We start from the raw sequence: 576,716 nt of genomic DNA on the forward strand, positions 1-576,716 counted from the left end.
GCTAATAGGAGGCATATGGGGCTGATAGGAGGCATATGGGGGCTGATAGGAGGCATATGGGGGCTAATAGGAGGCATATGGGGGCTAATAGGAGGCATATGGGGGCTAATAGGAGGCATATGGGGGCTAATAGGAGGCATATGGGGGCTAATTGGAGGCATATGGGGGCTAATTGGAGGCATATCGGGGCTAATTGGAGGCATATGGGGGCATATGGGGGCTAATAGGAGGCATATGGGGGCTAATAGGAGGCATATGGGGGCTAATAGGAGGCATATAGGGGCTAATAGGAGGCATATGGGGGCTAATAGGAGGCATATGGGGGCTAATAGGAGGCATATGGGGGCTAATTGGGGGCATATGGGGGCTAATTGGAGGCATATGGGGGCTAATTGGAGGCATATGGGGGCTAATTGGAGGCATATGGGGGCTAATTGGAGGCATATGGGGGCATATGGGGCTAATAGGAGGCATATGGGGGCTAATAGGAGGCATATGGGGGCTAATAGGAGGCATATGGGGGCTAATAGGAGGCATATAGGGGCTAATAGGAGGCATATGGGGGCTAATAGGAGGCATATGGGGGCTAATAGGAGGCATATGGGGGCTAATAGGAGGCATATGGGGGCTAATTGGAGGCATATGGGGGCTAATTGGAGGCATATGGGGGCTAATTGGAGGCATATGGGGGCTAATAAGAGGCATAATGGGGCTAATAAGAGGCATAATGGGGGCTAATGAGGCATAAGGGCTGATATGGGGGCTAATGAGGCATAAGGGCTGATATGGGGGCTAATGAGGCATAAGGGCTGATATGGGAGCTAATGAGGCATAAGGGCTGATATGGGGGCTGATATGAGAGGCATAATGAGGGCTAATGAGAGGCATAATGTGTCATCCACAGATGCCCCCATAACAGTGTGTCTTCCACAGATCCACCATAACAGTGTGCCTGTGCACTGACGAGAGACAGAAAGAAGGGGAAAGAATACGTGGATGCAAGCAGAGGACGGCACAGCAGACGACTGAGTAGCTTCTTTTGTAAGTAAATTGCTTTATTATAACTGTATCCCTGCATATCGCAATTCACTCGTATTTTGTAATCTTATTGATATATACTTATTTTGTTTGTGCCCCCCCATTTTTGACTGTGGTATCTTTGTGCCCCCCCTATATATTGTTCCTAGAGTCGCCACTGCTTGCATTGTAAGTCAGGACGGATCCGTTTGGCTCCGCACGGCCAGGCTGACACCAAAACGACTTTTTCCTTCATGTCTGTGGATTCTCCAAAAATCAAGGAAGACCCACGGAAGGAAAAACGGACACGGATCACAGAACTAAGGAACCCGTTTTTGTGGACCGCAAAAAAAAAGCGGTCGTGTGCATGAGGCCTCAGTAATATTATATTACAGCACAGTTTTTTTTTTTTTTTTGCATATTGCATGCCTGGCAGAACAACTTCTATATGTAGATCGAGTCTTGCAAAATATTCACACACAATACGAATAGTATCGATATTGATACACATTTTTATTTTTCAGAATACAAACAACACAGTTTATCTGGTAAGAGTAGATATTACTGATTGGTGCACTAAGTATTGTTGTAACATCACAGCACTATTTCTGTAGCATGTATGTATGGACATATGCAGAGAACTATCTCTCACATGCACATTGCACATCCATTTTAATGACACTGAATATATACCACACACTATATACCATACACCCACACAGACACAATATATATAGATTATATTTTATGTCCATGAGCTTTCTTTGTCTGACCGCAAGTATTTGCTGGTTCATTTAGCGTTATCCAGGGTGCACCACAGGGAGGCGAACCATCAGTACACCCCATATCGTACCGGCACTTTACTAGACAGGTACATCTCTGCTTAGCTGCCAAATATCTGATTGCTTAGACCCCACACACATGCAGACGCAATACAATTTGTTTTTATAACGGTAACATTAAATCTAAAATGTGATATACTCCGAGCACTCACATACGGGCATATGGAACGAATATCATTAGCATGGATAAAACATTTAATAAACATCAGCATACAATACATTATAAGCAGAGGCAAAAAATTGTATAAAATAAATAAAATTAATTAAAAAAAATAAAACTCAGATAATGAAACTCTGGTTAAGGGGGCTTGGTTGGAACTATACTCTATATAGAGTGCTTGTGCTTGAAAGCCTAGAGAACAAGGGTTGCACAGCCAGCGTCTGGAGGACTACTGGGCCACACTCCCCCGAAAGGTACTGGAGTTGCCACAGCCTGGAGGCTGCTGTATTAATGTTGGCTGAGGAAAGCCGCATATAATGTCCATGTGTGAACTGAGCACTATGAGTGAGGTAGGGACGTATTCTGTTTAGGTAGCACCTAGACGGGCAGGAGTTTATTTGTGTTTTAGTTGTTGGTGGTGCGGGAACCTCACCCCGCCCAGTGATGTATAACTGGACAAGTGATGTATAACTGTGTCAAAATAAATGCACCGTTTGGACATGAAAATCTATTGTCTGGTGAGATATCTGTGAGTGTGACCCCCTGAAAATAGATGATCCCTTACAATTGGTGGAGGATGCGGCAAATTGTCCATGACAGAAGGGCAACAGTCAGTTGATAGAGGCAACGACGAGACAGCAGGTAGAGGCCTGTTTGTTTGTTTGTTGGAGCAGGTGCTGCTCGTGCTATTGTGGATTATTTTTGCTGTGGTGCAGAGATTTAAAGGGCCAGAAGCCCAGAGAAGAGACTGAAAAATAAATAAAAAAAAGAGGTCTGTGCAGACCCACCTGCAGAAGACTATTGAATAGGTGATTGTGAGGTCAGAAGATCTGATACAGAAAGAGCCTGCAAGTTGGTGATTGGGGGAATCCCGCTGTGGGTCACTTTAGATTCCCGCCAATGCGTGTCCCAAGCCTGAAGTACTGGGCTTTCTAAAGAGGGGGCCAGAGACAGATTCCACCGTGTCTCTGACCTTTATCACGGACTATGGCCCTGTGCAATGGGAGCTCTTAAAATGTGAGACCCTGGAAAAAGAGTTTGTGCTTGGCAAAGACTTTCCGTTCTTCTGGCAGCTATGGACCGGAAAAAAGGCTTTGAGTTCCAGAGGAAAAGATGTGTGCCGTTGCCAAGGGCAACCGTCGGGAAGAAAAGGAGGTGGAGAGCGGTGCGGCTCTCAGGAGATCCTATGTTTCCTGCACATGTGCACAAAGTCTTAAAGGGTGCGGATGGAGTGACTGTCCGGAAAAAGGCTGGAGTCAAGGCCAAGGCGTTTCCCGTGGCAACTACTGTATTAAGGAGAAGGGTGATGACCGTGCTGGAGACATTCCTGGACTCCCCTCATCTCCCGTGAGCGCCGAATCCGTGACGACAATCGGTAAGATCGTTCCGATTATTCCGTGTGTAACAGACCCAGGGACATTGAGCCGGCGGCAGTTCCTACACGCTGGACAGGTGGCTGATATGTCACTGAGGTGAGAAACTGTCTCAAAAGTGTGTGACCATATGGAAAATGCAGTGTCTGAACAGGCGGGTAAGCCTGTTGTGCTTGCTCCCTCGCAGGAGTCTGCAGGGGAGAATGTTCTTGTGTTGCCCAAAATGCCTGGGATCAAGGCTAGATATGGGATGGCGAAAGTTAGAGATCCTATGCTAGCCCGGGTAAGAGGTAGCACGATATGGAAACCTGAGATTGATAAAGCAATAAATATGCTGGACAGACATGCGGTTAGTGAGAACTGTCAGTTAAGTCTAACTGAGCGTGAGGCTATAGAGATGGCTGGGACTGATGGACTTGCTGCCGTAAATATGCCTGTACATGAGAGAATGGTGTTCTGTGATTTGTGGGGAGGTGAAAACACTTCTGCGCTCCCTCACATAACTCCTGCCGAACTGGTATCTAGCCCTTTAAATGAAGTGACCATTAGAAACAGTGGAGCTGATAAGATGCAAAGTGATGGTACCATGTTTGCCAAAATGCATATTGGAAATGTGATGTCATGTGAAATACTGTATGTGATAATAATGACATGCCTTTTCCTTTGCAGGCTGTGATTGGGGAAGAAGCTCACCTTGTTGGTAAACATGTGTCTGATGTAAAAGTGTTGATAATTGTTGAAGGAACACCCCTAGAAGACCCCATTGTAGACAATGTGGTGGGGCTAAAGTATGTACCAGAAGTGGGTATGCAGTCTCCACGGGGTTCTATGGTTACTGAGGAAATGTCCAATGTGGGGATTAGCTCATGTGCGCCCCTAGAGGTCAGCGTTAATAATGATGACACAAGTAACATAGGCGATGTATGTGCTGTGACCATTAGCAACTCTGAGAGGGAAACGACCAGGTCAAAGTATTGCGAAATTCAGGAGGTCACTAGTAGCGACTAGAGTTGAGCGGACACCTGGATGTTCGGGTTCGGCCGAACTTGAAAAAAAAGTTTGGGTTCGGGACCCGAACTTGACCCTGAACCCGAACCCCATTGAAGTCAATGGGGACCCCGAACTTTTGGGCACTAAAAAGGCTCTAAAATAGTCCTGGAAAGGGCTAGAGGGCTGCAAAAGGCATCAAAATGTGCTTAAGAGCATGGCAACTGTCCTATGTGGATAGGGAAATGACTTAAAATAACATAAAATACAGAAATATTAAAAGTAACAATCTTAATCTAGGAGTAGGAGGTTGAGGAGGCGGTGGATGGGTGGATGTGGCGGTGTAGGTTGACATGGCGGTGTAGGTGGAAGAGGAGGCGAAGGAGGAATAGGTAGCCAACACTGATTTGTGTTATTTTGTATTTTAAAATTGGGGTATCCCCCAAAATATTGGGACATATAACAAAATAAAGCAAAGAATAAGGGCACTTGAGTACAAGAATGGATGGTTGAGGCTGGTATAAATGTCTATTCTGCACAAGGTACGGACAAGTCCTGTGGGATCCATGCCTGGTTCATTTTAATAAACGTAAGCTGTGGCCTGTGATAACGCTCTCTGCCGTGCTAAACACATGTTCACACTATACACTGGCTGCAGGGCAGGTCAGCACCTCCAAGGCTGACAAAGCTTTTCCACATTTTGGCCATGCTAACCCTGCCTTCTCAGGTGCTGGTGGTGCCCCAGCTGCGTTGGCGACCTCATCCTCCTCCTCTGCCTTTGCCTTGTGCTTCCACTGTGCCCCCGCTGTCAGGTGGGAATGCTATCATCAGCGTGCGCTTGTAGTCACGCTTCTTCCGATCAGTAACAGATGTTTTCACTAAATTTAGTTCCCTGTCAGCAATGCAGAGCAGGGGTTCATTCACGGCAAAAGGGGGTTCTTGTCACCCAGCAATACAACAGAGGATTTTGAGAGATTTAGGCCCCTGTCACCCAGGCACAGCAGGGATTTGTATATGCCAAAAATGGTAAAATGGTAAAATGTTTTTTAAATTTAGGGCACTAAAATTGGCACTTTTTTAAATTAAAATGGCTCTAAAATATTCCTTGAAAAGGCTAGAGGGATGTAAAAGGCAGTAAAATGTGCTTAAGAGCATGGCAACTGCTCTGCAAACAAATGTGGATAGGGAAATAACTTAAAATGAAATAAAATAACTATAAAATTACAAATTATTAACCTGCAACTCAGAGAAGGAGGTGGATATGGAGTCGAAGGTTGAGGAGGCGGTGAATGTGGTGTTGTAGGTGGAGGCAGCAATGGAGGAGGAGGAGGTATACCTACCTATTTTTTATTGGGTAAGTAGCCCCCAAAATATTGGGACAAATAAAAAAAAAATAAAACAAAGAATCATTGCACTTGACTTGAGTACAGGAATGTATGTTTGATGGTGGCATAAATGTCTATTCTGCACAAGGTACAGACAAGTTGTGTGGTATCCAAGCCTGGTTCATTTTAATGAACGTGAGCTTGTCCACGTTGGCTGTGGACAGGCGGCTGCGTCTGTCTGTAATGACGCCTCCTGCCATGCTAAATACACATTCAGAGAGTACACTGGCTGCAGGGCAGGCCAGCACCTCCAAGGCATACAGGGCAAGCTCTGGCCATGTGGACAATTTGGAGACCCAGAAGTTGAATGGGGCAGAACCATCAGTCAGTACCTGTAGGCGTGTGCACAGGTACTGTTCCACCATGTTGTTCAAATTCTGCCTCCTGCTAACAAACTCGATATCAGCAGTTAGGGCCGGTTGTTGCGGCGAGGTGACAAAGCTTTTCCACATGTCAGCCATGCTAACCCTGCCTTCTGAGGTGCTGGCGCTGACACAGCTGCATTGGTGACCTACTTGCCCACCGTTGTCAGTCGGGGATGCTCTCAGGAGCGCATCTACCAGCGTGCGCCTGTAGTTGCGCACCTTCCGATCACGCTCCAGTGAGGGAATTAAGGACGGCACATTGTCTTTGTAACGGGGATCCAGCAGGGTGGCCACCCAGTAGTCAGCACACGTTAAAATGTGGGCAACTCTGCAGTCGTTGCGCAGGCACTGCAGCATGTAGTCGCTCATGTGCCACTGGCCATGTTGGTGGAGTACTCGAAACAGGGCACACAGCTATCGCATGGAGGCCCAGTCATTGGTGGTGAAGTGGTGCTGTTCCGCAGTGCGACTCACCCGTGCGTGCTGCAGCTGAAACTCCACTACGGCCTGCTGGCCTGCACTTTATGCAGCAGCTCTGACATGTCGGGGTAGTTGTGAATGAATTTCTGCAACACCAAATTCAGCACATGCGCCAGACAAGGGATGTGCATCAAACCGACGAGTTCCAGAGCTGCAACGAGATTTCGCCCATTATCGCACACCACCAGGCCGGGCTTGAGGCCCACTGGCACCAATCACTCGTCTGTTGTTCTATACCCCGCCACAACTCCTGCGTGGTGTGGGGCCTGTTCCCCAAGCACATCAGTTTCAGAATGGCCTGCTGAATTTTACCCCTGGCTGTGCTGATGTTGGTGGTGAAGGTCTGTCGCTGACCGGATGAGGAGGTGGTAGAAGAGGAGGAAGCCGAGTAGGAAGAGGGGGCAACAGGAGGCAAAGAATGATTGCCCTGCGATCCTTGGCGGTGGAAGGATGTGCGCCAAACAGCTCTCCACCTGGGGCCCAGCTGACACTACATTTACCCAGTGTGCAGATAGGGAGATATTGCGTCCCTGGCCGTGCTTACTGGTCCACTTATCTGTGGTTAGGTGGACCTTGCCACAGATGGTGTTGCGCAGTACACACTTGCTTTTATCCGATACTTGGTTGTGTAGGGAGGGCACGGCTCTCCTGGAGAAGTAGTGGCGGCTGGGAACGACGTACTGTGGGACAGCAAGCGACATGAGCTGTTTGAAGCTGTCCGTCTCCACAAGCCTGAATGACAGCATTTCAAAGGCCAGCAGTTTAGAAATGTTGGCAATCAGGGCCAGGGATCAAGGGTGGCTAGGTGGGAATTTACGCTTTCTCTCAAAGGTTTTTGAGATGGAGAGCTGAACGCTTCCGTGTGACATGGTGGAAACGGAGGTGGTGTTGTTGGTGGCACACCCTCTGTTTGGTGGGCGGCAGGTGCCAATGTTCCTCCAGAGGCGGAGGAAGAGGCCGAGGCGGCAGCAGCAGAAGCAGGAGGGGCCTGAGCCCTTTCTTGGTTTTGAAGATGCTTACTCCACTGCAGCCCGTGTCCCGCATTTAGATGCCAGGTCATGCAGGTTGTGCTAAGGTTCAGAACGTTAATGCCTCGCTTCAGGCTCTGATGGCACAACGTGCAAACCACTCGGGTCTTGTCGTCAGCACATTGTGTGAAGAAGTGCCAATGCCAGGGAACTCCTTGAAGCTGCCTTTGGTGTGCTTGGTCCCTGTTGAAGGTGGCCAGTAGCAGGTGAACTGTTTTGGCAACGGCTGCTCTGCTTTTGCACCCTGCTCCCGCTTTTGATACACTGTTGGCTCGGTCTAACCACTGACTCTTCCTCTGAACTCTGAAAGTCAGTGGCATGACCTTTATTCCATGTGGGGTCTAGGACCTCATTGTCCCCTGCATCATCTTCCACCCAGTCTCCTCCCTGACCTCCTTATCGGTCTGCACACTACAGAAAGACGCAGCAGTTGGCACCTGTGTTTCATCATCAGAGACGTGCTGAGGTGGTATTCCCATGTCCTTATCAGGAAACATAAGTGGTTGTGCGTCATTGCATTCTATATCTTCCACCCCTGGGGAAGGGCTAGGTGGATGCCCTTGAGAAACCCTGCCAGCAGAGTCTTCAAACAGCATAAGAGACTGCTGCATGACTTGAGGCTCAGACAGGTTCCCCGATATGCACAGGGGTGATGTGACAGACTGATGGGCATGGGTTTCAGGCGCCACCTGTGCGCTTTCTGCAGAAGACTGGGTGGGAGACAGGGGCGTAGCTAAAAGCTCATGGGCCCTGGTGCAAGAGTTCAGCTTGGGCCCCCGTCTTTCAGTGCTTGTTGGCAAGGGGCAGGGGAACACATAGCCTTCCTGCTGCCTGAGGCAAACATTGAAAGGGTACCCCCTTATGCCATATTCTTAACCTAACCCCTTCCCTCCAGCCAGAGATGTAAATTGACCAGTATGCACTTTCTATAATGCCAGTGTCTTATGTGGCACAAGGGTCTTTGGGCCCCCTCAGGCTACTGCTACCTCTGCACCCCCTATAGCTACGCCCCTGGTGGGAGACAATGTGAATGTGTTGGATCCACTGTCGGCCACCCAATTGACTAGCGCCTGTACTTGCTCAGGCCTTACCATCCTTAGAACGGCATTAAGCCCGACCAAATATCGCTTTAGATTCTGGCGGCTACTGGAACCTGAGGTAGTAGGTTCAGTAGGACGTGTAGCTGTGGCAGAACGGCCATGTCCTCTCCCTGCACCAGAGGCTCCACCAACACCACCACCACGACCATGACCGCATCCCTTATTAGTATTAGATGTTTGCTTCATAGTTAGTGTTCACAAAGCAAAGTAAAAAGTGGTTAAGTCTGTTAAAAATAATTAACCGCCAATATAAAAACTGATGTAGGGTATTGCACTCAATTTTATTTTTATTTTTAAACTATATAACAGCTGTATTTTTGGCCTAAATGTGACAGTCACCTATGCAAGTGTAATCCCAGATGTGCAGTATATCAGAGGGATTTTTCACCACAGTATCCTAAAAGCCTTATTTGTGGCCTAAATGTGACAGTCACCTATGCACGTGTAATGACAGATGTGTAGTATATGAAAAAAAGTATATATTTTTTTTAACAACAGTAACCTAATAGCTGTATTTGTGGCCTAAATGTGACAGTCACTTATGCATGTGTAATCCTAGACGTGCAGTATATTAGAGGTTTTTTTACCCCAGTAAACAATAAGCCGTATTTATGGCCTAAATGTGACAGTCACTTATGCTTGTCTAATTCCAGACGTGCAGTATATTAGAGGGTTTTTTCACCCTAACCAAAAAGCTGTATTTCTGTCCTAAATGTGACAGTCACTTGTGCATGTGTAATCCCAGATGTGCAGTATATCAGAGGCTTTTTTCACCCCAGTATGCCAAAGCCGTATTTATGGCCTAAATGTGACAGTCACTTATGCACGTGTAATCCCAGATGTGCAGTATATTAGAGGGTTTTTTCACCCTAACCAAAAAGCTGTATTTCTGTCCTAAATGTGACAGTCACTTATGCTTGTCTAATCCCAGATGTGCATTATATCAGAGGCTTTTTTCACCCCAGTATGCCAAAGCTGTATTTCTGGACTTTCAGATAGCCTGTGCTGGTGCACTATCGTTGCATAAAATGGCTGCCGATCATGTATTGATATTGACTACCTGAAGAAAAAAAAGTTTGTTTTCAGCAGTAGTTGGCTCAAAAAAATGGTGCACTGCACCCACAAAACACTTTTTCTGTAGATCACTGAGTGCAAAAAACAGTTCTTGATAATATTTCTCCCTGATTTCTCCCTCACAGCAGCTGCAGCCTCTCCCTACACTAATCCGAGCAGAGTGACGGGCGGCGCTATGTGACTCCAGCTTAAATAGAGGCCTTGTCACATGCTGCAGTTGGCCAATCACAGCCATGCCAATAGTAGGCATGGCTGTGATGGCCTTTTGGGGCAAGTAGTATGACGATTGTTGAATGGCTGCTGTGCAGCCTTTCAAAAAGCGTCATAAAAATCGCCGAACACCGAACCCGAACTTTTACGTAAATGTTCGGCTCCGGGTGCTGAAAACCCTAAAGTTCGGTACGAACCCAAACTTTACAGTTGGGGTTCGCTCAACTCTAGTAGCAACCAGATGAGTTATACCTGACATGATGAGAGCTGAGTGGGCAGACAGCATCCTAGTGTCTGAGACATATACCCAGGCAGGGGTAGATGACCTGACAGTCAGTACAGCTACAAACTTGAAGATGCTTTCCCTCGCTTCGCACAGTCCCTAGATACACTAGATAAGGGACTAGCGGTTCTCTCAGAACAACTGCAGAAAGCTCCAGAGGAGTCACAGGAAGAGACTCAGAAAGAGATGAATGAACTGAAGGATCTAGAGTCACAAAAAGAAGCGACAATTCTCCAACTTCAAGAGGAACTTGCAGCTTCTAAGCGATCCAGATGTCATGCAGAGCAGGAAAGGGATGAGCTGGCTGATGAGGTCTTAAACAGTGCCTCAGAATAATCTGCTCTCTTGGAGGAGAAAAGACATTTGGAAGCCAGGATGGCTCAACTTGATTAAGAGTTGTGTGATCGGATGGTCGACCTGGACCACCAGAGACAAACTGTGTCTAGATTGGAGAAGAAACAGAAGTTTGACCAGCTCCTGGTTGAAGAGAGGTGCATATCGGCTCGATATGCGAGGAACATGACCGAGCAGAGGCTGATGCTCGGGAGAAGGAGACCAGGGCCCTTTCCTTGGCTAGAGCCCTTGAAGAAGCGGTTGAGGAGCGAGATAAATTTGAGAGGTTGAACAGGCAACTCAGAGCAGAGATGGAAAATCTCATGAGCTTAAAAGATAACGTCGGGATGAACGTCTATGAGTTGGATAAACCTAAATGTGCTCTCAAGCAGCAGGTGGAAGGTGAGAAACCTGAAGAGGAGAGTCGTCTGAAAGATGTCAATAAGTCTAAATCAGAGCCTGTTAAGAATGGGACTGGAGATGATGGCGCTGTGGTGCCGGCCGAGGCAGAGAAGAAGATGGAAGATGTATCTGCTGAACCAGTTGATGGGGATGATGTGGATGCAAAAGACAAGAGACTCATGTCAGTGTGTGGCCAGGACCTGGTCATGAAAGACATTTCCTCTGCTGTCAATGCCCTCCAGAAAGCCAGCAGTCTGCTGGGGAAGAAATACAGGAAGACGGATGACCAGTATGAGGGTCCTGTCTACTATGATAGACTGGCTCTCCTGAATACTGCCCGAAGGGAGAGCAATATCCTGGGTGAGCCTATGGAGAAAATGCCAGAAGACAACGAGTATAGTGAAGACCCTGGTGTCCCCAGTACCTCCAACCTTGATGAGAAAGAGTAGGAGGAGGGGTTCAGATTGGAAGTATATGATGCCGTGTCTGAGAAGGATGAGAAAGCAAACAAAGTGAAGGAAGACTCCAAAGGAGACTCAAAGGCTGAAGAAGCTAAGGCCAATAAGTTGGAGTGGGAGAAATACTCAGATGTTCCAAAGACCAAGGACAAGGCTGAAGAGGGGTCTGCCGAAGTGGAGAGAGCCACTGAAGAAGTAGAAGACTCTGAAACTGGAGCCAAACCTGAGGTTTGGAGTGTGGCAAAATGGTGTGGTAGTGTGCGATAATGGACAAAATCTCGTAGCAGCTCTGGGACTAGCCGGTTTGAAGCACATCCCTTGCCTGGCGCATGTGCTGAATTTGGTGGTGTAGAGATTCCTTAAAAATTACCCCGATATGTCAGAGCTGCTGCATAAAGTGTGGGCCGTCTGTGTGCGCTTTCAGCGTTCTCACACTGCTGCTGCTCGCCTGTCAGCGCTGCAGTGTAACTTCGACCTTCCCGCTCACTGCCTCATATACAACGTGCCCACAAGGTGGAACTCCACCTTGCACATGCTGGCCAGACTATGCGAGCAGCAGCAGGTGATTGTGGAGTTTCAGCTGCAGCATGCACAGGTGAGTCGCCTCCGTGCGAGACCTGTGTTCCTTGTTGCGCTGTTTCGAGTACTCCACCAACATGGCCAGTACCGATAACACCATTCTCAGTGTTACTATCCCACTTCTATGCCTCCTTGAAAAAAAGGCTGCTGGCAAGGATGTAAGAGGATGTGGCACAGGAGGAGGAAGAGGAGGAGGAGGAAGAGGGATCATTTCGTAGGGTTTCCAGCCAGTCATTCACTTTTTATTTGTACATATATTTATTTTATGTAATTTCACTACTTTGTCAGTTACATTTTATGGTGAAATTCACCAATTTTTGGGTGTAATATACCCCTCCTCTATCTAGTTGACAGCTTAATAAATTTCAATAATTTTTACTTTTACATTTTCGGGTGACAATAAACATTTTTTTTTCTGTCATAGACCCCTGCTCTACTAAGTAGACAGGTTAATACATTTCTGCAATTTTTCTGTTACATTCTTGGGTTGAAATTTTACTATTTTTAGACGTGAATAAACCCCTGCTCTGCATAGGTGACAGGGAATAAAATTTCAGACATTCTTCTTTAATTGATGCCAGCCACCTCCTTTCTTTGAATGCTTAAACTTTAACAAGTTGTCCCACATTTGCGCTTTACTAATTTGCCCCACATTTGCGCTCCAATGATTTGTCCCATATTTCCGCTTTACTAATTTGGACAACATTTGCGCTTCAATAACTTTTCCCACATTTGCTCTTCTGTAATTTGTGCCACATTTGCGCCTCAATAACCTTTCCTATATTTCCGCTCGATCCCAATTATTTTTTTTTCCATTAATTTATCTCCCTTAAATGTGGTCTCTCTTTCTCATGCTCCCTCTCCGGCGTGGAACCCTGATTCGCCGATAACCGTGATCAACATGGTAGGCAGAGAAAAGAACATTGAAAGTTGATAGAGAAGATATCCAAATGGATGGTGGATGTCACTGGAGCAACTCTACATAGGTGACAGGAACATAAATAAAAATAAAAAAAATTGTCAATTACATTGTCAGGTGACATTTTTCTAATTTTGCCGGATAGAAACCCCTGCTCTGCATAGTTGACAGGGAATACAATTTCATATATTATTCAGTAATTAATGCGCGCCACATCCTTTCATTCAATGCTTAAACTTTAAAAAGTTGTCCCACTTTTACGCTTTAATAATTTGTCCCATAATTCCGCTCTATAATTTTTAATTTGAAAAAATTAATCCTCCCTTGGATGTGGTCTCTCTTTCTCACGCTCCCTCTCCGGCGTGGAACCCTGATTCCCCGCCACCCATGATCACTATGACAGGCGCATAAAATAACATCAAAAGTTGATAGAGCAGATATCAAATTGGATCGTAAACATCACAGGGACGTGCGACCGGGTGGGGCAGTAAGTGTGCACACGCCTACACAAACTGACTGACAGGGGTCAGCCCCTGCAACTTCTGGGTCTCCAAATTGGGCACATGGCCTGAGCTTGCCTGCCCTACAGCCAGTGTATTGTCTGAATGTGTGTTTAGCACGACTGGAGGGGGTAATCACAGGTTATATTTCCCAATGTTTTGGGGTGTACCCTAATAAAAAATAATATAAATACATTTAAAACCAAAAAGCAGTGTAGGCTACCTCCTCCTCCTCCACCGCCGCTTCCACCTACACAGCCACATCCACCGCCTCCTCAACCTCCAACTCCATATGGACCTAGATCAAGATTATTATTTTTTATTTTTACGTATTTTATGTTATTTAAAGTCATTTCCCTATCCACATTTGTTCGCAGAGCACTTGCCATGCTCTAAATCACATTTTTATGCAATTTTCAGCCCTCTAGCCTTTCCCATGACATTTTTACAGCCATATTAGTGCTCAAAAGTTAAGGTCCCTATTGTCTTCAATGGCGTTCGGGTTCCAGGTCAAATTCTGGTCCTGAACTCAAACTTTTTTGTGAAGTTCGGCCGAACCAGTCGAACCCGACCATCCAGGTGTCCGCTCAACTCTACTCAGTAGTCTTTACAGTTGAACACTGGCACAACACAGCTGCTGACTACCTAATTGTCCAATAATGTTACAGTGGACAATAGGTACACAGTTTTACACAGTCTGCTGTTTTGTGTAGGTATACAATTGGTTCAACTGATGGTAATAATTTATTTACCCGATTTCTCAAACAATTACGAGCGGTTATACCTTGAGGGATTGTGTTTGTTATAACACCCCGAAGGTATCATTACCTCCTGAGCAACCGTAGGTATTAATTTGGATTTGACACTTTTTGACGCATTGAGTTTTCCTTCCCTATTAGTTTTAACTAAGATATTTAATAAAGATTAGTTGTCTTAGCTTTCAACGTTCCTTTTGGCAGTAAATGGCAATTTCTTTTGCAGTGATGTATATTAATAAATAACCTTGATAAAGTTAAAATTTCATTGTTTCTTCATTTAAAAAGTTAAATGAAATATAATTATTTTTACCAAGTGTAATTCAAATGTTGAAAATGTTAAGAAACCTTAGGACAGCAACAGCCAATCATATATACAAGTTTGTCTATTCTCACTTGCCTTTTGGGATTTTGAGCTGATTGAGTCATGCACATAGAACAGCCTTTTGGGCTTTCACCTTTGCATAGCGTTTGACCCCCAACATGACATGTCCTGCAGAAAGATGATTAAATTATGTTAACTCATCAGACATTATTAGCTATATATACAGTGAAATGCTTAAGGGTGTATCAGTATTAATTAAAATTTCTTAAATGATATGCAGTTTTGTAGTAAGACAAGTTTAACTGCTGGATGCAGATACTGAATGAGGAAAAGTACAACTTTCATCCAAGTTTGGCATTTAAACATGTTGCTTGTTTAATGTCTGTTATCGGAAAGCTTGAGGGTTCTTTGGTCATGATCACAAGGGGTTCCCTAGAAAGAAAGTCAAGATCAGATCATAAGAAGGGTCAAATAAATAATGTCAATCAGACAAAAAAGGCAAAATTGTGGCCAAGTCATAGAGTGGGTAGGGTGGTAACAGCATGAGAAGTCCAAAGAATGGCTCAATGAAGTGTTGAGGTGGCAGCAGCATGAGGAGACCACAGAGTGGCAAGTGACATAGTGGTGAGGTGGCAGCAGCATAAGGAGACATAAGGAGACAACTGAACGGCCCAGTGACATATTGGTGAGGTGGCAGCAGCATGAGGAGACCACAGAGTGGTAAAGTGACAGCTGTATGAGGAGATCACAGAGTGGCCCAGTGACATAGTGGTGAGGTGGCAGCAGCATAAGGAGACTACAGAGTGTCCCATTGACAGAGTGGGGGGGGGGGCAAGGTGGGGGGCAATATCAGTAGCTGAAGATGGTGGGTGGCAGTAGGAGCACCTGGCAGCAGGTGTAGCATCAGGCAAATGACAGAATCATAATAATAGCTGAAGAAACAGGTAGCAAGAAGAAACAGGTCTCTTTTGATAAAGTTTAGATGTGGCACCATGGATGATCTAATCTGATGCATCAGGCACTGGTTTTTAAAAATCAAGGCTGATCTATGCATTTTGGGTGGAAGGCGAGTTGTACTTGGGGTAATTATGGCCCCCGCTGCACTAAACACCAGCTCTGATACCACACTGCTGGCCTGGCAGGAAAGCTTATTCAAGGCAAACTGGGCCAGTTGCAGCCACAAATTGAATTTGGCTGCCCAGTAGTCCAGGGAATCTTCGATGTGGGGTGGCAGGGTGCACTCCAAGTATGCCACAACCTGCTGGTTCAGGTTCTACTTTATATCTAGCTGCTAATGCTGGTGAGTAGTTTCTTCAATAGGCGGGTGAAAAAAAATGCTCATCTGCGACTCTAGACTTAAAGTCAGCCTACACCTGGAAGAGGAGACTGCCGGCATTGCTTCTTTTCCGGGTGTAGGCTGACGTAATCGGCGCAGGTGCACTCAGGAAGGAGCGGGCAAGCGAGCGTCCTTCTCTCAGAGTGCCTGCGCCAAATGGGATTTATTGGGCAGAGAGAGCCAGCGGGATGAGAAGAGCGCTCGTGGCCCTGTCTATTAAGTGGAGGAGGGGGCGTGTTTATAGTCCGAGGATGCGGCGGCTACCAGCAAGTAACCGCCCAACTTGCTGGTAGTGAAGTAATTAGCATATTATAATTACAGCACAGAGAGAGGTAAGCACAGAGAGAGGTAAGAGTGATATATATGGACTCAACTTACATTAGCAAATAGCTAATGTCCGATACTGGAAATTGCTAAATGGGGGGTGACAGAAGCCCTTTAAGTTGCTTCTGATGGAGCTGGTACTGCTCCTGCCCCCCCCCCCAACCCCCCAGCAGCCATGGCAGTAGAACATGAGCGCAGAGGGCCCCTCCCCGATCAAACCTGCGTGAGGATGGTTGATGGCGGACATAGGCAGTGGCCAACTGATTACATAGGATGTCTCGATAGTAGTTCAGTTTGTCCGCCCTCTGAGCGGGTGTGAAAAAGGATGCCATTTTTGACTGCTAGAGAGGGTCTAACATGGAGAGCCAGTAGTCCTCCCTCTGCCGAAAGGTAACAATTCGCCTGTCACTACGCAAGCAACTAAGCATGCATAGGGACATTTGTGCAGGTGACTCAGAGGGACTCCCTGCCTCCATCTCCACTGCATACTGCCACAGTGTGTCTGAGTCATCTGCCTCATCCTACTCATCACCCTATAGCTCCTCCAGCTGCTCCTGCTCATCCTCTCCTGTCACCTATGTTGAAAAACCAATTATTTCTCTATGCATTGCTTGTGCTCGAATGTCCCCCTCCTCCTCATCCTCATCCTCTTGGTTCAGCTGCCACAGGGCTCATGTGGCCTTGAGATGTAGCCACCACATCTACTGTCCCCTGGCCAGCCAGATTTAGCAGGATCTGTTCCAGGACATGGATCAGTGGAATGATGTTCATCCCGTAGTCCTGGCGACTGACAAATAGGGTGGCCTCCTCTAAGGGCCCAAGCAAACAGCAGGTGTTGCGCATGAGCTGCCACTGGCTAACATTGAAGTTACACAGGGGAGTACCTCTGTCCGCTTGGCTCATCAAGAAATCGTTTATGGCCTTTCTCTGTTCATAAAATCGGTCTAACATATGGAGGGTAGAATTCCAATGGGTGGAAACGTTGCATATCAGCCTATGTGGGGGGACGCCATTCTGCTGATGCAGCTCAAGGAGGGTGTGCTTTGTGGTGTACGAGTGGCTGAAGTGCATACAAAGTTTCCTGGCCATGTTCAGGATGTCTTGCAGATGGAGTGAAGACTTCAGGAACTGCTTTACAACCAGATTGAACACATGCGCCATGCAGGGAGCATGGCTCAGCCCTGCGTGATGCAGTGCCGACACCATGTTCTTCCCTATATCGGTCAACATGGTTCAGAATTTGAGTTGTCAAGGGTCAAGGAGAAAGTCAGGATTTTTTTTTTTTTCATCTTTTTATTGATTTCAAAAGGTATGAATACTTTTAAAAGCACATAAACATTTTAAATGTATGTAAACATTTTGAACATACGGCATACAAAGAGGGATAAATGGCATATCCAATAAGCGCACCAGCATAGAGACAAATCAACATTGTCAGGAAATCTTGAGGGTACATCATATTGAACCTCCCACGTCTGCAAATATATAACACATTAAGGTTCAAAAGTATAACTTATGATACCAGTGTGGTCATAATAGTAATGTTGTACACAGAAACTTAGATAAGACTAAAAATAGCATGAAGAAAATCTGGTTGCGTCAGAGGAATCCAAGTTTTAATGTCATCAACCTATGCCATAAGATATAGCAATGCCGTGTGGCAGGGGAGGGGGAAAACAGAGACATACAATTTAAGACAAGGGAATAAGAACAGAAGGGAAGAAGGGGAAAGGGTAGAGGGTAGAAGGTGGATATTGTAGTCTGGTCTATGCAGGATCCTGCTTCGAAATGTACTATATATGGATACCCAGTAGTCCAGGGGATCTTCTATGTGGGGTGGCAGGGTGCACTCCAAGTATGCCACAACCTGCTGGTTCAGGTTCTACTTTATATCTAGCTGCTGATGCTGGTGAGTAGTTTCTTCAATAGGCGGGTGAAAAAATCTCATCTGCGACTCTAGACTACACATATGGTGGTCTACACATATGGTGAATTAGTACCAGAAAGTACTAATTTTAGGGCAGGACCACCATATGTGTAGGTATGGCATCTCCAACAATGTTCAGAAACTGAACCATACATCTTACTTAATCTGACTGGGGTAAGATACCATCTTACTATTACTTTGTATGTGTTTTCTTGTATAGTTATACATCTAGAGGTATTTAGGATTTGATTTCTTGATGAGGACGCGGAGCAATTCCTTCCCTGTGTGACGCTGTTCACCCAGGCAAACTAGGTGCAGAACAGAGTGACACCATCGTACCCTGCACATGTAGCATGCTGGAGGAGCACTGTGAATTGTCCCTGCAGTGGAGGCTGAGAATATGGTGGAGGATGAGGAGGCAGAGGTGGAAATTGTCGCAGGACTAACAGTGTGAGAAAGTGGAGGCGGAAGCGGCGGCGTCTGGCCAAGTTGCTGGTGTGGCTAGGCAGGAACCATATTTACCCAGTGGGCCATAAAGGACATGTAATGTCCCTGACTGTAGTTATAGCTCAACACATCGGCGCTGCTGTGCACTTTGGCAGACAACGACAGGCTCAAGGACTGGCCCACCTTCTGTTCTACATATATGTGCAGGGCTGGTATTGCCTTTTTGGCAAATAAATGACGGCTTGGGACTTTCCACCTCTGCTGAGCACAAGCCATCGTTTCTCTGAAAGGTGCAGAGTCCACCACTTGGAAAGGGAAGGACTGCAGTACCAGCAACTTGGCCAGGAGCACATTCAGCTTCTGCACCATAGGATGACCACACGCATATTGCTGTCTCTTGTAAATTAATTTACAATTGAAAAACAAACTGAAATCTTTTAGGTAGATGGAAGTAAAAATAAAATAATATGGTTGCATAAGTGTGCACAACCTTAAACTAATATTTTGTTGAAGCACATTTTGATTTTATTATAGCACTAAGTATTTTTGGGTATGAGTCTATCAGCATGGCACATTTTGACTTGGCAAGATTTGCCCACTCTTCTATGCAAAAACACTTCAATTCTGTCAGATTGCGAGGGCACCTCCTGTCCACAGCCCTCTTCAGATCAACCCATAGATTTTCAATCGGCTTCAGGTCTGGGATCTGGCTGGGCCATTCCAAAACTTTAAACTTCTTCTGGTGAAGTAATTCCTTTGTTGATTTGGATGTATGCTTTGGGTCGTTGTCATGCTGAAAGATGAAGTTCCTCTTCATGTTCATCTTTCTAGCAGAAGCCTGACGGTTTTGTGACAATATTGACTGGTATTTGGAACTGTTTATAATTCCCTTTAGCTTAACTAAGGCTCCAGTTCCAACTGAAGATAAACAGTCCCAAAGCATGATGCTGCCACCAACATGCTTCACTGTGGGTATGGTGTTCTTTTGGTGATGTGCAGTGTTGTTTTTGCGCCAAACATATCTTTTGGAATTATGGCCAAAAAGTTCAACCTTGTTTTCATCAGACCATAACACCTTTTCCCACATGCTTTTGGGAGACTTCAGATGTGTTTTTGCAAAATGTAGCCTGGCTTGAATGTTTTTCTTCATAAGAAAAGGCTTTTGTCTTGCCACTCTACCCCATAGCCCAGACATATCAAGAATATGGGAGATTGTTGTCACATGTACCACACAGCCAGTACTTGCCAGATATTCCTGCAGCTCCTGTAATGTTGCTGTAGGCCTCTTGGTAGCCTTCCAGACCAGTTTTCTTCTCGTCTTTTCATAAATTTTGGAGGGACATCCAGTTCTTGGTAATGTCACTGTAGTGCCATATTTTCTCCACTTGATGATGACTGTCTTCACTGTGTTCCATGGTATATCTAATGCCTTGAAAATTATTTAGTACCCTTCTCTTGACTGATACCTTTTTAACAATGAGATCCCTCTGATGCTTTGGAAGCTCTCTGTGGACCATGGCTTTCAGGAAATACCAACTAAAGCAGCTGAACTTTATTGGCGTTAATCAGAGGGACTTTAAATGATAACAGGTGTATGCTGACTCCTATTTAACATGATTTTGAATGTGATTGCTTAATTCTGAACACATCTACATCCCCAGTTATAAGAGGGTATGCCCACTTATGCAACCACATTAATATAATTTTTTGTTTGTTTTCTTCTTTCCACCTAAAAAGATTTCAGTTTGTTTTTCAATTGAGTAGTAGTTTATAGGTCACATTAAAGGTGGAAAAGTTCTGGAATGATTTATCTTTTTTTTGTTATAAACAATTTTTATTGTTTTAAAATATCCATACAAACTTAAATGTAAACATACCATATCTTGAAAAGAGGCAGATTACATATATAATAGCAGTAGATTAAGTGAAAAGTAGTTATTTTGTAATCACTTTGCACAGATATTATATTCAACAGATCAAAGATCCAGAAAGTCAAACTCAGGAACACAGGGGTATAAGTCATTAATATATTGCATTACTTAAATTAGCTATGAGAGCAATTTCTCTTCTGAGAAAACTGAAAAATAAAGTGTGAGAGATATGGACATTAAGACTCTCTTTAAGTAATGGTTCAGAAAGAACGCTACCATTTTCATCCAGTAAATCGGTTATTAGCATGGAAGAAGATCTGATACCAGAGGGACAAGAGTCTCTCAGTTCTCTTGGAGCGAGGGAGATTATGTCACTGACTTGAAGGAGAGGTGAAGGTATGGTCAAGGCACAGTGGCTGGAGGAGAACCACTTCCACACCTTTTATAGTGATGCGTATTATGGGATTTAGGATAGAAGAGATGGCGGGGAGTGGCCTGTCCGCCAGCAAAATGGCCCTGAAAGTAGAGGAGAGGAATGTATTTTCCAGTAAAAGCCAATGTTTGTGATAGGAGGGTCTGAGCGAATCAATTACTCTACTTAAATGTATAACCTTCATATATAATTTAGGGTCAGGGAGACCTATTCCACCAAGGTGTCTGGGTTTAGTTAAGGTTGAGAAGGATAATCTGGTCTTTTTCCTCTGCCAAATGAACTGACAAATGCAAGAATTCAAAGACCTAAAGAAAGACCTTGGTATAGAAATTGGGAGAACCTGCAGGAGGTAGGTGAGTCTCGAGATCACCAAGAACATCATCAAATTCTTTCTACCAAACCAGGACAAGTAAGGATAATCCAGAGAGTCCAACTGAGCAACAATGGCTGCCAGGAGGGGGTATAGTTAAGGTGAAATAAGTCTGGCAGATGGAAGGTTAATTTGATGCCCAATTAAGTTAGGTGTTGGGAGGTCCAATTGAATAGGGAATTTAGTTGGAGAGCTGAAGTATGAGTGGAGGAGAGGCCAGTATGTAGGATTTGGGACTTTTGTGGGTTTACTTTAAAGTTAGAGAGGGAGCCAAATCTTTTTAAGAAGGAAGTTATTAAGGGCATAGACCTAGTAGGATTTGTAGTGAGGATTAAGAGATCGTCGGCAAAAGCAGCCAGTTTGAATTCTTGTGATCCTATCTTCAATCCAATCATGCCCTCTTCTTGTCTCAAGGCTTGAAATAGGGTTCCCATCACTAGAACAAAAATGAGGGGGGAGAGGGGGCATCCCTGGCGCGTTCCATTTTTGATGGAAAAATGAGCTGAGATGAGGTTGTTAACTAAAACAGAAGTAGAAGAGTTTGTATACATTGCAAACACAGCATGAACATAGGGAGTAGGAAGGTGGAATTTATACAAGGTGTGTTCAATAAAGGACCAATCTATTTGATCAAATGCTTTTTCGGCATCTGTGCCGAGTAATACCTAAGGTAATTTCTTATACAAGGTGTAAAAGAGGGCATCGAGGACTTTAGTAGTATTTATCTTTTCTTTTGCAACCTTTTTACAAATCCCACCTGGTCAGGGTGGATTAGGTTAGGAAGGAAGGATTGAAGGAGTTTTAAGTCTATGTTTAGTAAGGAAACAGGACGATAGTTTGCGCAAGATGTGGGGTCTTTGCCTTCTTTTGGAAATTATTGTGATTAATGCATTGGTCATATCAGATGATAAAGGTTGGTTATGTAGAGCAAGATTACAAATGGAAAGCAAATGAGGGAGCAGGAAATTTTGGAAAGTGGTATAATAAACAGTTGGGAAGCCGTCTGGGCTGGGGCATTTTCATTTTGGGGTATTCTTAAGGGCATTAGTAAGTTCTGTAATTTAAAATGGTTTTGCTAATGCGTCACGTTGGGTGGGAGAAAAAGTTGGCAGATTTAATTTGTCTAAGGCTGCTTTCACACTAGCGTTCGGCTGTCCGCTCGTGAGCTCCGTTTGAAGGGGCTCACGAGCGGACACGAACGCCTCCGTCCAGCCCTGATGCAGTCTGAATGGAGCGGATCCGCTCAGACTGCATCAGTCTGGCGGCGTTCAGCCTCCGCTCCGCTCGCCTCCGCACGGACAGGCGGACAGCTGAACGCTGCTTGCAGCGTTCGGGTGTCCGCCTGGCCGTGCGGAGGCGTGCGGATCCATCCAGACTTACAATGTAAGTCAATGGGGACGGATCCGTTTGAAGATGCCACAATATGGCTCAATCTTCAAGCGGATCCGTCCCCCATTGACTTTACATTGAAAGTCTGGACGGATCCGTCCGAGGCTATTTTCACACTTAGCTTTTTTTTGCCATTTTAATGCAGACGGATCCGTTCTGAACGGAGCCTCCGTCTGCATTAATATGATCGGATCCGTTCAGAACGGATCCGATCGAACGCTAGTGTGAAAGTAGCCTAAGAAAGCATTAATAGATGAGTCTCTATTTGGAGTGTCTTGCTTTCCACTAGAATGTGGTAGATTATACAGAGCTTCATAGAAGTTTCTAAACTGCTCGGCGATGGCCTCTCAGGAGAAGAGTTGGAATCCTTGAGGGGATTTAATGGAAGTTAAATGCCTTGCTAGTTTTCTACACCTGGTGCGTTGCATCATGAATTTTGAGGCTTTATTGCCATGAGCGAAGAATGTTGGGAGGATAAATAATATTTGGCTGCTTTTATATTTAGGAGGTTTTTGAGCTCTGTCCTAAGAGCGGTAAGATCTGATAGGTAGTGGGCTACAAAGGATTTCTTATGGAGTGATTCTAAATTGTGAATCTGGTCTAGGAGAGAGGAGAGGTGTTTGTCTGCTTGTTTCTTTAAAAAGGAGCATTTGCTGATAAAGTGACCCCTAATAAACACTTTGTGAGCATCCCATAAGACTTGGGGGGAATGTATTAGGTTTATTGTTAATGTAAAAGTATTAATCTAAAAGGGATGATAAATATTTCCTGTGGCCTTTATTGCTCAGTATGGATTCATTTAGTCTTCAAATAGGAGTCCTACCTTGTTCAGATGGTGAACGTAAGGAGCAGAAGACAGGGGAGTGGTCCTAAATGGTGATACTTACGATCCTCACATCTGCATCTTACCACTGTCTACCTCATTATTGCTACCTATGGTTGTACCACCATTAACAGTACTGGTGTCACGACTAAAACTATCAAAGGACTCAGCCGCTACAAGCACCCTAAGCACCCTTAACATCAAGGGCACCTCAACCACCATCTTGGCTGATGCTTCCTATCACAGAGCATGCCCCGGAGGATTTCGTGCTGTCCAACTCAACACTGTGCTGCCAGCCCAGGGAGGCTATCTGCTAACCGTGAGTAAACTGATAAACTGTGTGTTATACCATTTGACCCCTCATCAGTCCACCGTGAACCTCCCGTGTTCCCCCTGCGACTGGCTGGCTGCAGGGACATCTTTCCTAAACCCCACACTCACTCCCCTAGAGGCTGCACCATCCACCCCACAATGATACCAATTTGGATATTTAGAAAAATAAAGTTCTGGATATTTACCGTGTTTATAGTGGGTTTCCTGGAGGAAGATTATAGAACATTTTTCTTTCCATAGTAGAGAAAATATTTGAGAACTTTTAGATAGGGATCTAAGTCCCGTTACATTATAAGATGCTAATTTGAGATCTGTCATGGTAAATAAAAGGAAAAAAAGTTGTGATGGGATTAGACCATAATTATAAGAGGGTGGATGTTTAATAGAATTGTGGAGTTTCCTGGCAGCCCCCAGGAGAGTAAACATTACAACAGTAATGAAGCATATAGCAACATTATTAACACTGTGAAGCTTGAAGGCTTCTTTAGAGGGGGGAAGATGGGGTTGACCCAAGGTAAAGGTCTTGCTGTTTTTGGACCAAAGAAGGTGGGAAGAGTAGACTTCAGGAGGGGGGGGGGGGGCAGGGGGGAAAAGGGGGGGTGGGAAGTGGGATGAGGGCATGTAATGAACATCCCCATAAAAGGAATGGGGGAGAGAGGAAGGTTAAGGAGAAATATAATGAAATAATGAGGAAGGTGAATGGTGAGACATTAGTATCACTTTTACAATCCTAGTTGTAAGAATGAGGTAGTATTAAAAGGTGGACCTGGTTATCTTCCTGGGGGTCAGGTTGCCGCTGCGGTGCTTTGTGCAGTGTCTCTTCGGCGTAGATGATTTCTCCCAGGGGGTCATCTTTGGAAGGTCTGGTAGAAAGGTGATTTCAGACACCACATCCCAGTTTGCAATGTCCAATGGAGAAATGTCCATGGTAGAAAATGCTTCTTGTAGATCAAAATATGAGGCAATCTTAATCTGTCTTCCAGAGTATTTTAAGGATATGCTAAAAGGAAAGGTCCATCTGTAGGGGATCTGCTTGTTGCGAAGAAGGTCTGTTAGGGGTTTAAGGATTCTCCTCTTTTTCTGAATAATAGGAGAAAGGTCCTGGTATATTGAGATAGAGGATTCGTCATAGGTGATGTTGTTTGACGCTCTGGCAGCATTGAGGATTTTCTTCTTTATCCATGTAAGTCAGAAATCATGTTGAATTTCGTGTCTGGACCGAAAGATCCTGTTTGAGAGGAGACATGGCCTCTGCCAGGGCTTGTTTTATGAATCGCCTGGATACAGGTAAGGTACGAGAGCTTTCTGACTCACCCCTGCCGCTGTCTCCCTCGGACAAGCCTCCTTCTGCATCTGCAAGAGGCACCATCTTGGTTTCTCTAGTCGCAGACACTGCCGCTTGTTTCTTTAGGAATTTTGACATTTCCACACTCGGATTGATTCCCTTTGGTATTGTAGCATGATCAGTTAGTTATTGTCCTCCAATCTTCACCATTTTGAAGTCTGTTAGCTTGGGTGAGCGGGTCCGTAAGCAAGAGAATAAGCGGAACTCAACAAAGCATGTCTTCACAGCTCAGCCGCTGGCTGAAAGGATCTATCTTCGTATCATTTTTTTTTACAGCACAGAAAGCTGACATTTTAACAGGGGTGTGTAGACATTTTTATATCCAGTGTCTGTATACTTCCTTTTAATACACCAAATAAATGGGTGTAGTACAATGTAACCTCATTCCCAGATTTCTTTGCTCCATGTCCTAACACATGCAGCAGCCATTTTAGGGAAAAAATGGATTCATTGCCATGAAGCTCAAGTTAATTTGGCTTTGGTGCAATTAGAATTTTTCCTGAAATTTGGATCGAAATCCACTTCATCAACTTTGATTCACTGATCTCCAATTATTATGAATGCCAAGTAAGCCAAATACCCAAACAGCAAAAAAGTATACAAATTAATAAGTGGGGAAAGGCTGCAAGTAATGTAGTGTCACACTAGGTAAATGTGGGCACTACACAAGGGTCAATTGGGCTACGTTGTCCTCCTACTCCTAAGGGACAGTGGCAGTGTATTTCTCAGTCTATTTTTAATGCATTTTAATGTGTATTTATGTGTGTTCTGCCCTGTTAGCTGTGCAGCAGGCCTATTCGGGTGCAGTTATTCATCCTAGACACTAGAGGGAGATAGGGAGCCCCTAGTATATATATTCAGGCCCAGACAGGGAGGTTAGTCTGTAGTCAGGAGTCTGTGGAGACGTGAGAGGGCACCAGCCAGAGACAAGCTGAGGGCCTCCTCCTGACATGCAGCTAGACAGCACAGGCTTCTAGTTGCCTCCAGGAGGCTAGTGAAGGATCCTAGCCTGCCTGCAGTCCCTGAGCCAGAGTTAGCTCGGAAGATTCACCCCAAGAGAACAGTTTGCCTCCTGGGAGAAACCTGCAGTTCACACAAGCCAAGCAGAGCTAGTGTTCCAGCTAGTCAAGTAAGCTAAAGGGCAGAAGGATTATTAATTTAAAGCAAGGATATATACCTGAGGAAGATTGTTACCAAGGATAAAAGCCAGCATTAGGGCATCCGGGCCTTGGGATAAGACCAGACAGGAGTTCTAAGAAACAGTGTACAGTATTTCTAAGGAGAAGGTACAACCTGATCTGCGTGTGTGGTTATTACCCTCTGAGTATCTTGCAAGGAACAGTATACCTGCCATTGATGTAAGAACCTGCTTATGAAGTGAACCTGCTATATGGAACTGTATTGACAACCAACTGTACAAAGTTGAACTGTTACTAGTAAAGGAAAATTTGGTTCACTACAACCTGTGTTCCTCACTTATTACTGCTAGAAATCGGTGTGCCACCGTTACAGGCACTGGCGTCACAAAATTTAAAGGGACCTTGCCCTAGGCACATTAAACATCTGCAACATCCAGGGCACCTCACCCAACATCAGGCCTGGTTCCTACATAAAGAGAGTGCCAGCCTCTCCATCACTGCTCTACACCTGCCCAGGGTCCCCCTATAAACTGTGAGTAACCCAGAGCAACCCTCGTATGCCTATTAACCGTGACCTCACATCGCAATACCCTGCAGGTGGGCGTACTGCAATAATATGAAATATATAAGAAGTATTTATTGAGTTACCAAAGGTATAAATCACACTGATATGACACAATATAAAATGGTAGCCTAGCTAAAAGTATAGGAGGTGGGCAAATTATTAATAGATATTAAAGGGGTTGTCTCGCTCCAGCAAATCACATTTATCATGTAGACAAAGTTAATACAAGACACTTACTAATGTATTGTGATTGTCCATATTGCTTCCTTTGCTGGCTGCATTCACTTTTCCATCACATTATGTACTGACCACCCTGCAATCCAGCACTAGCACTAGTGTCCTGGATCGCTGGAGCGCACAAGGGCAGGTGCCTATTCTTAATAGCTCTCAGACTCCTGGGCATGCCGAGGACCAACTCTATTCACTTTTACAGAAGAATTCAAATTTAGTGCGTCCATCAATAAATCAATGGAATTAAGCCCATAAATGACATACAGAATTACTCTCCATGGAAAGTATCACGTCAACGTTTTTATTGAACTAAGTAATACAGGGTTAGATAGGTCACAATAACACCTGTACAAGCATCATACATGCTGTACAGAAAATTATACTCTTTGCAAAAAGTCTCATGCATATTTCATGCATGTGACCTCTGCAACATGTTTTAGCTCAACAACAGAGCCTTTCTCGAGCTTGAGAAAGGCTCTGTTGAGCTAAAATGTTGTTGTTACCACATGGGTGAATAAGGACTTCCTTTTTCTTCTCAAGAGTGCTACCTTTTTTCATATATATATATATATATATATATATATATATATATACACAGTACAGACCAAAAGTTTGGACACACCTTCTCATTCAAAGAGTTTTCTTTATTTTCCTGACTATGAAAATTGTAGATTCACACTGAAGGCATCAAAACAATGAATTAAAACATGTGGAATTATATACATAACAAAAAAGTGTGAAACAACTGAAAATATGTCATATTCTAGGTTCTTCAAAGTAGCCACCTTTTTGCTTTGATTACTGCTTTGCACACTCTTGGCATTCTCTTGATGAGCTTCAAGAGGTAGTCACCTAAAATGGTCTTCCAACAGTCTTGAAGGAGTTCCCAGAGATGCTTAGCACTTGTTGGCCCCTTTGCCTTCACTCTGCGGTCCAGCTCACTCCAAACCATCTTGATTGGGTTCAGGTCCGGTGACTGTGGAGGCCAGGTCATCTGGCGCAGCACCCCATCACTCTCCTTCATGGTCAAATAGCCCTTACACAGCCTGGAGGTGTGTTTGGGGTCATTGTCCTGTTGAAAAATAAATGATGGTCTAAGTAAATGCAAACCGGATGGAATAACATGCCGCTGCAAGATGCTGTGGTAGCCATTCTGGTTCAGTATGCCTTCAATTTTGAATAAATCCCCAACAGTGTCACAAGCAAAGCACCCCCACACCATCACACCTCCTCCTTCATGCTTCACGGTGGCAACCAGGCATGTAGAGTCCCTCCGTTCACCTTTTCTGCGTCGCACAAAGACACGGTGGTTGGAACCAAAGATCTCAAATTTGGACTCATCAGACCAAAGCACAGATTTCCACTGGTCTAATGTCCATTCCTTGTGTTCTTTAGCCCAAACAAGTCTCTTCTGCTTGTTGCCTGTCCTTAGCAATGGTTTCTTACCAGATATTCTACCATGAAGGCCTGATTCACACAGTCTCCTCTTAACAGTTGTTTTAGAGATGTCTCTGCTGCTAGAACTCTGTGTGGCATTGACCTGGTCTCTAATCTGAGCTGCTGTTAACCTGCGATTTCTGAGGCTGGTGACTCGGATGAACTTATCCTCCACAGCAGAGGTGACTCTTGGTCTTCCTTTCCTGGGGCGGTCCGCATGTGAGCCAGTTTCTTTGTAGCGATTGGTGGTTTTTGTGACTGCACTTGGGGACACTTTCAAAGTTTTCCCAATTTTTCGGACTGACTGACCTTCATTTTTTAAAGTAATGATGGCCACTCATTTTTCTTTACTTAGCTGCTTTTTTCTTGCCATAATACAAATTCTAACAGTCTATTCAGTAGGACTATCAGCTGTGTATCCACCTGACTTCTCCACAACGCAACTGATGGTCCCAACCCCATTTATAAGGCAAGAAATCCCACTTATTAAACCTGACAGGGAACACCTGTGAAGTGAAAACCATTTCAGGTGACTACCTCTTGAAGCTCATCAAGAGAATGCCAAGAGTGTGCAAAGCAGTAATCAAAGCAAAAGGTGGCTACTTTGAAGAACCTAGAATATCACATATTTTCAGTTCTTTCACACTTTTTTGTTATGTATACAATTCCACATGGCATATAATTCGCACAGGTATATTTCACCAATTTCATTTAATGTTTGTGTGTGTTGTTAAAAGATATCAACAGTATCCACTATATCAATGCCATCTACAGTACCTGGCCCCTTTAACAACGACTTCTCCATCTCGTTAACAGTGATTTCCACAATAACCCGCCCCCTTAACAGTCACCTCTACAGAGCTTTGTTTTTTTTAAATGTGACCTCCAAAACACCCCGCCGCCTTAACAGTGATCTCTACACCACCCCTTAACACTGACCTCCATAGCAGAGCATCCCCTTAACTATGAACTCAACAGCAGCCTGCCCCTAGGGTCGCAAGAGGTCCAGTTTTAGGCCGAAAATTCTGACTTTCAGAGTCCCTCTCCCCCGTACAGTGCAGGGCCTGGATGGACACAGGGATATCCTTTTGAACAGCTCATTCTCAGACAGCAGCACTGTGCTGTCTGAGCGTGAGCTACAGGGAGAAAGTCACCCTCCCTCCTACCCCTGCAGCTTACAGAAGTTTAATTTGACCTTCATTTTTTCAATCTCCATCACCTGCGGAGTGAGAGAGGGCATGGTCTAGTGGGACCCGGGGGCTTGGTTTAAGTCCGTATTTTGAGGGTGGCCTGAATGGCCACCCTACCTGCCCCCTGAACTGTGACCTCCACAGCACTCCGCTCCCTTAACAGTGTCATCCACATCACCCTGTTCCTTTAACTCCTTATAGACTTAGGGCGTACTGGTACATCCTATTTCCCGAATTCTTAAGGACTCAGGGCGTCCTAAGTTCAAATTGCGATTGCGGCGCCCCGGGAGTTAATCCAAACAGGATGCCGGCTGAAACCAAAAATCATATGCACCCTAAACTAGTACCAACAAAACTGCCACACTATCCCATAGTTTCTAAAATGGGGTCACTTTTTTGGAGTTTCTACTCTAGGGGTGCATCAGGGGGGCTTCAAATGGGAAATGGTATAAAAAAAAACAGTCCAGTAAAATCTGCCTTCCAAAAACCGTATGGCATTCTTTTCCTTCTGCGCCCTGCCGTGTGCCCGTACAGCAGTTTACGACCACATATGGGGTGTTTCTGTAAACTACAGAATCAGGGCCATAAATAGTGAGTTTTGTTTGGCTGTTAACCCTTGCTTTGCAACTGGAAAAAAATATTAAAATGGAAAATCTGCCAAAAAAGTGAAATTTTGAAATTGTATCTCTATTTTCCATTAAATCTTGTGCAACACCTAAAGGGTTAACACAATTTGTAAAATCAGTTTTGAATACCTTGAGGGGTGTAGTTTCTTAGATGGGGTCACTTTCATGGAGTTTCTACTCTAGGGATGCATCAGGAGGGCTTCATATGGGACATGGTGTCATAACACCAGTCCAGCAAAATCTGGCTTCCAAAAACCATATGGTGCACCTTTCCCTCTACGCCCTACTGTGTGCCTGTACAGTAGTTTACGGCCACATATGGGGTGTTTCTGTAAACAGCAGAGACTGGGCAATAAAGATACAGTCTTGTTTGGCTGTTAACCCTTGCTTTGTTAGTGTAAAAAATGGGTTAAAATGGAAAATTAGGCAGAAAAATGAAATTCTCAAATTTCATCCCCATGTGCCAATAACTCTTGCGCAACACCTAAAGGGTTAACAAAGTTTGTAAAATCTGTTTTGAATACCTTGAGGGGTGTAGTTTATAGAATTGGGTCATTTTTGGGCGGTTTCTATTATGTAAGCATTGCAAAGTGACTTCAGACCTGTAGTGGTCCATAAAAATTGGGTTTTTGCAAATTTCTGAAAAATTTAAAGATTTGCTTCTAAACTTCTAAGCCTTGTAACAGCCCCAAAATATAAAATATCATTCCCAAAATAATTCGAACATGAAGAAGACATATGGGGAATGTAAAGTCATCACAATTTTTGGGGGTATTACTATGTATTACAGAAGTAGAGAAACTGAAACTTTGAAATGTGCTAATTTTTCCAAATTTTTGGTAAATTAGGTATTTTTTTATGCAAAAAAAATATTTTTTTTTAACTTCATTTTACCAGTGTCATGAAGTACAATATGTGACGAAAAAAACAATCTCAGAATGGCCTGGATAAGTCAAAGTGTTTTAAAGTTATGAGCACTTAAAGTGACACTGGTCAGATTTGCAAAAAATGGCCAAGTCCTTAAGGTGAAATAGAACTGAATGAACTGAACATAGAATGGCCAAGTCCTTAAGGGGTTAAAGCTGACCTATAGCAGTGAAGAAAAGGCTTGGGTTGTTATGGAAACCTGGTGTAAAACTGTGTGTATGTGGAGACTAAGGGCTTGCGAGCTTCTATTGGCTGATAAGCATCATGTGACCAGGCTTATATTGGCTAATGCATTTTTTGGGGAATATCTTAGGAACACCAGTCTAATATATTGTCACAATGCTTGTGGAATACTGTTGGAATCCAATGGCAGGGCCAAGGCCTAAACACAGGAGGCACTAATGTCTTGAACAGGAGGTAGCAGGAATACAGATGAAGGTAGGGATCCAGACGAGAGGCAGGTGTCCAGGAGTAGCAGGGCAAACCCCAAGGAGAAGGAACAGAGAGCAAGTTCCAAGCGAGAGGACTGCACAAGCAGGAACTAAAACACAATACTCAAGCAATGAGTAACAAGCTTTAGAGGTTTATATATGAAACAGGAAGTAAGATGGCACCCAGCTGAGACACAATCCTCCATCTTAACTGAGGGAAAACTTAAGGGCAAGACATTCTGAACTAAACAGGATAAATCTTCATAGATCGTGGGAGCCGAACAGCTACTGGACTAATTATCCCGATAATCTTATAAGGTCCAATAAACTTCTGTCCTAGTTTTGGTGTAGGAACCCTACGTTTAACATTTCTAGTGGAAAGCCATACTTTATCCCCTATTTTAAAGATTGGTGCTGGTCTGCAAAATGTATCTTTATGTTCATGTAATTTTCTTGAGCCCTCTCTAATGTTACTTTTAGTAGCTCTAAATTTTGCTGTAATGCAGAGATCCTTGCCGTGACTGCTGGAATAGGTGAAAAAGCAGGGAATTTGGGAAGAATATTTGGATGATACCCCAACCAAATTTGTAAAGAAAGGAGTTTTCTTGGTGGAGGAATTTTGGGAGTTATTGTAAGAGAACTCAGCCACTGGAAGCAGATTGACCCAATTATCTTGTAAATGACAGATATAGCATTGAAGATACTGTTCCAGAGTCTGATTTGTGCTTTCAGTTTGTCCATTTGATTGTGGGTGAAAGGCGGTTGATAGATTAATATCAATCTCAAGTGCTGTGCAAAAACTATGCCAAAATTTTGATGTAAACTGCACCCCACGATCCGAGATAACTTCATCAGGAACTCCATGAAAACACATCCTGAATTACAAGGTCAGCTGTACCTTTGGCAGAAGGTAAGCTGGTACATGTCAATTACTACCAGAATTGTATTTTTTCCCTTAGAGATAGGTAGATCTACGATAAAGTCCATGGAAATAGAACCTCAGGGACCAGAGGGGACCTACAAAGGCTGTAACAAACCCATGGGTAAAGAACGTGGAGTCTTGCATCTAGCACAAATGTCACATGACATGACATATTTCCTTACATCCTGTTGATAATTTGGCCACCAAAAGAAACAGGATAAAAATTCTTATGGCTTCTGCACTCTTAGAATCATGAACTAACTTTAGAATTTTCAGTCTTATTGTTTCGGGTATATACAGCTGCTACCCATGGGTCTACACCTTGTTCTTAAGTATTAAATGCACATCATCAGTTGGTCAAGACAGCAAGGAGTCTGTGTCATAGGCCTTTTTTTTATCTCTTCAAGCTTCCTTGAGGTTCCTTGAAGATGATGTCTCTATTCCTTAAAAGCTGCAATGATAGCTAACAGTTCTTTATTCCCCACATCATAATTCTTCTCAGCAGGGGATAAACGTTGTTATAATAATTTCAAGTTGTTCCGTCTCTTGATCCAGTGGCCCTGAGCTCAGTGGAGATCCATGTACGGTCTCCATTACCATGGGTGAGGGTTTTTTCTGAAATTTAACCCCATGCCTTTGAGCAAAAGAGAGGTCCATGAAATTGCCACTAGCCCGGAGTCCACCATATCAGATGTGGATATCCACTGAGAATTAATCAAAAACTTAATGGGAAGGAAGCAATGGGAGTCTTTATTCTTTTTCTGAGGGGCCACCCAGGGGCATAGCTAAAGGCCCATGGGCCCTGGTGCAAGAGTTCATCTTGGGCCCCCCTACCCTCAATACCCCTTCCTAACACCACCAGATCACTGTGCTCCTATGCCCGCCCACCCAACGGCCGAGATAAAATCTCACCAATATATTTTTTATTATAACTATTTATTTTTATGTATATGCAGCTGTGTGAGGGCTCATTTTTTGCGGGCGACCTGTACTCTTCATTGATACCATTTGGGGGTGTGTATGACTTTCTGATCACTTTTTGTTCCATTTTTTGGTGGGAAGTGAAGAGACCAAAAATCTCAGAATCAGCCATTTTAACTGTTTTCTTCCATCTTGCCATTAATATGGGATAAACATTTTTTATATTTAAATAGTTACAGGTGTTTTCGCATGTGGCAAAACCCTTAATGTTAATTTTTATATTTGTTTATGTATTTTTATTTTAAATTTTAGGAAAGGGAGTGAATTAAATTTTTATATATTTATCTTTTTTTTACTCTAAAAGTAAATGTAATATATTATAGTTCTGCATATAGCTCTGCTGCATGCACATTTCCCACACACAGCTTTGGTCTTACACATTACACATATAACTCTGCTGCATGCACATTCACACACAGCTGTGCTGTAACATTACATATACAGCCCTGTTGTACACATTACATATACAGCTCTGCTGCATGCACATTTCCCACACTCAGCACTGTTGTACACATTACACATACTGTATTTTTTGCCCCATAAGACACACTTTTCCCCCCCCAAAAATGCCCCTATGTCTTATGGGGCGAATGCTGCCATTTTACATCGCAGTCTGCGATGCTGCAGCATCAGACTGCGATGTATCAGCTGGAGGGGGGAGGGAGGAGGGGCCGGTCTCGTGCAAATGTGGCGGGGCCGGTGCGGTCACTGTACTCCAGCCCTGCCGCTCACTCACTTCCTTAATGCCTAAACCTTTTATAATAATAGCTTTAATTGAAGTTCCGATCCCCAGCCCCATCTGTACTACTTACTAAATATCCTGTAGCAGGCAGAGCAGGGCGGGCGGCCGGCTGTAACTCACTGATGTCACGTGTCTGCTCCGCCTACTTCATTCATAAAGTAGGCGGCGCGAACAAGGCCGAGATTGCCCCTGACTTCTCTACTCCATCAGAGAAAAGCGGCTGAACATAAAGGTACTCTAAATGTGGCTTTTATGGTGTATTGATTACACTGTATTCCCATGCACCCTTTCCACCACTAAAAAGGTATATAGTTCAATCTCCTTTTTGTCATCCTCCTCCTCCTCCATCATATCAACATGCTTATTAGGCTGCCCTCACTCCTAATGTTTTAGAGGGTCAGCAGCGGGCCCTCATCCATAATGTCTTTTGAGGGTCACCAGCAGGCCCTCAACCATAATGTTTTAGAGGGTCAGCTCAGCAGCAGAACCTCACCCCTAAATTTTTAGATGGTCAGCTCGGCAGCAGGCCCTCGCCCCAAAATGTTTTAGATGGTCAGCTCAGCAGCAGACCCTCGCCCACATTTTTTAGATGGTCAGCTATGCAGCAGACCCTCGCCCCAAATTATTTTTTAGATGGTCAAAGCTCGGCAGCAGGCCCTCGCCAATAATGTTTTAGATGGTCAGTTCGGCAGCAGGCCCTCACCCCTAATGTTTTAGATGGTCAGCTTAGTGGCAGACCCTCGCCCCTAATGTTTTAGATGGACAGATCAGCAGCAGGCCCTCGCCCCCTAATGTTTTAAAAGGTCACCAGCAGGCCATCTATCATATTTTTTCAATGGTGTGTATGATGCCCTCCTTTATGTGTAATAAAGGGTGTATTGCAGTGTTGGTTCCGTGTAATTTTTGGCAGCCCTTTCCATTAGTGCATGGGCTTTTTGAGTGTAGGAGTCCCACTACCTGAACAATTGTACCACAATGTGAATGAGACCCTCCTTTATGTGATATACAGGTTGTATTAGAGTGCCTCCTCCTTGTAATTTTTTGCAGCACTTGCACTTTTTGTATACAAGTAAATTATACAGGAAAAAATGTTTTTTTAACAAATTTTCCTCCAAAAATTGATTTTATCTTTGGTTTGGTGCGCATTATTGTACTACTCAGACAACATCGTTCCCAGCAGCGACCTGGGAGTCCAAGATGCATCCGGGCATCCTCCCCATGCTGTTCCCGAACCATTTCAGCAGTGTTACCATCAATTTCTGACCTTTTTTCTGTGAACCAGACACCCTCCCCTTTTCAGAGCAGGGGGTGCCTGGTTTCGTGCCCGGGTTCTCCCATTGACTTCCATTGTGCTCGGGTGCTCGGTAGAGTACCCGAGCATCCCAAAGTGTTCTACTCGATCACCCAAGCACTTTGGTGCTTGACCAACATTACTGACATACATAAAGCTTAGTGTATATGTGTATGTCACAAAATTTGGCACACAGGTACATCAAGTGTCCGGCAAGATTTTAGACAGGACCTCAGCTCTCTAGCACATACCGTTCCTGAGATATTTCCCCAAAAATGCAAATATGGCCTACATTAGGCTACTTTCACACGAGAGTTAATATTTTCCGGTATTGAGATCCGTCATAGGGTCTCAATACCGGAAAAAAAGCCTACCTTTTTCCCCCATTCATTGTCAATTGGGACAAAACGTAACTGAACAGAACGGAATGCTCCAAAATGCATTCCATTCCATTCTCATACCAGAGAGAAAACCCCAGCATTTTCGTAAAAGTTTGGGTTCGAGTTCGGTGTTCGTTGATTAAATGGCGCTTTTTGAAAGGCTGCAGGGCAGCCAATCAACAAGCGTTTAACTAGTATGCCCTTAGAAGCCATCACACCCATGCCTACTAATGGCATGGCTGTAATTGGCCAAGTACAGCATGTGACCCAGCCTCTATTCAAGCTGGAGTCACGTATCGCCGAATGTCACTCTGCTCTTACTAGTTGTAGGGATAGGATGCTGCTGCTGTGAGGCAGAGATTAGGAAAGACTCTGATATCTGCACTTGGTGTGAAGTCAGCGATCTACAGCATTTTTTGTTTTGGGGGTGCAATGCAACATTTTTGAACCCTGCCCTGAGCCAGTGAGACTGAAAAAAAAGTTTTAATCCGTCTGTTAGTGCAGCACAGCATATGTGCCAGGGACAATCATTTAATCCTATTCTTGCAGTTCAGTGGCTGACATATAGCCATTTTTAAAGTTCACCTGCACTGCATATGTGCCAGGGGAAGTGAAAATTATACCGTCCTGTGAGTTCAGGGACCCAGGGGGTGACATATGCCCATTTTTTAATGTAAAATACCACTGTGCTATATTTCTGAGAGTGAAATATAATCAGTTAAATCCATGTGTTCCATTGTGCGGTGACATATTTAAATTTTTTGTTGTAAAGTACCTCTGAGGCCTGCACTGCATACAGTATTTGACAGGCAGGCACATAAATTCAGCAAATCCATCTGTTCCATTGTAGGGGTGACATATGCACCATTTTTTATATAACAAAAAACCTTGTGCTTCATTTGTGAGAGTGAAATATAATCATAGTTAAATCCAGTTTCATTTAGGGTTAAAAAAACTTTTTGGGGCAATAAAGTACCTTTTTGCCCTGTGCTACATTTCTGGTAGTTAAAGAAATACAGTTAAATCCATATGTTTCATTATGTGCGATATTTTTTTTATTTTTTTTTGGCAATAAAGTATCTTTCCTGCCTGCACTGCATAACAGACTGGGCAATAAGTTTTAAAAATTTGTCTGTTCCATTGTTGGGTGACATTAACCCATTTTGGCCATCAAAAAAAACCTGCTCTGCATTGTTCACAAGGAACTTAATTTAGTAAAAACGTCTGATACTTCGGTGGGTAACGGCAAAACATGAGAGAGCGTCAAAAAAGGGACGTGGCCCTGGTCGTGGTGATGCTGGTGTTGTTGGAGCTCCTGTTGCAGGGAGAGGACATGGTCGATCTGTGCCAGCTACACGCACAAGTAAAACACATTCCTCAGGTGCGAGTAGGCGACAGAACCTTCAGCATTATTTGGTAGGGTCGAATGCGTCTCTACGAATGATGAGGTCAGAACAAGTACAGGCGATAGTAGATTGGGTGGCTGACAGTGCCTCCAGTTCCTTCACAATGTGTCCCACCCAGTTTCCTGCTGAAAGATCAGAGTTGGCACCTGCAGCCCATGGCCATCGGTCTTTCACCTCACCCCCTTGAAAATCAGCCAAGCAGTCTGAGCACCAAGTCATGCAGCAGTCTCTTCTGCTTTTTGATTACTCTGTTAGCAGGGTTTCCCAGGGTCATTCACCTATCCCTGCCCCAGAAGTGAAAGAGATTGAGTGCCCAACCACTTATCTTTCAAGATGAGTACATGGGAGGACCATCGCAGCCCGTCTCGGATGATAACGAAAACACAGGTGCCAACTGCTATGGCTTTCTGCAGTGTGCAGCCGACAAGGAGGGCAGGGGTGAAGACTGGGTGGAAGATGATGTGGAGGATAATGAGGTCCTCCACATCATCTTTATTTTTTATTTTTTTGGTGGGCGCAATGCAACATGTAAAATAAATATAAATAATGTAATACTTAATCCATCTGTTAGTTCGGTGGGCGGCAAAACAATTTTTTTGTGAAGTACACCTGCACCTGCATATGTGCCAAGGACAATAATATAGTTAATCCATCTGAGTTCAGGGGTTGACATATTTGCATATTTGGCTGTGATATACCGCTGCTCTACATAGCAGACTGGGAAATAAATTTCACTAATTTGTCTGTTACATTGCTGGGTGACATTCACCAATTTTTGGCTGTGATATACCCCTGCTATACCTAGCGGACAGGGAAATAAATTTCACAAATGCGTCTGTTACATTGTTGGGTGACAAATTTTCATCTTTTGTTTGTGTAATCTCTTTTTATTATTGGGAAATTGCACATATTGATCATAAACGGAGGTGTACAACAAAGCGTATAATAACAGTGTCAGTTTATCAATACCGTATAACACCAAAACAGCACAAACCAATATATTGTATAAATCTGAATGTATCCAGTCTCACATAATGTCAATACAGTTCTACTATGTTGACTAAAATCTTTTGTCATTACTGGGGTAATTACCCTACTTCACAGGCTGAAGGAGAACTGTGTACTCTCAGAGCAGACCAAGTCATATAACAATAATGGATAGGGAAAGGAAAGGTGTGAACACAGATTAATGAGGAATATGATAAGTATAAGCAAATCTGACTACTATCTAGAAAGGCGAGATAGAGATTACCTACAAACGTTAAGCACGATGGTGAGGCATTCGTATCACCTGTCAGAGTGGGCAAGGCGGCCAAACTTGTCAGAGTTCACTAATCAATGAACCTACAGCAAATGTTGTAACTACAACTCTCACCAACCGAACATAGACCAAGGAAGCGTCTACCAATTTAGGTGGTGAGGCTACCATATTACAAATGAATATGCTTCTCTTTAATATGGTTCAGCCATGGACTCCAGATTTTAAGAAAAGACTCTCTATTTTTATTTTCCCATCCCGCCAATTCTACCATGCGACATAGATTATGCATTTTGTCATACCACATTACGATGGTTGGAGGATCTGTGTTTTGCCATTTCAAGGGTATGAGGAGTTTGGCTGCAGTAATCATATGAGTGGTTAGGTTAGTTTTTCTTGGTCTGAAATCTCCCTCAGGCTTCCAAAGGAGAACTAAAGGGGCAGATAATTTTAATTTGGTGAAGCAAATTTTGTTGATGGTGTCCTCTACATCCCTCCAAAAGTAATGTAGTGCTGGGCACGACTACCATATGTGTGAGATAGAACCAGTGCTTATATTGCAGTGCAAAACATTGATCTGTGGGCAACAGACAAATCTTATGCAGGAATTTCGGCGTTTGGCACCACCTGGAAAGAATCTTATAAGAGTTCTCCTGGACTCTCCCGCATCTGGAGAAGCCATGAGAGTGAATTTTCATATTTTGTGCTAGAAAGTTCATTTGCGGCCTACGCTGCATTTTTGACAGTCCAATAAAACCATTAAATACTGATGTTACATTGTTGGTTGAAGAAATAACACTTTTTGTGCTAGATAGTACATTTGCAGCCTGCGCTGCATTTCTGGCAGTCAAATAAACCCAGTAAATACTGCTGTTACCCTGCTGTTTGACAAATTCTATTATTTTTTACAGTAAAGTATTTGTATTAAATTCAACTGTCACACTTTTGTGTGACCTCAAGAAATTTGTTCTCTTTATGACACCGGCACAGCCTTACTCTCAGTGAACTTAATTGTTGACTATTGGCGGTTACATTGTCGCCTGACATAAATCATCTGTTAGTTTAGTGGGTGGTTTTGCCATGAATAAACCCCTGCTCTGCGTAGGTGAAAGGGACCTAATTTTCTAAAAATCATCTGTTACATTCTTGGGTGACATTTTACCATTTTTGCCGCATACAAACCCCTGCTCTGCATAGGTGACAGGGACCTAATTTTTGTAAAATTGTCTGTTCCATTGGTGGGTGACATGAACACAGTTTTGGAGTGAATAAAATAAGCCTTTGCTCTGCATAGGTGATATGGACCTAAATTTCTAAACAATCGTCTGTTACATTCTTGGGTGACATTTTACCATTTTTTCCATATACAAACCCCTGCTCTGCATAGGCGTCAGGGACCTAATTTTAGTAAAATTGTCTGTTCCATTAGTGGGTGACATGAAACCAGTTTAGCCGTGAATAAACCCCTGCTCTGTATAGGTGAAAGGGACCTAATTTTCTAAAAATCGTCTGTTACAGTCTTGGGTGACATTTTACCATTTTTGTCGTATACAAACCCCTGCTCTGTATAGGTGACAGGGACCTAAATTTTTAAAATTCATATGTTACATTAACCCTTTTTTGCCGGTGAAAAGCTGCTGCTGATGGCATTCCCACCTGACAGCGGGGGCTCAGTGGAAGCACAAGGCGAAGGCTGAGGAGGATGAAGAGGTCGCCAACGCAGCTGGGGCACCGCCAGCACCTGAGAAGGGTTAGCATTGCCGAAATGTGGAAAAGTTTTGTCAGCATGCCACAACAACCAGCACCACCAGCTGATATGGAACGTCTTAGCAGGAGGCAGCATTTGAGCAACATGATGGAGCAGTATTTATGCACACGCCTACATGTACTTACTGATGGGTCTGCTCCCTTCAACTACTGGGTCTCCAAATTGGGCACATGGCCTCAGCTTGTCCTTTACACCTTGGAGGTACTGGCCTTCCCTGCAGCCAGTGTATTGTCTGAATGTTTGTTTAGCATGACAGGAGGGGGTTATCACAGACAAGCACAGCCGCCTGTCCACAGCCAATTTGGACAAGCTCACGTTCATTAAAATGAACCAGGCATGGATCCCACAGGACTTGTCCATACCTTGTGCAGAATAAACATGAATGCCTGCCTTACCCAGCCATTGTTGTACTCCAGAACACTTTCTCTTTGTTTTATTTTGTTATATTTCCCAATATTTTGGGGTCTACCCAAATTTAAACAAAAAAGAAAAAAAAATGAAATAAAAAAAAAAATGAAAAAACTGTGTTGGCTACCTCCTCCTCTTCCACCTACACCGCCACATTCACTGCCTCCTTAACCTCCTACTCCAAGATCAAGATTATTATTTTTTATTTTTATTTATTTTATGTTATTTTAAGTAATTTTCCTATCCACATTTGTTTGCAGAGCACTTGCCATGTTCTTAGCCACATTTTGCAGCCCTCTATCCAATACTTTTTTAGAGCCATTTTAGTGCTCCAAAGTTTGGGTCCCCATTGACTTCAATGGGGTTCGGGTCCGGGGACAAGTTCGGGTCCCGAACGCAAACTTTTTTGCGGAGTTCGGCCAAACCTGTCGAACCCGAACTTCTAGGTGTCCGCTCAACTCTATATGTGCGATTTCACACTAGAGGTAACTGGGAACTGCTGGTTGTGTGTTGGACTTTATGCACCTATCATAAATTGTCCATACGGCATTGGTAGATTAGCGTTAGGGCCCATGTCACATTGAGATACCTTGATTGGGTACGCAGGCTCCGGTATGTTCTTGATATAAAAATATATTTGTGAAAGTCTCATTTTAATATCAGTGTGAGGGTTTAGACTAATATTGTTAATTGCATCTACTATTGTAGTGTACCATTTTCAGTGATTTTCAGTTTCTTATAAGCCCCACACCCGCACATTTTTCTTACATGTGGTCCGTTGCGGGCATCCTTCATTGTATGCATTATTTGCATTGCATTGCATTGTATGCATTATTTGCTGGGGATTGCTGTTGGCAATGGACCACATGTGCAGGATTTGCCCCCAGGATTTGCCCCCAGGTTTTGAGCTTTTTCTGCTTTTAAGATCTGTGTAGGATGTTTTTGTGGTAAATGTGGTCCGCTGCCAGCATCCTCCATTGTATGCATTATTGCTGGGCAACGGAGCACATGGTCAGGATTTGCACCCTCTGGTAAATATGTGCTACAGTATTAGGGGTTCTGAGCATCTTTTGCCTTTTAACCACTTTATTCTGAGATTTAGTTCATATTCCAACTGCCATACTTCACACGGTCACATGTCCCTTATCAGCCAATAGAAGCTTGCAAGCCCTTAGTCTCCACATACACACAGTTTTACACCGGGTTTCCATAACAACCCAGCCATTTTTATTCAGCTTTAAAGGGGGATGGTGCTGTAAATGACACTGGGAGCAGAGTGCTGTGGAGGTCACAGTTAATGGGGAAGGTAGGGTGGCCATTCAGACCACCCTCAAAAGACGGACTTAAAAACCCAGCCTCTGTTCCTGCTAAGGTTAGGCCATGCCCCCCATTTCACAGCCGACAGAAATTGAAAAAATAAGGGTAAAAATCAACTTCTGTCAGCTGCAGGGGTAGGAGGGAGGTTGAATTTCTCCGTGCAGCTCATGCTCAGACAGTACAGTGCTGCTGTCTGAGAGTGAGCTGTTCAAAAGGACATCCCTGTGTCCATCCAGGCCCTCTGCCGGACAGAGGACAGGGAGTCTGAAAGCCAGACTGTCTGCCCTAAACCAGACCTCTGGCTACCCTAAGGTCAGGTTGCTGTGGAGGTCACAGTTAAGGGGTTGGTCCACTATGGAGATCAGTGTTAAGGGGCAGATTGATGTAGAGGCCACTGTTAAAGGGGTGGGGTGTTGTAGAAATCACTGTTAAGGAGATGGGGTACTGTGGAAGTCACTAATAAAAGGTCATCAGCTGTGGAGGTCACTGTTAAGGGGGTGAGATGCTGTGGAGGTCACTGTTAAAGGGCTGGGTGCTGTAAAGGTCATTGTTAAAGGGCGGGATGTTGTAGAAGTCACATTTTAAGGGAACCAAGCTCTGTGAAGATCACTGTTAAGGGGGCGGTTTATTGTGTAAATCACTGTGTAGATCTCTGTTAAGGGGGAAGGGAATGGTGGAGGTAACAGTTAAGGGAGCGGTCCGCTATGGAGGTCAGTGTTAAGGGGCGGGGTGCTGTAGAGATCATTGCATAAGGGCAGGGTGTTGTAGAAGTCACATTTTAAGGGAACTAAGCTCTGGGGAGGTCACTGTTAAGGGGGCGGTTTATTGTGTAAATCACTGTCAACAAGAAGGGGTACTGTGGAGGTTACTAATAAAGGGGTGGCCGCTGTGGAGGTCACTGTTAAATGGGAGGGTACTATAAATGTTACTGTTAAGGGGGCAGGCCGCTGTGAAGGTAGCTGTTAGGGGAGGGGGGACTGTGGAGGTCACTGTTAAGGCAGCAGGGTACTGTGAGGTCCCTGTTAAGGGCGCGGGCTACAGTGAAGGTCACTCTTAAGGGAGTGGGGTACTGTGGCAGTCACTGTTGAAGGGGCAGTCACTGAGAAGGTCTCTGTTAAGGGGACTGGGAATGGTTGAGGTCAGTTAAGGAGACTGTAACCTATGGTGTCATGACAGGCAGGCGGCAGGCTTCCATCCCCCTGCGCTGCCGGCGGTCCCCGTTCTCACGGCAGCCCGGACGCTCGCTGCGTCGAGCTGCGCTTCCCAGCTCCCGACGTCTCTGTCGTCATGGTGACGGGGGACGCGGTACGTCCGGTCGCACTCCTCCTGCAGTAGTGGTCGGCGTTCCCTGTCACCATAGGAACCATGTGGGGCTGAGCGCCGAGCTAGGCACTTGGCGCTCGGCTACTGTCAGGGAGAAGGGGTCATGTGACGCTGGCCATGTCACATGATCCCTTTCATCCACTATTTAAACAGGCAACCTGCTGGCTACAGGTTGCCTGTGATTTCGTCTCTTGGGCTGTGTGTATAATATATTATCATCTTACTTGACCTCTGGTATTTGACCTTGATTGTTTCCTGACCTCCCTTCTGCCTGCTCCCTTGTTACTGACGCTATCTCTCGGATTTGACCTCGACTCGTTCGGATTTGTCTCCTGCCTCCTCCCTTGTATTGACGTGACCTCCTAGACCGACCTCGGCTAGTTGACCAGCCATTGCCTCTCCCATTACTAGGTACCTTTGTCTTGTCCTATTCCCTGTTTGCCCATTTGCCTACGTCTCGTATACCATTCTCTGCCTTGCTGTTCCTCTCTGTCTCTATCCTCTCTACTTGCATTTACGTAGGGCAGGGACTGTTGCGCCCCATCACCTAGGGCGGGTGGTGCAAGTAGTCAGGGACAGGGTTGAGGGTGGCAGTCAAGGGGATGCACTTCCTCTATACCTTCCTTCCCGTGACATATGGTCAGTGTTAAGGGGAAGGTACTGTAGAGGTCACTGTTAAGGGGGAGGGCCCCTGTGGAGGTCACTGTCAAGGGGGGTGGGGTGCTGTGGAAACCACTGTTAAAGGGCCAAGCTGCTGTAAATGTCAAAGTTAAGGGGGTAGGCTGCTGTGAAGGTCCCATTTTAAGGAGACGGGGCACTGTGGGGGGTCAGTGTTAATGGGTGGGGGGCTGTGGAGGTCACTGTTAAGGGGGTGGGTACTGTAGCTGTCACTGTTATAGTGGATACTGTTGATATATTTTAGCAACACACACAAACATTAAATGAAATAGATTAAATATACCCGAGCGAAGCCGGGTCCTTCTGCTAGTATATGTATATAAATGGAATTTTCAAACAAGATCATTTGACTTGGACTATATCAGATTTTGGCTGAAAAGATTCACTTGGAAATGAGTCTTCTGGGTGATCACATTGCCATGTATACAAACTCCCTGAATAGCAGTAAAGAAACAAATTAAATCTGGCCGTGAAAGAAAAGTTGGAAATACTTATAAAAATGCAGGCCTTGGACCTGAGGGAGCATAATCTACTGCAATATTAATCACAGGGGTAACACTAGACAGATGGATACATGATCAAAAGCTGTATGCATTGTATTTGCTGAATTTCATCATTAGAGCATATTACACTTATAAATATCAACTAGGTCATTACTCTGGCTCTGGGCTGCGGCAGTGCAAATTACAACGTATAAAGAGTACAGGGTGATTGTCAGTACAAACTTGATTATTTAGAGATCATTTATTTTGAGGTTTATTAAAAATGAATAAAACAGTTTTCTAGAGCTAATAAAAGTCATCCATTTAGATAATATGACTGCAATGATGGATTGGGGCACCGTCACACTGGCACAACTGGCATTTAACTTTGTGAAGTGGGGGAATCTATCTATGACAATGGCTGCCAATGTAATTGCTCTTTTTAAAACCGCTGTCATTTTTCAGACCTTTCAGCAAATGTAAGATAAAAAAAAATAAAAAATTGATAAATGTATTTTTAGTAAAGATTACATGATGGAATGTTGGATTATGTTTATATTATTGAATGCAATGTGTATAATAAATACTATTTCACTTTTATAAATTGAATTTAACATTTTTGAAAAGATCAGGGGTGGTGAGTATACTTATCTGATCCCTGCTGCTGGGTTCCGGCTCCATCACTCCTTAATGACCACATGACCATTGACCACCACAGCCAAAGAGTGGCAGCAATGATGATGTGTCATCCACGTGTCACGTGACCTATAGAAATGACACAAGAGTTACAGTTCACCCCTGCGGCCAGTCATTGGTTGCTAAAATCGCACAATCTGCCTCAAACAGGAAGTTGAAGCGGGGAGACATGGGACCAGCAGTGCCTAAGGGTGAGCAATGGAATTCCTTATCAGGGTCAGGTAAGCATGCTCACTAGTGATTAGCAAGCATGTTTTGCCGAATACTCAAATCTCCTCCCCGCACGTTTCGCGGATGCTAAGCCAATAAATGTGCAGGTAAGTACTGCCATCACTTTAATGCCAGTAGCCATGTTGGCTGCTAGCCTTACAGTGATTGGCTAGCCTGAACGCGTCATCGGGTGCTATATAGCACCTGATGACGTGGGTTCGGCTCATTGCGAGTCAGGGAGAGCTGCGCTTAGGAAGAAACAGATAGTGTAGGGAGTTTGTGATCGTATTTTATACAAGTGAATAACGTTTCAAAGACCCAAAAGTCCTTTTAAGGACTATTGTGTGTGGTTGGCAAATATTTATTTTAGCAAAGTAGTACTCAAATATATTTTTTACATACTTTGCAAAATAGCGATTCTTTTTCTATAGAGGGTGTCTGCAGTGATTTGTGACATCTGTGCAATACCTTCTGTGTGTCAGGGGCAGAGATAGGAAGAATAATAGTGAAAACAATACTTTTTTTCCCCATAATCTATCCACATTTTTGCTGTAAACTGTGTCACCCGTGAGCTGTCAGATCTGCGCTGCAATACCTTGTGTGGTTGTCAGGGCCAGATATAGGGAAAACATTTGAATACAGAAAACACTATTTTCTCCCCCATAATCTATCCACATTTTTGCCGTCAACGGTGCAATCAGTGATCTGCGCTTCAATACATTTTGTGGTTACCAGGGCCAGACATAGTGAAAAATATCAATATAAATATAAACTACATCAGAAAACAGCGTCTGTACCGCAGATTCCAATCATCTGGGCCTGAAATAGTGTCCATATTCTGTGTGTTTCTGTGACATATACTGTCCTGCATCCGAAAACTGGGTCTTTAAAGTTGACCTTTCACTAAAATTAAAACATCTAAACTAACTATATAGACATGGAGAGCGGCGCCCAGGGATCTCCCTGCACTTACTGTTATACCTGGGCGCCGCTCCGTTCTCCCGGTATAGCCTCTGGTATCTTCATAGTTAGGCTCCACCCAGGGGAACCTGCCGGCGTCTCATTCTCCCATGCTGTAGTGCTGGCCAATCGCAGCGCTCAGCCCATAGCCTTAGAGGCTTTTTTTTCTCTCAGGTTATGATCTGAGCGCTGCGATTGGCCAGCACTACAGCATGGGAGAATGAGACGCCGGCAGGTTCCCCTGGGTGGAGCCTAACTATGAAGATACCGGAGGCTATACCGGGAGAACGGAGCGCCGCCCAGGTATAACAGTAAGTGCAGGGAGATCCCTGGGCGCCGCTCTACATGTCTCTATAGTTAGTTTAGATGTTTTATTCTAGTGAAAGGTCCTCTTTAAAGCAAAATCCTAATATCTGGGTCTAATCTAGTGTCCATAGTCTATGTGTTTCTGTAACATATACGTTCCTGCATCAGAAAACAGTGTCTTTAGAGCAAAATCCTAATATCTGGGCCTAATCTAGTGTCCATATTCTGTATTTTTCTGTGATATATATACTGTCCTGCATCAGAAAACAGTGTATTTAGAGCAAAATCCTAATATATGGGCCTAATATAGTGTCCATATTATGTGTGTTTCTGCCACTGTGCTCTTACGCAGTTAAATCTATACAGTTTAATACATATGATATTCTATATTTGGTTATATGGAGCATATAACCAAATATAGAATATCATATGTATTAAACTGTATAGATTTAACTGCGTAGGAGCACAACAAATGGGAGCCACCTAGTGGCCGTTTTTGGTAATGCATTTGTTTTTCTGTTCATGATATATGTCAATCATTTGATTGATCCACCCCTTCTTCTGTGTACACATGTATTCTCATGTAAGCTTACAAAAGCATCATCTTTTGACCGCACAATACCAGAATCCCTCTGTTCTGCTGTACTCTGTTATCTGGCTTACAGAATAAAGCAACTTACACAGATAAACTTGGTGTTGGTGAGTTCAAGCTATCTGATAAGGATTGTCCGCAGTGATTATATATCTGCTTATACAGACCAGGCATAGAGGTCTCACTAGGGATAAATCGCTATTACAACAATCGGAGTCAGAATAGTCAAAAGGTGCATAGAATTCCTACAGCCTGCTGTGTATATGTGTGTGCCTAATCTACAATCAAGCTCAGCACCATCCGCCATCTTGTGAAAGCACATGGTCGGACAAGCTTACTGCACTTCAAGTGAATGTTCAAAACAGTTTCTCTACCTTGCGCTGTGTTACCTCACCTGTCTAAGCTGCTGTTTGTTTTCTTAAAGAGACAGTACCATTTTTCGTTGTTCGTCTTCTTAAATAGACAGTACAATTTTTCCCAAAACCGTAAAAAATGTCTAGACAAGGCTCTGAACCAACACATATACATCATGTCTCTGAACCTGCACACATACAGGGAGCAGATTCTGCAGATATTACCGAACAGAGTGTAAGACCCAAATGTACAATAAAACCAACACAAAAACTCAGAAAACTATCAAGCTATTAGAGATGAGTTCTCCAGTAATCTGTCAGTCTTTTGGGACAGAACCTCACACTGCATGTCAATTTTGTCACACACTAATGAGCAACCAGCTGAAATAAGAGACTCTATAAATCACCTATTTCCTGTGTATGTACACTACCAGCAGCTGTCTGCAAAATATTCAGCCTTCTTGCAGGACTCTAATATAGAGGATTCTTCAGCAGAACTGGCCAGGACTGATGCACTGAACTAACAAAGGGATCTCACAGTGCAAAATGCTAAGCTTAAGGCAGAACTCTGCATTACTCAACTGCAGAAGATCAGATCTCACAGATCCACCACAACCAAGCGCACTGAACTTTCTTCCAGATCCTCTCGTTCTAGAAGATCAACATTAAGCAACAAGTTAATATAGGCCTGCACTGATGCTAAATCAAAAAAGGCACAAAGCTCCTTTACCAGAATGCAAGAAGAGATGGAAGCTCAAATGGCAGCTCATCAAGCCAAGATGGAAGCTCAAAGCAAGGCTCTCCAAGCAGAGGCAGATTCACAAATAAAGATTCTGCAAATGGAAGGGGGGAAAGCAGCTTCCCTAGCAAGGCTGAAAGTCCTTGAACAAGCAATGGGACAAAGTACTAATTCAGACTGCCTTATCCCAGCAGAACTGGAAGATCCAGATGAACGCACCAGTGAATACGTTCTAAAGCATAACATCTGCAAAGATACAGAGTCATCTCCTGTACCTCCTATTAACAAAACTGTTCTGACTCCCAATGCAGAGACCTCTCAGCTCTATATGTCTGAGCCTCTTCAAGTCTACAACGCAAGTACATCTATGCAGCAAACCGGATCAACTCATGTCAACAACAAGGTGACTTCCAGTGATAAGCCGCAGCTCAAACCAAATCCAGCACAAGCCTCAGAGACTACACCACAGTTAAACGCTCATGCAACATCATTTTACCCTGGTAAACCTCACTCTACATCAACTGAGAACTTTCACACCCAAGGGGTTCCACAATTTACTTTCACACGAAGGAGTAAGAGACCAGACATGAATGACTTTGCCAGATACATGGTACTCCATGAGCTTATTAACACCAGCCTCTCAAGGTTTGACGACTGTCCAGAGAGCTGCAGAGTCTGGAGATCAACCTTCAAGGCTACTCTTGCCGTTCTCAACCTTACTGCTAAGGAAGATCTTGATATGCTCATAAAGTGTCTGGGACCAGAATCTGCAGGTTGTGTTAAAAGACTCAGAACAGTACATGTTGACCACCCAAATGCAGGTCTTGTTGCTGCATGGGCAAGACTTGATCAAACCTATGGTAGCTCTGAAGCCATAGAAAGTGCTCTATTCAAAAGACTACAAAACTTCCCAAAAATCGGGAACAAAGACTATCGCAAGCTCCAAGATCTAAGTGAACTCCTCATGGAGCTAGAGTTGGCAAAGACTGATCCATGTCTACCTGGACAAAGCTTCCTGGACACCGCTCATGGTGTCAACCCAGTGTTGTCTAAACTGCCTTATGGCCTACAAGAGAAATGGGCACAACAGGGCTCAAGATACAAAAGAGACTATAATGTATCCTTTCCTCCATTCTCATACTTCTGCAGGTTCATTAGTGATCAAGCTTGGATGAGAAAATACCCCAGCTTCAGCTTCAGTGAACCCAACCTGCCTGCTTCATCCTCACCATGATCAAGGTATGATAACAGAGCAGCTAAACGTAGATACTTAAATAGAGCTATATCTGTTAAAAGAACAGACATCTCACCCTCCACAACCTCACCTACTGATCAGGGCATTGTGGATGACAGATAAAGACCCTAATCATCAGTGTCCTATTCACAAGAAGCCTCACCCTCTTAAGAAATGTTGTGGGCTTAGGGCAAAGACTTTACAAGAGTGTAGGGAGATTCTCAGGAAACTTAGCATATGCTAAAAGTGCTGTGCTTCTTATAGCCATTTTGCTAAAGACTGTAAAGTTGTCATCAAGTGCACGGAATGTGGTAGAGACAGACATGTTACAGTCATGCATCCTACGCCACTTCCAGACAACCCACAACAGCTTCCTACCTCCACTCTTGTCTCAAATCATGGCAGGGAGCAACAAGGTCATGCTGCAACCAAAGATAATGTCTCATCTTCGTGTACAGAAGTCTGTGGAGAAGGCAAGGACCACAAATGCTGTGCCAAGATATGTCTAGTCAAGATATACCCAAGGGATCATCCTAAGAAAGCTGTTAGGATGTATGCCATAATAGATGTACAGAACAACAGATCCCTGGTTAAGCCTAAATTCTTTGAGATCTTCGGCATAGAGGGTCACGCAACACCATATACTCTCAGAACCTGTTCTGGTCGTGTAGAGACCTTCGTCAGAAGTGTTGATGGATTCATGGTCTCTCATATCAACGAGGGAGAGGGCATACCCCTACCAACGTTTGTCAAATGCGACCAGATACCAGACAAAAGGGAAGAGATTCGCACTCCAGAAGCTGCATATCACCATCCTTATTTAAGGCACCTTAAGGCGCCCTTGCCCCTAATGTTTTAGAGGGTCAGCTCAGCAGCAGGCCCTCGCCCATAATGTTTTAGAGGGTAGGCTCAGCAGCAGGCCCTCGCCCATAATGTTTTAAAGAGTCAGCTCAGCAGCAGGCCCTCGCCCCTAATGTTTTAGAGGGTCAGCTCAGCAGCAGGCTCGCATCTAAAATCTTTTACTTGGTCAGCTCACCTGCATGCTCGCAACTCAATGTGAAAGAGGCTCTCCTTTATGTGATATACAGATTGTATCAAAGTGCCTCTTCATTGTAATGTTTGGCAGCACTTGCACGTTATATACAAGTAAATATACAGGAAAGAATGTTTTCAATAAATTTTTCCTATAAAATCGACTTTAGTTTTGTGCGTAAAACCTTTATTAGATTGTGGGCCTGGTGATCAGTTTAAGGCCTTTTAAGCTGCATCAGCAGCAGCATGGTGATAAATATAAGTGGCAAAGTGACATGGTGTGGAAATGGCAGCATGAGGAGGCCACATAGTGGAACAATGACTGAGTCTGGATAAAAGACTGAGGCCACAGATTGATTCCATCTGCATCTTTCTAAGCAATCTGAGGAGCTGTATCACCATCACCTGCAGATTAATGCAGACCAGGGCTGTAGCTATAGGGGAAGCAGGGGAAGCTGCAGCTTTGGGGCCCTGACCCAGAAGTGGCCCATCCTGTAGGAGGAGGATTAAAGGATTTGGTCAGGGCCCCCTCAACAGTATAACACAATGAAATTAAATACAGTGACAGTATAGAAAGTGTATAAAACTAAAGGAAAAACTGCCGGCTCTGGTCTGAGAGAGCGATCTTTACTAGCCACAGGAATGGGGGCGGCATGAAAGGAAGGGGTCGCTAAAAAATTACTGTGGGATGCAACCCCATTCAAAAATTTGCTGTGGGACCCAGTCAATTCTAGCTATGCCACTGATGCAGCCCACAACAGCAAGTTGAGTTTATCGATTCCAAAACCTTAATTAAATTGTGGGCCTGGTGATCAGTTTAAGGCCTTTTAAGCAGCATCAGCAGCAGCATGGTGATAAAAATGAGTGGCAAGGTGACATGGTGTGGAAATGGCAGCATGAGGAGGCCACATAGTGGCACAATGACTGAGTCTGGATAAAAGACTGAGGCCACAGATTGCTTAGATGCAGATGGAATCAGTTAGTGAAGCTGTATCATCATTACCTGCAGATTAATGCAGCCATCAAATTCAAGATGGCTTTGTCGGTTCCACGTCAGCTCACCTGAAGGTCCGCACCTAAAATCTTTTACAGGGTCAGCTCACATGCAGGCCCGCAACTCATGCTGCCTTGCTTTGAAGTAGTAGTCGTAGCCATTTACATAGTAACATAGTACATAAGGCCGAAAAAAGACATTTTGTCCATCCAGTTTGGCCTGTTATCCTGCAAGTTGATTCAGAGGAAGGCAAAAAAAAAAAAAACTTTGAAGTAGAAGCCAATTTTCCCCACTGTAGGGGAATAAAAAATTCCTTCCCAACTCCAATCAGGCAATCAGAATAACTCCCTGGATCAACAACCCCTCTCTAGTTGCTATAGCCTGTAATATTATGACGCTCCAGAAATACATCCAAGCCCCTCTTGAATTCCTTTATTGTACTCACCATCACCACCTCCTCAGGCAGAGAGTTTCATAGTCTCACTGTTCTTACCGTAAAGAATCCTCTTCTATGTTTGTGTACAAACCTTCTTTCCTCCAGACGTAGAGGATGTCCCCTCGTCACAGTCACTGTCCTGGGGATAAATAGATGATGGGATAGATCTCTGTACTGACCCCTGATATATTTATACATATTAATTAGATCTCCCCTCAGTCGTCTTTTTTCTAAAGTGAATAACCCTAATTTTGATAATCTTTCAGGATACTGTAGTTGCCCCATTCCAGTTATTACTTTAGTTGCCCTCCTCTGGACCCTCTCCAGCTGTTTATCAAGCTTACTCTTCGAAATCGAACTATGATTCCCTGTTATCGGTGATCACCATGGTAGGCGCATAAAAGAACATCAAAAGTTTATAGGGAAGATATCCAAATGGATTGTGGACGTCACAGGGATGTGCGATCAGACAGAAGTTATCTAGAGTCAACAAAGCGGCAGCAGGGCCTCTACTGTATAACGTTTCCTCATCCAAAATACTGCAATGACATTCCCTGTAATTTTGTATTGCTCATTCCAATAACAGGGCATTTAAAGAGTTCTGTGATGTTATTTACCGTCACTAATTGCCGCACGCCTCTTGCCTTCCTTCGATTTTTCAGCTTTAATAACTTGACCCACCCTCTCCACCCAATCAGATTTCAGCCATTGACCTCCCTTGGATTTGGTATCCCTTTCTCAAGCTCCCTATCCAGCATCAAACCCTGATTCCCCATTACCTGTGATCACTATGGAAGGCGCAGAAAAGAACATTGAAAGTTGATAGGGCAGACATCCAAATGGATTTTCGCCGTCACGGGGACGTGCAACCGTCCAGAGGTTATTTAGAGTCACCAATGCGGCAGCAGGCCCTCGCCCCTAACGTCTTAGATGGTCAGATCAGCTGCTCCAAATGTTTTTGAGGGTCACCAGGAGGCCATCAATCATAATTTTTCAAGGGTGTGTATGATGCTCTCCTTTATGTGTAACAAAGGGTGTTTTGGAGTGCCGGTTCCTTGTAATTTTTGGCAGCCCTTTCAATTAGTGCATAGGCTTTATGAGTGTAGGAGTCCCACTACATGAACAATTGTACCAAAATGTGAATGAAACCCTCCTTTATGTGATATACAGACTATTTTGGAGTGCCTCTTGCTTGTAATTTTATTGTAGCACTTGCACTTCTTATACAATTGAATATACAGGAAAGAAGGTTTCCTAACAATTTTTCCTGTAAAATTTATTTTTGGGGGGAATTTTGTGCATATTTTTGTCAGTCTGTAAAAGTGGCTTACAACTCAGACAACATGGTCCCCAGCAGCGACCTGGGAGTCCAAGATGAATCCAGATATCGTCCCCATGGTGTTCCCGATCCATTTTGGTGCTGTTTCTGTCAATTTCTGACCTTTTCCAATGGACCAGGCACCCTCCCCTCTTCAGAGCAGGGGTTGCATGGTTGTCTTCCATTGAATTCCATTATACTCAGGTGCTTGGCCGAGCACACGAATATAGCAATGTGTTTGGCCCGAACACCCAAATACTTTGGTGCTCGATTATCGTTAGTGCTCGCCACCAGGAGTCTGGCCACTCAGAAGGGTAGCCATAAAAAACCATACCAAGAGTGAACAACATAGAAACATAAAAACATAGAATGTGTCGGCCGATAAGAACCATTTGGCTCATCTAGTCTGCCCAATATACTCAATACTATGAATAGCCCCTGGCCCTATCTTATATGAAGGATGGCCTTATGCCTATCCCATGCATGCTTAAACTCCTTCACTGTATTTGAAGCTACCACTTCTGCAGGAAGGCTATTCCATGCATCCACTACTCTCTCAGTAAAGTAATACTTCCTGATACTACTTTTAAACCTTTTTGCCCCTCTAATTTAATACTATGTTCTCTTGTAGCAGATTTTCTTATTTTAAATATTCTCTCCTCTTTTACCTTGTTGATTCCCTTTATGTATTTAAAAGTTTCTATCATATCCCCTCTGTCTCGTCTTTCTTCCAAGCTATGCATATTAAGGTCCTTTAATCTTTCCTGGTAAGTTTTATGCTGCAATCCGTGTATTAGTTTAGTAGCTCTTCTCTGAACTCTCTACAAAGTATCAATATCCTTCTGAAGATATGTGCACAATACTCCAAATGAGGTCTCACTAGTGCTCTGTAGAGTGGCATGAGCACCTCCCTCTTTCTACTGGTAATGCCTCTCCCTATACACCCAAGCATTCTGCTAGCATTTCCTGCTGCTCTATGACATTGTCTACCTACCTTTAAGTCTTCTGAAATAATGACCCCTAAATCCCTTTCCTCACTTACTGAGGTTAGGACTGTATCACTGATTTTATATTCTGCTCTTGGGTTTTTACACCCCAGGTGCATTATCTTGCACTTATCAACATTAAATTTTAGTTGCCAGATTGTTTACCATTCCTCTAGTTTTCCTAAATCCTTTTCCATTTGGTGTATCCCTCCAGGAACATCAACCCTGTTACAAATCTTTGTGTCATCAGCAAAAAGACACACCTTACCATCGAGGCCTTCTGCAATTTCGCTGATAAAGATATTAAACAATATGGGTCCCAGAACAGATCCCTGAGGTACCCCACTGGTAACAAGACCATAGTCTGAATATACTCCATTGACTACAACCCTCTGTTTTCTGTACCTCAGTCGCTGCCTAATCCATTCAACAATATGGGAGTCCAAGCACAAAGACTGCAATTTATTGATAAGCCTTCTATGTGGGACAGTATCAAAAGTATTACTAAAGTCTAGATTAGCGATGTCTACTGCACCTCTGCCATCTATCTTTTTAGTCACCCAATCCAAAAAATGAATAAGATTAGTTTGACATGATCTCCCTGAAGTAAACCCATGCTGTTTTTCATGTTTCAATCCATGAGATTTTAGATGTTCCACAATCCTCTCACTAAGTATGGTTTCCATTAATTTCCCCACTATTAATGTCAGACTTACTAGCCTATAGTTGCCCGATTCCTCCCTACTACCTTTCTTGTGAAAGGCCACAACACTTGCTAATTTCCAATCTTCTAGGATGACTCCTGTTACCAGTGATTGGTTAAATAAATCTGTTAATGGTTTTGCTAGTTCACCGCTAAGCTCTTTAAATAGCTTTGGGTGTATCACATCAGGCCCCTGTGACTTATTTGTATTAATTTTAGACAGCTGACTAAGAACCTCTTCCTCTGTAAAGACACATGCATCAAAAGATTCATTAGTATTCCTTCCTAACTGAGGTCATTTTCCTTGATTTTCCTTTGTAAAAACTGAACATAAGTATTCATTGAGGCAGTCAGCTAGTTCTTTATCGTCTTCCATATACCTTCCTTCTTTTGTTTTAAATTTGGTAATTCCTTGTTTTAGTTTCTTTTTTCATTTATGTATCTGAAGAATGTCTTATCACCTTTTTTCACTGACTGAGCTAATTTCTCTTCTGCCTGTTCTTTAGAAGCTCTTATAACTTGCTTGGCCTCTCTCTGCCTAATCTTATATGCACTTAAATTTGCCTGTCATCCTAATTGTTATTTAATTTTTAATGATTTTGGCCACTTCTGCTGAGTACCACATTGGTCTATTCCTTTTTTTGCTTTTATTGACAAGCCTAATGCAATTATCTGTGGCCTTCAATAGTGTCACTTTTAAGTAGTCCATTTCTCCTGGACGCCATTGAAACTGTTCCAATCTGATAGGGACTCATATACTACTAATCAAATTTTTGAAAATTCGGTTATTCTAAAATCTAAAACTTTTTTTGTGTGTGGTGTGACTCCCAGTCACTGTACTTATAGTAAACCACACTGACTGGTGATCACTAGATCCCAAGCTTTCCCCTACAGTAATATCAGATACCAAATTCCCATTTGTGAATACTAAATCTAAAATGGAATCCTTCCGGGTTGGCTCCTCAACTACTTGCTGTAGAGATAATCCCAGTAGGGAGTATAGAATATCTGTACTTCTGGCAGAACTAGCTATTTTGGTTTTCCAGTTCACATCAGGAAGATTAAAGTCTCCCATAATGATAACTTCCCCTTTTAATGTCATTTTAGCTATTATCTCGAATAGCAGATCATCTAATTCTTTGGCTTGGCTAGGTGGTCTATATATCACACCTACACAAGTTACTTATGATTATCAAGCTGCAATGTAACCCAAACTGATTCAAAATTGGTCTCGCTAACTTGTATTAAATTAGATTTTATGCTATATTTCACATACAGCGCCACCCCTCCCCTTCCTTGCCTTCTCTGTCTTTCCTATATAGAGAGAACCCTGGTATTGTTATATCCCAGTTATTACTCCCATTGAACCATATCTCAGTAACAGCCACTAAATCTATATTCTCAGATGCCATTATGGACTCAAGTTCATCGATCTTATTCCCTAAACCAGTGATAGGCAAACTGCGGCTCTCCAGCTGTTGCAGAACTACAACTCCCAGCATGCAAAGACTGCCTACAGCTTTCAGCCTACAGCAGGGCATGGTGGGAGTGGTAGTTTTGCAACAGCTTGAGAGCCACAGTTTGCCTATCACTGCCCTAAACTGTGAGCATTTATAGACAAGACTCTGAGCATTTCATTTCTTAACCTATGTGCTACTGGCATCTTCTGGCATTGTTCCGGGTGGCAGTCGGACTGCTGTATTATCACTCTTTTGCCCCCCTTTCCTAGTTTAAATGTTCCTTAGCCAATACTTTGAACTGTTCACTGAGGACATTTGTTCCCTTGAGAGAAAGATGCAAACCATCTTTCTTGTACAGTTATTTTCCATTCCAAAGAGAACTAACATGAGACACAAAGCCAAACCCTTTGTTTAGACACCATTCACCAAGCCATACATTGAATTCCTTAATGCGCATCTTCCTGTCATGCTGAAGGTTATGCACAGGCAAAACTGCAGAGAATAAAACAGTCGATGCAACCTCCCATATATCATTACCAAGAGTTTGAAAAGCTTCCTTCATATTTGAATCCTCATTGCAAGCCAGATCATTTGTCCCAAAATGGACAATAACATCCACCTCCACAACCCTTTAAGATTGTTACTGCACAATTTGTTTCTAGGTCCCCAATAACTGACTTACTTCTGGCCGGTATCTCTCTCTGATCACAATGAAATACCCCTGCCACCAGAAGGAGAGACAAAGATCCAACAAACACTATGGGGGAGATTTATCATAATCCTTTGTGCTTGAAAAGTGGTGTTAAAAAGTTGCAAACTACGTAAGTGTTTGCAACTTTTTAACTGAGACTTTTTAAAAGATTGTACTATCTCAGATCTCATGCTGGAAGGAGCATGGTTAGTCACCTGGACAAATTTATCTTAATTTACGCAATATGTCTGATGTAAGTGAAACCAGATATCTACGGCAGCTCTGAACTGTGTTTGATTTCTGTTTAGGTGCATGGACTGCAGGAGGATGCACCTAAAAGGCACTTTTACATGGACCGACCATCGGCCCAATTACCATGTATGAACAGGAAACACTTATTCCTATAACTACTCCATGTAAAGGTGCCAGCAGTCACCCAATGAATGAACATTAAGTGATCATATCTTTTGCCTAGCACCAACAAGTATTGCTTCTGGACAGCACAGTGTCCAGCATAAACAGGGATTTATTTACCAGGAATAATTATTCTTTATGGGGACAATCTACCTCTGTAGTGATCACTAGTCCTCATACAGAGGAGATGATTGCTACAAGTAAATGTAACTCTCATCTCCTCTGATCAGGATCAGGTAATTATCTGGAATAAACTGTTCCTAATAAATGCCTGTAATATTGGTCCATGTAAAAGAGACCTTTACAGAGAAACAACATAAAAAGTAGGTGTCCTAGTGGTTTTTGTTTTGTTTATTGTTTTGTGAATCATTCAAGTATTTTCCCAAAATGACATGTTAAGAAAACTGGCAAGTGGTCTTAAAACTTTCTTTCTATCTCTATTTTTGTGTGCCTCCATGAATACATTGACAATCAAAGATTTAATACACTGCACATCTGCTCTTGTTTCAGATAAAAGTCCCACCATTCCCTGCTTTAAATGACATCTATAAACCCTGCACCAACTGGACATAATATAAGGTTTTTGGAAATTGCTTTAAAAATAAAGTTAATACATAAACTTGTGCAGTACACAAATAAGGATATATCATGCTGGCTTTACTCCAGATATATCCCAGCTCTATCAGGAGACTGTTATTAAGTTTAGCCTTGTAGTTTCTATAAAAAATGTTGATCAATAAAATAGTTCTCCTTTCCTTTGGTTCTGCAGGAGTCTTGGGGATATATATCTTATTATTTAGTTCACAGTAACCACACAAATCACATATACTGCAAAAAACTAAAATATTACAATGAATCTCTAAAATATTAATTTGCAAAGAGGAGTAATATGCTGCAACAAGATTATAGCATTACTTCTCTTTTCTTAATGAACTAATTGGTAGTATTCTCATGCTACTATCTACAAAATATATATTGTGTTAACTGTGTCTACCATGCACTAGCTCATTGACAAATTGCAGCCTAGTGTATATACTACAGAGAAAGGACCATCCATTGTAGCTTGAAAGCGATTTCATGGTCAAGTAACTATCATAGAAGAGCTATCATTATTAATTTTAAGCATGCAATACACACATTCTCTCTAATGATAGTTTGATGATTATTTGTATTGGTATAATAAATCACCAACATAAAGCAATATTAAGTTTTCCTTTCCACTGGGGATTGTGTCATTGGCAAGCGCTTTGTAACTAATACATGAATGCTATTTGATGCAAATCATAAAGAGTAACCGTCCAAAGCAATCCACTTCTAATTCAACTACCTAAGAGTATTTTCTTTCAAATGTCGTTTTGTTATATACAAACATTTAAACTATAATCCAGAAATACGATTTGCATCTTTTTTCACTGAAGCAATTAGTTAAGCTCTATTAACAATGTTGATGTCTTCAACCTGATCAACTACATGATAGATAATTGGTCCTGATGTTTATTCTGATTGATGTTAGAGGTCAGGTTGGAATTATATTCCAGAAATTTGGCAACTGCTTTATAGGAGTTAGTTTTTGCACTTCTTTGTTGCAATATTTTTAAGATATTAGGTCTGAATAAATGCACTTACAGTATGGCCTCTTTCACACGGGCGAGATTTCCGCGCAGGTGCAATGCGTGAGGTGAACGCATTGCACCCGCACTGAATCCGGACCTATTCACTCCAATGGGGCTGTGCACATGAGCGGTGATTTTAACGCATCACTTGTGCGTTCCGTGAAAATCGCTCTACTTTGTGCGTTTTTCAGGCAACGCAGGCCCCATAGAAGTGAATAGGGCTGCGGGAAATCGCAAGCATCCGCAAGAAAGTGCGGATGTGGTGCGATTTTCACACACGGTTGCTAGGAGACGATCGGGATGGGGACCCGATCCTTATTATTTTCCCTTATAACATGGTTATAAGGGGAAATAATAGCATTCTTAATACAGAATGCATAGTAAAATAGCGCTGGAGGGGTTAAAAAAAATAAAAAATAATTTAACTCACCTTAATCCACTTGTTTGAGCAGCCCGGCTTCTCTTCTGTCTTCATGTTTGCTGTGCAGTAGGAAAGAGACCTGTGGTGACGTCACTGCGCTCATCACATGGTCCGTCACACGATCCGTCACCATGGTGATGGTTAATGTGATGGACCGTGTGATCAGCGCAGTGATGTCATCAAAGGTCCTTTACCCAGGTACTGAAAGAAGACAGAAGAGAAGCTGGGCTGCACGAACAAGTGGATTCATGTGAGTTAAATTATATATATATATTTTTTTAAGCATTTTCCCGCGATGGACCCGCATCTTATCCGGCCCAAAACCATTATGCCCGTGTGAAAGAGGCCTATGTCTTTTTTTAACTTACATATTTTTTAAAATTTATTAATGGTCATTTTGTCTTCAGAAAAAAAGAAAGAAAAAAGAAGACAATATTACAGTCATCCTTAATATAATTACCCTGGATTAAAACACACACACACAAAAACTTTTAAAAAAAAGCTAATTTAAGGCTACTTTCATACTCGCGTTTGGTGCGGATCCGTCTTGTATCTGCACAGATGGATCCGCACCAATAATGCAAACGCTTATATCTGTTAATATCGGATCCGTTTGCATTATTCATTAAAAAAAGTCAAAACGGATCCGTCTTTACTTACATTGAAAGTCGATGGGGGACGGATCAGTTTTTAATTGCACCATAATGTGTCAGTAAAAAACTGATTCATCCTCATTGACTTACATTGTAAGTCAGGACGGCTCTGTTTGGCTCAGCATCGTCAGACGGTCACCAAAACGCTGCAAGCTGCATTTTAGTGACCGTCTAAAAAACACAACAGAGACCAAACGCAGCCAAATTGATGCCTTCTGAATGAATCCTTTTCCGATCAGAATGCATTGGGGCTGAACTGATCAGTTTTGGGCCGCTTGTGAGAGCCCTGAAACTGATCTCACAAGCGGACCCAGAAATGCCAGTGTGAAAGTAGCCTAAGGCTAAATCTGTCCTTGACTTCACTCTGTAAAAAGTGTTCACTAACTCTGTGTAGGTGGAGAATATAAGACAGAACTACTTTCCCTCCGAGTCCAGGAAAATTTGTATAGCTTTTTACTTTAAAATAATAAATCAAATCAGAGTCAACAACAGATAACTCCAAGCTCAGCATTTCTCCCTCTATCATATGATGCTTTCAAAGAGCAGAATATAAGAAACATGGAAAAGCTCCTTGAAGTCCAAGGGAGGACTGACCAGCCACAGTACCAATGGACTTAAGCATTCTTACAATAATGATCCCCAAAAGTCCAGTTAAAATATTATAGGCTGATTTACAAAGGGTTGTCCACTTATTAGATTGGTGGGGGATGACTCCCAGCACCCCCACTGATTACATTTTTAAAGAGATCGCAGCGCTAGTACGAGTGCTGCCTTCTCTTCATTGTTTACCTGCTCGCCTTCACAACTGCAGCAGTGAGCAGGTGTAATTACAACTGTTCTGTCCCTGTTACCTGCTTACCACTGCAGCTGAGACAACAAGCAGGTAAAAAATGAAGAGAAGGTAGCGCTCAACTAATTAGCAGGGGTGATGGCAGTCAGACCCCGCCAATATAATTTTGATGACCTATCCTGAGCATAGGTCATCAATGTAAAAAACAAACTGTACACCCCATAGATGGCTATGAATTCCCATGCAATTTTTCTAATTATTTGTTTCCTAAATGCAAAATAAAGCTACTTTCCAATATTTCTCCATTAAAATTGTTTGCTGCTGTAGAGTCTATGTAACTCCTTTACATAGCTGAATATCCTTCTGCTTAGGTCCTAGCTTAATAAACCTGTGTATGCTCTCTCTGCTCTCCTTATCCTTTTTTTCAGTGATAATGATAACAGAAAAGAGAGGATGAGGTTATACATGGCAGTTAAGTGGGGGAGAGGGATTAAAGCATTCAAGGTGTCAGAGAGGACAAAACACACAAGCTGAATAGAGTTTCAGAGTATTTATAGGGAGCAGAACACAACAAGCATTGTGCAGGCAGGGAGAGGGTATCTCTCAATCTGTGCATGAGTGTACCAAGAGAGAAGAACAACAAGGGTACATTCAGCAGGGGAGAGTAGTTGTCAAATTTCAAGTGTGAGAGTAGTGTCTATTTCTTATCATTAATTTCTGTCAACACAAGAGGGCACCCTTTATGGATTGTATAAAGTGAAATTTGTCCAGAAATTAAACTGTGTGCTGACACATTAGAGCTAGTTAAGGCAGTAGGATCTTGATATCACACATTTCACATCCAACATGTATAACAGAGAGGGACAAGCCCACATGATAAAAGTCTGAAATTAAGGACAGGTTGCAGACTGCATAGCAAGGGTTCTGAAAATGAATGAATAAATAAAGATTGCAGCCTGAACCTCAGGGAATTTTTTTGTAGTCGATGTAACCACTAGTAATGATCGAGAATGCTCGGCCGAACACCTGTTCGGCTCGAGCATCTTGATGCTTGGCACATGGCGGTACTCGGCCGAGTACCGCATGTGCTTGAGCTCCTTGCTCGAGTCTCTTTAGCCCTCACTGTAATGCTAGTAGCCATGTACGCTACTGGCATTACAGTGATTTGCTGGCCACAACAAGTCATCGGGTGCTATATAGCACCTCATGACGCTTGTTTGGCTCGTTTGTAGTCAGGGAGAGCTGAGCATAGGAAGGGACAGAGAGTGTAATTGAATATTTTTTTGGGACCAAAACATTTCAGAGACCCAAAAGTCCTTGTAAGGACTATTGTGTGTGACAGCAGCAATATATGTTTGTAGCGCATCCTGCGCTAAATACCGTGTAATAGGCTGCGCCACATCTCCTGTTTAAAGTGTGCGCATCCTTAAAATATCAGTGATATCCAGTGTACCTTTTTCCATAGACGTGTCCGCTGCGGACAGTAAAATTATCTGCGCCACATCTCACGTTTAAAGTGTGTGCATTGCTAAAATATCAGAGACATCCAGTGCACTTTTTCCGTAGACGGTGTCCGCTTCTGACAGTTAAATTATCCGCGCCACATCTTATGTTTAAAGTGTGAGCATCCCTAAAATATCAGTGACATCCAATGTACCTTTTTGCGCATACACTTCCAAATCCTACGCTACTGTATGTGTGACATACTTTCAAGCATATATCACATTTGAATTGAAGAAGGCGAGCAGGAAGGAACGGGGAAGTAGCCGTGATGCTGATGGTTCACGCAGAGGCTGTGGCTCTGGGCGCGGAGAAACTGTGCCTGCTGCCAGAGCACAAGAAAAACAATCAGCCATGATACCTAGCTTCATGTCCCAGTTTGCAGGGCGGCGCAAGACACCACTCTTGAAGTCAGACCAGTGCGACCAGGTGGTGGGTTGGATTGCAGCAGATAATACTTCCAGTCAGTTAAGCACCACTCTTTCACTAAGTCCAGTTTCAGTAGCAAGGAGTCTGGTCAACACAATCCTCACCCTGATCCTCCTTCCTCCCACCATGTACAGGCTGGCCAAACAAGTGATCCCACACTCGGATATTCCGAGGACCTCTTTTCATCACCATTACTTGATTTGGCCCTCTCGCCAAGCACGTTTGAAGAGGGATATGAAATCTTGTGCCCTGATTCCCAACCTCTTGAGCATCCACAGTCACAAGAAGATGAGGGTGAGAAGATTACGGTGAGGAACGGCAATTAGTGTTTAATAATGTGGATGATAATGAGACACAGTTGTCAACGAGTCAACCGCAATTACTGTCTCAAGAGGTTAATGAAGAGGATGAGAAACAGTTGTCAATCACTGAGGTTGTGGTTAGGTCAACAAATCAGGAAGATGATCAGAGTGAGGAAGTGGAAGAGGAGGTGGTGGATGATGGGGTCACTGACCCAACCTGGGAAGGTGGAAAGCCAAGCGAGGACAGCAGTACAGAGGGGGAGGGATTTGCAGCACCGCAACAGGCTGGAAGAGGCAGTGGGGTGGCAAAAGGGAGAAGGCTGGCCACACCAAACAGGCCCACAACTGTGCCATGGAGCACCACCTTGATGAAATCTCCCTTACCAAGGGGTTGATGTTCCGCAGTATGGCGCTTTTTTGAGAAAAGTGCAGACGACAAAAGAATAGTAGTTTGCAACCTGTGCCATATGAAAATGAGCCAGGGCGTGAACACTAGCAACCTCACCACCACCAGCATGATCCGCTACATGGCATCCAAGCACCGTAAAAAGAGGGATGAACGCCTAGGTCCACAACCTGTGTCTGCACAAATACCCAGACACCCACCCACAGGCCATAGCACTAAATGTGCAGCTTTCCAAATTACTAGCCCTGGAAATGTTGCCATTTAGACTTGTGGACACTGAAGCTTTCCGCAGTCTGATGCGGTGGCCGTCCCACATTACGCAGTTCCTCGGTTGCCACTATTTTTTAAGGTGTGCCGTGCCCGCCTGTCACGGCCTATGTTATTTTGACCATGACGCGGTTGCCGTGCAGACTGGTTGCCGGTGGCAATGTGTAGTTTTTGGTTTGCACGTGCACTTCCCCTTTAAGGTAAATCTTCCTGCGGCTTGGTGAGCGTGGGGTTAATTTCCTGAGTAGGTGTGGATCAGGGTGTGGTCTCTTGGTGCTATTTAGCCTAGGCTTGCAGCATAGAGGTTAGTTCTGCTCTAGCCTTGCTGTGGGCTGGAAGCTATGCTCCATTCTTGGGCAATTCCATCTGCCTAGTCATTGAGGGCCACCTTGTTAGATATCAAGGTCTTTTAGCAAGGTCATCCCGGTGTTTCCTTCCCTTCCTATTCCTATTTGTCTGGAGTGGGTTATGTTCAGGGTGTTTGTATGTCTAGTTTGGTGTTACATATCTGGTGGTGTTTGCTGTCCAGCATGTTTGCTAGACATTCCCCTGCCTTTTGTTGTATCCTCTGGAAGGGGGTGTCTGGTTCCCCGGAGGGGAGACCATTTGTCCGTACGCAGCTATGTGTGTCCTGTATACCTGTGTGGTTGTTGTATGTGCTGTGTCCTTAATGTGTGTGTACTTCTGAACTTGTTTATGGGTTCCAGTCGGTGTGCCTGTGGCAGGTAAGTGTGTTGTATTCGTTGCTTACCTGCCAATTCCATATGATGTATAAGGTCTCCTTTCTTTGGAGCTTGGCCGGTGAAGACTCCTGTTTGTCCGTGTTTCGGAGGAACAGGTTGTCTTTACCCTGCTCCTAGTCCAGGGATTTCTTAAGGGTTAGTAGGGCCCCAAGGTTACGGAGTATGAGCCCTCCTGCCATCTGGGTTGGCTCATACAGTTAGAAGTCAGGGTCAGAATTAAGGACGCTGTAGGAGGTGACCTGCTCCTTTATTCCTCCTCCTGGCCTTGTTGCTTCCCAGTTGCCTCCCCATTGTACGGTGGAGAGTTTCCTTTACTCTCCACTGTGATACCGCCTTACACCAACATGTGTCCCGTAACATCACACGTGCCCTAACTAACGCAGTTACTGGGAAGGTCCACTTAACCACGGACACATCACATAGACAAGTGCATTCGGCCAGGAATGCTACATTTCCCTGACGGCACACAGGGAGAATGTTGTGGAGGCCAGGAGCGAGTAACGCCAAGGATTGCGGGCCCTAATTCCATAAGGGTTTCCGCCATCATCTACGTTAGTGGCTCTAACCCCCAATTTTTCCTCCTCCGCCTCCTCCTCCAATTCCACCTCAGAATTATCCTCTTGCAGCACCAGTCAGCCATGAGTCGGTAGCTGGAAGCAGTGTAGCACTGCAGTGGGGAAGCGTCAACAGGCCATACTTAAACTGATCTGCTTAGGTGACAAACAGCACACCGCCGCAGAGATGTGGCAGGGGATAAGGGTCCAGACTGAGCTGTGGCTCTGGCCACTCAACCTACAACAGGCATGGTTGTGTCTGATAATGGCTGTAAAATCTGTGTGCACATTTACGCAAGTCATTGACAGCTTCAGCCAGTTTTAGTATTGGGCAGCTGATATAATTAGCGTCCATCCATCAGGATTTACCACAGGTATTCATTCTGTGGGATATTCCTAAATCCTGACCCGCAAGTGGGCCCTGAGGGCTGGAGTTGGGTAACCCTGTTTTAGAGGGTCAGCTCACCAGCAGGCCCTCACCTACAACCTTTTAGAGGGTCAGCTCACCAGCAGGTCTGCACCTAAAATATTTTACAGGTTCAGCCTACCAGCAGGCTCGAACCTAAAATCTTTTACAGGTCAGCTCACCATCAGGCCCGCACCTCAAAGCTTTTACAGGGTCAGCTCACTTGAAGACCCTCACATATAATGTTTTAGAGGGTCAGCTTTCCTGCAGACCCTCACTTACAACCTTTTAGAGGGTCAGCTCATCAGCAGGCCCGCACCTAAAATCTTTTACAGGGTCATCTCACCAGCAAGCCCGCACCTAAAATCGTTTACAGGGTCAGCTCACCAGAAGGCCCTCGCATATAATTTTTTACAGGGTCAGCTCACCAGCAGGCCCTCACCTAATTATACCTAATATGTAATTTGCGCGCATGCTGCCTTGCTTAAATGTGGTAGCCATAGCTGTTTCTCAGGCTCCCTCTTCAGTATCGAAAACCGATTCCCTGTCACCCCTAGTCACCATGGTTTGCGCTGACAATAACATCGAATATTGATAGGCCAGACATCAGAATGGATCGTTGCGATCACAGGGACGGCCCTAGTCCTATAGTCACCAAAGCGGCAGCAGGCCCTTACCCATAATGTTTTAAAATGGTCAGATCAGCAGGCCCTTGCTCCAAATGTTTTTGAGGTTCACCAGGATGCCATCAATCATAATTTTTCAAGGCTGTGTATGCTGCCCTCCTTTATATGTAACAAAGGGTGTATTGTAGTGCCGTTTCCTTGTAATTTTTGGCAGCCCTTTCACTTAGTGCATAGGCTTTATAAGTGTAGGAGTCCCACTACATGAACAATTGTACCACAATGTGAATGAGGCCCTCATTTATGTGATATACAGATTGCATCGGAGTGCCTCTTCCTTGTAATTTTTGGCAGCACTTTATATACAAGTAAATATACAGGAAAGAATGTTTCTAACAATTTTTCCTCTAAGATTGATTTTATCTTCGGTGTTGTGCGTAAAAGTGGCGTACTACTCAGACAACATCTTTCCCAGCAGCGACCTGGAAGTTTGAGATGCATCTATACATCCTCCTCATGCTGTTCCCAAACCATTTTGGTGGTGTTTCCATCAATTTCTGACCTTTGCCTATGAACCAGGCACCCTACCCTCTTCAGAGCAGGGGTGCCTCATTTAATGCTCAGGTTATCCCATTGACTCTACAGAGCACCCGAGCACTATGGTGCTCGATCAACACTAGTAACCACTAATATACAGAAAAATATATTTTCTTCATGTCAAAGGTTTCCATAGCCTTGACTTTTTACAGTAGGCTCTTATCTGCAACTCGATGTATAAAAGCGTCAAGTTACATTGCGATCTGCCAGTGGCCCATGCCGTCACAGATCGCTGTGACCACACTGTCATTAGACAGCTTTGGTAACAGGGAGGTGTGCCATGACCTGCAGGAGCAGTCAGGCAGTAATACACTAGCACTCTGCTACAAGCGTGTACTACATTGAAGAAGCTGAAAGCCGACAGGAAGGGCTTTTTCTTATGTAAGAATGCCATCTGCTGGCTTAAAAATGAAATGTCAGCCTGCAGGCTGGAAATTAACCTCTTCCTGTCTTGACTGTGGCAGAAAGGGGTTAATTCACTTAAAAAAACATATAAATAAATAAATACATACTAAATATTCATAAATCAGTGATTTCCTTCATTGCAGGGGATGATTCTTCCTGGTTATTAGGTTATTACCACGTCCTGCCAGTTACAGGTGCCATTCGATAACCAGAATTTTTTTTCCCTTACTAGTGGGAAAAGCGCTTATTGGTTAACACATTAATAACCAGGCATGAATAGACTTTTTGTGATTTAGCGCAAGTGGTGGTTCAAGCGGTTGTAACTTTTTTATGTGTTGGGGCTACCAAAATAATTTTTGCAACAATTTTTTGCTTGACACATTTTTTTGTTTTATTTGGAGGAATTTGTACAAAATATTTTTAAAAAGTATATATTTTTTTCAAACTATAGCTCCATATTCTTTAAATAGGCATCAAAATAAATTATTATAATTAGCTCCCTATTTTGTGTTGGTCGTTTTGTTATATAATATGTATAGTTTCATGTGGATGGGGAGATAATGGTGACGGTTTTGGATGGTGTGGGTGTTTTTTCTTTTATGTTTTTTTTACTGAATTTTTAATATATTTCTGCTACAAGAAATATCTCACAAGAGGTCATGTTGTTATTATTATTATTATTATTATTCTTTTTTTTCTATTTGTATTTTATAAAACAAATTATTGTATTATATATTTTTTATAAATGGTTTATTATTTATTATTTACATATAATTTTGACACATAATATGTTCCCCAAGAGTTCATAAAAAGTCTATTAAGGGACTCTAATATTTTGCACTTTTTATATATTTTTATCTTCTTTGTATTTTACTATTTTTTTATTGTTTTTAATTTTTTATTTTCTATTATAATTTGTTGTATTTTATTTGCCACACAATGTGTTCCCCAGGGAATCATAAAACTAATGTTAGGGGACAGTGAACACTCCTTATTTTGCAATTTTTCCTTTTATTTTTCTATTTTCTTTGTATTTATTTATTTTTTAATAATTTTCTTTTTTTTATTTGACACATCAAATTTTTTATTTTTTATTTTATTTGTGTTGTATTATTTATGTTTGTTTTATTTATTTATTTTATATTTTTTTAACTTATTTTTTATTTATATTTTTTCCACATAATTTGTCCCTTAGAGGTCACTGAAAGACCTTTGGTGACACAGCCTTTTTTTTTTTTTTTTTACTATTTCCACTGTAACTGGGGCATCTAAAGGAGCCCTAGTTACAGGGGAATCCAGCCTGCTGTGGGTGCATTGTACACCCTGCAGCTCTGCACTCTGCCCTCAAGCTGGGTCCACCGCTCACCTATCTGAGGGGAAGGCAGAAGCACTGATACACTGACCCATCCTGCTACTGTGCAGGAAAATGAGCTGTAATGCTCCATCGTGCAGCCCTGTGGGCAGAAACACAGCTGATCGCATGATCAGCTGTGTTTCTGTCCAGGAGGGCTGGGCAGCAAACCTTTGCTCTGGGGTTGTCACATGCGGCCCGCGGGTTGTGCACCCCTGGTCTTAGGTGCCCAGAGAAAAATAATATCAAATGCATGTAGGCTGGCTTAGAAAGTAATTAGTTATTTGCAGTTAGATGGACACATTGCTACAACTGAAAAACTGGCCTGTTAAGAAAGGGGGATAAACACTCCAGTAACAAAGTGGTTAAATAATGTTTGTATACACACAGAGAACATTATACACTTATTCCACAGTATTTAGTACAATAAGCCTTCATTTATGTCTATTATGATTGTTGGCATCTAACACTAAATTACACTTTGCATATATGGCTGGTATGTGTTTAGAGAATAACCATTTTAGAAATTCCATAGGGCACAGTTTATGAGGAACTAAGCACTGCAACATAATACTAGGAATATTTTTGATTGATTTAACACAATTATTGTTGCTTTCTGTTCCAATTTTTAGACATTATATTTGTAAGTAACCCAGGAGTTTCCCATTTTGTCAATAATTGTGGAGCTAAAGTTTATTGAAGTAATGCAAAACCTCTTATTGCCCTACTTGATGTAAAGACTTCTGACTCGATGGTACAAATGTGAGCATTTAAGTTTGCAAAATGGATACAAAACATTATCTCTTATTTAAGCATTCTAGATTTTAATAGCTACTCAGAGATTCACAGGACACATTGGAACTGTACTGGACTTCCACAATCTGAGAATGATTTTCAAGCCATTAAGCTTCAAGATCAATTATTTAGTTATTATATACATTACTATAAATGAGTGTTAATAAATAAAAGGAATTGATTCAATAGCTGAAACATAAAATACAAATAAAACCCAAATTTAATTGAGTTACAATAATTTCCAGCAAGGATCTGAAAACATAGATTGGCCAAAGGTCATATTTAAGAACTATATTTTTTTCTACCTTAAGATATCTTTACCATTAATCCCCATTTCTAAGACTGGACAACTGGTTAGTTTGGTCTTTAAAGGGGCTTTCTATTTTTTTTAATATTGCTGACCTAGCCTCAGGATAGGTCATAAACACCAGATCAGCCGGGGAGGCTGTAGTTACACTTGCGTGCTGTGTTCTAGTCAAACAGCTTGCTGTGGGGGCATTGTACACCCTGCAGCTCTGCACTTCTCTGCCCCCAAGTCGAATCCACCCGGCATAGCGCAACGCTCAACTATCTGAGGAGAAGGCAGAAGTGCTGATACTGTCACAGCACAGTGTGGTAAATACACTCCACGCTGAACACAGAAGGGAGGGGAAAAAGTATTAGGCCTGGAACCTAGGGAAAGGGAAATGGTCACACCTAGTGAGTCCCTACGCCTTGCCCTGACTGCTATCAGTATTAACAGACCTTGATGGTAGGAATGTTTATACGCAGGAACCTAAGCCCAATGTAACCCTAACGGCCCTGCAGATAGTGTCAGGACACGGATAGCCTATTCCTTCCCAGATGAAGGAATATGAGACCCGCTCAGGACTAATATCAGTAGGTAGGGAAAAACAACAAGCAACAAAGAAGAATAACAACTTCCAGAAGTATGCGAGCAGGAACTCAGAGAGAACCAACACCAGGACTTCCACAAACAAGGACATATCAACCGCATAGCATGATGGGTGAGGCCAGACTAAATAGAGGAGAAGGAAGGACCACTTAAGCTACACCTGAGACAAGAGATGTGGTCATCACCAGCAACAACACACAAAGATGAAACTAAAGAGACTTCCAATCACGTGCAGCCAGTCTCCTCAATCTTCTAGTCCCTGTCACAAGTGGAACCATGACAGATACAGTACACTGCTATTGCTGTGACAGGGCAACAAACCTTGGCTAGGATAGTTCATCAATATCAGATCAGCTGGGGAGTCTGTAATTACACTTGCGCGCTGTGTTCTAGTCAAACAGCTGATTGGCAGGGGTGCCAGCAGTGTCCGGTCCCCCCCCCCCCCCCCCCCCGATATAAAATTTGATGACCTATGCTTAGGATAGGTCATCAATATTACAAAAGTGTACAACCCTTTTAAATGGCATATACAAGGGGATGCTGAGAAGTTCCTGGCTTTGCCCCCTTCCAGTTGGAATTGAAAACTGAATTTAGTACTATATGAAATATTGATATCTTGTTATGTAACTGTGCAAATATCAGATGTTTACGATTGTTATAACTATTTTAAATTTCAGGTAGAACCTGAGATAGCAGAGGCACAAGGAGGTTTCACGTCTCTGAAGTTACGGGTCATCATGAAGTTTTTGTTTCTCCAAGGAAAGGACATTCAGGGAATGTCCTTGCAGACTTTCCCTGGAGAAACAAAATCTCCATGACGGCCCGTAACTCCACAGACGTGAAACTTCCTTGTGCCTCTGACATCTATTCCTATTAGTGATGAACAAACACCAAAGTATTCGGGCCGAACACATTGCTATATTTGGTGCTCGGCCAAGCACCTGAGTATAATAAAAGTCAATGGGAGACAATCAGGCACCCCCTGAGGAGAGAGGAGGAGAGAGGTCCCATAACAGAGATTCAGGCTTCATGTCAGCAGAGAATCAGTCTTCATGTCATAGCAGAGAATCATGCTTCGCATCACCCACCACTGTAACAGTCCATTGTCAGATATTTAGGCCCTGGCACCCAGGCAGAGGAGAGAGGTCCCATAACAGAGATTCAGTCTTCATGTCAGCAGAGAATCAGTCTTCATGTCATAGCAGAGAATCATGCTTTACGTCACCCACCACTGTAACAGTCCATTGTCAGATATTTAGGCCCAGGCACCCAGGCAGAGGAGAGAGGTCCAATAACAGAGAATCTGGCTTCATGTCAGCAGAGAATCAGTCTTTATGTCATAGCAGAGAATCAGGCTTCACGTCACCCAACACTGGAACAGGCCACTGTCAGATATTTTAAGGCCCCGGCACCCAGACAGAGGAGAGGTTCATTCAACTTTGGGTTGCCCCGCAATATAATGGTAAAATGAAAAAAAAAATAGGATTGAATGAGGAAGTGCCCTGGAGTACAATAATATATGGTTAAGGGGAGGTAGTTAATGTCTAATCTGCACAAGGGATGGACAGGTCCTGTGGGATCCATGCCTGGTTCATTTTTATGAACGTCAGCTTGTCCACATTGGCTGTAGACAGGCGGCTGCGTTTGTCTGTAATGACGCCCACTGCCATGCTGAATATACGTTCAGACAAAACGCTGGCCGCCGGGCAGGCCAGCACCTCCAAGGCATAAAAGGCTAGCTCTGGCCACGTGGGCAATTTAGAGACCCAGAAGTTGAATGGGGCCGAACCATCAGTCAGTACGTGGAGGGGTGTGCACACCTACTGTTCCACCATGTTAGTGAAATGTTGCCTCCTGCTAACACGTTCCGTATCAGGTGGTGGTGCAGTTAGCTGTGGCGTGTTGACAAAACTTTTCCACATCTCTGCCATGCTAACCCTGCCCTCAGAGGAGCTGGCCGTGACACAGCTGCGTTGGCGACCTCTTGCTCCTCCTCTGCCTTCTGGCGGCGGAAGGACGTGCGACAAACAGCTCTCCGCCTGGGGCCCAGCCGCCACTACATTTACCCAGTGTGCAGGTAGGGAGATATAGCGTCCCTGGCCGTGCTTACTGGTCCACGTATCTGTGGTTAGGTGGACCTTGCCACAGATGGTGTTGCGCAGTGCACACTTGATTTTATCGGATACTTGGTTGTGCAGGGAAGGCACGGCTCTCTTGGAGAAGTAGTGCCGGCTGGGAACAACATACTGTGGGACAGCAAGCGACATGAGCTGTTTGAAGCTGTCTGTGTCCACCAGCCTGTGCCATCAGAGCCTGCTTCGCTTCAGGCTCTGATGGCACAGCGTGCAAACCACTCGGGTCTTGTCGTCAGCACATTGTTTGAAGAAGTGCCATGCCAGGGAACTCCTTGAAGCTGCCTTTGGGGTGCTCGGTCCCAGATGGCGGCGGTCAGTAGCAGGCGGAGTCTCTTGGCGGCGGGTGTTCTGCTTTTGCCCACTGCTCCCTCTTTTGCTACGCTGTTGGCTCGGTCTCACCACTGCCTCTTCCTCCGAACTGTGAAAGTCAGTGGCATGACCTTCATTCCATGTGGGGTCTAGGACCTCATCGTCCCCTGCATTGTCTTCCACCCAGTCTTGATCCCTGACCTCCTGTTCAGTCTGCACACTGCAGAAAGACGCAGCAGTTGGCACCTGTGTTTCATCATCATCAGAGACATGCTGAGGTGGTATTCCCATGTCCTCATCATCAGGAAACATAAGTGGTTGTGCGTCAGTGCATTCTATGTCTTCCACCGCTGGGGAAGGGCTAGGTGGATGCCCTTGGGAAACCCTGCCAGCGGAGTCTTCAAACAGCATAAAAGACTGCTGCATAACTTGAGGCTCAGACAGTTTCCCTGGTATGCATGGGGGTGATGTGACAGACTGATGGGCTTGGTTTTCAGGCGCCATCTGTGCGCTTTCTGCAGAAGACTGGGTGGGAGATAATGTGAACGTGCTGGATCCACTGTCGGCCACCCAATTGACTAATGCCTGTACCTGCTCAGGCCTTATCATCCTTAGAACGGCATTGGGCCCCACCAAATATCGCTGTAAATTATGGCGGCTACTAGGACCTGAGGTAGTTGGTACACTAGGACGTGTGGCTGTGGCAGAATGGCCACGTCCTCTCCCAGCACCAGAGGGTCCACTAACACCACCACGACCATGTCCGCGTCCGCGTCCCTTACTAGATGTTTTCCTCATTGTTACCGTTCACCACAATAAGAAAAATATTATTTGGCCCAATTTATTGAATTCAAATTCAGGCCTTTTTTTTTACAGACACCTAACACTATCTGGCTATCTATTTAGGTACCGTATTACACTAATAAAGGCACAGCAGTAACGACAGATTTCGCTGAATATAAATTTGAGGCCTATTATTTAGGCGCTGGGTGACAGGTATACGTATACAGACAAAATTAGACTTGGAATTGCACAGTAGCGTGTGTGTGAAGTTATTGAGAATGACCCTATCAGCACCTTGAATCTAATATACCCTTTTAGGGATAGATTTAAAGTAGGCCTGATACAGCAGAAACCACTAATTTAGAGAATTGCTAAATTGGGAATTGTATTTCAACCCAGAACAAAAACTGTGCTTTGACGGACCCAAAATAACTTGACCAGCCTCAGCAATAACCACAGATTTCGCTGAATATAAATTTGAGGCCTATTATTTAGGCGCTGGGTGACAGGTATACGTTTACAGACAGAATTAGACTTGGAATTGCACAGTAGCGTGTGTGTGAAGTTATTGAGAATGACCCTATCAGCACCTTGAATCTAATATACCCTTTTATTGAATAGATTTAAAGTAGCCCTGATACAGCAGAAACCACTAATTTAGGAAATTGCTAAGTTGGGAATTGTATTTCAACCCTGAACAAAAATATATCCTTTGCCAGACAGTATTACAATTGGCTGGCCACAGCTGAAACACCAGGGTACTGCTATTTTGGCAATTGTATTTCACCCCTCAATAAAATAGCAAGCACGGCCAAGTCCCTGATGTAGGATATAGCCAAAAAATAAACACACTATTGATGGTTAAATGCACTTGGTGACAGCTTGCCCCTGATGTAGGATTTAGCCAAAAAATAACCACACTATTGATGGTTAAATGCACTTGGTGACAGCTTGCCCCTGATGTAGGATATAGCCAAAAAATAACCACACTATTGATGGTTAAATGCACTTGGTGACAGCTTGCCCCTGATGTAGGATATAGCCAAAAAATAACCACACTATTGATGGTGAAATGCACTTGGTGACAGCTTGCCCCTGATGTAGGATATAGCCCAAAAAAAACACACTATTGATGGTTAAATGTACTTGGTGGCAGCTTTTGCTGGCGCACCACAAGACACAAAATGGCCGCCGATCACCCCAGAAAAAAGTGACTGAAAAACGCTCTGGGCAGCCTAAAAACAGTGAGAAATTGAATAGCAGCAGTTTAATGATCCACAGCTGTAGATCGATCACTGACTCAAGTGTTTTAGAGGAGTTAATCACTGCCTAATCTCGCCCTAACAGTCGCAGCTGCAACCTCTCCCTACACTGTTCAGAGCAGATTGACGTGCAGCGCTACGTGACTCCAGCTTAAATATAGGCTGGATCACATGCTGCACTGGCCAATCACAGCCATGCCAATAGTAGGCATGGCTGTGATGGCCTCTTGGGGCAAGTAGTATGACGCTTGTTGGTTGGCTGCTTTGCAGCCTTTCAAAAAGCACCAAGAAAGCGACGAACACCGAACCCGAACTTTTACGAAAATGTACGGGTTCGGGTCCGTGTCACGGACACCCCAAAATTCGGTACAAACCCAAACTATACAGTTCGGGTTCGCTCATCCCTAATTGGGAACACCATGGGGACGATGTCTGGATGCATCTTGGACTCCCAGGTCAGTGGACAAGCAGATACGCTTATCTGTTATAATCCCACCAGCAGCACTAAATACACACTCAGACAAAACGCTGGCGGCAGAGCAGGCCAGCACCTCCAAGGCGTAGAGCTTAAGTTTGTGCCAAGTGTCCAGCTTGGACACCTAGTAGTTGTAAGGCACTGAGGAATAATTTGGGGCGCTGACACGGTCTGCTATGTATTACTTCACCATCTTCCAAAACTTTTCCCTGCTTGTACCACGAGGCCACGCTTCAGCGTAAGGGTGCTGGCAGGGTGTCATGAAAGTGTTCCATGCCTTGGAGAGTATTGCCCTGCCTTTGTTGGAACTGCTGTGTGTTTCCCTTGTCTCCCTTCCTCGGTTGCCTAAGGAAGTACTGACTCTGCCATTGTCAGATAGAAAATTTTGGAGCAATTTTCCAACAAGGATCTTCTGGTATTGCACTATTTTGCTCGTCCTCTCCACCAGAGGAATGAGAGATGAGAAGTTCTCTTTGTAGCGGAGGTCGAGAAGGGTGAACACCCAGTAATCTGTGTTATCTAAAATGCGTATAATGTGAGGGTCACTGGAAAGGCAGCCTAACATGTCAGCCATGTGTGCCAGAGTGCCAACAGGCAAAACATCAATGTCGACATCAGGATGACTCTATCTCCTCATCCTCCTCATCTTCTGCCCATAAACTTGGAATTAAAGTTCCATGGGTACTTCCCTCTGTAGCAGAGACAACTGTCTCCAGCTCCTCCTCCTCCGACTCCTCTTCATGGTCCAATTCGGGCCGAGAAGACAAACTGAGGGTGGGCTGGCTATCACACTGTATAATGTGCTCCCCCATTTCCTTGTCTGCCACATTCAGAGCGTCGTCCTTAATTGCGAGCAACGATCGTTTGAGTAGACACAGCAGTGGGATGGTTACGCTGATAATGGCGTTATCGTCACTTGCCATTTGTGTGGCTTCAGCAAAGTTTTTTAAAACCTCACAGAGGTCTGACATCAACCACTCCTCGCTTGTGAATAGTGGCTGTTGACTCGAAAGGCGACGACCATGTTGCAGCTGGTATCCCACAACTGCCCTCTGCTGCTCACAAAGACTGGCCAACATGTGGAACATAGAGTTCCATCACGTGCTCACATCGCACAACAGTCGGTGAGCTGGAAGCCGCAAGCGCTGTTGCAGCATTAAAGGACCGGCTGAAGCTGTGGATGACTTGAGGAAATGGGCACACACGTGGCGCGCCTTCACTAGTAGATCTGGCAAATTAGGTTAGCTTTTGATAAACCGCTGAACCACAAAGTTTAAGACGTGAGCTAGGCATGGGATGTGAGTCAGTTGCCAAGCTCCAAAGCAGCCACCAAGTTACGGCCATTGTCAGACACAACCATGCCTGGTTGTAGGTTGAGTGGCGAGAGCCACGGCTCGGTTTGGTCCCTTATACCCTGCCACAGCTCTGCGGCGGTGTGCTGTTTGTCCCCTAAACAAATCAACTTCAGCACAGCCTGTTGATGCTTACCCACAGCAGTGCTACACTGCTTCCAGCTAGCGACTGATGGCTGACTGCTGCTGGAGGTGGAAGTGGAGGAGTAGGCGGCGGAGGAGAAGAAGTGGGGGTTGGAGCTAGTAATATAGCTGATGTTGTAGACCCTGATAGACGTATGGCCCGCAATCCTGGGCGTGGGTAGCACCTGTGCCCTCCCAGGGTATGACTCACTCCCGGCCTCCAAAACATTGACCCAGTGTGCGGTCAGGGAAATGTAGCATCCCTGGCTACCAGCACTTGTCCATGTATCCATGGTTAAGTGGACCTTCCCAGTAACTGCGTTGGTTAGGTCACAGGTCATGTTTTTGGACACATGCTGGTGTAAAGTGGGCGGGCACTGCACACCATGCAAAATAGTGGCGGCTGGGGACTGTGCACTGAGGGACGGCAGCCAACTTCAGGCTGCTGAAGGCCTCAGTGTCCACAAGCCTATATGGCAACATTTCAAGGGCCAGTAATTTCTAAAGCTGCACATTTAGTGCTATGGCCTGTGGGTGGGTAGATATTTGCGCTTGCATTCAAATGACATTTGTTATGGATATTTGGACGCTGCGCTGGGACAGAGAAGCAGATGTTGTTGCTGATGGTTCATGCGAAGGTCCAGGGCCAGGATGGCCCTCGCCCTGCACCTTCGACAGGGGATTGGCCAGCAGTGCGTAACACAGGGGAAGAGGAGGCAGTGGTGTGACCCGCTGACCCAGATTGTGGACCAAGGCGTTTAGCCCACTTATTATGGTGCTCGGGTGCCATGTGGCGAATCATGGTGCTTGTGGTGATGTTGCTAGTGTTAACGCCCCGGCTCATTTTGGTACGGCACAAGTTGCAAACTACCAGTATTTTGTCGTCTGCACTTTCCTCACAAAAGCGCCATACTGCGGAACACCTACCCCTTGGCAAGGTAGATTTATGCATGGGGGTGCTTGGTGTAACGGTTGCGGGCCTGTTTGGTGTGGGCCAACTTCTCCCTTTTGCAACCCTACTGCCTCTTCAAGCTTGTTGTGGTACTGCTGTCCTTGCTCAGCTTTTTACCTTCCCATGTTAGATCAGTGACCTCACCGTCAACCACCTTCTCTTCCACTTCCTTACTCTGCTCATCCTCCTGACTTGACCTAACCACAACCTTCGTTCTCATCATCATACACATCGTGAACGAATGATTGCCGTTCATCACCGTAATCTTCTTGAGACTGTGAAGGCTCAAAAGGTTGGGAATCAGGGCACAATATCTCAGGTCCCTCTTCAAGCGTGCTGGGCGCGAGGGCCAAATCTAAAAGTGGCGCTTAATAGAGCTCCTCAGAATATCCGAATGTGAGATCAATCATTTGGAATGCCTCTCCATGGTGGGAGGAAGGATGATCAGAGAGAGGATTCGGTTGTCCAGACTCTTGGCAACAGAGACTGGACTTGGTGGAAGAGAGGGTGGTGTTTAACCGACTGGAAGTATTATCTTCAGCAATTCAAACGAGCCACTGTTCGCACTGGTGCGACTTGGACAGTGTTGTCCTGCGCCACCCAGCTAAGTTGGACATGAAGCTGGGTACGGTGGATGTTTTTTTTTTTTTCTGGTGCGCTGGCAGCAGGCACAGCTTCATTGCGCCCAGGGCCACGGCCTCTGCATGCACCATCAGCATCAAGCCCACTTCCCCGTACAAATGTGTGCTTCTGTGACATATACTGTCCTGCATCCAAAACTGTTTCTTTAGGGCAAATTCCAAAAATCTGGGCCTAAACTAGTATCCATATTTTGTGTGTTTCTTTGACATATACTGTCCTGCATTCAAAAACTGAGTTTGTTTTGCAAATTCCAAAAATCTGGGCCTAATATAGTGTCCATATTCTGTGTGTTTATGTGACATATACTGTCCTGCATTCAAAAACTGTTTCTTTACAGGGAGTGCAGAATTATTAGGCAAATGAGTATTTTGACCACATCATCCTCTTTATGCATGTTGTCTTACTCCAAGCTGTATAGGCTCGAAAGCCTACTACCAATTACGCATATTAGGTGATGTGCATCTCTGTAATGAGAAGGGGTGTGGTCTAATGACATCAACACCCTATATCAGGTGTGCATAATTATTAGGCAACTTCCTTTCCTTTTGTAAAATGGGTCAAAAGAAGGACTTGACAGGCTCAGAAAAGTCAAAAATAGTGAGATATCTTGCAGAGGGATGCAGCACTCTTAAAATTGCAAAGCTTCTGAAGCGTGATCATCGAACAATCAAGCGTTTCATTCAAAATAGTCAACAGGGTCGCAAGAAGCGTTTGGAAAAACCAAGGCGCAAAATAACTGCCCATGAACTGAACAAAGTCAAGCGTGCAGCTGCCAAGATGCCACTTGCCACCAGTTTGGCCATATTTCAGAGCTGCAACATCACTGGAGTGCCCAAAAGCACAAGGTGTGCAATACTCAGAGACATGGCCAAGGTAAGAAAGGCTGAAAGACGACCACCACTGAACAAGACACACAAGCTGAAACGTCAAGACTGGGCCAAGAAATATCTCAAGACTGATTTTTCTAAGGTTTTATGGACTGATAAAATGAGAGTGAGTCTTGATGGGCCAGATGGATGGGCCCGTGGCTGGATTGGTAAAAGGCAGAGAGCTCCAGTCCGACTCAGACGCCAGCAAGGTGGAGGTGGAGTACTGGTTTGGGCTGGTATCATCAAAGATTAGCTTGTGGGGCCTTTTCGGGTTGAGGATGGAGTCAAGCTCAACTCCCAGTCCTACTGCCAGTTTCTGGAAGACACCTTCTTCAAGCAGTGTTACAGGAATAAGTCTGCATCCTTCAAGAAAAACATGATTTTCATGCAGGACAATGCTCCATCACACGCGTCCAAGTACTCCACAGCGTGGCTGGCAAGAAAGGGTATAAAAGAAGGAAATCTAATGACATGGCCTCCTTGTTCACCTGATCTGAACCCCATTGAGAACCTGTGGTCCATCATCAAATGTGAGATTTACAAGGAGGGAAAACAGTACACCTCTCTGAACAGTGTCTGGGAGGCTGTGGTTGCTGCTGCACGCAATGTTGATAGTGAACAGATCAAAACACTGACAGAATCCATGGATGGCAGGCTTTTGAGTGTCCTTGCAAAGAAAGGTGGCTATATTGGTCACTGATTTGTTTTTGTTTTGTTTTTGAATGTCAGAAATGTATATTTGTGAATGTTGAGATGTTATATTGGTTTCACTGGTAAAAATAAATAATTGAAATGGGTATATATTTGTTTTTTGTTAAGTTGCCTAATAATTATGCACAGTAATAGTCACCTGCACACACAGATATCCCCCTAAAATAGCTAAAACTAAAAACAAACTAAAAGCTACTTCCAAAAATATTCAGCTTTGATATTAATGAGTTTTTTGGGTTCATTGAGAACATGGTGGTTGTTCAATAATAAAATTAATCCTCAAAAATACAACTTGCCTAATAATTCTGCACTCCCTGTAGTGCAAATTCCAAAAATCTGGGCCCAATCTAGTGTTGTCACGGGTGAAGTTGCAGATAGCTGGAACTTATAAATAAATGACTGACTGGCTTGATCCCAAACTAAGGAGCATATAGGTGAACCCTTTAAAACCCTAAGATCTCTCCCTGACTGCTATGCACATGCAAGGGTCTTAATGGTAGACGATTGCATGCCCACGTACCTAAGACTGTGTGACACCTGAAAACCCTATAATGGTGAGGGACTTATTGCTTTTAGTGTCATGGTCTTACCTTCTTGCTGCTCTCCTTCGTTTGACATGTGCTGGCGGCCATCTTGGTTTCTGGGTTTCTTGTAGCCTTCCACCCTGCGGCTCCTCCTTCCCACTGGGAGGAACTGGATGCCTAGCTCATATATATAGGAGGTCTGTGGCTTCAGTTCCTTGGTTGGTCCTCCTGTGTTCACATGCTTCTAAGACTGCTGCTGCTTCTGGTTCCTGATCCTGGCTTCGTCTGACTACCCTGCTGGTTCCTGATCCAGGCTTCGTCTGACTACCCTGCTGGTTCCTGATCCAGGCTTCGTCTGACTACCCTTCTGGTTCCTGACCTCTGGCTTCGCAAGACCCTGCTTCGGTTTAGCCATCCGTTTGGACTTTTGCCTTACAGCTTGATTTTCAATAAAGCCTTCTTATTTCCACTTATCTCTTGTTGTACGTCTGGTTCATGGTTCCATGACATTAGGACCAAGCCATGAATTCTGACGGTACAGGGCCATCCTCGCTACCTACGCTGGTTGCCAGACTTGATCAGCAGGATCACCTGTTGGGTCGGTTCGCTGTGGCGTTGCAAACCCTGCTTGAACGCACGGCTCATTTAGCTTCCGTTGCCGATGGGTCGGTTGTCGCTCCTGGGCCCGCTCCTACTGCCGCTCCGGTTGTTGCGCCAGAGTCTACCCCGACACCTGTTGCTGCGCCTGCGGTGTTTCGGGGTATGACCAGTTCTGCCCCCCTTCCACAGCGCTTTGGGGGAGAGCCAACTCAGTGCCGAGGTTTCCTTAACCAGGTGGGCATTTATTTCGAGTTGCTGCCACATGCCTTTCCTACTGAGAGATCAAAGGTGGGCTTCTTGATCTCGCTGCTCTCGGACAAGGCCTTGGCCTGGGCCAGCCCTTTATGGGAGAACAACAATCCGGTGGTTGCCGAGTTTTCCGGTTTTGTTGCTTCTCTTCGGAAGGTATTCGATGTGCCGGCTCGTGCTGCCTCTGCTGCGAAGCTCCTTATGTCCATCAGACAGGGTTCACGATCCGTAGCTGAATACGGCATTGAGTTTCGTACCCTGGCAGCAGAGGTGGGCTGGAATAATGAGGCTCTGGTCGCTGCTTTCTCTCATGGTCTCTCAGATGCCTTGAAGGATGAGGTTGCAGCTAAGGACCTACCAGTGGAGCTCGAGTCTCTTATTTCTTTCCTGATTTTGATTGACACCAGACTCAGGGAGAGACCTTCCTTTAAGGAGAGCCTGCGGAGGTCTCCTAACAGATTGGCGCCTACGTTTGCTGTCCCACCCGTGCCTCCCTCTCCTCCCACGCCTCCTGGGGATGACTTGTCTGGGGGTGAACCCATGCAGCTGGGGTTTGCTCGCCTGTCCGAGGGGGAGAGGGTACTCCGGAGACGCGAGGGCCGATGCTTGTACTGTGGTCTCGCTGGGCATTTTCGGTTGGCATGCCCGAACCGTCCGGGAAACGCTCGCACCTGAGATCCTGTCGGGGGCAGATCTTGGGTGGAGTCTCCTCGTCCCCGGTTTCCCGTGTTGACAAACCACTGATTACTGTTGTCCTCTCCTGGGTCGGGGGCTCGGTGACGACCCAGGCGTTGGTGGACTCTGGTGCTGGTGGTTTGTTCATTGATAGTGTGTCCGCTGCCGCCAATTCCATTCCTCTGCAGCCTCGAGGTTCCCCACTGGCTCTTGAGGCGATAGACGGCAGACCCCTTCTGCCGCCACACGTGACTCATGAGACCCTTCCAGTGGGGATGGCCATTGGTGCCGTTCACAGAGAGTCGGTCTGTCTCCAGGTTATTTCGTCTCCACACTACTCGTTGGTCTTGGGGTACCCCTGGCTCCAGAAGCATAATCCGACTTTCGATTGGAGATCGGCCGAGATCCTCTCGTGGTCAACGCAGTGTGGGGCTAGTTGCATCCATGGGTCTGTCAAGTTGCTGTGTACTTCCTCGGACTCTCTGTTGCCTCCTGAATACGAGGAGTACCGGGATGTATTCGATAAGGTGCGTGCGGTTGCCCTACCTCCGCACCGCCCATACGATTGTGCCATAGAGTTACAATCTGGTGCCGTTCCTCCTCGTGGCAAAGTCTATCCACTGTCGGTAGCGGAGAATGAGGCCATGGAGGAGTACGTGAGGGAGGCGCTTTCACGCGGACACATTCGCAAATCCTCGTCCCCGGCAGGGGCTGGATTTTTCTTCGTGAAAAAGAAGGGCGGTGAGTTGAGGCCTTGCATCGATTACAGGGGTCTCAATCGCATCACGATCAAGAACGCTTACCCGATACCCTTGATTTCCGAGCTGTTCGATCGCCTCAAAGGGGCCACGGTCTTTACCAAACTCGACCTGAGGGCGGCATATAACCTGGTAAGGATCAAGGCGGGCGATGAGTGGAAGACCGCGTTTAACACCAGGACCGGTCATTATGAATCCTTGGTTATGCCCTTTGGGTTATGCAATGCGCCCGCAGTCTTCCAGGAATTCATCAACGATGTTTTCCGTGACCTGTTGCAGCAGTGTGTGGTGGTCTATTTGGATGACATCTTGGTATATTCGGAATCCATGGAGGCCCACATTCTGGATGTCAGACGAGTGTTGCAACGGTTACGAGAGAACAAGCTGTTCGGTAAGCTTGAGAAATGCGAATTTCACCGATCCCAGGTAACCTTCTTAGGTTACATCATTTCCGCTGAGGGGTTCTCCATGGATCCTGAGAAGGTTTCGGCTGTCTTACAGTGGCCCCAGCCCAGTGGTCTTCGTGCCCTGCAGCGCTTGTTGGGCTTCGCCAATTATTATCGGAAGTTCATCAGGGACTTTTCCAGGCTAGCCAAGCCTCTCACGGATCTGACCAGGAAGGGCAGTAATCCCCAGGTCTGGCCGCTCGAGGCCATCCGAGCTTTTGAGGCTCTAAAGTCTGCCTTTGTGTCGGCTCCGATTCTGTCGCATCCCAACCCTGGGTTGCCTTTTGTCCTCGAGGTGGACGCGTCTGAGACGGGAGTAGGCGCCCTCCTGTCTCAGCGTAGAACACCAGAGGGTCCTCTGCTTCCTTGTGGGTTTTACTCCCGGAAACTGTCTTCCGCGGAGAGCAACTATCAGATTGGTGACAGGGAGTTATTGGCCATCGTGCAGGCCCTTAAAGAATGGAGGCACTTGCTCGAGGGCTCGGTGGTTCCGGTTCTCATCCTGACGGACCACAAGAATCTGACCTACCTCTCTGAGGCCAAGAGATTGACACCACGTCAGGCCAGATGGGCTCTGTTCTTGTCACCTTTTAATTACGTGGTCTCCTACCTACCTGGTTCCAAGAACATCAGAGCGGATGCCTTATCACGGCAGTACTCCGAGCTGTCCGGGGAGGAGTCGATTCCGACTTCGGTCATACCTCCGAATCAGATCCTGGCCGCCATTCGCACCAGCCTGACCTCTCCCCTGGGTGAACAGATTTTGGCGGCTCAATCTGGTGCTCCCTCTGGGAGACCCAACGGCAGATGTTTTGTGCCTGAGGAGTTGCGCACTCGGTTGTTGCGAACCTACCATAACTCTAAGGCCGCGGGGCATCCTGGAAAGAATCAGCTGTCCTGGGCTGTTTCACGTCTGTTCTGGTGGCCTTCTCTACGTTCCGACATCGCCGCATATGTAGCGGCATGCTCCGTTTGTGCCCAGAGTAAGTCCCCTCGGCACCGTCCGTTGGGCCTTTTGCAACCCATAGCCACCGGGGAGCGTCCATGGTCACACCTGGGGATGGATTTCATTGTGGACCTCCCTGCATCCCGAGGCCATACGGTCATTCTCATGATTGTGGATCGGTTTTCCAAGATGTGCCACTGTGTTCCTCTCAAGAAGTTACCCTCTGCACAAGAGTTGGCCACGATTTTTGCCAGGGAGGTCTTCTGGTTGCACGGTTTGCCCAAGGAGATTGTGTCGGATCGGGGGAGTCAGTTTGTGTCCAGGTTCTGGCGCTCCTTTTGCTCCCAGTTGGGGATTCATCTCTCTTTCTCCTCGGCCTACCACCCTCAGTCCAATGGGGCCGCAGAACGATCCAATCAGGCCTTGGAGCAATTCTTTCGTTGCTATGTCTCCGATCACCAAGACAATTGGGTTGACCTCCTGCCTTGGGCTGAGTTTGCCAGGAACACGGCGGTGAACTCTTCCTCTGGGACGTCTCCCTTCATGGCCAATTATGGGTTCCAACCTGCCGTGTTACCGGAGGTATTCTCTCCCCAGGATATTCCGGCTGTGGAGGATCACCTTTCCGTCCTACGTGCTTCTTGGGTACAGATCCAGAGGTCCCTTGAGGTCTCTGCGCAGCGCCAGAGACTCCAGGCTGATCGCAGACGAGTGCCCGCTCCTTCCTACCAGGTCGGAGACCGCGTATGGTTGTCCACCCGCAACCTCAACCTTCGAGTGCCCACTCCCAAGCTGGCGCCTCGCTTTGTTGGTCCCTTCCGAGTGCTTCGCAGGGTAAACCCGGTAGCCTATGCCCTTGCGCTTCCTCCTGGCATGCGGATCTCCAACGTGTTTCATGTCTCCCTGTTGAAGCCACTGGTGTGTAATCGTTTCACTTCCTCGGTTCCTCGGCCTCGTCCGGTCCAAGTGGGCAATCGTGAGGAGTATGAGGTGAGCAATATCCTGGACTCACGCCTGGTCCGCGGTCGGGTGCAGTTTTTGGTCCATTGGCGTGGTTATGGTCCAGAGGAGCATTCCTGGGTTCCCTCCGCAGATGTCCATGCTCCTGCCTTGCTCCGAGCCTTCCACGCACGCTTCCCTCAGAAACCGTTCTTTACTCCGCGGAGGAGGGGCCCTTGAGGGGGAGGTACTGTCATGGTCTTACCTTCTTGCTGCTCTCCTTCGTTTGACATTTGCTGGCGGCCATCTTGGTTTCTGGGTTTCTTGTAGCCTTCCACCCTGCGGCTCCTCCTTCCCACTGGGAGGAGCTGGATGCCTAGCTCATATATATAGGAGGTCTGTGGCTTCAGTTCCTTGCTTGGTCCTCCTGTGTTCACATGCTTCTAAGACTGCTGCTGCTTCTGGTTCCTGATCCTGGCTTCGTCTGACTACCCTGCTGGTTCCTGATCCAGGCTTCGTCTGACTACCCTGCTGGTTCCTGATCCAGGCTTCGTCTGACTACCCTTCTGGTTCCTGACCTCTGGCTTCGCAAGACCCTGCTTCGGTTTAGCCATCCGTTTGGACTTTTGCCTTACAGCTTGATTTTCAATAAAGCCTTCTTATTTCCACTTATCTCTTGTTGTACGTCTGGTTCATGGTTCCATGACATTTAGTAAAAGATCCTGAAAGAGGGCTAGGCCCCTTGGTGAACAGAATGATACATATAGTTCACTCTCTGACTTTAAAGTAAATCACGCCAAATCCAAACTCTTAAACATCTCCCTACCAGTATCTAAAGTAACCGCCTTAAGCGCTCATCTCCCATTCCATTGGACTAGGGGGCCAATTAAATATCTGGGGATCCAAATCCCCAAAGACACCAACGACCTATACTTGCACAATTACACCCCACTTTTAAAAGAGATACAAAGTTTGCTTCAAACTTATAGTCTCCCCTATCTCTCCTGGATGGGACAGAAAAACATTTTAAAAGCCTATGTAATGCCCAATATCTTATACATTATGCAATTAGTCCCAATATGGCTCCCTAAATCCTTTCTCTCGAGTGTACGGGAAATGTTCTCTAGATAACTATGGAATGGGAATTCTCACGGAATTCTGGTGAGATGTAGGGAGCAAGGGGGCCTGGGATTACCTGACGTCTCTAGTTATTATAGAGCGATACAACTCAATAGATGGCTGGAATTAGTGGACCCTAAAAGACAACAAGACGTACCTAGACTTAGAGGACTTGGAGAGGTCTGGAGATAAATGTGCAAAACCTGGCACCTATCCCATCTCCCCTGATGCCGGTAAGCCTTATTCCGGATCTCCTAAATAGAGCCAACCGGGATAAACCGCAGTTATGGTCCTACCTGGCATCAACTAGACTTAGGCCTCTTTCACACTTGCGTTGTCCGGATCCGGCGTGTACTCCACTTGCCGGAATTACACGCCGGATCCGGAAAAACGCAAGTGTACTGAAAGCATTTGAAGACGGATCCATCTTCAAAATGCTTTCAGTGTTACTATGGCACCCAGGACGCTATTAAAGTCCTGGTTGCCATAGTAGTAGTGGGGAGCGGGGGAGCAGCATACTTACCATCCGTGCGGCTCCCGGGGCGCTCCAGAATGACGTCAGAGCGCCCCATGCGCATGGATGACGTGTCCATGCGATCACGTGATCCATGCGCTTGGGGCGCCCTGACGTCACTCTGGAGCGCCCCGGGAGCCGCACGGATGGTAAGTATGCTGCTCCCCGCTCCCCGCTGCACTTTACCATGGCTGCCAGGACTTTAGCGTCCCGGCAGCCATGGTAACCATTGAGAAAAAGCTAAACGTCGCATCCGGCAATGCGCCGAAACGACGTTTAGCTTAAGGCCGGATCCGGATCAATGCCTTTCAATGGGCATTCATTCCGGATCCGGCCTTGCGGCAAGTGTTCCGGATTTTTGGCCGGAGCAAAAAGCGCAGCATGCTGCGCTATTTGCTGCGGCCAAAAAACGTTCCGTTCCGGAACGGAAGACATCCTGATGCATCCTGAAGGACGGACTGTCCATTCAGAATGCATTAGGAAAATCCTGATCAGTATTCTTCCGGCATAGAGCCCCGACGACGGAACTCTATGCCGGAAGACTATAAAGCAGATGTGAAAGAGCCCTTAGTGAGGTCACACCTGATGTGGAGCCCGCCATCCTTAGAACACTCCCGCGTACGATTGTTGACTCGCCTGGGTTTTTTCTCATGAAATCCCATATCAGAGCTGTGTGCGAAGAATTAAAAGAGCAGTACTCCCTCCAAAGGTCCCTGACTGACTTTGAGAAATTAGTTTACTCACCACTCCCTGTTTCAAGGAAAGTAGCAACGCTCTATCTATTGGTGGGAGGCTTGGGTGAACCACAGAAACCCCTATATCTTAGGGAGTGGAAAAAAGAATTGAACAAAGTTCTAAATGATGCAGAGGTCAAAAAGGTGCTAGCAAACTCACATGGATTCTCTACCTGTACTCGTCTACAGGAGAACCACTTCAAAATACTAACAAGATGGTACAGAACCCCTGACTTTCTCTTCAAGAGAGGTTTGTCTTCCGCAAGAGAGTGCTGGAGGTGTGGAGAGGGAATAGGTTCTTTGTCACATATTTGGTGGGACTGCCCCTGGATTAGGGCCTATTGGAGATAAGTGGAAGCGTTAATCCAGAAATTTACAACCCCGGATTTCAAGCTTAATCTAGAGATGGTGGTCCTGGCCCTTCCCACACCTGATTATGCCCCATCAAAATGGAATCTAGTATTGCACCTTCTGGCAGCAGCCAAAATGGTAATTCCCCTACATTGGCTAGACACAAATCCTCCTTCCACACCAGAATGGAAAGCTAAGGTCAACCAAATTTGTCGATTTGAAGAGATGCCTGGATGGATAAACAGGACTCATGATAAGTTCCTGAAGTTGTGGAGTCCTTGGAGATCTCTGGCGGAGGTGACCCCTGGTTGACAGTTACACTAACAATTGGGAAAAAGCATCTTTTGTCGATGTACCCCCTCTCCCCTTTTTTTCCATCCCTACTCCACCATGACCTTTTATTCTCTTTGTTCTTTTTCTTACTCATACTTTCTTTCTTGCCTCTTATTTTTGTTTCCCTCCATGAGCTCAACACAGATTCCTAGGGGAGAAAGCCAGATCCACTCAATCTAGCTCTCACATATTACCTCCCTTCTTAAAGGGAAATGATCAATAATAGCAATAACAATAATCCATGTCTGTTTAAGATTAGATCATTACGCCTATCACTGTGTGACAATGGATGGAAATTCTTCATGGCTATTTCTGTACATGTCATGTTACTTGGTCTTTCTTATTGAAAATTGAAAAATAAAGAATTCATTAAAAAAAAACACACCAAAAACACACCTTTTAGTTAAAAATATAATTTTCCTCCTCAAAAACCTAGGTGCATCTTATGGGCCGGTGCGTCTTATATGGTGAAAAATACAGTAGTTTATATTTATATTCTTCACTATGTCTGGGCCTGAAAACGACACAATGTATTGAAGCGCAGATCACACAATTCACGGATTGCACCTTGACAGCAAAAATGTGGATAGATTATGGGAGAAAAATAGTTTTCTGTATTATAATTTTTTTCCCTATATCTAGACCTGACAACCACACAATGTATTAAAGCCCAGATCACACAATTCACGGATTGCACTGTTGAAAGCAAAAATGTGGATAGATTATGGGGAAAAAAAATTGTGTTTTCTGTATTATATTTTTTTCCCTATATCTAGGCCTCACAATGTATTGAAGCGCAGATGACACAATTCACGGATTGCACGGTTGACAACAAAAATGTGGATAGATTATGGGGAAAAAAATTGTGTTTTCGGTATTATAATTTTTTCCTTATATCTGGGCCTGACAACCACAAAATGTATGGAAGCACAGATCACACAATTCACGGATAACACCGTTGACAGCAAAAATCTGGATTATGGGAGAAAAAATTGTTGCACAGATGTCACAAGTCACTGCGGACACCTTCTATATAGTAAAATAATCGGTATTTTGAAAAGTATAAAAAAAAATATATTTGAGTACAACTTTGAAGAATTAAATTGCTGCCAACACACACAATAGTCCTTAAAATGACTTTTGGGTCTTTGAAACGTTTTAAAATTAAATAAATTGTGATCACAAACTCCCTACACTATTTGTCCCTTCCTAAGCGCAGCTCTCCCTGACTCGAAATGAGCCGAACCCGCGTCATCGGGTGCTGTATAGCACTCGATAATGCGTTCCTACCAGCCAATCACTGTAATGCCAGCAGCCAACTTGGCTACTGGCATTACAGTAATGGCAGTACTTACCTGCACGTTTATTGGCTACTTAGCAGCTGCGAAACATGCGGGAAGGAGACTCAAGCCTGGCGCTCGAGCACATGTGGTACTCGGTCGAGTACCACCATGTGCCGAGCATAGCGAAGCTTGAGCCGAACACGTATTCGGCCAAGCATGCTCACTTATCACTAATTCTTATGGCTCTATGATGTGCCATTCCTTTATTGTTTCTACCAGAAGTTATGAATGAATTGCTATTAGCCTTAAGTCAGGGTACAGAGAGGAGGTAACCAGTTGGTTGTGTGTACCTGCACATGCTGAAAATGGCAGGACTGATTGGGTAGAGTTAGTCTGTGCAGGTACACCCCCCAACTGTTTACCTCCCCTCTGTACCCTTACTGAAGGCTAATAGCAATTCATTCATAACTTCTAGCAGGAATAATAAAGGAATGGCACATCATAGAGCCACAAGAATAGAGGCTCCAGAATTGTTATTACATGGAGAATACATAAAGCTATTAAAACAGGCATGTCAGGAGATAGAGACATGATTCTAAAAAGGGCCAGGGAGTGTCCTGCTATATTATATAATGGGAGCAAACGGTCTTTCTTCCCAGATTTATCTAAGGAGATCCAAGAAAAGAGACACAATTTTATGGCAGTTAAAAAATGTTTACAGGGAAAGAATATTAAGTACTCGTTTTTGTATCCAGATAATTTTTAATGGCGCAACTCATTTTTTTGATACTCCTGCCCTTTTCACTGACTGGCTTGACCAGAACAATATTTAATCAGGCATTTCTTTTTGTTTTGTTTATTTTTCTTTCTTTTTTTCTGTCTCATGGTGGTGGCAGGAATGGTGAAGAGGGGGAGGGGTGGTCTTGGTGGAAAGACCTGTTGCTGGATAGCTACGGATCAATGGAAAGGTTAGGGGGGGTGAATGGGGTCTATGTGCTGGGTGGGTTGTGATGTGTCTCTTGGGATGAGGAGGGAGGCAGGGGTTCTTTTTTTGGGATTCTGTTAGCTGAATTAATGTCTGTAAGAATTCTAACCTGGAATGTACGGGGACTTGGTGATAAATTGAAAACACAGTCTGTTTTTTATTTAGTTCAGCGACATTTATGAACTGTTGTCTGTCTATTAGAGACTCACTTTACTGAAGAGGCTGTCTCACGGTTCGGTAGAGGATGGGTTTTGCATACATTTCATTCTACGTTTTCTAGTTACTCCAGAGGAATTACGGTTCTTATTCATAAAAGGATCGATTTTGTCTGCGAGGCATCCATTATTGATAAGCAGGGGAGATTTGTTTTTTTGTATGAGAAACTCTTTGGAAGGCTTTGCATTTTGGCCTTTATTTACATTCCTCCCCCTTTTTTAAATGTAATCACTTATTGACCTTTATGGAGGACTTCAATTGTGTTATGAATCACAAGATTGATAGGATCTCCATGGGAAGGTTTACTCATACTTCTGCATCTATTCAGGGGTCCCCCTTGTCACGATTCTGTCAGGAATCAGGCTTTGTGGATGCCTGGGAGTTTATAGGAGAGGAGAGAAGAGCCTACTCCTGTGTAAGTAAATCTGGGAATTGCATATCCAGGATTGATTTGGCTTTAATAAATAAAAAATATTTGAATCATATAAAGCAGATGAGATATGAAGCCAGGTTATTCTCAGATCATGTACCGTTATCCCTTGAGCTTTGTATTGGTTATGATAGGGAAAGGGCAATATCTCCCTTTCGATTAAATCCTTATTGGCTGTCTGTGTTGGATAATCATGATTTGATCAAACAGGATATTGCTTATTTCTGGGCTGCTAATTATAATTCAGTAAAGATCCAATGGGTGTGGGATGCATTTAAGGTTCATTTATGAGGGAGGTATTTGTTAGTAATATTTCTAATTTAAGAAGAGGGTATGGAATGAAAGAGAGGGCTTTAAAAGAAGTTGCAACACGTTCGGAAAATCAGTTTTCTAGGAATAAAACAGAAGGGAATAGAAGGGCTAAGCAGAATGCAAGTCAGGCTTATTCTGATTTTTATAATAATTGCTTTAGAAGAATGGGGAAAAATAAATAATCAAATTTTAAGATTAGTATTAGAGATGAGCACATTTTTCAAAAATTCGATTCGGCCGGTTCTCAGAATTTTTTAAAAAACATTTGGTTCAATCCGAATTTATTTGCATTGAATCACGCAAAAAAAAAGGCTATATCCTGGCTGCAGAGAGCCTTTATGGGGTTGTAGAACACTGTGCCTTGCAGTAACACACATTAGGGGTCTGCTGTCGTAGTGAAATAATACTGTGAGTCAGTATGACATGCAAATGACAGGCGTCGCTCTTAGAATCACTGCACACTTCACTTATTTGGGCAGTTACAGCTAAAACGGACAAAATAACACACTTTTACACCGCCGACAGCTAATTCCACGTAGATGTCTACAGAACCTGTTCTATTAAACACTTATACAAGTAAAGCCTCCCGACAGAGTGGAGAGGGTGTCAGCAGTATGTTTGTGTTGACGTCACTGATTATTTTGCCCTTCATCTGATCTGTCAGAACAATAACCCACAAAAAACGGATCCTGTCTGATCCGCCTTTACTCGGTCAGCATTTGGTCAGTAATCCATCAGCATTGCTAATGCAAAATAAAAACAAAGGAGTGGATCCAAAACATAGATGATATGTGAATGGAATATTTACATGTCTCCTGTGTCTTGTACCCACTCCTGCTTTTGGCTACCAAATCACAAGCCAATTCGTATGGGACCATACAGGCCTTACAGCTGCTACACAAACAGGATCCGTTGTGTGTCTCATTTTTCCTTCCTTCTGACAGATCAGAAGAAGCATAAAATAAATGATAATGTCAGCCAGGCAGAAAGGCAAAACAGTGGCCAAGTCATGAAGTAGGGAGGGTGGGAACAGCATGAGGAGACCACAAAGTGGCCCAATGACAGAGACGGGGGGGGGGGCGGCAGCATCAGGAGGAGGCAACAGAGTGGCACAATGACAGTGTGGAGGTGGCAGCAGCATCAGGAAGCCACAGAGAGGCACAATGTCAAAGTGTGGAGGTGGCAGAAGCATTAGGAGGAGGCCACAGGGTGGCACAATGACAGAATGTGGAGGTGGTGGCAGCATCAGGAGACCAGAGAGTGGCAAGGTGACATAGTGTGGAGGTGGCAGCAGCATCAGGAGGTCACAGAGTGGCAAGGTGACATAGTGCTAAGGTGGCAGCAACATCAGGAGACCATAGAGAGACCTGGTAACAAAGTGGGGAGGAGTGGGAGTACCAATACCAGCTGAAGATGGTGGGTGAAAGAAGGAGCACTTGGTATCAGATGTGTGGCATCAGGCGGGTGGCAGCATCAGAATAATAGCTGAGGCAGGAAGCCAGAAGAAACCGGTCTCTTTTGTCTAAGTGTTGGTGTGGCACCATGGATGATCTAGTCTAAAGCATCAGGCATTGGTGGGTGAAAATCCTGGCTGATCAACGCCTGATTCATCTTGACAAAGGTCAGTCTCTCTACATTTTGGGTAGATAGGCCAGTACTTCTTGGGGTTACTATGGCGTCCTCCAAACTAAACACCCACTCTGATACCACACTACTGGCCAGGCAGGACAGCTTTTCTGGGGCATACTCTGCCAGTTGCGGCCACAAATCCAGTTTGTCTGCCCAGTAGTCCAGCGGATCTTCAATGTGGGGTGGCAGAATGCTGTCCAAGTATGCCACCACCTGCTAGTTCAGGTCCTGCTCTAGGTCTAGCTGCTGCTGTTGCGTAGTTTCTTCACTAGGCAGGTGAAGAAGGCTGCTCATCAGCTAATCTAGACTCAATTTGCTCCTACCCCCCTCCACCCTGCCACAGCAGCCATGGCAGAGGAACGTGAGTGCAAAGGGCCTCCCCCCCCGGACAGAGCTGCGAGAGGATGGATGATGGAGCAGATAAACAGTGGCCAACTGACTACATAGGATGTCTCTATAGTAGTTTAGTTTGTTCTCCCTCTCAGCGGGTGTAAAAAAGGCCCCCATTTTGAACTGATAGTGAAGGTCCAACAAGGTGGAGAACCAGAAGTTATCCCTCTGCAGAATGGTGACAATTCGGCTATCACTACGCAAACAAGTGAGCATGCTTCGGGCCATTTGGGCAAGTGACTTGGAGGGACTCCCTGCCTCACACTCTACTGCATACTGCCACAGTGTGTCTGGGTCCTCTGTCTCGTCTTCCTCATCGCCCTGTAGCTCCTCTGCCGGCTGCTGCTCCTCCTCTCCTGTCACTTGTCTAGAAAAACCACCTATTTTGCTATACATTGCTTGTGCTCCAATGTCCACCTCCTCCAGTTCAGCCCCCACAGGGCTCATGTGGCCGTGAGATCTAGGTGCCATGTCTCCAGTCCCCTGACCAGCCAAATTTATCAGCATCTGTTCCAAGACATGAAGCAGTGGAATGACATTATTCATCCCGTAGTCCTGGCGAATGACAATTAACATGGCCTTCTCAAAGGGCCTGGACAAACGACAGGTGTCACGTGTGAGCTGCCACTGCCTGACATCGAAGCAACACAGGGGAGTACTCCTGTCCGCTTAAATCATTAAGAAATAGTTTATGGCCTTTCTCTGTTCGTATAGTCGGTCCAACATATGGAGGATGGAATTCCAACGGGTAGAAACATAGCATATCATCCTATGTTGGGGATGCCGTTCTGCCTCTGCAGCTTAAGTTTCCTGGCCATTTTTAGGATGTCTTGCAGATGGGTGGAAGACTTCAGGAACTGCTTGACAACTAGATTTAACATGTGTGCCATGCAGGGCGCATGGCTCCGCCTTTCTTGACGCAGCACCGACACCATGTTCTTCCATGTTGTCGGTCACCATGGTTCCAATTTTCAGTTGTCGTAGAGAAAGCCCGGATTTAATTTCTTGATGAAGGACACTGAGCAGTTACTCCCCTGTGTGACCCAGGCAAATGAGGTGCAGAACAGTGTTACACCGCTGTGCCCTGCACATGTGGTATGCTGGAGGGACACTGCAAATTGTCCCTGCAGTGGAGGCTGAGGATACGGTGGATGATGACCAGGCAGAGGTGGAGATTGTCGCAGGACCAACGGAGTGACAACGTGGAGGCAGTAGCGGCATTACCTGACCAAGTTGCTGGTGTGTCTGTGCAGGAACCCCATTCATACAGTAGGCTGCAAAGGACATGTTTTGTCCCTGACCATAGTCAAAGCTCCACACGTCGGTGCTGCCGTGCACTTTGGCAGACACCGACAAGCTCAAGGACTGGCCCACCTTCTGTTCTACATGTGTGTGCTGGTATGGTACTGCCTTTTTGACAAAGAAATGATGGCTTGGGACTCTCCACCTCGGCTTGGCTCAAGCCATCAGTTCTCTGAAAGGTGCAGAGTCCACCACTTGGAAAGGGATGGACTGCAGCACCAGCAACTTGGACAGGAGCACATTCAGCTTCCGTGCCTTTGGATGAGTTCACGCATACTGTTGTCTCCTGGCAATCGCTTTCATCATCAATTGCTGACGGAATAACTGACGAGGAAAAGGAGAGCGAGGAGCAGTGGCATCAGGACCAGCAGATGATGGGAAGGACAGCTCCCTTCAGCTGAGGTGGTGGACCATTGACATTGGAGCCATGGTTTATCCCAGGCCACTTTATGGTGACACTGCATATGTTGACGCAGGGCCGCGGTGCCAACATTGACACCCTGGCCACGCTTTACCTTCTGCCCACAGATTCTACATTTGGCCATGTTCACCTCCTCCGGCGGCTTAACACAAAACTGCCACACCGCCGAGTAGGTGATTTTACCCCCAACACTTTGCACTGACTGACTGCTACCGCCACTTCCTCCTGACTGCTCGTAACACTAGCTGCCACGCTACTCTCCTCATCATTATTTGCCAGTCTAGTGGAGAAACCGGCGAATATCTATTCCACATCTTGGTTTTCCAGTAGCTGCCTTCTAGTACCAATGTAGTAGAGTTAACACTTATGCTTTCTGAGATTTTTGAGTGCTTGATGTGTTATCTAAACTAAGCAATTAACTTAAATTGCTTTTTAATGACTTTTGTTTCAAGATAACACGATGATTTAAGAAATTTGAGTTAAGAGTTTGAGTGCTAACCCTTGTAGCTCGTCCTCACTGTATAGTGGAGCTGAGCCCACAGCATACAATACTTTTCTGGCTGAGGGAACAGAAAAGGACAGAGGCAGGTTGAGGACAGGTGAGGGCATAGGGCCTGCTCCTGGGCCATGCCAACTAAGGGTTGTGTGTGACGAACCCACTGATGTCACTTGTGACAAAGTTGAAGATCGAGTCAACCATTCAAGAACCCCTGGGTTGCTGGTCAAGACACTACCGCTAGCTGACACTGGGAACTCAGGCCTCCCGAACTGACCCCTGCTTCTATTGACCCTTACTCTGCTGCGACCGTTGCCTGCTCCAAAAACATTTAGGCCTCTGCCACTCTCCTGTGTGGGGCCCAGGACTTCTCTGTCTGTCTGTTAGATCAAATAAATAAATAAAAAGGAAATTAAAACACCCCAAAAAAGTCTGTGAATATTCTCACTTCACCAAATAACGGCTAATAAGCAATTGTTTTTCCCCACTAATACACGACAAAAAAGGGCTTTAGAACATATAACTGCACTGCTGAAAGGCAAATAGGCCTTTATATTTTTCCACTGATACACGCCACTGAAGGCTTTAGAACATCTAACTGTACCGCTGAACGGCAAATATATTTTACTTTTGCCACTAATACATGGAAAAAGGGCTTTAGAACATATAACTTCACCGCTGAACATAGAAACATAGACATAGAATGTGTCGGCAGATAAGAACCAATTGGCCCATCTAGTCTGCCCAATATACTAAATACTATGAATAGCCCTTGGCCCTATCTTATATGAAGGATGGCCTTATGCCTATCCCATGCATGCTTAAACTCCTTCACTGTATTTGCAGCTACCACTTCTGCAGGAAGGCTATTCCATGCATCCACTACTCTCTCAGTAAAGTAATACTTCCTGATATTACTTTTAAATGTTTGCCCCTCTAATTTAAAATGATGTCCTCTTGTAGCAGTTTTTCTTCTTTTAAATATTCTCTCCCTGTTGATTCCCTTTATGTATTTAAAGGTTTCTATCATATCCCCTCTGTCTCGTCTTTCTGAGAACGGCAAATATATTTTTATTTTGCCACTAATACACAGCAAAAAACTGCACCGCTGAAAGGCAAATATATTTTTCTTTTGACACTAATGCACGACAAAAAGGGAAGTAATTTTCACACTTTACCACACAACGGCTAATAAGCCCTTTTTTCCCACTAATACAAACCAAAAAATGCTTTAGAACATATAACTGCACAGCACATTTATAGATCATCAGCATGTGATCGGCAGGGGTCCGACACCCGGGACCCCTGTCATCAGCTGTTTGAGAAAGCAGCGGCACTGGCAGTAGTGCTGTGGCCTTCATCGCTGTTTACCGCAGGCCCAGTGATGTCATGATTAGTATCAATGGCCTGGGCGGGGCTAAGCTCCATTCAAATGAACAGAGCTTAGCCCAGCCCAGGCCATTGATACTAGTCGTGACGTCACTAGGCTTGTGGTAAACATCGAGAAGGCCGCTGCACTACTGCCAGCGCCGCTGCCTTCTCAAACAGCTGATCAGCAGAGGTCGTCGGACCCCCGCCGATCAGATGCTGATGATCTAACCAGAGGATAAAACTTCAGAACCTCTTTAAACTTGGTCAACAATGAGAAAATATATGAAAATATTGTGTATAGGGAAATAAATATTGGGGAAAAATGGAGTAAGGTTTGATCACGTTGAAAGTTTTAGGGAAATGGTTCCTGTTTTTAGAGCTTTACATTTCCCCTGCCTGTATCCCCCCACATCCCCCTTCCTTCCGTTTTGTTACGGAGGGAATAGAGAAGTATCACAAAGGGAGGGAAAAGAAGAGGGAAGTGGGGAGGATATTAGATAAGGGTTAAAAAAAAAAAGTTGGTTACTGATTAACAGAATTCACTTATAAAGACGCATGGAGGATAATACATACAATTGTATTTTGGATGTCACTTTGTATCTTAGCCATTTAAAGGGGTTGTCCATGGGTTTTATATTGATGACCTATACTCAAGACGGGACAACGATGTCAGATCGGTGGGGATCCGACTCCCGGCGCTCCCTTTGATCTGCTGTTTGAAGAGCTGCTTACCTCTTCATTACACTGCCTGTCATCTTGGAAGCGAGTGTAATTACAAGTACTCCCTCTATTCACTTGCAGTATTCACCACTACAAGGGAAATGGCGCACAGTGTAATGAAGAGAAGGCGTAGCTTGAATGGAGAGGGAGGTGGGGCGTTGGGTGTTAGACCCCAGCTGGTCTGATATTGATAACCTACTCTAATATACTGCCTACACAACCACTTTAAGATATACAGTAATACAAACAGCAACATAACAGTTTCCTGTAGCAGCTAGGAGGAAATGTATAGTACTGCTATACAATATACCATATCTGCTGCAAATAGTGGAGTTAAAAAGCAGAAAGACCTCAGATTGTTCTTTCAAACAAAAAGGAATGATGTTCTGCTCTTAAGTGGACCCCTACCCTTCATGTCTGGGCTCTATATCATTTTTTAGTATAATTCTTTTTTTTTTTTGTTAAAGAGGTTGTCCCACGGTAAATGTTCGGCACTTTTCAGACCAGCTCCTGGATCTGAATACATTTGTAATTGGATGTAGTTAAGGGTGTGGTACGGTCACTGAGTTGTTCAATGAAATGTATCTGCATAGCGCCAAACAAAAACAAAAAAACAGGCATGCCAGGAGTGGTGCAGGGTCCTCTTTAAGTATCCCAGCTCATGGGGGGTATGTATCAAAACTGGCATTTCTTATGCTAATCTTGATAACAAAGTTAGAGATGAGCGAATCGAAGTTGACTACGTAAAATTCGTTCTGAATTTCAGGAAAAATCTGATTCATTGAGTCAAATTTCCTCATGCTGCGTGGTAACAAATCATATTTTTCCTAAAATGGCTGCTGCACATATTAGACAGAGGAAGTAAGAAGCCTGGGAACGAGAGAGCACCCACAATGCCATGCAGACAGCAAATCAGCAGATAGCCAGCCCTTGTGATGTCACAGCCCTATGAAAAGTCTCATTCTGCCCTGTCTCCACCATTTTCCAGTGAACTTAGTGCAGGGATATGTTATATGGACTAGGGACAGTATTTAGGAAAAACTTTATTCACAAAAAATTACTATTGAGCGGTTCAGGGACAGATTATTCATAGAAGAAAACCACAGAAATAAGATAATAATTCACTTAGTAAAGCAGATGCAAGCACTATATATGGACAAAGTCCTCACTCTGATATGATAATATCTGAGACACTTAGTCAATATATTTTGATCAAAACACATCTAAGCCCGCCTACCAAACGCCAAGGTGGTCTCAGGTCAGGCGGGTCCTACGCTAAACCTACCTAAGCTGTTGGGCTTCTATGTTCAGGAGCGCAGACGTCACACATATGGTGTGCTGCTCCTAGTCACCTCCATGTGCATCAAGCAACCAATGGGAGGAGGAGCAAGCACACCCATATGTACCACCTAATCAAGGCGCTCTATTGGATATGAAGGGCAAAAGTGCAGAGGAATGCTACTCCCAAGATAAAATAGGTGTGCATTCACACTTGAAAGTGCCACTCCCTCAAGCAAATACTACATAGACAAAAAAAATCCACAGAAAAAACTAAGATAACAACATCCTGCACGATATGATATACAAATGTGCGGATGTCCCTGGCCATATTATTGAAGAAAACCACAGAAATAAGATAATAATGCACTTAGTAAAGTAGATGCAAGCACTATATATGGACAAAGTCCTCACTCTGATATGATAACATCTGAGACACTTAGTCAATATATTTTAATCAAAACACATTTAAGCCCGCTTACTGAACGCCAAGGTGGTCTCAGTTCAGGCAGGTCCTACGCTAAACTTACTTTGTCCATATATAGTGCTTGCATCTACTTTACTAAGTGCATTATTTTCTTATTTCTGTGGTTTTCTTCAATAATATGGCCAGGGACATCCGCACATTTGTATATCATATTGTGCAAGATGTTTTTATCTTAGTTTTTTCTGTGGACAGATTATTCATAGTGTAAAGATATTATAGGGAGGCATTATCCATACTATAGGGAAGAGAGCAGGGACAATTAAACTGTGTAAAGCCTGGTTAATAGGGGCTATTCTATTACACTTTGCTGCTCTAATTGAGGTTACAAAGTGCTCTAATACTACATATTTTAGACTGTTTGCATTCTTTAATACATCAATAATTACAGTACTCCTTGATTCTGTTGGGGTGATCCTACAGAATTTGGGGGTCCAAATTCTTTTATATATCATTTAATCCGTTAATCCTTGATTGTCTAATTGGGGAGAAATTGCAGCTTGGTACTACAGATTTTAGGGTTTTCGCTTTCTTTAATATATAATTTAATCCGTTAATCCTTGATTCTCTAATTGGGATTAAATTGCGGCCTGATACTACAGATTTTAGGTCTTTGTGTTCTTTAATATATAATTAATTTTGTTAATCCTTGATTCTCTAATTAGGATTAAATTGCGGCTTAATAGTATAGATTTTAGGGCACTTTTTTTTATACATAAGTATATCAGTTAATCCCTAATTGTGGAATTGGTGTGAAATTGCGGCCTGATACTACAAGTTTTGGGGGTTGTTTCATTTTGCTGTTGCCACCTTCTCAATAATGTAACTGGGCCACTGTGTTGACTTGTCATGAGGTTGCCACCCTCTTCGCTCTATGACGGGGACGCTATTATCCCTGTTTGGCCTTGTTGACGTCACTATTTATTTTACCCTTCTTCCGATCTGTCAGAAGAACGGAAAAATTAGAAACACAACAGATCATGTCTTTGCAGCATCTGTAAGGCCTGTATCACACGGTCCACATCTTAAATCAAGATATGCTCACAATTTGGAAGCCACACACAGGAGTGGGTGCAAAACATAGAAGACATGCAAACTTTCTAATCACATGTCATCTCTGTTTTGGATCCACTACTGTATATTTTGGCCTTGGCTAATCTGATAAATTACTGACCAAATGCTGACCATGTGAAGGTGGATGCTCAAAAGACAGGATCTGTTTTGTGGGGGGTTGTTCTTATGATGGATTAGAAGAAGGGCAAAATAAACAGTGACATCAACTCAAAATTACTGCTGACGCCCTCTCCACTCTGTCATGGGTGCACTACTTGTTTCAGCGTGTAACAGAACAGGTTCAGGGAAAGCTGCGCTTCAGAAGGGACAGAGAGTGTAGGGCGTTTGATCACAATCAATTCAGTAGAAAAACTTTTCACAGACTCATAAAAATTATTTCCCATCATTTTTAATAATTTTTATATAGAGGGTGTCTGCAGTGACTAAAGACATATGTCCAATACCTTCTGTGTGTCAGGGCCAGAGATTGGAGAAATATAACTGAAAATGAATATATTTTTTCCATCATTTTCAATAATTTTTATATAGTGGGTGTCTGCAGTGACTAGAAACATCTGTCCGATACCTTCTGGGTGTCAGGGTCAATACATTCTGTGTGTCAGGGCCAGAGATTGGAGAAATATAACTGAAAATTTATATATTTTTTCCATCATTTTCAATACTTTTTATATAAAGGTTGTCTGCAGTGACTAGAGGCATCTGTATTATACCTTCTGTGTGTCAGGGCCAAAGATTGGAGAAATATAACTGAAATATATTTTCCTTTTAAAATACTTTTACATACTTTTTCCTTATACTGTGCTTGCTGTGAACTGTGACATCCGTGCCACATCTTGTGTGTCAAGCATGCATGTAACATTTAATATGTGCAAGGTGAGCAGTAAGGGACAGGGAAGTGGCCGTGATGCTGATGGTTTACGCAAAGGCCATGGCCCTGGACGTGGAGAAACTGTGCCTGCTGCCAGAGCACAAGAAAAACAATCATCCACGATACCTAGCTTCATGTCCCAGTTTGCATCGCAGGACAAAACTCTTGAAGTCAGACCAGTGCGACCAGGTGGTCGGTTGGATTGCAGCAGATAATGCTTCCAGTCGATTAAGAACCAAACTGTCTTCCACCAAGTCCAATCCCAGTAGCCAAGAGTCTGATCAACAGAATCCTCTCCCTGATCCTCCTTCCTCCCACCATGGAGAGAGTCTGGCCAAACAAGTGATCCCACACACGGAAATTACGAGGATCTCTTTTCATTGCCATTACTTGATTTGGCCCTCTCGCCAAGCACACTTGAAGAGGGACATGAGATCTTATGCCCTGATTCCCAACCTCTTGAGCATCCACAGTCACAAGAACATGATGGTGGGGAATGGCTATTAGTGTTTAATGAGGTGGATGATCATGAGACCCACTTGCCAATGGGTCAACCGCAATTACGTTCTCAAGAGGTTGATGAAGAGGATGAGACACAGTTGACAATCACTGAGGTTGTAGTTAGGTCAACAAATCAAGAGGATGATCAGAGTGAGGAAGTGGAAGAGGAGATGGTGGATGATGAGGTCACTGATCCAACCTGGGAAGGTGGAAAGCTGTGCCAGGAGGCAGTACCGAGGGGCAAAAGAATAGTAGTTTGAAACCTGTGCCATATGAAAATGAGCCAGGGCGTGAACACTAGCAACTTCACCACCACCAGCATGATCACATGGCATCTATGCACCGTAATAAGTTGGACGAACGCCTGGGTCCACGATCTGTGTTTGTGAGTCTGCCTTCTCTTCCCCTATGGTACGTGCTTGCCAATCGCCTGTCGAAGGCGCAGGAAAGGATGCCTCCTGCCCTGAACATAGACTTTTGCAAGCACCATTAGCGACCACATCCACTTCCCTGTCCAAACGCAGCAGCCAAATGTCATTACCCCAGGCATTTGAACGCAAGCGCAAATACCCAGCCACCCACCCACAGGCCATAGCACTAAATGCGCACCTTTCAAAGTTACTGGCCCTGAAAATATTGCCTTTTAGGCTTGTGGACACTGAGGCCTTCCGCAGCCTGATGTTGGCGGCCGTCCCGCGGTACTCTGTACCCGGCCCCCACTATTTTTCAATGTGTGCCCTGCCCGCCTTACACCAACATGTGTCCCGACACGTCTCTCGTGCCCTGACTAATGCAGTTACTGGGAAGGTCCAGTTAACCACGGACACATGGACAAGTGCATTTAGTCAGGGACGCTACATTTCCCTGACGGCACACTGGGTGAACATTGTAGAGGCCGGGAGCGATTCGTACCTTGGGATGGCCCAGGTGCTACCGACGCCGAGGATTGCAGGCTCTAATTTCATCAGGATTTCCAACAGCACCTACGTTAGTGGTTCCAACCCCCACTTATCCTCTTCCGCCTCCTCCTTCACTTCCACCTCTGAATTATCTGCGTGCAGCACCAGTCAGTCATCAGAGTGTAGCAGTGTAGCACTGCAGTGGGGAAGCGTCAACAGGCCGTGCTGAAGCTGATATGCTTAAGGGAAAAACAGCACACCGCTGCAGAGCTGTTGCAGGGGATAAGAGATCAGACTGAGCTGTGGCTCTTGCCATTCAACCTATAACCAGGCATGGTTGTGTGTAATAATGGCCGTAACTTAGTGGTGGCTTTTGAGCTCGCCTAGCCCACGTAGTAAATTTAGTGGTTTCTTAAAACCTACCCTAATTTGCCTGAGCTACCGGTAAAGGTGCGTGCACAGGTGTGTGCACATTTCTGCAAGTCATCAACAGCTTCAGCTGGTCTGTCAACGCTGCAGCAGCACTTCAACTTGCCAGGTCACTGGCTGTTGTGTGACGTGAGCACGCGCTGAAACTCCACGTTCCCCATGTTGGCCAGGCTTTGCGAGCAGCAGAGGGCAGTAGTGGAATACCAGCTGCAACATGGTTGTTGCCTTTCCAGTCAGTCTCCACTAATCAGAAGCAAGGAGTGGGCATGAATGTTTGAACGAATGTTTGAATGTTTGACCTCTGTGATGTTTTAAGAAACATTGAGAAATCAACATAGATGGTAAGCGGCGATAACGCTATTATCAGCGTAACCATCCCACTTCTGTGTCTACTCAAACGCTCGCTGCTCACAATGAAGGACAATGCTTTGCATGTGGAAGAGGTGGAAATGGGGGAAGACATGGTCATAGCCAGACCCCCCTCAGTTCGTCTTCTCAGCGCAAATTGGACCATAAGGAGGAGGAGGAGGAGCAGGAGAAGGTTGCCTCCGCTTTAGAGGTTAGTAACCATGGAAGTTTAATTTCATCTGTTCAGCATGGGTGGTCAGACGAGGAGGAAGAGGATGAGGAGATTGAGAGTGATCTTCCTGATGACGATAGTGAAGTCTTGCCTGTTGGTACTCTGGCACACATGGCTAACTTCATGTTAGGCTGCCTTTCCCGCGACCCACGCGTTATACACATTTTAGACAACACGGATTACTGGGTGTTCAACCTTCTCGACCTTCGCTACAAAGAGAAATTTTCATCTCTCATTCCTCCAAATGGATTGTTGCCGTCATGGGGATGTGCGATCGCCTAAAATTTATCTAGAGTCAACAACGCGGCAGCAGGCCCTCACCTACAAGTCCAGTCTCAGTAGCAACAATCCTCACCATGATGGCGAGATGGGTGAAGGTTGTGAAGGCCGGGAGCAAATTGGCTGTTGGCACCAGACTTGCCATCCAATAGATCCTTGTTAACAGGAAGTGTACTCATTCCAATAACAGGGCCGCTTAGGAGTGCTGTATTGTTATTTATTGTCACTACCTCCACGAGTCGGGAGTGGGTAATTGCCACGCCCCTGCTGCCTTTCTTGCATGCTTGTGAGTTAATAACTTGACTCACCCTCTCTGGGTGGTTCACAATTAGGAAAAAAATGGGCAAGGCAACAACAGCCAATCAGATTTCAGCCATTGACCTGCCTTGGATGTGGTATTCCTTTCTCAAGCTCCCTCTCCGGCATCGAACCCTTAATCCCTGTTACCCGTGATAAACATAGTAGGCGCAGAAAAGAACATCGAAAGTTGATAGGGCAAACATCCAAATGGATTGTCTCCGTCACTGGGACGTGCAGTAGCCCAGAGGTTATCTAGAGTCACCAATGAGGCAGAGTCACCAAACCTAAGGTTTTAGATGGTCAGATCAGCAGGCCCTTGCTCCAAATGTTTTTGAGAGTCACCAGCAGGCCATCAATCATACATTTTTATGGGTGTGAATGAGGCCCTCCATTATGTGATATACAGGTTGTATCGAAGTACCTCTTCCTTGTAATTTTTTTGCAGAACTTGCACTTTATATACAAGTAAATATTCAGGAAAGAATGTTTTCTATCAATTTTTCTTCTAAAATCGATTACAGTGGCGTACTGTTCGGACAACATAGTTCCCAGCAATGACCAGCAAGTCCAAGATGCATCCATACATCCTCCCCATGCTGTTACAGAACCATATCGATGGTGTTACCAACAATTTCTGACATTTTCTTATGAACCAGGCACCTTCCCCTCTTCAGAGCAGGGTGTACATGGTTTAATGCTCGGGTACTCCCATTGACTTCCATTATACTTGGGTGCTCAGTAGAGCACCCGAGCATCCCGATGTGTTCGGCCAGAGCACCCGAGCACTTTGGTGCTCAATCATCACTAAAGTTCAGGGAAAGATCATTAGAAGTGTAGGGAAAGGATAGGAAAGAATTATTCAACCCTATAAAGTTACAGCCTGGGCAATAGGAGCAATTCTATTACACATTGCTTCACTGACTGGGGATCCAAATTGCCATTCTACTGCTGCTTTTAGGTTTGCATTGGGGTGCAAGTGCTGTGTGATGCAGCCATCAACAGGGTGTATTACTAGGAAATATTTGTATGTCTTATTAGCCGTTGTTCGGTGCAGTTATAGGTTATAAAGCATTTTTTGGGGTGTATTAGCCTTAAAAGAAGGCTGATTAGCCGTTCAGTGGAGGAGTTATATGTTTTAAAACCTTTTTTCTGGTGTATTAGTGGGAAAAAAAGGGCTTTTTTGCTGTTGCGCGGTGAAGTGAGAAAATTACAGCCTTTTTTGTGGAGTATTAGTGGAAAAAATATATTAGCTGTTCAGCTGTGTAGTTATATGTTCTAAAGCCTTTTTTGGGGTGTATTATTGGTAAAAAAAGGCTTATTTGCCGTTCAGCGGTACAGTTATATATTCTAAAGCCAACAACGGGAAGAACATGGTGTCGGCATGACGCACATGTTCAATCTGGTTGTCAAGCGGTTCCTGATGTCTTCCCCCCATCTGCAAGACATCCTAAAAATTGCCAGAAAACTTTGCATGCACTTCAATCACTTGTACACCGCAAAGCAGGAGCAGCCGGAGGAGCAAGAGGGAGAACAGGAAGATGAGACAGATAACTTAGGCCCAGTCATTGGTTGTGTAGTGGTGCTGTTCCGCAGAGCGGCTCACCCGTGCGTGCTGCACCTGAAACGCCACTATCGCCTGCTGCTGCTCACGCAGTCTGGAAAGCATGTGCAAGGTGGAGTTCCACTTTATGGGCACGTCGCATATGAGGCGTGAGCGTGAAGGCCGAAGTTACGCTGCAGCGTTGACAGGCGAGCAGCAGCAGGGTGCTCACCTATATAAATGGGCGTATTTTTTAAATAACAGAATATGACAGCAGTATCTAATGCTTGTATTTCACACTGACAGATGCAGCAAGTGCTGTAAAATTGCCTAAAAAGGGTCTTTTTTAAAACCCAGAAAATGATTGCTGTATTTCAAGCTTAAATTTCACACTGACAAATGCTGCATAGCTCCCAGATAGAGTGTATTGCCAAAAATTGGCGCTTTTTTAAACCCAGAAATTGATTGCAGTATTTCAAGCTTGTATTTAACAATGACAAATGCAGCAAACGCCACAATTAGAATTTTGACCAAATTGGGTGATTTTTTTTAATAACAGAATATGACAGCAGTATCTAACGCTTGTATTTCACGCTGACAGATGCAGCAAGGGCTGTAAAATTTAGTATTTTGCCCCAAAAGACTCATTTTTTTAAACCCAGAAAATGATTGCAGTATTTTAAGCTTACATTTCACACTGACAAATTCTGCATAGGCCCCAGATTGAGGGTATTGCAAAAAAGGGGTGCTTTTTTAAACCCAGAAAATTATTGCAGTCTTTCAAGTATGCAGTGATTCTAACAGTGATTGCTGTCATCTACATGTTATACTGACTCACAGTACTATTTCACTAACACAGCAGACTCCCTATGAGTAGTGTTGATCACGAATATATTCGAATTTCAAATTTTTATCGCAAATATAGGTACTTCGAAAATTTGCGAATATTTCGAATATCGTAAATATTATATTATTTTTTTTTTTATCAGTACACATGATCCCTCCCTGCTTCTAGCTTGTGGGCCAATGAGAAGGCTGAAGTATATTTGACTTTAGGAGTAGTGTTGTTTGGCAAATTTTTTATTGCAAATTTTTCAACTTAACAACTATTAGACAAAGAAGATTATAGCACTATATTAGCTAAATTGCTCTATATTAGATTTTTGGGGGGAATATTCGCTATATTGCTATAACTTTGTTTTTTCAAATATTCGTAATATTCTAAAACAAGAATATATAGCAATATAGCAAATATAAAAAAAAAGAATATAGAGCAATTTAGCTAATATAGTGCTATAATCTTCTTTGTCTGATAGTTGTAATTTTTTTCCAATCTAAACTTCAGATGAGAAAAAAATTACAACTATTAGACAAAGAAGATTATAGCACTATATTAGCAAAATTGCTCTATATATTTGTTTTTTTTTTTCGAATATTCTAAAAAACAAATTTATAGCAATATAGTGAATATTTGAAAAAAAAACACACAAAAATAGAGCAATTTAGCTAATATAGTGCTATAATCTTCTTTGTCTAATAGTTGTAAGTTGAAAAATTTGCAATAAAAAATTCGTATTACAAAAATTTGCATTACGAAAATTTGCATATTACACAATCATTACCTTGCCAATTTTTTTTAGTAAAAAAAATCATAGAATATAATGAATATTCGAATTTGCGAATATTATACGAATATTCTACAAAATATTCACAAAATTTTGCAAATTCGAATATGACACCTGCCACTCATCACTACCTATGAGTGTTACTGCAAGGCACAGTGTTCTACTGATTAGTGATTTGCCACAAATAAATTAGTATGGAATCAAATCCTTTCGGTAAATTTGGCAAACCTGCCAAATCAAATTTTTAAGAAATTCGCTCATCTCTAATTGACAGTTAGGAATTTTATTCCTTTGTTAGGTCCACATTGTTAAGCAGGGACATTTTCAAGGAGACATGCTTATTATTTCCTTGTTGAATAAGTCTCTTTTTGCATCACATAAAATAACCTCATCACAAATGTTTTTGCTTTTGATCTGTGTAAGGACACAGAGCGTTATTGCTATCATAATTACTATGCTTTAAGGTAGACTTTTTACAGACTATTTTATCTCACTTCATTCACTAGTTTATTATCTGTCAAGCAGGCTGAAGGAAAGTTCAAGCCCCAACGAATCATTATTCTTTCTGCTTTTCTTTGAAAATGCTTTTTAAAAGATAATGTTATATGGTCTAAATGTAATGATATGATATTTCTTTGAATTGTGATTATTCTGTCTGTGTTTCACTTGATTTTCCGTAGGGGTGAGTGTTCAGCAGAAAGTGAACAAATGTCAATATGGCACTTTGTGAAAAGTATCTGATTTTATTCCTTCCTTTTACTCTTCGTTTGTAGGTTGTCTGAAATAGATTTTTTTTAGCTATCATTTCAACTGAACAAGAAAACTGATTTACTATACTATTGTATGTGTTAAAATGCATCTTAATTCATCGTCTATTGTAGATATAGTTTTATTAGATTCAGTCACTTGGTAGGTCTTTTTCAGAAAAGTCCATCATGGTGCACTATTCAGTGAAAAAAGAAAAACTAACAAAGTGTACTGACCGGCGTCACGCAAAGGGAGGGAAAAGGGAAGGCCCTGCCCAAGGGAGAGGGAAAGGTGGTGACCCCTGACTCACCTTGCGGCTGGCACCTGACGTCCCTAGACGGGTTCCTCACCCGTACGCCGATCACGTGCCTAAACCCTGGCTTTCCCTAAGATGAGCCCTAGGTAGTGAACGGGGCGGTGGGATCACTCACTAGTCCGCACCACTGACACTAAAAGGAAAACACCAAGGAGAGGACAGACAAACATATAATCCCAGGTGGGCGACAACAGCAGACCACAAAGGCCCAACAGGGATCCGGAGGGTAACGTTCTGGAACAACAACCAGGGAACGCAGCTACACAGCTACAGTGGGTCAGTATAGAAGTCCAGGCAGGAAGCTCTATATCTGGCAACCAGGGAAGTGGGAGAGGGGAATATAAGGAGGTTGGGAGTGCTGGACAAGGAACAGCTGAGGAGAAGGAGTTACAGATCCCTGAGTGAGCCAAAAAGGGTTGCAAAGCAAACCCAGAAAGCTACCATAAAGAAACAGCCCTATCTTACTACATAGAGCGCGCAGCCAACCACTGCAACTTCCTGACTCCAGGTATAACAGAGTCAGGCATGGTAATTGACACCCTCGTGACAGTACCCCCCTCTCTACGAGGGGCCTCCAGACACTCAGGACCAGGTCTCTCAGGATGAGAGGCATGAAAAGCCCGAACTAGCCTGTTGGCATTTACTTCAGACGCAGGAACCCACATTCTTTCCTCGGGATCGTAACCTCTCCAATGCACCAGATATTGAAGAGAGCGGCGGACCCGACAAGAATTAACAATTTTGGATATCTGAAACACTAGATTACCATCCACAACAACAGGAGGGGGTGGCAGCGGTGACGGTTCTAGAGGTGGAACATATTTCTTGAGTAACGACTTATGAAAGACGTTATGGATTTTAAAAGTGTGAGGTAGCTCCAGGCGAAAAGCCACGGGGTTAATGACGGCTACAATTTTGTAAGGGCCAATGAACCTAGGACCCAGTTTCCAAGAGGGAACCTTTAATTTAATATTCCTAGTAGACAACCACACATAGTCATTCACTCCTAGGTCCAGACCTGGCGAGCGTCTCTTATCAGCCATGCATTTGTATTTACCTCACATATTTCTCAAGTTAGCTTGCACCTTCTGCCATACCGATGAAAGACCTGACAAAAACCGTTCCTCCTTGGGAACCCCAGAAGACCCCCCCTCTTTGAAAGTAAGGAATTTGGGATGAAAACCATATGCACCAAGAAAGGGTGACTTGCCAGTGGATTCCTGACGACGATTATTTATGGCAAACTCAGCTAACGGTAAATATGATGACCCCAACTCTTGGTTTTCAGACACAAAACATCTTAGATATGTCTCAAGTAGAGTTGAGCGAACACCTGGATGTTCGGGTTCGAGAAGTTCGGCCGAACTTCCCGGAAATGTTCGGGTTCGGGATCTGAACCCGATCCGAACTTCGTCCCGAACCAGAACCCCATTGAAGTCAATGGGGACCCAAACTTTTCGGCACTAAAAAGGCTGTAAAACAGCCCAGGAAAGGGCTAGAGGGCTGCAAAAGGCAGCAACATGTAGGTAAATCCCCTGCAAACAAATGTGGATAGGGAAATGAATTAAAATAAAAATTAAATAAATAAAAATTAACCAAAATCAATTAGAGAGAGGTCCCATAGCAGAGAATCTGGCTTCCCGTCACCCACCACTGGAACAGTCCATTCTCAGATATTTAGGCCCCGGAACCCAGGCAGAGGAGAGAGGTCCCGTAACAGAGAATCTGGCTTCATGTCAGCAGAGAATTAGTCTGCATGTCATAGCAGAGAATGAGGCTTCACGTCAGCCACCACTGCAACAGTCCATTGGCATATATTTAGGCCCAGCACACAGGCAAAGGAGAGAGGTCCCGTAACAGACAATCTGGCTTCATGTCAGCAGAGAATCAGTCTTCATGTCATAGCAGAGAATCAGGCTTCACGTCAGCCACCACTGCAACAGTCCATTGGCATATATTTAGGCCCAGCACCCAGGCAGAGGAGAGAGGACGTAACAGACAATCTGGCTTCATGTCAGCAGAGAATTAGTCTGCATGTCATAGCAGAGAATGAGGCTTCACGTCAGCCACCACTGCAACAGTCCATTGGCATATATTTAGGATCAGCACACAGGCAGAGGAGAGAGGTCCCGTAACAGACAATCTGGCTTCATGTCAGCAGAGAATTAGTCTGCATGTCATAGCAGAGAATGAGGCTTCACGTCAGCCACCACTGCAACAGTCCATTGGCATATATTTAGGCCCAGTACACAGGCAGAGGAGAGAGGTCCCGTAACAGACAATCTGGCTTCATGTCAGCAGAGAATTAGTCTGCATGTCATAGCAGAGAATGAGGCTTCACGTCAGCCACCACTGCAACAGTCCATTGGCATATATTTAGGCCCAGCACACAGGCAGAGGAGAGAGGTCCCGTAACAGACAATCTGGCTTCATGTCAGCAGAGAATTAGTCTGCATGTCATAGCAGAGAATGAGGCTTCACGTCAGCCACCACTGCAACAGTCCATTGGCATATATTTAGGCCCAGCACACAGGCAGAGGAGAGAGGTCCCGTAACAGACAATCTGGCTTCATGTCAGCAGAGAATTAGTCTGCATGTCATAGCAGAGAATGAGGCTTCACGTCAGCCACCACTGCAACAGTCCATTGGCATATATTTAGGCCCAGCACACAGGCAGAGGAGAGAGGTCCCGTAACAGACAATCTGGCTTCATGTCAGCAGAGACTCAGTCTGCATGTCATAGCAGAGAATCAGGCTTCACGTCACCCACCACTGCAACAGTCCATTGTCATTAATTTAGGCCCAGCACCCAGGCAGAGGAGAGAGGTCCCGTAACAGACAATCTGGCTTCATGTCAGCAGAGAATCAGTCTGCATGTCATAGCAGAGAATCAGGCTTCACGTCACCCAACATTGGAACAGTCCATTGGCATATATTTAGGCCCCGGCACCCAGACAGAGGAGAGGTTCATTCATCGTTGGGTAGCCTCGCAATATAATGGTAAAATGAAAATAAAAATAGGATTGAATGAGGAAGTGCCCTAGAATCCAATAATATATGGTTAAGGGGAGGTAATTAATGTCTAATCTGGACAAGGGACGGACAGATCCTGTGGGATCCATGCCTGGTTCATTTTTATGAACGTCAGCTTGTCCACATTGGCTGTAGACAGGCGGCTGCGTTTGTCTGTAATGACGCCCCCTGCCGTGCTGAATACACGTTCAGACAAAACGCTGGCCGCCGGGCAGGCCAGCACCTCCAAGGCATAAAAGGCTAGCTCTGGCCACGTGGACAATTTAGAGACCCAGAAGTTGAATGGGGCCGAACCATCAGTCAGTACGTGGAGGGGTGTGCACATGTACTGTTCCACCATGTTAGTGAAATGTTGCCTCCTGCTAACACGTTGCGTATCAGGTGGTGGTGCAGTTAGCTGTGGCGTGTTGACAAAAGTTTTCCACATCTCTGCCATGCTAACCCTGCCCTCAAAGGAGCTGGCATTGACACAGCTGCCTTGGCGACCTCTTGCTCCTCCTCTGCCTTGGCCTTGGGCTTCCACTTGTTCCCCTGTGACATTTGGGAATGCTCTCAGTAGCGCGTCTACCAACGTGCGCTTGTACTCGCGCATCTTCCTATCACGCTCCAGTGCAGGAAGTAAGGTGGGCACATTGTCTTTGTAGCGTGGATCCAGCAGGGTGGCAACCCAGTAGTCCGCACAGGTTAAAATGTGGGCAACTCTGCTGTCGTTGCGCAGGCACTGCAGCATGTAGTCGCTCATGTGTGCCAGGCTGCCCAGGGGTAAGGACAAGCTGTCCTCTGTGGGAGGCGTATCGTCATCGTCCTGCCTTTCCCCCCAGCCACGCACCAGTGATGGACCCGAGCTGCGTTGGGTGCCACCCCGCTGTGACCATGCTTCATCCTCATCCTCCTCCACCTCCTCCTCATCCTCGTCCTCCTCGTCCTCCAGTAGTGGGCCCTGTCTGGCCACATTTGTACCTGGCCTCTGCTGTTGCCAAAAACCTCCCTCTGAGTCACTTCGAAGAGACTGGCCTGAAAGTGCTAAAAATGACCCCTCTTCCTCCTCCTCCTCCTCCTCCTGGGCCACCTCCTCTTGCATCATCGCCCTAAGTGTTTTCTCAAGGAGACATAGAAGTGGTATTGTAACGCTGATAACGGCGTCATCGCCACTGGCCATGTTGGTGGAGTACTCGAAACAGCGCAACAGGGCACACAGGTCTCGCATGGAGGCCCAGTCATTGGTGGTGAAGTGGTGCTGTTCTGTAGTGCGACTGACCCGTGCGTGCTGCAGCTGAAACTCCACTATGGCCTGCTGCTGCTCGCACAGTCTGTCCAGCATGTGCAAGGTGGAGTTCCACCTGGTGGGCACGTCGCATATGAGGCGGTGAGCGGGAAGGCCGAAGTTACGCTGTAGCGCAGACAGGCGAGCAGCAGCAGGATGTGAACGGCTGCCTATGTGCACCTTGAATATTATATACCCTTTTAGGGATAGATTTCAAATAGCTCTGATATAGCAGAAACCACTAAATTATGAAATTGCTAAATTGGGAATTGTATTTCTTTTTTTTGTTTTTGTTTTTAAGGAAATTTTTATTTTCATGTTCAGAAAATATACAATGTAAGCAATACACTGGTGAAGGTGCATGAATACATACATATTATACACATCATAACAATAACGGTATAACAGTCGGTATCAGACATATAGCCACTGGGTAAGGCTTTAGAAGTAAGAATAAACATTGATTATTCAGTAGATACAAGTACTTGAACACAGCCAATAGGACTAGAAATAGAGTGACACAGCAAGGTTTATAACCTTTATTAAACTCATGGTTTCTCGAAAATGGGGAGAAGAAAAGTCGCGCAAGCCCATGTGGGGAGCTAACTACTGTCAGGGTTTTCCTAGAGTAAGTCCCCTAAGATTCTGAATAGGGGGTATAATTTTACTGGGTATAAAACAATAGATAGAATTACAACTCAAATCTTAAAACTCAGTTTTCAAGTCTCAGTCCAAAATGTCACACCTGGTAGGTTCTAACTCATGTCGCCGTGTAGGCATAACTAGGGCAGAGGAAAGGCAAGATGACCTCACTGGGCCAGCTAGGGTTTATGTCTTGATGAATCTATACTTTGACCAAGGGGCCCATCTTTTGATAAATGACAGATGATTTCGGGCTTCCCATGATGCCATTTCTTCAAAACGATATAATTGGTCGACTTTTAGTCTCCACTGTTCTATCGTAGGTACAATAGATTGTAACCAGTATTTGGGAATCAGTAGGCGTGCCGCCATTATTAGTTGTTTAAAGAGAGGGGAAGGAGAGGGAACGGTGTCCCCACTATAGTAAGAAAGTAGAGCTCCATAAGGGGATGGGCTAATTGCCGTAGAGCAGATGAAATTAGATAACTGGAAGACCTCGGACCACCATTTTTTTATAGGGGGACAGAGCCACCAGATATGGAGAAATGAGCCTTCTTCCTCTTGGCATCGCCAACACAATTTTGAGGAAGATGAGGAGTAGCGAGCGGATTTGATCGGAGTGATATACCACTGAGACAGAATTTTGTACCCGTTCTCCTGGATCCGTGTGCACCTGGAAGACTTATGGGGCGTCTCTAAAAGAGCAGGTAGGTATGAAAACGGGATATCAACCCCTGTATCTTTTTCCCACTGTCTGATAAAAGAAGGTTTACTGATCAGGGGTGGAGTTTTAAGTTTGGTATATATTTGTGAAATAAGCTTTCTAGGGGGTTGAGGAGTAGAAATTAAGGCCTCATACCATGTTAATGGGCGTAGTAGTTCACCATTTGTATTATTCTTTTGGATAAAAGTTTTTATAAGGTAAGCGAGGGTGAAGTCACATGTACTTGGGTTTAGCAAGGATTTCAGGGCTTCTATCGATGGTGGCAGACCTTGAGAGTCAAGGAGACCGGCAATCTGAATTTTGGATAATCTAGATAGGTTGGAGGTGTTATGGCGTAATCCAGTGGAAGATGAACCTAGTAAATCGCTCACTGCAACAAGGGGAGATGGGAAAGGGATTGAGGAGTGAGAGCGGTTCAGCCATTTCCAGGCTTCCAATGTAGCTTTTATTATTGGGAAGTTATGTAGGTTGATGTTGGGCGGGGTACTGTAACCTAGGCACAATGCTCTAGCTGGCATTCCTAAAATGCATTGTTCCAGCGCTACCCACGATTTATTTTTTGAATCTCTGAGCCAATCTGTGATTCTGGAGAGCAAGACAGCCTTACCATATAGTTCTGGGTCTGGGAGACCTATGCCACCCACATGGCGGGATTTGGACAAGAAGGAGTAAGAGAGTCTGGCTTTTTTCCCATTCCATAGGAACGAGAGAATTGTATTTCAACCCAGAACAAAAAATGTGCTTTGACGGACACTAAATAACTTGCCCAGCAACAACAGTACAGCGGTAACGACAGATTTAGCGGGATATAAATTTGAGGCCTACTATTTAGGCGCTGGGTGACCGGTATGGATTTAGTGACAGAATTAGACTGGGATATGCACAGTAGCGTGTGTGTGTGAAGTTATTCTGAATGACCCTATGTGCACCTTAAATATTATATACCCTTTTAGGGATAGATTTCAAATAGCTCTGATATAGCAGAAACCACTAAATTATGAAATTGCTAAATTGGGAATTGTATTTCAACCCAGAACAAAAAATGTGCTTTGACGGACACTAAATAACTTTCCCAGCCACAACAGGACAGAGGTAACGAGAGATTTAGCGGGATATAAATTTGAGGCCTAGTATTTAGGCGCTGGGTGACCGGTATGGATTTAGTGACAGAATTAGACTGGGATATGCACAGTAGCGTGTGTGTGTGAAGTTATTCTGAATGACCCTATGTGCACCTTGAATATTATATACCCTTTTAGGGATAGATTTCAAATAGCTCTGATATAGCAGAAACCACTAAATCTTTAAAATTGCTAAATTGGGAATTGTATTTCAACCCAGAACAAAAAATGTGCTTTGACGGACACTAAATAACTTTCCCAGCCACAACAGGACAGCGGTAACGAGAGATTTAGCGGGATATAAATTTGAGGCCTAGTATTTAGGCGCTGGGTGACAGGTATGGGTTTAGTGACAGAATTAGACTTGGAAATGCACAGTAGCGGGTGTGTGAAGTTATTCTGAATGACCCTATGTGCACCTTCAATATGATCTACCCTTTTAGGGATAGATTTCAAATAGCTCTGATACAGCAGAAACCACTAAATTTTTAAATTGCTAAATTGGGAATTGTATTTCAACCCAGAACAAAAAATGTGCTTTGACGGACACTAAATAACTTGCCCAGCAACAACAGTACAGCGGTAACGACAGATTTAGCGGGATATAAATTTGAGGCCTACTATTTAGGCGCTGGGTGACCGGTATGGATTTAGTGACAGAATTAGACTGGGATATGCACAGTAGCGTGTGTGTGTGAAGTTATTCTGAATGACCCTATGTGCACCTTGAATATTATATACCCTTTTAGGGATAGATTTCAAATAGCTCTGATATAGCAGAAACCACTAAATTATGAAATTGCTAAATTGGGAATTGTATTTCAACCCAGAACAAAAAATGTGCTTTGACGGACACTAAATAACTTTCCCAGCCACAACAGGACAGCGGTAACGAGAGATTTAGCGGGATATAAATTTGAGGCCTAGTATTTAGGCGCTGGGTGACCGGTATGGATTTAGTGACAGAATTAGACTGGGATATGCACAGTAGCGTGTGTGTGTGAAGTTATTCTGAATGACCCTATGTGCACCTTGAATATTATATACCCTTTTAGGGATAGATTTCAAATAGCTCTGATATAGCAGAAACCACTAAATCTTTAAAATTGCTAAATTGGGAATTGTATTTCAACCCACAACAAAAAATGTGCTTTGACGGACACTAAATAACTTTCCCAGCCACAACAGGACAGCGGTAACGAGAGATTTAGCGGGATATAAATTTGAGGCCTAGTATTTAGGCGCTGGGTGACAGGTATGGGTTTAGTGACAGAATTAGACTTGGAAATGCACAGTAGCGGGTGTGTGAAGTTATTCTGAATGACCCTATGTGCACCTTCAATATGATCTACCCTTTTAGGGATAGATTTCAAATAGCTCTGATATAGCAGAAACCACTAAATTATGAAATTGCTAAATTGGGAATTGTATTTCAACCCAGAACAAAAAATGTGCTTTGACGGACACTAAATAACTTGCCCAGCAACAACAGTACAGCGGTAACGACAGATTTAGCGGGATATAAATTTGAGGCCTACTATTTAGGCGCTGGGTGACCGGTATGGATTTAGTGACAGAATTAGACTGGGATATGCACAGTAGCGTGTGTGTGTGAAGTTATTCTGAATGACCCTATGTGCACCTTGAATATTATATACCCTTTTAGGGATAGATTTCAAATAGCTCTGATATAGCAGAAACCACTAAATTATGAAATTGCTAAATTGGGAATTGTATTTCAACCCAGAACAAAAAATGTGCTTTGACGGACACTAAATAACTTTCCCAGCCACAACAGGACAGCGGTAACGAGAGATTTAGCGGGATATAAATTTGAGGCCTAGTATTTAGGCGCTGGGTGACAGGTATGGGTTTAGTGACAGAATTAGACTTGGAAATGCACAGTAGCGGGTGTGTGAAGTTATTCTGAATGACCCTATGTGCACCTTCAATATGATCTACCCTTTTAGGGATAGATTTCAAATAGCTCTGATACAGCAGAAACCACTAAATTTTTAAATTGCTAAATTGGGAATTGTATTTCAACCCAGAACAAAAAATGTGCTTTGACGGACACTAAATAACTTTCCCAGCCACAACAGGACAGCGGTAACGAGAGATTTAGCGGGATATAAATTTGAGGCCTAGTATTTAGGCGCTGGGTGACCGGTATGGATTTAGTGACAGAATTAGACTGAAATATGCACAGTAGCTTGTGTGTGTGAAGTTATTCTGAATGACCCTATGTGCACCTTGAATATTATATACCCTTTTAGGGATAGATTTCAAATAGCTCTGATATAGCAGAAACCACTAAATCTTTAAAATTGCTAAATTGGGAATTGTATTTCAACCCAGAACAAAAAATGTGCTTTGACGGACACTAAATAACTTTCCCAGCCACAACAGGACAGCGGTAACGAGAGATTTAGCGGGATATAAATTTGAGGCCTAGTATTTAGGCGCTGGGTGACAGGTATGGGTTTAGTGACAGAATTAGACTTGGAAATGCACAGTAGCAGTGTGTGAAGTTATTCTGAATGACCCTATGTGCACCTTCAATATGATCTACCCTTTTAGGGATAGATTTCAAATAGCTCTGATACAGCAGAAACCACTAAATTTTTAAATTGCTAAATTGGGGATTGTATTTCAACCCAGAACAAAAAATGTGCTTTGACGGACACTAAATAACTTTCCCAGCCACAACAGGACAGCGGTAACGAGAGATTTAGCGGGATATAAATTTGAGGCCTAGTATTTAGGCGCTGGGTGACCGGTATGGATTTAGTGACAGAATTAGACTGGGATATGCACAGTAGCTTGTGTGTGTGAAGTTATTCTGAATGACCCTATGTGCACCTTCAATATGATCTACCCTTTTAGGGATAGATTTCAAATAGCTCTGATACAGCAGAAACCACTAAATTTTTAAATTGCTAAATTGGGAATTGTATTTCAACCCAGAACAAAAAATGTGCTTTGACGGACACTAAATAACTTTCCCAGCCACAACAGGACAGCGGTAACGAGAGATTTAGCGGGATATAAATTTGAGGCCTAGTATTTAGGCGCTGGGTGACAGGTATGGGTTTAGTGACAGAATTAGACTTGGAAATGCACAGTAGCGGGTGTGTGAAGTTATTCTGAATGACCCTATGTGCACCTTCAATATGATCTACCCTTTTAGGGATAGATTTCAAATAGCTCTGATACAGCAGAAATCACTAAATTTTTAAATTGCTAAATTGGGGATTGTATTTCAACCCAGAACAAAAAATGTGCTTTGACGGACACTAAATAACTTTCCCAGCCACAACAGGACAGCGGTAACGAGAGATTTAGCGGGATATAAATTTGAGGCCTAGTATTTAGGCGCTGGGTGACCGGTATGGATTTAGTGACAGAATTAGACTGGGATATGGCCAAAAAATAACCACACTATTGCTGGTTAAATGCACTTGGTGACGGGCGCAGCTTGCCCCTGATGTAGTATATGGCCAAAAAATGAACAGACTATTGCTGGTTAAATGCACTTGGTGTCACAGCTTGACCAACCACACTACTGAGGGTTAAATGCACTTGGTGACGGGCGCAGCTTGCCCCTGATGTAGTATATGGCCAAAAAATGAACAGACTTTTGCTGGTTAAATGCACTTGGTGTCACAGCTTGACCAACCACACTACTGAGGGTTAAATGCACTTGGTGACGGGCGCAGCTTGCCCCTGATGTAGTATATGGCCAAAAAATGAACAGACTATTGCTGGTTAAATGCACTTGGTGTGATAGCTTGACCAACCACACTACTGAGGGTTAAATGCACTTGGTGACGGGCGCAGCTTGCCCCTGATGTAGTATATGGCCAAAAAATGAACAGACTATTGCTGGTTAAATGCACTTGGTGTGATAGCTTGACCAACCACACTACTGAGGGTTAAATGCACTTGGTGACGGGCGCAGCTTGCCCCTGATGTAGTATATGGCCAAAAAATGAACAGACTATTGCTGGTTAAATGCACTTGGTGTGACAGCTTCACCCTGATGTAGGCTTTAGCCAAAAAACAACCACACCATTGAGGGTTAAATGCACTTGGTCGCAGCTTGTGCTGGCGCACCACAAGACACAAAATGGCCGCCGATCACCCCAGAAAAATGTGACTGACAAACGGTCTGGGCAGCCTAAAAACAGTGAGCAATTGAGGATCAGCAGCTCAATGATCCACAGCTGCAGATCGAGCAGTTAATCAAGTCCTTTGGAGGAGTTAATCTGCCTAATCTCGCCCTACTGTCGCAGCCGCAACCTCTCCCTACGCTAATCAGAGCAGAGTGACGGGCGGCGCTATGTGACTCCAGCTTAAATAGAGGCTGGGTCACATGGTGCTCTGGCCAATCACAGCCATGCCAATAGTAGGCATGGCTGTGATGGCCTCTTGGGGCAAGTAGTATGACGCTTGTTGATTGGCTGCTTTGCAGCCTTTCAAAAAGCGCCAAGAAAGCGTCACAAAAGCGCCAAGAAAGCGACGAACCCCGAACCCGGACTTTTACGAAAATGTCCGGGTTCGGGTCCGTGTCACGGACACCCCAAAATTCGGTACGAACCCGAACTATACAGTTCGAGTTCGCTCATCCCTAGTCTCAAGGTTTTGGTTGGTATGCTCAGTCTGTCCATTCGACTGAGGATGGAAAGCTGAGGAAAATGGCAAGTGTACCCCCAAACGGGAACAGAAAGCTTTCCAAAATTTTGAAATAAACTGGGTTCCCCGATCCGAAACAACATCGGAAGGGACCCCGTGAAGCTTCACGATTTCACTGATGAATACCTGAGCAAGAGTCTTAGCATTAGGTAGTGCGGGTAACGCAATGAAGTGTACCATTTTGCTAAACCTGTCCACTACTACCAAAATAACTGGTTTTACCTGCAGACAAAGGTAAGTCAGTGATAAAATCCATTGACAGATGTGTCCATGGCCTATTGGGAATGACAAGTGGTAATAAAGACCCTGCAGGACGTGTATGAGAGACTTTCGTGCGCGCACAAGTAGAACAAGAAGACACAAAATCCATTACATCCTGACGGAACCTTGGCCACCAAAAACGACGAGACAATAGCTCCAAGGTTGCTTTACTACCCGGGTGACCAGCAAGTGCTGAATTATGATGTTCCTTTAATAATTCGAAACGCAGGTTCAACGGTACAAACAATTTCTCTGAGGGGCAAGAAACTGGGGCGTCCCCCTGGGCCTCTAACACCTTCTCCTCCAGAGCAGAGTGTACCGCAGAGACAACCACTCCTCTTTGTAGAATGGGTACCGGATCACTCACATTACCCCCTCCAGGGAAACAACGAGATAATGCATCAGCCTTGGTATTTTTTGCCCCAGGACCATAGGTAATAACAAAGTTAAACCTGGTAAAAAATAGCGACCACCTAGCTTGTCTAGGGGTGAGACGCTTAGCTGATTCGAGGTACAGGATGTTTTTGTGGTCCGTAATCACAGTGACAGGGTGGATTGCCCCCTCTAAAAAGTGATGCCATTCTTCAAACGCTAGTTTAATAGCTAATAGTTCCCTATTGCCAATATCATAGTTCTTTTCTGCTGCAGATAGTTTTTTAGAAAAGAAAGCACAAGGACGCCATTTGCCAGGAGACGGACCCTGAGACAGCACAGCCCCCACTCCCACCTCTGACGCATCAACTTCAACAATAAAAGGCTGGGAGACATCAGGTTGGACTAGTACAGGTGCCGAGGCAAACCTCTCTTTTAGAGAGGAAAAAGCAATTTTAGCGGCGTCAGACCATTTAGAAATATCAGTCCCCTTCCTAGTCATGTCAGTAAGGGGTTTTACAATAACTGAATAATTTTTAATGAATTTCCTATAGAAATTTGCGAAGCCCAAGACCCGTTGCAGTGCTTTGAGGTTCTCAGGAAGATCCCAATCAAAAATTGCCTGGACCTTCCTAGGATCCATACGGAAACCTGAAGCAGATAATAAATAACCTAGGAATTGTATCTCCTGAACGGCGAAGACACACTTTTCAATTTTAGCATATAATTTATTCGTCCGTAGGACCTGCAGTACTTGTCTGACATGCACCTCATGTGTTTTCAGATCAGACGAATAAATTAAAATATCATCTAGGTATATTACCACAAACCTCCCGATAAGATGACTAAAAATGTCATTAACGAAATGTTGGAAGACAGCAGGAGCATTGGTCAGACCAAAAGGCATGACTAGATTTTCATAATGCCCCTCAGGGGTGTTAAAAGCTGTCTTCCACTCATCCCCTCCTTGATACGAATCAGATTGTAGGCCCCCCTAAGATCAAGTTTGGAGAACCACCTAGCACCCGCAATCCGATTAAACAGGTCAGGAATGAGAGGAAGAGGGTATGGGTCTCGGATGGTTATCCGGTTTAATTCGCGAAAATCTAGGCAAGGACGCAGGCCCCCTGCAGCCACGGAGGGTCTGATGTGTCCCTTAGCCAAGTTCTCGGAGATATAATCTTTCATGGCTTGTCTCTCCGGACCCGAAAGATTATATAACCTGGTCTTGGGTAATTTTGCGCCGGGAATAAGGTTAACCGGGCAATCATAAGGACGGTGAGGTGGTAACTTCTGACAACCCTTTTCAGAAAAAACCTCCTCAAAGTCCGAAACAAATGTAGGTAGGGTAGCTATGGAGGAGACTAAGCAATTGCTATTTAAGCAATTTTCTCTGCAATGCTCACTCCACTCCAATATCTCCCTGGCCTGCCAATCCACCACTGGATTGTGCACTACCAACCAGGGAAGGCCCAGCACCACCGGAGTGGGAAGCCCCTCCAGAACATAACATGAAAGCATCTCGTTATGGTGGTACCCTACCCGAAGGTGTATGTGGGTGAGGTTTCTGTGAGACAGAGGAGCAGAATCAATAGCGAAAATGGGAATAGGTCTCTGTAGCGTACAGAGAGACAAACCCATAGTGTGGGCAAAATGGGCATCTATCAAATTTACTCCTGCTCCGCTGTCTAGAAAAAAAGAAATAGTCTCCCTCTTAGCGCCAAAAACAACAACCGCTGGCAACACAAATTGCGATGTTCGTATGGAGGAAACATATACCCCCCGGCTGACATCCTCCACACAGCCTGGGGTTAGTAGTTTTCCGACGGTCTTTTGTTTTTGAGGAAAGCAGGACAGACATTAATGAAATGACCCCTCTCCCCACAGAAAAAACAAACCCCACGCCTACGGCGAACCTCCGGAGGATGGACCTGACGAGTAGTTTCTCCTAGCTGCATAGGCTCGTCTAAGTCCGTACAGACTAACTGCTGCTTGGGAGGGGTTACCAATTGCTCCGGGTCTTTCAATCTGTCTCTAAGACGTCTATCTATTCGGATAGAAAGGGACATAACCGCATCAAGGGAAAAGGGGGTCTCATAGCGCAAACTCATCCTTAACCCTTTCTTATAACTGTCATGGAACCATGAACCAGACGTACAACAAGAGATAAGTGGAAATAAGAAGGCTTTATTGAAAATCAAGCTGTAAGGCAAAAGTCCAAACGGAGGGCTAAACCGAAGCAGGGTCTTGCGAAGACAGAGGTCAGGAACCAGAAGGGTAGTCAGACGAAGCCTGGATCAGGAGCCAGCAGGGTAGTCAGACGAAGCCTGGATCAGGAACCAGCAGGGTAGTCAGACGAAGCCAGGATCAGGAACCAGAAGCAGCAGCAGTCTTAGAAGCATGTGAACACAGGAGGACCAAGCAAGGAACTGAAGCCACAGACCTCCTATATATATGAGCTAGGCATCCAGCTCCTCCCAGTGGGAAGGAGAAGCCGCAGGGTGGGAGGCTACAAGAAACCCAGAAACCAAGATGGCCGCCAGCACATGTCAAACGAAGGAGAACAGCAAGAAGGTAAGACCATGACAATAACCCAGAGGAGAACTGACTCCTGAGAGTCGGGTCGTTCCACTGGGTATCCGTAGCCCACCTACGGAACTTAGAGCAATACTCCTCTACTGGCTGCTCTCCCTGTAGGAGTCTCCGTAATTTTGATTCAGCCAGTGCGACTCGGTCAGGGTCGTCATATATGAGACCCAAGGCCCCAAAAAATTCATCCACTGACCGGAGAGCCTGGGAATCAGTGGGTAAAGAGAACGCCCAGGATTGTGGGTCCCCCTGCAGCAGGGAAATAAAAAACCCCACCCGCTGTTCTTCATTACCAGAGGAAGCAGCTTAAATTATAATTTACAGGCCTCACGGAATGTCACAAACTTGTCCCTTCCCCCAGAAAATCTGTCAGGGAGAGCAACCTTGGGTTCCGCAACAACCTGGTTACCTGTAGCAACCGCTGGGCTTGCGGTCAGTTGTAATTGCTGCTGTTGCTGGAGGACCGACGCCTTCAATCCTGCCACCTCCAAAGACAGGCCATGAAATTGCTTTGACAAAGCAGCAATTTGATCCATACTGGATTCTAAGAAGGTACATTTTTTTTTTTTTTTTTACCTACACAAAATAAGGGCCAGATATAATGTAATGACCGGCGTCATGCAAAGGGAGGGAAAAGGGAAGGCCCTGCCCAAGGGAGAGGGAAAGGTGGTGACCCCTGACTCACCTGGCGGCTGGCACCTGACTGCCCTGACATCCCTAGACGCAGGGCCGTCTTTAATATTGATTGGACCCTGGGCATAAATTTACTTGGGCCCCCTGGATCCCCCCTTCCCACACCCTAGCAGGCAATCACGCCCTCCACCACAACACACACACAAAAAATCCACACATCTGGTAGAGTCCAGTGAATGACTGTAAATACTTCCAGTTCTGAAGACTCCAGCGGCTCAGGATCAGTGTTCTGGGCAGCTGGGCTCAGGCTGGAAGTGGGCACCGCTTTGCAGGAAGGAGACCGGGGCTCGGCTCACCCTAGTGTTACAGTGCACCCCAGCACCCCACAGTATGCAGTATAGCACCCTATAGTATACAGCACCCCACAGTATACAGTATAGCACCCTATAGTATACAGCACCCCACAGTATACAGTATAGCACCCTATAGTATACAGCACCACACAGTATGCAGTTTAGCACCCCACACTATACAGTACCGCACAGTATATAGTAGAGCAGTATAGCAGCCCACAGTATACAGCACCTCACAGTATACAACACCTCACAGTATACAACACCTCACTGTATACAGCACCCCAAACTATACACAATACAGCCCCCCACACTATACAGTACAGCAGTATAGCACTTCACACTATACCGCACCCACAGTATACAGTATACAGACCCCCACAGTATACAGTACAGCAGTATAGCCCCCCACACTATACAGCCCCCCCCCCCACTATACAGCCCCGCCCCCCACTATACAGGCCCCGCACGCTATACAGCCCCCCCCCACACTATACAGGCCCCCCACACTATACAGGCCCCCCCACACACTATACAGGCCCCCCCCACACAGTATACAGCCCCACACAATATACAGCCCCACACAAGATACAGCCCTCACAGTATACAGGCCCCCACAGTATACAGGCCCCCACACAATATACAGCACCCCACTATACAGTAGTTTAAGGTATATTAACATAACAGCCCCTGTCACCTTTTTCTGATGTAACCTTCACACAAAAAAGCTCCACAGTTAACTTCTGCAACACTCCACAGGACCTGTGATGACCTCATAGCCATGTGACCAGTAATTGCTAGGTTGCTGGTCACATGGTGATGATGTCATTAAGGTCCTAGATCAAAACTTTAACACAGTACGATCATGATGCCTGGACTCAGTGCCAGCTTGACACCCGGGGCAGTAGCTAGCAGGGCTTAAGAGGCAGCTGTCTTGGGCCCCCCAGGAGCAACTGGGCCCTGGGCAGCTGCCCCTTTTGCCCCTTGGTAAAGACGGCCCTGCCTAGACGGGTTCCTCACCTGTACGCCGATCACGTGTCTTAACCCTGGCTTTCCCTAAGATGAGCCCTAGGTAGTGAACTGGGCGGTGGGATCACTAGTCCGCACCACTGACACTAAAAGGAAAACACCAAGGAGAGGACAGACAATACAGACAAACATATAATCCCAGGTGGGCGACAACAGCAGACCACAAAGGCCCAACAGGGATCCGGAGGGTAACGTTCTGGAACAACAACCAGGGAACGCAGCAACACTGCTCCAGTGGGTCAGTATAGAAGTCCAGGCAGGAAGCTCTATATCTGGCAACCAGAGAAGTGGGAGAGGGGAATATAAGGAGGTTGGGAGTGCTGGACAAGGAACAGCTGAGGAAAAGGAGCTACGGATCCCTGAGTGAGCCAAAAAGGGTTGCAAAGCAAACCCAGAAAGCTACCATAAAGAAACAGCCCTATCTTACTACATAGAGCGCGCAGCCAACCACTGCGACTTCCTGACCCCGGGTATAACAGAGTCAGGCGTGGTTCTTGACACCCTCGTGACACAAAGCTATAATAAATCAGTTGGAGAAAATAATGGATCCTAAGGCCCAATTCACATGACCATATTTTTGGTCCACATTCAATCAACATTTTGTGTGGATCACACACGGACCCATTCATTTCTATTGTTCCGGCAAAAAAAAGACAGCACGCCATATACTATCTGTATGTTCGTTCTGCAGAAACCAGAAAAAAAAGATAGCACTTGTCCTATTCTTGTCCATTTTGCAGACAAGAATAAGCATGGTTACAATGGGCCCTCAAAAAGAATGGATGCAGACCGCATAATACAGATGGTCATGTGAATAACGCATAATACCTTTGCCCATAAATTAACTCATAATAACCCTTATTTATGAATTCTTCTGTTCTGGCTTTTGTGACAGAACAAAATTACACCTTTTGCAATGCTACGTCAATTATTTTTTTCTCATTTTTCTTTTTTTTTAATTATTATTTAAAATTAGAGTGGATATTAATTTTGTAGGTCTTATAACGGGACAAAATGAAAAAATTGTTCCTAATTTTTTTAATGCTATGCTATAATGTAAATAATGTGTAAGGTATGATGTTAAAATAGCAGCAAAGCTTCCTCGCTACTACCCAAATACAAAGTAGCACTTCTTCATGAGTGCTGTGTTGAGGGATTTTCTGTGAGAAGGAATGGATTATTTATGTTTCCTCACACAGCACTGGATTGGGCTGTCAGTATGACAGAGGTTTTTTTACGATTTACATTAGTCCTTGGTGGTTGAATAATCCATCACTTATAAGATATCTTGAACTGTTGAATGTCTTATATTTAGCAAATACATGGTCACATACACACATATACCTATAGTGCTATGCACAGTGGCTCCTGAAGATCACAAGAATGCCATTGACTTAAAGAGAATGTGTCATAAAATAAAATAAATCCCTATTGTTTAAATCAGTTTGTTATGTTAATCATTTTAAAATAATTTTAATAGTGTTATTTTTAGCATATCATGTCACTAATTGTATTTAACCTCTTAAGGACACAGGGCATACAGGTACGCCTTGTGTATTTCCGATCACCGCCTTGTTGCGGGCGGTGATCGGGGCAGAGTGCCTGCTGAAATCATTCAGCAGGCACTCTGCGACAATGCCGAGGGGGGTCCTGTGACCCCCCTGTATTGGCGATCGCAGCAAACCACAGGTCAATTCAGACCTGCGGTTTGCTGTGTTTCTGGGTCATTCGGGTCTCCAATGACCCGATAACCCGGAATAGGATGGTGATCGGTGGTGTGATAATACCCTAGACCCCCCCAGGGGTGCTGCAGCTTGCCCCCCTGCCCACCCCTCGACACATTTTTTGGGGCGCAAGCGCATTTTTTTGTGTGTGTGTGCACGCTGACTGTGGCCGTCACTCTTAGCGTCCGGCCACTGTTAGCGCATTGCCCACCCCACCGCTGATCAGCTTCGGACCACTGATCAGCGAGTTTGAATCATTTCCATTAATTTTTTCAAATTTTTGGGGCTTTCATCTTTTTTTATTTAGTTTTATATATTTTTTCTGTTAGGTTTAGAGTGGGTTAGGATAGGATATAAGTGAACATGAACACCCAACCCCCAACCCACACGCACACACACACACTCCCTTATGACCCGCCAGATGTTCTCGGCCAAGGAGGCATACGCCCTGCTTGTCTCTGACTCAGAGAGTCTCAGTGAGGATGAGGATGACCCCACTTTCCTCTTGTCATCCGCGTCCTCCTCATCATTTAATGATGATGATCCCCCAAGGTGGCGGAGCCAGGGGACCCCCATGCCGGGGACCCTGTGGCCGACACTAGTATGAGCAGCCCTGGGGCTCATACTAGTTTTCCGGCCCACCAGATAACTCCTACCTAAAACAATCAACTAAAAACAAAAAAGAATCTGACTTTTAGACTATGGAGATGCTAAATGTATTATTTTTTTTGTTTAAAAAAGGATATTATAGTGTAAAACCTAAATACATTTTAAAAAGTAGACATATTAGGTATTGCCGTGTCTGTAAGAATCTGCTCTATAAAAATAATACATGAGCTAACCCCTTAAATGAACACAGTCAAAAAATAAAATAAAAATGGTGCCAAAACAGCTACTTTTTGCCAAATTTTCCATGTTAATCAATTTTTTCCATTAAAAAAGCAAGGGTTAACAGTCAAACAAAACTCTATATTTATTGCCCTGATTCTGTAGTTTACAGAAACACCCCATATGTGGTCGTAAAATGCTGTATGACCAAACAGCAGGGCGCACAAGGAAAGGAGCGCCATATCTTTTTTGGAAGGCAGATTTTGCTGCAATACTTTTTTGACACCATGTCCCATTTGAAGGCCCCCTGATGCACCCCTAGAGTAGAAACTCCATAAAAATGACCCCATCTAAGAAACTACACCCCTCAAGGTATTAAAAAATGATTTTACAAATTTGGTTAACCCTTTTGGTGTTCCACAAGAGTTATTGGCAAATTGAGGTGAAATTTCAGAATTTCTATTTTTTGTAACCTTGCCTCAAATTTGCCAAAAAATTGAAATTCTGAAATTTCATTTCCATTTGCCAATAACTCTTGTGGAACACCTAAACGGTTAACTAAGTTTTTAAAATCAGTTTTGAATACCTTGAAGGGTGTCATTTCCAAAATGGGGTAACTTTTTTGTAGTTTCTACTCTAGGGGTGCATCGGGGGGGAGGGGGGGGGCTTCAAATGGGACATGGTGTAAATAAATAAACCAGTCCAGCAAAATCTGCCTTCCAGAAACCATATGGTGTTCCTTTCCTTCTGCACCCTGCTGTGTGCCCGTACAGTAGTTTACAACCTCATATGGGGTGTTTCTATAAACTACAGAATCAGGGCAATAAATAGTGATTTTTGTTTGGCTGTTAACCCTTGATTTGTTACTGGAAAACATGTATTTAAATGGAAAATTTTGCAAAAATATCTCCATTTGCCAATAAATCTTGTGGAACACCTAAAGGGTTGACAAAGTTTGTAAAATCAGTTTTGAATAACTTGAGGGGTGTAGTTTCTAAAATGGGGTCCTTTTTGGGTGGTTTCTATTTTCTATTCTATTATGTAAGCCTCACAAAGTGACTTCAGACCTGAACTGGTCCATAAAAAGTGGGTTTTGGAAATTTTCTGAAAAATTTCAAGATTTGCTTCTAAACTTCTAAGCCTTGTAACATCCCCCCCAAAAAAATTGCATTCTCAAAATGATCTAAACATGAATTAGGCATATGGGGAATGTAAATTAATAACTAATTTTGGTGGTATTACTATGTATTATAGAAGTAGATAAATTGAAACTTGGAAATTTTCTAATTTTTCCATTTTTTTTTTATTTTGTATTCTTTTATAAATAAAAATGATTTTTTTTTTTTACTTTATTTTACCAGTGTCATGAAGTACAATATGTGACTAAAAAAACAACCTCAGAATGGCCTGGATAAGTAAAAGTGTTTTAAAGTTATTCACACATAAAGCAACACTGGTCAGATTTGCAAAAAATGGCCTGGTCTTTAAGGTGAAAATGAGCCCGATCCTTAAGGGGTTAAAAATAAATCCTAGTTTTCACACTGGTCATAAAGCCTAATAAGAGGTGCCACTTCCTGGTCTGTACACTTTTTAGGAGTCATCTCATTATCATTATAGACACACTCATTCTACATGGTCTTAACGAAATAACCGAGACCATTCTATAACAACTTCAACAGTACCAGTTCAACAAAGTGACAATCTTCCTTTCCTAATAATTTCCTCCAACAGTGTAAATCTATGAAAATCGGTTATCTACCATTACACTGTTCCCAGATACTGTCACTGCCAGTCCTGTGAGAAGGTCTGGCAGATGTTCTTCTCTACCTCTTGTATGATGTTCTTTGTTTTGGTTTCACTTTCTCATCTCCTTTCCTTCTGCCAGGTGCCACTTATTCAGACTAATCCTTTTCCTTTATATTGCCTCCCATACTGCCTCACTTTGCGTTTATATTACTTCCTGGATGAAGTGGTCATTGCTGGTGGCTGTGTTTGCTGTTTGTTCAGATAAGTCCTTTACTTTATTGTGTTTCCTTGCTGGCTTGATTCTAGGTGACCATGACTCCGTCCGTATTAAGTGCAGGGAGCCGGTGGTCTTGTCCACTCACTATTATAGGGTTTTCAGGTGTCACACAGACTTAGGTACGTGGGCATGCAATAGTCTAACACAGGCATGCTCAACCTGCGGCCCTCCAGCTGTTTTACAACTCCCAGCATGCCTGGACAGCTTACAGCTATCAGCCTACAGCAGGGCATTGTGGGAGTTGTAGTTTTACAACAGCTGGAGGGCCGCAGGTTGAGCATGCCTGGTCTAACATAAAGACCTTTGCATGGGCATAGCAGTCAGGGAGAGCTCTTAGGGTTTTATAGGGCTCACCTATATGCTCCTTAGTTTGGGATCAAGCCAGTCGCTCATTTATTTATAAGTTCCAGCTTTCTGCTAACACATCCGTGACACTCCCATAACAAATAATTCATTACAATGCTTTGACCCAAACCCAATGCCCTTCTCTAGCAACACCGCATAGGGTTTAACAACTAATACGCCTTCAAGCCAGCGATTGGTAGCAGCACCCCCATATTGTACACCCTAAGTGCTGCTAGTTTAGTGTACATGGTATACATACTTGTTCTATTTTTAACACATGGGCATCCAATAATGTAATTCTACTATTTTATCGGTGTGATTAACATACCCAAAATTATGCTTTCCATAACCCCCCCCCCCCCTACGTCTATATGGATTTTATTATTGTTTTCATTTTATCTTTTTTATTATTATTTTTTTACTCCTATTTGTCCTCAACTTTACGGCTATTTCTAAGCCTATGGTATGTATGCATATATTTATTTACTTGTTTATCTATATATTTTATGTACAAGTCTAAAACCTAGGCGTGTCTTTTTCCTTATTGGAGCGAGTGCCCGTTGTTGATAAAGCCAGGTGACTAGCCACAGGTTGAAAACTGACCAAAGTCTGAAAAAGTCTGTCCACTTCAGTACAGATAAAGGAAACATTAACTGTAATAAACTGTTGCACCAAACTTTAAAACTTTGGGACTAACATATTGATGACCTGTCATCAATCAACAGTTGGAAGGTGGCCACGATGTTCGGACCAGCACCACAGCCTTTTTATTGTAGACCAAGCAGGGTAACATACAGTGTATAGCAGCTGATCTTGATATTGATAGTCCTACTGAATAGACTGTTAGAATTTGTATTATGGCAAGAAAAAAGCAGCTAAGTAAAGAAAAACGAGTGGCCATCATTACTTTAAGAAATGAAGGTCAGTCAGTCCGAAAAAATTGGGAAAACTTTGAAAGTGTCCCCAAGTGCAGTCACAAAAACCATCAAGCGCTACGAAGAAACTGGCTCACATGCGGACCGCCCCAGGAAAGGAAGACCAAGAGTCACCTCTGCTGCGGAGGATAAGTTCATCCGAGTCACCAGCCTCAGAAATCACAGGTTAACAGCAGCTCATATTAGAGACCAGGTCAATGCCACACAGAGTTCTAGCAGCAGACACATTTCTAGAACAACTGTTAAGAGGAGACTGTGTGAAACAGGCCTTCATGGTAGAATATCTGCTAGGAAACCACTGCTAGGGACAGACAACAAGCAGAAGAGACTTGTTAACACAAGGAATGGACATTAGACCAGTGAAAATCTGTGATTTGGTCTGATGAGTCCAAATTTTATATCTTTGGTTCCAACGACTGTGTCTTTGTGCGACGCAGAAAAGGTGAACGGATGGACTCTACATGCCTGGTTCCCACCGTAAAGCATGGAGGAGGAGGTGTGATGGTGTGGGGGTGCTTTGCTGGTGACACTGTTGACCAGCATGGCTACCACAGCATATTGCAGCGGCATGCTATTCCATCCAGTTTGCGTTTAGTTGGACCATCATTTATTTTTCAACAGGACAATGACCCCAAACACACCTCCAGGCTGTGTAAGGGCTATTTGACCATGAAGGAGAGTGATGGGGTGCTGTGCCAGATGACCTGGCCTCCACAGTCACCGGACCTGAACCCAATCGAGCAGAGTGAAGACAAAAGGGCCAACAAGTGCTAAGCATCTCTGGGAACTCCTTCAAGACTGTTGGAAGACCATTTCAGGTGACTACTAGGGATGAGCGAACTCGAACTGTATAGTTCGGGTTCGTACCGAATTTTGGGGTGTCCGTGACACGGACCCGAACCCGGACATTTTCGTAAAAGTCCGGGTTCGGGTTCGGTGTTCGTCGCTTTCTTCGCGCTTTTGTGACGCTTTCTTGGCGCTTTTTGAAAGGCTGCAAAGCAGCCAATCAACAAGCGTCATACTACTTGCCCCAAGAGGCCATCACAGCCATGCCTACTATTGGCATGGCTGTGATTGGCCAGAGCACCATGTGACCCAGCCTCTATTTAAGCTGGAGTCACATAGCGCCGCCCGTCACTCTGCTCTGATTAGCGTAGGGAGAGGTTGCGGCTGCGACAGTAGGGCGAGATTAGGCAGATTAACTCCTCCAAAGGACTTGATTAACTGATCGATCTGCAGCTGTGGATCATTGAGCTGCTGATCCTCAATTGCTCACTGTTTTTAGGCTGCACAGACCGTTTGTCAGTCTCATTTTTCTGGGGTGATCGGCGGCCATTTTGTGTCTTGTGGTGCGCCAGCACAAGCTGCGACCAAGTGCATTTAACCCTCAATGGTGTGGTTGTTTTTTGGCTAAAGCCTACATCAGGGTGAAGCTGTCACACCAAGTGCATTTAACCAGCAATAGTCTGTTCATTTTTTGGCCATATACAAAATCAGGGGCAAGCTGCGCCTGTCACCAAGTGCATTTAACCCTCAATGGTGTGGTTGTTTTTTGGCTAAAGCCTACATCAGGGTGAAGCTGTCACACCAAGTGCATTTAACCAGCAATAGTCTGTTCATTTTTTGGCCATATACAAAATCAGGGGCAAGCTGCGCCTGTCACCAAGTGCATTTAACCCTCAATGGTGTGGTTGTTTTTTGGCTAAAGCCTACATCAGGGTGAAGCTGTCACACCAAGTGCATTTAACCAGCAATAGTCTGTTCATTTTTTGGCCATATACAAAATCAGGGGCAAGCTGCGCCTGTCACCAAGTGCATTTAACCCTCAATGGTGTGGTTGTTTTTTGGCTAAAGCCTACATCAGGGTGAAGCTGTCACACCAAGTGCATTTAACCAGCAATAGTCTGTTCATTTTTTGGCCATATCCCAGTCTAATTCTGTCACTAAATCCATACCGGTCACCCAGCGCCTAAATACTAGGCCTCAAATTTATATCCAGCTAAATCTGTCCCTAGTGCTGTAGCTGGGCGAGTTATTTAGTGTCCGTTCAAGCACATTTCTTGTTCTGGGTTGAAATACAATTCCCAATTTAGCAATTTCATAATTTAGTGGTTCCTGCTATATCAGAGCTATTTGAAATCTATCCCAAAAAGGGTATATAATATTGAAGGTGCACATTGGGTCATTCAGAATAACTTCACACACACCCGCTACTGTGTATTTCCAAGTCTAATTCTGTCACTAAACCCATACCTGTCACCCAGCGCCTAAATACTAGGCCTCAAATTTAAATCCCTCTAAATCTCTCGTTACCCACCGCTGTACTGTTGTTGCTGGGCAAGATATTTAGTGTCCGTCAAAGCACATTTTTTGTTCTGGGTTGAAGTACAATTCCCAATTTAGCAATTTCATAATTTAGTGGTTTCTGCTATATCAGAGCTATTTGAAATCTATCCCTAAAAGGGTATATAATATTGAAGGTGCACATAGGGTCATTCAGAATAACTTCACACACACGCTTCTGTGCATTTCCAAGTCTAATTCTGTCACTAAATCCATACCGGTGACCCAGCGCCTAAATACTAGGCCTCAAATTTAAATCCCTCTAAATCTCTCGTTACCCACCACTGTACTGTTGTTGCTGGGCAAGATATTTAGTGTCCGTCAAAGCACATTTTTTGTTCTGGGTTGAAGTACAATTCCCAATTTAGCAATTTCATAATTTAGTGGTTTCTGCTATATCAGAGCTATTTGAAATCTATCCCTAAAAGGGTATATAATATTGAAGGTGCACATAGGGTCATTCAGAATAACTTCACACACACGCTTCTGTGCATTTCCAAGTCTAATTCTGTCACTAAATCCATACCGGTGACCCAGCGCCTAAATACTAGGCCTCAAATTTAAATCCCTCTAAATCTCTCGTTACCCACCGCTGTACTGTTGTTGCTGGGCAAGATATTTAGTGTCCGTCAAAGCACATTTTTTGTTCTGGGTTGAAGTACAATTCCCAATTTAGCAATTTCATAATTTAGTGGTTTCTGCTATATCAGAGCTATTTGAAATCTATCCCTAAAAGGGTATATAATATTGAAGGTGCACATAGGGTCATTCAGAATAACTTCACACACACGCTTCTGTGCATTTCCAAGTCTAATTCTGTCACTAAATCCATACCGGTGACCCAGCGCCTAAATACTAGGCCTCAAATTTAAATCCCTCTAAATCTCTCGTTACCCACCGCTGTACTGTTGTTGCTGGGCAAGATATTTAGTGTCCGTCAAAGCACATTTTTTGTTCTGGGTTGAAGTACAATTCCCAATTTAGCAATTTCATAATTTAGTGGTTCCTGCTATATCAGAGCTATTTGAAATCTATCCCAAAAAGGGTATATAATATTGAAGGTGCACATTGGGTCATTCAGAATAACTTCACACACACCCGCTACTGTGTATTTCCAAGTCTAATTCTGTCACTAAACCCATACCTGTCACCCAGCGCCTAAATACTAGGCCTCAAATTTAAATCCCTCTAAATCTCTCGTTACCCACCGCTGTACTGTTGTTGCTGGGCAAGATATTTAGTGTCCGTCAAAGCACATTTTTTGTTCTGGGTTGAAGTACAATTCCCAATTTAGCAATTTCATAATTTAGTGGTTTCTGCTATATCAGAGCTATTTGAAATCTATCCCTAAAAGGGTATATAATATTGAAGGTGCACATAGGGTCATTCAGAATAACTTCACACACACGCTTCTGTGCATTTCCAAGTCTAATTCTGTCACTAAATCCATACCGGTGACCCAGCGCCTAAATACTAGGCCTCAAATTTAAATCCCTCTAAATCTCTCGTTACCCACCGCTGTACTGTTGTTGCTGGGCAAGATATTTAGTGTCCGTCAAAGCACATTTTTTGTTCTGGGTTGAAGTACAATTCCCAATTTAGCAATTTCATAATTTAGTGGTTTCTGCTATATCAGAGCTATTTGAAATCTATCCCTAAAAGGGTATATAATATTGAAGGTGCACATAGGGTCATTCAGAATAACTTCACACACACGCTTCTGTGCATTTCCAAGTCTAATTCTGTCACTAAATCCATACCGGTGACCCAGCGCCTAAATACTAGGCCTCAAATTTAAATCCCTCTAAATCTCTCGTTACCCACCACTGTACTGTTGTTGCTGGGCAAGATATTTAGTGTCCGTCAAAGCACATTTTTTGTTCTGGGTTGAAGTACAATTCCCAATTTAGCAATTTCATAATTTAGTGGTTCCTGCTATATCAGAGCTATTTGAAATCTATCCCAAAAAGGGTATATAATATTGAAGGTGCACATTGGGTCATTCAGAATAACTTCACACACACCCGCTACTGTGTATTTCCAAGTCTAATTCTGTCACTAAACCCATACCTGTCACCCAGCGCCTAAATACTAGGCCTCAAATTTAAATCCCTCTAAATCTCTCGTTACCCACCGCTGTACTGTTGTTGCTGGGCAAGATATTTAGTGTCCGTCAAAGCACATTTTTTGTTCTGGGTTGAAGTACAATTCCCAATTTAGCAATTTCATAATTTAGTGGTTTCTGCTATATCAGAGCTATTTGAAATCTATCCCTAAAAGGGTATATAATATTGAAGGTGCACATAGGGTCATTCAGAATAACTTCACACACACGCTTCTGTGCATTTCCAAGTCTAATTCTGTCACTAAATCCATACCGGTGACCCAGCGCCTAAATACTAGGCCTCAAATTTAAATCCCTCTAAATCTCTCGTTACCGCTGTACTGTTGTAGCTGGGAAAGTTATTTAGTGCCCGTCAAAGCACATTTTTTGTTCTGGGTTGAAGTACAATTCCCAATTTAGCAATTTCATAATTTAGTGGTTCCTGCTATATCAGAGCTATTTGAAATCTATCCCAAAAAGGGTATATAATATTCAAGGTGCACATTGGGTCATTCAGAATAACTTCACACACACGCTTCTGTGCATTTCCAAGTCTAATTCTGTCACTAAATCCATACCGGTCACCCAGCGCCTAAATACTAGGCCTCAAATTTATATCCCGCTGAATTTGAATACAATACATTGGGCCAAATAATATATTTGTTGTTGTGGTGAACCATAACAATGAGAAAAACATCTAGTAAGGGACGCGGACGTGGACATGGTCGTGGTGGTGTTAGTGGACCCTCTGGTGCTGGGAGAGGACGTGGCCGTTCTGCCACATCCACACGTCCTAGTGTACCAACTACCTCAGGTCCCAGTAGCCGCCAGAATTTACAGCGATATATGGTGGGGCCCAATGCCGTTCTAAGGATGGTAAGGCCTGAGCAGGTACAGGCATTAGTCAATTGGGTGGCCGACAGTGGATCCAGCACGTTCACATTATCTCCCACCCAGTCTTCTGCAGAAAGCGCACAGATGGCGCCTGAAAACCAACCCCATCAGTCTGTCACATCACCCCCATGCATACCAGGGAAACTGTCTCAGCCTCAAGTTATGCAGCAGTCTCTTATGCTGTTTGAAGACTCCGCTGGCAGGGTTTCCCAAGGGCATCCACCTAGCCCTTCCCCAGCGGTGAAAGACATAGAATGCACTGACGCACAACCACTTATGTTTCCTGATGATGAGGACATGGGAATACCACCTCAGCATGTCTCTGATGATGACGAAACACAGGTGCCAACTGCTGCGTCTTTCTGCAGTGTGCAGACTGAACAGGAGGTCAGGGATCAAGACTGGGTGGAAGACGATGCAGGGGACGATGAGGTCCTAGACCCCACATGGAATGAAGGTCGTGCCACTGACTGTCACAGTTCGGAGGAAGAGGCAGTGGTGAGACCGAGCCAACAGCGTAGCAAAAGAGGGAGCAGTGGGCAAAAGCAGAACACCCGCCGCCAAGAGACTCCGCCTGCTACTGACCGCCGCCATCTGGGACCGAGCACCCCAAAGGCAGCTTCAAGGAGTTCCCTGGCATGGCACTTCTTCAAACAATGTGCTGACGACAAGACCCGAGTGGTTTGCACGCTGTGCCATCAGAGCCTGAAGCGAGGCATTAACGTTCTGAACCTGAGCACAACCTGCATGACCAGGCACCTGCATGCAAAGCATGAACTGCAGTGGAGTAAACACCTTAAAACCAAGGAAGTCACTCAGGCTCCCCCTGCTACCTCTTCTGCTGCTGCCGCCTCGGCCTATTCTGCTGCTGCCGCCTCGGCCTCTTCCTCCGCCTCTGGAGGAACGTTGGCACCTGCCGCCCAGCAAACAGGGGATGTACCACCAACACCACCACCACCACCTCCGTCACCAAGCGTCTCAACCATGTCACACGCCAGCGTTCAGCTCTCCATCTCACAAACATTTGATAGAAAGCGTAAATTCCCACCTAGCCACCCTCGATCCCTGGCCCTGAATGCCAGCATTTCTAAACTACTGGCCTATGAAATGCTGTCATTTAGGCTGGTGGACACAGACAGCTTCAAACAGCTCATGTCGCTTGCTGTCCCACAGTATGTTGTTCCCAGCCGGCACTACTTCTCCAAGAGAGCCGTGCCTTCCCTGCACAACCAAGTATCCGATAAAATCAAGTGTGCACTGCGCAACGCCATCTGTAGCAAGGTCCACCTAACCACAGATACGTGGACCAGTAAGCACGGCCAGGGACGCTATATCTCCCTAACTGCACACTGGGTAAATGTAGTGGCAGCTGGGCCCCAGGCGGAGAGCTGTTTGGCGCACGTCCTGCCGCCGCCAAGGATCGCAGGGCAACATTCTTTGCCTCCTGTTGCCACCTCCTCCTTCTCGGCTTCCTCCTCCTCTTCTTCCACCTGCTCATCCAGTCAGCCACACACCTTCACCACCAACTTCAGCACAGCCCGGGGTAAACGTCAGCAGGCCATTCTGAAACTCATATGTTTGGGGGACAGGCCCCACACCGCACAGGAGTTGTGGCGGGGTATTGAACAACAGACCGACGAGTGGTTGCTGCCGGTGAGCCTCAAGCCCGGCCTGGTGGTGTGTGATAATGGGCGAAATCTCGTTGCAGCTCTGGGACTAGCCAATTTGACGCACATCCCTTGCTTGGCGCATGTGCTGAATTTGGTGGTGCAGAAGTTCATTCACAACTACCCCGACATGTCAGAGCTGCTGCATAAAGTGCGGGCCGTCTGTTCGCGCTTCCGGCGTTCACATCCTGCCGCTGCTCGCCTGTCTGCGCTACAGCGTAACTTCGGCCTTCCCGCTCACCGCCTCATATGCGACGTGCCCACCAGGTGGAACTCCACCTTGCACATGCTGGACAGACTGTGCGAGCAGCAGCAGGCCATAGTGGAGTTTCAGCTGCAGCACGCACGGGTCAGTCGCACTACAGAACAGCACCACTTCACCACCAATGACTGGGCCTCCATGCGAGACCTGTGTGCCCTGTTGCGCTGTTTCGAGTACTCCACCAACATGGCCAGTGGCGATGACACCGTTATCAGCGTTACAATACCACTTCTATGTCTCCTTGAGAAAACACTTAGGGCGATGATGGAACAGGAGGTGGCCCAGGAGGAGGAGGAGGAGGATGAGGAAGAGGGGTCATTTTTAGCACTTTCAGGCCAGTCTCTTCGAAGTGACTCAGAGGGAGGTTTTTTGCAACAGCAGAGGCCAGGTACAAATGTGGCCAGCCAGGGCCCACTACTGGAGGACGAGGAGGACGAGGATGAGGAGGAGGTGGAGGAGGATGAGGATGAAGCATGGTCACAGCGGGGTGGCACCCAACGCAGCTCGGGTCCATCACTGGTGCGTGGCTGGGGGGAAAGGCAGGACGATGACGATACGCCTCCCACAGAGGACAGCTTGTCCTTACCCCTGGGCAGCCTGGCACACATGAGCGACTACATGCTGCAGTGCCTGCGCAACGACAGCAGAGTTGCCCACATTTTAACCTGTGCGGACTACTGGGTTGCCACCCTGCTGGATCCACGCTACAAAGACAATGTGCCCACCTTACTTCCTGCACTGGAGCGTGATAGGAAGATGCGCGAGTACAAGCGCACGTTGGTAGACGCGCTACTGAGAGCATTCCCAAATGTCACAGGGGAACAAGTGGAAGCCCAAGGCCAAGGCAGAGGAGGAGCAAGAGGTCGCCAAGGCAGCTGTGTCACGGCCAGCTCCTCTGAGGGCAGGGTTAGCATGGCAGAGATGTGGAAAACTTTTGTCAACACGCCACAGCTAACTGCACCACCACCTGATACGCAACGTGTTAGCAGGAGGCAACATTTCACTAACATGGTGGAACAGTACGTGTGCACACCCCTCCACGTACTGACTGATGGTTCGGCCCCATTCAACTTCTGGGTCTCTAAATTGTCCACGTGGCCAGAGCTAGCCTTTTATGCCTTGGAGGTGCTGGCCTGCCCGGCAGCCAGCGTTTTGTCTGAACGTGTATTCAGCACGGCAGGGGGCGTCATTACAGACAAACGCAGCCGCCTGTCTACAGCCAATGTGGACAAGCTGACGTTCATAAAAATGAACCAGGCATGGATCCCACAGGACCTGTCCGTCCCTTGTCCAGATTAGACATTAACTACCTCCCCATAACCATATATTATTGGACTCCAGGGCACTTCCTCATTCAATCCTATTTTTATTTTCATTTTACCATTATATTGCGATGCTACCCAAAGTTGAATGAACCTCTCCTCTGCCTGTGTGCTAGGCCTAAATATATGCCAATGGACTGTTGCAGTGGTGGCTGACATGAAGCCTGATTCTCTGCTATGACATGCAGACTAATTCTCTGCTGACATGAAGCCAGATTGTCTGTTACGGGACCTCTCTCCTCTGCCTGGGTGCTGGGCCTAAATTTATGACAATGGACTGTTGCAGTGGTGGCTGACGTGAAGCCTGATTCTCTGCTATGACATGCAGACTGATTCTCTGCTGACATGAAGCCAGATCGTCTGTTACGGGACCTCTCTGCTCTGCCTGTGTGCTAGGCCTAAATATATGCCAATGGACTGTTGCAGTGGTGGGTGACGTGAAGCCTCATTCTCTGCTATGACATGCAGACTGATTCTCTGCTGACATGAAGCCAGATTGTCTGTTACGGGACCTCTCTGCTCTGCCTGTGTGCTAGGCCTAAATATATGCCAATGGACTGTTGCAGTGGTGGGTGACGTGAAGCCTCATTCTCTGCTATGACATGCAGACTGATTCTCTGCTGTCATGAAGCCAGATTGTCTGTTACGGGACCTCTCTGCTCTGCCTGTGTGCTAGGCCTAAATATATGCCAATGGACTGTTGCAGTGGTGGGTGACGTGAAGCCTCATTCTCTGCTATGACATGCAGACTGATTCTCTGCTGACATGAAGCCAGATTGTCTGTTACGGGACCTCTCTGCTCTGCCTGTGTGCTAGGCCTAAATATATGCCAATGGACTGTTGCAGTGGTGGGTGACGTGAAGCCTCATTCTCTGCTATGACATGCAGACTGATTCTCTGCTGTCATGAAGCCAGATTGTCTGTTACGGGACCTCTCTGCTCTGCCTGTGTGCTAGGCCTAAATATATGCCAATGGACTGTTGCAGTGGTGGGTGACGTGAAGCCTCATTCTCTGCTATGACATGCAGACTAATTCTCTGCTGACATGAAGACAGATTCTCTGTTACGGGACCTCTCTCCTCTGCCTGTGTGTGTGCTGGGCCTAAATATATGCCAATGGACTGTTGCAGTGGTGGCTGACGTGAAGCCTCATTCTCTGCTATGACATGCAGACTGATTCTCTGCTGACATGAAGCCAGATTCTCTGTTACGGGACCTCTCTCCTCTGCCTGTGTGTGTGCTGGGCCTAAATATATGCCAATGGACTGTTGCAGTGGTGGCTGACGTGAAGCCTCATTCTCTGCTATGACATGCAGACTGATTCTCTGCTGACATGAAGCCAGATTCTCTGTTACGGGACCTCTCTCCTCTGCCTGTGTGTGTGCTGGGCCTAAATATATGCCAATGGACTGTTGCAGTGGTGGCTGACGTGAAGCCTCATTCTCTGCTATGACATGCAGACTGATTCTCTGCTGACATGAAGCCAGATTCTCTGTTACGGGACCTCTCTCCTCTGCCTGTGTGTGTGCTGGGCCTAAATATATGCCAATGGACTGTTGCAGTGGTGGCTGACGTGAAGCCTCATTCTCTGCTATGACATGCAGACTAATTCTCTGCTGACATGAAGACAGATTCTCTGTTACGGGACCTCCCTCCTCTGCCTGGGTGCTGGGCCTAAATATATGCCAATGGACTGTTGCAGTGGTGGCTGACGTGAAGCCTCATTCTCTGCTATGACATGCAGACTGATTCTCTGCTGACATGAAGCCAGATTCTCTGTTACGGGACCTCTCTCCTCTGCCTGTGTGTGTGCTGGGCCTAAATATATGCCAATGGACTGTTGCAGTGGTGGCTGACGTGAAGCCTCATTCTCTGCTATGACATGCAGACTGATTCTCTGCTGACATGAAGCCAGATTCTCTGTTACGGGACCTCTCTCCTCTGCCTGTGTGTGTGCTGGGCCTAAATATATGCCAATGGACTGTTGCAGTGGTGGCTGACGTGAAGCCTCATTCTCTGCTATGACATGCAGACTAATTCTCTGCTGACATGAAGACAGATTCTCTGTTACGGGACCTCCCTCCTCTGCCTGGGTGCTGGGCCTAAATATATGCCAATGGACTGTTGCAGTGGTGGCTGACGTGAAGCCTCATTCTCTGCTATGACATGCAGACTGATTCTCTGCTGACATGAAGACAGATTCTCTGTTACGGGACCTCTCTCCTCTGCCTGTGTGCTAGGCCTAAATATATGCCAATGGACTGTTGCAGTGGTGGGTGACGTGAAGCCTCATTCTCTGCTATGACATGCAGACTGATTCTCTGCTGTCATGAAGCCAGATTGTCTGTTACGGGACCTCTCTGCTCTGCCTGTGTGCTAGGCCTAAATATATGCCAATGGACTGTTGCAGTGGTGGGTGACGTGAAGCCTCATTCTCTGCTATGACATGCAGACTAATTCTCTGCTGACATGAAGACAGATTCTCTGTTACGGGACCTCTCTCCTCTGCCTGTGTGTGTGCTGGGCCTAAATATATGCCAATGGACTGTTGCAGTGGTGGCTGACGTGAAGCCTCATTCTCTGCTATGACATGCAGACTGATTCTCTGCTGACATGAAGCCAGATTCTCTGTTACGGGACCTCTCTCCTCTGCCTGTGTGCTAGGCCTAAATATATGCCAATGGACTGTTGCAGTGGTGGCTGACGTGAAGCCTCATTCTCTGCTATGACATGCAGACTAATTCTCTGCTGACATGAAGACAGATTCTCTGTTACGGGACCTCTCTCCTCTGCCTGGGTGCCGGGGCCTAAATATCTGAGAATGGACTGTTCCAGTGGTGGGTGACGGGAAGCCAGATTCTCTGCTATGGAACCTCTCTCCAATTGATTTTGGTTAATTTTTATTTATTTAATTTTTATTTTAATTAATTTCCCTATCCACATTTGTTTGCAGGGGATTTACCTACATGTTGCTGCCTTTTGCAGCCCTCTAGCCCTTTCCTGGGCTGTTTTACAGCCGTTTTAGTGCCGAAAAGTTCGGGTCCCCATTGACTTCAATGGGGTTCGGGTTCGGGACGAAGTTCGGATCGGGTTCGGATCCCGAACCCGAACATTTCCGGGATGTTCGGCCGAACTTCTCGAACCCGAACATCCAGGTGTTCGCTCAACTCTAGTGACTACCTCTTGAAGCTCATCAAGAGAATGCCAAGAGTGTGCAAAGCAGTAATCAAAGCAAACGGTGGCTACTTTGAAGAACCTAGAATATGACATATTTTCAGTTGTTTCACACTTTTTTGTTATGTATATAATGCCACATGTGTTAATTCATAGTTTTGATGCCTTCAGTGTGAATCTACAATTTCCATAGTCATGAAAATAAAGAAAACTCTTTGAATGAGAAGGTGTGTCCAAACTTTTGGTCTGTACTGTATATCACAAAGAAATAATATAAATGGTAGTGATTTGCTAGCTAAAACATAATTCTCAGTGAAAAAAAAGGATTATGGGCGAGCATGGGACTGACAGGACTACACGGAATACAGAAGATGTGAAACAGAGTTCAACAATGCAGCGGACTCATCATATCAGCGAAGTTTGCTATTTTTTGTGCACAGTGGAGTGAGTATATTGTAAATAATAAAAAAAAAAGTGTTACAATACATTGCTGCAGGCATCAAACATTTATGCCCAATAATGGTTAAAAGAGTGCGTATTTCAACACTTGTGTAATATTATAGGAGTACTATGACCTATCATGTGTGGTAATATTTACAAGATCTTGACCTTTCTACTTGCAAATTTTATTCAAGGCTCAAAGACTGTTGGGTTTACTAGTAGAAAACTTAAATTATGTATGGACATTAGAGATTCAGACGAGTGTCAGGAATCAAAGTATAAGACATCAAAGACTTACAGTGAACCAGACCTGTATCAAGGTTTTCTGCTGAAATCAATAACTCTTATGCATTTATGCTGGGCCTTTGGTTTTGTTCAATGCACAGTATACACTCAAAAAGTCAGTTATGGACCAGACTGGTATATTCTACTACATAAAGATGTACTTGCATTATATAAATGAAAAATCTACATTGACTACATAACACTCCATGTAAGTAGTGCATTTGAAGTCAATAGTGAGTTCTGGATAGCAATTACGTAGTATACGTACACAATACAGTCGAATGAATCCTATAGCACTTAACCGAGGGGTTTCACATATTACACAGAAGCAGGCTTCCATATTGTACCATTAAAGTGATAAATACAGCTGAATGCCACTTACTACTTGAATGCCACTTACTACAGCTGAATGCCACTTACTACTTGACTTCTGGACACTGTGTTAATGTGTTAAGTATTGCTGGCAGCAGGACAAGTATTAGATAAGAATAGACACGGTATTAGGCTAGGTCTACACGACGAAAGTCGCGCGACAATTTTTATAATGGCAGTCTATGGTGTCGCACTGCAACATGCAACATACTGCGACGTGACAGTCGCAGAAAAATCCATCTTGAATGGATTTTCTGTGACTGTCGCGTCGCAGTCGCAGCATGTCGCATGTTGCAGTGCGACACCATAGGCTGCCATTATAAAAATTGTTGCGCAACATTAGTGCAACAAAATGTCGCGTGACAAATGTCGTCGTGTAGACCTAGCCTTAGGCTACTTTCACACTTGCGGCAGAGTGATCCGGCAAAACGTATGCCAACTGATGGCATTTGCAAGACTAATCAGGATCCTGATCCATCTTACAAATTCATTGAAATGCTGGATCCGTATTTCCGGTGTCATCCGGAAAAAAAAAATCAGTCATTTTTTTTCTTCACATTTTTTGCATGCGCAGACTGGAAGGACTGATCCGGCATTCTGGTATTTTGAATGCCGGATCCGGCACTAATACATTCCTATGGAAAAAGATGCCGGATCCGGCATTCAGACAAGTGTTCAGTTTTTTTGGCCAGAGATAAAACCGCAACATGCTGCGGTTTTATCTTTGTCCTGATCAGTCAAAAAGACTGAACTGAAGACATCCTGATGCATCCTGAACGCATGGGGATAAAACTGATCAGCTATTTTTCTATATAAAGCCTCTAAGACGGAACTCCATGCCGGAAAAGAAAAACGCTAGTGTGAAAGTACCCTTAGAGGCATGTGAAGATCAACCAGACATGGGGCTAAGCGCACAATAAACCAAGAAGAGAGCTTGATGGATCTTAGGCACATTATAAGGAGACAGCATAGCATGCACAGTATTGGGGGGCAATATAGTAGACAAATGATTGGGTGGCAACAGACACAATATTGGGGTATTGGTATTAAGGACAGAAGCAGGAAATGCAATGTTGATGGCAACAGCTGCAGGCTGTATGTTGTGGTTGGTTGGGACAGCAATAGACGAGATTGGAGGAAGCTGGTGCAATAGTGGCAGTAATAGTGGGCACAATATCGGGTGTAATGCCAAACGCTATATTGTTTTGGGGGTAACAACAGGTGCTGTATTGGGGTAGTGTAGATTCAGCATCAGAGGTAACAGAAGACATACACTACTAAACAGTGGCGCACACACAATCCACGGGGCCCCGGTGCGAAACTGATCCATGGGGCCCCCTTCCCGTCGACGCCCCCCCCCCAACCCGCTGCCGCACGTGTATGCATGTGTGTGTGTACACTACGTGCAGAATTATTAGGCAAATGAGTATTTTGACCACATCATCCTCTTTATGCATGTTGTCTTACTCCAAGCTGTATAGACTCGAAAGCCTACTACCAATTAAGCATATTAGGTGATGTGCATCTCTGTAATGAGAAGGGGTGTGGTCTAATGACATCAACACCCTATATCAGGTGTGCATAATTATTAGGCAACTTCCTTTCCTTTGGCAAAAAGGGTCAAAAGAAGGACTTGACAGGCTCAGAAAAGTCAAAAATAGTGAGATATCTTGCAGAGGGATGCAGCACTCTTAAAATTGCAAAGCTTCTGAAGCGTGAACATCGAACAATCAAGCGTTTCATTCAAAATAGTCAACAGGGTCGCAAGAAGCGTGTGGAAAAACCAAGGCGCAAAATAACTGCCCATGAACTGAGAAAAGTCAAGCGTGCAGCTGCCAAGATGCCACTTGCCACCAGTTTGGCCATATTTCAGAGCTGCAACATCACTGGAGTGCCCAAAAGCACAAGGTGTGCAATACTTAGAGACATGGCCAAGGTAAGAAAGGCTGAAAGACGACCACTACTGAACAAGACACACAAGCTGAAACGTCAAGACTGGGCCAAGAAATATCTCAAGACTGATTTTTCTAAGGTTTTATGGATTAATGAAATGAGAGTGAGTCTTGATGGGCCAGATGGCTGGATTGGTAAAGGGCAGAGAGCTCCAGTCTGACTCAGACGCCAGCAAGGTGGAGGTGGAGTACTGGTTTGGGCTGGTATCATCAAAGATGAGCTTGTGGGGCCTTTTTGGGTTGAGGATGGAGTCAAGCTGAACTCCCAGTCCTACTGCCAGTTTCTGAAAGACACCTTCTTCAAGCAGTGGTACAGGAAGAAGTCTGCAAGGTAAGAAAAACATGATTTTCATGCAGGACAATGCTCCATCACACGCGTCCAAGTACTCCACAACGTGGCTGGCAAGAAAGGGTATAAAAGAAGAAAATCTAATGACATGGCCTCCTTGTTCACCTGATCTGAACCCCATTGAGAACCTGTGGTCCATCATCAAATGTGAGATTTACAAGGAGGGAAAACAGTACACCTCTCTGAACAGTGTCTGGGAGGCTGTGGTTGCTGCTGCACGCAATGTTGATGGTGAACAGATCAAAACACTGACAGAATCCATGGATGGCAGGCTTTTGAGTGTCCTTGCAAAGAAAGGTGGCTATATTGGTCACTGATTTGTTTTTGTTTTGTTTTTGAATGTCAGAAATGTATATTTGTGAATGTTGAGATGTTATATTGGTTTCACTGGTAAAAATAAATAATTGAAATGGGTATATATTTGTTTTTTGTTAAGTTGCCTAATAATTATGTACAGTAATAGTCACCTGCACACACAGATATCCCCCTAAAATAGCTAAAACTAAAAACAAACAAAAAACTACTTCCAAAAATATTCAGCTTTGATATTAATGAGTTTTTTGGGTTCATTGAGAACATGGTTGTTGTTCAATAATAAAATTAATCCTCAAAAATACAACTTGCCTAATAATTCTGCACTCCCTGTATATATATATATATATATATATATATATATTATATACTGTATATTACTATATACAAGAGGATGATATTCGGGATAACCCACGGTATTCCCACGTAAAACCAGCTCTGCTACATTATGTAGCAGTGCTGGTTTTGTCATGCATTTCTTTTGCCTTCATATAGTAAAATACTTCATTGGCCTATCAATGGCTTTATAACTAACTCTGCTATATTTCTGTAGCCTACAACCTCTGACTGCCCAGTTGAAACTACTACACCCAACATGTTCTGGCAGTAATAGTAAATGGATATTGGTGCAATTCTGAGCTATTAGTCTATATAATAAATATGTAGGCTACATATGCATTATATAGACTAGTAGCTCAGAATTGCACCAATATCCATTTACTATTACTGCCAGAACATGTTGGGTGTAGTAGTTTCAGTCCAACTGAGCAGTCAGAGGTTGTAGGCTACAGAAATATAGCAGAGTTAGTTATAAAGCCATTAATAGGCCAATGAAGTATTTTACCATATGAAGGCAAAAGAAATGCATGACAAAACCAGCTCTGCTACATCCAAGCATATACTAGAGGCTCAATAGAAGTGCCTACACAAAAAGAGCTGCACCCCAACAGAAAAAAAAAACATTACTTCATAGCACAAGTCACCAGTCATAACTTTACATACATTGCCCAACTCTCAGCCCCCATCAGACCTCACTCACTCTGAAAGCCGGACCGGCTTCTTTGCGCAGCGCTCTCCCTCTCCCTCTCTTTTCCGGCGCCTTCTCCCTGTCCCTGCATCTCAACGTCATGTCCGGCATGCCGCACTGCCGGCCGGGGAGGAGACTCAGGGGCAGGAGCGTACTTAAAAATCACTGGGCCCCATAGCAGGAATCTAAATTGCACAAGTCACCAGTCATAACTTTACATACATTGCCCAACTCTCAGCCCCCATCAGACCTCACTCACTCTGAAAGCCGGACCGGCTTCTTTGCGCAGCGCTCTCCCTCTCCCTTTCTTTTCCGGCGCCTTCTCCCTGTCCCTGCATCTCAACGTCATGTCCGGCACGCCGCACTGCCGGCCGGGGAGGAGACTCAGGGGCAGGAGCGTACTTAAAAATCACTGGGCCCCATAGCAGGAATCTAAATTGGGCCCCCATTCCCCTTTAATAGCCCCTCCCTTTGTTCCATGAACTATTCTTACTGCTGCGTTTTATAATTTATGCCATCAGGGCCGGATTGGGATTACAAAACAGCCCTGGCACACAAAAGAGGTATAATAGATGCAGTGTGTACAGATGTATATTATATACAGCAGTGTACTGATATGTGAGGTACGAGGTATAATATATGCAGTGTGTACAGGTATATAGTATATTCCCTAGTGTTCTGATATGTGAGGTACAGGGTATAATATATGCAGTGTGTACAGGTATATAGTATATACAGCAGTGTACTGATATGTGAGGTACGAGGTATAATATATGCAGTGTGTACAGGTATATAGTATATTCCCTAGTGTTCTGATATGTGAGGTACAGGGTATAATATATGCAGTGTGTACAGGTATATAGTATATACAGCAGTGTACTGATATGTGAGGTACGGGGTATAATATATGCAGTGTATACAGTATATACAGTAGTGTAATATGTGAGGTATAATAGATGCAGTGTATACAGGTATATAGTAAATACAGCAGTGTATTGACACCTCGTACCTCACATATCAGTACACCGCTGTATATACTATATATCTGTACACACTGCATCTATTATACATCATACCTCACATATATAGTATATACAGCAGTGTACTGATATCTGTACACACAGCATCTATTATACCTCGTACCTCACATATCAGTACACTGCTGTATATACTATATATCTGTACACACTGCATCTATTATACCTCGTACCTCACATATATAGTATATACAGCAGTGTACTGATATCTGTACACACAGCATCTATTATACCTTGTACCTCACATATCAGTGCACTGCGGTATATACTATATATCTGTACATATTGCATGTATAATACTGTGTAATATATGCAGTGTGTGTGTGTATGTGTGTATATATATATATATATATATATATATATACACACACACAGAGCAGTGTATTGATGTGAGACATAGAAGGTATAATACTGTAGATGCAGTGTTTACAGATATATGTGGTCAGTTATACATTATGGTCACTGTGTGTGTGAGGTACATGAGGTAGTAGTGGTCACTGTAACTGTCTGAAGTATTATATATGAGTGAGCAATGCGTAAAAATAGGGCATGGAGGGGGGTAAATGATGAAAAGTGGAGGACCTCCTCTTACCACTCCAGTCCAGTCTGTATGAATTAATGCAGAGCTGATTGTGAACTTCTAATACTTGCTGTTAGGGGTTGAAGGACCTGGGATGATGTCATCACAGGTCCTGGCAGATATACCTTTGAAACCTAGGAACTACACCATTTTTGGTGCAGTTCCTTTGCTAGATTCTGCAGGACCTGTGATGTTCAATATGATGTCATCACAGGTCCTGGCAGTTGCACTGTTCTAACCTGGGAACTACACTTTACACTGTGAAGTTCCCTTACAGGACTTCTGATGACATCATCAAAGGTCCTTTAGCTTTAGAAAGATAAATAGGAGCAATTAGGGGGCGGGGCCTCTCCTCCACTTCGGCCCCGTCTGCCTATATGGTAGGTAGCCACTGCTCAGGGGGAGGAGACTCAAGGAAGGGTAGGGCTGGCAGCAAGGAAACTCAACACTGGGGGGCGGGCCCCAGGCCGGGCGCCCGGGTTATACAGGCACAGTACTACTGCAGGGCGGGTCCACAGGCGGCCGGGCCCCCTGGAGTGCCGGGCCCGGTCGCAAGTGCGACCCCTGCAACCCCTGTATGTACGCCAGTGCTACTAAACCAGCATTAAAATTTTGAGTTATTGGTTAAAGGTAAGTATGTGCTAACAAACAAGGAGTCAAAGATGTCCACCGGGTGAACTATACAAAGTTGAGGTCAGTAGTAGTAGTAATATTAGTCTGCGGCATATGGAGAAGATACAAAATGCAAATAATTAGAACTAGAAAACTTGTCAAACATTTTATTTGGATTATGATGGCAATATTTGGGCATTGCATGGCCGCATTATGTAGTAATCTTCATCTTATGTTTTTGGTGACTGTGAACAGATCCCATTAATATACAATATCAATTTGTAGTAGTCGAAAGGATCTGTAATTTCATTTATCATGATCTGTTTTGTTGATTAAAAAAAAAAAGTATATTACCTTGCTGAGACCCCCATTGTGCCGGCATACATACATAATTCCTCTGGGTAGCCATCTTATATGCTTCTGGCATATGTAAAAAACTGTGAACTCTCATCTTCCTGAAGCCTGGGTCGCCTATGATATAGATGGACACTTTTATTACCACTACTCTTTGAGACCAGCTATAAAAGGTCATAAAAGCTATACCAGGCCCAGCTCATCCTGTCCGGTAAGATAAGATCAGCTCGCTGTCAAGCCTGGCTGGAGCGTGACGTCATTAATTTCCAGGTCTGGTTTGAGGAGAGCTAATAGCCCTTAATTAGCTCTGGGCATAAAACCAGTCCACTTTCATATTTCATTTATGAATCAACTTATGCCCTTTCTGACACCAGATCCAGGCTCTACAGAGTATTGTGGTTAATTGGGTATCAAATATGACTAGAGGATGTGATTCTGTAGCTGACCTATGGGTGGTAGAAGAACTACAGGTCCCAGCATTACCGTGTGTGGTCTCATTCTGTAGGTAAATAAATAAGGATCGCAAATATGTATTCTGTATAAAAATATGCCGAGGTATCAAGGAGATACGGGCTTAAGTATAATCCTCATTGTAGGAACTGAACGTTGATGGGGTCATAAAACACTTGGGGGCCACTCCCTAGGCTTCACAGTCCCTCTGCTGCCATTGGCTGACAGGAGTAAGTCTCCTGCCCATGGGAGAGTTCATAAAAATCCATGCACAAGGACAGAGGAGAGAGACCCATGGAACATCACCAGACACTTAATTGGACATTGACGGCAGATCCCTGTATCAGAAGAACTTTGAGGGTCTCCCCTGATACATACTGAAAAGGGGTTTGCAAGGATTCAAAAAGGACATATGAACGACCATCTGAAACCCTCCAGAGAAACTAAGTATTCTTTCATCTTTTTCCCTTTCATTTGAACTGTCGTGATTATTTATATTGTTATTATTATTCTGTAGATTCGTAGTCATTTTCATTAGACTTGTATGCACTGCTTTTTACCTCTTATTAAAGATTATAAAATCTAAATAGCCAAGTCTTCCATATTCTAAGCTGCTGAACAACGTACCTTGCCTTTGAAGAGACGTTACCAGGTAGTTAGTTAAATTGCATTTAGGAATTGTAGCTGGGGGTGATTGACTGCGGTTGGTCAGTAAGTGATATCCGGTTCATCCACTGATCTGTGTGATAGTGAATGACCCGGATAGTCGGCTCGTGGACCGGGAACCCACGTGGTGGCAGTTACCGAAGTGTAGTGGGGGGTGTTAGCCGAATGGTAATACCCCGGTCACGTGAGGTCTCTGTGTGTGCGCAGACTCCGTCACAGACCACTACGTCACAGCTGTGGGATCCGGAGCGATCGGATCCATAGTTCGTGACACCCATCACTGAGTAGAACGGGAGTCCCGCCCCCTCCTACCTCCTCATTACATGACCACTGTGAGGATGAGCTTGAATAGAGCAATAGTCAAAGCATGAAGCTTGCTTCTCCATTCAATGTATATGGGGCTGACAGAAACATCTGAGTACAGTGCTTACCATTTACATCTGCTCTATGGACGTATAATGGCAGGGCATGAAACTGCAAGTGTCCACATGTCATTAGGCATGAAGGAATTCAGAGACATTTTCTATGAAAGACTCAAAGTGGTGAAAATTGAAAGGATACTTATCTTGATGTCACTTTTCTGCTTGTTGGCTAATATCTAATAAGTGTAGTGCTTAGTTCCCATTTGAGGGGTGTCAGGGACCTGGTAATGAATGGGTGTGAACATAATGTACGTACCACATAAAATAAACAACACACACAACCTTTGGACAGCTATGGCATGATTTATGGAAAAAAAGCATCCATATTTTTCTAATCATGTACAACTCCTTTAACCCGTTTGTCACATCCTCTGTACATGTACAGTGGAAGTCACAGTTTAAAATATGGCGCCACCCTGGGAACTGAGCGGCTAACATAGTTGGCCGGTGATTGCTGTGTTATGCAATAGATACTTGCCAGCATTGTTCATGATGGGAAATAACTCCAATTACAGACATTTAACCCTTCATATACTGCAGTAAATTGCAACCAAAGCATCTGAAGGGTCATTTATCAGGTGCGAGCTTCTCCATGTTAATGAAAGCCCCCCTTCCTGAGATGTAATCAAGGGAGCTGTTCAGTTGTTATGGCAGCCTAATATACTTCAAGCCCTGTTAAGCCATGGCAGTCTATAGTATAACCCAGGGAACAGCAAACCTACAGCACTCTAGCTGTGGTGAAACTATGACTCCCAGCATGCACTCTTGCTTAGCTGTTTTCAGAACTCCGATTGAAGTAAATGGAGCATGATAGGAGTTGTAGTTTCAGCACATCTAGAGTGCTGAATGTTGCTGACTCCCGGTATAAGCAATCAAATAATAGCATGTTCAAGTTCCTTGGGAGGGTTAAAAATAAAGTTTAGAAAAAATATAAGAAAAGATATAAAAAAAAGCAACAATAGAATAAACATTATTGGCTTGGCACATCCGAAAATAATGTGAGCACCATAACAGAAAAAGGTCAGAATTGCCAAATCACCATTTTTCCCCTTCCTAGAGTGGTATCAATAAAATTTTAAGCTCACCCTGCAAAAAAAAGCCCTCACACAGCCCAACAGAGAGAAAATATAACATGATATATATAGGTGTCAATAGTAGTGATGAGCGGGAGGTGCCATATTCGATTTTTTACGAAATTAGCAAATATTCGCTAGAATATTCGCCTATATTTGTCTAAATCGAATATTCGTCATTATTCTAGTTATTGCGATTAATATGCGATTTAAATAGTCGCGTATTGCGATTTTAACTTAAGGCAACTTTCCTATTGGTTTGATATCTAGAATTAGCGAAGATGACGAATATGATGAATGTATTCGTCATATTCCTCAAAACTAAGATAAAATATTCTCCATCTTCGTTTTAGCTCCATAATTCTTCAACTTCGCTAATTCTAGCAATCAAATAGGAACGTTGACTATAGAGACAGCTGTGTTTAATTCGCTATGCCATTATATTACTTTGCTTTTTTTTATAAATAGAATAATTATAATAGTTATCAAGTATTATAATTATTCTATTTATTTGAAAAAAAAAGTAATATAATCGCATAGCGAATTAAACTTGTCTGTCTCTAGTCAACTATCCTATTTGATTGCTAGAATTAACGAAGTTGACGAATATGGAGCTAAAACGAAGATGGAGAATATTTTGTTATCTTCGTTTTGAGGAATATGACAAATACAATCGTCATATTCGTCATCTTCGCTATTTCTACCAAGCCAACCATATTAAACCAGGTCTAAGTTGAAATCTCAATGCAATTACTTCAAGTTATATTAATCGCATTGCGATTTCAACTTAGCACTGCTATATTCCATATTTGTTAGCGTAGCTAATTCTAGCCTAGAATTAACAAAGTTTACGAATATGGAATATAGCAGTGCTAAGTTGAAATCACAATGCAATTAATATAACTTGAAGAAATCACATTGCGATTTCAACTTAGCACTGCTATATTCCATATTCGTAAACTTTGTTAACCACTTCAACCCCGCTAGCTGAAACCCCCTTAATGACCAGACCACTTTTTACACTTCTGTACTACACTACTTTCACCGTTTATCGCTCGGTCATGCAACTTACCACCCAAATGAATTTTACCTCCTTTTCTTCTCACTAATAGAGCTTTCATTTGGTGGTATTTCATTGCTGCTGACATTTTTACTTTTTTTGTTATTAATCAAAATGTAACGATTTTTTTGCCAAAAAATGACATTTTTCACTTTCAGTTGTAAAATTTAGCAAAAAAAACAACATCCATATATAATTTTTTCGCTAAATTTATTGTTCTACATGTCTTTGATAAAAAAAAAATGTTTGGGTAAAAAAAAAAATGGTTTGGGTAAAAGTTATAGCATTTACAAACTATGGTACAAAAATGTGAATTTCCGCTTTTTGAAGCAGCTCTGACTTTCTGAGCACCTGTCATGTTTCCTGAGGCTCTACAATGCCCATACAGTACAAACACCCCACAAATGACCCTATTTCGGAAAGTAGACACCGTAAGGTATTCACTGATGGGCATAGTGAGTTCATAGAACTTTTTATTTTTTGTCACAAGTTAGCGGAAAATTAAGAATTATTTTTTTTTTCTTACAAAGTCTCATATTCCACTAACTTGTGACAAAAAATAAAAACTTCCCTGAACTCACTATGCCCATCACAAAATACCTTGGGGTGTCTTCTTTCCAAAATGGGGTCACTTGTGGGGTAGTTATACTGCCCTGGCATTCTAGGGGCCCAGATGTGTGAGAAGAAGTTTGCAATCAAAATGTGTAAAAAATGACCGGTGAAATCCGAAAGGTGCTCTTTGGAATGTGTGCCCCTTTGCCCACCTAGGCTGCAAAAAAGTGTCACACATGTGGTATCGCCGTACTCAGGAGAAGTTGGGCAATGTGTTTTGGGGTGTCATTTTACATATACCCATGCTGGGTGAGAGAAATATCTTGGTCAAATGCCAACTTTGTATAAAAAAATTGGAAAAGTTGTCTTTTGCCGAGATATTTCTCTCACCCAGCATGGGTATATGTAAAATGACACCCCAAAACACATTCCCCAACTTCTCCTGAGTACGGCTGATACCAGATGTGTCACACTTTTTTGCAGCCAAGGTGGGCAAAGGGGCACATATTCCAAAGTGCACCTTACGGATTTCGCAGGCCATTTTTTACACATTTTGATTGCAAAGTACTTCTCACGCATTTGGGCCCCTAGAATGCCAGGGCAGTATAACTACGCCACAAGTGACCCCATTTTGGAAAGTAGACACCCCAAGGTATTCCGTGAGGGGCATGGCGAGTTCCTAGAATTTTTTATTTTTTTGTCACAAGTTAGCGGAAAATTATGATTTTTTTTTTTTTTTTTCTTACAAAGTCTCATATTCCACTAACTTGTGACAAAAAATAAAAACTTCCATGAACTCACTATGCCCATCACAAAAAACCTTGGGGTGTCTTCTTTCCAAAATGGGGTCACTTGTGGGGTAGTTATACTGCCCTGGCATTCTAGGGGCCCAGATGTGTGAGAAGAAGTTTGCAATCTAAGGCCTTATGCACACGACAGTTTTTTTTCACGGCCCGCAAAAACGGGGTCCGTGGGTCCGTGATCCGTGACCGTTTTTTCGTCCGTGGGTCTTCCTTGATTTTTGGAGGATCCACGGACATGAAAAAAAAGTCGTTTTGGTGTCCGCCTGGCCGTGCGGAGCCAAACGGATCCGTCCTGAATTACAATGCAAGTCAATGGGGACGGATCCGTTTGATGTTGACACAATATGGTGCCATTTCAAACGGATCCGTCCCCATTGACTTTCAATGTAAAGTCTGGAGTTCTTTTATACCATCGGATTGGAGTTTTCTCCAATCCGATGGTATATTTTAACTTGAAGCGTCCCCATCACCATGGGAACGCCTCTATGTTAGAATATACTGTCGGATATGAGCTACTTCGTGAACCTCAAATCCGACAGTATATTCTAACACAGAGGCGTTCCCATGGTGATGGGGACGCTTCAGGTTAGAATACACTACAAACTTTGTACAAGACTGCCCCCTGCTGCCTGGCAGCACCCGATCTCTTACTGGGGGATATGATAGCACAATTAACCCCTTTAAGTGCGGCACCTAAAGGGGTTAATTGTACTATCATATTCCCCTGTAAGAGATAAGGGCTGCCAGGCAGCAGGGGGCAGCCCCCCCCTCCCCAGGTTGAATATCGTTGGTGGCACAGTGTGCCCCCCCCTCCCTCCCTCTATTGTATTAAATCGTTGGTGGCACAGTGTGCCAACCACCATCGGCCCCCCTCCCTCCCTCTATTGTATTAAATCGTTGGTGGCACAGTGTGCCAACCACCATCGCCCCCTCCCTCCCTCTATAGCAGTAACATTGGTGGCAGTGCGCGGTCTCAACAGTAGAAGATTCATACTTACCTGCTTCTTGCTGCTGCGACGTCTGTGTCCGGCCGGGAGTTCCTCCTACTGGTAAGTGAAAGGTCTGTGCGGCGCATTGCTAAAGAACTGTCACTTACCAGTAGGAGGAGCTCCCGGCCGGACACAGACATCGCAGCAGCAAGAAGCAGGTAAGTATGAATCTTCTACTGTTGAGACCGCACACTGCCACCAATGTTACTGCTATAGAGGGGGGGGGGGCGATGGTGGTTGGCACACTGTGCCACCAACGATTTAATACAATAGAGGGAGGGAGGGGGGCCGATGGTGGTTGGCACACTGTGCCACCAACAATTTAATACAATAGAGGGAGGGAGAAGGGGCGATGGTGGGGGCACACTGTGCCACCAACGATATTCAAACTGGGGAGGGGGGGGGGGGTCTGCCCCCTGCTGCCTGGCAGCCCTGATCTCTTACAGGGGGATATGATGCCGCACCTGAAGGGGTTAATTGTGCTATCATATCCCCCTGTAAGAGATCGGGTGCTGCCAGGCAGCAGGGGGCAGTCTTGTACCAAGTTTGCTGTGTATTCTAACTAGAAGCGTCCCCATCACCATGGGAACGCTTCTGTGTTAGAATATACTGTCGGAAATGAGTTTTCACGGAGTGAAAACTTAGATCAGAAAAGGCTTTTATGCAGACGGATCTTCGGATCCGTCTGTATGAAAGCAACCTACGGCCACGGATCACGGACACGGATGCCAATCTTGTGTGCATCCGTGTTCTTTCACGGACCCATTGACTTGAATGGGTCCGTGAACCGTTGTCCGTCAAAAAAATAGGACAGGTCATATTTTTTTGACGGACAGGATACACGGATCACGGTGCATTTTCCGATTTTTCCACGGACCCATTGAAAGTCAATGGGTCCGCGAAAAAAAACGGAAAACGGCACAACGGCCACGGATGAACACAACGGTCGTGTGCATGAGGCCTAAATCTGTAAAAAATGACCGGTGAAATCCGAAAGGTGCTCTTTGGAATGTGTGCCCCTTTGCCCACCTAGGCTGCAAAAAAGTGTCACACATCTGGTATCGCCGTACTCAGGAGAAGTTGGGGAATGTGTTTTGGGGTGTCATTTTACATATACCCATGCTGGGTGAGAGAAATATCTTGGTCAAATGCCAACTTTGTATAAAAAAATGGGAAAAGTTGGCATTTGACCAAGATATTTCTCTCACCCAGCATGGGTATATGTAAAATGACACCCTAAAACACATTGCCCAACTTCTCCTGACTACGGCGATACCAGATGTGTGACACTTTTTTGCAGACTAGATGCGCAAAGCAGCCCAAATTCCTTTTAGGAGGGCATTTTTAGACATTTGGATCCCAGACTTCTTCTCACGCTTTAGGGCCCCTAAAAAGCCAGGGCAGTATAAATACCCCACATGTGACCCCACTTTGGAAATAAGACACCCCAAGGTATTCAATGAGGGGCATGGCGAGTTCATCGAATTTTTTTTTTTTGCATAAGTTAGCGGAAATTGATATTTTTTTTTTTTTTCTCACAAAGTCTCACTTTCCGCTAACTTGGGACAAAAATTTTAATCTTTCATGGACTCAATATGCCCCTCACGGAATACCTTGGGGTGTCTTCTTTCCGAAATGGGGTCACATGTGGGGTATTTATACTGCCCTGGCATTTTAGGGGCCCTAAAGCGTGAGAATAAGTCTGGAATATAAATGTCTAAAAAATGTTACGCATTTGGATTCTGTGAGGGGTATGGCGAGTTCATGTGAGATTTTTTTTTTTGACACAAGTTAGTGGAATATGAGACTTTGTAAGAAAAAAAAAAAGAAAAAAATATTTCCGCTAACTTGGGCCAAAAAAAATGTCTGAATGGAGCCTTACAGGGGGGTGATCAATGACAGGGGGGTGATCCATGACAGGGAGGTGATCACCCATATAGATTCCCTGATCACCCCCCTGTCATTGATCACCCCCCTGTCATTGATCACCCCCCTGTAAGGCTCCATTCAGACGTCCGTATGATTTTTACGGATCCACGGATACATGGATCGGATCCACAAAACACATACGGACGTCTGAATGGAGCCTTACAGGGGGGTGATCAATGACAGGGGGGTGATCAAGGACAGGGAAATGATCAGGAAGTCTATATGGGTGATCACCCCCTTGTCATTGATCACCCCCCTGTAAGGCTCCATTCAGACGTCCGTATGTGTTTTGTGGATCCGATCCATGTATCCGTGGATCCGTAAAATCATACGGACGTCTGAATTGAGCCTGACAGGGGGTGATCAATGACAGGGGGGTGATCAGGGAGTCTGTATGGGGTGATCAGGGGTGATCAGTGGTTCATAAAGGGTTAATAAGTGACAGGGGGGGTGTAGTGTAGTGGTGTTACTTTACTGAGCTACCTGTGTCCTCTGGTGGTCGATCCAAACAAAAGGGACACCAGAGGACCAGGTAGCGTCTAATATACCTGTTAGGGGTTAAAAAAATCACATCTCCAGCCTGCCAGCGAGCGATCGCCGCTGGCAGGCTGGAGATCCACTCGCTTACCTTCCTTTCCTGTGAGCGCGCGCGCCTGTGTGCGCGCGTTCACGGGAAATCTCGGCTCTCGCGGGAGGACGCGTATATGCGTCCACCCAGAAGAGCAGGGCCGCCGCCAGGACGCAATCCTGCGTACGGCGGTCCTGTAGCGGTTAATTCTAGCAAGCTGAGCCATTAGAAACCCAGCTCTAAGCTGAAATCGCAATGCAATTACTTCAAGTTATATTAATCGCATTGCGATTTCAACTTAATTCTCACATCGGACAGTACATTCTAGTATTGAGGTGTTCCCATGGTGATGGGGACGCTCCATGAGCATGGAAGACGGCAGAAGCGGCAACGGGCACTGACTGGAGCAGCCAGGAAGCCAGGAATCCTCTGAACAGGTTAGAACTACTTTTGGGAAGTGGGAAAGAAAAAAATATAACAATACAAAAAAAAAAAAAATATTCGGAATAACGAATTTATAGCGCTATATTTGAAATATTCGCTAATTAGCGAAGTGCAGATATTCGCTTAAAAAATTAGCTATTCCAATATTCGCGCTCAACATTAGTCAGGAGTATGGCAATGGAAAGGATTTTTTTTATTCTTTTAAAGCATTAAAATAACAAAAACCCTTGGAATAAAGTTAATATGTATTTTTACCATCCAGTAAACATAGTGGATACAAAATTTATAAAGCAATGGGTAGCAATTGCATTTTTTTTCAGCTTTCCAGTACATTGTATGAGATACTAAATAGTACCAAAACAAAGCCCTCCTATGACTATGTGAAAGGTACAAAAAAAAAAAAAAAAAAGCTATGGCTCTTGAAAGGTAGGGTGGAGAAGAAAAAAAAAAAATGAATTAGCTGTGCTCGTAAGGTAATAATATGAGAGAATGTTATAATTCTGTCACTTACAGTATGGACTTATTCCTTTGTATTGCTTTGTGTTGTTGTGTACACATTCTAATGTCCCTGTACAACAGATGTCAAGTTCTTTACCCCTGCAGCCCCTTGTCTCCTTTTTCTCGAGAGCTGTTCAGTCCAGACCTCAAACTCGAAGCTTTGATGGAAACCAGGGCAAAGAACGCTCCCTTATCCTTGGTGAGGTAAGTATTGCTTCCTGACCCTTGCAGTGCCTCCATAATCAGAGGGTTGGTGAACATTGACAGTCTGATTCTTTGTGATATGTGCTCTTTTAGTATGATTTAGTTCATGCAGATAGGTTACACGAAACTTGAGCTTATACGAAAAAAAAACTCTGCAAGCAGCTTTTCTCCTCAACAGCGGGCAGTATATCAAGGGAACATCTCTGCCATTGATCCCAGTGCTAGTAAAGTCAGCATAAGGCTGCCATAATAACTTTCCTGCTATGCATAGTTCCTCATACGTTATTTTCTATAGAAGCATGCAGAATAGTTAGAGAGAAAATTGTCTAAAACTACAATGAAAATGTACCAGCTTCACATATATACTCATTATTCTATGTAATAAATTATTTTGTTTCATGTGTGTTCATATTTGATATTATACTGTATATGCGCTATGAATTATAAACATGAAATTAAACTATGCTAAACGTGCTCTTAAAGGAACTTAGAGAACTGATACGGACTCGAGCTGTTTGACCTGCAAATTTTAATTGAAAAAAGCTACCAATATAATGTGCTTGATACAACACTCAGTTCACATATAGAAAATAAACAGATAAACATTTTTGGTATCACCAAGTCTGTAACAGCCAGATCTATTTCATTATTCCATTATATAACTTGCATAGTGAATGCAGTAAAACAATGTCAGTATAAGACCTCTTGCACACGGCCGTTGTGGGTCCGTTCCGTGCATTGGGTAATTTGCGGTCTCCAATGCACGGACAACGTCTGTGCGGCGGCCAGGATCGATCGATACCCATTCAACTTGAATGGGTCCGTGATCCATCCGCACTGCAAAAAAATAGAACAAGTTCATATATATCCCAAACCGGTATCAATAAAAACCACAGATTATGCTGCAAAAAAGACTAATCTGCATGAATAATGCAAACACGGGGGGCGGAGCCTGCACCGGACTGTGATGGCCACATAGTCAGGAGCTCTCCGTGCTAGATCCACTAAAGCACCAGCATACACAAGCTGACAGACGAAAGAACGGTCAAAATCGGGCACCCTAGAGCCGGGACACTTCTAGTGCCAGCAAGCAACTGAATAACAGCGGGGACATGGACAAATTCATTAAAAAAGCTGCAGCCACTCTGGTAGCTCGGGAGACCAAGATGGCGCCGAACCTGCCACATAAGGTGAGCAAGCGCACCGCTGACATCTCTCTCTGAAGGAGAGAGTGATGCAGAGGACTCTCACAGCTCTCACAGCAAAACGGCGCTTCCTATCACTCGCCGCTTCTTAAAACAGTCAGTCAATAAAGCCATGGAGCCGATCTTAAGTGGGCTCACGGCCCTCCGCCATGATATGCACCACATAGGCGACCGAGTAGTGACCTTAGAATCGCACCAAGCTGCAGTACTAGACCACCAAACAGCAACCGTATCCTTCCTGCAGAAATGCCACACTTACCTCAATGACCTCTATAACGCTTTGGAGGACCAAGAAAACAGAAGACGCAAGAATAACCTGCGATTCAGGGGATACCTGAAACAGTCACCGCGGCTGATATACCTGGGACTGTACTTGCAATATGCTGCTCCCTGCTGGGTCCAGATCACCAGGCTGACATCATCGAGCGTGCTCATAGAGCACTAAGACCTAAGCCTAGGTTCCTTAACTTCCAGGTCAAAACCATGAGAACCTGACATACGAGGAAGCCTGCATTACGATTTATCAAGACCTGGCCTCCTCAACACTAAAGAAACGCAGAACCTTGATGCCCCTCAGGGCAAACAAGATTCCATATAGATGGACTTTTCCTTTTGGAATATCGTTCTTCCATGCGGGACGTTGCCTCACCATAACCACATTTGCCGACTTAATCAGAGTCTACGACCACTTACAGATTCCTCCACTGGAAATTGTGAACTGGGAGCTGTACCAAGATCTAACAGAGCTGCCAGACGTGCCAAAGATTTCACCTTTTGAACTTCCACGCACCCCGAAGGCCCAGAAGTTCAAGCGGAGGAACAATCAGCTGATCCCGTAGAGACTGGCTCTAATATCGCAACCACTTATTTGAGCCATTCAGGTTTTCTGCTAGCCTTTATCCCCACCTTTCCCTCTGACTCACCTTCCTCCTAATTATTCTATCTCCCCCCCTCCAATACCAGTTATTTGCAACTGTTACTACACCTATTCTCATCCCATCCTTTCCCATACTATACCTAAATTATCCCCTACCCCCTTATAGTTTTATATTCGTCTGTCTTAAGGCCTCACCTCAGAGGCTACTATCTGGTGCCAAGAGGATCGCAACAGGGTTGATTAACCATTTCCCTCCTTGTGACCCTCACCTCTATCACGAGTATAACCCATTTTGATGGCTACTGTTATCCAAAAGTTTATAACCATGTTACATATTGTTTTGTTTATTCTTTCATTAAGGTACATGCCCCTTTCATTCTAATGATCCTGGAGGCACAGGGGGCCCCTCTGGAACCCATCTTACTCGCCTGGACTCTCCATACTATTCACAGCCAGGATGTGTTCTCCTGGAGATGGGTCATGCTTCAGCAAGGTAATCTCCACCACATCGAACACAATGGCTGATCTATCATTTGCGTCCTACAATGTTAGGGGCTTTAACTCTCCTTCTAAACGGAGCCAGGTCTTCACATTGTTACGCAAATCTGGAGCCAATGTCCTACTCCTCCAGGAGACGCACTTTAAATTCAATCACTACCGCAATCTCTCCTTTGCTTACTGCTCCCAGTGGTTTAATTGTGGAGGAGATTCATCTGCTTCTCGGGGGGTGAGTATTGGGTTTCAGAGGAAGGTCCCCTTTAAATACATATCCCATTTGCAGGACCCCAGTGGAAGATACTTATTGGTCAAGGGTCATATTGGCCCCCAAATGTACACAATCATCAACCTCTATGCCCCTAACAGTACACCTGGTTCTCCGGAGTCTTCCCTAATATTCCCTATTATCCAGAAGGTCTAATTGTCGTAGGAGGTGATCTAAATGCTACCTTAAATCCACAATTAGACTCCTCAACTCTAAAATCTGCCCTTACACTTAGAACCTTACGCTTCATAAGAGAGGGTTTTTGGAATCTGCACCTTATATACATATGGCGTACTTTAAACCCAAACACAGCTGACTACACCTTCTATTCCAACACTCATGGTACGTACCAACATTTGGACTACTTATTTGTATCTAAGGATCACCTCCAGCTCTGTCATGGACCTAAAATAGGGTCCATTCACCTATCTGACCAAGCCCCCATATCCCTCTCAATCTCTGCTCCTTTACCCAACCCGAGCAAATTTAAATGGCGTCTAAATGAATCCCTATTAGGTAACCAAAATATTAGAGATAAGATAGCTGAACTCCTCAAGGAATATTTTTCCCTAAATAAGGACCCAAAGATATCAGACCAATCCCTGTGGGATGCCCATAAACCTTATATTAGAAGACATTTCATAAGCCTGGGAGCATTTCTAAAGAAAGAAAGAATGAAATAAAAAACTTGATTCCCTATGCAAAAAAATACAATCCCTAGAATCCCTACATAAGCACTCCTTTTCGGACCCACAACTGCAAGAACGATCAAACTGTAGAGCTGAAATGAGATCCCTCCTACAGCACTCTACTGCTATATATTTCTTAAACTCACAACACAAATTCTTCACACATGGAGATAAGGCATCTAAGTTTATGATGCACAGAGTAAAAAATAGAAGATCAATGAACTATATTCACCAAATAGAATCCCCCCAAGGAACCCTCCTTTACTCCTCTAAAGCAATAGGTACCCAATTTCGCAAATTCTATGAAGCTCTATATAACTTGTCCCCTACACTTACTCCAGAGACCCAATCATCCCTTCTCTCTTCCTTCCTAGACTCACTTACGATACCAACCATCACCAAAAACCAGAAACAAAAACTTGCTTCTCCATTTACATTGGGAGAACTCACTGCTGCTTTAAAACAATCCCCCCGGGCAAAAGTCTAGGCCCAGATCGTCTCCCAGTTCTGTATTATAAAACCTATCAACAACACATACTCACTCATCTGCTCTCAGTTTGTAATTTAGCCCTACAGGGAAAACAGCTCTCCAGAGATATGACAATGGCCCACATAACCCTGCTCCCCAAAGAAGGGAAAGACCCTAAACATTGTGTCAATTATAGACCTATCTCCCTCCTCAACATAGACCTCAAACTACTAGCAAAGATGCTAGCCAATCGGCTTTCAACCCTTCTTCCCACGATGGTACACGGGGATCAGGTAGGCTTCGTCAGAGGCAGAAAAGGCAGAGACAATACATTCAGAGTACTAAATATAGTGCATTACTCTAATATCCGATCCAGACCTCTTCTTCTCTTGAGTACGGATGCGGAAAAAGCATTTTGATAGAATCAACTGGTCGTTTCTGCAACAAATTCTATATAGATTTAGCCTACCTGATCCCTTTGTACAAGCCTTTGTAATGTACGCTCAGGCCTCGGCCTCAGTCTTAATCAATGGCGACCTATCTGATTCCCTCTGCATTCAGAATGGTACCCGGCAGGGATGCCCCCTTTCTCCCCTGCTCTTTGTTCTAGCTCTGGAACCCATTCTTACCAAACTGAGAGCAGATCCAGAAATTCGAGGAGTGGCGCTGGGAGGTCTGGATCATAAGATAGCTGCTTTTGTGGACGATATTATGATCATGACTTCCAACCCAAAAAACTCACTTCCTGCGGTTCAAAAACACCTGGATAGCTATAGCTCCCTTTCCAACTTCAAAATCAATAAGCAAAAATCACTGGTGATTTGTATTGGGATTCCTCCATCAACACAGCAAAACTTAAAAAAGGACTCCCCATTTAACTGGTTTTCCCCCTTTTTAACCTACTTAGGGATTAAAATCAGCCCCGACACTTCGGAACTGTTTGCACTCAACTACGCCCCCTTGCTACAGTCTATTTCATCCAGTATAGATAAACTAGACATTACTACTATCTCCTTTACTCGGCCTCTGGTCCCAACAGAGCAGAAAGGCTCTGCTGGCTTGCACACAGCCTCCCCTTGCAGGGGATGCTCTGAGACTAACTTCTGCAGGCTCGTCCATGAGGGACAAAGGCCTGCTGCTTCCCCATACAGGGGCTACACTGAACTGTTCCTCACTAACTAAACTCCTCCCTCTATAGAGAGGGCTAGAATGGATAAGTTTCATTCCAGACAAACTAACTCTGCTATTGTTTCTGCCATCTGATGGTAGATCAGGTACATTACATATGAACATAACATTTGCAAGGAAATAGAGATACACACGGTGCAGGACATGGTAATAAATACATATTAAGGGTCAACCATAGGAGATAGTGGGGGTTCAAAAAGGTGGTAATTCCCCCTAGTGGGGCGTTAAAAGGTCATCTGTACCAAACCTCTCACACCGGGTCTATATGGATCTCACTTTGTGCACAGTATCACAGTTATGTTTTGCACCTTGCATTGTGCATTTTAGGCTTGTCTGCAGCTTCTCGACCATTGAAACTCATTGACTGCAGCTCGGACATACAGTTCTCTTGATGGGTCACTTTCATTGGCAATTTTTAGTTAGTGATGTAACAGAGGATAGACCATATTTACGTGCACATGGCAGTCCTATTCTGTAAGTTAACATGGTTTACTGAGATGTTATTCTAGAAACATAGAAACATAGAATGTGTCGGCAGATAAGAACCCATCTAGTTTGGCCCATCTAGTCTGCCCAATATACTGAATACTATGAATAGCCTCTGGCCCTATCTTTTATGAAGGATGGCCTTATGCCTATCCCATGCATGCTTAAACTCCTTCACTGTATTTGCAGCTACTACTTCTGCAGGAAGGCTATTCCATGCATCCACTACATTCTCAGTAAAGTAATACTTCCTGATATTACTTTTAAACTTTTGCCCCTCTAATTTAAAACTATGTCCTCTTGTAGCAGTTTTTCTTCTTTTAAATATTCTCTCCTGTATGAGCACCTCCCTCTTTCTACTGTTAATGCCTCTCCCTATACACCCAAGCATTTTGCTAGCATTTCCTTCTGCTCTATGACATTGTCTGCCTACTTTTAAGTCTTCTGAAATAATGACCACTAAATCCATTTCCTCAGATACTGTATCACTGATTTTATATTCTGCTCTTGGGTTTTTACTCCCCAGGTGCATTATCTTGCACTTATCAACATTACATTTCAGTTGCCAGATTTTTGACCATTCCTCTACTTTTCCTAAATCCTTTTCCATTTGGTGTATTCCTCCAGGAACATCAACCCTTTTAAAAATCTTTGTGTCATCAGCAAAAAGACACCCCTTACCATTGAGGCCTTCTGGAATTTCGCCGATAAAGATATTAAACAATATGGGTCCCAGAACAGATCCCTGAGGTACCTGTCATGGTCTTACCTTCTCACTGTTCTCCTTCGTTTGACATGTGCTGGCGGCCATCTTGGTTTCTGGGTTTCTTGTAGCCTCCCACCCTGCGGCTTCTCCTTCCCACTGGGAGGAGCTGGATGCCTAGCTCATATATATAGGAGGTCTGTGGCTTCAGTTCCTTGCTTGGTCCTCCTGTGTTCACATGCTTCTAAGACTGCTGCTGCTTCTGGTTCCTGATCCTGGCCTCGTCTGACTACCCCGTTGGTTCCTGATCCTGGCTTCGTCTGACTACCCCGTTGGTTCCTGATCCTGGCTTCGTCTGACTACCCTGCTGGTTCCTGATCCAGGCTTCGTCTGACTACCCTTCTGGTTCCTGACCTCTGTCTACGCAAGACCCTGCTTCGGTTTAGCCATCCGTTTGGACTTTTGCTTACGGCTTGCTTTTCAATAAAGCCTTCTTATTTTCCACTCATCTCTTGTTGTACGTCTGGTTCATGGTTCCATGACATTAGGACCAAGCCATGAATTCTGACGGTACAGGGCCATCCTCGCTACCTACGCTGGTTGCCAGACTTGATCAGCAGGATCACCTGTTGGGTCGGTTCGCTGTGGCGTTGCAAACCCTGCTTGAACGCACGGCTCATTTCGCTTCCGTTGCCGATGGGTCGGTTGTCGCTCCTGGGCCCGTTCCTACTGCCGCTCCGGTTGTTGCGCCAGAGTCTACCCCGACACCTGTTGCTGCGCCTGCGGTGTCTCGGGGTATGACCGGTTCTGCCCCCCTTCCACAGCGCTTTGGGGGAGAGCCAACTCAGTGCCGAGGTTTCCTTAACCAGGTGGGCATTTATTTCGAGTTGCTGCCACATGCCTTTCCTACTGAGAGATCAAAGGTGGGCTTCTTGATCTCGCTGCTCTCGGACAAGGCCTTGGCCTGGGCCAGCCCTTTATGGGAGAACAACAATCCGGTGGTTGCCGAGTTTTCCGGTTTTGTTGCTTCTCTTCGGAAGGTATTCGATGTGCCGGCTCGTGCTGCCTCTGCTGCGAAGCTCCTTATGTCCATCAGACAGGGTTCACGATCCGTAGCTGAATACGCCATTGAGTTTCATACCCTGGCAGCAGAGGTGGGCTGGAATAATGAGGCTCTGGTCGCTGCTTTCTCTCATGGTCTTTCGGATGCCTTGAAGGATGAGGTTGCAGCTAAGGACCTACCAGTGGAGCTCGAGTCTCTTATTTCTTTCCTGATTTTTATTGACACCAGACTCAGGGAGAGACCTTCCTTTAAGGAGAGCCTGCGGAGGTCTTCTAACAGATTGGCGCCTACGTTTGCTGTCCTACCCGTGCCTCCCTCTCCTCCCACGCCTCCTGGGGATGACTTGTCTGGGGGTGAACCCATGCAGCTGGGGTTTGCTCGCCTGTCCGAGGGGGAGAGGGTACTCCGGAGACGCGAGGGCCGATGCATGTACTGTGGTCTCGGTGGGCATTTTCGGTTGGCATGTCCGAACCGTCCGGGAAACGCTCGCACCTGAGATCCTGTCGGGGGCAGATCTTGGGTGGAGTCTCCTCGTCCCCTGTTTCCCGTGTTGACAAACCACTGATCACTGTTGTCCTCTCCTGGGTCGGGGGCTCGGTGACGACCCAGGCGTTGGTGGACTCTGGTGCTGGTGGTTTGTTCATTGATAGTGTGTTCGCTGCCGCCAATTCCATTCCTCTGCAGCCTCGAGGTTCCCCACTGGCTCTTGAGGCGATAGACGGCAGACCCCTTCTGCCGCCACACGTGACTCATGAGACCCTTCCAGTGGGGATAGCCATTGGTGCCGTTCACAGAGAGTCGGTCTGTTTCCAGGTGATTTCGTCTCCACACTACTCGGTGGTCTTGGGGTACCCCTGGCTCCAGAAGCATAATCCGACTTTCGATTGGAGATCGGCCGAGATCCTCTCGTGGTCACCGCAGTGTGGGGCTAGTTGCATCCATGGGCCTGTCAAGTTGCTGTGTACTTCCTCGGACTCTCTGTTGCCTCCTGAATACGAAGAGTACCGGGATGTATTCGATAAGGTGCGCGCGGTTGCCCTACCTCCGCACCGCCCATACGATTGTGCCATAGAGTTACAATCTGGTGCCGTTCCTCCTCGTGGCAAAGTCTATCCACTGTCGGTAGCGGAGAATGAGGCCATGGAGGAGTACGTGAGGGAGGCGCTTTCACGCGGACACATTCGCAAATCCTCGTCCCCGGCAGGGGCTGGATTTTTCTTCGTGAAAAAGAAGGGCGGTGAGTTGAGGCCTTGCATTGATTACAAGGGTCTCAATCGCATCACGATCAAGAACGCTTACCCGATACCCTTGATTTCCGAGCTGTTCGATCGCCTCAAAGGGGCCACGGTCTTTACCAAACTCGACCTGAGGGCGGCATATAACCTGGTAAGGATCAAGGCGGGCGATGAGTGGAAGACCGCGTTTAACACCAGGACCGGTCATTATGAATCCTTGGTTATGCCCTTTGGGTTGTGCAATGCGCCCGCAGTCTTCCAGGAATTCATCAACGATGTTTTCCGTGACCTGTTGCAGCAGTGTGTGGTGGTCTATTTGGATGACATCTTGGTATATTCTGAATCCATGGAGGCCCACATTATGGATGTCAGACGAGTGTTGCAACGGTTACGAGAGAACAGGCTGTTCGGTAAGCTTGAGAAATGCGAATTTCACCGATCCCAGGTAACCTTCTTAGGTTACATCATTTCCGCTGAGGGGTTCTCCATGGATCCTGAGAAGGTTTCGGCTGTCTTACAGTGGCCCCAGCCCAGTGGTCTCCGTGCCCTGCAGCGCTTTTTGGGCTTCGCCAATTATTATCGGAAGTTCATCAGGGACTTTTCTATGCTAGCCAAGCCGCTCACGGATCTGACCAGGAAGGGCAGTAATTTCCAGGTCTGGCCGCTCGAGGCCATCCGAGCGTTTGAGGCTCTAAAGTCCGCCTTTGTGTCGGCTCCGATTCTGTCGCATCCCAACCCTGGGTTGCCCTTTGTCCTCGAGGTGGACGCGTCTGAGACGGGAGTAGGCGCCCTCCTGTCTCAGCGTAGAACACCAGAGGGTCCTCTGCTTCCTTGTGGGTTTTACTCCCGGAAACTGTCTTCCGCGGAGTGCAACTATCAGATTGGTGACAGGGAGTTATTGGCCATCGTGCAGGCCCTTAAAGAATGGAGGCACTTGCTCGAGGGTTCGGTGGTTCCGGTTCTCATCCTGACGGACCACAAGAATCTGACCTACCTTTCTGAGGCCAAGAGATTGACACCACGTCAGGCCAGATGGGCTCTGTTCTTGTCACGTTTTAATTACGTGGTCTCCTACCTACCCGGTTCCAAGAACATCAGAGCGGATGCCTTATCACGGCAGTACTCCGAGCTGTCCGGGGAGGAGTCGATTCCGACTTCGGTCATACCTCCGAATCAGATCCTGGCCGCCATTCGCACCAGCCTGACCTCTCCCCTGGGTGAGCAGATTTTGGCGGCTCAATCTGGTGCTCCCTCTGGGAGACCCAACGGCAGGTGTTTTGTGCCTGAGGAGTTGCGCATTCGGTTGTTGCGAACCTACCATAACTCCAAGGCCGCGGGGCATCCTGGAAAGAATCAGCTGTCCTGGGCTGTTTCACGTCTGTTCTGGTGGCCTTCTCTACGTTCCGACATCGCCGCATATGTAGCGGCATGCTCCGTTTGTGCCCAGAGTAAGTCCCCTCGGCACCTTCCGTTGGGCCTTTTGCAACCCATAGCCACCGGGGAGCGCCCATGGTCACACCTGGGGATGGATTTCATTGTGGACCTCCCTGCATCCCGAGGCCATACGGTCATTCTCATGATTGTGGATCGGTTTTCCAAAATGTGCCACTGTGTTCCTCTCAAGAAGTTACCCTCTGCACAAGAGTTGGCCACGATTTTCGCCAGGGAGGTCTTCCGGTTGCACGGTTTGCCCAAGGAGATTGTGTCGGATCGGGGGAGTCAGTTTGTGTCCAGGTTCTGGCGCGCCTTTTGCTCCCAGTTGGGGATTCATCTCTCTTTCTCCTCGGCCTACCACCCTCAGTCCAATGGGGCCGCAGAACGATCCAATCAGGCCTTGGAGCAATTCCTTCGTTGCTATGTCTCCGATCACCAAGACAATTGGGTTGACCTCCTGCCTTGGGCTGAGTTTGCCAGGAACACGGCAGTGAACTCTTCCTCTGGGACGTCTCCCTTCATGGCCAATTATGGGTTCCAACCTGCCGTGTTACTGGAGGTATTCTCTCCCCAGGATATTCCGGCTGTGGAGGATCACCTTTCCGTCCTACGTGCTTCTTGGGTACAGATCCAGAGGTCCCTTGAGGTCTCTGCGCAGCGCCAGAGACTCCAGGCTGATCGCAGACGAGTGCCCGCTCCTTCCTACCAGGTCGGAGACCGTGTATGGTTGTCCACCCGCAACCTCAACCTTCGAGTGCCCACTCCCAAGCTGGCGCCTCGCTTTGTTGGTCCCTTCCGAGTGCTTCGCAGGGTAAACCCGGTAGCCTATGCCCTTGCGCTTCCTCCTGGCATGCGGATCTCCAACGTGTTTCATGTCTCCCTGTTGAAGCCATTGGTGTGTAATCGTTTCACTTCCTCGGTTCCTCGGCCCCGTCCGGTCCAAGTGGGCAATCGTGAGGAATATGAGGTGAGCAATATCCTGGACTCACGCCTGGTCCGCGGTCGGTTGCAGTTTTTGGTCCATTGGCGTGGTTATGGTTCCAGAGGAGCGTTCCTGGGTTCCCTCCGCAGATGTCCATGCTCCTGCTTTGCTCCGAGCCTTCCACGCACGCTTCCCTCAGAAACCGTTCCTTACTCCGCGGAGGAGGGGCCCTTGAGGGGGAGGTACTGTCATGGTCTTACTTTCTCACTGTTCTCCTTCGTTTGACATGTGCTGGCGGCCATCTTGGTTTCTGGGTTTCTTGTAGCCTCCCACCCTGCGGCTTCTCCTTCCCACTGGGAGGAGCTGGATGCCTAGCTCATATATATAGGAGGTCTGTGGCTTCAGTTCCTTGCTTGGTCCTCCTGTGTTCACATGCTTCTAAGACTGCTGCTGCTTCTGGTTCCTGATCCTGGCCTCGTCTGACTACCCCGTTGTTTCCTGATCCTGGCTTCGTCTGACTACCCCGTTGGTTCCTGATCCTGGCTTCGTCTGACTACCCTGCTGGTTCCTGATCCAGGCTTCGTCTGACTACCCTTCTGGTTCCTGACCTCTGTCTACGCAAGACCCTGCTTCGGTTTAGCCATCCGTTTGGACTTTTGCTTACGGCTTGCTTTTCAATAAAGCCTTCTTATTTTCCACTCATCTCTTGTTGTACGTCTGGTTCATGGTTCCATGACAGTACCCCACTGGTAACAAGACCATGGTCTGAATATACTCCATTGACTACAACCCTCTGTCTGTCCCTCAGACACTGCCTAATCCATTCAACAATATGGGAGTCCAAGCACAAAGACTGTGATTTATTGATAAGACTTCTATATGGGACAGTATCAAAAGCCTTACTAAAGTCTAGATAAGTGATGTCTACTGCACCGCCACCATCTATTATTTTAGTTACCCAATCAAAAAAAATCTATAAGATTAGTTTGACATGACCTCCCTGAAGTAAACCCATGTTGTTTTTGATCTTTCAATCCATGGGATTTTAGATGTTTCACAATCATCTCCTTAAGTAAGGTTTCCATAAATTTCCCCACTATTGATGTGAGGCTTACTGGCCTAGAGTTGCCCGATTCCTCCCTACTACCTTTCTTGTGAATGGGCACAACATTTGCTCATTTCCAATCTTCTGGGATGACTCCTGTTACCAGTGATTGGTTAAATAAATTTGTTAATGGTTTTCCTTGTACACCGTTAAGCTCTTTTAATAGCTGTGGGTGTATCCCATTAAGCCCCTGTGACTTTTTTGTATTATTTTTAGACAGACTTAGAACTCTTCCTCTGTAAAGACACATGCATCAAAAGATTAATTAGTCTTCCTTCCTAACTGAGGTCCTTTTCCTTCATTTTCATTTGTAAAAACTGAACAGAAATATTCATTGAGGCAGTCAGCTAGTTCTTTATCTTCTTCCATATGCCTTCCTTATTTTGTTTTTAATTTGGTAATTCCTTGTTTTAATTTCCTTTTTTCATTAATGTATCTGAAGAATGTCGTATCACCCTTTTTTACTGACTGAGCTAATTTCTCTTCTGCCTGTGCTTTAGAAGCTCATATAACTTGCTTGGCCTCTCTCTTCCTAATCTTATAAATTTCCCTGTCATCCTCATTTTTTTTTTTTTTTTTTTTATAATTACTAAATGGATGACGTCTATGGGGCGGATTCAGGCTCTCTCTCCTAGTCGGTCACATGTTAATCAGGGCGTGTGTAGGATAGTGATCCATTGTGATCACATGATTTTATTCTTGGTCAGGTGACCGTTGTCACCTGATCTGTGTCTGGCTGTCATCCAGGAGAAAATAATAATGGTATGTATGGTGCGTTCTTTATATGCTGACTCTGAGGGAGGTACTTATATCATGTGATAGATAGTAAGGGGGATATAGGGGATGGATCGTGATTTTTTAAAAGGTTTATGCATCCTTAATTCCGGTGTCACATGCATAGTGTTAAAAAAGGAGGGGGCAGCTTGGATACGGGGATCACATCGATGCAACATGTCATGACACACAAACGGTTGATAAATAAATAAATGAATAGTTAGAAATTGTGGTAAGTTAAAAGGTGTCTTTCTATGTATATATGTATCTACGTATCTAAAGATGCAGCCAGAGATACAGAGATACATCGGAGGCATCGTCCACCTGATGTAGATGTCTGGCCGCTGTCGCACCTACGGGACGTTTCTATTATTTTAAAGATTATGAGAATATCCTCTTTAGGTATGGTGTATATGCCTATATACTCATGTCTGTTTTTGTTTTATTTCTTTTTGTTATGTTCTGTTTTATTTTGTTTTTTTTTCATATTTTATTTATATTTTAGTACTCTTCTGGTTCTAGTGTTAATCTCAGGGGGAGGGGGATGAGGGAGGGAGAGGAAGGGGGGAGGGGAAAAAAAAAAGTTCTTATATAGGTCCTGTGTTCAATCTAACACACAATCAGCATCTCCGGTATCATAGGTTATAGTACGGTCTCACTCATCTCATTAAGTCTGTGAGGGGTCAGGGTATCCAATTGATAGATACAGTATACCTCTCTTCTCTGGAGGCTACTGAATCTATTATATGGATTGTCGTAATTTTTTGTGTATGTTTGTTTTTTTCTGGTGTGGTGGCACAATGCTGTGAAATGCTATGTTTTGGGCATAGTTTCTGTATATTGTGTCTGTGTTGATCTACAGTGTAACTCTTGTGTCATGCGGCCTACGTACTGGAGCCCGTATTCACACTCTATTGGATATACTACATAGCTGCTTTTGCAGTTAAGCTGCTTTTGCACGTATCCTTATCCCGCTAACTGTTGTCACGGCAAGGGACACAGACCAGGGCAGCAGACGCAGTTTTCTTCCCGTAAGCTGAACGGGTAATATCCAGCAATACAATTCGGAGGCGTTGTGACTAGAGTTGAGCGAACACCTGGATGTTCGGGTTCGAGAAGTTCGGCCGAACATCCCGGAAATGTTCGGGTTCGGGATCCGAACCCGATCCGAACTTCGTCCCGAACCCCATTGAAGTCAATGGGGACCCGAACTTTTCGGCACTAAAACGGCTGTAAAACAGCCCAGGAAAGGGCTAGAGGGCTGCAAAAGGCAGCAACATGTAGGTAAATCCCCTGCAAACAAATGTGGATAGGGAAATGAATTAAAATAAAAATTAAATAAATAAAAATTAACCAAAATCAATTGGAGAGAGGTTCCATAGCAGAGAATCTGGCTTCCCGTCACCCACCACTGGAACAGTCCATTCTCAGATATTTAGGCCCCGGCACCCAGGCAGAGGAGAGAGGTCCCGTAACAGACAATCTGGCTTCATGTCAGCAGAGAATCAGTCTTCATGTCATAGCAGAGAATCAGGCTTCACGTCAGCCACCACTGCAACAGTCCATTGTCATAAATTTAGGCCCAGCACCCAGACAGAGGAGAGAGGTCCCGTAACAGAGGATCTGGCTTCATGTCAGCAGAGAATCAGTCTGCATGTCATAGCAGAGAATCAGGCTTCACGTCAGCCACCACTGCAACAGTCCATTGGCATATATTTAGGCCTAGCACCCAGGCAGAGGAGAGAGGTCCCGTAACAGACAATCTGGCTTCATGTCAGCAGAGAATCAGTCTGCATGTCATAGCAGAGAATCAGGCTTCACGTCAGCCACCACTGCAACAATCCATTGGCATATATTTAGGCCTAGCACACAGGCAGAGGAGAGAGGTCCCGTAACAGACAATCTGGCTTCATGTCAGCAGAGAATTAGTCTGCATGTCATAGCAGAGAATGAGGCTTCACGTCAGCCACCACTGCAACAGTCCATTGGCATATATTTAGGCCTAGCACACAGGCAGAGCAGAGAGGTCCCGTAACAGACAATCTGGCTTCATGTCAGCAGAGAATCAGTCTGCATGTCATAGCAGAGAATGAGGCTTCACGTCACCCACCACTGCAACAGTCCATTGGCATATATTTAGGCCTAGCACACAGGCAGAGCAGAGAGGTCCCGTAACAGACAATCTGGCTTCATGTCAGCAGAGAATCAGTCTGCATGTCATAGCAGAGAATGAGGCTTCACGTCACCCACCACTGCAACAGTCCATTGGCATATATTTAGGCCTAGCACACAGGCAGAGCAGAGAGGTCCCGTAACAGACAATCTGGCTTCATGTCAGCAGAGAATCAGTCTGCATGTCATAGCAGAGAATGAGGCTTCACGTCACCCACCACTGCAACAGTCCATTTTCATAAATTTAGGCCCAGCACCCAGGCAGAGGAGAGAGGTCCCGTAACAGAGGATCTGGCTTCATGTCAGCAGAGAATCAGTCTGCATGTCATAGCAGAGAATCAGGCTTCACGTCAGCCACCACTGCAACAGTCCATTGTCATAAATTTAGGCCCAGCACCCAGGCAGAGGAGAGAGGTCCCGTAACAGACAATCTGGCTTCATGTCAGCAGAGAATTAGTCTGCATGTCATAGCAGAGAATGAGGCTTCACGTCAGCCACCACTGCAACAGTCCATTGGCATATATTTAGGCCTAGCACCCAGGCAGAGGAGAGAGGTCCCGTAACAGAGGATCTGGCTTCATGTCAGCAGAGAATCAGTCTGCATGTCATAGCAGAGAATCAGGCTTCACGTCAGCCACCACTGCAACAGTCCATTGTCATAAATTTAGGCCCAGCACCCAGGCAGAGGAGAGAGGTCCCGTAACAGACAATCTGGCTTCATGTCAGCAGAGAATTAGTCTGCATGTCATAGCAGAGAATGAGGCTTCACGTCAGCCACCACTGCAACAGTCCATTGGCATATATTTAGGCCTAGCACACAGGCAGAGGAGAGGTTCATTCAACTTTGGGTAGCCTCGCAATATAATGGTAAAATGAAAATAAAAATAGGATTGAATGAGGAAGTGCCCTGGAGTCCAATAATATATGGTTATGGGGAGGTAGTTAATGTCTAATCTGGACAAGGGACGGACAGGTCCTGTGGGATCCATGCCTGGTTCATTTTTATGAACGTCAGCTTGTCCACATTGGCTGTAGACAGGCGGCTGCGTTTGTCTGTAATGACGCCCCCTGCCGTGCTGAATACACGTTCAGACAAAACGCTGGCTGCCGGGCAGGCCAGCACCTCCAAGGCATAAAAGGCTAGCTCTGGCCACGTGGACAATTTAGAGACCCAGAAGTTGAATGGGGCCGAACCATCAGTCAGTACGTGGAGGGGTGTGCACACGTACTGTTCCACCATGTTAGTGAAATGTTGCCTCCTGCTAACACGTTGCGTATCAGGTGGTGGTGCAGTTAGCTGTGGCGTGTTGACAAAAGTTTTCCACATCTCTGCCATGCTAACCCTGCCCTCAGAGGAGCTGGCCGTGACACAGCTGCCTTGGCGACCTCTTGCTCCTCCTCTGCCTTGGCCTTGGGCTTCCACTTGTTCCCCTGTGACATTTGGGAATGCTCTCAGTAGCGCGTCTACCAACGTGCGCTTGTACTCGCGCATCTTCCTATCACGCTCCAGTGCAGGAAGTAAGGTGGGCACATTGTCTTTGTAGCGTGGATCCAGCAGGGTGGCAACCCAGTAGTCCGCACAGGTTAAAATGTGGGCAACTCTGCTGTCGTTGCGCAGGCACTGCAGCATGTAGTCGCTCATGTGTGCCAGGCTGCCCAGGGGTAAGGACAAGCTGTCCTCTGTGGGAGGCGTATCGTCATCGTCCTGCCTTTCCCCCCAGCCACGCACCAGTGATGGACCCGAGCTGCGTTGGGTGCCACCCCGCTGTGACCATGCTTCATCCTCATCCTCCTCCACCTCCTCCTCATCCTCGTCCTCCTCGTCCTCCAGTAGTGGGCCCTGGCTGGCCACATTTGTACCTGGCCTCTGCTGTTGCCAAAAACCTCCCTCTGAGTCACTTCGAAGAGACTGGCCTGAAAGTGCTAAAAATGACCCCTCTTCCTCCTCCTCCTCCTCCTCCTCCTGGGCCACCTCCTCTTCCATCATCGCCCTAAGTGTTTTCTCAAGGAGACATAGAAGTGGTATTGTAACGCTGATAACGGTGTCATCGCCACTGGCCATGTTGGTGGAGTACTCGAAACAGCGCAACAGGGCACACAGGTCTCGCATGGAGGCCCAGTCATTGGTGGTGAAGTGGTGCTGTTCTGTAGTGCGACTGACCCGTGCGTGCTGCAGCTGAAACTCCACTATGGCCTGCTGCTGCTCGCACAGTCTGTCCAGCATGTGCAAGGTGGAGTTCCACCTGGTGGGCACGTCGCATATGAGGCGGTGAGCGGGAAGGCCGAAGTTACGCTGTAGCGCAGACAGGCGAGCAGCAGCAGGATGTGAACGCCGGAAGCGCGAACAGACGGCCCGCACTTTATGCAGCAGCTCTGACATGTCGGGGTAGTTGTGAATGAACTTCTGCACCACCAAATTCAGCACATGCGCCAAGCAAGGGATGTGCGTCAAATTGGCTAGTCCCAGAGCTGCAACGAGATTTCGCCCATTATCACACACCACCAGGCCGGGCTTGAGGCTCACCGGCAGCAACCACTCGTCGGTCTGTTGTTCAATACCCCGCCACAACTCCTGTGCGGTGTGGGGCCTGTCCCCCAAACATATGAGTTTCAGAATGGCCTGCTGACGTTTACCCCGGGCTGTGCTGAAGTTGGTGGTGAAGGTGTGTGGCTGACTGGATGAGCAGGTGGAAGAAGAGGAGGAGGAAGCCGAGAAGGAGGAGGTGGCAACAGGAGGCAAAGAATGTTGCCCTGCGATCCTTGGCGGCGGAAGGACGTGCGCCAAACAGCTCTCCGCCTGGGGCCCAGCTGCCACTACATTTACCCAGTGTGCAGTTAGGGAGATATAGCGTCCCTGGCCGTGCTTACTGGTCCACGTATCTGTGGTTAGGTGGACCTTGCCACAGATGGCGTTGCGCAGTGCACACTTGATTTTATCGGATACTTGGTTGTGCAGGGAAGGCACGGCTCTCTTGGAGAAGTAGTGCCGGCTGGGAACAACATACTGTGGGACAGCAAGCGACATGAGCTGTTTGAAGCTGTCTGTGTCCACCAGCCTAAATGACAGCATTTCATAGGCCAGTAGTTTAGAAATGCTGGCATTCAGGGCCAGGGATCGAGGGTGGCTAGGTGGGAATTTACGCTTTCTATCAAATGTTTGTGAGATGGAGAGCTGAACGCTGGCGTGTGACATGGTTGAGACGCTTGGTGACGGAGGTGGTGGTGGTGGTGTTGGTGGTACATCCCCTGTTTGCTGGGCGGCAGGTGCCAACGTTCCTCCAGAGGCGGAGGAAGAGGCCGAGGCGGCAGCAGCAGAATAGGCCGAGGCGGCAGCAGCAGAAGAGGTAGCAGGGGGAGCCTGAGTGACTTCCTTGGTTTTAAGGTGTTTACTCCACTGCAGTTCATGCTTTGCATGCAGGTGCCTGGTCATGCAGGTTGTGCTCAGGTTCAGAACGTTAATGCCTCGCTTCAGGCTCTGATGGCACAGCGTGCAAACCACTCGGGTCTTGTCGTCAGCACATTGTTTGAAGAAGTGCCATGCCAGGGAACTCCTTGAAGCTGCCTTTGGGGTGCTCGGTCCCAGATGGCGGCGGTCAGTAGCAGGCGGAGTCTCTTGGCGGCGGGTGTTCTGCTTTTGCCCACTGCTCCCTCTTTTGCTACGCTGTTGGCTCGGTCTCACCACTGCCTCTTCCTCCGAACTGTGAAAGTCAGTGGCACGACCTTCATTCCATGTGGGGTCTAGGACCTCATCGTCCCCTGCATCGTCTTCCACCCAGTCTTGATCCCTGACCTCCTGTTCAGTCTGCACACTGCAGAAAGACGCAGCAGTTGGCACCTGTGTTTCGTCATCATCAGAGACATGCTGAGGTGGTATTCCCATGTCCTCATCATCAGGAAACATAAGTGGTTGTGCGTCAGTGCATTCTATGTCTTTCACCGCTGGGGAAGGGCTAGGTGGATGCCCTTGGGAAACCCTGCCAGCGGAGTCTTCAAACAGCATAAGAGACTGCTGCATAACTTGAGGCTGAGACAGTTTCCCTGGTATGCATGGGGGTGATGTGACAGACTGATGGGGTTGGTTTTCAGGCGCCATCTGTGCGCTTTCTGCAGAAGACTGGGTGGGAGATAATGTGAACGTGCTGGATCCACTGTCGGCCACCCAATTGACTAATGCCTGTACCTGCTCAGGCCTTACCATCCTTAGAACGGCATTGGGCCCCACCATATATCGCTGTAAATTCTGGCGGCTACTGGGACCTGAGGTAGTTGGTACACTAGGACGTGTGGATGTGGCAGAACGGCCACGTCCTCTCCCAGCACCAGAGGGTCCACTAACACCACCACGACCATGTCCACGTCCGCGTCCCTTACTAGATGTTTTTCTCATTGTTATGGTTCACCACAACAACAAATATATTATTTGGCCCAATGTATTGTATTCAAATTCAGCGGAATATAAATTTGAGGCCTAGTATTTAGGCGCTGGGTGACCGGTATGGATTTAGTGACAGAATTAGACTTGGAAATGCACAGAAGCGTGTGTGTGAAGTTATTCTGAATGACCCTATGTGCACCTTGAATATTATATACCCTTTTAGGGATAGATTTCAAATAGCTCTGATATAGCAGGAACCACTAAATTATGAAATTGCTAAATTGGGAATTGTACTTCAACCCAGAACAAAAAATGTGCTTTGACGGACACTAAATAACTTTCCCAGCTACAACAGGACAGCGGTAACGAGAGATTTAGCGGGATATAAATTTGAGGCCTAGTATTTAGGCGCTGGGTGACCGGTATGGATTTAGTGACAGAATTAGACTTGGAAATGCACAGAAGCGTGTGTGTGAAGTTATTCTGAATGACCCTATGTGCACCTTGAATATTATATACCCTTTTAGGGATAGATTTCAAATAGCTCTGATATAGCAGGAACCACTAAATTATGAAATTGCTAAATTGGGAATTGTACTTCAACCCAGAACAAAAAATGTGCTTTGACGGACACTAAATAACTTTCCCAGCTACAACAGGACAGCGGTAACGAGAGATTTAGCGGGATATAAATTTGAGGCCTAGTATTTAGGCGCTGGGTGACCGGTATGGATTTAGTGACAGAATTAGACTTGGAAATGCACAGAAGCGTGTGTGTGAAGTTATTCTGAATGACCCTATGTGCACCTTGAATATTATATACCCTTTTAGGGATAGATTTCAAATAGCTCTGATATAGCAGGAACCACTAAATTATGAAATTGCTAAATTGGGAATTGTACTTCAACCCAGAACAAAAAATGTGCTTTGACGGACACTAAATAACTTTCCCAGCTACAACAGGACAGCGGTAACGAGAGATTTAGCGGGATATAAATTTGAGGCCTAGTATTTAGGCGCTGGGTGACCGGTATGGATTTAGTGACAGAATTAGACTTGGAAATACACAGTAGCGGGTGTGTGTGAAGTTATTCTGAATGACCCTATGTGCACCTTGAATATTATATACCCTTTTAGGGATAGATTTCAAATAGCTCTGATATAGCAGGAACCACTAAATTATGAAATTGCTAAATTGGGAATTGTACTTCAACCCAGAACAAAAAATGTGCTTTGACGGACACTAAATAACTTTCCCAGCTACAACAGGACAGCGGTAACGAGAGATTTAGCGGGATATAAATTTGAGGCCTAGTATTTAGGCGCTGGGTGACCGGTATGGATTTAGTGACAGAATTAGACTGGGATATGGCCAAAAAATAACCACACTATTGCTGGTTAAATGCACTTGGTGACGGGCGCAGCTTGCCCCTGATGTAGTATATGGCCAAAAAATGAACAGACTATTGCTGGTTAAATGCACTTGGTGTCACAGCTTGACCAACCACACTACTGAGGGTTAAATGCACTTGGTGACGGGCGCAGCTTGCCCCTGATGTAGTATATGGCCAAAAAATGAACAGACTATTGCTGGTTAAATGCACTTGGTGTGACAGCTTCACCCTGATGTAGGCTTTAGCCAAAAAACAACCACACCATTGAGGGTTAAATGCACTTGGTGACAGGCGCAGCTTGCCCCTGATTTAGTATATGGCCAAAAAATGAACAGACTATTGCTGGTTAAATGCACTTGGTGTGACAGCTTCACCCTGATGTAGGCTTTAGCCAAAAAACAACCACACCATTGAGGGTTAAATGCACTTGGTCGCAGCTTGGATGCACTTGGTCGCAGCACCGCACAAGACACAAAATGGCCGCCGATCACCCCATAAAAAAGTGACTGACAAACGGTCTGGGCAGCCTAAAAACAGTGAGTGAGCATTTGAGTATCAGCAGCTCAATGATGCACAGCTGCAGATCGATCGATTAATCAAGTGAAGTCCTTTGGAGGAGTTAATCTGCCTAATCTCGCCCTACTGTCGCATCCGCAACCTCTCCCTACGCTAATCAGAGCAGAGTGACGGGCGGCGCTATGTGACTCCAGCTTAAATAGAGGCTGGGTCACATGGTGCTCTGGCCAATCACAGCCATGCCAATAGTAGGCATGGCTGTGACGGCCTCTTGGGGCAAGTAGTATGACGCTTGTTGATTGGCTGCTTTGCAGCCTTTCAAAAAGCGCCAAGAAAGCGTCACAAAAGCGCCAAGAAAGCGACGAACACCGAACCCGAACCCGGACTTTTACGAAAATGTCCGGGTTCGGGTCCGTGTCACGGACACCCCAAAATTCGGTACGAACCCGAACTATACAGTTCGAGTTCGCTCATCCCTAGTTGTGACCCATGACAACCCCATTCGGTAAGCATAATCAGTGTATTTTCTAACACTTATTACTGCAAGGTTCTACACACAAGGCGCTGCCTCCTCTCCTCTTTCTCTCTTTTATAATGATAACTTCCCCCTTCAATGTCATTTTAGCTATTTCCTCAACTAGTAGATCATCTAATCCTTTGACTTGGCCAGGTGGTCTATATATCACACCCACACAAGTTACCTTATGATTATCAAGCTACAACATAACCCAAACTGACTCTAAATTGGTCTAGCTAACTTGTATTAGATTTGATGTTATGCTATCTTTCACATACAGGGCCACCCCTCCCCCTTTCTTGCCTTCTCTGTCTTTGCTATATAAAGAAAACCCTGGTATTGTTATATCCCAGTCATTACTCTCATTGAATCATGTCTCAGTAACAGCCACTAAATCTATATTCTCAGATGCCATTATAGACTCATGTTCATTAATCTTATTCCCTAAACTGTAAGCATTTGTAGACAAGACTCTGAGCTTGTCATTTTTTAACCTATGTGCTACTTGGTTTAGACACCATTCACCAAGACATACACTGAATTCCTTAATGTACCTGTCATGCTGAAGGTTATGCACAGGCAAAACTGCAGAGAATGAAACAGTAAAGCAAGCTCCCGTATATCATTGCCAAGTGTGTGAAAAGCTTCCTTCACCTTTGAAACCTCATTTCAAGCCAGATCATTTGTCCCAAGATGGACAATAACATCCACCTCCCTTCCTTGATTTGCTTGCTGAACAATATTAATGATATGTTGTCTGTCCCTGCTAGCGGCAGCACCAGAGAGACATCTCACAAAACCATGTTCCTCAAACTTTACACCTCTTATGATAGAATCGCCCACCAACAGCTGCTTATTATCAGTCCTCACTTTATCCTTTTTGTCTTTTGCTGCAGTCTTGCATGCCTTAGGCATAGGAGATGATTGTTCCTCACCCACTGTGCGTTAGCCATCCTCCATGTTGCTCTTGCACTCTGAAAGTGCTGCAAATGAATTATGGAGAGCCACAGACTGTGGGACATGTCTTCTATCAACAACTCTAAGTCTAGCAGAACCTGCAGTAACCCATGTTCCATTACTAGGGAGCCTCTGTGACAGTAGCATTACAACATTCCCAGCCTTAGTTTGTTTAACAGTTAATTTGCAAATCTCAGATTTCAAAAATGTGATTTCCTGCAGCATTATGGAGAGCTGTCTACAGATCAGACAGCAACCAAACCTCCGAAGAGTTGAACATGAAATAAAAGCACAACAATTTCTGCACAGAACCAGGTATGCCATTTTAAAGAGGAAAAAGATTTTAAACAAACAAATCTTGCTATACTATATAAGATATAGACTATGTTGCTATATATACTCACACTCCCACAAAAGCTCCCCCAACAACAAATTGAACACCTTAATGGCCCTATGCTTATTTGCAATCAGACAATAGCAAAAACCTCCCTAACAAATTCCTTACCTGTTTTGAAGCAGAGTGTCTGAGTAGCCACCAAAAACACAGCTGAAGTTCTGCTACAGTGGAAAGCTCTAAGTTAGTCTCCTGAATATCTCTAGTGCACTTAGAAATGCTGCTCTTTGAGAATGATGCAAGCTATAATTAGGCAAGCTAATACTATGTTGCTATATATACACACACTCCCACAAAATCTCCTCCGCCAACAACAAATTTAACACCATAATGGCCCTATGCTCATTTGCAATCAGACAATAGCAAAAACCTTTCTAACAAATTTCTTACCTGTTTTGAAGCAGAGTGTCTGAGTAGCCACCAGAAACACAGCTGAAGTTCTGCTGTTTTGAAGCAGTGTCTGAGTCTCCACCAAAAACACAGCTGAAGTTCTGGAAAGCTCTAAGTTAGTCTCTTTTGTTCTGTCTTACAAAAATGTCACAAACTTATCTGTGGCAAAGGTGGCATCCTATGGCATGTTTAAATTTTCTGTTTTTGTATGATCCGTAGTCTATGGGGATTTAATGGCTGCCTGCTTGATTTTACTCATCCAAAAAAAGAGACAAATGATCCATGGCAGTTACCAAAAATCTTCACTGCAAGTTTAATTGAAAAGTGCTTATGTGCTGACAGACACAGGATACAAACACAGTTCAGCCTCTACCCATTTTGCATCTTTGATTATTTCTCTAGGCCCAAAGAAGACTGTATTTGTGTGCTGAAAGGGACTGCTCAACCTTTCACAGATAATGGTGCATCCTCAGGATAAGCCATCACTAGCTGATCACCGGTGGTGCGACATCCTGCAGTAGTTCTTGCACCATAGGTCTGTTCCAGAACTGTAGAGCTTTATCCACTGTGTAGTGGATTGATTTACTAACTGCAGCACTACTTCCATTCACTTCAGTGGCAGTAGCACTGCAGTGACCAGCTCCGTCTACTGCACAACAAACTGAGTTGTGTTGCTCAGGTGCCAACTTCCAACAATGGAGCTACTGCAGAAGAGCTGATCAGTGGGGGTACAGAGGGTCAGAAAGCCACAAATCAGATAGTGATTGACTATCTTCAAGATAGAGCATCACTTGCAAAAGGTTGTACAACCCCTTTAAATCCCACACCATGCCAAGTAGACATATCATGTGTCAAATACAAGCACGTTTGAAAGCAAAGCAATCAAAATGTATCAGTATAAACATAAAAAAAACCTGGGAGCTCCCTTTCCTGTAGTAACAGAATACAAATATTCCCACACATTTTTAAAATGGAGACAGATAGATTTTACTACAAAAAAACTGTGTGCACACAGTAGTCAGTTTGCATGGTCTAAACAATAATGAATGTCGGTTCAGATGCACATTTGTGACATCTCATTATAGCCTCTCATATAGTCTATCCATCATCCCAAATCCCCCCCCCCCCCCCCAATTTTTTTTTACATAATCACTATTAACACATCTAAAGTAAAAGGAATTGGCCATAAAGAAGTGACTGACTTGATATTACTCACCTGTTTTCAATAATTATAGTGCAAACACTTGGTGTTCACATATTGTTGGCCATAAGAGCAGGGGCAGACTGGGAACTTAAAGTGATCCTGTTTTGTAGTCGGGTCCAAATTGATGGAAGGCAGGGCCAGCAATATCATATTGTGGCACATTGTGCCACCCCAAGAGAGCCAAATACCACAGTCCATCACAAAATACTGCCAGCAGCACAAAATACATCCCCAGAAACATCCACTGGTCAGTCATAAGGAGGGCCCAAGCAGCCCCCTGGGCATCAGCCCACCTGGATATTTCCCTGTAAGGTCTATGGCCAATCCACCCCTGCATAAGAGTATGTCTAATGCTTGGAACTCCACTTTCTGATACCGCACTGCAAATTCCTTGCACAGAGATAAAACATAAGACTATTGCTTACCCCTAAGGGGATGTACACTATGTAGTTAGTGTGGTTCCTTAGGTCCCTCTAGTGGAAACATCAGGTAACAAAAGTCATATGGATCTGTAGATGTTTTGAGCTCTGTATCATAAAAATTAAGCTAGCAGACCTCTAAAGATATTGGGGCACATTTATTAAGACCAGTGTTTTAGACGCCGGTCTTAATAAAGCCCCATCACTGGGGGTGGAGCTGCCAGAGTTATGAAGAGGCGCAGGCCTCTCCATAACTTCGGCACATCCAGTGGCAGTTCTAAATGTAAGGCTTCATTCACATCACCGTTCAGCCTTTCTGTTTTCCTGCTCCGTTTAGGGAGGGAGAAGGCACATAACTGAGTCAAACTGAGCCCTTAGGACCCCATAAACCATAATGGGGTCCGTTATGTTTCCGCTCAGAAGATGATTTTGGAGAGGAGACAAAAGTTGTGCATGCAAGACTTTTGTCTCCGCTTCAAAATCATCTTCTGAGCTGAAACATAACGGACCCCATTATAGTCTATGGGGTCCTAAGGGCTCAGTTTGGCTCAGTTATGTGCCTTCTCCGTCCTTTCTGTTCTCCTGCTCCCAAACGGAGCAGGCGAATGGAAAAGCTGAATGGTAATGTGAACTCAGCCTTAGACAGCTTCCGAGCTGTCTTACATTTAGACCATTTTCTACACCTAAAATAGGCGTTGAAAAGGGTGAATGAGATGGGCTTGTTGGCAAGTCTTCTTTACCGCCTACACTGCCAATTTTAAGACTGGCGTGAGTGGGCACCTGCACTTGAAATACACCTAATTTAAACCTATTTCAGCTTAGTATATTGTATGTGAAGAACCAGCATACAATTTTTTATCCAAAAAATGCATTGTAAAAAGTTAACATATATTAAATATATTATACTTGATCTTGTTCTAGACTGGAATTTAAGAAGAATATTCAGCAATATAACTTTCTGTTGAGGAAATCAGCCAATCATTGCATGTACTTTTTTTTTTTTTTTTTTCTTTCCAGAACTGTGTTTTTACCTGGCATTTTGTAGCCAATGTCATATGCCTGTGGCATTTGAGTTGAAGGTTGAAAGTTGTATCTAATGACAATGGCCAAAGAAAGGCCAAGGACATTTTAAAATATTGTAACCTGAGTGCACGGTAACCACTAGTGTTGAGCAAGTATGCTCGGCCGAATACCAGTTCGGCTCGAGCATTGCTATGCTCGGCCGAGTACTGCATGTGCTCGAGCGCAATGCTTGAGTCTCCTTCCCGCACATTTTGCGGCTGCAAAGCAGGCAATTAACGTGCAGGTAAGTACTGCCCTCAATGTAATGCCAATAGCCATGTTGGGTACTGGCATTACAGTGATTGGCTGGCTGGAACGTGTCATCGGGTGCCATATAGCACCCGATGACTCGTGTTTGGCTAATTCGAAGTCAGGGAGAGCTGAGCATAGGAAGGGAAAGACAGTGTAGGTAATGTAATTAAATTATATTTCCGTACAAAAACGTTTCAGAGACCCAAAAGTCCTTGTAAGCACTATTGTGTGTGACAGCAGCAAGTATGTGAAACCTGCGCTAAATTGCTCAGTGTTAGGGAGAGCTGTGAATAGGAAGGGACAGACAGTGTAGGGAGTGTAATAGGAAGATTTTTATACAAAAAAAACTTTTCAGAGACCAAAAAGTCCTTTAAAGGACTATTGTGTGTGACAGCAGCAATATATATTTTTAGAGCATCCTGCACAAAATACCGTGTAATAGGCCGCTGCGGACAGTTAAATTATTTGCGCCACATCTCTTGTGTATAGTGTGCGCATCCCTAAAATATCAGTGACATCCAGTGCACTTTTTCCATAATGGTATCTGCTGCGGACAGATACATTTTCTGTGCCATATCTCCTGTTTAAAGTGTAAGCATCCCTAAAAAATATGTGTCCCAAAATCAAAATTCTTTTGATGTGCTCCTAACACCCCTCACCATGCATACATATGCCCCGAGTACCTGTGTTTCATGTCTGAGCTTTCCATCCCCCTGGAAGACATCACATTATCCTGGCAGATCTGTTTACTTTCTCCCCTTCTTGTTTTGTTGAATACATAACTTTATTGATACACAGCCTGGCTGCACAGCACAGAGATGAGTCACAGGCTGGACACGCCCCCCACCCTGCTCTGTCTGCAGCAGTCACACCCACTAACACTACCGTGTCCATCTTTCTGCACACAGACATGAATCTGCTTCTCACTCAGTGTCTAAATCACTGACCGTCCACAGGCTCTGCCCTCACCATCTCCAGAGCATAATAAACAGCTGGAATTGGCAAGAACATGCAAACACATCTGTATCTAATCCTAACATGTATGTGTGCCTGATACAGCCGGTTGTGTGCGATACTTCCAGCTGAAGTGTATATCTAATACCATCTTTAATGATCCTGCCTGCTGAGCTGTGTATCTAATTCCATTTTGCATGATACAGCCTGCTGAGCTGTGTATCTAATCCTATTTTGCATAAAATAGCCTGCTGAGCTGTGTATCTAAAACCTTATGCACACTACTGTATCCATTTTGCGGTCTGCGAGACGAAGATCCGCTAAATAAGGATACTGTCCGTGTGTGACCAGCATTTTTTTTTGCAGTCCCATTGATTTAAATGGATATTAGGTCTGCATTATGAGGACCAGAATAGGACATGTTTTTTTTTATTTTATTTTTTTGCAGGACTGACATACGGATGCAGAAAACACATGGACTTTATCAGTGTGCTTTCCACATCCATATATCAGTACAGCAAAATATAAGACATGCCCTATTCTGGTCCTCATTATGCAGATCTAAAACCCATAGAACTCAATGGTTCTGGAAAAAAATCCACATCTCACACAGGCAGTATCCCTATTTAGCAGATCTGCTACTTGGATAAAGCAGAACGGATACGGTCCTGTGCATGAGGCCTAATCCTATGTTTTTTGGTCCCAACGGCTGAAGGGTTTATAATGTGTGATACATGTGAGATAAGACCATAATTAGCCTGGGAAACATGGTCCGCGTATCGCCACATCTCCCAGGCCGACCGCACTCTTCTGACCGAACTGACAATATGACAGTAATGTATCTGGTCGGGGAGCCAAGGTTGGCCTGGAAATTGTGGCTGACACATGGACTGAGACATGGATTCCTGGGCCGATCACAGTAGTTTGCATGATCCCTATAACTCATACTGAGTCACCATAACAGTGTCATCCACAGTGCGCCCCATAACAGTTACATCCACAGTGGCCCATAACAGTTACATCCACAGTGTCCCCATAACAGTTACATCCACAGTGTCCTCATGACAGTCACATGTAGAGCACCCACATAACAGTGACATCCACCGATCCCCCATAACAGTGACATCCACAGTTCTTCCATAACCGTGACATCCACAGTGCCTCCATAACAGTGACCTCCACAGTGGCCCATAACAGTTACATCCACAGTGCACCCATAACAGTTACATCTACAGTGTCCCCATAACAGTGACATCTAGAGCACCCACATAACAGTGACATCCACAGATTCCGCCTAAACAGTGACATCCACAGTGCCTCATAACAGTGACCTCCACAGTGTCCCATTACAGTGACATCCGCAGTGCTTCTATAACCATGACATCCACAGTCCCCCCATAACTGTGACATCCACAGTGCTCCCGTAACAGTGACATCCACAGTGCCCCCATAACAGTGACATCCACAGTGCTTCCATAACCAAGACATCCACAGTGTTCCATAACAGTGACCTCCACAGTGGCCCATAACAGTGACATCCACAGTGCCCCCATAACAGTGACCTCCACAGTGGCCCATAACAGTGACATCCACAGTGATCCCATAACAGTGACCTCCACAGTTCCTCCATAACAGGGACATCCACAGTGCACCCATAACAATGATATCTAGAGTGCCCCCTATTGCCACCCACAAAAAAACCGTGAGGTAGAAGCCAATTTTCCTCACTTTAGAGGAATAAAAAATTCCTTCCCAACTCCAATCAGGCAATCAGAATAACTCCCTGGATCAATGACCCCTCTCTAGTAGCTATATCCTGTAATATTATTACACTCCAGAAATATATCCAGGCCCCTCTTGAATTACTTTATTGTACTCACCATCACCACCTCCTCAGGCAGAGAGTTCCATAGTCTCACTGCTCTTACCGTAAAGAATCCTCTTCTGTGTTTGTGTACACACCTTCTTTCCTCCAGACGCAGAGGATGTCCCCTCATCACAGTCACAGTCCTGGGAATGAATAGATGATGAGATAGATCTCTGTACTGTCCCCTGATATATTTATACATATTAATTAGATCTCCTCTCATTCGTCTTTTTTCTAAAGTGAATAACCCTCATTTTGATAATCTTTCAGGGTACTGTAGTTGCCCCATTCCAGTTATTACTTTAGTTGCCCTCCTCTGGACCCTCTCCAGCTCTGCTATGTCTGCCTTGTTCACTGGAGCCCAGAACTGTACACAGTACTCCATGTGTAGTCTGACTAATGATTGGTAAAGTGGTAGGACTATGTTCTCATCACGGACATCTATGCCCCTTTTGATGCAACCCATTATCTTATTGGCCTTGGCAGCAGCTGCCTGACACTGGTTTTTGCAGCTTAGTTTGCTGTTTATTAAAATTCCTATATCCTTTTCCATGTCAGTGTTACAGAGTGTTTTACCATTTAGTATGTACGGGTGACTTGCATTATTCCTTCCCATGTGCACAACTTTACATTTGTCAGTGTTAAACCTCATCTGCCACTTATCTGCCCAAGCCTCCAATCTATCCAGATCGCTCTGTAGCAGTATACTGTCCTATTTTTTTTCGTATTTATAAGACGCACTTTTTCCCCCCCAAAAGTGGGGGGAAAATGGCCATGCATCTTATAAAGCGAATACTTCGCTGGCCGCTATGCTGCACAGCGCGGCCAGCGAAGTATCAGTGTGAAGGGAGGAGGCAGGGACACTTATGGCGGGGCCCGATGCAGTGACTCTACTCTAATACACCGGGCCCCGCAACTGTTAAACATTCAATTTGATCTCTATATCTAATTGTAGACGCGCTGTACGGTACTGTCATGGAACCATGAACCAGACGTGCAACAGAGATAAGTGGAAATAAGAAGGCTTTATTGAAGCAAGCTGTAAGCAAAAGTCCAAACGGATGGCTAAACCGAAGCAGGGTCTTGCGTAGACAGAGGTCAGGAACCAGAAGGGTAGTCAGACGAAGCCTGGATCAGGAACCAGCAGGGTAGTCAGACGAAGCCAGGATCAGGAACCAGCAGGGTAGTCAGACGAAGCCAGGATCAGGAACCAACGGGGTAGTCAGACGAGGCCAGGATCAGGAACCAGAAGCAGCAGCAGTCTTAGAAGCATGTGAACACAGGAGGACCAAGCAAGGAACTGAAGCCACAGACCTCCTATATATGAGCTAGGCATCCAGCTCCTCCCAGTGGGAAGGAGAAGCCGCAGGGTGGGAGGCTACAAGAAACCCAGAAACCAAGATGGCCGCCAGCACATGTCAAACGAAGGAGAACAGTGAGAAGGTAAGACCATGACAGTGCCTCCCCCTCAAGGGCCCCTCCTCCGCGGAGTAAGGAACGGTTTCTGAGGGAAGCGTGCGTGGAAGGCTCGGAGCAAAGCAGGAGCATGGACATCTGCGGAGGGAACCCAGGAACGCTCCTCTGGACCATAACCACGCCAATGGACCAAAAACTGCAACCGACCGCGGACCAGGCGTGAGTCCAGGATATTGCTCACTTCATATTCCTCACGATTGCCCACTTGGACCGGACGAGGCCGAGGAACCGAGGAAGTGAAACGATTACACACCAATGGCTTCAACAGGGAGACATGAAACACGTTGGAGATCCGCATGCCAGGAGGAAGCGCAAGGGCATAGGCTACCGGGTTTACCCTGCGAAGCACTCGGAAGGGACCAACAAAGCGAGGCGCCAGCTTGGGAGTGGGCACTCGAAGGTTGAGGTTGCGGGTGGACAACCATACGCGGTCTCCGACCTGGTAGGAAGGAGCGGGCGCTCGTCTGCGATCAGCCTGGAGTTTCTGGCGCTGCGCAGAGACCTCAAGGGACCTCTGGATCTGTACCCAAGAAGCACGTAGGACGGAAAGGTGATCCTCCACAGCCGGAATATCCTGGGGAGAGAATACCTCCGGTAACACGGCAGGTTGGAACCCATAATTGGCCATGAAGGGAGACGTCCCAGAGGAAGAGTTCACTGCCGTGTTCCTGGCAAACTCAGCCCAAGGCAGGAGGTCAACCCAATTGTCTTGGTGATCGGAGACATAGCAACGAAGGAATTGCTCCAAGGCCTGATTGGATCGTTCTGCGGCCCCATTGGACTGAGGGTGGTAGGCCGAGGAGAAAGAGAGATGAATCCCCAACTGGGAGCAAAAGGCGCGCCAGAACCTGGACACAAACTGACTCCCCCGATCCGACACAATCTCCTTGGGCAAACCGTGCAACCGGAAGACCTCCCTGGCGAAAATCGTGGCCAACTCTTGTGCAGAGGGTAACTTCTTGAGAGGAACACAGTGGCACATTTTGGAAAACCGATCCACAATCATGAGAATGACCGTATGGCCTCGGGATGCAGGGAGGTCCACAATGAAATCCATCCCCAGGTATGACCATGGGCACTCCCCGGAGGCTATGGGTTGCAAAAGGCCCAACGGAAGGTGCCGAGGGGACTTACTCTGGGCACAAACGGAGCATGCCGCTACATATGCGGCAATGTCGGAACGTAGAGAAGGCCACCAGAACAGACGTGAGACAGCCCAGGACAGCTGATTCTTTCCAGGATGCCCCGCGGCCTTGGAGTTATGGTAGGTTCGCAACAACCGAGTGCGCAACTCCTCAGGCACAAAACACCTGCCGTTGGGTCTCCCAGAGGGAGCACCAGATTGAGCCGCCAAAATCTGCTCACCCAGGGGAGAGGTCAGGCTGGTGCGAATGGCGGCCAGGATCTGATTCGGAGGTATGACCGAAGTCGGAATCGACTCCTCCCCGGACAGCTCGGAGTACTGCCGTGATAAGGCATCCGCTCTGATGTTCTTGGAACCGGGTAGGTAGGAGACCACGTAATTAAAACGTGACAAGAACAGAGCCCATCTGGCCTGACGTGGTGTCAATCTCTTGGCCTCAGAAAGGTAGGTCAGATTATTGTGGTCCGTCAGGATGAGAACCGGAACCACCGAACCCTCGAGCAAGTGCCTCCATTCTTTAAGGGCCTGCACGATGGCCAATAACTCCCTGTCACCAATCTGATAGTTGCACTCCGCGGAAGACAGTTTCCGGGAGTAAAACCCACAGGGAAGCAGAGGACCCTCGGGTGTTCTACGCTGAGACAGGAGGGCGCCTACTCCCGTCTCAGACGCGTCCACCTCGAGGACAAAGGGCAACCCAGGGTTGGGATGCGACAGAATCGGAGCCGACACAAAGGCGGACTTTAGAGCCTCAAAAGCTCGGATGGCCTCGAGCGGCCAGACCTGGAAATTACTGCCCTTCCTGGTCAGATCCGTGAGCGGCTTGGCTAGCATAGAAAAGTCCCTGATGAACTTCTGATAATAATTGGCGAAGCCCAAAAAGCGCTGCAGGGCACGGAGACCACTGGGCTGGGGCCACTGTAAGACAGCCGAAACCTTCTCAGGATCCATGGAGAACCCCTCAGCGGAAATGATGTAACCTAAGAAGGTTACCTGGGATCGGTGAAACTCGCATTTCTCAAGCTTACCGAACAGCCTGTTCTCTCGTAACCGTTGCAACACTCGTCTGACATCCATAATGTGGGCCTCCATGGATTCAGAATATACCAAGATGTCATCCAAATAGACCACCACACACTGCTGCAACAGGTCACGGAAAACATCGTTGATGAATTCCTGGAAGACTGCGGGCGCATTGCACAACCCAAAGGGCATAACCAAGGATTCATAATGACCGGTCCTGGTGTTAAACACGGTCTTCCACTCATCGCCCGCCTTGATCCTTACCAGGTTATATGCCGCCCTCAGGTCGAGTTTGGTAAAGACCGTGGCCCCTTTGAGGCGATCGAACAGCTCGGAAATCAAGGGTATCGGGTAAGCGTTCTTGATCGTGATGCGATTGAGACCCCTGTAATCGATACAAGGCCTCAACTCACCGCCCTTCTTTTTCACAAAGAAAAATCCAGCCCCTGCCGGGGACGAGGATTTGCGAATGTGTCCGCGTGAAAGCGCCTCCCTCACGTACTCCTCCATGGCCTCATTCTCCGCTACCGACAGTGGGTAGACTTTGCCACGAGGAGGAACGGCACCAGATTGTAACTCTATGGCACAATCGTGTGGGCGGTGCGGAGGTAGGGCAACCGCGCGCACCTTATCGAATACATCCCGGTACTCTTCGTATTCAGGAGGCAACAGAGAGTCCGAGGAAGTACACAGCAACTTGACAGGCCCATGGATGCAACTAGCCCCACACTGCGGTGACCACGAGAGGATCTCGGCCGATCTCCAATCGAAAGTCGGATTATGCTTCTGGAGCCAGGGGTACCCCAAGACCACCGAGTAGTGTGGAGACGAAATCACCTGGAGACAGACCGACTCTCTGTGAACGGCACCAATGGCTATCCCCACTGGAAGGGTCTCATGAGTCACGTGTGGCAGCAGAAGGGGTCTGCCGTCTATCGCCTCAAGAGCCAGTGGGGAACCTCGAGGCTGCAGAGGAATGGAATTGGCGGCAGCGAACACACTATCAATGAACAAACCACCAGCACCAGAGTCCACCAACGCCTGGGTCGTCACCGAGCCCCCGACCCAGGAGAGGACAACAGTGATCAGTGGTTTGTCAACACGGGAAACCGGGGACGAGGAGACTCCACCCAAGATCTGCCCCCGACAGGATCTCAGGTGCGAGCGTTTCCCGGACGGTTCGGACATGCCAACCGAAAATGCCCACCGAGACCACAGTACATGCATCGGCCCTCGCGTCTCCGGAGTACCCTCTCCCCCTCGGACAGGCGAGCAAACCCCAGCTGCATGGGTTCACCCCCAGACAAGTCATCCCCAGGAGGCATGGGAGGAGAGGGAGGCACGGGTGGGACAGCAAACGTAGGCGCCAATCTGTTAGAAGGCCTCCGCAGGCTCTCCTTAAAGGAAGGTCTCTCCCTGAGTCTGGTGTCAATCAAAATCAGGAAAGAGATAAGAGACTCGAGCTCCACTGGTAGGTCCTTAGCTGCAACCTCATCCTTCAAGGCATCCGAGAGACCATGAGAGAAAGCAGCGACCAGAGCCTCATTATTCCAGCCCACCTCTGCTGCCAGGGTACGAAACTCAATGGCGTATTCAGCTACGGATCGTGAACCCTGTCTGATGGACATAAGGAGCTTCGCAGCAGAGGCAGCACGAGCCGGCACATCGAATACCTTCCGAAGAGAAGCAACAAAACCGGAAAACTCGGCAACCACCGGATTGTTGTTCTCCCATAAAGGGCTGGCCCAGGCCAAGGCCTTGTCCGAGAGCAGCGAGATCAAGAAGCCCACCTTTGATCTCTCAGTAGGAAAGGCATGTGGCAGCAACTCAAAATAAATGCCCACCTGGTTAAGGAAACCTCGGCACTGAGTTGTCTCTCCCCCAAAGCGCTGTGGAAGGGGGGCAGAACCGGTCATACCCCGAGACACTGCAGGCGCAGCAACAGGTGTCGGGGTAGACTCTGGCGCAACAACCGGAGCGGCAGTAGGAGCGGGCCCAGGAGCGACAACCGACCCATCGGCAACGGAAGCGAGATGAGCCGTGCGTTCAAGCAGGGTTTGCAACGCCACAGCGAACCGACCCAACAGGTGATCCTGCTGATCAAGTCTGGCAACCAGCGTAGGTAGCGAGGATGGCCCTGTACCGTCAAAATTCATGGCTTGGTCCTAATGTCATGGAACCATGAACCAGACGTGCAACAGAGATAAGTGGAAATAAGAAGGCTTTATTGAAGCAAGCTGTAAGCAAAAGTCCAAACGGATGGCTAAACCGAAGCAGGGTCTTGCGTAGACAGAGGTCAGGAACCAGAAGGGTAGTCAGACGAAGCCTGGATCAGGAACCAGCAGGGTAGTCAGACGAAGCCAGGATCAGGAACCAGCAGGGTAGTCAGACGAAGCCAGGATCAGGAACCAACGGGGTAGTCAGACGAGGCCAGGATCAGGAACCAGAAGCAGCAGCAGTCTTAGAAGCATGTGAACACAGGAGGACCAAGCAAGGAACTGAAGCCACAGACCTCCTATATATATGAGCTAGGCATCCAGCTCCTCCCAGTGGGAAGGAGAAGCCGCAGGGTGGGAGGCTACAAGAAACCCAGAAACCAAGATGGCCGCCAGCACATGTCAAACGAAGGAGAACAGTGAGAAGGTAAGACCATGACAGGTACTTACTGTAGTACTGGAGGTATAACATTAAGACGGCGCAGCGCCTGCCGCAGCTCCCGCCTCATGCGCCGCCTGCCCCAGCTCCCTCTGTCATGCAGCGCCTGCCCCAACTCACTCTGTCATGCGCCGCCTGCCTGTTCATTCATAAAGTGAGATAAGCAGGCAGGCGGCGCATGAGGAGGGAGCTGGGGCAGGCGGCGCATCACCGAGGGAGCTGGGGCAGGCGGCGCATGACCGAGGGAGCTGCGACAGGCGGCGCATGACCGAGGGAGATGCCGGTCTGCGCCGTCTTAATGTTATACTTCCGGTACTACAGTAAGTACCGTACAGCGTGTATACAATTAGATATAGAGATCAGATTGAATGTTTAACATTTGCGGGGCCCGGTGTATTAGAGTAGAGTCACTGCAATGGGCCCCACCATGAGTGTCCCCGCCTCCTCCCTCCACACTGGTCCATCTGATGGGGGATCTGTAGATGACACTTATGGGGATCTGCGGATGACATAAGTGTCATCCACAGAGCCCCATAAGTGTCATCCACAGATCCCCCATCAGTGTCATCCACAAAGCCCCCCTCAGTGTCATCCACAGAGCCCCCCTCAGTGTCATCCACAGAGCCCCCCTCAGTGTCATCCACAGAGCCCCCCTCAGTGTCATCCACAGAGCCCCCCTCAGTGTCATTCACAGAGCCCCATAAGTGTCATCCACAGATCCCCCTCAGTGTCATTCACAGATCCCCCATCAGTGTCATTCACAGATCCCCCCATCAGTGTCATCCACAGATCCCCCCATAACAGTGCATCATCCACAGATCCCCCCATAACAGTGCGTCATCCACAGACCACCATTAGTTCAAAACCTTCCAAAAGCACACCTTTTGGTTCAAAATATTTTTATCTTAATTTCCTCCTCAAAAACCTAGGTGCATCTTATCATCAGATGCGTCTTATAAAGCGAAAAATACGGTAATTACTTGACACTTTAGTGTCATCTGCGAAAATTGATATTTTACTATGCAAGCCTTCTACAAGATCATTAATAAATATATTGAAGAGAAAAGGGCCCAATACTGACCCCTGAGGTACTCCACTAGTGACAGTGACCCAATCTGAGTATGTACCGTTAATAACCACCCTCTGTTTTCTATCGTTGAGCCAGTTACTTACCCACTTACAGACGTTTTCTCCCAGTCCGAGCATTCTCATTTTATATACTAACATTTTATGTGGTACAGTGTCAAATGCTTTGGAGAAGTCCAGATACACAACATCCATTGATTCGCCGCTGTCAAGTCTAGAACTTACCTCCTCATAGAAACTGATTAAATTAGTTTGATATGACCGATCCCTCACGAAGCCATGCTGATATGGCGTTATTTGCTTATTTCCGTTAAGATGCTCTAACATAGCATCTCTCAGAAAACAGTTTACCCACAACAGATGTTAAACTTACCGACTTATAGTTTCCAGGCTCTTTTTTTGGACCCTTTTTGAATATTGCCACCACATTTGCCATGCGCCAATCCTGTGGGACATTCCCTGTCAGTATAGAATCTGCAAATATCAGAAATAAGGGTCTGGCTATGACATTACTTAATTCCCTTAGGATATGGGGGTGTATGCCATCCGGTCCTGGCAATTTGTCTATTTTAATCTTTTTAAGTCGCTGTTGTACTTCTTCCTGGGTCAGACAGGACACTTTTAATGGGGAATTTATTTCAACATTCAGCATTTCATCTGACAGTTTATTTTCCTCAGTGAATACATTGGAGAAAAAATATTTAACAGCTTTGCTTTCTCCTCGTCGCTCTCTGCGACTCCCCCCTCATTACTCTTTAAAGAGCCGACACCTTCAGATTTATACTTTTTAACATTTATATAATTGAAGAACATTTTAGGGTCAGTTTTACTCTCTTTGGCAATTAATCTCTCGGTCTCTAGTTTGGCCGCTTTTATTTGTTTTTTACATGTTCTATTTTTTCCTTATAGTTTTTCAGTGCTTCCGTGCTACCCTCCTGTTTTAGTGTTTTATATGCTTTCTTTTTGTCATTTATTGCTTTCTTTACAGTTCTGTTTATCCACATTGGTTTCTTTTTGTTCCTTAACCATTTATTCCTATACGGTATATACCTCTCACAAGATATCCCATTTTGTGGCTGTATTTTTATTTGTGAGGACTTTATCCTATTTAGTTAGGCCTATGGCTTCTCTTAGTTGGCTAAATTTAGCTTTTTTGAAGTTTGGTATTTTTGTTTCTCCCTGTAGAAACACTTTTGGATGATAATTGGAAGGTTATTACTTTATGGTCACTATTTCCCAGGTGTCCTCCAACCTGCATGTCTGTTGCTCTGGCAGGCATATTGGTTAATATTAAGTCCAGTATGGCCATCCCTCTAGTCGGGTCCGGAACCAGTTGGGAGAGGTAATTGTCTTTGGTTATTGCCAAGAACCTGTTTCCTTTATGAGATATACAAGTTTCAGTTTCCCAGTCTATATCTGGGTAGTTGAAATCCCCCATAATATCCACCTCATTATTATTTGCCGCCTTGTCTATCTCATTTAGTAGTACATTTTCTGTGGACTCTGGTATATTAGGTGGTTTATAGTAAACTCCTATTAGTCATTTATTATTGTTTTTAGCTCCATGTATCTCTACCCACAGTGACTCCATATGTTCATGTCCCTCACCTGTTCATGTCCGTCACAATCCTTTCTAAACAGACTGTAACCCTGTACATTAACTGCCCAGTCATAGCTATCATCCAGCCATGTCTCAGTTATTCCCACTATGTCATAGTCCTCCTCACACATCACTAATTCCAGTTCAACCGTTTTATTAGTCAGGCTTCTGGCATTAGTATACATACATTTGAGAGGTTTATGTATATTTTTTACCCTACACCTTTCCTTCTGAACTGTTCTAGTTCCTCCTTCCATTCTTCCCCCAGTCCCACTACCTTGCTCCCGGTCTCTATCTTCACTATCTTCCCCTCTTATAACATAATTACCCTCCCCCTCAGTCCCTAGTTTAAACACTCCTCCAACCTTCTAGCCATCTTCTTCCCCAACACAGCTGTCCCTTTACCCTACGATAGAGCCTGTAGCCGATAGAGAAGTCGACCCAGTTCTCCAGGAACCCAAACCCCTCCTTCCAACACCAGTTCTTGATAGTAGTGTGCTTGCATTGTTAGTGAGGCTGGCTGGAGCTTTCATTTGCAGGAGGCGGTGACGTCATTCATGACAATCAATCTCCTGCTCAAGAAAGGAAGTGAAGACAGGGAGAGGAGAAGACTGAGACTTACCAGAACACCAGAAAGCCCGACAGGAGCAGTCACGTGACAGAGTGGTGGATCTTGGAACAGGTTGCGCTGTAGAAGATAAGTACCAGACTAACATTCTTCCCTCCACAGGTTAGTATTATGCCCCAATTTTAGATTTTGCCCAGAGAACCCCTTTAAATTATCCGCGCCACATCTCCTTTTTAAAGTGTGAGGATCCCTAAAATATCAGTGACATCCAGTTTACTTTTTCCGCAGATGGTGTCCGCTGCAGACAGTTAAATTATCTGCGCCACATCTCCTGTTTAAAGTGTGCGCATCACTAAAATATCACTGACATCCAGTGCATTGTTTTCTGTAGACGGTGTCCACTTCTGACATTGACCTGACCAGTTCCACATCTGCTGTGTAACGTGTGCGCTTTCCGTATCCGGGCCGGTTGAGGTTTACCGTGTTGAGTCAAATTAAGCCGCAGGCTCCACTCCTGGTGGTGCCCTTCCGTCAGTTTAAGATTCAGCTTTGCAACCATACTCCCCCATGAAACCAAAAACTTTGGTTTCCTGGAAGCTGCTTGGTGGGTCATGGGAATTGCCTATCGGATCGTCTTCGAACCTCCGACTTTTGTTGTTGATTAATGAAAACATTCTTGACAAATGCTTTCACTGTGGCTCGTCTTGCGCCGGTCCACGAATTTTACCTCTAGCGGTGCAATACGGATGCCACCGGCCGTCCCTCTTAATCATGGCCCCAGTTTCGAAAGTCACCAAAATTTTTGGCTGAACTTGCACTTTATATACAAATAAATATACAGGAAAGAATGTTTACTAATAATTTTTCTTCTAAAATTGATTTAATCTTCGGTTTTGTGCGTATTTGTCACCGCCAGTTCTCTGAGAAGGTCTGACAGACGTCCTTCTCTACCTCTTGCATGATGTTCTTTGTTTTGGTTTCACTTTCTCATCTCATTTCCTTCTCCCAGGTTTCACCTATTTAGACTAATCCTCTTTCCTTTATGTTCCCTCCCATACTGCCTTACTTTGCGGTTTATACTACTTCCTGGATTGAAGTGTTCACTGCTGGAGGCTTCTGCTGCTGCTTGTTCAGATAAGTCCTTTCATGTATTGTGTTTCCTTGCTGGCTTGATTCTAGGTGACCCTGACTCCCTCCGGATGAAGTGCAGGGAGCCGGTGGTTGTGTCCCCTCACTAATATAGGGTTTTCAGGTGTCACACAGTCTTAGGTACATGGGCATACAATCGTCTACCATACAGACCCTTGTATGTGCTTAGCAGTCAGGGTGAGCTCTTAGGGTTTTATAGGGGTCACCTATATGCTCCTTAGTTTGGGATCAAGCCAGTTCGACGTTTATTCATAACTTCCAGCTATCTGCAACATCATCCGTGACAGTATTATTGTCAGTCTGTAAAAGTGGCATACTACTCAGACAACATCGCTCCTAGCAGCGACCTGGGAGTCCAGGATGCATCTAGACATTCTCCCCATGCTGTTCCCGAACCATTTTGGTGGTGCTTCAATCAATTTCTGACATTCCCATGAACCAGGCACCCTCCCCTCTTCAGAACAGGGGGTAAGTGGTTTAATGCTCAGGTTCTCCCATTGACTTCCATGATACTTGTGTGTTCTGCCCGAGCCCCGAACACCCAAGCACTACGGTGCTCGATCAACACTAGTAACCACTATATTTAAAAAAAAAAAAACTGCCAACTGTTTATTGAAAAATTTGTTGCACATGTTTCTTTGATTCTTGAGTATGACAGTCAGCCTACAGATTTCCCTGTGCTAAATATTTACTCACTTGTATGTACACACAAATGCCAAAGAAAATATAGCAATTACACTGAACTAGGATAAAATTAGTTCTCTGAGAAGTTAAATTTGTGACAGAAAAGAAAAGAGAAATCACTGGAGAGCATTTTATTATAATTTCGGAGTACCGTTCAGCCTCTCCGTTCTCCTGCCCCGTTTAGGAGGAGAAGAACGGAAAGGACGGATTCAGCACATAACTGAGCTGAACGGAGCCCATGGGCCCCATAGACTATAATGAGGTCCGTTAGGTTTCCGCTCAGAAGAAGATTTTTGAGCGGAGACAAAAGTTGTGCATGCAGGACTTTTGTCTCTGCTTCAAAAATCTTCTGAGCGGAAACCTAACGGACCCCATTACAGTCTATGGGGCCTGTGGACTCCGTTCGGCTCAGTTATGTGCTAAATCCGTACTTTTCGTTTTCCTGCTCTAAATTGGGCATGAGAACGGAATAGCTGAACGGTAATGTGAACGAAGCCTAAGTTGGATAAAGTCTGATTACTTTAATGTAGCAATAACAGCTATATTTCTGTACTTCTTACAACCAGTTTGTTCTGCTGTTATTTCCCTTTATGTTTTCAGATTAAACTATTTTTTTAGACACAAGTAAGCTGCTCTTTGAATGTTTAGCTTTGTTATTAAGTAAATTGCAGAAATAATCCCCAGAAAATGTTTTCTGTGAACCTGCTTTCAGAAGCTTTCTGTTTCTTTGGCTGCTTGTCGGTAGAAATCAACTGCTCTTTTTCTGAACTGTGAAGCTCCAAAATGTAAAGATGGTGGTTATAAAGGATAGAAAGGAGCAATTTTTTTTAAAAAAATTGGTTCGATCCAAATTTATTTGCGACAAATTGCGTTAAAAAACAGCTATTTCCTGGCTGCAGAGAGCTTTTATAGTGGTGTAGAACACTGTGCCTCGCAGTAACATGCACACCATGCTGTGGTAGTGAAATAATACTGTGAGTCACTATGGCAGATGACAGGTGTCGCTCTTAGAATCACTGCCCACTTCACTCTCTCTCGGGGCAAAAACTGAACAATTAACTCAAGTATGAACTCAGCCTTACAGGTCGATGTTAGCGCCAAAATGAAGCGCATTCCTTTTATGACATCTTCAGCTGATTCCACATAGATGTCTACAGAACATATTCTATGAAATGCTTATACAAGTAGAGCCCCCCGACAGAGTGGAGAGGGTCTCAGCAGTAAGTTTGTATTGACGTCACTCATTATTTTGCCCTTCCTCTGATCAGGCAGAATAACCCCCAAAAAACAGATCCTGTCTGTTGAGCATCTGCCTTCACTTGGTCAGTATTTGGTCAGTAATCCATCAGTATTACTAATGCCAAAAAAAAAGACTGGTGTGGATCCAAAACAGAGAGGACAGGTAAATGGAATATTTTCATGTCATGTGTTTTTTCTACCCACTCCTGCTTTTGGCTACCAAATCACAAGCCAATTCTGATGGGACCATACAGACCTTACAGCTGCTACACAGACAGGATCCGTTGTGCGTCTCATTTTTCCTTCTCAAGAAAAGAGTCTGGAGGTGGTTGCATCATCAAGAGGAGGCCACAGAGTGGCACAATGACGGAGTGTGAAGGTGGCGGCAGCATCATGAGGTCACAAAGTGGCACAATGACAGTGTGGAAGTGGCAGCAGCATCAGGAGGCCACAGAGTGGCAAGGTGACATAATGTGGAGGTGACAGCAGCATCAGGAGACCACAGAGTGGCCCGGTGACAGAGTAGGGAGGTGGCAGCAACATCAGGAGACCACAGAGTGGCTGTCACGAGGGTGTCAAGAGCCACGTCTGACTCCGTTATACCCGGGGTCAGGAAGTCGCAGCGGGTGGCTGCGCGCTCTATGTCTAAAGATCACGTTGTTTCTTAGTGATTGTTTTCTGTGTTTGCCTTGCAATCCTTTTTGTCTCACTCAGGGATCCGTAGCTTCTCCTCCTCAGCTGTTTCTTGTCTGCCACTCCCAACCTCCTTATATTCTCCTCTCACACTTCTCTAGAGGCCAGTTATAGAGCTTCCTGCCTGGACTTCTATACTGACCCACTGGAGCTGTGAATCCTGGTTGTTGTTCCAGAGTGCTACCCTCTGGATCCCTGTTGGGCTTTTTGTTGTCTCCTGTTGTCACCCACCTGGGATTATATGTTTAGTCTGTATTGTCTGTCCTCCCCTTGGTGTTTTCCTTTAGAGCTAGTGGTGCGGACTAGTGTTCCCACCGCCCTGTTCTATCTAGGGCTCATCTTAGGGAAAGCCAGGGTTTTAGGCACGTGATCGGCGTACGGGTGAGGAACCCGTCTAGGGACGTCAGGGCAGCCAGGTGCCAGCCGCAAGGTGAGTCAGGGGTCACCACCTTCCCTCTCACTTGGGCAGGGCCTTCCTCTTTCCCTCCCTCTGTGTCACGTATGTGATAGTCACGCCGATCGTGATAGTGGCATGGTGACATAGTGAGGAGGTGGCAGCAGCATCAGGAGACCACAGAGTGACCCAGTGACAGAGTGGGGAGGTGGGTTGCAATACAAGTACTAGCTGAAGATGGTGGGTGAAAGAACTTGGGAGCACTTTGCATCAGATGTATGGCATCAAGTATGTGGCAGCATCAGAATAGTAGCTGAGGCAAGTAGCCAGTAGAAACCGGTCTCTTTTATCAAAGTGTTGGTGTGGCACCATGGAGGATTTAGTGTGATGCATCAGGCATTGGTGGGTGGAAATCCTGGCTGATTCATACCTGCTTCATCTTGACAAAGGTCAGTCTCTCAGCATTTTGGGTGGACAGGCGAGTTTTCTTGAGGTAACCATGGTCCCCGCCACACTAAACACCTGCTCTGATGCCACACTACTGGGCATGCAGGACAGCTTTTCTAGGGCAAACTCTGCCAGTTGCGGCCACAAATCCAATTTGGCTTCCCAGTAGTCCAGCGTATATTCAATGTGGGGTGGCAGGATACTGTCCAAGTATGCCACCACCTGCTCGTTTAGATCCTGCTCCAGGTCTAGTTGCCGATGCTGGTGAGTAGTTTCTCCACTAGGCGGGTGAAGAAAGCTGCTGATCAGCGACTCTAGACTCAAGTTACTGCTGATGGAGCTGGAACGGTTCCTACCCCCCCCCCCCCCACCCTGCCACAGCAGCCATGGCAGAGGAATGTGAGTGCAGAGGGCCCCCCCCCCGGTCAGACATGCAAGAGGATGGATGATGGCACAGATAGGCAGCAGCCAACTGACTACATAGGATGTCTCTAGTTCAGTTTGTCCTCCCTCTAAGCGGGTGTAAAAAAGGCCTCCATTTTGAACCTGTAGCAAGGGTCCAACAAGGTGGAAAGCCAAAAGTCATCCCTCTGCTGAATAGTGACAGTTTGTCTGTCACTACGCAAGCAAGTGAGCATGCATTGGGCCATTTGTGCAAGTGACTCGGAGGGACTCCCTGCCTCCATCTCCTCTGCATACTGCCAAGGTGTGTCTGGGTCTACTGCTTCATCTCCCTCATCACTCTGTTGCTCCTATGGCTGCTTCTATTCCTCCTCTCCTGTCATCTGTGTAAAAAAAACACCCATTTCTCTACACATTGTTTGTGCTCCAATTTCCTCCTCCTCCTCAAGTTCAGCCCCCACAGTGTTCATGTGGCCGTGAGATCTAGGCGCCACATCTCCAGTCCCCTGACCAGCCAGATTTTACAGCATTTTTTCCAGGATATGAATCAGTTTAATGACGTTGTTAATCCAGTAGTCCTGGTGACTGACAAATAAAGTGGTCTCCTCAAAGGGCCTGAGCAAACAGCAGGTGTCACGCATGAGCTACCACTGGCTGACATCTTAGTTACACAGAGGAGTACTCCTGTTCGCTTGGATTATCAAGAAATCATTTATGGCCCTTCTCTGTTCGTATAGTCAGTCCAACATATTGAGGGTGGAATTCCAATGGGTGAAAAACGTTCTACCACTGCAGCTCAAGGAGGGTGTGATTTGCGGTATACGAGTGGCTAAAGTGCATGCAAAGTTTCCTGGCCAGTTTTAGGATGTCTTGTAGATGTGTGGAAGACTTAAGGAACCGCTTGACAACCAGATTGAATACATGTGCCATGCAGAGAGCATGGCTCAGCCCTACTTGAAGCAGCGCCGACACCATGTTTTTCTCGTTGTCGGTCACCTTGGTTCCGATTTTTAATTTGTCGCAAAGAAAGCCGGGATTCAATTTCTTGATGAAGGACACGGACTAGTTCCTCTCCTGTGTGAGTCTGTTCGCCCAGGCAAACGAGGTGCAGAACTGTGTGACACCGCCGTGCCCTGCACATATGGTATGCTGGAGGGGCACTGTGAATTGTCCTTGCAGTGGAGGTTGAGGACACGGTGGAAGATGAGGAGGCAGAGTGTCACGCCTTGCCCTGTGAATGTGCGGAGGTCTGTCAGACTGGCTGCACATGTCTGACTTCTGTTTTGAGCTGGATCCACCTTCTCTCAGGTGTACTGGGTTTCATTGTTGGTGAGGCCATTTATCCCTCCTTCCCCCAGTAGCCTGTGCGGGTTATAGTTCTTTCCTGGGAGCTCTTGATTTGTGGTGGATCATCTGCTCCAGCTCTGCTCAAGATAAGTCCTCTCCTTTATTTTGCTTTGTGTGTTTTGTCTAGGCCTCTAGGGAGATGATTGCTTCTTCCTGGTTTGAGGAAGAAGGTTGCCTCTTCCCTTTTCCCTGCTGCTTAGGGTTTGCCCAAGCTGTTTAAATTTAGACACGAGGGCATGTGCATATCCACCCTAAGGGTATGCACATGGGCACAGCAGTTTAGGGAAAGCTTTTAGGGATCGCTAGGAGGTGACCCTTTTCTCCCTAGCTTTTGGGCCTAGTCGTTTGTTCTGTTTGTTTTCTCGTGTTTGGTTATTTCCCCGCTTACCTACCTATCATGACACAGAAGTGGACATTAGCGCAGGGCCAACGGCATGGGAACGTGGTGCGTGGTGGCGAAGGCGGCATCACCTTGCTAAGTTGCTGGTGTGGCTTTGCAGGAACCACATTCACCAAGTGGTCTGTAAAGGACATGTATTTTCCATGACCATAGTTACCGCAACACAAGTCGGCGCTGCCGTGCACTTTGGCAGACACCGACAGGCTCAAGGACTGGCCCACCTTCTGTTCTACATGTGTGTGCAGGGCTGGTACTGCCTTTTTGGCAAAGAAATGACGGCTTGGGACTATCCCCCTCAGCTTGGCATCCGTTTTCTAAAAGGTGCAGAGTCCACCGCTTGAAAAGGGGGGGAATACAGCAACTTGGACAGGAGCACATTCAGCTTCTGCACCATTGAATGAGTGCACGCATACTGTTGTCTCTTGACAATTGCTTCGGTGATCGATTACTGACGGAATGACTGATGAGAAGTAGGAGGAGGAGGAGCAGGAGCATCAGGACAAGCAGATGATGGGAAGGCCTTGACTGTCTGAAATCGGGTGTTTGCCACTGTGTGAAGCAGCGGTTGCTGCGGCAGGCTGGAACACCACATCGGAGCCACGGTTCTCGCCACTTTAGTGACACTGCATATGTTGCAGCAGGGCCGTGGTGCCAACATTATCACCCTGACCACGCTTCACCTTCTGCCCACAGATTCTACAAATTGCCATGTTCACCTCTTCCGGTGGCTTAACAAAAAAATGTCACACCGCTGAGTTGGTAATTTTAACCCCAACACTCTGTACTGACTGACTGCTACTGCCGCTGCTTCTTTGAAACCCTGCACCACTACTTTCCAGGCAGATAGGCTTCTGCTAAGCCGGTGCTCTACCCAGGGCATGTTTGGCTCCCGACCTCCCACTGCTGCTACCCTGCTGACTCCCGGCCACACTAGCGACTTGCTGTTTCCCCCGCTGCCTCATGGGCAGGCTGCCTCCCTCTTGTCCCGATGATGATGAAGCCCCTAATTAACCCAGCTCCCAAGTGCGACCAGCTACATCATCATCATCGAGTACTGTCTGCACATCACTGATGTCCTCCTCAATGGTCTTTGGGTCTGGATACCAGCTCCCACACCACTCTCCTCATCACTACTTGCCCGCGGCAGATGTCTCCTCTGCATCTTGGCTGACTATGCTCTAGTAGCTCGTCCTCACTGTATAGTTAAGCTGAACCCACAACATATAATACTTCTCTGGCTGAGGGAACAGGAAAGGACAGAGGCAGGTTGAGCATAGGTGAGGGCACAAAGCCTGCTCCCGGCCATGCTAACTAAGAGTTGTGTTTGATGAACCCACGACTCTTGGCTGTGGGTGTCTGATGTCACTTGAGACGAAGTGGATGACCGAGTCAACCATTCAATAACCGCTGGGTTGCTGGTCAAGACATGACCGCTAGATGACACCAGGAGCTCAGGCCTCTCACTGTGACTCCTGCTACTTACTCTACTGCAACCTGTGCCTGCACCAGAAACATTTAGGCCTCTGCCACTCCACTGTGCAGGGCCTGGCACTTCTCTGTTTGACATACTGTTAGATCAAATAAAAAAAATAAAAAGGAAATTAAAACACACCAAAAGTGTCTGTAATTTTCTCACTTCACCACACAACGGCTAATAAGCCCTTTTTTCTTCCACTTATACAAGCCAAAAAGGGATTTCGATCAAATAACTGCATCGCTGAACAGCATATAGGCCCTTATTTTTTTCTACTTTTACACAGCAAAAGGGCTTTAGATCATATAACTGCACTGCTGAATGGCAAATATATATATTTTTGCCACTAATACACGCCAAAAAGGGTATTAGAACATATAACTGCACCATTGTACAGCAAATATATATTTTTTTGCCATTAATACACGCCCAAAAGGGCTGTAATTTTCTCACTTCACCACACAACGACAAATATTTTTTTTGTGCCATTAATACACGCCAAAAAGGGCTTTACAACATGTAAGTGCACTGCTGAACGGCAAATATATATTTTTTTGCCACTAATACGCGTCAAAAAGGGCTTTAGAACATATAACTGCACTGCTAAATGGCAAATAGGCCCTTATTTTATTCCACTTATACAAGCCACAAAATGCTTTAGAACATATAACTACACCATTGTACAGCAAATATATATTTTTTGCCATTAATACATGCCAAAAAGTGCTGTAATTTTCTCACTTCACCACACAACGGCAAATAAAAAATTTTGTGCCATTAATACATGCCAAAAAGGGCTTTACAACATATTAGCGCACCTCTGAACGGCAAATAATATAAAAAAAATTTGCCACTAATACACGTCAAAAACATATAACTGCACTGCTGAACAGCAAATTGGCCCTTATCTTTTTCTACTTATACACGCCACAAAAGGCATTAGAACATATAACTGCACCGCTGAATGGCAAATAATATATATTTTTTGCCACTAATGCATGCCAAAAAAGGGCTTTAAAACATATAACTGCACCGCTGAATGGCAAATAATATACATTTTTTGCCACTAATACACGCCAAAAAGTGCTGTAGGACATATAACTGCACCGCTGAATGGCAAATAATATAATTTTTTTTGCCACTAATACACATCAAAAATTGCTTTAGAACATATAACTGCACTGCTGAACAGCAAAAAGGCCCTTATTTTTTTTCCATTTATACACGCCACAAAAGGCTTTAGAACATATAACTGCACCACTGAATGGAAAATAATATATTTTTTTTGCCACTAATACACGCCAAAAAAGGGCTTTAAAACATATAACTGCACCGCTGAATGGCAAATAATATAATTTTTTTGCCACTAATACACCCCAAAAAGGGCTTTAGAACATATAACTGCACTGCTGAATGGCAAATAATATAATTTTTTTGCCACTAATAAATGGAAAAGAGGGCTTTAGAACATATAACTGCACTGCTGAACGGCAAATAGGACTTTACTTTTTTCCACTTATACACCCAAGAAAAAGGCTTTAGAACATATAACTGCACCACTGAACGGCAAATAATATATTTTTTTTTTGCCACTAATACACACCACCCAAAAAGGGCTTTTGAAAATATAACTGCATCACTGAACGGCAAATAATATATATTTTTTTACCACTAATAAACGCCCCAAAAAACTTTAGAACATATAACTGCACCACTGAACGGCAAATAAAACCTTATTTTTTTTCTACTTATTCATGCCACAAAAGGCTTTAGAACATATAACCGCACCTCTGAATGGCAAATAATATATTTTTTTTTCCCCACTAATACAAGCCAAAAAAGCTTTAGAACATATAACTGCACCACACAAGGGCAAAAAGACATAAAAATATTTCCTTGTAATGAACGTTGTCAATGGCTATTTCAAACAGCACTTGCACCCCAATAACAAGAACGGTTTGCTGGAATTACAGAGCTGTATAATGGCAATTTGGATTCGCAGTCAGTGCAGCAAGGTATAATAGGATTGCTCCTATTACCAAGGCTCTAAACTCCCCTATTGAACCCTGTTCTGCTTAAATACTGTGGAATAATACTGTGGAATAATTCCTCTATATCCTTCCCTTGAACTTCTATACAGCATAATAAAAGTTTTAAAGTATTTTCTACCACTGTCCCTAGCGCCTACTGACATCTCTCTACTGACATCTCTCTCTGCATACGCTGAAAAATGGCAGAATCCAAGATGGCTGAGGCTATTTATAGGGCTTTTTCATCACAGGGGTGGCTGGCTGCTGAATGGCTGCATGCATAGCATTGTGGGTGATCCCTCGTTCCCAGAGTTCCTTGCTCCATGTCCAAACACGTGCAGCAGCCATTTTAGGAAAAAATGTGATTCATTACCACGAAGCTTAAGGAAATTCAGATTCGGTGCAAATCAAATTTGTTCTGAAATTCCACTTCGTCAAATTCGATTCGCTCATCTCTAGATGTCATATATCTTGACTTCTCCAAAGCAATTGATACTGTGCCACAAAAAATTATGCATATGAGAAGAAATAATAAGTTACCCATACATACTAAATTCTAAAACACTGATATGGAAAAGGACTTAGGAATTTTAGTGAACAGCAAATTAAACTGCAGAAACCAGTATCAGACAGCTGTTGTCAAGGCCAATAAGATAATGGGTTGCACCAAAAAGAGCATAGATGCACGTGATGAGAACATAGTCCTGTCACTTTATAATCACTAGTCAGACCACACATGGAGTACTGTGTACAGTTCTGGGCTCCAGTGAACAAGGCAGACATAGCAGGGCTGGAGAAGGTCCAGAGGAGGGCAACTAAAATAATAACTGGAATGGGTGGACTACAGTACCCAGAAATTTTATCAAAATTATGGTTATTCAGTTTAGAAAAAAAAGATGGTTTAGGGGAGATCTAATAGCCAAGTATAAATACATCAAGGGGCTGTACAGAGGTCTCTCCCATCATCTATTTATAGCCAGAACTGTGACGAGGGGACATCCTCTGTGTCTAGAGGAAAGAACATTTCTATGCAAACATAGAAGAGGATTCTTTACGGTAAGAGCAGTAAGACTATGGAACTCTCTGCCTGGGGAGGTAATGATGGTGAGTTCACTAAAAGAGTTTAAGAAGGGCCTGGAAGTATTTCTGGACCGTGATAACATTACAGGCTATAGCTACTAGAGAGGGGTCGTTGATCCAGCGAGTTATTCTGATCGCCTGCTTGGAGTCGGCAAGGAATGTTTTTCCCCTAAAATGAGGAAAATTGGCTTTTACTTTTTTTTTTCCTTCCTCTGGATCAACTTGCATGATAACAGACTGAACTGGATGGACAGTTGTCTTTTTTCAGCCTTATATACTATGTTACTATATAAACAGGGGCATAGCTAAAAGCTCATGGGCCCGGTGCAAGAGTTCAGCTTGGGCCCCCGTCCCTCAGTGCTTGTTGGCAAGGGGCAGGGGAGCACATAGCCTACCTGCTGCCTGAGACAAACATTGAAAGGGCACCCCCTCATGCCAAATTCTAAACCTAGCCCCTTCCCTCCAGCCAGAGGTGTAAATTGACCAGTATGCAGTCTCTATAATGCCAGTGTCTTATGTGGCAGAAGGGTCTTTGGGCCCCTCAGGCTCCTGGGCCCGGTAGCGACTGCTACCTCTGCACCCCCTATAGCTACGCCCCTGTATATAAATTCTGCAGTTCCATAGTACAGGATCAACACTGCAAATCACAGCTATTCCACCATGTGTGAACATGTCTTTAGAATGCAGACTAACCTGCAGAAGCCAAGTCTATCCTCTGTCTTGTCATGGACTCCATAAATGTAGAATCCCTGCTTTTTGATGACATCTTTAAAAAAAAATATAAGATTTTTTAAAACATTTCATCTATTCTCAGTCAGCCATACATTTATACTTTTGTTTTGTGTCATAAACTGAAAAAAAGGTCTCATTGGTTTAAAAAAATATATTCTCAAGTGACATTAATTTTGCTTTGTATCTCATTATCTGTTGAGACATTAATTTAGTTCTGGCAAATTAGATATGTTGTCACTGAAGAATTATATTCCCCATAAAGAATAAAAGCATTGGCGTTCTCTTTCATTTTCCTTTCACCATATTTTTGCATGCTTTGCCTCCTGTATCTTCTTTTCCCATGTGCATCTTCATACTTGTCATTATATAGTTTTCTATTTAGATAAATTCACACAGCTATAATATCTTGGGGTAGATAGTTCTTCACTTTATCTTTATTGCTTGTCCTTTGGGTTGTTTGTATAAAATCATTATCTTGGAGTTGATATAGCAATACTATTTGAATATGTAAATGTACACTTAGCTAGCATGACATTTGTTTTCATTAAGTAATTTGTGCTAAAAAGATATAAGCTAATTGCTGATTGGTTAACTGGTATCAGTACAGATTTGTGTGATGAGTAAGGTAAGCAAATAGACTTTTTATTCCCATATTAAAGGGTTTTTTCCAGGCTTTTATTATTGATGATCTATCCTCAGGATAGGTCATCAATATCAGATTGGCAGGGGTCCGACACACGCCACCACCGCCAGTCAGCTGTATGAAGGGAAGGCACGTTGTCTGCAGCAAGCAGGAACAGAGACAGAAGACCCCTGGAAAACCTCTTTAAACCTGCTCAATAAGTCATTGTTTTATATGCTGCAATATATGATGACTCTCTAATGAGGTAGTTTATTACCATATTTGTCCACTACGGGAAGGTCACGGTTGTTTCAACGAAGTTGTGTGGACCATTATTTCAGAATGTTGTTGTAGCATATATTTTGACCTATAAGATACACCCCCAACCCAAAGTGGGTGGGAAATGTCAGTGCGTATTATGGGGCAAATACTAATGAGCACTTCCATTATGGAAGCGTTCATTAGTTCAGGAGGACCAGGAAGTAGTGAATGCAGCACTCCCCTGGCCCTGTACTCACCCCTTCCTGGTGTTCCTTGGCCGCTCGCTATGTTGTGACTGTGCATAGCGTGAGGACATAGGCGCTCTATGACCTCACACTATGTTCCCCCAGGTCAAAGCACAGCACCTGGCAGGAAGAAAAATAAGAGAGCTCAATGAAATGAGAGATTTCGACCTCCGGAGTAGGAGTGGTACGTTTTTTTCTTTTTATGATCTGAAATCTGATTAATATGGGGGTCTTATTAACATGGAGGTCTAATCTGAGGTCTGATTAATATGGGGGTATTTAATATAGTGGCCTGATCTGAGGTCTGATTAATATGGAGGTCATTAACATGGAGGTCTGATCTGAGGTCTGATTAATATGGGGGTAATTTACATGGAGGTCTGATCTAAGGTCTGATTAATATGGGGCTAATTAGCATAGGGTCCATATTAACATTGGGGGTCTAATCTGAGATCTGAATGGTGTTCTTTTTACATTAGGAGTCTGATCTGAGGTCTCATTGGGGGCCTTATTAAGATTGGGGGTCTGTTCTGAGTTCTGATTAACATTGGGGGTTTGATTGAGTCTCTGAGCTGAGGTCTGATTAACAATGGGGGTCTGAGCTGAGCTCTGATGTGAAAATATTTTTTAATTTTCTTATTTTCCTACTGTAAAACATAGGTGTGTCTTATGGGCAGGTGTGTTTTATAGGGTAAAATACTGTAAATAGGGAGAAGGCTGCCATGATGGGGCTGGTATCAGGGTCAGAAGTTGGTATTATATTGGAGTGGGCTGATTAGACCAGATACTCTGGGATTAGTGAAGTTGTCCATGGTTCATGGAAATGTATGGAGCAAGAGCTAGCACAGCCCATGAGGGTGGACACAGGGCCAGAAAAGAGAGGACAGCGCCCTAGTGATATGGAAAGGGAAGCACAATGTCTTGGTTCATTAGTATCAGCATTTCTGAACCTCTGACTTTTGGTCTGAGAGGTGAATATGTACTTATTTTTTTAGAGAACAGTGAGTTCTCTGGGTTGCAGTTATAAAAAATGGAGTGGAACCACTCAAGCTAGACTGATTTTTAAAAGGAGTATTGTGTGGTTGAGCACAATAACTGATTTTCACAAGTGAGGTATTATTTTAATTATTAGGATCAAGCCTACCAGGCAGTATGCTTGATTTAGTACAGTTGATATACCTGACAGGTGCTCTTTAAATATATATGTATTGATGAGAATTAAAGTGTACCTGAGTAAAAAATAAAGTGCATTATAACTGTGCTTCATTGTGCAACTGTAAATGGATATGCCTTTCTTGGCTTACGTAATGTCTTCCTCAATCAAGTTATCCCCTACTTCACCTATACAGCTAAATGCATTTCTCTCAGAAGCAGAGGATGTCTACCACTACTATACTGGCAGTAATCAGACCCCATCGGTAGCCATTTACATACCTGCTTGAGACAAAAGTGCACTATTTATCTTTGTCAATAACATATTGAAGATGTTTCATCCTTCCATACCCAATACACATTGGATGGCTGCCCAATCCTGCTGAAATCAGCATGTTCCGCCAATATTAATCTGTGTATGGACAGCTTTAAAGAACTTCTAAACCAAATAATTAATCTAAGCAAAATGGTAAACTTCCTTAAAGGAATGAGTCTATGCATTGATGCATAATTGATGTTTTTGTTTTGCTTCTAATGGTGAGCTAATATGTCTGACTCTGTACATAAATAATAATCTTGGAGCAATGCTTTTCTGATCCTCATTCCTGTCTCTCCCTCCTCTGCCTTTCATGCTTCAATCTGCCTCCTAACATAAAAATAAGCGTTGGAAAAGCCAGATTTAGACACAGGTGAACAAAGACCTTAGAGAGTGATTGCACAGAACATTTCTATCCTGTTAAATCAAATACTTTTCTTTTATCAGAGACAAAAGGGAGTGGAAAATTAATAAAATGTGATAGACTTGGATTATAGGGATGAAATCTAGAGTACACCGTCATCTAAGATGAACGCATAAGCATATAATAAGGGCAGGTTTGATTGCATGACTAAAAAAAACACTAATCTGAGTTTCATAACTGACATATTTAGCAGGGAAGCATACAAAGAATTAAGATTCAGCAATCCTGACCTATTTAAACTAAGCTAGTATTCAGAACAGCAGCTGTGTATTTATCATTGTGTATTTGTACTTAGCTTGATTAAGTATGCTGATTGCTTTTAGATATTTTACATTCTCTTCCATAAATGTATACAAATTACCCACATTTGGGTCTGAGTTGTAATTGACTAAAATCTAAATTTAAAGGGAACTCAAGACAAATAAATTTGTGTTGTCTATTTAACCGAACCACAACACTCAATTATTGTATTTAAGTCTGCATATCCTACACAATCTAAATCTGAATAGGCTGAGCAAATGAACAACAACGTTTCTAAAATAAGTGTCTTATTTACGGAACATGAGAACGTAAGTCTCTCCAAGACATATCTAAAATTAATATACAGCACACTATACTGTACATATTTTCTACAGGATGACATACCATCTGTTCATGGAACTAAAAATAGTCACATTATCCTAACCTAGGATTTACCTTGTAGATTCCAGAAATTAACCATTAATTGTGCCACAGAGGTATTTCTGTCTTGCATTGCAAAGCAGAAAATCGATGCATCACAATGGGATCTGCATAGCATATACCGTGTTCTATTAATATTTGGAGTCTGGCTTTAGAGGTTACAATGAAGAACCCTAACTTGCAAGCTTTAGCATAACACAAAAACAACAGTGAAGCAATAAGATTTGGATTACACGCTATAACAGATCATTTGAGGAGCCTGAAATAAGTGTGCTAAAAATATGCTGTAAGGGAAAGTAAAAATAAAATAAAAATAAAAACATGGATATGGTATCTAGGAATACAAGAACAGATAACAAAGAATTAGTATACTGTATTTACAATAATATAGAATGTGTGCTCTTCGGGGCAGGCAACTGTAAATGTTAATTCCTTTTCCAAGACTATTTTTTATAGTGTATATATAGTGTATATATATATATATATATATATATATATATATACAAATAAAATGTAATTTAAAGAGCCCCTTACACTGAACGTCGATGAGGAAAATTTTAGCACGGAGCATATGTCTGTGGAGGTTCTCATTTATCCAGGTCATTGTATCTCAATAGTAATAAGTCAGAGCAACTAGGCTTTTTTTCTTGAAGCTGTTTTGCTAGTCATCTTACAGGCTTTCTCAAGTAGAATGGCTTGTATGAAAAATCTCATCCATAAATATTGGTGATTCATACTTTGGTCATGGAGGTAAGATGTTAATTGCATTTGCATGACTGAAGCTTTTATGTGCGATTAACTAACTACAATGTTAGGTTTGAAACCTAGGCCCAAAGGAGAACTGGTTCAAAAGTGGTGTGAAAGAAGCTATTTATGTTAAACTGAAGAAACCAAGCTTGGATATGCAGCGTACCTGCCTGCAGGGGCAACACATGAGTTACGGTGGGCCGATGGGGGTAGTAGTTTATTTACTCATGGTTAGCAGAGCCTCCCTGGGCTGGCATGCAGTGATGGGGAAGACAGCACTAAATTCTCCGGGGCACTCTCTATTGCATGGACCACCAGCCAGATGGAAGTTGAGGCGCCCTTCAAGGCATAGGCATTTAAGGTGCTTTGGTAGCTGGGCCCCAGTGTTTGTGACGCCAGCACCTTAAGGTGCAAAAGTTGAGAGTAGTAGAAAGGATGAGGAGTCAGCTGTAGTAAAACAGTTGAATCAATTGTCTCAAAGCAGTTTGTACAGTTAATCAATATAGCAAACACAATAATCCAGATGTTGGTTTAACTGGGATTTCTTATAACAGGTCTGGCAATTGTAAGTTGAGGAGTTCTCTAATGCTGTTACTTTATATGCAAAGAATGGGTAAATTTGCATAAGTCCACTTTCTAGTACTCAGGTACTGAATATAATGATTTCCTATTTATCTTGAGCAATCTAATAAGGGCGTTCTCCCTCGTGGCAGGCAAACTCTCTGCTACATTATTTGATGCAGGATGCTCTCCTGAAATATTCAAGTCCACTATGTCCCAGAAAGTGTTTAGTGGAAAAGGATAATTCTGCACACTAATTATCCAGTTGTGTCCAGGCACCTTTAAGTTCCTCCTGGTCACTGGTGCTGGTGAAGTATCTTGGCTAGACTCAGCTCTACTCTTCACTAGACTTGCTTTATATTCATACTTAGACTTACTGTCTTGTGCTGGACTGCAGCAAACACTCGGTTTGTCCTCTCCAGGCTTGATCAGGGTCCAGAGGAAAGAAAGGTAGCTACATTCTGGACTGAGCCTGATTTGCTCCTCCATACACTTCCTTCTCCTTTCTGCTTCCTACATTACTCAACACTAACTTCATTAACAAACCCCTGGCTATATATAGTATGTGGTGCCAACACCACCTAAGGGCGAATAGATGTAATGACAATGTCAGCCTGATATTAGGAAATACAATACTTTAAATGCAAATAATTATACAGAAATTTAAGGGGACCACTTGTACACACATAAGTGGGACGCTGCAGATATAGGTGGAGATGTGTGACATCTATTGTCTGACACTTACAATGCTGTTCTAACACCTCTCCTAAGCAGTTTAATAACATTGAATAGTTACAGTCATGCAAATGCAATAAACCTCTTACCTCCATGACAGTAAGTATGAGTCACTAGTATTTATGTCAGATTTTTCATACAAGGCATTCTAATTGAGAAAGTCAGTGGAATGACTAGCAAAACATTTTGAAGAAAAAAGACAAATCCAGTTGCTCTGACTTATTACTACAGATATTGGGAAGAAGCACTCTTAAGAATTCCTGTTCCCAATAATTGTCCTGTGTAATGATGCCACAATCACCTGATGACTAAGCAAACACATGTTCTTTGGGTGAAAGCATTGTAGATGCAGACACCAAAATCATAATTTCTGGACACTGGATCACCCAGTGCAAACAATGAATTATTATAATTAATCAGGTAAAGGTTCTGTCATAATAATCTCCTACACATTTGATCCTTGTAAAGGAGCCTTAACGAGGTAATCCCATGACTAATGTAAAAAATGAAAATCAGACATCATATAGCACATGACAACCTCTTTCTAACAAAGCTTGAACCAGCCCTGAACCTCACATGAGGTCCAGAGATCTCAACAGTCATTGCTCTGCTAGATTTATATCAAGCTGAAAGCTCAAGGGGAGTGAAACTGAGCACGTGCGGCCTTCTCAGTGAGCAGAGCAAAGACAAAAGGAAAAGAACAAACAGCAGGAGACACTTTACAGATACATTTTATTTAATAACTCTGTGGCTATGTTACATTTTTTATTACGTTCAATTACAAAAGTATTCAGGTTCTGGTTTGAAAACTTTAGAATATTTTTTTTGTGAGACAACCAATTTAATTGGTGGTAAATGCAATTCACTGACACGCTGACGTCCAGTGCAAGAGCTTTTTATTGCAGTTGATCTTAATTTTGGGTCGAGGGACCCACCTACCCTCCATATTCCAGATATACAGAATATACAACAAAAGCAGCAGTCCAGAAAACACACCAATCTAAGGCTACTTTCACACTTGCATTGTTAATTCTGGTATTGAAATCCAGCAGAGGAATGGATCTCTAAACCAGAATTAAATGGATCAGTTTTGATTTTGCCCATCGGGATCCATTTGTTCCATTAGGATGCAGTTGTGTGAAATCGAAACGGAAAAAAAAAAAAATCCTAAAAAATGGATCAGTCACCATTGACTGACATATTTTTTTTCCACTTTTATGACGGGACACAAAACTGCAGTTTGCAACAGTTTTGTGTCCGGTCACAAAAGTTATTGCTGACGGAAGGGAAGTAATCATCATGTATCCTAAACAGATCTCTTTCTATTCAGAAGGCATGAGGACTAAACGGAAACGTTTTATTTTATTTTTTTCCGTTATTGACATCTCAATACCGAAAAAAAAAAAAAAATGCAAGTTTGAAACAGGCCTAACAATAAGTAAGCTAAAGAATATAAGTAAAGTAGACATGTGTGGATCAGGAAACCCGGAAAGCACTTAAAAAAAACAAAAAACTGCTACTGAAGAAAAGTTCATATGTCCAAATATAAAAACACATAGGTAAGAAATAAGGAACTCATACCAAAAGGGTTCAAGTGCAAAGTGCCAAACAAAAATAAAATCCCAAAGGGTATAAACCCTAGGGATATGCAATAAATAAATAAACCACAGCTACAAAAATGACAGCGCAAAGATTACCTAAATGTAACAACATAAGACAAAGACTGCCAAATAAAGTAGTATACATCCATAATATGTAAGATGTCTTAGGGAAATGTCCAACCTGCCGCCTTCATCTAGGCGTTAGACTTAGGTTATCTTTGCCCTGTCATCTTTGTAGCTGTGGTTATTTATGTCATAGGGGTGTATTACCTTTGGGGATTGATTTTTGTTTGGCATTTTGGTATGAGTTCCTTATTTCTTATCTATGTCTATTGGTGTATTGACATTGGATATGCCATTTTATGATATTGTTCTGATTTTTATAAGGGGAATGCTGCTACATAGTAACATAGTTTGTAAGGCTGAAAAAAGACATCCATCCTCCCAGTTCAGGCTTTTATCCTGCAAGTCGATCCAGATAAAGCCAAAAAAACAAACAAAAAAAAAACCTGTGAGGTAGAAGCCAATTTTCCTCATGTTAGGAGGAAACAATTCCTTCCCGACTTCAATCAGGCAGTCAGGATAACTCCTTGGATCAATGACCCCTCTCTAGTAACTATAACCTGTAATAATATTACACTCCAGAAATACATCCAGGACTGTTCTATCCATATATATATAAGGATATTTGTATTTATTTATTTTTTATTGGATCTCAAGCATATAATTTTCATATTTTAGACGAATGCAAAATTTCTTTAGTAGCAGTTTTTTTAGATTTACAGAATAAATTAACTTGAAAAGGAAATGACTAGCTATGCTATCTCTCTCCATTTAAGCTACATAAAAACAATAGTATGTATTTTGCAGTACGCAAACCGCAGATCCGCAAAATATAGATACTAGCTGTGTGCATCCCACAACGTGTTTGTAGAAGTGCCTATTCTTGTCTGCAAAATAGACAAGAATATGATTTGTTCTATAATTTGCAGATCAGTCACACGGATGTGGACCCCGTCCAGGTGACATCAGTGTGCATTTTTGAAGGCCCCATAGAAATGAATGAGTCTGCATGCGATCTGCACAAAATACTAACCAGACTCGTCCTGGAAATGCTGTTGAGTGCATGAGGCCTTACCCAGACTTTTACCTAAATAACACATTGTGCTATCATAGTGCATTGTACAAAAAAACTAAAGAAAAACCCAACTCTGCTGCACTGATAAAACCAGCCTGCTACTGAAGTGCTACAATAGAAAAGGATAGAAATCATAATGAACATTTTTAGTGTGTTTTCACTTTAAGGGCTCATGCACACGACTGTATGGCTTTTTCAGTGTTTTGCGGGCCATTTTTAACGGATCAGTTTTTCAGTTTTTTGTTTCAGTAGTGTTTCCGGTTCCGTTCCGTTTTTCTGTATGGCGTATACAGTAATTACATAGAAAAAATTGGGCTGGGCATAAAATTTCCAATTGATGTTTCCGCAAAAATGGAATGGATACAGAAGACAGCTGGAGTATGTTCCGTATGTGTTCCTTTTTTTTTGCGGACCCATTGACTTGAATAAAGCCAAGAAATGTGACATGTTCTATCTTTGAACGGAACGGAAAAACGGAAATACGGAAATGGAATGCACACGGAGACACCAGTTTTTTTTGCTGACCCATTGAAATGAATGGTTCAGTATGAGTAACGCATACTGAACTAAAAAAACGGCCAGTATACTGAACGCAAAAACTTGTGTGCATGAGCCCTAAGGAAAGTGAAGGAACAATGTATTGATTTGTTAATCCTTCTAGCAGAACAGAATAACTGCTAACACAGAATAAGCACTTTCCTCCAATTTTTAAAAGCTTCTTTTTATTTCCACTCTGCATTATAACTCTATAAAGCCAGGCTAAGAGTGGAAATATGAAAGTAGTTAGGACTGTATGCTTTTTAATAAACTCCATGAATAATTAAGCACTGGAGTTAGAGAAGACTCTGTAATGGCAGAGATAAGATGCCATTACTGACAGTTACTTCAAATGTGTTAGATGAACTGTATCATAAGTAAACCTTAAATACCCGGCATGCCGCGTAACATGCTCTTGGGTCGTAAACTAATGTTGTATCTTTATTTTGAAGTTTAATATTATCGTCTGCTGCTCTTCATGGCTGTGGGTGTAATGTGATGTAAGTGGTATTAATAGTGACATGAAAATAAGTAAATGCCTGATTCGTTCTATTAGTATTTATTGTGTCAAATGTTAAACAATGCAGTTATTGCTGTTCTAACAACTGTGGCAGACATGACAACCAAAGGACTAGCATTAACTATGAATCTTTTGTCACAATAGAATTTGTAAATGCCACTCAGAGAATTATTTCTGTTAGTATTGTCATTCTAGAAAATAGTTTCCATTGAAGAAAACATACAACAGATCTGCTGCCAATACGTTATCAGCACTCTCGGCCAATATTTGCATTATTCACTGTGTTTTCTGTACCTGAAATATGTAATATTTATTTATTGTGAAAAGGGGCTCAAATCCGGCAAAGGACAACATATGCATGGAGTTTGTACGTTCTCCAAGTGTTTGTGTGGGTTCCCTCTGGATACTCCAGTTTACTCTAACACTCCTAAGACATTCTGATAGGGATCTTGTGAGCTCCACTGGGTCTGTAAAGCGGTGTGAAATATGTCAGCGTCATGTAAGTGAGTAAAATAAATAAAATATGAGATAGTGAAGAAAATATTGATTACTTTTTTACTGCCATGTGCGAGCTATTTGATTAATAACATTTTATAAATCTGCTTATATCTATTATTATAAGGACACATTTGGTTATATTACAACTAGTTATTTTTCCTTTTACCTTATTTGGGTCACAATTTTGTGATTTTTTTTTTTTTGTATTTGTTACCTCAGATTCCAAGATCCACATCTTTTAATTGTTACATATAAAGAGCTATATACAGTAGGACCTTATATTTTTGCATGGATAGTTACCGTTTTCTTAGGTATCTATTTTGGTTACAAATAAAACTATTCACATTTTTTGCTTGTGCCATAAACAATGTGTTAACTGTGTTGCACCAGTTGCTGCAATTATCTCTGTGTTTTGATTGTTTCATGCCAGTTATTCCATAAGTAATGAAACGCAAGGAATCTGTTAAATGGGCTAAGCACTTTCCAAATATGAATATAATTTGCCCTATCATGGAAAGTTATATCGCTTACACATAGGTGTCTACGGAAATAGTATGTTACTCTTCCGATTTGTAATTTGCGCTGTGGGAAAGGGAACAATTTATGGATTAGTGGTCTATTGAGAGAGTCAGAGGTCTACAGCATTTCCTGCCTATGCATGTGCTGGTGTATACAAGAGGCATACATGCCTGCTAATAAACAGGCAGTGGAAACCATGGATGCACCAGTCGCATGATATACAGTATCATGCGACCTCTGAGTCTGCCAATCCACCAATTTTGTTCATATGAGCAAAGCAACTTACAGATCACCTGGGAATGTACCAGGTGCCACTTCACATTACCAATGCTCATCGAATATATAAAGCTGAGCGTATGTGTGTGTCCGCTAAAGGACTCCGCACCATCGCATTTGCAATCCAAAAATTTGGTACATCAGGTGTCCGGGAAGGTTTTAGACCAGGTCTCAGCTCTCTATGAGGTACCATTCCTGAGATATTACCAAAAAATGCATTAGCCAACAGAAACTTGGTCACATGACCCTTATCAGCCAATAGAAGCTCGCAGGTCCTACAGCCTCCGCATACAGTTTTACTCCAGGTTTCCATAACAATCCAGCCATTTATCTTCACTGCTGTAGGAGAGCTTTAAGGAAAATCTGTCACCAGGATAATCGCTAATGAAGTAAAGTCGTGGCCTAATAGCACTGAGTACCTTATTTACAGATGTGCCTTTGTTCCAGCAATAGATGTTTTTATCCTCTGAAAATCCAGTTTATTTGGTATGCAAATGAGCCAGTAAGGTGCCCAGAGGGGCGTCACTCTTGCAGAAAGGAGCCCAGACATGCCCCCTGCCGCAATGTGTTCACCCTCAAAAGACAAACTTAACCCCCCCCAGATCCCGCTAAGCCACCCCCCCCCCAATTCAGTTAGGTCATGCACCCTCCCACTCCTCAGCCTACAGATTGAAAAAATGAAGTTAAAAATCAACTTCTAGGTCCTGCTAAGCCACTCCCAGATCTGATTAGGCCACGCTCCCTCTCACTCCTCAGCTGAGAGGTATTGAAAAAATGAAGGTAAAAATCAACTTCTGTCAGCTGCAGGGGTGGGAGGGAGGGTAACTTTCTCCCTGCAGCTTACACTCAGACAGTACAGTGCTGCTGTCTTAGAGTGAGCTGTTCAAAAGGACAAGCCCCTGATTTGGTTAGGCAATGCCCCCTCCCACTCCTCAGCTGACAGATTGAAAAAATGAAGTTAAAAATGAACTTCTAGGTCCCACTAAGCCACGCCCGATCTGACGAAGTGGAATTCAATCCGAATTTCAGGAAAATTTTTATTTGCAATGATTGCGAATTTCCTCATTGTTCGTGGTAACGAATCACAATTTTCCTAAAATGGCGGCTAAAATGGCCTGTGAGGACCTGGGGCAAGGAATTGTGGGAAGGCGGGATGACCCATTATGCCATGCATGCAGCCAATCAACAGCCTGCCCTGTGATGTCAAAGCCCTATAAATACGGAGGCCATCTTAGAGTTAGACATTTTCCAGTGTTCCAAGTGCAGGAACAGATGTGAGAAGCCGCTAGGGACAGCAATCGGAAAAACCTCATTGTGAAAAAAAAAATAGATGAAAAAAAAAAAGATTTAAAGCTGCAGAGAAAGAATAGGGAGGAATCATTTCACAGCATCTTAGTGAAGGGAGAGACGTCAGAAGTCACTAGTATGTCAGACAGAGAAGTGCCAGGCCATGCACAGAGGAGTGGCAGAGGCATAAATGTTTCTGTCGCAGGCAAAGGTCGTAGCAGAGTAAGGGGCCATGGCAGCAGGAGTCGCAGCGAGAGCCCTGAGCTCCCGGTGTCATCTAGCACTCGTGTCTTGACCAGAAACACAGCGGTCCTTTATTGGTTAACTCGGTCATCCACTTCATCCCAAGTGACATCAGACACCCCCAGCCAACAGTCGGTGGGTTTATCAGACACAACCCTTAGTTGGCATGGCCCGGGAGCAGGCCCTATGCCCTCACCTGTCCTCAACCTGCCTCTGTCCTTTTCTGTTCCCTCACTGCGAGAAGTATTATATGCTGTATGCTCAGCTCCACTTTTCAGCGAGGAAGAGCTACTAGAGGACAGTCAGCAACTACTGCCCAGCCAAGATCTGGTGAAGACATCCGCCGCTTTCTCTGCTAGGCGGGAAAGTAGTGATGAGGAGAGTGGCTTGGGAGGTGGTGTTGCAAGCGGTCAGGCTCCTGACCCAGAGACCGTTGAGGAGGACATCAGTGACGTGCAGACACTACTTGATGATGATGAAGCCGATCGCACTTGGGACCCGGGTGCAGAAGGGGCTTCATCATCATCAGGAGAAGAGGATGGCAGCTTGCCCGTGAGGCAGCGACTGAGCCAGCAAGGTGGTATCATGGTTGGGGGTCAGCAGGGTGGCAACAGTGGGAGGTCCAGAGCCAAATATGCCTGGGGTAGACCACCTGCTTCGCAGCAGCCTACCTGCCCGGGAGGTAGTGGTGCAGTGGTTCATGGAGGCAGCAGCGGTAGCAGTCAGTCAGTGCGGACAGTTTGGGGGAAAATCACCTACTCGGCGGTGTGGCAGTTTTTTGTTAATCCGCTGAAGGAGGTTTACATGGCAATATGTAGAATATGTGGGCAGAAGGTGAAGGGTGGCCAGGGTGCCAATATTTGCCTTATATTTTGCTTGTGGATGAGAATAAAGAAAACAGGCAAATCCCTGTGTGAACTGTGCCATTGTGTCACTGTCTATGACTGCTGTGCCTACCACTATTAAGCTGACCCCCACAATATATATTGATTTTCACTTTTTCCCAAAATATGGGATTGAAGCACTCAGACGGTATAGAAATGCAATGTGCTGCGATAAACTGTTTCTGCCGCAGACAAAAAAACTGGGTGCTGATTCAGTGAAATTTGAATATATATATTGATTTTCACTTTTTCCCAATATATGGGATTGAACACTGTAAATTAAAATAAAAAAAGTGCAAATCTGCACTTTAACCACCTCAGCTCCCCTAGCTTAAACCCCCTTAATGACCAGACCACTTTTTACAATTCTGCACTACACTACTTTCACGGTTTATTGCTCGTTCATACAACTTACCACCCAAATGAATTTTACTTCCTTTTCTTCTGACTAATAGAGATTTCATTTGGTGGTATTTCATTGCTGCTGACATTTTTACTTTTTTTGTTATTAATCAAATTTTTTTTCACTTACAGTTGTAAATTTTTTCTAATAAAACTACATTTCTATATACATTTTTCTCTAAATGTATTGTTCTACATGTCTTTGATTTAAAAAATGCAATAAGTGTATATTTATTGGTTTGTGCAAAAGTTATAGCGTTTACAAACTATGGTACAAAAATGTGAATTTCCGCATTTTGAAGCAGCTCTGACTTTCTGAGCACCTGTCATGTTTCCTGAGGTTCTACAATGCCCAGACAGTAGAAACACCCCACAAATGACCCCATTTTGGAAAGTAGACACCCTAAGGTATTCGCTGATGGGCATAGTAAGTTCATGGAAGTTTTTATTTTTTGTCACAAGTTAGCGGAAAATGATTGTAAGAAAAATAATAAATAAATAAAGTCTCATATTCCACTAACTTGTGACAAAAAATAAAATTTTACATGAACTAACCATACCCTTCACGGAATACCTTGGGGTGTCTTCTTTCCAAAATGGGGTCACACGTGGGGCATTTATACTGCCCTGGCATTTTAGGGGTCCTAAAGCGTGAGAAGTAGTTTGGAATTCAAATGCGTAAAAATGCCCTGTGAAAACCTGAAAGTACTCATTGGAATTTGGGCCCCTTTGCGCATCTGACCTGCAAAAAAGTGTCACACATGTGGTATCGCCGTACTCAGGAGAAGTAGGGCAATGTGTTTTGGGGTGTCTTTTAACATATACCAATGCTAGGTGAGAGAAATATCTCTGTAAAAGTCAACTTTTCCCATTTTTTATACAGCATGGGTATATGTAAAAATACACCCCAAAACACATTGCCCTACTGCTCCTGAGTACGGCAATACCCCATGTGTGACCCTTTTTTTTGCAGCCTAGGTGCACAAAGGGGCCGAAATTCCAATGAGTATCTTGAGGATTTCACAGGGCATTTTTTACGCATTTGTATTCCAAACTACTTTTCACGCTTAATGGCCCCTAAAATGCCAGGGCAGTATAAATACCCCACAAGAAGACACCCCAAGGTATTCCATGAGGGGCATGGCGAGTTCCAAGAATATATATTTTTTTTTTGGGCACAAGTTTATTTTTATTTTTTCTTACAAAGTCTCATATTCCACTAACTTGTGACAAAAATTTTTTTTTACATGAACTCGCCATGCCCCTCACAAAATACCTTGGGGTGTCTTCTTTACAAAATGGGTTCACTTGTAGGGTATTTATACTGCCCTTGCATTTTAGGGGACCTAAAGCCTGAGAAGTAGTTTGAAATCCAAATGCGTAAAAAATGCCCTGTGAAATCCTAAAGGTGCTCTTTAGAATTTGTGCCCTTTGCACACCTAGGCTGCAAAAAAGCGCACATGTGGTATCACCATACTCAGAAGCAGTAGGTCAATGTGTTTTGGGGTGTATTTTTGCATATACCAATACTGGGTGAGAGAAATATCTCTGTAAAAGTCAACTTTTTCCATTTTTTTATACAAAGTTGTCATTTTACAGAGATATTTCTCTCATCCAGCATGGATATATGTAAAAAGACACCCCAAAACACATTGCCCTACTTCTCCTGAGTACGGCGATACCACATGTGTGACACTTTTTTGCAGCCTAGGTGTGCAAAGGAGCCCAAATTCCAATGAGTACCTTTTAGGAGGGCATTTTTAGACATTTGGATTCCATTATTTTTTTGGGGGGCGCTAGTTTTTTTTTCCTCACAAAGTCTCCCTTTCCGCTAACTTGGGACAAAAAGTTCAATCTTTCATGGACTCAATATGCCCCTCAGCGAATACCTTGGGGTGTCTTCTTTCCAAAATTGGGTCATTTGTGGGGTGTTTGTACTGCCCTGGCATTTGAGGGTCTCCACAATTATTACATGTATGGCCAGCATTAGGAGTTTCTGCTATTCTCCTTATATTGAACATACGGGTAATGAGATATATATTTTTTTCCATTCAGCCTCTGGGCTGAAAACAAAAATGAACGGCACAGATTTCTTCATTCGCATCGATCAATGTGGATGAAAAAATCTCTGCCAAAAAATGTGCAAAAAAATATGGAGGGGAACGGCGTCTACATAGGAGCTCCGCCCAACATCCAAACCCACTCAGCTCGTATGCCCTGGCAAACCCGATTTCTCCTTTCACATCAATCGATGTGGATGAATAAATCATTGCCGGATTTTTTATTTTTTTTTTAAGTAAAAAATGGTTGCCAGAGCATATGAACACCGCCCCTCAGCTCATGAGCCTTGGCAAACGTATCTTTTTTACTGCAGAGGAGAAATCTTGTCTTGCAGCGCCGCATATACTGACTTTTGAGTAATCTGACAGCAGCGCAATGCTTCTGTCAGAATGCACATCAGTGCTGCAGCTGGTTGATCGGTTGGTCCACCTAGAAGGTAAAAAAACAAAACAAAAAAAAAAAAAACAGGCCGCAACGCAATAAATTTATTAACATTAACTTTATATAACATTTGAAAGAGAACATTAACTTTTATAAACTTTATTGAACTTTTGAAACATTTACTTTTTTTGCTTACCTGTGATATTTTTTTATTTATTTTTTTACCTTCATAGGACAAACCTCTCCTTCCCCATGGGACAATGTGCAAATCACAAATCACCCAGAGATGTGGCAAAGTACATTATGCACTTTGTCCCAGGTGAAAGGAGAGGTTTGCAGCAGCTGTGAGTGAAAGGGCCCTAAGACCCCTGTGTGCCTGTCCTGTGTCACGCAATTCTTATACTAATAGTGTACCTGTGTGTGGTACTTCTGGAAATACTCCCCTAAGCATAGGGCAGGGTGGTCAGGATTAATTGTGCACGACAAACATGGTAGTATGAAAATAAGTAACTCCTTTATTAATACATATAACATAGACATAGGCGATAAAATACACAGGACAAAAATAGGGACCCAATATTCAATGAAATTATTGATAAGACTGCTATCCTCCTACAAGCATGTTCAAGCAAGTACTTATACCACCCCATAAGCGACAGCTTCACAGTGATAGGGTATAACAAACATTATTAATAAAGGAGTTACTTATTTTCATACTACCATGTTTGTCGTGCACAATTAATTGTTGAGACCATTTACATACTGTGGTTCTATTCTGCTATTAATAAAACAACCAATTTGGGCAAAAATCTTTAATTGCGGCCTAGTCTGCATCTGTATGGGTCAGATGCATACTTTAAATACTATGGTTCAATTCTTTTATTTTAAAAACAGCCATTTTGGACAAAAATTTTTTTGATTTAGCAGCCTTTGCTACATATGTCATTGTGAGATACACCATTTAGATACTGTGGTTCTATTCTGCTATTAATAAAACAACCAATTTGGGCAAGATCTTAAATTTGAGAAATATGAGGAGAGCATCAAATAAGGGACGTGGCCCAGGTCGTGGTGCTGCTGGTGGAGCTCCTGTTGCAGGGAGAGGACGTGGTTGATCTGTGCCAGCTAAACGCACAAGTGTAACACCTTCCTCAGGTGTGATTTCGACAGAACTTGCAGCAGTATTTGGTCGGGCCTAATGCATCTCTACGAATGGTGAGGCCAGAACAAGTACAGGCAATAGTAGATTAGGTTGCTGACAGTGCCTCCAGTTCTTTCACATTGTCTCCCACCCAGTCTCCTGCTGAAAGATCAGAGTTGGCACCTGCAGCCGATGTCCATCAGTCTTTCACCTCACCCCATTGCAAATAAGCCAAGCAGTCTGAACCCCAAGTCATGCAGCAGTCTCTTCTGCTTTTTGATGACTCTGTTAGCAGGGTTTCCCAGGGCCATCCACCTATCCCTGCCACAGAAGTGGAAGAGATTGAGTGCACTGATGCCCAACCACTTATGTTTTAAGATGAAAACATGGGAGGACCATCACAAAACATCTCGGATGATGACGAAACACAGGTGCCAACTGCTGCGGCTTTCGAAAGTGTGCAGACCGACATGGAGGGCAGGGGTGAAGACTGGGTGGAAGATGATGTGGAGGACGATGAGGTCCTCGACCCCAAATGGAATCAAAGTCATGCGAGTGACCTGTGTAGTTCGGAGGAAGAGGCGGTGGTCGCACAATGCCACCAGCACAGCAGAGGGAGCAGGGTGCAAAAACAGAGCGGCCGTCCCCTAGACAGTACGCCTGCAACTGCCCACCGCAGCAATGGACAAGCACACCAAAGCCAGCTCCAAGAAGTTCCTTGGCGTGGCAGTTCTTCAGACAAAGTGGTGACGACAAGACACGAGTGGTTTGCACGCTGTGCAATCAGAGCCTGAAGTGAGGCATAAACATTCTCAACCTGAGCACAATCTGCATGACCAGGCATCTAAGTGCAAAGCATGAGTTGCAGTGGAGTAGACACCTCAAAAACCAACAAAGGTCTCTGGCTCTTCCTACTTCCTCTTCTGCTGCAGTCTCGGCCTCTTCATCCACCTCTGGAGTGACAGTGCCACCTGCCACCCTGCAAACAGAGGATCTGCCAGCAACACCACCATCTGGGTCACCAAGCATCAACAGAATGTCCCACAGAAGCGTTCAGCTCTCCATTTCCCAAACACTGGAGATCCCTGGCCCTGAATTCCAGCATTTCAAAATTACTGGCCTTTGAAATGCTGTCATTCCATCTGGTGGAGAGGGAGAGAATTAAAGGCCTTATGGCTGTGGCTGTCCCACAGTATGTCGTGCCCAGCCGCCACTACTTTTCCAGGCTAGCCATCCCTTCCCTGCACAACCAAGTGGGGGACAAAATCAGGTGTGCACTGCGCAACACTATCTGTGGCAAGGTGCACCTCACTACGGATACGTGGACCTGTATGCACGGTCAGGGACATTATATCTTCATAATAGCACACTGGGTAATTGCAGTGGCGGCTAGGCCTGAGGCGGATAGTAGTTTGGTGCATGTCCTTCCACCACCGAGGATTGCAGGGAGCTTCAGTTTGCCTCCTGTTGCTTCCTCCTCCTACTTTACTTCCTCATTCTCTACCGCCTCCTCATCCAGTCAGCGTAACACCTTCACCACCAACTTCAGCACAGCCAGGGGTAAAAGACAGCAGGCAGTTTTAAAACGCATCTGTTTGGGGGACAAACCCCACAACGCGCAGTACCTGTGGACGGGCCTTGAACAACAGACCGATGAGTGGTTGGTGCCAGTGAGCTTCAAGGCCGGCCTGGTGGTGTGCGATAATGGACGAAATCTCGTAGCAGCTCTGGGACTAGCCGGTTTGACACACATCCTTTGCCTGGCGCATATGCTGAATTTGGTGGTGCAGAGATTACTTAAAAATTACCCCGATATGTCAGAACTACTGCATAAAGTGCGGGTCGTCTGTGCGCGCATTCCGCGTTCTCACCCTGCTGCTGCTCGACTGTCAGCGCTGTAGTGTAACTTCGGCCTTCCCACTCACCACCTCATATGCGACGTACCCACAAGGGGGAACTCCTCTTTGCACATGCTGCAGCAGGCGATAGTGGAGTTTCAGCTTCAGCACGCACGGGTGATTCGCTTTGTGGAACAGCACCACTTCACCACCAATGACTGGGCCCCGATGCCCGACCTGTTCTTGTTGCGCTGTTTCGAGTAACCCACCAACATTTATACATTTTACCGGGCGCCTTGGCTTCAAACAATACATCCCAAGCAAGCGCGCCCGGTATGGGGTCAAATTGTATAAGCTCTGTGAAAGGGCCACAGGCTATACCCACAAATTTCGGATCTGTGAGGGTAAAGATCAGACCCTGGAGCCGGTCGGTTGCCCTGACTACCTGGGGAGCAGTGGGAAGACAGTCTGGGACTTGGTGTCACCCTTATTTGGCAAGGGGTACCATATTTATGTGGACAATTTCTACACAAGTGTGCCCCTCTTCAGGCATTTGTTCCTAGAACAGATTGGCTGCTGTGGCACCGCGCGACCTAGTCGCCGGGGCTTCCCCCAACAGCTCGTTACCACCCGTCTTGCAAGGGGGGAGAGGGCTGCCTTGTGTAACCAAGAACTGCTTGCGGTGAAATGGAGAGACAAGCGTGACGTTTACATGCTCTTCTCCTTTCACGCAGACACGACAATCCAAATTGAACGTGCAACCAGTGTCATTGAAAAGCCCCTCTGTGTCCACGACTATAATTTGCTCATGGGGGTGGACTTCAATGACCAAATGTTGGCTCCTTATTTACTTTCCCACAGAACCAGACGCTGGTATAAGAAGGTGTCTGTATATTTGATTCAATTGGCTGTATATAATAGTTTTGTTCTCTACAGTAAGGCTGGGAGAACAAGATCCTTCCTCAAATTTCAGGAAGAGATCAACGAGAACCTCCTGTATCCAGGAGGTTCCGTGGCCCCAACCACCAGTGTAGTGAGCCGTCTACACGAGCGACATTTCCCCAGTGTTGTTGCCGGTTCCTCAAACGAATCGCCACCCTGTAAAAAATGTTGTGTCTGTAGCAAGAGTGGAATAAGGCGTGACACCCGCTATTTCTGTCCTGACTGCCCTGACCACCCTGCCCTATGCTTAGGGGAGTGTTTCCGGAAGTACCACACACAGGTACACTTAGCATAGGGATTGCATCTCACAGGACAGGCACACAGGGCTATTAGGGCCCATTCACACAGAGCTGCTGCAAATCTCTCCTTTCACCTGGGACAAAGTGCATAATGTACTTCGCCACATCTCTGGGCAATTTGCGCTTTGCACATTGTCCCATGGGGAAGGAGAGGTTTGTCCTAAAAAAAATAATAATAATCACCGGTAAGCAAAAAAGTTAACGTTCTGTTCAAAAAGTTAAATAAAGTTTATATGTTCCGTTCAAATGTTATTATAACGTTAATAAATTTATTGCGTTGCGGCCTGGTTTTCTCATTTTTTTTTTTTACCTTCCAGCTGGACCAACCGATCGACTAGCTGCAGCACTGATGTGCATTCTGACAGAAGCATTGCGCTGCTGTCAGATTACACAAAAGTCGGTGTATGCGGCGCTGCAAGACGAGATTTCTCCTCTGCTGTAAAAGATACGTTTGCCGAGGCATATGAGCTGAGGGGGCGGCGGTGTTCATATGCTTTGGCAAACACTTTGTAAATATAAAAAAAAATAATAATCCTGGCAATGATTTATTCATCCACTTCGATTGATGTGAATGGAGAAATTAGGTTTGCCAGGGCATACGAGCTAAGTGGGTATGGATGTTGGGCGGAGCTCCTATGTCCTGGCAGACGCCTTTCCCGTCCTTTTTTTTTTTTTTGGCAGAGATTTTATTTATCCACATTGATCGATGCGAATGAAGAAATCTGTGCCGTTCATTTTTTCTTTCAGCCCAGAGGCTGAACGAAAAAAAAAAAAAATCTCATTACCCGTATGCTCAATATAAGGAGAATAGCAGAAACTCCTAATGCTGGCCATACATGTAATGATTGTGAAGACCCTCAAATGCCAGGGCAGTACAAACACCCCACAAATGACCCCATTTTGGAAAGAAGACACCCCAAGGTTTTCGCTGAGGGGCATATTGAGTCTATGAAAGATTTAAATTTTTGTCCCAAGTTAGCGGAAAGAGAGACTTTGTGAGAAAAAACAAAAAAAATCAATTTCCGCTAACTTGTGCAAAAAAAAATAATCTTCTATGAATTTGCCATGCCCCTCATTAAATACCTTGGGGTGTCGTCTTTCCAAAATGGGGTCACATGTGGGGTATTTATACTGCCCTGGCATTTTAGGGGCCCTAAAGCGTGAGAAGAAGTCTGGGATCCAAATGTCTAAAAATGCCCTCCTAAAAGGAATTTGGGCCCCTTTGCGCATCTAGGCTGCAAAAAAGTGTCACACATGTGGTATCACCGTACTCAGGAGAAGTTGGGCAATGTGTTTTGGGGTGTCATTTTACATATACCCATGCTGGGTGAGATAAATATCTTGGTCAAATGCCAACTTTGTATAAAAAAATTGGAAAAGTTGTCATTTGCTGAGATATTTCTCTCACCCAGCATGGGTATATGTAAAAAGACACCCCAAAACACATTGCCCTACTTCTCCTGAGTACGGCGATACTACATGTTTGACACTTTTTTGCAGCCTAGGTGGGCAAAGGGGCCCACATTCCAAAGAGCACCTTTAGGATTTCACAGGGCATTTTTTTTACACATTTTGATTTCAAACTACTTCTCACACATTAGGGCCCCTAAAATGCCAGGGCAGTATAACTACCCCACAAGTGACCCTATTTTGGAAAGAAGACGCCCCAAGGCATTTCATGATGGGCATAGTGAGTTCATGGAAGTTTTTAGTTTTTTGTCACAAGTTAGTGGAATATGAGACTTTGTAAGGAAAAAAATAAAAATAAACAATCATCATTTTCCGCTAACTTGTGACAAAAAATAAAAAGTTCTATGAACTCACTATGCCCATCAGCGAATACGTTAGGGTGTCTACTTTCCGAAATTGGGTTATTTGTGGGGGTTTTCTACTGTCTGGGCATTGTAGAACCTCAGGAAACATGACAGGTGCTCATAAAGTCAGAGCTGCTTCAAAAAGCGTAAATTCACATTTTTGTACCATAGTTTGTAAACGCTATAACTTTTACCCAAACCATGTTTTTTTACCCAAACATTTTATTTTTTATCAAAGACTTGTAGAACAATACATTTAGAGAAAATGTATATATAGAGGTCGTTTTTTTTAAAAAAAATTACAACTGAAAGTGAAAAATGTCATTTTTTTTGCAACAATTTTGGTAAATTTTGATTAATAACAAAAAATGTCAGCAGCAATGAAATACCACCAAATGAAAGCTTTATTAGTGAGAAGAAAAGGAGGTAAAATTCATTTGGGTGGTAAGTTGCCGACCGAGCAATAAACGGTGAAAGTAGTGTAGTGCAGAATTGTAAAAAGTGGTCTGGTCATTAAGGGTGTTTAAGCTAGGGGAGCTGAGGTGATTAAAATAAACCAGGCCTGGATCCCACAGGACTTGTCCTTACCTTTTGCAGAATAGACATGTATATCGGCCTTAACCAGCCATTGTTATACTACAGCGCAATTGCTCATTCTTGTATTTTGGATATTTCACACTCTTTTGGAGTGTAAATCACTGAAAGAAAAAAAAAAAGCACCAAACAGATATACCTCTGACTATACTAGCTGGTCATACAAGCAGATATTAAAAGCTGAGACTTTTGCCAATATATTCCAATCAGGAACAGAATGTTCAAATGCCAGATAGAGGCCCATTCAATACATATAAAACAACATCACAAAAATATATAGTGGCCAATATGGGGGACTGTCTCAACCACAAACACTGTAGCGTGTCTTTCATTGGGCGAGCAGTCCCACCGCATGTGGACCACAGCTAATGACCATCCCGCGCTGGCGTCCTCCTTTGTATGCATTACTTGCTCGGGATGGTCGTTAGCTGCGGTCCACATGCGGTGGGATTGCTCCCCCAATGATAAACACGCTACAGTGTTTGGGGTTTGAGCAGCTCCCCCATACTTGCCACAGGTAATTTAGTGGTTCACATGCGGTGGGACTGCTCGCCCAATGAAAGACAGGCTGCAGTGTTTGTGGTTGAGACAGTCCCCCATATTGGCCACTATATATTTTTGTGATTTTTTATTAATCATTCCAATAACAGGGCATCTTAATAGTCCTGTATTGTTATTTATCGTCATTACCTCCCCGAGTAGGTAGAGGGTAATTGTCGCGCGCCCCCTCCTTAACTTGGAAGCTTATGCTTCAATACTTTGTCCCACATTTCCACTCGATTACATTTAATTACATCCTTTGACTTCCCTTGGATTTGGTATCCCTTTCTCAGGCTCCCTCTCCGTCCTGGAACCCTGATTCCCCGCCACCCGTGATCACCATCGTAGGCGCATAAAAGAACATCGAAAGTTGATAGAGAAGATATCCAATTGGATAGCGACATGGTGGAGCAGTATGTGTGCACACGCCTACACTAACTGAATGATGGGTCTGCCCCCTTCAACTTCTGGGTCTTCAAATTGGGCACATGGCCTGAGCTTGCCCTTTACGCCTTGGAGGTGCTGGCCTGCCCTGCAGCCAGTGTATTGTCTGAACGTGTGTTTAGCACGACTGGAGGGGGTTATCACAGGTTATATTTCCCAATGTTTTGGGTGTACCCCAATTTTATAAAATAAAAATAAATTTAAAACCAATAAGCAGTGTAGGCTACCTCCTACTCCTCCACCGCCGCTTCCACCTACACCGCCACATCCACCGCCTCCTCAACCTCCTACTCAATATGGACCTCATCCTCTAAGATCAAGATTTTATTTTTATTTTTTACGTATTTTATGTTATTTAAAGTCATTTCCCTATCCACATTTCTTTGCAGAGCACTTGCCTTGCTCTTAACCACATTTTGATTCCATTTGCATCCCTCTAGCCCTTTCAATGACATGTTTACAGCCATTTTAGTGCTCAAAAGTTTGGGTCCCCATTGACTTCAATGGGGTTCGGGGTCAAGTTCGGGTCCCGAACTCGAACTTTTTTGTGAAGTTCAGCCAAACCAGTCGAACCCGAACATCCAGATGTCCGCTCAACTCTATTTATGGCCTTTCTCTGTTCGTATAGTCAGTCCAACTTATGGAGGGTGGAATTCCAATGGGTGGAAACGTTGCATATTAGTCTATGTTGGGGGATTCTGTTCTGCCGCTGCAACTCAAGGAGGGTGTGCTTTACATTGTATGAGTGGCTGAAGTGCATGCAAAGTTTCCTGGCCATGTCTTGCAGATGGGTGGAAGACTTCAGGAACCGCTTGACAACCAGATTGAACACATGCTCCATACAGCGCGCATGGCTCAGCCCTCTTTGATGCAGCTCCAACACCATGTTCTTCCAGTTTTCGCAGAGAAAGACAGGATTTGATTTCTTGATGAAGGACACGGAGCAGTTCCTCCCCTGTGTGACTCTGTTCACCCAGGCAAATGAGGTGCAGAATAGCGTGATACCGCCACGCCCTGCACATGTGGTATGCTGGAGGGGCACTGTGACTTTTCCCTGCAGTAGAGGCTGAGGACTCTGTGGAGAATGAGGAGAGGCAGAGGTGGATATTGTCGCAGGACCAATGGCGTGTGAATGTGGAGGCGGAAGCGGCGTCACCTGGCCAATTTCTGGGTGTGTCTGTGCAGGAACCACATTTACCCAGTGGGCCATAAAGGAGATGTATTGTTCCTGACCATAGTTACAGCTCCACACGTCGGCGCTGCCGTGCACTTTGGCAGACAGGATAGGCTCAAGGACTGGCCCACCTTCTGTTCTACATATGTGTGGAGGGCTGGTACTGCATTTGTGGCAAATAAATGACGGCTTGGGACTCGCCACCTCGGCTCAGCACAAGCCGTCAGTTCTCTGAAAGGTCAGAATCAACCACTTGAAAAGGGAGGGACTGCAGCACCAGCCACTTGGCCAGGATCACATTCAGCTTCTGTGCCATTGGATAAGTGCATGCATACTGTTGTCTCTTTGAAATCGCTTCGGTGATCGATTGCTGACGGAATAACTGACGAGGAGTAGGAGGAGGAGCAGGAGCATCAGGACCAGCAGATGATGGGAAAGACAGACGGTTCCCTTCGGCTGAGGTGGTGGAGCCTTGATTGCCTGAAATCAGGTGCGTGCCACTGGGTGATGTAGCGGTTGCTGAGGCAGGCTGGACCATCACATCGGAGCCACAATTCTCCCAGGCCACTTTATGGTGATGCTGCATATGTTGACGCAGGGCCGTGGTGCCAGTCTCCCTCTCTCTCTCTAAGGGGTGGTGGGTGGGTATTCGTGTGATAAGGAATAATGATAATATTTATTAAAGTTGTAATATGGATTTTATATGGTAATATTGATGTGATTTGTGTATATGTTGTTAAAAAGAAAAGAATAAAGAGATAAAAAAAAAAAAACATTGGCACCCTGGCTACGCTTCACCTTCTGCCCACAGATTCTACAAATGGCCATGTTCACCTCCTCCTGTGGCTTAACAAAAAACTGCCACACCGCCGAGTAGGTGATTTTATCTCCAACACTTTGCACTGATTGACTGCTACCACCTCTGCTTCCGTGAACCCCTGCACTACTACTTTGGTCTACCCCAGGCACGTTTGGATCCCGACCTCCCACTGCTTCAACCCTGCTGACTCCCGGCCATTCTACCGACTGTTGGCTGGAGGTGTCTGAAGTCACTTAAGACTAGGGATGAGCGAACTCGAACTGTATAGTTCGGGTTCGTACCGAATTTTGGGGTGTCCGTGACACGGACCCGAACCCGGACATTTTCGTAAAAGTCCGGGTTCGGGTTCGGTGTTCGTCGCTTTCTTGGCGCTTTTGTGACGCTTTCTTGGCGCTTTTTGAAAGGCTGCAAAGCAGCCAATCAACAAGCGTCATACTACTTGCCCCAAGAGGCCGTCACAGCCATGCCTACTATTGGCATGGCTGTGATTGGCCAGAGCACCATGTGACCCAGCCTCTATTTAAGCTGGAGTCACATAGCGCCGCCCGTCACTCTGCTCTGATTAGCGTAGGGAGAGGTTGCGGATGCGACAGTAGGGCGAGATTAGGCAGATTAACTCCTCCAAAGGACTTCACTTGATTAATCGATCGATCTGCAGCTGTGCATCATTGAGCTGCTGAAATTCAAATGCTCACTCACTGTTTTTAGGCTGCCCAGACCGTTTGTCAGTCACTTTTTTCTGGGGTGATCGGCGGCCATTTTGTGTCTTGTGCGGTGCTGCGACCAAGTGCATCCAAGCTGCGACCAAGTGCATTTAACCCTCAATGGTGTGGTTGTTTTTTGGCTAAAGCCTACATCAGGGTGAAGCTGTCACACCAAGTGCATTTAACCAGCAATAGTCTGTTCATTTTTTTGGCCATATACTAAATCAGGGGCAAGCTGCGCCTGTCACCAAGTGCATTTAACCCTCAATGGTGTGGTTGTTTTTTGGCTAAAGCCTACATCAGGGTGAAGCTGTCACACCAAGTGCATTTAACCAGCAATAGTCTGTTCATTTTTTGGCCATATACTACATCAGGGGCAAGCTGCGCCCGTCACCAAGTGCATTTAACCCTCAGTAGTGTGGTGCGTCAAGCTGTGACACCAAGTGCATTTAACCAGCAATAGTCTGTTCATTTTTTGGCCATATACTAAATCAGGGGCAAGCTGCGCCCGTCACCAAGTGCATTTAACCAGCAATAGTGTGGTTATTTTTTGGCCATATCCCAGTCTAATTCTGTCACTAAATCCATACCGGTCACCCAGCGCCTAAATACTAGGCCTCAAATTTATATCCCGCTAAATCTCTCGTTACCGCTGTCCTGTTGTGGCTGGGAAAGTTATTTAGTGTCCGTCAAAGCACATTTTTTGTTCTGGGTTGAAGTACAATTCCCAATTTAGCAATTTCATAATTTAGTGGTTCCTGCTATATCAGAGCTATTTGAAATCTATCCCTAAAAGGGTATATAATATTCAAGGTGCACATTGGGTCATTCAGAATAACTTCACACACACCCGCTACTGTGTATTTCCAAGTCTAATTCTGTCACTAAACCCATACCTGTCACCCAGCGCCTAAATACTAGGCCTCAAATTTATATCCTGCTAAATCTCTCGTTACCGCTGTCCTGTTGTGGCTGGGAAAGTTATTTAGTGTCCGTCAAAGCACATTTTTTGTTCTGGGTTGAAATACAATTCCCAATTTAGCAATTTCATAATTTAGTGGTTCCTGCTATATCAGAGCTATTTGAAATCTATCCCTAAAAGGGTATATAATATTCAAGGTGCACATTGGGTCATTCAGAATAACTTCACACACACCCGCTACTGTGTATTTCCAAGTCTAATTCTGTCACTAAACCCATACCTGTCACCCAGCGCCTAAATACTAGGCCTCAAATTTATATCCTGCTAAATCTCTCGTTACCGCTGTCCTGTTGTGGCTGGGAAAGTTATTTAGTGTCCGTCAAAGCACATTTTTTGTTCTGGGTTGAAATACAATTCCCAATTTAGCAATTTCATAATTTAGTGGTTTCTGCTATATCAGAGCTATTTGAAATCTATCCCTAAAAGGGTATATAATATTCAAGGTGCACATTGGGTCATTCAGAATAACTTCACACACACCCGCTACTGTGTATTTCTAAGTCTAATTCTGTCACTAAACCCATACCTGTCACCCAGCGCCTAAATACTAGGCCTCAAATTTATATCCTGCTAAATCTCTCGTTACCGCTGTCCTGTTGTGGCTGGGAAAGTTATTTAGTGTCCGTCAAAGCACATTTTTTGTTCTGGGTTTAAATACAATTCCCAATTTAAGCAATTTCATAATTTAGTGGTTTCTGCTATATCAGAGCTATTTGAAATCTATCCCTAAAAGGGTATATAATATTCAAGGTGCACATTGGGTCATTCAGAATAACTTCACACACACACGCTTCTGTGCATTTCCAAGTCTAATTCTGTCACTAAATCCATACCGGTCACCCAGCGCCTAAATACTAGGCCTCAAATTTATATCCCGCTGAATTTGAATACAATACATTGGGCCAAATAATATATTTGTTGTTGTGGTGAACCATAACAATGAGAAAAACATCTAGTAAGGGACGCGGACGTGGACATGGTCGTGGTGGTGTTAGTGGACCCTCTGGTGCTGGGAGAGGACGTGGCCGTTCTGCCACATCCACACGTCCTAGTGTACCAACTACCTCAGGTCCCAGTAGCCGCCAGAATTTACAGCGATATATGGTGGGGCCCAATGCCGTTCTAAGGATGGTAAGGCCTGAGCAGGTACAGGCATTAGTCAATTGGGTGGCCGACAGTGGATCCAGCACGTTCACATTATCTCCCACCCAGTCTTCTGCAGAAAGCGCACAGATGGCGCCTGAAAACCAACCCCATCAGTCTGTCACATCACCCCCATGCATACCAGGGAAACTGTCTCAGCCTCAAGTTATGCAGCAGTCTCTTATGCTGTTTGAAGACTCCGCTGGCAGGGTTTCCCAAGGGCATCCACCTAGCCCTTCCCCAGCGGTGAAAGACATAGAATGCACTGACGCACAACCACTTATGTTTCCTGATGATGAGGACATGGGAATACCACCTCAGCATGTCTCTGATGATGACGAAACACAGGTGCCAACTGCTGCGTCTTTCTGCAGTGTGCAGACTGAACAGGAGGTCAGGGATCAAGACTGGGTGGAAGACGATGCAGGGGACGATGAGGTCCTAGACCCCACATGGAATGAAGGTCGTGCCACTGACTTTCACAGTTCGGAGGAAGAGGCAGTGGTGAGACCGAGCCAACAGCGTAGCAAAAGAGGGAGCAGTGGGCAAAAGCAGAACACCCGCCGCCAAGAGACTCCGCCTGCTACTGACCGCCGCCATCTGGGACCGAGCACCCCAAAGGCAGCTTCAAGGAGTTCCCTGGCATGGCACTTCTTCAAACAATGTGCTGACGACAAGACCCGAGTGGTTTGCACGCTGTGCCATCAGAGCCTGAAGCGAGGCATTAACGTTCTGAACCTGAGCACAACCTGCATGACCAGGCACCTGCATGCAAAGCATGAACTGCAGTGGAGTAAACACCTTAAAACCAAGGAAGTCACTCAGGCTCCCCCTGCTACCTCTTCTGCTGCTGCCGCCTCGGCCTATTCTGCTGCTGCCGCCTCGGCCTCTTCCTCCGCCTCTGGAGGAACGTTGGCACCTGCCGCCCAGCAAACAGGGGATGTACCACCAACACCACCACCACCACCTCCGTCACCAAGCGTCTCAACCATGTCACACGCCAGCGTTCAGCTCTCCATCTCACAAACATTTGATAGAAAGCGTAAATTCCCACCTAGCCACCCTCGATCCCTGGCCCTGAATGCCAGCATTTCTAAACTACTGGCCTATGAAATGCTGTCATTTAGGCTGGTGGACACAGACAGCTTCAAACAGCTCATGTCGCTTGCTGTCCCACAGTATGTTGTTCCCAGCCGGCACTACTTCTCCAAGAGAGCCGTGCCTTCCCTGCACAACCAAGTATCCCATAAAATCAAGTGTGCACTGCGCAACGCCATCTGTAGCAAGGTCCACCTAACCACAGATACGTGGACCAGTAAGCACGGCCAGGGACGCTATATCTCCCTAACTGCACACTGGGTAAATGTAGTGGCAGCTGGGCCCCAGGCGGAGAGCTGTTTGGCGCACGTCCTTCCGCCGCCAAGGATCGCAGGGCAACATTCTTTGCCTCCTGTTGCCACCTCCTCCTTCTCGGCTTCCTCCTCCTCTTCTTCCACCTGCTCATCCAGTCAGCCACACACCTTCACCACCAACTTCAGCACAGCCCGGGGTAAACGTCAGCAGGCCATTCTGAAACTCATATGTTTGGGGGACAGGCCCCACACCGCACAGGAGTTGTGGCGGGGTATTGAACAACAGACCGACGAGTGGTTGCTGCCGGTGAGCCTCAAGCCCGGCCTGGTGGTGTGTGATAATGGGCGAAATCTCGTTGCAGCTCTGGGACTAGCCAATTTGACGCACATCCCTTGCTTGGCGCATGTGCTGAATTTGGTGGTGCAGAAGTTCATTCACAACTACCCCGACATGTCAGAGCTGCTGCATAAAGTGCGGGCCGTCTGTTCGCGCTTCCGGCGTTCACATCCTGCTGCTGCTCGCCTGTCTGCGCTACAGCGTAACTTCGGCCTTCCCGCTCACCGCCTCATATGCGACGTGCCCACCAGGTGGAACTCCACCTTGCACATGCTGGACAGACTGTGCGAGCAGCAGCAGGCCATAGTGGAGTTTCAGCTGCAGCACGCACGGGTCAGTCGCACTACAGAACAGCACCACTTCACCACCAATGACTGGGCCTCCATGCGAGACCTGTGTGCCCTGTTGCGCTGTTTCGAGTACTCCACCAACATGGCCAGTGGCGATGACACCGTTATCAGCGTTACAATACCACTTCTATGTCTCCTTGAGAAAACACTTAGGGCGATGATGGAAGAGGAGGTGGCCCAGGAGGAGGAGGAGGAGGAGGAGGAAGAGGGGTCATTTTTAGCACTTTCAGGCCAGTCTCTTCGAAGTGACTCAGAGGGAGGTTTTTGGCAACAGCAGAGGCCAGGTACAAATGTGGCCAGCCAGGGCCCACTACTGGAGGACGAGGAGGACGAGGATGAGGAGGAGGTGGAGGAGGATGAGGATGAAGCATGGTCACAGCGGGGTGGCACCCAACGCAGCTCGGGTCCATCACTGGTGCGTGGCTGGGGGGAAAGGCAGGACGATGACGATACGCCTCCCACAGAGGACAGCTTGTCCTTACCCCTGGGCAGCCTGGCACACATGAGCGACTACATGCTGCAGTGCCTGCGCAACGACAGCAGAGTTGCCCACATTTTAACCTGTGCGGACTACTGGGTTGCCACCCTGCTGGATCCACGCTACAAAGACAATGTGCCCACCTTACTTCCTGCACTGGAGCGTGATAGGAAGATGCGCGAGTACAAGCGCACGTTGGTAGACGCGCTACTGAGAGCATTCCCAAATGTCACAGGGGAACAAGTGGAAGCCCAAGGCCAAGGCAGAGGAGGAGCAAGAGGTCGCCAAGGCAGCTGTGTCACGGCCAGCTCCTCTGAGGGCAGGGTTAGCATGGCAGAGATGTGGAAAACTTTTGTCAACACGCCACAGCTAACTGCACCACCACCTGATACGCAACGTGTTAGCAGGAGGCAACATTTCACTAACATGGTGGAACAGTACGTGTGCACACCCCTCCACGTACTGACTGATGGTTCGGCCCCATTCAACTTCTGGGTCTCTAAATTGTCCACGTGGCCAGAGCTAGCCTTTTATGCCTTGGAGGTGCTGGCCTGCCCGGCAGCCAGCGTTTTGTCTGAACGTGTATTCAGCACGGCAGGGGGCGTCATTACAGACAAACGCAGCCGCCTGTCTACAGCCAATGTGGACAAGCTGACGTTCATAAAAATGAACCAGGCATGGATCCCACAGGACCTGTCCGTCCCTTGTCCAGATTAGACATTAACTACCTCCCCATAACCATATATTATTGGACTCCAGGGCACTTCCTCATTCAATCCTATTTTTATTTTCATTTTACCATTATATTGCGAGGCTACCCAAAGTTGAATGAACCTCTCCTCTGCCTGTGTGCTAGGCCTAAATATATGCCAATGGACTGTTGCAGTGGTGGCTGACATGAAGCCTGATTCTCTGCTATGACATGCAGACTAATTCTCTGCTGACATGAAGCCAGATTGTCTGTTACGGGACCTCTCTCCTCTGCCTGGGTGCTGGGCCTAAATTTATGACAATGGACTGTTGCAGTGGTGGCTGACGTGAAGCCTGATTCTCTGCTATGACATGCAGACTGATTCTCTGCTGACATGAAGCCAGATTGTCTGTTACGGGACCTCTCTGCTCTGCCTGTGTGCTAGGCCTAAATATATGCCAATGGACTGTTGCAGTGGTGGGTGACGTGAAGCCTCATTCTCTGCTATGACATGCAGACTGATTCTCTGCTGACATGAAGCCAGATCGTCTGTTACGGGACCTCTCTGCTCTGCCTGTGTGCTAGGCCTAAATATATGCCAATGGACTGTTGAAGTGGTGGGTGACGTGAAGCCTCATTCTCTGCTATGACATGCAGACTGATTCTCTGCTGACATGAAGCCAGATTGTCTGTTACGAGACCTCTCTGCTCTGCCTGTGTGCTAGGCCTAAATATATGCCAATGGACTGTTGCAGTGGTGGGTGACGTGAAGCCTCATTCTCTGCTATGACATGCAGACTGATTCTCTGCTGACATGAAGCCAGATCGTCTGTTACGGGACCTCTCTGCTCTGCCTGTGTGCTAGGCCTAAATATATGCCAATGGACTGTTGCAGTGGTGGGTGACGTGAAGCCTCATTCTCTGCTATGACATGCAGACTGATTCTCTGCTGACATGAAGCCAGATTGTCTGTTACGGGACCTCTCTGCTCTGCCTGTGTGCTAGGCCTAAATATATGCCAATGGACTGTTGCAGTGGTGGGTGACGTGAAGCCTCATTCTCTGCTATGACATGCAGACTGATTCTCTGCTGTCATGAAGCCAGATTGTCTGTTACGGGACCTCTCTGCTCTGCCTGTGTGCTAGGCCTAAATATATGCCAATGGACTGTTGCAGTGGTGGGTGACGTGAAGCCTCATTCTCTGCTATGACATGCAGACTGATTCTCTGCTGACATGAAGCCAGATCGTCTGTTACGGGACCTCTCTGCTCTGCCTGTGTGCTAGGCCTAAATATATGCCAATGGACTGTTGCAGTGGTGGGTGACGTGAAGCCTCATTCTCTGCTATGACATGCAGACTGATTCTCTGCTGACATGAAGCCAGATTGTCTGTTACGGGACCTCTCTGCTCTGCCTGTGTGCTAGGCCTAAATATATGCCAATGGACTGTTGCAGTGGTGGGTGACGTGAAGCCTCATTCTCTGCTATGACATGCAGACTGATTCTCTGCTGTCATGAAGCCAGATTGTCTGTTACGGGACCTCTCTGCTCTGCCTGTGTGCTAGGCCTAAATATATGCCAATGGACTGTTGCAGTGGTGGGTGACGTGAAGCCTCATTCTCTGCTATGACATGCAGACTGATTCTCTGCTGACATGAAGCCAGATTGTCTGTTACGGGACCTCTCTCCTCTGCCTGTGTGCTAGGCCTAAATATATGCCAATGGACTGTTGCAGTGGTGGGTGACGTGAAGCCTCATTCTCTGCTATGACATGCAGACTAATTCTCTGCTGACATGAAGCCAGATTGTCTGTTACGGGACCTCTCTCCTCTGCCTGGGTGCTGGGCCTAAATTTATGACAATGGACTGTTGCAGTGGTGGCTGACGTGAAGCCTGATTCTCTGCTATGACATGCAGACTGATTCTCTGCTGACATGAAGCCAGATCCTCTGTTACGGGACCTCTCTCCTCTGCCTGGGTGCTGGGCCTAAATTTATGACAATGGACTGTTGCAGTGGTGGCTGACGTGAAGCCTGATTCTCTGCTATGACATGCAGACTGATTCTCTGCTGACATGAAGCCAGATCCTCTGTTACGGGACCTCTCTCCTCTGCCTGGGTGCTGGGCCTAAATTTATGAAAATGGACTCTTACAGTGGTGGGTGACGTGAAGCCTGATTCTCTGCTATGACATGAAGACTGATTCTCTGCTGACATGAAGCCAGATTGTCTGTTACGGGACCTCTCTCCTCTGCCTGGGTGCCGGGGCCTAAATATCTGAGAATGGACTGTTCCAGTGGTGGGTGACGGGAAGCCAGATTCTCTGCTATGGAACCTCTCTCCAATTGATTTTGGTTAATTTTTATTTATTTAATTTTTATTTTAATTAATTTCCCTATCCACATTTGTTTGCAGGGGATTTACCTACATGTTGCTGCCTTTTGCAGCCCTCTAGCCCTTTCCTGGGCTGTTTTACAGCCGTTTTAGTGCCGAAAAGTTCGGGTCCCCATTGACTTCAATGGGGTTCGGGTTCGGGACGAAGTTCGGATCGGGTTCGGATCCCGAACCCGAACATTTCCGGGATGTTCGGCCGAACTTCTCGAACCCGAACATCCAGGTGTTCGCTCAACTCTACTTAAGACGAAGTGGACGACTGAGTCAATCATTCAATAACCGCTGGGTTGCCGGTCAAGACACGACTGCTAGATGACACCAGGAGCTCAGGCCTCTCACTGTGACTCCTGCTGCCATGCTTCCTTACTCTGCTGTGACCTGTGCCTGCACCAGAAACATTTATGCCTCTGCCACTCCTCTGTGCAGGGCCTGGCACTTTTCTGTCTGACATACTGTTAGATTAAATAAATAAAAAGGAAATTAAAACACCCCAAAAAAGTCTTTAATTTTCTTACTGCACCACACAACGGCTAATAAGCCCCTTTTTTCCCCACTAATACATGGCAAAGAAGGCTTTATAACATATAACTGCACTGCTGAATGGCAAAAAGGCTGTTACTTTTTTCCACTTATACATGCCAAAAAGGGCTTTGGACCAACCAGATTTACCAGTATCTTTTCCAGGACATAAAGCCGTTGACGTTGTTCATCCCGTAGTCCTGGCGACAGACAAAAAAAGTGGCCTCCTCAATGGACCTGAGCAAACGGCAGGTGTCACGCATGAGCTGCCACTGGGTGACACAGGGGAGTACTCCTGTTCGCTTGGATCATGAAGGCTTTAGAACATATAACTGCACCGCTGAACTGAAAATAGGCCCTTATTTTTTTCCACTTATACACGCCACAAAAGACTATAGAACATATAACTTCACCACTGGACGGTAAATAATATATATTTTTTTGCCACTAATACACGCCAAAAAGGGCTGTAATTTTCTCACTTCACCACACAACGGCAAATAAGCCTATTTTTTCCCCACTAATACAAGTCAAAAATGCTTTAGAAGATATAACTGCACACCACAAGGGCAAATGAGACGTAGAAATATTTCCTTGTAATAAACCCTATTAATGGCTGTAGCAAACAGCACTTGCACCCCAATAACAAGAACGATTTGCTGGAATTACAGAGCTGTATAATGGCAATTGAATCTCCAGTCAGTGCAGCAAGGTGTAATATGATTGTTCCTATTTCCCAGGTTGTAAACTCCCCTAATGAACTCTGTTCTGCTTTAATACTGTGGAATGATTCCTCTCTATCCTTTCCCTGAACTTCTATACAGCAAAATGAAAGTTTTAAAGTCTTTTCTGTCCCTAGCGCCTGCTGACATATCTCCCTGCACTATGTACACTTAAAAATGTCTGAATCCAAGATGGCTGAGGCTATATATGACATCACAGGGGCTGGCTGGCTGCTTATTGGCTGCATGCATGGCATTGTGGGTGATCCCTCGTTCCCAGAGTTCCTTGCTTCATGTCCCAACATGTGCAGCAGCCATTTTAGGAAAAAATGCAATTCGTTACCACGAAGCGTGAGGAAATTTGGATTCAGTACGAATCAAATTTTTCCTGAAATTCCGATCGAATTCCACTTCGTCAACTTCGAATCGCTCCTCTTTACTGGAAACATTTTCAAGTAAATGTGTTATGGCAACATACATGACTGTTTCTTTAATGCATTACTGATGAGTCAATTAATCATAAAACAACAATAATAGGAACATATTAAGAACTCTTTAATAATTACTTGATCCCTAATCAATATGAATAAAGTAGAATGCAGGTTTTCCCTGAAGATGTAATTATATTGGTTCAAAATAGCATTACATTTAAAATCAAAATGGGCAAATGTGCATATTATATTATATATCCCCCATGAGAAAGCTAGTAATAAAACATATACATTACAACTGAGCTAAAACATCATTACAAAATGTGGGGCTAAAATTCAATTTCATGTGGAGAAACATGAATACAATATAGTTCTCAAGAAAAAATACGGATCTTGCACTCCTAATTTATAAATTGATGCATGCTTCCAATAGCCTGTAATCTCCAGCTTAGTTTGATATTACTGTTATTGATTTCACGTTAATAATGGCCACAAAACATTTTTAACAGAACATAAATGTAAAAATGCGCACACAGATATAGTAGGAAAATGAACCAGAAATTGATAGGTTATTAATAGTGATGAGTAAATCAAAGTTCACAAAGTATACTTCAATCCAAATTTCAGGATAAATTTGAATCACTTGGAAGCCGAGTTTCCTCGTGTTTCGCGGTAGTAAATCAATTTAACCTGAAATAGTGTAAAAAAGCAAAAAAAGAATACTTACCTGATCCATTTACCTGCAACGGGCCTGCTGCCGCCATCTTGCTTGAAGATCTCAGCTGGAATCCTGTGCACAGTGACGTATTCTCAGGGCGCGTGAGATTTTGAGCCACACCTTTGAGCAAGATACTGGCGGCCAGGCCGTTGTAAAGCAACGGGATCAGGTCAGTATTTTTTATTTTATTTTTATTTTACACTTTGTTGATAATATTAGATGATGTGATCATATATGAATGCGGCATCTGATGGGTACAATGACGGGTAGCAGTGCAATTGCCCAATCACCGCTCCCTGTCATTGCATCGTCTACCTTTTTTTTGTTGTTGTTGTTTAATTCAACGAAGCAGCTGCATCAAATTTTTTTATACTTTGTTCATCACTTCATCACATCACTTGGTCATTCATCAACCAAGTTAGAAGAGATATTACCGTTCAAAGCATACAGTCCCATAAAGTGATACTAACAAATAAAATGATAATTTAAAGCTGCATAACCAAACCATGTAGCAAGCTCACGTTAAAAATAACTTGACAGTTACATGAAGTGCTCTATTTGTCTATCAGTAAAATGACAGGTATGTCATTGAGCTACCAAAGAGAGGTTCAAAGGATGATGTGTTAATATGTAAGTAATTACAAATAGTTACATTTACTAACATGAACCCAAGTTAGAGGACGGCTAACAACATGTGTCCTTGCAGAAATTTCATCTCCATTCTAGTTTCTGCTTTAAAACTGTTTTGTCAGATGTAAGGCTCATTTGGACGACTGTATGCATTTTGGGGTCCACAAATAGCGGATCCACAAAACATGGATACCGGCCATATGCATTCCACATTTTGTGGACCGCACATGGCCAGCCCTATGATAGAAATGCCTTCGGATAAGAATAGGACATGGATGCGGACAGCACACCGTGTGCATCTTGCATGGCCCCATTGAAACGAATGGTTCCGCATATGTTCTGCAAAATTGGGGATGTGGACACAAAAATACGATCGTGTGAATGATCCCATACTATTCTACCCTATCTGAGAGCAATGTAGGATAAAGCAGGAGATGCTCTTTGAGAAGTAGACACCTGTGTCCATAATAGATTTTTGTATACAGATTTTTGAGAGGTATGCGACCCAATTTGGGGTGGTTGTTTCAAAGAGATTTCACTGTTGGAAGAGGACAGCTAGATTTCAAAGTGCCCATCCTTTTGTTCTCTGGTGAGATAAGCTGTTGATAGAACAATCTTACATCGTCTCACTTGCCTCTGCACACTCAGAACACTTGTATCTGGTGTTTGGGGTGTTGCGTGACATAAGTGTTTGCTGAATGAGTGTTTAGTCAATGTTATGAAGGAAAAAGCTATTCTGTCTTGGCTAGGGTATTATTATTAGGGATGAGCGAATTAAACATCTGAAGTCGATTCACATAAAACTTTGTTAGAATACTGTACGGAGTGGAGCAATCAAGTGCAGCTGCAGGAGAGGAACGGTGGTTGGACTTTACAGGGAGAAGGCAGAGAGTGTTTTAGTATTCACTGCTTTCCTGATTGCTGCTTCAGTCCCAGTGTAGCAATAACTGCCGGGTGCAGGCATGCAGTTCATGTGAGGAGTAATTTAGGTTAATATCAGTGGCGTAACTAGTAATGACTGGGCTCCACAGCAAATTCTTGAACGGGGCCCCCCTCCCCAGAAAATTATTTGCAACCCCCACTCCTGTAATAAGTCAAGATTGCGTTCAGCCAAGGCCTGTCAGTCGCTCTGTCAATTTCCTACAGTGTCTCATTTTATAATAATGTTGATGGAGCCCTGACTATAGAATCTTTTAGCCCTTCTCCTGGGTGGTTCCCTTCTGAGTTTGGGCTCCAAAGCAGCTGCTTACCCTGTTTCCCCTATAACTACACTTATGTTCCCCAAAGGTTTCTTGTAACCTTAGAGGGGATGTCACATCTCTGCATTTTCACTATGAGATGGGAATTGGCAAAGGCCCGAGCAACTAGGCTTAGGGAAAGAGCCAAGCAGGCCAGTGCTCTATTGTTTCCATACCTCCCATTGTATTAAATGGGATTAATGCTAACAGCATAGCAGAACAATGTACACTGCTTCCATAACTCCTGGACCGTTTGGCAGTTTCCATAGCCCTGGCCACCTGAAGCCGGACAAACCAAAGCTGTATATAATGAAAATGGACACAAAAAACATTGCTATTAAAGTAAAAAATAGGAAAAGGCAAGATGGGACAGCCCCTTTAAGGTTAAGGCCAAATGTGGCATATATTCCTCATATTTTTTTACAGTGGAATCGAGTGCAGAAAGTCTTCAGTATTCACAGTAAGTGGATGAGATTTTAACAAAAAAATCTTTAAAGTCAATAAATGTTTCAGATTTCTGCCATCAATTTTTGCTTTTGCTTTTGCAATATAGTAGGTGAAATCTGCAGCAAATCCATGGCATGACACAATGAATTCTGTAACAAAATCTGCATATTTTTGTTTAGTTTTAACTGCTGTAGAATTTCGGAAGCACGTGGCCGTACCCTAAGAGTGCACAATGTGTGTATATATAAATAAAAACAAGATGAAAAATATATAGCCTGTACATAACAAAAATGAGGACAGAAAGAAAAACAATGCTATAAAAGTAAAAAGAAGGAAATATGGAAATACAAACTAATTTGATATGTTTTTTAAAGTCTCATGCATCGGGGGGAAAAAGACATGCAAACCATTTGAGTAAGACTACATGCACACTACCGTATATGTTTTGCGATCCGCAAATTGTGGATCCGCAAAAAAAAAGGAAGATATCCGGGGTTTTTTTGCGGATCCATTGTAACAATGCCTAAAACAAACAAGAATAGGACATGCTATATTTTTTTGGGTGGGGCTACGGAACGGACATACGGATGCAGATAGCACACAGTGTGCTGTCCACATTTTTTAATACTGGAAAAAACTAATTTTTTCTTTGCATTGCCGTATTCTGATCACCATAACTTTTTTTTATTTGTATGTGTACAAATGTATGTGTGTTAGGGCTCATTTTTTTTGCTACCTGTACTTTTCATTGATGCCACTGATACCATTGGGTGTGTATGACTTTTTGATAATTTTTTATAAACATTTTTGTGGGAGGTGAAGCGACCAAAAACCCGCAAATCGGCCATTTTGACTTGTTTCATTTTGCCGTTTGCTGTAAGGGATAGATATTTTTTATATTTTATAATTTATAATTTTGGAGAAAGAGGAGTTATTAGATTTTTTTTCCCCCTAGGTAACTATAACAATCATTAAATTCCTTTTCTCATAGACTCTAATTCATTAGTATTTTATGAAAATGACGCAGGCAGAGGCTCCATAGAAACTACATCTGGCTCCCCGATCCTCGCCGGGGGGAGCTGATACATGGCCGGGATTGCGCGCTCCCCTTCTTTAAAGGGGTTGTTTCACTTTGGCAAATAACATTTATTATGTCGAGAAAGTTAATACAAGCCACCCATATTGCTTCCTTTGCTGGCTTGGACACTATAGGTAAAGCACTAGTCTATGTGTACTCCCACTGTCCCGGCCACCAGAGAGGCCACCACTTTTTCATATGGTGTGCGAGCACCCCTGGTGCTCCAATTGTTCATTTGCATATGGTTAAACTCTTAAATATCTCTGCAGCTGTTTACCATACAGGCAAAAGAAAGGTATGATTTGAATCAGTAAGATGAGCCCTACTAGACCGTATATTTGGTTTCATTGGGTTGATCATGCTGACAGAGCCACTTTAATGGGTGTCTGTCGCCACATCCACTTATCAGGCTGTTTGTAGAGACACCTTCACCTGATTAAAGTACCCTTTACAATTACCTGGATTTCTGCATTGAATACTGATAAAATGTGGTCTGAATATTATCTAAGTCACAGTTATAGACACTCACAATTGGAGTCCTTAGAGGATCTCTGAGAAAAATTATTATTTAGCAAGTGCCCCCAGCCAGCCTTCCTTACTGAAAGGATTATACAAACCTGCTCCCCACCACCCCCGTCCTTTGTGCTGCCTCCTGCATGTTGATCTTCTGCTTCCAACAGTGTTTACATCGGCTGCAGCATGGGCATGGTCACATTCTCTGCTGCAGCCGATGACTGGCTTCAGTGATGATGTGCTGGTAAGGCGGATGTAAAGACCAATGGGACTAGAAGATCCATATACAAAAGGCAGTGGAATGGACTGGAGCGGGGGGGGGGGGCAGGTTCATATAATCCTTTCAATAAGGCAGGCGGGCTGGGAACACTAGCTAAATAATCATTTTTGCCAGAGAACCCCTTTGACGAAATGTGTTGAACAGTAAGATGGAGATAGATAGATAGATAGATAGATAAGAAAGAAAGAAAGATAGATAGATAGATAGATAGATAGATAGATAAAGAAAGATAGATAGATAAAGAAAGATAGATAAATAAATAAAGATAGATAGGTAGATATCTTTCTATTTCTAACTGCCAAATCAATATTATTCATTCATACATTAAATATTTTTACCTTTTGTTATCAGGTCTGATTGACCAACAGTGATCCATTCCCCGGACCCCAGAAGATCATCTTTGGATATTTTCCATGCAGTTTTTCTATCAATAAAATGCATTTTAGAAAGGACTTCACATTTTATTAAATCACTTTACATGGTGTAGATTGGTCATAAACATTTATAGCCGCTTAGATTATTTTTTCCTCTGAATAATTTAATATTGCCCACGATCAAATCTTTAAAATGTTGAGATGGATTATTTTATGTCATCACTTGGTTTTATAGAATGTGTTCCTATAAAACCATGCATTTAATATTCAATGGTTTACTGTAAATCCTTAACACAGAGGAGCTGTGTACTGCAAGGGGAAGACAAACACTTCTGGGGTGCATTATTATGATGGCTTATGCTAATTAAATAGAAGCATCACTGCTTAATTTATACATTATCAGCAAGTGCAAGGGGACAAACCTATTTCTTGAGTCAAGTTTTATCTTGTTAAGAGGATTTACCTCACTATTCCTGTAATAAAGAACTATATATATATATATTTTTTTTACTATACTGGGAAAGAAATGCACAGTCCCACACAGCTCTCCTGCTAGTTGCCATGGAAGTCTGGATCTCAACTCTAAGCTCAATATATTGGCTGCAATTAGGTTAATTAGAACATTATCTCAAAGTACACAGCTATTGTATGAAAACATTCTTATTAGATGTACTGTCTACACTACAATAAAACAGTTCCTAAAACTATTATATTTTCTAATTACAAATCATATTTCTTTCTCTTTCGGATGATCAAGATAGTGATGGTAATTATATATTTTAAGGAGTACTCGGATGTCTCTCCTGAAGAATAAATCTTGGAGGTAATAGTTTAATAACTCTCATACAGTAACTTTTAAGAAACTTCCTTTCTATAGGAAGTTAAAATAAATCAGGGTTAAGTTGTGCTGGATGTTTTATTGTACAGGAGCCGAGTACCATATATCTCCTGGGTTGAGAACATATAATTTTCTCCAGCTTGCATTATTCTGTTTACTTTGGGAAATGTTCTCTATTAAATAATTATGGGATGCAATGGTTTGTTGTTTATGTCTTTAGTGATTGTACAAAAAGGAAAAAGGTCATGTTTTTTTTTTTCAATAGAGTGAAGTAATTTTTGAGTGTTTTTGAGGCAGTGAACCATAATTTATCTCCATTTGATGTTGTAAAAGTATTTTTTTTCATAGATTCAAAAAGCACCTTTACTTCTGAAAGTCAAAACATGAATGCTATAGATAAGCAAGTCAGTTTGTTACAGTGAAAATTTGACCCAAGTGTTTGAAAAGATTAGGATTTAGAATTATTTTTTAGATTTGTGTGGATAGAATTCAGAGACATTTAGATTCAACCACATGGGGAACATGTAGGCTGCTTAAAGGGACACTGTCACCTGGATTTCACTTACTGAGCTATAGTGCTATCAGTCTCCACGATTTACATTAAAATATACTAGTATGACAGCCGTTTGTCTTTTCATTTGTCTAGAAAATCACTTTTAATCATATGTTAATTACCTCGATAAGGAGCCCAAGGGGCTGTCCCTCCAGCCATTGGAGCCCAGCCGCGCCCATTATCTCGGAGCCCAGCACCGCTCCATTGCTAATTTATTGCAGGCGTAATGTGTTTATTGTGACCGAAAACTCACGCATGTGCCATGGATACACGTCAGTGCCCGCGAAGTGCGCATGTGCCAGCTTCACTTGACCCGGAAATGCGCAAGATTTCGGGTGCAACAAACACATTACGTTGGCGATAAGCAGTGAATAAATTAGCAGTGGGGCGGTGCTAGACTCCAAGATAATGGGCGCGGCTGGGCTCCAACAGCCAGAGGGGACAGCCCCTTGGGCTCCTTATCGAGGTAATTAACCTATGATTAAAAGCTATTTTCTAAACCAGGGGTAGGCAACCTCCGGCTCCCAGCTGTTGTGAAACTACAATTCCCAGCATGCTCCATTAATTTCTATGAGAGTTCTTAGAAGAGCAGAGCAAGTATGCATACTGGGAGTTGTAGTTTCACAACAGAAGTTTCACAATGAAAAGACAAAGGGCAGTAATACTAGATGTGGTGATGTTAATAGCTCAGTAAGTGAAATCCAGTTGACAGTATCTCTTTAAGCCTCCTCTGGGAATGCAGATTAGCAAAACTCAGGATAAGGCATCATGACCGTATGTATTGTTTTGTTTGGTCAGCAAAAAAATGGATCCGCAATATATACGGATGAAGTCTGTGTGCATTCCGATTTTTGCGGAATGGAACAGCTGGCCCCTGATAGAACAGTACTATCCTTGTCCGTTATGCGTACAATAATAGGACATGTTCAATCTTTGAACGGAAAAATGGAAATACGGAAAGCATACGGAATACATTCAGTTTTTTTTCACGGATCCATTGAAATGAATGGTTCAGTATATATGGTCTGTATAGGGAACACAAAAAAACTGAATGTAAACAGAAAAAAACCATTTGCAAGAGGCCTAAGGGAAATATTTGGAGGAGCATTGCCTGGTCGCAGCATAAAGACTTCCCCCATGATATCCTATTGAGCTAAAAAAAACTGTCAATCTCTCCACTGAAGTCCACAGTGTAAATAATGGTTTGTAGAGATAGGCATTGCGATTCACCCAGCGGTCGTTTCGCGGCAAACTTTGTGTGTTCGCGATTCGCCGAACATGTGAACATATGCCGATGTCCGCCGGCGCATCAGGTGGGACAGGACAGCCAATTGAGATGTTTTAGCACATGGACACACCCTCACCCTATACAAGAACCCGATCTGGCAGCCATTTTACATTCTGTGTTTTGCCAGTGCAGGGAGAGGTTTCTTTGAGGGGCAGGGACAGGCTGTTAGGGACACCAAATGCTAGCTAATAGAGCCACAAAAGTGCTTTTAAGGACAGGTATAGGTGTGCTATTGATAGGTGTGATATACTGAGGGATGTGATATACTTATAATATACTTTCTAACATAGTGCATTTGTATTTTTCTGCTGCGATACCACAACTATATAGAGAGAGACACGCTATTGGAGCAACTAATTGCAACGGGTGTGATATACCTGTTAACCCATAAAAAAACAGATTGAGGGGTGTGATATACCTATAATATACTTTATAACATAGAAAGTATATAGTGCATTTGTATTGTGCAGCAGTTGTGTGTGGTTCAGCTGCAATACCGCAGCTATATAAAGGAACAAGCGCTATAGGGACAACTATTTGCAACGGGTGTGATATACTTGTTGCCCCCCAAAAAACTGATTGAGGGCTGCGATATACCTGTTACCCCAAATAAACAGGTTGGTGTGATATAAATGTTATGGAAAAAAAAAAAAATTGAGGAGTGTGATATACCTGTTTCCACAAAATACTGATTAAGGGGTTCGATATACTTGCTTCCACTAAATATTGATTGAGGGGTGCGATGTACCTGCTTCCACAAAATACCTGCTTCCACAAAATACTGGTTAAGGGGTTTGATATACCTGCTTCCATAAAATACTGATTGAGGGCTGTGATATACCTGGAGCCTAAGTGGGAAGCTGGAGAAGGCGCGTGCGATTACTTTAAAGGGAGCACCAGAGTTGGTTGAGTGGCTCACTAACCCTTCCTCTTCTGCACCCTTCTCATCCTCTCTGACGACAGTACCTAGATCAGCCCAAAGAGGGAGGTCCCCGCTGTTGCTGCCTACTCTGAGATCTCTAAGTCAGTGGTGGTGGAGGTGACGATGATGACGTGTTGATTGACGTCATGTGGGTGCCCACAAGAGAGGAAGAGGAGGGGAGTTCAGAGGGAGAGACGGAGCAGCGGAAAAGGAGGAGATGCATGCATGGAATAGGAGGCAAAAGGCAGACAGTAAATGTGGAGCGAGCCATGCACCATGCACGGTGACTTCTGGAGCTCCCAGGATGCCAGCACATGGCTCCACAGTGTGGGCTTTTTTTTTACGTGTCAGCTGCTGACAATAGTGTTGCCATCTGCAGCCTGTGCTGTCAACGCATAAGTCGTGGTAAGCCTAACACTAACCTAGGGATTACCACCTTAAGAAGGCACCTGGCCTCCAATCACCAAGCTCAGTGGGAGCAATGGCGTCAGAACCCACAAAGCCACACTCCCAGCGCCCCACATCCTGCCTCTTCTCCTTCTCCTCTCTCCTCCCATTTTTCCTAGACTCCACCTTACACCGTGCCATCGTCGCATTCATCTGGCACCAGCCAGGCTTCCGTGGCCCAAATGTTCGAGCATAAAAAGTTGATGACGCCGGATAAACTTCTTGCCCAACGGCTGACTGCTGGGTTGTTGGAACTGCTAGCCCGCCAAATACTGCCATATAAACTGGTGGACTTGGAGGCCTTTAGAAAATTTGTGGCTATTGGCACACCACAATGTAAAGTCCACGGAAGGAAATATTTCACCCAGAAGGGCATCCCAGAGCTATATGGCCACATTCAGCAGCAAGTGAATATATCTCTGGCACACAGTGTCAGTGCCAAGATATATCTGACCACAGACACATGGTCTAGCAAACACGGGCAGGGAAGGTACATAACTTTTACTGCCCACTGGGTGAACCTCAGACCTCCTGCCACTACTTCTTGTATTAATTCCCCTTAGAGCCCCTTCCACCTACTTGCTGTGTTCACCCCTCCTGTCCATCCAGGGCTCCGGGCCCCTGTCTCACTCCTCTGCCTCTCGTTATGGTGGCGTCTGAACCGCATTCACCATAAAGACCTAATGTCACAGTGTCATGTGACTGTGCCCCCCACCCCGTACTGTGCCACCCATCCTGTACTGTGCCCCCTTATACCCTGCATTGTGCCCTCTTACCACACCCTGTACAGTGCCCCTAGTCATTCCCTGTACTATGCCTTCTTATACCCTTTTATCCGGTCACTGTACAGAGGTGTTATCCGGTCACTGTATGGCGGTGGTATTCAATAACTGTATGGCCATAACTGTATCCCTTTACCTGCCCAAGCCACCTGTTATAGACCTTGCATGAGTGGGAAAAAGATGCAGATTGCGGTGATAAGGATGTCTGTGTCACAATCTGTGTCAGAAATACGCCTAATATAGACATATTTCTATATAATAAATGACTCCCTAATTGTATTATTATTTGGGGTTAGGGCTAATATCTTTATATTATATAGATTCAGATGTATTATACTGTGCCCTGTATTTCCCAGTAGATAAATGATCCTTGGGAAACACAGTCCTCACCCCTGACCACCATACAGTATAATTATCCCCAGTGCCCCTCCATACAGTATAACCCCCAGTGTGGGGGCAACTGGGGGTCATTATTCTGAATGGGGGGCGACTGGGAGTTATTGTTCTGAATGGAGGGCCACTGTGGGGTCATTATACTGTGTGTGGTGGCATTAGTGGGTCATTATACTGTGTGAAGGGCCACTAGTGGTCATTATACTGTATAGCGGCCACTGGTGGTCATTATATAGTGTGGGAGCCAAAGAGGGACATGTAAATGTACAAAAATGCCTCAAGGGGGCCCACTGAGATTTATCGCCTAAGGGCCCACATGAACCAGGAGCCAGCCCTGCCTCCAGACACATAATCACAAGTTCTTTTCTTTTTAGGTGAATGACAAATTTTGGGGGAATGTACTCCCCTGGCCTAAAATAAAATGTTTCTAGGCTCCAGCAGCTCACATTTTTCAGAGTTTCCCTTTTAAGATGCATAAAAATGGCCCCTGATTTAAATACATATTTTTTGTAGGAATTTTTGCCAATGATCCCCCTCTGGTATGTCACTGTCCATGTTGTGGGACTATTTGTGCAATTCTAGTAAGTATTTGGTGGCTGCAAATATGACCTTAAGTTTTTTTAGGTTTGCCTGCCATTGAAGTCAATGGGGCCCGCCGCAAGCACGCGCGTTCGCGAACATTTGATCGCGAATGCGCGTTCCATCCCGGTCGATGTTCGTCCATCACTAATGGTTTGTTGCTGTACTTTTCTATTCATTTCAATGGGCAATATAGTCCACCCTTTGCTGTCTTCTCTTTTAGATAAGTTAATATGCATATATTTTTCTCAGAAACCCAAAGGAGCATTGCCTGGCCTAAAAGACTCCTCATATCTAGAGTTGAGCGGACACCTGGATGTTCGGGTTCGAGAAGTTCGGCCGAACTTCCCGGAAATGTTCGGGTTCGGGATCCGAACCCGATCCGAACTTCGTCCCGAACCCGAACCCCATTGAAGTCAATGGGGACCCGAACTTTTCGGCACTAAAAAGGCTGTAAAACAGCCCAGGAAAGAGCTAGAAGGCTGCAAAAGGCAGCAACATGTAGGTAAATCCCCTGCAAACAAATGTGGATAGGGAAATGAATAAAAATAAAAATAAAATAAATAAAAATTAACCAATATCAATTGGAGAGAGGCAGAGAATCTGGCTTCACGTCACCCACCACTGTAACAGTCCATTGTCAGATATTTAGGCCCAGGCACCCAGGCAGAGGAGAGAGGTCCCGTAACAGAGAATCTGGCTTCATGTCAGCAGAGAATCAGTCTGCATGTCATAGAAGAGAATCAGGCTTCACGTCACCCACCACTGTAACAGTCCATTGTCATATATTTAGGCCCAGGCACCCAGGCAGAGGAGAAAGGTCCCGTAACAGAGAATCTGGCTTCATGTCAGCAGAGAATCAGTCTGCATGTCATAGAAGAGAAACAGGCTTCACGTCAGCCACCACTGCAACAGTCCATTGTCATATATTTAGGCCCAGGCAGAGGAGAGAGGTCCCGTAACAGAGAATCTGGCTTCATGTCAGCAGAGAATCAGTCTGCATGTCATAGAAGAGAATCAGGCTTCACGTCAGCCACCACTGCAACAGTCCATTGTCATATATTTAGGCCCAGGCACCCAGGCAGAGGAGAGAGGTCCCGTAACAGAGAATCTGGCTTCATGTCAGCAGAGAATCAGTCTGTATGTCATAGAATAGAATCAGGCTTCACGTCAGCCACCACTGCAACAGTCCATTGTCATATATTTAGGCCCAGGCACCCAGGTAGAGGAGAGAGGTCCCGAAACAGAGAATCTGGCTTCATGTCAGCAGAGAATCAGTCTGCATGTCATAGCAGAGAATCAGGGCTTCACGTAACCCACCACTGTAACAGTCCATTGTCATATATTTAGGCCCAGGCACCCAGCCAGAGGAGAGAGGTCCCGTAACAGAGAATCTGGCTTCATGTCAGCAGAGAAACAGTCTGCATGTCATAGCAGAGAATCAGGCTTCACGTCACCCAACATTGGAACAGTCCATTGTCATATATTTAGGCCCCGACACCCAGACAGAGGAGATGTTCATTCGACTTTGGGTTGCCCCGCAATATAATGGTAAAATGAAAATAAAAAGAGGATTGAATGAGGAAGTACCCTGGAGTACAATAATATATGGTTAAGGGGAGGTAGTTAATGTCTAATCTGCACAAGGGATGGACAGGTACTGTGGGTTCCATGCCTGGTTCATTTTTATGAACGTCAGCTTGTCCACATTGGCTGTAGATAGGCGGCTGCGTTTGTCTGTAATGACGCCTCCTGCCATGCTGAATACACGTTCAGACAAAACGCTGGCCGCCGGGCAGGCCAGCACCTCCAAGGCATAAAAGGCTAGCTCTGGCCACGTGGACAATTTAGAGACCCAGAAGTTGAATGGGGCCGAACCATCAGTCAGTACGTGGAGGGGTGTGCACACGTACTGTTCCACCATGTTAGTGAAATGTTGCTCCTGCTAACATGTTGCATATCAGGTGGTGGTGCAGTTAGCTGTGGCGTGTTGACAAAACTTTTCCACATCTCTGCCATGCTAACCCTGCCCTCAGAGGAGCTGGTCGTGACACAGCTTCCTTGGTGACCTCTTGCTCCTCCTCTGCCTTGCCCTTGGGCTTCCACTTGTTCCCCTGTGACATTTGGGAATGCTCTCAGTAGCGCGTCTACCAACGTGCGCTTGTACTCGCGCATCTTCCTATCACGCTCCAGTGCAGGAAGTAAGGTGGGCACATTGTCTTTGTAGCGTGGATCCAGCAGGGTGGCAACCCAGTAGTCCGCACACGTAAAAATGTGGGCAACTCTGCTGTCGTTGCGCAGGCACTGCAGCATGTAGTCGCTCATGTGTGCCAGGCTGCCCAGAGGTAAGGACAAGCTGTCCTCTGTGGGAGGCGTATCGTCATCGTCCTGACTTTCCCCCCAGCCACGCACCAGTGATGGGCCCGAGCTGCGTTGGGTGCCACCCCGCTGTGACCATGCTTCATCCTCATCCTCCTCCACCTCCTCCTCATCCTTGTCCTCCTCGTCCTCCAGTAGTGGGCCCTGGCTGGCCACATTTGTACCTGGCCTCTGCTGTTGCAAAAAACCTCCCTCTGAGTCACTTCGAAGAGACTGGCCTGAAAGTGCTAAAAATGACCCCTCTTCCTCCTCCTCCTCCTCCTGGGCCACCTCCTCTTCCATCATCGCCCTAAGTGTTTTCTCAAGGAGACATAGAAGTGGTATTGTAACGCTGATAACAGCGTCATCGCCACTGGCCATGTTGGTGGAGTATTTGAAACAGCGCAACAGGGCACACAGGTCTCGCATGGAGGCCCAGTCATTGGTGGTGAAGTGGTGCTGTTCCGTAGTGCGACTGACCCGTGCGTGCTGCAGCTGAAACTCCACTATGGCCTGCTGCTGCTCGCACAGTCTGTCCAGCATGTGCAAGGTGGAGTTCAACCTGGTGGGCACGTTGCATATGAGGCGGTGAGCGGGAAGGCCGAAGTTACGCTGTAGCGCAGTCAGGAGCTGAGTAGGAGGAGGTGGCAACAGGAGGCAAAGAATGTTGCCCTGCGATCCTTGGCGGTGGAAGGACGTGCGCCAAACAGCTCTCCGCCTGGGGCCCAGCTGCCACTACATTTACCCAGTGTGCAGTTAGGGAGATATAGCGTCCCTGGCCGTGCTTACTGGTCCACGTATCTGTGGTTAGGTGGACCTTGCCACAGATGGCGTTGCGCAGTGCACACTTGATTTTATCGGATACTTGGTTGTGCAGGGAAGGCATGGCTCTCTTGGAGAAGTAGTGGCGGCTGGGAACAACATACTGTGGGACAGTACTGTGGTACTGTGAGTACAATAAAGGAATTCAAGAGGGGCCTGGATGTATTTCTGGAGCGTAATAATATTACAGGCTATAGCTACTAGAGAGATCGTTGATCCAGGGATTTATTCTGATTGCCTGATTGAAGTCGGGAAGGAATTTTTATTCCCCTAAAGTGAGGAAAATTGGCTTCTACCTCACAGGGTTTTTTTGCCTTCCTCTGGATCAACTTGCAGGATGACAGGCCGAACTGGATGGACAAATGTCTTTTTTCGGCCTTATGTACTATGTTACTATGTTATTATAAATAAAATAAGAAAAAAAGGAAATGCTAGTTTATACATAATCAGAAATAATATTAATAGAAAGTATGTCATGTCCCGAAAACTAATTTTGTCTGGAGATTAGATCAGTCACATCCTCATTTAAGTCGTCCTTTCCTAGAGCCTTCTGTTTTTGAGATAATGTCTGGGTCTAACCTGTAACAATCCCAGTGTTAATAACTAGGAATGCGCCAAGAAACTTGACGATTGATGGTTAAATGCACTTGGTGTGACAGCTTGACCCTGATGTAGGATTTAGCCAAAAAACAACCACACCATTGAGGGTTAAATGCACTTAGTGACAGGCTCAGCACTTGGTGTGACAGCTTGACCTTGATGTAGGATTTAGCCAAAAAACAACCACACCATTAAGGTTTAAATGCACTTGGTGACAGGCTCAGCTTGCCCCTGATGTAGTATATGGCCAAAAAATAACCACACTATTGCTGGTTAAATGCACTTGGTGTGACAGCTTGACCCTGATGTAGGATTTAGCCAAAAAACAACCACACTATTGAGGGTTAAATGCACTTGGTGGCAGCTTGTGCTGGCGCACCACAAGACACAAAATGGCCGCCGATCACCCCAGAAAAAAGTGACTGAAAAACGCTCTGGGCAGCCTAAAAACAGTGCGCAATTCAATAGAAGCAGTTCAATCATCCACAGCTGCAGATCGATCTCTGAATGAAGTCTTTTGGAGGAGTTAATCACTGCCTAATCTCGCCCTAACGTCGCAGCTGCAACCTCTCCCTATGCTGATCAGAGCAGAGTGACGGGCGGCGCTATGTGACTCCAGCTTAAATAGAGGCTGGGTCACATGGTGCTCTGGCCAATCACAGCCATGCCAATAGTAGGCATGGCTGTGATGGCCTCTTGGGGCAAGTAGTATGACGCTTGTTGATTGGCTGCTTTGCAGCCTTTCAAAAAGCGCCAAGAAAGCGACGAACACCAAAATTTTACGAAAATGTCCGGGTTCGGGTCCGAGTCACCGACACCCCAAAATTCGGTACGAACCCGAACTATACAGTTCGGGTTCGCGCATCCCTACTCATATCTACTAGGTATAGGTTTACTGACAGAATTAGACTTGGAAATGCACAGTAGCGTGTGTGAAGTTATTCAGAATGACCCTATGTGCACCTTGAATCTTATATACCCTTTTAGGGATAGATTTAAAATAGCTCTGATATAGCAGAAACCACTAAATTAGGAAATTGCTAAATTGGGAATTGTATTTCAACCCAGAACAAAAACTGTGCTTTGCCGGACACTAAATAACTTGACCAGCCAGAGCAGTAACGACAGATTTAGCTGGATATAAATTTGAGGCCTATTACTTAGGCGCTGGGTGACAGGTATAGGTTTACTGACAGAATTAGACTTGGAAATGCACAGTAGCGTGTGTGTGAAGTTATTCAGAATGACCCTATGTGCACCTTGAATCTTATATACCCTTTTAGGGATAGATTTAAAATAGCTCTGATACAGCAGAAACCACTAAATTAGGAAATTGCTAAATTGGGAATTGTATTTCAACCCAGAACAAAAACTGTGCTTTGACAGACACTAAATAACTTGACCAGCCACAGCAGTAACGACAGATTTAGCTGGATATAAATTTGAGGCCTATTATTTAGGCGCTGGGTGACAGGTATACGTTTACTGACAGAATTAGACTGGGATATGGCCAAAAAATAACCAGACTATTGATAGTTAAATGCACTTGGTGTGACAGCTTGACCCTGATGTAGGATTTAGCCAAAAAACAACCACACCAATGAGGGTTAAATGCACTTGGTGACAGCTTGCCCCTGATGCAGTATATGGCCAAAAAATAACCAGACTATTGATGGTTAAATGCACTTGGTGTGACAGCTTGACCCTGATGTAGGATTTAGCCAAAAAACAACCACACCATTGAGGGTTAAATGCACTTGGTGGCAGCTTGTGCTGGCGCACCATAAGACACAAAATGGCCGCCGATCACCCCAGAAAAAAGTGACTGAAAAACGCTCTGGGCAGCCTAAAAACAGTGAGCAATTCAATAGCAGCAGTTCAATAATCCACAGCTGCAGATCGATCTCTGAATGAAATCTTTTGGAGGAGTTAATTACTGCCTAATCTCACCCTAACGTCGCAGCTGCAACCTCTCCCTATGCTGATCAGAGCAGAGTGACGGGCGGCGCTATGTGACTCCAGCTTAAATAGAGGCTGGGTCACATGGTGCTCTGGCCAATCATAGCCATGCCAATAGTAAGCATGGCTGTGATGGCCTCTTGGGGCAAGTAGTATGACGCTTGTTGATTGGCTGCTTTGCAGCCTTTCAAAAAGCGCCAAGAAAGCGACGAACACCGAACCCAGACTTTTACGAAAATGTCCAGGTTCGGGTCCGTGTCACCGACACCCCAAAATTCGGTACGAACCCGAACTATACAGTTCGGGTTCGCTCATCCCTACTCATATCTACTAGGTGCTCTCCATAAGAAGTAATAATACACTCCCTGCATCCCAACCAAGGCCTCTCACTATGCCATGCCAGTTCTCTCTGCTCTGCAGTGATGAGGTGCAATCTACGTTTCAAATTCTGTTTAAAATGATAAGTATTGAGTTATTGGATTAATACCTTTGACTGAAGCTTGTGATATAGGTTGGGTTTGATGAGATTGAGTTTAGCTCATTAATAGAGTCTGACAGTACCAATGCTGGACTTATTTTAACAATAGAAAATCTTTCAAGAAGGGTTATAAAGTCATTCTGATTTTCAAAGTAAGTACACAAGCATCATCAGTCCTGAAAGACCTAATTAATACTCTTGATAGTATGTACTGTGAAATCTGGTGTTTTCTGGATGTTCTTAAATACAGTATATGTACTTTGTAGAGGGCCATATGGAGGAATTATATTTTCGATTCAATTAGTATATAAAATGAAAATGCTCGGACTGGGAGAAAACGTCTGTAAGTGGGTAAGTAACTGGCTCAATGATAGAAAACAGAGGGTGGTTATTAATGGTAAATACTCAGATTGGGTCACTGTGGAGTAACTCAGGGGTCAGTATTGGGCCCTATTCTCTTCAATATATTTATTAATGATCTTGTAGAATGCTTGCATAGTAAAGTATCAATTTTCGCAGATGACACTAAACTGTGTAAAGTAATTAACACTGAAGAGGACAGTATACTACTACAGAGGGATCTGGATAGATTGCAGTCTTGGGCAGATAAGTGGCAGATGAGGTTTAACACTGACAAATGTAAAGTTATGCACATGGGAAGGAATAATGCAAGTCACCCGTACTTATTAAATGGTAAAACACTCAGTAACACTGACATGGAAAAAGATCTAGGAATTTTAATAAACAGCAAACTAAGCTGCAAAAAACAGTGTCAGGCAGCTGCTGCCAAGGCCAATAAGATAATGGGTTGCATCAAAAGGGGCATAGATGCCCGTGATGAGAACATAGTCCTACCACTTTACAAATCATTAGTCAGACCACACATGGAGTACTGTGTACAGTTCTGGGCTCCAGTGAACAAAGCAGACATAGCAGAGCTGGAGAAGGTCCAGAGGAGGGCAACTAAATTAATAACTGGAATGGGGCAACTACAGTACCATGAAAGATGATCAAAATTAGGGTTATTCACTTTAGAAAAAAGACGACTGAGAGGAGATCTAATTAATATGTATAAATATATCAGGGGTCAGTACAGAGATCTATCCCATCAGCTATTTATCCCCAGGACTGTGACTGTGACGAGGGGACATCCTCTGCGTCTGGAGAAAAGAAGGTTTGTTCACAAACATAGAAGAGGATTCTTTACAGTAAGAGCAGTGAGACTATGGAGCTCTCTGCCTGAGGAGGTGGTGATGGTGAGTACAATAAAGGAATTCAAGAGGGCCCTGGATGTATTTCTGGAGTGTAATAATACTACAGGCTATAGCTACTAGAGAGGGGTCGCTGATCCAGGGATTTATTCTGATTGCCTGATTGGAGTCGGGAAGGAATTTTTATTCCCCTAAAGTGAGGAAAATTGGCTTCTACCTCACAGGGGTTTTTTGCCTTCCTCTGGATCAACTTGCAGGATGACATGCCGAACTGGATGGACAAATGTCTTTTTTCGGCCTTATGTACTATGTTACTATGTTATTATAAATAAAATAAGAAAAAAAGGAAATGCTAGTTTACACATAATCAGAAATAATATTAATAGAAAGTATGTCATGTCCTGAAAACTAATTTTGTCTGGAGATTAGATCAGTCACATCCTCATTTAAGTCGTCCTTACCTAGAGCCTTCTGTTTTTGAGATAATGTCTGGGTCTAACCTGTAACAATCCCAGTGTTAATAACTAGGCTACTTGTATGCACCATAACTATGCCTCATGCAGTGCCTACGTCTGGTTTGAACTGAATACTATAGTTCAGACCTACATACAACATGCATGTTCTCCTTATTCTCAAAAAAGGGGATCTCTGCAAGGAAGACGTTAGAGTAAGCGTTGAAGTGACAATTTGAACAATCTTTGATTTATTGGATTAATATTAAAGCAGCCCTCCAGACTTCACCTTACTAAGGCCCATTTAACGTAGAATATGTTCAGCGCTTACCTAAGATTCTTATTGTTGCATGGATGGTTTAGTAGACTGTACTTTATAATTAGTGTTGAGCGAATTGAAATGAAGCAAATTGAATTTGATTTGAATTTCAGTTAAAATTAGATTTTGCCACAAATCCGAATTTCTTCTTGCTTTGTGGTAACAAATCTGTTTTTCCTAAAATGGTGGCTACGTGTGTTACAAAGTGAAAGTAAGAAGCCTGGGAATTAAAAATAACCCATTATTCTGTGCAGCCAGCCAATAAGGAGATAGCCATCCTCTGTAATGTCACAGCCCTATAAAAGACTGGAAATTGAGCATAGGGAGAGATGTGGCAAGAACTAGGGACAGTGTTTTAGCAATCTTTTAATTGTACAATATTGAATAAGGACAGTGCAGGAACAGTGCATGGAGATCATAGAGAGAGTTTTCAGGCAATGCAGGGAGACCATAGGGATAGAATATGGAGACTGTAGGAACAGTGCAGGGACAGTGCAGGCTCAGTGTAATCACCCTTTGCAAGTTGTTTATCTGCTGCTCCATTCATTCTTAAACTGTTCTGTAATACATAGACTTACTGTGCATCAGACTCATTAATAACAGACAGACTAATATATAGTCCACCAGGACTAATATATAGTCTACCATTCATACTTAATCTGTTACATTACTGATCCAGTTACTGTACACCATGGGTGTCAAACATGCGGCCCGCAGGCGGAGGAGGGGCGGGCGCACTGAGCCACCAATGATAGGACTATTCCCATTTCCCACACAGAGCGGCGCCCAGCGATGTCTCAGCACTCACCATTAGTCCTGGGCGCCGCTCCGTTCGCCCGCAGTGCCCCATTACTGTCTCCTGCTCCACATGCTGCTGATTACTATCGGAGCGATGGGAGGAGACATCAGCTTCACTAGTGGGCGTTCCTTCTCCCTGCGCTGCGATTGGACAGCGCTAGAGCCAGGGAGAAGGAACGCCCACTAGTGAAGCTGATGTCTCCTCCCATCGCTCCGATAGTAATCAGCAGCATGTGGAGCAGGAGAGGAGACAGTAATGGAGCACTGCAGGCGAACGGAGCGGCGCCCAGGACTAATGGTGAGTGCTGAGACATCGCTGGGCGCCGCTCTGTGTGGCCTGATAGTGAAAGTCAGTCTTTAACACAATACAGGAGGCGGGTGCCGGCAGCAGAATCGCATTGCCGGCACCCTGCCGCTGACAGGGAGCTGCGATCAGAGGCAGTTAACCCCTTAGGTGCCACACCTGAGGGGTTAACTGCTGATCTGCCAGTATCAGCCTCCTGTATAAAGGGGTAATTTATCATTGGTGGTGCAGTGTGCCCCCCCCCTCAACCCCCCATCCTATTAAAATCATTGGTGGCACAGTGCGCCAGCCCCTCTCAACCCCCCCAGTATTAAAATCATTGGTGGCAGTGGCCACAGGGACCTCTCCCCTCCCCCTCATTGGTGGTGCAGTGGCAGCTTCTGATCGGAGCCCCAGCTGTGTAAGCCTGGGGCTCCAATCAGTTACCATGGCAGCCAGGACGCTTTTTTTTTTTTTGATGCGGCCCACATAAACTTAAATTTTGGTAGCAGCAGCAGCCGCAGCAACAGGCCAGAGCTGCCATTATCATCCAGCGGTCGTGTTTTGACCAACAGTTCATCTGTACTGGAATAGTTGACTCACTCTTCAACATCATCTGAGGTGACAACAGATACACACAGCCAGGAATTAGTGGGTTCCTCTGACACCACACTTAGTTGGCATGGCCCAGGAACAACCTCTGTGTCCTCACCAGTCCTGCAAACTGCCTCTTTCTTTTGCTGCCGCAAGTGGGAGCCGGTTGAAGAGGGGCTTTCATCATTATCATCATCATCATCATCATGAGGGGGCAGCAGACCTATGAGACAGCTACAGGGCCAAGCTTGCCAATGAGCCAGCAGAGTGAAAGAGTGTGAGATCTGGAGCCAAACGTGTCCAGGGTAGACCGTCTGCTACTCCGGAGCCTACCCGTCAGGAGACAACTAGCGATGCACGGGTTCATAAAGGCCGTGGCAGGCAGTCATCATGGAGTGTTGAGGGTAACATGTGATACTGGGCTGGAGGATGTTAACGTGGCCGTATGCAGGATATGTGGGCAGAAGGTGAATCACGGTCAGGGTGCAAATGTTGGCACCACGGCCCTGCATCAACACATGGAGGGTCACCATAAAGAGACCTGGGAAAATTGTGGCACTTATGTAGTGGTACAGCCTGATGCAACAACCGCTGTATCTCCCAGTGGCCTGAACACCTTCTCCAGCAGTCAGTGCTCCTCAACATCAGCAGAAAGAAGTTGTTGTTCCTTCCCTTTGTCTGTTGCTCCTAATGCTCCTCCTCCTCCACATCACTTGCTTCACCAGTAATCCATCACTGAGGCGATTGCAAAGACAACAGTATGCATGCACTCATCCAAAAGTGCAGAAGCTTAACGTGCACCTGGCCAAGTAGCTGATACTACAGTCCCCCATTTCCATATCATTGACTCTAAAACCCCAGTACAAATAAAGCTCCCTATTGTGCCCTCAGAAATATGAATGCCCCTATAGTGCCTCAGTAAAAATGTCCCTAGTGCCCCCAGTATTAATAATACACTATATAGTGGCTCCAGAAGTAATAATGTCCCAGTAGTGTGCCAAGTATTAATAATGTCCCCTATAATGTCTGTAACAATAAGGCTCCCTATAATTCCCCATTAGTGATAATCACCCCTATCTTACCTTTAGTAATTATAATCCCCTCTAGTGTTCCCCCCATAGTAATACACTATTTGTCTACAGTCACAATAATGTCCATAATAATGTCCCAGTCTGGTGTCCCGGTAATGTCCCAACATGGTGCCCTAAGTAAAGGCAAAGTATAGTGCCCCTAGTAATGTTCAGGGGGGGAAAAAACAAATACTCACCTGAGTTCTGTTCCCTGCCAATGTCTACAACGCAGGCCTCAGGACTATGGCCTGAGATGGATGCTTCCCAGCACAGGCAGTTGCAATGATGTCTTTGTGATACCTGGCGCAGGTGCTTTAAGGCCACTAATGCCAAGCGTCTGCTTCATAGTTCTCTGGCCTAGTAAATGAGGCCTATGATGGTGAAAGGCAGGGCAAGAAAATTATTGTTTACCATGCCCCATCTCAGTATTCAACCACATTGTCATGCTGAGGGAGGAAATAAAGTTGAAATCAGGAGGAGGACCTGTGGCCATCGGCCACATATATAAGCACCAGGTGCTCTAAGCATTAGTCAATCAGATTGTTATGTAACTGGCCAGTAACCATGAGGAGTGCTCTAGTGGCCCCTGGTCCACAAGGAATCCTCCTGGTATGGTTGCTGGCCTGTTCACCCTTGTCTGCATTTAAATTTAGTTTTCTCCTTGCTGATTGAAAATACTTTCAAATGAATGAACTGTATTACTGAGGGCACCTAGGAAAACTAACCCCCAGGATAAAATCTAATCACATGGGAAATGCAATACACTATTCCATCAATACCAGCTCACAGTGGTGTAATGATATCACAAGAAATGTCTTATGACCCATTTTAATTGTACAAACAACATATTACTCATTATGTAGCCCAATGTGGTATAAAGGTTAGCTGAAGTTCAAATATTTATAGTACAGAAAATGGTAAAATGAAAACAATAAAAATTATTTAACTAAAACTAGTGGCATATTGCTTTTATTGGTATAACGTCAGATCATAAACTAAGCCTCCATCTCTACACACATTTATTAGTACCTTTAAAAAGCAATATCTGGATATTCTATTGTTGTCACTCTCCTGTTTTGGAAGTGTCACCTAAGAACTAGAAGGTCAGCTTACATCTGTATTCATTCCCAGGCTGATAAATCCGACGGCTATAAAAATATTGAAACTGGAAAGCCCAACACACAGCAGCCAAAATCAAACAGTCAAATAAACATTGCATTCCTAACCATCACGCGGACTCAAAAATCATACGCTACCCCCAATTTATTTTTAACATTTCAAATATTTTTGTTTGGCTTTTCCAAAATAGATAAATGATAAGTCAGGTGAAGCATAGCTCCTAAATAGCTTCTTTAAAAGCAGCACGGTTGATTCATCGAAAATATATCACATTACAGGCAGATAATATGCAACGATAATGGATCTTGTGAATTGCGATGACTAACACACAGTAGGGGGGAAAGAACGTTTGCATCAATATTTTTAGTGTAATTCTGCTTTTATATTTTACGCTGTCTCGCTGGCTTTGTGATTTAAAATTGTCTTTTTTCTTCCCTACAAGCTGTAACTGCGTTATTAAGAGCAATGTTATTTTTCCCATTGCAAGCAGTCATGAGTTAAAATTTAGCATTGCAATACTGGGTGAAGAAGCAAAAGAAAACCTGAATTTTCTGTACCATCTAGTGATTGATACCAGCTAAGCAGAGAGTAATTTTAAAATGCGATGACATTTTGAAGTGTGGATGGATTTCTTCCCATGGTTTTCATTATAACAGACTTCACTAATTAAACAGTTTGAAAGTCAGATTATAAAAGTTCAGTACATTTTCCAAATATAGAATTAAATAAAATGAGCAGCTTAGTTTGATTTCAATATAAGCATGCCAGGGAGCTATGTTAGTGTGATGCACACTTCCAACCTTTACGGTTTTTACATAGTTTACTATACACATGGAAATGAATACAATGGATGTCATGTATTTCCTCTTATTTCTAAATTATACAGGAAATGCGTGTAGCACGTACCTTAGGTATGCACTGAGTATATTATGTCGTGAGATGTTGGTCTAAATCAGGCATCCTCAACCTGCGGCCCTCCAGCTGTTGTAAAACTACAACTCCAACAATGCCCTGCTGTAGGCTGATACCTGTAGGCTGTTCGAGCATGCTGGGAGTTGTAGTTTTGCAACAGCTGGAGGGCCGCAGTTTGAGGATGCCTGGTCTAAATCATACCTGTCCACTCCCCGAAATGTCTGAGATAAAAGGGGGGACCTTCTGGACTCCAGAAAGAGTTGTCAAGAATCCCCGGCACCACCCATCCCGCCAAGAAGGCTGTGCTCCCTAAACGTTACATTTGCTCAAGTGCCTGGATGCTGCTTCATTAGACTCAGCGAGGCATAGTTAAAGACCAGCAATTTTTCAAGGTTAAGGGCAGATGCTGCCGGTTGAGTTTTCTTAACGCACATGTCCAAATATTAACAACTATGGTTATGTCAATGGCATGCTAAAACTTTACTGCTCACTTTGCTCCTGCTTCTAGCACCTGATCCTTGCTCGCCGTGATGTATCATCTATTTTTGGCTGTCACATGGATTTCCTGTTACAGCTGTCTGCTGCCAAAATAGGGTTCTTTCTCACTAGCGTTCTTCTTTTCCGGTGTTGAGTTCCGTCACAGGAGCTCAATACCGTAAAAAAAATGATCAGTTTTATCCTAATGCATTCTGAACGGAGAGCATCAGGATACATCAGTTCAGTCCCTTTTACATTTTTGGCCGGAGAAAATACCACATCCGGATCAGTCTGACAAATTTGTGTCATGATTGCCGGATCAGGCGGGCAATTTCGGCAGCGGAACAGCCTGCTGGAATCCTCTGCCGCAAGTGTGAAAGTACCCTAATGCTCTGGGCATGGAGCACAATTAACCTGTACATTTTCAGAGTCTATTATGGGTCAAAACACCACTATAAGAAGCATTATTAGTGGTTTCTGCTTAGGCCTCTGTTGCTTAATCTAGAATCCCAGCCTTAGGTTAGTAGTATGTTCCTGGTCTTCCTTCTGGTACCTGCCTTTGATGTTTGCTCTTGGTTCAAACTTCATATTCATGGTTCTGATTAGAGATGAGTGCATTTCTCTAAAATTCAATTTGTTTGCTTCGCTGAATTTTCCAAAAAGATTTGATTTGATCCAAATATATTTGTGACAAATCTGATTTAAAAACAGCTATTTCCTGGCTGCAGAGAGCCTTTATAGTGGCGTAGAACACTGTGCCTTGCAGAAACACGCATAGGGAGTCTGCTGTGGTAGTGAAACAGTACTGTGAGTCAGTATGACATGCAGATGACAGGCGTCGCTCTTAGAATAAGTGCACACTTCACTTATTTGGTCAGTTACGGGGCTCAAACTGACCAAATAACTCAAGTGTGAACTCCTTGCAGTTAAATGTCAGCGCCAGGTATTAAGAACCATACAGAGGCCCAAGATCATACTATAGCGTGAAAGTGTGCACTCCTTTTACACCGTCATCAGATGATTTCACAAATTTTGACAGAACCTCTTCTGTTTTGCTATTATACAAGTACAGCCCCCCTGACAGAGTGGAGAGGGTAGATAGCAAAAAGGTTCACAGCAGCATGTCCGGTGTGACTGTTTAAGATATCTTTTGTGTGTGCACTCTTGGCTCCCATTAAACAGTCACACCGGGCATACTGCTGTGAACCTTTTTTGCTATCTACCACTATTCCTGGGACGGCTTTGGATCTATGGTCCCATTGCGGCTGGTGCATTCCGGATGGGTCAAGAGGTCTGTTTGTGCTGCTCTGCAACTTTCTTTTAGAGTGGAGAGGGTGTCAGCGGTAAATTTGTGTTGCCGTCACTGATCATTTTGCCCTCCTCCTGTTCTGTCAGAAGAACAACCCCCAAAAAGCGGATCCTGTCTGTTGAGCATCTGCAGTCACTTGGTCAGCATTTGGTCAGTAATCCATCAGTAAGGCCCAAAAAAACAGGAGTGTATCCAAAACAGAGTTGACACGTGAATGGAATATTTGCATGTCTTCTGTGTTTTTTACCCACTCCTGCTTTTGTTTACGCAATCATGAGCCAATCCTGATGCAAAAAAGGGACCATGTCATACAGGCCTTACAGCTGCTACTAGTGTTGAACGTGAATATTCGAAAAGCAAATTTGTATTGCGAATATTGATACTTCGAGAATTCGAAAATATTTAGAATATAGTGCTATATATTCGTAATGAAGATTTATTTTTATTTTTTTAACACAGTACATATCAGGTGATCATCCCTCACGTCTTCTAGCTTGTGGGCGGCAGGGGTCATATTCGAATTCATGATATTTCGCAAATATTCTGTAGAATATCCATCAGATGTTTGCGAATTTGTATATCCGTTATATTCTACATAATTTTTTTTACGTGAAAATCGGCAAGGTAATGATCCCGTAATATGCGAATATTACGCGATCAATACAGGCGTAGGTCTAAACGAATATATAGCACTATAGAATAGTTGTTTTTAGAATATTCGAAAAGCTAATTTTTATCTCAAATATCGCCACTTCGAGAATTTGCAAATATTTTGAATATAGTGCTATATATCCGTTATATCGAATATTCATAATTTTTTCCATCTGAACACATGATTCCTCCCTGCTTCTTGCTTGTGGACCAATGAGTCATTGGCCCACAAGCAACTTAAGCAGGGAGTAATCATGACTTCAGATGGAAAAAATGATGAATATTCTAAAAACAAAGATATAGCACTATATTCAATATAGTGCTATATATATCTTTTTTAGAATATTTGTCATTTTTGCCATCTGAAGTCATGATTCCTCCCTGCTTAAGTTGCTTGTGGGCCAATGACTCATTGGTCCACAAGCAAGAAGCAGGGAGGAATCATGTGTTCAGATGGAAAAAATGATGGATGTTCGATATAACGGATATTTAGCACTATATTCAAAATATTCGCAAATTCTCGAAGTGGCGATATTTGAGATAAAAATTAGCTTTTCGAATATTTGTGCTCAACACTACTTACTATATACGAACCTCCATAGCAGCTATTTTCTAAAGTTTTTTTGCAGTTATGAAAGAGACAGCAGTGTCATTGCTGTGCTCTGTGCTTTGTGGTATTACATTAAACAGTTAACTTATATATATAATTCAGATAGTTGGGGGGAGATGGTCAGTGTAGGTTAGATTGATCTATAGTGTAGCTGATAGGTTCCAGTGCAGGGTGTTAGGCAGTGTAATAGGCTCTACTGTATATACATACATGCTACCGACATAGTGCTGTGATGTCACAAGTTGTACGTATTGCGAAAAAAATATGCGCATCATTAATTGCCAAAAAATTGCAAGCGGAAATATATTGGAGCACTCTATCTGCATATAAAGCTATTCTAATGTTCTGTCGTGCCAACCATTTTCTCCACAGTAATCCAAATCAACATCTCACGGTCCTGTATTGGCTGCATGGGAAAGGGCATTAACCCCCTCCACAAAATCCAAATCAATGATTCCCAGCTGCTTTGCTTGCTTTAATCTTGTATCTTTATTTTAAAAAAATGGTCCTCAAATGGGATGCTTTTCGGCACATATAGCCTTCCTTAGCCATCCAATAAATTACAATAGATTCTCTTTTATAAGTAACCAGTGACATCACATGCTTATTACATCATCAAATGATTCATTAATTATGCAAACACAACCTGGCGCAATACATCACATGACTAAGTCAATTCATCTGAACTCTACTTCTATTTCATGTAGATATATAATTTCATTAGCGCAGTTTTGCAGCCTGTAAATAGAATACATCACAATAAATATCAAATCCATAAAATATCCTTAAAACGGCATGACTTCATAATCCCTGTTCAGACCTCTGGACTGCAGTGTATCTAATTTGTGGTTGGATCAGCTATCAGAAAGGTGAACCTAACCTATCTAACCCTATCTACAACAAGCAGTGGAGTTATGCCATAACTGCCGTGGTAGGGCAGCCTAAAGGGGCCAAAAAGAGCAGACCTTAGTTTAGAGTAAATATATACATACCGTTACAACACCTGATTTTGAACGGAAAAGACCTTTCACAATGAAGGTGCGGAATATACAGTATATATCAGTGACTTCGATCTACCTTACCTCCTGGTAACCAGGAACGATTTACTCCTATGTTGACTAACATATGACCATATTACGAGAAGGTCTGAATCTTGAGAGCTGCAGACTGAAACAAACAATTGTGAATCTGTTGGAAGGGCCTAGATGAACTCCAACCATCCGCCAAGGGCCCTGATAGGGAACCGACTGTTCTTGGTGGCAAAATACTTCACCTCTACTTATTCCCCAGGCCATACTTTCTATTAAGGGCCAAAAAGTCAGATTAACAAGCTAATGCTGCCTGTAATAAGGACAGAACGTACACATGATACCTGCTTAAGGTCATGAAAAACTATGTATGCTGCGCCTGTAGTCGTGATAGGACTTGTCGTGTCTTAAGACTTCGTAAACTGCGCCTTATTACTGTACCTCCTACTGGAAGACGGACCGATACCCAGGACTTAGGCCAGACACCAACACCCTCGGCCCAAGTTTGTAGATGAAGAAAGCATGCCTGGGAGAAGAGAATGTCCGCAAAGGCAGGCTGGGCCCACAGGTGCGTAGAATTAGCCTTGTCATTAGCCTCCCCTCCCAATAGCCCCTGATCCTAAAAGATTTCCCGGTATGTGGATGATAAAAGCAAGGGCCCTTTACTAAATTGGAACACTGCATACAATGCAGACATGGAAATCTTCCGGTTTTCTGTTGTGTCAAGGTTCTCCGAACCTTATTACCCCTTTTGCTCCCTATATCTGCATATATCAGCTGATCCCTCAAATTGGAATTTTGTTTGTTACAGTTAAGTGGTGGGTTCTGAAATTATTTAACCCTTGGATATGCTTTTCCCAATACATGCCAATGCTCACAGACTATATTGCCCAAACAATGATTAAAAGGAAGATATTTGTGTATAAATACTATATGCTTAACTGTGTTCTTTTGTGTTTGTTGTACCATCACTGTATCCTTCGCTTTTGTCAGTAATTTTGGTTGGATAGTCTCTCTCCAAAAATCTAGATGTCATTTCATCCATTCTTTTTTGCTGCGTTAAGGGTTCTGTCACTATCTTTTTGACCCTCATGTATTGTAACTTGGGTATTGCTCTCTTTGTAGCTGGTGGATGAGCACTTTGATAGTGTAGGATACTATTTTTATCTGTTTTCTTCCTTAAGAGATCTGAACAGGGATTATGAAGTCATGCCGTTTTAAGAATATTTTATGGATTTGATATTTATTGTGATGTATTCTCTTTACAGGCTGCAACACTGCGCTAATGAAATGATGTATCTACATGAAATAGAAGTAGAGTTCAGATGAATTGACTTAGTCATGTGATGTATTACACCAGGTGCATTTGATGTGATTGTTTACTTATAAAAGAAAATCTATTTTCATTTATTGTATGGCTGAAATGCGTCACATTTGAGGACCATTTTTTGAAAATAAAGATGCAATATCAAAGCAAGCATGGCAGCAGGAAAGCATTTTCTCCAGTCACAGGAAACTTATAACAGCTTAAAAAATGTAGCATAAGTGACACACACCGGTATTTTCCGTGCATTTTGCGAATAATACTTTGCCGGTTTTTGCAATCAAGAATATAATCTCGAATTCTCGAATATATGACAAATATTCTACAAAATATTCGCAAATTTGAATATTGCCCCTGCCACTCATCTCTAGCTGCTACCTTCTACATAGATAGGATCTGTTTTGTGTCTCATTTTTATGTCCTTCTGACAGATCAGGAGAAGGGTCAAATAAGGGTCAACAAAGCCAAAATAGCAGCCCCGTTATAGAGTGTTGAGTTGGCAGCAGCATGATGAGACCACAGAGTGTTGAGTTGGAAGCAGCATGAGGAAACCACAGAGTGGTGAGTTGATAGCAGCATGAGGAGACCACAGAGTTTACAGTTGGCAGCAGCATGAGGAGAACACAGAGTGGTGACGTGGCAGCAGCATCAAGAGACCACAGAGTGACCTAGTGACAGAGTGTTGAGGTGACAGCAGCATTAGGAGACCACGGAGTGGTGAGGTTGCATCAGCATGAGTAGGACAAAGAGTGGTGAGGTGGCAGCAGCATCAGGAGACCATAGAGTGGCCCAGTGACAGAGTGTTGAGGAGGCAGCAGCATCAGGAGACCACAGAGTGGCCCAATGACAGAGTGGTGAGGTGGCAGCAGAATCAGGAGACCAGAGTAGCCCGGTGACAGAGTGGGGAGGTGGGTGGAAATACCAGTACCAGCTAAGATGGTGGGTGGAAGAAGGAGCACCTGGCAGCAGGTGTGTGGCATCAGGCAGGTGGCAGTATCAGAATAGTAGCTGAAGCAGGTAGACAGAATAAACAGGCCTCTTTTGACAAGGTTTCGGTGATGGATGATCTAATCTGATGCATAAGGCATTGATGTGTGGAAATCCTGGCTGATCCACACCTAATTCATCTTGACAAAGGTCAGTCTTTTCACATTTTGGGTGGACAGGCGAGTTCTCCTTGGAGTAACTATGACCCATGCCGCACTAAACACATGCTCTGATGCCACACTACTGGCCAGGCAGGAAAGCTTTTCCAGGGCAAACTCAGGCAGTTGCGACCACAAATCCAGTTTGGCTGCCCAGAAGATCTCCAATGTGGGGTGGCAGGGTGCTGTCCAAGTATGCCACCACCTGTTGGTTCAGGTTCTGCTCCATGTCTAGCTGCTGCTTGTGAGTAGTTTCTCTACTGGGCGGGTGAAAAAAGCTGCTTATCAGCAACTATAGATAGCTACATGTTGCTACGCAATCAAATAAGCATGCATCGGGCCATTTATGCAAGTGAGTCGCAGGTACTCCCTACCTCCATCTCCACTGCCTACTGTCATGTTGTGTCTGGGTCATCAGCCTTGTCTTCCTCGTCTTGATGTAGATCCTCTGGCTGTTCCTTCTCCTCCTTCTCCTCCTCTTCTGTCTCCTGTGTATAAAAACCACCCATTTCTCTACACATTGCTTGTGCTACCATGTCCTCCACCTCCTCCTCTAGTTCAGCCCCTACAGGGCTCATGTGGCCATGAGATATAGATGCCACTAGAGATGGCCTTGCAGTTCGCCCGCTGACCGTTTCACAGTGAACTTTGCCCATTTGCGATTCGCCGAACATGCGAACATATGGCTATGTTCGTACCCACCATATTATTTTACATTGTGAAGAACTTTGACCCATGGCACATCCATCAGGTGGTACAGGACACCCAATTGAGACATTTCAGCACATGGACATACCCACTACCTTATAAATAAACCTGATCTGGCTGCCATATTACATTCAGTCTTTTGCCAGTGTAGGGAGAGAGTTCTGTGTGGAGCAGGGACAGACTGATAGGGACACCAAACACTAGCTAATAGGGCCACAAAAGTCCCTTAAAGGACTGGTATAGGTGTGCTATTGATAAGTGCAACATACTGAGGGGTGCAATATACTTATAATATACTTTCTAACATAGAAAGTATATTTTTGTGCAATCGTATTCTGCAGCAGTTGTGTGAGGTTCTGCTGCAATACTGCAGCCACACAGAGTGCCAAACGCTATTGGAACAAATAATTTCTGCTGGTGTGATTTACCAGTTGACCTCCCAAAAAACTGATTGAATCAGGGGTGTTATCTACCAATAATATACTTTCTATATAGTGCATTTAGATAGCGCAGCATTTGTTTGCGGTTTAGCTGCATTAATTCATCTACACATAGAGTGACAAACGCTATTGGGACAAATCATTTATACTGTTGTGATTTACCAGTTGCCCCCCAAAAAAACTAAAGCAGGGGTGTTTATTACCAATAATATACTTTATATATAATGCATTATGGTAGCACAGCATTTGTTTGAGGTTTTGCTGCATTAACACATCTACACATAGAGTGACAAACGCTATTTGAACCAATAATTTCTACTGGTGTGATTTACCAGTTGCCCCCCCAAAAAAATGATTGAAGCAGGAGTGTTATATACCAATCATATAGTTTCTATATAGTGCATTAAGGTAGTGCAGCATTTGTTTGCGGTTTTGCTGCGTTACGGCAGCTACACAGAATGACAAAAGCTATTGGAACAAATAATTTCTACTGGTATGATATACCAGTTACCCCCCAAAAAAACTAATTGAGTCAGGGGTGTGTTATACCTTCTTCCACAAATACTGCTCTTCTATAGGGACTTTTGCCACAGGGTCATTTTGAAAATGACAGGCAGAGAAAGAGGCACGTCATTCCGCAGGGGTGGTAGGGGTCGGGCAAGTGCACCAGGCCAGAGCCTAAGTGAGAAGTTGCAGAAGGTGCGTGTGATTACGTCAAAGGATGCGACAGACTTGGTTGAGTGGCTCACTCAGCCTTCTGCTTCTGCACCCTCCTCATCCTCTCTATCTGCACCCTCTTAACTCTCTGCCGTGTGCACCCCCAAAGAAACCACCACCATATCCCAACCCCTCGTGTCAGAGGAATTATTTTTCTATCATTACAAGACCTTACCGATGCACAGCAATGCTTGGCATCGGATCAGGAAGAGGAGGTAGCAACGGTCGCCACCCAGCAGTCTGACGACAGTACTGAGGTCAGCCCAAGGAGGGTTTTCCCCGCTGTTGCTGCCTACTCCGAGATCTCTAATATCAGTGGTGGTGAAGGTGACGATGATGACATGTCGATGGATGTCACATGGGTGCCCACAAGAGAGAAAGAGGAGGGGAGTTCAGAGGGAGAGACAGTGCAGCAGATAGGGAGGAGAAGCAGGCAGAACTTACAGTGCACAGGAGGCAGAAAGCAGACTGCTAATGTATCTGGAATGAGCCATCCACCATGCACGGTCACATCTGGCGCTCCATCTGGTACATGGCTCCTCAGTGTGGGCTTTTTTTAATGTGTCCACAGCTGACAATAATGTTGTCATCTGCAGCCTGTGCTGTCAACAAATAAGTTGCTGTAAGTGCAACCCTCACCTAGATACAACGCCTTAAGAAGGCACCTGGCCCAGTGGGAACAACACCGTCAGAACCCACAAAGCCACACTCCCGGCGCTCCCCAACCTGTCTCTTCTCATTCTCCTCTCTCCTCCCAGTTGTCCTCCACCCCACCTTCCACCATGCCGTTGTAGCCTTTATCTGGCAAAAGGCAGTCTTCCTTGGACCAAATGTTCGAGGGGAAAAAGATGATGACGCCGGATAACCCTCTTGCCCAACGGCTGACCGCTGGCTTGTCGGAACTGCTAGCCCGCCAACTACTGCCATATAAACTGGTGGACTCGGAGGACTTTAGAAAATTTGTGCCCATTGGCACACCACAATGTAAGGCCCCCGGAAGGAAATATTTCTCCCAGAAGGGCATCCCAGAGCTATATGGCCACGTTCAGTGGCAAGTGAATGCAACTCTGGCACATAGTGTCGGTGCCAAGATAAATCTGACCACAGACACGTGGTCTAGCAAACATGGACAGGGAAGGTACATAACCTTTACTGCCCACTGGGTGAACCTTCTGATGACTGTCAAGCATGCAACCCGTGGCACCTGTGTAAATTTGGCCTGCCTTTTCTTCTCCTCCTCCTACTCCTTCCTCCCTCTCCTCCTCGGCTGACTCCTCCTTTTCTGCTGCTAACGTCTCTTCCGCTGTGCCCCCCAAGATCCCCAGAACCTATTCGACGTGCCAGTTAAGATGTTGCCATGCTGTGCTTCGTCTGTTGTGCCTGGAAGCCAAGTGCCACACCGGTCCTGCACTCCTTTCAGCTTTGCGGTCACAGGCCAATCAGTGGCTAACCCTGCTCAATTTGACAGTTGGTAAAGTGAGTGGTGTACACCAATGGTGCCAATCTGCTGAGCTAGCTGAAACAGGGCAAAATGACACATATGTCATGCATGGCACACGTCCTGAACTTAGTCACCCCAGAGTCCAGGACGTTGCCATCCCAGGGTCCAGGATGTCTTGCGGCAGGCAGGGAAAATCTCTGGCCATTTTAGAAGATCTTACACGGCCATGGCTTGCCTTGCTGACATTCAGCGGTGACACCACCTGCCCGTCAGACGTCTGATTTGTGACTGCCCGACGGGATGGAACTCTACCTTGTATATGCTTGATAGGCTGCTCCAACAGAAACGTGCAGTTAACGACTACCTGTATGAACTCTGCAGCAGGACATGTTCTGGGGAGATAGTTTTTTCTTCACCGCGCCAGTGGCTGTTCATGCGTGACTCATGCTGACTTCTGCGGCCATTTGATGAGATCACCAAACTGGTCAGTCACAGCCAGGGTGACATCAGTGACATCATACCTTACGCCTTATTTCTGAAACGTGCATTGCGTCATTTCATTGATCAAGCCATCGAGGAGCAGGAGCAGAAAATTGAGGAAATCGCAATGCTGGATAAATTTCCAGGGGGCTACTCCATCTGAGACAAGTCAACGGCAGGAGTCTGAAGAGGAGTCAGAGGAGGATGGTGCCGGGGCGGAGGAGAAGAAAGAAGAGCATGCTTTAAACTTTTCTGGGATCCCTGGTGTTGTTTGTGGCTGGGGGGAGGAGAACGATGACGACATTATCCTGGATGATGAACAGGAGCCAGGCCACTCCACTGCTTCCAGTTTAGTGAAAATGGGGGCCTTCATGCTCCAGTGTTTGAAGAGGGGCCCCCATATAAAAAGCATAAAGGGCAAGGACCAGTACTGGGTGGCAACGTACTTAGACCCCCAGTACAAACACAAAATGGTGGACATGTTACCACCATCACAGAGGGCTGTCAGAATGCAGCACTTCCAGGCCTTGCTTCGAGAAATGCTGCATTCTGCTTTTGTGGGTGCTGGCAGAGGAATTTCCACTCACGGAAAAACAGTTGTGGGTACCAATCCAACAGCGCATGCAAGAAGAGGGCGGTTTTAAGATGTGTTGGTCACTTCAGATATGAGATCATTCTTGCAGCCAACCCATCGACAGCCGTCCTCCGGATCCAGCTTCAGGTAACGCCTAGACTGACAGGTGTCTGACTACATCGGGTTAACGGCCGATGTGGATGCTCTGAGAAGCAATGGACTACTGGGTGTGCCATCTTGACCTGTTGCCAGAGCTGGCACAATTTGCCATGGAACTCTTGGCTTGCCCCTCGTCCAGTGTCCTTTCTGAAAGGATGTTCAGCGCAGCAGGGAGGATCGTGACTGATAAGCACACTCGCCTAGCTCACAACAGTGTGGACTACTTCACATTTCTAAAAATGAATGAGGCATGGATCTCGGAGGAATTCAACACACCACCTTTGATTGAATTTCCTCATGACAGCCCACAATTTTCCGCCACCACCCAGAACAAATCATGGTCCCTGTCTTAAATACAGCGGCATAAAAGTCCTTTTATGTCCCTTGAATGCCTAATTTTTGTGGCCTGTGCTGTCCCTCGAGCCACAGAATCCTACAAAATTGTTTGCTGTCAGGTAAATGCCTATTGGCTAATTTTTGGGGCCTGTACTGGCTGACAGTTACATTTTTATCCCTTGACCGTCTAATGTCCCTCAACACACAGAATCCTACAAAGTTGTTTGCTGTAAGGTGAATGCCTATTGGCTTATTTTTGGGCCCTATACTGGCAAGTTCTCACAACTATACTTAGTGCACCAATCACTAATATCTCATGAGACCTTATAAAATGTGAAGTTGTGTGTACCGCGAAAAAATAAATAAATAGCATCATTAGGGATTTTCGCAATGGCGCTTTTTTCTAAACACTCAATCTGCATATGCAGCGATTGTTCTAACATGCATGTGAAATGTAATCAAATACACTGATTTAAAGGGAACCTGTCACCGGGATTTTGTGTATAGAGCTGAGGACATGGGTTGCAAGATCACCCCTAGCACATCTGCAATACCCAGTCCCCATAGCTCTGTGTGCTTTTATTGTGTCAAAAAAAAGATTTGATACATATGCAAATTACCCTGAGATGAGTCCTGTGTGTGAGATGAGTCAGGGACAGGACTCATCTCAGGTTAATTTGCATATGTATCAAATCGATTTTTTTGACACAATAAAAGCACACAGAGCTATGGGGACTGGGTATTGCGGACGTGCTAGCGGCCATCTAGCAACCCATGTCCTCATCTCTATACACAAAATCCCGGTGACAGGTTCCCTTTAATGTCAAATTACTTACAGTGAGAAGTTCTTCCTCAATGTTGCAAAAATTGTTGCCAACCATTCTTTCTGATCGCATCCAACTTCGGTCTGGTGGAAACCAGTTGCTGTAGTAGGCCGCGCCTATTTTGTGCATACGCGAAAATTACATTGCCGATATTTCGCACTGAAAAAAATAATGAATGGAGATCGCAAATTCGAATAATATATCTGGTTTGTCACTGTCCATGTTGTGGGACTATTTGTGCACTTCTAGTAATTATTTGGTGGCTGCAAATATGACCTGAAGGTTTTTAAGGTTCACCTGCCATTCGAGTCTATGGGACCCGCTGCGAACACACGGTTCGCGAACATTTGAGCGTGAACGCGCATTCGCATTCGCGAACCGTCCCGGCCAATGTTCCATCACTAGTTGCTACCTCTTCTGTCCCCTAGCCAGACAGATTTAGCAGCATCTCTTCTAGGACATGAATCAGTGGATTGACGCTGTTCATCCCGTAGCCCTGACGACTGACAAATAGCATGGCTTCCTTAAAGGACCTAAGCAAATGGCAGGTGTCACGCATGAGCTGCCACTGGCTGACATCGAAGTTCCATAGGGGAGTACTCCTGTCCGCCTGGATTATCAAGATCATCGTTTATGGCCTTTCGCTGTTCATATAGTCAGTCCAAAATATGAAGGGTGGAATTCCAATGGGTGGAAATGTTGCATACCAGCCTATGTTGAGGGACGCAGTTCTACCGCTTCAGCTCAAGGAGGGTGTGCTTTTCAGTGTACGAGTGGCTGAAGTGCATGCAAAGTTTCCTAGCCATTTTAAGGATGTCTTGAAGATGGGTGAAGACTTCAGGAACCGCTTTACAACCAGATTGAACACGTGTACCATGCAGAGCGCATGGCTCAGCCCTCCTTGACGCAGCTCCGACACAATGTTCTTCCCTTTGTCGGTCACTATGGTTCCATTTTTGAGTTGTCGAGGAGAAAGACGGGATTCGATGTCTTGATGAAGGACATGGAGCAGTTCCTCCCCTTTGTGACTCCTTTCACCCAGACAAACGAGGTGCAGAACAGCATGACACCACCTTATCCTGCGGCTGCGGTATGCTGAAGGGGCACTGTGAATTGTCCCTGCAGTGGAGGCTGATACATGGTGGAGGATAAGGAGGCAGACGTGGACATTATTGCAGGACCAAAGGCGTGAGAACGTGGAGGCGGAAGTGGCATCACCTGGCCAATTTGTTGGTGTGGCTGGGCAGGAATCACATTCACCCAGTGGGCCATAAAGGACATATATTGTCCTTGACCATATACACTACTCAAAATAAGTTAGGGATATTTGGCTTTCGGGTGAAATTATAAAAAGTTCACGCTACAGTGATATGAAAGTAATGCATTTAAGTAGAAGCATGCAATTTATTTAAACAAAAGCCAACAACAGTGGTGGGTATATGTGCCCAAAAAATGTCAATGTCTCAAAAACGTGTCTTGGGGCCTCAATTACAGCTGGACAACATCTCATGCTGTTCACAAGTCGACTTATTGTCTGCTGAGACATGGCATCCCTCTCTTCTTGAAGGGTGGCCTTCAGGTCAATGAGGTTCTAGAGTATAGAGTTATGAGCCTCTACATGGCGACTCAGCTGATACCGTAGGTTTTGAATATGATCCATGTCTGGAGAAAGTGCAGGCCACTCAATTTGAGGTGCCCCAGTCTGCACTAGCCGTTCCCTAATGATGCGACCTCGATAAGCTGGCGCATTGTCGCCTATGAAGATGAATTTAGCCCTGTGTTGTTCACACAGGGGCATAATGACTGGATTAATTATGTTATTCAAGTAGTGTGGGCTTGTCACTGTACCATTGTCACAACCAGACAGCTGAGAAGCTCTGACAGAAGCCTTTCAGAACCTCCTCCTTGAGTTTTCTTTGTTGTGGTGTCCAGTTCCTCATCTCGTTAGCCTCTCTCAGCTGTCATGTAGTTGGACTGATTGCTTCCCTTTAAATTCCTCCCCATAATGCATTACTGGGCGGCTTATACTTCTTCCTGGAGTGTGTGTGCATGCTGATCCTATTTCCCAGTCTGCTACTAATTTAAGTGCTGTACATTTATCCGTTATTTTCTGTTTGCTGGATCCCAGGTGACCCTGACTCCCTCCGTGTCTGGTGTAGGGAGCCGGTGGTCATGTCCCCTCACTATTGTAGGGTGTTCAGGTGTTATATAGTCGAGGTACGTGGATATGCAACCATCCACCTCTGGAATTTTTGCATAGGCTGAGCAGCCAGGGAAAGTGCCAGGTTTTGTGCAGGGGTCTCCCTTTTGGTTCCTTAGCTTTGGATCCAGTGAGTCATTTATGCATGTTGCATTGTCTTGTTTCCTGTACACCATCCGTGACAACCATTCACAAAGTATAGATAAGTTCTATATTAACTAGACACCTCCCCAATATAAAATACCCCTTCTTTTTAGCCTCTGTAGATGTCCCTATAGTACCACCCAATAATGTGCTAGTAATAAATGCCCCAATAGATGCCCCCCAAACATGTACCAGTAAGATGTGCCCCCATAACATGTGCCAGTAAGATGTGCCCCCATAGATGCCCCCCAATCATGTGCCAGTAATAATAGCCCCCTACCATCATGTGCCAGTAGCCTGAGTGCCCCCCATCATGTGCCAGTAGCCTGAGTGCCCCCCTATCATGTGCCAGTAGCCCCCCTATCAAGTGCCAGTAGCCCCCCTTATGTGCCAGTATCCCTCCTTATGTGCCAGCAGCCCCCTTATGTCTGTGCCAGAAGCCCCCCTTATGTGCCAGTAGCCCCCCTTATGTCTGTGCCAGCAGCCCCCCTTATGTGCCAGTAGCCAGTATCCCCCCTTATGTGCCAGCAGCCCCCTTATATCTGTGCCAGCAGCCCCCCTTATGTCTGTGCCAAAAGCCCCCCTTATGTGCCAGTAGTCCCCCTTATGTGCCAGTAGCCCCCCTTATGTGCCACAGCCCCCCTTATGTGCCAGTAGCCAGTATCCCCCCTTATGTGCCATCTGCCCCCCTTATGTCTGCTCCAGCCCAGCAGCCCCCTTATGTGCCAGGATTGTCATTTTTACATATAAAAACCTAGTGCTGGCAGCCTATCAGAGGAACAGGGAGGGGACACACCTCTCCCTGCCCTGCGGCATTACAGACATTTGTATCGCCGTCCCGAGGACGACGATACAGATGAGATGACTTTGGAGATGAGTGAGCGCTTCCATAATGGAAGCGCAGCACTCATCTCCTGCTGTGCTCTGCTGGCGCCCCCCTTCTGACAGCGCCCGGGGCGGCTGCCCAGCCTGCCCACCCCAAGAAACGGCCCTGCACCTGCCCACACTGTAACACCACCACCACCAAAGGCACATCTGGTGACAACATTTAACATCTCCTTGACATCTCCAACCTCTTTGGCAGCCATCATTTTTGGTCAGCGTGAAGCAACTTTAATCAGTGAACAGCACTGAGGCCCACCGGTCCCTCGTCTAGCGTAGATGCACCCTGGCCCATGCACGTGAATGACGCCTGTGCCCGGTGGTGTGATCAGGCAACCTTGCAGGCCATCTAGCATGCAGATCACGCTGATGTAAATGGTTTAAAATCATCTGACATGACATTTTGGTGCCTCTCATCTACCTTAAATGTGCCTGGAGTAGTGTGGCATTCATCATCCAGTTCCGCAGGGCATTGCTTACAATTAAGCAGCCATCAGTGTGGAATTGGCCAAAGGATATGCACTTTTATACCTTTATGTGACTATCTCTGTTGTAACCTGCTGATGACACTCTATGACACTCTAAGCTCAGTGGCAACTCCCATCTGAGAACATCCTGCTTGAAGCCTTGCAAAGGTTAATGTTGATTAATTGTTAGGTGCTGTCTTGGTCTCATGATGTCAAAATGTGAACAGCATGATGAGGAGGACTGTTTAAATACCAATTCTAATTGAACCAGGACATTTATTGGGGTGATTCATGGATCAAACACCTGTTGTGAATTTTGCCGTTAAGCAACTTGTTAGATAACAGCAAGTTGTGCAAAAAAATACTGAAACATTGAAAAGTTGGACATTTACATTCAAACTTTTAGAGAAGGTCACATGAAGTTCACTTGTAAAGGTTAGAGTTCATTTTAACTGCAGCCTTAAATTTCACCCACAAGCCAAATATCCCTAACGTTGTGTGAGTAGTGTGTGTGTGTATATATATATATATAAATATATATATATATATATATATATATATATATATATGTATATAATACCACGAATAGTGCAGCAGCACAGTCAGATGTTGTGCACTGGGTGCAAGATTCCTCAGAGAGGTTGGCTTCTCCTCCAAGATATATATTCAACGAATGAAGAGGCAGCACTTCCAGTTTTTGGTGACAGGGTGACGACCCCAAACTTTATTCCCAGCAACGTTTCAGCCTTCTCAATGAGGCCTTTGTCAAGCTTGACAAAGGCCTCATTGAGAAGACTGAAACGTTGCTGGGAATAAAGTTTGGGGTCGTCACCCTGTCACCAAAAACTGGAAGTGCTGCCTCTTCATTCGTTGAATATATATATATATATATATATATATATATACACACACACACACACACACACACACACAGTACAGACCAAAAGTTTGGACACACCTTCTCATTCAAAGAGTTTTCTTTATTTTCATGACTATGAAAATTGTAGATTCACACTGAAGGCATCAAAACTATGAAATAACACATGTGGAATTATATACTATCAAAAAAGTGTGAAACAACTAAAAATATGTCATATTCTAGGTTCTTCAAAGTAGCGACCTTTTGCTTTGATTACTGCTTTGCACACTCTTGGCATTCTCTTGATGAGCTTCAAGAGGTAGTCACCTGAAATGGTCTTCCAACAGTCTTGAAGGAGTTCCCAGAGAAGCTTAGCACCTGTTGGCCATTTTGCCTTCACTCTGCGGTCCAGCTCACCCCAAACCATCTTGATTGGGTTCAGGTCCGGTGACTGTGGAGGCCAGGTCATCTGGCGCAGCACCCCATTACTCTCCTTCATGGTAAAATAGCCCTTACACAGCCTGGAGGTGTGTTTGGGGTCATTGTCCTGTTGAAAAATAAATGATGGTCCAACTAAAACCGGATGGAATAGCATGCCGCTGCAAGATGCTGTGGTAGCCATGCTGGTTCATTATGTCTTCAATTTTGAATAAAGCCCCAACAGTGTCACCAGCAAAGCACCCCCACACCATCACACCTCCTCCTCCATGCTTCACGGTGGGAACCAGGCATGTAGAGTCCATCCGTTTACCTTTTCTGCGCCACACAAAAACACGGTGGTTGGAACCAAAGATCTCAAATTTGGACTCATCAGACCAAAGCACAGATTTCCACTGGTCTAATTTCCATTCCTTGTGTTCTTTAGCCCAAACAAGTCTCTGCTGCTTGTTGCCTGTCCTTAGCAGTGGTTTCCTAGCAGATATTCTACCATGAAGGTCTGATTCACACAGTCTCCTCTTAACAGTTGTTCTAGAGATGTGTCTGCTGCTAGAACTCTGTGTGGCATTGACCTGGTCTCTAATCTGAGCTGCTGTGATTTCTGAGGCTGGTGACTCAGATGAACTTATCCTCCGCAGCAGAGGTGACTCTTGGTTTTCCTTTCCTGGGGCGGTCCGCATGTGAGCCAGTTTCTTTGTAGCGCTTGATGGTTTTTGTGACTGCACTTGGGGACACATTTAAAGTTTTCCCAATTTTTCGGACTGACTGATTTCTTAAAGTAATGATGGCCACTCGTTTTTCTTTACTTAGCTGTTTTTTTCTTGCCATAATACAAATTCTAACAGTCTATTCATTAGGACTATCAGCTGTGTATACACCTGACTTCTCCACAACGCACCTGATGGTCCCAACCCCATTTATAAGGCAAGAAATCCCACTTATTAAACCTGACAGGGCACACCTGTGAAGTGAAAACCATTTCAGGTGACTAGCTCTTGAAGCTCATCAAGAGAATGCCAAGAGTGTGCAAAGCAGTAATCAAAGCAAAAGGTTGTTACTTTGAAGAACCTAGAATATGACATATTTTCAGTTGTTTCACACTTTTCTGTTATGTATATAATTCCACATGTGTTAATTCATAGTTTTGATGCCTTCAGTGTGAATCTACAATTTTCATAGTCATAAAAATAAAGAAAACTCTTTGAATGAGGTGTGTCCAAACTTTTGGTCTGTACTGTATATAAATAATTTATCATGTTAACTGGCTTGTTTCTTGTTAAATGACTTTTTATTGAAATATAAACAATAGTTGACATTGCCAATGAAACTGAAATGTTATGACCGTTATTATTGACCCCTAATTTTTAGGGAAGCTCTTGAATTCCTTCAGTTGCTGACAAAGTAATTTTCATCTCTGAAGGTCAGAAAAGATCTTACTTTTACAGACAAACTAACAAGCTCAGCAGTATGATTCTATAGATACTGAACATTGAGTTTCTGTGAATGACAATATGTGCTACTTCTTATTGTAGAAGTTTATTGTCATTATTTTAAATGTTCTAATCACTGTCTACAGGATTCCAATTTCACAAAAGATTAATTTTAACATTTCTTTCTCTTTGCTCGCCCTGCTATTGTAATTTTATGAGCAACTCCTTGTAATTCAAAAAAGATAGATTTTTTTTTATGTATTCCCATGTTATCTTTAAAAATGATTTAGGTGCTCACTGCTAATGAATATGATTTTTTTAAATACTGTAAATCTTACTACTTCCACTGACATACAACATGTTATTAACTTACTACCTATCTCAATCGCTACTGAAATGCCACATGACTGAACAATCACAAGACTTAGGGATCATGCACACGACCGTGTGCCAGCCGGGCCCATATTGCAGCCCGCCAATAGCGGGTCCTCAAAATACGGGCCCCGGACGTTTTTTCACCACAATCTGGAAGGTGCAGTGCGGAACGGAGGCATGCACTACTTTTTTGCAAACTGCCAGGTGCGTATCGCAGGCCCCATTCAAGTGAATAGGTCCATGTCAGCATGCGGCGACACTACGGTCGGTGCACGTGCATTGCGGACTGCAATTTGCACGGGCCCAGCCGGTCTTTAAAATTAAAGTGATCTGGAAAAGTTAATGTTAGCTATTCACAACTAGGGAGACATCGTACATTTCTGATTTGGTTATATAATTGAAAATCTGGCCATTCTTTTTGTTGCTTTACTGTGGTTGGCTAGATATCTATCTGGAAACAATAGATAATTGCAAAAGCTATATGTGCTTGTGGTATTTCAACATATATAAAAATCAAATACATGAGACTCTGGACATAACCTCCCCAACTATTGTGAAAGCACCTAAGGGTGCGTTCACATCAGCGTTATGTATTCAGTTATGGCTTTCTGTTATAACATGGTTATAATGGAAAATAACGGAATCCATGACGGAAGTAAAAACGGAAGCCTTTAACCCCTTAAGGACACAGGGCGTACAGGTACGCCCTTGTGCCCTGGTACTTAAGGACACAGGGCGTACATGTACGCCCTGTGTATTTTCAATCACCGCCGCGCGGCCGGCGGCGATCGGAACCCCCGTGCCTGCTTACAAATTTTGTGTATACGAGGGGCGAGATTCCCGGATTCAACCCCCAGAATGTCCCCCCACTCTGGGTGTTACCGGGAAACTTGTGTGGGACCTTATGCACCCACTGCTGGATAAGGGTTACCACTTGTACGTGGATAACTTTTATACCAGTATCCCCTTGTTCCAGTCCCTTGCCGCCAGATCCACGTCCGCTTGTGGGACCGTGCAGAAAAATAAACGCGGCCTCCCTGCCCACCCCCTCCAGGTACCTATCCCCAGGGGTGAGACCCGTGCCCTTACCACTGGAAACCTGTTGCTGGTCAGGTATAAGGACAAGAGGGATGTCCTTATGCTGTCCACAATTCATGGTAACGGCATCACCCCTGTCCCTGTGCGAGGTACCGCGGCAACGGTCCTCAAGCCCGATTGTATCGTCGCCTACAATCGGTATATGGGAGGAGTTGATCTCTCGGATCAAGTCCTCAAGCCATATAACGCCATGCGCAAAACCCGGGCATGGTACAAAAAAGTTGCGGTCTACTTGGTACAGGTTGCCATGTACAACTCTTTTGTACTATCCCGAAGCGCTGGCAGCACAGGGACATTCCTCCAGTTCTATGAGGCAGTCCTCAAGACCCTGATCTTTTCGGACCGGGAAAGAGCAGGCCGGAGTACCTCGGGAACTGTAGGCGCCCGGATCGTCCCTGGCCAACACTTTCCAGGTGTGGTCCCCCATACTGGAAAGAAGGGACGAACCCAAAAAAAGTGCAGAGTGTGTCGCAGGAGGGGGATACGGAAGGACACGACTACTCAGTGCGACACATGCCCCGATCATCCGGGCCTCTGCAATTTAGCACTGACATCGGATAAAAAAAAAATGGTTCTCAGACTTGAGACATCCAAAAAAACTAAAATAATTTATTAAAAGTAGACATAGGTATTTCCGCGTCGGTAATAATCTCCTCTATAAAAATGCCCCATGACCTAACCCCCCAGATTAACACGGTCCAGAAAAAAAAAAAAAAAGGTGCAAAAAAAGTTTTTTTTTGTCACCTTACATAATAAAAAGTTTAATAGCAAGCGATCAAAAAGTTATATAGCCCCCAAATTAGTGCCAATAAAACCGTCATCTCATCCCGCAAAAAATGAGCCCCCACATAAGATAATTGGCTAAAAGAAAATAAAAAAAATGACACTTAGACTTTAGAGATACCCAAAAAAAATGTTGTATCAAAAAAGATAATATAGTCAAAAACCTATTAGGTATTGCCGCGTCCGTAAGAATCTCCTCTATAACAATATCCCATGACCTAACTACCCAGATTAACACGGTTAAAAAAAAAAAAGTGCCAAAACCGCTATTTTTGGCACTTTTCCATTTCAGTCCGTTTTTTCCGGTAACAAAACAAGGGTTAACAACCAAACAAAAGTTAAAATTTATTACCGTGATACTGCAGTTTACAGAAACGCCACATTTGTGGTCGTAAACTGCTGTATCCGTAAAAGGGAGGCCGCAAAAGGAAAGGACCGACATGGTTTCTGGAAGGCCGATTTTGATGGCCTTTTTTATTGACACCATATCCCTTTTGAAGCCCCCCTGATGCCCCCTAGAGTAAAAACTCCCTAAAATTGACCCCATCTAAGAAACTACACCCCTCAAGGTATTCAAAACTGATTATACAAACTTTATTAACCCTTTAGGTGTTCCTCAACAGTTAATGGCAAATGGAGATGAAATATCAGAATTTCAATTTTTGGTAACCTTGCCTCACAAAAATGTAATATAGAGCAACCAAAAATTATATTTACCCATAAAAATACTCCCCCAAAAAATGCCACCTTATCCCGTAGTTTCCAAAATGGGGTCACTTTTAGGGAGTTTTGACTCCAGGGGTGCATCAGGGGGGTTGAAACAGGACACGGTGTAAATAAACCGGTCCATAAAAATCAGCCCTCCAAAAACCAAACGGCGCACCTTTCACTCTATGCCCCGCTGTGTGGCCGTACAGTAGTGTACGGCCACATATTGGGTGTTTCTGTAAACGGCAGAGTCAGGGTAATAAAGATACAGTCTTGTTTGGCTGTTAACCCTTGCTTTGTTAGTGGAAAACATGGGTTAAAATGGAAAATAAGGCAAAAAAATGAAATTTTCAAATTTCATCCCCATTTGCCAATAACTCTTGTGCAACACCTAAAGGGTTAACGACGTATGTAAAACCATTTTTGAATACCTTGAGGGGTGTAGTTTCTTAGATGGGTCACTTTTAGGCAGTTTCTACTCCAGGGGTGCATCAGGGGGCTTCAAATGGGACATGGTGTAAATAAACCGGTCCATAAAAATCAGCCTTCCAAAAACCATACGGCGCACCTTTCACTCTACACCCCGCTGTGTGGCCGTACAGTAGTTTGCGGCCACATATTGGGTGTTTCTGTAAACGGCAGAGTCAGGGCAATGAAGATACAGTCATGTTTGGCTGTTAACCCTTGATTTGTTAGTGGAAAACATGGGTTAAAATGGAAAATAAGGCAAAAAAAGAAATTTTCTAATTTCATCCCCATTTGCCAATAACTCTTGTGCAACACCTAAAGGGTTAACGACGTATGTAAAACCAGTTTTGAATACCTTGAGGGGTGTAGTTTCTTAGATGGGGTCACTTTTAGGGAGTTTCTACTCCAGGGGTGCATCAGGGGGCTTCAAATGGGACATGGTGTAAATAAACCAGTCCATAAAAATCAACCTTCCAAAAACCATACGGCGCACCTTTCACTCTACGCCCCGCTGTGTGGCCGTACAGTAGTTTGCGGCCACATATTGGGTGTTTCTGTAAACGGCAGAGTCAGGGCAATAAAGATACAGTCTTGTTTGGCTGTTAACCCTTGATTTGTTAGTGGAAAACATGGGTTAAAATGGAAAATAAGGCAAAAAAAGAAATTTTCTAATTTCATCCCCATTTGCCAATAACTCTTGTGCAACACCTAAAGGGTTAATGACGTATGTAAAACCAGTTTTGAATACCTTGAGGGGTGTAGTTTCTTAGATGGGGTCACTTTTAGGGAGTTTCTACTCCAGGGGTGCATCAGGGGGCTTCAAATGGGACATGGTGTAAATAAACCAGTCCATAAAAATCAACCTTCCAAAAACCATACGGCGCACCTTTCACTCTACGCCCCGCTGTGTGGCCGTACAGTAGTTTACGGCCACATATTGGGTGTTTCTGTAAACTGCAGAGTCAGGGCAATAAACATACAGTCTTGTTTGGCTGTTAACCCTTGCTTTGTTAGTGGAAAAAATGGGTAAAAATGAAATATTAGACAGAAAAATGAAATTCTCAAATTTCATCCCCATTTGCCAATAACTCTTGTGCAACACCTAAAGGGTTAACAACATATGTAAAATCAGTTTTGAATACCTTGAGGGGTGTAGTTTCTTAGATGGGGTAATTTTTGGGTGGTTTCTTTTATGTAAGCCTCGCAAAGCGACTTCAGACCTGAACTGGTCCCTAAAAATTGAGTTTTTGTAAATTTCAGAAAAATTTCAAGATTTGCTTCTAAACTTCTAAGCCTTATAACATCCCCAAAAAATAAAATATCATTCCCAAAATAATTCACACATGAAGTAGACATATGGGGAATGTAAAGTCATCACAATTTTTGGGGGTATTACTATGTATTACAGAAGTAGAGAAACTGAAACTTTGAAATTTGCTAAAATATTTTTTGACTTAATTTTACTAGTGTCATAAAGTACAATATGTGACGAAAAAACAATGTCAGAACGGCCTGGATAAGTCAAAGCGTTTTAAAGTTATCAGCACTTAAAGTGACACTGGTCAGATTTGCAAAAAATGGCCTGGTCCTAAGGTGTAAAAAGGCTGTGTCCTTAAGGGGTTAAGAGGCATTCCGTTTTGATCTGTCATAATAGAAGTCTATAGGAATAATAATGGATCCGTCTGGTTCCCGTTATCCAAGACGGAAAACAAAGTCCAGTCGACAGGACTTTTTTGTCCGTTCTGCATAACGGGAACCAGACAGATCCATTATGATTCCCATAGACTTGTATTATGACGGAAAGCAAAACGGAATGCCTTTTAAAGGCTTCCGTTTTGCATTCCGTAATAATACAAGTCTATGGGCAGCATAACTGATCCGTCCTGGTTTCCGTTTTGCAGGACTGGACTCCTGCACAATGGATCTGTTATGCTGTAAATAGACTTAGAAACATAAAAACATAGAATGTGTCGGTAGATAAGAACCATTTGGCCCATCTAGTCTGCCCAATATACTAAATACTATGAATAGCCCCTTACCCTATCCTTTATGAAGGTTGGCCTTATGCCTATCCCATGCATGCTTAAACTCCTTCACTGTATTTGCAGCTACCACTTCTGCAGGAAGGCTATTCCATGCATCCACTACTCTCTCAGTAAAGTAATACTTCCTGATATTACTTTTAAACCTTTGCCCCTCTAATTTAAAAATATGTCCTCTTGTAGCAGTTTTTCTTCTTTTAAATATTCTCTTCTCTTTTACCTTGTTGATTCCATTTATGTATTTAAAAGTTTCTTTCATATCCCCTCTGTCTTGTCTTTCTTGTGTACATGCCTAATTTTTCTGGCCTCTGGTGCTGCACTGTGGCTGCAAAAACAAAACAAAAAAAAAAGGCACATACAAGTGTCAATTCCCCTTTCGTGATCGTTACCTTGTTGTGGTGAAGGGGCTTGCGTATCACAATGAAGCGATCATCACCTCTATGAGTGTGTTGGCAATGTTGCCACACCCCAGATAAGGCCGTTGCTTCATTATGATCAGACCAAAAGCGATCGGGACGGCTGGATGTTTTTTCATAGAAAAAACTTGCATTTTTTTATTGATTTTTTTAAGTTGTATGGGTGGGTTTTTAATACATAAAATAAAAAAATCATAATAAAGTCTCTTAATAGTTTATTAGAAATAATGCAAACAATTTAAAAAATCCCCATCAATTCCAATACAAATCAAGTACAAAGCTCAGAACTAAATTATTCCAGGATGTCGTAATGGTTCGTTAATTTGACAATGGTTAATCAAGTCGACACACGTCCCCGGATAGGGGACGTAAAAGGGATTAAACTGATAGGAATAGTGCTAGTTAAGACACCACTCATATAGGGTGTCACAGCACATTGCTCCGCGCACTCGCAGTGCCCCAACTTGGGAGTAAGAGGACCGACCAAGCTGCTTTTTCCATCTCCCGATTCCTAAAATCAATTCAGTTTGGTATATCAGAGTTTGGTCTGTCACTGTGAAGGCAGTCGAAGTTACCCGGCCTACATTTTTTTTCACAAAAGGCAATCCCACCCTGATATGGGACATAACAGGGATTTAACTAATGAGAAGAGAGAACTACAGGAAATACCACTTATATCGGGTGGGACAGTAAATTGCACGGCGCAGACGCAGTGACCGTGGCGTGGATTCAAACAAAGGGGAGGGAGCCAGCATTTTTTTAACCATCTCCCCGTTCGAAAAATCAATTTAATAACTGGACCCCAGATTGGGGACGTAACAGGGATTAAACTGATGAGAAGAGAGAACTATAGAAAATAGCACTCATATCGGGTGGGACAGGAAATTGCACGGCACAGACGCAGTGACCATGGATTCAAACAAAGGGGAGGAAGCCAGATTCTTTTTTAACCATCTCCCTATTCGAAAAATCAATTCAATTCACCTTTCCGGGACCCTTGGTGTTGTACGTGGCTGGGTGGAGGAAGAAACCTTCCTGACATCAACGGGACATGGCTAGCTTGGTATCCAACCTTGTGCAAATGGGAAGCTTTACGGTTGGGCAAATGGACTGTTTGCGGTTGTTTGTGGTGCATTAAAAGGGGAGTTTGGTCTGTCAATGTCTGTGAAGCGGGCGTAACCCTTACACTACCTGATCGATACAACATCATACCTGATCGTATACACACACTGGATGTTTTAAACCACGTTGTTAAAAAAAAAAATTGGATTGTTAGGTGATTTATGCCCTTTATGGATTAAACTCCAATTCTGCGTCAACTATGTAGTTTTCCATGGGAGTTTTGCCATGGATCCCCCTCCGGCATGCCACAGTCCAGGTGTTAGTCCCCTTGAAACAACTTTTCCATCACTATTGTGGCCAGAAAGAGTCCCTGTTGGTTTTAAAATTCGCCTGCCTATAGAAGTCAATGGCGGTTCGCCCGGTTCGCACGTTCGCGAACATTTGTAGAAATTCACGTTTGCCGTTCGCGAACGAAAAATTTTATGTTTGAGACATCTCTAATCGTAGGGAGACTTTGTACACAAGGAGGGCATAGGGAGAGTGCATGTACTAATTAAACAGTGTCCCCATTGGTTAATAGATAAGCAATTCTATTAAATCTTGATTTACAAATTGGGTTGAAAAAGAGGTCCAATACTACTGCTATTGGGGTGTCCACATTAAATGTCAAATTGGTGTGAATAATCTGTCTAATACAACTAATTTTGTGGTGTTCACATTGTTTTATAGATAAGAAATTCTGTAACACACTGACTCTCAAATTGGGGTGAACAAACTGTCAAATACTACTCCAATTGGGGTGTCCACATTGTATTATAGATAAATAATTCTATAACACCTTTTTTTTTTTTTTTTTTTTTTATAATTCTTTTTTTTCAAAATTTTCAATCTTGAGATACACCAACAAAAGCCTGATGGCCATAGTTTGATAATGCATGAAGGTAATGTTACAGATAATCAGGCAGAACATATCATGACATCAACATACAGTATAGTATCTATAGTTGTTACAAATTTCACAGTCTCCTGTACTACTCCTAGACATTCTATTGTTTAGCAAATGTGTAATATATTGGAGTGTTCAAGGTGACTTTGGCTACCCAAACATATGACACAATATACATTAGATAGAGAGATGTTGAGAGAAGAAAGAAAAAAGAGAGGCAAGAAGTTGAGTAGAACGAAGAGAAAAAAAAAAAAAAAAAAGGAAGTGGAGGAAAAGGAAGGAGAGGTGGGTAGGGGGGAGTCGTGCTTCAGTACCTAAGAAGCTAGCTAATGCTTAGAAAACTGGTCAAGTGCTTACAAAGCTGGCCAGGTGATGCTAAGCCGATCAAGTTAAGCCTTCTAATTGTCATCATAGCGCTTCCTAACACCCACTATCATTCAATGACCTCCAAGGTAGCCACGTTTTTAGGAATTTCTCGTGACTTTTATTGATCCAACTCGTCATTTCTTCAAATTGGCATGTCTGATTGACTTTAGCCTTCCATTCTTGTATTGAGGGAGTACTAGTATTCTTCCAGTGGAGAGGTATAATGGCTTTAGCAGCCGATATGAGATGGGTTACTAAATTGTGCTTAGATGGCCGATAAAGATCAGTTGGAATTGAAAAGAACACTATTTCTAAAGTGATCTTAAGTTCAGAAGTTGAGACTTTGTTTATTACTTTGATAACACCCTCCCAATATGGAATAATTAGTGGGCATGTCCACCAGATGTGAGATAATGAGCCTACTCCTTTGCCACACCTCCAGCACAGCCGATCAGAGGACAGACCCCTTCTGTGTAGGAACTCTGGGGTTCTGTACCATCTGGAGAGGAGCTTTTAATGCTTTTCCTGTAGTCGTATACATGGTGACGATCCATGTGAGAAAGCTAGGAGTTTTTTAAGTTCCTGATCTGAAAAAACAATGTCAAGCTCTCTCTCCCATTCTCTAATGTACAGAGGCTTTTTCACCTCACCCTCAGCTCCCACCAGGACATAAATTGCAGCAATTTTCCTCTGTTTGGGAAGTGGAGATAATAATATATTTTCAAAATCTGTCAATGGTCTCCCTGAGCTGCACTTCTTTCTCAACCCACCACACACAGCACTTATATATGACTTTGTGAGGAAAAAGCTTGGGGAGTTTTTTATTCGATCTGGTAGCCTGCTCAATATAGATGCTTCTGTGTCAGGGATCAACTCCCCCAGCCTAACCTGCGCTATTGAAGACCATATCTCCGGGAGGATATCCCTGTTGTTTCCTAATAATTCGGGGATAAGGCTTGCTGGCAATAGAGGGTACGGATTGGGGGCTAAGTCTTTACCGAGTTCTTTCCATTTCTCTCTAATACCTTTTAATAAGGGGTCAAGGTCTTTGTTCTTGTTTGGGCTTATTTTGGGTAGCCAAAGGAGACTCTGGAGTGAAGGGCCTACACTACAATGGAATAACTCTTGTTCATCTGGTTGTCTCTTGGGGTCTACTGACTCTAGCCACCTATTCAGTTGTATAGCTTGGTAGTATTTTGAAACATCTGGGACTCCCAAACTTCCTTTGTCCCTATGTCTGACTAGAATGGTATGTGAGATTCTAGGCTTCCTCCCATTCCAGGTATTTAGAAAAGATTTGCTTGATCTCTAGGAGAAATGTTTTTGGTAGGTGTATCGGTACCATTTGCATTACATATAGGATTTTGGGAAAGGCATAGGCTTTGAGCACATTTTTCCTGCCCATCCAGGATAGGTAAGGTAAGCTATATTTCTGTAAGGTTTGTGTAATATCTCTTTTAGGGGTATATAATTGCATTTAAATAGATCATCTAGGTCCCTTGGTATCAGTATCCCTAGGTACTTTATTGGTCCCTTAGTCCAGTGGAAGGGAAAAGTGTAAAGAGGCTGCTCTTGGATCTGGTCATGAAATGTTTAGTATTTCAGATTTGGAGTGATTAAAGGGGTTGTCCGGGTTCAGAGCTGAACCCGTACATACCCTTATTTTCACCCCGGCAGCCCTCCTGAGCCTGGCATCGGAGCATCTCATGCTCCGATGCGCTCCCGTGCCCTGCGCTAGATCGCGCAGGGCACAGGCTCTTGTGTTTTCAATAACACACTGCCGGGCGGTAACTTCCGCCCAGCAGTGTGTTCGGTGACGTCACCGGCTCTGAGGGGCGGGCTTTAGCTCTGCCCTAGCCATTTTACTGGCTAGGGCAGAGCCAAATCCCGCCCATCAGTGCCGGTGACGTCACCGGGCTGCCTGTCAGCCCCATAGAGATCCCGGTATGTCACCGGAACTCAGAAAAATGCCTTTGCCCTGCGCGATTTAGCGCAGGGCAAAGGAGAGCATCGGAGCATGAACTGCTCCGATGCTCATGTCAGGGGGGCTGCCGGGGTGAAAATGGAGGGATGTCCAGGTTCAGCTCTGAACCTGGACAACCCCTTTAACTTTAAAGTCTGAAATCTGGCTAAATATTTCAATCTTTTTAACTAAGTGATCCAGACCCTTATCGGGGTTAGTCACCAAAAACAGAAAGTAGTCTGTGAAAGCAGTACATTTTAGGTCTTTCTGACCATACTTAACCCCCTTGATTTCAGTGGTTTGTCTGACTAGCTGAATGAGGGTTTCTACTACTAGTATGAATAGGGATGGGGATAATGGGCACCCTTGTTTTGTCCCGTTTGTTATTTCAAAGGTTAAAGAGAGTGTGCCATTGACTTTCAGTCTGGCATGTGGTTGCTGATATACAGTAAATATTGAGTGTATGAATGGGTCAGGAATGGCACATTTTTCCAGGGTTAATTTCATGAAGTTCCAGTTGACCCTGTTGAACGCCTTCTCAGCGTCTATGCTCAGCAGGACCAACGGGAACCTCTTTGCTTTAGCCGCGTGGATTGCGTGGAAGATCCGGTGTGAGTTGTCTTTCCCTTCTCTGCCTTGGAAAAATCCTGACTGCTCTGGACCTATTAAGGAGTGTAATATTTTGCTTAATCTAGTTGTTCGAATTTTAGCCCAAATCTTTAGGTCCAGATTCAAGAGGGAGATTGGCCTATAACTTCCACAGTTCTGAGGATCCTTGCCCTCTTTGTGGATAAGTGTGAAATACGATTCTTGTGTCTGTCTAGGGAGGTGACCGCCCTGCAATAACGCATTACAGACATCGGTAAATCGGGGTATAAGGATGTCCTGAAATCTCCTATAATACAGAAGGGGCAAACCATCCGGTCCTGGGCTTTTACCTGGGGGGAAGCTCCATATAATAGAACTCACTTCCTCCGTTGTGACTGGGTTAGTTCATGAGTTTGAGTCGTCAGAGTGTACTGCCGGTAACTTAAGCGAGTGTAGGAGTTCTTTGATGTGTGTCTGTCTAATAATTTCTTGGTCTGGGGATTTTGATTGGTTAAAGTTGTATAGTCCCTCATAGAATTTTTGGAAGGCTTCTGCTATCTCAGGCATTTCTTGGGTAACGTTGCCACCTGTCCATTTTTTTAGGAATGTATGTTCCCATGGGCGTACACTTTATGCTGGAAATTTAACATCTGTTTCCTTACTTTCTCTCTACTTGCAGATAGTTTGTTTAGCTTTTCCACCCTCATTATTTGAGCTAATATTGAGTCTAGAGTCTTCTGGTGTTCCTTTTTGACCCTGGTACCCAGAGAAATAAAACACCCCCTAACGAAAGCCTTGTGAGCTTCCCATACAATAGAGGAAGTGCTGTGTGTGGTGGAGTTGATCCCAAAATACATCTCTAATTGAGACCTAACCTGTTCGAATTGTAGCCTGTTGTTCAACAGGGACTCGTTGAGTCTCCAGTTCCATTCTCTTCTTGGTAAGAAAGCCAGGGTGAGGGTCACGTGGCATGGTCCGTGGTCAGAGATGGTGATGCTCCCAATCTCGGCTACGCTAGAGACAGGCAAAAGAAAGGTAGATGTTAAAATATGATCCATGGTATGAGCCATGTGGATTGGAGTAGAAGGAGTAGTCCTTAACCGTCGGGTTGTGACTTCTCCATACATCTATAAATTGTAGATCATACAGCTTTCTGTGAAGCCTACTGACCTACTGATATGTTTCTGCGCAATATGTGACTTGGATGTGGAAGAATCAAGTTCTGGGTTCAATACCAGGTTGAGATCCGCCCCCAAGATCACTGGACCCTCTGCACAAAGTTTAATAGTGTCCAAGGCTTTAAGGAGCCATTGTACAGTAGCTGTATTCGGGGCGTACAAGTTGGCTAAAGTGTTTTTTCGGGACGCTATTTCCCCTTTCAAAATCAAGAGTCTACCTTAAGCATCTGTAAGCTGCTAGTTTAGTATAAATGGTATGGAGTGGTGTATGGCAATGGAGACTCCCTTGGAGGCTGAGGTGGGGTGGGTGCTATGAAACCATTGGCTGAATGGGCGCAATGGCCTCTGACGTGAATGTGTTTCCTGTAGAAAAGCTATGTGGGAGCTTATTTTTCGCAATGCTAGCATCACCTGACCTTGCTTTTGAGGCGAGTTAAGACCCTTGACGTTGAAAATGGTTATTTTAAACTCTGTCATCTTTTCCTAAGGATATGAAGAGTCTCAGGACTCCGTTACAAGCGTGAAAAGTTTGTGAGCTTTTCAGGAAGGAGGAGGGAAAAAGGAAAGGAGGGAAAAAAAAGGAGTAGTAAAAAAGTGGAGGGGGGGAGGGAATGATACTCCCAAATCTGGGGTCAGGGGTATCAGAGAGGGAGGGTAGGGTAGTATATATCTAGGCGTATACTTAGGAAGGGTAGGTGAGAGCATATACCAAAGAAATACGCAGCATTTTAGTAATAATCTGGAACCATAGTAACTTTTCAAAACTATTGATAAGAACTGGCAAGTTGAGAAATATAGCCCCAAAGTTCAGAGCCCAGACCCTGAATGTGGGAGAACTCCCCACTAGTTAATGAACAACCGTGACAATTATGGCTGTCCTTTTAAGCTGAGGCCTTTAATACCTGGATCCATCCTCAGGGTGGAGGGGAATGCGCTCTGGACGCTGCCTTGTTCATCTTGATCTTTGCCTTCAGCACCTTCTTCCAGGGCTCTACTTGTGTGAGTCGCGGTAGGTCTGCGGGCTGAGCTATCGGCATCCTTGAAGTAATTTCTATCGGGTGCACTCCTATAGCTTCCCAGGTTTTCTCTAGGTCATCTGGGGTGTGGATCGCTATGTGTCTCCTGTTTTTCAGGATCGAGATGCCAAAGGGATATAGCCACACGTATGGTATTTTTTGCGCTTTCAGTGCATCTAGTAGTGGCTTCATGATGCGCCTTTTTGCGAGCGTGGAAGGCGCAATGTCCTGATAAAGTGCAATGTCTGCTCCGTCTTATGTGATCTGCCTTCTGTCTCTAGCTGAGGCAATTATGCGGGCAGTGTCCACAAAAGAAAGCAAGCCACAGACCACATCCCTGGGTCTTTCATTCGGCTTCGGCACGGGTCTCAAGGCCCTGTGGATTCGCTCGATTATGATCGATGCGGCCGATTCCTGACCTAAAAGATTGGCGAATATTTCCATAGCTACTTTACGCAGCGATTCAGATGCCCAGGACTCTGGTAGTCCTTTGATGTGAATGTTTTGCCTTCTGCTGCGATTTTCCTGATCCTCTAGCATTAACATCGCTCTGTTGAGCTCTACAGTGTGCATATTGAGGTAGTCTGCCATTCCTGTGGCGTGTGTTACAAGCTCCTGCGTTGCAGTTTCAAGTGTCTCCACTCTATGCCTCATTTGTGCAATCTCCGATTTTATATCGGACAGTTCGGCTAGTACTGGCTTTATGGCTTTTTCAAGTGCCTGCCCCAATACCTTTGTGAGGAAGGACTTCAACACTGATGAGGGGTCCCGAGATTCTACTGCATTCCCCTTCTTCTTGAGGAAACGCTGCATAGCTTGTTGGCTCTTTTGGGTTCTCGGTGTATCGGGGGGGTCAGGACCCCTATCTCTCCCGTACTTGACCATATCGGAGTGGGTCACCACTGTAAAATTGGTTCAGTTTGCTTGAGTGTGGAGGAGCCGAGGTTTTACACAGCCATCTGCAACCATGGCCAGTCTCCGCCCCAATTCTATAACACCTTTAATTGAAGTGAAAAAGCTGTTTTCACATGTATTTGTTTTTCCACCTTGTTTTATAGATAGATAATTCCATCAGGCCTTGATTCTTTAGTTGGTGGGAAAACCGGTCTAATGCTACTGCTATTGGGGTGTCCACATTGTGTTATACATAAGTAATTCTATAACACCTTGATTCTGTAATAGGGATGAAAAAGCAGTCTATTTTTACAGATATTTGGTTTTCCACCTTGTTTTTATAGTTAAGTAATTCCATTAGGCCTTGATTCTATAATTGGGGTGAAAAAGTGGTCTAATATTACTGCTATTTTACACTTACAGTTACTGTACAGTATGTTGGACAGAACCTTCCAAGGGGAAGGGCAGTGGCAAAAATGTTTCTGGATATGGCAGAAGCAGCGGCAGAAGAAGGGAGGTGGGGGGATGGTAGCAGCAGTTGCAGCAACAGATCAGAGTTGCCAGTGTTATCCAGCGGTCGTGTTTTGACGAGCAACCCAGCTGTCCTTGAATGGTTGACTCGGTCTTCAACTTCATCTGAAGTGACATTAGACACCCCCAGTCAGGAGTCGGTGGGTTCCTCAGACACCAAGCTTAGTTGACATAGCCCGAGAACAAAAGTAGCGTGGGAGCGTGTATTGCGAGCGGTCAGGGACTCGCCCATAAGTCTGCTGAGAGTGATATCAGTAACGTGCAGACAGTAGTGGATTATGGTGTAGCCGATTTGACGTGGAAGCCGGGTGAAGAAGGGGTTTCATCATCATCAGGGGGTGAGGGTGACAGCTTGCCCATGAGACAGTTGCAGGGTGGCAGCATGTGGCCTGTTAGCTAGCAGGGTGGAAGAAGTGTGAGGTCTGGAGACAAACGTGCCCATCTGCCACTCAGGAGCCCACCTGTCTTGAAACAACTAGCAGGGCAGGGCTTCATAGAGGCAGTGGCAGGCAGTCAGCACGCAGTGATGGGGTAAAATTCCTGACACGTCGGTGGGGGGATTTTTCATCAAGTCATCGGAGGACATCAGTGCGGCCATTTGTAGAATCTGTCGGCATAAGGTGAAACATGTCCAGGGTGCCAATGGTGGCACCACAGCCCTGCATAAACACATGGAGCGTCAGCATAAAGTGGCCTGAGGAAACTGTGGTGATAATGTTGTGGTACATCCCTTTTCCAGCAGTTAAGGCCTCACCACCTGAGCAGAAGGGTGATGTGTTTCCTTTCCATCATCTACTGGTCCTGATGCTGCTCCTCCTCCTAATCCTTGTTACTCATTTCATCAGCAATCAATCACTGAGGCTACTACAAAAAGACAACAGGAAGGTGCAGAAGCTGAACATGCTCCTGGCCAATTTGCTGGTACTACAGTCCCTCCCTTTTCGTATGGTTGACTCTGCACCTTTGAGGGAACTTATGGTTTGTGTTGAGACAAGGTGGAGAGCCCCAAGCAGTCACTACTTTTCCAAAAATGCTTTACCAGCCCTGCACAAGTAGGTTGAGCAGAAGGTGGGCCAGTCTTTAAGCCTGTTGGTGTCTGGTTCAGTTCACAACAGCGCCAACGTGTGGAGCTGTAATTATAGTTAAGGACAATATCTGTCCTTTATGGCCCACTGATTAAATGTGGTTCCTTCCCAGCCACTCAAGCAACTTGGCCAGGTGACAGCAATGCCGCCTTCATGTTCTCAAGCTGTAATTCCTTCACAAATGTCCTCCTTTGCCTCCTCATCCTCAACCTTGTCCTAAGCCTCCACTGTAGACACAGTTTGGAGTGTTCCTCTAGCACACCACCTATGCAGAGCATGGAGGTGTCATGCTGTTCTGCACCTGGCCTACCTGGGCAAACAAATTCCCACCAGGGAGGAACAGCTCTGTGTCCTTCAACAAGAAATCATATCCTGGCTATCTCCTCACCAATTGAAGATTGTAACCATGATCAACGAGGGAGGAATGACCCATGTGCCATTCATGGTGCAAGTCTTTAATCTGATTGTAAAGTGGTTCTTGAAGTCTTCCACTTCCAACTTTCAACTGTAAGACATCTTAAAAATGGCTAGGGAACTGTTCATGCAATTCAGCCACTCTTACAATGCAAAACACACCCTTCTTGAGTTTAAAGACAGAAAAGTATTCCCCAACAATACCCCATTTGTGACGTTTCCACACTTTGGAACTCCACCTTCCATATGTTGGACCGACTATATGAGCAGAGAAAGGCCATTTATCAATGATGCAGGAGGACAGGAGTACTCCCCTGTGTAACTTCGACATTGGCCAGTGGCAGCTCATGTGTGACACTTACCGTTTGCTCAGGCCCTTTTAGAAGGCCCCTTTACTTGTCAGTCACCAGGACTACAGGATGAATGATGTCATTCCACTCCTTTATGTCTTGAAGCAGATGCTGATAAATCTGGCTGGCCAGGGGACAGGAGACGTGGTGTCTACAGCTCATGGCTACATGAGCCCTGTGGGGGTTGAACTGGGGAAGGAGGAGGATGAGAAAAAGGAAGAGGACAGTCACGCACAAGCAATATGTACAGAAATAGGTGGGTTATCAGCATATGTAACAGGAGAGGAGTAGGAGGAGCTAGAGGGCAATGAGGAAGACCAGGCAGATGACCCCGACACATTGTTGCAGTAAGCAGTAGAGTCCCTCTAATTCCATTGTGCAAATGGCCAGATGCATGCTGAGTTGCTTGCATAGTGACAGCCACATTATAACAATTCGACAGAGGAATGACTACTGGCTCTCCACCAGGGTCAGATTGGCCATAGACCTTACATGGAAATTTCCCAGTGGGCCGATTCCCAGAGGGCTGCCCGAGCCCCCATCTCTGCTGCTGGCTGGGTACATAATAATCTATCAGTGGTATTATCTCTGCTAGGATCAGGTTCTCATGTACCCGGCCAGTGACATGCCCTCCTGAATCTAACAGTGCACCCTGCTCAATATCTTAATCAGAGACAACTGGAAGAAGAGCAGAGAAAATAGACTCTATTGATGGTAACTCAGAGGGACAGATTTTGGGGGAATATATTGAGTGGCACTGTGTTATGTGGTATTTTGTGCAATGGTATTGCTGACTTTTGTTGCCCCACCTCCTGACAATTTAGACCCTCCTACAATATCGGGCCATTTTTAGGTATTTTTTTTTCCAGGGCCACTTTAGGCTCCCTATACGGCCCTGTTCTACATCTTGTTAGACACTCGCTGTTGGTCCAAATTGGGGCCTTTTTCCACCTGCGGAGCGTGAGGATAATCTCAACTACTATCGAGACATCCTATGTAGTCAGTTGATCGCTGCCTATGTGTGGCATTACCCATCCTCATGAAGGTCTGACCGGGGTCGGCCCTCTGCACCCATGCTCTACTGCTGGAGGGGGGTTGGGGTTGGGAGCAGCGCCAGCTCCATCAGCAGCAACTTAGGTCTTGAGTCTCTAATGAGCACTTTTCTTCACCCGCCGACTGAAAAAACCTCCCAGCAGCAGCAGGACATGGAGAAGAACCTGAATCTGCAGGTGGTGGCACACTTGATTGTACCCTGTCTCCCCAGATCCAAGATCCCATGGACTACTGGGCAGCCAAACTTGATTTGTGGCATCGGAGTGGGTGTTAAGTGTGCAGGGGACATAGTTACCCCAAAGAGAACTCGCCTTTCAACACAAAATGTTGAGAGACTAACATATGTAAAGATGATTCAGGTGTGGATCAAGCAGGATATCCATGTGTCAGTGCCTGATGCATCAGACTAGATCATTCTGGCAGCCAAACTAAAACATTGTGAAAATGGCCCGTTACTCCTGGCCATGTGCTTTATTTTTATGATGTTGCCACCTGCCTGATGCCACACTCCTTTTGTTTTTGCTGCCATCTTCTCCTATTACCACCATCTTGTGCTGTTACTACCACTGCTGTTGTGACCTGCACCACTCTGTGACTGGGACACTGTAATTACTCTATATGCTGTTGCCACCCGCACCACTTTGTGATTGGTCCACTATGATGACTCCTCATGCTGTTGCCACCTTCTCCACTCTGTGACTGGACACTGTAATGACTCCATATTCTGTTGTAACCCACACCACTCTGTGACTGGGCAACTACAATGACTCCTCATGCTGTTGCCATCCTCACCACTCTGTGACTGAGCCACTGTGTTGACTCCTCTTGCTTTCTTCACCTCACCATTCTGTGACTGGGCAAATAGTGTCCATGTTTGGCATTGTTGACATCACAATTTATTTTGCCATTTTCCTGATCCATAAGAAGAACTGAAAAATGAAAACCACAAAGGATCCTGTGTTTGGAGTATCCATAAGGCCTCCCCACGGTCAGTGTTTTGCATCAGGATTTGATCATGATTTGGAAACCAAAAGCAGGAGTGGGTACAAAACACAGATGACATGCAAACCATGACATGCATTGGACCCACTCCTGTTTATTTCTTATTTCTTATTTTTTTGCCCTACCAATACTGATCAATTACTGACCAAATAAAGACTGTGTGAAGGCAGATGCTCAAAAGATAGGTTCTGTTTTTTGCTGGGTTGTTCTTCTGACAGATCAGAAGATGGGAAAAATAAACAGTAATGTCAACACAAACTTACTGCTGACACCCTCTCCACTCTGTCAAGGGACCACTACTTGTATCAGTGTGTTACACAACAGCTTCTCAAGCAATGTATGTTGAAACAGGAGACAGTGATAAAATAAGACAGCTCTTTCACTCTACAGTGGAGTTTGAGTGGGTAAAACACTAGCTTATCTATCAATCAAAGTGGACACCCCAACAACAGTGAGATGAGACTACTTTTTCACAATTTGGTAGAATCAGTGTGTAACACACCAGGTTCTCTAGCAATCTATGTGTAAACAGGAAATTTAGTAAAAAGAGATTGCTCTATAGCAGAATATTGGGCCACTGCACGGTTATACCTGATGCAAATGTTGAACCAATCCTACTCTCAAATAAGGTATCAAAACATCTGCCCGGATTCTGTGTTTAAGACCCGTAACTGACCAAATAAGAAAAGTGTGAGCTGAGCCTAATAGTGACTTACGCCAATGCGCACATCCGTATACTGTATGTGACCTGCCAGAAAGGACTGCTGCAATGCACAGTGATGTACACCAACATACACTCTCCCTGCATACCAGGCTATAACTGATTTAACACATTTTGTGACAAATAATTCGGAATAAAGGAAATTGTTGGGGAAAATTCGGCGAAACGTCCAAATCAATTTTTTTCTAACTTCGCTCATCTCTGCAATGCAATTTCCAGGCAACATGTTATAAAGTAAGAGAGGCTGAGCAGATTTTTAAATATATACTGTATATATATATATATATATATATATATATATATATAATACAGAAAAATCCGCGGCACTCCTTAAAGTAGAAAAATGTGCAATTTATTCACACATGTCAGCAAAGACAACGTTTCGGTTCTCTCACAGAACCTTTTTCAAGTCACTTGACTTGAAAAAGGTTCTGTGAGAGAACCGAAACGTTGTCTTTGCTGACATGTGTGAATAAATTGCACATTTTTCTACTTTAAGGAGTGCCGCGGATTTTTCTGTATTATATTACTGGTCCTGGATCGAGGGATCACTGCGGGCACCGTTACAGCCTCAGCTGCATATTAAGGAGTGCTGCCTGACCTTTTGTTATGGATCTATATATATATATATATATATATATATACAGTGGGATGCGAACGTTTGGGCAACCTTGTTAATCGTCATGATTTTCCTGTATAAATCGTTGGTTGTTACAATAAAAAATGTCAGTTAAATATATCATATAGGAGACAAACACAGTGATATTTGAGAAGTGAAATGAAGTTTATTGGATTTACAGAAAGTGTGCTTTAATTGTTTAAACAAAATTAGGCAGGTGCATAAATTTGGGCACTGTTGTCATTTTATTGATTCCAAAACCTTTAGAACTATTATTGGAACTCAAATTGGCTTGGTAAGCTCAGTGACCCCTGACCTACATACACAGGTGAATCCAATTATGAGAAAGAGTATTTAAGGGGGTCAATTGTAAGTTTCCCTCCTCTTTTAATTTTCTCTGAAGAGTAGCAACATGGGGGTCTCAAAACAACTCTCAAATGACCTGAAGACAAAGATTGTTCACCATCATGGTTTAGGGGAAGGATACAGAAAGCTGTCTCAGAAATTTCAGCTGTCTGTTTCCACAGTTAGGAACATATTGAGGAAATGGAAGACCACAGGCTCAGTTCAAGTTAAGGCTCGAAGTGGCAGACCAAGCAAAATCTTGGATAGACAGAAGCGACGAATGGTGAGAACAGTCAGAGTCAACCCACAGACCAGCACCAAAGACCTACAACATAATCTTGCTGCAGATGGAGTCACTGTGCATCGTTCAACCATTTGGCGCACTTTACACAAGGAGATGCTGTATGCGAGAGTGATGCAGAGGAAGCCTTTTCTCCGCTCACAGCACAAAAGTGCCACTTGAGCTAAAGCACATTTGGACAAGCCAGCTTCATTTTGGAATAAGGCGCTGTGGACTGATGAAACTAAAATTTAGTTATTTCGCCATAACAAGGGGCGTTATGCATGGAGGAAAAAGAACACAGCATTCCAAGAAAAACACCTGCTACATACAGTAAAATATGTGGGGGTTCCATCATGCTGTGGGGTTGTGCGGAAGTTGAAGGACGCATGGATTCCACTCAGTATCAGCAGCTTCGTGATACCAATGTCCAGGAATCAGTGACAAAGCTGAAGCTGCTCCGGATCTTTCAACAAGACAACGACCCTAAACACTGCTCAAAATCCACTAAGGCATTTATGCAGAGGAACAAGTACAACGTTCTGGAAAGGCCATCTCAGTCCCCAGACCTGAATATAATTGAAAATCTGTGGTGTGAATTAAAGAGAACTGTCCATGCTCGGAAGCCATCAAACCTGAATCAACTAAAGATGTTTTGTAAAGAGGAATGGTCAACAGAATCCAGACTCTCATTGGAACCTACAGGAAGCATTTAGAGGCTGTCATTTCTGCAAAAGGAGGATCTACTAAATATTGATTTCATTTCTTTTTTGTGGTGCCCAAATTTATGCACCTGCCTAATTTTGTTTAAACAATTATAGCACACTTTCTGTAAATCCAATAAACTTCATTTCACTTCTCAAATATCACTGTGTGTGTCTCCTATATGATATATTTAACTGACATTTTTTATCGTAACTACCAACGATTTATACAGGAAAATCATGACGATTAACAAGGTTGCCCAAACTTTCGCATCCCACTGTATATATAAATATATACACACAGTGAGGAACAGAAGTATTTGAACACCCTGCGATTTTGCAGGTTCTCCCACTTAGAAATCATGGAGGGGTCTGAAATTCACTTTGTAGGTGGATTTAAAGAATTTATTTGTCTTGCACTGCTGAACATAAGTATTTGAACACGTAAGAAAATCAGTGTTAATATTTGGTACATAAGCCTTTGTTTGCAATTACAGAGGTCAAATGTTTCCTGTAGTTCTTGACCAGGTTTGCACACACTGCAACAGGGATTTTGGCACACTCCTCTACACAGATCTCCTCTAGATCTGTCAGGTTTCGGGGCTGTCGCTGAGCAACACTGAGTTTCAGCTCCCTCCAAAGATGTTCTATTGGATTTAGGTCTGGAGACTGGCTAGGCGACTCCAGAACCTTGATATGCTTCTTACAGAGCCACTCCTTGGTTATCGTGGCTGTGTGCTTCAGGTCGTTGTCATGTTGGAAGACCCAGCCACGACCCATCTTCAATGCTTTGACTGAGGGAAGGAGGTTGTTGCTCAAAATCTCACAATAAATGGCCCCATTCATCCTCTCCTTAATACAGTGCAGTTGTTTTGTCCCCTTCTCAGAAAAGCACCCCCAAAGCATGATGTTACCACCGCCATGCTTCACAGTAGGGATGGTGTTCTTGGAATGCAACTCATCCTTATTTTTCCTTCAAACACGACAAGTGAAGTTTAGACCAAAAAGTTCTACTTTGGTCTCATCTGACCACATGACTTTCTCCCATGCCTCCTTTGGATCATTCAGATGGTCATTGGCAAACTTCAGACGGGCCTGGACATGTGATGACTTGAGCAGGGGAACCTTCTGAGCAATGCATGATTTGAAACCATGACGGCGTAGTGTTCTACCGACCAGCTCTTTTCATGTCATTGACCAGCTCCACCCATGTAGTTCTGGGCTGATTCCTCACCTTTCTTATCATCAGTGATACCCCATGAGGTGAGATCTTGCATGGAGCCCAAGTCCGAGGGAGACTGACAGTTATCTTTAGCCTCTTCCATTTTCTAACAATTGCTCCAACAGTTGATCAATTTTCATCAAGCTGCTTGGCAATTGCCCTGTAGCACTTTCCAGCATTGTGGAGGTCCACAATTTTGTCTCTGGTGTCTTTTGACAGCTCTTTGGTCTTGCCCATGGTAGTAGTTGGTGTATGACTGACTGTGGGGTGGACAGGGGTATTCAAAGAGCTCAGACAGGTGCTACTAAGTTAGATTAATGAGTGGCGTACAGGTGGACTTTTTAAAGGCACAGTAACAGGTCTTTGAGAACCAGAATTCTTGCTGTTTCTCAGGTGTTTAAATATTTATGTTCAGCAGTGCAAGACAAATAAATTATTTAAAAATCATACAATGTGATTTCCTGATTTATTTATTTTTTATTCTGTCTCTCACAGTGGCAATGCACCTACAATGTAAATTTAAGATCCCTCCATGATTTCTAAGTTAGAGAACTTGCAACATCGCAGGGTGTTCAAATACTTCTGTTCCAAACTGTATTCTTGGAAAATAGGTAATTATCTCCCAGCATGTGCTGCTGGGCTGATGTACAGCCAGGTGAGTTCAAATACCGGACCAGATTTTAAACGATGGTCCGGGTTTTGGCAGCACCTGGCTGTCCTTAAATAGGCAGCTGGGCTCAGAAGCTAGGTCTCTGTGGTGGGATCTGGGAGCCTTGTTTCTGGATGAAAGCTTGCTACCTGTTTGCCATGAAAACAGGTTGGTGCTGCTATCAGTAAGGACTCTTTGAGACAGAATTGCCACATGGTGTGAATTACCACCAACACCACAAGGTGACTTTTTGTTTGAATATGACTGCTTGTTTTGTCACTTGCCTAAAGTGTGAATAAAACACTGAACTGTTTGATCCAAAGAACTTATTGTTGGGTCTATACTGCATCCGCTAATCCTGTCTACCAGAGCCCCCACAATGTATTTATATATATTGTGGGGTTATCTCTTCTCTGGGGGTCATTCACACAAGTATCTTCTCCAGACACCAAGTTTAAGGTCTAAACATTGCTTTTATTTGGCATCTCAGCAAAACAAACATAAATCATACAAAATAAACACCTGCCCAGCTGGGCTCTAACTAAACAAGGTATCTTCCTACCTTACTTAAAGCACCTTTCGCACACGATAATTACAAGCGGCTTTCCCAGCCCAGTGTGCCACAGCCGCCTGGCTGTACAGAGCCCTGTTCATACCCAGTCTCACATCCAGTACCTTTATGGGGGAGTATGTCCCAGTAGTCCCTCCGACTCTGAAGAGATGGGAAGGAGGTGGTATATTTGGAGCCCTGCAGTAAACCTCTCATTAGGTTACGACTAAGAACACACCTGTGTTTGAAAAGCATCAACCATGCTGGGGTGAAGGTGAGTACATGCTACAAGAAATAAATAAAGGCAACTGAGTCATTAGAAGTGCTGGAACCATCTTTTCTTCTTATTTTCTACAAGAGTGATCGGCTTGGCTCGTTCCGTGCACAGGGCTGTGGATTGTAAGGTGAGCTGGTTTACATTTATGGACTAAGGGGCATGGCAGCAGGAGTCACAGCGAGAGACCTGAGCTCCTAATGTCATCTAGCGGTCGTGCCTTGACCAGCAATCCAGCAGTTCTTGAATGGTTGACTCGGTAATCCACATCATCCCAAGTGACATTGCGCCTACCTTGGTGATCATGGGTGGCGGGGAATCAGGGTTCCAGGCAGGAGAGGGAGCGTGAGAAAAAGAGACCAAATTTAAGGGAGACACATTTATTTTAAAAAATTGGGATCGAGCAAAAATGTGGGAAAGCGCAAATGTGGGACAAATTGCAGAAGCCCAAATGTTGGCCAAAAGAGTATAGCTTAAATGTGGGACAAATTATTCAAGTGCAAATGTGGTACTTGTTTAAGTTTAAACATTGAATCAAAGGAGTTGGCGCACATCAATTAAAGAAGCATTTCAGAAATGTTATTCCCTGTCACCTATGCAGAGCAGGGGTTTATTCACATCTAAAATTGTATAATGTCAACCCAAGAATGTAACAGAAAAATTACAGAAATTAATTAACCTGTCTACTTGGTAAAGCAGGACTCTATGACAGAAATGAATTGTTTATTGTCACACGAAAATGTAAAATAAAAATTATTGAAATTTATTAAGCTGTCAACTAGGTAGAGGAGGGGTATAAAACACCCCAAAATTGGTAAATTTGTCCCTAAAATGTAACTGACAAATGCTATTTTTTTTTTTTACCGGTAGAATAGGTATAGCAGTGGTACATCACACCAAAAAAATGCTGAATTTCACCAGAAAACATAACTGCCAATTTAAAAAATTTTTTTTACCGGTCTACAAAAATTTGTGAATTTCACCAGAAAATTTAACTGACAATTTTATTGTTTTTTGTTAGCCGGCCTACTAGGTATAGCTTTGCCTTGTGCTTCCACTGTGCCCCCGCTGTCAGGTGGGAATGTCACCAGCAGCAAGTCTACCAGCGTGCGCTTGTACCCGCGCATCTTACGATCACGCTCCAGTGACGGAATTAAGGATGGTACGTTGTCCTTGTAACGGGGATCCAGCAGAGTGGCCACCCAGTAATCAGCACAAGTTAGAATGTGGGCAACTCGGTGGTCGTTGCGGAGAAACCACAGCATGTAATCGCTCATCGTGCCAGGTTGCCCAGAGGCTACGAAAAGCTGTCCTCTGTGGGAGGTGTATAGTCTGTGTCCTCTGTATCCCTCCATCTACGCACCAGTGATGGCCATTAGCTGGTCTGGGTGCCACCCTGCTGGAAACATGGTTCCTCCATCTCCTCATCCTCCACCTCGTCATCCTCCAGAACTGTGCCCTGGCTGGACAATTGTGTACCTTGGGTTTGTGGGTGCAGGAACCCACCCTAGGAGCCACTTGGGAATGACTGGCCGGAAATCCTATGAAATGATCCCTCTTCCTCCTCCTCCTGTGCCACATCCTCTTCCATCATCGCCAAGAGCGTTTTTTCAAGGAGGCATAGAAGTGGGATAGTAACGCTGAGAACGGCGTTATCGGCATTGGCCATGTTGGTAGAGTACTCAAAACAGCGCAACAAGGAACACAGGTCTCACAAGGAGGCCCAGTCATTGGTGGTGAAGTGGTGCTGTTCCGCCGAGCGATTCACCCGTGTGTGCTGCAGCTTAAACTTCACTATCGCCTGCTGCTGCTCGCACAGTCTGTCCAGCATGTGCAAGGTGGAGTTCCACCTTGTGGGCATGTCGCATATGAGGAAGTGAGCGGGAAGGCTGAAGTTACGCTGCAGCGCTGACAGGCGAGCAGCAGCAGGGTGAGAACGCCGAAAGCGCGCACAGACGGCCCGCACTTTTTGCAGCAGCTCTGACATATCGAGGTAATTTTAAAGGAATCTCTGCACCACCAAATTCAGCACATGCGCCAGGCAAGGGATGTGCGTGAAACCGGATAGTCCCAGAGCTGCTACGAGATTTCGCCCCCATTATCGCACACCATCAGGCCGGGCTTGAGGCTCACTGGCACAAACCACTCATCGGTCTGTTGTTCAAGGCCGGTCCACAGCTCCTGTGCGGTGTGGGGTTTGTCCCCCAAGCAGATACGTTTCAAAACTGCCTGCTGTCTTTTTCCCCTGGCTGTGCTCAAGTTGGTGGTGAAGGTGTTACGCTGACCGGATGAGGAGCTGGTAGAGGATGAGGAAGCAGAGTAGGAGGAGGAAGCAACAGGAGGCAAACTGAAGCTTCCTGCAATCCTCGGTGGTGGAAGGACATGCGCCAAACTGATATCCTCCTCAGGCCCAGCCGCCACTGCATTTACCCAGTGTGCTCTTATGGAGATATAACGGCCCTGACCGTGCCTACTGGTCCACGTATCCGTAGTCAGGTGCACTTTGCCACAGATGGCGTTGCGCAGTGCACACCTGATTTTGTCCCCTACTTGGTTGTGCAGGAAAGGGATGGAGCGCCTTGAAAAGTAGTGGCGGCTGGGCACGTCGTACTGTGGGACAGCCACCACCATAAAGCCTTTAAAACTCTCTGTCTCCACAAGACGGAATGACAGGATTTCAAAGGTGAGTAATTTGAAATGCTGGCATTCAGGGCTAGGGATCGTGGGTGGGTAGGGGGGTGCTTCCTCTTCCTCTCCAGCATTTTGGAGATGGAGAGCTGAACGCTTCCGTGGGACATTGTGGAGTTGCTTCGTCACCCAGGTGTTGGTGTTGCTGGCAGATCCTCTGTTTGCGGGATGGCAGTTGGCACTGTCACTCCAGAGGTGGATGAAGAGGCCGAGACTGCAGCAGAAGAGGAAGCAGGAGGAGCCAGAGACCTTTCTTGGTTTTTGAGGTGTCTACTCCACTGCAGCTCATGCTTTGCACTTAAATGCCTGGTCATGCAGGTTGTGCTCAGGTTGAGAACGTTTATGCCTCACGTTAGGCTCTGATTGCACAACGTGCAAACCACTTGTGTCACTTGTGTCAGCACATTGTCGGAAGAACTGCCACGCCATGGAACTCCTTGGAGCTGGCTTTGGTGTGTTTGATCACTTGCTGCGATGGGCAGTAGCAGGCATACTGTCTGGAGGATGGCCACTCCACTTTTTCACCCTGCTCCCTCTTCTGCTGTGCTGGTGGCTCTGTGCGACCACCGCCTCTTCCTCCGATCTACATAGGTCACTCGCATGATCTTGATTCCATGTGGGGTCAAGGACCTCATCGTCCTCCACATCATCTTCCACCCAGTCTTCACCCCTGCCTTCCTTGTCAGTCTGCACACTTTCGAAAGCCCCAGCAGTTGGCACCTGTGTTTTGTCATCATCCAAGACGTGCTGCAATGGTCCTCCCATGTACTCAACTTGAAAGAAGTGGTTGGGCATCGGTGCACTCAATCTCTTCCACTTCTGGGGCAGGGCTAGGTGGATGGCCCTGGGAAACCCTGCTAACAGAGTCATCAAAAAGCAGAAGAGACTGCTGCATTACTTGGGGCTCAGACTGCTTGGCTGATTTGCAAGGGGGTGAGGTGAAAGACTGATGGACATTGGCTGCAGGTGCCAACTGTGGTCTTTCAGCAGGAGACTGGGTGGGAGACAATGTGAAGGAACTGGATCCACTGTCAGCAACCCAATCTATTTTCGCATGTACTTGTTCAGGCCTCACCATTCGTAGAGCAGCATTAGGCCCAACCAAATACCGCTGCAGGTTTTGTTGCCTGCTTGCACCTGAGGAAGGGGTTTCACTTGTTCGTGTAGCTGGCACAGATCGACCACATCCTATCCCTGCAACATGAGCTCCACCAGCAGCACCACTACCTGGGACAAGTCCCTTATTTGACGCTCTCCTCATATTTTTTGAATTTAGGATCTTGCCCTAAATGGGTGTTTAATTTATAGTAGAATAGAACAACAGTATGTAACGGGTGTATCTCACACGGCCTGAACCAGACTAGGCCTCAATTAAAGATTTATTTGCCCAAAATGGCTGTATTTCAAATGCCTAAATCAAACCCCTGTATGTAGAGGGTGTATCCCACACGGCCTGAACCAGTGTAGACCTGAATTCAATATTGGTGCACCAAATGGCGGTATTTCAAATGCCGGAATCAAACCCCTGTATGTAGAGGGTGTATCTCACACGATCTGAACCAGTGTAGGCCTGAATTAAATATTTATTTGCCTAAAATGGCTGTATTTCAAATGCCTGAATCAAACCCCTGTAGAGGGTATATCTCACACGGTCTGAACCAGTGTAGGCCTAAATTAAATATTTCTTTGCCCTAAAAGGCTGTATCTCAAATGCCTGAATCAAACCCCTGTATGTAGAGGGTGTATCTCACAGGGCCTGAACCAGTGTAGGCCTGAATTCAATATTGGTGCACCAAATGGCGGTATTTCAAATGCCTAAATCAAACCCCTGTATGTAGAGGGTGTATCTCACACGATCTGAACCAGTGTAGGCCTGAATTTAATATTTATTTGCCCAAAATGGCTGTATTTCAAATGCCTGAATCAAACCCCTGTATGTAGAGGGTATATCTCACACGGTCTGAACCAGTGTAGGCCTAAATTAAATATTTCTTTGCCCTAAAAGGCTGTATTTCAAATGGCTGTATTTCAAATGCCTGAATTAAACCCCTGTATGTAGAGGGTGTATCTCACAGGGCCTGAACCAGTGTAGGCCTGAATTCAATATTGGTGCACCAAATGGCGGTATTTCAAATGCCTAAATCAAACCCCTGTATGTAGAGGGTGTATCTCACACGGTCTGAACCAGGGTAGGCCTAGATTAAATATTTCTTTGCCCAACAAGGCTGTATTTCAAATGGCTGTATTTCAAATGCCTGAATCAAACCCCTGTTTGTAGAGGGTGTATCTCACAGGGCCTGAACAAGTGTAAGCCTAAATTAAATATTTGCCCAAAATGGCTGTATTTCAAATGGCTGTATTTCAAATGCCTGAATCAAACCCCTGTATGTAGAGAGTGTATCTCAAATGGTCTGAACCAGTGTAGGTCTGATTTAAAGATTTATTTGACCAAAATGGCTGTATTTCAAATGGCTGTATTTTAAATGCCTGAATCAAACCCCTGTTTGTAGAGGATGTATCTCACAGGGCCTGAACCAGTGTAGGCCTAAACTAAATATTTCTTTGCCCAAAATGGCTGTATTTCAAATGGCTGTATGTCAAATACCTGAATCAAACCTCTGTATGTAGAGGGTGTATCTCAAACGGTCTGAACCAGTGTAGGCCTGATTTAAAGATTTCTTTGACCAAAATGGCTGTATTTCAAATGCCTGAATCAAACCCCTGTATGTAGAGCGTGTATCTCAAACGGTCTGAACCAGTGTAGGCCTGATTTAAAGATTTCTTTGACCAAAATGGCTGTATTTCAAATAACTGTTTTTTAAATGCCTGAATCAAATCCCTGTATGTAGAAAGTGTATCTCACAGGGCCTGAACCAGTGTGGACCTGAATTCAATATTGGTGAACCAAATGGCTGTATTTCAAATCTCTGAATCTAACGCAAATGTATTAAGGGTGTATCTCACAATGACATCTGCATCAAAGGCTGCCAACTAATTTTTTTGGGCCCAAACGAGTGTTTGTTTAACAACTGAATTGAACAGCAGTATATAAGCCTGTAATTTCACACGTGCTGATGCTGCAAGGCCTGTAAATAATGTTTTTTTGTCCAAAAAGTGTGTTTTTAAAACCCCAGAAAATGATGGGTGTATTTTTAGCTTAAATTGCACACTGACTGATCCAGATGTTGTAGATTGCCAAAAAAAAGTGTTTTTTGGGTAACAGAATATGAAAGCTGCATATATTAAACTTGAATTTAACACTTGCAGCTCAGGAAAATACTGTTTTTTGGCAAAAAATGTGTTTTTCAAACCCCAGTAAATGATGGGTGTATTTCTAGCTTAAATTGCACACTGGCTAATCCAGATGTTGTATATTTCCAAAAAAGTATTTTTTGGGTAACAGAATATGAAAGCTGTATATATTAAACTTGAATTTAAGACTTGCAGATCAGGAAAATATTTTTTTTTTTGCAAAAAAGTGTGTTTTTAAAACCCCAGAAAATGATGGGTGTATTTCTACCTTAAATTGCACACTGACTAATCCAAAAAATGGTGATTTGCATTGTCCCAAAAGCTCAGATGCAGTGCTGGTGCACTGAGCTTGCATAAAATGGCTGCCGCCATCGCCCACCTAACAGAATTATAAAAAAAATATTTTTTTTGGTCAATGGGCTCAGGGCATGGTAAAACGATTGTGCCCTGCACCCACACAACTAATTCTCTGTAGATCGCTGAGTTAGATTCTCTCCTATTCTCTCCTTAAAATCACAAGTTCAGCAGCATCCACTCCCTACACTTGTAACAGCAGAGTGACGTGCAGCGCTATGTGACTCAAGCTTATAAAGAGCCTGGTGTAGTGTACGGGAGAGTAATACCCCGTCACTACTGAAGGGTCACTTGGGTATTGTCGTTCCCCCTGTATTTAAGGGGAGGTTGGTATAGAACATCTTGTCAATGTACTGCTATGTATTTTCCTGTTACTGTGAGACGTGCATGTGCAGGCCGGCTAGGGTGTCATTCCAGCTCTGAGTCACTAGAGGGAGCTAGGGAGCCCTAGGTTATATAAGGCCCAGTCAGGAAGTAGTAGCAGGAGACAGACAGTGGGAGCAGAGGTCAGAAATGATCCTGTGTCTGAGTGAAGGCCAGGCTATGGGCCTGTGAGAGCAGAGCAGGCCTGAAGCCTGCCGACTAGGAGAGGGTAGTAAAGGCCCTGTAACCGGGTTCCGGATCCAAGGAAAAGGTTCCCCTCCTGAGTCATCATCCGTTTAGCTGAAACAGCATAAGCAAGCCACCAGCCAAGACACAGAATACCACAGAGGCCGATCAGATAAAGCAAGAGGTACTCAAGATAACAGAGGAGGTACTAGATGAGGACAGCTTCAAGGGTACGCCAGATAAAGGGCATTAGACCTTGGAGAGAAAGTCACATATTTCAGGACCAGTCAGGAATAGTGTGCAAGCCGCCTGTACTGCATCTCCTGTAATCAACACTCTGTATAATACATTGCTAAGACCGGCCATTCTGTAATTCCAAGAACCACCTGTATTCTTATGGAGAACCAACTGTCTTTCATGGAACGGCGCTTCCAACTGCGTCCATGTATTATTATCGCTGATATTCAGTAAAGTTCCAGTTTTTGTTGGCTACCCTATGCTTGCTTCATTCTTCCACCATACCATACACGGCGTGTCACCGTTTAATTGACACTGGCGTCACGAACTTTTAACTACCTGCCTGTTCCAGTATTTGCCCCAATTGAAGACGACAGTGGATCCCAGGTTAGTGGTCAATCTGCACTACAAAGCCCAGCATACACTACTGACCCCCTGGGACACTGCACTGGGTCACATGCTGCTCTGGCCAATCGCAGCCATGCCATTAGTAGGCATGGCTGTGATGGCTTCTAAGGTCAGACAGTTAACCGCTTGTTGATTGGCTGCTCTGCTCTTTTATTGAAATGTTCGGGTTCGGGTCCGGGGTCCAAAAATCCTAAAGTTCAGTACGAACCCGAACTTTACAGTTCGGGTTTGCTCAACCCTAATTACTGACCAAAGGCTGAATGAGTGAAGGTGGATGCTCCACAGACAGGATCTGTTTTTTGGGGGTTATTGTTCTAACGGACCAGAGGAAGGGCAAAATAATCAGTGATGTCAACACAAACTTACTGCGGACACCCTCTCCACTCTGTCAGGGGGGCTCTACTTGTAGAAGAGTTTTATTGAACAGGTTTTGTAGGCATCTATGTGGAATCCGCTGATGACGGTGTAAAAGGAGTGCGCTTCTTCTTGGCATTAGCATTGACCTGTAATTTTGAGTTCACACTTGAGTTATTTGGTCAGTTTTGGCCCCGTAACTGCCCAAATTAGTGAAGTATGCGGTGATTCTAAGAGCGACGCCTGTCATCTGCATTTAATACTGACTTATATTGTTTCACTACCAAAGCAGACTCCCTATGCGTGTTACTGCAAGGCTCAGTTTTCTACCCCACTATAAAGGCTCTCTGTAGCCAGGAAATAGCCATTTTTTAAACACAATTTGCCACAAACAAATTAGTATTTTCAGAATTTTCAGAAAATTTGGCAAACCTGACGAATTAAATTTTTGAGAAATTTCCCTGTGCCATGGGTTTCCACTGTAACTGTAGCTGCTGTGAATGTCCCAGTTACTTGAGGGGAAATATTATGTGTAAAAAAAATATATATAATAATTAAAAACAAATATAACAAAAAATTTAAATTTAAAAAAAGGAAAACAATAAAGAATGCCCACACAAACTGAAACCATCGCCATAGTTGCCCCGTTGACACAAAACTAGACATATGACTTTATATATCAAAACGGTCAACACAAAATAGGTAAGCTATTGGATTTTTTTTGTTTTGTGTCAGTTTCAGCACAGATCAGCACATATTTTTTTTTTTTTATTGACTGTAGAGTAACTGGCTACAGCACTAGAACTACCTCAATGGTCTCTCTGCAGTACAAGATCATGAACAGTAATTTCCACCCCTTATTTAAATGCTATGTACACCTTGGGGGAAATTATTTTATATTATTTAATTTTACTCATTTTGAGCTAAACATAATTTTTTCAATTGGTCATTATTACAAATTTTGAACCCACTTCTCTGCACAGCCTTGAGATTCTCGATTAGCAGGCTTTATTTACTCTATTCCATTTGGCCTTACAAATGCTCATTATAGCTCAATTCTTATCTTTACTCTATTTACTCTATTCCATTTGGCCTTATAAATGCTCATTATAGCTCAATTCTTATCTTACTGATAAGAATATGGCTTAAATAAGTGTTAAATAAGCTTAAATATAAACTTTATGCAATTTAGAGATAAGGGTTATTAGATGACCAGCGAAAAGTGAAAGTGAAAGTTCGGCTGAATATTTTTAATAAAGACCAATTGAATACATTATTTTTAGTCTGAAATAAGTAAAATGCAATCATAAAAATATTGCCCCTGAAGGTGTACATAACATTTAAGCTCCACGCCCCAGCAATCTTGTTGAAGCCCTCATTGTTCAAGAATCCATTCCCATTTAGATTTTTTTTTTTAAGTGCAAATCCTATACATAGTTTGACTACAGCTTAAAAAGGTTTTCCATGTGTTTACTACTACTTATGACCTATCTTAAAAATATCCAATCGATGAGGGTACAACTTCTAGCACCCCTGCTGATCAGCTGTTTGAAGAGGCTGTGGCTCTCCAGAAAGCTCCTCACAGCCTATCAAGCACAAAGCCATCTATTGGATAGTGGCTGTGCTTCGTATTAGTGTTGAGCGTGAATATTTGAAAAACAAATTTTTATTGTGATTATCTGCATTTTGAGAAATTCACGAATATTTAGACTATAGTGTTATATATTCGTAATGACAAATATTTTTTTTTTTTTGTGTTTAGCTTGTTTTAGCTTGTGGGCCAATTAGAAAGCTTTGTCACAGCTTATCAACATCCCTAGCAACCAATAGAAAAGTTGCCTACGCCACGCCGGTATTCAGTGTGCATTACGCGACTAATACATTGCTGATTTTCGCAATCAAGAATATAATCTCAAATTTGCGAATATATGACGAATATTCTACTAAATATTTGCAAATTGTCGCAAATTCGAATATTGCCCCTGCCACTAATTACTACTTTGTATTACAGCTCAGCCCCTTTCACTTTAATGGGTCTGAGCTGTATCTAGACCTTGTAAGCAATGATTTTGACATTACTGGCCTAGGAACAGGCCACAGTACTCACATTGGCAGGTGTGACGGGAGTCAGATCCCCACTGTTCTGAAACTGAGGATTTATCATCATTTGTTATCAGTATTAAACACTTAGACAACCTCTTTAAACGGATTTTGAACATCTAATTTGATATTTTTTCATGATCTTCTGAACAGGATAAACATGTTCTTACATTTTTTATAATTACTTTTAATAATAATAGCAATATTCTTTGATGAAGTTTTACTCTCATTATAGGCAAGAATCATCTTTAAAAAAAAACATTTCCAAATTAAGTCAATTCACGAACATGAATGCATTGTTGCCATGGAAGACAAATTAAAATATAATTAAAGTGAATAAACATGTATTTTACTAATTCTTGTGTACAATTAAAAAGCAACTATGGTAAAAAAAAAAAGTATAAATATTTTTTTCTCATTTTGTTATGCATCCCTTGTGCAGCTACAGTATTTTCAACATTAAGTATATAACACTTATACAAAATTATCTTTTCTGTCACATATGACCTTGTTACTAAAATGAGAAAAACATAGTAAGTTTGTATGTAAGGTCTTGCCCTTCATTTGCTTAAGTAATATCTCTACCCCCAACACGTAAAGGAAAAACCTTTTCCATGTGCCCTATTATGAAATATGGACATCAAATAAGGGGTTTCCCTCTCTAGTAGTCAGATAACAAAGGGGGCTTTCATTTTTTGAGAGAAAAGATGCATGTTAAACTTGAACCAAGTTTAACTAGCTACATGCCAGTAAGACTCTATAGTCTTGCTGTATTTCATGTTTTGCAACTGGCACCACTAACAGGGGTGTAGAGGAAGCAGAGTACACCAGGGTGCCTAACTGTCATTTTTTGGGCAGCCAGGTCATGGCAGTGCTCTAAAAGAGGCTTGTAATGGGACCAACCTTACAGAAAGAATGTTATTAGCCCTAGCCGTGTGAGAGAATGTTTTGTCCCTAGCTGTCACGACCCTCGGTCTTGGTCGTGACTCCTTGGGAGCCGCATGCGGCTGCCCGCGTTTTGGAGTTCGTCAACCGCAGCTGGGGGCACTTAGTGGTTGCCTCAGGTGCAGTTGTCGCGGACAACAGTCATGCGTGCGGTTGCCCTTGGCAACGTGTTTTATATGTGTGCACATTCCCTGTTTGGTGTCCACAGGGTTTGAGTTGTATGCACTTCCCCTTTTAGTTGCTGTCCTCCCTTCCATAGGTGTTGGAAGGGTTAATCCCCTTCTGTGTGTTGTGAACATTGGGTGTGTTTCTGTGTGGGTGTGACCTCAGGCCTCCTTATATGTTGGTGTGTTGGAGTCTGAGGGTTCAGTTTGGATTTGGCTCAGCTTGGTGAGGAGCTCTGCTCCTGGGCTGTTTGTAATCCTGTCTGTGTGAGCCACCCTTATTTATTATTCTGTTTCCCTTGCTGTGTCTGTTGTCCCCTCCGGTGTGTTTGTCATTCCTCTCCCCACCTGGTGTATGTAGTTGTGGTGTGGGTTGTGTCTGAGAGGTTTGATTATGGTGTGTGATGGCTCCGAAAGGGGCGTGCTTACCCGGAGGGGTTAAGCGAAGGCAAGACCGTGGGTTTCCCAGCCCGGAGCCTCTTTCCATCTTGGCTGCGGCAGGTAAGAGTAGATAACATTGTTATTGTGCTTTGTGTCTTACCTGCCGTACGGTTTCCCCCATTGCCTTGCATCCTGTCAGCTACTGGGCCTCTGGAGACGCCAGTCATCCGTGTCGAGGATGCACAGGCATTCTCTGCCCTGTCATCAGGCCTAGGGTGTAGCAGGGATAGCAGGGTCCTAGGTTGGAGAGTATGAGCCCCCTTACCTTATGAGGCGGCTCATACGCTAGGAGTCCAGGGAGAGCGCTTAGGGTTACGTGAGGAGGTGACCAGCTCCCTGTTCCCTGCTATCTGGCGTTGCAGCAACAGCTATTGCACGGTGGGGGTTTTCCCCACTCACCACCGTGACATAATAATAAATAACGGCTCCGCAGTCGCAGGTCCCTCGAAAGAGGGTGGAACATGCACCTCCTTAGGCCGTTGGGGTGCATGCGCGTTCTCCGGAGGGAGAGCGTTATGGGGTTCGCTGTTAACGGCACGGTTGGTGGCTTTCCCCCGCCACCTTGCTAACCGTGTCCGTGTTGGTGACCCCTCGTCCCTCTCAGGGTTCCTATCTCTGGTCGACTGCTGGCAGCATTCCTTCGGTGTTCCGGCAGGTGTGCTGGTTGGGGAGTGTCTGCTGGCAGCGACCTGGAGTAGGAACGTCCACCTGAGTTGGACGCGGTGTCCTGTTTTCCTCCTCCGGACTGCTTTGTTGGCTGGCGACCTGGGGACTGTTGTGTACGGTCCAGGTCTGTTGGCGGCAGTTCCGGGGGGAGTTACGGGCATCTATCCGGCAGTGCCTTCAGTTGTTCTCCCTTCCAGTCTGCTTTGTTGGCTGGCAACCTGGGGCTGTTGTGTATGGTCCAGGTCTGTTGGCGGCAGCTCTGGAGGGAGACACTGGTGGTTTTTAGGCATTGCTCCTCCCCCCCTCCCTGTTGTTTGGTCCCACCAGCCTCCCTTTTCGGTTGGGGGGGGCTTTGAGGGGAGGGAGTGTCACGACCCTCGGTCTTGGTCGTGACTCCTTGGGAGCCGCATGCGGTTGCCCGCGTTTTGGAGTTCGTCAACCGCAGCTGGGGGCACTTAGTGGTTGCCTCAGGTGCGGTTGTCGCGGACAACAGTCATGCGTGCGGTTGCCCTTGGCAACGTGTTTTATATGTGTGCACATTCCCTGTTTGGTGTCCACAGGGTTTGAGTTGTATGCACTTCCCCTTTTAGTTGCTGTCCTCCCTTCCATAGGTGTTGGAAGGGTTAATCCCCTTCTGTGTGTTGTGAACATTGGGTGTGTCTCTGTGTGGGTGTGACCTCAGGCCTCCTTATATGTTGGTGTGTTGGAGTCTGAGGGTTCAGTTTGGATTTGGCTCAGCTTGGTGAGGAGCTCTGCTCCTGGGCTGTTTGTAATCCTGTCTGTGTGAGCCACCCTTATTTATTATTCTGTTTCCCTTGCTGTGTCTGTTGTCCCCTCCGGTGTGTTTGTCATTCCTCTCCCCACCTGGTGTATGTAGTTGTGGTGTGGGTTGTGTCTGAGAGGTTTGATTATGGTGTGTGATGGCTCCGAAAGGGGCGTGCTTACCCGGAGGGGTTAAGCGAAGGCAAGACTGTGGGTTTCCCAGCCCGGAGCCTCTTTCCATCTTGGCTGCGGCAGGTAAGAGTAGATAACATTGTTATTGTGCTTTGTGTCTTACCTGCCGTACGGTTTCCCCCATTGCCTTGCATCCTGTCAGCTACTGGGCCTCTGGAGACGCCAGTCATCCGTGTCGAGGATGCACAGGCATTCTCTGCCCTGTCATCAGGCCTAGGGTGTAGCAGGGATAGCAGGGTCCAAGGTTGGAGAGTATGAGCCCCCTTACCTTATGAGGCGGCTCATACGCTAGGAGTCCAGGGAGAGCGCTTAGGGTTACGTGAGGAGGTGACCAGCTCCCTGTTCCCTGCTATCTGGCGTTGCAGCAACAGCTATTGCACGGTGGGGGTTTTCCCCACTCACCACCGTGACACTAGCTGGGTGGGAGGAGTTATAAACAGTGATGGATGGGGAATTAAGGTGCCCTGGTAAAAAATCTAAAATGGCCCCATGTTATAGGTGGGTCCAAATTGACAAAAGTTGGACAACACAAGTAGGTGGGGCCAATATAAGTAGGCAGAGACAACAGAATTAATCGGGGCCAGCAATGCCATAGTTCAGCACACAATACTGCCCCAGCAGAAACCAATACCATAGTGCAACACAAAATACTGCTGCCCTGGCCACAATATATAACTGTATCACCGATCTGGGGATAGCAATACAGTTCAAATCAGGAGAGCATCTTTGGTCGCTGGCCACCTGCATAAGTATCTGATGCTCCTAGCATTAATTTTGGCCATAAGTAGGGCTCAGGTAGCCCCCTGGGTATTGGCCTACTGGGAAATTTTATTTTGGAGTCAATGGGCAGTAAACCCATGGACATAAACTTGCTGGGCATTGTTAGGAACAGTCATATGTGAGTGTCTAGGTAATAACTAGCTGGGTGGGAGGAGCTATAAATTATCTTGGTGTTGTTGGGGAGGTGCTGGAACTATGGCAGAGAAAGGAGAAGTGCATCATGGGATTGGTTGGATACAACAGGAAGTGCTACATACAGGATTTAACTCCTTCCTGACTCAGCGATTTTTCCATTTTCATTTTCCGTTCCCTGTCTTCCTGTAGCCATAACTTTTTTTTTTCATTCACATAGCCGCATGAAAGATTGTTTTCTGCAAGAAAAGTTGTACTTTCTAATGTCACCATTTAATATGGCATTCAATGTAGAGGGAAGCTGGAAAAAAGTTCCAAATGCAGTGTAATTGAAAAAAAAACACACAATTTTGACACACTTTTATGGGATTTCTTTTTATGGCATTCAATATGCAGTAAAAACTGACTTGTGGGTTATTACAATTATGGCAATACCACTCTTGTATAGTTTTTCTTGTGTTTTTTTTTTTAAATTGAAAATTTTTATTGTTTTCAAGTTTTTCATTGCATAGAAATTTCCAGAGAGTAAAGTATACAACAGTCCATGTGACAAAAACATAGGCGAAAATCACATATTCCGATGTGTCACAATTACAATAACACAGGGGCGGTGAGGCCCAACAAGACAGGCATTGGTAAGAGGATAATAAGCCATGTAAACCTCACTAAGGTGTCAAGAGAAATCCAGACTCATGAATTAGAGCCAAGGTTGTCTATAATGAGAGCTAGCTTTTGGGAGGAGGGTAGGGGGGGGAGGAAGGGATAGGATAGAATGGATAAATAAATCTCCCACCGAGGTGGGACGGGAGAGACGCATCCATGGAAGAATGCTGTCAAGCTCAGAGTCTAAGGGAAGTTTCTATACTGCTTCCAAGGCAGCCATGTGTTAATGAAAGAGGGTCGAGAATGTGACTCCCAATGTGAAATCTCCTCTAACCTGTAAATCTGATCCACTTTATTGGACCATTGTTCAATACTGGGGATATCTGATGATAGCCAGAGGGTTGGTAGTAACAAATGCTAATAGAAGGGAAAAAAGAGTCCTCTTGTGTGGACCCAGTCCTTCTAGTCCGAGTGACAGTAAGACCAACTCAGGAGAGCAGGTGAGAGATGATTGACAAATCTGGTTACATAGTTGGGTTATGTTGTGCCACCATGGATTAATCAGGGCGCATGCCCACCATACATGTATAAAGGTTCCCTTGACTCCGAGACATCTCCAACATAGATCACTGGCTGTTTTATTGTATCTGTAGGTTTTGTCTGGGGTCCTGTACCATTGCATAAGAATCTTATAGCTATTTTCTTGGATGCGTATGCATCTAGATAACTTGTGCGGGAGAATCAGCATTTTGGAGGATTCTTGGGGTGTTAAGGACCTCTGGAGATCTTTTTCCCACCTGCCCACTATTGCTGGTTTAATAAAAGTGGCAGGAGACTTCAAGTGCTTATATACCTTGGAGATAGTTTTGGGCGGGTATCTCTTATTATTCAGCATTTCCACAAACCAGTTTGAATTCTCTGGTGGGGGAGGATTCTTCGTATTGCTAAGTAACTCCGTTTTAATAAAATGTAGCAGGGTGGGGTTATGGATCTGCGTCCCCAGGATAGTGCATAACTCAGAATCAGGGAGTAGGCAGCCGTCGGAGTCTAGAAATTGGGAGATGGGGGTCTCTGATGTCCTGATACACTGCGGGCAGCTTTCTTTCAACTCTTTAGGGGCCAAATCAACTATGTCTTTAACAAGCAGAAGTGAGGCAAAAGGCCTCGGGGCCCCAAAGCTGGCCGAGAAACCCCCCCAGGCCCTCAGGGTATTGCGTATAAGAGGGTTAGGTATGGAGCTTAGGATCTGGGGTGGCCCGTCAGCAAGCAAGAGGGCCCTGGGAGAGGAGGGGAGGAGAGCATTCTCCAGAGGAAGCGAGGATTTATGTGGTGGTTCCCTAATCCAATCAATGGCCCTAGAAAGCTGAATGGCAAGCATATATGATTTTGGATCAGGGAGGCCAATACCTCCTCTATCTCTAGGTTTAGTCAAGATGTCAAAGGAAATACGAGGGCTCTTTGCTTGCCAAATAAACTTACGGATGTGTTTATTTAAGGATGCAAAGTATGACCCGGGGATATCAATAGGGAGGACCTGCATCATATAAGTAAGTTTTGGCATGATCAGTGACATAAAGATGTTCTTTCTTCCGAACCATGAAAGGTAAGGAGAATCTAGGGAGTCCATCTGAGTTGTCATGGAGATTAGAAGGGGTTTATAGTTCAACTGGAATAGATCAGGCAAGTGAGGGGAAAGCTTGATCCCTAGGTAAGTCAATTGCTGGGTCTGTCAGTTGAAAGGTGAGTTAATTTGGAGGGAGGCGATAGTAGCTGGGGAAAGGCCTGTATGTAAAACCTGGGATTTAGAGGGGTTTACTTTAAAATTGGAAAGGGAACCGAAAAGGGTGAGTGTAGAAAGAATCTTGGGCATGGATTTCTGTGGGTTAGTGGTGACAATCAGAAGGTCATCAGCAAAGGCCGCCAATTTAAATTCACGGCTCCCCACTTTCAGACCTCTAATTTCACTGTCCTGTCTGAGAGCCTGGAGAAGGGATTCCATTACAAGGACAAAAATGAGTGGGGAGAGGGGGCATCCCTGCCTCGTTCCATTTTTAATGGGAAAGAGGGAGGAAAGAAGGCCATTCACTGACACGGACGCCGAGGAGCAGGTGTACATAGAGAAAATAGAGTTGATAAATTGTTCTGGTATTTTAAATTTAGCTAGGGCTAATCTAATATAGGTCCAGTCCACTCTATCGAATGCTTTCTCGGCGTCCGTGCCAAGGAGGACCATTGGAGAGGAATTATGTTTGGCATAGAACAGGGCATCTAGAATTTTAGTGGTATTGTCCTTACCCTCCCTTCCCTTGACAAAACCGACCTGATCAGGGTTAATGAGTTCCGGGAGAAGATTTTGTAGCCTAGTTGCCAGCATTTTGGCTAGGAGTTTAAGGTCAACATTAAGTAAAGAAATAGGACGGTAGTTGGGACAGAGCGTGGGGTCTTTACCCTCTTTAGGGATTATTGTAATGACAGCTTTGGTCATATCAGAAGAGAGTGGGTGATTGGACAGTGATAAGTTGCAAATAGGGAGCAGGTGGGGTATTAAGGTACCTTGAAAGGCCGAATAATAAGATATGGGGAGACCATCCGGGCCAGGACATTTACCTCTAGGGGTGGATTTAATCGCGGCAGTTAGTTCCGGGATAGTGAACGGTGTGGTCAGGGATTTTTGTTGCGCCAAGCTTAATGTGGGAAGGGCAAGGGTCACTAGAAAGGAAGTGATATTACCTTCTCTATCTAAAGAAGGATTGGGAAGGTCAGGGGCACAGAGATTATACAGAGATTGGTAAAATAGTCTAAATTGTTCCGCAATTTCTTCAGCCTTAACCAGAAGGACCCCCTGGGAGGACTTAATGGACTGAACATAGCGGGAATTTCTTCTCTGTTTGATTCGACTCATGACATATTTGGAAGCTTTGTTTCCATGGGCATAAATCTTCTGCTGAGCGGACAGAAAGAACTTAGCTGAGCGCTCGTTTAAAAGATTCTTCAGTTGAGTTCTAAGAGAAGAAAGTTCCGATAATTTCTGTGCCATTAAAGATTGCTTATGTGCTTTTTCTATTTGATGAATTTGTGAGAGCAAGGTGTTAAGTTTTTTCTCAGACTCCTTCTTTAAGAAAGAGCAGAGACTGATCAGCCTACCTCGAATATACGCTTTGTGTGCATCCCAGATAACTTGGGGGGTCACTTCTGGGGTGCTATTGGTTAAGAAATATTCCTCTAAGTAAGAGGTAATTTGGGATGTGTGCTTGGTGTTATTCAGTAAAGACTCATTGAATCTACAATTTGGTTGTCTGGTATTTTTGTTCCCAGGGGATATAGTACAAAAAATTGGGGAGTGGTCTGATAGAGTGATGTCTCCTATTTTGGGTAGGGAGCAGGATTGCAGTTTTTCCTTCGGGATTAAAATGTAGTCAATTCTGCTATAGGAGTTATTTGCAGAGGAGTAAAAAGAATAGTCAATTACGTCTGGGTTGAGATACCGCCATACGTCTATAATTCCCAGGTTGTGTAGTTTAGTGTGTAGCCGACTTAGGGTCCTAGCAGAGAAGGGGGATTTTTTAGATGACGTGTCTATTAAGGGGTTGAAAGCAACATTAAAGTCTCCTGCGACAATTAGGAAACCCTCCCTATATTGCTCAATTAAGGAAAATATATCAATGAGCCAGCTAAGCTGGTCTGTATTTGGGGCATATATGTTTACAAATGTGTACATGGATGTTCCCACCTGACCCTTAAGGATCAAATATCGGCCCTCTGGATCTTGGACATGGGACTTATACTGAAAAGGTAAGCCTCTGCGGAAGCCTATACTGACGCCCCTCGAAGCCGCACCCCCAGCCCCACAATGGTACCAGCAAGGATACCTGGAGTGGGAGAGATTGGGGTAGTTGTTGTGTTTAAAGTGCGTCTCCTGAAGAAAGATCACTGAACAGTTTTCTCTGTGCAGGAGAGATAAGATCTGACATCTCTTAGAAGGGGATCTCAGCCCCTTGACATTATATGAGGCTAGTTTAAAATCTGCCATATTTTTTTTAAAAGAGAGAGAAGCTCAAAAGCCATAAGGGACACAGCAGTAAGGAATTTGACCGACCAGACACATCGTGAGGGGGAGAGTGCGGCCACGAGTGGACCCAGAGGGGGCATCACTATCTCAGAATGGAACAGATGTTGGAGTTTCTCTTGAGTACCTGTCAAAACATGAACAAATAGAACAGAAACCAACAGAAAAGAAAAGGTAAATAAAGGCAAAACATGAATGAATATCATCTTGGCACAGCATGGTGCCATATCCCTGCATATCCGGGATACTAGAAGGTAGGGGGGGTAAAAGGGTATTATACCCAGAAGCACTGCCCTCTATGAGAGCAAAAGTACTGCAGCTTGGTGGTTGTTATAGTCCTAACGGTAGGAGATAAGGTGGGGAACCTCCTGGTAGATAAGATAACGTATATATATGAACATTAGTCGCATTTTAGTTAAGGGCAGAGTGATGGGGGCAAGGTACCCCCATCAACAGCCCTCAGGGGGAGCGAACAACACTGCCCCAGAGAGCTGTTAGCAAGTAATAATACTACACCTAATCCTGTCAGTGCAGTGGGGACGAAAAGATATGGAAAAATCAGTATAACAGCAGAACGGTCACTTAAACAGATCATGACTAGACTAGCTTTAAAACAAAAGGGAAGTCTCATGAGAGAAGTCCCTACTGTCTCTACGTCTAGTGCTAGGAGAGGAGCAAGGCCCGAATATAAGGCGAGCCCAGCCGCCCCCCCAGCACATAGCTGGCAGTCAAAAATTTTTCAAGTACTTATCAAAGGTATAGCTTCAGTATCGTCCATCAGACATTTTTCTAGTTCCTCCAGAGCTGTGGATGAGAAGGCAAAGTCAGCTACTTGTCGGCCAATGCAAGGCGTTTTGGGGTAGAAAAGGAGTCCCTTCTTCTGCCGCTTCTTTGAGGCTTTGGTGTGCGTTGGGGCTCCCAGGGGATTGGCCTGGGTAAATCAGGGAGAGAGTTGAGGTTTTGGACCATGTCCCAATTTGCAATAGGCAATGGAGGTAGCTGAAGTAGGTCATAAACTTTCTCCAGATCTGCGAACGAAGAAACGTGGATGCGGCGGCCCTCATGGAGGAAGGATAATCCGAAGGGAAAAGTCCATCTATAGAGGATTCTATGTTGCCGTAGCCAGTCGGTAAGGAGCTTCAAAGCTTTGCGCTTCCTGAGAGTCGATTGTGACAGGTCTTGATATATGGCGATGTTATTGTTGTCCCATTCCACAGAGTTAGAGTTCCTAGCCCCAGCCAAAATGGCCTCTTTCACAGGGAAGTGTAAAAATTTACATATGACATCCCTAGGTGGCTCGTTCGCCTGCGGTTTGGGCCTGAGGGCTCTATGTGCACGTTCAAGCAGAACCTCGTGCGCTGAGTCAGAGCCTAAAATCTTGAGGCATATCTGGGTAACTGTTTCTGGAATGTCCACAGCCGCGATAGTCTCTGGGATTCCTCTAAAGCGCAGGTTATTTCGCCTGCTCCTGTTTTCTTGGTCTTCCATAGCAGTATACAAGGCGTTAATGTGGCACTGCGCTAGGGACATGCTAGAGGACACTTCACTCTGGTGCTGGAGGATCGCGGCTTGCGTCTCCTCTAAGCTCTCCACTCTCCTTCCCACGTGTCTCAGATCCTCTTTTATGGAGGAAATGTCCACACTAATAGGGCCCAGAGCCTCTGCCAGAGCTTCTTTTAAAAACGCTCTAGAGATAGGCAGGTTCTCCGCTTCAGTGCGGTCGTCTCCTACCTCCTCACTGCTGCATGCCGCAGGCTGTTTGTGTCCGGAGCGCGGGGTGCCGGGCGCCATCTTGGTCTCACGGCTCACTTGTGCAGCGGTGGCTTTCTTCATAAATTTTTCTATTTCCCCAGCTTGACTTTGGGAGCGATTGCCTCCAGGGTGGTCTGTGGGCTTTTGGCCCCCGATCTTCACCATTTCAGCCGGCAGTAAGCTAATTAAACGGTGCTAAGAGGGATATGCAGACGGGAGAGCAGCGCTTCACACGTCCATCCGGATCAAGCGCTGGCTCCGCCCCCCCTTTTTTTCTTGTGTTTTAATGTTGAAAAAAATGTTTTGAAAAAATGTTTTCTTTTATTCGCTATATTCTATATTTTGATCTAGGGGAAAGGGGGCTGATTTGAATTTTATATTTTTTATTTCATAGATTTTTCAAAACTTTTTTGTATCCCCAAGTGGACTCTAAATTGCAATAATTAGATTGCAATTTGTATAGAATAATGGAATTTGCTTCAATATTCTATATAGAAATAGGTATATTACAGTTCAGTGCTGCTATCTACTGGTTTTAACTTTTATAAAAGTAATGAGCCTGGAATACATTAAGTGTATGGAATGCTTTCCCTGATCTCCACCAGGGGAAAGTGTTCCTGCCCTGGAGTCACATTCTTCAGGGTTTTTATCCCTCTCAGGCATCGTAGTCACATATGACCACAGCATGAGGAGTTAAATATCTACAGTCAACATTACTGCCAATCACAAACATTAGCCACGGGTATCTGCTGTATGAAACAACAGACACGCAGTGGCTGTGGTGCATTTTCCACTCTGAGCGGATGCCATATTTAAAGACTCAACATCCGCTGTACAGGTAAATCTATACAGGTAGCAGGTAGCAATACTGGCATGTTCTAACAGTCACATAACAGTTCAACTATGTAGCCTTGTCACCACAACTAGGTCAAATGGTAATCCATAGCAGCAGCTACTGTTTCATATGTAAGGGGGGCAATACTGGTTGCCAGCCATCTTATAGACTGCTTAAACCCAGTTTATTTATTTTTTAAATTCACTAAATGAAATGGTGTTAAGCTGTTTATCAGCTCTTGGGAACTATAAAGAGCCAGGAGTGCTGATAAGAAAGTTTTCATGGTGATCTTAAGGGTCACATGGCAGTCACGCTGGCGTCATGGTTATGTGACCCTAAAGATTACTGCCAAAAGGCTCTGTCACTCGCCTCTGCCCATCAACTGTTTGTGTATCCTGCCTCTTGTGATGTAACCATTGTATGCACATTGCCTCTTTTTTAGACTGCATCCCTAACTAATAAAACTTAATTTAAAGTTTTTGCATTTACCTATATATGATTTATGTGATGTTTTTATCAGTCTATTTTACGAGACTTTTGATGTTTTTGTACACTTTATAGATTTGTGTGCATTCACGTCTTGACCTTGGGGTCTCTAAACCCCTTTGTAGTGATTTTTCATCTGAAGCTGGCTGTGCTTTTTTATTTTGATTTGTTGCCTCATCATCCTGCCACTCATATTGTCTGACTACATGTTATTTGTAGTACTGTTTAGTTAGGTGTGTAAATAATCTATGGGCGGAAATTTATTCCAATAAGTCTGATCTGTCCATAGTTACTTCCTATATAGGCAATAAGCTTGGAAAATCCAACTTGTTCTGAAATTTTTGGGCCAGCAGAGTACAGTCAACCCTGAGTACCTAATTCAGACCAATGAAACTACATTATCCCACAAAAAGTGACAAAATCTTTTTTCAAGTAAATATAGCCTATAGTCATTTTGCATCCTTGGATATTTTCTCAAGGCCTTAAGAAAGAGTCTGAGGATGCGAAATGACCAAAGGCTGTGTTGCTGATTCTTTTGCTTGACTGTACCTCACTAGGGATGAGCGAACTCGAACTGTATAGTTCGGGTTCGTACCGAATTTTGGGGTGTCCGTGACACGGACCCGAACCCGGACATTTTCGTAAAAGTCCGGGTTCGGGTTCGGTGTTCGTCGCTTTCTTGGCGCTTTTGTGACGCTTTCTTGGCGCTTTTTGAAAGGCTGCAAAGCAGCCAATCAACAAGCGTCATACTACTTGCCCCAAGAGGCCATCACAGCCATGCCTACTATTGGCATGGCTGTGATTGGCCAGAGCACCATGTGACCCAGCCTCTATTTAAGCTGGAGTCACATAGCGCCGCCCGTCACTCTGCTCTGATTAGCGTAGGGAGAGGTTGCGGCTGCGACAGTAGGGCGAGATTAGGCAGATTAACTCCTCCAAAGGACTTGATTAACTGATCGATCTGCAGCTGTGGATCATTGAGCTGCTGATCCTCAATTGCTCACTGTTTTTAGGCTGCACAGACCGTTTGTCAGTCTCATTTTTCTGGGGTGATCGGCGGCCATTTTGTGTCTTGTGGTGCGCCAGCACAAGCTGCGACCAAGTGCATTTAACCCTCAATGGTGTGGTTGTTTTTTGGCTAAAGCCTACATCAGGGTGAAGCTGTCACACCAAGTGCATTTAACCAGCAATAGTCTGTTCATTTTTTGGCCATATACAAAATCAGGGGCAAGCTGCGCCTGTCACCAAGTGCATTTAACCCTCAATGGTGTGGTTGTTTTTTGGCTAAAGCCTACATCAGGGTGAAGCTGTGACACCAAGTGCATTTAACCAGCAATAGTCTGTTCATTTTTTGGCCATATACAAAATCAGGGGCAAGCTGCGCCTGTCACCAAGTGCATTTAACCCTCAATGGTGTGGTTGTTTTTTGGCTAAAGCCTACATCAGGGTGAAGCTGTCACACCAAGTGCATTTAACCAGCAATAGTCTGTTCATTTTTTGGCCATATACAAAATCAGGGGCAAGCTGCGCCTGTCACCAAGTGCATTTAACCCTCAATGGTGTGGTTGTTTTTTGGCTAAAGCCTACATCAGGGTGAAGCTGTCACACCAAGTGCATTTAACCAGCAATAGTCTGTTTATTTTTTGGCCATATCCCAGTCTAATTCTGTCACTAAATCCATACCGGTCACCCAGCGCCTAAATACTAGGCCTCAAATTTATATCCAGCTAAATCTGTCCCTAGTGCTGTAGCTGGGCGAGTTATTTAGTGTCCGTTCAAGCACATTTCTTGTTCTGGGTTGAAATACAATTCCCAATTTAGCAATTTCATAATTTAGTGGTTCCTGCTATATCAGAGCTATTTGAAATCTATCCCAAAAAGGGTATATAATATTGAAGGTGCACATTGGGTCATTCAGAATAACTTCACACACACGCTTCTGTGCATTTCCAAGTCTAATTCTGTCACTAAATCCATACCGGTGACCCAGCGCCTAAATACTAGGCCTCAAATTTAAATCCCTCTAAATCTCTCGTTACCCACCGCTGTACTGTTGTTGCTGGGCAAGATATTTAGTGTCCGTCAAAGCACATTTTTTGTTCTGGGTTGAAGTACAATTCCCAATTTAGCAATTTCATAATTTAGTGGTTTCTGCTATATCAGAGCTATTTGAAATCTATCCCTAAAAGGGTATATAATATTGAAGGTGCACATTGGGTCATTCAGAATAACTTCACACACACGCTTCTGTGCATTTCCAAGTCTAATTCTGTCACTAAATCCATACCGGTGACCCAGCGCCTAAATACTAGGCCTCAAATTTAAATCCCTCTAAATCTCTCGTTACCCACCGCTGTACTGTTGTTGCTGGGCAAGATATTTAGTGTCCGTCAAAGCACATTTTTTGTTCTGGGTTGAAGTACAATTCCCAATTTAGCAATTTCATAATTTAGTGGTTTCTGCTATATCAGAGCTATTTGAAATCTATCCCTAAAAGGGTATATAATATTGAAGGTGCACATAGGGTCATTCAGAATAACTTCACACACACGCTTCTGTGCATTTCCAAGTCTAATTCTGTCACTAAATCCATACCGGTGACCCAGCGCCTAAATACTAGGCCTCAAATTTAAATCCCTCTAAATCTCTCGTTACCCACCGCTGTACTGTTGTTGCTGGGCAAGATATTTAGTGTCCGTCAAAGCACATTTTTTGTTCTGGGTTGAAGTACAATTCCCAATTTAGCAATTTCATAATTTAGTGGTTTCTGCTATATCAGAGCTATTTGAAATCTATCCCTAAAAGGGTATATAATATTGAAGGTGCACATTGGGTCATTCAGAATAACTTCACACACACGCTTCTGTGCATTTCCAAGTCTAATTCTGTCACTAAATCCATACCGGTGACCCAGCGCCTAAATACTAGGCCTCAAATTTAAATCCCTCTAAATCTCTCGTTACCCACCGCTGTACTGTTGTTGCTGGGCAAGATATTTAGTGTCCGTCAAAGCACATTTTTTGTTCTGGGTTGAAGTACAATTCCCAATTTAGCAATTTCATAATTTAGTGGTTCCTGCTATATCAGAGCTATTTGAAATCTATCCCAAAAAGGGTATATAATATTGAAGGTGCACATTGGGTCATTCAGAATAACTTCACACACACCCGCTACTGTGTATTTCCAAGTCTAATTCTGTCACTAAACCCATACCTGTCACCCAGCGCCTAAATACTAGGCCTCAAATTTAAATCCCTCTAAATCTCTCGTTACCGCTGTACTGTTGTTGCTGGGCAAGATATTTAGTGTCCGTCAAAGCACATTTTTTGTTCTGGGTTGAAGTACAATTCCCAATTTAGCAATTTCATAATTTAGTGGTTTCTGCTATATCAGAGCTATTTGAAATCTATCCCTAAAAGGGTATATAATATTGAAGGTGCACATTGGGTCATTCAGAATAACTTCACACACACGCTTCTGTGCATTTCCAAGTCTAATTCTGTCACTAAACCCATACCTGTCACCCAGCGCCTAAATACTAGGCCTCAAATTTAAATCCCTCTAAATCTCTCGTTACCGCTGTACTGTTGTTGCTGGGCAAGATATTTAGTGTCCGTCAAAGCACATTTTTTGTTCTGGGTTGAAGTACAATTCCCAATTTAGCAATTTCATAATTTAGTGGTTTCTGCTATATCAGAGCTATTTGAAATCTATCCCTAAAAGGGTATATAATATTGAAGGTGCACATTGGGTCATTCAGAATAACTTCACACACACGCTTCTGTGCATTTCCAAGTCTAATTCTGTCACTAAATCCATACCGGTGACCCAGCGCCTAAATACTAGGCCTCAAATTTAAATCCCTCTAAATCTCTCGTTACCCACCGCTGTACTGTTGTTGCTGGGCAAGATATTTAGTGTCCGTCAAAGCACATTTTTTGTTCTGGGTTGAAGTACAATTCCCAATTTAGCAATTTCATAATTTAGTGGTTTCTGCTATATCAGAGCTATTTGAAATCTATCCCTAAAAGGGTATATAATATTGAAGGTGCACATAGGGTCATTCAGAATAACTTCACACACACGCTTCTGTGCATTTCCAAGTCTAATTCTGTCACTAAATCCATACCGGTGACCCAGCGCCTAAATACTAGGCCTCAAATTTAAATCCCTCTAAATCTCTCGTTACCCACCGCTGTACTGTTGTTGCTGGGCAAGATATTTAGTGTCCGTCAAAGCACATTTTTTGTTCTGGGTTGAAGTACAATTCCCAATTTAGCAATTTCATAATTTAGTGGTTTCTGCTATATCAGAGCTATTTGAAATCTATCCCTAAAAGGGTATATAATATTGAAGGTGCACATTGGGTCATTCAGAATAACTTCACACACACGCTTCTGTGCATTTCCAAGTCTAATTCTGTCACTAAATCCATACCGGTGACCCAGCGCCTAAATACTAGGCCTCAAATTTAAATCCCTCTAAATCTCTCGTTACCCACCGCTGTACTGTTGTTGCTGGGCAAGATATTTAGTGTCCGTCAAAGCACATTTTTTGTTCTGGGTTGAAGTACAATTCCCAATTTAGCAATTTCATAATTTAGTGGTTTCTGCTATATCAGAGCTATTTGAAATCTATCCCTAAAAGGGTATATAATATTGAAGGTGCACATAGGGTCATTCAGAATAACTTCACACACACGCTTCTGTGCATTTCCAAGTCTAATTCTGTCACTAAATCCATACCGGTGACCCAGCGCCTAAATACTAGGCCTCAAATTTAAATCCCTCTAAATCTCTCGTTACCGCTGTCCTGTTGTAGCTGGGAAAGTTATTTAGTGCCCGTCAAAGCACATTTTTTGTTCTGGGTTGAAGTACAATTCCCAATTTAGCAATTTCATAATTTAGTGGTTCCTGCTATATCAGAGCTATTTGAAATCTATCCCAAAAAGGGTATATAATATTCAAGGTGCACATTGGGTCATTCAGAATAACTTCACACACACGCTTCTGTGCATTTCCAAGTCTAATTCTGTCACTAAATCCATACCGGTCACCCAGCGCCTAAATACTAGGCCTCAAATTTATATCCCGCTGAATTTGAATACAATACATTGGGCCAAATAATATATTTGTTGTTGTGGTGAACCATAACAATGAGAAAAACATCTAGTAAGGGACGCGGACGTGGACATGGTCGTGGTGGTGTTAGTGGACCCTCTGGTGCTGGGAGAGGACGTGGCCGTTCTGCCACATCCACACGTCCTAGTGTACCAACTACCTCAGGTCCCAGTAGCCGCCAGAATTTACAGCGATATATGGTGGGGCCCAATGCCGTTCTAAGGATGGTAAGGCCTGAGCAGGTACAGGCATTAGTCAATTGGGTGGCCGACAGTGGATCCAGCACGTTCACATTATCTCCCACCCAGTCTTCTGCAGAAAGCGCACAGATGGCGCCTGAAAACCAACCCCATCAGTCTGTCACATCACCCCCATGCATACCAGGGAAACTGTCTCAGCCTCAAGTTATGCAGCAGTCTCTTATGCTGTTTGAAGACTCCGCTGGCAGGGTTTCCCAAGGGCATCCACCTAGCCCTTCCCCAGCGGTGAAAGACATAGAATGCACTGACGCACAACCACTTATGTTTCCTGATGATGAGGACATGGGAATACCACCTCAGCATGTCTCTGATGATGACGAAACACAGGTGCCAACTGCTGCGTCTTTCTGCAGTGTGCAGACTGAACAGGAGGTCAGGGATCAAGACTGGGTGGAAGACGATGCAGGGGACGATGAGGTCCTAGACCCCACATGGAATGAAGGTCGTGCCACTGACTTTCACAGTTCGGAGGAAGAGGCAGTGGTGAGACCGAGCCAACAGCGTAGCAAAAGAGGGAGCAGTGGGCAAAAGCAGAACACCCGCCGCCAAGAGACTCCGCCTGCTACTGACCGCCGCCATCTGGGACCGAGCACCCCAAAGGCAGCTTCAAGGAGTTCCCTGGCATGGCACTTCTTCAAACAATGTGCTGACGACAAGACCCGAGTGGTTTGCACGCTGTGCCATCAGAGCCTGAAGCGAGGCATTAACGTTCTGAACCTGAGCACAACCTGCATGACCAGGCACCTGCATGCAAAGCATGAACTGCAGTGGAGTAAACACCTTAAAACCAAGGAAGTCACTCAGGCTCCCCCTGCTACCTCTTCTGCTGCTGCCGCCTCGGCCTATTCTGCTGCTGCCGCCTCGGCCTCTTCCTCCGCCTCTGGAGGAACGTTGGCACCTGCCGCCCAGCAAACAGGGGATGTACCACCAACACCACCACCACCACCTCCGTCACCAAGCGTCTCAACCATGTCACACGCCAGCGTTCAGCTCTCCATCTCACAAACATTTGATAGAAAGCGTAAATTCCCACCTAGCCACCCTCGATCCCTGGCCCTGAATGCCAGCATTTCTAAACTACTGGCCTATGAAATGCTGTCATTTAGGCTGGTGGACACAGACAGCTTCAAACAGCTCATGTCGCTTGCTGTCCCACAGTATGTTGTTCCCAGCCGGCACTACTTCTCCAAGAGAGCCGTGCCTTCCCTGCACAACCAAGTATCCGATAAAATCAAGTGTGCACTGCGCAACGCCATCTGTAGCAAGGTCCACCTAACCACAGATACGTGGACCAGTAAGCACGGCCAGGGACGCTATATCTCCCTAACTGCACACTGGGTAAATGTAGTGGCAGCTGGGCCCCAGGCGGAGAGCTGTTTGGCGCACGTCCTGCCGCCGCCAAGGATCGCAGGGCAACATTCTTTGCCTCCTGTTGCCACCTCCTCCTTCTCGGCTTCCTCCTCCTCTTCTTCCACCTGCTCATCCAGTCAGCCACACACCTTCACCACCAACTTCAGCACAGCCCGGGGTAAACGTCAGCAGGCCATTCTGAAACTCATATGTTTGGGGGACAGGCCCCACACCGCACAGGAGTTGTGGCGGGGTATTGAACAACAGACCGACGAGTGGTTGCTGCCGGTGAGCCTCAAGCCCGGCCTGGTGGTGTGTGATAATGGGCGAAATCTCGTTGCAGCTCTGGGACTAGCCAATTTGACGCACATCCCTTGCTTGGCGCATGTGCTGAATTTGGTGGTGCAGAAGTTCATTCACAACTACCCCGACATGTCAGAGCTGCTGCATAAAGTGCGGGCCGTCTGTTCGCGCTTCCGGCGTTCACATCCTGCCGCTGCTCGCCTGTCTGCGCTACAGCGTAACTTCGGCCTTCCCGCTCACCGCCTCATATGCGACGTGCCCACCAGGTGGAACTCCACCTTGCACATGCTGGACAGACTGTGCGAGCAGCAGCAGGCCATAGTGGAGTTTCAGCTGCAGCACGCACGGGTCAGTCGCACTACAGAACAGCACCACTTCACCACCAATGACTGGGCCTCCATGCGAGACCTGTGTGCCCTGTTGCGCTGTTTCGAGTACTCCACCAACATGGCCAGTGGCGATGACACCGTTATCAGCGTTACAATACCACTTCTATGTCTCCTTGAGAAAACACTTAGGGCGATGATGGAACAGGAGGTGGCCCAGGAGGAGGAGGAGGAGGATGAGGAAGAGGGGTCATTTTTAGCACTTTCAGGCCAGTCTCTTCGAAGTGACTCAGAGGGAGGTTTTTTGCAACAGCAGAGGCCAGGTACAAATGTGGCCAGCCAGGGCCCACTACTGGAGGACGAGGAGGACGAGGATGAGGAGGAGGTGGAGGAGGATGAGGATGAAGCATGGTCACAGCGGGGTGGCACCCAACGCAGCTCGGGTCCATCACTGGTGCGTGGCTGGGGGGAAAGGCAGGACGATGACGATACGCCTCCCACAGAGGACAGCTTGTCCTTACCCCTGGGCAGCCTGGCACACATGAGCGACTACATGCTGCAGTGCCTGCGCAACGACAGCAGAGTTGCCCACATTTTAACCTGTGCGGACTACTGGGTTGCCACCCTGCTGGATCCACGCTACAAAGACAATGTGCCCACCTTACTTCCTGCACTGGAGCGTGATAGGAAGATGCGCGAGTACAAGCGCACGTTGGTAGACGCGCTACTGAGAGCATTCCCAAATGTCACAGGGGAACAAGTGGAAGCCCAAGGCCAAGGCAGAGGAGGAGCAAGAGGTCGCCAAGGCAGCTGTGTCACGGCCAGCTCCTCTGAGGGCAGGGTTAGCATGGCAGAGATGTGGAAAACTTTTGTCAACACGCCACAGCTAACTGCACCACCACCTGATACGCAACGTGTTAGCAGGAGGCAACATTTCACTAACATGGTGGAACAGTACGTGTGCACACCCCTCCACGTACTGACTGATGGTTCGGCCCCATTCAACTTCTGGGTCTCTAAATTGTCCACGTGGCCAGAGCTAGCCTTTTATGCCTTGGAGGTGCTGGCCTGCCCGGCAGCCAGCGTTTTGTCTGAACGTGTATTCAGCACGGCAGGGGGCGTCATTACAGACAAACGCAGCCGCCTGTCTACAGCCAATGTGGACAAGCTGACGTTCATAAAAATGAACCAGGCATGGATCCCACAGGACCTGTCCGTCCCTTGTCCAGATTAGACATTAACTACCTCCCCATAACCATATATTATTGGACTCCAGGGCACTTCCTCATTCAATCCTATTTTTATTTTCATTTTACCATTATATTGCGATGCTACCCAAAGTTGAATGAACCTCTCCTCTGCCTGTGTGCTAGGCCTAAATATATGCCAATGGACTGTTGCAGTGGTGGCTGACATGAAGCCTGATTCTCTGCTATGACATGCAGACTAATTCTCTGCTGACATGAAGCCAGATTGTCTGTTACGGGACCTCTCTCCTCTGCCTGGGTGCTGGGCCTAAATTTATGACAATGGACTGTTGCAGTGGTGGCTGACGTGAAGCCTGATTCTCTGCTATGACATGCAGACTGATTCTCTGCTGTCATGAAGCCAGATTGTCTGTTACGGGACCTTTCTCCTCTACCTGGGTTCTGGGCCTAAATTTATGAAAATTGACTCTTACAGTGGTGGGTGACGTGAAGCCTGATTCTCTGCTATGATATGAAGACTGATTCTCTGCTGACATGAAGCCAGATTGTCTGTTACGGGACCTTTCTCCTCTGCCTGGGTTCTGGGCCTAAATTTATGAAAATTGACTCTTACAGTGGTGGGTGACGTGAAGCCTGATTCTCTGCTATGATATGAAGACTGATTCTCTGCTGACATGAAGCCAGATTGTCTGTTACGGGACCTTTCTCCTCTGCCTGGGTTCTGGGCCTAAATTTATGAAAATTGACTCTTACAGTGGTGGGTGACGTGAAGCCTGATTCTCTGCTATGATATGAAGACTGATTCTCTGCTGACATGAAGCCAGATTGTCTGTTACGGGACCTTTCTCCTCTGCCTGGGTTCTGGGCCTAAATTTATGAAAATTGACTCTTACAGTGGTGGGTGACGTGAAGCCTGATTCTCTGCTATGATATGAAGACTGATTCTCTGCTGACATGAAGCCAGATTGTCTGTTACGGGACCTTTCTCCTCTGCCTGGGTTCTGGGCCTAAATTTATGAAAATTGACTCTTACAGTGGTGGGTGACGTGAAGCCTGATTCTCTGCTATGATATGAAGACTGATTCTCTGCTGACATGAAGCCAGATTGTCTGTTACGGGACCTTTCTCCTCTGCCTGGGTTCTGGGCCTAAATTTATGAAAATTGACTCTTACAGTGGTGGGTGACGTGAAGCCTGATTCTCTGCTATGATATGAAGACTGATTCTCTGCTGACATGAAGCCAGATTGTCTGTTACGGGACCTTTCTCCTCTGCCTGGGTTCTGGGCCTAAATTTATGAAAATTGACTCTTACAGTGGTGGGTGACGTGAAGCCTGATTCTCTGCTATGATATGAAGACTGATTCTCTGCTGACATGAAGCCAGATTCTCTGTTACGGGACCTCTCTCCTCTGCCTGGGTGCTGGGCCTAAATTTATGACAATGGACTGTTGCAGTGGTGGCTGACGTGAAGCCTGATTCTCTGCTATGACATGCAGACTGATTCTCTGCTGACATGAAGCCAGATTCTCTGTTACGGGACCTCTCTCCTCTGCCTGTGTGTGTGCTGGGCCTAAATATATGCCAATGGACTGTTGCAGTGGTGGCTGACGTGAAGCCTCATTCTCTGCTATGACATGCAGACTAATTCTCTGCTGACATGAAGACAGATTCTCTGTTACGGGACCTCTCTCCTCTGCCTGGGTGCCGGGGCCTAAATATCTGAGAATGGACTGTTCCAGTGGTGGGTGACGGGAAGCCAGATTCTCTGCTATGGAACCTCTCTCCAATTGATTTTGGTTAATTTTTATTTATTTAATTTTTATTTTAATTCATTTCCCTATCCACATTTGTTTGCAGGGGATTTACCTACATGTTGCTGCCTTTTGCAGCCCTCTAGCTCTTTCCTGGGCTGTTTTACAGCCTTTTTAGTGCCGAAAAGTTCGGGTCCCCATTGACTTCAATGGGGTTCGGGTTCGGGACGAAGTTCGGATCGGGTTCGGATCCCGAACCCGAACATTTCCGGGATGTTCAGCCGAACTTCTCGAACCCGAACATCCAGGTGTTCGCTCAACTCTATACCTCACCACTGTTTTAATAGCATTAAATAAATGCACTTTTAAATATAAATAATTGAATTGATATATGCAAAAGAAACATCATGCCTTTGACATATAGTCACTGGCAGTTCCCAAAAGTCAAGGCCAGTGGCAAGAATTGCCATTATTGTTGTGATAATTATATAGTGATTGTTTGATGAATTAAGTAATTGGAAAATGATGGCTACAGTTTAACAGTAAATGTACATTATAGTTAAATTGTTTATTGCTTCTTGTGTAATTGACTGAAGTATTTGGTCAAAGTCAAAGATCAAGTACAAAAGGTAATATAATATTCCCAACTGTAGATTCCATATAATACATTCTCTCAAGCTATTTCTTCTGAAACTGGAGCCTGCCACCCAGTGGGGAGATTGATCACGTCTTAGCACATGTTAGCTTAAATATACAGTAACATTTAATGTGTGATCTGCCATTAACTGTTATATCTATATTAAAGAAATGTGCCTACTGTTATGTCTACACTAAGAAAGGATGATGCTTTGCCAGCTTCAAAGGGAATTTACTAGTCAAATACTATATGTACCGTATAATTATATATAATAATTTGAATAATAATCCTTGTAAGAGAATGTTACATAATTCATGTAATGTTTACTAATGTGTAAAATATAGAAGGTCTCTTAATTACATTCAATTTAAAAATAAATGAGTATTTTATTAAATAACATTGAAATGTGGGTCATTTCTAAAGCAGTAAAGGCAAAACAAAAGTTAATTATGTATCATGCAACTATCTAATATTACTAGTAATTATTATAATTAAAGATGAGCAGACCAGTGGTTGTTCGGGTTCGCCAGATTCGGCCGAACTTCGGGTCAAAGTTTGGGTTTGAGACCCGACCTTGACCTGAGCTCTAACCCGAACCCCATTGAAGTCAATGTGGACCTGATCTTTGGGGCACTAAAATGGCTGTAAAATGGTTGTAGTGGGGGACAGAGGGCTGCAAAAGGAAGCCATGTGCCCAATTTGGAGACCTAAAAGTTTAATGGGGCAGACCCATCAGTCAGTATGTGTAGACGTGCACACGTACTGTTCCACCATGTTGCTGAAATGCTGCCTCCTGCAAAGACATTCCGTATCATCTGGTGGTGCTGGTTGTTGTGGCGTGCAAACACAGCTTTTCCATATTTCGGTCATGCTAACCCTTCCTTCTGAGGTGCTTGGCGGTGCCCCAGCTGCATTGGCGACTTTTTCCTCCTCCTCTGCCTTCGCCTTATGCTTCCACTGAGCCCCCGCTGTGAGGTGTGAATTCCATCTGCAGTGCGTCTACCAGCGCGTGTTTGTACTCGCAAATCTTCTGATCACGCTCCAGTGACGGAATTGAGGACAACACGTTGTCCTTGTAGTGGGGATCCAGCAGAGTGGCCACCCAGTAATCATCACTGGTTAGAATGTGGGCAACTAGGCGGTTGTTGTGCAGGCACTGCAGCATGAAGTCACTCATGTGTGCCAGGCTGCCCAGAGGCAACGACAAGCTGTCCTCTGTGGGAGGTGTATTGTCTGTGTCCTCTGTATCCCCCCAGCCACGCTCCATTGATGCCCATAAGCTGCTTTTGGGTGCCACCTTGCTGTGAACACAGTTCCTCCTCCTCATCATCCTCCTCCTTCTCCTCATCCTGCAGAACTGTTTTCTGGCTGGACAGTTGTGTGCCTGGTCTCTGTTGGTGCAGGTAGAGTGAATGACTGGCCTGATAACCATGGAAATGATCCCTCTTCCTCCTCCTCTTCCCCCTGTGCCACATCCTCTTCAAAAATCGCTGAAGGTGATTTTTTTAAAGAGACATAGAAGTAGAATAGAAACGCTGAGGATGGCATCGCATATGAGGCGGTGAGCGGGAAGGCTGAAGTTACGCTGCAGTGCAGACAGGCGAGCAGCAGCAGGGTAAGAATGCTGAAAGTGCGTTCAGATGGCCCACACTTTCTGCAGCAGCTCTGACATATCGGGGTAATTTTTCAGGAGCCTCAGCACCACCAAATTCAGCACATGCGCCAGGCAAGGGATGTGCATCAAACCGGCTAGCCCCAGAGCTGCTACGAGATTTCACCCGTTATCGCACACCACCAGGCCAGGCTTGAGGCTCAGTGGCACCAACCACTCATTGGTCTGTTGTTCCATGCCTGTCCACAGCTCCTGTGCGGGGATGGTTTTTCCCCAAACAGATGAGTTTCAAACAGCCTGCTGTCATTTTCCCCTGGCTGTGCTAAAGTTGGTGGTGAAGGTGTAACGCTGACTGGAAGAGGAGGTAGGAGAAATGTCCTGCAATCTTTGGTGGTGGTAGGACATGCACCAAACTTCTATCTGCCTCATGCTCAGTTGCCACTGTATTTACCCATTGCGCAGTTAGGGAGATATAACATCCCTGCCCGTACTTACTGGCCCACGTATCAGTAGTTACAGTATGTGGACCTTACCACAGATGGCATTGCGCAGTGCACACCTGATTTTGTCCACCACTTGGTTGTGCAGAGCAGGTATGGCTCACCTGGGAAAGTCGTGTTGGCTGGGAACCACATACTGTAGACAGCCATAAGGTTTTTAAAAGTCTCTGTCCCCACCAGATGGACTGACAGCATATCACAGACAAGGAATTTTGAAATGCTGGCATTCAGGGCCATGGATTGTGGGTGGGTAGGAGGGTACTTCCTATTTATCTCCAATGTTTGGGGGATGGACAGCTAAACACTTTCATGGGACAGTGTGGACATGTTGGGTGACGGTGGTGGAGGTGGTGGTGTTGCTGCCACATCCTCTGTTTGCAGGGTGGCGGATGCCACTGTCACTCCAGAGGAGGAGGAAGAGGCCGAGACCACAGCAGAAGAGGGGGCAAGAGGAGCAAGAGATCTTTTGTGGTTTTTCAGGTGTGTACTTCACTGCAGCTCATGCTTTGAATTTAGATGCCTGGTCATGCAGGTGGTGCTCAGGTTTAGAACATGCCTCACTCCAGGCTCTGATTGCACAGCGCGCAAACCACTTACATCTTGTCGTCAGCACATTGTCTAAAGAACTGCCACGCCAGGGAACTCCTTGGAGATGGCTTTGGTGTGCTCAGTCCCTGGGTGTGGTGGGCAGTATCAGGCATACTGGCTAGGGGATTGCGACTCTGCTTTTGCACCCTGCTCCCTCTTTTGCTGTGTGGCTGGCAGTGTGTGACCACCACCTCTTCTTCCAAACTGCACACGTCTCTTGCATGACCTTGATTCCGTGTGGTGTCTAGGACCTCATCATCCTCCACATCATCATCCACCCACTCTTCACCCCTGCCCTCCTTGCTGGTCTGCACAAGGCAGAAAGCCATAGCAGTTGGCACCTGTATTTTGTCATCATCATAAGAAACATGCTGTGGTGGTCCTCCCATGTCCACATCCTAAAACATAAGTGCTTGGGAATCAGTGCACTCAATCTCTTCCACTTCTGGGGCAGGGCTAGGTGGATGGTCTACAGAAACCCCGCCAGCAGAATCATTAAAAAGCATAAGAGATTGCTGCTTGACTTGGGGCTCAGACTGCTTGGCTGATTTGCAAGGGGGTGAGGTGAAAGACAGATACCCATGGGCTGTAGGTGCCAACTCTGCAGTTTCAGCGGGGGACCGGGTGGGAGACAATGTGAAGGAACTGGAGGCACTATCAGCCATCCAATCTACTACCCCCTCTACTTGTTCTGGCCTCACCATTAATACAACGGTATGCAGGGCTAAAAAAATGACGCTGAACGTCCTGTTGTCTACATGAGGAAAGTGTTTCATTTGGGCGTGTGGCTGGCACAGATCAACCACGTTCTCTCCCTGCAACAGGAGCTCCACCAGCACCAGTAGCACCATGACCAGGAAGTCAATGGGGACCCGAACTTTGGAGCACTAAAATGGATCTAAAAAAGTCATGGAAAGGGCTAGAGGGCTGCAAAAGGCAGCAAAATGTGGTTAAGAACAGGGTTAAGTGCTCTGCAAACAAATGTGGATAGGAAAATGGCTTAAAATAACATAAAATACATAAAAATTAAAAATAATAATCTTGATCTAGGAGGAAGAGGTCCGTATGGAGTAAGAGGTTGAGGAAGGCAGTGGATGTGGAGGTGTAGTTGGAAGCGGCGAGGAGGTAGCCAACACAGTTTTTTTGTTTTGTATTATAAAAATAAAAAAAAATTTGGGTAGACCCCAAAACAGTAGGAAATGTAAAAAAATAAAACAAAGAGAAAGTGCGCTGGAGTACAATGGCTGGATGAGGCCGGTATACATGTCAATTCTGCACAAGGTACGGACAAGTCCTGTGGGATCCCTGTCTGGTTCATTTTAATGAATGTGAGCTTGTCCACATTGGCTGTGGACAGGCAGCTACGCTTGTCTGTGATAGCCCCCTCCTGCCATGCTAAACAAACGTTCAGACAATACACTGGCTGCAGGGAAGGCCAGCACCTCCAAGGTGTAAAGGGCAAGCTCAGGCCATGTGCTCAATTTGGAGACCCAGAAGTTGAAGGGGGCAGACCCATCAGTCAGTACATGTAGGTGTGTGCACACATACTGCTCCATCATGTTGCTGAAATGCTGCCTCCTGCTAAGACGTTCCATATCAGCTGGTGGTGCTGGTTGTTGTGGCATGCTGACAAAACTTTTCTACATTTCGGCCATGCTAGCCCTGCCTTCTGAGGTGCTGGCGATGTCCCAGCTGCATTTGCGACCTCTTCCTCCTCCTCAGCCTTCGCTTTGGGCTTCCACTGAGCCCCTGCTGTCAGGTGGGAATGCCATCAGCAACGCGTTGACCAGCGTGCGCTTGTACTCGTGCATCTTCCGATCAGTAACAGACATTTTTACTACATTTAGTTCCCTATCAGCAATGCATAGCAGGGATTTTTCACCTGCAAAAATGGGTTAATGTGAACCATTAATGTAACAGACAAATTTTAGAAATTTAGGTCCCTGTCACCTATGCAGAGCAGGGGTTTATTCACGGCAAAACTGGGTTCATGTCACCCACCAATGGAACAGACAATTTAAAAAAAATTAGGTCCCTGTCACCTATGCAGAGCAGGGGTTTGTATACGGCAAAAATGGTAAAATGTCGCCTGAGAATGTAACAGATGATATTTAGAAATTTAGGTCCCTGTCACCTATGCAGAGCAGGGGTTTATTCACGGCAAAACTGGGTTCATGTCACCCACCAATGGAACAGACAATTTAAAAAAAATTAGGTCCCTGTCACCTATGCAGAGCAGGGGTTTGTATACGGCAAAAATGGTAAAATGTCGCCTGAGAATGTAACAGATTTTCAGAAATCTAGGTCCCTGTCAACTATTCAGAGCAGGGGTTTATTCACGGTAAAAATGGTAAAATGTCACCCAAGAATGTAACAGACGCTTTTTCACCCTGCTCCCTCTTTTGCTGTGTTGGTGCCTCTGTGCGACCTCCGCCTCTTCATCTAAACTGCACATGTCACTCGCATAACCATGATTCCACATGGGGTCTAGTACCTCATCATCCTCCACATCATCTTCCACCCACTCTTTACCCCTGCCCTCCTTGTCGGTCTGCAGAAAGCCACAGCAGTTGCCATCTGTGTTTAGTCATCATCCGAGACGTGCTGCGGTGGTCTTCCCATGTCCTCATGCTGAAACATAAGTGGCTGGGCATCTGTGCACTCAATCTCCACTCCTGGGGCAGAGCTAGGTGGATGGCCTGGGAAACCCTGCCAGGAGAGTCCTCAAAAAGCAGAAGAGACTGCTGCATGATTTGGGGCTCAGACTGCTTGGCTGATTTGCAAGGGGGTGAGGTGAAAGACTGATGGCCATGGGCTGCAGGTGCCAACTCTGATCTTTCAGCAGGGGACTGGGTGGGAAACAATGTGAAGGAACTGGAGACACTATCAGCAACCCAATCTACTACCACCTGTACTTGTTCTGGCCTCACCATTTGTAGAGCCGCATTCGGCCCTAGCAAATAACGCTGAACGTTCTGTCCCCTACTCGCACCTGATGAAGGTGTTTCACATGGGTATGTAGCTGGCACCGATCAAGCACATCCTCTCCCTGCAACAGGAGCTCCACCAGCACCAGCAGCACCACGACCAGGGCCACGTCATTTGTTTAACGCTCTCCTCATTTTTTGTGGTTACCCACCAAAGTAACAGACGTTTTTACTAAATTAAGTTCCTTGTGAACAATGCAGAGCAGTGTTTTTTTGACGGGTAGAATTGGAACAATGGAACAGAATTTTTTTTAAACTTATTGCCCGGTCTGCTATGAAGTGCAGGCAGCAAAGGTACTTTATTGCCAAAAAAAAGGTGTTTTTTTTCTCACACACAATGAAAGAGATGGATTTAACTGTATTTCTTTAACTACCAGAAATGCAACACAGGGCAAAAAGGTACTTTATTGCCTCTCAAAAAGTTTTTTTAACCCTAAATGAAATATATGTAATTAACTGTGATTATATTTCACTCTCACAAATGGAGCACAGGAGTTTTTAACATAAAAAATGGTGGATCTGTCACCACTACAATGGAACAGATGGATTTGCTGAATTTATTTGCCTGCCTGTCACATGTGCAGGCCTCAGAGGTACTTTACACCCAAAAATGGAAATTTGAAGCCCAAAAATGTAACAGCAGTAGTTAATGGTTTTATTTGACTGACAGGAATGCAGCGTAGGCTGCAAATGTACTTCATAGCAACAAAAAATTAAATTTACTTTATTGCTCCCCCCCAAAAAGTTTTTTTTTATTTTTTAACCCTGAATTAAACAGATGGATTTAACTTTGATTATATATATGCAGGTGCACTTTAAAAATGGGTATATGTCAGCCACTGAACTACAAGAACAGGATTAAATGATTGTCCCTGGCACATATGTAGAGCTGGTGCACTGCTTTTGCACAAAATGGCCGTCGATGCCCACCTAACTAACAGACAAATTAAAACTTTTTTTCAGTATCACTGGGCTCATGGCAGGGTACAAAAATGTTGCATTGCACCCCCAATTAAAAAGTGCAGATATCAGAGTCTTTACTAATCTCTCCCTCACAGCAGCAGCATCCTATCCTACAACTATTAAGATCAGAGTGACGTACGGCGCTACTGACTCCAGCTTATATAGAGGCTCGGTCACATGCTGCACTTGGCCAATCACAGCCATGCCATTAATAGGCATGGCTGTGATGGCTTCTAAGGGCACACAAGTTAAATGCTAGTTGATTGGCTGCCCTGCAGCCTTTCAAAAAGCGCCATTAAATCGCCAAACACCTAAATGTTCAGATCCAGGTTAAAAAAAAATGTTAGTTCGGTACAAACCTGAACTTTAGAGTTCGGGTTCGCTCAACCATAGTGGCCTATTTCAGTACAGAACCAAAAATATATACGCACTTCACTGTTGCAGTTATTTCTGGTGAAAGCATTTAGTGGCCTATTTCAGTACAGAAAGAAAAATATATTATACTCATTTCACTTCTGCAGTTATATGTGCTGATAGCATTTAGTGGCCTATTTCAGTACAGAAAGAAAAATATATATGCACTTCATTGTTGCAGTTATTTCTGGTGAAAGCATTTAGTGGCCTATTTCAGTACAGAAAGAAAAATACATATGCATTTAACTTCTGCAGTTATATGTGATGAAAGCTTTAGTGCATAATTTCAGTGCAGGAAGAAAAATATATATGCACTTCATTGTTGCAGTTATTTCTGGTGAAAGCATTTCGTGGCCTATTTCAGTAGAGAAAGAAAAATATATACTCATTTCACTTCTGCAGTTATATGTGTTGAAAGCATTTAGTGACCTATTTCAGTACAGAAAGAAAAATATATATGCACTTCATTGTTGCAGTTATTTCTGGTGAAACCATTTAGTGGCCTATTTCAGTACAGAAAGAAAAAAATTTATACACACTTCACTGTTGCAGTTATTTGTGGTGAAAGCATTTGGTGGCATATTTCAGCACAAAAAAATATATTTTTAGTTGACTTCTGCAGTTATATGTGATGAAAGCGTTTAGTGGCCTATTTCAGTACAAAAAAATATACACTCACCTAAAGAATTATTAGGAACACCTGTTCTATTTCTCATTAATGTGATTATCTAGTCAACCAATCACATTGCAGTTGCCTCAATGCATGTAGGGTTGTTGTCCTGGTCAAGACAATCTCCTGAACTCCAAACTGAATGTCAGAATGGGAAAGAAAGGTGGGCTACAACAGCAAAAGACCCCACCGGGTACCACTACCACACTACAAATAGGAAAAAGAGGCTACAATTTGCATGAGCTCACCAAAATTGGACTGTTGAAGACTGGAAAAATGTTGCTTGGTCTGATGAGTCTCGATTTCTGTTGAGACATTCAAATGGTAGAGTCCGAATTTGGCGCAAACAGAATGAGAACATGTATCCATCATGCCTTGTTACCACTGTGCAGGCTGGTGGTGGTGGTGTAATGGTGTGGGGGATGTTTTCTGGGCACACTTTAGGCCCCTTAGTGCCAATTGGCCATCGTTTAAATGCCACGGGCTACCTGAGCATTGTTTCTGACCATGTCCATCCCTTCATGACCACCATGTACCCATCCTCTGATGGCTACTTCCAGCAGGATAATGCTCCATGTCACAAAGCTTGAATCATTTCAAATTGGTTTCTTGAACATGACAATGAGTTCACTGTACTAAAATGGCCCCCACAGTCACCAGATCTCAACCCAATAGAGCATCTTTGGGATGTGGTGGAACGGAAGCTTCGTGCCCTGGATGTGAATCCCTCAAATCTCCATCAACTGCAAGATGCTATCCTATCAATATGGCCAACATTTCTAAAGAATGCTATTAGCACCTTGTTGAATCAATGCCACGTAGAATTAAGGCAGTTCTGAAGGCAAAAGGGGGCCCAACACCATATTAGTATGGTGTTCCTAATAATTCTTTAGGTCAGTGTATATATACACATTTCACTGTTGCAGTTATTTGTGGTGAAAGCGTTTAGTGGCCTATTTCAGTACAGAAAGAAAATATATTCTCAGTTCACCTCTGCAGTTATGTGTTGAAAGCATTTAGTGGCCTATTTCAATACAGAAAGAAACATATATACACACTTCACTGTTGCACTTATTTGTGTTGAAAGCGTTTAGTGGCCTATTTCAGTACAGAAAGAAAAATATATACGCACTTCATTGTTGCAGTTATTTGTGGTGAAAGCGTTTAGTGGCCTATTTCAGTACAGAAAGAAAAATATATACGCACTTCTCTGTTGCAGTTATATGTGTTAAAAGTATTTAGTGACCAATTTCAGTACAAAATGAAAAATATATTCTCAGTTAACTTCTGCAGTTATATGTCTTGAAAGCATTTAGTGGCCAATTTCAGTAAGAAAAGAAAAAGTATATTTGTCGCTTTTAAGGGATTTTTAATTTGTTTAAAAATGTATTTAGTTCAGATAAAAGTATGTCAGACAGAGAAGTGTCAGGTCATGCACAGAGGAGTGGTAGAGGCCTAAATGTTTGTGGTGCAGGCAGAGGTCGCAGCAAAGTAAGCATCAGGAGTCGCAGCGGAAGCAGTCAATCAGTGCGGACTGTTGGTGGGAAAATCACCTACTCAGCGGTGTGGCAGTTTTTTGTTAAGCCGCTGGAGGCAGTTAACATGGCCATATGTAGAATATGTGGGCAGAAGGGGAAGCATGGCCAGGGTACATTTATTCTGCGTTCAGCACAGCAGTTATACCTTTAGTTGCGTATGTCAGTAGAAAACGAAAAATGTATTCTTATAAAAATGTATCCTTATTAAGGAGGGCTCCACTGGTTTACAGAAGCAGTGGCGGAAGCAGTCAGTAAGTGCGTAGTGTTGTCGGTAAAATCACCTGGGGTTCTCCCATTGACTTCCATTGTGCTTGGCTGCTCGGTAGAACACCTGAGCATCGCAAAGTGTTCTATTCGAGCACACAAGCACTTTGGTGCTCGATCAACACTAGTTACATATTATAACAAAATATATGTCATAAGCCTTCTGGAAAGAATAAGTCCCAAAGGCAATAGTGATAGATCCATAAATCCATAGAAATCATTGGTCAAGTCAAGAGAATCAGTCAATTGACTGGCAGGGATGAATTTTGGTATATAAAGCATTGTTAAGAGCCTTGTAGATTGATGTATATCATTTTTATATGCACAGGAAACCAGTGTAATTGCTAACAATTACACAAAAAAAATATATTTTATGCTATTATATTGTTAGTATGTTCATTAAATGATCATACAGTTTAGTTATGAAGGATTAAAGCGGAAAAACATTTTTAACGAGACAAAAAATGGATTGAGCTACATTGATGTTTTAGACAATGACGATGTATGTATGGATATGTAAAATGGACACAGGATCAAAATTTTTGCAAAGAAATAGCAAATTAATAGATGTATATAGTGGTTTATCATCAATGTAAAGCCTGAATTGGAAAGTAAATTTGCCAGGATTGTATAAATCAATAGATTACTGGTAAAAAGCTGTGTGGTAGGATGAATTAGACCCAGGAAAGAACAGAGTCACTGTACTTTCAAAATTTAATTTAACAGTGAATGGTGTAAATAACTTTATAAATAACTTCATTAAAAAAAATCTGCCTGCTTTCACCTTAAAAAATGATGTAAAGTCATGGACACTAGAGTCTCACAGAAGGCAGTTCAAAGGATATGAGGGTGTGTCAGAGCTAGCTGAGCTCCTGATCCCGATATCAGAACTGCTTCTACACAGCTTCTGAAGAGAAGAGAAGCTCCTGTGTGGCTATAGATCTCTCTCATTATCAACTTTCTGAAATCCCTAGTAGTGGGAAGTAAGAAAAGTGAGGTTACTGCATACAGTACTATAGGATTGCACAGAAAGTAAGATGCACTCTGCTTCTCCACAGTTATAATTCTACAATGAAGCACAGCAAACTTTTTTGGGGAAACTCAGGTTTGATTTAAAGGATCAACAAATGTGTAGTAGATGGTAATCTTCACTCATATACTGATACAGCCTCTATATTTGGAAAATGCTAGTACTTAGAGAGGTTGGCTGATCTGAGACAGTGACATATCTTTAGGACATGCCATCAATGTCAAATAGGTGTTGGTCAAACGCTCGACTATTTTTGGGACTCTCATAGCAGAGAATGGAGACCACGCTGCATATGTGCGGAGTGCTCTCCTTCACTAAGGGGGCCACATTATGGAGATAGGAGCTGTTCCCAGAGGTGAGACTCACACCTATCTGATATTGATAGCATATCATGATGATATGCCATCTATGTCCCAGATGGGCCAACCCCTTTAGTTATTGTTAATATTCAAGTATTTTATTGTAAAACAAAAATTAAACCATTATTTTTGTTATTTAGACAACACCAACATAATTTACAATGCAGTACACAGATTGTAATTGCATACTGTATATAAGTTCCTGTCCCTAAGTTGACAGTTTTTTCTATGCAAGATATATATATATATATATATATACACACACTAGGGTCAGTAGGAAGCTAGAGTGTGGGAGAATGAGGAGAAGATAGAAACTCTATGCAGAGGTTTTCCAGGTTGGATTAAAAATCGCCAATACGGTAAAAGATCTAACCAATAAGCCATCAGGGTACCCACATTTAAAAAAAATATATGTATAATTATCTTGTATAATTATCTTTATAAACCATTTACCTATATGAATCTGACAGCAATAGCAAATGATAAATTGCTGTAATATATCCATTTTTATTCTTTGGTTAGAAACTCCTGAGGACATTCATTTATAAAATATGTAATAATACCAATAAACTATATTAGAAACAATGGGAATACAAGTTATTCATTAACTGTGCTACCTGTGCCAAATATATAAAAAAAGAACAAGGAGTCTTTCAAGATTACAATTTATTATTATGTAACAATATTAATAAATATTAGATGTATCTGTGATGCTGTGTTCTTGTTTAAAAGTAGAGATGAGTGAATTTCTTTAAAATTGAGTCTACACAAATATGCTCCAATTGTCCTGATTATAGGTAAATGACACTCTGAGGTATCATAGGACTCAGAAATTTAACATATTTTTAATTTTTATTTTTTCAATAAATTTTTATGAATTTTAGCTCTTTTTCTACTTGCCCACTCATATTATACTTTTCATTGCAAGGAGAGCAATAACAAATAATGTCAGAGTAACACTGACATATATAGCTATGGGTAAAAAACATATTTAATATTGTTAGTGATTTTAAAGTCTCCTTTATTGGGGGCAGTTGGTGTTTAAACACACTGTGTTATGGGGAAAAAACAGAGACTTGTTACGACCAGTTCCCTGCTCTAGTTTATACACACACATGTTAATGTTATAAGAGACAGTAGCTGGTTCTGAAGTTGAACAAGTCTGGAAAAAATGTTCTCTTTTATTTGGGAGCAGCAGCAATATAGCATGAATGTGGGAAGGGTAAAGTGTGTAGGGTTAATAGGGGCAGCAATAGTAGTGACAGTAGTAGCAGCAAAACATGGAACAGATATGGCAGCAAGTAGATGTGTGTATGGCTGTGTTCGGGTAGTAGTAGTATTGGCCACTGTGTAGCTTTAATGGTAGTAGTAGTATGTGTAATGGCAGTGGAAGTTGGGAGGATTAGCAGTAGGGACTGGTAGCTGTGGTGGCAGCAGCAGCCATACAGTATGGAACATGATGGTAGGCAGGCAGATAGTAGCAGTGTCATGATGGTGGCAGCCGCGGAAGCCATATGGTATGCACATGTCAGACGGAGCGATGACTAAGAATTGCAGTATTATTATCACCCTTATCCCTCCAGACCACTACTACCATCAACATGAACAACCCTCGTCTGCGCTTCCCTCCCCCTTCTTGGCACCTTACTTATTTTTGCCCACACTGTTGCCCACACCGCACCCACAGGCAGAGAGCACATGTGTGACGTAATGACGCACGCACCCCCTCGCGATGGCCCAGACGTAGCAAGCGCTTACTCCTCACACACGTGACATGGTCACGTCATCACTGAGCGCCCCGGCCCGACTGCTCACTCCCGGCGCGTGCGTTCACTCCACACAAGTATTAGACCTCAGTACGTCACGCCAGAGCGCCGCCCCATACGGTCAAACCACCTTAAAAGAGCGCCAAATTCAGAGGTAACCTACATCCAGCGCCTGCCTCCTGACCCTGCCTACAGGTATGTAAGTACGCCTAGACACGATACCAACTGAGACCAAGATAGTATTAGCCATATGTGACTATGTGATTTAATTAGTGATATGTAGCCCTTGGACCTCACTTTATCTCTACTATGGCATCTGTTAGATGATATCCCCCACGGCCAATCAACTGGACAATAGGATTCTCGCTTTTTAACCCTTCCCCTGTGTTCCTTACACCCCTTTTTCGTCATATATTCCCTTTAGGACCCAAACGAAAAGAAAACCGCTTTAAATGCTCCTTTCCCTAATGCCCATGATTCTACAGAATATCTATTATACTCCAAAATCTGCTGTAATTACATCATATGCACGTTATCTATCTCTCTAGAGCCCGCTGAAGAAGGTCGCACAGACCGAAACGTTCGGGAATTATCTGATATGGCACGTACTTACTATAGGTAAATGAATTGCACTGGATGTACATGAATGATATTCTGTATACTAAGAATTAAAATGTGAAACTTTATTTTGCAAAAGAACTTCCGGAGTGCCGTGGATTTAACTTATATTGTCTAAACCACTCTCACAGGCACCCACACTGGATCCAAGGTGTGCAGAGTACAAAATTATCTAAATATGGTATGGAACATGATAGTATGCTGGCAGACAGCTACAGTGGCATGATGAGGCATGATCAGCAATGGCAGATCTATTAATCAACCTCAATGGAAAAATCCTCACGTATCCATGCCTCATCCTTTTTGACAACGGTGATGTTTTGCATACTGGTGGAGGACAACTTTGTCCATTTGTGTTTGATGACGCAACCTGTTGAGATGGACACCCACTCAGAGATGACACTGGAGGCTTATCAAGAGAGAACAGAGAGAGTGTACTGCACCCATTTGACACCAAAGCCAGCTCCAAGGAGTTCCCTGGCTTCGCAGTTCTTTAGACAATCTGCTGAGGGCAAGACACGAGTGGGGGGAAGGGATGGGTGGTTATTGTTATAATATATGCATTAAGTATGAATTTACAGCCCGATTTATAATTTTTGTAGGACTCTGCTATATGTTTATAGGATAGCTGTCTATTTTTGTATAGTGGCTTCTTTTGTACAGGCTGTTTTTTCTACTATACTTTGTGTTGTTTTTTCTATTATGATGAAAATAAAAAAGATGTTTAATTAAAAAAAAAATACGGATACGTGGACCAGTAAGCACGGTCAGGCCCGTTATATCTCCCTAAAAGCACACTGGGTAAATGCAGTGGCGGCTGGGCCTGAGGGGGAAAGCAGTTTAGCGCATGTCCTTCCACCACCGAGGATTGCAGTGCGCTTCTCTTTGTCTCCTGTTGCTTCCTCCTCCTACTCCGCTTCCTCATCCTCTACCGCCTCCACATCCGGTCAGCGTAACAACTTCACCACCAACTTCAGCACAGCCAGGGGTAAACAACAGCAGGCAGTTTAAAAACGCATCTGTTGGGGGGACAAAACCCACACCGCGCAGGAGCTGTGGACGGGCATGGAACAACAGACCGATGAGCCTCAAGCTCGGCCTGGTGGTGTGCGATAATGGGCGAAATCTGGTACCAGCTCTGTGACTAGCCGGTTTTATGCACATCCCTTGCCTGGCGCATGTGCTGAATTTGGTGGTGCAGAGGTTCCTTTAAAATTACCTCGATATGTCAGAGCTGCTGCAGAAAGTGCGGGCTGTCTGTGTACGCTTTTGGAGTTCTCACACTGCTGCTGCTCGCCTGTCAGCGCTGCAGCGTAACTTTGGCCTTCCCGCTCACCGCTTCATATGCGACGTGCCCACAAGGTGGAACTCCACCTTGCACATGCTGGCCAGACTGTGCAAGCAGCAGCAGGCGATAGTGGAGTTTCAGCTGCAGCACGCACGGGTTAGTCGCTCTGCGGAACAGCACCACTTCACCACCAATGACTGGGGTTCCATGTGAGACCTGTGTTCCTTGTTGCGCTGTTTTGAGTACTCCACCAACATGGCCAGTGCCGATAACGCCTTTCTCAGCGTTAGTATCCCACTTCTATGCTTCCTTGAAAAAACGCTACTGGCGATGATGGAAGAGGATGTGGCACAGGAGGAGGAGGAGGAGGAAGAGGGATCATTTCATAGGATTTCCGGCCAGTCATTCACAAGGGGCTCCTAGGGTGGGTTCCTGCACCTACAAATGCCAGGTACACAATTGTCCAGCCAGGGCACATTTCTGGAGGATGACGAGGTGGAGGATGAGGAGAAGGAGATGGAGGAGGAGGAACCGTGTTCACAGCAGGGTGGCACCCAAACCAGCTCAAGGCCATCACTGGTGTGTGGCTGGGAGGATACAGAGGACACAGATTATACACCTCCCACAGAGGACAGCTGGTCATTGCCTCTGGGCAGCCTGGCACACATGAGCGTTTACATGCTGCAGTGTTTCCACAACGACCGCCGAGTTGCCCACATTCTAACTTGTGCTGATTACTGGATGGCCAGGCTGCTGGATCGCCATTACAAGGACAACGTACCGTCCTTAATTCTGTCACTGGAGCGTGATCGTAAGTAGTGATGGACGAACATCTGCTGGGACGGTGCGCAAATGCGGGTCCCATTCATTTTAATGGCAGGCGAACCCGAAAAACCTCCAGGTCGTATTTGCAGCCACAAAATACTTACTAGATGTGCACACATAGTCCCACAACATGGACACTGACATACCAGAAGTATTAAGTGAATCTGCGATCTACAAGCATTATTTTTTTATATGTGAAATTTCAAAATATTAATCGCAAGAGCACATGCGCTAGGAAGGCGTCGCCTACAGCAACTGATTTGCACCGACTAGAAATTAAATGGATACGATGGTTGGAACCAAGTTCAGTGACGAAGAGGAAGAACTCCTGGTTAGTGTAATTTATCTTACATTAAAGTAGTGCATTTGATTACATTTCACCTGCATGTCTGAACAATCGCGTTATATGCATAAAGAGTGTTATAAAAAAAATCGCCAGTGCGACCTTCTGCAATTCTAATTTTTCTTAAGTGCACACTCAACGTCACATTTTATAAGGTCTCACTAGATATTAGTGATTGTTGCACTAAGTATTCCTGTGACATCACACCCACTATGTTAGTAGCACATTTGTATGGAAAGCAGAGAAATATATTTCACATGCACATTGCACATCCATTGTCATGCCGCACACTATATTCCACACACACACACTATATACCACACACACAGACACACACTATATACCTCACACATACACAGAGTCTATAGATTATAATTTGTGTCCTATTAGTCAGGACTCAGGAGAAGCTTTCTTTGTCAGACCGCCAGTATTTGCTGGTTAATTTAGAGTTACCCAGGGTGCACCACGGGGAGGCAAACTAGCTGTACACCCCATAACGTACCGTCACTTCACTAGACAGGTACATCTCTGCTTAGCTGGACAATATCTGACAGCTCAGACCCCACCCACATACAGTCGTAATACAATCCTATCTTCTAACCATAACAGTAAGTGCGTGTTTTTTCACAACTACAGACCGTAAAAACCCAGGCTGCTGTCCTGCAGAGTGGACGAGCGTACGGCGTCATTGGTTGCTAACTCGCTATGACACTGTGCTCTTCTTGCCGCCACCGCTGTACAGTAATACACTTGTATAGATCATACAAGTGTATCACAGTACAGCGGTGGTGGCCGGAAGAGCACGGCGTAGCAACCAATGACGCCGTGCACTCGTCCACTCTGCAGGACGGCAGGCCAAGTTTGTACGGTCCGTAGTCGTGAAAAAAACACGCACGTGTGCAGACGGCCTAAATCTAATATTTCCACTTCAAAGACTTAAATACTTTTTGCAGTTTACTTGAGTAATTATTTTCAATACTATTATTGTTAAAAATTGGGATTATATGCTTGCATTTTTATCTTGCAGCGGATGTTGGGGCGGGGATACGATCGCACCCGGTCCCACGCTGAGAAGCAGCGGATTGTGCAGGAGCTGGCATTTGAGATCTGGCACAAAATTGGTCTCAACCACCGATGTCTGTCCATCATTAAAAAATGGTCAGACATGAAGCGCAGACACCGCCGGTTTATAAAAAGAATCCGGGATGAAAAATGCCCAGGTAGATGCGTAAATAACTTTTGTATGTTTTGCCAACACTCTGTAATGTATACAGTGCTAAGCAAAAGTATTCACCCCCCTTGACTTTGTTCTTTTTTTCGTTGTCTCATATCCTGGAATTAACATGGATTGTTTGAGGATTTGCATCATTAATTTGTAGAACAAGCACCCAACTTAGAACTTTTTTTTAAATTAGTTAATTGTGAAGCATACAACAAATAGGATAAAATAACAGAAAAGGTCAATGAGCATAACTATTCACCCCCTAAAGTCAATACTTTGTAGAGCCACCTTTTGCGGCAAGCACAGCTCCAAGTCGTTATGAATAAGGCTACTTTCACATTAGCGTTCGGGGCTCCGCTTGTGAGTTCCGTTTGAAGGCTCTCACAAGCGGCCCCGAACGCATCCGTCCAGCCCTAATGCATTCTGAGTGGATGCGGATCCGCTCAGAATGCATCAGTCTGGCAGCGTTTGGGCTCCGCTCCACTCAGCAGGCGGACACCTGAACGCAGCTTGCAGCGTTCCGGTGTCCGCCTGGCCGTGCGGAGGCAAACGGATCCGTCCAGACTTACAATGTAAGTCAATGGGGGCGGATCCGTTTGAATTTGACACAATATGGCTCAATTTTTAAACGGATCGTCCCCCATTGTCTTTCAATGTAAAGTCTGGACGGATCCGTCTGCGGCTACTTTCACACTTAGAAATTTTTTTACAATATAATGCAGACAGATCCGTTCTGAACGCAAGTGTGAAAGTAGCTTTAGTATCTATGAGCTTGCCACATCTTACCACTGGGATTTTTGCCCATTCCTCCTTGCAAAACTGATCCAGCTCCTTCCAATTGGATGGTTTGCTCTTGTGAACAGCAATCTTTAAGTCTGACCACAGATTTTCTATTGGATTGAGATCTGGGCTGTGACTAGGCCATTCCAACACATTTATATGTTTCCCCTTAAACCACTCAAGTGTTGCTTCAGCAGTGTGTTTGGGGGCATTGTCCTGCTGGAAGGTGAACCTCCATCCTAGCCTCAGATCACACACAGAGTGGTACAGGTTTTGCTCAAGAATATCCCTGTCCATCTTTCCCTCAACTCTGACCAGTTTCCCAGTACCAGCTGCTGAAAAACATCCCCACAGCATGATGCTGCCACCACCATGTTTCATTGTGGGGATGGTGTTTTTTGGGTGATGTGATGTGTTGGCTTTGTGCCAGACAAGTGACGGACTGAACCATCATTGGGTCTGCAGTAGAAGTCTGAAGGCTAGCCTCCTTCCTATGGACTATGGACCCAGGACTATGGAGACCCCCACTCTGATCTATTTGGGTTAGAGGGAACTATAAACCATGATTTTTTGGTTGAGTTTACAGGCCACATCTTTCCTATTCCCCATTAAAGTTCCATGATGTGAATCCATAAACACAATAAGGGTTAACTCTGCACTGAGACTCCCAATGAATGTGTTAGCTTATTTCTCCCTTTGTTCTATTGTGTTAGTGATGGAATTAAGAAGTAGCCAACTCTGGTGTAGAGAAGTAGATCATCCTATGATACACTCAGAAGATAATCCCATCCCATGGGTCTACTCTCGCCCTATTGTTTCATCAAGACACTCTGGAGGGGATGTCTGTTTGCAAGCTGTTCATTTTTTATTGAGTTATGCGGCATAACGCTGGCAGCCACTGCAATTATATATAGATCTCTCCATATTGGAATTTCTTTATATCTAATGTTGTTAAGATGTCTGAGCTGTTTCTCTAAAATCTGAACATTCTGTGATTACAGAAGTTACTATTCCGTCCATTCGGAGAAGGCGATCGGCGGAGGTCATAGAGGTGGTGGAGGTTGAGAATGAGGAGGCCGGACCCTCCCAGCCTATTGAGCCACCCACACCAGATGTGGGAGAAGTTAAAGAGGTGGAAAGTGCTGGAACCTCCAGCACCACCCCATCTCAGGACTCAGAGAAAGAGGGGGCGATCACAAGCCCCTGCCAGGAGGGTAAATATGTGCACATAGCAATATGATTATGTATCCATAACATGCACATAAACATTAAAAGGGCCAACAATGAGGGGACAACATACACTATAGTAATACACAAAAAGAACACTGGACAATAACTCTTTAATCTACATTAAAACCATTAACTTAACAAATAAATAATATTAAACTCTATTGAACTATCACTAACGAACAAAGAAGATAAAATTATACAGTACTGAAATCACAAACTAATAAACTATATAATCATCATAAATATCGCTAACGTATTGAGATCAATGTGTATAAAGACTTTAAATAAAAAATAAATAAAAAAGGTAAAAAATAGACAAACAGACATATTTTGTACTGCCCTGTACATATAGACCGTCACTATAAAAATATCCTATGATATAACCCCTCAGGTGAACACTGTAAAAAAAAAAAAAATAGAAACAATTAAAAAAATATTATAATTTTGTCACCTAACATCACTAAAAGTGCAATACCAAGCTATCAAAAAAGGCATATGTCCCCCATAATACAGTAGTACCAATCTGTAATTTCATTCGGCCAAAAATGAGACCCTACATTAGACAATTGCCGAATAAAAATAATATGGCTCTCAAACTATGGAGACATTAAAACATGAATAATTTTTGGTTCAACAATGCTTTTATTGCGTAAAACAGAAATAACTAAACAATAAGGAAACATATTAGATCTGTAACAACCAGCTGTATAAAAATATCATACCAAGTAACCCCTCAGGTGGATACATTTCAAAGCAAAAAATAAAAACTCTCCAAAAAGACTTTTTTTTTGGACAACTTTTATCACAAAAAGGTGTAATAGTAAGCGATCAAAAAGTCATATGCACCACAAAATAAAGTTTTAAAGGAATAATAAGAATTGCAAATAATGTTCATATATTATTTTTTTCCAACAGTACTGAAGACATTGAAGGCCAAATTGGCAAAAATGCAGAAGAAGCACCGCCAGGATATGTGGGCCATTCAGGAGCGGATGAAGGCCATGAAAAAGAGGCACCGCCAGGCCATGAAGGGGGTGCAGGAGATGTTCCTGCTATTGAAAAGGTTGCCTTAATTTTTGGTTTTATTTTTTTAAGTTATATAAATCGTTTTTACAGTTATAACGTGTATTTTGGTTTTTGTAATATTGCTCTTTTTTAGTGTAATAGCTTGGCCTGAATCAGCCAGAACTGACAGCAGCTGGTAAATACATATCAAATACATATAGGGTCCATTCACACGTCTGTAAAATGGGTCCGCATCCGTTCCACAATTTAGCGGAACGGTTACAGACCCATTGATTTTCAATTCCAGTCAGCAAAATTAGGCATTCACAGGATAAGGCCGAATGCACACGGCCGTTTTTCACAGCCGTGAGCGGTCCGTGGAACCACGGGCTGGATTCCTGCTGAGAGCAGGAGCGCACGGCGTCATTGGTTGCTATGACGCCGTGCGCTCCCTGCTGCCGCCACAGTACAGTAATACACTGGTAAAGATCATACCAGTGTATTACTGTACTGCGGCGGCAGCAGGGAGCGCACGGCGTCATAGCAACCAATGACGCCGTGCGCTCCTGCTCTCAGCAGGAATCCAGCCCGTGGTTCCACGGACCGCTCACGGCTGTGAAACACGGCCGTGTGCATTCGGCCTAAAGAAGTAAGTGTCGGCCAGTACAGGCCCCAAAAATTTGACAATAGGAGTTCACCTAATAGCAAAGAACTTTGTATTTTGTGGCTGGAGGTACATTAGCCGTTCACAGGATAAATAAGTAAGCATCGTCCACTAGCCACAGGCCTCTAGTACAGGCCCCAAAAATTAGGTATTCAACTGACATAAAAGGCCTTTTATGCCGCTGAATTTACCTAAGACAGGGACCATGAATTGTTAAGGGTGGTGGCGGATATTTGTGAGCTGTCATGAAGAATTTGAATCAAACATGGTCTACTGGTCACATGTGTTGAATTCCTCCGAGATCCATGCCTTATTAATTTTTAGAAATGTGAGGTAGTCAACACTGTTGTGCTTATCGGTCACGATGCCCCCTGTTGTACTGAACGTCCTTTCGGACAGGACACTGGACGAGGGGCCAGCTAACAGTTCCATGGCAAATTGTGCCAGCTCTGGCCAAAGGTCAAGCCTGCCCACCTAGTAGTCCAGGGGTTCATCACTTCTCAGAGCGTCCACATCGGCCATTAACCCTATGTATTCGGACACCTGTTGGTCTAGGCGTTCCCTGAGGCTGGATCCGGAGGACAGCTGTCGATGGGTCAGCTGAAAGAATGATCTCATATCAGAAGTGACCAACATATCTTCAAACCGCCCTCTTCTTGCAGTCGCTGTTGGATTGGTACTTGCAACTGTTTCTCTGTGAGTGGAAATTTCTCTGCCAGCGCCCACAAAAGCAGAATGCAGCATTTCTCGAAGCAAGGCCTGGAAGTGCTGCATTCTGACAGCCCTCTGTGATGGTGGTAACATTTCCAACATTTTTTGTTTATACTGGGGGTATAAGTATGTTGCCACCCAGTACTGGCTCTTGCCCTTTATGCTTTTTATATGGGGGTCCCTCTTAAAACACTGGAGCATGAAGGCCCTCATTTGCACTAAATTAGAAGCGGTGTAGTGTCCTTGCTCCTGCTCATCATCCAGTATAATGTCATCCTCGTTCTCCGCCCCCCATCCACGGACAACACCAGGGATCCCAGAAAGGTTTAACGCATGCTCTTATTGCTCCTCCTGATCCGCCCCGGCAGCATCCTCCTTTGACTCCTCTTTAGACTCCTGTTGTTGATTTGTCTCAGATGGAGTAGCCCCCCCTGGAAATTCATCCAGCATTGCGACTTCCTCATCTTCCTGCTCCTGCTCCTCGATGGCTTGATCAATGACACAACGCAATGCACGCTCCAGAAAGGAGGCGAAAGGTACTATGTCACTGATGGCGCCCTGGCTACGACTGACCAGTTTGGTGATCTCATCAAATGGCCACAGAAGTCTGGATGCGTCACGCATGAGCAGCCACTGGCACGGTGAAAAATAGCCAAGCTCCCCATAACCTGTCCTGCCACAGAGTTCGAACAGGTAGTCGTTAACTGCATGTTTCTGCTAGAGCAGCATATCAAGCATATGCAAGGTGGAGTTCCATCCCGTCGGGCAGTCACAAATCAGACTTCTGACTGGCAGGTTGTGTCTCCGCTGAATGTCAGCAAGGCGAGCCATAGCCGTGTAAGATCTTCTGAAATGGCCAGAGATTTTCCTGGCCTGCCGCAAGATGTCCTGGATCCCAGGGTATTTGGCAACGAATCGCTGCATGACCAAGTTCAGGACGTGTGCCATGCACGGCATGTGTGTAATTTTGCCCTGTTTCAGTGCGCTAAGCAGGTTGGCACCGTTCTCGCACACCACTTTACCAACTGTCAAATTGAGCGGGGTTAGCCACTGATCTGCTTGTGAACGCAAAGCTGAAAGGATTGCAGGAACGGTGTGACTCTTGCCTTCCAGGCACAACAGATGCAGCACAGCATGTCAACGTCTCACCTGGCATGTCAAATAGGTTATGGGGATCTTGGGTGGGCACAGCGGAAGAGACGGTAGTAGCGGAAAACGAGGAGTCAGCCGAGGAGGAGAGGGAGGATGGAGTAGGAGAAGAAGAGGCAGGCCTGGATGCAATCCGTGGCGGTAACACCAAATCTACACAGGTGCCACGGGTTGCCTGCTTGACGGCTGTCAGAAGGTTCACCCAGTAGGCAGATGTATCTTGGCACCAACGCTGTGTGCAGGAGATAAATTCACTTGCTGCTGAACGTGGCCATATAGCTCTGAGATGCCCTTCTGGGAGAAAAATTTCCTTCCTAGGACCTTCCATTGCGGTGTTCCAAAAGCCACAAATTTTCTAAAGGCCTCCGAGTCCACCAGTTTATATTGCAGTAGTTGGCGGACTAGCAGTTCCAACATGCCAGCGGTCAAACATTGGGCAAGAGGGTTATCCGGCGTAATCATCTTTTTACGCTTGAACATTTGGGCCACGGAAGCCTTCCTTTTGCCAGATAAACGTGAGGACGGCACAATGGAAGGTGGAGTGCAGGACAATTGGGAGGAGAATGAGAAGAGACTGGACAGTGAGCGCATAGAGTGTGGCTTTGTGGGTTCTGACGGTGTTGCTCCCACTGGGCTCGGTGATGGAAGGCCAGGTGCCTTCTTAAGGTGGTTGTTCCTAAGTGAGTGTTGGGCTTACCGCGACTTATGCATTGAAAGCAAAGGCTGAAGATGGCAACACTATTGTCAGCAGCAGACACGTAAAAAAAAAAAAAACACACTGCGGATCCATGTGTTGGCTTCCTGGGAGCGCCAGATGTGACTGTGCATGGTAGATGGCTCGCTCGTGATACATTAGCAGTCTGCTTTTTGCCTCCTGTGCAATGTAAGTTCTGCCTGCTTCTCCTCCCTATCTGCTGGTCCATCTCTCCCTCTGAACTCACCTCCTCTTCCTCTCTTGTGGGCACCCACGTGACGTCCATAGACACGTCATCATCGACGTCACCTTCCCCACCACTAACATTAGAGATCTCAGAGTAGGCAGCAACAGCAGGGACCAACCTCCTTGGGCTGATCTGGGTACTGTCGTCAGACTGCTGAGTGGCGGCCGTTGCTACCTCCTCTTCCTGATCCGATGCCAAGAATTGCTGCGCATCGGAAATGTCTTGTAATGGATCGGAAAATAATTCCTGTGACGCAGGCGGAGGTGTTGGTGGTGTTGGTGTCTTTGAAGGTGCACACAGCAGAGAGTGAATAGGGTGCAGAAAGAGAGGATGAGGAGGGTGCAGAAGCGGGAAGGCTGAGTGAGCCACTCAACCAAGTCTGGTGTGTCCTTTGATGTAATTGAACGCACCTTCTGCAACTTCCCACCTAGGCTCCGGGCCTGGTGCTCCTGCCCGACCCCTACCAGCCCTGCCCCTTTCTGGTAGGGGTCGGGCAGAATGACCCTGTGACAAAAGTCTCTAGAGAATCACAGTGTTTGTGGAAGAAGGTATATAACACCCCGCTTTAATCTGTTTGGGGGGCCACTGGTAAATCACACCAGTTATAATAATTTTTTCCAGTACCGTTTGTCACTGTGTAGCAGAGGGAACGCAGCAAAACAGCAAAAAAATGCTGCAGTACCCAAATACACTATTATGAAAGTATATTGGTATATAACACCCCGCTTCAATCTGTCATTTTGGGGGGGCCATTGGTATATCACACCAGTTAGAATTATTTTTTTTCTAATTACGTTTGTCACTTTTTGCAGTTGTAGTATCGCTGCAGAATCGCTCACCAGTCACAATGCTGCACAATACAAATCCACTATAATATGCTTTCTATGTTAGAAAGTATATTATAAACATATCGCACCCCTCTGTACTGCACACCTATAATTAGTACACCTATAGCAGTCCTTAAAAGGACTTTTGTGGACCTATTAGCTAGTGATGCGTGCTCCACATAGCAGCCTCTCCCTACACTGACAAAAGGCAGAATGTAAAATGGCTGCCAGATCGGGTCTATTTAAAAGGTAGGGGGTATGTCCATGTGCTGAAACTTTTCAATTGGCTGTCCTGTACCACCTGATGGATGTGTCATGGGTCAAAGTTCTTCACAATGTAAAAGAATATGGCGGGCGTGAATATTGCCATATGTTCACATGTTCGGCGAATCGCGAACGAGCAAAGTTCGCCGCGAACTGACCTCCTGGCGAACCGCAAGGCCATCTCTAATCGTAAGATGCGCAAGTATAAGCGCATGCAGGTAGACGCGCTGCTGGTGGCATTCCCACCTGACAACGGGGGCACAGTGGAAGCACAAGGCGAAGGCAGAGGAGGAGGAAGAGGTCGCCAAGCGCCAGTGGGGCACCACCAGCACCTCAGAAGGCAGGGTTAGCATGGCCGAAATGTGGAGAAAGATTTCTCAGCACATCACAGCAACCAGCCCCACCAGCTGATATGGAACATCTTAGCAGAAGGCAGCATTTCAGCAACATGGTGGAGCAGTATGTGTGCACATGTCTACACGTACTGAATGACAGGTCTGCCCCCTTCAACTTCTGGGTCTCTAAATTGGGCACATGGCCTGCCCTGCAACCAGTGTATTGTCTGAATGCATGTTTAACACGGCAGGGGGCGTTATCAAGACAAGCACAGCCGCCTGTCCACAGCCAATATGGACGAGCTCACATTCATTAAAATGAACTAGGCATGGATCCCATAGGACTTGTCTGTACCTTGTGCAGAATAGACATGTATACCAGCCTTACCCAGCCATTATTATACTACAGCAAAATTGCTCATTGTTGTATTTTTGATATTTCCCACTCTTTTGGCGTGTACCCTAATAAAAAAAATAATTTTTAAATTAAAAACAAAAACCAGTGCTTTCTACCTCATCCTCCTCCAACGCCGCTTCCACCAACACCGCTACGTCCACTGCCTCATCAACCTCCTACTCCATATGGACCTCCACCTCATACATTAAGATTTATTTGTTTTTTTGTATTTATTGTATTTTATTTTATGTAATTTCACTAATTTGTCTGTTACATTTTCAGGTGACATTCACCAATTTTTGGCTGTGATATACCCCTGTTCTACCTAGTTGACAGGTTAATAAATTTCACTAATTTTCCTGTTACATTGTCGAGTGACATTCACCAATTTTTGGCTATGATATACCCCTGCTCTACCTAGTTGACAGGTTAATAAATTTCACTAATTTGTCTGTTACATAGTTGGGTGACATTCACCAATTTTTGGCTGTGATATACCCCTGCTCCACCTAGTAGACAGGTTCATAAATTTCACTTTTTTTCTGTTACATTCTTGGGTGACATTTTACCATTTTTGCCATGAATAATCCCCTGCTCTGCATAGGTGACAGGAACCGATATTTTTTAAAAATAATCTATTCCATTGGTGGGTGACATTAACCTATTTCTGGTGATGAAAACCCCCTGCTCTGCATAGGTGACAGGGATTCAAATTTCTAAAATTCGTCTTTAATTGGCCATTTCAATTGATCCTTCTGCTTTAATAATTTGTTCCACATTTTAGCTTGATCACATTGCAGCCATTGACCTCCCTTGGATGTGGTCTCTCTTGCTCACGCTCCCTTTCCGGTGTGGAACCCTGATTCACCGCTAACCGTGATCAACATGGTAGGCACAGAAAAGAACATCGAAAGTTGATAGAACAGATATCCAATTGGATCGTGGACATCACGGGTCCCGAACTCAAACTTTTTTGTGAAGTTCGGCAGAACCCAAACATCCAGGTGCCCGCTCAACCTAATTTTTTGGGCCTGTACTGGCCGACAGTTACAGTTTTATCCTGTGACGTCCTAATGTAACTCCAGCCACAGAATCCAAAGTTCTTTGCCATCAGGTGAATGACTATTGCCTAATTTTTGGGGCCTGTACTGGCCGACAGTTACAGTTTTATCCTGTGACGTCCTAATGTAACTCCAGCCACAGAATCCAAAGTTCTTTGCTGTTAAGTGAATGGCTGACAGTAATTTTTTTTATCTCTAGCCACATAATCACACCCCTGTCTCACTTGTCTGACTCTCATTATGGTGGCGTATGAACCGCATTCACCATAAGGACCTTCTAATGTCACAGAGTCATGTGACTGTGCTCCCCCACCCCGTGCTGTGCCCCTCAACGCCTACTGTGCCCCCTTATACTCTGCATTGTGCCCTCTTACCACACCCTGTGCAGTGCCCCTAGTCATTCCCTGTTCTGTGCCCTCTTATACCCTTTTATCCGGTCACGGTATGGCGGTGTTATCCGGTTACTGTACAGAGGTGTTATCCGGTCAATGTATAGCCATAACTGGATCCTTTTCCCTGCCCACGCCATCCATTTTTAGACCCTGCATGAGTGGGAAAAATATGTAGATTGCGGCGCTAAGGACCTTTGTGCCATAATCTGTGTCATAAATACACCTAACATAGACGTATTTCTATATAATAAATGACCTGATTGTATTATTATTTGGGGGTAGGGCTAATACCTTTATATCATATAGATTCTAGTGTATTATACTGTGCCCTGTATTTCCCAGTAGAAAATGATCCTTGGGAAACACAGTCCTCATCCCTGACCACCATGACCAGGTAGCACTCTGTCAGTACATGGTGGCCTCCTCTCTCCCCCACGCTGCTCCACTGTGTACCGGTGCTTATTCTGACACTAGGGCCTGGTTCACATCCTATTTTTGACATCCATTTAATGCATACCAAAAATGTATGTGCTAACAGATGCCTCAGACTGATGCTGTACAGTAGCGTCCATTCACCATACAGTTCCATGGTAGAAAAAAAAAATACGTTAACATATGCATTTTTTTAATGGACTCTGCAGGATACAAAACGTGGACTGCTGCACATTTGTATACCGTACATCAAACCGACAGGAAATACAATTTTTCTAGGCTCCAGCAGGGCACATTTTTGAGAGTTTCCCTTTAAGACCCATATAAATAGCCCCTGATTAAAATACATATTTACATATTTTGGGGGGGAATTTTTGCCAATGATTCCCCTCTGGTATATATCACTGTCCATGTGTGTGTACTTCTAGTAAGTGTTTGCTGGCTGCAAATAGGACCTGAAGGTTTTTCAGGTTCGCCTGCCATTATAGTGAATGTGGACACGCGGTTTGAGAACATTTGATCGCGAACATGCGTTTGCGAATCATCCCGGCTGATGTTCTTCCTTCACTAAAGAGAAGTAAACCCTGCACAGCCAAAAGATTTAATTTGATCCGAATTTATTTGTGACAAATCCCTTTAAAAAAGAGCTATTTCCTGACTGCTGGGAGCCTGTATATTGGTTTAGAACACTGTGCATTGCAGAGACATGCATAGGGAGTCTGCTGTGGTAGTGAAACAATACTGTGAGTCAGGATGACACTCAGATGACAGGCGTCACTCTTAGAATCACTTTACACTTCACTTATTTGGTCAGTTACAGCGTCAAAACAAACCAAATAACTCAAGTTTGAACTATCCTGCTACAAAATAGGGAGTGTGCCCACCTACCAAAAGAGGGAGTGTGTGATACAGGCCTTACGGATGCTCGAAAGACAGGATCCGTTGTGTTTCTCATTTTTATGTCCTTGGCTTGGCACAAGTCATTCATTCTCTGAAAGCTACAGTCCACCACATGGAAAGGGAGAGACTGTAGTACCAGCAACTTGGCCAGGAGCACGTTCAGCTTCTGCACGATTGGATAAGTGCACGTATACTGCTGTCTTTTTGCAATCGCCTCTGTAATCCATAGCTGACTAAATGAGTGACAAGAAGTAGGAGGAGTAGGCGCATCGGGACCAGTAGATGATGGCAAAGAAAAACAGCTCCATTCTGATGAGGTGGTGGAGCATTGACTGCAGGAAAAGGGGTGCAGGCCACTGGTGATGCAGCAGTTGCTGCCTCAGTCTGTACCACTACATTAGCATCATGGTTTTCCCAGGCCACTTTATTTTGACTTTACATATTATTGATGCAGGGCCATGGTGCCAAAATTGGCACCCTGGACACGCTTCACCTTTTGCCCACAGATTCTGCAAATGGCCATGCTGACGTCCTCTGGTGGCTTGATGGCTTGATGAAAAATTGCCACACCACCGAATATGGCATGTCCCCACCACTACTGAAGGCTTGATGCCGCTGTATTTGCGAACCCATGCATTTTCTTTCCGGACAGGTAGGCTCCTGCATAGCGGGAAGTCTACCCCGAGAACATTTGGCGCCCGACCTCCCACTGCTGCCACCCAGCTGACTCCTGGGCACGCTACCAACCTGCTGGCTCAGTCACTGCCTCAAGCGAAAGCTGCCAGCCTCTTTTCCTGATGATGATGAAGCATGCTCTTCACCTGGCTCCCAGGTGCGATTGACCACATCATCGTCCACTGATGTAACCCTCAACAGTCTCAGGGACACATGTCTGATAGCTCACAACACTATCTCCCGCATGACTCTCATAATCACTAATAATAAAAGGAAAAAAGACCGGTCTTTTTTCCTTTTATTGCAAGTATTGGGACGTCTACCCACTGACTCGTGCACCGCGTCCATCCAGCAGTGCCGACCCTTCTCTACACAAGATCTCATAATCACTAGTGATGGACGAACATCTGCCAGGACGATGCGTGAACGCGATCAAATGTTCGCGAACCGCAAGTTTGCAGCGGGTCCCAGAAAAACCTTCAGCTCATATTTGCAGCCAAGAAATAATTACTAGAAGTGCACAAATAGTTCCACAACATGGGAAGTGAAATACCAGATGTATTATTCTAATTTGCGATCTCCATTCATTATTTTTTTCAATGTGAAATATCGGCAATATAATTTTTGCGTATGCACATGCGCACACCAGTCATAATAATTTTTTCCAGTGCCGTTTGTCACTGTGTGTAGCAGAGGGAACGCAGCAAAACTGCAAACAAATGCTGCAGTACCCAAATGCACTATAAAGAAAGTATATTGGTATATAACACCTCGCTTCTATCAGTTTATTTTGGGGGCCACTGGTATATCACACCAGTTATAATAAAAACATTTCTAATTGCGTTTGTCACTCTGTGTAGCTGCAGTATTGCTGTAGAACTGCTCAACACTGCTGCACAATATAAATCCACTATACTATGTGTGACGAAACCAACCTTGCCACAGTGTTTTGGAGGGGGCTGTTTGCCAGCCTCCTGCCCCAGGATTACGGCCCTTTAACCACTTCAGCCCCGCTAGGTGAAACCCCCTTCATGACCAGAGCACTTTTTACACTTCGGCACTACACTACTTTCACCGTTTATCGCTCGGTCATGCAACTTACCACCCAAATTAATTTTACCTCCTTTTCTTCTCACTAATAGAGCTTTCATTTGGTGGTATTTCATTGCTGCTGGCATTTTTACTTTTTTTGTTATTAATCAAAATGTAACGATTTTTTTGCAAAAAAATGACATTTTTCACTTTCAGCTGTAAAATGTTGCAAAAAAAACGACATCCATATATAAATTTTTCGCCAAATTTATTGTTCTACATGTCTTTGATAAAAAAAAAAATGTTTGGGCAAAAAAAAAAAATGGTTTGGGTAAAAGTTATAGCATTTACAAACTATGGTACAAAAATGTGAATTTCCGCTTTTTGAAACAGCTCTGACTTTCTGAGCACCTGTCATGTTTCCTGAGGTTCTACAATGCCCAGACAGTAGAAAAACCCCACAAATGACCCCATTTCGGAAAGTAGACACCCTAAGGTATTCGCTGATGGGCATAGTGAGTTCATAGAACTTTTTATTTTTTGTCACAAGTTAGCGGAAAATGATGATGATTTTATTTTTTTTATTTTTTCTTACAAAGTCTCATATTCCACTAACTTGCGACAAAAAATAAAAAATTCTAGGAACTCACCATGCCCCTCACAGAATACCTTGGGGTGTCTTCTTTCCAAAATGGGGTCACTTGTGGGGTAGTTATACTGCCCTGGCAATTTAGGGGCCCAAATGTGTGAGAAGAACTTTGCAATCAAAATGTGTAAAAAATGACCGGTGAAATCCAAAAGGTGAACTTTGGAATATGTGCCCCTTTGCCCACCTTGGCAGCAAAAAAGTGTGACACATGTGGTATCGCCGTACTCAGGAGAAGTTGGGGAATGTGTTTTGGGGTGTCATTTTACATATACCCATGCTGGGTGAGAAAAATATCTTGGTCAAATGCCAACTTTGTATAAAAAAATGGGAAAAGTTGTCTTTTGCCAAGATATTTCTCTCATCCAGCATGGGTATATGTAAAATGACCCCCCAAAACACATTCCCCAACTTCTCCTGAGTACGGCGATACCAGATGTGTGACACTTTTTTGCTGCTAAGGTGGGCAAAGGGGCACATATTCCAAAGTGCACCTTTCAGATTTTGCAGGCCATTTTTTACACATTTTGATTGCAAGGTACTTCTCACACATTTGGGCCCCTAAATTGCCAGGGCAGTATAACTACGCCACAAGTGACCCCATTTTGGAAAGAAGACACCCCAAGGTATTCCGTGAGGGGCATGGCGAGTTCCTAGAATTTTTTATTTTTTGTCACAAGTTAGCGGAAAATGATGATTTTTTTTTTTTTCTCTTTTTTCCTTACAAAGTCTCATATTCCACTAACTTGCGACAAAAAATAAAAAATTCTAGGAACTCGCCATGCCCCTCACGGAATACCTTGGGGTGTCTTCTTTCCAAAATGGGGTCACTTGTGGCGTAGTTATACTGCCCTGGCAATTTAGGGGCCCATATGTGTGAGAAGAACTTTGCAATCAAAATGTGTAAAAAATGCCCTGGAAAATCCGAAAGGTGCACTTTGGAATATGTGCCCCTTTGCCCACCTTGGCTGCAAAAAAGTGTCACACATGTGGTATCGCCGTACTCAGGAGAAGTTGGGCAATGTGTTTTGGGGGGTCATTTTACATATACCCATGCTGGGTGAGAGAAATATCTTGGCAAAAGACAACTTTTCCCATTTTTTTATACAAAGTTGGCATTTGACCAAGATATTTTTCTCACCCAGCATTGGTATATGTAAAATGACACCCCAAAACACATTCCCCAACTTCTCCTGAGTACGGCAATACCACATGTGTGACACTTTTTTGCAGCCTAGATGCGCAAAGGTGCCCAAATTCCTTTTAGGAGGGCATTTTTAGACATTTGGATCCCAGACTTCTTCTCACACTTTCGGGCCCCTAAAAAGCCAGGGCAGTATAAATACCCCACATCTGACCCCACTTTGGAAAGAAGACACCCCAAGGTATTCAATGAGGGGCCTGGCGAGTTCCTAGAATTTTTTTTTTTTTGCATAAGTTAGCGGATATTGATTTTTTTTTTTTTTTTTTTATCACAAAGTCTCACTTTCCGCTAACTTAGGACAAAAATTTCAATCTTTCATGGACTCAATATGCCCCTCACGGAATACCTTGGGGTGTCTTCTTTCCGAAATGGGGTCACTTGTGGCGTAGTTATACTGCCCTGGCTTTTTAGGGGCCCTAAAGCGTGAGAAGAAGTCTGGAATATAAATATCTAAAAATGTTTACGCATTTGGATTCCGTGAGGGGTATGGTGCGTCCATGTGAGATTTTATTTTTTGACACAAGTTAGTGGAATATGAGACTTAGTAAGAAAAAACAAAAACAAAAACAAACAAAAAATTTCCGCTAACTTGTGCCAAAAAAAATGTCTGAATGGAGCCTTACCAGGGGGGGGGGTGATCAATGACAGGGGGGTGATCAATGACAGGGGGGTGATCACCCATATAGACTCCCTGATCACCCCCCTGTCATTGATCACCCCCTCTGTAAGGCTCCATTCAGACATCCGCATGATTTTTTACGGATCCATGGATACATGGATCGGATCCACAGAACGCATTCGGACGTCTGAATGGAGCCTTACAGGGGGGTTATCAATGACAGGGGGTGATCAGGGTAATCAGGGTGATCACCCCCCTGTCACTGATCACCCCCCCTGTAAGGCTCCATTCAGACATCCGCATGATTTTTTACGGATCCATGGATACATGGATCGGATCCACAGAACGCATGCGGACGTCTGAATGGAGCCTTACAGGGGGGTTATCAATGACAGGGGGTGATCAGGGTAATCAGGGTGATCACCCCCCTGTCACTGATCACCCCCCCTGTAAGGCTCCATTCAGACATCCGCATGATTTTTTACGGATCCATGGATACATGGATCGGATCCACAGAACGCATGCGGACGTCTGAATGGAGCCTTACAGGGGGGTTATCAATGACAGGGGGTGATCAGGGTAATCAGGGTGATCACCCCCCTGTCACTGATCACCCCCCCTGTAAGGCTCCATTCAGACATCCGCATGATTTTTTACGGATCCATGGATACATGGATCGGATCCACAGAACGCATGCGGACGTCTGAATGGAGCCTTACAGGGGGGTTATCAATGACAGGGGGTGATCAGGGTAATCAGGGTGATCACCCCCCTGTCACTGATCACCCCCCCTGTAAGGCTCCATTCAGACATCCGCATGATTTTTTACGGATCCATGGATACATGGATCGGATCCACAGAACGCATGCGGACGTCTGAATGGAGCCTTACAGGGGGGTTATCAATGACGGGGTGATCAGGGTAATCAGGGTGATCACCCCCCTGTCACTGATCACCCCCCCTGTAAGGCTTCATTCAGACATCCGCATGATTTTTTACGGATCCATGGATACATGGATCGGATCCACAGAACGCATGCGGACGTCTGAATGGAGCCTTACAGGGGGGTTATCAATGACAGGGGGTGATCAGGGTAATCAGGGTGATCACCCCCCTGTCACTGATCACCCCCCCTGTAAGGCTCCATTCAGACATCCGCATGATTTTTTACGGATCCATGGATACATGGATCGGATCCACAGAACGCATGCGGACGTCTGAATGGAGCCTTACAGGGGGGTTATCAATGACATGGGGTGATCAGGGTAATCAGGGTGATCACCCCCCTGTCACTGATCACCCCCCCCTGTAAGGCTCCATTCAGACATCCGCATGATTTTTTACGGATCCATGGATACATGGATCGGATCCACAGAACGCATGCGGACGTCTAAATGGAGCCTTACAGGGGGGTTATCAATGACAGGGGGTGATCAGGGTAATCAGGGTGATCACCCCCCCTGTAAGGCTCCATTCAGACGTCCGCATGATTTTTACGGATCCATGGATATATGGATCGGATCCGTAAAAATCATGCGGACGTCTGAATGGAGCCTTACAGGGGGGTGATCAATGACAGGGGGGTGATCAATGACAGGGGGTGATCAGGGAGTGTATATGGGTGATCACCCGCCTGTCATTGATCACCCCCCTGTAAGGCTCCATTCAGACGTCCGTATGCTTTTTGCGGATCCGATCCATGTATCCGTGGATCCGTAAAAATCATACGGACGTCTGAACGGAGCCTGACAGGGGGGTGATCAATGACAGGGCGGTGATCAATGACAGGGGGGTGATCAGGGAGTTTATATGGGGTGATCATGGGTGATCAGGGGTTTATAAGGGGTTAATAAGTGACGGGGGGGGTGTAGTGTAGTGTAGTGTGGTGTTTGGTGGGACTGTACTGACCTACCTGAGTCCTCTGGTGGTCGATCCTAACAAAAGGGACCACCAGAGGACCAGGTAGGAGGTATATTAGACGCTGTTATGAAAACAGCGTCTAATATACCTGTTAGGGGTTAAAAAATTCGGATCTCCAGCCTGCCAGCGAGCGATCGCCGCTGGCAGGCTGGAGATCCACTCGCTTACCTTCCGTTCCTGTGAGCGCGTGCGCCTGTGTGCGCGCGTTCACAGGAAATCTCGCGTCTCGCGAGAAGACGCGTATATGCGTCCAGGAGGAATAAAGCAACCACCTCCCGGACGCATATACGCGTACAGCGGTCGGGAGGTGGTTAAGATACTTTTACTAACTTTAAAGGAGAAGACAGACCGGCCGCACAGCTTAAATACCACATGTGTATTGGCAATTTCCCTTTGTCCTGAGAGATAATTGGATTGCTCCTCGGGTGTCGCCAGGGCAGAGAGGAGGAAACCATGATGCATTGTGGGGATGTGTTGTGTCTGTGTATCCTGAATTGCTGCATATCTGTCCTGTGTCACAGTCTCCCTTCTGGTCCCCTAGGGGGCGTGTCCACCAGATGGGGACCTGCATAAATACGGGCGGGTAGCCCTCAATAAAGAGTTCCTGTTTTAACCCTCAAAGTGAAGTGTCGTCTCATTCTTGGGGGTTGGATTCAAGGTATGCTGTTCCAGTTTGACTGCTAGGATCGTAAACCTATTTGTATGGTTTCCTATTCCACTGTCTACAGCATTCATATTTGAAGAGGATTTATCTGCTTTTTCGGTTCGGTGATGGTGGTGTCTGCCAGAGTGCTTGAAGACCTCAGGAAACGCTAGGAGCATCCAGCAACGGAGGTACTCAGTCGGGGTGCCAGGTGATCCGTTACACTATGCTTTCTATGTTAAAAAGGATATTATAAGTGTATTACACCCCTCTATACTGCACACCTATCAATAGTACACCTATACCTGTCCTTAAAAGGACTTTTGTGGACCTATTTGATAGCGTTTTTGACCCTAACAGTCTGTCCGTGATCCACACAGCAACTTTCCCCTACACTGACAAAAGACTGAATGCAAAATAGTGGCCAGATCGGGTCTATTTATAAGGTAGGGGGTATGTTCGCGTCTGTGCGTGCTTTCAGCATTCTCACACTGCTGCTGCTCGCCTGTCAGCGCTGTGGCGTAACTTCAGCCTTCCTGCTCACTGCCTCATATGCGACATGCCCACAAGGTGGAACTCCACCATGCACATGCTGTCCAGACTGTGCGAGCAGCAGCAGGCGATAGTGGAGTTTCAGCTGCAGCACATACGGGTGAGTCGCTCTGCGGAACAGCACTACTTCACCACCAATGACTGGGCCTCCATGCGAGACCTGTGTTCCTTGTTGCACTCTTTCGAGTACTCCACCAACATGGCCAGTGCCGATGACGCCGTTTTCAGCATTACTATCCCACTTCTATGCCTCCTTGAAAAAATGCTACTGGCGATGATGGAAGAGGATGTGGCACAGGAGGAGGAGGAGGAGGAAGAGGGATAATTTCATAGGGTGTCCGGCCAGTCATTCGCAAGTGGCTCCGAGGGTGGGATCCTGCACCCACAATGTCCAGCCAGGGCACAGTTCTGGAGGATAACGAGGTGAAGGATGAGGAGATGGAGGAGGAGGAACCGTGTTCACAGCTGGGTGGCACCCAGACCAGCTCATGGCTATCACTGCTGCAAGGCTGGGGGGATACAGAGGACACAGATGATACACCTCCCACAGAGGACATCTTGTTGTTGCCTCTGGGCAGCCTGGCACACATGAGCGATTGCATGCTGTAGTGTCTCTACAATGACTGCCGAGTTGCCCACATTCTAACTTGTGCTGCTTACTGGGTGGCCACGCTGCTGGATCCTGACAGGAAGGACACAGTGGAAGTACAAGGTAAAGGCAGAGGAGGAGGATGAGGTCACCAATGCCACTGGGGCACCACCAGCACCTCAGAAGGCAGGGTAATCATGGCTGAAATGTGGAAAAGGTTTGTCAGCACACCACAACAACCAGCACCACCACCTAATATGGAACGTGTTAGCAAGAGGCAGCATTTCAGCAACATGGTGGAGCATTATGTGTGCACACGCCTACACGTACTGAATGACGGGTCTGCCCCCTTCAACTTCTGGGTCTCCAAATTGGGCACATGGCCTGAGCTTTCCCTTTACGCCTTGGAGGTGCTGGCCTGCCCTGCAGCCAGTGTATTATCTGAACGTGTGTTTAGCATGGCAGGAGGCGTTATCAGAGACAAGTGCAGCCGCCTGTCAACAGCCAATGTGGACAAGCTCACGTTCATTAGAATGAACCAGGCATGGATCCCATAGGACTTGTCCGTACCTTGTGCAGAATAGACATGCACGCCGGCCTTACCCAGCCATTATTATACTACAGCGAAATTGCTCATTGTTGTATTTTTGATATTTCCCACTCTTTTGGGGTATATTCTAATTTGTATGTATTTTATTTTATGTCATTTCAATAATTTGTCTCTTACAATTTCAGGTGAAATTCACCCATTTTTGGCTGTGATATACCCTTGTTCTACCTAGTAGACAGGTCAACAAATTTCACACATTTTTCTGCTACATAGTTGGGTGACATTCACCAAATTTTGGCTGTGATATACCCCTGCTCTACCTAATGGACAGGTTAATAGTACATTTCAATAATTTGTCTGTTATATTGTCGGGTGACATTCACCAATTTTTGGCTGTGATATACCCCTGCTCCACCTAGTGGACAAGGAAATAAATTTCACTAATTCGTCTGTTGCATTCTTGGGTGACATTTTACAATTTTTGCCATGAATAAACCCCTGCTCTGCATAGATGACAGGGACCGAAATTTTAAAAAATTGTCTGTTCCATTGGTGGGTAACATTAACCCATTTTTGGCGATAAAAACCCCCTGCTCTGCATAGGTGACAGGGAACTAAATTTCAAAAATTTGTCTTTAATTGACGCGCGCCCCCTCCTTTCATTCGATGCTTTAACTTTAACAACTTTTCCCACTTTTGCTCTCAATCACATTGGAGCCATTGACCTCCCTTGGATGTGGTATCTCTTTCTCATGCTCCCTCTCCGGTGTGGAACCCTGATTCGCCGTTAATCAACATGGTAGGCACAGAAAAGAAAATTGAAAGTTGATAGAGAAGATATACCCCTGCTCTACCTAGTGGACAGGTTAATAGTAAATTTCACTAATTTGTCTGTTATATTGTCAGGTGACATTCACCAATTTTTGGCTGTGATATACCTCATGCTCCCTTTCCGGTGTGGAACCCTGATTTGCCGTTAATCATGATCAATATGGTAGGCACAGAAAAGAAAATCGAAAGTTGATAGAGAAGATATCCAAATGGATGGTGGACATCACGGGGACGTGCAATCAGGCAGAAGCTATTTAGAGTCAACAAAGCGGCAGCAGGGCCTCTCCTGTCTAACGTTTCCAAATCCAAAATACCCCAGTGACATTCCCTATAATTTTTAATTCATCATTCCAATAACAGGGCATCTTAAGAGTCCTGTATTGTTATTTATACCTCCCCAAGTCGGTAGTGGGTAATTGCTGCACGCCCCTTCCTTTACTTGGAAGCTTCGGCTTCATTAATTTGCCCCACATTTCAGCTTGATCACATTGCAGCTATTGACCTCCCTTGTATGTGGTCTCCCTTTCTCACGCTCCCTCTCCGGCGTGGAACCCTGATTCGCCGCTAAACGTGATCAACATGGTAGGCGCAGAAAAGAACATTGAAAGTTTATAGAGCAGATATCCAATTGGATCGTGGACATCATGGGGACGTGCGACATGGTGTAGCATTATGTGAGCACACACCTACATGTACTGATGGGTCTGCCCCCTTCAATTTCTGGGTATCCAAATTGAGCATATGGCCTGAGCTTGATTTTTACACCTTGGAGGTGTATTGTTTGAATGTTTGTTTAGCACGGCTGGAGGGGGTTATCACAGGTTATATTTCCCAATGTTTTGGAATGTTTTGGGGTGTACCGTAATTTAAACCTAAAAAAATAAAAACCAATGTTGGCTACCTCCTCCACCGTCGCTTCCACCTACACATCCATCGCCTCCTCAGCCTTTTACTCCGTATGGACCTCGTCCTTCTAGATCAAGATTATTTTATTTTTATTTTTTGCGTATTTTGTGTTATTTTAAGTCATATCCCTATCCACATTTGTTTGCAGAGCACTTGCCATGCTCTTAACCACATTTTAATGCCAATTGTAGCCCTCTAGCCCTTTCCATGACTTTTTTTAGAGCCATGTTAGTGCTCCAAAGTTCGGGCCCCATTGACTTCAGGTTTTTTGTGACATTCGGTCGAACCCGTCGAACCCGAACATCCAGGTGTCTGCTCATCTCTAATCATTTTTGATATTTAAAGAGCAGGTTAAAATGGAAGCAATCATACCAAATATAACATAGTACATAACATAGTACATAAGGCCAAAAAAAGACATTTGTCCATCCAGTTTGACCTGTCATCCTGCAAGTTGATCCAGAGGAAGGCAAAAAACCCCTGTGAGGTAGAAGCCAATTTTCCTCACTTTAGGGGAATAAAAATTCCTTCCCGACTCCAATCAGGCAATCAGAATAATCCCTGGATCAACGATATCTCTCTAGTAGCTATAGCCTGTAATATTATTACGCTCCAGAAATACATCCAGGCCCCTCTTGAATTCCTTTATTGTACACACCATCACCACCTCCTCAGGCAGAGAGTTCCATAGTCTCACTGCTCTTACCGTAAAGAATCCTCTTCTATGTTTGTGTACAAACCTTCTTTCCTCCAGACGCATAGGATGTCCCCTCGTCACAGTCACCGTCCTGGGAATAAATAGATGACGGGATAGAGCTCTGTACTGACCCCTGATATATTTATACATATTAATTAGATCTCCTCTCAGTCGTCTTTTTTCTAAAGTGAATAACCCTAATTTTGATAATCTTTCAGGGTACTGTAGTTGCCCCATTCCAGTTATTACCTTAGTTGCCCTCCTCTGGACCCTCTCCAGCTCTGCTATGTCTGCTTTGTTCACTGGAGCCCAGAACTGTACACAGTACTCCATGTGTGGTCTGACTAATGATTTGTAAAGTGGTAGGACTATGTTCTCATCACGGGCATCTATGCCCCTTTTGATGCAACCCATTATCTTATTTGCCTTGGCAGCAGCTGCCTGACACTGTTTTTTGCAGCTTAGTTTGCTGTTTATTAAAATTCCTAGATCTTTTTCCATGTCTGTGTTACCGAGTGTTTTACCATTTAATAAGTACGGGTGACTTGCATTATTCCTTCCCATGTGCATAACTTTACATTTGTCAGTGTTAAACCTCATCTGCCACTTATCTGCCCAAGCCTCCAATCTATCCAGATCACTCTGTAGTAGTATATTATCCTCTTCAGTGTTAATTACTTTACACAGTTTAGTGTCATCTGCAAAAATTGATATTTTACTATGCAAGCCTTCTACAAGATCATTAATAAATATATTGAAGAGAATAGGGCCCAATACTGACCCCTGAGGTACTCCACTAGTGACAGTGACCCAATCTGAGTATTTACCATTAATAACCACCCTCTGTTTTCTATCACTGAGCCAGTTACTTACCCACTTACAGACGTTTTCTCCCAGTCCGAGCATTCTCATTTTATATACTAACCTTTTATGTGGTACAGTGTCAAATGCTTTGGAGAAGTCAAGATACACGACATCCATTGATTCGCCGCTGTCAAGTCTAGAACTTACCTCCTCATAGAAACTGATTAAATTTGTTTGACATGATCGATCCCTCACGAAGCCATGCTGATATGGCGTTATTTGCTTATTTCCGTTAAGATGCTCTAACATAGCATCTCTCAGAAAACCTTCAAACAGTTTACCCACAACAGGTGTTAAACTTACCGGCCTATAGTTTCCAGGCTCTGTTTTTGGAATAAACATGTCTATTTTAATTTTTTTTTGTTTCAGTTTTACATAATAAAGCATTTTTGGGGGAAAATAAATAATGTTTTGGGTCTCCATTTTCTTAAAGGCATTTTTATTTTTATTGTTATGCTTATAGTCTTGTGTAGGGGCTCACTTTTTGCGGGAACAGTTGGTGTTTTTATTTGAACAATTTTTGGGTGCATATGATTTTTTGATCGTTCACTATTAAATTTTTGGGGGCAAGTTGACCAAAAAATGTCTGTTTTGACAGTTTTTATATTTTTTTATGGTGTTCACCTGAGGGGGTAGCTCATGTGATATTTTTTATACAGCTGGTTGTTATGGATGCTGCGATACCTAATATGTCTATTTTTTATTTTATTTATTTTAGTTTTTGTATCTCCATTTTCTGTCGATGTATGGGTGCAATTTTTTTGTGGGAATAGTCTATGTTTTTATTGGTACCATTTTTGCCACAAGGTGACCAAAAAATGGCTGCTTTGGCACAGGTTTTATTTTTTTATTGAGTTCACCTGAGGGGGTAGATCATGTGATATTTATATAGACCCGGCCAATACAGAAGCAAACTGGTGGTCAGTCAGCACATCCCAGTACACAGGTGCATGTCAGCATGGCTGAAAGCACTAAAGCTAAAACTAGCAATGCACCAGCACTCAGCAAACATAAATAACAAAATACCTGTATATACAATAGTGCCATTTTCATTGTAGAAAATTTACTAATGCTCATGCTACCTCATAAATGTGAGATTCTTAGTAAATTTGCCAAGAATCTCACATTTATAAGGTAGCATTAGGATTAGTACATTTTCTACAATTAATTGTTATTTGTGTTTGCTTAGTGCTGTTGCATTGTTTGTTTTTGCTTCTGGGTTTGCCATGACAGGCATCGGCCCCCTGTTACCGCAGCCCCCTCCCTCTGCGATTCTCTTATATACTGCTGTCAGTGTTGATCGCGGCATATAAGGGGATAATCCACCAGCATTGGCTTTTACAGCCGGCGGATACAGCATGGGCCCAGCTGTCAGTCACAACCAGGCCCTTACATTGATCGGGCGCACAAAACTGCCTTCCCATTCATTATAATGTACAGTACTAGTACCTCAATTTGCGGAAAGTCACTTCCCACTGTCAGATTTTTCAAAAAAATACTAAATGGTTCAACAAGTAGCCATTTTTAGTGGTAGATTTGTTCTTCTCTGTCTTCTGATCTGTAAGATGGTGGCTGCCATTTTAAGTGATTAATGCGGGATGAATCAGAAATGTTTCAGATTTGCTGACATTAGAATATTTTGGAAAGTTAACACATTAGATTAATGTAGAATTGATTTGCTCATCTCTACTACTGATCATAGGTCATTAGTAACAAAATCCCAGAAAACCCCTTTGATACCTGACTGGTAGAGTCTGGCTCCCCACATCTCCCCACTTTTCAACAGTTTGAAGAGGCTGCGGTGCTCTGGCGAGCACAGCAGCCTCATCACATCTCACCAGGCACAGCTCCGTACATTGGATAGTGGCTGTGCTCGAAATTTCTCATGGTTTTAGAATCAGACAGTTTTGTTACAAGTACCTAAGAAATAACATCAGCTATATTTTTTACACTTATTTCCTACCTTTCCGAACACACATTAAGAAAATAAAACAAAAATGAATTCCATCCGAAAGAAACAGCAGGCTACAGTATCCTGTGCTGAAATATATGTAGGCTGCCTTATCAAACTAATATTCTAAAATATTAGTTTTTACAGTGCATCTTTATTTATGCTTTACTGAGCTGGTAAAGGTATAAAAAGGCAAATGATAGACGCCGACAGGGAATCAAAGGAAACAATAAATTTCACTATGCATGTGATATGAAAAATTACTGCAAAGCTAAAAGAAAATGTGGTAATAGTTTCCACCAGAGCTTTTCACTTGCCTAAGGGAAAACACAAAATGTATTGCCTAGCTATGCCCTCTCCAGGGAGCTGCAATAATATGAACATTATAATCCATTGTTAGGTATTGCTACAATTAAATACAAGGAATGAAGGCAAAGTATCTTTGAACAGATTGACTACTGTGAATAAATTCCAATCCAGAAAACTGCAAAAGATATGCAGAGTAATACATTTAAAGACATTTACGAGGTACCGTGTCATTTACAGAGTATTGTACATTATTTTTGAGTTTTTGATTTGCAGTTCTTTCATAAATGTTTCCTTTTTTGTATCCTCCCCATATTCCATAAGGGATAGCCCGTACTGGTAGAAGATGCCACATTTTCTGTAAATTGGCTTTTCGATGAATAGTTCCAACTTCCAGTTTATCATCTTGTAAATGAATGTTGCTAAAGGGTTTTCATGAACAAAAGATGTTGTCTAGTTTATAAAATGTATTCACATATACCCTATATGGAAATTCTGAGATAACCTCTGCTCAGTAAACTCATCTCTTGTTCAGAATAGAGAATGGCTACAAACATTTTTTTCCATCTGAACACATAATTCCTCTCTGCTTCTTGCTTTTGGGCCATTGAAACAATACTTAGTGCACCAATCAGTAATCTGTAGTCAGACCAGCTAAAATGTGAATAATCACTGCCGAATAGCACAATCACTAATATATTAGAGCACTTGACTTTACTTGCATATTAAGCTATTCTAATATTCTGCCATGCCAACCATGTTCTCCAGTCTTAGAAAACTTATACCAGCTTGAAAAATGTAGCCAAAGTGACCCACACCTGTTTTTCACTTTCCGAATTCGCATTACACGATTTTTACAATGCTGATTTTTCACATTCAATAAAATAATCTCAAATTCGCGAAATTTGCGAATATATGATGAATATTCTACAAAATATTTGTTAAAATATATTGCAAATTTGAATATAGCACCTGCTGCTCATCACTATTACATACAGTAGACTTTCAATATCTGAATGGGTACTATGCAAAGATGAGCATATTGATTCTAAACAAATTGTATTCATTTCACAAAAATTCTGCTTGCGAAAAAATGTATTTTTTACAAATAATGCAAAATGGCGCCCAACATTTTACAATTGAAATGTAGTACACTAGTGAGGGAAACAGGCAGGAACATCAGTGGACGATCACATTACTTGGGGGGGGGGGGGGGGGAGAGGTGGCACTGGTTTTCGGCCTTAATCACAATGCTTTGCAGTCAGCCTTACAGCCAATCAGGTGGTAGGATGATATTGGCCGGTCTGTTAGACATTGTGTTAGCTTCCAGGTAGAGACACCATTCTGAGTTCAATAAGAGACACACAGCAAGTTTAAGGTCTTACAGGGACAGTGTTAGAGAGATATATTTAGTTATGTAGATTGAATTAACTTATAGAAAGTCAGGTTTTATCATTAGGGGCAGGATAAGGGCAGATAGTGTTGGTGTTGTTACAGGCAGGGCTGGAAACATAATATGTGTTACACTGCAAAATAAGACAAACCATATAAGTTTTTAAATAGACATTACTCTCTCTTTTAATTTTCAGGAGCAATCTATTTTTTTGTTGTTTTTTGCAAAAACCTGAGGTACCGTATTTTTCACCCCATAAGACGCACTTTTTCTCCCCCCAAAATGGGGGGGGAAATGCCCCTGCGTCTTATGGGGCGAATGCTGACAGTTTTACATCGCAGCCTGCGATGTACGAGCGAGCGGGGAGGGACTGGGAGGAGGAGCTGGGGGCTAGCAATAGCGGCGGGGCGGTGCAGTCACTGTATTATAGCCCCCATAACAGTGCCACCCACAGATCCCCCTCTAACAGTGCCATCCACAGATCCCCCCCCTGTAACAGTGCCAGTCACAGATCCCCCTGTAACAGTGCAAGCCACAGATCCCCCATAAAAGTGTCCGTCATCCACAGATCCCCATAACAGTGTCCGTCATCCACAGATCCCCCCCATAACAGTGTCCGTCATCCACAGATCCCCCCATAACAGTGTCCGTCATCCACAGATCCCCCCATAACAGTGTCCGTCATCCACAGATCCCCCCATAACAATGTCTGTCATCCACAGATACCCCCATAACAGTGTTCGTCATCCACAGATCCCCCATAACAGTGTCCGTCATCCACAGATCCCCCCATAACAGTGTGTCATCTACAGATCCCCCCATAACAGTGTCCTTCACAGATCCCCAGTAATAGTGCCATCCACAGACCACCATTAGTTCCAAACACACCAAAAACACACCTTTTAGTAAAAATATATTTTTTCTTATTTTCCTCCCCAAAAACCTAGGTGTGTCTTATGGGCCGGTGCATAGGGCGAAAAATACGGTAATTTTTTCCCCAAACTATTTATTGATGAAAAGTATGCATATTACATGTTATATCTGTCTATTACTACTGCAGTTAAACAATGGACAGAAAATAAGTTTGGTACAGACATTTCCTTATAACATCCTTGTACAATAACATAACAGTACAAAAACCATAACTGGGAGGGCTGGGGTAAATGGAAAGTTTTAGGGAAGGGGGATGGGGATGAGGTCATTGAATTTTCTGAAGGTCTTTCAGGGCAACCATGTGGACTGAAAACTTCTCGTTGTTCTCATTTCCCAAGTTCCCAACGTGCGATCTGTTCCATTCTATATATGTTATCACATTTTAGAAGCCAATGGGAGTATGCTGGAACTTCTCTAGATTTCTATTTGGAAACAATTAACACCCTTGCTGCTGCCAGCAACAGAGAAAGTAAAGACTTCATTTGTTTATTACAGTTTATACCTCCCAGTAGACCTAATAAGCAACTTTTTGCTGCCGCTGTTATTGTACTTTTGCTCACATTTGTGAGGGTAGTGCAGATATTTCGCCAGAAGTTTGTTATGGCCGGGCATTGCCACCATATATGAAAGAGTGTTCCCATTTTATTACGACATCTCCAACAGATAGGGTCGCATTCTGGAAAAAGTGAATTAAGTTTTTGTGGCGTATAATACCATCTTGTAATTAATTTATACAAGTTCTCTTGTGCTTAATACACGCACTACAAGCACCATCAGATGCAATATAGATATGGGACACAGTGTGAACCATTTCCTGACACCATTGGAAGACATTTCATAACACCTATATATTGGTCACTCGTTACCGGGGGAGAAAAAAAGAAAAGGAATTTTATTTCCCCCTGTAACGAGTGACCGATATACAGTCATGGCCGTAAATGTTGGCACCCCTGAAATTTTTCAAGAAAATGAAGTATTTCTCACAGAAAAGTATTGCAGTAACACATGTTTTGCTATGCACATTTTTATTCCCTTTGTGTATATTGGAACAAAACCAAATAAGGGAGGAAAAAAAGGAAATTGGACATAATGTCACACCAAACTCCAAAAATGGGCTGGACAAAATTATTGGTACCCTTTCAAAATTGTGGATAAATAAGATTGTTTAAAGCATGTGATGCTCCTTTAAACTCACCTGGGTAAGTAACAGGTGTGGGCAATATAAAAATCACACATAAAAGCAGAGAAAAAGGAGAGAAGTTCACTTAGTCTTTGAATTGTGTGTCTGTGTGCACCACACTAAGCACAGACAACAGAAAGAGGAGAAGAGAACTGTCTGAGGACTTGAGAACCAAAATTGCGGAAAAATATCAACAATCTCAAGGTTACAAGTCCTTCTCCAGAGATCTAGATTTGCCTTTGTCCACAGTGCACAACATTATCAAGAAGTTTGCAACCCATGGCACTGTAGCTAATCTCACTGGGCGTGGATGGAAGAGAAAAATTTATGGGCCCAGATTCAGGTAGATTTGCCCATTACTTACACCTGAGCCGCTCAGCTGAATTTCTCTGCGCTGGAGCAATTTTGCCAAATTGCCACCTGATTCAGGAATCGTTTGTTCATTTAATTTGCTCCTGTTTAAGGCAAAGCTGAGGGCGCAAGGCCGTGCAAGTCAAAGTGGGTGTGCCCCTATGTAAATGAGGAATTTTCGGCTCAGCAGAGGTTTGCTAGCATAATTTCAGGGCAAATCCTGCTCAGCTGCTTGCACTGAGCAAATAAATAGGAGCAGACTTGCGCAGGTTCTTTGCTGAATTTCATCCTGCTTTTTCCTACCCCCCCCTGAGCAAGGAAATTCAGCCCTTTTGCAAGACATGGCACCTCCCAAAGGGACCAAAATAAGGAAGGCCAACTTTGTGGCTGCAGAGATGGACATCCTGATTGCTGCACTCCAGCAGCATAAGGAAGTCCTATATGGTGCCCAGCGGGCAAACACCACCATTGCCCAAAGGAGGGCTATATATGAAGCCATTGCCCTGGACATCAATGCCCTGGGTAATGAAGTGCGTACCTGGGATGACATCCAGAAGAAATTAAATGATATGAGGCGCAGGGTCCGTGAAAAACTGGCTCTTATCAGGAAGCATACCGGTGGCACGGGAGGTGGTCCGCGATGTATGATCCGGCTCAATCAGGAGGAGCAGCTTATTGCACAAACGTTCGTGCAGGAGCAGGTGGAGGGACTTGAAGGGTACGACTCCACTGTTGGGAACTTGGGGACTGGTAAGTTATTTTTCTTTCATATCTGCTGTGCATCATGGGAGGGGGTACAAGTGAACATATGAGAAGTGTGTTGCACCAGCAAAATATGTCGTTTTGGTGTCATCCACAGGTGGTGATGAGGAAGAAGAAGCTGGGCCGTCTTCGGCTGCGGCTCGACCCAGCCCATCCAGACCAGAGCCAGGGGTCCAGTCAGGCCCCATGGACATTCTGGCTATGCTGGTCCAGGAGGAGATCATACCGGGGCCAAGTATGGAGGAGCAAGTGGTATTGGAGGAGGATTCCTTTTTCCTCATCCAGGAGGACTCTGGCTCCCTCCAGGAGGATACCACCATCCCTGTGCAACCCACCACCCCCCCGCCCAGCACGTCATCCCCCTCCAGGGCAAGCCCCTCCAGGGCAAGCCCCTCCCTTGTGGACCCCTCCCCTTCTCCCTCTGTCCGTGGCCGAGCCTCTCCTCCCAGGAAGGCTCTGTCCAAAACGAGGCATATATCCTCCAGCCTCCGTGACGGTCTGCTGGAGGAGCAGGCCCTGCAGACCCGCCATATAGGGGCCATGGTGGGAGAGGTGCGTCGTCTGGCGGACAGCATGGCATCCACCTCCACCTCTATGCAGCATGCCCTCACCCTGCATGAGGACCGGGACAAACATGTGGCACAGAGCCTGGGGGAAATTAGTGGCAACTCTAAGGCCATAGTCACCTGCTTGGTGGCTCTGGAGACCACACCAGCTTTGTTAAGCAGGATGACAGCTGCGGTGGAGGCAAATACCGCTGCTGTGCAGGCCAACACCGCTGCAGTGCAGGAGGAGGCGAGAGTTACCCGCCGGCATCAGCGGGATACCACCACCCGCCAAATGCGGATGTTGGCCCAGACCAACACCATCCTTGCCCGCCTGGCCAACGCCATGGAGGGCATGCAGCCACCACCTGCAAGGAGTGTGGAAGTAGGGGTTGATGCTCCTCCCCCCCCTCCTCCCCCCACCCCTCCATCCCCACCCCATGCCTCCTCCGCACCACGGAGATTAAGGAGCCAGAGCCGGGGCACCCTTGGCCCAAAGAAAAAAACAAAAAAATAATTTTATGTCTACATTTTTTTGCTCAACACAATATGATTTTTTTATTATTTTTCGATATGCTCAGGGTATGAGATTATTTTTTTTTTATATGCTCAGGATATGAGTTTTTAGATTTATTTATAGTCCCTACACACGGTGAGGAGTGTATACTACAGTGTGACTGGTGTGTGAATGGGGGGGGGGGGGGTGGCACTCCTGCTGGAAAAGGGGTGTCACCCTCTGCCATGTGAAAGGTGTATGAATGGACAGCAACATAATTGGAGCCTTGACGCGGCGTTTCTGCTCCCTAATACCATGGGGTATTGTTGGGTCTAATCCAATTGGGGGTGCATGTGTCGGGTGTGTGCTAGGGACTACAGTGGTGTACATACATGCATTATACTTGTGACAAGATCAGGGTGTGTTTAATGTGCAAAGAGACGTTCCACAAGACCATTCCGGATTGCTCTTCCCTCAGAAGATCCGGTAGTGTTTCTTGGGGGGGGGGGGGTTGCGTGGTTCGGGGGTAAGGTCATTGCGTAGCTCAATGTGCATGCCCCTTCTTTGAGCTAAATTGTGGAGAATACTACATGCCCCTACGATTTGGCATACAAAGTTGGGTGAATACAATAGGGTCCCCCCTGATTTATCCAGACATCTGAATCGAGATTTAAGGATGCCAAATGTGCGCTCCACCACCGCACGGGTACGTGCATGGGCTTCGTTATATCTTTCCTCTCCTGGTGTTTGAGGGTTACGAAATGGGGTCATCATGTGAGGTCCCAGGGCATAGGCAGAGTCACCTGGAAGGGAAAAGACAGGAGGATGTTAGTCGTGCATGTGCCCCTTGTGATGTGTGCATCATGTGGGGGGGGCAGTCATACCTGACACCCATGTCACTCACCAATCAGCCAGCTGTCTCCATACATGTTCTGGTCAAACTCGGTTGGGATGGGGCTGTGTCGGTAAATAAAACTGTCATGGCTTGACCCTGGGTGTTTGGCACGGACATGCCATATGAGGCCATGTGCATCCACAATCATCTGCACATTTATCGAATGCCAATGTTTCCTGTTGCAGTAGATATGCTCGAGGTGCCGGGGGGGGGGGGGGGCGTAGTGCCACATGGGTACAATCTATTGCACCCACAGTGCGTGGAAATCTGGCTAATAAATAAAAATCACTGATTGCCTTCTGCCGCACGTCAGCCGTGGTTGGTTTGATAAATTGTGTGCCCATTCGTCTGAGTATTGCAGGGATCACTTGGTGCACACACCTGCTCATGCTGGATTGGGACATCCCCGCCACCACTCCACCTGTGCGCTGAAATGAGCCAGTTGCCAAAAAATGAAGGGTTGCCACTACCTTCACCAGTGGCTGCACTGCCTGTCCCCGATGGGTCGGGCTGCTGATGTCATCCTGCAGGATTGTTACCAACTCAAGGATGACTTCAGGGCTAAAGCGAAACATGCGATACACCTCAGTATCAGTCATCTGAAAAAGGTTGTAGCGCCCTCTGTAAATCCTCTCCCGTGCCCTCCTACGAGTCGGCTCAGTCAATAGAATATCAAGAACCATAGCTGCCCCTGGCATGTTGGTGCACAGATGTGAGGTCCCGAAAATGTGGGTGCTCTGCTTGTTCAGATCGTCTGTCTAGGTGCTGCTGAAGTTGCGCGCTCCTTCAGATGACATTTGGCCATCTTTTGCTAACTTGCCCCTGCTTTTAACAGGAGCAAGTTTGCCCAGGGAAAAAAGCTTGCACGCTTCCAGCGCAAGATGCGCATCACACGCGCATGTTTCTGAATCATCGGCAGTACCTATTTGCATATTCGCTGAGGGGATTCCATGAAGGCGCAACTTACACCCCGCGCAAAATTGCACGAAAATTGCGCAGGAACAGCTAGGCTGCGTGCGCGGGAAAATGGCCGCATTTCAGGCTTAACTGGTTTACAGAATCAGCCGCAAATTTGCATAGGAGCAAATCAGTACTTGCGCGGCGCAAATCACACTTGTTCCCGCGCAAGTGCTTCTTGAATCTGGGCCATGGTGTCAACGCAAGTGGCTAAGCAGCCCCAAACAAGTTCCAAAGATATTCAAGCTGTCCTGCAGGCTCAGGGAGCTCCAGTTTCAGCGCGAACTATCGGTCGACATTTAAATAAAATGCTATGGCAGGTGACCCAGGAGGACCCCACTGCTGACACAGAGACATAAAAAAGCAAGACTACATTTTGCAAAAATGAACTTGAGTAAGCTAAAATCCTTCTGGGAAAACGTCTTGTGGACAGATGAGACCAAAATAGAGCTTTTTGGTAACGCACTTAATTCTACTGTTTACCAAAAACGGAATGAGGCCTACAAAGAAAAGAACACAAAACCTATAGTGAAATATGGTGGAGGTTCATTGATGTTTTGGAGTTGCTTTGCTGCTTCTGGCACTGGGTGACTTTAATGTGTGCAACAACAGGCAAAGAATCCCAGCAGCTGTGTCTTTGAAAGGAAGCTTCTTTTTATTTTTTCTTCATGAAAGCAAAAGTCCTACAACCAGGACGTGTTTCGGCATGCAAGCCTTTCTCAACAGGTACATCCAACAAAAGAAATCAAGTCATATATAGGGTCTAGTGCCGCCCATTAGGGACGTCTCCACCCATTTTTGTGGGTGGTGTTTGATCAATAATAGAGTTGAGCGAACACCTGGATGTTCGGGTTCGAGAAGTTCGGCCGAACATCCCGGAAATGTTCGGGTTCGGGATCCGAACCCGATCCGAACTTCGTCCCGAACCCGAACCCCATTGAAGTCAATGGGGACCCGAACTTTTCGGCACTAAAAAGGCTGTAAAACAGCCCAGGAAAGAGCTAGAGGGCTGCAAAAGGCAGCAACATGTAGATAAATCCCCTGCAAACAAATGTGGATAGGGAAATGAATTAAAATAAAAATTAAATAAATAAAAATTAACCAAAATCAATTGGAGAGAGGTCCCATAGCAGAGAATCTGGCTTCCCGTCACCCACCACTGGAACAGTCCATTCTCAGATATTTAGGCCCCGGCACCCAGGCAGAGGAGAGAGGTCCCGTAACAGAGAATCTGTCTTCATGTCAGCAGAGAATTAGTCTGCATGTCATAGCAGAGAATGAGGCTTCACGTCAGCCACCACTGCAACAGTCCATTGGCATATATTTAGGCCCAGCACACACACAGGCAGAGGAGAGAGGTCCCGTAACAGAGAATCTGGCTTCATGTCAGCAGAGAATCAGTCTGCATGTCATAGCAGAGAATCAGGCTTCACGTCAGCCACCACTGCAACAGTCCATTGTCATAAATTTAGGCCCAGCACCCAGGCAGAGGAGAGAGGTCCCGTAACAGAGAATCTGGCTTCATGTCAGCAGAGAATCAGTCTTCATATCATAGCAGAGAATCAGGCTTCACGTCACCCACCACTGTAAGAGTCAATTTTCATAAATTTAGGCCCAGAACCCAGGCAGAGGAGAAAGGTCCCGTAACAGACAATCTGGCTTCATGTCAGCAGAGAATCAGTCTTCATATCATAGCAGAGAATCAGGCTTCACGTCACCCACCACTGTAAGAGTCAATTTTCATAAATTTAGGCCCAGAACCCAGGCAGAGGAGAAAGGTCCCGTAACAGACAATCTGGCTTCATGTCAGCAGAGAATCAGTCTTCATATCATAGCAGAGAATCAGGCTTCACGTCACCCACCACTGTAAGAGTCAATTTTCATAAATTTAGGCCCAGAACCCAGGCAGAGGAGAAAGGTCCCGTAACAGACAATCTGGCTTCATGTCAGCAGAGAATCAGTCTTCATATCATAGCAGAGAATCAGGCTTCACGTCACCCACCACTGTAAGAGTCAATTTTCATAAATTTAGGCCCAGAACCCAGGTAGAGGAGAAAGGTCCCGTAACAGACAATCTGGCTTCATGACAGCAGAGAATCAGTCTGCATGTCATAGCAGAGAATCAGGCTTCACGTCAGCCACCACTGCAACAGTCCATTGTCATAAATTTAGGCCCAGCACCCAGGCAGAGGAGAGAGGTCCCGTAACAGAGGATCTGGCTTCATGTCAGCAGAGAATCAGTCTGCATGTCATAGCAGAGAATGAGGCTTCACGTCAGCCACCACTGCAACAGTCCATTGGCATATATTTAGGCCCAGCACACACACAGGCAGAGGAGAGAGGTCCCGTAACAGACAATCTGGCTTCATGTCAGCAGAGAATTAGTCTGCATGTCATAGCAGAGAATGAGGCTTCACGTCACCCACCACTGCAACAGTCCATTGGCATATATTCAGGCCCAGCACCCAGGCAGAGGAGAGAGGTCCCGTAACAGAGGATCTGGCTTCATGTCAGCAGAGAATCAGTCTGCATGTCATAGCAGAGAATCAGGCTTCACGTCAGCCACCACTGCAACAGTCCATTGTCATAAATTTAGGCCCAGCACCCAGGCAGAGGAGAGAGGTCCCGTAACAGAGGATCTGGCTTCATGTCAGCAGAGAATCAGTCTGCATGTCATAGCAGAGAATCAGGCTTCACGTCAGCCACCACTGCAACAGTCCATTGTCATAAATTTAGGCCCAGCACCCAGGCAGAGGAGAGAGGTCCCGTAACAGACAATCTGGCTTCATGTCAGCAGAGAATTAGTCTGCATGTCATAGCAGAGAATCAGGCTTCATGTCAGCCACCACTGCAACAGTCCATTGGCATATATTTAGGCCTAGCACACAGGCAGAGGAGAGGTTCATTCAACTTTGGGTAGCATCGCAATATAATGGTAAAATGAAAATAAAAATAGGATTGAATGAGGAAGTGCCCTGGAGTCCAATAATATATGGTTATGGGGAGGTAGTTAATGTCTAATCTGGACAAGGGACGGACAGGTCCTGTGGGATCCATGCCTGGTTCATTTTTATGAACGTCAGCTTGTCCACATTGGCTGTAGACAGGCGGCTGCGTTTGTCTGTAATGACGCCCCCTGCCGTGCTGAATACACGTTCAGACAAAACGCTGGCTGCCGGGCAGGCCAGCACCTCCAAGGCATAAAAGGCTAGCTCTGGCCACGTGGACAATTTAGAGACCCAGAAGTTGAATGGGGCCGAACCATCAGTCAGTACGTGGAGGGGTGTGCACACGTACTGTTCCACCATGTTAGTGAAATGTTGCCTCCTGCTAACACGTTGCGTATCAGGTGGTGGTGCAGTTAGCTGTGGCGTGTTGACAAAAGTTTTCCACATCTCTGCCATGCTAACCCTGCCCTCAGAGGAGCTGGCCGTGACACAGCTGCCTTGGCGACCTCTTGCTCCTCCTCTGCCTTGGCCTTGGGCTTCCACTTGTTCCCCTGTGACATTTGGGAATGCTCTCAGTAGCGCGTCTACCAACGTGCGCTTGTACTCGCGCATCTTCCTATCACGCTCCAGTGCAGGAAGTAAGGTGGGCACATTGTCTTTGTAGCGTGGATCCAGCAGGGTGGCAACCCAGTAGTCCGCACAGGTTAAAATGTGGGCAACTCTGCTGTCGTTGCGCAGGCACTGCAGCATGTAGTCGCTCATGTGTGCCAGGCTGCCCAGGGGTAAGGACAAGCTGTCCTCTGTGGGAGGCGTATCGTCATCGTCCTGCCTTTCCCCCCAGCCACGCACCAGTGATGGACCCGAGCTGCGTTGGGTGCCACCCCGCTGTGACCATGCTTCATCCTCATCCTCCTCCACCTCCTCCTCATCCTCGTCCTCCTCGTCCTCCAGTAGTGGGCCCTGGCTGGCCACATTTGTACCTGGCCTCTGCTGTTGCAAAAAACCTCCCTCTGAGTCACTTCGAAGAGACTGGCCTGAAAGTGCTAAAAATGACCCCTCTTCCTCATCCTCCTCCTCCTCCTCCTGGGCCACCTCCTGTTCCATCATCGCCCTAAGTGTTTTCTCAAGGAGACATAGAAGTGGTATTGTAACGCTGATAACGGTGTCATCGCCACTGGCCATGTTGGTGGAGTACTCGAAACAGCGCAACAGGGCACACAGGTCTCGCATGGAGGCCCAGTCATTGGTGGTGAAGTGGTGCTGTTCTGTAGTGCGACTGACCCGTGCGTGCTGCAGCTGAAACTCCACTATGGCCTGCTGCTGCTCGCACAGTCTGTCCAGCATGTGCAAGGTGGAGTTCCACCTGGTGGGCACGTCGCATATGAGGCGGTGAGCGGGAAGGCCGAAGTTACGCTGTAGCGCAGACAGGCGAGCAGCGGCAGGATGTGAACGCCGGAAGCGCGAACAGACGGCCCGCACTTTATGCAGCAGCTCTGACATGTCGGGGTAGTTGTGAATGAACTTCTGCACCACCAAATTCAGCACATGCGCCAAGCAAGGGATGTGCGTCAAATTGGCTAGTCCCAGAGCTGCAACGAGATTTCGCCCATTATCACACACCACCAGGCCGGGCTTGAGGCTCACCGGCAGCAACCACTCGTCGGTCTGTTGTTCAATACCCCGCCACAACTCCTGTGCGGTGTGGGGCCTGTCCCCCAAACATATGAGTTTCAGAATGGCCTGCTGACGTTTACCCCGGGCTGTGCTGAAGTTGGTGGTGAAGGTGTGTGGCTGACTGGATGAGCAGGTGGAAGAAGAGGAGGAGGAAGCCGAGAAGGAGGAGGTGGCAACAGGAGGCAAAGAATGTTGCCCTGCGATCCTTGGCGGCGGCAGGACGTGCGCCAAACAGCTCTCCGCCTGGGGCCCAGCTGCCACTACATTTACCCAGTGTGCAGTTAGGGAGATATAGCGTCCCTGGCCGTGCTTACTGGTCCACGTATCTGTGGTTAGGTGGACCTTGCTACAGATGGCGTTGCGCAGTGCACACTTGATTTTATCGGATACTTGGTTGTGCAGGGAAGGCACGGCTCTCTTGGAGAAGTAGTGCCGGCTGGGAACAACATACTGTGGGACAGCAAGCGACATGAGCTGTTTGAAGCTGTCTGTGTCCACCAGCCTAAATGACAGCATTTCATAGGCCAGTAGTTTAGAAATGCTGGCATTCAGGGCCAGGGATCGAGGGTGGCTAGGTGGGAATTTACGCTTTCTATCAAATGTTTGTGAGATGGAGAGCTGAACGCTGGCGTGTGACATGGTTGAGACGCTTGGTGACGGAGGTGGTGGTGGTGGTGTTGGTGGTACATCCCCTGTTTGCTGGGCGGCAGGTGCCAACGTTCCTCCAGAGGCGGAGGAAGAGGCCGAGGCGGCAGCAGCAGAATAGGCCGAGGCGGCAGCAGCAGAAGAGGTAGCAGGGGGAGCCTGAGTGACTTCCTTGGTTTTAAGGTGTTTACTCCACTGCAGTTCATGCTTTGCATGCAGGTGCCTGGTCATGCAGGTTGTGCTCAGGTTCAGAACGTTAATGCCTCGCTTCAGGCTCTGATGGCACAGCGTGCAAACCACTCGGGTCTTGTCGTCAGCACATTGTTTGAAGAAGTGCCATGCCAGGGAACTCCTTGAAGCTGCCTTTGGGGTGCTCGGTCCCAGATGGCGGCGGTCAGTAGCAGGCGGAGTCTCTTGGCGGCGGGTGTTCTGCTTTTGCCCACTGCTCCCTCTTTTGCTACGCTGTTGGCTCGGTCTCACCACTGCCTCTTCCTCCGAACTGTGAAAGTCAGTGGCACGACCTTCATTCCATGTGGGGTCTAGGACCTCATCGTCCCCTGCATCGTCTTCCACCCAGTCTTGATCCCTGACCTCCTGTTCAGTCTGCACACTGCAGAAAGACGCAGCAGTTGGCACCTGTGTTTCGTCATCATCAGAGACATGCTGAGGTGGTATTCCCATGTCCTCATCATCAGGAAACATAAGTGGTTGTGCGTCAGTGCATTCTATGTCTTTCACCGCTGGGGAAGGGCTAGGTGGATGCCCTTGGGAAACCCTGCCAGCGGAGTCTTCAAACAGCATAAGAGACTGCTGCATAACTTGAGGCTGAGACAGTTTCCCTGGTATGCATGGGGGTGATGTGACAGACTGATGGGGTTGGTTTTCAGGCGCCATCTGTGCGCTTTCTGCAGAAGACTGGGTGGGAGATAATGTGAACGTGCTGGATCCACTGTCGGCCACCCAATTGACTAATGCCTGTACCTGCTCAGGCCTTACCATCCTTAGAACGGCATTGGGCCCCACCATATATCGCTGTAAATTCTGGCGGCTACTGGGACCTGAGGTAGTTGGTACACTAGGACGTGTGGATGTGGCAGAACGGCCACGTCCTCTCCCAGCACCAGAGGGTCCACTAACACCACCACGACCATGTCCACGTCCGCGTCCCTTACTAGATGTTTTTCTCATTGTTATGGTTCACCACAACAACAAATATATTATTTGGCCCAATGTATTGTATTCAAATTCAGCGGGATATAAATTTGAGGCCTAGTATTTAGGCGCTGGGTGACCGGTATGGATTTAGTGACAGAATTAGACTTGGAAATGCACAGAAGCGTGTGTGTGAAGTTATTCTGAATGACCCAATGTGCACCTTGAATATTATATACCCTTTTTGGGATAGATTTCAAATAGCTCTGATATAGCAGGAACCACTAAATTATGAAATTGCTAAATTGGGAATTGTACTTCAACCCAGAACAAAAAATGTGCTTTGACGGGCACTAAATAACTTTCCCAGCTACAACAGGACAGCGGTAACGAGAGATTTAGAGGGATTTAAATTTGAGGCCTAGTATTTAGGCGCTGGGTGACAGGTATGGGTTTAGTGACAGAATTAGACTTGGAAATACACAGTAGCGGGTGTGTGTGAAGTTATTCTGAATGACCCAATGTGCACCTTCAATATTATATACCCTTTTTGGGATAGATTTCAAATAGCTCTGATATAGCAGGAACCACTAAATTATGAAATTGCTAAATTGGGAATTGTACTTCAACCCAGAACAAAAAATGTGCTTTGACGGACACTAAATAACTTTCCCAGCTACAACAGGACAGCGGTAACGAGAGATTTAGAGGGATTTAAATTTGAGGCCTAGTATTTAGGCGCTGGGTGACAGGTATGGGTTTAGTGACAGAATTAGACTTGGAAATACACAGTAGCGGTGTGTGTGAAGTTATTCTGAATGACCCTATGTGCACCTTCAATATTATATACCCTTTTGGGATAGATTTCAAATAGCTCTGATATAGCAGGAACCACTAAATTATGAAATTGCTAAATTGGGAATTGTACTTCAACCCAGAACAAAAAATGTGCTTTGACGGACACTAAATAACTTTCCCAGCTACAACAGGACAGCGGGTAACGAGAGATTTAGAGGGATTTAAATTTGAGGCCTAGTATTTAGGCGCTGGGTGACAGGTATGGGTTTAGTGACAGAATTAGACTTGGAAATGCACAGAAGCGTGTGTGTGAAGTTATTCTGAATGACCCTATGTGCACCTTCAATATTATATACCCTTTTAGGGATAGATTTCAAATAGCTCTGATATAGCAGAAACCACTAAATTATGAAATTGCTAAATTGGGAATTGTACTTCAACCCAGAACAAAAAATGTGCTTTGACGGACACTAAATATCTTGCCCAGCAACAACAGTACAGCGGTGGGTAACGAGAGATTTAGAGGGATTTAAATTTGAGGCCTAGTATTTAGGCGCTGGGTCACCGGTATGGATTTAGTGACAGAATTAGACTTGGAAATGCACAGAAGCGTGTGTGTGAAGTTATTCTGAATGACCCTATGTGCACCTTCAATATTATATACCCTTTTAGGGATAGATTTCAAATAGCTCTGATATAGCAGAAACCACTAAATTATGAAATTGCTAAATTGGGAATTGTACTTCAACCCAGAACAAAAAATGTGCTTTGACGGACACTAAATATCTTGCCCAGCAACAACAGTACAGCGGTGGGTAACGAGAGATTTAGAGGGATTTAAATTTGAGGCCTAGTATTTAGGCGCTGGGTCACCGGTATGGATTTAGTGACAGAATTAGACTTGGAAATGCACAGAAGCGTGTGTGTGAAGTTATTCTGAATGACCCTATGTGCACCTTCAATATTATATACCCTTTTAGGGATAGATTTCAAATAGCTCTGATATAGCAGAAACCACTAAATTATGAAATTGCTAAATTGGGAATTGTACTTCAACCCAGAACAAAAAATGTGCTTTGACGGACACTAAATATCTTGCCCAGCAACAACAGTACAGCGGTGGGTAACGAGAGATTTAGAGGGATTTAAATTTGAGGCCTAGTATTTAGGCGCTGGGTCACCGGTATGGATTTAGTGACAGAATTAGACTTGGAAATGCACAGAAGCGTGTGTGTGAAGTTATTCTGAATGACCCTATGTGCACCTTCAATATTATATACCCTTTTAGGGATAGATTTCAAATAGCTCTGATATAGCAGAAACCACTAAATTATGAAATTGCTAAATTGGGAATTGTACTTCAACCCAGAACAAAAAATGTGCTTTGACGGACACTAAATATCTTGCCCAGCAACAACAGTACAGCGGTGGGTAACGAGAGATTTAGAGGGATTTAAATTTGAGGCCTAGTATTTAGGCGCTGGGTCACCGGTATGGATTTAGTGACAGAATTAGACTTGGAAATGCACAGAAGCGTGTGTGTGAAGTTATTCTGAATGACCCTATGTGCACCTTCAATATTATATACCCTTTTAGGGATAGATTTCAAATAGCTCTGATATAGCAGAAACCACTAAATTATGAAATTGCTAAATTGGGAATTGTACTTCAACCCAGAACAAAAAATGTGCTTTGACGGACACTAAATATCTTGCCCAGCAACAACAGTACAGCGGTGGGTAACGAGAGATTTAGAGGGATTTAAATTTGAGGCCTAGTATTTAGGCGCTGGGTCACCGGTATGGATTTAGTGACAGAATTAGACTTGGAAATGCACAGAAGCGTGTGTGTGAAGTTATTCTGAATGACCCTATGTGCACCTTCAATATTATATACCCTTTTAGGGATAGATTTCAAATAGCTCTGATATAGCAGAAACCACTAAATTATGAAATTGCTAAATTGGGAATTGTACTTCAACCCAGAACAAAAAATGTGCTTTGACGGACACTAAATATCTTGCCCAGCAACAACAGTACAGCGGTAACGAGAGATTTAGAGGGATTTAAATTTGAGGCCTAGTATTTAGGCGCTGGGTGACAGGTATGGGTTTAGTGACAGAATTAGACTTGGAAATACACAGTAGCGGGTGTGTGTGAAGTTATTCTGAATGACCCAATGTGCACCTTCAATATTATATACCCTTTTAGGGATAGATTCCAAATAGCTCTGATATAGCAGGAACCACTAAATTATGAAATTGCTAAATTGGGAATTGTACTTCAACCCAGAACAAAAAATGTGCTTTGACGGACACTAAATATCTTGCCCAGCAACAACAGTACAGCGGTAACGAGAGATTTAGAGGGATTTAAATTTGAGGCCTAGTATTTAGGCGCTGGGTGACAGGTATGGGTTTAGTGACAGAATTAGACTTGGAAATACACAGTAGCGGGTGTGTGTGAAGTTATTCTGAATGACCCAATGTGCACCTTCAATATTATATACCCTTTTAGGGATAGATTCCAAATAGCTCTGATATAGCAGGAACCACTAAATTATGAAATTGCTAAATTGGGAATTGTACTTCAACCCAGAACAAAAAATGTGCTTTGACGGACACTAAATATCTTGCCCAGCAACAACAGTACAGCGGTAACGAGAGATTTAGAGGGATTTAAATTTGAGGCCTAGTATTTAGGCGCTGGGTGACAGGTATGGGTTTAGTGACAGAATTAGACTTGGAAATACACAGTAGCGGGTGTGTGTGAAGTTATTCTGAATGACCCAATGTGCACCTTCAATATTATATACCCTTTTTGGGATAGATTTCAAATAGCTCTGATATAGCAGGAACCACTAAATTATGAAATTGCTAAATTGGGAATTGTATTTCAACCCAGAACAAGAAATGTGCTTGAACGGACACTAAATAACTCGCCCAGCTACAGCACTAGGGACAGATTTAGCTGGATATAAATTTGAGGCCTAGTATTTAGGCGCTGGGTGACCGGTATGGATTTAGTGACAGAATTAGACTGGGATATGGCCAAAAAATAAACAGACTATTGCTGGTTAAATGCACTTGGTGTGACAGCTTCACCCTGATGTAGGCTTTAGCCAAAAAACAACCACACCATTGAGGGTTAAATGCACTTGGTGACAGGCGCAGCTTGCCCCTGATTTTGTATATGGCCAAAAAATGAACAGACTATTGCTGGTTAAATGCACTTGGTGTGACAGCTTCACCCTGATGTAGGCTTTAGCCAAAAAACAACCACACCATTGAGGGTTAAATGCACTTGGTGACAGGCGCAGCTTGCCCCTGATTTTGTATATGGCCAAAAAATGAACAGACTATTGCTGGTTAAATGCACTTGGTGTGACAGCTTCACCCTGATGTAGGCTTTAGCCAAAAAACAACCACACCATTGAGGGTTAAATGCACTTGATGACAGGCGCAGCTTGCCCCTGATTTTGTATATGGCCAAAAAATGAACAGACTATTGCTGGTTAAATGCACTTGGTGTGACAGCTTCACCCTGATGTAGGCTTTAGCCAAAAAACAACCACACCATTGAGGGTTAAATGCACTTGGTCGCAGCTTGTGCTGGCGCACCACAAGACACAAAATGGCCGCCGATCACCCCAGAAAAATGAGACTGACAAACGGTCTGTGCAGCCTAAAAACAGTGAGCAATTGAGGATCAGCAGCTCAATGATCCACAGCTGCAGATCGATCAGTTAATCAAGTCCTTTGGAGGAGTTAATCTGCCTAATCTCGCCCTACTGTCGCAGCCGCAACCTCTCCCTACGCTAATCAGAGCAGAGTGACGGGCGGCGCTATGTGACTCCAGCTTAAATAGAGGCTGGGTCACATGGTGCTCTGGCCAATCACAGCCATGCCAATAGTAGGCATGGCTGTGATGGCCTCTTGGGGCAAGTAGTATGACGCTTGTTGATTGGCTGCTTTGCAGCCTTTCAAAAAGCGCCAAGAAAGCGTCACAAAAGCGCCAAGAAAGCGACGAACACCGAACCCGAACCCGGACTTTTACGAAAATGTCCGGGTTCGGGTCCGTGTCACGGACACCCCAAAATTCGGTACGAACCCGAACTATACAGTTCGAGTTCGCTCATCCCTAATCAATAATCAATCAACTAATGAAACAAAGTAACATAGGGTAAAAAAGTAACATATGGCAGAGATTGTTTTCTTCCTTATTGGAGAATCTAAATGTCCTTTTCATCACAAGGCTGAGGTCTAAGCGGAATACATAAAAGGTATATTAAACATTTATGCATGCCGAAATGCGTCCTGGTTGTAGGACTTTTGTTTTCATTAAGAAAAAATTAAAAGAAGCTTCCCTTCAAAGACACAGCTGCTGGGATTCTTTACCTGTTATTCATTGGAGTTTGCTCCTCTCCCGTGCAGCGTGCAACAAAAAAGGTCAAGTGGTGACCGGTTTCCTTCCTTGATTATTTAATGTGTGCAAGGCATCATGAAATCTGAGGATTACCAACAGATTTTGGGCCGCACTGTAGAGCCCAGTGTCAGAAAGCTGGGTTTGCATCTGAGATCTTGGGTCTTACAGCAGGACAATGACCCCAAACATACGTCAAAAAGCACCCAGAAATGGATGGCAACAAAGCCCTGGAGAGTTCTGAAGTGGCCAGCAATGAGTCCAGATCTAAATCACATTGAACACCTGTGGAGAGATCTTAAAATTGCTGTTGGGAAAAGGCGCCCTTCCAATAAGAGAGACCTGGAGCAGTATGCTAAGGAAGAGTGGTCCAAAATTCCGGGTGAGAGGTGTCAGAAGCTTATTGATGGTTATAGGAAGTGACTGATTTCAGTTATTTTTGTTCAAAGGGTGGGCAACCAAATATTAAGTTAAGGGTGCCACTAATTTTGTCCAGACCATTTTTGGAGTTTGGTGTGACATTATGTTCAATTGGCTTTTTTTCCTCCCTTTTTTGGTTTTGTTCCAATAAACACAAAGAGAATAAACATATGTATAGCAAAATGTTACTGCAATACTTTTCTGTGAGAAATACTTAATTTTCTTGAAAACTGTCAGGGGTGCTAACATTTACAGCCATGACTGTATATGTGTTATTCACATAAAAAGAAAAGAAGCTCCAGCACCAATGGTAGCCGTTAAAGCAGTCCCGATCTTTATTCACCAAATTGTTCAGAGTAAATACAGCATACAGTGGCACTGGTTCACGCTGTTTTCCCAGTAGATTTACGCATCTCGAACAGTAATGTTTGACCTGCTCTGATCTGAAATAGAGTCCATCCCCGCTTTCCCAACCCACAAAAGGAGGGGTGTCAAGGAACCATGAACCAGACGACAACAAGAGATAAGTGAAAATAAGGAGGCTTTATTGGAAATCAAGCTGTAGGGCAAAAGTCCAAACGGATGGCTAAACCGAAGCAGGGTCTTGCGAAGCCAGAGGTACAGGAACCAGAAGGGTAGTCAGACGAAGCCTGGATCAGGAACCAGCAGGGTAGTCAAACGAAGCCAGGATCAGGAACCAGCAGGGTAGTCAGACGAAGCCAGGATCAGGAACCAGAAGCAGCAGCAGTCTTAGAAGCATGTGAACACAGGAGGACCAAGCAAGGAACTGAAGCCACAGACCTCCTATATATATGAGCTAGGCATCCAGCTCCTCCCAGTGGGAAGGAGAAGCCGCAGGGTGGGAGGCTACAAGAAACCCAGAAACCAAGATGGCCGCCAGCACATGTCAAACGAAGGAGAACAGCCAGAAGGTAAGACCATGACAGTACCTCCCCCTCAAGGGCCCCTCCTCCGCGGAGTAAAGAACGGTTTCTGAGGGAAGCGTGCGTGGAAGGCTCGGAGCAAGGCAGGAGCATGGACATCTGCGGAGGGAACCCAGGAACGCTCCTCTGGACCATAATGGACCAAAAACTGCACCCGACCGCGGACCAGGCGTGAGTCCAGGATATTGCTCACCTCATACTCCTCACGATTGCCCACTTGGACCGGACGAGGCAGAGGAACCGAGGAAGTGAAACACACACCAGTGGCTTCAACAGGGAGACATGAAACACGTTGGAGATCCGCATGCCAGGAGGAAGCGCAAGGGCATAGGCTACCGGGTTTACCCTGCGAAGCACTCGGAAGGGACCAACAAAGCGAGGCGCCAGCTTGGGAGTGGGCACTCGAAGGTTGAGGTTGCGGGTGGACAACCATACACGGTCTCCGACCTGGTAGGAAGGAGCGGGCGCTCGTCTGCGATCAGCCTGGAGTCTCTGGCGCTGCGCAGAGACCTCAAGGGACCTCTGGATCTGTACCCAAGAAGCACGTAGGACGGAAAGGTGATCCTCCACAGCCGGAATATCCTGGGGAGAGAATACCTCCGGTAACACGGCAGGTTGGAACCCATAATTGGCCATGAAGGGAGACGTCCCAGAGGAAGAGTTCACCGCCGTGTTCCTGGCAAACTCAGCCCAAGGCAGGAGGTCAACCCAATTGTCTTGGTGATCGGAGACATAGCAACGAAGGAATTGCTCCAAGGCCTGATTGGATCGTTCTGCGGCCCCATTGGACTGAGGGTGGTAGGCCGAGGAGAAAGAGAGATGAATCCCCAACTGGGAGCAAAAGGCGCGCCAGAACCTGGACACAAACTGACTCCCCCGATCCGACACAATCTCCTTGGGCAAACCGTGCAACCGGAAGACCTCCCTGGCAAAAATCGAGGCCAACTCTTGCGCAGAGGGTAACTTCTTGAGAGGAACACAGTGGCACATTTTGGAAAACCGATCCACAATCTTGAGAATGACCGTATGGCCTCGGGATGCAGGGAGGTCCACAATGAAATCCATCCCCAGGTGTGACCATGGACGCTCCCCGGTGGCTATGGGTTGCAAAAGGCCCAACGGAAGGTGCCGAGGGGACTTACTCTGGGCACAAACGGAGCATGCCGCTACATATGCGGCGATGTCGGAGCGTAGAGAAGGCCACCAGAACAGACGTGAAACAGCCCAGGACAGCTGATTCTTTCCAGGATGCCCCGCGGCCTTGGAGTTATGGTAGGTTCGCAACAACCGAGTGCGCAACTCCTCATGGCACAAAACATCTGCCGTTGGGTCTCCCAGAGGGAGCACCAGATTGAGCCACCAAAATCTGCTCACCCAGGGGAGAGGTCAGGCTGGTGCGAATAGCGGCCAGGATCTGATTCGGAGGTATGACCGAAGTCGGAATCGACTCCTCCCCGGACAGCTCGGAGTACTGCCGTGATAAGGCATCCGCGCTGATGTTCTTGGAACCGGGTAGGTAGGAGACCACGTAATTAAAACGTGACAAGAACAGAGCCCATCTGGCCTGACGTGGTGTCAATCTCTTGGCCTCAGAGAGGTAGGTCAGATTCTTGTGGTCCGTCAGGATGAGAACCGGAACCACCGAGCCCTCGAGCAAGTGCCTCCATTCTTTAAGGGCCTGCACGATGGCCAATAACTCCCTGTCACCAATCTGATAGTTGCACTCCGCGGAAGACAGTTTCCGGGAGTAAAACCCACAAGGAAGCAGAGGACCCTCTGGTGTTCTACGCTGAGACAGGAGGGCGCCTACTCCCGTCTCAGACGCGTCCACCTCAAGGACAAAAGGCAACCCAGGGTTGGGGTGCGACAGAATCGGAGCCGACACAAAGGCGGACTTTAGAGCCTCAAAAGCTCGGATGGCCTCGAGCGGCCAGACCTGGGGATTACTGCCCTTCCTGGTCAGATCCGTGAGAGGCTTGGCTAGCATGGAAAAGTCCCTGATGAACTTCCGATAATAATTGGCGAAGCCCAAAAAGCGCTGCAGGGCACGAAGACCACTGGGCTGGGGCCACTTTAAGACAGCCGAAACCTTCTCAGGATCCATGGAGAACCCCTCAGCGGAAATGATGTAAACTAAGAAGGTTACCTGGGATCGGTGAAATTCGCATTTCTCAAGCTTACCAAACAGCTTGTTCTCTCGTAACCGTTGCAACACTCGTCTGACATCCAGAATGTGGGCCTCCATGGATTCAGAATATACCAACATGTCATCCAAATAGACCACCACACACTGCTGCAACAGGTCACGGAAAACATCGTTGATGAATTCCTGGAAGACTGCGGGCGCATTGCACAACCCAAAGGGCATAACCAAGGATTCATAATGACCGGTCCTGGTGTTAAACGCGGTCTTCCACTCATCGCCCGCCTTGATCCTTACCAGGTTATATGCGGCCCTCAGGTCGAGTTTGGTAAAGACCGTGGCCCCTTTGAGGCGATCGAACAGCTCGGAAATCAAGGGTATCGGGTAAGCGTTCTTGATCGTGATGCGATTGAGACCCCTGTAATCGATGCAAGGCCTCAACTCACTGCCCTTCTTTTTCACAAAGAAAAATCCAGCCCCTGCCGGGGACGAGGATTTGCGAATGTGTCCGCGTGAAAGCGCCTCCCTCACGTACTCCTCCATGGCCTCATTCTCCGCTACCGACAGTGGATAGACTTTGCCACGAGGAGGAACGGCACCAGATTGTAACTCTATGGCACAATCGTATGGGCGGTGCGGAGGTAGGGCAACCGCACGCACCTTATCGAATACATCCCGGTACTCCTCGTATTCAGGAGGCAACAGAGAGTCCGAGGAAGTACACAGCAACTTGACAGGCCCATGGATGCAACTAGCCCCACACTGCGGTGACCACGAGAGGATCTCGGCCGATCTCCAATCGAAAGTCGGATTATGCTTCTGGAGCCAGGGGTACCCCAAGACCACCGAGTAGTGTGGAGACGAAATAACCTGGAGACAGACCGACTCTCTGTGAACGGCACCAATGGCCATCCCCACTGGAAGAGTCTCCTGAGTCACGTGTGGCGGCAGAAGGGGTCTGCCGTCTATCGCCTCAAGAGCCAGTGGGGAACCTCGAGGCTGCAGAGGAATGAAATTGGCGGCAGCGAACACACTATCAATGAACAAACCACCAGCACCAGAGTCCACCAACGCCTGGGTCGTCACCGAGCCCCCGACCCAGGAGAGGACAACAGTAATCAGTGGTTTGTCAACACGGGAAACCGGGGACGAGGAGACTCCACCCAAGATCTGCCCCCGACAGGATCTCAGGTGCGAGCGTTTCCCGGACGGTTCGGGCATGCCAACCGAAAATGCCCACCGAGACCACAGTACATGCATCGGCCCTCGCGTCTCCGGAGTACCCTCTCCCCCTCGGACAGGCGAGCAAACCCCAGCTGCATGGGTTCACCCCCAGACAAGTCATCCCCAGGAGGCGTGGGAGGAGAGGGAGGCACGGGTGGGACAGCAAACGTAGGCGCCAATCTGTTAGAAGACCTCCGCAGGCTCTCCTTAAAGGAAGGTCTCTCCCTGAGTCTGGTGTCAATCAAAATCAGGAAAGAAATAAGGGACTCGAGCTCCACTGGTAGGTCCTTAGCTGCAACCTCATCCTTCAAGGCATCCGAGAGACCATGAGAGAAAGCAGCGACCAGAGCCTCATTATTCCAGCCCACCTCTGCTGCCAGGGTACGAAACTCAATGGCGTATTCAGCTACGGATCGTGAACCCTGTCTGATGGACATAAGGAGCTTCGCAGCAGAGGCAGCACGAGCCGGCACATCGAATACCTTCCGAAGAGAAGCAACAAAACCGGAAAACTCGGCAACCACCGGATTGTTGTTCTCCCATAAAGGGCTGGCCCAGGCCAAGGCCTTGTCCGAGAGCAGCGAGATCAAGAAGCCCACCTTTGATCTCTCAGTAGGAAAGGCATGTGGCAGCAACTCGAAATAAATGCCCACCTGGTTAAGGAAACCTCGGCACTGAGTTGGCTCTCCCCCAAAGCGCTGTGGAAGGGGGGCAGAACCGGTCATACCCCGAAACACCGCAGGCGCAGCAACAGGTGTCGGGGTAGACTCTGGTGCAACAACCGGAGCGGCAGTAGGAGCGGGCCCAGGAGCGACAACCGACCCATCGGCAACGGAAGCTAAATGAGCCGTGCGTTCAAGCAGGGTTTGCAACGCCACGGCGAACCGACCCAACAGGTGATCCTGCTGATCAAGTCTGGCAACCAGCGTAGGTAGCGAGGATGGCCCTGTACCGTCAGAATTCATGGCTTGGTCCTAATGTCAAGGAACCATGAACCAGACGACAACAAGAGATAAGTGGAAATAAGGAGGCTTTATTGGAAATCAAGCTGTAGGGCAAAAGTCCAAACGGATGGCTAAACCGAAGCAGGGTCTTGCGAAGCCAGAGGTCAGGAACCAGAAGGGTAGTCAGACGAAGCCTGGATCAGGAACCAGCAGGGTAGTCAGACGAAGCCAGGATCAGGAACCAGCAGGGTAGTCAGACGAAGCCAGGATCAGGAACCAGAAGCAGCAGCAGTCTTAGAAGCATGTGAACACAGGAGGACCAAGCAAGGAACTGAAGCCACAGACCTCCTATATATATGAGCTAGGCATCCAGCTCCTCCCAGTGGGATGGAGAAGCCGCAGGGTGGGAGGCTACAAGAAACCCAGAAACCAAGATGGCCGCCAGCACATGTCAAACGAAGGAGAACAGCCAGAAGGTAAGACCATGACAAGGGGTTTGGGGAAAACAGGGTGGACACCAGATCGATCAGCAGCACGTGAAACACCTGTTCAAACAAATACACCCATGACATATATCATCCATTTTAGTAGTATAATAAAATAAGTCACACACCCCGGTACAGCCCGAGTGGCCACAAACAATACATGCTATTCAGATAGATAAATGCAAAGATGGGCTAATGAGAGCACACTACATTTCAGAGTCACAATACATTACAATGTATTATGATTACATCTCATTTGAATAAAAACACATTGTATTCCATAATTACAATATATTATAACGCAATTGTATCTTATATAAGCATTTGGGTATGTCACACCAATATTCTTATATTAGGACAGATTTACGGTGGTGCTTCCTAAGAAGCCACACTTGTGTATCCAAAACTTACCGCAATCAACAAACCCACATAATATGAACTGGGTGGAAAGAAAACCAGCTTAAGAGTATATAAATAATTGGGTAGTTATAACTATTTTTATCTTTATATTTGGGTATGTTTGATATGATTGATATGATCTTGCTCTGGATCCCATATTTCCACCAGGTAAAATTGATCGATGACAGTTTTAAATAAAGTACCTGGTGGAAACGGATCCATGATTTAAATTTCCATCCAGTTCAATCATGCGGAAAAAATGTGTCCACGTGGAACAGGATACATGGAAGCTTCTGGAGCTTCTTTTCTTTTTATGTGGACTTACATCGGGACTGGCTTGGGTCCGCTCCGTGCACCGCCATACAGGATGAATATAGGTGAGCTGGCTGTAACCTTCTTTCTTATCTACAATTAACAAGCGTCCGTGCTCACCTTTTTACTGAATATACCTTTATACCCTATATGGGTGGATATTGCGTCCTGCCACCGAACATCTCAGTGTGAACACTGTCCCACGTGTTTCCCAGTCAAACATGGTTTTTGTTGCATATCCAGACCGCAGATCCAAAGCGGATAAAGTATTTTCAATACAGGAATTAAACCTGAGTGAAGGGAGTGATATGATATCTCAAATGCAGGAATTGGAAAGAATTTTGACACACGAAATTAAAATCTGGTGGGATCATACAACCCTGATGAAATATGTTGAAAAACAAATGATACCACGGGGCCTTAGATTGAAAAGATCCCCACTACAATTTTCTCCGATGCATTTGTATCCAGCTGGAACAAATTGCTAAGTGATTGTTCATTTCAACTTTATGTCCTTGATTATAGAACATGAGAGTGAGAGACTTACCAACATACACACTGATGTATGTAAAACTGCTTTGGAAAAATACAAACCTCTAGCTGATTTCTCCAAAAGAGAAGAAGAAATCATGGTATATATTAAAGAAATTGAGGACAATTGAGAAAGAACTTCTACTGGTACAGAATTCAGTCCCAAATGTTGAAAAACATAATTTGAGCAAGAAACAAAGAATGGCACAAAAAAAATTAGAGGAGAAAAGTGACCTTATATTCAGGATGGCGGACAAAGGAGGTTCAGTGGTGGTGTTAGACAGGACCTGCTATCACACCCAGATGTTGGGGGTTTTGTCAGACACCTCCACTTATAAGATTCTAAAACACAATCCCCTCCAAATGTATAAAGAGGAATTAGTCCTCATCCTGAATAGGGGTACACAAAGAGGTCATATAAGTCAAAAACAATTCGATTTTTTGAATGTAGAATGCCCTGTAACACCAACAATTCATTCCCTTCCTAAAATGCACAAGGGGGTTAATCCCCCAAATCCCCCCCCCCCCATTACGACCCATAGTGTCGGGCATTGGATCCCTGACGGAAAGGGTGAGTGAATGGCTGGATTCAGTGCTGCAGCCCTTGGTTAAGAGACTGCCAGGGTATATCAGAGACAGTACTGATGTACTGAAATATATGCACAACTGCAAATGGCAAAACCATTACAGGTGGTTAACCCTTGATGTTGTGGCACTTTACCCATCTATTCCTCATGCATTTGCCCTTTTGGCTTTGGAATATAATTTACATAAATACAGCAGCTTTTCAGATTTGTTTATTGATTATGTTTCTGGAAGTAACCTCTTATCTTTTGACACACAATTATTTTTTATTTGATGAGATCTTTTATGAGTTTCAATGGGGGCCAAATTTTCCCCATCCCTGGCCAATCTGGCAATGGCCTTCTGGGAAGAAAAATACATCTTCTCAGTAAATAATCCTTTTTCTGAGTGTCTGGTGTGGTATGGCAGATACATTGACGATCTACTCATCTTGGGGGGGGCGATGTGTCTGCCATACCAGACTTCACGAGTTATGTTAATACCAATACATATAATTTACAGTTTACCTCTGTACAACACCCTGAATCTATTAATTTTTTAGATCTAAAACTAACAGGGATCCCAGTACTGATGGTGACAACTGAAACATATTGCAAAGAAATATCAGGAAATACTATTTTGAAAGCAGATAGCCACCATCCTGCCCATACAATAAAAAGTATACCAGTTGGAGAATTTACAAGGGCTCGGAGGAACTGCAGCACAGATATAGCCTTTAATGGGGAATGTGAAAATATATGGAAGTGTCTCAAGATGAGGGGATACCCCCACTGGATGCTTTTTAATATTGCAAAAAATAAATCAAGATTAGATCTATTGGGCTTCAAAACAAATACTCAGGATAAACCAAGTCCAATAAGTGATAAAAACAATGGTCAATTGGATAGAAAGGGGAACCAAAGGTTTACTAAAAATAATAATAATAATAATAATAAAAAAAATAATTAAATATGCCAATAAAAATGATATGTTTACTGCGAGTCAAAGCAAAAAATCTATACCCACTCTTGTGTTAACCTACAGCAGACAATTTTCGATGATCAAGAAGATTATTGAAGATTGCCTTCCCATTCTGTATGAAGATGATATCCTCAGGGAAGTTTTAAGAGACGGTTGCCGTATTGTATATAGAAGACCAAATACCCTAGGTACAACACTATCACCATCTATGTATACCCCAGTACAAAAACAAACCCTGCCCCACCTGGCTTAAATACACGGGTTTCTCAAAATGTGGGGGACAACGTTGTAAAATATGCAAGGTAGCAAAAACAACTAAAGAATTTCATAATACAACACACTCTGAATCTTTCCCTATCAAGAGTTACATCAATTGCAACACTGTGGGAGTTATTTACATCTTTACATGCACAGTGTGCGATTTGATGTACATAGGATGCACAAGCAGAAAGTATAAAGAGAGACTACGAGAACATTTAAACTATATATCTAACCCATCAACAACAGGAATATCAAATGCAGCCAATCACTTTATTAATGTCCATGACCGCAGTATTAATACCTTCAGCACTTTTGCATTTGAACGTGTCACACTGCCATTAAGAGGGGGCAATATAAAACAATAAATTCTCTCACGTGAAGCTTTTTGGATCTGGTGACTTAATACTAGATATCCACAAGGTCTTAACTTAAAAAAAGAATGAATGTACAGGTCCTTCTAAAAAAATTAGCATATTGTGATAAAGTTCATTATTTTCTGTAATGTACTGATAAACATTAGACTTTCATATATTTTAGATTCATTACACACAACTGAAGTAGTTCAAGCCTTTTATTGTTTTAATATTGATGATTTTGGCATACAGCTCATGAAAATCCAAAATTCCTATCTCAAAAAATTAGCATATTTCATTCAACCAATAAAAGAAAAGTGTTTTTAATACAAAAAAAAGTCAACCTTCAAATAATTATGTTCAGTTATGCACTCAATACTTGGTCGGGAATCCTTTTGCAGAAATGACGGCTTCAATGCGGCGTGACATGGAGGCAATCAGCCTGTGGCACTGCTGAGGTGTTATGGAGGCCCAGGATGCTTCGATAGCGGCCTTAAGCTCACCGAAAGTGTTGGGTCTTGCGTCTCTCAACTTTCTCTTCCCAATATCCCACAAATTCTCTATGGGGTTCAGGTCAGGAGAGTTGGCAGGCCAATTGAGCCCAGTAATACCATGGTCAGTAAACCATTTACCAGTGGTGTTGGCACTGTGAGCAGGTGCCAGGTCGTGCTGAAAAATGAAATCTTCATCTCCATAAAGCTTTTCAGCAGATGGAAGCATGAAGTGCTCCAAAATCTCCTGATAGCTAGCTGCATTGACCCTGCCCTTGATAAAACGCAGTGGACCAACACCAGCAGCTGACATGGCACCCCAGACCATCACTGGCATTTTGGCATTTCCCTCTCCCCAGTCTTCCTCCAGACTCTGGCACCTTGATTTCCGAATGACATGCAAAATTTGCTTTCATCCGAAAAAAGTACTTTGGACTACTGAGCAACAGTCCAGTGCTGCTTCTCTGTAGCCCAGGTCAGGCGCTTCTACCGCTGTTTCTGGGGAATGCGGCACCTGTAGCCCATTGCCTGCACACGCCTGTACACGGTGGCTCTGAATGTTTCTACTCCAGACTCAGTCCACTGCTTCCGCAGGTCCCCCAAGGTCTGGAATCGGTCCTTCTCCACAATCTTCCTCAGGGTCCGGTCACCTCTTCTCGTTGTGCAGTGTTTTCTGCCACACTTTTTCCTTCCCACAGACTTCCCACTGAGGTGCCTTGATACAGCACTCTGGGAACAGCCTTTTCGTTCAGAAATTTCTTTCTGTGTCTTACCCTCTTGCTTGAGGGTGTCAATGATGGCCTTCTGGACAGCAGTCAGGTCGGCAGTCTTACCCATGATTGCGGTTTTGAGTAATGAACCAGGCTGGGAGTTTTTAAAAGCCTCAGGAATCTTTTGCAGGTGTTTAGAGTTAATTAGTTGATTCAGATGATTAGGTTAATAGCTCGTTTAGAGAACCTTTTCATGATATGCTAATTTTTTTAGATAGGAATTTGGGGTTTTCATGAGCTGTATGCCAAAATCATCAATATTAAAACAATAAAAGGCTTGAACTACTTCAGTTGGTGTGTAATGAATCTAAAATATATGAAAGTCTAATGTTTATCAGTACATTACAGAAAATAATGAACTTTATCACAATATGCAATTTTTTTTAGAAGGACCTGTATTTATGCTGAAGCTACCATGCAGCAAAGCCTTTTTTGCACTGTTTCTATATTTATATCTATATTCTTATATATAGTTATTTTTACACATATATTTTCCTTTTTTCTGTTCTTATGATGTGATTCCGCATATTAGTGCAGCCTGGCAGTTTTACTTATAACATGTATGCAAACTAAGACCGGCATGAAGTTTAAAAACTCTCTTGACTGCATTCACACTAGGAGTCCCTCCATAGAAAATCAATCTAACACATTGAAAATCTATTTAATACACACCAGATTATTTTGGAGCCAAGTATAATCTAGACTTAAAACGCAATCAAGGTGGATCTCCCTTATGTAACCTATAGCAGGCATGACTGCGGACAGTGGACAAATAGGATTACAATGTAAGGATACCAGTGCGATCTGTTATACAAAAACATATATAAAAAACATGTTGTACTTATATATGGTTCTTGGAACCTGAATATTTGCAACTCCTTCTTTTTGTACATTTCTCTGTATCCTGCTCCACCTGGACATTTTTTCGCATGAACAAATGGGATGGTAATTTAAATCCCGGATCCTTTATTACCACTAGGTATTTTATCTGAAATTGTCATTGATCAATTTTACCTCGTGGGTATTTGGGAACCAGAGCAAGATTATATTAAATATATAAAAATGGTTACAACTATCCGGTTACTTGTACATGTTTTTCCACCCAGTTCATACCATGCGGTCCTGTGAATTGTGTCAGGAACTGGATATATGAGTGTGGCCCCCTAGAAGGCACCACTGCAGACTTGTCTCAATACAAGAATACTGGTGTAATAAACCTAAATTTTTATATGGGATATATTTGTGTTACGATATGGCTATAATGTATTATAATATAATTGAGTGTATTCACACGAGGAGTCCCTACACATAAAATCAATTTAATACACATCAAATGTGATTTTTTTTTAATACGAAAACACATATACAAAAAACATGATGTGCTTATTTTTGGCTCTTGGAACTAAAATATCTGCAATTCCTTTTTTGTGTATTTCCATGTATCCTGTTCCACGTGGACACATTTTTTCTGTATGATTGAACTGGATAGAAATTTAAATCCTGGATCCTTTATTTCCACCGGGTACTTTATTTAAAACTGTCATCGATCAATTTTTCCTGGTGGGAATATGGGATCCAGAGCAAGATCATATCAATCATATCAAACATACCCAAATATAAAAATAAAAACTGTTATAACTACCAAATTATTTATATACTCTTAAGCCGGTTTTCTTTCCACCCAGTTCATATTATGCGGGTTTGTTGATTGTGGTAAGATTTGGATACACAAGTGTGGCTTCTTAGGAAGCACCACCGTAAATCTGTCCTAATATAAGAATATTGATGTAACATGCCCAAATGCTTATATAAGATGCAATTACGTTATAATATATTGTAATTATGGAATACAATGTGTTTTTATTCAAATGAGATGTAATCATAATACATTGTAATGTATTGTGACTCTGAAATTTAGTGTGCTCTCATTAGCCCATCTTAGCATTTATCTATCTGAATAGCATGTATTGTTTGTGGCCACTCGGGCTGTAACGGTGTGTGGGACTTATTTTATTATACTACTAAAATGGATGATATATGTCACGGGTGTATTTGTTTGAACAGGTGTTTCACATGCTGCTGATCGATCTGGTGTCCACCCTGTTTTCCCCAAACCCCTCCTTTTGTGGGTTGGGAAAGCGGGGATGGACTCTATTTCAGATCAGAGCCGGTCAAACATCTTTGATTATGACTAAGAACACTACTGTTCGAAACGCGTAAATATACTGGGAAAACAGTGGGAACCAGTGCCACTGTATGCCACAATTTGGTGAATAAAGATCGGGACTGCTTTAACGGCTACCATTGGTGCTGGAGCTTCTTTTCTTTTTATGTGGACTTACATCGGGACTGGCTTGGGTCCGCTCCGTGCACCGCCATACAGGATGAATATAGGTGAGCTGGCTGTAACCTTCTTTCTTATCTATATGGGTAATGACATGTCTTCCAATGGTGTCAGGTAATGGTTCACACTGTGCCCCATACCTATATTGCGTCTGATGGTACTTGTAGTGCATGCATTGAGCACAATAAATAGCAGAATTGATCCGTACGTGTAAGATCTGCACTGTGAGCGAGCTGATAATAATATAGTTAACTGCTTAGATGACACCCCCAGTTAATTCCTTGGCTTAGTATAGGGGGGTTATACAGTCACTGTATGAGTCTTTTGAGCCACATGTAGTCACTTTATATATCACTTACCACTTATCACTCTGGCACTCCAGCGAAGCTGATTGGATACTGTGATGCCGTCACATCCCAGAGGGGGAGGGAATAGGTCTACATAAACAGGCACATTGAGTGTCCGTGTTACGGCCATCCCAGTGCCGTAGGCTTTGTCTCTGTGTGCAGCACGCTTGATACTAACAGTGTGCAGCATGTCTGAATGTTTGTCCGTCTGCTGCTGAAACAAACCGCTCCTGATGAAGAGACTAATGTTTAATAGTTGCCTCAGAAACGCATCAAGGGTTTAAGTATAGGACAGCAATAATATCGGAGTTTTTCATAGCGCAGATGAGACAGTTAAAACTAATATGTTATAGCAAGCAAAGCTAATTTCGCATAGCCTGCATTAGGTAATTGGTGGGGGATAGCAATGGAGGTTTACAGTGAAACAGAGGTGTGTGAGAGACTATTGGTGACTGGTTGTTTGTTGAATGATATGAGCGACAACACTAGGTCCAGGTGCACATATTAGGTAACATAGTTACCAGCTACACAGGGTGGTGACGATCATAAACCCCCTGGGCTGTTTGCACTGAATATATACTCCTCCTCCCCCACATTAACACTAGTCCCCAGGTGGATAGTGGAGCCTGCAGTTTTTTAGCTGTCCATCTGGTGTAGTATCCCTGAGTAACAAAGGGGATAGGACTACATTTTATGATATATAAAAATGTCCCCAATCATTTTAAGAGATACCAAATAAAGGTTATATTTTAGAGACACTTATTAATCAATTAACCATTCAATGCATTGGGTCATCAAACGATTTAATTTTTTTTCTAAGTTAATCGGTTGTCATACATAGCCATAACGGCCTTAATAAATTGTGTGGGTATTCCAAATTTGAGTAGGACTTTCTGCATAAATAACCAATTTATGCAGTCGAAAGCCTTTTTGACATCCGTTCCAAGGAGAACAAATGGTGTTGAGTGTCTCCTGGCAAATTGTTTAAGGCTCACTAATCGGGTTCATCCTTCCCTCTGGCCCAGTCACAAAACCCACCTGTTCAGCATGTATAAGTTAAGGTAGGTATTGTTGGAGTCTAAGTGCTAGCATTTTTGCATAAAGCTTTAAGTCGGCGTTCAATAAAGAGATAGGTCTGTAACTGGCACAGGACGTAGGATCTTTTCCCTCTTTTGGCAGGATAGTGATTAAAGCAGATAGCATTTTAGTTGGTAATTTGTACTGCAGACTGATAGAAATCTGGGTAAAGGCAGCGTTGAGAATGTGCAATAGTAAATAGAGGATAATCCATCTGGTCCTGGGCGTTTATGTGCTGCGGTTTGTTTTAGAGCCTTCTCTATCTCTTGCACAGAGAAGAGCTGAGTAAGGGCTGCTTTGATGTAAAGGTGGGAAGGCCGAGATTCGAGAGTCATTATTCTATTCCCCCCCCCCCCCCCCTCAGTAGTTTCCTGGGGGCCCAGTTACTTTCTAAGGTTGTATAAAGAGTAATAGTACTCCCTAAATCTTGAAGCTATTTGTCAGTGGACATTAATGTCTGGGAAGAAGTGTTTTTTAATGGAATGGTTATATACACGTGTCTTACGTTTTTACAACATGGCCATCATGAATTTTGAGGCCTTATCTCCATTGGCATAGTATTTGTATTTAGCAGACAGATATAGTTTAGCCGTCTTGGAATTCAGAATATGTTTTTGTTCTGATCGTAGCTGGTTGAGGCGTTCTAGCACTCCTGGATTAATATTTTTTTCTTTTTATGGAGCATTTCCATGTCCTGTATTTGTCTCTGTAGAGTGATAATGTTAGCTTCCTTTTGTTTTTTTAAAGGTAAGAGCCCAGGGAGATAAGGTGCCCCCTGACAACTGCCTTATGCGCTTCCCAGACTAGGCCAGGTCGCACTGCTCCTCCCGCATTGAAAGAGAAGTATTCCTCTATATGTTTTTGTATTTCTTTCACATGTTCCTGGTTACTTAGCAACGTTTCATCTAGTCTTCATTTAAATTGAGTTTTGGGGAGAGACGCCATTTTAAACTCCATATATACTGGAGCATGAGCAGTATATTGGGAGCACTTGCAAAGCAATTGTGGGGGTGCAAATAAGTAGTCCAACCTTTGGTAAGAAGTATGAGCCACCGAGTAGAAGGTATAATCTTTAGTTGTGGGGTGTAGTGCTCTCCAGACATTTACAAGCCCTGCACTAGCCAATTGTATTAGATTTTTTCGTAAAGCGGTTTGAGAAACCGACGATGAACCTGCCAATGTATCTATCATGGGGTCCAAAGCCACATTTATGTCCCCTCCCACAACTATCAAATGTGTTCTTAGTTCAATTAGCTTGGGCAATGTTTAGGGCATACATATTTCCCACTGTTATTGTTTGCATGCCCAGTTTCCCCTTTATAAACAAATAGTGGCCCTCATCATCTGAGAGAGTTGAATACACTACCAAAGGAGTATTTTTATGTATCGCTATTGACACCCCTCTTGAAGCACCCGATGAAAAGGTGCTATGAATCCATTTGTTAAATACCATATGAGATAAGAGTGGGGTATGCCCTTGTTTAAAATAGGTTTCTTGCAGGATGACAATATTTAACTTTTGTTTTGTAAGAAGTTGGCACATTTGTGTTCACTTAGGTGGCGCATTGAACCCCTTAACCCATAAAGTACATATTTTTTATGTCAATCATGAACAACCCTTTTATCACCTTTCAGGTCCCCTGCCCATCCTAGCCTATTTCCCACAAAGGAAAGGGAAGTATTGAGTAAAGTGGGGGAAGGGAGGTGGGGATATAAACAAAATGAAGCCCTTATAAAGCAGGGTCTTTTAACACCTTGTAAGAGAATCCACATCGTTTTGGGCAAGCCTTTTAGACGCAGATTGTTACGTCTGCCCCGATTGTCCTGATCCTCTATCAGGTTATAGAGCATATTAATATGTACTTGTGTTCTGTCCTGGCTATGTGTGACTGCAGTATTAAAGTTTACAATAATTTCCTGATGGCCCTCAAGTGTCCTTTTTCATTGACTTGCCTGAGGTCTCTCTTGATGTCCAGCAGGTCCAGCGTCAGCAAGGAGATCTTTCATAAAGCTTCTAGAGACGGGAAGGTCTTCACTTTCCTATAATGCTTCCTGTTTGATTTCTCTGTCTGAGTTCAGAGGCAGTGGCTGCTTCTGCACTGGGCACCATCTTGGCTCCCTGCTTCACGACCAGCGCAGGTTGTTGTCATATAAACTTGGCTATTTCCCCTCGGCTAGGTCCAGATCTAAGCGGACCAGGAGCGTCTCTGGATCTATCTCTTAGGGTTTTACCCATCTTCTTGTGCTGGCTCTGAGCACAGTTCAAAATTCTGCTGCCAAGTTCCGCCCCCCCCTGAGGGAATTATAAAGGGGGGGCCAAGGAGCTCATGATAACATATCACACTCTGATAAAAGTGGTGAGGAGAACTATGATGATGACTGTTTGCTGAATAGTACCTGGGAGTCCGATCTGGGTCTTGAGGAGGAGGTGACATCAAATGAGGAGGGTGGCAGCAGTGAAGACAATGTAGAGCAGAGGCAGATTACTACTAAAACATAAAATAAAATAAAACTGCGAAGGCCAGATCTGCTTCTACTATGGTCAGCTCAGTAAGTGGTGATGCTGCTTATACTGTGGGCACAGGCTCAAAATGTGGCACATCTAGGTACTGCTATGTAACTCAGCCAGGATGCAAGATACCTACCCACCATTATTTTTATTTATTTAAAGCAATCCCTGACTTTTACTCTTGGCTGGGGGAGAACGTGGACCGGACCTTGGAATTATCACTGTGCAACAAAGTGCACACCACCATCTACTTTATACCTAGAGCAGCAATTATGGTCAGAAACAGTATATGTCTGTCACGACCCACTAAGTCATTATTTTGCATGGCAGTAGTGATGCAGCACCACAGCAAATGAGACCAGGTTCTATTATCACCTTCATGTTTGTGTCTGTCTAGTTCCCACACCAGGCACTTTCTCCGCCTCCTCCACATCCTCCTTAATGGACGTCCTCCCATCCTCTTCAAAAACAAGGCAGACCATTGCTTCCATTCTCCCTCCCTCTTTTACATGGCTCCTTACAAACTACAACTGGTCAAGGTGGTCAGAGGCAATGATAAAAATACTGTGGCTGTGTTGCGTTTGGGTGAAATAACACAAGTTCCTTAAATGGCACAGAAAGTGCTGGCCATGTCCAGGAGAGTGTCATTTAAGCCATTCTTATGTGGATAAGGAGGCCCTCGTGGACTTGCAGGGACAGAACGGTCTGACTTTGCACCACACAATCTGTGACATTCTAACATGCTGGAATTCCACATTGAGCATGCTGGAGTATCTGTACAAGCAGTGTAAAGTGGTCAATGATTGCATCATACAGATAAGACCACCATAGCAAAAGCTCATTCTGATTCAACAAGGGATGATCAAAGAAGAACAACTTCCACATCTTGCTGGCCACTTTGTGTGCCGGTGAAAATGGCAAGCTACAAGCTTGTCTTCTTACCTGCTGATAAGCATATCATTAGCATCAAGGAAAATAATGACTACTGGATACCCATGTTTTTAGACCCTCACTAACAGAGCAAAATGAGGAAATGTTTTTCTGATGCATAAAGAGGAGAAAATTGTTGTATCACCATGATATGCTTTTAACACAGCTTACCACAGCTTTCTATGATCAGAGGCCAGACACCTTGGTGAGTCAACAACCTCTCTTCATCTGTTCTACAAGTAGAAGAATCTGAAGCAGCCAATTAAGTTTGAAGAACATGATAGAGCAGTTTTTTCAAGTGCCATACCAAGCTGACACACATCAGCAAATGGTTATGCACCACCAGAACCCATCCAGTTTGCTATCAATGTACTGTCTTGTCCAGTCTTTAGCATACTGTCAGAAAGAGTATTCAGCACAGCAGGTGACCTTGTCACACCCAAGCAAATGTAATTGTATTAAATTGTTCTCAAGCACCCGCAGTATTCGGCCAAGCACTGCAACGTGCCGAGCATAGCGATGCTCGAGCCGAACAGCAGTTGGCCGAGCATGATCACTCAACACTACTCCTTAGCTATAAATTTCTTTGTGTCCTCTTCACCACTGCCTCTAATATCTCTGTCCTTTTCCCATCTGCCTCTGCTATCTATCCTCCTTGCCTCTGCGGTCTCTGTCCTCTTAATCTCTGCCTCTGCTATCTTTGTCCTTTTCATCTCTGCCTCTGCTCTCTCTGTCCTCTTCACCTCTTCTGTCTGTCTTCTTCACCTCTGCCTCTGCTATCTCTGTCTTCTTCACTTCTGTCTCTGTCCTCTTTACTTATGTCTCTTTGTTCTCTCCTCATCTGTGTGCATCTATTCTCTGTTTCTCCTCTCTCTCCTCTTTGTCCTGTGTCTCGATCTTCTCCTCCATTTCCACCCTTGCTCTGTCCTCTCACCCCCTCCTTATTGGACCCATATCTTTCTGCACCCATGCCCTTGTGTCTCTGCACCGTGCCCTCCTCTGTCCTCTGTCTTTCCTTCACTCGGCCCACGTCTGCCTCATGCCGTCCGCATGGACAGAGGGCACAGCTGTTGTGTGCGGGAGGTGCCCACCTCTTTCTAGGAAGCATCTTGATGTGTGTGATCAGATCTCAGATCTTCATGGTACTACGGAACACACTGAAGTTGGTAAGCGTCCCTCCTTGGCTCCTCCCTCCATGACATGTGCTGTTGTGTTTTCTCTTCATTTCAAACTTGTGTGTAGTGCTGTGTCCTGATTGGATGCCGTGTTGCACATGCCCAGTGCAAAAAGCTCTGTTCATGAGTAGTGTAGATTGCAAATTTTCTATGCAAATGGTTTTTCAGCTGAAAAACAAGGCAGATTATGCTCATTTGCATGTCTTTACCATATGCCCATGTTTATGCAAATTAGTTTTTACATGACAAAACTGTATAAAATGTTATTGAATATTATGTTAGGACAATCAGAAAACTTTTTGTCACCCTAATGATATTGATATAGGTTTGCAGGTCTACCCAATCCATCCAACAGATGTGAAGCAACTTTGAGACTTACTGTCTCTCAGTCAGATAAGAGCTGGTTTGGAATGTCTCATAATGCACAAGGCTGCCATTGTAAGGTATGCTGACTGTTATCTGTCTCATGGATAGATTGTTGGATTCCATATACCTGGCTTTTGGCATATAGCCTTTGTGTGGTTGTCTATTGTATGTCATAGATAATAGGAGTCCAAGACACCTCCAGCCATCCTCTTAATTCTGTTTTCAATGATGGGGTTTGCATTTAATTTCTGACCTTTTCCTATGAACCAGGCACCCTCCCCTCTTTAGAGCAGGGGGTGCCTGGTTTGATGCTCAGGTTCTCCTATTGACTTCAATTATACTCGGGTGCTCGGTAGAGCACCCGAGCATCCCGATGTGTTCGGCCAGAGCACCCGAACACTTTGGTGCTCGATCAACACTACTAAGGAGTAGAGGCAGAGAGGACACAGACATTGAGTGAACTAGCTAAGGAGCAGAGATACAGTAGGTAGACAATAATAGTAATAATAAAATGTATTTATATAGTGCCACCATATTCCGCAGCACTTTACAAATTCATAGGGTTCATGTACAAAACAAAAGTAACTGGCTAATATGCAACTGAAACACTAGGAGTCAGGGCCCTGCTCGCAAGAGCTTACAATCTATGAAGAATTGGGGGTGACACATAAGGTAGTTTATTGTGATAAGTAGGATTTGAGCCATTATTGAAATGACAGGAGTGGTGCTGACCAATCTGCTTCGGACTACTACAGGATCAAGTTTATGCAAGAGCAGTTGGTGGTGGAAAGGTTTAGTCTGTGAAAATTCATTTTAGGTAGCTTGATAAGCCTGCCTGAAAAGATGTGTTTTTAAGGCACGTTGGAAGGTGGAGAAGTTGTGAATTGACCTAGTATTCCGGTGCAGCTCGAGAAAAGTCTTGAAGACGGGAGTGAGAGGTACAACTTATGGAGGTTATTAATCTTAGGTCGCTGAAAGAACGGAGAGCACAAGTAGCGTGGTAGATGGAGATGAGGGAGGAGATGTATGGAGGTGCAGCACTGTGGAGAGCTTTGTGGGTGAGGGTGAGAAGTTTGAACTGTATTCTGTGGTGGATGGGCAACCAGTGAAGTGACTGGCACAGACTAGTAGCATCAGTGTAGCGGTCGGATGGATAGATGAGCCTGGCTGCAGCATTTAGAACAGACTGAAGGGGGAGAGTTTAGTGAGAAGGAGACTGATTAGAATTGTGTTACAGTAGTCAAGGTGAGAATGAATCAAGGCAACAAATAGAGCTTTTGCAGTTTCCACTCACTGTAAGAAAAGGGCGGATTCTGGTGATATTCTTGAGGTGCAGACGACAAGAGCATGTAAGTGATTGAATATGGGGAACAAAGGAGAGATCAGAATCAAATGTGGCCCCAAGACAGCAGGCATGTTGCACAGGAGTTCTGCAGACCGAAATTGAAATATCAAGTTTAGGTGAGTTAGTAGATGAGGGAAAGACAAGAAGTTCCGTTTTTGAGAGGTTCAGTTTTATATATGGAGAGGACATGATGTTATAGACAGCTGACAGACAATTACTGGTGTTTTGGAGTAAAGTAGGTGTGATGTCAGGGGATAGTAGTGTATAGTTGGGTGTCGTCAGCATAGAGATGGTATTGAAAGCCAAATGTACTGATAGTCTTTCCAATGGGGGCTATATAGAGGGAGGAGAGTAGAGGACCTAGTACTGAGCCCTGAGGAACACCAACATCAAGAGGAAGAGGGGAAGAAGAAGAGCCAGCGAATGATACACTAAAGGAGCGGCCAGAGAGATAGGAAGAGAACCAAGAGAGAGCAGTGTCCTTAAGGCCAATTAAGTGGAGCATGATGATGAGGAGTTTATGGTCTACGGTATCAAATGCTGCAGAGAGATCCAGCAGAATCAGTAGCAAATAGTCACCATTTCTTTTTGCTGTTAGGAGATCTTTAGACACTTTAGTAAGGCCAGTTTTTGTAGAGTGAAGAGGGCGAAAGGCAGATTGTAAGGGGTCAAGAAGGGAGTTTTCAGAGAGATTACTTATTAAGAGAGAGTAGACAAGACGTTCAAGAAGTTTAGGGATGAAGGGGAGGTTAGAAATAAGTCGATAGTTAGCAGCACAGGTCGGGTCAAGAGATGGTTTCTTTAGTAGTGGGATTATAATAGAGTGTTCGAAAGAGGAGGGAAAGATACCAGAAGCAGAGAGAGAGCGGTTAAAAATTGTAGTTAGGTGAGTGATGACAGCTGGGAAGAGAGACTGGAGACAGTGTAATGGAATAGGATCACTGCTACAGGTCACGGGTCGAGAAGAAGAGAGAAGCCTGGACACTTCTTCCTCTGTTATAGGGTCAAAAGAGGAGAGAGAGCATGTGGAGGAATTGGAGGGAGGAGGATTGAAATTATTTGGGGACTGGGAGTTTATTTTCTGCCGGATATTGACAATCTTGTCTCTGAAGTAAGTGGCCATGCCATCAGCGCAGAGGTCAGTGACAGGTTCTGGAACTTTAGAGTTTAGAAGGGAATGAAAAGTGTCAAAGAGTCGTTTTGGGTTATCTGAGTGTGAGGAGATGAGAAAGGTGAAATACTTTTGTTTGGCAATGTTGAGAGCCGAATTGTATGTTTTGAACATAAATTTATAATGGAGGAAATCTGCTGGTGATTTTCTCCATAAGCGTTCTGCACATCTGGAGCAGCGCTGTAGAAAACGTGTTTCAGGTGTGTGCCAGGGTTGCCGTGTTCTGTGTAGAGAGGGGCGGATTGCTATTGGAGCAACTTCATCTAGGGTGGTTTTGAAGGTTTCAGTTGTAATGATTGGCAGCCAAGTCTGGACAGGGAAGGGAAGAGTTTGGGCAAGAGCTTATTGTAGGGTGTTAATAAGTTGCTGGCAGTTAATGTTGTGTAGGTTTCTGTAAATGTGAAAAATAGGATTGCCATGAGAAAAGTGAGAGATCTTTATGGTAAATGAAAGAAGATTGTGGTCAGAAAGTGGGAAGGATAAGTTACTAAAGTTTGAGACTGAGCAAAGGTGGAAGAAGACTAGATCAAGTATATTGCCCTGTCCATGCATGGCAGAGGAAGTAAGTTGTGATAGGCCAAGAGAGGAGGTTAAAGAAAGAAAGTTAGCGGCTGATGGGGAGTTAGGAGCAACAATGGGGATATTAAAATCACCCATAATAAGAGTTGGTGATTCAGAAGATAGGAAGTGAGGAAGCCAAGCAGCAAAGTGATCCAGAAATCAGTGGGTGGAGCCTGGGGGACGATAGACAACTGCAACTATCAATGATGATGTGAACCTCAAAACAGGGGAATGTGAGAGAGGGTACAGGGGGAATGACCTAAAATGTGCACTGTGGAGAAAGTAGTATGCCTACTCCTCCACTGTGCCTGTCATCAGGTCTGGGGGTATGGGAGAAGTGAAGTTCACCATAAGATAGGGTAGCAGGGGAGGCAGTGTCAGATGGTTGAAGCCAGGTTTCTGTAAGAGATAGCAAGTTCAGAGATTGTGAGAGGAAGAAATTGTGAATTGTGGGTAGTTTGTTTTGAACTGACCGTGCGTTCCAGAGTGTGCTGTTAAAAGTGACTGGAGAGAATGTGCAGTGAACATTAATCTGAATTTTGGGGTTTCTGTGTGTGGCAGAGGAGAAATTAGCAACAGAGGGAGGGCCAGGATTTGGTGAAATATCCCCTGCAGCTAGTAACAGGAGAACAGAAAGAGAGTGGTTGAAAGATTTATATTAGTGTTTTTTTAAGCTGCACCGTGGAGGGAGATGGGTCAGTATAATGTATGAGGGTATAAAGTGTATGGGAACTGAACAAGGGTGAGGGAAGGAGGGAGGGACTGATGTGGAGAGAAGGGACAAAGGGTGGACAGTGTGGTTGAATTTGAAAGTAGACAGCCATAGTGATGAGAAGAGCAGCCAGAGCCTGAGTGAAACAATATCGTAGCATACCTGTGCTGTGTGTAACTTTGTTTGGGTGGTACACACAGCATCTCCTGCCCTGTCTAACTGCCACGATTAACTGCCAAGCGCACAGTAAGCAGAGATAGGAGAAACAGATGTGAAGACGTTAGAGATAGAGGCAGAGTTGCAGATGATACAATGGCGATCATAGCTAAGGAGCAGAGACAGGAGAGGCAGAGAGAATCCTACAAATTAAAATCCCTGTGTGAGTGTGTGTACCCAGTTTTGCACTGGGCATGCGTGGCGGGGTGTCCAATCAGGACACAGTGCTCCACACGGACACAGCGCTACACACAAGCTTCCCTGCAGGGTGTCAGCACCCTGAATGCCCATAGATACCTCCGAGCACCCTATAGGCTGGTCACAGCTGCCCGCCGCTGTCCACTCCTGCCACAGTTCCTCCGCTGCCGTCCGCTCCTGCCACAGCTCCCCTGCCACCGTCCGCTCCTCTCTCGGCTCACCAGCAGCTTAGCGCACAAACATCAATTGTGCATGCGCCGCCTTCGCCGTACAGACCTGATGAGTGGCCGTGAAGGAGATGCGCAAACGTGCAGTACTAAAGTGCGCCTGCACTGCCTACATACCATTTAGTGCACTGCATCTGTGCATATATAGTTTTACACTGGGCATGCGCGGAAACAGCGCTCCACACACCGCCCACACAAGTGCACCGGCAAGTAGGATATGTCACTGAAGAAACCGCCTGTACCACCCTCATACTATACAGTTTGTCGCACTGTCCACAGATGGAGCCTGCACCCCCCACACCTGCGGCCGCCATTTTAGTTAGTCAGTCGCAGTGCCATTTCTGTTCATCAGTCATCAGTACAGCACTATAACTCAAATAGAGAGGAGCCTCTGTCAGCAGTCTAACCTACCAGTCGCTACCAGCAGTCTCAGCACCAGAAGTCAGTGCAAGCTCTGTTAGCCACCAGTCAGTGTACCAGCAGTCTAAGCCACCAGTCGCAGTAGCACCAGTCAGTGCCAGCTGTGTCAGCCACCAGTCTCACCTACCAGTCAGTGTCAGCAGTCACAGCCACCAGTCACAGTACCAGCCACAGCCAACAGTCTCGGCCACCAGTCAGTGCCAGCAGTCTCAACCACCAGTGAGTGCCAGTGCCATTTAATATAGACTGTTCCTACTAATGTTTATGCACTAATGTTCTAGCGCCCGTTATTGTAACAGGCTTAATGTCTAGTAGCCTATAATGAGAATAGTTTGTCAATAGCTTAGTCATAGAAAATCAATTTAATCTATCTCTGATGGTCAGGGACATCAAATTGCTTCTATACAGAAGGTCAATGAATAATTTGTTTTCATAATTTTTATTAGGTAACGGGTAATAAAGTGTGATATTTAATAGTAAATGACCCATCATTGCACAATCCTGGATGTGATTAAAATGAATAAAGGCATCATTAATTTCTGCATGTTGAATCAACTACTAAACATCTAAGGATTTTTTCAGGACATAATCACATACATATTTGGATAGATAATAGAATAGAGATGTCCCTTATATTAGACAATGATTTTGGTCCTAATAAGTATGAGACACATGTTGTATGTTAGGAAGTGATGTGAATATCCTGTTTTTGCACAGATGCACAGAACTGCAGAACATGGAACATGGTGAATATATATATATATATATATATATATATATATATATATATATATATATAACAGCATAATTGTAAATACCTTTGGAGAGCTTATCTAAATGCCATTTAATTACTAACAACTTGGATTGAAAAAGCGCAACAAGCGCAAAATGGCTGTTGCCTCCTAGCTGTGTTTTGCCTGCATGAAGCTGACCTTTTTATGTGAATTTAGCTGCAAAGAGTATTCTTTGGTGAGTGCCGCATTATTTTTTCTTTTCTCTCCTCTGCAAATACTACTTGTTTTTCATGCTGAGCACCACCACTACTCACATTCGATCAGTGCAACACCAAACTAAATCCCACACCTACAGCAGTGCTGACCGTATCCTGTACATATTACTGCCATTAAATTACTGCCTGCTTTATGGAGTGTTATATGGTGGCTATATATACAGATTGATTCTGAGCAAGGGACTCCATCTTTAAAGATGCACTTAACCTAGAAATTAATAATAAAAGCAAACAGAAAATATTCTCACACTATTTGTAGGTCTCTTAAACAGGTCACAGAGTCTTTTCAAGATAATTATTAATATAATCTTAAGGTTGCTCAGTTTGTGAAAAGTGAAAACATCACATAGTACATCAAAATCTCTAACAAATCTAGATAAAGCTACAGTATATACCTCACATGGATCTAGAGATCTCTTAATACATTGGTTGTATCCTTTCTCAGGGAGAGTATCCTTTCTGCTGCGGCTCTTTCTCCATAACAGAATGCAGAATACAGTGCTGGTGGCAGTTGAAGGATTGAACTGAGCATGTGCTTCCACCTCAGAGAGATGGAAAATAAATTAGGAAGAAGAACAAACAGCAGGTGGTGGTAAACATATATTTTATTGAATAACTCAGTGGCTACACTATTTTTGTTTTAATTACATACAACTACACTACAGTATTTAGATTAAGATGTTGGTTTGAAAAATGTAGAATATTTTTTGTGGGACAACTCCTTTGAGCATGCAGAATTTTAGCCCAAAGGAGTCATTAGAAGTAAGTAGTTTTATTAGAACCATTAATCATATTTACTAGAAATGAGCAAAGTGAGCTTCGGATCCAAGAGCCGAAGTCACTTCGCTCTCCAAACTTCGTTTTAATGCTGTATGGAGATCCGTCTCTGTACAGCATTAAAATGTATGCGCTCCGTCAAGATGAAGTGAGTTATGACTGAAGTCTCACGAGACTTCAGTGAATAACTTTATTTAATTATTAAACTTGAAAACCATTTTAAAACAGGTATCCAAAGTCAGCTTTGGAACCAAGTTTTAAAATGGTTTTGAAGTTAAAAATTCAAATCCTTAAGTTATTCACTGATGTCACACGACACTTCGGTCATAATGTATAAGCATTAAAATTAAGTTTTGAGAGGAGTGACTTTGGATCTTGGATCTCTAATATTTACAGTCAGTGATAAAGGGAAGTGCTCATACCTATTATTGTGTAGATTGCCCATGTTCTGCTAAAACAGCTCTGAACTGTAGAAACTTGGATTTAACAACTTCTCTTAGGGTGTATTGTACTATATAGACGTTAGCAGCAGATCCTTTAAATTCTTTAAGGTGTAAACCGGGACCTCCAACAAATCATTCAGATGCTCAGTCAGATTGAGATCTGTAGAATTTAGAGAGCAGGTCAACACCTTGAAAGCTTTTTCATATTTTTCAAACCATTCCTGAAAAAAACTTGTAGTGTGTCAGGGCGCATTATTGTTCTTAGGGAATACTGCTGTCATGAAGAAGTGTACCTGGTCTGCAACAATGTTTAGGTTGGTGGTACATGTTTTCCAGGAGAACATTGTTCACTATATTGACCAGCTGCACTTCACCCTATAGTGCATCCTGGTGCCTTTTTTTCTACTGTAAATAAATGGACACATACAGCAGAGGATAAACCAGAAGATGAGGGTTTAATCTAGAAACCAGCCGAGAAGCCAAAGCCCGGATAGTCAGTGGATCTAAATGAGATGACAATGGGTAAATCCTAAAACAAGCTTAAGTCTAACAGGAAGGTCCAACAGGAATGCACTAGTACTCAGAGTGCAGAGAATACACTGAAGCAGGGAATCAAATGGATCACAGAGTCATGGCATTGTAAGTTCCTGATGGCACTGTACAATTAGTGTTGAGCGCGAATATTCGTATTACAAATTTCTATCACGAATATCGGCACTTCGAGAATTTCACAAATATTTAGAATATAGTGCTATATATTCGTAATGACGAATAATTTTATTTATTTTTTTAACACCGTACACATCAGGTGATCATCCCTCCCTTCTTCTAGCTTGTAGGCCAATAAGAAGGCTTTGTCACAGCTAGCAACATCCAACAGAAAAGTTGCCTATTCATTCACTATATAAATTAAGACACCCCCCAGCAGGCATTTTGTGGAGTTTCATGTGAGAGAGAGAGGAGCTTGAACACTGTGCTGTGCTTTTTCAAATTACATTCCAAATCACATATAAATATTCCAGATAGTTAGTGCTAAATAGTAATTGGGAATTGTGTAGCTGAATAGCTGACAGGGTCCAGTGCAGGGTGTAGTGTAGGTTATAAAGATAGTTAGCTGAAATCTATAATCCATATAGTTAGTGTTAGATAGATTTCTCTGATGTCCATACATACACACATGCTACAGAAATAGTGCCGTGATGTCACAACAATTCTAAGTTCAACAATCAGTATTATGTTGTCAGTATTGATGACGAACAGTTCCCGGCGAACATAGCTTGTTCGCGTTCGCCGTGGCGGGCAAACATATGCGATGTTCGGTCCGCTCCCTATACATCATCATTCAGTAAACTTTGACCCTGTACCTCACAGTCATCAGACACATTCCAGCCAATCAGCAGCAGACCCTCCCTCCCAGACCCTCCCACCTCCTGGTCAGCATCCATTTTAGATTCATTCGGAAGCTGCATTCTCAGTGAGAGGAGGGACAGTGTTGCTGCTGCTGATTCAATAGGGATAGGGTTAGCTAGGGCAGTGTTCTGTGTCTACAGACTCATCTGCTGCTAGGACAGCGTCCTGACAGCACCCCAAAAAGCCCTTTTCAGGGCTGGTACATCAGTGTGCTTTTTTTATTTTATTTTTATTTTATATATATACATATTGGAGTTTCCTGGCTGCCCGTGTGTGAGAGGCTGCAGGCTCAGTCACAGACAGCACTGTGTGCACACCATTCATACAGGGTGTGACAGAAAATACCTCGTAGATAAAAAAAAATATATTTTTAATATTTTTCTGTGATATAATCACATTTGCAAGCCTGTGTGTGTCAGGCCCACACAGACTGTATTGTGGCCACTGGCTAGTGGCTATGCCTGCACTCATACCGTTACAGGGTGTCATTCACTCAAATACCTTGCAAATAAAAAAAATTATATTTAATATTTTTCAGTGATATAATCACAGTTGCAAGTCAGTGTGTGTCATGCCCACACAGACTGTATTGTGACCACTGGCTAGTGGCTAGGCCTCCAATCATACCGTTACAGGGTGTCATTCACTCAAATACCTTCCAAATAAAAAAAAATATATTTAATATTTTTCAGTGATATAATCACAGTTGCGAGCCAGTGTGTATCAGGCCCACAGAGACTGTATTGTGGCCACTGGCTAGTGGCTAGGCCTCCACTCATACTGTTACAGGGTATCACTCACTCAAATACCTTGCAGATAAAAAAAAATATATTTAAAATTTTTCTGTGATATAATTACATTTGCAAGCCCGTGTGTGTCAGGCCCACACAGATTGTATTGTGGCCACTGGCTAGTGGCTAGGCCTCCACTCATACCGTTACAGGGTGTCATTCACTCAAATACCTTGCAAATAAAAAAAATTATATTTAATATTTTTCTGTGATATAATCACATTTGCAAGCCCGTGTGTGTCAGGCCCACACAGACTGTATTGTGGCCACTGGCTAGTGGCTACGCCTCCACTCATACCGTTACAGGGTGTCACTCACTCAAATACCTTGCAGATAAAAAATATATATTTAAAATTTTTCTGTGATATAATTACATTTGCAAGCCCGTGTGTGTCAGGCCCACACAGATTGTATTGTGGCCACTGGCTAGTGGCTAGGCCTCCACTCATACCGTTACAAGGTGTCACTCACTCAAATACCTTGCAGATAAAAAAAAATGTATTTAACATTTTTCTGGGATATAATCACATTTGCAAGCCCATGTGTGTCAGGCCCACACAGACTGTATTGTGGCCACTGGCTAGTGGCTAGGCCTCCACTCATACCGTTACAGGGTGTCATTCACTCAAATACCTTGCAAATAAAAAAAATTATATTTTAAATTTGTCTTTGATATAATCACATTTGCAAGCCTGTGTGTGTCAGGCCCACACAGACTGTATTGTGGCCACTGGCTAGTGGCTAGGCCTCCACTCATACCATTACAGGGTGTCACTCACTCAAATACCTTGCAAATAAAAAAAATTATATTTAATATTTTTCTGTGATATAATCACAGTTGCAAGCCTGTGTGTGTCAGGCCCACACAGACTGTACTGTGCCCACTGCCCACCACTTATATAGGGTGGCACAGTAGCTTGCACGCATAGTACCACTTATCTAAAAAAAAATGACAGGAAAAGGCAGGCTACCCCGCAGGGGCTGTCGTGGTCGTGGTGCTGTGATTTCCACTGGCCCTGGAATAATGCCCAGTGTTCAGAGGCCACGTACCCTGAACCCCAAAAATTTTGAGAAAATAGTTGACTGGCTTACACAGGACATCCAATCTTCAACAGATTCCGCTAAGAACCTTGACGCACCATCCTCCTCCAGCTCAGCTTTGGTCACCTGCTCCCAAGTTACCACTCTCCCGCCCGCCGCCACCACCACCACCACTACCACCACTACCACCACAGCCGCTTCACTTGATCCCTCAGAGGAGTTATTTACAGATCAGTTGGATGAAATTAGTGATGCACAACCATTACTGCCAGAGGATGTAGATAACAGGGATATGTCTCAGTCAGGCAGCATTACACACATGGACGTACAGTGTGATGATGATGATAATGTTGTACCCGCTGCTGCATCCTTTGTTGAGGTGTCAGATACAAGTGAAGTGGTTGATGATGACGATGTGTCCGTGGATGCCACGTGGGTGCCTGCGCGAAGAGAAGTAGAAGAGGGGGAAAGTTCAGAAGGGGAAACAGAGAGAAGGAGGAGACGAGTTGTAAGCAGGAGGAGGTCGTTGCAAGGAGCTAGTGGCACAGTCAGACAGCATGTATTGGCACCCGGGGTCAGCCAGACAGCACGCCAATCAACGCATGCTGTTGCCACCACCAGAATGCCGTCATTGCAAAGCTCAGCAGTGTGGCATTTTTTTTGTGTGTCTGCCTCTGATAACAGCAATGCCATTTGCAACCTGTGCCAAAAGAAACTGAGTCGTGGGAAGTCCAACACCCACCTCGGTACAACTGCTTTGCGAAGGCACATGATCTTACATCACAAATGCCAATGGGATCAACACATGAGTACAAGCAGCACACAAACTCAAAGCCACCATCCTCCTCCTGGTCCAGCATCTTCAGCCACGTCAACCACTGCTGTCCTCCTTGCCCCCTCTCAACCACCCGCCACTCCACCTCTCACCTTTAGCAGTTCCATCTCATCTGCCGACAGTCAGGTGTCTGTAAAGGAAATGTTTGAGCGTAAGAAGCCAATGTCACAGAGTCACCCCCTTGCCCTGTGTCTGACAGCTGGCTTGACGGAACTCTTAACCCGCCAGCTTTTACCATACCAGCTGGTGGAGTCTGAGGCCTTCAAAAAATGTGTCACTATTGGGACACCACAGTGGAAGGTACCCGGACGGAATTTTTATTCAAAAAAGGCAATCCCAAACCTCTACTCAGTGATTGAAAAGGAAGTCATGGCATCTCTGGCATACAGTGTTGGGGCAAGAGTCCATCTGACCACTGATTGCTAGTCTGCAAAGCACGGTCAGGGCAGGTATATCACCTACACTGCGCATTGGGTCAACCTGATGACGGCTGCCAAGCATGGAATGCGTGGCTCTGCAGCGGAGTTGGTGACACCGCCACGACTTGCAGGCAGGCCTACTGCCACCTCCTCTACTCCTCCTACTCCATCCTCTTCCATAACCTCCTCGGCTGTGTCCTCTTCTGCTGCGGCGTCTGGCTGCACATCAACTGAATCCCCCCAGCTTCCCAGGGGCTATACCACATCTCGGATACGACAGTGTCACACTGTCTTGGGGTTGACTTGCCTGAAAGCAGAGAGCCACACCGGACCAGCACTCCTGTCCGCCCTGAACGCACAGGTGGATCAATGGCTGACCCCGCACCAACTGGAGATCGGCAAAGTGGTGTGTGACAATGGAAGCAATTTGTTGGCGGCATTGAATTTGGGCAAGTTGTCACATGTGCCGTGCATCATACATCGCTTTGTGTCTAAGTACCAAGGTTTACAGGACGTCCTCATGCAGGCCAGGAAGGTATGTGGCCATTTCAGGCGTTCCTACACGGCCATGGCGCACTTTTCAGACATTCAGTGCCGAAACAACATGCCAGTGAGGCGCATGATTTGCGACAGCCCGACACGTTAGAATTCGACACTCCTAATGTTTGACCGCCTGCTCCAACAAGAAAAAGCCATCAACGAGTATTTGTATGACCGGGGTGCTAGGACAGCCTCTGCGGAGCTGGGAATTTTTTTGCCACGTTACTGGACGCTCATGCGCAATGCTTGTAGGCTCATGCGTCCTTTTAAGGAGGTGACAAATCTAGTCAGTCGCACCGAAGGCACCATCAGCGACCTCATCCCATTTGTTTTCTTCCTGGAACGTGCCCTGCGAAGAGTGCTGGATCAAGCTGTAGATGAGCGTGAAGAGGAAGAGTTGTGGTCACCATCACCACCAGAAACAGCCTTGTCATCATCGCTTGCCGGACCTGTGGCAACGCTGGAAGAGGAGTATGAGGAAGAGGAGTCAGAGGAGGAATGTGGCTTTGAGGAGAGAAAGACCAACCACAGCAGGCATCCCAGGGTGCTCATTGTTGTCACCTATCTGGGACCCATGGTGTTGTACGTGGCTGGGGGGAAGAACAGACCGTCAATGACATCAGTGAGGACGAGGAACTGGAAATGAGTAGCTCGGCATCCAACCTTGTGCAAATGGGGTCTTTCATGCTGTCATGTCTGTTGAGGGACCCTCGTAAGGATGAAGGAGAACGACCTGTACTGGGTGGCCACGCTACTAGACCCCTGGTATAAGCAGAAAGTGGCGGAAATGTTACTAAATTACCGGAAGTCAGAAAGGATGCAGAAGTTCAAAACCAAACTAAAAAATATGCTTTACACAGCTTATAAGGGGGATGTCACAGCACAACGGGAATCTAACAGGGGAAGAGGTGAAAGTAATTCTCCTCCTACCACGACCACGGCGGCAAGGACAGGAGGCTTTACAGATGTGTTGTTGATGGAGGACATGCAGAGCTTTTTCAGTCCTACACATCGCCACAGCCCTTCGGGATCCAGCCTTAGAGAACGACTCGACCGACAGGTAGCAGACTACCTCGCCTTAACTGCAGATATCGACACTCTGAGGAGCGATGAACCCCTTGACTACTGGGTGTGCAGGCTTGACCTGTGGCATGAACTATCCCAGTTTGCGTTAGAACTTCTGGCCTGCCCCGCTTCAAGTGTCCTGTCAGAAAGGACCTTCAGTGCAGCAGGAGGCATTGTCACTGACAAAAGAAGTCGCCTCGGTCAAAAAAGTGTTGATTACCTCACCTTCATTAAGATGAATGAGGCATGGATCCCAAAGGGACTGACAGTGGGGGATACGTTTGACTAACAAAAGGCCTGATGACATGCCTTGGCCTCAAAGTGGTCCCCACGCTGCTGTATTTAATGTCTGCAAACCGGATGACTTTCGTGAATTCTCCGCCACCAACTAGGGTTCAAGCCGTAATGTTTTAGTCACCTTTCTGCCTGGAAAACATAAATTTTTCCGGCTGCTGCTACAGCAGAGGCTGCAACAATACCTAATTTTTCAGGCCTCTAGTGCTGCACTGTGGCTGCAAAAACAAAACAAAAAAAAAGGCACATACATGTGTCAATTCCCCTTCGTGATCGGTACCTTGTTGTGGTGAAGGGGCTTGCGTATCACAATGAATCGATCATCACCTCTATGAGTGTGTTGGCAATGTTGTCACACCCCAGATAAGGCCGTTGCTTCATTATGATCAGACTAAAAGCGATCGGCTGGATAATTTTTCATAGAAAAAACATAATTTTTCTTTTTTTTAAAGTTGTATGGGTTTTTAATACATAAAATAAAAAAACCATAGTAAAGTCTCTTAATAGTTTATTAGAAATAATGCAGACAATTTAAAAAATCCCCATCAATTCCAATACAAAGCAAGTACAGAGCTCAGAACAAAATTATTTCAGGATGTTGTTAATTCGACAATCAATCAATTCAATCAATTCGACACACGTCCCCGGATAGGGGACGTAACAGGGATTAAACTAATAGGAATAGTACTAGTTAAGACACCACTCATATAGGGTGTCACAGCACATTGCTCCGTGCACAAGCAGTGCCCCAACTTGGGAGTAAGAGGACCGACCAAGCTGCTTTTTCCATCTCCCGATTCCTAAAATCAATTCAGTTTGGTGTATCAGAGTTTGGTCTGTCACTGTGAAGGCAGTCGAAGGTATCCGGCCTACATTTTTTTTCACAAAAGGCAATCCCTGATATGGGACATAACAGGGATTAAACTGATGAGAATAGTACTACAGAAAATACCACTCATATTGGGTGTAAATTGCACGGCGCAGACGCAGTGACCGTGGCGTGGATTCAAACAAAGGGGAGGGAGCCAGCGTTTTTTCAACCATCTCCCCATTCGAAAAATCAATTCAATTCACCTTTCAGGGACCCTTGGTGTTGTACGTGGCTGGGTGGAGGAAGAAACCTTCAAGGACATCAACGGGACATGGCTAGCTTGGTATCCAAGCTTGTGCAAATGGGAAGTTTGCGGTTGGGCAAATGGACTGTTTGCGGTGCATTAAAAGGGGAGTTTGGTCTGTCAATGTCTGTGAAGCGGGAGTAACCCTTACACTACCTGATCGATACAACATCATACCTGATCTGGATGTTTTAAACCATGTTGTTCAAAAAAAATTACTATTGTTAGGTGATTTATGCCCTTTATAGATTAAAATCCAACTCTGTGTCAACTATGTAATTTTCCATGGGAGTTTTGCCATGGATCCCCCTCCGGCATGCCACAGTCCAGGTGTTAGTCCCCTTGAAACAACTTTTCCATCACTACTATGGCTAGAAAGAGTCCCTGTGGGTTTTAAATTCACCTGCCTATTGAAGTCAATGGCGGTTCACCCGGTTCGCCCGTTCGCGAACAGTTGCAGAAATTCGCGTTCGCTGTTCGCAAACGGAAAATTTTATGTTCGCGACATCTCTAGTTGTCAGACCTGATTAAATGTGAAGTTGTATGTATTGCCATAAAATATTAGAATCAATTGTGAATTTATATAAGATATGTATTATGGGAGATGTGGGCACTATCATCATAAGTCTGACCACCTTATAATTAAACAATTCTCAATTTGTTCATTCACTTTTCCTGTATTGCTTTGTGCTGTCTACTACTAAATGCAAAAACACTTTCTAGATTATAATTTGTTTACTTTTGATGATTTAGCTAGGTTTCTTGCATATGAATATTGCACAATATTTTTTTTTCTAAAGGAAAATATTGCTATAGCAGCTGCTGTGTAAATGAAAGAACACCTCTCTGAGGACCATTGCTTCTTTCAGGACAATGACCTGCACTCACTCAGCATCTGCTGTTTTTCATTAAAGCCTAGGAGTCAGACTTACACTTGTGCTCAAACATGTAATATAAATATACTGTTAAATGCAAAATGACAATTCAGGATGCTTCCAACAAAAAACCTACAGGCACCTGTCACATTAAAATATAAAATAACACTTTGTTGGTTTTTACAAAATATCTTGGTAAGAGCTCCCAGGGCAATGGCTTTGATTAATTTAAAGTTTAGGGTTATGTATTACAATTGAAAGTTAGTGAAATGTTTTCAAGTCAGATACTATGTAACTGGATATTCTTGCAATGTCATAAACTTTGATATTTCACTACTAGATAGTAGAAACATCTTGAAGGGGTTGATAACTTTACATACAATATAATGGAGGAGATTTATCAAACTGCTGTAAAGTAGAACTGCCTTAGTTGCCAATAGCAACCAATCAGAATCCACCTTTTATTTTCCAATGGGGCTGTGAAAAATGAAAAGTGCAATCTGATTGGTTGCTATGGGCAAGTATGCCAGTTCTACCTTACACCAGTTTGATATTATCTTCCCCTTGTAATGGTGCAGAACCCTAAGCAACCAGACAGGGGTTAAACAATAGTGGATTTAGTAAATAAATTGCAGTACAGCCCAAACCAGTAGCATATACAGGTAACCAACCCGAATAATAACCTGTTCAGTGAAACACCAAGGGGACTGCCAGTGACCAGGCCAAAGTTCTTATGTGCAGTATTAGTCCATGTAACGTGGTACCTGGGGATGAGACGTCAGAATTTCCAAGGTCTGATCCAAGGTCATACACGAGACAAACTGTTCAGAAAAGATGAAGTATCCAGAGGCAGTCTCTAGAGATAAATCGAGGAAGGCAGAGGTCATGCACAGGTAAGTCTGGGAGAATATGAACTGCAGCATACACTTGGGTTGTCAAAACAACAGTGGGCACTGACCAGCAAGGGAGATCACCTTTTAAGTACCTGCTACCCAATCACAAAGTGCCATGTGTCTATTCCTCATAGGTCATATAATGATCCTAATCCCTGACACTTGTGCAGCCTAGACTGGTCCTTAGCCACTTAACCCATGCCTGCCCTACTAGAATTTACATACAGGTATTTTCCCTGTCAGCGGCTGGCGTAGCGAATAAGATGCGCATACGTTCGTCCACATATCCTTTTGCTAACCTCCTCTCAAGGGTGCACGTGGACGCTCAAGCGGCCCTGCATGAATACATGATCGCGTCGGCACGGATGCCGGAACGGAACCCGCAGTTGATACAGGAGACAGGACTGGCTGCTGCATGCTGCCACCAGTCCGGTCAATCTGCCTCCAAGACCCCGGCGGTCTTCCCCTCCGGCGATTATGCGGACGCACAACCGCGTCTGCCCGCAAAGGAGTCGGAACTGAAGACTCCCCAGGCACATGCATGACCTGTCCCGCTACTCCAACGGGATCCCCCACAGGCCGAGCCCCACGAGGAACCCTGGGGGCCCCAGTGGATCGCCGAACAGGAGAGTGTCTTACACCCCTTTTGTCTTCTGAACAGTGGGTAAAGATAATATATGCCACTTACTAATAAGCAATATTCAGAGGTGTTCCTGGTTATCCTGGTCTTCTCTCCAGACAGCCCGGCTCTCATTCTGGGAAATTCACTCATCTCTACTCGATAACTATGGGGCAGCACTTTAAAATTCAATAAAACTGCACAGAACTTCTGAAAACTGTACATTAATAATATGCCATATATTCACTTTATCCACTGTTTAGGACATGTTAAAGCACATACAAAGTGGCCAACCCTAATGATCAGGCCATTTGATTTCAATTTAACAAATGTGCAATGTGATTCTTTTGTGGCAAACTTCAACATTGTAATAGAACAGTTCATTGTGAAGTTAAAGCTGTCTATGTCTCTGATGTAATGACAGTGGTCTGTACATGTAAGGAAATGGTGTGATGAATTTAGTGATACCAGGTGATAGTGGATGTCCATCTAAGGTCCTGTTACACCTGCAACAGACTGGGACAATTATTGGGAATAAACGTTTAACTGATTTTCCCATTGATTGGCTACCCAGAATTTAGACCATGGTAAAGGACACTTATACTCATGCAGCTGGTTTTGTTCGATTTTTTTGTCCAAACAAATTGTATCCAACTGTCCTTTACTGCGGCCTGTATTACTTCCTAGTTGTATTTGTGTCTTCCATATTTTTGGACACACAAAAAACAAAGGATTATGTCACTAGGTTGTCCCACCCATTTAAACACCCAAAGAAAGGTCAAATGAATGTTCTGGTTCAATTTTCTATTGCTATTTCTATTACAGCATAGAGAGCTTTATTAGATTCCTATGTTTAGCTAGTTTTGGTTTCTGGTTACTTTTTACTTTAATATATGTACTCAGAGCCTGTGGATAGTGCCTTCCTGCACTGGCTTATTATTTAATGAGTTGGACAGCATTCACAGATGCTGAAAGAAGAACCAAGGAGGAGGAGGAGGCTATATCCCATTGTCATCCAACGGGACAGAAAAGGCCATTTTCTTACCCTGCAATGGGGAACTGTGAGAGCACCATGAAAATTTTCACAACTTCTTGTTAATCACTACCCATGACCACCTGCTGGCATACTTGCATCCTAGACTTAAATTCCAGAACACAAACATGTAATGCTGCATTTCTCTGGAAGTATGGATCACAATCAACCTGAGGCAAGAATACATACATCCTATTTGCCTAGTGTCACTATGTCACCTTAGATACAGTCGTGGATGCCCTCTTTGCCCAATTCCAACTCGTCACTCTAATTGAACTAGCAGAAACGTAAATACTAGAGATGAGTGAATTTTTCAAAAATTGGATTTGCCGGTTAGACAAATTTTTCGGGAGAAATTTGGTTTGATACGAATAAATCTGCGGTGAATGATGTTAAACAATGGCTATTTCCTGGCTGCCGAGAGCCTTTATAGTGGTGTAGAACATTGTGCCTTGTAGTAACACACATAGGGAGTCTGCTTTAGTAGTGAAATAATACTGTGAGTCCGTATCACATGCAGATGACAGGCATCGCCTTTAGAATCACAGAATACTTCACTTATTTGGGCAGTCACGGGGCCAAAACTGACCAAATAACTCAAGTATTAACTCAGCCTTACAGGTAGCTGTTAGCGTCAAGAAGAAGCGTGCTCCTTTTGGACCTTCACCAGCTGATTCCACATAGATGTCTACAGAACCTGTTCTATTAGAACCTGTTCTATTAAACACTTAAACAAGTAGAACCCCCCGACAGAGGGGAGAGGGTGTCAGGAGGAAGTTTGTATTGGCGTCACTGAATAATTTTCCCCATTCTCTGATCTGTCAGAACAATTACCCCAAAAAAATGGATCCTGTCTGTGGAGCATACACCTTCACTCGGTCAGTATTTGCTCAATAATCCATCACTATTGCTAAAGGCAAAAAAAATAAAAAATAGAGTGGATCTAAAATAGAGATGACTTGTGAATGGAATATTTGCACGTCTTCTGTGTTTTCTACCCACTCCTGCTTTTGGCTACCAAATCATAAGCCAATTCTGATGAGACCATACAGGTCTTAAAGCTGCTATACAGACAGGATCTGTTATAAATCTTGTTTTTCTTTCCTTCTGACAGTTCAGAAGTAGTGATGAGCGGGAGGTTCCATATTCGATTTCGACGAAATTAGTGAATATTCGCTAGAATATTCGTCTCATATTCGTAGAAATCGAATATTCGTCATTATTCTAGTTATCGCGATTAATATGCGAAAGAAATAATCGCATATTGCGATTTTTAACTTAAGGCAACTTTCCTATTGGTTTGATATCTAGAATTAGCGAAAATGACGAATATGACAAATGTATTTGTCATATTCCTCAAAACGAAGATAAGAAAATATTATCCATCTTCGTTTTAGCTCCATATTCGTCAACTTTGCTAATTCTAGCAATCAAATAGGAAAGTTGACTATAGAGACAGCTGTGTTTAATTCGCTATGCGATTATATTACTTGCTTTTTTTTAAAATAAATAGAATAATTGTAATACTTGATAATTATTATAATATTCTATTTAAAAAAAAAAATGAAAAGTAATATAATCGCATAGCGAATTAAACACAACTGTCTCTATAGTCAACTATCCTATTTGATTGCTAGAATTAGCAAAGTTGACGAATATGGAGATAAAACGAAGATGGAGAATATTTCATTATCTTTATTTTGAGAAATATGACGAATGCATTTGTCATATTCGTCATCTTCGCTAATTCTACCAAGCCAACCATAGTAAACCAGGTCTAAGTTGAAATTGCAATGCGATTACTACAAGTTATATTAATCACATTGCGATTTCAACTTAGCACTGCTATATTCCATACTCGTTAACTTCGTTAATTCTAGCCTAGAATTAACAAAATTAACAAATATGGAATATAGCAGTGCTAAGTTGAAATCGCAATGCGATTAATATAACTTGAAGCAATCACATTGCGATTTCAACTTAGCACTGCTATATTCCATATTTGTTAACTTTGTTAATTCTAGCAAGCTGACCCATTAGAAACCCAGCTCTAAGTTGAAATAGCAATGCGATTACTTCAAGTTATATTAATCGCATTGCGATTTCAACTTAATTCTCACATCCGACAGTACATTCTAGTATGGAGGCGTTCCCATGGTGATGGGGACGTTCCATAAGCACGCAAGTCGTCAGAAGCGGCAACGGGCACTGACTGGAGCAGCCAGGAAGCCAGGAATCCTCAGAACAGGTAAGAACTACTTTTGGGAAGTGGGAAAGAAAAAAATATAACAAAAAAAAAACAACGAATATTCAAAATAACAAATTTATAGCGCTATATTAGAAATATTAGTGAATTTGCGAAGTGCCGATATTCGGTAAAAAAAAAATTGCTATTCGAAAATTTGCGCTCAACACTATTCAGAAGAAGTGTCAAATAAATGATGATGTCAGCCAAGTCGAAAGCCAAAATAGTGGACCAGTCATGAAGTGGGGAGGATGGGAACAACATGACAAGTCCACAGAGTGTACCTATGACATAGTGTTGAGGGGCAAGCAGAATAAGGAGACCACAGAGTGGCCCAATGACAGGGTCTGGAGGTGGCAGCAGCATGAGGAGACCACAGAGCGGCACAATGACAGAGTCTGAAGGTGTCAGCAGCATGAGGAGACCACAAAGCAGCACAATGACAGAGTCTGGAGGTGGCGGCAGCATCAGGAGGCCACAGAGTTGCAAGGATAAATACTGTGGAGGTGGGTGGCAATACCAGTAAAAATAGTGGGTGAAAGAAGGAGCACTTGGCATCAGATGTGTGGCATCAGGCGGGTAACATCATCAGAATAGTAGCTGAGGCAGGTCTCTTTTTCAAATTGTTGGTGTGGCACCATGGAAGATCTAGTCTGATGCATCAGGCATTGGTGTGTGGAAATCCTGGCTGATCCACGCCTGATTCATCTTGATGCAGTGTCCCACTATGTGCTATATCTGGGCACTTTAAACTCTTGCTAAATGTCATATCAAATGTATTATGGTATCATGCTGTAATTCCCTTTAACAGGCTGGCAATGTCATCTACCTTTATTCATCCCTAGGTGGTTATATAGTTATATGTATGTTATATATATAGCTGGGGGGGTGTAAAGGTAGTGTGTCCGATGCTAATGAAGAGATGAGGAAGTTAATAGAGGAGGTGGAAATTTTTATCTCCACCGAAATAATACAAAAAAAGATTTTAATGCATATAAGTGCACCACTTAATGCAGAATACAAGATTTTTTGTCCACTTAAATAATTCCAAAAAGATTTTACCACATATAAATGGCCCCAGATAATAACTAAAGCCAAGAGATATTAGTATAATGATAGCTATACTGTAAGTAGAAAATCGCGAAAATCCAGCTCACCCGTAACAATCCTGTAGATAGGTGCAGAGAACAGACCCAAGCAAGTCCTGATGAATATCCATGTGTAGAAAGAAAATGATCCAGCACCAGTTGTGAAAGTTTTTCGGGCCCGGTCTTTATTTCAGCAAATTTCAAAAATGTACAAATACAGTGGCAACTGTTCCCACTCTTCCCCGACACTGGCAGAGGCATCGTCAAACGAGGTGCGCTGGAAGACGGCGCATGCGCACTTCGGTCGACGATGCCTCTGCCAGTGAGCCTGTGCGAGATTACACAGAGGCAAGTGAAGTGAATAAATTAGCTAGGAGGCGGTGCCCTGACCCAGTCTTCCCGCCCGCTTATGAAATATGGAGGCACATTGAGGGCTGCAGGGGGGAGAATCGGGGAATCGCGTGCCCGGCAAGTAAAGAAAATGAGGGGGCACATTGAAGGCTGCAGGGGGGGAAAGGACATTATATCTACATTTTAGAAGGTTCTGATCTCCACAGTCACGAACTGTGGAGATCAGAACTTTTCCTCTGTGCACTCTGTGGCAAGCTGGGCATGCTGTGGCAGGGGCAGACTGGGCATGCGCTGCAATGCGATGTGGAAAAGCAGCGCATGCTCATTTACACAGTAGGCATGGACGGAGCTTCTACATGTCGCGTGCAGCCATGGACGGACTGGCTGCACATCAGAGCAGGGCTCAGGGGGCGTAACTTCAGATTGTTGAAAAATAGGCATATCTACTTAAATACATATATTAGGAAATATACTTTTTCCATGCCTCCCACACAGTTGCATGAAGAGTGGCAAACCCCTTTAATGCTGAATACAAGATTTTTTTTTCCACTGAAATAATAAAAAAAAGATTCTACTGCAAATAAGTGCAGCGCTTAATGTTGAATACAAGATTTTTTTGTCCACCAACACAATTCAGAAAATAATTTACCACATATAATTGCAGCGCTGATCGCTGAGTACAATTTGTTTTCACCTAAATAAGTCACAAAAGATTTTACCACATATAACTGCAGCACTGAACGCTTAATAAAATTTGTTTTTCCACTGAAATAATTCACAAAAGATTTTAACGCATATAAGTGCAGCGCTGAACGCTGAATGCAAGATTTTTTGTCCACCGACATAATTCAAAAAAGATTTTACCACATATAACTGCAGCACTGAACACTGAATACAATTTTTTTCCCACCAAGATAATTCACAAAAGATTTTACCACATATAACTGCAGCACTGAACACTGAATGAAATTTATTTTTCCACCAAAATACTTTGGTATGTTACCAAATATAATGGAGCACGGAGATAGAAAGGGTCTTTTGATTCCCCCTGCACTATACAAACGTCTCAGAAATGAACCGCTGCTCCCCACAGCAGCTCCTGGGAAGTTCTTGGAGCGTCCCGGTCATCCACCATCTATTCGCTTCGCTAAAGGATTATTTTGAAAGTGTGTAGAAGACACACGGGGCCCCCACGCTGCAGATTTATCATGGAGACATCATGGAGATTTATCCGCATATAACCGGAGCGCTGACTGATGAATACATTTTGTTTTTCGACCAAAATACTTCAATAAATATTTTACCACCTATAACCGCCGCAATGACTGACTTCTACTGCTGCTACTTCCATGAACCCCTGCTACTTCCCAGGTAGATAGGCTGCTGCAAAGCAGGTGCTCTACCCGGGCACTGTTGGCTCCCGACCTCCTACTGCTGCCACCCTGCTGAATGCAGCCATGCTTTCAACACATATAACTGCCAACGTGAACTGAGAATGTATTTTTCTGTTTGTACTGAAATAGGCCACTAAATGCTTTCAACACATCTAACCGCCACCGACGTTAACCGAGAATGTATTTTTCTGTTTGTACTGAAATACAAAATAACACATATAACCGCCGCACTGCTGCCACCCTGCTGACTCCCAGCCATGCTTTTAACACATATAACCACCAACGTCAACTGAGAATATATTTTTCTTTTTGTACTGAAATAAGCCACTGAATGCTTTTGCCTCAAATAAGTGCACCAGTAAAGTGTGTATATACTTTTCTTTTTTTTACTATAATACACCCCTATATACAAACCGGATTCCAAAAAAGTTGGGACACTAAACAAATTGTGAATAAAAACTGAATGCAATGATGTGGGGATGGCAAATGTCAATATTTTATTTGTAATAGAACGTAGATGACAGATCAAACGTTTAATCCGAGTAAATGTATCATTTTAAAGGAAAAATACGTTGATTCAAATTTTCACGGTGTCAACAAATCCCCAAAAAGTTGGGACAAGTAGCAATAAGAGGCTGGAAAAAGTAAATTTGAGCATAATGAAGAGCTGGAAGACCAATTAATTAGGTCAATTGGCAACATGATTGGGTATAAAAAGAGCTTCTCAGAGTGGCAGTGTCTCTCGGAAGCCAAGATGGATAGAAGATCACCAATTCCCATAATGTTGCGCAGAAAGATAGTGGAGCAATATCAGAAAGGTGTTTCCCAGCGAAAAATTGCAAAGACTTTGCATCTATCATCATCAACTGTGCATAACATCATCTGAAGATTCAGAGAATCTGGAACAATCTCTGTGCGTAAGGGTCAAGGCCGTAAAACCATACTGGATGCCCGTGATCTCCGGGCCCTTAAATTACACTGCACCACAAACAGGAATGCTACTGTAAAGGAAATCACAGAATGGGCTCAGGAATACTTCCAGAAACCATTGTCAGTGAACACAATCCACCGTGCCATCTGCCGTTGCCAGCTGAAACTCTACAGTGCAAAGAAGAAGCCATTTCTAAGCAAGATCCACAAGCTCAGGCGTTTTCACTGGGCCAGGGATCATTTAAAATGGAGTGTGGCAAAATGGAAGACTGTTCTGTGGTCAGACGAGTCACGATTCAAAGTTCTTTTTGGAAATCTGGGACGCCATGTCATCCGGACCAAAGAGGACAAGGACAACCCAAGTTGTTATCCACGCTCAGTTCAGAAGCCTGCATCTCTGATGGTATGGGGTTGCATGAGTGCGTGTGGCATGGGCAGCTTGCATGTCTGGAAAGGCACCATCAATGCAGAAAAATATATTCAGGTTCCCATATGCTCCCATCCAGGCGTCATCTCTTTCTGGGAAGACCCTGCATTTTTCAACAAGATAATGCCAGACCACATTCTGCATCGATAACAACATCATTGCCGCGAAGGAGAAGGATCCGGGTACTGAAATGGCCAGTCTGCAGTCCAGATCTTTCACCTATAGAGAACATTTGGTGCATCATAAAGAGGAAGGTGCAACAAAGAAGGCCCAAGATGATTGAACAGTTAGAGGCCTGTATTAGGCAAGAATGGGAGAGCATTCCTATTTCTAAACTTGAGAAACTGGTCTCCTCGGTCCCCAGCCGTCTGTTGAGTGTTGTAAGATGAAGGGGAGATGCCACACAGTGGTGAAAATGGCCTTGTCCCAACTTTTTGGGGATTTGTTGACACCATGAAATTCTGATTCAACATATTTTTCCCTTAAAATGGTACATTTTCTCAGTTTAAACTTTTGTTCAGTGATTTATGTTCTATTCTGAATAAAATATTAGAAGTTGGCACCTCCAAATCATTGCATTTAGTTTTCATTCACGATTTGTATAGTGTCCCAACTTTTTTGGAATCCGGTTTGTACTTTAACAGCAATAACTGCAGAAGTGAACTGAGCATATATTTTTATTGTTGGACTGAAATGGGCCACTATATGCTTTCACCAGAATTAACTGCAGAAATGCACTGAGAATATATATATATATATATATATATATATATATTTCTTTTTTTTTTTTTTTACTGTAATACGCCCCTATATGCTTTTAGCAGAAATAACTGTAACAGTGCAGTGCGTATATGTTAATCTTTTTTTAATTAAATACATCTCTATACACTTTCACCAGAAATAACTGCAGAAGTGACCTGAGAATATATATTTCTTGTTGGAATGAAATAGGCCACCATACGCTTTAACCAGAAAACAATTAAATAGTGCAGTGTGTATATACTGTATATTTCTTATTTTACTGAAATTTGCTCCTATACGTTTTCACCAGGAATTACTGCAACAGTGCAGTGTGTATATATTTGTATTTTTTTACTGAAATACGCCCCTATACTCTTTCACCAGAAATTATTGCAACAGTGCAGTACATATATATTTTTCTTGTTTTACTGAAATACACCCCTATACGCATTCACCAGAAATAACTGCAACAGTGCAGTGCGTATATATTTTTCTTGTTGTACTGTAATACGCCCCTATGCACTTTCAACAGAAATAACTGCAGAAGTTAAATGCCTATATATTTTTCTTGTCGTACTGAAAAAGATACTAAGATATAAGCCACTAAAGGCTTTCCAACATAGCACTTGCAGCCCAATAACAAAACGCTGGAATGACAGAGCTGTCTAATGACTATTTGAGTCCCTAAAAAATTGTCCCTGCACTGGTAAATCACTTTCCTATCAATGTCCCTAGCACCTTCTGATGTTTCTACCTGCACTAAGATGCTGTGAAATGATTTATCCCTATCCTTTCCCTGCACTTATAAATACTTTTTTCTTTTTTTAAACATAGAGGTTTTTCCAATAGCTGTCCCTAGCACCTTCACACATCTGTCCCTGCACTCTGAACGCTGGAAAATGGCAGAATCTAAAATGGCTGCCGTATTTATTGGGCTGTGACATCACAGGACTGGCTGGCTGCCGATTGGCTGCATGCAGGCATGTCAATCTGGGTGATCCCGCCTTCCCAGAGTTCCTTGCCCCCTGTCCTCAGTCCTCACACGTGTAGCTGCCATTTTAGGAAAATTGTGATTCATTACCACAAATAGCAAGGAAATTTGCATTCGTTGTGAATCAAAGTTTTCCGGAAATTCGGATCAAATTCCACTTCGTCAGCTTCGATTCGCTCATCTCTAGTAAATACACATTTTGGAAAATGCAACTATGCGAGCCATATAGAGCTAAAAAAAAGCGTAGAAAATGTTAAAAGAGACGGGCCTGTCAGTCTGTCCCCTTCCCCGCCCATGCCATACCTACAATTTTAGACCTGGCATAAGCGGGGAGAAGTCGCAGATTGCGGCACAACTAACCGTTTTGCTGCAATCTGTGCCTGAATAAGCCTAATTTAGGCTTATTGCAGATTGATAATTGACCCCCTACATTTTTATTCCAGCAACGCATCAACATGATGTGAATAAAAATAATAATAATAATGATAATAATAATGATAAAACATTTCACTAAACAAGTGAAAACCAGAGAACATTGAATATCTACATTTTCTCACATATGTGAGCTAGTAGCAGTTGGGGCTCCTATATTACCCTCTCTCTGTTCTTGCTTTTAACACTGGGGTGGATAAGGACCTAAAAATGTCTGGCCAGAGTACAAAGGGTCAGGTACAGGAAGCTCATACTACTATAATAACCCAGCCTGCCCTGGGAGAACTAAGAAGGTGAGCTATCATAGGGCAAGTACTGGGTAGTTGGGGAGCGGAAGGTCCAGGAATGTACTGGGTTTTTATACAAAGACCCTCTGCCCTGGAATGGAAAAATTAGATGACCTAGTGAAGCTTCCTAAGGTTAATTGAAAGGGCAAAAGCCTTATCCACTCACATCAAAGCAGATTGACCTGAGCAGAAGCAGTTTCACAACTCTCTCTCTCTCTGATGTTTAGAAATAGATTTGTGCTGCAGAATATTCTGAGCCCAGAAGGCTATTCTAGGGTCTCCTGTAGTGGGAAGCAAGTACTGTCAGTCAACTGAGTTCCCCCACAGCCGTCACCAACTGAGTCTTATTGGAGTTTTCAGGTTTATCCTATAGAGCAGTTGTCCCCAACCTATTTCACACCAGGGACTGATTTCATGCAAGACATTTTTCCCATGGGGGGAAACCTGTGGAGGGTGTATGGTGGGGTGGATCTGAGGTAATCACGCGCATAACAAAACACAATAAAGTACATACCACAGAATACGTGGCCAACATTGCCAATAATAACACTTCATAAAGGCCAAATAATACCACTACACCATGAACCAGTCATTAGTAATCCAATTTTGGTCCCCACTCTTACAGTGACTTACAGGTGATGTCTCCTCTGGCTGGAGTTGTTCTCTACCTTTTTTTTCCTCAGTCCTGCACAGATTACCATGATGACATCTCCTGACAACAACTTCTTTCTGCATAATTGAACACACCTATTTAGTATCAATGCCTCATTTTTAAGTCCCTACTTTGTAATTGTCCACGTATAGGCCCCAGTAGATATAATATCACTCCAGTAGTGCCCTATGTACATATAACGCCCCCTAGTAGGGCCCGCTTTACAAATAATGCCCCCCCTCCCCCCAGTATTGGCCTCTTTACATATAATGCCCCCCAGTTTTAGCACTTTTTACATAAAATCCCCCCTCCAGTAGTGGCCTAGTTACATAAACTGCCCCCACTAGTGGCCTCTTTAAATATACCCCCCCCCCCCCCCGCAGTTGTGGTTCTTTAGATATAGTACCCTCAGTAGTGTCCTTAAACCAAAGAAAATAAAAAAAATCGCTCCTTCTATCTGCACACGTCATTATTCCACCCTGCTGCTACCCCAACTGTCTGCATTACGGCACAGGCAGTCTGCTCCAGGTCTCTGATGGCGTGATGACATTGGGCTGCCTGTGACCATGCGCAAAAAGTTGCAATGATGTCATTGCGACCTCCTGCACTTTAGCACTGCCTCATAGGCACAGAAACTGCGGAACAGTACTTGACAGTCATTGAAACCCTCCATAAGGAGGATAAGCTATAAAGGTGCTATATCCAAGCATATAAATGGAAAGTGGAGTGGAAGGAAAAAGTGTGGTAGAAAAAGATGTAACAGGGATAGCCACAGCCTTGAAATAATTGTCAAGAAAAGGTCATTCAAAATTTTGGGGAGATTCACAAGGACTTGACTGCTGCTGGAGTGAGTGCTTCAAGAGCCACCACAAACAGACGTATCCAGGATATAGGCTACAACTGTCACATTCCTTGTGTCAAGCAAGTCATGACCCAGAGACAACATCAGAGGTGCCTTACCTGGGCTAAGGAGAACTGTTGCTCAGTGGTCCAAATCTTGTTTTCAAATTACATTTCCAGTGTGAGGTTTCCAGTCAGTAATGGTTTGGGGAGCCATGCCATCTGCTGGTTTTGGTCCACTGTGTTATATTAAGTCCAAAGTGCTCAGGAAATTTTAGAGCACTTCATGCTTTCCCCTGCTGACAAGCTTTATGGATATATTGATTTCATTTTCCAGCAGGACTTGGCACCTGCCCATACTGCAAAAAGTACAAATACCTGCTTTAATAACCACTGTATCACTGTGCTTGATTAGCCAGCAAACAGCCAGACCTAAAACCTATAGAGAATCTATGGGGTATTGTCAAGAGGAAGATGAGAGACCCTAGACACAACAATTCAGAAAATCTGAAGGCCGCTATCAAAGCAACCTGGGCTTCTATAACACCTCAGCAGTGCCACAGGCTGATCTCCTTCATGTCACACCACATTGATGCAGTAGTTCATGCAGAAGAAGCCACAACCATGTGTTAAGTGCATATGCTGTACATACTTTTCAGTAGGCCAGTGTCACAGTGAGGTTTACTGTGACCGTTCTCCGTGTAGGAGAGGCTGCATGTGCCCTTGCGTACTGGCTGCAGGCTGCCTCCTGTGAAGGTTGGTTGCTAGGGGCTGCGTGCTGGCTGCAGGGTCTGTTGTAAACCGCCTGTGTATGTTTGCTCTTCCTGTCTCTGCGGTGTCACAGGAGGTTGTTTTCCCTGTGATACTTTTGATTGTCTGTGGTGCAGGGTTGGTTGTGCTCTGGTGTACTGGCTTCGGGTGTTTCCGTGTATGCCAGTTTCCAGGGGCAATGCCCGATTCTGTATCTGTGTATCCTGTTGTTCTGAGCTACGGTACTGATGGGGTTAACTATCCCTGTCTGTTGTGCCTGGGTGTGGCTTTCCAGGTGTCTCATTATCCAGCTATATAGACCTGTGGGCTGTGGTTCTGGGGGTGAGTTCTGGTCAGTCTTTGTCAGTCTGTCCTGTCTGTGGCTGCCAGGTGTAGCACCTTGCTTCTGTTTCTGGGAGTTTTCCATCTACCCTTCTGCGTGGTGTTGCCTGGTTTTGCATCAATTGTCATGTTCTGTTCTGTACCTGTCCTGTCTGATGTATCATGTTATGGTCTGTTATCCTGTTCTGTTCCATATATCGCTAGCAGTGCGTAACTGCATCTGAGAGCCTGGCAGTGCTTAACTGCTTCCGATGTATCCTGTCCCATGTCTGTCCTATAATGCTTTTGGCTTCTGTCCCCATTCTGTTCATGTCTGTCTGTCTGTTCCATCCTGCCTTCGAAAGAGGGTTCCTGTGTTCCCTGGAGGGGGAATGCCCGTATGCCTGATTGCCCATTCTCTGTTCCGTGCAGTTCTGCCTGGGGACACTTTACTTCTACTGCTTGTGGCACAGGCAACTGCTTATGTCTCGGCCCTGCCTGTTCTGTGCAGCTCTGCCTAGGGCCGCTTTGCTTCTAATTGTTTTTGGCGCAGGTACCTGCTTCTGTCTCTGATCTGCCTGAATGTTTATGCTTCCTGCTGGTACCTAATTCAGGTACCTCCTGGTCTGTCTGGACCAGCTGACACTAACTCAGTTTAGGCTCTAGAGTAGCCCCTGGTAACTACCTTCGGCCCAAGGCTCTAGTAAATACCAGGTGTTGCTTAGTCGCGCCCCTTCAGAGTTTTTCCAATCAGTGGCGCATTGGTTATTCTCCCGCTGTTCCGTGTAGTGCGTCTGTGCGTACATCTGTGTCCTTGGTCTGTTTATCTGTATTCCGGTTTCCTGAAATTCCGGAGGTCTATCTTGGACCCCCGGCACATGACAGCCAGCATTTCTGTATTGGTCTTATTTAGTATTCTAGTTTTTTGAAATACCGACTTTTGGGTTTTCATTATTTGTAAACATTAAAATAAATAAATGCTTAAAACAGATCATTCTGTAATGAATACATATAATGTATACATTAAATACTTTTTAAAATTGAACTATTGAAATAAATTAACTCTTTGATTATATTTATTGATATGCACTAATATAAATTCACGTTATTGTCAAGCATATAATTTTAATAATATCTCAAATGGAAAGTTTTCTTCCCAAAAATAAAATATACAATATTTTTGCCCCATAAGATGCATTATTGCCCCAAAAGTGGGGGAAAAATGTCCCTGCGTCTTATGGGGTGAATACTAATGAAGCGCTTCCATTATGGAAGTGCTTCATTAGTACCGAAGAACCCGGAAGTGGTGAAGGCTTTGTACTCACCTCTTCCTGGTCCTCAGCTATCGGCTGTGCACAGTGTGAGTCTCTCTGTGACATCACGCTGCAGAATCCTGGTTGCGAACCTGTGGATGTCCACATTCAGCACAAATCAGTACAATGTGTCACGCAAAGCAGAAGAGCAGTGTCTGAACTGTGCCTTTGTTTTTCCTCAGAACTCTGAATGACATCTTGTAATCCTGAAAAGAAAAAATATTTTCCTGCATAACATAAAAAATATTTGACCTTATAACTGACCAAAATAATCTAATGCCATCATCCAATGCATGATTGGTTCTGTTCCTGAGAAGAATTCTAAAAACTGGGGTAAAAGAAAATTTGGAAGACCCAAGTGTACCGATTAGTTGATGTTGTTTAACCCCTGTGAGGATTCACTCTGGTAGGCAGGGTAAGCGGACGCAGAATAGAGGCAAAAGAAACAGTTTGTTAAACAAAACTTCAGTGTTTATTCACACAGGAGGAAAAAACAAAGCAACATTTTTCAGTCTTAGTGTTCGTTCACACAAAGAAAAGTCCAAAGCACAAAACAGTCACCTTGTTAGCAGGTTTTTCAGCGGTCCACAACAGGCTTTAGGGGGCCTGTTTCCCTGCATGCGGCTCTCAGCCCTCTAGCACGGCACCATGCCTCAGATCCCAAAACAGAGACTTTTTTTTCTGAGCCAGCTGTCTATTTAAAGGACAGCCAGGTGCTGCTAAAAACCCAGACCGGCACTTAAACTCTGGTCCGGTATTTAATCTCACCTGGCTGGAAATCAGCCCAGCTGCCCAATTGGGAGGAAAATACCTGCCTTCCCAAACAAAACCCCTTGCTATGTCATATACCCCCCCTTTATTCAACCATGAGGGGGTGAACACATGTAAGACAGTGTACCTGGGACAGAGCTTCCGCATTTCCCTGTAACCGGCCTCTCCTGTGTTCTACTGTAAACTTAAAGTTTTGCAAGGACAAGAACCATCTAGTGACCTGAGCATTCCTCTATATGGCCTGGCTCATCCACTTCAGAGGGGAGTGGTGGGTTACCAGACAGAACTTTCTCCCCAGCAGATAATAGCGGAGAGACTGGAGTGCCCACTTGATGGCCAGGCACTGTCTCTCCACTATACTGTACCTGGTCTCGGCTGGGGTGAGCTTACGGCTGAGGAAGACAGCGGGATGCTCCTCCCCGTTGACTTCCTGAGACAGCACAGCACTGAGGCCTACTTTGGAGGCATCGGTTTGTACTATAAACTCCCTTTTGAAGTTGGGCGTCACCAAAATCGGGGACCCACACAGGGCCGACTTCAAAGCGGAGAAAGCCTCCTCCACCTGGTCATTCCATCACAGACTTCCGTCCCTTCAAGAGCCCTGTCAATGGAGCTACTAAAGCGGCAAAATGGGGAACGAACCTCATATAATAGCCCACCATTCCCAGGAACGACTTTACTTGCCTAGAGGTGACAGGTCTAGGCCAATTCCTTATCGCTTCTATTTTGTTTACTTGGGGTTTGATGACTCCGCGCCCAATGACATACCCCAGGTATTTGGTCTCCTCTAACCCTATCGCATTTTTTTGGGTTAGCTGTTAGACCAGCCTTTCAAAGGGAGTCCACTATGGCCTGTACTTTGGGCAGGTGACTTTCCCAGTCGGTACTGTGAATGACAATATCATCCAGATAAGCCGAGGCGTATCGCCGATGTGGACGAAGCACAATGTCCATTAGACTTTGAAAAGTGGCAGGGGCCCCATGCAGACCGAAGGGTAAAGCCTTATATTGGTACAGCCCCTCTGGTGTAATGAAGGCAGTTTTCTCCTTGACAGCCTCCGTCAAGGGTACCTGGCCAGTACACTTTGGTGAGGTCCAAAACTGAAAAATACCGAGCTTGGCCTAACCATTTAATAAGCTCATCCAACCGAGGCATGAGATATGCATCGAATTTAGATATTTTGTTCAGCTTACGAAAATCATTACAAAACCATAATGTCCCATCCGGCTTGGGTATTAAGACTATAGGACTGGCCCACTCACTTTTAGACTCCTCAATGACGTCTAGCCGCAGCATGAGCTGCACTTCCTCTGAGATGGCCTGTCGCCGAGCCTCGGGTACCCAGTATGGCTTTAACCGGACTGTTGCCTGAGGCTCAGTGACAATATCATGCTGGATTGCGTAAGTGCGTCCAGGGCGGTCCGAGAACACATCTGTGTTCCGTCTAATGAACTCCCTGGTCTCCTGAGCCTGTTTAGAGGAGAGGCTGTCAGCAATTTTACTGTGGCAACCACTTCCCTTGCCTCAGACATAGGAGCCGGAACCTCTTCCCCTAGAAAACCCGGCCGCGGGCTGTCTTCAGTACAGGTCTCCCTACCTTTCCAAGGTTTAAGTAAATTAACATGGTAAACCTGCTTTGGCTTCTGCCGCCTTGGCTGGTGTACCTTGTAATTTACCTCTCCAACTTTCTCGAGTACCTCATAGGGCCCATGCCATCTAGCCAGGAACTTACTGTCCATGGTCGGTAAATAAGTAAATCACAGCAAGATCTTGTTTTCATCAATCAGAGGTGTTATTTATTTTAACAAACGTTTTCGGCAAAAATGCCTTCGTCAGACACTATAAGAAATATAGATATTGTCAGATATATTTACACGTATATGCATATCATATTGTATATCAACCCAAACGGTCAATTACAAATATCTAAATATAATAGAGGATAGACCTCAGCGTCCAGCTCTTTAAAGAGAAACCTGGACAAGGCCACAAGTTGTAATCCTGGAGCCTTCTAGAATACAATACAGACAGTGATACATTTACATATTCAGCTAGAGAGACATTAATTGAAATATATTGCGTTTCAGGTATATTGGTCACAATCTGTCATATCCATTCACTACGGGTCCACTTGTCTGTTGGAGATAAATTTACGGAAGAGGGACGTTTAGGTGAGGTGAATATGTCCTTATTTTGATAAGGTACGAAGATTGGAAGAAACTACAGATTTAAACAATGAATATATGCTGCTGTCCTAAACATCAGTTGAAATCCCCAATTGGTATAGGCCACTCTTATTCTACCATGATTCGAACTTACCTGTGCCGCAATTAGAGAAGAGGTCAGAAGAAACACACTCAAATAAGTGCTCTGGAGCACAAAGGTATCCGGTGTACTGTGTCAGTTCCCTGCTGGAGTAAATAGCCTGTCTGCCTTGTGGGAGGAGGCCCTTCACAGGAATCCATGTGGGACGCCATGTGTTTCACCCACCAGAAGTAAATCGGCAGGTGGAACGCATCGGGACCGTACTCCGTCCGTGGAGAGCAACCAGAGTAGCATAGAGTACAGAATAGCTTACAGTCGGACAACACAAAAGGGTACAAAAAGGAGCTGTATAGTATATTTAGAGAGTCGTTGTTCTATGTATATTAAGGAATATTCTGTTATAGATATAGATATATATACACTGAATAACACTACTAGAGTTGTCCATAAATGGGAAAAGATGGAAGAAAATAATGGAAGAAAAAATGGTCGGTACCAGAACCAAAACCCGATCACTCGGGTTAAAGTTCCTGACCCGAGCCTGCTGATTATAGATCCGACTTTGGGCTCGCTGAGCGGCCTCCATATGCTCCCTGACAAGAAGCAAAATGGTCTCTATCTGCTGTTGCATCTTGATTACATACTCAGGACACTTTTATGCGGAGTGGATTGCTGTTCCCACACCTCTTTGGCCACATCCAACAGACCACTAGGATGTCGGCCTTAAAGCAATTTGAAGGTCGAGAACCCAGTAGAGGCCTGGGGTACCTTTCGCACAGCGAACATAAGATAGGGCAGAAGGAAGTCCTAATCCTTCTCATCTTTAGACACCACCCTTTTTATCATAGTTTTTACAGCTTTGTTAAACCATTCAACCAGACCGTCCATTTGCGGATGGTACACGGATGTTCATAATTGTCTGATATGCAGTAACTTACCGAGTTCCCTCCTAACCTTGGACATAAAAGGGGTCCCCTGGTCAGTCAGAATCTCTTTAGGTAGCCCCACCCAGAACAACTCCATTAGCTCCTTAGCTATAAGCTTCGCCGATGTATGTCGCAGTGGCACCGCCTCCGGGTACCGAGTGGCGTAGTCCAGGACGACCAAGATGTGTTGGTGTCCTCTAGTGGACTTCGGTACTAGGCCTGCGAGGTCCATAGCGATTCGCTCAAATGGCACCTCGATGATCGGGGGAAGTACCAAGGGACTGCGGAAAAGGTGCTAGGGGCTAGTTACCTAGCAGGTCGGGCAAGACTTACAGAATTCTTCCACATACTTAAACACACTGGGCCAGTAAAACCGCTGTAGTATCCGGTCCTGTGTCTTCTGCATTCCCAGATGACCCCTGAGAACATGCTGGTGGGCCAACTCTAAAACGAGTTTGCGATAAGCCTGGGGCACCATCAACTATTCAATGGATTCACCTTGCAGCTGGTTACCCAGTACAACATACCCTGATGAACCACAAAATGGGGGAACACCGACTCTGCCCCTGGTTGTTGTGGTTCACCATCTACTATTAATACGTTTTCCCAGGCTCAGGATAGGGTTGGGTCCCGGTGTTGGGAGGTACCAAAATGATCCCTGGAGACATTGAGGTTTGCCAGCTCAGGACCCAGCGGCAAGTCCTCTGTGTCTCCCACCATCACACTTAGCGGGGTTGTCTCCCCCTCTTCCACTGAAGTGGCAGTCACCCCTACCGCTGGCCCTTCAGACTCAGGTTCCCAGGGTTCTTGTCTCCCCCCTGAGTCGGGCCACTCTGCTAGGGTTACCCCTGTCTCATGGGTATCAGTCACTCTCTTAGCAGGCCACAGTGTCGGGAAGCCCGGGAAGTCTCTCCATATTATAAGTTTGTAGTGTAGATTGGTGTCGACAGCCACCTCGTGGGTCCACCTGTCGGCAACCGTGGAGAGAGACACCATATGATAGCAGTGAGGTAGTCTTTTAAGTCTCCATGAATACACATTACCCCAACTTTCTGCCCAGTATACTCAGTGGACTATACCAGAGGAGCCCTTACCTGGGTCACTAGACTCCCTGAGTCTAACAGAGCCTCCGCTAGAGTGTCTCCCACCTCCACCTGGCACAGGTGATTCAGAGTCTCCGGTGGACCTACTGCACAGAGCTTCCTAGCATATAACGCCTGACGGATGCAATAGTTCGTGTCCATGGGTTCCACCTGATGTGGACAGGCTCCCGACACCACCAGCAGACTATCGGAGCTGGGTCCACAGGGGGTACATCCCGGGTGGGTTTAGTAGCCCAAGTAGCCGGGTCTGGGGTGGAGAGTTATGGGTTTTGACTACCCCCCCTCCCAAAAGTACCCCCTGTAGATTCCAGGTAGCCTCATAGCGCTCCACCAGGTCGACCATCTCGAGAGCATTACCTGGAGAGACCTGGCCTGATCCATTGCTGGAGAGGGGGTTGCAAAGCCCTCCAGAACATATCAGCCAAAAGACGGTCCAGCATCGCAGTGGGGCTCAGTCCAATAATCTCGGGGTAGATTCTCCCTTTTGGCCATCTTCTCATACATCGCCAGGTAGGTTTCGACATCATCTGATGGTGTCATCTTGGGGATTGCCGCATGGACCGCTTTCCGGACATCATGGACACTCTGGGACGTTCCTGCCGTCTGTAAAGCTATCACATGTTGTACCAGCAGCTCGTTTGTTTCTTGCTGGTGTTGATTAGCCTCCATGAGAGCTTTCATTACAGCCTCCATTTTTTCACGTGACACAGATTTAAATTTAGCTGATTTAATCCAGGACAACCAGTTGTACCCGAAAAAAAAATTGATTGGATTTGCTCTGGTAGGCAGGGTAAGCGGATGCAGAACAGAGGCAAAAGAAACAGTTTGTAAAGCAAAACTTCAGCGTTTATTCACACAGGAGGAAAAAACAAAACAACATTTTTCAGTCTTAGTGTTCGTTCACTCGAAGGAAAGTCCAAAGCACAAAACAGTCACCTTGTTAGCAGGTTTTCAGCGGTCCACAACAGGCCTTAGGGGCCTGTTTCACCGCATGCGGCTCTCAGCCCTCTAGCACTGCACCATGCCTCAGATCCCAAAACAGATCCCCTATTTAAAGGAAAGCCAAGTGCTGCCAAAACCCAGACCGACACTTAAGCTCCGGTCCGATATTTAATCTAACCTGGCTGGAAATCAGCCCAGAAGCCCAAGTTGGGAGGAAAATACCTGCCTTTCCAAACAAAACACCTTGCTATGTCACCCCCCCAACGTGTTTTAAAGTAAAATAGGCCAGAATTTTGGGTTGCTGTGTGAAATGCTCTGTTTGTCTCTACATCAGTTCTTTTAAGTATCCACCATATTAAATGCCTTAACAGCCAATTCTTCTACTGGTGAAATACAGTTGCAAGAAAAAGTATGTGAACCCTTTGGAATTATATGAATTTCTGCACAAATTGGTCATAAAATGTGATCTGATCTTCATCTAAGTCACAACAATTGACAAGCACAGTCTGCTTAAACTAATAACACACAAAGAATTAAATGTTACCAGCTTTTTATTGAATACACCATTTAAACATTCACAGTGCAGGTGGAAAAAGTAAGAGAACTCTTGGATTTAATAACTGGCTAAACCTCCTTTGGCAGCAATAACTTCAACCAAACGTTTCCTGTAATTGCAGATCAGACGTGCACAACAGTCAAGAGTAATTCTTGACCATTCCCCTTTACAGAACTGTTTCAGTTCAGCAATATTCTTGGGATGTCTGGTGTGAATCGCTTTCTTGAGGTCATACCACAGCATCTCAATCAGGTTGAGGTCAGGACTCTGACTGCGCCACTCCAGAAGGTGTATTTTCTTCTGTTTAAGCCATTCTGTTGTTGATTTACTTCTATGCTTTGGGTCGTTGTCCTGTTGCAACACCCATCTTCTGTTGAACTTTAGCGGGTGGACAGATGGCCTGAGTTCTCCTGCAAAATGTCTTGATAAACTTGGCAATTAATTTTTCCTTCAATGATAGCAATCCCTCCAGGCCCTGACGCAGCAAAGCAGCCCCAAATCATGATGCCCCCACCAACATACTTCACAGTTGGGATGAGGTTTTGATGTTGATGTGCAGTGCCTCTTTTTCTCCACACATAGTGTTGTGTGTTTCTTCCAAACAACTCAACTTTGGTTTCATCTGTCCACAGAATATTTTGCCAGTACTGCTGTGGAACATCCAGGTGCTCTTGTGCAGACTGTAAACATGCAGCAATGTGTTTTTTGGACAGCAGTTGCTTCCTCTGTGGTATCCTCCCATGAAATCCATTCTTGTTTAGTGTTTTACGTATTGTAGATTCACTAACAGGGATGTTAGCATATGCCAGAGACTTTTGTAAGTCTTTAGCTGACACTCTAGGATTCTTCTTCACCTCATTGAGCAGTATGTGCTGTGCTCTTGCAGTGGAACATCCAGGTGCTCTTGTGCAGACTGTAAACGTGCAGCAATGTGTTTTTTGGACAGCAGTGGCTTCCTCTGTGGTATCTTCCCATTAAATCCTTTCTTGCTTAGTGTTTTACGTATCGTAGATTCACTAACAGGGATGTTAGCATATGCCAGAGACTTTTGTAAGTCTTTAGCTGACACTCTAGGATTCTTCTTCACCTCATTGAGCAGTATGCGCTGTGCTCTTGCAGTCATCTTTACAGGACGGCCACTCCTAGGGAGAGTAGCAGCAGTGCTGAACTTTCTCCATTTATAGACAATTTGTCTTACCGTGGACTGATGAACAGCAAGGCTTTTGGAGATACTTTTATAACCCTTTCCAGCTTTATGCAAATCAACAATTCTTAATCATAGGTCTTCTGAGAGCTCTTTTGTGTGAGGCATCATTCACATAAGGCAATGCTTCTTGTGAAAAGCAAACCCAGAACTGGTGTGTGTTTTATATAGGGCAGGGCAGCTGTACCCAACACCTCCAATCTCATCTCATTGATTGGACTCCAGTTGGCTGACACCTCACTCCAATTAGCTCTTGGAGATGTAATTAGTCTAGGGGTTCAGATACTTTTTCCACCTGCACTGTGAATGTTTACATGGTGTGTTAAATAAAAAGATGGTAACATTTAATTATTTGTGTGTTATTAGTTTAAGCAGACTGTGATTGTCTATTGTTGTGAGTTAGATGAAGATCAGATCGCATTGTATGACCAATTTATGCAGAAATCTATATCTTTCCAAAGGGTTCACATACTTTTTCTTGCAACTGTACATCTAAAATTTTTAAATAAAACTTTGCAAATAGTTGGGGGCAATTCAGGACAGAATGAGCACCCTTCCTCTATCTAACAGTTCTAATGCTGTGGATGTCGTTGACTGCAGCATCTGAGGGGTTAAATGACAGAGATCAGAGCTATCTTAAATCTTGACTGCAGCAGTGAATGTTACTTGTGTAACATAGTGGCCACCTGTATGGAGTGAGCTTAGCTACTAGGTCTGCTCCATACACTGCTCATGTACCTGTGAAATACATGTATATCACAGAAGGAAATGTGTGAAAGGGTTATAAATTCTGTGGGTCCTGTTTTAGGGTATAACAGTAATGTAGTATAAAAGGCTGAAAAAAAAGGTATACATCAATTTAGTTTAAAAGGGGTTAACGGGTGCCGCGCTAATTTGTGAAGCAGTATACGGGATCAAGAACCAGAATACAACGTGCCAAATTCGTATGATGCACAAGCGAAAAATTCCAAATCCATAAACAATAGTATACAGGCGGATCTCACACTTCCATATATACCATGCAAAGATTTTCAGCAATATGCGATGAAATCTCCCTTTGGAGTAACAGTCACACGAAAAGCTTGATCCGAAACAGCCCGGATTACCCTAGTAAAGGACAGAAAAAGATTGCGCAATACCCTCGGGATTTAAAAGTAGGAATACTTTAATCTACTTACAAAAGGCAAGTTTTCACAAGCATGTAAAATACCCGACCCGGGTTTCGCACTTAGCTTCGTCAGGGGCTGCAGATTGCAGCCCCTGACGAAGCTAAGTGCGAAACCCGGGTCGGGTATTTTACATGCTTGTGAAAACTTGCCTTTTGTAAGTAGATTAAAGTATTCCTACTTTTAAATCCCGAGGGTATTGCGCAATCTTTTTCTGTCCTTTACTAGGGTAATCCGGGCTGTTTCGGATCAAGCTTTTCGTGTGACTGTTACTCCAAAGGGAGATTTCATCGCATATTGCAGGCGGACATCCATTCTTTCGCATGTGAACTGGAAGACGTAAGACAGCCGTCTTCATATATGTGCAGCTGAGTAATAGGTTGCTGAAAATCTTCGCATGGTATATATGGAAGTGTGAGATCCGCCTGTATACTATTGTTTATGGATTTGGAATTTTTCGCTTGTGCATCATACGAATTTGGCACGTTGTATTCTGGTTCTTGATCCCGTATACTGCTTCACAAATTAGCGCGGCACCCGTTAACCCCTTTTCTACTTTGTATTAAGGACTTTGAACCTGTCCTATTAAGGGCACCGCAGCTGACTGTCCATTGGTCCACACCTACCAATTTGTTTCTGTCTATCAATTTAGTTTAGCCTATTACGTGCAAAGGTAATCCAAAGGAAGGGAAAAAACAAACAAAAAAAAACACCCCCATGAGGTACTGTAGAAGCAAGTTAATTTTCCTCAAATCAAGCAATTAGAAGAACACCCTGGATCAATGCTCCTTCTCCAAAAATAGTAAATATAACTTACAATATTGTTATATTTAAGAAATACATCCAGGCCCCTCTTGAACTCTTTTAATGAACTCACCATCACCACCTCCTCAGGCAGAGAGTTCCATAGTCTCACTGCTCTTACAGCAAAGAATCCTCTTCTATGTTTGTGTAGAAACCTTCTTTCCTCCAGACACAGCGGATGTCCCCTCGTCACAGTCACAGTCCTGGGGATAAATAGATGATGGGAGAGATTTCTGTACTCACTCCTGATATATTTATACTCAGTCGTTTTTTCTAAACTGAATAACCCTAATTTTGACAATCTTTCTGGGTACAGTAGTCCACCCATTCCAGTTATTAGTATAGTTGCCTTCCTCTGAACCCCCTCCAGCTCTGCTATGTCTGCCTTGTGGAAAGGAGCCCAGAACTGTACTCCATGTGTAGTATAACTAGTGATTTGTAAAAGTGGCAGAATTTGACAACACTAGTAACAACAGAGTTTACTTTATTAGCTAACACCTCTCTCCACTCCCTTATGCACCATAAATATGTACCACACTGCAAATAGTTAAGATCCGGCATCACATTTTAGTTAGTAGTTTAAGGCAGAATGCTAACATGTCTGCTTTATTAAATATTTGTAATCCCCATGAAATTCTGGTGCAGCTTTCTTGAGAACTCTGAATTATGCTGTCTCTTGGTTATTCTTCCATGAACTGTATTAACAAATTGCCACCCACAGGTAAAAGTCGAAAAATTAGAATATTGTGCAAAAGTCCATCTATGTAATACAAATTAAAATGAATTGCATCAATGCAGCTTAAAATTAGAATTTTGTGAAAAGGTTCAATATTCTAGGCTCAAAGTGTCACTCTCTAGTCAGCTAATTAATCCATACCCCCTGAGCAAAGGGTACCTCAAAATTGTGACTTTGGGTTTTCATAAACTGTAAGCCATAATCATCCAAATTATAACAAATAAAGGCTTGAAGTATCTCGCTTTGCATGTATTGAGTCTCTCATATGTTAGTTTCACCTTTTAAGTTGCATTACTGAAACAAATGAACTTTTCACAATATTCTAATTTTATGAGTTTCACCTGTATGTCCCTGCACATGACAAGGAAACTAGTAAATTAGATCTTATTTTGAATACTATGGTCCCTGATACAATGGCCTCAGGATGCAATATTTTCAACTTACTATGGTCTTTCCTGGGCTGCTGTAAGATAAAACTAGACTCAACATACAGTGCCTCAGAGTCAGATCCAACAAATCAGCATGGCCACTTCTCTGGTAAAACACTGATATTGGTTGTCTAGCAATTCTTCTTTACAGTACAGTGTGGTACTACAAGTCCTGTACTGTCCTCTATCCTTACCAGGATGGGCTGCTCCTTTGGATATCAGTTGAGGGAGGTCCATTTTATTTTTCTGGTGCACTGTGTGCGGTCCTGCCCTGAAGAAGCCCCTGTTGCCATCATAGAAAGTGATTTACACTTTACAGCCACTATTCCTGTTATATATAAGGACTTGCTTTATTTGTCTTATTTATCTTCTTATTTTGTTAAATCTTCATCTTCTGATATGTTTGGGTGATATTTTGGGGCTTTACTAGTTTGAACACAGTAATGGACTCAAGTTACAAGTGTTTCAAAATGCCATGGTCATCCTGGAAGTATGGAACTGACTAATATTGCAGCTTTAGGGACTATTGTATATATTGTGGGAATTGGCTCTGTAAGGGTTGGTAAAATGGGATCAAATGCAGTCAGAGAAGGTGACATAGAAGTCCATTTCAAACAGGCCCTTGCCTGTTCTTTATTTTGTTGCACAAAATAAACAAAAAGACTTTACATTTAGGCCCAAAAACCAAAACCAACTACTTTTTGCTGAGCGCTAACTAAACATATAAGTTTCCCTGACTATACAAATAGCTTACTACCAAACACTCAAGTGACATTACAGTAAAGAGGACCTTTCACCACTCCTGACATGTCTGTTTTAATGTCTTCATGCATCCCCCATGTAATAACAATTATGGAGCATCTATTCCTTTGGCTCTATGTTGTGCAATTCCTTTATTATTTCTACTAGAAGTTATGAATGAATTGCTAGCAGTCTGCAGTAAGTGTACGGAGGGGGGTGGTAACCAGTTGGTCAGTGTTTACCTGCACAGACTCATTCTATCCAATCAGTGCTGCCATTTTCAGATTGTGCAGGTACACCCCCCCCCCCCAATTTGTTACCACCCCCTCTGTACCCTTACTGCAGACTGCTAGCAATTCATTAATAACTTTTTGTAGAAATTACAAAGGAATGGCACATCATAGAGCCATAAGAATAGATGTTCTAGAATTGGTATTACATGAGGAATGCATTAAGCTATTAAAACAGGCATGTCAGGAGTCGTGAAAGGTCCTATTTTACCTCACAACAGCAAATATCCACTTTGATGAGAAGTAATATTCTCTCCAAACAAGTTCTGCCTCCTCAGAAGTCTCTATCTCTCCATAGTTCATTCTTTGCACCTAAATACCCTAGTAATGAGCTGAACTGTGCTACAAAGAAATCTTGTACTGGCCAGGAAGGAAATAATTGGCCGCACTACCACCCTGCCCATCATTACATAAAAATTCAGGCCTAAAAACTACTCTTGGATTTCCAATATCTCATCCAGCTTTCCCTGAAAGATATATATACTTCTTTTAGCCTAGTCTCACTATATATAAGAATAAAAGAAAGCCAGCAGCACACCATGCTGGTGTGCTGCTGGCTTTCTTTTAATCTTATTGAATTGGACCCAGGTGCCGGTCCACACTGGCCTGACCTGCACCCGCATTCTACAGTGTGCACTCTAAATCAAATGCTTGAATAACATACATACATGTGCAGTGTCCCACTACCCTCGTGGGTACTGCAAAGTTGTTGTGTATTGCTTTGCATTCCTTATATAACCTGTCTTATGCTGCAGTGCATCTTTATGTATAATCCCTGCCAACAGGTGTGCTAGATTGCATTACACTGAGCCTACCACTAGGGGGAGATAACACCTCCCATATACAGTACAGACCAAAAGTTTGGACACACCTTCTCATTCAAAGAGTTTTCTTTATTTTCATGACTATGAAAATTGTAGATTCACACTGAAGGCATCAAAACTATGAATTAACACATGTGGAATTATATACATAACAAAAAAGTGTGAAACAACTGAAAATATGTAATATTCTAGGTTCTTCAAAGTAGCCACCTTTTGCTTTGATTACTGCTTTGCACACTCTTGGCATTCTCTTGATGAGCTTCAAGAGGTAGTCACCTGAAATGGTCTTCAAACAGTCTTGAAGGAGTTCCCAGAGATGCTTAGCACTTGTTGGCCCTTTTGCCTTCACTCTGCGGTCCAGCTCACCCCAAACCATCTCGATTAGGTTCAGGTCCGGTGACTGTGGAGGCCAGGTCATCTGGCGCAGCACCCCATCACTCTCCTTCATGGTCAAATAGCCCATTTTTACATCCCCTATGCTCAGGGAATGGACTCATGACCTATGAGCCTCCTGACTTGCATCCATGTTTATTATTTCCCCATTATAGACTATCCTGGTTTATTGTTGTTCCGCTGTGCCAGTTCAGCACCCCTGTTCATCAGTTTCCAGAGGGAAGAAACAACACCCCTTTTCACTTGTTTACCACCATTCTTGATGTTTGTCTGATATTTACATTTGTGCCTAACCAATTGCTTTTCAGTCTCAAGAAAAAGTATTGTTATGGGTTATGGTACTGTTCTTCATGCCTGCAGGATTGTTCTCTTTTTGTGTTTTTCAGGAGACCTTCATCTTCGTGTCGAGGTCGACACGGATTAAACAAGGTGTATGCAGTGTCCCACTACCCTCGTGGGTACTGCAAAGTTGTTGTGTATTGCTTTGCACTCCTTATATAACAGTGCTGCAGTGCATCTTTATGCATAATCCCTGCCAACAGATGTGTTAGATTGCATTACACTGAGCCTACCACTAGGGGGGGATAACACCTCCCATATATATATATATATATATATATATATATATATATATATAGCTAAGCTCAGGCCTAGCCAATAAATTCCAGTTAAGTCTGAGTCTGCAGTCTTAGTCTGCAGTTAGTGCAGTCTTTAGCTCTCAGCCAGTCTTCAGCCCAGAGCTGAAGTGGGCCACATGCTCAGCAGTATATTAATTCAGAAAGAACTAAAGAAACAGACCGCCAAAGGGTTACGTCCATCGTTATACATGCCTTAGGACCTTTGGAGTTACAAGTGAAGGATTTTCCAGCCTGTGGCAGTCTAATTAACCTGCACTGGGATAACAGGGACTAGCATAAAAGTCCTCTACCAGTAAGCATAAAAACTTATATCATTTAATAGCTTGGGAGACAGACATTACACCTGTCAGCAGTGGATCTGTTGCCGTTTTACCTCTGTCCATATTAGAGAGACTGTTCTATACTTGGATGTTACTGTTACCAGGAGCAACGTTCAGTAAAAGTTATAAGTTGAATTACACCATCCTCGTCTCAGTCTTCAGTTCCTCAATTAACACTACAGTAAATGGTTGTTCCACCACAAAAGGTACTGGTGTCACGACTACAAGGGACCTTGCCATAGGCACATTAATACAGACCATTAAGGGCACCTCGAACCACTATCTGGCCTGTGTCCCTTACACCAGAGTGTGCCCCAGAGAATTCTTGTGCCGTTCTCCTTTTCACTTATGCAAGCCTGCCCAGGGACGACGTAACCGTGAGTAACCAGAACTGTATTTAGCTCGGCCCACCTATTGCTCAGACCGTGACCTCACATATAATTTCCCCTGTTGGTCTGGCATACCGCACATGTACACAAAACCATCACTTCAAACCATAACTCACGTAGAGCATTTTTTCCTGCAAGATAACATCCAGTCATCAATCAACATCAGTAAAACAATTAAAGCTAGACATGTTTTGCACTATCATTACCTCAAGGTACTATTACTCATAATTACCTTATGATTAAAGTGGAGTAGTTATTCTTGACTTTATTATCACAGGCATTGTAGGTGTGACTGCAATTTAGTGTTTCCCCAGAGTCTGCAAGCTGGGATGAAAACAAGGTATAATGTTAATAAAATATGTATTCAGCACATTCTACACTGAACAAAGCACAATTATTTTCTTTTATACTGCCTGAAACTTTTTCTAAAGTTTCATGCAAATAGCAGAGGAAGGGATGTTAAATTTTAACTTTACTCTGTTTTAGCAGTTTTTTCCCCCCTGGCACCAAGGAAATATGTTATAGCCCTATAATACATTTAGAAAATTAACTGACTGGAGGGCAGAAGTATTGCAGAAGGATTATCAGGATCTCAAAGCGTCAACAACTAATGCATGTAAAATTCCCGGCTCTGACGCATAGTTGTCTGTTGTGTATATTAACTAAGTAAAGCCAATCAGTATATTATGGCAAATAGAAATATGTGTTTTTAATAAAATGTAATTTGTGCCTATGTACATGAAGACTAGTGGCATCACTCTTTTCTATATCACTGTAGAGGGAAGTGCCTAATTTTACATATATACAGTTGTGTTCATAAGTTTACATACCCGTGCAGAATTTATGATTTCTTAACCATTGTTCAGAGAGTATGAATGATAACACAAAACTTTTCTTTCACTCATGGTTAGTGGTTGTCTGAAGCCATTTATTGTCAAACAACTGTGTTTACACTTTTTAAATCATGATCACAACACAAACTACCCAAATGACCCTGATCAAAAGTTTACATACCCCAGTTCTTAATACTGTGTATTGCCCCCTTTAACATCAATGACAGCTTGAAGTTTTTTGTGATAGTTAAGGATGAGGCTCTTTATCTTATCAGATGGTAAAGCTGCCCATTCTTCCTGGCAAAAAGCTTTCAGTTCCCTTAAATTCTTGGGCTGTCTTGCATGAACTGCACGTTTGAGGTCTCCCCAGAGTGGCTCAATGATATAGATGGCCATTCCAGAACCTTCACATTATTTTGCTATAGCAAATGACAGGTCAACTTAGCCTTGTGTGTTGAATCATTGTCATGTTGGAATGTCCAAATACTTCACATGTGCAGATTCTGGGATGATGAGTGAAAAATTTCCTCTAGTATTTGTTGATACATTACTGCATTCATATTGCCATCAATTCTGACTAAATTTACTGTGCCTTTGAAGCTCACACATCCCCAAAACATCAGCGATCCCCCACCATGTTCACCAGTAGGAATGGTGTACCTTTCATCATAGGCCTTGTTGACTCCTATAGTTGTGTCCAAACAGTTCAATTTTAGTCTCATCACTCAAAATGACTTTGTGCCAGAAGGTTTGAGGCTTGTTTCTGTGCTGTTCAGCATATTTTAAGCGGGATACTTTGTGGCATTTGCGTAGTAATGGCTTTCTTCTGGTAACTCGACCATGTAGCCCATCTTTCTTCAAGTGCCTCCTTGAAACAGCCAACCTGTGACATCACAGGGTCTGGCTGACTGCTGATTGACTGGCTACACTGAATTATGAGTGATCTCTTGTTCGTGAGCTTCTTACTTTCACTTTGTAATACATCTCCTCACCATTTTAGGAAAAAATTGATACTTTACCACAAAGCATCAGAAAATCCAAATTTGTTGCAAATCAAATTTTTCCTAAACTTTAGATAAAATTCTGCTTAAGATGCTTTGATTCGCACAACACTACTGATAATCTGGTGATTCTGTCAGTTTCCAGAAGGAAAGGGCCAATCCCTTGTACAAAATAGAAAAGAAACAATAGGTCCATAGTAGAGATTTGGGAGTAAGGTCAAATGGTGTTCCACTGCTTCAGTCACAATGTAAACCAACAATCAAGAAAAACAAAAGATACAGGTCAGGAATAAAAGCATATAACATACTTTATTGATCCATTATACGGTAGTACAAAATACAAATATATAAAAAATTGAGTATATGTATTGCTGAAAAACACTAGAGCGAAATAAAATCTCCCCGTACTCTCATGGAGTATCTATCTATAAGAGGCACCTATAAGTGCTTGCAAAATACAAAATCATATAGAGTGTATGAACATATTATTGAATTCAGTTACATGGTCACAAATGGTTAAAATAAACTGTGACAAATGATCTAATGTCACTCATTATTACATAATAGTAACCATGTAGAAACCAACACCCTGTAGCTTATTAAAAAAAAAAACTCTAATAATAACCTCTGCTAGCATAATAAGTGCAATGCCATGTATAAATGACAGATCTTACAAAACAATTGTTTTAAACACATACCCAGAGACATCCTCAGAGTATAATATCATACTGCCAGGAAAAGTGCGCAGCTCGATGCACGTTTCACCTGCTGGCTTTGTCAGGAGATTCGTTCATAATGTGGCCAAAATCGTAATGACCGTTGTTCACTTTGGTTTTCAAGTTGAATGTTAAGTAAATGCTTCAGCTTCCTGCAGTGGCGTACGTAGAGAAGTAAGGGCCCCATAGCATGGATCCAACCAGGTCCCCCACACAGGACAGAGGTTTCTGCCTAAACACTTTTCAATGACCCTTGGGCCATTTTTACACTGCCTCATTTGCTAAAAGTTGTTCCTTTATAGGGTAGAGTCCTGACCAAGTTTTCACCTTCAGTAGAAGAGAGGATGATCCCAACTAAGACTGGGCCCCCTTTTGCCCTGGGCCCCATTGCAGTTGCATGGTCTGCCACTATGGTAGTTACACCCCTGGCTTCCTGCTTTGCATATGAAACAGAAGTGATGTATGTATGGCCATACCTAAAAACACATCAATTTACCAGTGATTAAAGGAAGCAACTGAGATCCTGGCCATGACTATCCACTCATACTATATACATTAGGCCTCATGAACACATCCGTTGTGTGTGTTTTGCGGGCCCCGCAAATTAAGGATCTGCAATTTGCGGAACGTCATGGACATTAATATAGCTGCCTATTTTTGTCCGCAAAACGCGGACAAGAATAAGACATTTTTATTTTATTTTTTGTAGACCACGGAACGGAGCAACTGATGCAGACAGCACACGGAGTGCTGTCCGCATCTTTTGCGGCCCCATTGAAGTGAATGTGTCCACATCCAAGCCTCAAAAACTGCGGCTCGGATGCGGACCAAAACAACGGCCGTGTGCATGAGGCCTAAGAAGCATGTAGTGATCTTTCATAATCGTATAAAGAATTTGTAAATTTGGTCTTTTTTTCCAGAGGTCCTGTCACACATGAGTGATGCCAACAGCAAAAGGTTCCTGTATATATTGGTGGTATGGTTTCTAACTGGTAATTTTATATTGCATACCCCTGAGCTTACTTGACTGAAACCAATTGTGATGTCACAGAAAATTACCTAACAAACAACAGAAACATATTATTTCAATATGCTAAATTTTTATGTATTGAATGTACGCGTATGTACATGCTTATGTACAGTATTTGTATATGTGTAGACATACAATATGGTGCTGTATATAGTAAGCGTGTTGCTTAAACTTATATGTGTGTGTGAGCAGTGAGTGTATTTGTCTTTAGTGATAAGTGAATTTCGATTCAGATTTGCTTCGGTCGAATTAATAAGATAATTCGATTTGGGTCTGATCTCTGCAAGTCCCCATTATAGTAAGAGGGGCCGGATAGAGTTTAGGCAGTGCATGGCTGTTCACGGTAGTTACGGATCCGGCAGGCTGTTCATGGTAGTTACGGATCTTGCAGGCTGTCTCCCTGCTGGAACAGCCTGCCAGGATGAGTAGCGTCAGTGTGAAACAGTCCTTAGTGTGCATTTATGCTTTTGCATAGCAAATATATTTACTGGTACGTACTAAATACATGTATGGGCTCCTTGTGAGTCAGAAACTTATCAGTATGACCCCTGTCCTCTACATGTTACATCACTTGAAAATGGTGCAGTCCAGAGTATTAAGTTTAGGCCTACCAACATTGTGATCTCTAGGACAGAAGTAGTAAGAAGTCACTTGCATTATCCAGGGCAGTCTTCTCTTGGGGGGAGCACTCAAATGGTCAGCAGTGCAGAGCAGGTCTACAGTGTAGGTCATAGTCTATAATAATGATCTAAGAGTTTCTTCATTTCTCAGCAGAACAAGGTTCTAACCATGGATCTTCTTCACGGCTAAATAACTAGCGGCAAATTCTGCTTGGTTCAACAACCATCTGCTATACGCACACTAGCCTACTGACAACGTGCTGTGAGCTCCTCCTAACCCACAATGGTACAGCATTCAGATGCGACCCCGGATCTTGAAGTGCCTTGAATATCCTCACTGGAGCATCCCCTTACATGCTATTACAGTATTTATCCGACAGGCCTTGTTTTTATTAACAGACATTGGCACACTCATGCGCTTTGTATGGTGCCAGCATATAGGAATGTACTATAGAGACAATCTCTCCTAGGAACAATCCCCCAATTCATCTTCTCTCAGATGCATATGTCAGACATAGGAAGGTAGAAAGCTTAGTGTAAGTGCTGTGTTTAGCACCCTGGTAAATGATATACCAGTATAATATTATTTTCTCTTCTTCTTGACTTTCTCTTGCTCATCTTTCCTATTATTTTCTCTAATCCTTTTGTTTGGATTCTCCCACTCTATGTTCAGCTCTGTGATCCCATCAGGGACAATTATAGGATCATAAATGCAAACACTGATAAAAATCAAAGGTGTGCAGATGACTCTATGAACAAAAACCCTTACTGTAGAATTACAGTTTCAAAAATAGCTTGAAGTTTGCATGTAAATGTGAGGTTGGAAATTATAATTATCCATGAACACAAACATATACAGCATTTCAAATTTGTTAAAATCATCTGTAAATTATAACCTTTATTAGAATAGTTTCATTATTCCATCCATGCAAGTGCCATCATTGTATGCCTCCTGTGGATTGGTTGTGCTTTTTAACCTCCCTGACGGTATTCCCGAGCGTGACTCGGGGTTAATTTTCGCTGCCAGAAGCGGTAACCCCGAGTCACGCTCGGGGTAGATTGCAGAGGGAACCGCGGGTGTCCTTACCTAATCCCGGTGATCCGGCGATGTTCCCCGCTGTGATCGCCGGTGAGAGCCCCGGCGGATGTCTCATCTCTCTTCCTGGTTCCGCCTCTGTGAGCCGCAGCGCGTCACAGAGGCGGAACTGGGCGGGAGATTAAAAAAAAATACATTGTATATAAAAGTCAAACACACACACATAAAGTTAGGTGATACAATCCTGTCAGATTACACTATCACCTCAGATTTGACAGATTTGATCTGATCATTCTACACTGCCCTGACTGCCCTGGCTGTTTTTTCTAAGCAAAAAAAAATATATAAAAAAAATATATATTTTTTACCATGGCATCAAAGCGTCATTTTAGCATCACCAAAGCGGGTTTGGATCAGATAAGTGACAGCGACAGCGACACAGAGCCCCTCGCAGAATTGAGCGACAGCGATAGCGATTCGTGGAAAGATTCATCATCCAACTCTGAACCTGACCAGAGAAGTGGCGACAGCGACGAATCTGCACTTGAGCTCAGTGAGGTGCGCTCTTGGTGCCCTATTGATTGCGGTATGGATGCAGTACCACCGCCAAGATTCCCGTTTACAGGATCGCCTGGGATGAAGGTAGACGTTGATCACAATGATCCTTTGGCGTACCTAAAATTATTTCTGACTGATGACGTCATTGAAAAGATTGTCACGGAGACAAACCGCTACAAAGAGCAGCAATCCACTACTCTGCACAGCAAGTTTTCCAGAACCAGAAAATGGGAACCAGTGAGTAAGGAGGACATATGGAAATTTCTGGGGCTAATACTTCTTCAGGGGGTGGTGGGGAAACCCCTGCAGAAATGGTACTGGACTACCAATAAATTGCTGGCAACCCCATTTTTTGGCACCATCATGTCCGAGTACCGATTTTCCCTCATAATGAAGAATTTACACTTCACCAACAATGAGGAATTTGACGAAGCCACACATCCAGCGCCAAAACTGAAGAAGATCTGGGAAGTATTCCAAATGATCATAACCAATTTACAGCAGGCCTATGTGCCAGACAGAGACATCAGCATTGATGAAAGTCTGATGGCTTACAAAGGACGCCTCAGCTGGATTCAATACATCGCATCCAAGAGAGCGCGGTTTGGAATAAAATCCTATATGCTCTGCGAGTCTACAACTGGCTATATATGGAATTCCATCATATACACCGGCAAAGGAACACAATTCAACCCCAGGTACAGCGGCTATGGGATGGCAACGTCATCAGTCCTTTCACTGCTTGAACCATTGCTCAATCAGGGGTATTGTGTTACAACAGACAACTTTTACACGTCGCCTGAGCTGTACGAGTTTCTACTAAAAAACAAGACTGACGGATATGGAACCGTTAGGGCCAACCGACGTGGCCTGCCATGTATGTTTTCCAAGAAAAAACTGAAAACAGGAGAAATGGTGGCCTGGCAGAAAGGAAAGATGATGGCAATGCGTTGGCGTGACAAAAAAGACGTGTGCCTAATGAGTACAGTACATAACACCTCCACTACCACGGTCCACACAAGAGGTGGGAAAGATGTCATAAAGCCACAACCTGTGATCGACTATAATAACACCATGGGAGGAGTCGATAGAGCCGATCAGGCGATGACATTCTATCCAGCAATGCGGAAGCAACAAAAAAAATACTACAAAAAAATATTCAGGCATCTCCTGGAACAATGTCTGTGGAATGCCTATATACTGTACAAAGGAAAGAGTGACAAGCCTCTTGTTCACTCTGACTTCATCTGGAAGGTGGTGGAGCAGATTTTTGTGAACTACCAAACGCCATCAGTGGCCGTGAACAGATCTGGACGTCGCGCTGTTGACGTTGTAAACCCAGAGAGGCTGACTGGTCGTCACTTTATGGATTACATCCCGCCAAGCGCAAAAAAGACAGCACCTACAAGGATGTGTGTAGTTTGCTGCTCAAAGTGAGATGGAAATGGAAAAAAAATCCGAAAGGAAACCAGGTTCCATTGCCCTGATTGTGACGTTGGTCTATGTGCAGTCCCATGCTTCAAAATTTACCACACCCAGGATGTTTACTGAATTTTCTTTTGTTTGACAAATTTCATTATTAATTACATTACTGAATAAAATTATATTATTTATTAGATTATAACTCATGATTTTATTTTTTCAAACTTTATCACATCTGAGAGGTCTACTAGAGTCTTCTTTGGTCAGGTTTAAGTAAGTAATTACTAAGAATTGCAGGCCTACAATACATAACACCAAATTTCCATGCAAAAAAATGGTACCGCTTTTGGAACAAAATTCCTGACATAATCATACCGCCAGGGAGGTTAAACAGGACCTCTGAAGAGTAACTGATCACTACTCTCCCTATGACTTGTAAAGAAGTTGCCTTCATGAGGCAATCTTTTTAATATTAAACTCTCAATTTTTTAGTGGAGCTGGCTTTGGATGACAATTAGAACATAGCAAAAAAATTTGGATGCAATGACTGAATGATTCACTAATATAATTTTGGCAAGAATATTATGCAAGACAGGCGAGAATAATTGGCTGTGATGAGCTGGAACTTTTGAGATGTATTATAGCACTGGCAAACTTGTGTCAATTTACTATCATCACTGAAGAATTTCTAGTTTGAGGATAAAGCTAAAACATACCACGAGACAAAGGCCAAGCTCCATTATTTAAAAGATCCCTGAGGTCACTCTATCAATGTACTCGAAGCTGTTGCATAAAATTTGGTTTATTGTAAAATGTTATCACTCTGTAAAAGATATATTGCTGTTTGGACACTGTATTCTCCCTTGTCAATGAGAAAAAAACAGCAAACAATAAGCAGATTGTATCTCTTTAGCAGAAATAGGATGTGTAATAGATGTCTTGTATATTTTATAATACATTTGTTATAATTGTACTGACAGCTAAGAGGTCATGATGAAAAGGAGTTCACAACTGATTTCTTAGTATGATACAGAATATCATTGATAGACTGACTGGTTCTGGACTATTTCAGTGCTACAGTTTATACTGCACATTATAATGAATTCTGAATTCCACTATTTCCCATCATGTTTTCCTTGGTCTACAGGCTCCACTTCTAGTAATGCAAAGGCTTGGCATGGCTAGTTACTGGAGTATACGCCCCAGAGGCTGGTTGCCAGGAAGCGCCAACAATGGGCTCTTTTTGAGGCAGGATATTTGACATGGTGAGAGCAGTAAACTGAACGATTGCCCTGAGTGAAGGGAAGCCTACAGTTAGTGTTAAGCGTATTGAAGGTAACAAAGTGGAATTAGATCCGAATTTCAGGAAAAATTAGATTTGTCATGAATCCGAATTTCTTGGAGCTTTGTGGTAACAAATACATTTTTCCTATAATGGCGTTTAAAAAAAAAACATGCTAACCTCATTTATTTGATCATGGAGAAGCCATCGTGGCCATTTTGATTGAAAGAAGCATGCTAATTCTTGCATGCGCTGATGTATGATGTCACCACGTCATCACGCTGGCTGAGCACAGTGACGTGATGATGTCATCATGTCAGAGCGCATGAGAATTGCCTCGTTTTGTTCAATCAAGATGGCCGCAACGGCTTCTCTGCAATCAAATGGATGAGATATATATATTTTTTTTAACCCCTCATTTACCCTCTCATAGTCTGAATGTGACTCTCAGATGCCGCAATCAGCATTAAACGCAGCATCTGAGGGGTTAAATGACGGGGGTGGCACTATCATATTCCCTGTCATTGCACCTGCTCCATACAATGGAATGTGATTTATTACAAAGTCATTTGTCAAGTATTGAAAAATTCAATTTGGCTGCCTCGCCGAATTTTACAATTTTTTAAAAAATTTGTGGTGAATTACTTCATCACGAAGCACATTTCTTTGTAACTAGTGGGTGAGATGACAGGGAGTGTTGATTGTGGATTATGCAGTCCCTCTTTCATTGTACCCCTCAGATGCTGTGTTTATATCTGATCACAGCTGATAATACAGTGTAATTTTATTTTTATTAATAAAATCATACTTACCCTCATCCATTTGATTGCAAAAAGACTTTCCCCGCTTATTGATTGAAGGTCTAGCGTGAAATCTTGAGCGGCTCGTGATGATGTCATAATGTCGGCCGGCGTGATGAGATCATGCATCACTACACACAGATCTTCAATCAAAATGGTGGCGGCTCTTTGTATTCAAACGGATGAAGCAAGTATGATTTTTTTTCATTTTTTACTGACATTCATGGAAAATCAATTCACTACCACGAAGCACGAGGAAATTTTGCTTCACGGCGAATAGAATTTTCTCTGAAATTTCGATCGAATTACCCTTTGTCAGTTTTTGATTTGCTCAACCCTATTCATAATGAATCAAATTTTTTGTCGAAGTTCGGTGAAGCAGCCAAATATATATATTTTTTTAAATCTTTGCTCATTATTAGCTACAGTACATTTTATGAGAGTTACAGGATAAGTCCTCATGCACATGGCAGTGGTTTTGCATAGAACTGCATGGTAGCACATGGAGTGCTTAGAGGTCCATTTTATCGATCCACAGATACTTGATGTGCTGCAAGATTGTGCGTCTGCAATGCATTATTCTCCCTTTAATGTTATGCCTTTTATTCTCATGGATTCTGTTTGAATATGTGATAAAATATCTCTGAAGCACAGGATGGGGCCATAGAATTCTAAGGACATCACATTTCCAACCTGTGTTATATAAATACCTAATAAGATTTGCTGAGGCTAGACTGATATTAAAATCTATGCAGTATAATTCTGCTTATCTTGCTCCACTCATCCTAAAATATCTTGAGCCAAGAAGAAAGCTAGGGAAGGGGTTATTACAAATTTCACAAAAATATTGATTTGTTTCAGATGAATTGCAGGAAAAAAACACAAGGGAGGAAGAAGGGAGGGAGGAAGAAAATGGATGGTCACAAGGCACTGGGAGTAAGTATAGGGCCTGCCCTGATAGGTTCAGAGGCTGATATACAGCCTCATCAGCCAATCGGGATGGTATCAGCCAGGAAGACGTCTGGGCAGAATGAGAAAATGACATACTGTGTTGAGATGCTGATGAGGGTGTCTGTCAAAAAACTATTTTAGAGTACACAAAGTCACAAACAAATATTCTACAGTAACAGGGACAGTCTAGGGAAAATAGAAACAAATAATTGTACAGATTTTAGGGACTTTGATCAGGGAAAGGTTTGATGGAGTGAGGGACTGAGGGGCTGGGCACTCTTAATACAACTGCTGCTGCAGCACCTCATTCTAGCATTCATTTGTTTTATTGCAATAAGCCAGGCATGCTCAACCTGCGGCCCTCCAGATGTTGCAAAACTACAACTTTCATCATTCCCCGACAGCCTACAGCTATCATCCTACAAAAGGGCATCGTGGGAGTTGTAGTTTTGCAACAACTGGAGGGCCGCAGGTTGAGCATCCCTGCAATAAGCCTATTGCCTATGTAAAAAAAAGCTTTCTCTCTGTTCAATAGCTGCTGAGAAATTGTACATTTTTTTTAATCATTAGATCGGACCATGTTGCATTATAGCAAAAGCATTTTACAGCAATAACGCCATTTTTATACCAGTGAAATTAAATGCAAATTACACAGTACATAAACATTTTATTGCCAACACTGCATTGTTATATTGGTAGCTAGCGATGAGCGGCAGGGGTCATATTCAAATTCACTAAATTTTGCAAATATTTTATAGAAAATTCGTAGAATATTCGTGAATTTGAATATTAGTTATATTCAAAAAAAAATTATACTCGAAAAATCGGCAATGTAATGATCGCGTAATATGCGATTATTACGCAATCATTACAGACTTGGGTCAAAAAGGAATATATAGCACTATATTCCATATACAGTAGTGCTATATATTAGTTTTTTAGAATATTTGTAATTTTTTCCATCTGAAGTTATGATTCCTCCCTGCTTAAGTTACTTGTCAAGCAACTTAAGCAGGGAGGAATCATGACTTCAGATGGAAAAAAATGACAAATATTCTTTTTTTTTTTTTTTTTTTTTAGTTTCAAAATGCTTTTATTGAAGAATATGCTGACAATACACTCTTATTGTGGATAACACAATACAGAAAAGAAAAGAAAAGAACAGAACAAAAATCACTTTCTTCCCGCATACAATGCGGATATGACAATACAATGCAGGTATGACAATAATATCACTGATCTAAAACAACCCTTTTATCATGTATCTTATTTGGTAATTCTATAAGCTTAATAGAGACCAAATTAGGAAGAGAAGTAAGACAGGTTGCTTCCAATCACCTCCCCTGTTACTTCGTTTTGTAGGAGACGTATGGCAAGAATATGTTTAGAAATTCCTAAAAGCCGACCAAAGTGACCAAGTGTGTTTAAAATCTCTGTTTCTATCATTCTCCCATGACGCTAGTTCCTCAAACCTGTATATCTGGTCAATCTTGGCAATCCAAGTTAAGGGTGGAGTTTCTTCCTTTAGCCAAAATTTGGGAATTAATAAACGCGCTGCACCTAAAAGATGGTTGAATAAAGGATGAGGTTTATCTTTAGCAGTGGGAGTGTGTATTCCTAACAGGGCTAGTAGTGGTGAAGAGGGAACTTTAGAATGGCAAATCTTGTTACTTTCTTCAAATATTTTTGACCACCAGTCTCTGATTAAAGGGCAAGTCCACCAAATGTGGATAAAAGAACCTTTATCGTTACAACATCTCCAGCATATATCATTGTTTTCTGCCCTATATCTTCTGGTTACGTCTGGAGTTTTGTACCACCGTGTGAGGATCTTATAGGCGTTCTCCTGTATCCTTATACACCTCGATACTCTATGGGGTCTTATTAAGATTTTGGCTATCGTTTCTGTAGGGAGGGTTAGGTCTAAATCTTTTTCCCAGTGTCCTATGAATGCGGGTTTAGGCACCGTGATAGGGGTAGATAGTTTTTTATATATCAATGAGATCAGTTTTGGCTTCGTTCTTGAGTTTGTTAATAACTCTTCTAACCAAGTTAATGGTCTATTCAAAGCATTCCAAGTTATATTTTTGGATGTAAATGAACGTATGAAGGATAGTAAAGGAGGTAGAAATTTACAGTCCGGAAATGCTTTAGACAAAAGTTTAGGTTCCAATAGGGTCCCATCAACATTGAATAAAGATATGATTGGGTGCGTTGAGTTCCTCACTGATGGAGGGAGGCTATTGAGAAGCTCCAAGGGAGAGAACGTGAGTATATCTCTAGTTTGAAGTACTGGGGATGGTAGGGGTAATGCATGTTCTGTGGTTTGTAACCAGTCCCAAGCTTTAAGTGTAGCTTTAATTATTGGGTTAGGGTTTTCGTTCATATATTTGGGTACCACGTTTCCCACTAAGAGACCTCTAAACATGAGTCCAATTTGCGATTGTTCTAGATTAGCCCAGAGTTCCATTGTTGGGTCTTTAAGCCATCCCACTACTCTGGCAAGTAAGACTGCCTTATTATACATCTCAGAATTAGGCATACCTATTCCACCGTAAGCTTTTGGCTTGCACAGCATCTGTAGAGCTATCCTAGCCTTTTTTCCTGCCCAAATAAATGATCTAGTCATTTGATTCAGCTTATTATAGAAAGTGTTAGGTACCGGGAATCGGTAGAACCTGTTGAAGATATGTTACCTTCGGAACTATCAGGGACGTAACTAAGTTTTTTCTGCCAAACCAGGATAAGATATGTTTGTCAAGGGAGGTTAGCTGTTCTTTCAGTGAGCTCAGTAATGGGGTGTAGTTGAGGTTAAACAACTCACTTGGGTCTGAGCCAATTTTAACGCCTAAGTAAGTGATATGTGGAGTATCCCAGTTGTAGGGGGACTCAGCTTTAAGTTTCTGAATGAGTGGACTAGGGAAACCAACATTTAGTATATGGGATTTACTCTTATTAATTTTAAAATTGGAGAAAAGGCCAAATCGTTCCAATATCCGGTATATATGTGGTAAGGCTACTGTAGGGTTAGTGATCATAATGAGTAGATCGTCGGCAAAAGCCGCGGTTTTGTGTTCGAATTCACCTAATTGTACACCTTGGATCTCCCTCTCTCTCCTAATATCCTGCAGCAGAGTTTCCATAACTAAGACAAATAGTAGGGGAGAGAGGGGGCATCCTTGTCTAGTCCCGTTGCTGATTTCAAAGGGACTGGAGATAAAGTTATTCACAATGATCGATGCCGATGCGTTGGAGTAAAGTGAAAAAACTGCTTTAATGAATGAGTCTGGAATGCCAAAGGTGATAAGGACTTCTTTCATATAGTCCCAATTAACTCTGTCAAATGCCTTCTTGTCATGGTCTTACCTTCTCACTGTTCTCCTTCGTTTGACATGTGCTGGCGGCCATCTTGGTTTCTGGGTTTCTTGTAGCCTCCCACCCTGCGGCTTCTCCTTCCCACTGGGAGGAGCTGGATGCCTAGCTCATATATATAGGAGGTCTGTGGCTTCAGTTCCTTGCTTGGTCCTCCTGTGTTCACATGCTTCTAAGACTGCTGCTGCTTCTGGTTCCTGATCCTGGCCTCGTCTGACTACCCCGTTGGTTCCTGATTCTGGCTTCGTCTGACTACCCCGTTGGTTCCTGATCCTGGCTTCGTCTGACTACCCCGTTGGTTCCTGATCCTGGCTTCGTCTGACTACCCTTCTGGTTCCTGACCTCTGTCTACGCAAGACCCTGCTTCGGTTTAGCCATCCGTTTGGACTTTTGCTTACGGCTTGCTTTTCAATAAAGCCTTCTTATTTTCCACTTATCTCTTGTTGTACGTCTGGTTCATGGTTCCATGACATTAGGACCAAGCCATGAATTCTGACGGTACAGGGCCATCCTCGCTACCTACGCTGGTTGCCAGACTTGATCAGCAGGATCACCTGTTGGGTCGGTTCGCTGTGGCGTTGCAAACCCTGCTTGAACGCACGGCTCACTTTGCTTCCGTTGCCGATGGGTCGGTTGTCGCTCCTGGGCCCGTTCCTACTGCCGCTCCGGTTGTTGCGCCAGAGTCTACCCCGACACCTGTTGCTGCGCCTGCGGTGTCTCGGGGTATGACCGGTTCTGCCCCCCTTCCACAGCGCTTTGGGGGAGAGCCAACTCAGTGCCGAGGTTTCCTTAACCAGGTGGGCATTTATTTCGAGTTGCTGCCACATGCCTTTCCTACTGAGAGATCAAAGGTGGGCTTCTTGATCTCGCTGCTCTCGGACAAGGCCTTGGCCTGGGTCAGCCCTTTATGGGAGAACAACAATCCGGTGGTTGCCGAGTTTTCCGGTTTTGTTGCTTCTCTTCGGAAGGTATTCGATGTGCCGGCTCGTGCTGCCTCTGCTGCGAAGCTCCTTATGTCCATCAGACAGGGTTCACGATCCGTAGCTGAATACGCCATTGAGTTTCGTAGCAGAGGTGGGCTGGAATAATGAGGCTCTGGTCGCTGCTTTCTCTCATGGTCTCTCGGATGCCTTGAAGGATGAGGTTGCAGCTAAGGACCTACCAGTGGAGCTCGAGTCTCTTATTTCTTTCCTGATTTTGATTGACACCAGACTCAGGGAGAGACCTTCCTTTAAGTAGAGCCTGCGGAGGTCTTCTAACAGATTGGCGCCTACGTTTGCTGTCCCACCCGTGCCTCCCTCTCCTCCCACGCCTCCTGGGGATGACTTGTCTGGGGGTGAACCCATGCAGCTGGGGTTTGCTCGCCTGTCCGAGGGGGAGAGGGTACTCCGGAGACGCGAGGGCCGATGCATGTACTGTGGTCTCGGTGGGCATTTTCGGTTGGCATGTCCGAACCGTCCGGGAAACGCTCGCACCTGAGATCCTGTCGGGGGCAGATCTTGGGTGGAGTCTCCTCGTCCCCGGTTTCCCGTGTTGACAAACCACTGATCACTGTTGTCCTCTCCTGGGTCGGGGGCTCGGTGACGACCCAGGCGTTGGTGGACTCTGGTGCTGGTGGTTTGTTCATTGATAGTGTGTTCGCTGCCGCCAACACACTGCAGCCTCGAGGTTCCCCACTGGCTCTTGAGGCGATAGACGGCAGACCCCTTCTGCCGCCACACGTAACTCATGAGACCCTTCCAGTGGGGATAGCCATTGGTGCCGTTCACAGAGAGTCGGTCTGTTTCCAGGTGATTTCGTCTCCACACTACTCGGTGGTCTTGGTGTACCCCTGGCTCCAGAAGCATAATCCGACTTTCGATTGGAGATCGGCCGAGATCCTCTCGTGGTCACCGCAGTGTGGGGCTAGTTGCATCCATGGGCCTGTCAAGTTGCTGTGTACTTCCTCGGACTCTCTGTTGCCTCCTGAATACGAAGAGTACCGGGATGTATTCGATAAGGTGCGCGCGGTTGCCCTACCTCCGCACTGCCCATACGATTGTGCCATAGAGTTACAATCTGGTGCCGTTCCTCCTCGTGGCAAAGTCTATCCACTGTCGGTAGCGGAGAATGAGGCCATGGAGGAGTACGTGAGGGAGGCACTTTCACGCGGACACATTCGCAAATCCTCGTCCCCGGCAGGGGCTGGATTTTTCTTTGTGAAAAAGAAGGGCGGTGAGTTGAGGCCTTGCATCGATTACAGGGATCTCAATCGCATCACGATCAAGAACGCTTACCCGATACCCTTGATTTCCGAGCTGTTCGATCGCCTCAAAGGGGCCACGGTCTTTACCAAACTCGACCTGAGGGCGGCATATAACCTGGTAAGGATCAAGGCGGGCGATGAGTGGAAGACCGCGTTTAACACCAGGACCGGTCATTATGAATCCTTGGTTATGCCCTTTGGGTTGTGCAATGCGCCCGCAGTCTTCCAGGAATTCATCAACGATGTTTTCCGTGACCTGTTGCAGCAGTGTGTGGTGGTCTATTTGGATGACATCTTGGTATATTCTGAATCCATGGAGGCCCACATTATGGATGTCAGACGAGTGTTGCAACGGTTACGAGAGAACAGGCTGTTCGGTAAGCTTGAGAAATGCGAATTTCACCGATCCCAGGTAACCTTCTTAGGTTACATCATTTCCGCTGAGGGGTTCTCCATGGATCCTGAGAAGGTTTCGGCTGTCTTACAGTGGCCCCAGCCCAGTGGTCTCCGTGCCCTGCAGCGCTTTTTGGGCTTCGCCAATTATTATCGGAAGTTCATCAGGGACTTTTCTATGCTAGCCAAGCCGCTCACGGATCTGACCAGGAAGGGCAGTAATTTCCAGGTCTGGCCGCTCGAGGCCATCCGAGCGTTTGAGGCTCTAAAGTCCGCCTTTGTGTCGGCTCCGATTCTGTCGCATCCCAACCCTGGGTTGCCCTTTGTCCTCGAGGTGGACGCGTCTGAGACGGGAGTAGGCGCCCTCCTGTCTCAACGTAGAACACCAGAGGGTCCTCTGCTTCCTTGTGGGTTTTACTCCCGGAAACTGTCTTCCGCGGAGTGCAACTATCAGATTGGTGACAGGGAGCTATTGGCCATCGTGCAGGCCCTTAAAGAATGGAGGCACTTGCTCGAGGGTTCGGTGGTTCCGGTTCTCATCCTGACGGACCACAAGAATCTGACCTACCTTTCTGAGGCCAAGAGATTGACACCACGTCAGGCCAGATGGGCTCTGTTCTTGTCACGTTTTAATTACGTGGTCTCCAACCTACCCGGTTCCAAGAACATCAGAGCGGGTGCCTTATCACGGCAGTACTCCGAGCTGTCCAGGGAGGAGTCGATTCCGACTTCGGTCATACCTCCGAATCAGATCCTGGCCGCCATTCGCACCAGCCTGACCTCTCCCCTGGGTGAGCAGATTTTGGCGGCTCAATCTGGTGCTCCCTCTGGGAGACCCAACGGCAGGTGTTTTGTGCCTGAGGAGTTGCGCATTCGGTTGTTGCGAACCTACCATAACTCCAAGGCCGCGGGGCATCCTGGAAAGAATCAGCTGTCCTGGGCTGTTTCACGTCTGTTCTGGTGGCCTTCTCTACGTTCCGACATCGCCGCATATGTAGCGGCATGCTCCGTTTGTGCCCAGAGTAAGTCCCCTCGGCACCTTCCGTTGGGCCTTTTGCAACCCATAGCCACCGGGGAGCGCCCATGGTCACACCTGGGGATGGATTTCATTGTGGACCTCCCTGCATCCCGAGGCCATACGGTCATTCTCATGATTGTGGATCGGTTTTCCAAAATGTGCCACTGTGTTCCTCTCAAGAAGTTACCCTCTGCACAAGAGTTGGCCACGATTTTCGCCAGGGAGGTCTTCCGGTTGCACGGTTTGCCCAAGGAGATTGTGTCGGATCGGGGGAGTCAGTTTGTGTCCAGGTTCTGGCGCGCCTTTTGCTCCCAGTTGGGGATTCATCTCTCTTTCTCCTCGGCCTACCACCCTCAGTCCAATGGGGCCGCAGAACGATCCAATCAGGCCTTGGAGCAATTCCTTCGTTGCTATGTCTCCGATCACCAAGACAATTGGGTTGACCTCCTGCCTTGGGCTGAGTTCGCCAGGAACACGGCAGTGAACTCTTCCTCTGGGACGTCTCCCTTCATGGCCAATTATGGGTTCCAACCTGCCGTGTTACCGGAGGTATTCTCTCCCCAGGATATTCCGGCTGTGGAGGATCACCTTTCCGTCCTACGTGCTTCTTGGGTACAGATCCAGAGGTCCCTTGAGGTCTCTGCGCAGCGCCAGAGACTCCAGGCTGATCGCAGACGAGCGCCCGCTCCTTCCTACCAGGTCGGAGACCGTGTATGGTTGTCCACCCGCAACCTCAACCTTCGAGTGCCCACTCCCAAGCTGGCGCCTCGCTTTGTTGGTCCCTTCCGAGTGCTTCGCAGGGTAAACCCGGTAGCCTATGCCCTTGCGCTTCCTCCTGGCATGCGGATCTCCAACGTGTTTCATGTCTCCCTGTTGAAGCCATTGGTGTATAATCGTTTCACTTCCTCGGTTCCTCGGCCCCGTCCGGTCCAAGTGGGCAATCGTGAGGAATATGAGGTGAGCAATATCCTGGACTCACGCCTGGTCCGCGGTCGGTTGCAGTTTTTGGTCCAATGGCGTGGTTATGGTCCAGAGGAGCGTTCCTGGGTTCCCTCCGCAGATGTCCATGCTCCTGCTTTGCTCCGAGCCTTCCACGCATGCTTCCCTCAGAAACCGTTCCTTACTCCGCGGAGGAGGGGCCCTTGAGGGGGAGGTACTGTCATGGTCTTACCTTCTCACTGTTCTCCTTCGTTTGACATGTGCTGGCGGCCATCTTGGTTTCTGGGTTTCTTGTAGCCTCCCACCCTGCGGCTTCTCCTTCCCACTGGGAGGAGCTGGATGCCTAGCTCATATATATAGGAGGTCTGTGGCTTCAGTTCCTTGCTTGGTCCTCCTGTGTTCACATGCTTCTAAGACTGCTGCTGCTTCTGGTTCCTGATCCTGGCCTCGTCTGACTACCCCGTTGGTTCCTGATCCTGGCTTCGTCTGACTACCCCGTTGGTTCCTGATCCTGGCTTCGTCTGACTACCCCGTTGGTTCCTGATCCTGGCTTCGTCTGACTACCCTTCTGGTTCCTGACCTCTGTCTACGCAAGACCCTGCTTCGGTTTAGCCATCCGTTTGGACTTTTGCTTACGGCTTGCTTTTCAATAAAGCCTTCTTATTTTCCACTTGTCTCTTGTTGTACGTCTGGTTCATGGTTCCATGACACTTCTCAGCATCTGTGCTGAGAAGGATCATTGGACGTTTATTTCTTTTTGAGATATATAAGCAATTGAGGACTCTAGAAGTGTTTTGCTTGCCCTCTCTGCTCTTTACGAAGCCTACCTGGTCTTTTTGGATCAATGTGGGGAGCAGCCTCGAAAGACGCGTCGCCATCATTTTTGCCAGAATTTTAAGGTCCAAATTTAGTAAAGATATTGGGCGATAGTTTGCACAACTCGAGCTATCCTTCCCTTCTTTAGGGATCAAGGATATGTGAGCCCTGGTCATGTCCACAGACATTGGGGTACCCAATAGCAAGCCGTTACAGACGTTCAGCAAATGGGGACCCAGTATGTTTGATAGTGATCTGTAATATGGGGCTGAGAAACCATCTGGACCCGGGCATTTGCCCCTGGGGAGTTGTTTAATGGTATCTTCCAGCTCCTTCAGGGAGAAGGGATTTTTTAATGACAACGCTTGCTCCTCAGAAAGAGCAGGGAGAGATAGTGAGTCTAGAAAAGCCGTCATATTATCAGGTGAGGAGATCTCCATTTGCTTATCAGGCTCATACGTTCTCAGATTGTACAGTGCGTGATAGAATTCTCTAAATCGTGTAGCTATAGATGAAGTGGAATAAGCCATATTGCCATCCGCCAGTTTGATTCTGTTAATAAAGTTATGTGATTGCCTTTTTTTGATACGTTGCATCGTGAACTTCGAAGCTCTATCCCCATGAGCATAGTATCTAAATTGGGCCTGTATGTAATATTTAGCTGAGGACAAGTTTAGCAAGTTTTTTAATGCTTCCCGTGCATCAGTTAGATCTTTGTAATGGGTTTTTAACAGAGATTGTTTGTGTAGGGATTCTAAGCGTTGAATCTTCGATATCAAATCATCTATCTGAATTTTCCTAGCTTTTTTAACCCTAGCACCCATGGCAATAAAGTGGCCTCTCATGTATGCTTTGTGAGCATCCCAAAGCACTTGCTGGGAGGATACAGAGCCTTTGTTCAGCGAGAAAAATTCTTCCAATGTTTTTTGTGTGAGTGAAAGATGATCCCCAGGTGAGACCAATTGTTCATTTAGTCGCCATCTGAAATGACGCGGTTCAGAAGTGGGCAGGTCAAGAGTAAAGAACACAGGCGCATGGTCTGACAGATGCATCAAGCCAATACTGGCCAGTTTGCTAAATTGAAGGTATTCTATGGACACGAATAAGTAGTCTATTCTATGGTATGATCCATGTACTGGTGAATAGAAGGAGAAGTCCTTAGCTTTTGGATTTAAGAGTCTCCATACATCGCAAACGAACCAGCTATGCAGGTATTTTTTGAGATGTCTGCGAGCCTTGCTCGAAATGGCCGATCTTTCAGAGGTGGAATCAATTTCTGGTTCAAGCGTCATATTGAAATCACCACCTAGGATCACTATCCCCTCCCTATGTGACTCCAACCTAGCAAGGGATTCTGTAATCTAAGCAACCTGGCCAGTATTGGGGGCATAGATATTGACAAAAGTGTAGACCTGATTAGCAATGGAACCCTTAAGCATAATGTATCTTCCCTCAGTATCTTGGATATGGTTTATGTAAGAGAAAGGGAGGTCTTTTCTTATACCTATGCTGACGCCCTTGGAGGCCGAGGGTCCCGCTCCGCAGTGATACCAGTTCGAGAATAGGGAGTGAGTAAGATTAGGGTACTTGTTAAATTTAAAATGGGTCTCTTGGAGAAAAATGATCGAGCAATTCTCCTTTTTCAAATAAGAGAAGATCTGGCTACGCTTAGATGGGGAGTTGAAACCCTTCACATTGAAGGATGCCACGCGGATGCTAGTCATACCTCAATGTAAGGGGTAAGGTAAGATAATATAGCGGTGATAAAGAGCAGATTAGAATAAAGCAACAAGGTACCGTAAAGCCCTCGGCCTCCCCGGGCGAAGCGTCAGGGTCTCCCTTAGTTCTATATTTGAGTTGTAGATCATGGTTATATGTCAAAATACCTGCGAATATGACATCAATGAGCGAAGAAAGTGAGAACATTAGATAAAACATAACAATAAAAAGAACGTTGTGAACTGTAGCACAGTAGAGCATAAAAGCTCTACAAGTTAGGTAAGGGGGAAAGACTCAAAATTTCCAGACCTATCCCTTTGTGGCTCAATTTAAACCAGAGCTTAGTTCGGTGTCAAAACATTGTTAAATGCTACCATTATTAAATGTTACCATAGCCCCATGACCTAGTCTTAACAGTATAAGCGTACTTATAAAAATATGCCTATGAGTGGTACTAATAATAGTGAGGATATAATAGCAAGCAGTGTAAAGCTATTAACAGATGTTCAGCTAATTAACCTGGTATGATACCTGGTGATCCATGCATGAGGTCGCACATAACCGATATCACTATCTAGGATAACATTCAGAAGTGTTATGTATTTTAAGTCATAATATATTCGCATAATATATTCGCATAACCATGCGGATATAGCCTGAAGATCTCCTGCATAAACACTTTAGAACCAATAAAACCTACGAATATCATCTCTTACTGTGTTAATGACAGGGGGGTGAGTAATATAGTAGTGCCAAGAGCCTAAAATTGATCATTACATTTGCGAAAAAAGGAAGTGGCCGCAAATTTCATATATCTTCCGTTCCAAAGAACTTATGCGCTAATAAGAAAGAGAACGAAAACGAAAAGCGCAGCATTTCTTCCCATGCGCCACTAGCCAGCCTCCTTCTTCGCAAACACAAGTGCATCCCTGTGTTTTGCGAATAAATAACAATTCTAAACATGCGAATAGGGTGAAGAACTTAAGCGTAGGTATCGCATATATATAACGGAAAGAAGTGAAGTATTATAAGAGACAGGTTCATTAAGAATGCATATTTATCTGCCAGGTCGATACTCCAGCTGGTCAGTCCTCCGGTAGTGGAAGTCTTCTCGGGGTAGTATTATTCCCTCTCCTTGCTCTTTGCTGCTTTGGGGTGTGAGGAATCTCCCAAGGCAATATATTCGGAAGTTCAGGTAGGGCTGCAATCTCCTGGATCGGGTCCCAATTGTCGATCGGTAGTGGCTGGATATCCAACTGTTGATAAATCTTCTCCAGGTCTTTGAATGTGGAAACGAAGAGGCGACGTCCCTCGTGGGAAAAAGAAATGCCAAACGGGAACGACCATCTATACAGGATCTTGTGAGCTCGCAGCCAGTCGGTAAGCGGTTTTAAGGCTCTGCGTTTTTTCAGTGTCGATTGCGCTAAGTCCTGAAAGACGGCGATGTCGTATCCTTCCCAGTTGAGGGACGGAGTATTCCTGGCCCCTAATAGAATTGCTTCCTTGACAGGGAAATAAAGGAACTTACAGATAATGTCCCGAGGAGGCTCGTTAGGTTGCGGCTTAGGCCTCAGGGCCCTATGCGCCCTCTCAATGGTAACCTCGTGCGCTGTGTCCGGACCTAGGAGCTGTAGACAAATCTGCATCACCGTTTCTGGTATATCACTTGGGGCAACCGATTCAGGTATACCTCTAAATCTGAGGTTATTTCTTCTCCCCCTGTTCTCCTGGTCCTCTATAGCTGTGTACAGCATATTTATGTGCGCATTAAGATCCGCCATATTCGAAGATATTGCCTTTTGATGCGTAGTAAGCTTGGATTGATGTTCCTCAAGCGATTCTACTCTAGTGCCTATGTGCCGTATGTCGCTCCTAATAGCTGCCATTTCAGAGCTCAGGGGTTCAAGAGCTTCAGCCAGTGTCTCTCTTAGAAAGTTCCGGGATATAGGCCTGGTATCAGGGTCAGGGGAGTCATCCCTACCTCCCACGGCGCCCGGAGGAGCTTGTTGTTTGAGGCTGGAGGATCTCGGCGTACCCGGCGCCATCTTAGGTTCTTTAGCCACGTATGCAGCTGCCGCCTTTTTGATGAATTTCTCCATATCTCCTGCTTGCACTGTCGACTTGTTAGGTCCGGTAGGGTCAGTGGTCTTCTGCCCACCTATTTTGACCATTTTGCCGTTCTGGATAGCTGAAAATAAGGTGCTTTTAGGGATATCTGGTCACAGAGCCACGCTTCACACAGCCATCCGCCTTCAGCGCTAGCTCCGCCCCCTAAATGACAAATATTCTAAAGAACGAATATATAGCACTATATGCAATATGGTGCTATACATTAGTTTTTTTAGAATATTTGTTATTGACGGATATTCTAAAAAACAAATATATAGCACTATATTGAATATATTCTTTTTTTTAGAATATAATTGATCTTATTTTTTTTCAATCTGTACAGTTGTTCCATTTTGGCATACTCTCTCCGACAAGCATCCCCATCACCATGGGAACATCTGGGGGTTAGAATATACCATTGGATCTGAGATCGTGAAAACTCAGATCTGGTGGTATATTCTAACCCCCAGGCATTCCCATGGTGACGGGGAGGAGTATGCTGAAGTGAACTGTACAGATTAAAAAAAGAAAACGAATATTGTAAAGGACAAATATATTTGATATAGTGCTATACATTAGTTTTTTTAGAATATTCAGCATTTTTTCCATCTGAAGTCATGATTCCTCCCTGCTTAAGTTGCTTGTGGGCCAATGACTCATTGGTCCACAAGCAAAAAGCATGAAGGAATCATGTGTTCAGATGGAAAAAATGACAAATATTTTCTATAACAAATATATAGCTCTATATTTGAAATATTTGCATATTCTCGAAGTTGCAATGTTCGAGATAAAAATTCGCTATTCGAATATTTACGCTCAATGCTATTGGTAGCAGGCAAACTCATTATTCCATTGCACTGTGTGTTTTATAGTGCAGAAATTTCTATTTTAAAGGATAACTGTCACACTTAGACCCTAATTTAAATTTTCATATATGTAGTTACTAATAACATGACATTCCAGAATCAGTTACTATTAGACTGACTTACCCCATATTTAATAAGATTCAGCTCTTAGCAACCAGTCTGCATAAAACTGCAATTTCACTATTCAGTTAAGATGGCCGCCACTGCCCTCACCCTGAGGCTAATCCCACCTGCCCTCACTAGCCAGTAACAATAGCCCCACAAAAGTGTCAGTAACCAGAACCCTCCCCCCCTAAAGGGTTAATCTCCTGCAGCACAAAGGGGTCCTCTTACCACATGTTGCTTTCATTTATACACTGAGCAGACGGCAGATCTCCCTTCCCTGGTCTGCGCTGATTCAACTCTGCATTCTCCAGCTCTGCTGAGTGAGGGAGCGTCTGCCAAGCGCAGGGACAGGGAGAAGTGCACACAGCCCAGGCACTGTTATCAGCTGCTGGGGAGGACCTGGCTTTAATCATTTACTTACAGTCCCTGGCTGTCTGTAATCTGACCTTGCACGCTGCCAGCTTCTGTGTCCTCAGTCCTTCAACACATAGACGGACCCTGCATAGCAACCTGATTTTAAGCACAGGTAAAAGTAGGCAGTACAGGGAACAAAACTGTGGTATTAAGGGGTAATTGAATACACAGTGAAAAGTCAGACCCAGATTTTCTTTTCTTGTAGTCAGCTCAGGACCTGGTAATGCAGCTATTATTGTGGTCTATGCTCAAAACGTGCCAGACCTAGAACAAGCTTGGCTGACTCTAGCTCTGTGCAAGCAGCTCCAATGTGGCATGTTTTCTCCACAAGGCCAACAAACAAAACCAAAGCCATGTGTAAGATCTGCAGAATAAAAATAAGCCATGAGTGTTCAAACACAGACATAGGCCAGATCAGCATCACCAGATCTTGTAGAACTGGCCAGCATTCCCAATCATACCTGTCCTTCTTCTCCCAGTCTTTGTGGCAGCCAGCCTGCCACTCCAAGCAAGTACAGTGTCCTTATCATCATCAGTTGCTTCTTCTCCTGCTCAGACTCCTCCACCACCTTGTCCTCTGTTCTATTATGACACATACTTAACGGAATGTGCCATCATGAGAAGACTGTTTGAGACCAGGAATTAGTTTGTTTTTTAATCTGAACTCTCAACTGGTCAAGTTGCTAACAATGCAGTTGGTAAATGTGGTGGAGTTCTGTCTTTCCCCAAAATCTTTTATGTTGTAAAATTAAACATTTAAACACCCTTAATAAATGAGTACAATGAATCCCATATCATCTTAAAATGTATATAATCTTTATTAGAAAATCAGAATGAACATGATTACATAACTTATAACAATATTTTGTAAAAGTTGTACCAAGCCATAAAAGTGAAAGTAACTAATAACTACAGAGCCGGTTTATATTATGTGACTATTCTCATAGAAAGGAGTCATCTGGGTCTAAAACACTGCGCGATGGTGGACTCTATTGGGAATTGTATCTGGGGTGCACTAGAAACTATATACTAGTAGCAAACACCCATCTAACTATGTAAAAGAGACTAACACCTGGGCGGTGGGCAAAATGCTAATTGGTGGAGCTGAAATCTGAAGCTACTAACCGTAAGATGAAATGTAGAACCAGTCAAGAGGGGTCAAAGAATAGGGCTCTGGATCTCCCCTGGATCTCCACATTTAGCTGCAGTTTCTGCCATATTCCATCAATGAGACTTTGACCAGGAATCTGTTAAAGCAGAGTTCTGCACCTTCACCAAAATGTAATTCTTCTGTACAATTGAATATTAAGATGCAGCTATTGCCATATTCTATCACTGAGATTTCTGGTCAGGTATCTGTAGCGGTGCAGTTTCGAACCTTCACCAAAATGTAATTCATCCATACAACTGAATATTTAGCTGCAGCTTTTGCCTAATCCCATCACACTCATGCATTGATACTGTACGAAGACCCTTACAAAAAGGTGAAATGTGATTTTTACAAGAAAAATGATGACATATTTAGAAAAGAGGCATTAATCAGTGAAGATATAATTTTTTTTATTTTTTTATTTTTATCTCTTTTCTTGTTAATACATTCCTGTATTACTTAAATAGATTATCTTGGCAACAGATATTGATGACCCCTTATTAGGATAGGTCACCAATATCATATCAGTGGGGGTCTGACATCCACTAACCCCATGATCAGTTGTTTTAGGCTGCCGCAACACCAGCGCCTACATTATGGAGGCAGACATACACTGTGTAGTGGTCCTGGGCACTTCAAACTTTTGTATATGCTTATCAAATGTATTTCTGTATACACCTGTAATTCTTATTAACAGGCTGTTAGAGTGTTATTACATCTATTCGCCCCTAGGTGGTGCTGGTGCCACCTATATAGCTGGGGGTGTGTTTTAGGCAGGTAAAACAAGAGAGAACAGGAGAGTAGAGGAAAGCAAATTAATAGAGGAACAGAACAGGCCTAGTCCAAAATGTAGCTGCCATGTTAGCCCCTTAGCCCTGATCAAGCTCAGGGAGTATAGAGAACAGTATCTCACAGAACAGTACAGTGAGTCTACGTCTGGATATAGATAAAGTCTAGTGGTGGTTAGAGCTAAATTAGCCAATGCACTTCACAAGCACCAGTGTCCAGGAGGTACCTAAAAGTACCTGGACCAAGCCGAATGATTAATGCACAAAATTATCTTTTACCACATGCCTCTATGGATATAGTGGACGTCAATTCTTCAGTGAGCATCCTTTCCAAAGAATGAAGCAGAAGACTGATGCCTGCCATTAGGGAGACCGCCCTGTGGATTGCTACTGACCAGTAACAGTTGATTATATCCAGTACCTGAGTGCTAGAGTGTGGACAAAGTATAGACAGATATAGAGAAAACTCCTCAAGTGTTAATTGCCAAACCTGTTACAAGGATTACAGCTAAACCAATAACTGAGTCATATCTTTATGCCATATAAATGAACTGCACTGACTACCTGGAGATAAGTGATTTTTCTAAGTAAAAGTACAACTGTTTTACTACAACAGACTCCTCATCTTTTCCACCACCAACTTTTGCACCTAACATCGCAAATCAACCGGGGTCCCAGCCTCAAAAACACCCTTAGTGCCTATACCATCAAGGACACCTCAACTACCATCTGGCTGGTGATCCCTGGACTAGAGAGTGCCTCGGAGGATTTAGTGCTGTCTTCCCCATCACTGCACGCTGGCCCAGGGAAGCTCTGCTAACCGTAAGTAAAAACTAATATTACCCCCATCGGCCCACTGTGCCTCACTTGTTGCCCCTGCGGCCCGGTCGCTGTAGGAGGACCCCTTGAAGTCTACTATACATATGTATATTTCATATCATATGTATTGAACTATGTTATAAGCTACAATCACCCCTTATAGTAACTCACTAATATTTGCAGTCAGCTGGAAAAGTTAATAAGAAATGGTTTAATGTAAAGGATTTCTATATAAAAAAAAATTTGATTACTAAATGTATAACATGCATAATTATGTCCATTGGCGCAATGTTATCTTTTAAAATAATTGAAATGTGATTTGAAAGATAGCTAATTTCAAACTGTAGTGATGCTTCAAATAAGAATACCCTAAACACAATATATTATGTAATGGCACAATATAATGACCATGAAATAATAATAATAATAATCCCTACATGAAATAATTTGAATCAATGGAAAATATAATTGTGCAATTCCTAAGTGTTTCAGTTGATAAATGAGTGATTATTTAGACAATAAATAAAGAAAACCCTTATTAAAAATACTATAAGATGCAGATTTCTACCAATCCACTTGTAAAAAAAACACGCAGAAAAGGGGCCTCAGATTCAAATTTCTGCATAAAATACCTTGAATCATTTGACGCTTTCTCCTATCTCTTTCAATGGGCCTTTCAAAGTGTTTTTCAATGACAATGACTGTCTGTGGCACACATCTGTTTCTTTGCATCGTCTAGGGCTTAAAGTGTCATTACTAATACAAGAGTATCACACCTTGAATGTCACAGTATATGGCAGAAAAAATATGAAATCACGAGTACATTACAGTGCACGCAGTAGATGATTTCCTCTGTTTTTCTCAGACGTCGTAGTGCAATCTACGTACAACAACCAAACTCAAGACTAAAGCGGTATTGCAGTTCTAGTAAATAGAGGCTATTCTTTGTGGAATTATAAATTCAATACTTAATAATTACATACTCTAGGAATTCCGTTTGGTTTTCTCTTTCTGTCTATGATTACATTATAGGAAACATAGAAACATAGAATGTGTCGGCAGATAAGAACCATTTGGCCCATCTAGTCTGCCCAATATACTGAATACTATGGATAGCTCCTGGCCCTGTCTAATATGAAGGATGTCCTTATGCCTATCCCATGCATGCTTAAACTCCTCTACTGTATTTGCAGCTACCACTTCTGCAGGAAGGCTATTCCATGCATCCACTACTCTCTCAGTAAAGTAATACTTCCTGATACTACTTTTAAACCTTTGCCCCTCTAATTTAAAACTATGTCCTCTTGTAGCAGTTTGTCTTCTTTAAAATATTCTCTCCTCTTTTACCTTGTTGATTCCCTTTATGTATTAAAAAGTTTCTATCATATCCCCTCTGTCTCGTCTTTCTTCCAAGCTATACTTGTTAAGTTCCTTTAATCTTTCCTGGTAAGTTTTATCCTGCAATCCATGTACCAGTTTAGTAGCTCTTCTCTGAACTCTCTCCAAAGTATCAATATCCTTCTGGAGATATGGTCTCCAGTACTGAGCACAATACTCCAAATGAGGTCTCACTAGTGCTCTGTAGAGCGGCATGAGCACCTCCCTCTTTCTACTGGTAATGCCTCTCCCTATACACCCAAGCATTCTGCTAGCATTTCCTGCTGCTCTATGACATTGTCTGCCTACCTTTAAGTCTTCTGAAATAATGACCCCTAGGTTTTGCTGAAACAACAACACCCATTTTGCTGGGCTTTAGCTGCAGTGTAAAGATAGTGCCGCATTCCATAACTCTGTCCATTTTGATATGTAATACCAGGGTTGGACACACTGGATCACATACAAGAAGAGTATATACAGTAGGTCCCCTGCTCTCCAAAAAAATTGTCAGAGAGCAGGACCCTTTTGTCTCTCTAACAATACATCAGTAACTTTGAAATGACAGTGGGTCCCCTTACCCATACCAAAAATGCATAGGTTGCATGCACAATACTGTATGTCTGCCCTATGTTATAAAAGGCATAATATGGAACAGTTTTATTTTCTTTTGCACAGTGCTAAGGGCAGTTTGGGGTAAAGTCAGACCAGCATGCAGCATCCATTTAAGCATGCTGTGTTTTCATATGTGGACAAAAAAAATGGATACTGTTGCATGCTGGCTTTGTTGAATTGCTTAAGCACTTGCCATTAGATGTTCCACTGAGATGTGAACTGAAGCACATTGAGCATATTGGTTGTGGATTTTCACATGGTATTGTAGGTTGAAGTCAGTAGAAAATGATTCACACTGATACAATTAAGTGTCTAAGGCAAAAGATGTGTATTTTAAGCAGTTTACGATATCCCTCTGTAGTTTCAGTAAGCCATTAAATATCCCTAAAGGCCGTATAGATTCAGGACGCCTTATTTGAAATTTATAGCCTATGCCAAATTCCAGATAATGAATATAACTGTGCAATATCTCACATAGTAATTGTCTCCTGGCAAGTGTTCCATCTATGTCCTGACATTTAATACAAAATTAATATTAATTGAACAAATGATGTACAAAGATACACTCGCTTTCATTAGGCTATGAAGAATATTGGAAATAAACAGTGATGATAAAACCTAATGGCTTCATGTATTTAGAAAACTGTTTAAAAAATGTCATTGATTTTTCGTATTTTCCATTTAACATAATAGTGTACATCTTTTACAATAGTCGCAGTAACTGTGCTTAACCAGGGTGGCAGCTGAAATTGTTTGAACTATAAGGAAGCAGTTATAACTAGATTGAATGTTATTTTTTGCAAGTACATTAACTTAAGATTAAAATATTTGCAAATGGTTGCTTGTTACTATATTCGAAATATTCGCAAATTCTCGAACTGCCAATATTTGAGATTAATATTGGTCAATTGATTTTATGAACATACTATTATCTTTCATAAAGTAGATGTAGGTGGGAATATCCTACAAAAGACACATATGAGAGCTCAATTTCATGTTAATGAATTCATTTTAAATTTCACTAAGGTTCCATTCACACGTGTCTGTTTTGTGGGCCTCAAACCACAAATCCGCCAAACATGGACACCTCCCCTTGTGCCTCCATGTCCATACAGCTGCACTGTAAGAGATAAGAAATGTCCTATCTTTGGCCTCATCTTGTGGATCACTGACCTATTGAAGTTAATGGGTCCTCGCAGCAAGAGTGCACATGGCCGGTGTCTGTGTTTTGCGGGTCCATGCTTTGCAGTCCACAAATTGGACATGGTCATGTGAATAGGTCCTCAAACTGAGAAAACATTGAGAATGCGAGAAAGGGCCCCATGAATAACCATTTTGTACGTTGCATACAAACAAGGGGAATTTGATCTCAGAGAAGATTGAGCCCCATAAGGTCCCATTCACACGTCCGCAATTCTGTTCTGCATTTTGCGGAATGGAATTGTGGACTTATTCATTTCTATGGGGCCACACGATGTGCTGCCCTGATACGGAATTGCGGATCAGCACTTCCAGTTCCGCAATTCTATTCCCCGAAAAAAATAGAACATGTCCTATTCTTGTCCGCGGAAGTGCCGGCGATGTGCGGTCCGCAAAATGCGGAATGCACATTACCGGTGTCCGTGTTTTCATATTCAACAATGGGACACATGAACACCCAACTAGAGTTTTGCCTCAATTTTCATTTTTATTCTCTAGAATTATGGTTTCACCTATGCTAGGCATCATTTCAAGAGTAAAACACAGGACCAAATTCGGGCACAAAGTACTGGGGCCTGCTGAGTACCTCAACCAAATCGTTTAAAAAGGGAGGTCCCATAGGTAATTAATGCCATTAGAATTGCAATTTTTTTGTTACTTGTTATCACTAGAGATGAGCGAATCGAATCAGGCAAAGTGGAATTCGATCCGAATTTCAGGAAAAATTTGATTTGCAACGAATGTGAATTTTATCGCACTTTGTAACAAAGCACAATTTTCCCTAAAATGGCAGCTACAATGGCGGCTACACGTGTGAGGACATGGGGCAAGGAACTCGAGGAAGGTGGGCTGACCCATAATGCCATGCATGCAGCCAATCAGCAGACAGCCATCCCTGTGATGTCACAGCTAGTGTTGAGCAAGGGGCCGAGTCTCCTCCCCGCGTGTTTTTTGGCTTCTACGCAGCCAATAATCATGCAGGTACGTACTGCCACTCACTCTAATGCCGTAGTCATGTTGGTTACTGGCATTACAGTGATTGGCTGGCCGGAACGCGTCAACGGGTGCTATAAAGCACCCGATGACACGTGGTTCGTATCAGTCTTAGTCAGGGGGAGCTGTGCTGTAGAAAGGACAGATAGTGTAGGGAATTGAATTTTATTTTTTTGTTAGGCAGGGTTGGTGTTATAGACCCAAAAGTTATTTTAAGGACTATTGTTGTGTGTGGCAGCAATATATATTATTAGCGCAACCTGCACTAAATTGCATGCAATTGTTAAAGACCCAAAAGTTCTTTTAAGGACTATTGTTTGTATATGGCAGCAATATATATTTTTTGCATAACCTGCGCTAAATAGCTTGCAATTGTTTGGCCGCTGCAGACAGCAACATTATCTGCGCTACATCTCCTGTGTAACGTGTGCGCAGCCAAAAAATATCTGTGACACCCAGTCAACTTTTTCAGTAGATGGTGTCCGCTACGGACAGTTACATTACCTGCCCTATATCTCCTGTATAACGTTTGCGCATCTTAAAAATATCTGTGAAACACACTTATCCACGATAGCTAACTTCATATTACAGTATGTAGGGTGGCACAGGACACCACTCTCGAAGTCAGACCAGTGCGACCAGGTGGTCGGTTGGATTGCAGCAGATAATGCTTCCAGCATTAACGCTTAAGCACCACCCTGTCTTCCACAAAGTCCAATCTCAGTAGCCAAGAGGCTGGTCAACAGAATCCTCACCCTGATCCTCCTTCCTCCCACCATGGAGAATCTTTGCAAATAAGTGATCCCACACTCGGATATTACAATGAGCTCTTTTCATCGCCATTCCTTAATTTGGGCCTCTCGCCAAGCCTGCTTGAAGAGGGACATGAGGAGATCTTGTGCCCTGATTCCCAAACTCTTGAGCATCCACAGTCAGAAAAAGATGTCGGTGGGGAACGGCAATTAGTGTTTCATAAGATTGATGATGAGGATGAGACACAGTTGTCAATAAGTGAGGTTGTTGTTAGATCAAGAAATCAGGAGGATGACCAGAGTGAGAAAGTGGAAGAGGAGGTGGTGGATGATGAATTCACTGACCCAACCTGGGAAGGTGGCAAGCCGATCGAGGACAGCAGTACAGAGGAGGAGGGATCTGCAGCACCGCAACAGGCTGTAAGAGGCAGTGGGGTGGCAAAAGGGAGAAGGCTGGCCCCACCAAACAGGCCCGAAACTGTTCCCTGGAGCACCCCTTGTGGAAATTTCCTTTGCCAAGGGGAAGGTGTTCCGCAGTCTGGCGCTTTTTTTGATCAAAGCGTGGAGGATAAAATAATTGTCATTTGAAACCTGTGCCGTACCAAAATGAGCAGGGGCGTGAACACTAGCAACCTTACCACACCAGCATGATCCGCCACATGGAATCAAAGCACCCTAATAAGTGGGCCGAACACCTGGGTCCTCAATCAACGTCTGCGGATCACACCACTGCCTCCTCTTCCCCTGTGTTACTTGCTGGCCAATCCCCTGTCCAAAACGCAGGCTCGGATGGCTCCCGCCCTGCACCTGGACTTTCATAAGCACTAGCTAGCACTTGCACTTCTGTGTCCCAGCGCGGCCTACAGATGTCCATACCCCAGGTCTTTGAACGAAAGCGCAAATACCCAGCCACCCACCCACAGGCCAAAGCACTAAATGCGCACCTTTCCAAATTACTGGCCCTGGAAATGTTGCCATTAGGCTTGTGGACACTGAGGCTTTCCGCAGCCTGATGGCGGTTGCCGTCCCACTTGACTCACTACCCAGCTGCCACTATTTTGCCTGGTGTGCCGTCCCTGCCTTACACCAGCATTTGTCCCGTAACATCACCCGTGTCCTGACCAACGCAGTTATTGGGAAGGTCCACATAAATATTGACACATGGGCAAGTGCTTGTGGCAAGGGACACTACATTTCCCTGATGGCACATTGGGTGAATTTTGTGGTTGCCGGGAGCGAGTCGTATCCTGGGATGGCATTGGTGCCACCGACGCCAAGGATTGTGGGCTCTACTTCCTTCAGGATTTCCACCACCACCTACATTAGTGGCTGCAACCCTCCTTTCTCCTCCTCCACCAACTCCTCTACTTCCACCTCTAAATTGTGATCTTGCAGCACTAGTCAGTCATCAGTCAGTAGATGGAAGCAGTGTAGCACTGCAGTGGGGAAGCGGCAAATGGCCATGCTGAAACTTATTTGCTTAGGTGACAAACAGCACACCACCGCAGAGCTGTGGCAGGGTATAAGGGACCAGACTGAGCTGTGGCGCTCGCCACTCAATCTACAACCAGGCATGGTTGTGTTTGATAATGGTCATAACTTGTTGGCGGCTTTGGATCTCGGCAAGCTCACACACATACCATGCCAAGCCCATGTGTTCAACTTAGTGGTTCAGCGGTTTCTCAAAACCTAACCCAATTTTCCTGAGCTACTGTTGAAGGTGTGCCGTGTGTGTGCCCATTTCCGAAAGTCATCTACAGCTGCCGCCGGTCTGGCAATGCTGCAGCAGCACTTGCAATTGCCAGCTCAAGCGACGAGTGGGTATGAATGTCTGACCTCTGCAAGGTTTTACGCAACTTTGAGGAATCAAACAGATGGTGAGCAACGATATGGCTATTATCAGCATAACCTTCCCACTTCTGTGTCTACTGAAACGCTCGCTGCTCACAATGAAGGCGGACGCTTTGCATGTGGAAGAGGTGGAAATGGTGGAAGACAGTACACAGGGTGATAGCCAGACCACCTTCATTTCATGTTCTCAGCGTGAATTGGATGATGATGATGATGATGAGGAGGAGGAGGAGGAGACAGTTGCCTCCACTACAGAGGGTAGTACACATAGCAGGTTTATTCCATCTGTTCAGCGTGGATGGGCAGAAGAGGAGGAAGAGGATGAGGAGATTGAGAGTCATCCTCCTGATGAGGACAGCAAAGTCTTGTCTGTTAGGACTCTGGCATACATGGCTGACATTATGTTATTTATTTATTCATTTTATGCACTTATATAGCGATACTATATTCCACAGCGCTTTACAGACATTAGCATCCAGCAGTCACCAGTGGGGCTCACAATCTAAGGTCCCTATCAGTATGTCTTTGGAGTGTGGGAGGAAACCGGAGTACCCAGAGAAAACCCAAGCAATCACGGGGAGAACATACAAACTCCATGCAGATGTTGTCCTTGGTCAGATTTGAATCCAGGACCTCAGAGCTGCAAGGCACCAGTGCTAACCACTGAGCCACCATGCCATGTTATGCAGCCTTTCCCGTGACCCTTGTGTTGTACGCATTCTGGCCAACACCGATTACTGTTTGTTCACCCTTCTACAAAGAGAACTTCTCATCTCTCATTCTTGTGGTGGAGAGGACTAGCAAAATGGTGCAATACCAGAAGGTCCTTGTGGAAAAATTGCTGACAACGCTGGCGGCAGAGTATGTAGTTCCTTGGGCAACCTAGGAGGGGAGACGAGGGGAACACACAGCAGTTCCAACAGAGGCAGGGCAACACTCTCCAATACACAGCCAATGAACGTGCAGGTAAGTACTGCCCTCACTGTAATGCCAGTAGCCATGTTGGCTACTGGCATTACAGTGATTGGCTGGCTGGAACATGTCATCGGGTGCTATATAGGAATGTTTGGCTCATTCGTAGTCAGGGAGAGCTGAGCATAGGAAGGGACAGAGAGTGTAGGGAGTGTAATTGAATACTTTTTTGTACAAAAACGTTTCAGAGACCCAAAAGTCCTTGCAAGGACTATTGTGTGTGACAGCAGCAATATATATTTTTAGCGCATCCTGCGCTCAAAACCGTGTAATAGGCAGCTGCGGACAGTTAAATTATTTGTGCCACATCTCCTGTGTAAATTGTGCGCATTCCTAAAATATCAGTGACATCCAGTGTACTTTTACTGTAGACGGTGTCCGCTGCAGACAGTGAGATTAGCTGCGCCACATCTCCTGTGTAAATTATGCGCATCCCAAAATTATCTGTGACATCCAGTGTACTTTTTCAATAGACTGTGTCCGCTGCGGACAGTGAGATTAGCTGTGCCACATCTAAAGTGTGAAGTGTGCGCATCCCAAAAATATCTGTGACATCCAGTGTACTTTTTCAATAGACGGTGACCGCTGAGGACAGTGAGATTATCTGCGCCACATCTCCTGTGTAAAGTGTGCGCATCCCTAAAATATCCGTAACATCCAGTGTACTTTTTCTGTAGACGTTGTCCGCTTCTGACAGTGACCTTACCAGGGCCACATCTGCAGTGTAACGTGTGCTCTTTGAAAATTTTTATGTGACATACATTGTAATTTTTCCGTAGACGGTGTCCGCTTTTGACAAGTGACCATATCATGGCCACATCTGCAGTATAAAGTATGCACTTCAAAAATTTATCTGTGAAATACAATGTAATTTTTCCGTAGATGTTGTCCGCTTCTGACAGTGACCTTACCAGGGCCACATCTGTAGTGTAACGTGTGCGCTTCAAGAATGTTACTGTGACATACAATTTCATTTTTCCATAGACGGTGTCCACTTCTGACAGTGACCATACCAGGGCCACATCTGCAGTGTAACGTGTGCACTTCAAAAAAAAATTGTGACATACAGTGTACTTTGTCAGCTTTGAAACCATACTCCCCACAGAACCCAAAGACTTTGGTTTCCCGGAAGCAGCTCGGCAGGTCATGGGAATAAAGTCGCCAGATCGCCGGTCATCATCGTTTATGGTCGGAACTACGAAGGTATCTGATCGTCTTCGAACCTCCGACTTTCGTTCTTGAGTAATGAAAACATTCTTGGCAAATGCTTTTGCTTTGCTTCGTTTTGCACTGGTCCAATAAATTCACCTTTAGCGGCGCAATACGGATGCCCCCGGCCGTTCTTCTTAATCGTGGTCCCAGTTCCGAAAACCAACAAAGTAGAACCGTAGTTTTATTCCATTATTCCTAGCTGAAGTATTCAGGCAACTTGGCCTGCTTTGAATACTGTAAGCATGCACTCTCCCATATTTTTTTTAATGGTCAGCTCAGCAGCAGGCCCTCGCATATAATTTTTCAGAGGGTCAGATCACCTGCAGGCCCTCGCATATAATGTTTTAGAGGGTCAGCTCACCTGCAGGCCCTCACCTACAATCTTTTAGAGGGTCAGCTCACCTGCAGGCTCTCAACTACAATCTTTTACAGGGTCAGCTCACCATTTGTGTGCATGCTGCCTTGCTTGGATGTGGTAGCCATAGCCGTTTCTCATGCTCCCTCTCTGGAATCGAACACTGATTCCCCCTTACTTGTGGTCACCGTGGTTGGCGCTAAAAATTGCATTGAAAGTTGATAGGGCAGACATCCGAATGGATCGTCGCCGTCAAGGGGACGTGCAATCAGCCCCAGGTTATCCAGAGTCACCAAAGCAGCAGCAGGCCCTCGCCCATAATATTTTAGATGATAAGATCAGCGGGCGCTTGCTCCAAATGTTTTTGAGGGTCACCAGCAGGCCATCAATCATAATTTTTCAAGGCTGTGTATTATGTCCTCCTTTATGTGTAACAAAGGGTGTATTGGAGTGCCGGTTCCTAGTAATTTTTGGCAGCCTTTTCATTTAAGAGCAGGGGGTGTCTGGTTTAATGCTCGGGTTCTTTCATTGACTTCCATTATACTCGGGTGCTCGCCCTAAGCCCCCGAGCACCCGATCACTATGGTGCTCGATCAACACTAATGGTCAGCTCAGTAGCAGGCCCTCGCCCATAATTTTTTCCATGGTCAGATCAGCAGTAGGCCCTCGCCCATAATTTTTTCCATTGTCAGATTGGCAGGAAGCCCTCGCCCCTAATGTTTTAGATGTCAGCTCAGCAGCAGGCCCTCACCCATAATGTTTTAGATGTTTAGATCAGCAGGGCCATCTTTAATATTGATTGGACCCTGGGCAAGAATTTATTTGGACCCCCTGGATCTTGCCTTCCCACACCCTAGCATGCAATCACTTCCTCCACCACAATACACACACACACACACACACAAAAAATCCACACACGTAGAGTAGTAGATGCATGGCCACTAGAGGTGTTCCTTGGCAGTAATGTAATTTCTGAAAAGGCAGTGTTTACATTACAAAGCTTGCAGAGACATGCTATAGATACCAGAACTACTATGTTTGGCTGCTGTGGTTCTGGTGACTATAGTGTCCCTTAATATAGAAGAAAAAAAAAAGATTCAGAGCAAAAGTATCAAATAAAATGGCTGTATCATTATTCTAAAAATAAAAAAAACACAACTTCTGACACAAATATATAGTATTTTGCAGATTACTATTTTTTTTTACAATGTGCAGACAGTACTGCACTACTAACCCCTCCATTCACCCCTACATACAGGGCAATTCAGCGCCACATACCTCTTACATCCAGTGACATCTGTAGATGTTCTCTTTCCTCATCTTCTCCTTTCAGACCTTCAGACCAGACCACCATTTTTCAGCCATTTCTCCTCTCTGCAGTTTGACAAACAAAATCTTCCGTCATCCTCCCATCTTCTGGACAAATCATCCTACCATTCCCAATATTGTGCCGCTCTGCTCCCCAATACTTTACTGCAGAAACAGATAAACTACCTGATTATAGTAGTACCATGGAGATAGTGCCCTTCAATAATTATTGGCACCCAGTGCCCTAAAATAACTGCGCCCAGGAAATAGTGCCCCTGACACTAATAATGTAAACATAACTTTCCCCCAAAAATAATTGAGGTAAGCTGATACAATGCCAAGGTGCCCCCACAGTAATAGTGCTCCCAAAAGTCCCTATAGCTTTTGCGGGTTATAGTTCTTCCTTGTTTGAGTGTTGTAAGTTTTGGTGGATCGTCTGCTCCAACTCATCTATAGATAAGTCCTTTTCACCTTTTCCTTTTGTGTCTGTTTTTACTAGGCCCCTAGAGCGACACTAGGTCTTTCGGTGGTTAAAGGAGCCATTATATAGCTTTGGCATTCTAGCAATTGGTTCTTGTTATTGGGGTGCAGGTGCTATGTTGAAAAACCTTTAGTGGCTTATATCTGCGGAAAAATAAAAATATATATGCATTTCACTTCTGCAGTTATTTGTGTAGAAAGCATTCAGTGTCCTATTTCTGAAGAAAAAGGAAAAACCTATACGCACTTCACTGTTGCATTTATTTGTAAAAGCGTTTATAGTGGCCTATTTCAGTACAGAAAGAAAAATATATACGCACTTCACTGGTGCATTTGATTCTGCTAAAAGAGTTTACTGGCCTATTTCAGTACAAAAAGAAAATCATATTCTCAGTTCACTTCTGCAGTTATATGTGTTGAAAGCGTTTACTGCCCTATTTTAGTACAGAAAAAAAACATATATGCACTTCACCGGTACACTTATTTGAGACAAAAGCGTGTAGTGGCCTATTTCAGTACAGAAAGAGAAATATATATGCACTTCACTGGTGCATTTATTTCTGCTAAAAGCGTTTACTGACCTATTTTAGTACAAAAAAGAAAAATATATTGTATTTTTCGCCCTATAAGACGCACCGACCCATAAGACGCACCAGCCCATAAGACGCACCTAGGTTTTTGAGGAGGATAATAATAAAAAAATCCATTACACCTCAGGTCAGACCAGCAATCAGACCCCCAATGTTAATCAAAACTCAGCTCACAGCTCCAATCAGACCCCCAATGTTAATCAGACCTCAGATCAGACCTCCAATGCCTCATATCAGCCTCCCATGTCAGCCATCAGCCCCCATCCATCAGCCCCCCATTGTCAGCCATCATGCTCCCATGTCAGACATCCTGCCCTCATGTCAGCCTTCATGCCCCCATGTCAGTCATCAGCGCAAATAAAATAAAATAAAATAACTTACCTCTCCTGCTCCTGGACACTAGTGCACTTATTTGTGGCAAAAGCATTTAGTGGCCTATTTCATTATAGAAAGAAAAAATATACGCACTTCATTGGTGCATTCATTTCTGCTAAAAGAGATTACTGGCCTATTTCAGTACAAATAGAAAAATATTTTTGTTGTTTTTAGGGGTGTGTTAATTTGCTTTTAATTTATTTTGTTGAGCTAAAAGTATGTCAGACAGAGAAGTGCTAGCTAGGTCATGCACAGAGGAGTGGCAGAGGCAAAAATGTTTCTGTCGCAGGCAGAGGTCGTAGCAGAGTAAGGGGGCGTGGCAGTTATTAAATCAGTCATCCACTTGGTTAAATCAGTCATCCATTTCATCCCAAGTGACATCATACACCCCCAGCCAACAGTCGGTGGGTTCGTCAAACACAACCCTTAGTTGGCATGGCACAGGAGCATGCCCTGTGCCCTCACCTGTCCTCAACCTGCCTCTGTCCTTTTCTGTTCCCTCGCCGTGAGAAGTATTATGCTATGCTACTATGCTGTAGGCTCAGCTCCACTTTTCAGCGAGGAAGAGCTACTAGAGGGCATTCAGCAGCTACTGCCCTGCCAAGATTTGGAGGAGACACCTGCCGCTTCCTCCGCTAGGCGGGCAAGTAGTGATGAAGAGAGTGGCATGGGAGGTGGTGTTGCAAGTCATCAGACTCCTGACCCAAAGACCGTTGAGGAGGACATCAATGACGTGCAGACACTACTGGATGATGAAGCCAATTGCACTTAAGAGCCCGGTGCAGAAGGGGCTTCATCATCATCAGGAGAAGCAGCAATTGCAGGTCAGGAACCAAATGTGCCTGGGGTAGATCACCCGCTTCGCAGCAGCCTACCTGCTAGGGAAGTAGAGGTGCAGGGGTTCATGGAGGCAGTGGCAGTAGAAGTCATTCAGTGCGGACTGTTGGGGAGAAAATCACCTACTCGGCAGTGTGGCAGTTTTTTATTAAGCTGCCAGAGGATGTTAATGTAGCCATATGTAGAATATGTGGAAAGAAGGTGAAGTGTGGCCAGGGTGCAAATTTTGGCACTATGGCCCTGTGTCAACATATGCAGCGTCACCATTAAGTGGCCTGGGAGAACTGAGGCTCCAATGTGGTGGTCCAGACTTCCGCAGCTACCGCTGCATCACCCTGTGGCACGCACCTGGTTTCAGCCAGTTAAGGCTCCATCACCTCAGCTGAAGGGAGCTGTCTGTCATTCCCATCTTCTGCTTGTCCAGATGCTCCTGCTCCTCGTCAGTCATTCCGTCAGCAATCGAAAACCAGAGTGATTGCCAACAGCAGTATGCGTACACCCATCCAACGGCACAGAAGCTGAACATGCTCCTGTCCAAGTTGCTGGTGCTGTAGTCCCTCCCTTTCCAAGTGGTGGACTCTGCACCTTTCAGAGAAATGATGGCTTGTGCCGAGGCAAGATGGAGAGTCCCAAGCTGTCATTTCTTTGCGAAAAAGGCAGTACCAGCCCTGCACAGATATGTCTAACAGAAGGTGGGCCAGTCGTTGAGCCTGTCGGTGTCTGCCAAAGTGCACGTCAGCGCCGACGTGTGGAGTTGCAACTATAGTCAGGGCAGTACATGTCCTTTACTGGGTGAATGTGGTTCCAGCACAGCCACACCAGCAACTTGGCCAGGTCATGCGGCTTCCGCCTCTATGTTGTCACATCGTTGGTCCTGCAACAATGTCCGCTTCTGCCTCCTCATCCTCCACCATGTCTTCAGCCTCCACTGCAGGGACAAGTCACAGTGCCCCTCCAGCATACCACATATGCAGGGCACGGTGGTGTCACACTGTTCTGCACCTGGTTTAACTTGGCGAACCGAGTCACACAGGGGAGGAACTGTTCTGTCTCCTTGAACAAGAAATCAAATCCTGGCTTACTCCGCGACAACTCAAAATCAGAACCATGGTCACCGACAACAGGAAGAACATAGTGTCGGAGCTGCGTCAAGGAAGGCTGAGCCATGCACCCTGCATGGCATACGTGTTCAATGTGGTTGTCAAGCGGTTCCTGGGTCTTCCACCCATCTACAAGACATCCTTAAAATGTCCAGGAAACTTTCCATGCACTTCAGCCACTCGTACATTGCAAAGCACTCCCTCCTTGAGCTGCAGCGGCAGAACGGCATCCCCCAACATAGGCTGATATGCAACGTTTCCAACTGTTGGAATTCCACCCTCCATATGTTCGACCGACTATAAGAACAGAGAAAGGCCATCAACGATTTATTGATTCAAATAGATAGGAGTACTCCACTGTGTAACTTCAATGTCAGCCAGTGGCAGCTCATGCATGACACCTGTTGTTTGCTCAAGACCTTTGAGGGTGACACTTTTTTTTCAGTCGCCAGTACTACATGCTGAACAACGTCATTCCACTGCTTCATGTCCTGGAACAGATGCTGGTAACAATTGCAGGTCAGGGGATTGGAGACGTAGCGCCTAGATCTCACGGCCACATGAGCCCTGTGGGGGTTGAATTGGAAGAGGAGGAGGAGGGGGAGGAGGACATTGGAACACTACTCAGGTGACAGGAGAGAAAGACGAGACAGAGGACCCAGATACACCATGGCAGTATGCAGTAGAGATGGAGGCAGGGAGTACCTCCGAGTAACTTGCACAAATGGGCCTATGCATGCTCACTTGCTTGAGTAGTGACAGTCGAATTGTCACCATTCAGCAGAGCCATGACGGCTCTCCACCTTGTTTGACCCTCACTACTGGTCCAGAATGAGGGCATCTTTTACACCCACTGAGAGGGAGGACAAACTGAACTACTATAGAGACATCCTATGTAGTCAATTGGCCACTGCCTATCCGCGCCATCGTACATCCTCTCACAGGTCTGACCAGGGGGGCCCTCTGTGCTCATGTTCCACTGCCATGGCTGCTGGGGAGGGGTGGGGTGGCCAGAGCAGTATCAGCTCCATCAGCAGTAGCCTGAGTCTAGAGTTGTAAAGAAACTACTCACCAGCGGGAGCAGGTAGACCTGGAGCAGTACCTGAACCAGCAGGTGGTGGCATACTTGGAGTGCACCCTACCAGCTGTCATTAAAGATCCGCTGCACTTCTAGTAAGCCAAACTGGATTTGTGGCTGCAACTAGCAGAGTTTGCCCTGGAAAAGCTGTCCTGCCCGGCCAGTAGTGAGGCATCAGAGTGGGTGTTTAGTGCAGCAGGGGCCATAGTTATCCCAAGGAGAACTCGCCTGTCCACCCAAAATGTGGAGAGACTGACCTTTGTCAAGATGAATCAGGCGTGGATTAGCCAGAATTTCCAACCACCAATGCCTGATGCATCAGATTAGATCATCCATGGTGTCACACCAACACTTTGATAAAAATGACCGACAATTTGATAAAAAATGACTGGTTTCTTCTGACTACTTGCCTCAGTTACTACTCTGATGCTGCAAACCCGCTTGATGCCACACATCTGATGCCAAGTGTTCCTTCTTTCACCCACCTTCGTCAGTTGGTACTGGTATTGCCACCCACCGCCCCACTCTGTTACCGGATCACTTTGTAGTCTCCTGATGAAGCTGCTGCTGCCATCTCCACACTATGTCTCCTTGACACTCTGTGGTATCCTCCTCCTACTGCTGCTGCTGCCATCTCCAAAACTATAACCAATATGAAGTAAACACAAACCTTTGTATAGAAATAGCAAGATGTCTTTATTCAATATGACAGAAATACATAAAACAAATAAACAATGAAAAATAGCAGCAAATGGAAACCCCCCCAAAGAGAGGACAAAAAGGGAGCCGCAGAGTCAGTGGACCACACCAGCAGCAGCAAAAAACTAAAGAAAGAAATAAAAGAGCATACGCCTACCACTATCAGCACATTAAGTATGTCAAGGTAAAAAAAAAAAGCATTGAAAAATAAACGCTGGAAAAGCAGGAACAAAGCATGAACAACAGAAAATTTGCTGCACTACCGTGTTTGGCACATTGACCCTGCAGCCTCCTCCTCCCAACGCCGTTTCGCCTAACAGGCTTCTTCCGGGTATGTATGATGTTAGTAATGCCTCCTCTTTTATTGCTACACTAATAAGGACAATTAAAAACATCTGAAGGGCTGTTAATTCAAAGCCAATCCTGGCCCTATGTTAGTAGCCAATTCAGTCAATATAGGCCGGACTGAATAGGTGGTGTAGATGACACGCTGTCATGTGACTTATATGAGGTCACAGGACCTGTACCGGGGTCACGTGGCCAATGGTGCACGCATGACAGGAGTAATGCGCCACGATATGCTGTATAAAAAACCCTGGCCCTATGTTGATAGCTGATTCGGAGAGGATAAACTGGACTGAATAGAAATATAAATAATATAAATAATATAAGGTAAAGTAAGGTAATATAAAGAACACACCGTCCTGTGACTTGTGTAAAGTCACAGCACCTGTATCCGGGTCACATGACCAATGATGCACGCATGGCATGGGTGATGCGCCGTCATATGATCGATCGAGTAGCATGATCCGCAACCAGGGTCACTTGACCAGTGACATGCGCATCGCCAGGCCTACATTAGAAAAGAGAAGAAAAATGGCTGTGAGTTTCAGGCTGGAACCCATCAGCCAAACGTAGATAGATCAAGGCATGTATCAGCGGAAGACAGGCCAGCTACACATGGGACACCTCAAAGGATAGCATCAAATCTTGATTAGTCAGGTAATTATAGCATGACAGATAGACGTGTATCAAGATAAAACCTCCAATCATAATTGTCTATTAAAAGTGATTGTATCAGTGCTACATATTATTAATAGTTCAAAATATCAGTGAAAAGCATATAAAATAAAATGGGATAAAAATACAAATAAACAATATTCACATTAGAGTAAAATTGATTGCCAAATTGCGCCAACATATATACACAAATAGAAAAAGTGCACAAATGGAGGCTGACAGGACAAACATGCAGTGCAACCCAAAGTGAGAAATAAGTGAACAAATAGTGAAAAAAAGGTTATATATATATTTTATATATATTACAATACAGAATACATAATTGTACATAGTACTAATAAGCATTATACAAAAAGTGAATGAGGGTAAATGATACATAATAAAAGTAAATAAAAAAGTATATTATGCCGATGCACACAGATCTTCTTATCCTCAACATCCTCCAATGGAGTTCCTCATAGCTGGTAAGTATCCCACCCGGATTTCTTATACAGGTCCTTCTCAAAAAATTAGCATATTGTGATAAAGTTCATTATTTTCTGTAATGTACTGATAAACATTAGACTTTCATTTATTTTAGATTCATTACACACAACTGAAGTAGTTCAAGCCTTTTATTGTTTTTATATTGATGATTTTGGCATACAGCTCATGAAAACCCAAATTTCCTATCTAAAAAAATTTGCATATTTCATCCGACCATTAAAAGAAAAGTGTTTTTAATACAAAAAAAGTCAACCTTCAAATAATTATGTTCAGTTGTGCACTCAATACTTGGTCAGGAATCCTTTTGCAGAAATGACTGCTTCAATGCGGCGTGGCATGGAGGCAATCAGCCTGTGGCACTGGTGAGGTGTTATGGAGGCCCAGGATGCTTCGATAGCGGCCTTAAGCTCATCCAGAGTGTTGGGTCTTGCGTCTCTCAACTTTCTCTTCCCAATATCCCACAGATTCTCTATGGGGTTCAGGTCAGGAGAGTTGGCAGGCCAATTGAGCACAGTAATACCATGGTCAGTAAACCATTTACCAGTGGTTTTGGCACTGTGAGCAGGTGCCAGGTCGTGCTGAAAAATGAAATCTTCATCTCCATAAAGCTTTTCAGCAGATGGAAGCATGAAGTGCTCCAAAATCTCCTGATAGCTAGCTGCATTGACCCTGTCCTTGATAAAACACAGTGGACCAACAGACTTCCCACCGAGGTGCCTTGATACAGTACTCTGGGAACAGCCTATTCGTTCAGAAATTTCTTTCTGTGTCTTATCCTCTTGCTTGAGGGTGTCAATGATGGCCTTCTGGACAGCAGTCAGGTCGGCAGTCTTACCCATGATTGCCGTTTGGAGTAATGAACCAGGCTGGGAGTTTTTAAAAGCCTCAGGAATCTTTTGCAGGTGTTTAGAGTTAATTAGTTGATTCAGATGATTAGGTTAATAGCTCGTTTAGAGAACCTTTTCATAATATGCTAATTTTTTTCGATAGGAATTTGGGGTTTTCATGAGCTGTATGCCAAAATCATCAATATTAAAACAATAAAAGGCTTGAACTACTTCAGTTGTGTGTAATGAATCTAAAATATATGAAAGTCTAATGTTTATCAGTACATTACAGAAAATAATGAACTTTATGACAATATGCTAATTTTTTTTAGAAGGACCTGTATAGTGTCATTATATCCACAGGTTATCAGATATCACAACAGCATGAATAAAATAAAAGTAAAGTAAACTAAAATTGTAACAAAAATTCAGGAGTTAAAAACAATTAAAACAACACATTGATCGACAAACAGGCGAGGGAAATACCCCCAGGAACAAGGGAGACATACACTGCCTGTCCCAAAAAAAAGTTGAAACATAGAAAAATAGAAACATAGAATGTGTCGGCAGATAAGAACCATTTGGCCCATCTAGTCTGCCCAATATATCTGAATCCTATGAATAGTCCCTGGCCCTATCTTATATGAAGGATAGCCGTATGCCTATCCCATGCATGCTTAAACTCCTTCACTGTATTTGCAGCTACCACTTCTGCAGGAAGGCTATTCCATGCATCCACTACTCTCTCAGTAAAGTAATACTTCCTTATATTACTTTTAAACCTTTGCCCCTCTAATTTAAAACTGTGTCCTCTTGTGGTAGTTTTTCTTCTTTTAAATATGCTCTCCTCCTTTACCGAGTTGATTCCCTTTATGTATTTAAAAGTTTCTATCATATCCCCTCTGTCTCGTCTTTCTTCCAAGCTATACATATTAAGGTCCTTTAACCTTTCCTGGTAAGTTTTATCCTGCAATCCATGTACTAGTTTAGTAGCTCTTCTCTGAACTCTCTCTAGAGTATCTATATCCTTCTGGAGATATGGCCTCCAGTACTGCGCACAATACTCCAAGTGAGGTCTCACCAGTGTTCTGTACAGCGGCATAAGCACTTCACTCTTTCTACTGCTTATACCTCTCCCTATACATCCAAGCATTCTGCTGGCATTTCGTGCTGCTCTATTACATTGTCTTCCCACCTTTAAGTCTTCTGAAATAATTACTCCTAAATCCCTTTCCTCAGATACTGAGGTCAGGACTGTGTCAAATATTCTATATTCTGCCCTTGGGTTTTTACGCCCCAGGTGCATTATCTTGCACTTATCCACATTAAATTTCAGTTGCCAGAGTTCTGACCATTCTTCTAGTTTTCCTAAATCCTTTTCCATTTGGCGTTTCCCTCCAGGAACATCAACCCTGTTACATATCTTTGTGTCATCAGCAAAAAGACAAACCTTACCATCGAGGCCTTTTGCAATATCACTTATGAAGATATTAAACAAAATTGGTCCCAGTACAGAGCCCTGTGGAACCCCACTGGTAACATGACCTTGTTTTGAATGTTCTCCATTGACTACAACCCTCTGTTGTCTGTCACTCACTGTTGCCAATTGGAGTTAACTAAGCAAATAGGTATGAGCCTCCTATTGGATAATTACTGCATGGGTGATTATGTTTCAGCTGGCAACAAGTTATTTAACCCCAACTGGTGCAATGAGTTGCTTCTCATTTCTTAAACAACCATGTCGAAAGACACATCTTCTGGTCGTGGAAAAGATGTTAGTCTGTTTGAGAAGGGTCAAATTAATGGCATGCATCAAGCAGAGAAAACATCTAAGGAGATTGCAGAAACTACTGAAATTGGGTTAAGAACTGTCCAACGCATTATTAAAAACTGGAAGGATAGTGGGGACCCATGGTATTCGAGAAAGAAATGTGGCGGGAAAAAAATCCTGAATGATCGTGATCGGTAATCTTTTAAACGTTTGGTGAAATCAAATCGAAGAGAAACAACAGTAGAACTCAGGGCTATGTTTAATAGTGTAAGTAAGAGCATGCCCACATGCACAATGCAAAGGTAACTCAAGGGATTGGGACTGAACAGCTGTGTAGCCGTAAGAAAACCACTAATCAGTGAGGCAAACCATAAAAAGGCTTCAATTTGCTAGGAAGCATAACAATTGGACTCTGGAGCAATGGAAGAAGGTCATGTGGTCTGATGAGTCAATATTTACCAAGTTCCACAGTGATGGGCGCATCAGGGTAAGAAGATAGGCAGATGAAGTGATGCACCCATCATGCTTAGTGCCTACTGTACAAGCCTGTGGGGGCAGTGCTATGATCTGGGGTTGCTGCAGTTGGTCAGGTCTAGGTTCAGCAACAGTATGTGCTCCAAGAATGAGGTCAGCTGACTACCTGAACATACTGAATGACCAGGTTATTCCATCAATGGATTTTTTCTTACTTGATGGCACGGGCATATTCCAAAATGACAATGCCAGGATTCATCGGGCTCAAATTGTGAAAGAGTGGTTCAAGGAGCATGAGACATAATTTTCACTCATGGATTGGCCACCACAGAGTCCAGACCTAAGCCCCATTGAGAATCTTTGGGATGTTCTGGAGTAGGCGCAGCAGTCAGACTCTATGATCATCAATGCAAGATCTCGTTTAAATATGAATGCAACACTGGATGGAAATAAATCTTGTGACATTGCAGAAGCTTATTGAAACAATGCCACAGCGAATGCATACCGTAATCAAAGCTAAAAGGTGGTCCAACGAAATATTTGCGTGTGTGATTGTTTCTTTTTTGGTGGCGACTTTGGACAGGCAGTAAATAAGGGTTATTATAGGAACGGTGATAAAGACATGTCCTCGTTGAGCCAGCCTGGTGCCACACAGTCAAGTTCATAAATCCACTTTATCGCTTTTTGGGACAGCTTTTTTCTCCAATTGACTACATTTGTGGCCAAAAGTTTCGAGAATTACATACATATTAGAAATTGGAAAAGTTGCTGCTTAAGTTTTTATAATAGCAATTTGCATATACTCCAGAATGTTATGAAGAGTGATCAGATGAATTGTATAGTCCTTCTTTGCCATTAAAATTAACTTAATCCCCAAAAAACCTTTCCACTGCATTTCATTGCTGTCATTAAAGGACCTGCTGAGATCATTTCAGTAATCGTCTTGTTAACTCAGGTGAGAATGTTGAAGAGCACAAGGCTGGAGATCATTATGTCAGGCTGATTGGGTTAAAATGGCATACTTGACCTGTTAAAAGGACGGTGATGCTTGAAATCATTGTTCTTCCATTGTTAACCATGGTGACCTGCAAAGAAACGCGTGCAGCCATCATTGTGTTGCATAAAAATGACTTCACAGGCAAGGATATTGTGGCTACTAAGATTGCACCTCAATCAACAATTTATAGGATCATCAAGAACTTCAAGGAAAGAGGCTCAATTCTTGTTAAGAAGGCTTCAGGGCATCCAATAAAGTCCAGCAAGCGCTAGGATCTTCAACTAAAGAGGATTCAGCTGCGGTATCGGAGTTCCACCAGTGCAGAGCTTGCTCAGGAATGGCAGCAGGCAGGTGTGAGCACATCTGCACGCACAGTAAGGGGAAGACTTTTGGAAGATGGCCTGGTGTCAAGAAGGGGAGCAAAGAAGCCATTTCTCTCAAAAAAAACATCAGGAACAGATTGATCTTCTGCAGAAAATATGGTGAATGGACTGCTGAGGACTGGGGCAAAGTCATTTTCTCCGATGAAGCCTCTTTCCCATTGTTTGGGGCATCAGGAAAAAGGCTTGTCCGGAGAAGAAAAGGTGAGCGCTACCATCAGTCCTGTGTCATGCCAACAGTAAAGCATCCTGAGACCATTCATGTGTGGGGTTGCTTCTCATCCAAGGGAGTGGGCTCACTCACAATTTTGCCCAAAAACACAGCCATAAATAAAGAATGGTACCAAGACTCCACAGATCTTAATCCCATTGAGAACTTGTGGTCAATCCTCAAGAGGCGAGCGGACAAATAAAAACCCACTAATTCTGACAAACTCCAAGAAGTGATTATGAAAGAATGGGTTGCTATCAGTCAGGAATTGGCCCAGAAGTTGATTGAGAGCATGCCCAGTCGAATTGCAGAGGTCCTGAAAAAGAAGGGCCAACACTGCAAATACTGACTCTTTGCATAAATGTCATGTAATTGTCGATAAAAGCCTTTAAAACGTATGAAGTGTGTGTAACTATATTTCACTACATCACAGAAACAACTGAAACAAAGATCCAAAAGCAATTTAGCAGCTAACTTTGTGAAAACTCATATTTGTGTCATTCTCAAAACTTTTGGCCACGACTGTACTCTTAAGGACATGTAGACGCGATCTATTCCCCTGACCCGAAATGTGGAGCTATCGCAATTGTGGACTTCTTCAAAGTGTCTGGGTATAGATCTCAATTTAGTTATATCATTTTCTTACCTCGCTCCCTCTATCCCCAAGACATGCTCACAAACACGTCTCCTCAATTCCCTCATTGACATGCCAACATAAACACATTGGCATGGACAAGATGCCAAGATGGTAAATTATCCCCGGTGTCACACATGTGATGTTATCACACACTATAAGAAAAAAAGACAATGCAGCAGCATCCTGCAAATCAGATAAAGTACAACAATGCCATAGTCACAAAAATTATGATTACAAAAATTATAGTGCTAATGCTACGCTTATTTATAAAGTGAGATGCTTGGCCAATGCATTTTGTACAAAACCATCTGAGCCCGTCCGCCTTACGTCAAGGCGATCTCTGTCAGACGGGTCCTAAAACTAAATACTGCCTGTTATGCGCCATAATGGCCGCCATAAAATTCAGGGAGTGTTGGTTTTGTACAAAATGCATTCGCCAAGCATCTCACTTTAGAAATAAGCGTAGCATTAGCACTATCATTTTTGTAATCAAAATTTTTGTGACTATGGCATTGTTGCACTTTATCTGATTTGCAGGATGCTGCTGCATTGTCTTTTTTTCTTCTAGGTTTTTGAAATTGGCAGCATGCACCTGCGCACTGGGAGGTGCTGACTAACCCCCTTTTTTTGCTGTTGTAACACACTATGTCACCTTGCCACTCTGTGGTATCCTGATGCTGCTTCCATATCCACACTATGTCACCTTGCCACTCTGTGGTCTCCTGATGCTGCCACCATCTTCACACTATGTCACCTTGCCACTCTGTGATCTCCTGATGTTGCTCCTAATGCCATCTCCACACTATGTCACCTTGCCACTCTGTGGTATCCGCCTGCTGCTGCTGCCATCTTTGCACTATGCCACCTTGCCACTCTATGGTCTCCTGATGCTGCTGCCATATACACACTATGTCACCTTGCCGCTCTGTGGTCTCCTGATGCTGCTGCTACTGCTATCTCCACACTATATCACCTTGACACTCTGTAGTACCTTGCAACTCTGTTGTATCTACCTAATGCTGCTGCTGTCGTCACCTCCAGACTCTGTTATTGTGCCACTCTGTGGCCTCCTCCTGATGCTGCTGCCACCTCCACACTCTATCATTGGGCCACTCTGCGGACTCCTTATGCTGCTGCCAACTACAGATTCTGTCATTGTGCCACTCTGTGGCCTCCTCCTGATGCTGCTGCTGTTGACGCCACCTCCACACTCTATCATTAGGCTACTCTGTGGTCTCCTCATGCTGCTTCCACATCATCAATATGTCATAGGTCCATTCTGTGGACTTCTCATGCTATTCAAAGCCTCCCCACTTCATGACTGGGACACTATTTTGCCTTTTGGCCTGGCTGACATCATAATTTATTTGACCTTTTTTCTGATCTGGTAGAAGGAAGGAAAAATTTGATGCACAACAGATCCTGTCTGTGTAGCAGCTGTAAGTCCTGTATGGTCCAATCAGAATTGGCTTATGATTTGGTAGCCAAAAGCAGGAGTGGGGCCAAAACACAGAAGACATGCAAATATTCCATTCACGTGTCATCTCTGTTTTAGATCCACTCCTGTTTTTTGTTTTCTTTGGCAATAGCAAGGCGTATGCTCCACAGACAGGATCTGTTTTTTGTGGGTAATTTTTCTGACGGATCAGAGGAAGGGCAAATTAATCAGTGACGTCAACACCAGGTTACTGCTGACACCCTCTCCACTCTGTCCAAGGGGGCTCTACTTGTATAAGCGTTTAATAGAGCAGGTTCTGTAGACATCTATGTGGAATCAGCTGACGATGATGTAAAAGGAGTGAGTTTCTTTTTGACGCTAACATCAATCTTGAGTTATATAGTCAGTTTTGCCCCCGTGACTTCCCAAATAAGTGAAGTGTGCAGTGATTCTAAGAGCGAGGCCTGTCATCTGCATGTCTGCGGACTCACAGTATTATTTCACTACCAAAGGAGACTCCCTATGCATGTTACTACAGGGCACAGTGTTCAACACCACTATAAAGGCTCTTAGCAGCCAGGAAATATCCGTTTTTTTTTAACGTAATTCACCTTGAATATATTTGGATCAAACCAAATTTTTCCCTAAAAATTTGCAGAACCAGTGAATACAATTTTTGAAAAATTAACTCAGCTCTAGCTATTGCAAGAACCAGAAAATTACAATCCATAATATGGATCAGCAACATTCACACATGGTCACTAACTGCACTCATAAAGTCTAACACATTGTTATTGCTAGAAAGAAATTTTGAAAGGATATCCAACAAAACAGTCCTTTAACTCCAATAAAAAAAATTCTTAACAAAACAAAATTACAAATAAAGCTAAAGAGAGCTATATATATATATTTTAAGAAAATAGATTTAGCTAATTATTAAAGCAATATAACAATTACAGGTCTTAAATTGAAAAATGAGTCAAATAAAAATATATTATATTGTAGCACCTATTCACTTCTGGGACATTGCAATATTATGAATTGATATGTGCACAAAACATGATAGTTGTACTTATCAATAAGAGATTGCATAAAAGAGAATAATACACATGAAATATTTAGAGTATGTAAAATTTCACACTGAACTATTCCATAAGGTACTACTGTATTTGACCACCACCATGACACATTTTCATCTGTAGCTGTCTGTTGTTGTCCAAAATATTCAAAGCAAAAATATAAATAAATAAAAAAAATACAATGAAAATGATTGCTAGTTTATTTAAAATATATTCCATTCAAAAAAGCGAGGAATATTAAAGATAGTTCTATATGTTCTATAAGCTGCCCAGAAATGTCTCTGCTTTCCACATAATTGAAATGAGAAGCACCTTTCTGAATGTACAGAGAAGACTCAGTGTCGGCTCCTGTTGATTTCCATTCTTCATATCTAGGCTTGCCATATGCTTTCTATCATTTCTCTCTCTGAGATAGACCCGTAATTCACTGCAGCTAGTGGAAGATTAACCTCCAACTGGGGTATGTACAAAGTGAAGAGAACTGCTAACCCTAATTAAGAGGTATCAGAGATCTGTAAGAAGAGATTCTACCCTGCAGAATTCAGTCACCGGCAGACTTGGTAGAAAAAAAAGAAGTTGAAGTGAATTCTTACTACTTTCAAATGGCATTTATAGTTTGCAGCGTAGTTTACACACCACCAAAGAAGACATGGATTCTTACAGACAGTGCAAAATATTTAAAGCAGTTTTCTAGTAAAAAATTATTAGGTTGGAGAACCAAATGTTTATTGGAGAAATTATTCTACAACGAGCCAGTTGTGACATTTTGGCCTCAAACCACCAACAACCTCTTATCTAGGATTGAAATAGGTTCACAATGATGTCCTTCTATTGCTTGGCAGATTGGCTTAAGGCATAAATTTGAGAAATAAATAGAAATGTGAGCACTTTATTCAAATGAGCTGTAGGGAGCCATGAGTGTGGACCTGATCCTTAGAAAAAATAATTCTGGGTGTTTCCCCTACTGGCTTGGATGACAGCCCACAGGCCAGGTATGTTATGACTAGAGATGAGCAAATTTTTTTTTAATCGATTTGATCCGAAATTATTTGCACCAACTTGCCTTAACAAACATCTATTACCTGGCTGCAGAGAACCTTTTATAGTGGTGTAGAATAGTGATGAGCGGGAGGTGGCATATATTCGATTTTGACGAAATTCGCGAATATTCGTTGAAATCGAATATTCTTCATTTTTCTAGTTATCGTGATTAATATGCGAATAAAAAAATTGCGTATTGCGATTGTAACTTAGGCTACTTTCCTATTGGCTTGATATCTAGAATTAGCGAATATGACAAATGTATTCGTCATATTCATCAAAACGAAGATAAAGTATTCTCCATCTTCGTTTTAGCTCCATATCCGTCAACTTCGCTAATTCTAGCAATCAAATAGGAAAGTTGACTATAGAGACAGCTGTGTTTAATTCGCTATGCGATTATATTACTTAGCTTTTTTTTATAAATAAAATAATTATAATAATTATCAAGTATTGTTTTTTTTTAAAAGCAGAGTAATATAATTGCATAGCGAATTAAACACAGCTGTCTCTATAGTCAACTTTCCTATTTGATTGCTAGAATTAACGAAGTTGATGAATAGGTAGCTAAAACAAAGATGGAGAATACTTTGTTATCTTCGTTTTGAAGAATATGACGAATACATTCATCATATTCACTAATTCTACCAAGCCAATCATAGTAAACCAGGTCCAAGTTGAAATCGCAATGCGATTAATTCAAGGTATAATAATCGCATTGCGATTACAACTTAGCAGTGATATATTCCAATAGATTATTATAACTTGAATTAATCGAATTGCGATTTCAACGTAATTCTCAAATCCGACAGTACATTGTAGTATGGACACGTTCCCATGGTGATGGGGACGCTCCATGAGCACGGAAGTCGGCAAAAGCTCGACGGGCACTGACTGGAGCAGCCAGGAAGCCAGGAATCCTAAGGACAGGTAAGAACTACATTTGTAACGTGAGAAAGAAAAAAATATAACAATAAAAAAAATATGAATATTCGAAATATCGAATTTACAGCACTATATTGAAAATATTCGCGAATAAGCGAAGTGCCGATATTCGCCCCAAAAAAAATCGATATTCGAATATTCGCGCTCAACACTAGTGTAGAACACTGTGGCTTGCAGTTACACGCATACAGGGAGTGCAGAATTATTAGGCAAGTTGTATTTTTGAGGATTAATTTTATTATTGAACAACAACCATGTTCTCAATGAACCCAAAAAACTCATTAATATCAAAGCTGAATATTTTTGGAAGTAGTTTTTAGTTTGTTTTTAGTTTTAGCTATGTTAGGGGGATATCTGTGTGTGCAGGTGACTATTACTGTGCATAATTATTAGGCAACTTAACAAAAAACAAATATATACCCATTTCAATTATTTATTTTTACCAGTGAAACCAATATAACATCTCAACATTCACAAATATACATTTCTGACATTCAAAAACAAAACAAAAACAAATCAGTGACCAATATAGCCACCTTTCTTTGCAAGGACACTCAAAAGCCTGCCATCCATGGATTCTGTCAGTGTTTTGATCTGTTCACCATCAACATTGCATGCAGCAGCAACCACAGCCTCCAAGACACTGTTCAGAGAGGTGTACTGTTTTCCCTCCTTGTAAATCTGTCCATTACTTCATTCCAAGACCTGGAACCACTCTACGAACTCCTAGGATGTGGCCCTTTAAACATCCAAAACTGGAACCCTGTCCAAGATCTATCAGACCTGCCGGTACTACCACAAGTGGAGCCCTGGGAAAGACAGAGTACACCAAAGTCCCAGAGAAACACAGCCCGTCTCCAAGACATCTTCAAGTGGAAAAATGAAAATCCAGAGAATCATCTTCTGATATGTATTAGTAGAAGTATACAGATACACTATGTCTTTACTTACCCTTCTACTACAATACTTTCCCCTGTTTATTATTTCCACCAGCACCTTAATATACCTACCTTTGATATCTTACCACAATACTTCAAATGGTTACCAATCCTAACTTAGGGTATTCTAACTAAGAACCAAGTTCTTTCACCCCCCTTGCTCTTCCTACCCGGCACCTCCGGGTTCTGTGATCTCTTATAACTTCCTTCATCTTTAAGGTTATTACTGTTCTATTGGTTAGCAATGACTAGGATAACAATCTATGCTTATTGCTCACTTCCTGTTACTGTTATTTTTGGTTCAAAAGGTTACTATGGTGAACAACAGATTTCTGAACATTGGGAAAGGTCTCTTCATGTGAGAGGGATTGGGGCGCTCCTGGAGGCTGGATACTTGGAATCCTCACCCCACCCACACCCCTATTGCATTACGGAACAGAAGACCGGCACTTCACAAGTAGAATCTTCAGATTTTTATTTCAGCATAGGAGGAAATAGCGCAGAAGCGACACGTGTTTCGGCTCAGATGTGAGCCTTTGTCAAGCATAATGAACTATTGCATGAAGCACATTTAAATATCCCGCCTACATGGGCGTCGAACGTGATGAAGTCACATCAACATAGAAACGGAAATACAAATCATCAGGTGCAACCAATTCTCTTCATTGTTGCAACACAGTACTATGCTGTATATGATACAATTACATCTTTGAAAGTGTTACAGAAAGGAGAAAACAATAGTGGACATGGGATACAACAAATCTGGAAATTACAATAAACATATTCGCTGTAATAATAATAATATATCTGAAAAACTAAATAATCCACTGGCTATCTCAAAATGACAACATATTATATCTTACTGCTCTTTTATTCTTTTTTCTTTTCTTTTTTTCTCAAATGCTTCAATATTTTCATTTTTTCTGTGACTTAAATGAATAAAGAATACATATAGTACATTGAAGATGTGGTTACAATAAAAATTTCTTTAGATCTTACAGGAATGCACTCAAATCATATTCTCGATTTAAACCTCTCGGTTCAATGGTCTGCAGGGTATGGATCCAAAAACTTTCACGTTTCTTCAGTAATAGCAACCTGTTGCCACCTCTACGCGGTGGCAGCACCTGCTCAATTATTTGAAACCTTAATTGTGAGACATTGTGAGCACACCTGTCAAAATGAAGGGGAACAGGCAATAGCAAGTTTTTCTTACGTATGGTCAATTTATGATTACTGAACCTATCCTTCATTCTGACAGATGTCTCACCAATGTACAATAAGCCACAAGGGCATTTTAATAAATATACAACAAAGTTGCTATCACAGGTGAAGAATTCTTTTACTGGAAATTTTTTACCAGTATGTGGATGAACAAAGGATTCACCTTTAATCACCGCAGAACAGTGAACACACTGTAAACAGGGGAAAGTGCCTCTTTTTGGTGTAGAAAGAAAAAGTTGACGGGGCATGCTTGTGGTACCACCTATGTCCGCTTTTACAATGGTATCTCTAATGTTCCTAGTTCTCTTATAGCAGATCATAGGGATATCGCGAAATTCGGCAACATCTGGATAAGCTGAGCGCATAATCCCCCAATGTTTATTAATCACATGGCGAAACTTATTTATCCAAGGATGATATTTGACAATAAACGGTATCCGCTTATTGTCAACACGGGGCTTAAATGTCTCCATCTTACATTTTTCTATCTCTGAATCTAAGAGGGGTTTAGTATATCCCCTTAGTAAGAATTTTTTAGCCATTTCATTGAATCTGTCCTCCCTCACCAATGAATCTGACACAATCCTCTGGATACGTTTAAACTGTGAGGAGGGTAAAGATTTTTTTACGGATGGTGAATGATTGCTTGAATAGTACAACAAACTATTCTTATCTGTTTTTTTTTATGTATAAATCAGTCTGTACACAACCATCATGACCCTTTATCACCAGAGTATCTAAAAAATTAATTTTATCATGGTCATACTGCATTGTGAAGCACAACTCGGGCCATATATTGTTAATATACTGGGTGAATTTTTTCAAGGACTCGATGCCGCCCCGCCATACACACCCCTATTGCATTTATGAAGTACTTCCGTATGTTAAGCTATGACTGATCTCCATATCTCCTCATATAATGTCATAGGCTTTAAGTCACCCTTCAAAAGATCCCAAATCCTCTCCCAACTAAAGAAAGAGCTATAGAGGGCTGCTCTATAATTTTTCTTCAGGAAACACACTTTAAATTTGACCAATACCCTAACCTAACATACTTTAATTTCCCAATTTGGTACCATTGTGGATCTGACTCTTCAGCCTCCAGGGCGTCAGCATAGGCCTCAAAAGGGGTAGCTCATTTCAATATTGCTCACATCCTAGATCCTGATGGTCGTTATATAATGTTGAAAGGTACTTTTGTGAATCAGATGTGCACATTGATTAACTTATATGCCCCTAACACACACCAACATCAATGGTTTAAAACAATCTCCACGATAGTTGAAAAGTTTAATGAAGGCATAGTCATTATGGGTGGGGATTTCAATATTTCATTAGAACCTACGTTAGACTCCTCTTCCCAAAAATCCACTCTCTCTCAAAAAAAACTCAGGGCCATTAGCAAACAATTCTACAATTTTCAGCTGGTAGAAGCATGGAGACTCTTAAATCCGCTAAGTACACACTAAACCTTTTACTCCAATGTACATCATTCCTATCATAGACTCGATTACCTTTTTATTTCTAAAGAACACCTCCAATAAAGCTAAAATAGGTTACATACACCTCTTGGACCATTCTCAATTTATATATCTATTACCACCCCTCAACATGTGCCTAAAGCATTCAAATGGAGATTGAACAAACAACTAATTACTATACCAGAACTCAAAACTCAGGTATAGAGTTGAGCGAACACCTGGATGTTCGGGTTCGAGAAGTTCGGCCGAACATCCCGGAAATGTTCGGGTTCGGGATCCGAACCCGATCCGAACTTCGTCCCGAACCCGAACCCCATTGAAGTCAATGGGGAACCGAACTTTTCGGCACTAAAACGGCTGTAAAACAGCCCAGGAAAGGGCTAGAGGGCTGCAAAAGGCAGCAACATGTAGGTAAATCCCCTGCAAACAAATGTGGATAGGGAAATTAATTAAAATAAAAATTAAATAAATAAAAATTAACCAAAATCAATTGGAGAGAGGTTCCATAGCAGAGAATCTGGCTTCCCGTCACCCACCACTGGAACAGTCCATTCTCAGATATTTAGGCCCCGGCACCCAGGCAGAGGAGAGAGGTCCCGTAACAGAGGATCTGGCTTCATGTCAGCAGAGAATCAGTCTGCATGTCATAGCAGAGAATCAGGCTTCACGTCAGCCACCACTGCAACAGTCCATTGTCATAAATTTAGGCCCAGCACCCAGGCAGAGGAGAGAGGTCCCGTAACAGACAATCTGGCTTCATGTCAGCAGAGAATTAGTCTGCATGTCATAGCAGAGAATGAGGCTTCACGTCAGCCACCACTGCAACAGTCCATTGGCATATATTTAGGCCTAGCACACAGGCAGAGGAGAGAGGTCCCGTAACAGACAATCTGGCTTCATGTCAGCAGAGAATCAGTCTGCATGTCATAGCAGAGAATGAGGCTTCACGTCACCCACCACTGCAACAGTCCATTGGCATATATTTAGGCCTAGCACACAGGCAGAGCAGAGAGGTCCCGTAACAGACAATCTGGCTTCATGACAGCAGAGAATCAGTCTGCATGTCATAGCAGAGAATGAGGCTTCACGTCACCCACCACTGCAACAGTCCATTGGCATATATTTAGGCCTAGCACACAGGCAGAGCAGAGAGGTCCCGTAACAGACAATCTGGCTTCATGTCAGCAGAGAATCAGTCTGCATGTCATAGCAGAGAATGAGGCTTCACGTCACCCACCACTGCAACAGTCCATTGGCATATATTTAGGCCTAGCACACAGGCAGAGCAGAGAGGTCCCGTAACAGACAATCTGGCTTCATGTCAGCAGAGAATCAGTCTGCATGTCATAGCAGAGAATGAGGCTTCACGTCACCCACCACTGCAACAGTCCATTGGCATATATTTAGGCCTAGCACACAGGCAGAGCAGAGAGGTCCCGTAACAGACAATCTGGCTTCATGACAGCAGAGAATCAGTCTGCATGTCATAGCAGAGAATGAGGCTTCACGTCACCCACCACTGCAACAGTCCATTGGCATATATTTAGGCCTAGCACACAGGCAGAGCAGAGAGGTCCCGTAACAGACAATCTGGCTTCATGTCAGCAGAGAATCAGTCTGCATGTCATAGCAGAGAATGAGGCTTCACGTCACCCACCACTGCAACAGTCCATTGGCATATATTTAGGCCTAGCACACAGGCAGAGCAGAGAGGTCCCGTAACAGACAATCTGGCTTCATGACAGCAGAGAATCAGTCTGCATGTCATAGCAGAGAATGAGGCTTCACGTCACCCACCACTGCAACAGTCCATTGGCATATATTTAGGCCTAGCACACAGGCAGAGCAGAGAGGTCCCGTAACAGACGATCTGGCTTCATGTCAGCAGAGAATCAGTCTGCATGTCATAGCAGAGAATGAGGCTTCACGTCACCCACCACTGCAACAGTCCATTGGCATATATTTAGGCCTAGCACACAGGCAGAGCAGAGAGGTCCCGTAACAGACAATCTGGCTTCATGACAGCAGAGAATCAGTCTGCATGTCATAGCAGAGAATGAGGCTTCACGTCACCCACCATGTCCGACCATGTCCACGACCATGTCCACGTCCGCGTCCCTTACTAGATGTTTTTCTCATTGTTATGGTTCACCACAACAACAAATATATTATTTGGCCCAATGTATTGTATTCAAATTCAGCGGGATATAAATTTGAGGCCTAGTATTTAGGCGCTGGGTGACCGGTATGGATTTAGTGACAGAATTAGACTTGGAAATGCACAGAAGCGTGTGTGTGTGAAGTTATTCTGAATGACCCAATGTGCACCTTGAATATTATATACCCTTTTAGGGATAGATTTCAAATAGCTCTGATATAGCAGAAACCACTAAATTATGAAATTGTTAAATTGGGAATTGTATTTCAACCCAGAACAAAAAATGTGCTTTGACGGACACTAAATAACTTTCCCAGCCACAACAGGACAGCGTTAACGAGAGATTTAGCAGGATATAAATTTGAGGCCTAGTATTTAGGCGCTGGGTGACAGGTATGGGTTTAGTGACAGAATTAGACTTGGAAATACACAGTAGCGGGTGTGTGTGAAGTTATTCTGAATGACCCAATGTGCACCTTGAATATTATATACCCTTTTAGGGATAGATTTCAAATAGCTCTGATATAGCAGAAACCACTAAATTATGAAATTGCTAAATTGGGAATTGTATTTCAACCCAGAACAAAAAATGTGCTTTGACGGACACTAAATAACTTTCCCAGCCACAACAGGACAGCGTTAACGAGAGATTTAGCAGGATATAAATTTGAGGCCTAGTATTTAGGCGCTGGGTGACAGGTATGGGTTTAGTGACAGAATTAGACTTGGAAATACACAGTAGCGGGTGTGTGTGAAGTTATTCTGAATGACCCAATGTGCACCTTGAATATTATATACCCTTTTAGGGATAGATTTCAAATAGCTCTGATATAGCAGAAACCACTAAATTATGAAATTGCTAAATTGGGAATTGTATTTCAACCCAGAACAAAAAATGTGCTTTGACGGACACTAAATAACTTTCCCAGCCACAACAGGACAGCGTTAACGAGAGATTTAGCAGGATATAAATTTGAGGCCTAGTATTTAGGCGCTGGGTGACAGGTATGGGTTTAGTGACAGAATTAGACTTGGAAATACACAGTAGCGGGTGTGTGTGAAGTTATTCTGAATGACCCAATGTGCACCTTGAATATTATATACCCTTTTAGGGATAGATTTCAAATAGCTCTGATATAGCAGAAACCACTAAATTATGAAATTGCTAAATTGGGAATTGTATTTCAACCCAGAACAAGAAATGTGCTTGAACGGACACTAAATAACTCGCCCAGCTACAGCACTAAGGACAGATTTAGCTGGATATAAATTTGAGGCCTAGTATTTAGGCGCTGGGTGACAGGTATGGGTTTAGTGACAGAATTAGACTTGGAAATGCACAGTAGCGGGTGTGTGAAGTTATTCTGAATGTCCCTATGTGCACCTTCAATATGATCTACCCTTTTAGGGATAGATTTCAAATAGCTCTGATATAGCAGAAACCACTAAATTATGAAATTGCTAAATTGGGAATTGTATTTCAACCCAGAACAAGAAATGTGCTTGAACGGACACTAAATAACTCGCCCAGCTACAGCACTAAGGACAGATTTAGCTGGATATAAATTTGAGGCCTAGTATTTAGGCGCTGGGTGACAGGTATGGGTTTAGTGACAGAATTAGACTTGGAAATGCACAGTAGCGGGTGTGTGAAGTTATTCTGAATGTCCCTATGTGCACCTTCAATATGATCTACCCTTTTAGGGATAGATTTCAAATAGCTCTGATATAGCAGAAACCACTAAATTATGAAATTGCTAAATTGGGAATTGTATTTCAACCCAGAACAAGAAATGTGCTTGAACGGACACTAAATAACTCGCCCAGCTACAGCACTAACGACAGATTTAGCTGGATATGAATTTGAGGCCTAGTATTTAGGCGCTGGGTGACAGGTATGGGTTTAGTGACAGAATTAGACTTGGAAATGCACAGTAGCGGGTGTGTGAAGTTATTCTGAATGACCCTATGTGCACCTTGAATATTATATACCCTTTTAGGGATAGATTTCAAATAGCTCTGATACAGCAGAAACCACTAAATTTTTAAATTGCTAAATTGGGAATTGTATTTCAACCCAGAACAAAAAATGTGCTTTGACGGACACTAAATAACTTTCCCAGCCACAACAGGACAGCGGTAACGAGAGATTTAGCGGGATATAAATTTGAGGCCTAGTATTTAGGCGCTGGGTGACCGGTATGGATTTAGTGACAGAATTAGACTGGGATATGGCCAAAAAATAACCACACTATTGCTGGTTAAATGCACTTGGTGATGGGCGCAGCTTGCCCCTGATGTAGTATATGGCCAAAAAATGAACAGACTATTGCTGGTTAAATGCACTTGGTGTCACAGCTTGACCAACCACACTACTGAGGGTTAAATGCACTTGGTGACGGGCGCAGCTTGCCCCTGATGTAGTATATGGCCAAAAAATGAACAGACTATTGCTGGTTAAATGCACTTGGTGACGGGCGCAGCTTGCCCCTGATTTAGTATATGGCCAAAAAATGAACAGACTATTGCTGGTTAAATGCACTTGGTGTGATAGCTTGACCAACCACACTACTGAGGGTTAAATGCACTTGGTGACGGGCGCAGCTTGCCCCTGATGTAGTATATGGCCAAAAAATAAACAGACTATTGCTGGTTAAATGCACTTGGTGTGACAGCTTCACCCTGATGTAGGCTTTAGCCAAAAAACAAACGCACCATTGAGGGTTAAATGCACTTGGTGACAGGCGCAGCTTGCCCCTGATGTAGTATATGGCCAAAAAATAAACAGACTATTGCTGGTTAAATGCACTTGGTGTGACAGCTTCACCCTGATGTAGGCTTTAGCCAAAAAACAACCACACCATTGAGGGTTAAATGCACTTGGTCGCAGCTTGTGCTGGCGCACCACAAGACACAAAATGGCCGCCGATCACCCCAGAAAAATGTGACTGACAAACGGTCTGGGCAGCCTAAAAACAGTGAGCAATTGAGGATCAGCAGCTCAATGATCCACAGCTGCAGATCGATCAGTTAATCAAGTCCTTTGGAGGAGTTAATCTGCCTAATCTCGCCCTACTGTCGCAGCCGCAACCTCTCCCTACGCTAATCAGAGCAGAGTGACGGGCGGCGCTATGTGACTCCAGCTTAAATAGAGGCTGGGTCACATGGTGCTCTGGCCAATCACAGCCATGCCAATAGTAGGCATGGCTGTGATGGCCTCTTGGGGCAAGTAGTATGACGCTTGTTGATTGGCTGCTTTGCAGCCTTTCAAAAAGCGCCAAGAAAGCGTCACAAAAGCGCGAAGAAAGCGACGAACACCGAACCCGAACCCGGACTTTTACGAAAATGTCCGGGTTCGGGTCCGTGTCACGGACACCCCAAAATTCGGTACGAACCCGAACTATACAGTTCGAGTTCGCTCATCCCTACTCAGGTACAAAATCTTCTAGACGAGTATTTCCACCTGAATGCCATCCCTGAAACATCCCCTCATACGATGTGGGATGCCCACAAAGCATTTCAAAAATGTTATCAAACACTCTATAATATCCTACAACAAACCTTAGGGGACACTAACTTTACTTTCTCCAATTCTATTGATTCCTTCCTTAGCTCCATTGCCCTTCCCAAGTTGGGTGAGGCTCAAAAATTAGCCCTCAGCTCCCCTTTTAACTCTGAAGAACTTAAAAAAAAACTATAAACAATCTTCCAAATGGTAAAGCTCCAGGTCCAGATGGCCTCCCAGCTCTCTATTATCGTACCTTTAGAAAATCACTAATCCCTCACCTGCTGCATATATGTAACAGCTCCCTCCAAAGCTCACCTTTATCATCAGATATGACCAGGGCCCATATCACGATTCTTCCCAAGGAGAGTAAAGATCCAACCCAGTGTTCGAGCTACCACCCTATATCCTTGCTAAATTTGGTTTTAAAACTTCTAGCAAAAATGCTAGCCAACCACCTTGCCCCATACCTTCCTACTCTGATACGCAGAGATCAGACAGGCTTCATAAAGGGACGAGAGGGTAAGGATAATTCCGCTAGGGTCTTCAACGCCATCTACCATGCAAAAAAAAAAACTCCATCCCCCTGATACTACTAAGCACTGATGCAGAAAAGGCATTTGATAGGGTCAATTGGGATATCATGTGACATGCCATGAACAAATTTGATCTCCCTATCCCATTCATAAATGCCACATTTGCCATGTATTCCAGTGCTTATGCATCAGTGCTAGTAAATGACATAATCTCCCCCACACTCGGAATCTGCAATGGAACAAGACAGGGTTGTTCACTATCCCTCCTCTTATTTGTGATCACTATGGAACCACTCCTTCAAGCCATCAGACAAAAACCAAGAATAGTAGGGATCAAAATGGGCAAACAAGAACATAAGGCAGCTGCATTTGCCGACGACTTGCCAAATCACCTTTTAATTGGGATGCTCCTTACATCACATACTTAGGGATTAAAATAGGCCCCGACCCAAATAACCTTTTTAAACTTAACTACACCGCACTACTCCAGTCTATAACGGACCAACTCCCCCAAATCAACCTCCAGACTTTGTCCTGGTTTGGTCGGAAAAACTTTGTCACCTCTCTAGTTATTCCTAGACTTAACTATCAACAACAAGTACTTCCTATCCCAATACCGAAAAACTACTTCACTACTCTAACAAAAATTATCCGCAGATATATATGGAAGCAGAAAAGCCCAAGATTAGCAACAACTACCCTCCAGAGACCAAGAGACATGGGGGGTATAGGCCTGCCCAACCCCCAGCTTTATAACAGAGCTATTCACTTATACAGAGCGCTGGATTGGTTTTGCAAACCAACACACAAATCCCGGGTCGAAATGGAATCCTCAACCTTCCAACTCTCATTTAGGACACTATTGATAGGAGATACAGGTCGCTCCACTATCCCCTCCAGTTCCAACCCTGTTATAAACTCTACACTTAAAGTATGGAGATGGTTTCAGGATTCTAGTTGGGGTTTTCCTCTTCCATCCCCTCTGATTCAAGTGATAGATTTAATAGATGTAGCCCCATTGGAATTAAAACAAAGTCTCCCACAGTCGCTTAAAATGTCCCAAATCCCCATTCTAGCATTTTTCAATGCAGAAGGGAAATTGGTAAATAGAAAAGAAATTGCTACTCTGCTTTCCTTTTCCGATGCTCTCCCCTCCCTAACTTCTTTCCTTCATACCTATATATAAATCACAGAAAAAATGCACCAAACGGATATGCCACTGACTATACTAGCTAGTCATACAAGAAGATATTAAAAGCTGAGACTTTTGCCAATATATTCCTGTCAGGAACACTTCGGAGCCCATCATGCACCACGTCACGGTCTCTCAGCATGGCAAGGGTCCTACCAAACGCTAACTATGGTGTGAACACGGTCTGAAGGTGATTAAATCCAGCTCACAGCCAAGCTTCCACACAACCGCTTAGCAGGACAACTAATGCAATGTGAATAAAGCAAGAATGTAAGCCACACCCATATCAGACTGTGTGATGGAGGTTACCAGGTGCAAAGAATGTTTAAATGCCAGGTGAAGGCACATTCAATACATATAAAACAAAATCACTGAAATATAGTGGCAAATATGGAGGAACTGCTCAGACACCAAACACTGTAGCGTGTTTCTCATTGGGGGAGCAGTCCTACCGCATGTGGACTGCAGCAAACGACCATCCCCAGCAAAAAATGTGTACGATGGAGGATGCCGTCGCGGTCCACATGCACCACAAAGGCATCCTACACAAAACGGAGCATTGTGCGGATGAAAATATAATTATATAAATCAAATAAAAAATGCACCAAACGGATATGCCACTGACTATACTAGCTAGTCATACAAGCAGATATTATAAGCTGAGACTTTTGCCAATATATTCCTGTCAGGAACACATCGGAGCCCATCATGCACCACGTCACGGTCTCTCAGCATGGCAAGGCTCCCCCAATGAGAAACACGCTATAGTGTTTGGGGTCTGAGCAGTTCCTCCATATTTGCCACTATATTTCTGTGATTTTGCTTCATACCTATATAGCCAAATATGTCCCTCTCCAAGTCCTTCTCAGACCTATCACATGGTTCGAGGGATGGATCTGCAGCCAATCCACAAAAAAAAACTATCTCACAAATTTTCAAGAAACTTAATATACCTATCATGATGCCAAACCTGCTTTTATAGGCTTATAGGAAAGGGATTTGAAAGCCTTCTTCTCGCCACAAGACCTAACTAAGCTTTTCATCTTCCCACTCAAATCATCATGTTGTGTCCTCATACAGGAAATCGGATACAAAATACTAACAAGGTGGTACAAAACACCTGATGTTACATCCAAATATGACTGCTCAAATCTAGATAGATGATGGAGGTGTGGTGAGGTCCACATTTAGTGGTTATGCCCCCCAATATCACTCTGGTGGGAAGGAATATTCAAAAAGTGCAATAAAATATGCAAAACTTCAATTCCTTCTTCTCCACTATTAGCCCTATTGAACCTGCCACCTTCAGATTTAGCTTCTAACATTCCTCCACTATTCACACATCCTTCTCATGGCCGCCCGCCTTCTCATCCCACGTTTTTGGTTAACAGCTGAACATCCCTCACAAGATCTATGAAAGGAAAAGGTTGATGCTATATATAGATTTGAAGAGTTAGATGCAGCTGAGGCACGCAATTCACAATTCTTCAGAGCCAGATGGAGTGGTTGGGAAATCCATAGAAATACCAGTCTTAAGGACACTATCCTTGTTAGATAGCAAGAGTACTACAATATATAGTATAACACACACTCCTGGTTACAGAGGTGTGTCAAATAAACAATAGAGGTTTAAAAGTAAAGAACTGTAAATGAACATTCACCCGACATTCCCATCTTGATATGTAAATGAATATTATTCACTGTATGCACCCATTTTATTTGTTTTGTTTGCTTTTTGTTTAAATTTCTATTGTTGACTCTGTATGATTCATTATTCCTTCATAAATGTATGCACATTTTTTTTGTCAAATAAAGTTAAAAAAAAGAGCCTACAGACTTGAAAAAAATATATAAAAAATAAATGATGATGTCAATCAGGCTGAAAGGTGAAATAATGGCCCAGTCATGAAGTGGGGAGGGTGGGAACAGCATTAGAAGTCCACAGAGTGGCCCTTTGACATAGTGGTGAGGTGGAAGCAGCATGAGGAGGCCACAGAATGGCCCAATTACAGAGTATGGAGGTGGCGGCAGCATCAATAACCACATAGTGGCCCAATGACAGACTATGGAGGTGGCAGCAGCATCAGGAGGATGTCGCAGAGTGGCACAATGACAGTGTGGAGGTGGCAGCAGCATGAGGAGGCCACAGATTGGCGAGGTGACATAGTGTGGAGGTGTCAGCAGCATGAGGAGGCCACCCAGTAGCAAGGTGACATAGTGTGGAGGTGGCAGCAGCATCAGGAGGCCACAGAGTGGCCCAATGACAGAGCATGAAGGTGGAGGCAGCATCAGGAGGAGGCCACAGAGTGGCACAATGACAGAGTATGGAGGTGGAGGCAGCATCAATGGCCACATAGTGGCCCAATGACAGAGTATGGAGATGGCAGCAGCATCAGGAGGATGCCGCAGAGTGGCACAATGACAGTGTGGAGGTGGTGGCAGCATCAGTAGGACACAGAGTGGCGAGGTGACATAGTGTGGAGGTGGCGGCAGCAGCATGAGGAGACCACCCAGTAGCAAGGTGACTTAGTGTGGAGGTGGCAGCAGCATCAGGAGGCCACAGAGTGGCAAGGTGATATAATGTGGAGGTGGTAGCAGCATCAGGAGGCCACAGAGCCCAATGACAGAGCATGGAGGTGGCGGCAGCATCAGGAGGATGCTGCAGAGTGGCACAATGAGAGAGTGGAGGTGACAGCAGCATCAGGAGGCCACAGAGTTTCAAGGTGACAGAGCGTGGAGGTGGCAGCAGCATCAGGAGGCCACAGAGTGGCGATGTAACATAGTCTGGAGGTGGCAGCAGCATTAGGAGGCCACAGAGTGGCAAGGTGACATAGTATGGAGGTGGTAGCAGCATGAGGAGACCACCCAGTAGCAAGGTGACATAGTGTGGAGGTGGCGAGAGAGTGGCAAGGTTAGATAGTGTGGAGGTGGCAGCAGCATCAGGAGGCCATATAGTGGCAAGGTTACATAGTGTGGAGGTGGCAGCAACATGAGGAGACCACAGAGTAACAAGGTGACATAGTGTGGAGGTGGCGACAGCATGAGGAGACAAGAGAGTGACCTGGTGACAGAGTGGGGAAGTGGGTGGCAGTAACAGTACTCGCTGACGATGGTATCTGTAAAAAGGAACACTTGGCATCAGATGTGTGGCATCAGGTGGGTGGCAGCATCAGATTAGTAGATGAGGCAGGTAGCCAGAAGAAACCTGTCTCTTTTGTCAAAGTGTTGGTGCGGCAGCATGGATAATCTAGTCTGATGCATCAGGCATTGGTGGGTAAAAATCCTGGCTGATCCACGCCTAATTCGTCTTGACAAGGGTCAGTCTCTCCACATTTTTAGTGGCGAGTTCTTCTTGGGGTAACTATGGCCCACACAGCACTAAACACCCGCTCTGATGTCACACTACTGGCCAGGCAGAACAGCTCTCCCAGGGCAAACTCGGACATTTGCGGCCACAAATCCAGTTTGGCTGCCCAGTAGTCCAGTGGATCTTCAATGATAGCTGACAGGGTGCACTCCAAGTATGCCACCACCTGCTGGTTCAGGTTCTGCTCTATGTCTAGCTCCTGGTGAATAGTTTCTTCACTAGGCGGGTGAATAAAGCTGCTCATCAGCGACTCTAGACTCACGTTGCTGTTAATGGAGCTGATACTGCTCCTGCCACCCCACCCCTCCCCAGCAGCCATGGCAGTGGAACTTGAGAGCAGAGCCCCCCCCCCCAGTCAGACCCGCGAGAGGATGGACAATGGTGCAGAAATGCAGCAGCCAACTGACTACATAGGATGTCTCTATAGTAGTTCAGTTTGTCCTCTCTCTCAGCAGGTGTAGAAAAGGCCCCCATTTTGGACCGGTAGCGAGGGTCTAACAAGGTGGAGAGCCAGAAGTCATCCCTCTGCTGAATGGTGACAATTTGGCTGTCACTACGTTAGCAAGTGAGCATGCATCAAGTCATTTGTGGAAGTGACTCAGAGGGACTCCCTGCCTCCATCTGCCACGGTGTGTCTGGGTCCTCTGCCTCGTCTTCCTCATCACCCTGTAGCTCCATCTGGCTGCTCCTGCTCCTCCTCTCCACTCCAGTCACCTGTGTGTAAAAACCACTCATTTTGCTACACATTGCTTGTGCTCCAATGTTCTCTTCCCCCTTCTCCTATTCCAGTTTAGCCCCTATAGGGCTCATGTGTCCGTGAGATCTAGGAGCCACGTCTCCAGTCCCCTGACCAGCCAGATTTACCAGCATATGTTCCAGGACATGAAGCAGTAAAATGACATTGTTCATCCCGTAGTCCTGGCGACTGACAAATAATGTGGCCTCCTCAAAGGGTCTGAGCAAATGGCAGGTGTCACACATGAGCTGCCACTGGCTGACATGGAAGTTACACAGGGAAGTACTCCTGTCCGCTTGGATCATCAAGAAATCCTTTATGGCCTTTCTCTGTTCGTATAGTTGGTCTAACGTATGGAGGGTAGAATTCCAACGGTTGGAAGCGTCGCATATCAGCCTATGTTGGGGGATGCCGTTCTGCTGCTGCAGCTCAAGGAGGGTGTGCTTTGCTGTGTACAAGTAGCTGTAGTGCATGCAAAGTTTCCTGGCCATTTTTAGGCTGTCTTGCAAGTGGGTGGAAGACTTCGGGAACCACTTGCCAACCAGATTAAACCCATCTGCCATGCAGGGCGCATGGCTCAGTTCTCCTTGACGCAGCAACATGTTCTTGTTATTGGTCACCATGGTTCCTATTTTGAGTTGTTGCGGAGATAGCCAGGATTCGATTTCTTGATGAAGGACACGGAGCAGTTCCTCCCCTGTGTGACTCCGTTCACCAAGGCAAACAACCCCTTATTATGCAGTCATAGTTTAATTATTCTTGTTTTAACATACTCTGTTGCCTCATCCTCCCTCCCATTACAATACTTATACATACAAAACACAATAGGACCCTTCCCACCATTAATTTAAGTTAAAGAGTGCTTCCATACAATAAGGGCATAGTGCTTTCTCTTTCCAGCCTCACCATGCGCCACTCGCATGCGCATGCCTCCTGACCGGGAGACGCTACACTCCAACCCCTATGTAAAGGCTGCACGCCCGAACTGGCGTCCGCTTCTAGAGTACACATGTCCAACTGAGACTACAGGTAATGTACTCTCCACATCCTCTCCCTGCTTCCTTTTATTGTCTTCATCTCTCCAGTGACCTTCACAATACCTCTCTCTCTCCTTGCCTCTTCAAAAATTTTATTTCACTATTTATATACCTAATTATACTGTATGCACCTATATGTATAGGATACACATTTACACTGTGCACCTATATAATCATTCCCTACCTTATTTACTTTTATCTCTCCTTTTCTCTGAACCATTTTACTTGGACCTAGAGCAATATATGACTGTGAATTTAGCCTGCATATCTGCATTGAAAATAGCATATATCATTTATTTTCATATTTACTGTATGTTATATCCTTATTATCATTATCATTATCATTTTGCCAACCAGGATATCCCATAAAACATTGTTTTATATGCTTTCTAGATCCCTTAAAAAAGGTCACTTCCTAATCGAAATGTTGTTTTTTTTTTTTTTTATGGCCTGTTACATTGACACTTTCTGTGGATGGAACAAAGTGATGTAAAACGAAACTTTATATATTAAAAGCATTATTTGAAAAGGACTTTTGGTGTGCTGTAGATTTCTCCTTTGAAATGAACTGCACATGTCGTATGCTCCACTGTGCATTGTCCCTGCAGTGGAGGCTGAGGACACGGTGGAGGATGAGGAGGCAGAGGCGGACATTGTCACAGGACCAACGGCAGAACATGGAGGTGGAATCGGCGTCCCCTGACTAGGTTACAGCTTCTGACCAATTTTCCCAAAAAAGGCTATTTCACAAAAATATTTCACCACTGAAAATCGACGTAATTCGGTCCATACAGCAAAAGGAAGTCTACAATCACCCATCAATTTTCCTGCATTCTTTTTCCTATTAACACACTTCAAACAAATAAATACAGAAATCACAATTCACCACAGAATGGCTAATAGTACGTATGTATGTATCCTATTAATACACCCTATAAATAGCTGTAGTACAATGGAACTTCACCGCTGAACGGAAAATATTTTTTTGGGCACTAATGCACAAAAAAAGGGCTGTAATTTTCTCACTTTACCACACAACAGATAGTAAGCCCTTTTTCTTTTTCCCCACTAATACACGCAAAAAAGGGCTTTACAACATATAACTGCACAGCTGAACAGCAAATATATTTTTATTTTGCCACTATTACACGACAAAAAGGGCTTTAGAACATATAACTGCTCCGCAGAACGGCAAATATATTTTTTTCTTTTTCCACTAATACATGCCACAAAAGGATTTATAACATATGACTGCACTGCTGAATGGCAAAAATATATTTTTCTTTTGCCACTAATACATGCCACAAAAGGCTTTAGAACATATAACTGCACCGCTGAATGGCAAATATATATTTTTCTTTTTCTACTAATGCATGCCACAAAAGGCTTTAGAACATATAACTGCACCACTGAATGGCAAATATATTTTACTTTTGTCACTAATACACGACAAAAAGGGCTGTAATTTTCTCACTTCACCACACAACGGCTAACAAGCCCTTTTATTTCCCACTAATACAAGACAAAATCGCTATAGAACATATAACTGCACGGTGCAAGGGCAAATAAGACTTAGAAATATTTCCTTGTAATAAACCCTGTTAATGGCTGCATCAAACAGCACTTGCACCCCAATAACAAGACCGGTTTTCTGGAATTACAGAGCTGTATAATGGCAATTTGGATCCCCAGTCAGTGCAGCAAGGTGTAATAGGATTATTCCTATTTCCCAGGTTGTAAACTCCCCTACTTAACCCTGTTCAACATAAATGCTGTTGAATGATTCCTCCCTATCCTTTCCCTACACCTTGAATAATCTTTCCCTGCATTTGTAAATAGTTTTTTTTGCACAATGAATTTTTTTCTAGCACTGTCCCTAGTGCCTGCTGATGTCTCTCCCTGCACTAAGTAAACTGGAAAATGGCAGAATCTAAGATGGATGAGGCTATTTATAGGACTGTGACATCACAGGGCTGGCTGGCTGCTTATTGGCTGCATGCATGGAATTATGGGGGATCCTGCCTTCCCAGAGTTCCTTGCTCCATGTCCTCACACGAGTTACCACAAATCACGAGGAAATTCGGATTCGGTTTCAAATCAAATTTTTCCTGAACTTCGGATGGAATTCTACTTCGTCAACTTCGATTTGCTCATCTCTAGTTCTGGCAACCAACCTCTAGTGGCATCCAGTAAATAACTCAATGAGGAAAAATATAGTAGCTGTGCCAGCTCTTTGTTTCCTTAAAAGCCATATAGTAGTCAAAGTTATTTTTCTGCATTAAGTCAAATCTCTCAAAATATAGAAGACCATTACTAGAAACCTGTCGGTGCCATGGATAATTGGATGGTGGTGGTATAGGGGCCTAAACCTAATGACAGGTTCCCTTTAAAGTGCTTCATCTTCAATAGATTGGGACTGGTTACAGCTCAACACGGATAAAATGTTAACAAGGTTCTCAAACTATGGTTTGGGGAGATGGTCGCATAGCTCGCTGCTCTGTGTGGAGACCCGTTCCTAACGCCTGCAAACATTAGCTATCTCTAGCAGAAAATGGTCAAAATCGGGAATGCAAAGCATTGTGACACCCCAGCTCCCTCTAAGTTACAGGCATCGGGCGGTGATATGGAGAAATTCTTAAGAAAAGCTGCCTCCACGGTTGCCGCCAGGGAACCCAAGATGGCGCCGACACCGCTATCTAAAGCTCAGAAGCGCGCCTCTGCACAATCGGAGGGGGAAAGCGATTCGGAAGGCTCTCACTCCGCCGCTGGCCTCCCGCTCACGAGAAAGTACCTCGACCGGGCCCTGAATAGGGTGATGGAGCCGATCCTAGCGGAGCTGTCTGCATGCAGGCACGAGGTGAGACAAGTGGGAGAGCGAGTAGAGGCCCTGGAGACGCGTCAAGCAGCGATCCTCACCCATCAGACGTCGGTCTCTGACTCCCTCCGACGCTGTGCCGTATACTTAAATGACCTACATACATCACTAGAAGACCAGGAAAACAGGGGGCGCCGCAACAACCTGCGGTTTAGAGGGGTGCCAGAGTCGGTTCACCCTGGCGAGGTGTCGGCCGTTATTGTTGAAATATGCAGCTCACTGCTGGGCCCTGATCACCCGCAAGAAATTATCATAGAAAGGGCACATAGAGCTCTGAGGCCCAAGCCAAAACCCACAGAACCGCCCAGAGATGTCATATGCAGATTTCTCAACTTCCAAGTAAAGGCTGCCATTCTGGAGTCAGCGCGCAACCATGCGGATCTGGCCTATGAAGACTCCAAGATCGAGATCTTTCAAGATTTGGCCCCTTCAACTCTGAAGAAACGTCGATCCCTCAAGCCCCTGACAGATTGGCTCCGATCCAACAAAATTTTGTACAGATGGACTTATCCGTTTGGACTCAGCTTTTCCTATGCGGGCAAAAGGGTTAATGTTGCGTCCTTCACTGATCTCACGGCAGTATATGAGCTTCTGGATGTGACCCCTATGCCGATTGAAAATTGGGAACTTTTTCAGGACTTAGGCATCCTGCCAGATATTCCTAATGTGGCACCGTTTGAAGTTCTCCGCACTCCAAAATCTACCCGCTCCAAAAAAAGAGGCCACCATCTTACCCCGAGGAGCTTGTCTCAGGAGCAATAGAGGGTTTTGTATGGTGTGGTTTTGATTGTGCCAGTTGTTGGTGTCTTTTTATGCCCATAACCCAGAGCTACCTCAACTAGATCCAATCACCTATGTGACCTAATGTCACCCTTACCGTAATGGGAAATTCTCTTATCCTTCCCGTTAGTACCTGACCATGGCCCTCATCTGGGCGTTATACGGTCTCCCAACCGGTCTGGAGACCATCTACACCCCTCTCCATATTGTATGACATACCCCGTTATGTCTGTTAACTTTTGTCATGTTATTCTAATCTGTTTTGTTATGTTCCCTTTTCCCTTTTCTAATCCTATTTCCCCACCAGGGTTTTTGTCTCCACCATTGACATGGAGAGAACACCTTCCTATAGCGTACTCCACGGTACACCTGTCAGCGGACCCTCACAAATCTGGAATGCTCTCTTGGGGAAGATCTCACCAGCTACAAGGTAATCTCACCTACACATATCCCAATGGCTGACCTATTGGTAGCTTCTTACAATGTCAAGGGTTTTCACTCCCCCTCAAAAAGGAGCCAAATCTTTGCCATTTTAAGAAAAGCCGGAGCTGGGGTGATATTCCTACAGGAGACACATTTCAGATTCAACCGCTATCCAGATATGCGCTTCTCCCACTATTCTGACTGGTACCACTGTGGGGGTAATTCCTCTGCATCTAGTGGGGTCAGCATAGGGTTCCAGAGGAAGATCCCTTTCAAGTTTATCAACCAGATTTTAGACCCGGAAGGAAGGTTTATTTTACTCAAAGGTTCCATTGGGTCACAGGTTTACACCTTCATTAACTTATATGCCCCTAACTCAAATCAATCCAGTTGGTTCTCAGATATATTCCCTACCATAGATTCCTTCCAGGAGGGTGTTGTAATTGCAGGGGGAGACCTTAATGTAACACTAGTGCCGCAACTTGACGCCTCCACCCATAAATCATCCCAGTCCAACAAATCCTTAAAAGCAATCAGAAACCGCCTATGGGAGCTACACCTGATAGACGTGTGGAGATCCCACCATCCCAATACTTCAGACTTCACGTTCTACTCCTCTGTACATGGCTCCTACCATAGACTAGATTATCTGCTTATTTCTAAGGAACATCTACATCTATGTAAGGAGCCATCTATAGGCTCTATTCACCTCTCAGACCACTCTCCAGTTTTTATGAAAGTCATTGCCCCCCATGCAACCCCGACATGCTTCCATTGGCGCCTTAACGAATCCCTTCTGGGTTATCAAGACTCAATCGATTCAATAACTAAATGTATTACAGAATACCTTTCCCTGAATAAGAACCCGGAAATCCAGGTAAACACACTCTGGGACGCCCACAAACCAGTTATTAGGGGTCACTGCATTAGTATAGGTGCGCACTTGAAGAAAACTAGAGAAAAAAACATAGACGATACATTAAAACATATTCAGAGGTTGGAAGCTTTGCACAAGACGAAACCTTCTGATCCACAATTCCAGGAGCTGTCGAACCACAGGGCCAAACTTAGATCCCTCTTGACCCAAAGGGCGGCCAAATTTTATATGAACTCTCAACACAAATTTTTCGCTCACGGGGATAAGGCCACCAAATTTGTTATGAATAGGATCAAGGGGAGGAGATCTGCAAATTATATTCATAAATTAACCCCACAAGATGGGAATCCCGTGTTCTCAGCGACTCAGATAGCGACACTTTTTCGCTCATTCTACAAGGACCTATACAATCTCCCCTCTAGTATAGACCCGGAAACTCATGTCTCGGCATTAGCTTCCTTTCTAGATGCCGCTAACCTCCCGGAACTATCCCCGTCGCAGAAACAAGCTCTAGAGGCTCCCTTCTCGATAAGAGAACTCAAAATAGCAATGAACCAAATGCCTTCAGGAAAGAGTCCGGGCCCCGATGGGCTCCCGTTAGCTTATTACAAAACATTTCAGGATCTCCTGCTTCCACATCTCCTGGAAGTTTGTAACCTTGCACTTAAAGGTACTCCTCTATCCAGGGACATGACGGCGGCAAATATTACCCTCATTCCTAAAGAAGGGAAGGATGCTACACTGTGCCCCAGCTATCGACCCATCTCCCTCCTAAACATAGACCTCAAACTCCTGGCCAAGATGTTGGCAAACAGATTAGCCATCCTTCTCCCGCAGTTAATACATGGTGATCAGGTCGGCTTTATCCGTGGCAGAGAGGGCAAGGACAATACAGCCAGAGTAATTAATACCCTTTGTCACGCCAAAAAGCTCTCTTCGCCTCTGTTGTTACTTAGCACTGATGCGGAAAAGGCTTTCGACCGGATCAACTGGTCTTATTTGAAACAGGTCATGTTGAGATTCGGTCTGCCTGAACCTTTCGTCCAGGCGACCTTCTCAATGTATAAGCATGCCACTGCTTCTGTTTTAGTCAATGGTACCCTGTCACTCCCTTTCTCCATAGGGAATGGGACACGCCAAGGTTGTCCCCTATCACCCTTGCTATTTATACTAGCCCTCGAGCCACTGCTTGCCACTATAAGATTGGACCGGGAGGTGGCGGGTCTATGTTTGGGAGGTAGGGACCAGAAATTAGCAGCCTTTGCGGACGACGTCTTGATAATGACGGTCAATCCGAAAATCTCACTACCCCGAATTCAGTCCCATCTAAACACATACAGTTCCTTATCGGACTTCAAAATCAATGCCAGCAAATCGTTGGTTCTCTGCTCAGGGGTGTCAGAGACAACCAAACACCAGCTGATGAAAGACTCTCCATTTAATTGGTCCTCCCCCACTATAACCTATCTAGGGGTGAAGGTTAGTCCCGAGATAACCGACCTTTTTGCTCTCAATTACATACCTTTAAAAAAGTCACTCTTTGATTCCATTGACAGCATGGCCCGCTCCAACCCGACACTATCTTGGTTTGGCCGCAAAAATCTCCTGTCCTCTTTAATACTCCCTCGTCTCACCTATCTCCAGCAAGTCCTCCCCATCCCTGTCCCCAAGCACTATTATGAATCAATTATGCAAAAATTCCGATCCTTCATTTGGAGCGGAAGGAAAGCAAGGTTATCCACTGCTCTCCTCATAAAGCCCAGGCATGCAGGAGGAATAAGCTTACCAAGCCCCGATTTATATGGTAAAGCCATTCTCCTATCACGGGCGATCGCATGGTTACGCCCTACTCCTCCCTCAATAGCAGTACAGGTTGAATTAGACATATTGAATAGATCAGCCAGAGCACTCTTGCTTGGTCATAAAGTGTTACTCCCGAGCTTCACGTCACACTACCCAATTATCAAAGCTACGATTGAGGTGTGGAAATGGACCTCCTCTACGCATTGCCATATCCCATTCCCTTCCCCTGTGCTGACTATATCTGACATCTTGCATACTGCCCCTCCGGCTTTGAGAAGTGCAACCTCTCCGGAGCTTCTTTCTTCTACCACCCAGATATCTGCCCTTGCCCTCTTGAATGGAGAATGGATGGACTCAGAAAATGCAAATGCTTTGCTAAATCCCCGACCACGGGACTTTTTCTCAGTCTCTTATGTTAGAGCTTACCTGAAACAACACATTAGCTATGGGGACCTTCTTCGGCCCATGGTCTGGCTGGAATCCCTGATTTCCACAGGCCCCCCACCCAAAAAAATAGTCTCACAGGTCTATAGTAGGCTAAGGTTACCCCCCATGCTTGCCAAACCGTCCTTTGTGACACAATGGGAGCGAGACTTAAACATCTCGATTCCCTGTGAATCCATACCCAAACTACTAGACTCCCCTCATAGGGCCTCCCGCTGTGTCAGAATTCAGGAAAACGGCTATAAAATCCTTACAAGGTGGTACAACACACCTGATAAAACATCTAGATTTGCTGAATCGGCTTCTGACACGTGCTGGAGGTGCCTTGAGGAGAAAGGAACTTTCCTACACATTTGGTGGAGTTGCCCCTTGATATTGAAATGGTGGAGAGAGGTTTTTTCGCTTGCAAACAAAGTCTGTGGCACTTCAATCCCTCCCTCTCCCCAAATGGCCCTCTTGTCCTTTTCCAATATTAAGGGTATTGACATGCTACCATGGGTGTTTTATCAGATGCTTCTCGCTGCTAGGCTGCAACTCCCAAAATTCTGGTTACAACCCGTGATACCACCCATAGAACAGTGGATACAAAAAATCGATCAGATCCACAGGTTTGAGGAGCTGTCATCCTGGGAATCGCGTACCCATGTAGCTTTCCTCAAGAAATGGTCCTTGTGGACCAAATTTAGGTCTCCAAGTTTATAGAATGTCCTACTGGAAGATAGGTGTAAGGCAATACTACCTGAAGTATGATTATGTTTCCCCTAATTACGCCATCCTATGTACCAGACCTCCCCGCTTGGGCGATACCCTCTTGTCTCTATGAAAATAGGGATATATGTTGTTCTTAATGATCGGAGGGGAGGCCCCCTTGTCCGTTACAACCCGTGTGTACTCCACTGGACTTATACTCCTACACAAGCTATGCTTTTGATCTGTGTGCTGAAGATTTGAAGTGCTGATGTTTGTATTAACTTCTCTCCTGAGATGTCACTGAACTCATTTATTATGGCCTGCGAGCCGAAACCTTGGTACCCCTGTTACCTGTTGTTATACTTGAAAATTATAATAAAAATATAATAAAAAAAAAAAAAAAAAAAACTATGGTTTGAAAAACTATGTAAATGATATCTACATTGTGAATGTACTCTGAAGATTTATAGAAAAAAAATGTGGACAACATTGAATTAATTTAATATATTTATTAAAGTTGTCAATATTGTACTGCTGTACTATGGTTGTCAGTATTTCTAAGAAAACAATGACAGCAAAGCTGAATATATCTGGATATCCACATTGTACTGGTACATTTTTAAAAACTGGCTACTGTAAAAGTCTTAATAAATATACTGTATAAATACTTTTATCATGAAATTTGACTTTGCAAAAAAGTATACAAATTTGGAAGGCATTCTAAAAGAAAAAAAAAGACTTAGAGGTATTCCGCACCTATATGTATTTTTACAGAAATGTTAATATTTCAGTAAAGTAAGGAATAGAAATGAACATTTGTGTACTGTCAAGCCTAGCACCTTCTCTGGTTCCAGTGGTAATTCCACTTTTCCCTGAAGAAGCTGAGTAATCTCAAATAACCCGGTTATTAGGGAAACTGCTAAAATCTTACAGCTACAGTAGTAAAGGATGCATCTTTAGGAACTCTAAGCTAAATGGATACTATGCTGAATGCGGAGAAGAGGTAAACCAATTTGAAGCAGCCAATATGTTCTATTTCTCAGATTTTATTATGTGGGCCATATTGTTTTAAAATTAGGATCACATCTGACGTGGTTTATAACTATTGACTAGTGCATGACTGGTTTTTGGATCTATGTTAAAAATAAAGAAACAATACAAAACAATATATGTCATTTATGTTCAGTCTGAATTAAAATATAAAAATAAATTCCTGTTTTAGAAATCATGGAAATATTGATATAATAATATTTTTACAGATGCAAGTGTTCCCGTTAAATACGGATACCAGACGTGTGTATCCAGCAATTTCCTCGATCCCTATTATTAATATGCCTATTCTTGTCTGCAAAATTAGGACATGTTCTATCATCTGCGGAATAGTCGCACAGATGTGGATAGGACATGAATTACATCAGTGCACTGACCGCATTTTTGGGACCCATTGAAATTAAATTTTTGCATACCAAATTACGGTCATGTGCATGAGGCCTTAGACTGTCTATTCAAAGTTTTGGTCTGGGAAAACAGGTATTTTCCTCCCAGCATGTGCTTCTGGGCTGATTTACAGCAAGGTGACGTCAAATACCGGACCGGATTTTAAACGCTGGTCTGGGTTTTGGCAGCACCTGGATGTCCTTAAATAGGCAGCTGGGCTCAGAAGCCAGGTCTCTGTGTTGGGGTCTGGGAGCCTTGTGTCTGGATGAAGGCTTGCTACTTGTTTGGCGTGAAAACAGGTTGGTGCTGCTATCAGCAAGAACTCTATGAGGGAGAATTGCTGCATGGTGTGAATTACCAACACCGCAAGGTGACTTTTTGTTTGAATATGACTGTTTGTTTTGTCACTTGCCTAACGTGTGAATAAAACACTGAACTATTTGATCCAAAGAACTTGTTTTTGCCTCTATACTGCGTCCTCTAATCCTGTTTACCAGAGCGAGTCCCCACAATTGGTGGAGGATGGTATGTGCAGTGAGGCGGACGTGAAGGCCGACATATTTTTGTTTTTCCGGGCACGGTTGTATGTCTTACATCAAACCAGCGCACCAGTGGAATGCATCGGGGCGCGGAGTAAGCTTTCTGTATCTGGGGTATTCGGATGAATGAATAGGAACGTCACCGGGTGGGATTGGGATTTATTTTAGGGAAGAAAGCAATAACATTTTGAATTAAAAACGATGTGATTCATTTTCTGAGATAGATAAAGCTCATTTGCTAAAACAATACATATATATATATATATATATATATATATATATATATAAATATACAATATATATAAAAAAGGGGGATCTCAGATATACATTAAAGGTGGCACATAGACTATTATACATATAAAAAATACAATATATAAGGAAATCTAAGATATGCATTAATAGGTGTATGGGAGGCACAAAAAGATAAAAAAATATATCTCTTATATATATAAAAATGACTTTCTGTCTGTCTGTCTAGACGTCTGTCTGTAGGTTCTTTAGCAACAAAACGACTGGACCGATCTTCACCAAATTTGGCACACAGGTACATCGGGTGTCCAGGAAGGTTTTGGACCAGGTCTCAGCTCTCTAGGACGTACTGTTCCTGAGATATTCCCAAATAATTACCCACATTAGCCAATACAAGCCTGCAAGTTTTTCTCTTCAAATCCCAACTGCCATAAATACAGTTTTACTCCAGGTTCCCATAACAACTCAGACATTTTTCTTTACTGCTTAACCTACTGATTTATTCCTCCTGGACGCATCCGTCCGTCATCTCGCGACCAGCACCATTTCGTCACCAGCCTGCCAGCCAATGATCGTGGCTGGCAGGCTGGCAATTTTTAAAATGTCGAATCAGAAGCCATATAACACATCATATTAGTAATTATATTAGATGTGTTATATGGCTTCCCTGCTCCTCTGCTGGTCCTTTTCGTCGGTTGATCTCAGCAGAGGAGCAGGCTTCACAGTTAGTACGCCAAAAAACTACACTTTAGCCCCAGATCACCCCCTGCACACCAATTAACCCTTTGATCACCCCTTTGATCGCCCCTGACAATCACTAGTGAAAGGAAAAAAGTGATCCGTGTAAACTGTCACTTTTTTTTCACTGGTATTGACCGTTAGGTTTTAGGATAGTTTAGGCCCCTGGGTTAGGTAGTTTAGCGATCGGTTAGCGCCCAGCCCACCGCACCGCAGTCACTTATTCGCTGATTAGCGTATCGCTAATCAGCATTTGTACTTTTATAGTATCTGTAAGTGATCAAAACTGATCACAGTCAGATCTATAATAGTATTAGTGTCACCTTAGTTCGCCCTCCATCCAAAACGCAGTGTTTGCCCGATCAGGCCTGATCGGTCGCCCACACATGCGTTCACCCACACCCGCCCCGCCGCAGTGAGAAAAATTATTATTTATTTTTTTGATCACTGCACATTCACTTTACACACGCTGCGGCGATAAAAAAATCAGTTTATATTTTTTTTTTAACCACAGCGGCCTCCGGTACTTTGCTAGCCTCCCATTTGTAAGACAGGCTTGCTTTTTTTCTTGGGTAGTCTCAGGGAATACCCCTAATTTTAGTTGCCCAAATGTCAAACACAGGTTGCGCAGGATCCGCTTCAAGGGCAGCAGAGTGGGGCTGGCGCTGTCGGATTACGTGGTGAGGCATACACCAGCAGCGCAGCCCATCCTGGACCTAGTACCAGCACTGCCGTACAACATGGTGAAGTGGCGAGCACCAGAAGGGCAGTTGAAGCTGGTACGGTGTCACGTGCAGTAGTTAGCCCGTCGCAGCCACCGCACAGACAGGCCCGTAGAGCCCCTAGAATCCCTGAGGTGCTGGCAAACCCTGATTGGCAGTCCCCAACTTCAGCTGCACCTGTAGTTCCCCCTTTCACCGCCCAGTCTGGAGTTCGGGTTGAGACAGCTCAGATCGGTTCAGCCCTGGGATTTTTTTAGCTGTTCTTGACTGCGGAGCTCTTAGACTTAGTTGTGGCTGAAACAAATCGGTATGCCACACAATTTATAACCGCCAACCCGGGAAGCTTTTATGCCCAGCTGTCATGGAACCATGAACCAGACGTACAACAGAGATAGGTGGAATAAGAAGGCTTTATTGAAAATCAAGCCGTAGCTAAAGTCCAAACGGATGGCTAAACCGAAGCAGGGTCTTGCGTAGACGGAGGTCAGGAACCAGGAGGGTAGTCAGACGTAGCCAGGATCAGGAACCAACGGGGTAGTCAGACGAAGCCAGGATCGGGAACCAACGGGGTAGTCAGACGAGGCCAGGATCAGGAACCAGAAGCAGCAGCAGTCTTTGAAGCATGTGCACACAGGAGGACCAAGCAAGGAACTGAAGCCACAGACCTTCTATATATATGAGCTAGGCATCCAGCTCCTCCCAGTGGGAAGGAGGAGCCGCAGGGTGGGAGGCTACAAGAAACCCAGAAACCAAGATGGCCGCCAGCACATGTCAAACGAAGGAGAACAGTGAGAAGGTAAGACCATGACAGTACCTCCCCCTCAAGGGCCCCTCCTCCGCGGAGTAAGGAACGGTTTCAGAGGGAAGCGTGCGTGGAAGGCTCGGAGCAACGCAGGAGCATGGACATCTGTGGAGGGAACCCAGGAACGCTCCTCTGGACCATAACCACGCCAATGGACCAAAAACTGCAACCGACCGCGGACCAGGCGTGAGTCCAGGATATTGCTCACCTCATATTCCTCACGATTGCCCACTTGGACCGGACGGGGCCGAGGAACCGAGGAAGTGAAACGATTACACACCAATGGCTTCAACAGGGAGACATGAAACACGTTGGAGATCCGCATGCCAGGAGGAAGCGCAAGGGCATAGGCTACCGGGTTTACCCTGTGAAGCACTCGGAAGGGACCAACAAAGCGAGGCGCCAGCTTGGGAGTGGGCACTCGAAGGTTGAGGTTGCGGGTGGACAACCATACACGGTCTCCGACCTGGTAGGAAGGAGCGGGCGCTCGTCTGCGATTAGCCTGGAGTCTCTGGCGTTGCGCAGAGACCTCAAGGGACCTCTGGATCTGTACCCAAGAAGTACGTAGGACGGAAAGGTGATCCTCCACAGCCGGAGTATCCTGGGGAGAGAATACCTCCGGTAACACGGCAGGTTGGAACCCATAATTGGCCATGAAGGGAGACGTCCCAGAGGAAGAGTTCACCGCCGTGTTCCTGGCAAACTCAGCCCAAGGCAGGAGGTCAACCCAATTGTCTTGGTGATCGGAGACATAGCAACGAAGGAATTGCTCCAAGGCCTGATTGGATCGTTCTGCGGCCCCATTGGACTGAGGGTGGTAGGCCGAGGAGAAAGAGAGATGAATCCCCAACTGGGAGCAAAAGGCGCGCCAGAACCTGGACACAAACTGACTCCCCCGATCCGACACAATCTCCTTGGGCAAACCGTGCAACCGGAAGACCTCCCTGGCAAAAATCGAGGCCAACTCTTGTGCAGAGGGTAACTTCTTGAGAGGAACACAGTGGCACATTTTGGAAAACCGATCCACAATCATGAGAATGACCGTATGGCCTCGGGATGCAGGAAGGTCCACAATGAAATCCATCCCCAGGTGTGACCATGGACGCTCCCCGGTGGCTATGGGTTGCAAAAGGCCCAACGGAAGGTGCCGAGGGGACTTACTCTGGGCACAAACGGAGCATGCCGCTACATATGCAGCGATGTCGGAACGTAGAGAAGGCCACCAGAACAGACGTGAAACCGCCCAGGACAGCTGATTCTTTCCAGGGTGCCCCGCGGCCTTGGAGTTATGGTAGGTTCGCAACAACCGAGTGCGCAACTCCTCAGGCACAAAACATCTGCCGTTGGGTCTCCCAGAGGGAGCACCAGATTGAGCCGCCAAAATCTGCTCACCCAGAGGAGAGGTCAGGCTGGTGCGAATAGCAGCCAGGATCTGATTCGGGGGTATGACCGTAGTCGGAATCGACTCCTCCCCGGACAGCTCGGAGTACTGCCGTGATAAGGCATCCGCTCTGATGTTCTTGGAGCCGGGTAGGTAGGAGACCACGTAATTAAAACGTGACAAGAACAGAGCCCATCTGGCCTGACGTGGTGTCAATCTCTTGGCCTCAGAGAGGTAGGTCAGATTCTTGTGGTCCGTCAGGATGAGAACCGGAACCACCGAGCCCTCGAGCAAGTGCCTCCATTCTTTAAGGGCCTGCACGATGGCCAATAACTCCCTGTCACCAATCTGATAGTTGCACTCCGCGGAAGACAGTTTCCGGGAGTAAAACCCACAAGGAAGCAGAGGACCCTCTGGTGTTCTACGCTGAGACAGGAGGGCGCCTACTCCCGTCTCAGACGCGTCCACCTCGAGGACAAAAGGCAACCCAGGGTTGGGATGCGACAGAATCGGAGCCGACACAAAGGCGGACTTTAGAGCCTCAAAAGCTCGGATGGCCTCGAGCGACCAGACCTGAGGATTACTGCCCTTCCTGGTCAGATCCGTGAGAGGCTTGGCTAGCATGGAAAAGTCCCTGATGAACTTCCGATAATAATTGGCGAAGCCCAAAAAGCGCTGCAGGGCACGAAGCCCACTGGGCTGGGGCCACTGTAAGACAGCCGAAACCTTCTCAGGATCCATGGAGAACCCCTCAGCGGAAATGATGTAACCTAAGAAGGTTACCTGGGATCGGTGAAATTCGCATTTCTCAAGCTTACCGAACAGCTTGTTCTCTCGTAAGCGTTGCAACACTCGTCTGACATCCAGAATGTGGGCCTCCATGGATGCAGAATATACCAAGATGTCATCCAAATAGACCACCACACACTGCTGCAACAGGTCACGGAAAACATCGTTGATGAATTCCTGGAAGACTGCGGGCGCATTGCACAACCCAAAGGGCATAACCAAGGATTCATAATGACCGGTCCTGGTGTTAAACGCGGTCTTCCACTCATCGCCCGCCTTGATCCTTACCAGGTTATATGCCGCCCTCAGGTCGAGTTTGGTAAAGACCGTGGCCCCTTTGAGGCGATAGAACAGCTCGGAAATCAAGGGTATCGGGTAAGCGTTCTTGATCGTGATGCGATTGAGACCCCTGTAGTCGATGCAAGGCCTCAACTCACCGCCCTTCTTTTTCACAAAGAAAAATCCAGCCCCTGCCGGGGACGAGGATTTGCGAATGTGTCCGCGTGAAAGCGCCTCCCTCACGTACTCCTCCATGGCCTCATTCTCCGCTACCGACAGTGGATAGACTTTGCCACGAGGAGGAACGGCACCAGATTGTAACTCTATGGCACAATCGTATGGGCGGTGCGGAGGTAGGGCAACCGCGCGCACCTTATCGAATACATCCCGGTACTCCTCGTATTCAGGAGGCAACAGAGAGTCCGAGGAAGTACACAGCAACTTGACAGGCCCATGGATGCAACTAGCCCCACACTGCGGTGACCACGAGAGGATCTCGGCCGATCTCCAATCGAAAGTCGGATTATGCTTCTGGAGCCAGGGGTACCCCAAGACCACCGAGTAGTGTGGAGACGAAATAACCTGGAGACAGACCGACTCTCTGTGAACGGCACCAATGGCCATCCCCACTGGAAGGGTCTCCTGAGTCACGTGTGGCGGCAGAAGGGGTCTGCCGTCTATCGCCTCAAGAGCCAGTGGGGAACCTCGAGGCTGCAGAGGAATGGAATTGGCGGCGGCGAACACACTATCAATGAACAAGCCACCAGCACCAGAGTCCACCAACGCCTGGGTCGTCACCGAGCCCCCGACCCAGGAGAGGACAACAGTAATCAGTGGTTTGTCAACACGGGAAACCGGGGACGAGGAGACTCCACCCAAGATCTGCCCCCGACAGGATCTCAGGTGCGAGCGTTTCCCGGACGGTTCGGGCATGCCAACCGAAAATGCCCACCGAGACCACAGTACATGCATCGGCCCTCGCGTCTCCGGAGTACCCTCTCCCCCTCGGACAGGCGAGCAACCCCCAGCTGCATGGGTTGACCCCCAGACCAGTCATCCCCAGGAGGCGTGGGAGGAGAGGGAGGCACGGGTGGGACGGCAAACGTAGGCGCCAATCTGTTAGAAGGCCTCCGCAGGCTCTCCTTAAAGGAAGGTCTCTCCCTGAGTCTGGTGTCAATCAAAATCAGGAAAGAAATAAGGGACTCGAGCTCCACTGGTAGGTCCTTGGCTGCAATCTCATCCTTCAAGGCATCCGAGAGACCATGAGAGAAAGCAGCGACCAGAGCCTCATTATTCCAGCCCACCTCTGCTGCCAGGGTACGAAACTCAATGGCGTATTCAGCTACGGATCGTGAACCCTGTCTGATGGACATAAGGAGCTTCGCAGCAGAGGCAGCACGAGCCGGCACATCGAATACCTTCCGAAGAGAAGCAACAAAACCGGAAAACTCGGCAACCACCGGATTGTTGTTCTCCCATAAAGGGCTGGCCCAGGCCAAGGCCTTGTCCGAGAGCAGCGAGATCAAGAAGCCCACCTTTGATCTCTCAGTAGGAAAGGCATGTGGCAGCAACTCGAAATAAATGGCCACCTGGTTAAGGAAACCTCGGCACTGAGTTGGCTCTCCCCCAAAGCGCTGTGGAAGGGGGGCAGAACCGGTCATACCCCGAAACACCGCAGGTGCAGCAACAGGTGTCGGGGTAGACTCTGGCGCAACAACCGGAGCGGCAGTAGGAGCGGGCCCAGGAGCGACAACCGACCCATCGGCAACGGAAGCTAAATGAGCCGTGCGTTCAAGCAGGGTTTGTAACGCCACAGCGAACCGACCCAACAGGTGATCCTGCTGATCAAGTCTGGCAACCAGCGTAGGTAGCGAGGATGGCCCTGTACCGTCAGAATTCATGGCTTGGTCCTAATGTCATGGAACCATGAACCAGACGTACAACAGAGATAGGTGGAATAAGAAGGCTTTATTGAAAATCAAGCCGTAGCTAAAGTCCAAACGGATGGCTAAACCGAAGCAGGGTCTTGCGTAGACGGAGGTCAGGAACCAGGAGGGTAGTCAGACGTAGCCAGGATCAGGAACCAACGGGGTAGTCAGACGAAGCCAGGATCGGGAACCAACGGGGTAGTCAGACGAGGCCAGGATCAGGAACCAGAAGCAGCAGCAGTCTTTGAAGCATGTGCACACAGGAGGACCAAGCAAGGAACTGAAGCCACAGACCTTCTATATATATGAGCTAGGCATCCAGCTCCTCCCAGTGGGAAGGAGGAGCCGCAGGGTGGGAGGCTACAAGAAACCCAGAAACCAAGATGGCCGCCAGCACATGTCAAACGAAGGAGAACAGTGAGAAGGTAAGACCATGACACCAGCCTTTCCGAAATTAAAATTTTTCTGGGCCTTCTCCTCAACATGGGTCAAACTAAAAAGCATGAATTGCGGTCATATTGGTCCACGAACCCAACTCATCACATGCCCATGTTCTCTGCTGCTATGTCCAGGACACGATTTGAGACCATCCTGCGTTTCCTGCACTTTAGCGACAACACCACCTCCCGTCCCAGAGGCCACCCAGCTTTTGACCGGCTCCACAAAATTCGGCCCCTCATAGACCATTTCAACCAGAAATTTGCAGATTTGTATACCCCAGAGCAAAACATCTGCATAGACGAGTCCCTAATACATTTTACCGGGCGCCTTGGCTTCAAACAATACATCCCAAGCAAGCGCGCCCGGTATGGGGTCAAATTGTATAAGCTCTGTGAAAGGGCCACAGGCTATACCCACAAATTTTGTGTCTATGAGGGAAAAGATCAGACCCTGGAGCCGGTCGGTTTCCCTGACTACCTGGGGAGCAGTGGGAAGACAGTCTGGGACTTGGTGTCACCCTTATTCGGCAAGGGGTACCATCTTTATGTGGACAATTTCAACACAAGTGTGGCCCTCTTCAGGCATTTGATTCTAGAACAGATTGGCTGCTGTGGCACCGTGCGAACTAGTCGCGGGGGCTTCCCCCAACGTCTCGTTACCACCCGTCTTGCAAGGGGGGAGAGGGCTGCCTTGTGTAACCAAGAACTGCTCGCGGTGAAATGGAGAGACAAGCGTGACGTTTACATGCACTCCTCCATTCACGCAGACACGACAATCCAAATTGATCGAGCAACCCGTGTCATTGAAAAGCCCCTCTCAGTCCACGACTATAACCTTCACATGGGAGGGGTGGACTTCAATGACCAGATGTTGTCTCCATATTTATTGTCCCGCAGAACCAGACGCTGGTATAAGAAGGTGGAAACAATACAAAAAAAGTAAGATTTGTTTGATTTAAATTTACAATTTTTTTTTTCTCCTCTTGAAAATGGCAGACTTGGTTCAGTGCAGGAATTGTTATGCATTTATTTCATGTTCCACTCTTTGGAGATTCGGATGCTGTCAGATCTGTAGACAGTTCTCCTTACTGCAGCAGGAAATTGCATTTTTGAAATCTGAGATATTTAAATTATCTGTTAAACAAACTCCAGCTAGGACTGCTGCAATGCCACTGCCACTGCCACAGAGGAGCCCCAGAAATGGCAGATGGGTTACTGTAGGTTCTGGAAGACTTAGAGTGGTGGATAGAAGACATGTCCCACAGTCAGTGGGTCTTCATAATTCATTTGCAGCACTCTCAGAATGTAAGGACAACATGGATATGGACTCAAGCACAGAGGGTGAGAAACCATTGACTCCTATGTCTAATGTATGCAAGACTGCAGCCAAGGACAAAAAAGACAAAGTGAAGTCTCAAAGAAAGCAGCTGTTGCTGGGAGATTCAATCATAAGAAGTGTGGAGCTTAAACAAAATGGTTTTGTGAGATGTCTCCCTGGGGCTACTGCTAGAAGAGATAGAAGACATATTATTAATATTGTTAAGCAAGCAAAGCAGGAAGGGGACGTGGATGTTCTTGTCCATCTAGGGACAAATGACCTGGCTTGCAATGAAGTGTCAGAGGTGAAAAAATCTTTTATCACACTTGGTAATGACGTACAGGATTTTGCATCCACCATTTCATTTTCTGAAGTTCTGCCTGTGCATAATGTTCAGAATGATAGGCAGAGGCGCATAAAGGAGTTCAACATATGGCTTGGTAAATGGTGTCAAGAGCAAGGATTTGGCTTTGTTTCTCATGATAGCTCTACTTGGAATAGAAAGGAACTGTACAAAAAATATGGTTTGCATCTTTCTCTCAAAGGAACAAATGTACTTAGTGAACAACTCCAAGAATTTGCGAAAGAGTATTTAAACTAGGAAGGGGGGGGGGGCAAAAGAGTGAAAATAAAAGAGTCCAATTGCCCCCCGAAACAATGCCAGAACAGGTCAGAAGCACAGAGGTTAAGAAATGATAAGCTCAGAGTCCTGTCTACAAATGCTCGCAGTTTAGGTAAAAAAAATCAATGAACTTGGGTCAATAATGGCATCTGAGAATGTAGATTTAGTGGCTGTTACGGAGACATGGTTTAATGAAAGAAATGACTGGGACATAACCATACCAGGGTACTCTTTATACAGAAGAGACAGAGAAGGCAAGAAAGGAGGAGGAGTGGCCCTGTATGTGAAAGATAGCATTAAATCTAACCTAATACAAGTTGGTGAGGCCAACATAGAGTCAGTTTGGGTTACGTTGCAGTTTGCAAATCATGCAGTAACTCATGTAGGTGTGATATATAGACCACCTGGTCAAGTTAAAAAACTAGATGATCTACTAGTTGAAGAATTAGCTAAAATGACAATGAAAGGAGAAGTTATCATTATGGGAGATTTCAATCTTCTAGATATAAACTGGAAAACCAAAATAGCAAGTTCTACCAGGAGTACAGATATTCTAAATTCCCTACTGGGGTTATCCCTACAACAAATGGTTGAGGAGCCAACCCGGAGGGAGGCCATTTTGGATTTGGTATTCACAAATGGGGATTCGGTATATGATGTCATTGTAGGCGAAACCTTGGGATCTAGTGATCACCAGTCAGTGTGGTTTAATATAAGAACTGTGAAAGAGTCCCACCACACAAAAACAAAAGTTTTAGATTTTAGAAAAACAGACTTTTCAAAAATGAAATTAGTCATAAATGAGTCCTTATCAGACTGGAACGGATTACATAGAGTCCAGGAGAAATGGGACTACTTAAAAGGTGCATTATTGAAGGCAACAGAAAATTGCATTAGACTTGTCAGTAAAAGCAAAAAAAGGAAGAGACCACTGTGGTACTCAGCAGAAGTGGCCCAAATCATTAAAAATAAAAAGCTAGCATTTTGTAATTATAAAAAAAAACAGAGCAATGAAGATAAGGAAATCCACAAGATTAGGCAGAAAGAGGCCAAGCAAGTTATAAGAACTTCTAAAGCTCAGGCAGAAGAAAAACTAGCTCAGTCTATGAAAAAAGGGGATAAGACATTCTTCAGATATATAAATGAAAAAAGGAAATTAAAACAAGGAATAACTAAATTAAAAACAAAGGACGGAAGGTATGTAGAAGAGAATAAAGGGCTAGCCGACTGCCTTAATGAATACTTCAGTTCAGTTTTTACAAAAGAAAAAGAAGGAGAAGGACCTCCACTAGAAAGGATGACTAATAAATCGTTTGATGCATGTGTCTTTACAGAGGAAGATGTTCTAAGTTTGCTGTCTAAAGTGAAGACAAATAAGTCACAGGGGCCTGATGAGATACACCCAAAATTATTAAAAGAGCTTAGTGGTGAGCTGGCAAAACCGTTAACAGATTTATTTAACCAATCATTAGTAACAGGAGTCGTCCCGGAACATTGGAAATTGGCAAATGTCGTGCCCATTCACAAGAAAGGTAGTAGGGAGGAATCGAGCAACTATAGACCAGTGAGTCTGACATCAATAGTAGGCAAATTAATGGAAACCCTATTAAAGGATAGGATTGTGGAACATCTAAAATCCCATGGATTGCAAGATGAAAAACAACATGGGTTTACTTCGAGGAGATCATGTCAAACAAATCTTATAGATTTTTTTGACTGGGTAACTAAAATAATAGACGGTGGAGGTGCAGTAGACATCGCATATCTAGATTTTAGTAAGGCTTTTGACACTGTCCAACATAGAAGACTTATCAATAAACTGCAGTCATTGAGCATGGACTCCCATATTGTCGAGTGGATTAGGCAGTGGCTGAGTGACAGACAACAGAGGGTTGTAGTCAATGGAGAACATTCAAAACAAGGTCATGTTACCAGTGGGGTTCCACAGGGATCTGTACTGGGACCAATTTTGTTTAATATCTTCATAAGTGATATTGCAAAAGGCCTCGATGGTAAGGTTTGTCTTTTTGCTGATGACACAAAGATATGTAACAGGGTTGATGTTCCTGGAGGGAAACGCCAAATGGAAAAGGATTTAGGAAAACTAGAAGAATGGTCAGAACTCTGGCAACTGAAATTTAATGTGGATAAGTGCAAGATAATGCACCTGGGGCGTAAAAACCCAAGGGCAGAATATAGAATATTTGACACAGTCCTGACCTCAGTATCTGAGGAAAGGGATTTAGGAGTAATTATTTCAGAAGACTTAAAGGTGGGAAGACAATGTAATAGAGCAGCACGAAATGCCAGCAGAATGCTTGGATGTATAGGGAGAGGTATAAGCAGTAGAAAGAGTGAAGTGCTTATGCCGCTGTACAGAACACTGGTGAGACCTCACTTGGAGTATTGTGCGCAGTACTGGAGGCCATATCTCCAGAAGGATATAGATACTCTAGAGAGAGTTCAGAGAAGAGCTACTAAACTAGTACATGGATTGCAGGATAAAACTTACCAGGAAAGGTTAAAAGACCTTAATATGTATAGCTTGGAAGAAAGAAGAGACAGAGGGGATATGATAGAAACTTTTAAATACATAAAGGGAATCAACTCGGTAAAGGAGGAGAGCATATTTAAAAGAAGAAAAACTACCACAAGAGGACACAGTTTTAAATTAGAGGGGCAAAGTTTTAAAAGTAATATAAGGAAGTATTACTTTACTGAGAGAGTAGTGGATGCATGGAATAGCCTTCCTGCAGAAGTGGTAGCTGCAAATACAGTGAAGGAGTTTAAGCATGCATGGGATAGGCATAAGGCTATCCTTCATATAAGATAGGGCCAGGGACTATTCATAGGATTCAGATATATTGGGCAGACTAGATGGGCCAAATGGTTCTTATCTGCCGACACATTCTATGTTTCTATGTTTCTATGTGTCTGTATACCTAATTCATTTGGCTCTGTATAATAGTTTTGTTCTCTACAGTAAGGCTGGGAGAACACGATCCTTCCTCAAATTTCAGGAAGAGATCATCGAGAACCTCCTGTACCCAGGAGGTTCCGTGGCCCCATCCACCAGTGTAGTTAGCCGTCTACACGAGCGACATTTCCCCAATGTCGTTACCGGTACCTCAACCCAACCGTCACCCTGAAAAAGATGTCGTGTCTGTAGCAGGAGTGGAATAAGGCGTGACACCCGCTATTTCTGTCCTGACCACCCTGCCCTATGCTTAGGGGAGTGCTTCCGGAAGTACCACACACAGGTACACCTAGCATAGGGATCACATCTCACCAGGACAGGCACATAGGGCTATTAGGGCCCATTCACACAGAGCTGCTGCAAACCTCTCATTTCACCTGGGACAAAGTGCATAACGCACTTCGCCACATCTTTGAGCGATTTGCGCTTTGCACATTGTCCAATGGGGAAGGAGAGGTTTGTCCTATAAAGGTAAAAAAAAAAAAAAAAAATCACCAGTAAGCAAAAAGGTTAATGTTCTGTTCAAAAGTTAATAAAATTATTGCGTTGCGGCCTGGTTTTTTCTTTTTTTACCTTCTAGGTGGACCGACCGATCGACTAGCTGCAGCACTGATGTGCATTCTGACATTGCGCTGCTGTCAGATTGCACACAAGTCGATGTATGCGGCGCTGCAAGACGAGATTTCTCCTCTGCAGTAAAAGATACGTTTGCCGAGGCATATGAGCTGAGGAGGAGGCGGTGTTCCAATGCTTTGGCAAACACTTTGCATATAAAAAAATAAATAAAAAATCCCGGGAATGATTTATTCATCCACATCGATTGATGTGAATGGAGAAATCTGGTTTGCCAGGGCATACGAGCTAAGTGGGTATGGATGTTGGGCGGAGCTCCTATGTCCTGGCCGACGCCTTTCCCCTCCTTTTTTTTTTGGCAGAGATTTTTAGGGGCCCTAAAGCGTGAGAAGAGGTCTGGGATCCAAATGTCTAAAAATGCCCTCCTAAAAGGAATTTGGGCACCTTTGCGCATCTAGGCTGCAAAAAAGTGTCACACATGTGGTATCGCCGTACTCAGGAGAAGTTGGGGAATGGATTTTGGGGTGTCATTTTACATATACCCATGCTGGGTGAGATAAATATCTTGGTCAAATGCCAACTTTGTATAAAAAAATGGGAAAAGTTGTCTTTAGCCAAGATATTTCTCTCGCCCAGCATGGGTATATGTAAAATGACACCCCAAAACACATTCCCCAACTTCTCCTGAGTACGGCGATACCAGATGTGTGACACTATATTGCAGCCTAGGTGGGCAAAGAGCACCTTTCGATTTCACCGTTCATTTTTTACAGATTTTGATTGCAAACTACTTCTCACGCATATGGGCCCCTAAAATGCCAGGGCAGTATAACTACCCCACAAGTGACCCCATTTTGGAAAGAAGACACCCCAAGGTATTCCGTGAGGGGCATGGCGAGTTCCTAGAATTTTTTATTTTTTGTTGCAAGTTAGTGAAAAAAAATCATCATTTTCCGCTAACGTGTGACAAAAAATAAAAAATTCTAGGAACTCACCATGCCCCTCACGGAATACCTTGGGGTGTCTTCTTTCCAAAATGGGGTCACTTGTGGGGTATTTATACTGCCCTGGCATTTTAGGGGCCCATATGTGTGAGAAGTAGTTTGCAATCAAAATGTGTAAAAAATGGCCTGTGAAATCCGAAAGGTGCTCTTTGGAATGTGTGCCCCTTTGCCCACCTTGGCTGCAAAAAAGTGTCACACGTGGTATCTCCGTACTCAGGAGAAGTTGGGGAATGTGTTTTGGGGTGTCATTTTACATATACCCATGCTGGGTGAGAGAAATATCTTGGCAAAAGACAACTTTTCCCATTTTTTTATACAAAGTTGGCATTTGACCAAGATATTTATCTCACCCAGCATGGGTATATGTAAAATAACACCCCAAAACACATTCCCCAACTTCTCCTGAGTATGGCGATACCAGATGTGTGACACTTTATTGCAGCCTAGTTGGGCAAAGGGTCACACATTCCAAAGAGCACCTTTCGGATTTCACCGGTCATTTTTTACAGATTTTTGATTGCAAACTACTTCTTACGCATATGGGCCCCTAAAATGCCAGGGCAGTATAACTACCCCACAAGTGACCCCATTTTGGAAAAAAGACACCCCAAGGTATTTTGTGATGGGCATAGTGAGTTCATGGAAGTTTTTATTTTTTGTCACAAGTTAGTGGAATATGAGACTTTGTAAGCAAAAAAATAAAAAATAAATAAATCATCATTTTCCGCTTGTGACAAAAAATAAAAAATTTATGAACTCAATATGCCCATCAGCGAATACCTTAGGGTGTCTACTTTCCGAAATGGGGTCATTTGTGGGGGTTTTCTACTGTCTGGGCATTGTAGAACCTCAGGAAACATGACAGGTGCTCAGAAAGTCAGAGCCGCTTCAAAAAGCGGAAATTCACATTTTTGTACCATAGTTTGTAAACGCTATAACTTTTACCCAAACCATTTTTCTTTTTTGCCCAAATATTTTTTTTTATCAAAGACATGTAGAACAATAAATGTAGCGAAAAATGTATATATGGATGTCGTTTTTTTTGCAAAATTTTACAACTGAAATTGAAAAATTTCATTTTTTTGCAAAAAAATTGTTATATTTTGATTAATAACAAAAAAAGTAAAAATGTCAGCAGCAATGAAATACCACCAAATGAAAGCTCTATTAGTGATAAGAAAAGGAGGTAAAATTCATTTGGGTGGTAAGTTGCATGACCGAGCAATAAACAGTGAAAATAGTGTAGTGCAGAAGTGTAAAAAGTGGCCTGGTCATTAAGGGGGTTTCAGCTAGGGTGGTTGAAGTGGTTAAAGGGGCGGGCACTGTGGAGGTCACTGTTTTTAAAGGGGCGGGCACAGTGGAGGTCACTGATATTAAAGGGACAGGCACTGTGGAGGTCACTGTTATTAAATGGGCGGGCACTGTAGAGGTCACTGTTATTAAAGCGGTGGGCACTATGACTGTCCCTGTTAAAGGGGAGGGCACTGTGAAAGTCACTGCTAAAGGGGTTGGTCACTGTGAAAGTCACTGTTAAAGGGGTGGTTACTGTGAAAGTCACTGTTAAAGGATGACTGTCACACTTAGACCCTAATTTCAATTTTCATACGTGTAGTTACTAATAACATGATATTCCAGAATCAAATACTATTAGACTGACTTACCCCATATTTAATAAGATTCAGCATTTATCAACCAGTCTGCTTAAAACTGCAATTTCACCATTCAGTTAAGATGGCCACCACTGCCCTCACCCTGAGGCTAATCCCGCCTGTCCTCACTAGCCAGTAACAATAGCCCCCCAAAAGTGTCAGTAACCAGAGCCCTCCCCCTACAGGGCTAATCTCCTGCAGCACAAAGGGGTCCTCTTACCACATGTTGCTTTCATTTATACACTGAGCAGATGGCAGATGTCCCTTCCCTGTTGTGCGCTGCTTCAACTCTACTTCTCCAGCTCTGCTGAGTGAGGGAGCATCTGCCAAGCGCAGGGACAGGGAAAAGTGCACACAGCCCAGGCACTGTTATCAGCTGCTGGGGAGGACCTGGCTTTAATCATTTACTTACAGTCCCTGGCTGTCAGTAATGTGACCTTGCACGCAGCCAGCTTCTGTGTCCTCCGTCCTTCAACAGATAGACGGACCATGCCTAGCAACCCTATTTTAAGCACAGGTAAAAGTAGGCAGTACAGGGAACAAAACTGTGGTATTAAGGGGTAATTGAATACACAGTGAAAAGTTTAAATATGGCCACCAAGGTGATATTAATCACCACAATCCAATACTCCCAAAAAAAAGAATATGACAGTTATACTTTAAAGGGGTGGTCACTGTGAAAGTCACTGTTAAAGGGGCGGTCACTGTTCTGGGGCGGTCACTGTGAAAGTCACTGTTAAAGAGGCGGTCACTGTGAAAGTCACTGTTAAAGGGGCGGTCACTGTTCTGGGGGCGGTTACTGTGAAAGTCACTGTTAAAGGGGCGGTCACTGTGAAAGCCACTGTAAAACTCTTCAAGACACATGACGTACCGGTACGGCATGTTGTCCTTGTACATAAGGACACATGTATAGTTCTGATCACCACCGCCCGACGGGTGGTGATCGGAACCCGGTGCCCGGTGCCCCCCGTGTCCCGTGACACCCCCGTATCGGTGATCACCGCAAACCGCAGGTCAATTCAGACCTGCGGTTTGCGGCTTTTACCTGTGGTTGCGGCGCTGATCGGAGATGCCATCGGGTCCCCATGCGGCTGTAGGGGGGACCCGATGGCATGGAAGGCAGCGCAATGCCTAAGGAAGGCATCATGCTGCCTTCCGGTGATGAGCCTGTGAGATCCAGCCCCCTGGATCTCATAGGCAGGAAGCTGTATGAGTAATACTCACTGTATTACTCATAAAGCCAATGCATTCCAATACAGAAGTATTGGAATGCATTGTAAAGGGATTAGACCCCCAAAAGTTGAAGTCCCAAAGTGTTGGAATGCATTGTAAAGGGATTAGACCTCCAAAAGTTGAAGTTCCAAAGTGGAACAAAAATTAAGTTTTCCCCCCAAAAAATAAAAGTTTCAAGTAAAAATAAACAAAAACTTCATTTTCCCCAAATAAAGTTAAATAAAATTGTTAAAAAATAGGGGGGGGAAGTATACATATTAGGTATTGCCACGTCCGTATCGACCGGCTCTATAAACATATGACATGACCTAACCCCTAAGATGAACACCCGTAAAAAATAAAAAATAAAAACTGTGCTAAATAAACCATTTTTTGTCACCTTACATCACAAAAAGTACAACAGCAAGCGATCAAAAAGAGGTTTGCCCACCAAAATAGTACCAATCTAACCGTCACCTCATCCCGCAAAAAATGAGCCCCTACCTGAGACAATCGCCCAAAAATAAAAAAACTATCGCTCTCAGAATATGGAGACGCTAAAACATGATTTTTTTTGTTTCAAAAATTATATTATTGTGTAAAACTTACATAAATAAAAAAAAGTATACATATTTGGTATCACCGCATCCGTATCGACTGGCTCTATAAAATATCATATGACCTATCCCCTCAGATGAACACTGTAAAAAAAATTAAAATAAAAACTATGCTAAATAAACCATTTTTTGTCACCTTACATCACAAAAAGTGTAATAGCAAGCAATCAAAACGTCACACGCACCCCAAAAGTGCCAATCAAACCATCATTTATCCCGCAAAAAATGAGAAAAAATTATGGCTCTTAGACTATTGAAACACTAAAACATGATTTTTTTTGCTTCAAAAATGAAATCATTGTGTAAAACTTACATAAATAAAAAACGTACACATATTAGGTATCACAGCATCCGTAATAACTTGCTCTATAAAAATATCAAATGACCTAACCCCTCAGGTGAATACCGTAAAAAAATAAAAATAAAAACGGTGTAAAAAAAGCTATTTTTTGTCACCTTACATCACAAAAAGTGTAATAGCAAGCGATCAAAAAGTTACGCACATCCCAAAATAGTGCCAATAAAACCATCATCTCATCCCGCAAAAATCTTACCCTACCCAAGGTAATCGCCCAGAAACTGTAAAAATTATGACTCTCAGACTATGGAAACACTAAAACATGATTTTTTTTTTTGTTTAAAAAAAGAAATCATTGTGTAACACTTACATAAATAAAAAAAGTATACATATTAAGTAATTCCGTGTCCGTGACAACTTGGTCTATAAAAATACCACATGCTCTAACCTGTCACATATATGTTTTAAATAACAAAAAATTCAAATGGGGCCAAAACAGCTGTTTCTTGTTACCTTGCCTCACAAAAAGTGTAATATACAGCAACCAAAAATCATATGTACCCTAAACTAGCTACCAACAAAACTTCCAGCCTATCCCGTAGTTTCTAAAATGGGGTCACTTTTTTGGAGTTTCTACTCTAGGGGTGCATTAGGCGGGCTTCAAATGGGACATGGTGTCAAAAAAAACAGTCCAGCAAAATCTGCCTTCCAAAAACCGTATGGCATTCCTTTCCTTCCTCGCCCTGCCGTGTGCCCGTACAGCAGTTTACGACCACACATGGAGTGTTTCTGTAAACTACAGAATCAGGGTCATAAATATTGAGTTTTGTTTAGCTGTTTACCCTTGCTTTGTAACTGGAAAAAAAATATATAAAAATGGAAAATCTGCCCAAAAAGTTAAATTATGAAATTATATCTCTATGGTCCATTAATTTTTGTGGAACACCTAAAGGGTTAACGACGTTTGTAAAATCAGTTTTGAATACCTTGAGGGTGTAGTTTCCAGAATGGGGTCATTTTTGGGTGGTTTCTATTATGTAAGCCTCGCAAAGTGACGTGAACTGGTCCCTAAAAACTGGGTTTTTGAAATCTCTGAAAAATTTCTAGATTTGCTTTTAAACTTCTAAGCCTTGTAACATCCCCAAAAAATAAAATATCATTCCCAAAATGATCCAAACATGAAGTAGACATATAGTGAATGTAAAGTAATAACTATTTTTGGAGGTATTACTATGTATTTTAGAAGTAGAGAAATTGAAACTTGGAAATTTGCTATTTTTTACAAATTTTTGGTAAATTTTGTATTTTTTTCTAAATAAAAAAATTATAATTTGACTTTATTTCACCAGTATCATGAAGTACAATATGTGACGAAAAAATAATCTCAGAATGGCCTGGATAAGTCAAAGCGTTTTTACCACTTAAATTGAAAATGGTCCGATTTCCCCAAAAAATGGCCTGGTCCTTAAGGTGAAATAAGGCTGTGTCCTAAAGGGGTTAAAGGGACGGTCACTGTGAAAGTCAATTTTAAAGGGGCGGTCACTGTGGAAGTCACTGTTAAAGGGGCGGGCACTGTGAAGGTCACTGTTAAAGGGGCGGCCACTATGAAGGCTACTGTTAAAGGGGTGGTCAATGCTAAAGGGGCGATCACTGTTAAAGGGGCGGGCACTGTGGAGGTCACTGTTAAAGTGGCAGGCACTGTGGAGGTTATTGCTAAAGAGGCGTGTACTGTAGAGATCACTCTTTTGGGGTAAGCAGAAAGATAAAATGAAATAGATGAAATATATCCATGCGAAGCCGGGTCCTTCTGCTAGTCTCTTATATATATAAAAAAATTGTGTTGGTCTGTCTAGACGTTCTTTATGCGTGACCAATCAACTGGACAGATCTTCACCAGGTTTTACATCGCATCTCAGCTCTCTAGGATGCACCGTTCCTGAGATATTCCCAAAAATTGACCTGCATTAGCCAATACATGCCTGCAAGTCTTTCCATTCATATACAGACTGCCATACACACGGTTACATGTCCTTTATCGGCCAATAGAAGCGCTGTGGAGTTCCCTGTTCAAGGGGCGAACACTCAGGAGGTCACATTTAAAGGGGCAGGCACTGTGGAGGTCACTGTTTAAGGGGCAGGCATTGCGGAGGTCACTGTTAAAAGGGTGGGCACTGTGGATGTCACTGTTAAAAGGGCGACCACTATAAAGGTCACTGTTAAAGGGGTGGTCATTGTTAAAGGGGCTGGCACTGTGGAGGTCACTGTTAAAGGGGCAGGCACTGTGAAAGTCACTGTTAAAGGGGCGGGCACTGTGAAGGTTATTGTTTAATGGGCGGCCAATATGAAGGTCACTGTTAAAGGGATGGTCAATGCTAAAGTGGCAGGCACTGTCTGTCACTGTTAAAGGGGCAGGCACTGTGGAAGTCATTGTTAAAAGGGGAGGCTACTGTGAAGGTCACTGTTAAAGGGGCTGCTATTATGAATGTCACTTTTAAAGGGGTGGTCATTATTAAAGCAGCGGGCACAGTGAAGGTCACTGTTAAAGGGGCAGGCACTGTGGAAGTCACTGTTAAAGGGGCGGGCACTGTGAAGGTCATTGTTTAATGGGCGGCCAATATGAAGGTCACTGTTAAAGGGATGGTCAATGTTAAAGTGGCGGGCACTGTCTGTCACTGTTAAAGGGGCAGGCACTGTGGAAGTCATTGTTAAAAGGGGAAGCTACTGTGAAGGTCACTGTTAAAGGGGCGGCTATTATGAATGTCACTTTTAAAAGGGTGGTCATTATTAAAGCAGCGGGCACAGTGAAGGTCACTGTTAAAGGGGCGGGCACTGTGGAGGTCACTGTTAAAGGGGCAGGCACTGTGGAAGTCACCGTTATAGGGGCAGGCACGGTGAAGATCACTGTTAAAGATGTGGTCAAAGTTAAAGGGGAGGGCACTGTGGAGGTCACTGTTAAAGGGGCAGGCACTGTTCAGGTCACTGTTAAAGATGCGGTTACTGTTAAAGGGGTGGGCACTGTTGAAGTCATTGTTAAAGGGGCGGCCACTGTGGAGGTCAATGTTAGAGGGGCGGACACTGTTGGGCTCACTGTTAAATGGGCGGGCACTGTGGAGTTCACTGTTTAAGGGGCAGGCACTGTGGAGGTCATTGTTAAAGGGACGTGTCACTGTTATGGGGGAAACTGTTGATATCTTTTTACGACACACAGAAACATAAAATGAAATAGATGAAATATACCCGTGCAAAGCTGGGTCCTTCTGCTAGTATATACACACATATATATATATATATATATATATATATATAAAAACAAAAAACAGAACAGCACCTTCTGAGACAAATCGCAGGTGCAAGCTCCCCGGCAATAATACAGCAAACAAATAAAGTAGCAGCACACCACTTAGTGCACTAAGACTGAGTGAACAGGTGAATGTGTGAACAGGGTCAAATACATGACGCCAATACTTACTGCAAAGCAGTGAAGAAGCTCTTAGCGCATATTATATATTATAGAGGACCAGGCATCCTCTTTGGAACTTAGCACTCTCCGCCCATCCCCACCCCTTGGTGTTTTTAATCAGAGTGAAAATGGAGCTGGACCCTCCATGTTAGAGTAGGTCCCACCTGATAAGAAGCTACCTTGTCGTCTGGTAGGTGGGCCCGACATATTTTTGATCAATAATATGCGCTAAGAGCTTCTTCACTGCATTTGCAGTATATATTGGCGTCATGTATTTGACCCTGTTCACACATTCACCTGTATACTCAGTCTTAGTGCACTTAGTGGTGTGCTGCTACTTTATTTGTTTGCTGTATTATTGCCGGGTAGCTTGCACCTGCGATTTTGTCTCAGGAGGTGCTGTTCCGTTTTTTTGCTTATATGTATATTATAGAGGACCAGGCATCCTCTTTGGAACTTAGCACTCCCCGCCCATCCCCCACCCCTTGGTGTTTTTAATCAGAGTGAAAATGGAGCTGGACCCTCCATGTTAGAGTATGTCCCACCTGATAAGAAGCTACCTTGTCGTCTGGTAGGTGGGCCCGACATATTTTTGATCAATAATATGCGCTAAGAGCTTCTTCACTGCATTTGCAGTATATATTGGCGTCATGTATTTGACCCTGTTCACACATTCACCTGTATACTCAGTCTTAGTGCACTTAGTGGTGTGCTGCTACTTTATTTGTTTGCTGTATTATTGCCGGGTAGCTTGCACCTGCGATTTTGTCTCAGGAGGTGCTGTTCCGTTTTTTTGCTTATATGTATATTATAGAGGACCAGGCATCCTCTTTGGAACTTAGCACTCCCCGCCCATCCCCCACCCCTTGGTGTTTTTTATCAGAGTGAATATGGAGCTGGACCCTCCATGTTAGAGTAGGTCCCACCTGATAAGAAGCTACCTTGTCGTCTGGTAGGTGGGCCCGACATATTTTTGATCAATAATATGCGCTAAGAGCTTCTTCACTGCATTTGCAGTATATATTGGCGTCATGTATTTGACCCTGTTCACACATTCACCTGTATACTCAGTCTTAGTGCACTTAGTGGTGTGCTGCTACTTTATTTGTTTGCTGTATTATTGCCGGGTAGCTTGCACCTGCGATTTTGTCTCAGGAGGTGCTGTTCCGTTTTTTTGCTTATATGTATATTATAGAGGACCAGGCATCCTCTTTGGAACTTAGCACTCCCCGCCCATCCCCCACCCCTTGGTGTTTTTAATCAGAGTGAAAATGGAGCTGGACCCTCCATGTTAGAGTAGGTCCCACCTGATAAGAAGCTACCTTGTCGTCTGGTAGGTGGGCCCGACATATTTTTGATCAATAATATGCGCTAAGAGCTTCTTCACTGCATTTGCAGTATATATTGGCGTCATGTATTTGACCCTGTTCACACATTCACCTGTATACTCAGTCTTAGTGCACTTAGTGGTGTGCTGCTACTTTATTTGTTTGCTGTATTATTGCCGGGTAGCTTGCACCTGCGATTTTGTCTCAGGAGGTGCTGTTCCGTTTTTTTGCTTATATGTATATTATAGAGGACCAGGCATCCTCTTTGGAACTTAGCACTCCCCGCCCATCCCCCACCCCTTGGTGTTTTTTATCAGAGTGAATATGGAGCTGGACCCTCCATGTTAGAGTAGGTCCCACCTGATAAGAAGCTACCTTGTCGTCTGGTAGGTGGGCCCGACATATTTTTGATCAATAATATGCGCTAAGAGCTTCTTCACTGCATTTGCAGTATATATTGGCGTCATGTATTTGACCCTGTTCACACATTCACCTGTATACTCAGTCTTAGTGCACTTAGTGGTGTGCTGCTACTTTATTTGTTTGCTGTATTATTGCCGGGTAGCTTGCACCTGCGATTTTGTCTCAGGAGGTGCTGTTCCGTTTTTTTGCTTATATGTATATTATAGAGGACCAGGCATCCTCTTTGGAACTTAGCACTCCCCGCCCATCCCCCACCCCTTGGTGTTTTTAATCAGAGTGAAAATGGAGCTGGACCCTCCATGTTAGAGTAGGTCCCACCTGATAAGAAGCTACCTTGTCGTCTGGTAGGTGGGCCCGACATATTTTTGATCAATAATATGCGCTAAGAGCTTCTTCACTGCATTTGCAGTATATATTGGCGTCATGTATTTGACCCTGTTCACACATTCACCTGTATACTCAGTCTTAGTGCACTTAGTGGTGTGCTGCTACTTTATTTGTTTGCTGTATTATTGCCGGGTAGCTTGCACCTGCGATTTTGTCTCAGGAGGTGCTGTTCCGTTTTTTTGCTTATATGTATATTATAGAGGACCTGGCATCCTCTTTGGAACTTAGCACTCCCCGCCCATCCCCCACCCCTTGGTGTTTTTTATCAGAGTGAAAATGGAGCTGGACCCTCCATGTTAGAGTAGGTCCCACCTGATAAGAAGCTACCTTGTCGTCTGGTAGGTGGGCCCGACATATTTTTGATCAATAATATGCGCTAAGAGCTTCTTCACTGCTTTGCAGTAAGTATTGGCATCATGTATTTGACCCTGTTCACACATTCACCTGTTCACTTAGTCTTAGTGCATTTAGTGGTGTGCTGCTACTTTATTTGTTTGATATATATATATATATATATATATATATATATATATATATATATGACCCCAAAAGGAATCGGCAGATGAATCTATAAATACATGTAAATATTTAAATGCATATGAACATATAAATGCATGATTACGTAAAAACAAATAAATATATATATATAAGCATATGGATATGGGTACATAGAAATGAGACAATGGATATATATATATATACATATATATATATATATATATGTATATATATATATATCAAATCGAAAAATCTGTGGATCACTACAGCTGATTTGTGGATTTAAGGTGCTCTTGGTTTAAGTGACCCACCCAGTCACTAAAAATTGTATAAAATGTATAAGGATTAAACCAGGCACTCAAATATGGATTATAGGTCAATATTTTAATCAAATATAATAAAATATATCGATATACTCATAAAATGCAATATAAAATACAATATAAAATGCAATAAAATGACATAGAAAATCACATAAGGATAACCATAAATTACTAGCAGCAATGTGGCCAATAGTTATAGCAGCTAAAGTTGAAAAGACCACAATCCGGACAAAGGTCTATATAAAATTCCAGGCGGTTTTGAGTTAAAGGACCGCACCCTTGATTGTAGCCAGAACCAGCCTGGATGGTTGAAGTTCAGACAGCCGCAATTGTTATGTCAGTCTTTAAAGAAAACCGCAATCCCAAGTGTTTTAAAACGGGTCTTGTGAAACATTCACCGATCCTACTCGGTTTAAGGTAAAGGTGACTGTGCACTAAG

Source organism: Bufo gargarizans, chromosome 4, assembly GCF_014858855.1.
Source record: "Bufo gargarizans isolate SCDJY-AF-19 chromosome 4, ASM1485885v1, whole genome shotgun sequence".
Lineage (NCBI taxonomy): Eukaryota > Metazoa > Chordata > Amphibia > Anura > Bufonidae > Bufo > Bufo gargarizans.